General features: G+C 45.9%; 1 protein-coding gene across 6 annotated transcripts; it reads right to left on the reverse strand.

Moving 5' to 3' along the window:
• Positions 1-70,947: 70,947 nt before the first annotated feature.
• Positions 70,948-483,886, reverse strand: TMEM154 (transmembrane protein 154). Of its 6 annotated transcripts, none has more exons than XR_011282263.1 (7): positions 483,714-483,886; positions 430,380-430,712; positions 410,553-410,580; positions 301,096-301,181; positions 296,939-296,996; positions 292,695-292,863; positions 246,892-250,140 (listed from the first exon to the last, which is right to left on the reverse strand). XR_011282263.1 is itself a non-coding variant. In XM_069631286.1 (6 exons), the coding sequence occupies exons 1-6, from the start codon at positions 483,775-483,777 to the stop codon at positions 70,963-70,965; spliced, it is 573 nt and encodes a 190-aa protein (XP_069487387.1). In that variant the 5' UTR covers positions 483,778-483,886; the 3' UTR covers positions 70,948-70,962. The 6 variants fall into 6 exon arrangements, 4 of the variants coding, with proteins under 4 accessions (XP_069487387.1, XP_069487386.1, XP_069487384.1 ...); XR_011282262.1 differs by lacking the exon at positions 292,695-292,863 and having other exon boundaries at positions 246,892-249,964; positions 250,005-250,140; positions 483,714-483,885; XM_069631286.1 differs by lacking the exons at positions 246,892-250,140; positions 292,695-292,863 and adding an exon at positions 70,948-70,966.
• Positions 483,887-518,521: the final 34,635 nt, after the last annotated feature.

The following is a 518,521-nucleotide window of genomic DNA, read 5'->3' on the forward strand; positions in this document are numbered from 1 at the left end:
GCGTATGTTATAGCAGCACCTGTCTACAAATTTAAATGTATTGAACATACATGGAAATATCTTGACCCTGGGAGCACCCTCCAAATGCGCATTAGGCAGTTAATTGGTGTTCACAACAACTTCTATGTGTTCGAGGACTCGGGAAAAGCTATGGTAGCAATGCTAACAAAGGTGCTGGACTGACAGTAGCTGGTGGCAGATGGGAGGGTAAAAGCACACTAATTAGGGTTCCATCACTAAAGTCAATGAAAGCGTAGCAGCTTAAAATGATATACAAAAGTGCTGCTCTCCTCTAAGAGCAGTCAGAGGCTGAAAGGTGCAGAAAGTCATGTTGGGCTGTGGCGTGAGGCAGGTTGACAAAGAGAAAAGGTAAAAAAAAGTGTGTTCCTTCTGTAAGAGCGCAGAAGGAGGAGACTGATACACAGGTGGCATAGTGGTTGCTATAGAAATGTATTTGCCAAGAAAATAAAGAGAAAACCTAACTTTGCCTATCTCTATGAGGGGTTTCCCTGCCTCAACTAAAGTTCTAATGGGTCTGTCCGAAGGTCCTTGTAACTTAACAAGTCCACCATCATGTGTCAAAACTCTAACTCTGTCCCTTACACTTGTAACTAAACTAGAAGATTGTGTCAAGGTTCTTCGTCCAGGAGAATGACTCCCTTCTGCTGGACAAGGCAGGACAGTTCTGGTTGCAAGTTCTTAACGAAGGGGAATGACTTCCTTCCCCTGGCCAAACATGTTCACTGAAATACTATCAAGCTCCAATGGTTTTCTCCAGGATGTATGCCTCCCTTCTCCTGGTTAAAATGTCCTCAAACCTATACTCCAATGTTGTAACATGTGGTTTCTCAAAGTTCACCACAAATGCCAGGGGGAATGACTCCCTTCCCTGGTTGAAGACTTTGTGGTCGGTTTCCCTTATAGCCAAGAGAATGACTCCCTTCTCTTTGCTTTGGCTTTTCCCTAGCCTGGGGTATTGACTCTCTTCCCAAGGCTCTTTGGTCCTTTTCTAAAGTGCAATATCTTCCCCATGTATCTTAGATCCACCTATAGGATTCTCAGCAACACAGTTCACATACCAGGTCCCCAGACCTAGGCGTCTCCACTTCTTCAGTTCAGCCTACTTGATTCACCCTCCTGCCGAGTGTGGCTATGAGGAAGATTACTTATATCTTTCTCCTGGTTTGGGTGCAAGTCCCAGAACTGTATTTCTTTGTCCTTGTAATTGGCAGACTTGGCTCACTCTCCTGCCAAGTACTGCCAAGAAGAGGATGACTTGTACTTCTCTCTTTGTTTGGGTGCGGGTACCAGACCTGTATTTATCTGCTCTGATAATTTGGCAGACTTGGTTCACTCTTATGCCAATTACTGCCACAAGGAAGTTGACTTAATTCTATGTAACTGACCCTTCTTCTCTGCTTGTTGTGGTTTCCCCTACCCCTGTTATATGTCTCGCATGCCACTTTAGCACCTTTCTGCCCCTCTGGGTGAGGCCGTAGCTTACTGTTTGCTACTAGGCCGTGGGGGAGCTGCCTCTGCCTGCCTTTTGACTGTCCCTGTGCCCCCTCTGGCTTCCCCGTACTGCCCGTTACGTTGCTTCAGGACTCGGTACCTTGCTAGGTCTTCCTGCGGCTAGACTCCACCTCTATGCTTCACCGGGCTCTTGTCAGTGGCATCTGTGGTCATCTGGCATCTCCTGTTCTCGACCTGCTCAGCTTCTCTTCTTCTGAGCAGTTGACGTGGCTCTGCCCCTGCAAAGCCCTCCAGGAAGTCTTGCGGCTCCCCACCTCCGTTCTCGATTCGATGTTGGCTCCCAGACAGGATGCTGGAGAACCTTTGCACCTGATGTTGCCTCCGGCTGGATTTGCCCAATTCTGCCACCCTCTTTTGTTTTTTTTATTTCCAGATCCTCAATTGCTGTTTGGTAACCGCTGAACTGCTCACTCTTATTTCTTGTCCTGTTCCGCATGGCTCTACACCTCCTCCTCGTCTCAGTACTACTACTACCAGCTTCCAGGTGGTAGTTTGTCTCTTCTACGTCCCAGTCATTATTATGTCACTGGCTCCACACATGTACATGGGGTGACTGGGTATGGTAGTGGGGTGTACAATATGTGTAGGTTTAGGAGGAGGATATACCGTGTTCTCCCTAGATGTTCATCCTTGTCCCCAGAGGAACTGTCTCTTCCCACAAGATCCTCCCTCTGTGTGCCACCGGCAGGGGAACTATAGGGTAGTGGCCTTACCTCCCTGGCCTCATGAGAAGGGGCTCCCACTAGGGGAGAAGTGACGACAGGGAATTTGTCACAGTCGACAATCTGATCCAGCAATTGAACAATAACAGAATACCATTGATTTTCTTGATTCGGCAATTAATCTACAGAGATAACCTTATATCCTTGTTTTAAGTTTGTGTAAATATACCAGCAGTTAATAAGCTATATATGAACATTAGGTCTCAGCAAATTGTTTTTTGTCTGTAATATCTCTTATTTCCATTAAGGGCGGCATAAAAGAATTTCATTGATCTACATATTGATTTTCCTACATTCACCATCCTGTATGTCACCACTGTTTGGGTTTTCCTATATGTCTTGATACTAGTTCTTCAGTTCTTGTGTGTTGACATGTACTTATGCACTGTCACGGTCAGGGTGCAGAAGTAAGACTCTGACACAGAGTGGTACTGGTGGTTGATAGAGACTTTTATTCAAGTGGAAAATAGGAAAGAAAATCCTAACTTGCCCTAACTCTAAGACAGGTTTTCCTGCCTCAACCAAAATAATGATGTCACAGTCAGGATGTCCAAAGTAAAAGTCCAACGTCCTATGTCACAATCCTATCTCTGCCCCTCACACTTTGTGCTAAACAAAATATATCTTCCTGCTCCAGAGGGATGTCTCCCTCCCCCTGGACAAAAGACAGATCTTGATTTGAAAGTTCTTAAAGTTCAAACTCCAAATGTGATTAAATGTCTTCCGGCCCCAGCCTTCCTCAGGCTTCTTGTACTGTTCATCAGCTGTTGGGGGTATGTCTCCCTCCCCAGCTTTCCTCAGGCTTCTGACATAGTTCAGCAATTGGTGGTGGAGTGTCTCCCTTCCCCAACCTTCCTTTCTCTAGCTTCTCCTCTGTCTCTTGGGGTTCCTTTTGCCTCCAGGTAGTGTGACGAAGAAGAGTGGTTTGCATGCTCCTCCAAACTGTGGTGGGTCCCTGACCCTGGTTGGCAAACCTGGTTCCCTTTTACCGGCACTGCGAGGAAGAAGAGCGGTTGGGATGCTTCTCCAAACTGTGGTGGGTCTCTGACCCTGGTTGGCAGACCGGGTTTTCTTCTACCAGGCACTTATTCTCAAACACAGACTTGGTTTACTCACCTGCCAGGTTCTGTGTTTGTATGTATTCCTTTTATAGTTCTCTTGACAGTCTCTTATTTTCATATGGAGACTTGGTTTACTCTCCTGCCAAGTACTACATTCAGAGGGATCACTATCACAGCTTTCTTTACACTCTCTTCTGATATTTGACAGCTCTGGATCACCTTCTCTCCAAGTACTGTCACAAAGAAGATTAGGTAACTCTGTTACGTGATATGTGCTTCTCCTGTAAGGGTCGCAGTCTATACTCTCTTCATTATAGTGTCTTAATGATATTCTTATTATCACCCAATAAGTGGACCATCAGATACAGGCTGAAAACAGACTCCAATAGAATTTAACTAAACTCATTGAATTGCAAGCAAGGACTTCCCTACCCCCAAGGTGTACTTCAACCATATCTTGAAGGCGAAGATTTGGAAAATGTGTTCCTAAACTTCAAACGCCTAGCTGAACAACTAGGGTGGAGGAGAACCTTAAGAGATGCTTTTTGGGATCCTTGCTAAAAAGGGAACTCCAAACCTCCTATCAGCTACTCAACCTTGCACAAGGACCTCCTTTCTATCCCTCAAGGATGGCCTATTGAAAAGAGTAGGGCGACCCTGCAATTTCTATAGGCAGACATTACTAGTCATTATGTTGAACCCGCAAGAAACTCCTTTGCAAATGGGTGAATGGGTTTAAAAACACAGTGGACCTATGGACTAATAATTAAACTCTAGATGAACTGATGTAGATAATTACCTTGGAACAATTTACCAACTCTTTGCCCCCTTTTTTGCAAAAATCTGTCCTTCAGCTAAATCGCCCTACTCTAGCCATGGCCATTGAAACGGCGCAAAACCATTCAGATATGGCTAAACATTTCCACATAGCCCACCGAAGGGAAAAGATCAAAGATATAAACCAGTGCATCGGCCTCAACCCCAAGGACTAGATAGACAAGGAGGGTCATATAAGGTCAAAGGAAGGATGCCTAGGGAGAGTGTAGAGGTCAGGAAAACTGATCCGAAGCCTAAAGAGGAAAGTAGAAGGGAAGAAGTAAAAGGAAGCAAACCACCTCCTCTAGTCTGTTTTTCCTGTAGAGAAACTGGACATCTAGCTAGACATTGTCCAAAGAATATAAAAGATGAACCTATGGAAATAGGCTGTTTGAAGGGTGAAGAGTGGGAGGAAGCCAAAGAAGAGTTAGAGGGGCTGATTCATGGAATTATTTGTGCCGAAAAACAGGGATTTGTGCGTCATTCTGCCCGCAAATCCCTGTTTAACAAATGGGGATTTACGGGCAGAATGGCGCACAAATCCCCTTTTTTCGGCGCAAATAATTCCATGAATCAGCCACAGAGATTTTTAGCATCTGTTATGTCAAACCCAGACCGAGTTTATATATGAAAAGGTGTGAGTAAATGGGAAACATGTAAGGGCCCTAATCGACTCGGGTAGTAAGTAGACCACTATACGGGATGATTTACTTACAACAAAAGACCTAGACCACACGTCCCTGGTCCGACAGAAGACCTGACCAAAGAGCAGGCATATCCACCTTGGATTGGGGAAGGACATTTGAGAAACCTAAAGACCATAGGAGTGCTGGCAAAACAGATTAAATGGGTAATACAGGAGGTCAAGCAAAATCCCTGTACAATCGAAAGACTTGGATCTACAAACAGTTGAGAAAAGCAAGGGAAGTGAATCCTGCATTGAGAGAAAACAAGGGAAGTGAATCCCACCGTTAATTGTGGAAGTAAAGAGGGGTCAGGGGCCAGAAGAGGGAGACCCAGAGGTGAGCCACTATCACCCTAATCGAGAGCCACAGTGAGCCCGGTGGAGGGCTAACCATCGAGAGGGTTTGGGGCCCCGCAGAGGGGGATCCAAGGGTGAAAAGTTGTCACCCCAAAGATTGGTGAAAGTAAAAGCCAGAAATGAAAGCAAAAGTAAATAGTGAGATAGCAAGAGTGAACCCAAAGTAGGGATTCCAGTAAAGAAGGGCAAAGACCAAAGTCCCTAAAACAGTGTGTTGACAAAAGTGAACCTGGCGGAGGGATGTCCACGTTGAACTGTTAAAAAGGAACATAGGTTTGTAGAGAGCAGACGAGCTATAATGAACCCGGTGGAGGGAGGCTAAAAGTAAAGAGGGGTCAGTGCCCAGAAGAGGGGGACCCAAGGGTGAACAATTCTCATCCTAAGTAAAACAAGGAAACTAACTTTCATTTGTTGAAGGAACATTTTGTTTGAACTTTATTTTGGAATGTGACAGGCCCTTCAATGTGAGAGGACCTAGCTATCTGGGGTCCTGATATCATTAAGGAACGTTTGAGGGATTTGCGCCCAGAAGAGGGGAATCCAGGGGTGAAAGTCGTCACCCAAAGCCCATGGTGAAGAGACTGTTTATTTGTTTTGCTATTTGAATACGTCAGACCCTCAAAGGCAAGAGACTTTCAAGTGAAACGAGACTTGGCCATCAAAGGCCCTGATAGCTGGAATGGAACTGTCATCTTGTGCTGGGGAAAGCTCTTTCTTTCTTTCTTCTGAAAACTACCCCATATCATTTTTGTATTAGTCGTAAGGTTTGGCAATAGGTGTCTTAGTATAGGCCCTTTTTATTTGACACAACACCACTAGGACTTCCCTATTTTCATTTGATGCTCGATGCTTGCTCCCATCTTAGATTTAGGTTTAGATTAGGCGTTTATCGACCCTGCATATATTGTTCAATAAACACCCTTGAACTGTGATCACTTTTGTCTGTCTTACTTGTTGCCACCATGAGTTCCTTACAGTGGTGACAAAGAATGTAGTTGTCGACGAGATCGAAGGCCGCCGAGAGGTCAAGTAAGAGGAGGATGGCGAGGTCCCCAGCGTCATGGATGTGATCAAGCTGAATCTTTAGGTCGAGAAGGGCGGATTCAGTGTTGTGTCTGGGCCTGAACCCAGATTGTTGGGTGGCAAGTAGATTTTTGGCTTGTAGATGGGTTTGGAGTTGGGCGTAGGTGATGCAGTCGATAATTTCCAGGCGGTAGGGCACCATGGTGATTGGGCGGTAGTTAGTAGGAAGGGTGGGGTCAAGGGAGGGTTTTTTCAAGTGTGTTGTTACCCAGGCTTCTTTCATGGAGTTGGGGACTGTGCAGGAGTTGAAGGAAACGTTGATATATTTAGCAATGGTGGGAGCAAAGGGGTCTGTGCACATCTTGATGAGGTTGGAAGGGCAGATGTCACCTGTGCAATTGGAAGCTTTGAGGCGTTGGATGATGGTGAGCATGTCTGTCAAGGAGACCGGGGAGAAATGGAAAGGGGGGCTTGTGGCGGCTGGGGAAGCAATGGCTATGGGGGTATCTGCTTTGGTGGTGGGAAGCAGGGATTTCCTTGTAATGGTTTCATCACAGAGGTTGAGGGTTTTGTTCGCTAGGGCTGATTGTACAAGGGAGCACCAGGCTTTGTCTTTTGAGAAACTAGTGTTGGAGGGGGGTATGAGCTCCTTGAGGATTTTAAAGAGCTCTCTTGTATTAGAGCTGACTTCCCTAATTTGAGTATTGTAAATGCTGGCTTTTGTGGTGATAATCGCTTTTTTGTATGAGGTGGCCCTGTTGGTAAAGACCTCTTTGTTGGTGGGGGTAGGGTTTTTCCTCCAGAGGTGTTCTTTGGCACGTTTAAGTTTGTGAAGGGTGGTTAATTCCTCTGTGAACCAGTTGTAGTGGTTGTTTTCTTTTTTAGGAGATGTGGTTTTGAAGGGGGCATGCTGGTCTAGTGCACTGAGGAGAGCAGAGCTGTAGGCATTGTGAATGTCTTTGGGGTCTCTACTGTTGGGCCATGACTCAAGGGAGGCACGAATGGTGGGCTGCAATAGTTCCTTAGTTAGTTTGCAAGTGTGTCTAGCAGTGATAGGTGGATGGTCACCAGGCTTTTTGGTGGCCGTGGGCATGAGGGATATAGTAAAGAGGATCACAGAGTAGTCCGTCCAGGGTACAGGGCCAATGGAGGTGTCATGGATGGGAGTGTTGATAAATAGTACCCAAAGATCCGGCCTTTAGAGTAGGTAGGGCCGGAGACCACTTGGGTGAAGTTCATCTCGTGAAGAGCTATAGTGAGGGCGGTAGACTTATGGTCTGTGGGGTCTTTGAATCCGAGGTCTAACCCCTTAAGTACCAAGAGCGAGGTATCTCGTCCTTGGGATTACCTCCCTGTTGCCAAGGACGAGATATCTCGTCCTTGGCACTTAAGGGGTTAATGAAACAGAAAACGTTAGAAGGCATTGAATGGCGAAATACCAAGATCACCAAAAAAGGCCTTGCACTCGGGGGAAAACCCATGGCAATTAAAAGGTTAAGTCACCCAAGAGCCCACATTTGGTGTTGGTCTAATATGAAAAGAATATATCGATTCCCAAGATTGGAAGGTGTCAAAGGCCCTACAATATCCATCTCTATTGTAGAAAAGAGTACCTCTATAATGGGCAGGGGTTGCAAGGGTGCTGGGGGAGGTTTTTATGAGTCAGTCTTTTAACACAATGGGCATGTCAAAAAAAAAGTTTGATGTCTGCAACATTTTCGGGCCAGTCGACTACTTGATTTTGGGTTTTAGAGGTCCCCAAGTGTTCAAATGTATCATGGGCATGTACAATCTCCACAACCCTGCAGTGACATTTCAGGACCACTATTTGGCATTGAGCTACTCCCTCAGTGGCATTGTCTCCCCTGTACAATAATCCTTGTTTGACAAAGAAGAGAGGACCCTCTTTCTTCCTTCCTCCACTGATATTACCTTGAGTTAGGCCTCAGCTAATGTCATATTGCCGTGCTGGGCGAAAGCTAAGTCTGGTATTATTTCTCTTTGTGATCAGTACTAGGACATGGAGCTTCTGAGTCTGGATCTGGAATTTGGTCAGCCTCACCAAATCCTTTTGTTCCTCTCTCAGTGAGACCTTGGTCTAGAACTTCTAGTACGTCAGGGAACACTGCCTTTTACAAGATCCCTTGGGCCACCTTATCACAGATTTTAACAAGATAGGAGTGTTTCCCATTATGCTGAAAAATAATTTTCATATCACCCCTGTAATCAGGATTCATGAACCCAGCTAGGACAGCCGGTCCATATCTCCAGGCCAACCCAGATTTCGAGGATAACCGGATATATGTACCAGAAGGTGGAGTCGGAATTAGGCCAGTAGGTTGGATTTGTCTTTCTCCCAGGGTTATAGTCTACTCTTGGCTACTACACAGGTTGAACCCAATGGACTCCCAGGGGGCCTCTGTTGGTGCAGTAGCTTTGTCTGTAAGTTTGGTGAATTTTAGGGTTCCCCGATTTGTATCAACCAGGCCAGATCCCACTCCTGGCACCATATGTAAAGGTGCAGAAGTAAGAGTCTGACACAGAGTGGTCATGGTGGTTGATAGAGACTTTTATTCAAGTGGAAAAAAGAAAAAGAAAAAACGATCTTGCCCTAACACTAAGATGAGTTTCCCTGCCTCAACCAAAATAATAATGTCACAGTCAGGATGTCCAAAGCAAAAGTCCACGTCCTATGTCAGAATCCTGTCTCTGTCCCTCCCACGTTGTGCTAAACTAAATAAACAAACAAACAATATCTTCCTGCTCCAGAGGGATGTCCCCTGGACAGAATACAGTTCTTGGTTTGAAAGTTCTCAAAGTACAAAATCCACTGATGAGGAAATGTCTCCCTTCCCCAGCCTTCCTCAGGCCTCTTGTACAGTTCATCAAATGTTGGGGGAATGTCTCCTTTCCCCAGCTTTCCTCAGGCTTATGACAAAGTTCAACAATTGGTGGGGGAGTGTCTCCCTTCCACAACCTTCCTTTCTCTGGCTTCTCTTCTGTCTCTGGCTCTTTTTGCTACCAGGTACTGCTATGAAGGCGAGTGGTTTGGATGCTCCTCCGAACTGTGGTGGGTCCCTGGCCCTGGTTGGCAGACCTGGTTCTCTTCTACCAGGAATTCTTAATCACAGACTTGGTTTACTCCGTATACCTACATTTCACTGAATGCAATTTTACGTAATGAGAAGTGACCGAATTTATTTAACCTAAAATGGTAGGTAAAGTGGTATATGTATAGTGAATAATAGTTGGGGTGTGGTGTAAGCATATACGTTAAGGTAGGGAAGGGTGAGGGGTAATGCGGGGGGTCTCCCCCCACATTATAAAAAGAAAGTAGAAAAAGTAAAAAGTTAATTTCGTTTTTCAGTGAAATCGATTCGGTCAAATCTCTATCAGGTCAAATATTTTCAAAGAAATCACATACATCCGGTTTACTCACCTGCCAAGTTCTGTGTTTGTATGTACTGCTTTCACAGTTCTCTTCACAGTCTCATATTTTCATATGCTGACTTGGTTTACTCTCCTGCCAAGTATGCATCTACAAAAATCTCTCTCAAAGCTTTCTTCACACCCTCTTCTGATATTTGACAGCCCTGGGCCGCCTTCTCTCCAAGTACTGTCACGAAGAAGATTAGGTAACTTTGTTATGTGGTATGTCCTTCTCCTGTAAGGGTCACAGAACCTACTCTCTTCGTTATAGTGTTTTAATGATATTCTTGTTAATGTCCCGCAGGGGTTACCCCCTTTCCCCCACTTTCTTGCACTGTTTTCTTAAGGGCTCCTTGCACCCTCTGGGGACCCCCAACCAATGGCACCACCAACCAAATACCTTTAGGGTCTTGGCTGCAGTCCTTCGGTTGGTTGCGGGCGTCCCCGTGTCTTTCTCCTGCTTGTCAATGCTCTGTAGCTCTTTCCGGCATGCTGCAGTGGCTCTGCTGCTTCTGGCCCTGTTTGGCATGTCTCTCTCTGCCAGACCGCGTCGTCCTGCAGTGCTGCACTGATGGCGTTCTCCCCTGCCAGCCTTTTGGTTCTTGATTTCTGTGCGTTTTCCCAGGACACCTTGCCTTTCAGTGTTCCGATCTCCTCCTTTGTGTCTACGCAATGAGCATCTGCCATGCTCTTGGCTCCTCTAGGGAGGATGTGCCTTTCAGGTTAAGTCCATTGTCAGTTGTTATGCCGGTTTCGAGTACGTTCTAAAGTTGCAAACTAAACCATTCATGCAAGTTCCTCTGATTAATCCCTGCGGATGCGCACCTCTTCCTCATCACAGTTTTTTGGCTTGGATCTGCATCTTGGCTTGGACAGCCATTGCTGCTCTTCCTCATCTCAGTCCTTTCTACTTCTTGCATGTTATAGAAGTGGATGTGATAGGAGAGTTGGGATGGAGAGAATGGGGGTGAAGGAAAGGTATAGGTGTTAGGTGGATACCTTGTTCTCCATGATAGTTGTCACTGGTCCCTTAGGGGGATTCCCTAGCAGGACTATCGGTTAGCAGCCTCACCTCCTTGGCCTCAAGGGAAGGTGCACCTGTTACGGAAGCTGTGACGACATCCTCTAATTCGTCACAGAACGTATTTAATAATCACATAACAAAAATAGTAAATATCAAAGATGAGGTGGGACTATTATATGTAATGGAACATACATTGTTGAAATTAAATCTTGTTTCAAAATTGTAAAGACTGGAGGGGGTGTCTGTACTCCTGCTCTCTATATGGTAGAGGAGAGACACAGAGGACCCCAGCCAAGATTCTCTATTACGGTAGCAATGGACGAGCAATCAAGGCCTAGCTTCTCCGGCGGTGATGTGGGCTTGTTCTTAAGTACAGTGTAGTCCCCACACACCCACAAAGGAATGTACACACACTGTGTTAGTTAAAACACAGTCTTTATATAATTAAGGTTCAAGGTTATATGCACAATCACAATAACTCACTTTGTGCTCAGTTAATCTACAATGGCAAATATATACAGTTCTAAGTGGTACCGCAATTATTATCAGATTTCATTAAAGTGCATCAACTGTACTCTGGTTAAATGTCACACAAATCAATTAATAGAGGTAACCAACAATAGACATAGGAAGAAAGCAGTTGGTTAAAACAATTGGCAGAATACTGGCCCCGTTACCTGGACACAGTTCTGTGTGGAGATCCCCCCAACTTGGCAACCTGTAAAATAAAGATATACTACAAGCCCAGTCCATATATTTTTCAATGAGTCTTATTTCCTTCACAAGTGTTTCTACCACCCCAATGTATCTGGAATAGCAGAGTTCCTCGAGGAGGCGTCGATGGATCCTTCTTGAGTGACTCCCTTTAAAGCAGGAGCCACGGATTGTCGACGGTCCTTGAAGAAAGTGAACTTGGCGTCGATGATCGTTGATGGAAAGTTCGGTGGCATCGAGGCAGCAGCGTCAGTCCTGACAGTGCACGTCGATGACGAGTCGAAGACATCCTGCAAGGATGGGGCGTGCGGGCCACCTCGATGTCAATAGTTCAGGACCGCAAAGTGTTTGTGAAAAATTGTGGCCCAGCAAGGGCGTCGAGTCTTCCGGCGTCTATACGGTCTCTGGGTGGCGGGAAACCCACTGGCGGATGCTCCTCGGCATGTCGACAGCTGGCCTTCTCCGGCGGGATAAGGCGGTCGGCGGCGCGGATGAGCACTTCCGTGAATCAAATTGTCTTAGGCGAAGGAACATTGCGGCTCCAGTCATCGACGGCACGGCGTAAAGCAGTCCCTGCTTCTGGGCAACTAACTCCGACAGGCCTCCAGCAGTTATAGCAAAACTGCGAACCCGGGTCGAAGACGGTGGACGGCTGTCCGGTGCTTCTCTTCATTTCTCGTCGGCGGTCCTTGTTTCCGGCTGACAATCTTTCGTAGGCCGACTTCCAGGGTGCTTTGGCGAAGGTTAGCTGTGTACGATGGTCCCTTGTAGCTCGGGAAAAGGGTGCCCAACCAGGTCCTCTCTGGGTCAGTTCTTGGAGACACTGCAGCTTTCAGAGCAACGAAGTAGAGCAACAGCAATATTTCTCTTCCAGCACGACTTCAATATTAAGCTTCAGTTTCAATGTCACTTTCAACTCCAGCTTCTGAACAATTTCTAGCAGTGAGAGGCCCCCAGATATACTAGTTGATCTCCCATTCTCTCTGCTGGGTCACACTCAGGCAACCAATCACTCAGAAGGGCATTCAGGCAGTCAGTCAGCCATTCAGGCGCACGGTGCATTCAGGCCATTCTTCTCCATCCAGACACTCACAACACAGAATGTGGTTTCCGACAAGTACCACGCCGTTCAACACTACACACTGCATTCATACCAGTTTCAGGCAGGGCTGTCTCAGTCATTGTGTCAAACACCAGATATCCACAACATAGAATGCATATTCATAACACACTCCATTCACCCAGGTCCCACTCACAGGCGTACCCACAACATACGGTCGTTGGGAAGGCTTCAGCCAGTCTGGTTGGCACTTCCCCACACTACCATATATGGAACTTCCACCCAACAGCCAGTCAGGGGGAAGGGACAGAGTCAGGGCTGCCCGGGACTTCAGGAAGATCAAGGTAACAGGCGATGGCATCTTGTTTCCATCAGGAATCTACTGATTCCAATGACAGGGCCTGGGCATCCCAAAATGGAGGATACTCAGAGCACCTGTCAAATTCAGCATGGATCTGCCACCAGCCCATAAGCTGCTCTGTGGGTGGGGGTACAACCCTGTGCCCAAAAATATACACTAGGGGCACAGGGTTGTACCCCCACCCATGGGTGCCATAAGGGTATCCCATGGGTCTGTACACCAAACCAAAAGAGAGAGCTGAACCGCCAGGAGTTCCACATGAACTCCTGCGTGGAAAACACGATAGAACTCACGATAAAAAACAATAAAGGACAAGGATACAGAGGCCCTGTCCCTCCGATGCATTTCCAGCATCACAAAAATATATGCAGGGAGAGCAACTTTAAAAAATATATTTTCCCAGCTGTGCCCTATGAATGGAAACTCCCTGTTTCTAATACTTTGCAGGTACAGCTTTTTGCTGTTAAGGACTTCATCGAAGTAAGGACTCCAGTTAATGCATAGGGGCAATCTGATAATAGCAATCTAATTTCAAGTGACTTTATTGAAACTAAAGATGTGTTTATGCACTGAACAAAATTGACACTTTCTTTCAGCGGGACTCACTGTACACAGTGCACTAATCCTATTTTTGGATGATGAAGAATGCAAAAAGAACTTCAGTTACATAACCACTTGGTGTAGCCGTGACCTCATGGTACTTACCAATACTTTGGCCCTATGTAATACAGGAGAAATACAAAAAGACTTGGAAACAGCTAAAGCTATTTTCCTGTTGAATCCCGCTTTAAGTAATGTTAAAGATAAATTAAATTTAATCAATAGGCAATTTGATGAGTTCAAAACATGAACTATAAACAAAAAACCGAACAACATACATGAATATAGACAAGACATGATTTATGCCTTTTTGTCTGAAGATTATTTAACTTAATTTTAGTTGGGACCTCAACAATAGAGGTAATTACAACAGAAGACACAGCTGAGGTTTGCCAGCACATAAATGTGTAACTTTTTCTGATTACAGAGGCATCACGTCCCACGTCAATTGAAGAGACTTTTTCAGAAAGAGGATCAAACACACAATCTGGTAGGTGCAGTTTCTTTAGGCAGAGGACTCTCCAACTCAAAGAAGCAACCCAATTATTCTGGAGTATCCGAATCAGGGAGTACCAGGGACCTTTTGAAGTCGCAGAAGGGAGTATCAACGATGAACATAAACAATCTTTCTACATTAAAATTAGAAAATATAAATTTTAACTTGTCGGGATTTGAGTTACGTGAAGGTCAACTATCACTACTACACAAAGGTTTGTCATAAGTACCATTTAATCCTACTGCTTGGTATTCAACTACAATTCAAATAAGACAATTTTTTCATAAAATAGGTCTGGCTGACTTTTTTTGAGCACCACAAGTCTAACATTCTATACTTGATCTTTGCCTTGAGATGCAAATCTACTTTTACGTCAAGTATTACAATGGTATGGGCGTCTGTAATAACGTGTGAAGAAGCAATACTATAGGATTTTAACAAAATCTTACACATCCTAAGATTTTTAAACGTAATCTCTTCGCTATGGAGATTCAAGTACTGAGTGAACTTAAAAACAATTCCAATATAATCATTAAACAGGCTGTTAAGGGTTGATCTTCAGTTATCATGAGCAAACACCTATATGAGAACATTATTTTTGACCTAATTCTGGTACCAGAACACTATATGAAGCTTTCAAAAATCTCGTCTGGTCGGCTTAAAAATCCATCCTTGGTATGGCACAAAAAAAACCTTGAAAACCATCAGATTCTAAAAGAAGAGTTTGAATATCTCATTATTGACAATCCATGCAAGCATACAATGCTTTACCTTACCTAAGATTTACGAGTGCGCACATTATCCTCCGGACAGACCATTGAGTACATTCATTGACGTTTTTCTAAAGCCATTATGTCAAAAAAGTCAACTTCTGTCAGAGACAACTCCATACCATTCAACTGATTGTGGAACCATCTTTCTCGTCTGAATCTCAGCTGTTGGTAACCGTAGATATTGTGGCCTTATATACAGATATACCACAAGAAGAATCTCTAGCATGCATTTAAAAAACTTCAAGTATGGAAAAATTGAGAAAAGTCCCTATCAGAATTATTATGGAATTGATGAATATTGCCTTAAAAAAATATATGTTTTGAGTGTAAAGAGAATAATTATTGCAATAAAAAGTTACAGCGAGGTGGGTCATATTTGCTCCTAGCCTAGCCATAATTTATATGGTGGAATTTGAAAACAAAGATTTGTTCAAAGAATCAAATCCTTATCTACCACTGATTGTAGTATGAAGGTGTGACATAGACAATATGATTGTTATATGGAAAGAAGATAGCCAGACATTTGTACATTTCCATACTTTTTAAACTCAGTCTTCACACTCTTTTTCTATGTTTTCCTTCTTTACAATCACCTTGAACCTTATCTAAACTGGAATATCTTTTAAGAATATCAAAAGAGCTCAAAACACATTTTTGTGTGTTGCATGGACTTTACTATGTGCCGAAGAAGGAGTTTAAACTCAAACATAAGCCAAAACAACATTTCATGTCAACAATCTGATCCAGCAATTGATCAATAAAAGAATACTATTGATTCTTTTCTTGACTCAGCAGTGAATCTACAGAGAGTTTTATATTTGCATAAATATATCACACATTAATAAGCTATATATGGACATTAGCTCGAAGGAAATTGCTTTTTTGTGTATAATAATTATTTTTTATTCAAGTGTTCTATAACAAAATTCTTTCAATTGACTGTGGAGTACGACTAAACATCCAGAAGAAAGTGGAGGATGAAATACAGTCACTTTTACATCAGGACATTATAGCACATGCAACGGGACCCACACTGTGGGTATCGCCGATAGTTCCCGGGCCCAAAAAGGAAAAGAACAAAAGCATCCGCATCTGTGTGGACATGAAAGAACCAAACATCACAATTGAAAGATCCCCAAGAATGACTGATATGATGAATCTGCTAGACGTTGCAAAAGTATTCTCCAAATTAGATTTAAACAAGGGATACCACCATTGTGAAATCAGATAATGGACCCCCGTTCAGCAGACATAATTTTGCAATGTTCTCACACTGCAAAACCACACCTCTCTGGCCTCAGGCAAATGGCACGGTGGAGAGATTCATGGCCAACCTGAAGCGCACCTTACAAATCTGTTCAATCACAAAAGGATCGTTTATGCAGGCCAACTGCACACTCCTCAGAAAGTACCGCAACACCCCACACAGCTCCACTGGTGTGTGCCCCTCAGAATTGATGTTTGGTTGCATCGTAAGAACCACCCTCCTGCACAACTACAGCCAGGCGGTGGCAGTGAACATTGGTGCCAAAGCCAGAGCAAATGATGAAGAAAGCAAAAGACAAAATGAAAGAGTATGCAGACAGACCATGGAGAGCAAATGACAACGATCGTCAGGTGGGAGACCAAGTTCTGGTACGCCAGACTCAAGGGTCCAAAGAGACACCAGCGTTTAACCCTGAGCCCATGACAGTGACACACATCAAGGGATCCATGGTAAAAGCAGCATGTCCCACAGGCACCATTACAAGAAACTCTGAATTCTTCAGACAGGTTGAAAGTGACCTGGCTCAGCGGAGAGAACATGCAAACAGTTCCGAGGACTACTATGATGAGGTCTCTGAGTTCATGGATGGGGATGTGGACATGGATGACAGTGAAGATGGCCAGGAAATTGGTACTCCTCAAATGTGAAGCCCGTCGAGAAGAACAATTCGCAAACCATCAAGATGGATTGAGGAAATGGGTTAGAACACACATTTTCTGTTAAGCAAGGGGGAGATGTAATGTCCTATGTTTATGTCTATGGGGACAAGCCTTAGCTTCACTATCTGGTGTTAACCGATCACGTGGTGTGGGCGGACTTACTGCCAATTCGGCAGTTAGAGGACGGAGAATAAAGAAGCTACAACGTTCTACCTTTGGCTTTGTGTATTATTTGTACCCAACCTGATTGATTGATTGCTGGCACCACTTAACATAGTGTACTTACATAGAGTATCATTCTCATGAGTAAGAGGTCTAATTTTCATCATCCGATTAAAATGATGGGCCTTCAAATCTCGACGTACACAGTATAGATCTGTGGCTGGCTAAGAGCTTCACACATGATGGAGTCACTTAGCAGTCATCATGATAGGGTAGTTGTTTGTATTCACTAAGACCAGTCGATATTATTATACACATCAGTGTTAAAAGTACTGTTTCCCCGACGTAGGCAGGATGCCTTGGTTTCCAATCTGTGTGACCTGAAGCTGTCACAACGATCTCTTTAGTGCAACGATCTCTTTAGTGCAACAGTCCACTGAAATATCTAGCACTAATAAAGAACGTATTATATTGCCAAGACACACATATTTATCTAGAAGAATGCCATATCAACATACTGGAACGGAGCTGTTTGGTGCTGCATTGACTTATGTGTAAAATTCTATGAAATAGCTATGTAGGAAAAATAAAGAATCGACGCCTGCCATCTAGTGGACATACTATATATGTAAATGGAAATTTCGCTTTAAATTAGAGCTCAGCAAACCGAGGTAATGCTCGGATCAATACATCTGGGAAAATATTTCAGGGGTACAAAAAAGTGTATATATGTATGAATATGTACCAAGTAGTGTAATGGAATGAAAACGAAATAATCCAGGAAAAAGAAAGGTTGAAATGAGTTGGAATTGAGCTAACTGAAATGCTGCACTTTAAATGTATTGCTCTTGTTATACTGTGGGCATCGGTGATTCTTGGTGGTGACAAGCCCTGCTTGGCTGTGCTATTTCTTTGTAAAGCAAAGTGTTTGGGAAAAAGGTAAACACAATATATTAGTTTCTTTTGTGCTCGGGGTGCGGTGGGGAGGAGGTGGGGTGCGAGTATGAGGTGTGGCATACGTGTATATGATCAGCACCTGGTCATCTTGTCTGAGAATAATCTCTTTTTTCTAACGAATGGTCGTGGGTGGGTGAATCGGATGTGTGCACATATGGGATATTCACTATGTGCAGCAAAAATATATCCCAGAATAATACATGTTCCCGTTGTGTCACCATTTTATTGGACTTGCTGAAACTATAATGCAGCGATGGGCTGCTACACTAGCTGTTGAAGTCAAATAGCTCTCTTTCGTCAGGTGGTAAAAAGCAAAAGTGAGGGGAGTGACGGTAGTGAGAGTTTTACCCCCAAGGCTGAATGCAGTGCTGTGGTCACCTCATCTAGCAGTTGTAAATCTGCATTATAGAACCATTAACTTGCAGACAAAGCAGCTATAAATACTGCAATGTTCAGAAGATGCTTACATTAACATAGCTAAGCAGATCAGTTTTTTTGTGTGTTTCCCACCAAGTGGCACGTGCTTTAGAAAAAGGTGTAATTGTGAATTTAAAGGTATGTAGCATTCTGTTCATAGTAAAAAATGTTTTGGGATCAGGGTCTAAAAAGGCAGAGGGAACATGTATTTATTTCACAGGTACCGTCCTACACAACTGTCATTTGGTTACCTAGAGCCCTATTCTAGCCCAACTCAGAAGTTACACTAGCTCCTTCTCAGCCAGCCATCCACCCCTTCCCTTTCTGCTCACCCACCTACCCTCTCTCGACCTTGGACTGCGCCCTTTCTTCATTGTCTTCACTTGCCTATTTCTTCTACCCTCCATTATGCATCTTGCTTTTGCTCCCTTTATCCTTCGACTAACTCTTGTCCTCCCTTTCTCTCATCCTCTTCAGCCTGTAACTTCTGCACCAGGCTCTGGCCTCCCCATCTTCCTCCTTCCCCTCTACACCCACAGCCCTCAAATAAGATGCTCCCATGCTTCAAGTCCTCCCGCCTCAACTGTCCCACTCGCCTAATGCACAACACCTGCTCCCATTTCCTAACACTCTTTCATTTGGTCACTTGAATGCACAATCCCGCTGCGACACCTATTTCTACATCACTGAGCACTTCGACTCATATCATCCTCAACTTCCCACTTTCACTTCTTGCTGTGACAGAAACCTGAATCTCCCTCATTACTCTGCTGCACCAGCAGCGAACAACACTCCTCCTAGGCCTGCTGTGAAGGGCAGCAGCGTGGGGTTGTTATCAAAAATACCCTCAAGACTGCCCTTCCATCTTCCTCTGACATCAACACTTCCTCTCTTTAATATTCATCTATTCAACTCCTCCTTCCTGCTCCTCTCACTGTTCTGGCTCTCTATCAACCCCGGTGGACCTCTCAACTCCTTCTTCCCTGATCTGACTCTTTTCCTTGGGTCATTTTCTACCAACATCCCCATTGTCATGCTGGGGGACTTTAACCTTCCCAAGGCCTCTGCAGCCACATGATTTGAATTTAAATCTCTCCTATCTGACCACTCCCTCTACTCCCTCAACAAACAGGCTGCCCACTCTGGTGGGAACTCTATTGTCCTTGTCTTTCTCTCTAATTCACTCTTCTACTCTAACGTCTTCATTGACACCTCTCCCTCTGATCACTCCATTGTTCACTTTAACATCTCGGTCCTTACACATTCTATTGCTTTTATCCTCTCTTCAATGACTAAGCCGAAATTCAGGCTGGACTCTCTAGCCCTGTACCTTGATTATGTGAAGACTTCTCTCCTGTCTCTTTCATTTCCTTTCCCCTGTTCATGCCCCTTCCATTGACAGTGTTTTCTTCGACTTTCACTATGCACTTATGACTCAATTTCTCCAATACCATCCTGTTCACACATTCACACTTAAGCGCCCCTGCCCTCAGCCTTAGATCTCCTCTGAAATTCAGACCCTCAAAACAGAGTGACCTTTAATGCTGGGGGAAATTAAGGACACCTTTCCTACTCATAGCCTACAAAAATTCTATTGATGCCCCATCCTCTGCACTGAACTCTGCCAAATCATCCTTCTTCACAAACCTAATCTCTTCCCTTCACAATCACCCCTGCACATTTTCATATTCTCTCCAATCTTAGCTCACACCTGCCAAGCCAATTTCTATCACCTCCTCCCTTTCTGCTAATGCCTTTTCTCACTACTTTTCCCTCTAAAATCTATAACATTCATGGCACTTCCACACCCCTCCTCTCTCTCTGGCTCTTTCTCTCCCTCCCCACCCAACCCTTCTTTTGTCCTCCATCTCTATCCCCTACCTCTTCTACTCTTGACTACTTTCCCCCCACCTCTTGTATTGAGTTAGCATCCAGATTTCACAGTGCCAACCCATCTTGCTCTCCCGACCCTTTTGTTCCACAAATAGTCGAAGACTAAGGGGGGTCATTACAAGGTTGGCAGTAAGGGGTTAATGATGCTGGTAAAGGTGCCAGTGCTGTTAACCCCTTACCGCTGCATTACGAGGTCCTTTAGCGGGTCCCGCTAAGGGCGGCTGGTTTTACTAGGCGCCCTTAGTGGGAGCCGCTAAAGGACCAGCATGCTAACAACGGGCCCGTTATTAATGGGCCGTTGTTAGCATGGTCCCCATTCCCATTGAGCCCTATGGGAGCTCGAATGGGAATGGGGATGGGTTCCCTGAATGGGGAAATACCGAGTTCTCCAAGGTTGGAATGGCCCGGTAATTCCCCATTCAGGGAACCCAGACCCGGTATGCGGTAAGGGGGTAACCATGGCGCTAGTAGCACCATGGCTACCTCCAACCTCGTAATGACCCCCTAAGTCTCAATTACTTGGGCTTATCTCTCTGAGCTCTTTAAACTCTCTCTCTCTCTCTCTGCTGGACTTTAACCTGCCGGCTTCAAATCTGCAACTGTCTTACCCATATTGAAGAAACCCTCTTCTGACCCAAACATCCCAACAAACTATCTCCTAGTTTCTCTCCTTCCCCAGTGAACTGGATAGTCCAGCTCCTTTGATGAGCAGCAATTACCCTTGAGATGGATGGGGATACAGATCTTACTCATACACCAAATAATAGAGCCGACTTAGGAAGTTGACAAAAGGAAGACTGTTTTAATGTCAATTATCTAAAACAGGGAGCATAACGAACATCAACGCAAACGCTCGATCTTCAAACTCAAAGCATTTAAGAAAAAACTGTATTTTTATAAGCAAAATGTGTCATCAATGACGTGTAAACTACGTGTTGCCAATGTATCCTACGTGGCAGACTACAAAAACCTAACGGAGGAAGTGATTGGCTCTACGTGAATATCTAAGTATATGATCCATACTAGTCTAAAAGTGTAACTATGTGATTGGTTACTTAACATCAGGTGGGCAACTAAGCCCTCCTCTAAAAATGACCACTGTGAACGTCACTGAATACACAACGTCCCACTGGTTTACAAACTATTGGACCCCTGAATACACAAGTCCTCTACAATTGGTTGGCACTCTGTCCATCTTCAGTCCTTTTCTACCTACGTTAGCAGCCTGCAGGCTGGCCGTCCAGATGCTGGTGAGGTTGCCTGCACTTTAGCTTCCCACCAATTAGCATATCAATCCATCATTACCTTGGTGGTCTCCTGTCAATTAGGCCTTTGAACTTTGTCCTTGAGAGTGTTCTTAGCTCTGAGAAAATTAGGGAGTGAAAAGCACAGCCTGCCTCATGGGAAGGTGTGATCATCTCGTTCATTCAACTTCATGCTTCTATGTGACTAGAGACCATAACATCAAGTTTTTTTTGTGCATTTAATATTTTATTCCAATAGACCTCTGACATCTTCCTTGTTATGTTCACTCCTTCTGGACAAGAGGTTCGTTCTTTCATACAATTTTGTATCCAAAGTCAGTCTACTCCAGTTTGATAAGACCTTGGCTTCTTGGGGCTCATCCAACCTCGCTTTTCTGAGCTCCGCTTCTGTAATTCAATGTCTGCTTTTGAAACTGTGACACACTGAACTGAGGCCTTTTTGCTAATGTCCAACCTGCTTTAATACGTTTAGTGGAAACATCCATAATTCTCTCATTCCTATGTATGTATATGTTGGCACTTGCCGCAATCTATTTTACTATAGGCTTAGAGCTAGCTTCACAATTACATTGTCTGGCAACCTCTCATCTTGCCCATTTTGCCAGACCTGCTTCTTATGTGTTTCTTCTGCATCTGTACATGTGTAAAATGATTCAATATCTTCATCTGTTTCTGTGGCATACGTTTATTCACCTTGAGCCCAAGATGTCACTTGGTATCTTGGACAGAGCCATCTCCATCTGGGTCTGTCCATTCAGTTGGCCATTTGAGGTAGGCATCTCGACCCATGAACTGGCCTCTGGTTTTGCAAAGTGCTATGTGGGAAAGACAATGAGCTGTCTGGATGTCTATTTCGATAGCTATAAAGATTTTAGACTTTCCCATACTGTATGGCATGAGTGCACACACAAAGCACTCCTCATTCGAGGTCCTTCTTCCTACTTCTTTCATATGCTGATACCAAATGTTATTTCTCCAAATGTGCTGTACTGTCCAATTAATCATTTAGCTCGAAACCATCTTCTTGAGTGTTTCTTTTAGTTCTCATTCTTTTCATATGAGCTTTGAGAATCATGTCATGAAGTGCACCAGCATAACTCCTTCTTTCTGGATAGATCATAGGCACATCTCTCAGTGGATGAGGTCCACCTGTTAATGTACCCCTGGTAGGAGAAAGTTCAGAGAGCTTCCTTTGTTCGGCTGCCCATTGAGGCACACACATGTCTTGCATAAACTCCATATATGTCTGTCTTCTAGGAGTTACCTTTGGGTTCTTCATTACAGGAGCAGGTGTTTTTACATGGATTACCTGAATAGGCACATTGTCTGGCAACCTCTCATCTTGCCCATTTTGCCAGACCTGCTTCTTATGTCCAACCAAAGTTTCTTCTACCTTTCTTGCATGTGAATGATTGCTAATGGTGCTCATCTCAAACTCAGGTAACTGGTCATCTTTCTTTGGAACAGGAATAACTACATAGGGCCTTGGGTGTCTTGTAGTTGCCACAATTGCTACTTCCTTTTGGTCAGGAAGATTCACTGGAGTCTTAGCCCCATGTATATCAAGGTAGTAGAATGTGCAGACTGAGAGTGAGAGCAGTATGATTATAAACAGAATACATCCATAAATAAGGCAAAGGTATGTTGATGTACAACACCTATTCCATGGACAACGTGAATGTCTTTCTACCTCCGGGATCACAAAGTTGCTACTAATACTGCCCATTGTTTATTGCCTAAGGAAGGAAAAAGTAATTCTTTAATACATCAGCATTACACACTCCTCCTGGAAATTGCTGTCCTGCTTTGGCACCTTCGTCCTTGATCCATTGGTCTGCTTGCTGAATAACAGGAATGAACTCTTGATCTTTATTCTTCTGGAACTAGTTTTTTAACCATGCGAAAAATAAAGGTATCCAGCAAGAAGAAAGCTGCTCTCAAATCAATATGTCTAAATCAATTCCACGATATATATCAACTCCCAGTCTACTCCTCGAATTTGCCTTAAGCCAGACAACATGGTGAAACTCTTTCAGCATAAAAGAAAATGTCTGTCTTTGCCAGCAACCTTCTCGATCTGTCCCTCGAAGGAAATTTACACACCACCGTCCTGTGGGTTCTCTTGGAATATAGGCTTACTTGGATAATTATTCCCTCCAAGATCACAGTCAAATTTTCAGTGTTACTAGGATCCCTTAAGAATGTGAGCACATCCGTGCATCTCCCAACAAGATGTGGGTATTCTTCAATCAGCCGAAAGAACACCCCATTGACAAGTCTGTGTGCAGCCTCAGGTGACAGGGGCATTTGTGCTATCCCCACTATACTCGGATAACTGCAACACTTGTTCGATAATTGCTGGAAGTAGTCTCCTTACAATCGGGCCATTTTTAGGATCTTGCAAAAATGTATGTATATTAGAAGTTCTCCCCACAATCGCTGGATATGAGTGCAGCACATAGAGAAAAACTTCAAATATAATCCTTGAAACGTTGTCATTGGATAACACCATGGGCAGAGATCCGACAAGAACTCAGTATGGAACGAATCAGGATACTTCACTCTCTTCTAGTTATCAAAGCCACGATCAGAGTCTGGCATCTCTCTTCATATCAAGGCTTAAGCATGCCCCAGTCCAAAGTCAATAAGTAACTGTGGCTTTAAGAATTTAGATCTTCCCTTAACCCTGCAACAGATTTGCACAGTGTGTTCGAATTTGCTTCCCTTAACCTTTTCAAAGCCAGCAAAAAGGACTGTCCTGAATCAAGCCACAGTCCAACATGTTTTATCTTTCTTATTTGTCAGCTTATCCGTCCTTCTTCCTCATCATAGATCTCATCTGCACATGCTGTGGTTCTTCCCCGATGCTTGTACTTGCTTCTCGGTGGGGTGCGGAGGGCAGAGAGGTCTTTCCAGTAAAAATCTTGACGTCTCCAATAAAATTCCAAGCACGCCTGTGTCATGATCTCTGCTTCCAAAAGATCAGGACTTGCCCGACTCCCTTGGAAGCAGACCCATAACCCCGGTTCCGAGTGCCAGCCAGTCCCAATTGGGACCTTTTGGACCCTGTCCTGGCGCCAGTGGCACCAGGCTCATAAAGATGCCCAGTCCCAGCGCTGGAAGCGCCGGGCTCATAATGCTTGGGTGGACTTACCTGCAGCAGACCATGCTGCTTACTTACCTGCCAGTTGAACCCCTGATCCTCTTCTGTTTGGGACTACTTTTCCTGTTGGGTGGGGCAGGAGCCACTCCCTAGGTTCAGAACACTGGAACTCTTCTGGAAAGCAGGAACTATTTTCTTACCTAGGCGTGGCTGCGGAAGGAGACACCTAAGCACTACAGGAGGCTATTTAAACCACACCCGATGGATGAATCTTGCTTTGCGTTATTCTGCATTCTCTGCAGCAGAACGCTCATCGTGTCTTCTGCTTCTGATCCTGGGCCTAAGGGAACAAAGGCTTACCATCCTGGAATCCAGTCTTCAGCAGCACCTGTAAAGACAAAGAAAGAACAGGTTAGCACTACGGTCTTCAGTGGCAGCGCATCTCTTACCTGGTCCATCGGCTGTCACCAACGCCTCGCGCTGCATTCCGGCATCTGAAAGACAAAGGCTTACCTACTCTTCGCATGCTCCGGAGGTCTTCGCACTGCATTCCGGCATCTGAAAGACAAAAGCTTACCAGCTCTTCGCACGCTCCGGAGTCCTTCGGCGCTGCATCCCGCATCTGAAAGACAAAAGAAGGTGCGTTTAAAGACATTGGGCAACTTTATTACTCACGTTCCATTACTCCTTCCCACGCCGAATCCAGTGGGTATTCCAGCACCCTTCAGCTTCTCTAAAGCCCCGAACTTGTACCTGCAAGATAAAAGGGACAGTTAGTGCGCATCGTGAAGCAGGCTACAAGCGCTTACTTACGTGCTTCCAGGCGCTTCTATTCCTCACGCGGGTTCGATCCTCAAATCTCATCAGCCCGCCATCCGCCATCGCCGGAACCCTGCAAAACAAGAGATATCATTACAAAAGACTTTTAAGACATTTGAAGTGCCCAGAACTTACCGTTCGTGCAGTTAACGACAGACAGCAGTCCTCTGAGGTCAAGAGGCCTGCACCCTTATCCAGTGAAGAAACTGGTTACGGCACCCTGCCCCGAGGCAGATGGAGAGCTCGGCGTTCACTTATCTAAGGTGAGGGTGTTAACCTTTGGGGTTCTACAGGAGAAGAGAAAGGGAAGAGGAGAGAGGCACCCAATAACCCCAGGTCATTAATCCCATATTTTCTATCTGCAGACATCTTACTCTTCGAGTCAGACATACAGTGCACAGAGGTCCAGCCCAAAGAGCCAACCGTGTGTTACACATCACCTTTGAAGATACGGCATTCACCCAGTCAAGACCGGCGCCTCTGCGGGAATCAGGTGAGCATTACAGAACGCAAAGCCGATCGCAAAACTCCCACCCAGGCGCTATGGAAACCTCGGATACCGACCAGCTAGCCCAGTTACTTGGGGAACTAAGAGCAGAAGTGCATGCAGCCCGTCAGGAAACGAATGCTCTAAGAAGGGAACTGATTATTTCCAAGGAGCGAACAGACGATCTCGCTAGACAATTGCTACAGTCACAAACCGGACAAACTCTGTTACCCGCATCAGGGGCAAATCTTCCTTCAACAACCTCTACGAACCCAGTGCAGATCAACCTACCTGGGAATGTACCTCTGGCTCCGCCCGAACGATTTTCTGGTGACACAAAGAGGTTTGCAGTATTTATTAATCAGTGCCGGTTGCACTTCTTATGCCGGCCAGCAGCCTTTCCAACTGATCAAGCAAAGGTAGCTTTCGTGCTTTCGTACCTTAGTGGCAATGCGGCAGACTGGTCGATCCCTCTAGTTAATCAAGATGATCCGGTTCTCCATGATTTTCAAGCTTTTCAGCTCAGTATGGAAAAACTGTTTGCAAGACATTCACAGGGGCAGGCCTTGGACAATGAGCTCCTTTCATTGCGACAGGGTAATCAAGACCTTTTGGCTTATATTGCGTCTTTCAACAGACTGATAGTGGAAACTCGATGGCCTGAGGACAAAAGGATTACGCTGTTTTATAGAGGTCTACGTGGAGAGCTCAAAGATGTGTTAGCCCAAGTAGTGAATCCCCTGCAAGACTGTTCGGACTATATTGACTTAGTCGTTCAAATTGACCACAGACTGCAGAACAGGAAGGCCGATCGTTCCAAGTTTGATGCTCGAGTATTTTCCAAACCACCAACTCCTACCAAAGGAGTAGACTCCGGGGAACCCATGCAAATAGGGGGCCTAAAAGGACCACTAACACAAAAGGAGCGGGAAAGGAGAAAACAGCTGCAATTATGCCTCTATTGCGGAAACTCGGGGCACTTTCTTCGAGACTGTCCGGTGAAACCAGCCAAGAAGGCAGTAGGAGCTGCAGTTACCAGGGTCACAAACTCTGAGCAGGGAAACGACCTCGCCCGACAAGAATAGAGGTCCTCTTGCCGAGCGTTAAAACCAGTTCCGTGACCTCGCATTTCGTGATACCTATGGTCCTCATTAGCCCTGAACATCCGGATCGATTACATGCGATTGAAGCTTACGTCGACAGCGGTGGATCATGAAATGGTTTTGAGGATGAATCTGACTCTTTGTCCAAAGGCTGTAAAGGACGTCATTACTACGGTGGATGGTACGGAGATAGCCTCCGGACCAGTAACGCATACCACCCAAGAAGTGATGCTAGTAAGTCAAGATGGACACCATGAGAAGATCGTGTTCGATGTGATCAAGGCCCCTCAGTTCCAGATTATTCTAGGAATTCCTTGGTTAGAGAAGCACAATCCTCAGATCGATTGGCGAGCAAGAACGGTTCAGTTTCCAGAATGTGTCTCTACTTGTCACCCTCGACCTGGTGTTGCACTGGCAGCAATTTCCTCGGAGGCTCCTCAGTTACTTCCTGAATACCTAGAATTCCAAGATGTTTTCCGGAAGGATCAGGCTAACTCTCTACCTCCTCATAGGTCTTATGACTGCCAGATAGACCTGATACCTGGATCTACTCCTCCTTGTAGTAGAATTTATGCCCTCACCGAGCCTGAGAATCTTCACCTCCGACAATACCTGGATCAATACCTAGCGAATGGGTTTATTCGTCCTTCCAAGTCCCCTGCTTCCTCAGCTTTGTTCTTCGTTCCAAAAAAAGAAGGGGACCTTAGAACTTGTATAGATTATCGCGCCCTGAACCAGATCACTGTTAAGAATAGATATCCGTTACCTTTGATCCCTGAACTCCTGGACCAAGTCAGAAAAGCATGCATATATACAAAGCTGGATCTTAGAGGAGCCTACCACTTGGTACGAGTAAAAGAGGGCGATGAATGGAAGACGGCCTTCCGCACCAAGTATGGGCTATTTGAATATCAGGTCATGCCCTTCGGACTTTGCAATGCCCCGGCCGCCTTTCAATATTTTATGAACGATGTCCTCAGAGAGCTCATAGATGTGTGTGTTGTTGTTTACATTGACGACATCCTCGTTTATTCTTCATCGAAATCTGAACATCGGAAACACGTGAAAATGGTCCTCGAGAGATTGCGTCAACACAAACTTTTCGCTAAGTTGGAAAAATGTGTTTTCAACGTGACTGAAGTTGAATTCTTGGGATTCATATTATCACCTAGCGGAGTGCGTATGGATTCAAAGAAGGTCGATGCAATTCTCAAATGGCCATCGCCATCCTCCGTAAAAGGTGTTCAAAGCATGTTAGGCTTCGCTAACTTTTACCGCAGGTTTATCCCCGAATTCTCTCGAATAGTCCAGCCCATCACCGCCTTGTTAAAGAAAAACAAACGTTTTGAATGGTCTACCGAGGCGGAACAAGCTTTCCAGAATTTGAAGACTAGATTTATCTCTGCACCGATCTTAAAACATCCTCGCCCAGAACTCCCCTACATCGTTGAAACTGATGCTTCGAGCCTTGCCATGGGGGCAGTTCTATCACAAAAGGACCCAGTAACCAATCAGTTGCATCCCGTGGCATTTTGGTCCCGCAAATTCTCGCCTCCTGAAATCAATTACACTATTACTGATAAGGAACTTCTAGCTATCAAGTCCGCCTTTAAGGCTTGGCGGCATTATCTTCTGGGGGCCCGACACACCGTTACTGTGATTACAGATCACCGAAACCTGCAATATTTGAAAACCGCAAAAGCTCAATCCTCTAGGCAACTCCGTTGGGCACTATTCTTTGCCGAGTTTGACTTCATAATTACCTATCGACCTGGTACAAAAAACGGTAAAGCTGATGCCCTTTCTCGGATGGGAGTGGAAGAACATTTGATCAATCCTACACCTGTACCTATCATTCCCGAACAAAGAATTCTAGGTGTAATCGCCACACAATCCATAGAGGAAGTTAAGGATAAAGCCAGGCTACTGGTAACTCCAGCAGACATACAGAATTGGCATCTGCAGGGAAAGGACTTTACGGTGAAGGACAACCTATTATATTTCCAAGAACGGTTATACCTGCCCAGCACAGATTTACAGAAAAAGGTAATCTCTTGTTATCACGATTCTTTAATGGAAGGACATCCCGGTATGACCAAGACCTCGGAAAAGATCAAGCGCTACTTCTGGTGGCCGTCTTGGAAAAAAGATATCAAAGACTTTATAATGTCCTGTGGAGTATGCGCCCAAAACAAGAGTCAAAAGGAAAAACCAGCCGGCCTCTTACGCCCTATTGACATCCCGCCTCGCCCTTGGCATACGCTTTCTATGGACTTCATCACCGATCTACCTCCATGCTCCGGATACAATACGATCCTAGTAATCGTGGACCTATTCTCCAAGATGGCGCATTTCATTCCACTCAAAGGCTTACCAACAGCAGCAACTCTGGCCCGAGAATTTCTCGAAAACATCGTCCGACTTTTCCTTCAGTTCTAATTTCGGATCGAGGTAGTCAATTTATTTCTCATTTTTGGCGAATTTGCTGTCGGTCGGCTCAAATTGATGTGAGACTTTCGACCAGCCACCACCCTCAAACCGACGGACAAACCGAGAGGACCAATCAAACTTTGGAACAGTATTTGCGCTGCATGCTACAACAAACTGAAAAAACTTGGAAAGATATCCTTTGGATAGCCGAATATGCCTACAATAACTCTGTCCACTCGGGAACTGGGAAGACCCCGTTTTTTCTTTTATACGGTAGTCACCCTCGAACCTCGGAGTTGGATCCACTCCAAGATCTTGGAACACCAGCAGTAGACCACCTGCATTCTACAATCACCCAAGCCTTTAAGGAAGCCGTTTCTCACCTTCAAAGGGCTAAAGAACAATACAAGAAAGGAGCAGACCAACATCAGAAGGAAGCCCCCCAATATCAAGTAGGAGATCAAGTCTGGTTATCCACCAAATATCTACCTCTAAAAGGACCACGCACATTCAACCCAAGATACCTTGGTCCCTTTTTCCATCACTACCATAGTAAATCCAGAAGCGGTCAAGTTGGACTTGCCCCCTCACATGAAGATACATCCGGTCTTCCACGTCTCTCTATTAAAACCCGTGCAACCTCAAACCCGACTAACTACATCTCCAAAACCTATTCTAGTTGATGGAGAACTCGAGTTTGAAGTCAAAAGCATCCTGGATTCCAAGGTCTCCAAATCTAAACTATTTTACCTGATTGACTGGAAAGGCTACGGTCCCCAAGAAAGATCCTGGGAACCTGCAGAATATGTCCACGCGCCTCGTCTAATCAAAAGATTTCATCGAACATTTCCTAACAAGCCCAAACCCCCGGAGAAGCCCGGTTTGGGAGGGGCCTTGAGGGGGGGCGCTGTCATGATCTCTGCTTCCAAAAGATCAGGACTTGCCCGACTCCCTTGGAAGCAGACCCATAACCCCGGTTCCTAGTGCCAGCCAGTCCCAATTGGGACCTTTTGGACCCTGTCCTGGCGCCAGTGGCACCAGGCTCATAAAGATGCCCAGTCCCAGCGCTGGAAGCGCCGGGCTCATAATGCTTGGGTGGACTTACCTGCAGCAGACCATGCTGCTTACTTACCTGCCAGTTGAACCCCTGATCCTCTTCTGTTTGGGACTACTTTTCCTGTTGGGTGGGGCAGGAGCCACTCCCTAGGTTCAGAACACTGGAACTCTTCTGGAAAGCAGGAACTCTTTTCTTACCTAGGCGTGGCTGTGGAAGGAGACACCTAAGCACTACAGGAGGCTATTTAAACCACACCCGATGGATGAATCTTGCTTTGCGTTATTCTGCATTCTCTGCAGCAGAACGCTCATTGTGTCTTCTGCTTCTGATCCTGGGCCTAAGGGAACAAAGGCTTACCATCCTGGAATCCAGTCTTCAGCAGCACCTGTAAAGACAAAGAAAGAACAGGTTAGCACTACGGTCTTCAGTGGCAGCGCATCTCTTACCTGGTCTATCGGCTGTCACCAACGCCTCGCGCTGCATTCCGGCATCTGAAAGACAAAGGCTTACCTACTCTTCGCATGCTCCGGAGGTCTTCGCACTGCATTCCGGCATCTGAAAGACAAAAGCTTACCAGCTCTTCGCACGTTCCGGAGGCCTTCGGCGCTGCATCCCGCATCTGAAAGACAAAAGAAGGTGCGTTTAAAGACATTGGGCAACTTTATTACTCACGTGCCATTACTCCTTCCCACGCCGAATCCAGTGGGTATTCCAGCACCCTTCAGCTTCTCTAAAGCTCCGAACTTGTACCTGCAAGATAAAAGGGACAGTTAGTGCGCATCGTGAAGCAGGCTACAAGCGCTTACTTACGTGCTTCCAGGCGCTTCTATTCCTCACGCGGGTTCGATCCTCAACTCTCATCAGCCCGCCATCCGCCATCGCCGGAACCCTGCAAAACAAGAGATATCATTACAAAAGACTTTTAAGACATTTGAAGTGCCCAGAACTTACCGTTCGTGCAGTTAACGACGGACAGCAGTCCTCTGAGGTCAAGAGGCCTGCACCCTTATCCAGTGAAGAAACTGGTTACGGCACCCTGCCCTGAGGCAGATGGAGAGCTCGGCGTTCACTTATCTAAGGTGAGGGTGTTAACCTTTGGGGTTCTACAGGAGAAGAGAAAGGGAAGAGGAGAGAGGCACCCAATAACCCCAGTTCATTAATCCCATATTTTCTATCTGCAGACATCTTACTCTTCGAGTCAGACATAAAGTGCACAGAGGTCCAGCCCAAAGAGCCAACCGTGTGTTACACATCACCTTTGAAGATACGGCATTCACCCAGTCAAGACCGGCGCCTCTGCGGGAATCAGGTGAGCGTTACAGCCTGCCCTGCACTTAGACAGCAGATGGCGTGACATCTTCTATGATAAATGGTCAGTTGAAGCGAAGTTCGTCCCACCTTTTTCTTGTGTGGTTCCGAATTAGGACCTCCTCTCCGGTGAATAATTGGGGAAGACGTAATTCTTGAGCTTGATTTGTTGAAGCATCTCCTTCTGTGTTCTGTACTACCCTGAACCCTTGTCGCTGCAGCTTCCCTGAAATGACAGAAATACGGGAAGTCATACAGTTCAAATAATCATGCATTTCTATGCCAAACAAATTTGCAGTTGCCTGAGCATCACTTCTAACTCTGAATGGAGGCATTAGGGGTGTTCTCATCCGCCTCTCAGTCACAATTTCGTGAGGCATGAGATGGTGGTCAGAACCTGGTTGGTTCTTCAAAGCATATAATACCAGTGGTAGGCAATGCAACCACGCTTTCTTCAGAGTAAGCTGCAACTTGGCTATCCTTTCCTTAAGCAAGCCATTGAGCCTCTCACAGATACCATTTCCTTACGGATGATAAGCTGAGGAAAACTTGTGCTTTATACCAAGCTACAAGCTGATCTGCTCAAATGTTTGGTTCACAAAATGCAGACCATTGTCTGACCTTATCACCTCGCATACTCCCCATCTAGCAAACACTTCCTGCACCAAAGATTTAGCTGCACAGGTGGAATCTGGATGCATACAGAGACCTGCCTCAATCCACCTTGAAAAGAGACACACCACAACAATCATGTATCTGTACCCATTACATACTTGAATCATATCGACGTAGTCGATATGCAAATGCTGGAAGGGACCAATGAGTCTTGGAATAACCCTCTAACTGTGCACAGTGTATGCCCAGTTGTGAATTTCTGACAAATTATACAATTCGTCATAAAGAAGGCAACATGCTCTAACAGATTTGGTACAAACCAATCTTCAGCAATTGTTGCAGCAAGGTTCTCCCTAGTTGTGTGTGCAGGATACTGTAGCTGCTCCAGCGCCACCCTCAGTAAGGCTACAGGCATCACCGGTTTACCAGTGCTGTCCTGTCACCACAATGCTTCAGAGGGGTTTAAAGAACACCCTCTTCGTGTACACAAAACCTTCTCATCTTGAGGTGCTTCACCCTGAACCTCCATAAACTGCATCTTTGACAAATCGCTATATTTTTCAACCATATTCATCAACACAACCATTTTTTCTTTTTCATCAAGTGTTTCAAAGGACATTATATTCTCTGAATACGCAGCAATTTTCGCTTCATTGTCTGCTGCTTGGTTTCCAAGTGAAATCAAGTCTGTCATTTTAGTGTGCGATACGAATTTAACGACCACGATGGCCACTGGGAGTTGCAGTGCCGTAATGAGCCTGTCCAATAAGGCGGCGTGCTGAACTGGCATGCCATCCGCTCGGAGATAGCCCTTCCTTTTCCAACGTGCTAATCCTGCGTGCACTGTTGACGTCACATAGGCAGAGTCGCTGTACACGGTTACTTCCTGGTTTGCATGATTCTCAAGCATGGCAATCAGCACCACTAACTCTGCTGCTTGTGCCGAATAGTGAGACGGTAGTCGTGCACTTACCAATGTCTGAAACTCCCCATTGGCTGTGTATTTTACCACAGCGGCACCTGTATATCTCTGCCCATCATTTTGATTGATTCTCGGAGAACCATCAATAAAAACAATTTCTCCACCTGGGAAGGCATTTTCTTTTACTATTTCATCCTAGAACTCCTCATAGTTTGCACAGTCATACGCATACTCATCCTCTGCCAGTGGTCCAGCTATAAACATGGCAGGATTCACTACTCTGCATCAAACATTTAATCACTGGATTTGATATAACTACCTCGTAGACAGAAACCCTTTGAGAAGTCAATGTGCCCTTAGGTTTCTCTAGAATAGCAAATAGTGAATGCTCTACAAATAACGTCATAGAACATCCCATCAGTATGCTTGCAGCTTTCTCTATGGTGAACGCGGTGGCAGCCAAAGACTGTTCGCACAGGAAGTGACCCCTCATTACTGGGTCTAAAATCCCACTGTAACATACAATGGGCTTGTACCCCAACGTGGTTCTCTGCGTGAGGACTGCTGTCATAACAGTGCCATCTATGTGTGAGAATAAAAAGAATTCCTCTGCAAAATTAGGAATCCCTACAACTGGAGCTGTACAAATTGCTTTTTTCAGCTCTTCAAATGCTTCTTCCATTTTCTCAGTCCACACGATTTTTTCCTGTGTCACATGGGCTTTCTTTAAAGCCTGTAGTAAAGGCCTTATATATGAACTTTAATTAAAGACCCATGCTCTGATGTAATTGCATAATCCCAAAAACCTATGCATGTGTTTTATCATGTGTCGTTTTGCGGTTTTCAAAATAGCCTCAGCCCTCTCAGGAGTGACCTTCTTTCCTTCATGTGAAATCAATTGGCCTATGTACAACATTTCTTGTTGACAATACTGTAACTTTTCTTTGTCAACCTTATATCCTTTGTCAGCAAGTATTATCATCAACTGGACAGAATCGTGTCTGCCCTCCTCCTCTGTAGTACTACAAACTAATATGTCATCTACGTACTGCAGAACAACGCTTTCCAAATCAATATTGTTAAAGTCCATCTGCAGGACTCTATTGAAAATCGATGGAGACTCGCAATACCCCTGGGGCAGCCGAGTACTTTTCAGTCGCGTTTGTCTTAATGTAAATGACGTCAGATCCTGTGAGTCTTTGTGCAATGGGATTGAGAAAAACACATTTTTCAAATCAATCACAGTGAAATATTGTGCTCCAACAGGTATATTACATAGAATTGTAGACGGGTTCGGGACTAGAAGGAACTCAGCCTCTACAATCTGGTTTATCGGTCTTAAATCTTGAATTAGTCTCCAAGACCCCCCCCCCCTTAGATTTGTTGATGGGATACACAGCATTATTACACAGTGACTCTGATGTCACTAAGATGCCCTGCTCCATCATGGCGGAAATTGTTTTGAAAATACCTTCATCTGCCCCTCGAGACATGGGATACTGTCGTGCTTGAGGTAAAATTGCTCCTGATTTCCATTTAATTTTCACTTCTCCAACCACCTTCAATAGGCCTACGTCATAGGGGCCTGTAGTCCATAATGAAGCTGGCACTTTTGCCATATATTCCTCAAAATACTCGGGACGTTGCTGTGCCAACATTATTTTCTGAGGTACCTCTCGTTTGATTGCTCTCATCCAATAAGTAATACTCATCCCAAATACTACTTCGTCATCAAATAGATGATCGCCAAACATGTCCTCATCGGTGACGTCAATTAATCTGTAACCTTCCCCAATGGCAATCACTGCACGCCATTGTCTGCCTTTGTCATCGTTCCCATCAAGCAAAGCCATTTCACCTCGCACTATAGCTGCTTGTAATTCCAAGGGAAATACTTCTTCTTCACACATAGGTATCTTTGGTCTAAACAGAAATTCATCAAGTATTCTCATTGCCTTGCCTGCTAGGCCTGGCAGATATGACAATAGAACACGCATTCCATAATGAAAAACATCTGTCTCTAAAGGTATTGCTCTCATGGCTACTTGTCCTGAAAATGCTTTAATAATTTCACACACGTTTAGATAACGCATCCCTGGAGTTGAGCAATCTTTACCTTCATTGGTAAATGAGATGATCATGTTGAGCTTTGTCATCAAATCTCCACCCAATATATTGACAGGTGTCTGCCTAGAGTAAAGCAATGGCGCCTTCATGTCGCATTCTCCTATAGAAACTGGTAACTCTTCAGTTAAAGGAGGGGACGTGGCTAGGGAGCCATGGCGTAGGTCGTGTTTCCCGAGTGCTCCTGTTGATCCTACATGATCCTGTGCAGCACGCCTGCTGAACTGGTGTATTTGGTATATAAATTATACTGCTGCTGTATGAATATGCATGGACCAGATTGATGGGACTGGTAGCGAGATGACCCACGTGGAGGCAAAGGTACAAGAAGCAATTTAGCGGAGAAGAAAGCATTGAAGCAAAAGCAAGATGGCACCCGCACAAAGGAAGAGTGGGTGTAGCGAAAAGGAATAATCCAAGCCGCACGGTGCAGAAGACAAACGCGACTACAGGAATACAAATTCTCCCTTTGTGCAAGGGGAGCTGTGGCTGACACAATCCTTTTGGTAATCGGGCACGGTGTGCCACATTGAAGTCAGGGGAATGGTGGCGGAATGGACCCCTGCTGCCGGTGTGTAACTGGGATAATGCAAGGCTAGCGGTCACCGGAGGAAGGCATCCGACCGCCACACTTAGTGCGACCGAGATGTGAGAGAGACACGGTGTAAAACCGTGTAAACGAACATGAAGATTTCCAGCTGGCAGGCACGGGACGGAAAGGGTTACTGCACACGCGGTGACAGTAACGAACAGCCTACATGCGCGCACCATGTGACTGAAGATGGCCCGATAAGAGCAGGGTGAGAGAGACTGTTCACAAGCAGTATAACGGCAGTGGGACACAGCCGTGAGCAGTTTGCTTCCTGACCGGACTTCAAAGAGACCCAAGATATGCTCTCTGCGGTGCGTGGAGGAGGAGCGAAGACACTGATAGAAAGTAGCAGCCAGGAGGTGTAGAACAAACGCAAGAGCCCCCGGCTGCACTGTAATTGAAGAACACACGAGGAGCATGGCTGATTTCCATAGGGCGCTGATTTCTACAACCACACCGGACGTAGATAACAATAAGGAGGACGTATCCGGATGAAAGGCGAGCTGGAGACACACAACAGACATGTGTGCAGCACACCTTTGGGCAATGTTCCAGTAACAGCTGTGCCCTGAACATTGAGGCTGATAAAAGATAATAAAGACTACAGTTCTACTAGTGATGCAAGGAAACACGGGTTAAACACCAAGCCTGGGCGTAACAATTAACCCGTGCAGTCCAGACTCTGCCGTGAAACATTGTTAAATATATAATGAACCATATGAACACATCCAGGTGCATGCTGTACTGACGAGGTCAGAAAGCGGAATATTGAGAAGCAGGCCAGGCGAAAGCAGCCAAAACATGGCAGAACTGGGAAATTCTGGAAGCTCAGACTAAGCCACTAGCAGAGGGAGGGAAAGTGGTGGAGGAAGCCCAACGCAAACACAGGAAGCTGCACCAGAACTCACTCAGGACAAGAGTGGAACGCTAGCTAGAAGGCTGATCCTTGAGGAATCCGAGGGAGGGGTTGATACGGACTTACTGAACAGTGGAGTCTTAGCGAGTCACCCAGGCCAAAAGGTACAAGACCATGAATACGGCCAAGGCAGAGGTGTGAACGCAGGGCCGGGATTGCGCGGTTCCACACCGGTCAGCACGAATCCCACATAGGGTGGCAAACCAACGGGCATAACAAAGAGCTGAGCCTGGAAGAAGCTGCAGAAAGAGGAGCCTAGCCAGGGCTCCCCCCCAGGAACAATAACAACCCATAGACAAGGATTTGGGCTGCATTGGGGCAACATAACATTGTGGCGCAGGCGGACAGGGCCAGTGGAGTGACGGAAGAGATGGCGCTCAAAAACAGTTAAGCTGAAGGGAAGCAGCCCACGATGAACATCTTTGCCAAACCACCATTCTCCACAAACATGTCCGTACAAGCACAAGCGACCTAGAAAGTGCAGTGAAAACCAACACAGATCAGCAACTTGGAAAGCCCAGCAGAAGAGGCGGAAGGGCGGGCGAGACGCAACAACATTCGAGTGGTGGGGCTGTCAGAAGGAGAGGAGGGCTCAGACCCGACAAATTACGTGGAGAGCATGCTTGTCCAAGAGATAGGAGCAGGCATGCTCACCCAAGGGTTTACAGTTGAGGGAGCGCACAGAGCCTCAACCAGGAGGCCCCAACTGGGAGCCCCTCCCCGAGTGATCATAGCCAAGAAATTGAATCATAAAGACAAAGAAAAGATCCTGGAATATTTTTGCAAGGGTGGGACGATAAATAGAGCATCAGCGATGGTCACGGCGTACCCAGACTACATCATGCTGGTGCAGAGCCAACGGCTGAGGCTGAACTATGTGGCTGCGAAAAGACGGCGGAAGACATCTGGCTTTAAATACATGCTCTTGTACCCCGCAAAACTCAAGGTCCTACACAAGGGCAAGGCATTTTCTTTGAGACACGTGATGAGACAGCAAGTTGGTTGGACGCTCAGGGCTGCCCGAAGGATGCAGATGGCCGGGATCGGAGTGGACAGGATAAGTAAACCTGCGTCTCAATATTGAATGTCTGGGATGAGGTTAATTTGGCAGCTCTGATATTGACATTGTATTGGGATAGTACTAAAACCCAGAGGGGTACACTGGGTATGTGGGAAGGGAAGTGAATATTGACAGCTGAATATACTCATCATGTGGACCTTTTGGACTGGAATATACACATGGATGATGTCATGTATAAGTCAGGCGTGCGCAGCATACTGTGACACTAAATCGGGAGTTACAAAGGAAGCGTATTCTTACCCCCAGTCGCTTAGTTGAGATACCAGTACGGTGTTATCCCCCTGCTGGCGGAGAAACAACTAGATGCGGGGTAGCCTGAGATCCAGGTATGGAGCTGGGCATCAGTTGGGGTTTGTGGAGGAGTGAGGGCGGGGAGGAAATTGGGGAGTTTGAAAGGGGTTTTGTGCACCAGTTTGGGGAGTGGGGTAGTTGGGGTATTTACATGGGGAGTTGGGGTGACGGGACAGTTGGGGAATGAGTTTACACCTATACACCGCTGCACATGAAGCGGAGGACAAGGCAGGTTAGAGGTGGGACTGGGTATGGATAAGCGATGGGAGACCTTTAGATAGCGACCTGGAATGTCAGGGGGCTCAATAGTTACCTGAAGAGGAATAAGATCATGATGTACCTAAAGAGGCAGAGAATAGATATCGCCTTATTGCAAGAAACTCACCTAACGAAAGAAAAACAAGAGGTGATAAAGAGGAAATGGAGGGGACCACCATAGGAGCAACATATTCAGCATATTTTGTGTAGAATCGGCTGGCACACTTTGGGGGGCATTTAAGGTGGTGGTGAGGGGAGCAGCTATATCTAAATCTAAAGGGCTGCAAGGTGGCATAATGCAGGAGTTGCAAAAGATAGAGGCGAAATTAGAGGCAATGATGCGTAAAGGCGAGAACTCCCTTGAAGAGACCGAAACCATACGTCCACTGCAGCAAGAGTGTAGAGTGCACTAGGATAGATTGTGTAACCTGAACTATAAGAAATACATAGAGAGACAGCATGCTGGGGGAATAAGCCGGGGAGGCTGTTAGCCTGGTTGTATAATAGTGAGTCGCCCAGATCAACAACCAGAGCAGTAAAGGGAAAGAATGGACAAATACTTGACACCCAAGAGGGTGTGAACAGCGGGTTTCAAGAGTTTTACCAACAACTGTATGGAGAGATTGGAGGGGTTGAACCGCATGAGATGAGTGAAACACTGGTGAACATTGGATTACCTAAATTGGGGACTGAGCAGAGAGAGAACCTAGAGGCCCCAATCCCGCTGGAGGAACTAGAAGCAGTGATTAAGCTATTACCTACCAGCAAGGCCCTGGGAGTGGATGGACTCCCCAGTGAGTTCTATAAAACCTATAAGGTGGAAGTGCTCCCCCCGTTGCTGGCTATGTTGAATGAAGCGCTAGAAAAAGGGATACTGCCGGAATCCCCGAGAGAGGCGATCATCATTCCGCTTCTTAAGCCTAACAAGCCAAGCACGGATTGCGGGTCGTATAGACCGCTATCCATGCTGAACCAGGACAGTAAGATACTCACGGCTGTGCTGGCAAATAGGTTGAGACTGGTTATTAATAAACGTATACATCCTGACCAGACCGGATATGTTCTGCACAGAAGCATATCCGACAATCTCAGAAGGCTCCACCATGTCATAGAGCAAACGGAAAGGGACCTGCACGAAGTGGCAATTATTTCATTAGCTGCAGTAAAGGTCTTCGACTCCGTCAAATGGCCCTGGCTGATGGCAGCCCTAAAGGAATATGGAATTGGGCCCACGTACCGGAAGTGGGTGAAACTGCTATATAGTGCGCCACTGGCTAGAGTCAAGACGGGAGCAGTCATCTCAGACTGATGGCAGCTCAGTAGGGGTACTAGACAGGGATGCACTTGGTCCCTGATGCTGTTTATCCTAGCACTATCTTGCTGTTATACTTAAGGTATCCTCAGGAAAACCTGCAATATATTTTGGAAGTAATGGAGCGATATCCAATGATTTCTGGCATTACAGTGAATCCTATGAAATCGTGTATTTTTCCCTTGGGGAGATATATAGGGATACCGCGGGAAGAATTACCAGTATTACAAATACAGTGGGAGACTAGAACTATTAGATACCTAGGGCTTGATATCTATCACACAGTGGAGGTTGAATATAAACATAACACCGTGAAGGCGGTGGCGAACATTGAAAACAGTATGATATTCTGGGCTAAACTCCCTCTGGCCATGATAGAGAGGGTGGCACTGTTGAAGATGGTTGTGCTGCCTAGGTTGTTACACTTTTTTGGGAATATACCATACATGATACCCAAGTGATTTTTTGTTAAACTCCAGAGCATATGTAGGGGGTTCCTATGGCATAATACCAGGAACAGAATAGCGCTTTGGAAACTGCAAAACATGTATGATCAATGGGGCTTTAAACTGCCCATCTTCAAGGTTTATTATTTGGATAGCCAACTACAATATGTGGCTAAGTGGTTAACGGAAGACTCAACATCGGAGTCTAGACTTTTGAGGTCTGAATGTGTCCCGTTTTTCTTGAAAGAGTGGATATGGTTGCCAAAATCAGAGCTAAAGGGGTGCACGAGAATGTTAGAACTGGGATGGAAGATTTGGCATAAGGCTTGCCAGGTCATGGAGAACCCGACCCTGTGGTCCCCACAAATGCCGCTAGTGGCATTGACAGGAGTGGACGAGCAATTGAGGAAGATAATCCGTAGGAATTGGGAACCGGTGGGCATTGCTTCACTGGGGGATATATGGCAAGATAGGAAGGCGATGGAATTTGACGCGCTGGTAGAAGAAACTGATCTACACTTGGGCCAGTACATTACTTACACTAGATTGGTGCGGCGGGTGAAAGAAACGTGGTCAGAAATAGCGCTAGAGGGTCAGCCCGACACGGACATAGAAATAATATATGATATCTCAGATGGGGGGCACGAGGTCTCTGAAATCTATGAACTTCACGATGTTAAGGGTCAGAAAGGAGGTGATCCAGCTGAGACGGGACTGGGAAGAGGAAGCCGGAAAACCTCTGAATGATGGGTTGTGGATGAAGGTTCAGAGATACCATAAAAAAGTGTCCAGGAATGCCAGGCTGCAACAAATCCAGTTTTATATTACTCACAGGACGTACTTGACTCTATTGCTCAATTCAAGAACACGGGAACGCAAGCATGTCCCAAGTGTGGGGAGGTGAACGCAGGGATGATACACATGTTCTGGGCATTCCCAGAAATCAGAAGGTTCTGGGGCAAGGTAGCCCACCATTTAACCGATAAGGGATCATATTAGATATGGAATCTGTATGGGCATGCGTGGTAGGGGGGTTTTCTAGACCGCGCAAGCTAAAACACGTGAGTAAACTTAAGGACTTGGCCTACATACTTGCCAAGCGCAGAATTGCCATGGGTTGGTAAGCAAACAACAGATCAAAGGTAGAAGTTTGGCGGCACGACCTCCAGAAATGGGCAGAAGCATAAACAGAGGTATGGAGCGAAGCGGTCAGTAGTGGGGGGGATGAAGTGGCAGAAACAATAATGGCCTGGAGGCACTTAGTGGCCACATTGTCAGGGTCCACCAAGGCCTGCCTAGTAGAACATTATTCCTCAGGGAGTACGGAGAAAGGGGTACCCCCAGATTGGACAATAGCAGATGGTGAAGCAGAGTAGGCTCGAGTTTGGGCGGAGCGTAATGAGGAGACGGTGTACATTCATGAGACTACACATGGAGCTTTGGACTTTGTATGATGTTCACTGTTTGGTTTGTTCCTTTGTTGAGTGTTTGTTGTTAAAGTTAATAAAAATTGTTAAAAAAAAACTCTTCAGTGAAAGGAACTCAACTTGTAACTCCTGAAAAGCCTTGAGTATTTAAGGCAGTGCCAGACATTAAAAACTTTCCCTCACGTATACATGAGCGCATTGCACCCGTGTCTACTAAAAATGAAAACATTTTGCCCCCTATAGTGACATCTACCCTTGGTGCCTCACGAGGATTCGGCATCACGGATAGGACTGAACACATCAAGCCCCCCAGTGAGCTGTCTTTTTGCAAGTAAAGACTCATTCTGTTACCTGAAAACGGATTCCCTCCACTCACTGTGACACTCCCTATCCTAGGTGTCGTGAACTGCCCTGTACTTGTACTCTGTTGAATCTGCATGGGTGCATGCTGTGACTGCCCTTGTGATGGAGCCACTGCTACCTGCTGTGTCTGCAAGCCTTGCTGCACTCTCTGCGCTTGCTGCTGTTGCATCGTTTGATTCTGAGCAAACCCATCATTATACTGCTGTGAATATACAGGCGGGTTTAAAATCCACCCTCTTGAAAATTGGTCATTTTCCATGAACCCTTGACTCCTACACATGCGAGCAAAATGCCCTGTCATCCTGCATGTCCAACACAGGGGTGGCCTCCTAACCTGCCCATCCTGTATTTTCTGACCGTCATTCTGCATGTATTGAAATCCACCTTGATTGTTCTGAAAACCTCCCCGATTGTTCTGCCAATTTCCTTGATTATTCTGAAAACCTCTTCCTCGAAATCCACCCCTTCCGCGCAGAGTAAACCCATTAGTACTCTCGTGAAACTGCCTCTGGTTATTCAACTGTGGCATACTTGCATTCTGCTGTGGAGTCAGTCCATCTACAGTCGTCAACATCGCCCCTTCGATGGCATATTTAGACAGCTTTTTCTGCACTCATTTTGCCTCTTCGCCTTTCCGGGCATCATCTTTTTTGCGATTCTTCTCGTGCAAGAGCCTGCAAATAATCTGCAATGGTCAGCTGAATCTCAGACCATGGTTTGGCTTCAATACCCACTAATTTCTTACGCTGCTTCTGTACAGGTTCTGCTAGCCCCTGGCACAATATATGATAAAATGCTGGTATAGATTTTGCCCAAGACTTGCGTGTTTCCAAAGCCCAAGATTCCTGAAAATTTTGAATGTAAAGCAATGGATCATATCCTTCCTTCATCTTATTTGTCATTAAAGCTCCCATATCAGACGCATCTGGATATAGTACTCTGAGTGCCTTCCAGCCACCCTGCAGTTATTGAATGGTGCTCCATCGTGAGCGGTGTTAACTATAGTCACACCAGGGTATCCTTCCCTCGTCCATACGTCATCAGCTCTCTCACCAAGTATGGCGATTAGGAGACCTTTAATGTCCCCTATGGCTAACGTGTTACCTCCTGTCATTGTCTCTAATTCATATATCCATTTCCCAGTGCCCGAAGTTAAGCTCAGGAGCTTGCCCCTTAAGTTATTCTTATCCATCTCGGGCCATGGTCTATATGGTGGTCTGGCCCCTCCTTTTTCCAATAAGGGAAATTGCGAAGCTCCAAACTCATTCTCATCTCTCATCATTTGTCTGTCCAATGCAGGAACGATATTACCACATCACCTTCTAGCAGGCAGCGATCTTAATCTGCTCACATAAGGTGGCGATTCTCCCCTTTCACTGTGGAATTGCCCCTTGGGTCAATCTGACTGTGTCAGTGGCTCCGGCGCCCTGGTTACAGGTGCGTTTAAATCTGACCATCTGACTTCCTTCTCCATTGAAAAACATCCCTCAGGGCCACATACGTCCCTTCTTCCTTCCCCATGGAAGGTGTCTCTCTCTTCGTCCGACATTTCCTGTGCCCACTTGTGCAACTTCTCTTATCATCCTTTCTGCTCAGAGTCAGTCTATCTAAAGACAACTCATTTGGCCTCGTGCTGCATGAGGCTCCCTCTGTGTCATACAACTGAGTACTCCAGAGTCGATAATTTTTTCCCTTCGCTTGTAACTCCTTCTGGGCTTTCATTTCATGATATACTTTATAGATCGCTTCCCCAATGCTCCTCGAGTCAAACTCGTCTTCCAGATTTACTCTAGACGGGCCTGGTAATGACTCGTTCTCTGGAAAAAATTCCTCTATGTCCTCCCATGATACTTCTGGCTCTGGATCTCTTATCTCCTTTTCCAGGCGACCGAGATCGCACACTCTCTGCCTTCTTTTACGTTCTATATCATCATCAAATTCTATTTGTTTCCTCGGTTCTTCCCTTACTCTGCCTTCCTCTTTTTTCTTCATATCTCTTCTCTCATTTGCCCTGCGTTTCTCCTCATCTTTTCGCCTTTGTACTCTTTTATCCCGTTTTTCTGTTCCTCTGCTTTTATTATTTTTTGTTCTATTATTTCCTGCTCATCGATTGCTCTCTGTCCATTATCGTGTTTTCTTTGCTCATCTGCTCTCTCCGGTTTTCTCGACTGTTCTTCTTGATACAACTGCTCTTGTCTCTGCCTATCCTTTCTTTTTCTCCTTCATCTTTCAATCGTTCCTCTCTTTCCTTATTGTCACGTCTCCTCCTACTGTCTCACCACCTCCCAGGCCTGCATTTGCCACGCCTTCCAGACCCGCATCTAACACCTTTTTCCCTGGCCCCACACATGTCACCCCTCAAGTTCCCCACAGCCCTCGCCACCATGCACACACTCTGCGGCAGCCAATATCCAGGCTATGGGCTTTTTTACATTGGCATTTACCTTGGCACTTACATCCACAGCAGCGCTGGTCTACGAGCTCACGGAGACATTCTACCAACTTACGTCGGCGCTCCGACATGAACACACAAAGTGCCTCCGGTCATGTGACCTTACGCCGGCTACTGTCTCCCTTCACAACGAGGGTCACGTGACGCGATTCCACGTTCCCTTGTGACTCGTGTCATGTGACCATTTTCACACAGTCAAAAGGGCAAGGGAAACGCAAAGTGGACACTTCACAGCTGCTTCATTGGAGTGCTGCAAAGCGTTTTTGATCACTTTGGAATTTAGGATTTCATGACTACGGCACGTTCTACGGATTGGATTGCTCTTCCCTGCTGTTAAGTTGACCTGTTGTCCTCCGGTACTACGACCTTTGGCTTTGCTATTCGGATTTTGAACTATGGACTTTGGTGTATTACTTCTGGCTACTGACCTTGGATTGTTAATTGGATTGCTCAAGGATTATCCACTGTACTGCCTGTTTGGCTCAGGTGTTTTTCCATCCAGAGTGCTGCCATCGGCCCCTCCTACTCTCCCTATCCCTTCAAGGCTTTCTGGCCAGCTCATTTGGGTAAGCTTTTAACGCATTGTTTTGGTATATTGAACTGCCATCCATTGCTACTGTTTGACATAATCATTCATTGCTTTACAGTGGTCAGGGGGTCCTTCCTGTGTTCCTGGTTCCAGATTTTCGGCACTCTACACCTGTGGCCTCAAAGATTGCATTGGTAGTGAATTATTTTCTATCATTTTGGTACTTGGGGACGGAGGTATCTTAATCTGCACGACCATCAAGAATAGAACAGACTGTGAAGCCTCTTTTGCTCGTCCAGATCATGAATGCCTCCACCGAGGACCCTGTGACCGCTCTATTGCAAGCAGTCGCAACCCTTGGAACTGACATGGCCGCAGCTACCACCGCGATACACCACCGATTGGACGCTCTATAGAGTGCCCGACATCCCTTGCCCGATGATGCTGAATTCGGGGAAGCAGCACCTCAGAATCCTGCTCCTCCCGCAACTCCCACAGCACCAACGCCTTTGTTACTCCCAAACCCTTTTCCCCTGGCAGCCCCAGAAATAATAATAATAATAACAAAGAAAGATAAAGAAAAATAAAGAAAGATATCAGGGAGATCCGAGGAAGTATCGCACATTCCTGAATCAGTGCAAACTCCACTTTTTATGTCGGCCACAGGCATTGCCTGATTCCGTTACCAAAGCCGCCTTCTTGCTTTCTCATCTATCAGGCGTGGCTGCTACTTGGGCGAATCCTTTGTTAGAAAGTGACCATCGTGCACTTTATGATTTTGAACTTTTGGTTAATGAGATGGCGAAGGTTTTCGATACCAGACATAAGGCACAATCCCGAGACCTAAAACTGTTGGATCTCACACAGGGCAGACAAACACTCATAGAATACATTACCCGCTTTAATCAGCTGTCTGCGGAAACTTCATGGCCCGAAACTAAGAAGGCGGTTGTATTCTATAGGGGTTTGTGTAGTGCCATGAAAGATGCCCTTTCAGTCGTGCCATCCCTTCCTGGCATCTACTCAGAACTGGTAGATCTGGCTCTACAGGTGGACGCCCGGAGAACCGAGCGCAGGGCAGAAGCAGGTCCTTCCAGTCATCAGCCTTCACCTTCAGCAGACCCAGCCCCAGAACCCATGCAAGTAGGCGGGATCCCTACCCCCATAACCCCTGCTGAACGGGAACGTAGACGGTCTGACAATGCCTGTTGTTACTGCGGTATAAACAGTCATTATGTAAAAGAGTGTCCCCGTCGCCCAAAAAATAAGAATCCGGGTTTTCAGAAGGCTTACCCCTAAGATCGGGGTTAAGGGCGAGCACTTCACTGACCCCCTCTGAGGTCACCTTTAGTCCCATAAATCCAGTAGGTGTCCAGGCTATGTTGATCCCCGCCAAGGAACTTATGCATTCAGTCCACATTGTCATAGACTCAGGAGCTACTGGTTGCTTCATTGACATTGTGCTGGCCCACCAACTCAACCTGCCACTGATAACCAAAGAATGCCCTGAACCAGTACAGGCCGTAGATGGTACTTCCCTCGCTTCTGGCCCAATCAAGCAACAGACTGCTCCTCTGGAAGTGGTAATCCAAGGCAATCACAGGGAAACAATGTCCTTTGACCTCACCACTACCCCGCAATTTGGAATCATCCTAGGCATACCATGGCTAAAACAACACAATCCTTTGATTAATTGGGGTACCGGGTAGGTGTTCTTCGAGTCGGAGGTCTGCTAACACTACTGTCTAGTGGAACCGGAGACTTTGTCCAACCCTGCAAGCGTTCTAGGAGCCGTGGCTTCTTTAACCTTAGAAGACAACGACTCTTCACCACATACGGTTGGAGCCGTTCTAGCCGGGATACCCACAGTATATCAGGACTTCCATATGGTATTTGATAAGGCCTCAGCAGAGGGTCTACCACCCCACAGGCCGTATGATTGTCCCATTGACTTAGTGCCGAATGCTCCGATACCAAGAGGCCAAATCTATTTGTTGTCTCAATCAGAAGAACAAGCACTGAAAGAATACATCCAGCAGGCCTTACGACTTGGTCATATCCGTCCTTCCTCCTCCCCAGCTGCAAGCCCCATATTCTTTGTTCCAAAGAAGGAGGTAGACTTACACCCTTGTGTCGATTATCAGCGAATAAATTCCTTCACTATTAAGAATCGGTACCCCATTCCACTCATCTCCACGCTATTAGACAGACTGTCTCATGCATCCATTTACACCAAGCTAGACCTACGTGGGGCTTACAATTTAATCCGTATGCGCAGGGGGGATGAGTGGAAAACAGCGTTTTGTACCAGACAGGGCCTTTTCGAGTATACTGTGATGCCCTTCAGGCTTTGCATCGCCCCCGCTACCTTCCAACACTTCATAAACGATGTATTCAGTGACATCCTAGATGTTTATGTAGTGATATATCTGGATGACATTTTGGTTTCCCCCCCCTCTATGGAAGAACACATCATTCACGTCAGAGAGGTCCTATCCTGTCTTAAAAAGAATGCATTGTTTGCAAAAACCCGAGAAATGCCTGTTCCATACCCATGAAGTCGAATTTCTTGGTTTCCACATAACACCCTGTCCATGAACCTAAAGTTCGCGCTATCACGGATTGGCCTGTCCCAGTTAATCTTAAACAACTGCAGTCCTTCCTTGGTTTCGCAAATTTCTATCGGCGTTTTATCGCTGGCTCCTCCTCCATTGCTGCCCCGTTAATTGCCCTAACCAGTCCCCTAGTCCCTTATCATTGGACACCGGAACATCAGGCAGCTTTTGATGCCCTAAAGACGAGATTCACCACAGCCCCTGTCCTTCAACATCCGGACCCTGAACTCCCTTTTGTCTTAGAAGCAGACGCCTCCTCATTTACGTTGGGAGCAGTACTCTCACAGCCCTGCCGACCATGGGTCATCTGCATCCCGTGGCATACCATTCACAGAAATTCACTTCATCTGAAGTACACTATACGGTTACAGAAAAGGAGCTTTTGGCCATCAAAGATTCAATGCAAACCTGGAGACATCATCTTTTAGGGGCAACGCATCAGACAATAGTATATTCAGACCACAAGAATCTACAGGACCTAGCTACACTAAAATGATTGAACAGCCGCCAAGTACATTGGCATTTGTTTTTTGCCGCTTACGATTTTGTGATCAAGCATAGACCAAGTACAGGCCACGGAAAAGCAGGCGCTCTATCTCGCTCGCCTGGGGGGGTCCCTTCCTTTGTTCCCGGATACGTTGTTGGAAGAGGGTCATGTTATTTTTGTATGTACACCTTCTCCGTCCATGTTAACCACCATACGCCACTGGGTATCTCAGAACCATCACAGGCTAGCAGAATGGGACCTTACCATCCAGGACGGTCTACCGTTCATACATGGGAAACTGTTTTTGCCCACAAGCGACACACGCAACCAGGCTCTAGACTGGTCACATGACGCGGCTATCAATGGCCACCCTGGACAAAGCCATACGTTAGATTTGCTGAAACGGTGGTGCTGGTGGCCTTTTATGAGAGGCGATGTCGAGAATTATGTAAACACCTGCTCAGTTTGCGCACAGTGTAAACCCCACAGGGGTCGCATGCTAGGATTACTCCAACCACTACCTATTCCCCCAAGACCATGGCACACGGTCTCAATGGACCTGATTACTGATTTTCCCCGTATACAACGTTATGATACCATTTGGGTGGTTGTTGATTCATATACTAAGATGGCACGATTCATACCCTGTACGGAGATACCCTCTGCTCCCACATTGCCCCGGTTATTTTTCAGATCAGTCTTTTGTCTCTTTGGTTTGCCACAGGTCATAGTATTTCATCGTGGCACACAGTTTACATCACGTTTTTGGCAGGCTTTAACCAGACTTCTTGACATCGATGCACAATTTTCCTCCGCATACCACCCGGAGAGCGATGGGCAGACGGAAAGGGTGAACCAGGTATTGGAGAAGTATCTGCGCTGCCTTTCCTTCCAATATCAGGACACATGGCTCAACCTTTTACGTCTGGCAGAGTTTGCATACAATAATGCCCTTCACTCTTCCACTGGGTTCTCCCCGTTCTATTCCCTGTATGGCCAACACCCTCGTACCCTTCCGCTCCCGGATTTCACACCTACTGGTACCCCCGCTGCCAATGCTTGTGCCCGCGACCTTGTCGCTGTACACGCCCAAACTCTTGTGCATCTGCGGGAGTCCCAGGCCTCAATGAAAGCAGCGGCTGACAGGAAACGGGTGCCAGCTCCTGAGTACCGGGTAGGGGATCGGGTATGGTTATCTTCCCGCCATTTGCATATTCCTGGTTCTCGCAAACTGCTCCCTCGTTTTGTTGGCCCCTATTGGATTACCAGGATCATCAACCCTGTGGCCTTGCGTCTTGCGGTTCCCGCTGCTTGGCGTATCCATCCAGTGTTCCACACCTCCCTGCTCAAACCCTGCCCTGACCCTACCCGTCTCTGTGCCCTTCCTGCTCCTGTTTCCGTGTCCTCCCCTGATGTATTTGAGGTTAGTGCCATTCTAGGTTCCCGTTTCTGTAGAGGTCGTCTGTAATATCTGATGGACTGGTTGGGTTATGGTCCTGAGGATCGCTCGTGGGTTTCCTCTCGGGATGTCCATGCCCCGCTGTTGGTTGCTCGCTTCCATCGAGAGCATTCGTCAAGCCCACAGGGTCGTTGTGAAGACTGGAAAGGGGTGTCTGTACTTCTGCTCTCTATATGGTAGAGGAGAGGCACAGAAGACCCCAGCCAAGATTCTCTATTACGGTAGCAATGGACGAGCAATCAAGGCCTAGATTCTCGGGAGGTGATGCAGGCTGGTTCTTAAGTACAGTGTAGTCCCCAAGCTACCACAAAGGAATATCCACACACTGTATTACTGAAAACACAGTCTTTATATAATCAATATTCAAAGGTTATGTACACTATCACAATAACTCACTTTGTGCTCAGGAAAATCAACAATGGTAAATATCTACAATTCTAAGGTGGTACCACCAATATTAGATCTCAATAAAGTGCATCAACTATCATGTAAAAATGTCACACAGATCAATAAAGAGGAAACCATCCAATAGAGAGAGGAGGGGAAGCAAGATGATTGACACAATTGGCAGAATACTGGCCCCGTTACCTAGACACAGTTCTGTGTGGAGATCCCCCCACCTGGGCAACCTGTAAAATAAGATATATAGCCCAGTCCATATATTGTTCAATAGTCGTATTCCCTCCTATAATGTTTTTACCCCCCAATGTACCTGGTAGAGGAGAGTTCTTCGAAGAGGCGTCGACAGATCCTTCTTGAGTGACCCCCCTTTAAAGCGGGAGTCACGGATCGTCGAGAGGCGTCGAGGAAGGTGAACTTGGCGTTCGGCGTCAGGGAATCGACAACCGTTCTTGAGTGCCCTCCCTTTAAAGCAGGAGTCACGGGTCGTCGAACGTCCGACAGTGAACAGGGTAGAACGGCATCGATGAGGCGGCAGCTTCGATCCGAGCGGTGCTTGTCGACGACGGAGCGTTAGCGTCCTGCAAGGAAGAGGCGTGCGGGGCACCTCGGTGATGATAGTTCTGGACCGCAAAGAGGGTAAAGAACTGTGGCCCAGCAAGGGCGGTGAGTCGTCGAAGTGGTTGTGGTCGTGAGGTGGCGGGAAACCCACCGGCGGATTCTCCTCGGCGCGTTGGTCGTTCTCGACTTTCTCCGGCGGGATAAAGTGGTCGACGGCATGGACAACGGAATCCTTCGATTCGAATGTTCTTAGGCAAAGGAGCGGGCGGCTCCGGTCGTCGGCGGCACGGCATCAAGTGGTCCCCGCGTCTGGGCAACACAACTTCGACGGGCCTCCAGCGGTTACACAAACCTGCGAACCCTGGTCGACGGCAATGGACTTCGACGGCGGCGAAGTCCGGGTGCTTCACTTCGATCTCTTCAGCGGTTCCCGTCTCTAGTCGGCAGCCTTTCAAGGGTCTGGCGTCCAGGGAGCTTCGACGAAGGTTTAGCAGTGCTCGATGGTCCCTCGGAGCAAGGGAAGAGGGCGCTTAACCAGGTCCTTTCTCGGATCAGTCTTCAACGGATTCAGCAGCTTTCAGACCGGTTGAAGCAAATGCAACATCAAGTCTTCTTCTTCCAGCTGGGCGTCGAGGATCAGCAGTTCCAGTTACTCTTAAAGTGTAGACACAGCTTCTGAACGCTTCTGAACAATTTCCAGTGGTGAGAGGTCCCCAGATATACTATTCTGTCTCTAATCCACACTGCTGGGTCACACTCAGCAGCCAATCATAAAGAAGGGCATTCATGCAGTCAGTCAGCCAATCAGGCACGCAGTGCATTCAGGCCAACCTCCTCCCTCTCAGACACTCACAACAAGGAATGTGGATTGAGACAAGTACCCAGCCATTCAACACTACACAATGCATTCAGGCCAGTTTCGGGCAGGGCTGTCTCAGTCTTTGTCTCTCATACCAGAAACCAGACAACCACAACAAGAAGTGCATATTGGTCACACACTCCATTCACCCAGGTCCCACCCACAGGAGGTACCCACAACATACACTCACTGGGAAGGCTCCAGCTAGTCTGGCCGGGCCTTCACAACAACACCATATATGGCACTTCCACCCAACAGCCAGTGAGGGGCAAGGGACAGAGTCAGGGCTTCCCAGGACTTTGGGAAAACAAGGTAATAGGCAATAGAAAGCAAGAGGCCACAGGGGCCATCTTGTTTCCTATCAGGAATCAACTGATTCCAATGGCAGGGCCTAGGTATCCCAAAATGGGGGACACCCATAGCACCTGTCAAATTCAGCATGGAGCTGCCACCAGCCCATACCCTGCTCTGTGGGCCACACACAGGTGCCCAAAAACATACACTAGGGGCACAGGGTTGTACCCCCACCCATGGGTGCCATAAGGGTATCCCATGGGTCTGTACACCAAACCAAAAACAGGAAGAGCTGCACTGCCAGGAGTCCCACATGGACTCATGGGCAGAAAATAATACAGAACACAAATGAAAAAAGGGACTACAGGACATGGACAGGGAGGTCCTGTCCCTCCAAAGCATTTCCAGCATCACAGTCGTGGGCCTTTGGGGGGGGGGTTCTGTCACATCTCCTCCCACTGTCTCACCACCTCCCAGGCCCGCATTAGCCACGCCTTCCCGACCCGCATTCAACACCTTTTCCCCTGGCCCCAATCATGTCACCCCTCAAGTTCCCCACAGCCCTCGCCACCATGCACACACTCTGCGGCAGCCAATATCCAGGCTACAGCCTTTTTTACATTGGCATTCACCTTGGCGCTTACATCCCAAGCAGCTCTGGTCTACAAGCACACAGAGACATTCTACGAACTTACGTCGGCGCTCCGACATGAACACACAAAGTGCCTCCGGTCATGTGACCTTACGCCGGCGACTGTCTCCCTTCACAGCGAGGATCACGTGATGGATTCCACGTTCCCTTGTGACTCGTGTCACATGACCATTTTCACACAGTCAAAAGGGCAAGGGAAACGCGAAGTGAACGCTTCACAGCTGCTTCGTTGAAATACTGCACAGCGTTTTTGATCACTTTGGAATTTTGGGTTTCAAGACTACGGAACGTTCTACGGATTGGATTGCTCTTCCCTGCTGTTAAGTTGAACTACGACCTTTGGCTTTGCTATTTGGATTTCGAACTTTGGACTTTGGTGTATTTCTTATGGCTACTGACCTTGGATTGTTAATTAGATTGCTCAAGAATTATCCACTGTACTGCCTGTTTGGCTCAGGTGTTTTTCCATCCAGAGTGCTGCCATCGGCCCCTCCTACTCTCCCTATCCCTTCAAGGCTTTCTGGCCAGCTCATTTGGGTAAGCCTTTAACACATTGTTTTGGTATATTGAACTGCCATCCATTGCTACTGTTTGACCTAATCATTCATTGCTTTACAGTGGTCAGGGGGTCCTTCCGGTGTTCCTGGTTCCAACTTTTCGGCACTCTACACCTGTGGCCTCAAAGATTGCATTGGTAGTGAATTATTTTCTATCAGTGTGGTACTTGGGGACGGAGGTCCCTTAATCTGCACGACCATCACGAATAGAACACTTATCTTCTTTGTCTTGCTTGTCTTGATCTTCCCGTTGTCTTGCATCCTCAATGCTCTGACCATCAAGTTTTAATAAAATCTGACCACCCATCCATTCCATTCCATCTTTAAAAGATCTACCTCATCAGTCTTGTCTCTTTCTCCTTTCCATCATTTTATCTCTCTTCCCATATCTAAAGATGTACTTGCTCGATCACTCCTTTCCTTATCGCATCTCTCTTTGTCCCATGGGACCTTAGAGATTACATCTTTCTCAGTAGTTTTCTCTGTGCTTTCGTCACTGCTTTGCACAGGTGACTCATTTGCCGGGTTACTATATCCTGTTGCTGCTTTAAGCTCCCTCAATGGATATAACCCATCGTCTTTCTTACTCTCGTCTCCTGTTTCAGCCGGGGCAAGAGGAGAAAAAGGCTCCTCACCCCCCCTCTCTGTATATATTAAGTATCCAATCTATAGGAGGTTCTTCCTCCTACTCCTGTTGGTACATCTTCCAAAGTGCTAGGCAAGCTAATCGCTTTTCTAGCTTCTTTCCTGTGTATGCTGCATGCAGACATGTCGTCATATGCTGCAGGACTGCCTTCGATAGCGAGCCTCCCTATGGCCTCGCATAAACATTTTATCCGCAGTTCCCTTTACCCATTCCGCACTATACTGTTTAAGCTTAGGTGCATGTTTTGGTAATTGCTTACAGAGATGCACAAGTGGAGTAATATCCTCCATTCTTTACTCATTTACCCTTGACTTTGTGTGACAATTTGTTTTATTTTTCAATCACAGATTTTAAAACCACGTTTCAGAAAAATAACATAATATGAGCAAGCACCTATCGTCGCAAGCTCCAATCCCACTAATCACAATTGTTACTTTAATCTTTCTAAAAATAACCATCAGGCTCAATTCTAAATATTCAAATATTTTTTTCCGCGGATAACATCACCATGCACAAAATCCAAAACAAAAAGACAAACTGAACCGGTTACATAGACTTCCTATAATTCTCTTTTTAATACTCGTTAACCCTCTAAAAATACTCCTACTGGAGTTTAGGTTAACCCTTTGAGCCCGTCTTTAACCGGGATTGACTCCTAATATTCCACTGTGGAATTTTGGGTTCAAACTTCTTCTGTTACATCATAAAAAACGCAGGCCAGGCCGTATCCTCTTATCGTCGCCACTCTCACGATTTATCTCATTGCTCGGCTACACTCGAGTCAATATCTCATTTCCCACATATATCATACACTTACTCTCATTTTATATTTTATCCCGCCTTCCTCTGTTACTCTCTTTTTTCTTCACTCATCTCCCATGCTTTTGTCAGCCCGCTGAGTTTTTCACTGACCAATATCATCTTTTCCTCTTCCAACTCTCGGGATTGTCCACCTTTTTTATCGCCTATTCAACCTTCTGATCGATCCGCTTCGCATGGACGTCGGAGGGGATTCTATCTGAAAGTAAGGGACCCATCACACCTGGTCTTGCAAGAAACTTGTTTGATTTTACTCTAGCCACTATCTACAGGGAGCTTCACATTCTTTCAGCTGAATGGAAAAGGCTGTACGATATTTCCGAAACTCTAAAGTTTACTCAGATCGATGGCTTTTTAAACCATCCTCTCTCTGCTACCAAGTGAACTGGATAGTCCAGCTCCTTTGATGAGCAGCAATTACCCTTGAGATGGATGGGGATGCAGATCTTACTCATACACCAAATAATAGAGCCGACTCAGGAAGTTGACAAAAGGAAGACTGCTCTATGTGAATATCTAAGTATATGATCCCTACTAGTCTAAAAAGGTGTAACTATGGGATTGGTTACTTAATATCAGGTGGGCAACTAAGCCCTCCTCTAAAAATGACCACTATGAACATCACTAAATACACAACGTCCCATTGGTTTGCACACTATAGGACACCTGAATACGCAGGTCCTCTACAAATATTTGGCACGCTCTCCATCTTCAGTACTTTTCTACCTACGTTAGCAGCCTGCAGACTGGCCGTCCAGTTGCTGGTGAGGTTGCCTTAACTTTAGCTTCCCACCAATGAGCATATCAATCCATCATCACCTCAGTGGTCTCCTGTCAATTAGGCCTTTCAACTTCGTCCTTGAGAGTGTTCTCAGCTCTGAGAAAATTAGGGAGTGAGAAGCACAGCCTGCCTCATGCGTAGGTGTGATCATCTTGTTGATCCAACTTCATGCTTCCGTGTAATTAGAGACCATAAAATCAAGCCTTTTCGTGTATTTAATATTTCATTCCAATAGACCTCTAAAGTCTTCCTTGTTATGTTCACTTCTTCTGGACAGGAGGTTTGTTCTTTCACACTATTTTGTATCCAAAGTCAGTTTACTCCAGTTTGATAAAACCTTGGCTTCTTGGGTCTCATCCAACCTCACTTTTCTGAGCTCTGCTTCTGTAATTCAATGTCTATTTTTAAACTGCGTCACACTGAACTGAGGCCTTTTTGCTAATGTCCAACCTGCTTTAATACGTTTAGTGGAGACATCCATAATTCTCTCATTCCTATGTATGTATATGTTGGCGCTTGCCGCAATCTATTTTACTATAAGCTTAGAGCTAGTTTCACGATTACTTTGCTGCTTGCGTTCCTTCTGCATCTGTAGACATGTAAAATGATTTAATATCTTCATCTGTTCCTGTGGCATAAGTTTCTTCACCTTGAGCCCAAGATGTCACTTATCCTTATTGCTTTCTTGATGCCTTATAGAATATCTGCATTCTCTGAACACTGCATCCTTTTATGTACTTCATCTTCAGCTCCATATAACATATAGTTGGCAATGGCTAATACTATTACCATTCATCCTTGCCGTTTATTGGTTCTGCTTTTTCAGGAATCTCATTCAGATGGCCATCATATTTTTTTGTATGCAGATAAGATTTTCTCAATGGATACCTTGGCTCCCAAATCCTCTTGGGTACTGGCCCTTTTATTGGTACTGGACTGAGTCCATATTCTGCTCTTTGTCGAGTCAACTGTTCTGTATATGTCTCATACTCTGGTTTCCAGCATACAGGTAAAAGGGGCTGGTCGATTGAGGTGGGAGTACTTGGCTACCTTAAGGATAATGGCCGTAGAGATCCACTTCAATTGGGCTTTCGTAGTAAACACTACACTGAGAATGAACTCATGTATGTCTCCAACTTTCTCTCTAATGCTCACCACTCCAAGCTCTCTTTTATTTTCATCCTTTTGTACAAATCGGCTTCTTTTGACACGGTCGTCCTGTAAATCTGCCGTTGCCTGGACCGCCTCCTTCATGGAAGGTCGATGATTTAAAATCTTCTGTAACTCGCAAACCTCTGATCCTACCCCTCTTTATGTCACTGTTTCCCAAGTGTTAGTCCCTGGACCTCTGCTCCTCTACCTCTTTACCGCTGCCCTAGGAAGACTTATCTCATCTTTTGTCTTTCACTATCACCTTTTTGCTGATGACATTCACATATTTTTCTCCTTTCCCAGCCTTCTCGGAACAGATTACAAACTGCCTCACTGCATTTCATCGCTGGAAGGCTCTCTGCTGCCTCACGCTGAACTCTTCAAAAACAGAAGTCATCTGTCTACCAGGTTCCAATGCCATCCCTCCCCTCCCCTCTCTTATCTCCTTCCTGCCTGACCTTCTTGCAACCTCACCCAAGGCTTGCAATCCCAGGGTTCTCTGTGACAGCGACCTATGACTGCCACAATTCATCATTACCACTGCATCCGCTGCTCATATTAGCCTTCACAACATGAAATAAAATGTGTCCTTTTCCTACTAACCACTCTACAGAAACTATAATCTCTGCTCTTCCGCTCAGCAAATGTAATGACTACTCAAGCCTACTCCTTGGCCTTTCTACTCCTTCCTCCCTAGTCCTCGACTTTGCTCCACGCACTCTCTACAACCTACTGAGATCCTCCCCCACTTCTACCTTCTGACAACATGCTGGTTGGCTCTCCATGCACAACTGCTCCCTTTCAAACCTTTTCTTCTAATCTAAAAAGCTATGTATGGTCTTGCTCCTCAGTACCTGTCTGATTGTATCTCAGTTTACTCACCATCTCGTTTCCTTCGATCCTCCTCTGCACTCAGCCTCACTGTCCCATACCCTCCCTGTGCCTCCTTTCACTTCCGCTTATTCTTCCTACTTGCCCCGCTCCACTGGATCTCACTGCCCATAACAACCAATGCCAGCCCAACTGTGACTCTCTTCAATGCTTGGCTTAAAATTCGCTTACTTGCTAAAGAGGGAGCGCCCCCTGTTCTCTCCCCATACATCTTACCTGATCCCACCACTACCTCCAGTGATGCTTAATAATCACATTTTGCATTTTAATTAGTACTCCTCTTTAGTTTGAGGCACTTGCCCCCTTAGGTTAATGTTGCCTTTATAAGTCACATGTTCTCTTGTATACATTTTCTTTCTGTATCTTTTGTTTTGTCCTTCGTATAAGCCCTAATATATTTACACCACCATAAACTGGCTCACTACTTGTTCTCTTCTTTATGCTATTGTACAGGTACCTTTCCTGGGACTATTTCCGCCATTTGTATAATGTGTTATTGTAAGTTCCAGTTCTTCAAATAAATTTAAATACAAATAAGTAGAATTTCATTGCTGAAAGCCTCAGCACAAAACATGAACATGCTCAAATCCTGATTGTTTTTTCTGATTGACCAATACTAACTGACTGCAGTGGTTCTTTCACTTAAATAACACTCTTCAAAATGCTTGACTGAATTCCGTGATCCTTCCAACATGGCAGTTTGGTGCGAAACGCAGCTTGCCAGTCTTTACGCGCTACGTTCAACATTCTACAAAACATACACGCCCCGCGGCTTTGCGCGTCTCAACGCTACCGCACGGAGTAGTCTGACGTGTGTTGCCGGAGTTCGCTCGGGGCTTCCTTCCGAGTCCTATTTCCTGATTCCTTGAATCTACTTCCTTTCCTTTCCTCGAACTTACCTTCAAGCTTCTTCTGGGATCCACGCCTGCGCTCGGGTCGCGGCTTTCCGTGCCTCCGAGCTCGGACTTCTCTCCTTCCTGGTTCCCAGTCCTGGACATCCGAACGCCTCCTGGAGTAGGATCCCTATCCCCACGCTGGAACCCGAAGAACAGCGCACGGGTCTCTACAAATCCCGGATTGTGCAAAAGAAATCATCAAAGAAGGTCGCAAGCAAGGAAAGACAGGTGAGAAGGGGAGAGACTTGTGACAGATTGAGATGCCTAAAAAACAATACGAATACAGAGATGGAAGCCGCGGTTCAAGACCTCATGCGAGGTATGCAGGAATTAACCACTGAAGTCCAAAACCTTAAGGCAGAGAATGCTGCTCTAAAGCAGATAGTCTTGTCTCGTGACTCTGCTACTAAAGAAAGTGTTTTATTGGGAAGAGTAGTGGACAAATATGATGGCTCTTCAAATAACCTTCGTGCCTTCCTTGATTCATGTTTGGTGCATTTCACCTTCAAGCCCTACTACTTTTCCACCCCAAGAGCAAAGGTGGGGTTTATGATCTCACACCTCACTGGTAACGCCTTGACTTGGGCAACTCCCCATGTCAATTCGGGCAACACCCTCCTGGATGACTATGATGGGTTTGTGGAAGCCCTAAAAGCCATGTTTGATCATCCAGAGCTTGTTTACAGCGCTCAGGAACGACTACTTAAATTTCAACAGGGATCCCAGGATATACTTACCTATGTGACCTGCTTTAAACAACTTGTAAAAGAGGCTGACTGGTCCCAAGAAACCAGCTTCACCCTCTTTCGATGAGGGCTAAATGAAGAAATACAGGACGAGTTAGCCAGGGTAGCTCGCCCAAGCTCCTTCCAGGCCCTCATGGACCTTTCCCTACAAATCGACTTTCGTATCCAGGAAAGAAAGTCAGAGAAAAGAAAGTCTAAGTTAACATCCCAAAAGGCTGCCACAGACCATCCATACAGACCAGAGCCCGTAGCTTCTCCAACCTCGGATCCAGAACCCATGCAACTGGGAGCCTTCTGTGGACTCATGACCCCACAAGAAAGAATGCGCCGGATTCACACTGGACTGTGCATGTACTCTGCCTCCGATAAACACCTTGTGAGAGAGTGCCCTATCGCTCCACCACAGCGTTTGGGAAACGCCAGCTCCCGATCCTAGATGGGACACAGTTTCGGGAGAAAGGTGTCTGCTCCTCATCAATTTCTTCCTTGAACTCTCCTGGACAAAACAATCTTGTGATTCTACAGGCATTCCTATCGCCTTCCAAGAAAGAATCCTACCCTATCCTGGCATCAGTGGATTGCAGAGCCATGGGCATATTCATAGATCATGATTGGGTCACTAGTCACAACATCCCCCACGAAACACGAGAGACTATGCAACCTGTTGAATCTATTGATGGGAGACCATTATCTTCAGGACCCATAACCCTTCAAACCAAAGAGATTCTTCTTTCTATAAACCACCACCAAGAAAGGATTAAATTTGATATCATAAGATCTGCCCACTATCCTATGGTTCTAGGCACGCCCTGGTTACAGAAGCATAACCCCTACATCAACTGGGCAGCAGGCTCCTTATTTCTTGGTTCAGAACATTGTATGTCCCATTGTTTGTCCCCAATCACTTTACCAAGTTCCTCTGAAGACTCTCAAGAAACTCTCCATTATCCGGATTCCCAGGGCCTACCAGGCATACGCAGATGTATTCTCAACAGCGATTGTTCAAGCTCTACCACCCCACAGACCTGGGGATTGTGCCATTGACACTGAACCTTCAGCTGTGATCCCTTTCGGAAGAATGTTTATTCTGCCAGAACCTGAAAAAAGGGCCCTCTGGGAATACCTGGGCACCAACTTGGAAAATGGAACTATTCGACCATCCAAGTCCCCAGCGGGCTCTTCCCTTTTCTTTGTCCCTAAGAAGGATTCCAAGGACCTTAGGCCATGTTTGGATTACCGTGGCCTTAACCAGTGCACTCTCAAGGATCGTTACCCATTGCCCCTCATCTCGGACATCCTGGAAGCAGTGAGAGGTGCAGTCATCTTCACAAAACTAGATCTCAGGGGTGCCTACCATCTTATTCGTATAAAAGAAGGTGATGAATGGAAAACAGCCTTTAGAACACCCTTTAGCTACTTTGAATACTTGGCCATGCCCTTTGGAGTTGCTAATGCCCCTGCAATTTTCCAACGTTTCATGGATCGGGTCTTGTCTGATATGTTGTTCCTTTTCATCATTGTATACTTAGACGACATACTGATCTACTCCAAGGACCATCTGAAACACGAAGAGCACGTAAGGGCAGTCTTACAACGTTTACGAGAACACAAGCTCCTGGCCAAAACCAAGAAATGTCTTTTCCATGTATCAACTGTTCACTATCTCGGATTCGTTCTTAGCCCAAAGGGGATTGGGATGGAGTCTTCCAAGGTTGACTCCATTCTGTCTTTGCCTGTTCTGACCACTGTAAAACAAATTCAATCCTTCCTGGGGCTTGCTAATTTCTACAGGAAATGTATACCCGCATTCTCTGAGATTGTGCACCCAATTGTCACATTATTAAAGAAAGATACCCCCTTTCAGTGGACCTCAGCCCAAGATTCGGCATTTCAACGGTTGAAGTGGGAGTTCACACAAGCTCCCATCCTAGCTCAACCTGACACTGACCGACCCTTCCTTGTTGAAACTGATGCCTCCAACTACGCCATCGGGCAGTCCTGAAACAGGAACTTGGCGACAAGTTAGAACACCCCATTGCCTATCTCTCCCGCACCTTGACTCCCAGTGAAACTCATTATTCTGTCCTGGAGAAGGAATAGTTAGCCATTTGTCAAGCCTTCACTGATTGGCATCATCTCCTTCTGGGAGCCAAACACCCGGTACAAGTCCTCACGGACCATCGGAATCTTCAAGTCCTACAATCCCTGGAATGTAGAAACAGTCGCCAAACCCGTTGGGCCTTCTTTTTTGCCCAATACCAATTTCAAATCCATCATTTTCCTGGAACACATAACATTATAGCCGATGCCTTATCCAGACGTCCTCATTGCGAAAACCTTGAAGACCGGACCTTTCCTAAGATGTTTCCCAACACAATATTTGTTGCTCAAGCAATTACTCTCCTGGAGGATATTCGAGCCAAAACTCAGTCCTCTGAACCCTGGAAGGAGTTTAAGAGAAACAATCGGTGGAATCTCAAAATAAATGATGGATATCTCTTCCAGGACAATCGGCTGGTCACCCCTACTCCTGGATTGAGACAAAAGATCACAAGTTTATGCCATGATAATCTCCATTCAGGACACCGTGGCATAACCAAAACCCTCCATCTTATACAAAGACAGTTTTGGTGGCCAAGGATGAAGGATGACATCAAGATCCATGTCCAGACTTGTGCAGTCTGTAATCAGAACAAACATGACAATAAAAGACCAGCAGGTCTCCTACACCAACCAGCACTACCAACAAGACCGTGAGAAATCATTGCCACAGACTTTATCGTAGAACTACCTTCTTCCAGAGGCTACACGACTATAATGGTTACCATTGATTTGTTCACACATATGGCTCATTTTACGCCTCTATACAAACTACCATTCTCATCTGAACTCGCTGGGATTTTTCTAGAACACATATTCCGGCTTCATGGACTACCTTCCAAAATCATTTCTGACAAAGGACCCCAGTACATATCCCAGTTCTGGAAACAGCTATGTCGTATATTGGGAATTCAACGTGCATTGTCTTCGGGTTATCATCCACAGACCAATGGAGCTACTGAACGAGTAAACCAAACCCTGGAACAGTATCTTTGTTGTTTCACCACCAAAGTCCAGGATGATTGGTCACTCTTAATACCTGTGGCCAATTCGCATACAACAATTCGGATCATTCTGCTTTCAAGACCAGTCCTTTCTTCTGTGGTCAAGGATTTCATCCTTCAGTCCTACCATCCGTTCTCCCACATCCTACCCCAGTTCCGACGGTTGATTCCTGGATTGAAACACTAATCAATGTGCACAAAGAAGCAAAGGAACACCTAGAAAAGGCCCGAAGAGACGTGAAACAATATGCAGACTCCAAAAGAAGGCCTGGGCCTTTCTATTCAATTGGCGATAAGGTCTGGTTATCCTCATGAATCCTTCCTCGTCACCTACAACCAAATAAATTGGCTCCCAGGTATTACAGACCCTTTTCTATAAAATAAATTGTTAATCCAGTGGCCTTTCGACTCCGACTACCAGAGTCATGGAAAAGGATTCATCCAGTCTTCCACACTTCTTTGTTAAAACCATATGTTCAGCCCTCTCAAACTGCTCCAAGATCTACCCCAGTGATTGTCAATGACCAACTCGAACATGACGTCTCCAGAATTTGTGACTCTAGGTACCTACGTGGTCAACTACAGTATTTGGTCGAGTCGCACCTGGGAACCCGTTTCAAACATGAATGCCCCCCGGCTGTTACGAAGATACTATCTCATCCATCCAGGCAAACCTGGAGGAGCTGGGTTTCAGAGGAGGCATACTGTCATGAACCGCCACCTGCGCCCATTCTGGACTTCATGGTCCCTGACCCATAGAGGACTGAATTCCGTGATCCTTCCAACATGGCCGTTTGGTGCAGAACGCAGCTTGCCAGTCTTTACGCGCTACGTTCAACATTCTACAAAACAGACACGCCCCTGCGGCTCTGTGCGTCTCAACGCTACCGCTCGGAGTAGTCTGACGTGTGTTGCCGGAGTTCGCTCAGGGCTTCCTTCCGAGTCCTGTTTCCCGATTCCTTGAATCTACTTCCTTTCCTCGAACTTACCTTCAAGCTTCTTCCGGGATCCTCGCCTGCGCTTGGGTCACGGATTTCCGTGCCTCCGAACTCGGACTTCTCTCCTTCCTGGTTCCCGGTCCTGGACATCCGAACGCCTCCTGGAGTAGGATCGTTATCCCCACACTGGAACCCAAAGAACAGCACACGGGTCTCTACAAATCCCGGACCGTGCGAAAGAAATCATCAAAGAAGGTCGCAAGCAAGGAAAGACAGGTGAGAAGGGGAGAGACTTGTGACAATATCTGTGTACATTCACTCTTTTGTGTAGTTCCTGGCAGGTTTCACCTATGTATTTTTCTTGCATTGGATGAGGTATGCAATGTTGGGTGTTCTGCAGTTGCAATTCCCCTGAATCTGTATTGTTTGGTTCTGTGGGGTTAAAATAGCAGAATAAGTGCTGATGTGTTTCCAGGTTTTCATCTCATCTTATTCTATGAGTATGCTCCAGGTCTCATTTGTTATTGATCCATTGGGAATGCTCTTCTGGTCAGGGACTGTGCTAGATTTTTTAGTCACTTATATGCTCATGGTAGGGTTCACTGAAAATATCTTTCATTTCTTTGGCCCTATTGTATATTGTTTGAAGGTCTTTAACAATTCTGTTCATTTGTGTATACGCTGGCTGATAGGTGACAGCTAGGCGTGCCTGTTCTGTAGTTCTGCTTTCTTTGTATTGCAATGTCACTGGTTCTGGCTTGGAATTTTCAATGCATCCATAAAGTGTATGCTTGTCTCGGAATAGTCCATGTTGAATTGAATGTGGTGGTGGAAGCAATTGATTGATTCTTGAAATTAAGAGAATCTGCGACTTCAGTCCAAATCATCAAAATGTTGCTGATGTATCACAGGTATGTTAGTGGTTCCTATGGTGGTTGTTGTGGGAACTATCCCTTGATGTCTGCCATAAAAAGGTTTGGATATGCAGGTGCCATTTTTGTTCCCATGGCCATTTCAGTGTTTTGCAGAAAGTGTCATTCCTTAAAACAAATGTCATTGTGTGTGAGCATGAATCTCATGATGTCCATGATCTCTCTGATTGGGGTGTCTATCATGGAAGTAATTTGTGTCAGGGAGTTGGCTGTATGCTCCTATTTTGCCTTTCTCTATATACATGACCGCAACAGCCCCACCCAGCCCGGCGGGGCCCGAGCCACAGCTGGGGCTCTGGCTTGACCCTCCCTTCGGGTCAGTGCCTGCCCACAGCAGGGGCCAGCCACGAGCCCCACTGGGTGCCGACGCTGCTCCGATAAGATAAAAAAAAGAAAGAGTTGAAAAAAAACCAAAGCCCGCTCATGTCTGGTCTCAGTCAAACAGAGCGACTGCGGTGAGCCAGGAAGTCAGGTGGCCAGGACAAGAAGTCAGGTGGGTGCTTACAGGTGTGCAGCTGCCTGACTTCCTGTCCCGGGCTGCCTCACTTCCTGTCCCACCGGAGCCAGTCAATTGGCTGAGACAGAACAGGAGCCCTTTCTGTGCTTGTGCAGTGGGTGACGTGGTGGCAAATTTGAATGTAAGTTTAGGGAGCGCAATGCCTACCACCTCTCTGTGCTTGCTCCCCTCTGCAATGTTCTGGTGAAGACCCTGCCCACAGAGCCTTTTTGCCGCTCTCCTGATCCTTTCAGCCCCTTTTGTTGCCCCTGACCCATTTGTTTCCCCTCCACCCATTAGCCCCTGTTCATGCCCCTTTTGTAGCCCCCAAACCCTTTAGACAATTGTTGCCCACCAGTCCCGTTTAGTCCTCTTTTTGTTGCACCTAGCACCTGTTCTTGCCCCCTTCTGCCCCAGTTCTTGTCCCTTGTTGCCCCAGTGCCCTTTAGCCAACTGTGTGCCTCAGCACTGTGTATCCTCTTTTGTTGCTCCCTTTACCCCCTTTTCAATCCCCAGTCTCTTTTGTTGTCCCAAACCTTTTCAGTCTTTTATTGTCCCAATCCCTTTCCATCCCCGCAGCCCCTTTTTTTTAACCTGACACAGACGCCCCCCTTCCTCGTTTTGCACAGCCATTTCCCAAACTTGGCTCGTGTTGGGCCCTAAGAGCCAGGCTAGACCCCCAGCCTCGGCCCTGGCTCGGCCCTTCCCATGAAATCTCTGGCTCCCCCAGGTGCAGTTAGAACCACTGCAGTCAGTCAGTATTGGGCATTCATAGCCAGTGGTCGGAGTGTTCGAAAAGAAGTAGTGGAGCTGTGTTCCCTACCGGCCTGCCCCCTCTCACCACAAACCCCATCACCATGCGCCTCCCAAACACAATATAAACGCCCAAACAAATGTGCCTGTTGTTCCTTTTAAAATAAAATTATAGGAACAGTAAAGCTTAATTAAAAAAAAGTAGAGGAGCACCGCTCCCGACCGCTTCCGCTCACTTCGACCACTGTCATAGCAAGCCGTCAGGATTTAAGAATGTTCATTTGTTGGTGCAGAGGTGTTTAGCAAATGCAATTGTACCTGTGAAATCAATAAATACACCATAACACATGCTTCCTTTTCCTTTAACACAAACAGAAATATACATATTTTCAAACTCACTAGGCCCCTTTAGAAAGCACTCCTCACATGTCTAGGAATGCTCAAAAGACTGAACTGGTTTAACTATGATAATAAATGCAAGCATCTCTTTAAACAGTGGAATGCTTCTGGCTGGTCGTCTGTCTACAAGCTTACAGTTCTGTAATGTATATGTACAACTGTTAGATAAGACAATCACAGCACTGCATTCCTTGCATGCCAGACATGGATGTCACACACTCCGAGGGTTGGTTTCTCTCCCTTCAGTTTTACTTCACACCATCTGATGAAGAAGATCTCTGTGACTTCGAAAGCTAGTGCATTAGTTCATTGCAGCATAACATGTTCAGTTAGTACCAGAAGAATGACATTCATGCCTATTGATTTTCCTTTTTTTCAACTGCTTGGTGGCCATGACTTATAAGGTTGTGTGCAGTTTGCAAAACCTGTTTGTTTGTTTTTTGGCATCAACAATTGCTGCAGGGAAGTACCTGAGCTTTGCCGTACTGTTCCGTAACCGAGTCTTTTTTCGGTAACAAAATGGGGCCCTTGTTCACCCGGTGAAAACTGGCCTATTTTGTAGACTGGTCCAATCGACAGGGGTCTTTTGGCTGTGCTCTTCTTAACCCCTTCGTGTTGAAATTCCAGCCTAGCTGCACAGTGTTCTGCTGTTTGAAATTGAAGATTTGTTTTGCTCATCTTTTCTCACATTAGCTTTTAGGCTCGGATCTTATTGTGAAATCAATTTTCTTATTGCAAAATCAGCCACTTTCCACTTCGTGTTTTCCTGCTTTACTTTTCAGAATAAGATGGGAAAGTCTGGGACATTGCAGCTGCCTACAGTACAGAGCTTCCAAGTCTTCCCATCCCATGAGTGAGAAAGGCCTCCAGACCTGCTTGTTTGTTTTTGGATGTCTGGGATGTGTTGTCTAAAATTTTAAATGGAAAGAGACAAAACTACTATTCCCTGATTTCCAAGGACAAACTGGCATGGGTGACTTTGTCACGGATGCCATGGTGGACCTTGCGAGCTCTGAACAACAAGTGAGGGAGTATTCTTGCACTGATTCCTATAGTTTGGTCCCTGACTTGTAGAGTGACCTCTTTTGGAGGATATGGCTTCACATCCCTGTGTATATGTTACATCCAGGTAGGGTGACCCTACCACCCCCTTGTTTATGCAATGATGCACTCACCCAAGTTGTAAGCTGCCAGTATCCAAGAGTGCCTGTGTTGCTTGACCATCTATTGTGGCATCACAAGTCGATGGATATGTTCATGTTTGCAGGGGGCCAGGTTCCTCCTCATGGCTAGTTAGGATTTCATATCTTTCTTGAATTATTCCTACCAACATGTGTAGGGATTATGGTCCTCGACCTTGTACCTACAGCGGCAGATACGAGGTATGAGTCCACATTCATCATTCTCAAAACATTGGGAACTATGTTGGGGGGTGGGCCGCATTTAGGATAACTGGCATTCTTGCAGCACTTCAAAGATCACAGAAAAATATGAAAGAACTGCATGGAACACTGATAAAGGGACATTCAGGTGGGAATGAGCAGAAGCTATGACATTGGTCAAGTGGATGATGACTTTGTGATGTTTTTCTTGGACCGTTGTTTTTCCGGCTCTGCGGAACAGCAGGGTCTGCTAGAGCATCTTCCAGTCGGGCAGAACCTGTTGAGTTTGCAAAGGGTGGTCTGCTGTAAATGCAATTGTCACTCTACTAATGTCTTTAGCAGTGGCTCCAAGGTGCTCCAATATATCCCACTGCTTCCACCAAGGTGTCACCATCACATGGAATGAAGAGGCTGGGCAGCCTCATGGATGCAGAATAAGATTAATTGTCATGTCACTATGAAGTAGACCTTCACGTTTTGATGTTGTATGCCACTTGGTCACTCTCCTTCTCTGGGTTCCACCTATATTCCAATGCATCTTCAAGAGGCTGCAGTTTGTGAGACAAGAAAAACCTTTGATGCTCTCCCAATGCTGCACACCCTTCCACCACCAAGGGCTGCTCTTATATACTGCCGCGACTATCAATCTCACCCTTGTTTTTTTCTGTAAAGCTCCCTCCTGTGGTTCCTTTCTGCCCCCCAAATTGGGCCTCTGAGCGTGGGGGTATCCCCTGTGCTGTAGCACGCTACATAAAATATCCAGCTCTTACCTACCTATCTTCTACTCTTTCTTTTTTTTACCATTCTTCCATGATACAGCCTACCAAGGACCCAGCAACGCCCCCGGGACACCACAGCGTCCAGGCCCACATCCTTGCACATGGTAACGTTTCCACAATTGTTCCATCATTCACTTTCTATTATAATTATTGACATTTAGGGCTCTTACATGCCTTTTAACTTTGCAGAGAATACCAGTTACATCTTCTTCTTGTTTCGTACTGAAATGGCGGTACAGGCGTTTTAATTCAAGCGGATGATGTACGCCCTCGCCCATACATGCAAGTCCCTCCTGTATATCCACTGTATAAGAAATTCAACACACTATAGCCATGACATATTGACAATATAACAACCCCAAGTCAAATCACACATTCCCCCCACTCATGATCTCATTTAAGTAGTCTCCTGTAAATCCAACAATGTTCAAAACGTCTGTGGATGCCTTAACTATAGTCACCCTATTCTCAGTTTTGCTCTGTGTTTCGGAGACACAATTAATGACCTCATTCATAAAGAGTGAGAGCATCTCTTTTGTCAGCACCAGGAAATTCTCATTCACCTGTTTTGAATCTGTCTGGACTTCTGGAGTAGGCAATACCTTAATCGACACTGAGACAAGGTCAGTAGCCTGGCCCTGTCACGAGGGAATATTGAGAGCCAACCAGGTGGGAATGCCAGAGCCAGTGCTACTCTAGAGGGAGAAGAAGGGAGTTGAGAGAGCCCGAATTTCTGTCCCCTTCCCGAGTGCATGTATATACATGGGCAGTACCCACTTGTATCACACCATGCCTCATAAGACACACGCTGAACAAGTTGCTTTTGTCCTAAATCCACAGACAATGCTGTAGTTGAGCAAAGAGACCAAAGAAAACACAACCCATCATTGGCGGATGCCATCTGCATTCCCCTAGTGGATTGGCAAAGCAAGAGGGATGCAGCACCAGACACGGCAGAGAGCTTATGCGGCTGCCTGGAATGCAATGCACCTCTCCCCAGTGCCGGCACGAGCAATAGCCGGAGCGCTAACACATCCTTAGACCACCAGGGAATGAAACAAGGGATACCACCACCAACACAGACTATACTTACCTTAAATTAAGCAATGACAAGGCTCCCTAACACGAACTTGGACAATGTACAATGCAGGACACCATTACTGCCTCACGGGAGACCCTGCACGGAGAACAGGTGCAGGATTTAGTTTGCTAATTGAATGTTTGCCTGAATGTAACACCACCAGATAACCAACCAGAGGATGGAGAGGGAAAGGGGGATAAAAGAGACCACAAGAAACAGGGAGTTGTGAGTTGTTTAGGTGAGGTCCAAGGCGGAGAAGGTGGTAGACCAAGAGACCAGCAGGAGGAAGGACAGTGGAAAATAGTGTGGAGGCAAATTAATTGTAGAACAGGTGAGGTATTAGTGAGTGCAAGTGGTACTGCATTGTGAGTATGTGTGTGAGACTGGTGAGTGTGATTATTAGGAGGAGTGTAGTGAGTGAATGGGAAGCAGTTGTGAGAGTGGAAGGTGAGTGAATGGGGAGAAGTGGGGAGGAGCAGTAGTAGTGTGGATTAGGGAGTAGTGTGAGGAGGGATTAGTAGTGTGGTGGAGGCAGTATTAGAAAGAGTAAGATACATCAGAGGGATTGAGGAGGAAGAAACAGAGAGTAGAAGGAGTGAAGGTGGGTGACTTTGAGGGTAGGAGGGTAGAGAGGGGAGAATAAGGAACATCAGGGCATGAGAGGAAGAAGACTAAGTTGGGCATAGTGGCTGAAAGGCACATCCCCAGATTCTTTGGTAGATATTAACACATGTATTAGTGTAGGGCTAGCTTCAAAGTCCGTAACGGTGTCTAGACAGATAAGGCGCTTGCCTTTAGGTTCTCCCCTTCAGCTAGCATAGAGATGAGATGGTAGGGGATAATATTCACTAAATACTAACCCCGGATTAGTTTTGCCTGGGTTAAATTACATTTTTTTAAAACAAATTTCATCAGAGGGCACAGCCTGAAATAAAGTTTAAAAATACCTCAAATACCAAATGTAATTCAGTACATTTAAAAACCAACCCTGGCATATAAAATCCAGACGAAACAAACTAAAATCTCAAAAGACTTTAAAATGCTTACCCCTTATTCCACAAATGTTATCAGAACTAATAATTGATATAAAGATTTACTCAAAGGATACGGAAGCTTTGACCAACACAGATTCCATAAGACCTTCCCTGTTGAGCTCCCATAAAGATTTATGAACTTTTTAAAACAAGTCACTCGTCGTGGGGTCAAAACAGTGCAGTCAAAAAAAGATGTTGTGTGGTTTCTCAGTCTCTAAGGCAATATATGCATCTATCCGACTGGGCACGGTTCCATGTGTTAATATCCCCACAATAACATCGCCATAAAATAATATTGCCATATTTTTGTGGCATTATTAAGGCATGGAAATGCGGGGGACACCCCTGCAACCCTCGCATTATTTTTAAAGGAGCGGGGACACCGCTGCAACCCCTGCTCCTAAAAACCCCAAAAATGAACCTCCCCAAAAATATCGCCTATGGCGGTTCCAGACGACCATATATACAGCGATATTTTTGGTGGGGATAATATGTAGTGATACCCTGCACACCCTCTTTTTCCATTTGGCCTTGTTTGCCCTAATGGGCAAGATGTCCAGTCTAAATCTTAGGAGTGTGGAACCCACCTTCCACAATGGGTATTTACAAAGACACCGCGCGCACAGTTCCAAATTTGTATGCCCCTGATTTAACCTTTGGAACTGTTCGTAGGAGCCTACTTTGTGACAGGTTCTGCACCAATCCGCTCGCCATATTCTTTGTTTGGATAACAGAGAGAGGTCTTCTAAGAGGATTCCCCCCAAATCACACTCCACCAGCTTGGTTGCTGTGTTCTCGGCCACAATGTTTTTTGATGGCACGCCGCCTTCATCAAAGTTTGTAAACAACGTGACAGGAGGGGGATTTTTAAATTTGTAACAATAATAAATACCCATGGGTTGGTTACCAGACCCGGGTTCCAACTCAGCTTCCTTGTTGTCGTGCCACCAGATGAGACGGTTGCTTCTCTGTCTCTTATCTGACCCAGGCCTCTTTGCCAGTCAGGACGCCAACCTTCCAGTGTCTTGCAACCAACTTGTTCACTTCCAAAGCTACTGCTGGCTCTGTCGTCTAGTGTGGCGATGTCTTTCCGTCAGAAGCTCGCCTCTGCGAAGGATTCTTCCTTCTTGCTGATCCAAAGTTCCTCTTGGATTTATGTACATCATCTGAAACAAAAGGGATGTGTCTTTCCGCTTTGAGTGTGGAGTTCAGGCGAGATCCAGCATAACCTGAAGCCAAAGAGATTTAGGAATGTCACTGTTCATTGAATCCAGAATAGTATCATAAACAAAAGGGTTGTGCTGCTGATCTTTGACTGTGAAGTTCAGGCGAGATCCAGCATTATCTGAAACCAAAGAGATTGAATGAATGTCACTATTCGGTGAATTTAAAACAGAAGAAACAACAGTCTTTCCAATTGCCATGTAGGCAGATAGCGTGTTCCCATTAGGGAGTTCCTTATCGGAATGGGAGTCCTTGTCCCCGTGAGGGGAGTCACCCCCAGTGAGGTCCTACAGAGGGTCTTGCTGAGCAGGCTCACCTCCCTAGCCTCAAAGGGGAAGGCTCCCCCCGGGAAGAAGGGACGAATGGATTTGTCACACACCATAGCAACCACTTGCCTACTTGCCTACTGACTCCCCATATCCCTTGCTAACAGTTGATTTAGCTTCAGTCTTTCTCCTCTACTCTCAGTCTTTAGTTCTTTTAGACACAAGATAGCATCACCAAAGGAACTGCCAAAACACGATGACTCCACTCTGTCCAAATATGCTCTTTCTGTCCAGGTCAATTTTCCCTCTCAGGCACTTCACAACAGCCGACACTCTAAGTACCGCAGTCTCATGCTCCTCTGCTCCTCGCAGGTTCTCTGTCCATTCTCCTATAGACTACAGGCAGCTGATCCCACTCATTGCGTCTCTTCATTCTGGCCTATGAGAACCCCTCACCGCTGCATGCAAGTTCTTATCTGCTCCATCGAAGCCGTGGTGCCAGGCGTTTCTGGAGCAAACATCAATGAGAAGTTTGTGGCTCCCCGCATGCATGTTTCTTTCCCCAGGCTCTGTGAGTTTCACTCAGCATCTTTCCTATGAGGGTGTCGGGGAAGAAGCACCAGAATGTTTGATGCGGGAAGATAATCTATCTGATGTGGCCTGAGTGACAAGAAATAGGCCGGGCACCTAAAAAGAAAGTGGCCCTCAAACCCTCATCCGTGCATCACGTCATTTCACTTCTCGACTTTACAGAAAATGCTGCTTATGGAGGGTTAATGGTGTTTGTTACATGAAATGTTTTGTGTAAACGTTTGAGAAAACTAGTAATAACATTCCTTTTGTTCTTTTTAAAAAAAAAAAAAGACAACATCATCACATAGCTAAATCCTATACTTATTGTGCAGCCCCAGACTCCAGGCATGCCTACTAGTTGCCACCTGTAATGCCCCACCCATCATGTTGCCCTTCAGCAGTCTTGTAACACGGGTAAAATATTAATGTCTCTATTTTCGCTCTGGAGCTTAAAATGCGCGCTTTGCTCTTCCCACGGGATATACAGACGTGTTATCATGGACAAGGGTCACCTCATTGTCTCTTCTAACACGTGTGCCACATCAGTCACATCCTGACATATAAGGGTTTAGAGAGACTAGAGCGCTTCAGTGGGCATTTTTTTTTAAGCTTCCTGCTGGCTAGCCATGTGGTAATCGCCCCCCCCCCAACCCCTACCCCCCCACTACCCCCCAAGGCAGCAACTGCCCGCATGTTGCCACTTGCCAGTCAGTCAGCACCAGTCTTGTAAACTGTAACACGAGCAAAATATGAATTTCTATTTTTTCGTTCTGGCTTCTGGGGCTTTAAATGTGCGCTTTGCAATTACAGCGCTCACATTACAAGCTGCGTTTTCTCTTCCCAAGGCGAAATGTACAGAATTGTTATCGGTGCTCAGGGGTTACTCAAACAAAGGTTCAACATCAGCTGACATTGGGCTTCACGCTCAGTGGTAGAAGTGTACAAGGGGACAGAGTAGGCAGGAGGGGAGCAACATGCAACACACTTTTCAAGTGTGAAAAAAGTAGTGGAACTGTTAACAGTTCAAAATGAAAGTAATGGAACGCTGCTCCCCACCGTTCCTGCTCACTTCGACCACTGTTCAGGCTCCATTAGCAGGAACTTGTCAAGTTAACACAGCTGCCTCGGCTAGCGGGCTAATGCATTATTTACTTAATATCAAGTCTTAGTCGAACAAAATAAGGCACGATTGCAGCAGCGCAGCATCAGAAGTCTGGGGACTGAAACCTTAGTGATGGAGGCGGGAAGTGTAATCAAATGATAGCTTTAAACTTTCTAATTAGAAAAAGCTAGCTGCAGACTGTACGTGGGCTTGCCTTGCCTGAGGGCCTGGTGGGTAGTGTAGAGGCACTTTGGTGTAGCTTAGGTTGAGAGTTAGGTGCTAGTTACAGAACAAGTCATAAAAATAGCAGGCCTCATTACAAGTCCGGCGGTAACCCTGCTGGTGCTAGCGGCGGGTTGCCCCTGGACTTGCAAGATTTACTGGTGCCTGGCTTGCTGGTAAAACCGGGGGAGGTGCTTCTGTGAAACTCTGCGGGCGGATGGCACCCGCCCGCAGAGTCGTACTGTGCCGGTCCGGTAACAACGGTGCTGGTACGCTTACCGGCACCGTTGTTACCGGACCGATACAGTAATAATGAGGCCCAGTGGCAATATGACTTCTCGAGCACCAAAGTTACAATCTGCATGAAGTTGCAAACATTGCATGGCATAGCATGGCATAATGCAGCATAGAACACCACAACAAAGCAAAACATCACCTGTGAGGTGATGGAGAGTAGGGGTTAAGACCAATGTGCTTATGTACATCTAAAGTACCGATGCACATATTCGAGTACCGATGCACATTTCGATGCAATTCGGGAAACATGGAAGGCTTCCTTTGAGATGTGACTGTGCCATAAACAAACTGTTGAGTGAATAAACCAAGCCTGAACATAGCAAAATAGCACTCTCACCAGGGTAAATGAAGCTGGTCATGACTACATCATAGACCAGATTTCTGAGAGTCAAGACAGTGTGTTGGTGGGAAGCATCTACCGCAGTGCGGTGGACAATGGACCTCCATCGTGGGTTGGCATTAGAGTGTGTTCCATTAGTGGGACAGGTATGAGGATTGAAATAATTAGCAGTTCTTTCTCAGATGGATACAAGGATTTCCCTTTGAATTTGGGGCCGAATGGAGACGAAGTCTCACTCGGTACCACCCCGCCCGTCCATGCAGGAGCCCATCTCGCTGGCACTGTGCCTCTGAATCCCGGCTCACCCCACCGGTTCTTGGTCCCCGCCCTGCGAGCGTGGACCCTACCTACACTTTTGGGAGAGATTCTGCATGAAAGAATGGGTGACTGACTGGGTGGAACTCTGTCCAATTGAGAATTGACTAGGTGAGTAAATGTTGGTATGCAGGCTGCTGCTGGCGTGAACAAAGGTGGGGATGGGCATAGTGCTGGGTGTTGCAGATGAGGGTGGCACTGCGGGTGTCCAGCGTGCTGCTGGGGTGATTTAGAGGCGCAGGTCGATACTGTGGGAGAGCCCAGTCATGGGCATGGTCTGTGCTATTCGTGAATACACTAACACATTACACAGAACACCAACAAAAAACAAGAGATGGGCTGTTGCACACATTCAGCACAGCTGAAGCAACTGCAAACTGATGACAGAATTACTTATACAAGGGATGTAGAGCGAGTGTAGTGTTCCTTCCAGATAAAATGCATGAAGAACACATTTAGTTGCCGACTCCTAGGAAGAAATGCATGAAATTAATCAAACTAATCCAAGCATGACAGTAAACCAGCTGGTATTCGTCGACAACCCTCAACAAAAATCAACAAAGATATAATGGCCCCAGAACCGCACACAGTGGTAGCAACTATATTTGTCAAGGACAATGGTGAACAACCTGCACACTGGACATTTTCGTTTATCCTGAAGCAAAACAGTTACACAACCATTTCATCTATGGCTACCTGAGTCAGGGTTTGGCAGAAAATTAGAATCTCCACAAAATGCTGTGCCAAACTAGTAAACATCCTGGATATAAACTGGACAGTTTACAAGGACTTTCAATTAGTGAGTCATCTAATTGGCTTGGAAGAAAGCAGAGCTCTCTTAGGTAATGTTATCAGTGGGCTTTCATTTGGTAAAGTACCTATCATGTGCCCAATCATCGAAATATGTCTGCACACTACCTGTTCTTATTTACTGATGTGTCTGCCATCATCTACTTCAAATAAAAAGGTGCACATTTTAAATGTGCTACTAACAAGCTTGTTCCATGCGGATCACCTTGTTGTCTTGCGAGAGGCTTTTGAACAAAGAAAGTGTAAGGTGTCTTATGGTCATTGGTTAGCTTATTTCACCTGGTACAAAATAGGACAGACAGATTGTGTGAAAGCCAAACTAGATCACTTAAGAACTCTCAGGCTAGTTTAGAGAAACAATTCAAGCAATACAAGCATCCCTACAAGGCTGGCTGACCAAACAGTAAACACACTTACAAAACATACCTCTACCCAAGTGTTTCTGCAGACACCATTAAAGATTCCCTTTCAGAAGCACCTACAGCACCACCTGTGGACCTGTTAAATGAACTAGCACCATACCCGCCTCTCCTGAGGGTCCGCACACCACCTACTCCGCATCAAATGGACCAACCACCTCACATGCTACAGCAAGCTGCCATGCCTGCCCAGCCACCTGCCACATTCCCCCATCAGCCTCCCCTTCCTCTTGCAGCCCCCACTGCCTGCATCTCCAGATGCCCCATCTTCCTCTCCCACCACAACCTCTCCCTCCTCTCCACCAGGAGACTTAACAACGTCTCCTCCCCCACCCGCATCCACTTCTGCCGTCAGCGGCCTCTACCTACAAACCACCCTGGACTTGCTCCCAACTAAGTCGGTTCCCTCCTCATCTACATCCACTCCCCTGCCTGCCCACCAGTGCTACAGGCGCATTTCTGACTCAATCTGCCAAACATTCATGTATGACTTATAAGCACTGTCCAACTCTTACGCTTTTAAATCCAGACCAGGACAACTTACCAGGCAAGATATTCAATTGTCACATTCATCCATGTCTGAGCAACCCTCACTACACACTATGGATGCCTCAACATCCACCACTGCTGTTATCACCCTTATGCCTATGCGCACCTACCCTGGGGCCAATACTGAGGCTGAACTTATGCGGATTCACACTTCCTGGAGCTCCACTGACTTATATCATATGGCACAACAATTTCCCACATTGCCCGACAATCCCACTGCTTTCATGGAACATTTGAACACAGTGATTGCCTGTTATGATCCCACCACTGGGGACCTTAAACAACTCCTTCGAGCGGTGCTCAAAGACACTCTATACAACCAAATTATGGACAACCTGCAATGGCCTGACTGCGGAAGGTGAGAATATTACTGCTAATTTTACCACAATTACCGCCCTCATCAAAGAGAAATATCCTGTCAAAGCTGACTTGTCAAAGATCGGCACTTGCAAAAGAAACCAGTCAGAATCTCCCTCTGACTGCCTGTCTAGATTAACTGACTGTTTCACTAAATACAATGGCATTGTAAACGCTGGGGAACAAGCTAAACCTGCATTTGTTTCTCATTTTGTGAATGGTCTCCTTACTGAAATTTCAAACAATATTCAAAATGTTCAGATTGGGTGGCAAGCTGAATCTATTGAAAAAGCGCAGCAGGCAGCTCAACATTTCTATGACAAATTCAAACACCATGACCAAGATGGGGCACCCGCCTCATGGCTTTGCATATACGGCATGCACAACAAAAGACTGCCTCCAGGTGCTGGGGATGCCCGGGTACCTCACACCAGCCCAATGCCCTAACAGAATTTCCTGCTGCCTTTTCACCAGGACCACCTGCCACAACAGACATTTGTACACCCATTTTTGCCTGCCAAGCAACCCCTGCCACGGCAACCTTTCTGCAGATATTGTAAGAAGACAGTGTTAAGGATTTCAATCAGGCGATACACCCTGGTCTCAGCCTAGAATTCAGTGCACAACTCAAATGCTTATTTTGTTACATATATAGGTTCAATATTTTAGAGACACACCACTTATATCACACCCCTTATTCAAATACCCCGGGTAACAATGGACCAGGAACCAGGCTGGTAGGTAAAGGTAATATTTATTTATTTATTTTGAAATTCAAGAAAATCACACACTTTTTGACAATAACAAATAGGAATGCGAACAATGCAATTAAATTAACCCTTTAGCAACAAAGATAAAAAAACACCAGAGAATAGAGATACTTTTGAATTTTGGGAAAGATAGCACTCAAGTTAGGATTTCCCCCTGCAATATTCCTCAACCCATAAATAAGCAATTCTAAATAGATATAAGGAAGTAGCAGGTCATCAAGAATGAGGAATAATAAACAGAATTCAAATCCAACCTTCCCTCCCCAAACATGGGAGAAAAATGGATTTGAATCCTTGCAAAGTGACACTCAGAAATGGCTGAATAAAACAATGAATGTGCGCAAAAATACTGAAATAAGTACAATTCTCTACGGGAGCAACACTGGAAAGTTACAAGCAATCATGAGCAATACATTGAGCAAAAGCACACAATTGGAAAATGAATGGAAGGTTTAAAACAATTGATAGTAAAAATAATATGTGTAAAACTTTGCAAAAATGCTCATTCCCACCTAGAATTAAACAAACTGTTTTTAATAAAAATTGGTGAAATATTGTAAATCTGGATGCGGTTTCTGGGTTGGGAGGTCGCTATAGATCCTAGGTACCATATGAAAATGAAATGAGGTTTCTAGCTGTTAAATTGAGTGAGTTATGCGTTTTTGAAAAATAAAGGCGCGAAAAAGGAACAGTAATCAATTTTTACAAGGACCAGATTGAGACACAGTAAGCTCCAGATTTGATCCGCGAAATCAACCCCAGCACATCCGCGCCCGCCCTGGCTGACCCGGTCGGTTTACCTGAGGAAGGACTAAGGGCTTAGGATTTCACAAGACAAAATTATTAAAGATATTGGCGCTAGCACAAGGAATCAAAGCAGGGTTTCAAGAATGATTGTGACAATTTACAGTTATCAGGATGAGTATTGGAAGACTTAGAGATTGGGATGGAACAAAGCAAGGCAATATTTACTATGTTTCTATGGTTCCTATTGATAGTCACAGTCCACTTTTGGTTTGGATTTTGAACAGTCAGCGCTCTGGATCACCACACATATCCATAGAAACATGCTAAATATTGCCTTGCTTTGTTTAACACAGAGCAGCCAGACAAACTCAGCGGGGCAAGTCAGCTGGGCAGGGGCTGGATACCAAAGGATAGTTCTTCTGGAGTAGCAGTTCTGGTTACTGGATACTATAGGGCATCAAGATAGCAGGATAGCAGTGAGTGGCAGCAAGCCAGGTAAATTCAGGATGCTTCCCCAAAACACCACAGCGCTTCCCTTGGTTTATGGGGATTGTTTTAGAGTTGAGGCCTAGCTGAAGCAGGATCAGCAATTGCTTGGCCTTGTGGAGCTGATGCCTTCCAGTCAACCATGCGTCCTCTTCTACCACCCCTGGGTGGAGGATTGTCGCTGGAAGAAAGCGTTTGATATTCTTGCCCCCCTTTGCCCTTGAAAAACAAGAAACAAAAAGGATATAAACTTTGTTTTTCCTCCAAATTAATTTCTGCTATGAAAAATAAAAGAAAATGTGAGCGCCACTGGTGTAATCATCCTTCTCCTCTTACCCTGACTGCAAATAAAACATCGGTCAAGGAATATAAGGATCTTACATTTGAAACCAAAGAAATATCTCTTAATAATAGAATTGAAAAAGCCTCTGTAAAATCTAAAGAACTTTCTTCAGTTCTTAAAGAACTCAAAGGCCCTCCTATTGAACCCTGATTAAATATTAATGATGACCGTTGTCAGGATATATTGGATGGTTTTGTTCAGAAAACTCAGGTTCAGCAAGCACGCATTAGGAAGACAATAGAGTCACAATGCTTAGCTGAGCACTCAGTGTCCCCAACCCTGGATGAGCCTGTTCAAATCATAAAACCCTTTGCCTTCACCAAAAAGATGGAACAAGAGATTTTGGTAATTATTGAAGGGCTCAAGCCAATGTCGTGTAAGGGGGACATATTTCCTACAACACTCTTTAAAGAATTTTCAAATATTCTTACACCATGGGATACAGAACTAGTTAACCGCTCCTTTGATGAGGCTGTTGTCCCCATTGGTATCAAAGAAGCTTGGATCACCCCACTTTTAAAGAAAGATAACTTAGACCCCTTGATACCGGAAAACTAGCGCCCGATCACCAGTGTTCCATTTATACTTGAAATCCTCGACAAAATAGCTTACACACAATTTCAAGTATTTGTCGAAACAGATAACTTCTTGGCCAAAAAACAGTCTGGGTTCAGAACCAATCACGGAACTGAGAGGGCCCTTTTAGATTTGAAAGCCAGCATAACAGAAATTATAGAGGAAGGAAGTTCCGCATTACTGCTCCTATTGGACCTGTCCTCTGCGTTCGACTTGGTCGATCACGACCTCTTAGCAGAGAGACTTCAGAAAATACGCCTATGTTCCCCAGAAGCAGTGCTATGGTTAAAATCCTTCCTGGTGCATCGAGTGCCCGCGTAGGTAAAGGAACCTCACAGTCCCAGAAGGTCCCTGTTACTTGTGGCGTCCCCCAGGGATCCTGTCTATCCCGCTGCTTTTTAATATATATATCAAATGCCTATGTGACCTGCTTAAATCTATGGGTATACAATTCGCCAATTATGCTGACGATACCCAGATAGTTGTTAGACTTTCTGGGATCTATAAAGATGATTTGGCCACTATCAGTGAGATTTTTGGGGCAATCCAGAAGTGGATGGCCCTAAATTATCTTGCCCTCAATGACAAGAAAACAGAGTTGCTTGTCATTAGTACACCCCGCAGGCTGCAAAATCTGGACATTTGCTATAAGGCTTTTGAAATAGGTGTCAATAAAATTCTGGTATCCGATTATATCAAAACTCTGGGAGTATTCTTCGATGCTCACATTTCCTTTCAGAAGCATATATCATATCTTAAATCATCATGCGCTTTCTTTATACATCTCTTATGGCAAATATGTCCTTATTTATCAGAACTTAACAAAGCTTCAATACTAGCAGCCATAGTTAACACCAAATTAGACTATTGCAACAGCCTTCTCATGGGAACTACTAAGGGCAGTATTAGGAGCCTTCAGACCATACAAAATGGTGCGGTACAGGCTGTTTGTGGGCTAAATCGCCAATCCCACATCACAGAACATCGGAAGAGATTACATTGGCTCTCTATAGAGCAACAAATAAACTTTAAAGGACTAGTTATCGTCTTTAAGTGCCTTTCAGGTGAGGCATCGGAATTTCTTAAAAGCAGGTTAAAAAGGGCCATACCAAAGCAGACTCTGCGATCAGTCAGATGTAGCTGACTAAGCCGCCTTTTAAACATGAAGAAACTGGGTGGAGCAAGTTTTGCCACCTGGGCCCCAAAAAGTTGGAATGCGATTCCTCTTTAATTAAAACAATGTGCAACTTTACAGCAGTTTAGGAAACGTCTGAAGACATTCCTTTTTGAAGTTTAAGATCAACAATAAGTATCTGAATAAATCTTGACACCTGAATTGACCATGCTAGTCACTTTGTTTAAGTGACTTCTTAATCCTCTAATACCATGATATGCTTTATGCTTTCTGTTCTTTGTTGTCTGTCCATGTGAGCGCTCTGGGACCTTTGGGTTAGTGTTGCGCTATACAAGAATCTATTTAGTTAGTTAGTTAGTTGATCTTTGATGTCTGTTGGACCCCCTAACAACCGTTCTTATGGTTGAGGGTGGAATGTGTGGGGAGCTCCCCTCACATCCCTGTGGTAATGCGCGTTTGCCAGCCGGGGCCCGCATGAGGTTGGTGGGGTGCCCCGCGGTTCCAGCAATAGCTTCGGCAGTCATTTTGTGCACATGGTATAAATGCAGGTCGTAGATCCTCGTACTGTTACTCTTTCCTCCCCAGCTTCTTGCCATCCCCCCTTAGGCTGCCATGATCATATTTCGGCCATGGGGTGGCGCACTGCGCGGGCTCCTCTTGCAGATAGGTGGGGAGGGAATCACTGGCCGGTCAGTTGATTGGAGCAGGGGTGAATCAACATGCTCCTAGGCTCCTCCTTGGGTCTGTGCTCCTACGCCCGCTGTTGTCTGTGTAGACGTCCCAGTGCAGTGGAAGTTCACTGCACTTTCTATTGGCTTTGGCCCATTGGCAGGACCCGGGGGTCACCGGGCCGCCTCATCCCATCAGCAATGTGGTACCCGGTGGGGCATAGAGGCAGACATCCCCCGCCGCCACCCGACGTTGGCGAGAGACTGGGCCTTTGGCTCCCGCCTCCCAGTCTCCCAGTCCAGTTGCCTGTTTCGGTAGGACGGGGGGGTCCACCCTGGCCCCGCTATCATCTGATCTTCCTGCGTGAGGGGGAAGGTGGGCGACGCTGAGCAGCAATGCTCTTGGTAGCGGGTGGAGTCGCCCGGGGCGCAGGGTCAGCTGTCCTGCGTCGCAGTTTGTGGTCATCCGTGGGATGAGCCGTTGTTTACGGTCGCTTGGCAGACCCTCTGAAATGATGATTTTCAGTGGATTACAGGCATCATCCTCATTTAGCTGCGGCAGAAATCTTCCCCACACATTCTGGTGGCTGTCCCCCGCGTCACAGCTGATAGCGAACAGGGTTTCTGTGGATAATCATGCTGATGTTGGAATTCGGCACCGCAGCTCTTCTAGCTCGTCGCCAATTTCGCTCAGGCTCATGAGCCCCCTCCCCCCAATTTTCAATGTATTTATTTCCGATTTGGCAGATGCTTTAAAAACTTCAAGATCTTTCCCTCCAAAGATGGGCAATCAGGAGTTGGGTTGGGTGATTTACGCAGACGACCTAGTCCTGATTGACCAAACCCATATAGGACTCCAACATAGATTGGAAGCACTTTATTGTTATATGAAGAAAAAACAACTAGAGATAAATACCCTCAAAACTAACATCTTAACTTTGGGGTATAGGGGGAGACGTGGTAAAATCACCTTTAGGTGGCACATGACCTCTGATCTTTTGACAGAGATTTCACATACAACCTATTTGGGGACTTCCGTCAGTGTTAGCATCTGCTACGCCCCAAGGATGAGGGTCCTGAAAACTCGCTGTAAAGATCTCACAGCGCAAGGGAGGGTAATAGCTGGAAAATTTGGGAAGTTTTCCATCAAACCGATGCTGGCCTTCTATAACCAAAAGGCAGTACCAGCTTTAATTTACGATGCTGAGGCCTTCTTCTGCACTTCGCACAAGTTTTGGTTATGCATGGAAGGCTCCTTTTGGAGAGCTGTTTCAGGATTGCCATGCAGAATTTCAACAATAGTCATTAGATATCAATTGGGCTTGATTTCTTTAGCTGCAAGAGTGACTTGGAAAACTAGTGTATTATGCCGACCATCGCAGCACCTCATTATATTCTAAGAGAGGAAATGAAAAGGGATAATATGAGCCTGATGACATATTGGAAATCTGATTGTCTCCTCATTGTGGAACAGCTAGGGACAAACCAAGATGCCCTGATGCCTAACCCAGAAAGTGTTTAAAAAAAAAGGGCTATGGCAACAAGACTGGATCTGTACATTGGGAGCCAAAAATAACCATTGTAGATTTGACGGTCTGAATAATGAAAGAAAATCTGACAGTTGTCTTCCTAAATACTTGATAACATTTCCCTGCCCCAAAGTGAGGTATGCCTTTCTGAGATTTAGGCTAAATCTGTATCCAACAAGGCAAACAACATTGCTTTATGATCAATCAGTGCAGAACATTAGCTGCAGATTCTGTGGTCGCCAGGAAGAGACAGAATCATTGAAACACATCACTCTGTTATGCACTGGCCTCAAAGAAGTAAGAACCTGCTATCTGGGAACCTTCATAGAAAGTGTGAGTACTCATAATGTGGAAGACTGGTGGGCCATGCTGATGTTGGGTGAACATTATTCCATGACCTTTGCTCTGGTTAAGTACCTGGAAAGGTTTCTTGCTGTTTCTAATTGCTGATCTTAGCTTGGGAAGCTTCATCGGATGTTGTTTTCTGCTATTTCTTTTCTATGCATGTTTTAATTGCTGATCCTAGGCTGGGAGACGTCATCTGAGGTCATTATCTGCTGCTTTTCTTTTTTCTCTTTTCTACAGACAACAGTTTATAATAAACTAAAGGTAAAAAAAAATGACACTTCTGTACATTTCGCTCTGGGAAGAGAAAACGCAGCTTGTAATGAGAGCCCTGTAATCGCAAACTGCACATTTTAAGCCCCAGAAGCCAGAATGAAAAAGATAAATTCATATTTTGCCTGTGTTACAATTTACAAGACTGGTGCTGATTGGCAAGTGGCAACACGGGGGCAGTTGCTGCCTTTGGGGCGGGGGCAATTACCACACGATAGCTAGCCAGCAGGGAGCTTAAAAACTAAATGCCCACTGAAGGGCTCTAGTCTCTCTTAAACCAGAAATAAATATGCATATAAGGGGCAAAGTCCCAAAAATTTTTGTTTACGGGGAACCAATTCTCAAGAAGGGACGTTAATCAAGAGGCAAAGAATGGTGCATAAAGCACAGAGAATTGAAAAACCCCTCACTACTGGAACCCAGGGGGAAGTAGAGATTGGCTGATTATTATCACATACAACTTAACAACACCAAGAGTATGTCACATAAAAATACATTGCAAACGAACTCATTAGGACTAGAGACAAAATGGAGCAAACTAAGAGAGAAAAATATGTATAAATCTTATTTTAATGATAAATATTAAAAACAATATATATTCGTACAGTAGTGCATCACGGAAAAACACAAAAGACGACTGTCTATGTAATAGGACATACAGTAGGGAAAGTGGAGAATTTATCAGTCCTCCTTGTGCTTAAACGCTATTCGAGAAAAAGAGTGTCGACATGTTGTTGTTAAGTTGTATGTGATAATAATCGGCCAATCTCTACTTCCCCCTGGTTTCCAGTAGTGAGGGGTTTTTCAATTCTCTGTGCTTTATGCACCATTTTTTGTCTCTTAAACCAGAGACGTTTTTATGGGAGGGCAAAAGGTGAAGTGGGCCCCCCCCGATGGCTGCTTGATTGAAATCATTCAGTGTCCATTTGTATTACAAGACTAAAATAACCCATACCGTTTATGGTGCGCTGCTGAGGTCCCAAACTTGCAGCCAGACTCTTGCTGACATGTACATTTGGTTGGATTAATTAATCCTATAATGCTTTTGTGTTCACTGTAGTACACACAGTTTGTCCAGTCATTATAGCACAACTCCTGTAGTATTCTCACCCTTCTGTGGAATATTTATAGATCATGTGCCATCCAGAAAGTTGAAATGCATATTGATACATTTGAGTGCCATGATTGCTCAGAAGATAGCTCAGTTTGTTAGGGGCTGTTTACAGATATTTATGTTCATATGCCAAATCACAGTACTAATTCCAGCAAGGCCAACCCAGCATTTCCTATGCCAGAGGTTGATAAACTTGCATGTATATATACTTTTGTGATAGTAACACTTAACGTGTGCTACACAGCAATCGAATTGCAACCATCTGGTGCAGGTTTAGAGCTTTGTTCCTCTAAATGAGGGTTGTTAAAACTGGCAACCACTTCCCAATGCGGAGCATACAGTGTTAGTAGGGCGAGGTGATTAGGTTGTCAAATCCGAGATACTGGAACCAAAGTGTTGAGGCTCATATCCCGACTTTTCCAGCGGAAGATACAATGATCCTGGACAAATCATCTCATACTAAGAATAAAAAGACGATTAAAAATTTGAATCCTCCCATCCCCTGCACACTGTCAAATGCTGATTGAAGCAGCTAATGTGTATAAGATAGACATTTTTTATGTTTAACTGAGACCATTAATTGAAAAGAATTTGAAAAGAATTTCACATATCAAGTAGGTTTATATAAAATGGTATATACTTAGATATACAGTCAAGGAATTACTGTACAAAGCGAAGCAAACAAATGCAAACATGCAAGTCCGTTCTCTGTGGCTGACGCGTTTCGAGGACTCATTTCCTCTTCTTCAAGAGCTTTAATGAAACATTTTATACAGAAAGACAATGTCAAAATCAATACAGAAAAAGGTCAGATAGTTGTAACAGACTCCATACCAACTACAAAAATGATACAATCAAGAGGACTCTAGTTATTGGCAACGGCATATTTATATAGGTAGTGATCCTTGAATATTAGTATATTTGATCTTTCACAAGTCGGAATAATCCTCAGGGTCAATCATGTTTTATAATTCATCATCTAATCTACGTGTGTATTGCAGTACAACATGGCACAGTCTAACGGTTAAGCATGTACAGTACTGAACGCTAACAGCCTCTAGTGCAGACTCCTATGTAGTCACCTAGACATTAAATATTTGGTCTATAGTTAGGAAGTGTGCAATCCTGGTTAAACCCGGAATTCTATTATATAAAGTTGTCAAAGGAAAGATTACCTTAATAGAAGTTTCAATTTCAACTATATTCTTTTGTTATTCGAGTACCAAGGGTGGGCACCGTATCCCATCCCAATCACTGGATGCTAAGGCGGGTATGTCCGTTCAGTTTGATCTAGAACATAAGATAAACTTGTTGAGGATTTACACAAATATAGAGTTTGTGTAAGTGATTGTCTAAGGAGTGAAGCCAAATGTAGACCATGTATAAGTAGAGGAGGTGTAGCGCAAATAAGACAACCTAGTGCCTCAAATAAGAGTGTACTTATTTGTAAGCATATGTCTACCAAGTCACTAAAGGAGATGACTAAGAGGGCTGCTCACCTTAGATAAAGTGAGTCACCCATCAATGCGAGTACCAATGATTAGAACTGAAGAAGAAGTCTAGCCGGAGTCAATCCGCGAATCATCAAGCACGTTATGCAGGTAAGGTGAGAAGAATGGGTAATTCATAGACCTACAAACGGAAGATACAACAAGATATACATCTCTGTCTTTAGTCCAGATATTCGTATTTCGAACTTCAACTGTCTATCGAAAGTCAACATTATTAATATAGAAGCATACCTCAAATGGCCATAGCACGTCCTAATATAGAAGTTAGTGCGAATGCAATGGTTCCTGCTGCATGTGATCAGTAAAACTGATCCAAAATGGGAAAGAAAAGGGCTTGGCATGGAGACGCTGTTTGGCATCTGCAGGGCGAAATAACGATAAGAATAATGAAGTCCAAATCTGATCTCGAGCAACAGGTAATGCGCCCCTGTTTTAGCGAAGTCAGGACAAAGACCTACCTATGATCGTGTCTTCACAGCAAAACACTTATCTCACAATGCGTCCGTCTCCAAGGAAACGGTGGGTGCCATTTTAGAGAGGTTTAAATAGTAGGACTTCATTCAGAAATTGGACGCACGCATCAGTTTCCAAGGGAACGGCGACTGCCATCTTTGAATGGCCAAAAGGATGGTAAATCACTGTCTGGTTAAAGTAAAGGGACACAAGACCCATGGTGCCCGTCCCCAGGAGTCGTACACCATAGACTGGAGTGTCATACAATATCAATAGTTTAAACCATGTTCATATGGCCCTAATTGATGAAGTTCAAACTTCAAAAATAGAAAAAAGAAAAAATAGAATGGGTGAAGAGTGGAACAAAAGGCTAGCCCGTAGAAAGTTCAAAGAATAGCCAAATAAATTGTATGTTCGATTGACTCCTGTTCAAGTCATAAACTTCCAATGCTTCAAATGATACATTTGTAAATGCAAAATTGGAAAAATAGTGTGTGTGGTTGATCCAAGGATACCCCGATGTAGCGTCCAACTAGATGGACTAAGACGGACAACTATGCGTGAAGACACCTAATGTGTGGACGACAACGAATGTCCAATGTTGGCTCAATATACAATAGACAACCATGGGATTGAAAAATTAAAAGAGAATTTGATGCAAAGAATGCCAAAATGAGAAAGCTGTAGCTCTCTAAGGACACACAAAGTCTTGGGTTACACCAGAATGGCTCACATCTGTGTAGTACATGCGGTCATCAATTAACTCACATAATTAAAGGATGTTCATTATGTTCAGCATACTGAGTATACTAAAAGCATTTGCAATTGATAATAGACAGCAATCATGAGAGCAGTGTCCTAAGGTTCAACCATGAAACCTTCTGATGAAAACATTACAGAAAGCAGTTCAATAAACAATCTTCGTTCAAACCCTTAGGTTGAACGGTATCCAATAAGTGGATCGAATACAGTTCTATTGAAGAAGGAGAACATGATAGTTGCCACACATTTTTGGATGTTTCACCACTTCAAGTATCTGAAACTTGATTTGGGCTATCGTGTGGTATTGTTCCACAAAATACCTAGCCACTGGTGATCGCTGATTGTTGCACCGTATGTTGGATTTGTGTTCCGTCCACCTTTCCTTGGCAGGTCTCATTGTCCGACCAACATACAGTTTGCCACAGGGCATTTTATCATATAGATAACACCTGCGGTTAGGCAAGTAGAGTAATCTCTCAAGTTACATTTCTTTCCCGTACGTGGGTGAGAGACAACATGTCCCTTGATGACATTGTTGCAAGGTGTGCAACCAAGGCTTCTTTTTTGTTCTTAGCAATAACTGTTTCTCCTTCAGTGGTTTCTCTGCCCTAATCAGTTTATCTCTTAGATTTCTCCCTCTCTTGAAACACATCATAGGGGCTTTTTCGGAATACTTTAAGAGGCATTGGGTCATTGTGGAGGATATTCCAATGTTTTTGATGGTCTTACTGATTTGAAAACTTTAGCGAGAAAACTTAGAGATAAATAGGAGGGGTATCTCTTTCTCCTGGGCCTTGGGCCCCATCAGTTGGACTCTCGTCACTCCTGAGGACCTTGCACTTGCTTCAGTCAGAATGTTTTTCAGGGTAGCCCCTTTTCTTGAATTTTTCAACAAGTGTGGAACATTCAGTGTCTAAGCTTGCTGGGTCCGATATCATTCTTTTCAACCTCAACATCTGGCTGTTGGGTAGACTCTTTAGCATTGCCCTCAGGTGGAAACTAGAGAAATGAAGTTATTTGCCACTGTATTGTACTGTGCTGTCTCCTGTGAAAAGGTTTGCCTTCTCACTTGCAGGTGGCATTGTTTACCTTTGTGCTTGATAATTCTTTTCATGTAGGTCATTCGAGTGGAAGAGGTTCTAGACAGAGGCAAGCCAACAAAATGTCACAGACCTCGTTCAGACATTTTCTAGTCTGCTAATTTGGCAAAAAACAGTCTCAAAGTTACTTCTGAACATACTAAATAATAGTCTTCAATTCTGTCTTTTGGGTGTATGTAAAGCTTTAAAATACAATTGAAAACCCCAGATGAAACCGTTAAAGCTCACATCAGTTAATATTGTGGTGCTAATATACTTGCCTTGGTGATAGTGAAACTGATGCTAAAACCCTTGTCCTTTTGCATAAAATACTTCCATAAACTTTTGTTTTAAATGTTGGCATATTGGGTTATTATGTGAATTGCGTACTTTCCAAGTCAGTTCTTAAAATAATAAAGCATTATTTTAGTTTATGAAAGTGAATAATTGCACCGTGCTGTATAATAAGAACTGGGAAACAATGTGGTCAAGTACAGAAATTGCAGATTGGGTTCAAATCTCAGCTTCACCTCTTTACCCACATGTGTGATCCTGGCCAACTCATTTAATCTCGTTCTGCTTAATTTGTCCACATTTCCTGTCTGTAAACTTTTGAAAATTCTCAGGGCCCGATTCTGTTCAAGGCACAGTGACCATGCTTCATTGCGCCTTTTCTTGATGCCCAGGTACAGTCCTCATTCTCGAGGGGTCCTGGGCACAGAGGACGATACTGCTGTGTCACAAAGTATCTGTATTTCACCTGTTTTTTAAATTAATGGGTGGATTGCCCATTTCCGGCAGCAGTTTTGTATAATTGCACAACAATCCCCAACAAGCCCTCCCTCCAGCACCCCACAAAACAATAATCTAGTAATTATAGGAACGTTGCAGAATTATTTTCAATTACGTGGAAACTATCTACTTAAACCAGCACAATTAGGATCAGGCGTACTTGTGAGATTTTTGTTTTGTTCAGAGGCACTTAATCTGTTGTGTTTTCCACCCACGCAAAGGCACATGTCTAGTTGGATGTGTAGGTTGTGACTGGGAGGAGGTGGGTGACCTTACCTCTGTTCTCTGGTCACACTCCTCCACAATAGCAAAAGTGCAATAAGCGGACCACCACCAAAGGAGGTAGTGTATATGGCTGACATTTTTACACTGTCACTAATGTGGAGCAGTGGCACCAGAGTCCACATGTAAATGACCTGTTTACGGAACTGGTGATTGCCAGGTTGGGTTCATGACAATGCTGGCAACAGATGCAAAGGTTTCAGAAATGGTGCATTGTATGCTCCCTCAGCAAAATCCGAGACCATCAGAAAAGGTGGTAGTTACCGAACATTTCGCTAAAACATAATCTGACAATTTTCAGCAATTTACACCAAGCCGAGAATCAGGCTTTCAGTCTAAGAGCTATTTAGTTCTAAGGGTATGATCTTCAAAAAAGTCTAATTCGTGGTTTTACTGGCTACAGTGTTGAATTTCATATAATAATCTTGACTGCCTCAAGGTCATTTGTTCTTTGCTGATTAATAGCAACACTTCTTGAAAGCCATAGCTTCTAATTTATATCCACAATCTATGCAATAGTCTACATGGTTGAGCACTTTTACTTTTAGTGAGACTGCTAATCTGAGTCTTCTCTCTATGCTGGGGTATGTGTGTCTTTTTCATACAACTACTTATCTGTGCCCTGCATGTGAACTACACCTTTCTCGTTGCTGCTATTTCTAAAATGTTTCCTGTACATATGCTTCAACACAACCAACCACATCCTGGACTGAAAATGTTGCCCTTCAAATGCTGCTTGTTTATTATTCCTTTTCCAGCTAGTCTAATGAGCGTAATGGACGGGTTGGAGCCCCATGCATATTTTCATTGCTTCAGGACAAAATATGAAGCTGGGGATTGTGATTGCGATGTAGGGGTGACGACCAGGGATTTTGTATCCAGTAATTTCTGTGGTTCAGAAGCGGGCCCCAAGGTAGTCTGTGCCCCGGGCCCCAAGATCCCTTAAAATGGCCCTTTCTAAATAGTTTATTTATATAGCGCCTATACACAATGTGTTTCAAAGCTCTTCAAGGCAGGAAGGGAACAAGGGTGAATACAGTGACATTCTTACAAGTCCTTGATACAGTCAGAATGTGAAATGAACTATCGTACTCGGCCTGGCAACATTTCCAATCGTGCAAGAGCTTTGACAATGGCCCTATAGGCTGCGCTACATTCAATACATAGACACACCCTGGAAGGGACTGTGATAAAGTCACTTTCCTGAGAGCATTGTTTGGCACAGACATGTATCTTGCAGATATGCATAATGAGCAAAGCTTTTAATTTACACAAAAAAGTGACCATGGTTTATGCTCGTCAAAGAAGCAGACATGATACCAGTCCATGTTTTAAATCTTTTAAAAATAGGTTTACTTTGTGATTCAATTTACTTAGGCAGAGGTACGAACTGAGAATTAAACATGGGGCTTTGAAAAGCAAATTGCCATTTGAAGTGCTAATGACCCAGACTTCACAACTTACCCAAAGCAGAGATTTACAGAGACAAGGTTACTAGAACATTCTTTGTGGTGTCAGCTGTCACATTGATGTCTCCATGGACACGGGGAGGTGGGTAGTTGGCATAAGGGAAGTGACGGGGTAAAGGGGAAGTGACGGGATGGCGGGGCGGGAGGCAGAGTTTGTAGAAGTTAAATAAAGAAGGACGTTGATTGCCAGGCCCAGTGTGGGCTTGGGGAGCTTTTTCCTTTGTGTTGTGTGTGGACTGCGCCAAATGCTTCAGTCATCAGAGGCATGGGCACTAGGGACACTTAGAGGCAGCGCTGCGGGACAGCTGGCTGGAGGTGCAGTAGGAGCTAGGGCTGCGTTCTCTTCCTTCCTTATATCTCCCTTTTAAGCTCTTTTTTCTTCTCTCCCCGCCCTTTCCCCATAGTTTTGGCACCTTCCTTTATACGGTTTGCATATTGGTTGTTTCATTTTCTATAATGTTGCAAATGTTACATCAAAAAGCATTCCTCAATCCTCATCATACTTTGTTGTCTTGATTTCGCATTCTCTTGCTCCACTTCCACTCTTCAGTGATTCACATCTCATGCAGAGTAACACTTCTGGCCTCTCCCTCTCAGTCACCAACATCATCTTCTGGGGGGCACGCCACTCTCTCACCATTCTTCTCCCCCTTTTTGCTTCCTCTCCTTACCATCTTACCTTTCCCTTTCTCCTCTCACACGCCACTCTATATTTGCGAAATGGCTTCTGGCATGCTGCAGGGCCATTCATTTGTTCGGTTCAGTGTTCACTCTAAAGTAGCATGACACGTGTGTTTGCATGTAATGCACAGATCATTTCCACCTGTAACTGTGACCCAGTCAGCAATGAATTGTACACACTGGCTGTAATCTTACTCTAAATGCACGGTCGTCAAGAACAGAGAACACACCCAGAGTGCCCACTTGACAATGCCTGTGGGGCCATGCTGCTGACACTTAAACACACCCACAGTGTCCACTCTGCATGGCCTGGTGCCACATCCAATAGACACTGTGCTAGGCGAGGGGATGCCTTTAGTCCTACACAATAAAAAAAAATAGCAAAGTCGCCAAGGTGTCCCCTGTCCCCCCAGATTTTATGTGTCTCCTACGCTCCTGGGGAAGAGAAAACACAGGCAGCTTGCAATGCGAGTGCTGCAATTGCAAAGCGCACATTTTAAGCTCCAGAACGAAAATAGAGAGATTAATATTTTACCCGTGTTACAAGACTGCTGAGGGCAACATGATGGGTGGGGCATTACAGGTGGCAACTAGTAGGCATGCCTGGAGTCTGGGGCTGCACAATAAGTATAGGATTTAGCTATGTGATGATGTCTTTTATTTCTAAAAAAAAAGAACAAAAGGAATGTTATTACTAGCTTTCTCAAACGTTCACACAAAAGATTACATGCAACAAACACCATTAACCCTCCATAAGTAGCATTTTCTGTAAAGTCGTGAATTGACGCGATTCACGGATGAGGGATAAGGGCCCCTATTTTTTATGTGAGGGGCGGGGCACTTTTATTTTAGGTGCCCGGGTCATTTTTTTGTCCCAGTCCGACCCTGTCCTGTTCTAGCAATCTAGCACGTTTTGCCCCCTTCTCTCGCCAAAGCTGAAATTCAAAAGCAACACGTTGTTTACTAAGCTCACAGTGCTGCCACACCATGTCATGTGCTGAGCAGATAGGGCACAAAACAGGAAGTTGGAAGCACATGTGATTCACTTACACCCTTCCACTAAAGAGGAAGGGCCAGGGTGGAGCCATCTGATAAAGCAGATAATTTAATTTGTAATACAAAAAAAGAACGCCTGCTTTCCGGGGATACCATTCAACATGTGAGTTGGACGAATGAGGAATGGGTAATGGCACAGACTTGCTAAAAGAAAGTCTGTATAGATGACTGCACAGAGCAGTGATTATGGTAATGATTCAACCGCTGGCCGAGAGCTACATTTCTAATGTACCAAACTTACTTTTTTTACCTGCCCTCCAATAGGTTAAATAGCAGAATGGATACTTTGAATGTAATTTAAGATGTTCCGCAGTTGGTTGATGCACTTGCTGCAGGGGTCTGTGTACAAGCTGCAGGTCACAAGTTTCTATCTTGAAGGAGCCAGCAACACATGTAATCCATTTTCGCTGATAAAATGAGTAGCGTTGAAATGCCTCATGCACTCCTGTTTGGTGTGAGTGGCAAGCAGATCTGCTGGCAGGCTTAAGATCTAGCACAACTTTTCCCAGTCTCTTGCAGGCAAAAGCGGGAGCAGCAGGGGGCACACACAAGTCTTGAATGGTGGAGAAGATGGGAGAAAAATGTGTGGCTGGTGACAACCATCCCAATGACCAAGAGAAGTGAGTCCCCCCACAACCCCAATCATGGGTAGCAAGCAGGTGCAGACTCCATGGCCACAGACCCTAGGCCAAGGGAAGTGTGAGCTAAAGAAATCATGCTGGTGGAATCCCTACATACGGTCAAGGTTAATGCCCCAGGCTAGCCACTTGCCTATAAAAAATTGAAGTACATCATTGTAGTCTCCCACAGCTATATCGCTACATTGTGATTTGCTCCTGAGCCCCCCACTGATGCATGGGGCTGGGTGACTCTGCTTTGAGATGCACCACTACAAGGATGTCAGCATGTCCACCCCGCTTAAGATACTTCAAATGCCCGTCGGTGCCTCCACTGCTTGCTAACCTCACCAACATGCTAAAATTCTACTTTCTACCTCATATTATGCATACCAACTAAACTGCCCACACACCAAACACCCATCCCAAAACACACAGGGCCTCATTACAAGGTTGGCGGTAACCCGCCAGTGCTACCAGCGTGTTGCCGCCACCCCTGTTTCTGCTACCTGATATCCCAGTGCTACCGGGATATCATAGGACTCCATGTGAATGAGAAACCTGAAGCACCGGCACCATGAGTAAAGGCGCCGGTGCTTCAGGGAAAAGCATGCCATAGGGGCCTGAACTCCCAGCATGTCAGGCCTGCCAGGAGTCCTGTGTCCCTACCGGCAAACTTGCAGTTTCCCAGTCTGTAATTCCTGGACCACCAAACGTATAATGAGGGCCACGGTCTGGACCCCTTGGTGCCCGAGTCCTGCCACTCTCCCCTTCATTACACACTCTTCTTTACCAATAATATACCTTCTGGTATGTGGGCCGTCATGTTTGAAATGTCTAAAACGGCCAACGCCTGCAGCCTCTTCGTGTGCCTTAATTTGTGGTAAAATCACTCAATCTTAGATGTTAGATAGTTGGGTGTTTTACCTTGGAAATCTGTTTTCCCCCTATACATTGTTTTCTTGCTTTTCTGAAATCTAAGAATTTCAGTTGCTGGGATTGCATCGTCCATGGTTTCCTTTTCGCATCATATGAAGCAAACTCCTCTAACCCATACCCCACCTAGAGGTTTCCATGCCCACACAATAAAAAGAGATTTAAGCACAAAGGTTATTTCTTTTTCTGCGTGCTTGTTGTCCCACATACTTACTGAAGGGAATCTGCCAGGTGGTGTTTTTCTCAAATGTATTATTCAAGCTGGATAAAGCTTTTCTCGCAACAGATAAGAAAATACTTCTGATGACTCTGGGATGCTCACATAAGGACACCGCGACAGAGAGCCTCCTGGTCTGCCCGGCACTGTAGTTAGAGGCAAGCTGACACATGCCCAGTTCCCGCAGCAGAAGCACAACCCATCTTCAGGGGGGTGGTGAGTCTACTGCAGACACAGCACATCAGTGGAGACAGGGCGCAGATGAAGGGCTAACCACCCTTCATAGCCTTTGTGTGGCAAGGCTGGGAGTTCTGAATGGAAGGATAGGCGAGGAGTGCTGCCTTAGGCCTGGCAGGCAGGCACTCGGAATGAAAGACATGTGACTGGTGGGGTGCTCCTGGAGATCTGTAGAGGAATCTCCACTGTTGCAGAGCAGGACCTCATATTAGCAGGCCACTACTGAGGCATAGTTCATTCGGCGGCCAATGAAGGTCAATGACGCCGTACAGCCTCTGATGATGGCAGACACATATGGCGAGTGGTTTCTGCTGCTGATATTCCATGCCATACGCATGGCTCTTGACAGAGTACTAGGCACAGACGAAGCAGAGTTCCCCATACTGGATGGTACATTTGATGAATATTCCACTTCTGATGTGACATCAGGAGTGGTGATGACGTGTAGCCCGTGGCCCAAATTAAGCTTGGCTAGGCAGGGATACATGTATTTGTATTTGTATTCATTTAGTTTATATAGAACTTTACACCAAAGCGCTGCAAATTTCTACAACAGGATACATATAATAATTAACAATATAACAGTAACAGTGGAAGCAATTTATAATTGAGAATCAGACCAACAAAACAATAAGTAGAGCAATTAACTGGAAGGGAGAAGGAGAAAAGTGCAGTAGAATTGAGAGGGAGAGGGAGGGGAAGAGGAGGAGGAGGGAAACGGATGGGTGAAGGGTGGGAATGGGGGGAGGGGAGAAGGAGGGAGGGAGGTGGTCAAGGAGGCAAGGCAAGGTGGGAGGGGAGCAGGAAGGGGGGAGGGGTTTCATGGCGGGGAATGGAGAAGGAGAGATTTGAGGGAAGTTCGGAATGAGGAAAAGGTAGAAATAGAGCAGAGTGAGAGAGGTAAGGAGTTCCAGTGTAGGGGTTTAGGAGATGGAAGGAGCGGAAATGGGATGTGGCACAAGGGGAAGGAGGAACAGTGTTCGGAAGTGGTCGGCAGAGTGAAGGGAGCGGGAGGGAGTGTAGAACGAAAGGAGGGAGGAGAGATAAGGGGGAGCAAGACCATGGAGAGATTTAAAGACTAGGCAGAGAAATTGAAATTTAAGTTGAGAGTGAAAGGGAAGCCAGCCAATGGAGGAAAGGGAAGCAGAGATGGAGTCACAGGGGGAGAGGAGACTGCAGACGGCAGAGTGGTAGATAGATTTAAGGGGGGGCGAGATGAGAAGTAGGAAGTCCAAAGATTAAGGAGGAGCAGTAGAAGAGGCGAGAGAAGATAAGGGAGGAGATTAAGAGTTTATTAGCATGGAAAGTGAGAGAGGGGTGGACTTTGCGAATATTAAAGAGGTGCCAGCGACAGGCATGAGAAGTTATACATGCTTGTCCCCTGAGGGAAATATAGAAATAAAGGCCGACACCCGGGTGTAGGGAAAATAGTATATTTATTGGGCTCGTTTTATTTAATGTGTAAGTAGTATTTTGGGCAACAAACCTACCTGGACTGAGCCATCCAGCCCACCATGGAGCTGGATTAAACAAGAATTAAAAATCAAATGACAGGGCTTCCCTGCCCAGGAAATGGAACATTCTAAAAAGAAACCATTGAAGAAAAATAAAACATTGTTGAAGAGGAAGAGAGAAGCAAGACACCTCAGCTCTCTGGAGGCCAAGGCCTCGAACGCCCCCCCAGGGCCTAATGTATGATTGAAACCGGATCACATCTGCAGCACTCCTTGACATCTTCCGAAGCCCCAGATACATGCAAGAAGCATCTTGTGCACCTATAGAGACGTGAGGGCTTTTGGCCTGCCCGGCTGCCAGACCGTACAGGCCCATCACAGAAAGCTCTCATACCACATGTGTGGGGCAGTCCAGGGTGAAAAAGAAGAGCTGCCCAGACTGGGCTGCAAATGTAGGGTTGTCAACAACGAGGGGCCTGGCCATGCCACATGTGGGCTCGCCCTGTGGCCAAGCAGAGCAGGCCCAGAAGATAATTCATCTCGGGAGCTCATGCCAGGTGAACCCGGGAGGTGATGAAGAGAAGGAGGAGGCTCCCGCAGTCCTCCCAGCCACTTTGTGGGTCGGGGGGGCAACAGGGAGGGGCAACAAAGCTAAAGTCTGGGGCGGTCCAACATCTTGACAACTGGAGTGAAGTGGGGAGGACCGGCACGCCGGCCAGAGCCCCGGGAGGTGCGCGACTCACCCCATGCACATCTCTGATGCAGGAAGAGAACAGGGGTGGACTGGCCCGCAGGTGATGTGCCGGAACGTGGCGGTGAATCATGGCGGCATCCCCTTAGGAGCAGGGATGCTGCCCAACGAATAAACAGCACCAGGGCTTTGGTGGGGACAACGGGCGGCCTCCAAGGGCCTGGGGCCACCCAGGAAGATCCGAGAGCACTGTGGGGTATGACATACATGTGGGCGTCTCCCCAGGGGATGCGGGCCGCCAGAAAATACAAAACCAGAGGCACAGCTGGGTAAGGTGGTGAGTGCAGCAGTCCTCCAGGGCAAGGGGCTGTCACCAAGAAGCTCAAGTACACTGCAGGATAGGGTAGTGAATAAGTCGCCCCATGTGGAGGATGGGCCTGCCTGAAAGACAGTGCGTTGATGCGGGTTGCGTGGAGAGAAGGTGCTCCATGTGGTGGATAGAACACCAACCAAAAAGAGATGGACAAGGCTTAGAGTAAACTCCTGCCACCACCAGGCAATGCTACAGCACCCCAGGCACTGCAAATGGGTGGCTGACGGCAGCAGGCACCTCATATAACATTATGTGAATAGTGGTGTTGTATTATTTCAAATGGATATATATATATATATATATATATGTTTGTTTTAATGTATATTTATTTTTTCTGTGGGTATGTTTGGGTTTACAGTGTTAATGATAGGTATTGTGGGGGTAGGAATGCAGTTAAAATGGGGGTAGAATTGGTTATTTGTTTAGAGAAGCAGAGGGGATTGATAAAATGGGTGTACTTGTATACCCTGGCATGGGGCAGGTAAGGGAAATGGAGGCCTGCCAGAGGCCGCCTAGGGCGGAGGTACCCCCCACTGGGGCCATCTCCTGGCCCTCCTCTACAGTGGGTGGTGTCAGATAGGGGTTGGAGGTGTGTTCCATCAGTTCCACCCTATGGGTCTACCTTGGATCCCTGTTAGGGAGGGTGGGATGATAGGGCAGATCCTTAAGGGAGACCTCATGCCCTGGGACTAGAGAAGAGGGTTGCATTTATAGGGGTGTGTTTATAAAGGAAATGTTTGGGGAGTTATTCTGTGTTTTTATAAATAAAGAGGGGTCCATGTTGGGATTTATGAAAATCGGCATGGGCGTTTGTGTCCCATCGGAATGTACAAGGTACGATCGCAAGGCATAGCCCATCTCCTGTTTCAACATCCATTGTATTTTGCTCAGCCCTTACTATGCAGCTGAAATGAGATTCTGTCTTTATTTTGAATATACTAATTTGTCAAGTGTTGCAGGTACATTTTCCCCACTGCTTTCCTTCTGTGTCTCATCAGTTCTTTAGAGATGAAAATAAGCAACTTTATTGTCTCAATTCTAATTAAATGTTTATATTACATTTGGTTACCATAATTTCTGTTACTGGTTGTCAGTAGCATAATAAATCATGTTATATCTACCCTGTAACAGCATTTAAATGCATAACATGGAATATTAAAGGTAATAATGATCCAATTAAAAGACAAAAAATGTTTGGGTATCTAAATAACTTTAAACCATCTATTGCTTGTATTCAGGAAATCATGCATCTTTACTAAAGCGGAAAAGGTTTTGGATTGGTGGAGTGATTAACAGTCAAGATGATCCAAAATGTAATGGAGTTGCTATTTTAATAAACACAAGGATAAACTACAAGTTTTTACACAAAGAATCAGATGGGGTAGATGAGTATTATCTAAGATGAAAATATATTTTCACATTATTTCTATTTTGAATATATACGGTCCTACAAATCCTGATCCTGAATTTTGGAGGTGTATTGAAAATTACATTTTACAATCCGACTTACCTAATTTTATAGTTTTGGGGGTTTTTAATAACATTTGGGACCCATTTTTGGATAGAAAATCTAAATCTGTATTTATGACTGGTAAAATCCATAGAGTTGCTGAGACTGGATTACTTGATTCATCGCAGCTTGCTCACCCTGCTGATTTCGATTACACTTTTCACTCTACACCTCGTAATACCTTCTCGAGTATCGACTATATAGATGTATTTCTAACTCCTTGCCTGAGATATTATCTCTAAGATGTCAAATTAACACAATTTTATCTGAACAAGCCTGTGGCGTAATTTTAAAATATAAATCAAAAAGTTATCAGACATCTAACAAGGCAAGCAAAGCTCTTGCTTCTTAGCTAAAAATTAGAAGACAAATTGGGCCTCATCACAAGTTGGGCGGTAATCCTTAAAAGTGGTGGTAACGGATTAGCGCCGCCATACCGCTGTGCTGGATCATGAGCTGGCGCAAATACTGCAGACTGTAAAAGCAGCTGGCGCTACTACAGCCTACACTATTACAGCCGGCCACATGTGGCGCAAACCCAGCCGCATCACAAGTACTTGTTCAGTGTTATTAGCGCCGGAAACTGGTGCAAATACTGCAGAAAACACAGCACAGTTACCTCCAGATTCCAGCTGGTGGTAAATAAACACATAAACACAGATGCCTGAAATGAAGTCACAAGTGTAGCTAATCCACCCCAAAGGGCTACATAAGGCACACTACTGCCCAAATACTGTTTCCAAAACCATGCTGCCACTAGCCACTAGCCACTGTGAGCTGGGACAGGCAGCTGCTCATGCTGTGCCTGAAAGCAAATAGGCAGGACAACCAGGCTAGGGCACGGGCCGTACAGGTGGGGGTGGGCGGGAAGTGGAGGTGAACCCAAGCAAGGTGTGCCCTGATCCCCACAGTCAGACACACACCTTGGACACTCACTGACAGCCAGTGGGTCACCCTGTACTGGCCCAACAGGAGACCATAACAGAGCTGCACACGACAATACAGGATGACATAGGGAGCAGGATCAACATCCGGACAGCTGTGCAGCACTGCTGAAACTAGTGTCCGTCTTACAATTCCCTGGAACTGGCACCTTCCAGCACTCTGTGGTCATGATGCATGGCATGGCACAGCCCACATTCTGTGCAGTGCTGCCCCAAGTGCTTGAAGCCCACCTGCGGCAAGTGGAATGCCACATCCGACTGCTTACCACCCCAGCCCAGGTCAGTGCCATGAAATTACAGTCCTATGCCATTGCCCAAATGCCAAATGTGATTGCTGCCCTGAACTGTAACCATGTTGCGCTGGTGGCCCATGTGAAAAACCAGAGGGTGTTTCACAACCTAGTCCCAGGGGATCCTGTACTCAGGTGGCCAGGGACGGTCCATCACTTTTGGATCCTGACCCTGGAGTTGGACAAGCGAGGGAGGATCATCTGGGTAGGGGGTCCTCAGGCAGTGGGGAGAAGCACCTGATGGTGAGACATGGTATCCCCCCTTTTCCACAACCCGTTTAACCCCTATCCCTACCAATTTTATGGAAAACTACAGCTCCTATCATTCCTCTCCACTTTACAATGACACACTACTGAGCCAAGGAAGATGAGGAATGAGGTCAGACAGATTACTCCAGGGAATTGTATATTTGTGACAAGGCGTACGAAGCATAAGGAAGTGGTTGAACTACCGGAATCTTGAAGCCCATACCTGAACTGTTAATTTGTACCAGTAAGCCAAGGTGTGCAAGACTGAAAGATCTGTGCCATCCGCCTATACCTTTTTTTTAGGAGCCTCTCTCGACCCCGTGGTGCTGAACGTGGGGAAGGGAGTTGTTATTGAAGCCATTCTGACATTTCTTTTGAGACACTATTTTCCTTTTGTATTCTCTTAACACATTTGTCAATTTGAGAAGGGGGGAAATGTTAGGAGTCTTTAGTAAAAGCCTTTTTATTTTGACTAGACTGAATTAGACTGTTTTGTTGATTATTTAATGGTCGAGATTACACCCATTCTAGAGTTAGGGCCAGTTAGGAATTCTACCAACCAAACCAAAATACCAAGTAAAGGTTTTCAAAACTTGTATCCGTTGTGTCTGTGTCTACTATTGATACCATGCCTTCCTTACATATGGTGCAGAAGTGGGATACGATTCAATTGGTAAAAGTTGAAGGCATCATGTTAATTATTGTTTTACCACCAGTCAGAGAGAAACTAATTGTGGATGTTGAAGCCTCAGACCGAATCCATACCATAAAGAAGGCCCTGTTCTTACAAGCTCACATCCACATTAAAGATCAAGATCTGTTTTTTCCGTCCCAACTGTTACTTGATACTTTACCTATTTCCCATTATCATTTACAACAATGGGACTGTATAGTCCTGAAGATAAGATCACCTCATACTTTTATTCAACCTCGTGCCCTGGAATCCATCCCTCTGCCTTACCAGTAGCGGATCTGAACCCTCAATTCACTATACTCCAATCTGGTTCAGATACCGAATAATCAAACATTTTTAAAAATCGATCCCCAAGAAGACAAAGTTGAATCTGTCCATTTCCCCTCAGAGTCAAGAGAAGAATCAGACAGAACCTTAATACCCCATATAAATATGGCCTTGGTTGAAGATGCATTATCCCAATTAGCGGCCCATCCGATGCAAGCAGAAACCCGTCTCCAGTCAGGTTTGGAACAGTTGATTGTCATTCATGCCAAACCCCTGTTGCCTTAAGATATTCTGCAACCATACCTAGAAGGTGAGGATTTAGGGAATTTTGTTCTCAACTTAGAGAGATTGGCAGTACAGTTTGGATGGGATGATGAGATTTTAAAATCTGTTACCTAGGACCATTACTCAAAGGTGAATTACAAACATCGTATCAATCACTTAATCTCCAGGGGGATGCTACTTTTGAACATATTAAGGAAGGACTCCTGCAAAGAGTAGGACAAACTAGCAATTTGTATAGACAAAAAGTAAGGAACATCAGACTGAACGCTTTTTATTTTGACTAGACTGACTTGGACTGTTTTGTTATTTACTTAATGCTTGAGATTACTCCCATTCTAGAGTCAGAGCCAGTTAGGAATTCTAAAAGCCCAACCAAAATACCAAATAAAGGCTTTTGAAACATGTATCCATTGTGTCTCTGTCTACTATTGATAGCATGCCTTCCTTACACCCCACAGGCCGACAAGGTAGTGCACCAAAACCGCAAGCACTACCACTCCCTGAATGTGCAGGATACCTGCGACCCCAACCTCATCATCACCCACTGCTGTGCCCGCTACCCTGGACCCACCCACGATGCCAAGGTCCTACAGAACAGCACACTGCCAGGATACATGGAGAGGCACAGAGGACAAGGGACCTGGATAGTGGGTGAGTAGAAAAGGCAGCACACATGTGCTGCGGGGCACATTCCCAATTAGAGGGGGGGTGTGAATGTCCATGCAAAGGATGGCATGACAAGCAAATGCGAAATCCACACCTGACCACCTCACACACCATCGTCACAGTACAGACCATGGGGCATGCAGATGTCAGACTTACCTGCATGGAGAAGCAGTAGTACACATACAGTATCAACCAAACACACCAACATGACTACAGGTACCACAATGCAACATGCACCAAACAAAGCATTGCTGTCAAATGGCCAAATAGCGTCACAGAACAACATCCCTGCCAGTGTCACAGCCATGCACCCATGTGCGGCCAGCCCACAATGGCCACTCATTGCCACTAAACGGCCAAGGAGGGTCCATGGGGAACCCAGCATGCCACATGCACGGTGTGAATACACAGCCACATGATAGCCACAATATCCGCTGTACATGTCACTGACGGACACCTTATGTAACAGATGCTGCAAGGGAACAGGGTGCATGCGAAGCACAAACAATGCATGGCACGAGTGACACTGCATGCACAGACATAGAATAGACACATTCTGCAAAATGAAGGCCCATCTGCATGCACAAGTAGTCCATTGACCTGATATCGTGTAAGTCGACCTCCACACCTTACACCATGACTAATGCCTGTGCCTCCCCCTCTGCAGGTGACTCCCGATACCCACAGCTCCCCGGGCTAAAGATCCCTGTGCATGACCCAAAAACACAGCAAGAGAATGCCTACAACCACGCTCCCACCAGGACCCATGTGTGCATCGAGCGTACCTTCAGCCTCCTCAAGGCACGTTTCCGCTGCCTCAACCATACCGGTGGAGCACTGATGTACGCACCAGATAAAGTTGGCAAAATTGTGCTTGTGTGTGCAATGCTTCACAATACCTGACTGAAGATAAATGTTCCAGTACCCCCTGATGTGGACATGCCATCCCCAGAGGATGAGGATGTAGTACCTGTGGCAGAGGCATATGAACGCATTGACAGAGATAATGTGAGGGATGGGAGAATGGCACGCCAGGGACTGATAGACAATTTCTTTTGACGCTTACACATGGCACAAGCCATGGGTCACTGTGTGACACCACCACAATCAATACACACAACAATGACACAATCAGGAATGTACCCGCATTGATGAATTTTAATGTTTTTTATGGACTGAAGTGCCCCAACTATCCCCCTTGCCCCTTCCCACCACCAAAACCCTATCACACTATCCCCCCTCCCACCACAAACACCCCATCACACTATCCCACCTCCCACTCCCACCACCAACACCCCATCACACTATCCTCCACCCCCCTCGCACCACCAACACCCCATCACACTATCCCCCTAACGCCTCCCACCACTAACACCCCAGCATGGCCACTCATGGTAATCAGTGTCCCAGAGCCATTCACAACCGTGGCCTCCCCCTCTGCCAGACCCTGGTGATTTTGGGCACTGAAGACACCGTGACTGTCCCCGCGGTGTGTCCTGCTGTGACCCCTGTCTGGGTGTGGATGGGATGGAGCCTGTCCCCAGGTTTTGCTGCCATTGCACCTCCGTGCTCTTCCGGATGGCCACTGCCAGTGCAGAGATGCCTTCTGACCTTTCACTGACACGTTGGGTGTACAGTGTCAGGGCGGACGTGTTGGCTGTCATCTCAGCCCTGTTCCGCGCCATGGCATGCACAACCCTGTGGGTTGCTCCCTGGATGGTGTCCCTAATGGCCTGAAGGTACGCAGAGTGTGTGCGGCCAATCTCCCCCATCTCCCGCTGTCTGCACACCATGTCCTCGAGCCTCCGAGCCAGCATTCTGTGGGTTGTATTGTGCTGTGCGGGTGTGGGGCTCTGCACTGGCCCAGGGCTGCATGCATGGGAACCACATTTGGGCGCTTTGAAACACAATTTCTTGGTGTATAAGTGCCTTACAAATGCCCAATAAAATAAAATAAATATGATGGTGTATCCACATCCGGATCTGGTGTCCTTGCGCGCTGGCAGCGTGGAGGGCTCTCCGGTGAGTGTTGGCGCTGGTGACATGGAGGTATCTACGGGGAGTGTGGCCCTTCGGCAGGTGATGGCACCAGGCTGGTGTCCCCCTGTAGCTCCTCAGCCACCCTGCCAGCAGGTGTGGCCTCAGTGTCTGTTCCTCCAGCTGCGGGTGTGGGTGCATTGTGCCTTGCACTGCTCCTGGTGGCCTGTGGTGTTGGAGTTGCCTTGGCCCTGCTCCGACGCGGCATTACACGCCGGGACATCCACCTTGGTGTGCCCTCTGTGGGCCTTTGCGGGGTGGTGTTGGTGGTGGTGGCAGACCTTGAGGGCCTGGAAGCGCCACTCACTGATGGGCCTGAAACCTCCACCTCCTCTTCTCATGCCTCTGGTGATGCATAACTGCCTGTAGGCGGCATGAGAAATGTTGTCAGGTATGTTTCCCCCACGTGTGTTGGCATGCAAGACACAATTGCTATGGTACAGAGTGTGACCCCACACATGTGGGCAAATGGGGATGGTTAATCATGGGAGGATGCATGTGGGCACAGTGTCATGAGGTTGCTTTAGTGTGGGTGTGTGACCCATGGCCTGTTGGTCTTTGGCCTGTGAGTGGGTAGGGTAGGGTGTCCACGCTGGAGAAGCTTACAGCTGGCATGCATGCTTTTGGTCCTTTATTGCCCCACATCCCCTGCCCGTGTGGCACTCATATGGTGGGGGGAAAAGGGTGGCATAGTCCATGGCACTGACATGGCTCTATGGGGCACTGCTGTCGTGTGTGGGACGTGTTCTTCCCTGTGGCTTGTCTGCCATGCCGACATAGGACAGGCCTACCGGACCTGCTACATGTTGATGTGACAGCTACATTGTGTTGTGGTCACTCGCGCACCTCAATCCTGCTGGGACAGGGTGAGCCAGTAGGAGTGTGGTGCCCTTGGCATTTGTTTGGTTCACTTGCCTTCCCTTCCCGCTGCTGGGACGCTCAAGTGTCCCCTAGGTGCCCTGCCCCATGGCTGTTGTGGAGAGTGGCTGATGTGCCACCCCGTCACTCTGCCCTGTTGGCATGCCCAGCTTCTGAGCCTTCTGACTTTTGTCCCAGTCCACTGGGACTTCTTATGCTGGGCTGTCATTTGTGCATGCATTTGTGTTGGGGAGGTTCACTCGCCTCCTGCCTCCTGGATGCCGGCACCTGCCTCTGCATTGCCGACTCCCTCTATCCCCTCGCGGTCCAGCACTGTGCTGCATTTCTCCTCCCAGGCGGTTAGGGCAAGTGCCTCTACAATGCCTACTCCAGTCGCCAGAGACTCACAGCAGTGTTGGGACAGCAGTCCCCGCACCCTAACCATCAGGTTGTTCCAACGCTTGTGGCAGTCCTCTCCATCACGGGGTATGCTAGGAACTGCTGTCACCTTCTGGCGATGGAATTCCATTTGGTTGTCCTGCGCTCCCAGTGGTCTTCCGTTGGCGACTGCCATAAAGTTCCTCACAGTGGGCAATGACCACATCTGTGAGGACCACCAGCTTCCCCTTGCTAAATTTGGGTTTTTGCAGGCAATGTTTGGCCCCCGTGCCTCTTATCCTCTCTGATGACATTTTTGCTTGTTACCAGGACCGGATGGCTGCAGGAAGTGGAGATATTCAATGGATTATGTTTTTCAAAATGGCTGTCACGATGCTTCGCATTCCGGCAGTGACGCAATTTCCACCGTCGCTAAGATTGCTTTGTTCGCCGGCAGTAGCGCTATTAGCACCGGTTTCGCAGTGGTGATCCTTATTCCAGTGCAATTGCCGGCAGGCGCTGACAGCATTAGCGACAGAGTCAGGGGCGTGTTAATGCCACATTGTGATGCAGTGCTAACATCGCTGCATGACACAGTGGCAACTCTCGGCGGAAATTGCACCAGATTACCACCCAACATTTGATGATGCCCAAAGAGCTAAGATATCCTCCATTATGAATGAGCTGGGTATTAGGGAATCTTCAGGTAAAGCCATTTTAGATGTATTTAAGAAATTATTTTTTAATCACTATGTACCTCTGAACAGGATAACTTATGTACAGACTTTACATATTAACAAGATCTATCAAGCTATTAAAGACCATAGCAAAGGTAAAGCGCCGGGCCCGGATGGCTTTTTTATAGTTTTCATTTTTTCTCATTTTGCTTATAATCTTGCTACTAAGTTAAATTCATTATTTTCATATGTTTCTATAGAACCGAGATCATCTGGAATTTTTACTGATTTTACTGAGGCCTTATTAGTACTCTTCCCAAAACACAGAAAAGACTGTGATTAGCCAAAGAACTATCAACCAATTTCCCTTACGAAAATTTATTGCAACATTTTTGCTAAAATATTAGCAAATAGACTCAAGCCCTTTCTTCCCTCTCTGATTTAATCTGATCAGCTTTGATTTGTAAAAGAAAGGTTTATGTCCTCTAATACTAGACTTTTTTGCTACAAAATTAAAAGTTGCTGTCTCTTCATTTTGATAAAGAAAAGAAGTGACTTGAAACAAACAATTCCAACCCACCAGGATTACTTGGAACTTTCAAATATCTCTGTCCATTCCTTGACACAAGTTATTTGTATAGGGCCTTGATCGTCCCTGGCACTTCAAAGTTGTATAGTTTATTTGGCTTTCTTGGCCTTGTTTCAAAGTATCACTGTTTCTTTCTCTCTTGAATTCACAATGTTCATACCCCGCAACAGTAGGCTCTCTGTCTGGTTTTTCAGGTTCCTGTAACCTTGTCAGCTTTCCTCCATAGCTACGGTCCAACGTGTGCAGAGCTCGAGGATCCAGGCTCCTTCATATGGTCTGGTCTCGGCATCCATTGCCAGCCCTCCAGACCACCACTGCTCCTTCATGGTCGCACCACCATACTGGATGGGTGTCTCTCCGTCCTTGTTCCTTTTCCAACCTAAACTTGTTGGTAAATTTCAAACAATTGATCAAATTGTTACTTCCACTGGCCCTGCAGCCCAACGTGACCCCGCCCCTTGAGGACATCAATACAGAAGAGGCTCCCCTCTGCGTAGCAACTCCCCTGCCTCTGTAAGAGTTCTCTTTCATTGTGCAATCCGCCTTCTCCTTATACGTGGCCCGGGGGCAACTTGAACATTATCCTCTTTTTACTACAGCATTCAGGCTGTGTTTAGCATTTTTCCGAAAGCTAACAGAATGGAAGGAGGATGGCTGGATCTAAAAAAAGAAAGAAAAAAAGGAAAATACACTTGCTTGCATTTAATGCTTTTGTGTAACTTCTGGAGCTGCATGGAGGATGTTAAGGAGGTGCCTAGGATCACACAATCAGTCAAAAAATAATCATGGATCACTCAGGTGCACGTCAAAACCCAGCTTTATTCAGACAATAAATCCAAGCCGGGACAACAAACAAGCATTTCCTCTTGTAGCTCTCGTATTCAAGATGATTATCCGCTGGTTTTGTTACAGAATTGTGTCAGAAATGACATCTCGTTACATTATAAATTTACAAAACATACAGGGAATCAGAATTGGTTAATAGGTCAAACTACATATAGAATGTTTAGAGGTTAGTCACTTAACTGGTGGATACCTATCTGATGGCTCCACCTGGGTCCATCCTTTCTTCAGATACTATTTCTAATACATCACCATAAGGTTAACTGATTGGTTGGTGCTACCCATCATGGGTGGTGCTGTAAGGGGACATGTTATTGGTTGCCATCTAACTTACCATCCTTTGACATTTTGACAAGACAACAAGATACGAGCAAGACACAAATGAGTGAAGACACTTCTCTGGTCTGCCATATTTCCAGTTAAAGAATACCCCTAATCATACCAGGGCGATGAGGTCTCCTTTATTCTTTGAACTTGGCCTTGTGTGCCATCTGGTGTCTGTGTGCATGCTAAGGGAGTTCTGCACGTGTTCTATCTATGTTGGCACATAATGAATAGGCTGTGTTTTCAATATCTGGGTCACGTATTGGGATACTGTGTTTGAGAGTGAATCTCCTTCTATTTATTAAGATTTCAGCTAATTCTAACATGCATTTTCTGTTCTTTGTGAACACTCATGGCGCTGGTTGGTTACTTTCTGTAAAGGCTTTTAGCGTGCTGATCTCATGCACCTGGACATCAAGGGTTGTTTTTGTGCTCTTATTATGCTTGATTTATTGGGGGGGTCTACCATGTCTCATCTTGGGAACTGTTATCTGGTATCTGTGTTCCGCTCATCCACGACTCCCTTTCTAATTCCTGACCGTGGCTCTTGCTGCGAGCTACTGCATGTGCTCTACACAAATATGTGTTTCTGTGAATTCAGCTTTTTCAGTTTTCTGAGGCCTTGAGACTTGAACTCGTTTTGAGACATGCTGCGGTGTCCATCTTTCAGAAGTTGGCTGCCCAACTACACTCTTGCTTCCATGTTAGCGAGCTATATTCGCGTGCCATTCATGTTGCATTCAATTTACACATTGGTCATGTTAATGTTCTTCATGTTTTATGGATGCTCTGTTAGTATTATTCATATTTAAATGCATAAATTACCTATTGTATGTGTTCTTCATGTGGAGGGCATGTGTTCTTCGTGTCTAATACATACACTTCTGCTATTTATACTTTGTGTGTATATATATATATATGTATATATATATATATATATAGTCATCTAGTTACTCTCTATCTCTTTATATATTGTAACAACTAGCTGTTGCTCTACTAGTGAACTCATCTATCTTATAACAGTAATGTTGTGGTTTTAGCTGGTCTCATGTTCCACCCCTAGGCTCTTGGGGTGTTAGGGCTCTCTCAGTTGGTAACGTTTCTCACTGGACGATACTGGTGAGGGGCAGGGATTGGAATCGGTACTTGTATATTCATCTGAATAGGGGTGTAGGTTTTAACTGTGTATTCATCTGTCCCATTACCCTCACTCCTCTGGTCCAGTCATGGACCATCCCTATATTATTGCATATTCCGAGATTGCCACCTTTGGGTATCCACATTTTGCTCACCCCTCAAGCGACCTCCTTGTGCCACATATTCTTCATGACTGCAAGTCATGAAGCAGCAATCCTTATCAGCTAAACAATCTACCCAATGTTCTGTTTAATTGTGGTGGTCAATGGGCGATTTATGGGGTACATTATCGGTAGTTTATCTCTTTGTGTATACTCATGTGTTTGAGTATCTACATGTATTATTATGGTAATTTCCACTGCCTTTTTGGCAGTCCTATTGCATTGGCTTAGTTCTGTTCTCAAGACACATAAAGCCAACAGTACTATCACTAGTATGGCAATTAATATTTTGAACGCGTTAGCCAACCAGGTGGGTATTCATGAGAACATGTATGAGAATCAGTGAACATCCACCATTTCTTGCACTTTTTCCACCATTTTTGTATGTAGTTCTGACAAGGTGGTTATTGCCTCTCTGAGGGTCCCATTTTCCTCATCTTGGGGGACAGATATGTACGTGCAGCAAGATGGACCCATTTTTGCACACACGCCACCCTACATTGCCGTTACGAGATCGAGGACATATCTGTTTTGGAGAATAATGAGCCTAACTGCTCTCAGCTCTTCCTTTATGGCAGTGAATCCTTCCACATTTGCATTGATTGTTTGCAACAGCTCCCATCTGGTTATCTGTAATAATTTTGCCTTCGTAGATGCATGCAATCCAGAAGTAAAGAAGGATGTAAAGAACATTGATGTTCTACTGCTCATCTGATATGTCATCATACGCATTTGCTGCTTTTATCGAAAAATAGTTATTGTTTTTACTGCGTTTAAGGGTAAAGTACCTTTTGTTTCTTATGTGTGCGTTCATCCGAGGGAAATCCCCAATTTGTACTTCCTTCTGGGGCACTACTAGGACTGGTGCACCTATTATTGCTGGGGAGCAAGGGCCTCTCCAATTTGGAGGGAGCTTCATATAGACTTTTGAACCACAGGACCAATAGTGGTCCATTAATACAGCTGTGCCTATCTTCCTGCCAGGCACATCAAAATGCGTTTGCATCCTTTATTTCCCCCCACTTTTATGGTGCCCTTATTTCTGAAGCATAAAGTGGCATCTCTTCATGGGTACTATTGGTAGGGGGCCTGCCTCATCCCCTACTCACATGAGCAATTTGGAATATTCAGTCCATTCCTTGAGACATACATCATTTGCCTTCTGCACAACCTTGCCGGCACTGATAGAAGTGATTGAACCCATCATCCCTTTGACCCAGCCTTCTGAGGTAAATGCCTCTCTGTATATTAGTAGCTGGGGTCTTTCCCGGCAGCCCGGTAGTCCTTTCCCTGCTGCATTAATGCACTGTAACAACTTATGGTGCATTATTTTAACCTCTCCTCTTTTCAGGCCTTCTAGTGTATATTGCATCACCTTACTTTTTTGTTCTAGTGTCATCCTTCATAGACGTTTGCTTTATGTAGCTATCCGCATAAGGGAACATTCTTTTTGTTATTCATCGCAAGTTGGTCCACATTTCCTGAAATTGCCCCTTGTAGTGCAAAGTGCTAAATGGGTTAGACAGTGTGCTCTGTGTGCAGGTATTTCAGTGGCTATAATTGTTCTGGAGGCACTCCTGACGCAATGGATGAGGGAACACACACAAACAGCTCTCATCAGTTGTCTCTCCCCACTGGGAGAAACCAGAAGGTGTCTCACCCGCTAGTCCCCAGGGATCTCTCTCAGGTGGCCAGGGCACGGCCATCACCTTTGGATCCAGACCCTGGGGGTAGACAAGTGTGAGAGGATCACCTGGGTAAGGGGTCTTCTGGGAGTGGGACACCGGATGGCGAGACACGGTATCGCTCCCCCTGTAACACCTTTACGCTATCCTACCAGGTAGAATATGTGGGAATTTTACCCCCACCCCCCTTTCCCGTTACAAACACTTTCACACAGACAGCAAGCTCTAGGGCAACCAGACTCACGCCCGAGCAGTGTACCTGGCATGTCCCGCTACTATGGTCAGGGGAAGTCAGGCAATTACTGCCAATCACTCACACCTGATTTCTATTAAACTTCCCCACATGGATAAAAGGCGGAGCAGGAGAGCACACTCTGAGCGAGACAAAGCACATGAAGGAACAGCAGTTTTGAGTCTGCAGCTGAATGAGGGGAGAAAGACGGGAAACCAAGAATGGTTTGCAAGGAAGGAAATACCCTTGACCTTTTCAGGAAGAAACCGTCACTTTCCAGAAACCTTCAAAGCAGAAATTATAAGGGCAGGAAACCAGACTAAAAAATCCTACTTTGTGTGTCAGAGATACCGAAGGCCCTCCCGCATAACCAACCAAGGTGGGGAGGAGCAGCAGCCGCCGGGGTATCGCCCTTGGCTCCAAGAACAAAGAAGCATTAGCGAGATCAACACAGTCGGTGAGTTGAGGACAACGATGCAAGAACTGTCAGTGTTGAAGTCAAGGTTGCATGTGGCAACATTGTATAACGAGCGCTGGAACGAACATTGTTAAATGCGTGTGATGAAAGACGCAAGTAAAGCTAAACTGCTGATGCATATTTGAACTTGAGAAAGAAAGATACAATACTGTTAACAGAGTGGTCCGGCACTGTGAGATTGCTGAATCGAAGGTATCCCACCAAGAGAAACAAAATCCAAAAGACTGATGAGAATATTGTATGAAGTGAAGCAAAGTGGTCCTGCAAAACCCATGGCACATTTGAAAGTCTTCAATTTTTATATCAAATGGATCCAAACCAAAACGAGGGAGATCCGTAGTCCAAGCATGAACGAGGGAGACAAAGAACAAACATTGTGGTACAAAGGAATCCAAGCCTGAAGGAGGGAGACCCATGATAAATGCTGGAAGCGAGAACTTGTGCATGTGAAGATCCTAACAGATATGGAACTTTGATATTTGTTTGCTACGTCAGACCCCCTACAGTAAGAGAATGTTATTGGAAAAGAAACTTTGGCAGAAGGCCCCGATGTCTATGCTTTGAACTGTGTCCTCGTGGCAGAGAAGCCAGAGTATGTGCGAAGCTCGAACATGCCCCCTTACCCTGTGCTGTAAATGTGGGGAAGGGAAGCAAACTGCTCAACCGTCTTGAGGTATTATTTCTTGAAAACTTTTCTTTGTTGCATACGGTATTGTCCCACACCCTTTTGTATTTAGAAGTAAGGATTGTCAATAGGTTTATTAGAATAAACCGTTTTATTTTGACAGACACTTGACTAGGACAGTGTCATTATTATTTGATGGTCGTAGCTTGCTCTCATCCTTAGATTTATGTTAGATAGGCGTTCAACCAATCCAATTAAGTTCAATAAACACCCTTGAATTGAGATCACTTGTGTCTGTCTTCACTGTTTGATACATGCCTTGCTTACATGTGTTGTCAGCAGTAGGATGTGACTCAATTGAGACAAATTGGGGGACCCAAAAATTCCAGAAATGTAGTCACAGAGCCTCAGATCCCTCTACTGCCACAAAATAATCCATAGGCTTTGACATTTGTAGTAGCAGAGACACTACTATCCCTCAAGGGAAAAGAGGGATGCTTCCCACAGACTTAGTTATAATTTCCCCTGAGGGTTGTTATATAAGACGAGCCCCAAAATCTGGCCTAGCCTGGAAGTTTGGTCTGGATGTCCAGGGAAACTCCATTTGAAATGCATTGTGGGGACAACATTGCACAGGGTAATCTTGAGAATGCTCTATTTCCCCGTTTTAAGGAAGAGAGAGAGAGTGAACCAAAAGAAACCAATAGAGGTAGCTTAATCTTTGGAGAGGCTGATGAACCACCCATCATTGAGGCAAAGAGGGAAGAAGAAGAACCCACCATCCTTCCCGATTTAGCCTTCACCCAGCGAAATATTCCAGCACTTGCAGAGGCTTTTGTACAGGTAATTCCTGAGGGATAGGAACAAGAAAAGGACAGCTGCTTTTTCTTCCTGAAACCGGGATTACTGTATAGAAAGGAAACCTCCAGAGTAGGCCTAAGTAAAGTTCAGTTAGTAATCCCCAAAACCCATCGGAAGATCGTGCTAGAGATTGCACATTCTCATTTGACAGGGAGACATTTGGGACAGTATAAGACCCAGGCACACATCAGTGAGACAGTTTACTGGCCTGGTATCCATGCTGATATATAGAGCATAATTCAGACCTGTGAAATATGTCAAAAAACCAGTGCACATATTCCCTTCCCTGCCCCTCTGAACAGTTTACTAATAATAGAAGAGCCTGTCTCCCGAATTTGGATGGATATCATTGGATCGTTGGAAACCTCTAGGCTGGGTAGCAAATATGTCCTCATAATCATTGCTTATGCTACCCAATACCCAGAGGCGTTCCCCATGCGGAACAACACAACCCAACACATTTTAAAATATCTATTGCCATATTTTTCCAGGGTTGGTTTCCCCAAAGAAATTCGAACGGATCAGGGATCCAATTTTATGAGCAAAACTCATGTTTGAAGTCAAAGAATTGCCCCATATGTCCACCTTAAGAACCTCAGTTTACCACCCCCAACAGACAGAATGGTAGCCAGATTGAACAAAACACTTAAGATGCTCCTAAGAAGGTTGGTAGACAAGGACGGGAATGAGTGGTATTGTATGATTCCCTGGTCCCTATTTGCAATAAGAAAGACCCCTCAAGGGGTCCACCTGATTCTCTCCTTTGAATTACTTTATGGTAGAGAACCAAGAGATGTCCTAGACCTGGTCCGGGAGACCTGGGAAGAGAGAGAAGAGGCACCTATTGCCCTCTCACAAACAGCTACCCGATTGGGAGATCTTGTTAATAATCTAGTCTCACATGGAAAAAGCCTAACCACAACAAAAATCCAACTACGACAAAAAGGTAAACTTAAGATCTTTTTCAGTTGGACAGAAGGTATTAATCCTCCTATCTAACTCTGAAAATAAATTTGTTTCAAAGTGACATGGGCCATATAAAGTGCTAGAGAAAACAGGGACTTGTACCTATAAAATAGCCCAACCTGACAGGAAACAAAAAACCCACCTCTACCACGTTAATCTCTTGAAAGAGTGGAAAGAAAATCCTTCTGCAGCCACTGCCTCAATACTGTCTTGTTTAGTACCATAGGAAAAAGATCATTTTGAATTAATCCCCCAAGAGCTACAAAGTCAACAGCAAGAGGATTTAGTTACAACATCCTCCAATGTATTCTGTGAGAAACCAGGGAGAATGCACATCATTTATCATTATATCAGAACTCCAAAGGGAAAAGTGGTCCATTTGAAACCATATAGACTCCCGAAATCCCGTAAACAGACAGAAGTTGAGGAAGTGAACAAAATGCTCAAAGCAAATATTATCGAACCCTCTTCAAGCCCATGGTCCTCAACTATTGTGTTGGTCACAAAACCCGATAATTCCAGGAGGTTTTGCATAGACTTCCGACAGGTCAACGCCATCTCTGACTTCGATGCCTATCCTATGCTGCGCATCGACGAATTGATTGATAAACTCAGAAATGCCACCTTCATGTCAATCCTGACTTAACCAAAGGGTACTGGCAGGTCCCACTACATGGACCTGATAAGGAAAAGACAGCTTTCTTGATACCCCTGGGGCTATTCCAGTTGAAAGCCCTCCCCCCTTTTGGCCTACACTGGGCCCTGCCACTTTCCAATGGCTTACGGACAGGATATTACAGCCCTACTCCAATTTCTGTGGGGCTTATATTGACAACATAGTCATTTATAGTAAGACTTGTGAAGACCATCTTTTCATTCTCTCTACTATCATGAGAGCCCGCAGAGAAGGTGGTTTCACTGCCAATCCATTCAAATGTAAGCTGGCTCAATCAGCTGTTACATACCTCGGCTTCTTTGTAGGTAATGGCAGTGTCTCGCCTCAACGAGAAAAAGTGAAAGCCGTCTTAGTATTAATCAGATATTAACATAGGTTTATCCGTTATTTCTCAGACAGAGCAGCTAGGTTGACAAACAAATGAAAGAACGCCAAACCCCTGAAAATTCACAGGAATGATGAGGATGGTGTATGTTACCACAGTTTAAAAGAAACCCTGTGCCAGAAACCGATCCTAAAGGTAGTACACTTTTTTTCGAAAGAGTTTGTGCTACAAACTGATGCTTCTCTGACAGGGTTAGGAGCAGTTTTGTCACAAGTATGTGATGGATTTCAAACACCCTATCCACTAGTCGAAACTTCTCCAAACGTAAATAAAAAGGACTCTTTGTTAGAATTAGAGGCCCCTGCCATCAAATGGGCCATCACCCATCTAAGATACTATCTCCTAGGAAGGAAGTTCACACTTGTCACAGATCACTCTCCCTTAGTGTAGATAAGCCAACAAAAAGACTCTAACCATAAAGTCATGCAATGGTTCCTAGACCTGCAACCCTACTGTTTCACTGTGGAGCACCGAAAAGGTAAAGGCCAGGGGAACGTTGATTTCCTTTCTAGGTTTCCCTATGAAAAGATGTGGCTACATTGCAATAGTGGAAGGGCATGTGAAAAACCAGAAGGTGTCTCACCCACTAGTACCCGGAGATCTGTCATCCGGGTGACCAGGACACGGCCATTCGCTTTAAATCCAGTTGCTGGGGGTGGACCAATGCGGGAGGATCACCTGGGTGAGGGGTCTTCAGGGTGTGGGAGTGAGACACCTGATGGTGAGAGGCGATATCCCCTTCCCTATAACACCTTACCCCATCATACCAGGTAGGATATTTAGAAACTCTACCCCCCTTTACAACATGGACACTTTCCCATGAACAGCCCGCTATGAGAGAAAACAGACTAACACCTGAGCCGTTCCTGACAAGTCCCAATACAATGGTCAGGCAAGGTCAGGCAATTACTGACCATCGCACACACCTGACTTCCATTAAGCTTCCCCACACGGATAAAATGTGGCGCATGAAAGCACACTCTGAGTGAGGCAAAGCACATGAGGAAACAGCAGTTTCAAGACGGCAGCTGAACGAGAGAGGAAAGACAGCAAAACAGAAGGGGATCGCAAGGAGGGAAGTTCCCTTGACCTTTTCGACAATGAAAAGTTACTTTCCTGAAACCTCGAGAACAGAAAGCATAAGACCAGGAAACTAGGCTGGAGAATCCTGCATTGTGTGTCGGAATTATGCGGGGCCCTACTGCATCAATAATGAAGGCGAGGAGAATCACCAGCCACCATGTTACCATCCTTGGCTCCAAGAACAAAGCTGCATCAGTGAAATACATACAGCCAGTGAGTGGGGAAGACCGATACAAGACCGGTCTGCATTAAAGCCAAGATTGCAAGCAGCAACATTGTATGGCGAGCGCTGCAACCAACATTGTTAAAATGCATGTGTTAAGAGACGCAAGTAAAGTTGAACTGCTGATGAGTGGCTGAAATTTAAAGCAACATATAATGCCTTTGACAGAGTGGTCTGGCACCGCGTGGGTGCTCAATCGAAAGTCTGTGTAAGGCATCCAGCTGAGAAGAGGCAAAAGTAAAAGTGAGAAAAAGGTTATTAGAAAAGAGAACAAATAACTGTGAATCAAAGTGGTCCTACGACAGGTCAAGCAAAATCCCACGCACAGTCGAAAGTCATCGATTTTGATGAAGTAGAGAAAGTTTGATAAAGAAGATTTGGTCCGACAGATGGAGACCAATTGAAGGTTTTGTGTTAAGGTGGGTCTGAGCCTGGTGGAGTGGGACCTGGCATGAGCAGTAAATCACCCGAGAAGTTGTATATGTGAAACCCTAAGAATAAAGGAACTTTAATGTTTGTAGTGTTACATCAGGCCCTCTGAAATAAGAGACTTTGAATGGCAAAGAGACTTTGGCACAGAAGGCCCTGATGTTGAGGTTTGAACTGCATCGTCGTGCTGGAGAAGCCAGAGAGTGTGCTAAGCTCGAGTGTGCCCCCTTGTCTCGTGCTGAAAATGTGGGGAAGGGAAGCCAATGGCTTGAACATCCTGGCATATCATTTATTGAACACTTTTCTTTTTGTATACGATTGTTTCCCACACTATTTGTATTTAGAAGTAAGGATTGGCAATAAGCTAATTAGTATAGGCCCTTTTATTTTGACAAGACACCAGTAGGACTGCACTATTATCATTTGATGGTCACAGCTCACTCCCATCTTTAGATTTAGGATTAGATAGGTGTTTTTCAAACCCAATTGAAGTTCAATAAACACCCTTGAACTGGGATAACTTGTGTCTGTCTTACAGTTTGATACCATGCCTTCCTTACAGTTAGTAATATTTACTGCAATGCAAATTATAAAATATAAACAGCAAAATGAGAAAGAATCTGCTATATTCATGATAGCCAGTGTGCCTGCCTTTTACAGATATCTATGTGTTTGCACTCTTCTATGTGAAAAAAGGGAAAATCTGATATCATTCAGGAGCCACATTTTTCTGCCAAAGGAAATCATTCCGGTATTTGTTGAAAGAATACATTTTCACAAGAAAAACCTTGTTAATAGTGAGAGGAAATGTATTTCTTGAACAATATAAGTTTTCAAATTAAATAGCAGAACTGTGTGATGAATCCTCTGAAGTCCTCACAAAGGCCCTAACTAAAGTCTCCTCACAGGTGGCCATGGAAAGGCAGATGCTTCCTGATCCTGACACTGGAGGTGGTTTTAGCCAGGAGGAGAAGGGCCCCAGGGCAGGAGGACTCTGTTGGATGAGACGCAGTATTTATCTTCCTCAAGGGAGAAAATGTCAGTGATTCCAAAATACGTAATGGCTTGCTGTCAGAGACACCTGTTTTTTTTTATAACTCTCTTTATTGAGTTTTAAAGCATAACAACATAACAAGAAACATGAATCATCGGCATACAACAAATGAGAAAGGCATAGCATAGCAGCATCAAAGACAATATCAAAGGCAAGAGGGGCACCGCAGGGCCAAGGGCCAAGGGCAGTTGCAGGTCAAGGCAGGCAGATAAAGTTAATCAAGATGTTGAGCTGTATCGACCGGCGGGGTTTAATGCGCATCAAGCCATTTGCCCCATATTTTCCTGAATTTGCGGGGGCAACCCTGTGCGTTGTAGATCCGGCGTTCCGAAGCCGCACACCTGTTCAGGTCATTCCTCCATCGGTTCAGGCACAGTGGGTCTGCGGAACCCCATTTAGCCGCGATAAGTCTCTTGCCAGCCCCTAACGCTATTGACAGGAACATTTTCCCATGTTTAGTCAGGTCTACTTCCCCCCAGATGTCCAGGTGTACCATTTTGGGGTCCCTAGGGATTGGTGTTCCCATGGCGGCAGAAATCATATTAATACAGTCCCCCCAGAAGAGCTGTAACACTGGGCATTCCCATATCATATGGTAGAAGGTGGCGGACTCAGTTTTGCATCTGATAAATGTCCCATCATCTAGTCCCCCCCATCTGGCCATTGCAGCCCGTGAGTGATAAGAGCGGTGAAGAATTCTCAATTGTATTAGTCTGAGTTTATTTTCTATCCCAATTTCCCTGGGGGACATCAACGCATCGACCCAGTCCTCCGGCTCCAGTTGACCCACATCCATTTCCCACTTTGCTTTGAGCCCGTCAAGCTGCGTAGTCCCAAAAGAATTGAGGGCCTGATAGAGAGTGGAGGTGACCTTTGAAGGGATGCCTTGGGGGAGGATATTGGTCTCAATGGGAGAGCATGGGGGTATGTCTGTCGTGTCTGGGAATTGGGTGTGGATGGCGTGGGCCAACTGCGCATGTCGAAACCGGTTCATGGGCGTCAGATCAAACTGCACTTGCATAGTCTCGAAGTCTAGGAGGCGCCCCCCCTGTATCACATTTGCCAGTGTGTGTATTCCTTTTGCGTGCCAGTGAGTGAAAGCACCCATTTTCACTACTTCTGGGAGGAGTGCGTTGTGCCATATAGGTTGGGACAGTGTTGGAATTCCTTTCCAGCCGACCAGTTTGTGTGCTTCCCGCCAAGCTCGGCGGACATGGTGAGTCGTCTTGGGAAGCCTCGGGAGACGGTTGTGGGTGGCATACAGTGTCTGGAGTGGGGATAACGGGGTCATGGTCTCCAGCTCGATACGGATGTGCGTTAGTGTGGGGTCTGCATGCATCCAATCATTTACCACTCCGATCTGTGTTGCAAGGTAATATATACGTAGGCAGGGCAAGCCGATACCCCCCTCCCAGACCGATCTTTGGAGCGTATCAAGGGCAATTCTGGATTGCTTCCCTCCCCATAATAGTGTGCGGAGATTCCTATCGATAAGTGCGAAGATTTCCTTGGAGATGGTGAATGGGGTGTTTTGGAGGATGTGGAGGAGTCTGGGGAGGGTCATCATCTTAAATAGTGCGGCTCTACCCAACAGCAACAGGGGGAGTGATTGCCAGTGGGAAGTGTCTCTGTTGAACCGCTCAAGCACAGGTTGTAGGTTCAGTTGGGGGAACCTTTCAAGTGTAGGGTCGAGTCGTATGCCTAAATATGTAAATTCCCTGATAGAGATGTGGTATGGGCAGGACTCAGGAATCGCGGAATCACCACCCTGGATTGGGAAGTAAATAGTTTTGGTTTCATTCACTTTCAGACCCGCAAAGTTCTGATATTCCCTAAGGATGAGGGAAACAATACAGAGACACCTGTTAACCTCCCAAGCTAACATTCACAATGTGGATAACACCAACCATAACCACCTATGCCTTGGGAAGAAGAAACACCCTTTTGAGGTCATGGACATTCACAGAAAAGAAAGTTCCCATAATTATTATGGGGAATATTAAAGATGAGTCCTTAAATATCACTAACTTAAACTCTGAAAATCATAATTCCTTGGTAAAGCCAAATCCTTCATTTAATCCTTCTAATACTCCTTTAAAGAATATAAAAAAGGAAAGAAATAAACTGGATATTGATGTTTTCCTTTAAAAAACTGACCTTTACATTGTGAACTACAAGTCCCATAATTCCCAAAGTACTCGGACGAAGAAGAGGGCTGCAGAAACATGAGACTGCAAGTGGCAGCCTATTAGTAGCAATCAGCCACAGCTGAGGGAGAACAGGATATGTCCACCATGAGAATTGAACTGGCTACACTTTCCAGGCGAGTACTCCAGGTGGAAAAGAAGAACAATGGTTTAGAATCGCAATCCCGCCACAATAAAATTGGCATTACAGGGGTCCCGAGAGTAACACCAAAACCTCCCTGTAACTGTGGATAGAGACCACCCTTTTGCCACTTCTGGGGAACCCAGCATTATCGCTGCAGTTTGCTATTGAACGTGCCCATAGATCCCTGGGTCCTAAACCTAAGCATGGAGCACCTGCGGGACCAATCATTGCCGGCATTCTCAATTACTGAGATTGTGATTCTGTTCTTCAGGCGGCCCACGAACAAGGAGACCTGATTCTGGGATTGAACAGGATACACAATTATCCCGACTTTCAGTGGCTGTACAGCAAGAGAGAAAATCCTTCCTAGCAGTTAAAAAGTGGCTGTGTGACAGTAACTTGAAATATACAATGTTATATCCCACCAAACCATGCGTAGAATGGAACAACAAAACTTACTTGGTCACGCTACCTGGGGAAGCCATGAAGTTTCTGAATGAGACCTTACCGGTGTCCTGAACCCCGAGTACGAAGCCCAGTTTTTGTCCTTGTGAAAGTGGACTACTCCCAGTGCGTTAAGTGGCACTACAAATCGAGCCGGGGCTCATCGAGGGGGCGTGGCCTAACAGCGGGGGTCTTGATGGCCTGTTAGGCCACGCCCCTTTGACGAGCCCCAGCTCAATGGGGTACTGGCACCCCTGCCAGGCAGCCTTTTGCAGAGATTAGCACCCTCTCCCCTGTGGAGGAGAGGGTGCTGTTAAGACGGATTTCTGAACTCTGTCCTGGAGGCGCAGAGGTTCAGAAGGCCAACCTAATTACTTGGAACAGGGTAACCTCTGGAGAAGCCAGACCAATCAGGGTAGCGATCGCGGCGGTCAAGACTAGGTCTCAAGAGGGGTGAGGGTGACTGAAAGCCCGCAATGAGCACACAAAGCAAGGACACTTACAAATTACTCCAAACAGGTGTTATATTAAAAATATATACACATTTATTCCAAGGCCTTTGCAACAATGACCGTAGCGAGAAATCACAATAAAACTCTAGTAAACCAACACATACCAAACCAATACAATATATATACAAATACAAACGAGTCTAAAGCGTTAGATGCACGAAATGTGTAGTCCACCTAGAAGGGGAGGAAAACAGGCAGTGCGAAATGAAGATTAGACCCAGTCCGCCTTCAGAGGCACCTAACTAAAAGGAAGTCCAAGCCCTACGAAGAGTGGAGCCTTGTGCTCAAAAGTACCTGCACACGCTGGTGCCAACGGGCAAAAAGGGGAGTCTCTTCGAGGGAATCAGGCAGTTCAGTTTGGTGCACAAATGAAGAAGAACAGAGTTCTGCGACTCAAGCGCAGCCTCCACTGTGGGCAGAAGCAGAGCGCGAGTACGGAAAGGCGTGCTGTTTGACACAGCGGGGAAAAGCTATGGGCTCCTGCAGGAGGGCGACCAGTTCCTAGCTATGCTACTCACCGGTCCCCGATGCAAGCAGACCCAGGCTTCTCCGCGTCAGTTTCAGTGCTGGCAGGTTCAGCGGAGCAGGGGACGTCTCGTCGTCGTGTAGATTCTGCAGCAGCAGAGTTGAGTTAAAGATGTCTCAAACGAAGTGAACCCGCACAGTTTGTTACCACAGCAGGGCAACGAAGCGGCCGTGTGTATCTCAGCCAAATGTACACTATTCACTTCAGACCTGGGAATGCCAAGTGTACGAATCGTGTGAGAGTGACAAGGACTCGAAATACAACACAACCTGGCGGCGGTTACAGAGCAAGACTCCTGGGTAGGCTGGTCAGTCTGCTGGATGGCCCAGAGACACTTCCGAAGGCTTACGTGCAGGAGATGGTGAAGATGCCGAGAATAGCTGTTCCCGCTATTCCAAGGGTCGAAGTAGCAGTACAGGCCTTCTGGTTCGATCAGAGGTAGAAAGGGTTTGACAAGGCGACAGCAGTGCAGAGGAGTAGTCCTTCAGCGGGTTACCAGCGATTCCTCAGTTCAGCCTCGTTGTTGCAGGATACTTGGCTCCTGTGTTCCCTTGTTCGTGAGAACTCAGGAGATCGACATGGTAGTGGCGTTTCCAGCCCCCTCTTATCCACGGGTTCCCTTCGCGCCAAAACAGAGGGGACCCAATGGGAGATCCGTTCATAAAACACTCACACCATACGTGGACCTATCACGGACCACGGTGGTCCCAGGCATTCACACCACACTAGACTCTCTGGCACCCAGGATGTGTATTGGGACCAGACATCCCAGCCCACATCCTGGAGGCACACACAAGGCCTGTAGAAGCCTGCGAAAGCATCTGTGTTTCGCGGGAAAGTACATGCCCAAATAAGGAAGGCCCCGGGTCGGCTCGGCCTGGGGAAGGTGAAGGGAGCAAGATGGTCAGCGGACAGGACAAAGAGCCTCGTGGTCTGGCCATTTTGGGAGCCAGACCACCATTTTGGGCTAAGCGCGAGAAACGCGCTTAAAACGCCAAAAGGAGCTCGAAAACACCAGAAACGATCGCTGCCACCATTCCCGTCCGTGATTCACTTGTACCGATCATTTACAATCTAAACAGAGTGTCTAGGGCCTGTAGAAGACTAGAGACCCAAGAGAGCAGTAATTTAGCTTACAGTGCCCTCTTGTGTCATGTTGCACGAAGCTGCAACGTGATAAAGAAACTACGGAAAACAGCGTTTCCCAGTACTGACTGTCTTAAGGGCATGTCAGTTTCCCCGTAAGAATGGAGCGAAAGCCCAGAGGAGTGCGGCAGAAGGCTGGCATTTCCAATCTGGCATTTACTAGCCTTTATGGTCAAGTGTGCTTTCTGAAGAGCCTGGAGCACAATCCCGAGGTGTTTCACATGGTCTTCCCAGGTGGCACTGAAAACTGCTATATCGTCCAGATATGCAAGACAGAATTCGTCCAACCCATTCAACACATGATTCACAAGCATCTGGAAAGTGGCAGGTCCATTATTCAACCCGAACGGCATTACCCTGAATTGGTAAAGGCCGTCTGGAGTAGAAAACGCTGTCTTCTCCTTGGCATGTTCTGCTAAAGCTATTTGCCAATAGCCAGCAGTGAGGTCAAATGTGCTGAGATACCTGGAGGCACCCAAAGTATCCACCAGCTCATCTGTTCGAGGCAAGGGGTGTGCATCTGTCTTGGTGACTGCATTCAGAGCCCTGTAATCCACGCAGAACCTCAATTCAGAAGTGCCTGCCTTTGGAACCAAAACCACAGGGCTGGACCAAGGACTACTAGAGGGTTCAATCATCCCAAGGTCTAACATCTTGTTGACCTCGGTTTTAATATAAGACCGTACTTTGTCTGACATCCTGTATCCCCTACTTTTGGTAGGTACACTGTCTCCTGTGTCTATGTTATCTTTGCACCAAGGTGTCAAACCAGGCGACTCTGAAAACAGGGGGGAAAACTGCCTAAGCAAACTTTTCACCTATGCCTGCTGATTAGAAGTCAGGTGAGGGGCCACTCGGACACCCTCAAAGGAGCTATCTGAAGGACGTTTGGAACAGGTCGCGGAGAGGTTCAGACTCCTCTTCCTCTAAATCTGAAGCCAGTAGCAGTGCTGCGATTTCGACTCTTGGGACGAAAGCCTTCAGCCTATTTACGTGAAACACTTTTAGAGCCTGTCCAGGCCTTCCAAGGTCCACTAAATAGTTAACCTCACCAAGGGGCTCCACCACTGTATAAGGGCCTGACCATTTGTCCTGTAAAGCTCGAGGCCTTATAGGATTCATGATCAGAACTTGCTGACCAGGTGTAAAGTTGATGAGGGAAGCTTTCTGGTCGTACCAATGTTTCACCAGCACTTGTCCTGCCTTCAATTTATCACTAGCCAAGCCAATCAGAAGTACCATCTGTTTTCTGAGCCCCAGCACATAATCTACTACGTTGGTAGTAACAGGGGGATTGGGCATCTCCCATCCCTCTTTGACTATGGCTAAGGGTCCCCGTACAGGATGACCGAACAGAAGTTCGAAGGGGCTGAAGCCAACAACCTCCTGTGGTACCTCTCGGTAGGCAAACAGTAAGCATGGTAAAAGAAGATCCCATTTTCTTCTCTGAGGTTCTTCCAGAGCCCCAATCATGCTCTTTAACGTTCTGTTGAAACGTTCCACCAGACCATTGGTCTGGGGGTGGTATGGAGAAGAGAACTTGTAGGTGACCCCACATTCTTTCCACATAGCCTGCATATACTTCGACATAAAGTTGCTGCCACGATCCGACACAACTTCTTTAGGGAAGCCAACCCTAGTAAATATGCCAAGTAACGCTTTTGCAACTGACTTGGCAGTTACAGTTTTCAATGGGATGTCTGGTTGCATGGTCGACCAGCACCAGGATAAACCTATTGCCTGAGGATGTTTGCGGGTCAAGGGGACCAACGATGTCGATCCCTACCCTTTCGAATGGTATTCCCACAACTGGGAGTGGTACCAATGGAGCTTGGACTGTCGAGCCAACCTTACCAGATAACTGGCAGGAGGCACAACTCCTGCAGTGACTTTCTGCTTGCACCCCCATCTTGGGCCAGTAGAAGTGCATGGATAACCTTTGCTTGGTCCTCTTAATACCAAGGTGACTAGCAAGGGGCACTTCATGCGCCAACTGCAGGAGAAAGTGTCTTACAGCAAGTGGAACCACCAACCTCCTATGGTCTCCTTCTGTAGACTCTGTGGGCTCACTATACAGGAGTCCACCTTCCCAATAAATCCGATGCGTCCCAGGAGGTTCACCCTCAAGCTCGGAGCAGGCCTGTCTCCTTAGGCCTTCCAGAGATGGGCACTCACGTTGGCCTTTACTGAATTCTTCCCTGTCAGGACCACCTTCTACTAACAAGTCTTTTAGTTCAGGATGGTCGTTGGGGTCAAATACTTCAGGCATCGCCACCTCCTCGTCAGGCCCGGGCGATTGACCAACTTCCTCCACCGCAGTGGTAGGCGAGCTCGGGGGAATGTTCTCTTTCCCTCGTCTTGACTTGTTTACTCCTTTCGCCTTGGGTTTCCCCTTCGGCTGGGGCGGCGTATTGGTCTTGGCCAATGCTGCCCGTGTTTGAGACTGTGTGCAGGGTCTGTCGGCAGTGTCTCCTACGAGCCCTAAAGCTCTGAGATCATTGCCTAACAAGACCTTTCCTGGGAAGTTTCTCTGAATGCTCACTGGAATCCTGACTGCTGTACCATTTAGAGTAAGATTTACAGGTATTACTGGAAACATGTGAGGTGGGCCGTCAGCCAACTTAGTGGGCATCAGAGTAGCTCTGGCAACTTCCTCTGAGTCTACCAAGGTAGAATTCACTACAGTTCGACTGCACCCACTATCCCTAAGAGCTGGAGTATCTACTCCATTGATCAGCACACTGTCTTTAAAGTAGTGCTTGGTATTATCTGGAATCCTAGCATAAGCCTCTGCGACTTTAAGCTCCCAGGAACCCAGGGAAACTAAAACTACCTCAGCTTCTATCCCACTGGGGAAGGAGTCTGAGGAGAAGGATGCTCCTGTAATCTCTTCTTCCTCGTAGGAGGAGAAGGCCAGATAAGCGGAGTGGACCCCCAAAGGTTTAACCTTACACACGGGGATCCCCCTTCACGTGGTCAGTTGCTCCACAAGCAAAACAAGATCCATTGGGTCTGTTTACATAGGGAGGCTTATTGTAACCAGAGTTCTGTTTCGGAGGCTGACCTCCACTACCCTGTGAGTTCTCCTGTGTCTTACCATTATTTTTCTTTTTGTGGCCCTTTTGAGAAGAAGATTTATCAGATTCTTCACCCTCCTTATCTTTGGACTTTTTCCCTTCCTCCTGCTTACCAGGATGAGTTTTGTCCTTATGGGACACTCGATGTGACATCCATAAGTCTGCTGCAATGGCCAGCTTCTTAGGATCTATCTCCTTCGAATCGGCCAAATGCTGCTTAAGCTCCGGGGAAGAAGATGCAAAAATGTGTTCCAGCATGACAAGATTTACCATGCCTTCAAAGGTAGAAACCTTATAACCTTCGACCCAGCCAGTCAAGTTTTTTAAGGATTCGGTTACATAAGATACCCAAGTACCACCTTCTTTTTTCTTGTACTCTCGGAATCGTTTTAAATATTGGGCAGGAGTCTTTCCAAACTTTAAAATGAGAGTTTGCTTTAACATTGCGAAATCAGCTCGCTCAGCGTTCGACATTTCTATAATGACACTACAGCCAGAATGGGGCAGTCTGCTGAGTAACCAGGCAATCTTATCAGCATTGTCAACTTCTTGAACTTCACATGCATACTCAAACGTATTCAGCCAGTCCATAATGTCATTCCTTTCCTCGTACACACTGAGCAGATCTTTCGGAAACCGTGGATGAGAGGAGGCCCCAGACCCATGTCCAGGACCCTTGGATCCATTTGCAACCTGAAGCTTGGCCAGTTCCAACTGGTGATCCCTGTCTGTCTGTTTTTCTGCCTGTTCGATTTGTAGTTTGGCTATGCTGAACTCAAGCTCCTTCTGCCTAAACCGCAGCTCTTGCTTCTTGAATTCAAGCATAGCCTCCCCATCAACACTGGCAGAGGAAACATTAGACATCTCATCCTCCCTGTCCTCGTGGTCGCGGTGGATCAGTGCAGCGGCAGAACCGTCGGTTCTACCAGTGAGAGCAGCCCCACCTTCTTCCGCACTGTCCTCAGAAGTTATAGCATCAAGCTGCGCTTCTTGCCACGCCACGATTCTTTGGATCATATCCAATTTGGTGCCTTGAGAGGAAACACCTCTCTCCGCACACATCTTTTTCAATGTTTCGGATTTGGAAGCATTTAAAGTTAACAAGGTATTTGTTTCCATACTGTTGGATAGGAATCTGGTAGGAATAACTTGAAATGCCTTAGTTTGTGCGCAACACTGGATACCTTCAGTTGTATCCCACCGCTGTACACCAATTTGTTAAGACGGATTTCTGAACTCTGTCCTGGAGGCACAGAGGTTCAGAAGGCCAACCTAATTACTTGGAACAGGGTAACCTCTGGACAAGCCAGACCAATCAGGGTAGCGATCGCGGCGGTCAAGACTAGGTCTCAAGAGGGGTGAGGGTGACTGAAAGCCCGCAATGAGCACATAAAAGCAAGGACACTTACAAATTACTCCACACAGGTGTTATATTAAAAATATATACACATTTATTCCAAGGCCTTTGCAACAATGACCGTAGCGAGAAATCACAATAAAACTCTAGTAAACCAACACATACCAAACCAATACAATATATATACAAATACAAACGAGTCTAAAGCGTTAGATGCACGAAATGTGTAGTCCACCTAGAAGGGGAGGAAAACAGGCAGTGCGAAATAATGATTAGACCCAGTCCGCCTTCAGAGGCACCTAACTAAAAGGAAATCCAAGCCCTACGAAGAGTGGAGCCTTGTGCTCAAAAGTACCTGCACACGCTGGTGCCAACGGGCAAAAAGGGGAGTCTCTTCGAGGGAATCAGGCAGTTCAGTTTGGTGCACAAATGAAGAAGAACAAGCGCAGCCTCCACTGTGGGCAGAAGCAGAGCGCGAGTACGGAAAGGCGTGCTGTTTGACACAGCGGGGAAAAGCTATGGGCTCCTGCAGGAGGGCGACCAGTTCCTAGCTATGCTACTCACCGGTCCCCGATGCAAGCAGACCCAGGCTTCTCCGCATCAGTTTCAGTGCTGGCAGGTTCAGGGGAGCAGGGGACGTCTCGTCGTCGTGTAGATTCTGCAGCAGCAGAGTTGAGTTAAATATGTCCCAAACGAAGTGAACCCGCACAGTTTGTTACCACAGCAGGGCAACGAAGCGGCCGTGTGTATCTCAGCCAAATGTACACTATTCACTTCAGACCTGGGATTGCCAAGTGTACGAATCGTGTGAGAGTGACAAGGACTCGAAATACAACACAACCTGGCGGCGGTTACAGAGCAAGACACCTGGGTAGGCTGGTCAGTCTGCTGGATGGCCCAGAGACACTTCCGAAGGCTTACGTGCAGGAGATGGTGAAGATGCCGAGAATAGCTGTTCCCGCTATTCCAAGGGTCGAAGTACCAGTACAGGCCTTCTGGTTCGATCAGAAGTAGAAAGGGTTTGACAAGGCGACAGCAGTGCAGAGGAGTAGTCCTTCAGCGGGTCACCAGCGATTCCTCGGTTCAGCCTTGTGGTTGCAGGATACTTGGCTCCTGTATTCCCTTGCTCGTGAGAACTCAGGAGATCGACATGGTAGTGGCGTTTCCAGCCCCCTCTTATCCACGGTTCCCTTCGCGCCAAAACGGAGGGGACCCAATGGGAGATCCGCTCATAAAACACTCACACCATACGTGGACCTATCACGGACCACAGTGGTCCCAGGCATTCACACTACACTAGACTCTCTGGCACCCAGGATGTGTATTGGGACCAGACACCCCAGCCCACATCCTGGAGGCACACACAAGGCCTGTAGAAGCCCGTGAAAGCATCTGTGTTTCGCAGGAAAGTGCATGCCCAAATAAGGAAGGCCCCGGGTTGGCTCGACCTGGGGAAGGTGAAGGGAGCAAGACGGTCAGCGGACAGGACAAAGAGCCTCGTGGTCTGGCCATTTTGGGAGCCAGACCACCATTTTGGGCTAAGCGCGAGAAACGCGCTTAAAACGCCAAAAGGAGCTCGAAAACTCAAGAAACGATCGCTGCCACCATTCCCGTCCGTGATTCACTTGCACCGATCATTTACAATCCAAACAGAGTGTCTAGGGCCTGTAGAAGACTAGAGACCCAAGAGAGCAGTAAGTTAGCTTACAGTGCCCTCTTGTGTCATGTTGCACGAAAGCTGCAACATGATAAAGAAACTACGGAAAACAGCGTTTCCCGGTACTGACTGTCTTAAGGGCATGTCAGTTTCCCCGTAAGAATGGAGCGAAAGCCCAGAGGAGTGCGGCAGAAGGCTGCACTTCTCTGGCAAAGTCTAGATCATGGTGAAAACAACAGCAAAAAGTTTAGGGGTTGCCACATGGAAGGAAAATTACCCACAATTAAGAAATCTTTCCTAACAGGTGCTAATCTCTTCATTTAATTTCTATAGGCTTGCCTGGCAGGGGACAGCGCCTTGCCTATTCAGCCTTAATGGTGGTGCTGCCCCTCGCCAGCTGGGGAGGGGCAGCGTCACCATTAAGGCTGAAAGGGCGAGGCCGCTGGAAGCAGAGGCCTTTTTCCTAAATACTGAAACTCCCGCGAATCCGCAGGAGCTTCAGTATTTAGAAAGCAAGGCCTCTGCTTCCAGCGGCCTCACGTTTTCTCCATAATGGTGGCGCCGCCCACGTGAATCCCTTGATTAAAGGGATGCCTCACAGGTGCGGCGCCACCATTACGGCTGAAAGGCATTTTTTTCTGAAGCCTGAAACTCTCTCACACGAGCGAGAGCTTCAGGCTGTAGAAAAAAATTCATTTTCGTGTAGTGGCCGGGGCTGCCAGGGGAGATTAGTCTGCCCTGGCAGGGCCCCACCTCAAAACGAAATTTCGGAGCCTTGCACATCATGTGGATCTCTTTATGTGGAAAGTTTTACACTCCCTTGCTGTTTCTTTGTTATTTACTACAATGCTGAGAGAGAACACTTTATTTTCCACAGTACTGCGATCAGCGGCAAACATGCTACCCCCTGTGGGGACAGTCATATAAGAAGTATATGCGTCTAAGTCCGGTGATAGCTTCCCCATGCAATGTTGTGTTAATGATTGGGGGTGTCTTTGTGGGGTAGCATCACCTCAGTTTTGAGGGGGATGTGGGAGGGGTTATGGAGGGTTGTAGGGGTTGTTAAAACAGTACTTGGAAAACACTATATTTACAGTGGGGAGAGTAACATGCACAAGGGGAAACGCCGGGGTAGTGGGGTGGTTGAGTCAATATTTTAGAGGAGATAAGGCTAAGCGATCTGTAATGGGATGGGAGACATAACCTGCCTTAGTTGCAATATACGTGGCCTAGGAAAACCAATTAAATGAGGGAAGATACACCTTTATGTTGAAAGGCACAAAGTTAAAATCCTGTACTTGCAAGAGACCCATGCCCTTGCAATGGTCTGCAAGGGATTTGCTAGGAACTGGGGTGGGAACCGCTTCTATACTTCATATTCCTCACAGTCTAGGGAAGTTATGACCTTGTTGCATAAGTCTCTTCCATTCCGGTGTAAACATGCAAAGGCAGACTGCTACTGATGAATGTTTATGGCCCAAATATTGATGACTCCCAGTTGAATACTGACGTTATTAATGAACTTGCCCAATATCCACTGATCCCTATACTGTGGGCAGGGGGACTTCAACACTATTCATGACGTGAAACTAGAAAGATCTAACCACACTCAGAGGGCTCTTACACAGGCAGCCTCTATTATGAAGGAGGGCATGCACTCTCTTGGGCTGGTAGATGCTTGGAGAACACTGCATGCTGATGACCGCTCCTACTCCTTTTATTCGTCGGTTCATGCTTCATTTCTCCCATATTGACATGTGGCTAATTACTGATACATTGCCAGGAGTGAGGCGGTAAGGATTCACCCCCTGGGTCTCCCTCTTCTGGGTGTAGTCCACTTGCGATTTTTAGCTACAGTTCCACAAAATAATGTACAAACACAAAGTTCTGTTCTATATGTCTCTTGGGTGATGGCTTCACCCCTGGGTCCCCCTCTTCTGGGCGCAGACCCCTCTTTGCTTTTATGCTCCCTCCGCCAGGCTCACTCTGGCTTTCTCAATTCTTTTTACTTTCACTTAATTTGTTAGCTACAGTTCACGTGTGGTGATGGCTTCCCCATTGGGTCCCCCTCTTCCGGGCGCTGACCCTTCTCAATTATTAGCTACAGTTCACGTAAGGTGATGGCTTCACGCTTGAGTCCCCTTCTTCCGGGTGCTGACCCTTCTTTATTGTCAGTGCTTGGATGATGGTTTCACCCCTGAATCTCCCTCGGTTGGGCTCGGACCCATACCAACTACACATTTGCTTGTATTTTAGGGATTCACTTCCCTTGCTTCTCATATGGCGGGATTCACTTCCCTTGCTTTCACACTGGTTATAGATCAAAGTCTTTAGATTGCACAAGGATTTTACCAGACCTCCTATAAGACCACTTTGACCTCTTTCGATGACTCTCCTACGGCCTTCTGGTACCCATAGATTCGCTCTGATGGAGATCGACCAGAGTCTCTTGATTTAGCACCCACGTGGTGCTGGTTTCCCTTCACCGCTGGTCTCCCCTTGACACTTTTTACAGTTCTTTTACAGTCCATTAAACTTGGTTAAAAAAACTTGCCACTTTGCGCTTCTCACTCAACACAGCCCTGTTCTTATCGTTTTCCCTTTCGACTCACCGGCTGTGATGAACTGTCGATTCCTGCCACCCTTTTCCTTGTCTTGAACTGCCGCGCCTGATTAGCCATCTTGTCGTGCTGTCTGCCCTGCTCGCCTTTCTCGTATTTCTCGTCTTGCTCGTACTGTGCTTTCTGGCTCCACCTTATATCCCTGTGGGAAGGGAAAGGGCCGTCAAGTGTGTGCGATTCTGATCAATTGCCTGACTTTGCCTGACCCTTGAATTAGGACATGTCAGGTAAACAGCTCTGGTGTTGGTCTGTTGTCCTTTGTATCATGTGAAAGTGTTCATGATGGTAAAGGGGGGGCAGTGGTTTTGGATGTCATACGTGGTTGGATGGGGAAAAGGTGTTGAAGGTAGGGGATACCGCATCTCACCCGCCGGTGTCCCACTCCTGAGGACCCCCCATCCAGGTAATCCTCCCTCGCTGGTCCACCCCAGGAACTGGACCCAATAGTGATGGCCGTGTCCTTCCCTCTTGGATGACAGATCCCCAGAGACTAGCTAGGGAGACACCTTCATGTTTCTCACAGCACGCTCTGGGAAACCTTCAAGGTCTACATTCAAGGGATCACGATGTCAACGGAGTTCAGTGTCCTCAAAGAAATCCGACACAGTATAGCGCAATGTGTGGGCAGACTGAGGGAACAAGAACGAGAGCTAGCTAATGATCCTGCTATGGCCACGCTAGCACAGATCAAGGAGGCCAATGACACCTTTAGGATGCAGGCTGAGCGAGAAGTGACATTTTTTCGATGCCCCATTGTCTGCTAGAAGGTACTGGGAGGGTGCAGGCCTAGTAAACTGCTTGCCCGTATGGCGCGTCAAGAAAGCGGCAGTGAGTGCATTCCATTCATAACTGATACTGAGGGTAATTTAGCACACACACCTATGGCCATCAATGCAGTATTCGCAGGTTTCTATGCGGAACTCTATACTAATAAGGATATGCGCACGCTATAAGAAATTGTTATGTTTCTTGATACTCTGCCGCTCAGTCAGTTTTCACAAGATACCAGGGCCCTAGTGGATCTCCCGATCTCTTTATCCAACGTCACCCAGGCAATTGACCATCTACCATTGCGGAAAGCCCCTGGCACTGATGGCCTTACAGCAGAATTTTATAAGCGCTACAAGGGGACTGCGTGAGGCAGTTATCACGGTTCTCTTGAAACCAGAGAAACCTGCAGACCAATGGGACTCCTATCATCCCCACTCCTTAATTAATACAGATATAATAGTATTCACAAAAATACTGACCACTCGACTGATGCCCGTCATGTCGTACATTATTAAGACTGACCAGTCGGGGTTCGTCCCAGGACGGTCCACATCACTGAACCTGCGGTACCTCTTTAACATATTGGCACAGATAGACCCTGGGGTGCAGGTGGTGGCTGCTGCACTGGATATCCAAAAGGCATTTGACTCCGTATCTTGGCGATTTATGTATGTTGTGTGCGAGAAACCTGAGGCGTTTCTCTGAGGTTATTCACAGGGATTCTTTGTTCAGGTAGCATGAGGAGGGCCGTTGCTCTTGGATCTCAACCCTGGGGGCGGACGAGCAAGGAGGGGATCACCTGGGCAAGACGCGGTATCCCATTTCATCTGATGCACCCCTACCCGATATCTCAGCAGTCTTTATTGGATATTACCACCAAAATCCCATCCCCACCCAGTACTTTCCCTTACGGAAAAGAAGGAGATAACAACAGGGGAACTCAAGATTCTCTATAAACCCCAATACATATGTTGCCTCTCCACAACACTACAAATTCCATAATCCCCTTATTCTCTTACAATATCAAGGGGGGTGTAAACCAACACCCAGGGGATATCTCCATTTTAACTCCCATAATCCCATTCCCCTATTGAAACCCACAAGGACTGGTGCGAGGAAGAGGCAGATGGGAGTCATGAGAATTGCCCATAGGAATCCATGGGCAATGGATTCCTATGGGCAGTCTCCATGTTGTCCCATTAATGTTGTCAGGCAGAGTCAGGCATGGAGGGACAACTACTCACACCTGACTCCAATCAACTCTAGCTGGGAGTATAAAAGCAGAAGCCAAAAACAGCATTGTCAGTGAGTCGGGGATGCTGGAAGGTACCAGAGAGAAGGAGAAGGAGAAGGAGAAGGAGAAGGAGAAGGAGAAGGAGAAGGAGAAGGAGAAGGAGAAGGAGAAGGAGAATGACCTAGTGAGGTGTAGAAATCGTGGCAGACCTGCAGGAGGAAAAGAAAACCGTCCAAACACTGGCCCTGCTACCAGAGAGGATATTGCAATGTGGAGGAGGAAACCATTTCCAGAAGGCAAGTCCAGGGTCAGCGGGGGTTGCCAGGAGGTACCAACTGTTAAACTCCTCCCCTGGGCCAGGCAGGTGAACCCAGGTCTCTGAAGGGCAGAGGGAGAGACCCCGACCTCCCACTAACATCCCCTTTTGGCTCCTGATGACAGAAAATGCCATTTCAGGGAGCAATGAAGTGTGAGCAAAATTAGCCCAGTGCATTCTGGGACTAGAAGTGCCAAAACCTTTTTGTTAAAATTGTGAACTCTGGAAGGAGGCTAGAGCCCGGCGGAGGGACGCTTTCTTGCTGAACTTTAAAAAGGGGTCTGAGCCCGGCCAAGGGAGACCCTTGAGAAACTTGTCTGTGCTGCAAAAGAGAAGACTCAAGCCCGGCTGAAGGAAACCTTCTAGGTGATTTTAAACTTTGAGATGGGCCGAGCCTTGACGAGGAAGAACCTTGAGGAATGGAGGAAGGGTCCAAACCCGGCAGAGGGAGACCCAGTGGTGAAGAAAAAGATGCAAACAAAGCCTTCAATACAGCCTGTGAGTGCGAAGAAACTGTGTGAAACCGGTCTGCGTCAAAAGAAGGTTGCGAGCGGCAAAAGTGTGAAAAGAGATCCCTTGAACTGTGCATAAAGAATTGTTAAAAACGCAGGGGAAAGACCAGCTGCAGAGGGGTCCGGCGCCACGTGGTTGCTCACTCAAAAGACTCTGGCTGATCCCCCTATTGTTGAAAGTACAGATACCAGAAGGCCTTAGGAGAGCCGCAAGGAAAAGGTCAAAGTGGTCATACAGGGGTCTGGCAAAAACCACTGTACAGTGGAAAGTCTTTGACCGACAAGCAATTGGAAAATGGTGGAAAGCGTATCCAACATAGTGCGAAAGTAGAAGGAACTGTGAGGCTGGAAAACATTAACGCGACGGAGGGATGCCTGCAGAACGGGGCGAAGCATGATGCCCCAATGAACATTGTGTTGACAAGAGTGAACCCGATAGAGGGATGTCCACAGTGGATTGTCTAAAAGGACATTAAGACTTGTGAATGCAACAGATGAAATTGTTTAGGAAAAAGCCATAGTGAACCGACAGAGGGAGGCTAACATTCGGGAAAGGTCTGAGCCCGGAAGATGGGAATCCAGAGGTGAAAAGCCATCACCCAACGTACATACGGAAAGGAACATTTTGTTTGGTTATTTTGAACACATCAGGTCCTCGAAGGCAAGAGACCTTTTTTTTGTATCAAGGAGACTTAACCACCAAAGAGCTTGATACCTGAGAATGGAACTATAGTCTCGTGCTGGGAAAGCCCGAGAGTGTGCTGTGCTCACGAGTCCCGCCTTGTCCCGTGCTCAAAACGTGGGGAAGGGAGACCCCGGCTACCGCATCCTGACTTATCATTTTGTGAACACTTCTTTCTTTCTTATGAACCCTCTTTTTGGATTTAGTTGTAAGGATTGGCAATAGTATTTTTTTTAGTATTGGCCCTTTTATTTGACAAGATACCACTAGGACTGCCTTATTATTATTTGATGGTCGTAGCTTCCTCCCATCTTAGATTTACGTTTAGATTAGGTGTTTTTCCAACCTTCCTATACAGTTTAATAAACACCCTTGAACTGTGATCACTTGTGTCTGTCTTAATGTTGCCACAATGAGTTCCTTACATGTGTTATCAACTTGTAGGTTTGGTCAGGGGTTTCTTGACGCTTTACGCCTCCTGTGTGCATTACCAGTAGCCAGGGTCAATACAAATGGTTTGCTCTCCTCGCAATTTGAGATTGGTAGAGGCACTGCGCTCAGCGATGCCCCTATCCCTCCTGATAGTTGCTATTATTATTGAACCATTGGCAGAGGTAATAAGACTCAAACATAGACACCGGGGGATCAGAATTGCGGGGGAGCCACAGATAATTCCCCTTTATGCAGATGATGCATTGTTGTACATACAGAACTCCCGAGAACACTTGATACCTATTTTGCAAGTTATTCTAGACTTAGGAGAGGTTTCAGGTCTTTGGGTGAATGGTAGCAAATCAGAGCTGTTTCCCCTCACAGACGTACCACCCCACCCCAAGATCTACCGGAATTCACGTGGGCCCCTGTGACTATATGCTACCTGGGGGAGAGGCATGGCCCTACGCTACATGACTGTAATTACGCTGTGTATATGGCTCAATTACGGGCTAAACTCACAAGCTGGTCCCATCTACCCATCACAATTGCTGGCAAGATAACACTTCTCAAAATTACTGTACTCCCTAAACTTCTGTATCTTTTCCTCAATGTACCATTGCGGACTGGGCAATCATTTTTTCAAGAATTGGAAAGCAAATGTGTACATTGGTATGACACTCTGGGGCAGAATGGTTGAAATGGGTTACGTTAGCACAGTCATATGATAGGGGAGAGTTTGCAGCTGGAGAGACACTTAGAGGGTGATAGGGATCTGCGTTCACTGGTGCACCCTGCCCGATTTGCCGATGACTGCCGATTCAATCCTGGTAGCATCACGGCACTGGCCTGGCATAAAATATGGAAGGAGATGGGTGTACCGGCCCCATATCATGAGAATGTACCCCTTTGGAATTGTGGTCCCTCCGTGCCACAGGTAGATATTGGCTCTCGTGGGGTCTGGATGCGATACAGGTTCCACGCATTTGGGTCGCTGTACTTGGAAGCAATTTAAATGCGGCCTCTGACATTCCAGGGCCTGTGTGCAGTATGACCTTGCAATGGTTGCAATATGCAGGCCTGCGCAAGGCATGTAAAAGCTGTGGAGTTGTTTCCCGGTTGAGCCTGAGAGTGATGCTCTGCTGGGGTTTGTTCTGACGGCGAGCGACAGTTGAAGCCAAGTGTCATTCTTAAATCATTTAATGCAAGTTCACTCAGGCATACCCCACCACAATGCATGTGCTAAATGTGCAGTGGACCTCCAGTTAGATGTCACTGTTGATCTTTGGTCTGATATGTGTGCACAAACAGGCAAAGTGTTGTATAATTCTCGATTCCAACGTTTACAACTAAAAGTGGTGCATCAGTATCTCTACACTCCAGACAGGCTACATTTATTTTGTAACAAGGGGACTGGGGCATGCCCACGTTGTAATTCTGCCAATGCTAAATACTTCCATATGATATGGGACTGCCCGCAACTCACGCCCTTTTGCAACGATGTGTGTTTGGCGTTGTTGGAAATGACGGGTAAGACTTTTGATCCCCTACCACTGTTCTGTTTGTTCCATATCTTTGACTCATCTTTAGGCAGCATGAGTACATTTTTACGGCTGTGCCTCCTCCTGGCTAAACGCTGTATTCTGCTGCGATAGATGAGTATGAATTCTCCCAACAAGGGCCACTGGTTGAGAGATGTAGTGTGGGCTAACGACATGGAGGAACAATAGGTACATATGCAACCAGCTGAATCTCGCCTAAGAGATGTATGGAATCCACTTAAAATGTACCTTCTACACACAACGTCACTGCCAGATGCGGTCTCAGTCACCCAGTTGATGTGAACTATAACCCCTGTTATCGGAGACTTTATATGAGGGCTGTATGGGCTCACTCCTCTGTGAACTCATGATACATCCTTTTGTAATTTGTACTACCCAAACCCAGGTCCCATTGGCCTAACTTCTCTACTGTTAACAATATCCTGTTGTATTGTTACATGCGTTACCAAGTGTGCTAATAAAGAACGTTTTAAAAATACATATCAGGATTGAAAAAGGCCTAACTTGCCGTATGTTAAGGTGGGATTTCCCTACCTAAACAAAACTAAGGGAAGTCTGAGTCAAAGAGTTCAACTGAAGAATCTGTCTGTGTCCAAAACTTACACTTGTCCTCACAACTAATTTACACAATGTGCAACCAAAAGAAACAGTGTCCAACATAAAGTTCTGAGCTTCTTCCAGCTCGCAGCTTTCTTTGAACACCCTTCCCCAAGTATAAAGCAGTTCCAAAAGAAAAGTCTCAAAAGTGACCTCTCTTAATTACAGGATGACACCGTTTTAACCAATACTCGCGTTTCCTTTCCCAAGAACCAAATAACGCAGTTCCAGGCACAAAAGAACCTTGAAAGTCCAGACCCCAAGTCAATGAATAGTTCAAGTCTCAGGGTTCCCTTCCCCAAGACTTAATTTCCGCAGCAAATCTCAGAGCTTCCTTCCCAAGACTTAATTTCAGCACTAAAATATCCTTGGTCTTTTTAAAGTTCTTGGAAAGTTCTTTGTCACTCTTGTGCCATTGTTGTATTGATGGTTTTTCATATAGAAAATTATAGCTGTGTTGGAATAACTTCAAAGTCTTAAGTCGGCTTTCAATGTAATATTTCGTTTTCACAGCATTCAACTTCAAATGCAGCATACAAAAGTTTCTCTTGGTTTTAAAGTTTCATTTAGAATTCAGCATCTGATTATTTTTTCTCAAATGTAAAGTTCAGTTTCACTTTTGAACTTAATATGTAACAGTTAGTAAGGTGTTTACTCAGTTCGGCATTAAAATCGATATCAGTTGCATTTGTTAAGGTTTTCATTTAGTTCGGTGTTCCAAAGACACGCTTAGAACACACTTTCCATTCAACCTGTTTGGTATTATTCCTTTAATTCACTTCAAACGAAAGGTTATGCATTCAGAGATTTTCAAGAACGTGTTTCCTCCAAACGCAACCACTCCAATACAAAGTATTCATAGTATTTCACTGTCTGACAATGGATTTGATCAGAGACCTTCAAAAACGTGTTTCATCAAAAACCCAACCACTCTGATATAATGTATTCCTCAAACAACCATTTGCTCGTGCACTGCGTTTCTCAATGGCTAAAAACTCACTGGTTGCGGGTAAAGGCTTCACAGCAGCATAGATCGTACAACTTTTTCCTCACTTCAGGGGGTCCCACTCCTGCCCCTCAGGAATCCCTTTGTCGACGACCCAACACAGGGGAAAAAAGCATCTTGAAAGCATATAAAAGGGACAGCCTCTCCACACAGCTCAGTTCTTAACATTTGGTTGGCTCCACAGAGTCCCAGCACCCACGCCACACTTGCACCAGCCTTTCTGCTGCTCCTGTCGCTCCTTCACGCTCAGGTTTCCCTGCTCTCTCTCTCATACTGCTGGGCTGATCTCCTTTTATACACCTGCAGCTGCTTGACAGCCTCCAGGTGTGGATGTCCAATCAGCCTGCCTCACCACAATTAATGGGACATGCCTGACCTTTACAGCTCCTGGCAGGCATCTTCTTTGTCTCAGTACCAGAGTGGTAAAAAGGCATGGTCTTCTTTGTTCTTAGTTGCCTCTTCTTCGTTACAGTACTGTCAAGTGTCAAATGAGGCGAAATTAGGGAAAATGGCTTATAACAGCCAGACCTTATGAGGCCTGTGGGCGAGCAGCGCTATATAAAAATAAATATAGATAGAACAGCAAATGAAAATGGGGGAAGGGTTGGGTTGGTCACTACTAAGAAAAGGGGGATTCTGTGTCTCACCCAGGGGCTCCCCAATCCCAGTCCCCAAGGACCCTCCACCCAGGTGATCCCCCTCGCTTCTCCACCCCCAGAGTCAGGATCTAAGCCTTTCCCTGGCCACCTGCATAGAGGATACCAGGGGTTTAGGAGTGGGAATACCCTCAGGATTCTCACACTACCTACAGTGACAAATCCAAAGGTAATGGTCTCCGGATCACATGGTCAGGGAGATTTGTCTATGCTTTTCCCCCAATTCCCCTACTGAACAGGATGGTTCACAAGATGCACCAGGAACAAGTTACACTGATTCTGGTGGCACCAATGTGGGCTCGACAGCCATGGTTCTCTCATCTCATGAGAATGTCAGTCTCCCCTCCCAGGAAACTACCTTGCCCATACAACCTGCTGTCACAAGACCAACGGAAGACACTACACCCATGGCCCCAAACGTTCAATTTAGCAGCTTGGCTCCTAAAGACATAGAGTGTGGGCACCTCTAATTACCTCAAAGATGTGTGGACATTCTGAGGGAAGCACGGAAACATAACACCAGACATTGTTACTCCAAAGAATTGAACTGGTTTGTCAACTGCAAGACAAATGTTCCAAGCTCCTAAAAAGGGATAAGTGTTCATGAAAAATGAAAGGACTAGAAAAAAGATGGCTATGGGGAACATTTGATGTTTCTCCTGCAATGGGAACGTACGTACTCAGTTCTTTATCAAACAACACCCTTGGAGAAATGTTGAACAAATGTTCTTGGAGTAAGCAACCGATACGTCCACTTTCTTCTTTTTGCTACTGGTCCTGCCGATGATTGTCTCTGTTCCTCAATCATGTCTGAGGTCTTCTGATATCTTCTTCACCTTTGACCTCTGGATCGTTGGACAGGGGGGCATCACAGCAGTACTTCTTCATGTCTCTTGAATGAATCCAGACCCTCCTCCCCTCTACTTTGATAGCAGAAGCTGTTGCTGCTATTTAGGGTAATCAAAACAGGGTTTATGCCATCTACAGATGAAATTTCGACACAATACTTCATGCCAGGGTATAACAGAGAAGGCTGCAATAGCTTCTCTATATCAACGTATCTGCTTGCTTCTTCTGTTCCTCTCAAGCCCCCCTGCTTTGTCTGCACCTGTTTAGAGATACATTTCAGAGATAAATTCATAGCCATGATATATACATGCATTTCTTGTTCAAGTTATTAGCAGAATTCTCAACATCAGTTTTAGCCTGGGTGGCAAGAGAAATTGGGACAATCATCCTATGGCCTGTCACCAGTTCATGAGGTGTCAGCTGGTGGTCAGAGCCTGGCTGGTTGTGTGAGGTGAACAAAGCCAGGGGAAGACAATGCAGCCAACTCTTATACAGAGTGTCTTTTTTTTTTGCAATGCCTTCCTTCAAGAGGGTGTTAAGGCACTCAAGAATTCTGTTTGCTTGCAGGTGGTAGGCAGATGAGAATGTGTGTCTTATTCCCAATAGGGAAATTATGTGCTCAAAGACTTTGTTTTACAAATCGGGTCCATTACCTGAGTGTAGCACTTTGCACATACCCCATCTCAAAACACCTCTCGTACGAGGAATTTTGCAGCTGATGTGGCTATCTACATAATCAATATGCAAATGCCAAAATGGTCCAGTAAGGATGCGGTATTGCTCCAATCAGCACTCTGAGTGTATGACCAGCAGTAAACTTCTGGCACGTCAGGCAGTTTATCACAAAATTCGCCACATGCTCATTAAGATTCGGGACAAACCAGTCATCTGAAAGAGTTGCTGCAAGACATTCTTTGGTGATGTGTGCTGGGTATTAAATCTGCTCCAGTGCTACTGTGAGCAGCTAAAAGGGCATAATGGGCTTTCCTGTGCTATCTTGGCACCGCACTAGTTCAGAGGGGGATCATGAAAACCCACTCTTTCGCCAAAAGATCTCGCTCTCCTGGCGGGGTGTGTCCCTGTAACTCGACAATCTGTGTTATAGGCAGTGGGTTGAAACCTTCTGTCATCACTATGTTACATGTGCGTGTATATTTGTTTGGGGCAGTTGCGATGTTCAATATCGTGGGAAAATATGTTGTTCTTTTGGCTTCTGTGTCTGCGGTTTCAATGCCGCAAGAAATCATGTCTCTGCCTCTCATATGCGCTGGGCATTTGACCACTGCTGTCGCTGATGGACGTTCAAGAGCTTCCAATAGCCTACCATACAGTGGCGCATGCGGTACAGGTGTGCTGCCTGCATGCTGGAAGCCCTGCCTTTTCCAGTGTGACAACCCGGAATGTATTGTTGTTGTCACATAGGGGGAGTCCAAATACACTGTCACCGCCTCATCTTCATGCTCCTCAAGCACTAAAATCATGGCTAACAATTCTGCTACCTGTGTTGAAAAATGTGCTGGCAATCTCACGCTTTTCACAACCTCGAACCTTCCATGGTCTACTGCCTTCACCACTGCTGTCCCACTATGTCGCAATCCACTGCTCTTGTCGATCATCAATGATCCATCAATGAAAACAACCACGCCCTCTCCTGGTGCGTTTTCTTTGAAGTGGGGTACGTCTTTATTAAAATCAGTATAGGTACTACAATCATGCACATAATCCCCCTTTTCCACTGGTTCTGCTATGAATCCTGCTGGGTTCACTGTGCGACACCTAACAATTTTGATCGATGGATTTGAGATTATGACCTTGTAACCTGATGCTCTCTGGGCTGTCAATGTGCTTTTAGGCTTCTTAAGTATGGCAAAATTAGCATGTTACACATATGATACTGAACAGGCCAGTGTAATAGTCACTGACTTCTCAATAGCCAAGGCTGCTGCATCCAATGCTTGTTTGCATGGGTATGACCTCTGTGAGGGGTCAGAAATGAGAGACAGACACAAAGTTGTAGGGTTCTCGACATTTGCCATGTTTTATTAAACAGTAAGGGTGGGATAAAGGCCTATCTACCAGTATCCTAACGAGAATGTCCCTACATGTGAAACTAAAACTAAAGCAATTTGTATCTGACCCTCATACTAACATATACAAAAATGTGCAAGGTAATTGTCTCTGATTCCAACCCAACAAATGATAATGGGAAAGTTCAAATAGGTAGTTCCAGCAAAGGAAATCCTTGTATTCAGGAGTTGGCTCTCTTCCCCTGAACCAATTCTGGAAGCCTGTGGGACTATGTGGTTCTAATAATGTTCTTGTCAAATGAATGAAAAAAATATTTGGCACACAACGCGACTCACGTGGTAAAGCAAAATGTCTCATCCATAGAATACGGTTGTATGAATAGCAAAACACGTATATTCTCGACAAAGTCTTTTCTTAGAATGGCAAAACCAAAATGTCTCTTTCATAGAACACTCTTCTTGAGGTGGCAAAAACAAATGTCCCTTTCATAGAACACTTTTCTCAGGATGGCAAAATCAAATATCTCTTTCATAGAACACTTTTCTCAGGATGGCAAAACCAAATGTCTCTTTATAGAACACTTTTCTCAATGTTATGTTTCTCCTTCACACAATGATATACTCCCCTGCCAGGAATTTCCCATCTTCTCAAACCGCTACTGTATCTCCTATCCTATCCCTCTCACGAATTCTGGAAGGAAAATGTTCAAGAGGGATATCCTGGTCTGCAACCCAGTCCTCCCTATCGCTGACACCCACATCAGTGGCTTTCTCCAGACAGACTCTCACCGACATCCTCTTTGCCGTTCCCTCTCCAGACCTATGGACCCCTCAAATGGTCTGTTCTCTCTCCTCTCCCATTAATGGTGGCAGCCGATGGGAGGTCCTGTTGGACCCCTTCCAATCCTCCAAGACCATCATCAATGTCTATCTAAATGGTACCGTCAGGGTTCAGGGCTCTCAGCCCAATCTCCTCCCTCTTGATAGGTGTCCCCGGGTCTTATCAACTTCCACCCTTCTCCTGCCACGCCTTCTAACAGATCCCTGGCTCCTTTATGCCACTTCCTTCCTCCTCTGCCATCTCCCTGGCCCCTATGCCACCTCCATCGAGTGCCTCTGCCCACTCTCTGGCCTTTTTACAGCCTCTGCTGGGTGTACCTCACTCCTGCACACCACCCCGTTAGTCTTTCAAATGTGGCAACCTGATCCATGTTGCTACTCTCAACTCTTGCTCTGCTGTCAAACACTCCTCTGACATCTGCCACCTCCTCGAAGACCTTGACCTGGATGTCCGTGCTCTCACAGAGACATGGTTCACGGCCAGCTCTGTCACGAGTTTTGACACTCTCCTCCCTGAGGGCTACACAATCTTCTCCGAGCTCAGATCCAACCGGTCCAGAGGTGGTGGCCCTGATCTTTCTGCAGTGGGTACCTGCTTTTGTCATTCCTACACAGGCCTATTCCTCCTTTGAATGCCTAGTCTGCAGGCTCTCTATCTCTCCTGGCCTCTCTCTGACTGTGGCCACCATCTACAGGCCACCTGACCAGGTCACCCTTTTCTTCTCAGAATGGGCTGACCTCTCTTCTTTTCTCCTGGCTCGACCTCTCAACCCCTCCTCCTCGGAGACCTCAACATCCACCTGGATGCTTCTAATCCCGCCCCTGGACTCTTCTATATCCTTTGCGACTCTCTCTCCCTTTCCATTCTACCCTCTGGATGACACACTCTGCTGGACACACCTTGGATGTTCTCATCTCCTCAGATATCCCCCTCTTTAACCCCTACCCACCACTACTCCCTCTTAGACTAACCACTTTCTGCTCTCCTCTCAGCTGAAACCTCTTGCCACTCAAGCAAAGTCTACCCCAGCACTGCCACCTTCGTTCTCGGTCATTCGACCCATGAAGCGAGTGTGAGTGAAAGCATTTGCCACTGTCAGAGGAGGACCTCTACTCCCACACAATGTCCCACAATTTTACTGGCAAATTGTAGGGTGTACCTTTCCAAAAATTCTACCCAACCAGTCATAGCATCCTGTTCTGAACTCCTAATTTTATATTGTATTCTGTTCTAACCCTGAGAGTTCCTCAGGTGAGGGGAGTCACCTACACTGTAACAAACTCACCTTCTAGGACCATACAGGAGGATGAACAAGGGTAGCTGTGGCTCATTGCTCACCTAAGTGACCGGTCCACCAAGAGCCTAGTTTTAAAGCGCATTACATGTTGCTTAATTCAGTTTACTAGTGTGCCTGAATCTGGATAAAAAGAGTGGTGAGGTGGCATCTTAATAATAAGTACTTCTGTAGATACCATTGTGGAGTGTGCCCTGATATCCTTCAGTTTGCTTGTCTGGTTGGCTGTAGACCTCACCCAAGGGTGAGGTGGCATCTTTATGGTACGTTTACCCATAGATACCTCTCTGTAAAATACACTTGGCACCGTTAATTTTGCTTGTCTGGGTGGCTGGAACCCTCACCCCACCAAAGTGCCTAATTCAGTTCACTAGTACCAGAGCTACCTAGTCTGTACCAAACTCATCTCCTAGACACTCACTAGCAGTAAACAAGGCTAGTAGAGGGCCCAACCTCACCCACTTACCCATTTTTATTGTGTCCAAATCCTGGTTGTGAGAGCCATGTATTTCTTTAGGACTACAAGAGTGGGCCTCTATAGATTGTATTTGCCTCGAACTCTTTAATGCGGTATGCCAGACCTGCCTGCCTGAATCTGAGTAGTTTTCCACCGACGCCTGGGAATTGTACTTAACACTCCTTTTGGAAGTGGACCAGTAGCTTGGCATTAACTTGCCCCTGTCTTGCAACAGTTTATCATCCAACCCCTTCCCTAGTTGAGCGCTCTGAGTGTGCATGTTTGAATGCCTGTGAGCGATTGTGAATGTGTTAGAGCAACCCTGGATGACAGGTTTGGATAGTAGGGACTCAGTGGTGCCAACCTGCGCCCTGTAGTGATTTATAGTTTGTGTACAACATCTCTTTACCTGTCAGACTGGGAAATTCTGCAAGCCAAGGGAGTGAGCCTTTTCCCTGGTTCCCCTGTGGCACTCATGGCTACAATGCATGGCCAAGACATTGTCAGATGGATGCCAGTATGGCATACACAGACCAAGCATCAGAATCTACTGGTCTGCCCCCTAGAAGGCTCCTTTGTTGAGACTCACATAGCTGCGGTGCATAAGGTTCTTAAAAGGGACAAAGGTACTCAGCAGTTAGGCAGTCGGTGGCATACATGCTGTGGTGTCTGCAGAGTGTGTCTATGGCAAGGAAGAAGTGGCTGCAACAAGTGATCCTAGAGAGGAAGCTAGAACAGCTTTAGCTAGGAAAAATGAGAAATGACCCCAGTTATGGGTGTAACCCCTGCCTGTTCCCAGTGTTGCCCCCCAGTGATCTCTTCTACCCCAGATGATGTCCTATATTTGTCTGTGCTTGCTCCCTCATCCAGCTATTCTGCCCCCTTCCCAGTTCCTGCCCCTTCGGTACACTCCCCTAATGCATGAGTCCCTGTACTGTTACCCTATGGGGGCTAGTATGGGGCATCTAGAGGACAGCACAAATTTAATGGGGGCAAAAGAAGGATAATAATTTACCACTCCCAGATGCCCCCTCTGAACTGCCAATACTGGGGATATCATAACCCTGCAGTACATGCCTCAGCCTGTCCTAGGAAAGTATCCACCCCCAGGCCGGTACCCATCCCAGTTGAGCCCCCTCGTGCATCAGGGCCAGTGCACCTATTGTAAGGAATGTGGCCACTGGAAGTACAACTATCCTCAGCGGATTCAGCATCAGCAGAATGAGAAACGTAGCTCCCTGCACCAAGCCCACATGGTCCTTTCACCTCCACGCTCAGCCTAGACCTCCAGATCACAATGCCGGTTCTGGCCCAGAACCCCACCCTGGACAACCCCAGGCTGGATCTCAGACCCTTGCCTCTCATCTCCCAGCCAGTAGTAATAACAGACAGGGTGCCTCTTCTGGCACCGCCTTGCAACCCTGGTCCCAGCAGCCAGGCCAGAATCCCTTCCAGTTTCCTCAAGCTTGACAGGAAATGGAACCAGATGACGTACCCCTGGCTGCTATTTTTGACTAAAACCTATTGGAGTAGAAAGTAACCCACTATTCACATGGCTTTGCGAAACGAGTGTGTTACTGTCAAACATGTCCTCTTTGACTGCTACATCAGATTACTGGAACTACATTTCCCATATCTCCTGTAGTTCATATTCCTGCCGGCGGCGCGTGAGTGAAGCCGGTTTTTGCCAATTAGCGACAAATCACAGCATTTCAGCGTTCCTCTCTCTTCTATCCCATGGATATGGTTGCCCTTGCAGCTCCTCGCAGGAGCAAGGCAACAGACATTCTGCAAAAATATCTCAGAATGAGCTTGACGCCGGCATGCCAGGTAACTTCGCAAGAGAATGAATCGGGCGTTCAGCCAACTCTACCGCATGATGATTCTATAAAAGCCACTGCCCCGTGTACATGTACATCCATTGATCTCTCTGTTTCACCTTCTGCTAGCCACATCTTAGAGGATGGTGACTTAGAGGGTTTGCCTAGGGAAAATATCACATCCCAAACCACTTCTTGCTGGGAAATAAAATGCAGATACCCTCCAACCATGCTGATGTGTTAGTGGAGCCAGTTATACTCAGAGGCATAGCCAGGATTGTCTAGCAAATGGGGCCTGAAGCTAATGTAGTTGGGCCCACCGCACTGACACAAATATCTGTAAATGGCCACAAAGCACTGCTGAGTGGGCATTTACTAGTTATGGGTGGGCCTTGCCCCTCAGGCCCTATGTAGGCCTCTGGTTATACTGGATAATCCGAGAATGGTGTCTGAGGAAGGGGGTAACAACCATATGACGGTTTCCTGTCCTACCGTTTCTAATACTATAATTCAGGATACTGTCGCTTAGAGGACTGAACCTAATAAAATTATTCTCACAGGTGTTTATGAGAGGAATTTAAAATACATGCTCCTTAATACAAGGTGCCTCATCAAACATTCCATCGAGGTAGCTGGCTACATCAGTATGCACAAAATTGATTTATGCGCAATCACGGAATCTTGGCTGCACGATGCAGCAGGTCCCGCATTGACGCTTGCAGTACCCGAAGGATTTAACATCCTAAGAGCTGATCGAATGAATGGGAAAAGCGGAGGCCTGGCCCTAATCTACAATAGGTCCCTGCAAATCCGGAAAGTAGAGAACACTGCAATAGCAGACTCTGAAGTAATATGGGCTAAGTTGGATCATAATGCGACACTGAATATTTTTCTTATATATAGGCCCCCCACAGTATGCCAGAGTTTCTAATAAATCTGTGCGATCTGTTTTCATCCAGTCTCAAGCAAAGATCAAGAATCCTTATTATGGGGGACTTTAATCTTGTTTTTTTTTTATAACTTAGATACCCACTCTCATTTAGTTAACACCACACTGTTTGACAGAGGTTTTCATCAGCACATCACATCGCCTACCCATAACCAAGGAAGGATACTGGACTGGGTTCTTACCCAGAACCTCACCCTGGAAGATGTAGGCTGATCACTATCTCTTGGAATGGAGTCTGCTGACACCCATTTACCACAAAAAAGACCTGAAAAGGGTTGGACCTCTTACAGGGTCTCTGCAAGCTTACTGCTGCCAATATGTCTCCTTTTATTTCACCTATAACTAACAATCTGCCCAACTTGAATACATCCAAGGAACTGGCTGCAGCATACCCAGTACTCTTGAGAATGCTGCCAATTGCTTGGCCCCGATGAAAACATGCTTAGCGAGAATTCAGCATAATAAAAAGTGGTTTTCCACAGATATACAGTCACTGAAAACTAATAAGACCAAAGCCCTGAAACAATGGCATAGAACTTACTCCATGGAAGACAAAAAAGCTTTCTCTATTGCAGCTAGAGCATATAATGCAGCGATCTCCAATGCAAAAAGATGTTTTTATGATCAGAGAATTGCAGGAGCATCCTCCAGTTCCAGAGAACTCTTCAGAATTCTTAAAGAACTGGCGGACCCCTGTGCACCCACGTCGCAGGTCACTAAATGGTATCTACCCATCCAAGACACAATGATAAACAAGCTGCTGAACGTACAACAATATATTGCTGCCAAGGGGGACACTGGCATAATGGCTGACATGGACTCAGTACCATTAAGGGCCCATGATCAATGCCCAAAATTTGAGTTCCAACCCTTTAGCAAATAATACCTGGCTGAAGTCCTACAAAAACGAAAACCTACAAATTGCAAGGGGGCCATATGCCCAGCCCTCACAATCAAGCTTTGCGCTCCGCAACTGGTCCCTGTAATTACCAAATTTATAAACGCATCCTTTAGGGAAAATTACCCACTGACATCAAGCAAGCCTGGATTTCCCCACTCATTAAGAAACCCTCTTTTGATGCTAGCATACCAGGTAATTACCGGCCAATTACAAATGTACCATACCTTCTAAAAATACTAGATAATGTGGGGCAGCTTCATATTGAGGAATTCTTGCAGTGTCATGATATTCTGGGACAGAAACAATCAGGGTTCCGACGGGCCCACAGCACAGAATCAACCCTTCTCAACTTGAAAACGGACATATTTAGCATCATGGGGAAGGTGTAACATGGCTATGCTTATGTTGGTGGACCTGTCCGCTGCGTTTGACCTAGTCAATCGCTCCATACTTGCAGACAAGTTATATGACACAGCATACTTCTCCACTGCAGCTATAGGCTGGATAAAGTCTTTTTAGTCAGATCGGAAGGCCAGAGTCTTCTTTCAGGAGTCTAGGGCAGAGGAGCTCCTAGTTACCTGCCGCGTTCCACAAGGCTCATATGTGTCACTGACAAAAGTTAACATCTTTAAGCTCCCATTATTCAATCAGTTGGATGAATCTGGCGTAATCTATGCAAACTACGCTGATGACACACAGTGCCTTGTTCCGCTCTCCGGGGACTATGCCTTGGACTCAGATACTGTCAATTGCACCTATGGTTTGATTCAAGACTGGATGCGAGCAAATAAGCTTGCACTCTAAAACTGAGCTCATGTTTGTGGGGACAACACCCCAACTGCGCAAGCTAAAACGGAAATACCAGCAATTCAATATTGTAGGCTGCATCAAGAACCAGTGCAAAGCTAAAACTCTGTAACAGTAACTCTGGATCAGGAAAGCACAGGTTAACAGCTTGGTCTCCAGCACATCCTACAACTTGAAATTGTTGGCCCAGCTTCGTCCCTTTCTAAATAACACCAATTGTGCCAATATTGCTCGTGCTGCTATAGTGGCCAAGTTGGACTATTGTGCTAGTCTCCTGCTGGGCATCGCCAAGGAAGAACTCTCCCAGCTCCAGGTTATCCAAAATAATGTTGTACGTATTGCAGAATGGCTGTAAAGAACAGACCATGTTTCAGCAGCCAGAGGAGCCTTGCATTGGCTCCCAGAGAGCAGCTGGGTTATATTTTGTGTCCATTGCATCACACATCGAGGTTTGTAAAGGCAAGAGCCCAAGTACCTGTCCAACACCATTTCTTGTTCACCAGCTTGCAGAATACTGCATTCCAATAACACCTTACTTCTAGCAATCGCACAGACCAAACTTGTATGTGTAGCACTTGGGTCTTACCCACACGCGGCCCCAAAACTTTGGAATGCTCTTGCCCCTGACTTGAGAGCGTGTGCATCACTCTCCAGCTTCAAACGAGGACTGAAAAGTATTCTATTCTGCTAATTCTCACTGCTTCCAAGTCTAGTCTTCTCTTTTATGTTGACTATCCTGTTCAACACCTCTATGCCCCCGGGCTCATGTTACACGCTATACAAATAAAATAAATAAATCAATTGTTGAGTATTCGCCATTACCAAAAAGCATGGAAGGTGGCAGTATCACTGTGTTATGAGAGGTCAAGGATAATCCTTGAATACTTCTGAACCACAAAATACATTTGATGAAACAATCAGAGGATTAGATTTACACAAAATGATCTTGCAAAGAGACCACCTAGCCCGCTTAGCTGAAATAGAAAGGCAAAAGCTTCCGCCTAGGAAGGGGATTTTAAAAACCTCCACACATTCAGGTGAATGGGTGGATTACCCTAGACTACCTGGAAGGAGGGATAGTACCCACTGGCAACAGTCTGAAGAAGAGACAGTTTTCTATCCTGCGCCAAACAGCGACGATAGGGAAAGTAGCTCTGAGTGCTCCATGTGACACAGGCAAAAGGAGGAGTCCAGATCACATGATTCTGGAAGACATTCCCAATCTCAGAGAGATAGAGAGAACCTAGAAGACAAGGAATGGAGTTCCAACAGCAGCAGTGACTCTAAAGGTGAATGGAGGCAGGTTCAGACGTGAAAGAGAAATACCAAACAGAGAAATGGTTTTGTTAAGGACCCCATTAAAGAAATTAAAGCCACAAAATGCTTCATGACCCGTACCACAAAAATGCTAAGTATTCGGTGTGGGAACACTTTGAATTGTACAAAAATATGATATCATCATTTTAAATAAATAAATGATGTCAATTGCATGGAGTTTGCAAAATAGAGGTTTTCTCCAGAGTACTTCAGTTTCATTGCAGGGCTGGAAGCCCACGACCATTATAAATGGTCCACCTATATAACAGCCATTTTGAAACACTGTTCAACTCATGGGAACGCACAAGAGGCACGCAAGGCTGTGTGCAATTTACAATGTGGGGAAGATCAAGCGCCTTGGGAGTTTGCACAAGAATTAAAACGTGCCTTTGCGCAGACTTCAAGGTGGGTGGATACTAATAGCAAGGAATTTGTGATCACATACTTCCATGCACTAACCAAATATAATACTACCCAACTCGTTTGACACTTTCATGAACGCCAGACACTGATTGGGTAATTTATGAGGTACAGACACACTGACAATAAAAGTAACCCAAAAAACACAAAACTTACTACCACTCCTGCTGCTGCGAAAGTGGTGGAGGTGAAAACGACCTCTTCTTTGGACCTGTATACAGGGGGGTGCTAAAAGTACTCCTCCAGCTGACAAGCAGAATGAGAGTCAGAGGAGACCCTCTGCCCAGACCCAATGATATGGTAGTCAACCAGGGTATCAGAATAATGACCCTTCTAACCCACCACCTCCGTAAATCCTCGGTATAAAGGTATGAGGCCTATCCCAGGATTTATTTACACTGCCCCGGCACAAAGGAGGGATTTGAACCAGGCAAGTACTTCCCCGGGGAATTTCTCTTTGAATTTCCCACAGGAAAGGAGTAAAAAGACACCTCCCAAGATGAATTTCACAAACAGGTACCCTCAAAACCTTAATTTTCCAAACAATCCTACTACTCCCCGGTTCTAGGACAATAGATCCCTGAACCAAGCAGAAGGGAGAATCAGGACTGACAATTATGGGGGACATTTTTCATACCCGAGTGACTTCACTAGAAGGGATAGTTACCCTTTTAGGGTGCAAAAGAGGTATGAGTAAAGACCTCCCTACAACCCTGATGGTAGAATGCACCAACACCCTTATCTGATCCGAGGGCGGGAGGGTGAATGACTGGAGGAAAGTCCAGAAAATCAATAGGTGACTGGGGAGGGGCCCCTGGTTGAAGGGAGATGCCAAGCCCTGCAGGAAGCTTCTCTCTTGGCTGAAAAGAACCTCTGGAAGCCTCTCAACCTGACAATGACTCTTCTACCCCCGGGAAGATGGAAACCAAAGCACAGAGGGTAGGTAGAAGAGGGCGAAGAAAAACTCCCTTTGAAGAGGAAGAAATTCAAATCATCACCTATGAGAGAGAAGAATCCCCGGAGGATTCAGGTACGTAAATCTTCTATTTCAGGAACAGGGAATCCCCCCAAAGAAAAATGGGTTAATATAGACCTTGAGTTTGACAGTGTAGATATGGAAACCGACCCCGAAAGACAAATTCCTAGACACGAAACCTGCGAGCCAGATCATACAAAGACTGTAGTGGAATCCTCCCCGAAAACAGGATCTGAGAACTGTCTTCAGACAAAGGCGGACAGCAAAAAATCTGGGGAGAAGGAGGACCCCCCCGACTACAAACATTTCAAAATGTGCATTTCGTTCCTACAGTTTCCAAATCTCTGCAACTGGAAACCGCCCAAGATCATACAGTGACAGAGTTCAACATTAAGAAAATGACTGCCGAGCTGGCAACTAACTCAAACTTTGAGGAAAAAGAGGGCAGGTTTTATGCCCCAATCAATGTAGGGTCAGTGCGAATTATCCGCTCTGGTGGATACTGGATCCCAAGCTACGCTCATGTCCAAAAAATATTTTAATCAACTGTATGTAGGAAGAGGGGAGACTAACCAGATTCCCCTCAGACCACTTGCCCGACAACTCCAAAACTTTGATGGGAATGATATTTCCGTCTAATATACTGAGGATCTATAAATATAAATTGCTCACGCACGGGTGTTGGCGCCTGCAAACTGTCCTCCCTACCATAAATTACTGTTTGCCATTGTTTGCCATAGCGCTGAGAAGCTCCACCCACACCTGACCATTCAAAGCTGATGCTAACCCCCGCAAGGACGAAGCCCGCCGGGGATAAGGGCGTGCTTGTTAGCACCTGCAGGGTGTTCGCGTTCTGCTCTGCGGAGCCTGACGCGACTCCCGCAGGAGAAGCAGGAGCAGCTCCTTTTGATACGCCATTGTCGACACCTGCTGAAATTCTGGAGGAGGCTTAAGCGTGGGTCTCGAGCGGGTTCTGAAGGCGTGGTGGCCGTGTACAAGGGGAGCAAAAAGACGGAAGCACCGAAACTAAGCTGCATATCCAGGTGATATGTTGGGGCACTGAGGGGAAACTGGCCTATGCAATGGATGCTAATATCAAAAGAGTACTTTATTAATTACCTTGTTACCTGCCACTTACTCACAGCCAGTTTTTGCTAATCATGCCATCACCTACCTTGACTGACTTACCTGTGCATGCACAGGAAATGCTGACTTTAAAAAGGAAAATCCAACCCGTAGCTCCACCACTCCCCCCCAGCATGTGCCAGAGAATCTACAAACCCAATAATATCACTGTGGGAAGCCCACGCTCTTATAAGCAAAACTCACCAGCTTCTGGGTGTGTCAAGTGTTCCAATTAGTCTGGAATCTAGTCTGGAATCTGCGGGGGAGGAGGGAGCACAATACAAAAGATCGAAGCCCTCACCAAAACTAAGAAAGTTAAATGCTCACTCCAGGAACGGCCCGCCCCTGTGTGCCAGCTGGGGGGTCTGCACTGTCCTCAATTATTACAGGAGTCTACACAAGTGTGGTCCTATGGGAAGCCATGAACTGTGATGCTGGGACTCCCATCTCCATAGCCACCAATGTCACTATCGCGACTTGTGCAGCCTCTGTTCCTTCACCTCCCAGTCAGCACTGCCTGGAGCCTTTTGGATAGTTCTGAAGTTGGTGCTCCGATTGGGGAGGGGGTGAATATATTGTTATTTAAGAAGGGTGACATGATAAGCCCCACAGACCATGAAGTCAGCTATTTGTCCACAGGGTTCTGATGACGGGTTATTGCTGAGTGGAGCAAACTGCTGAGTTTGAAAAGAGTGAAAACGTGACAGAGTGAATGCAGGATATGCCAATAGGGATGACCAGTGAGTTCACGCTGGATAGTGGAACATTGAGTTCGCTACATAAAAATACCCTCAAACAAACCATTGAGAGGGATGCAGTGGTGAAAGATTGCCAATGTAGTACTGTGCAAGCTGAACTCCAGATATTACAAAATTGAGTTCTCTCTCTGTTAGAAACAGTTGGAAGGGTGTGAGTAAGGGAGGGCTAATGCACAGCAAAGAGGGCGAAAAACAGGCCCCAGAAGAATTAGTGGAAGCCGGATTGTCCTTGCCTGAAACAAGACCAAATACAATGAATGCCATGCAGGGCGGGAGGTGTTCCACTAATGGGACTGAAGCAAGTGCTAACCCCAAACATGTACCAGTAGATAACGAGTCACTGCCCAACATAGATCTGAGTGGCTGTGACCCCAGTTGGAATATACAACATCCTGCCCCTTCCCAACAATGCAGATTCCTGACCTGAAGATAGACAGTGTTCCCAGGGCAAGTGTTACATCTTTCAGGGCAGCAAGCAGGCTGGGTCATGCTTCCTTTCCCCCCATTGCCAACAATTAACGACCCAACAGTATCTCGGCTGGGGGGAGGAGGTCAATATATCTGCATATGTTTCGAAATTAGTCCCAAATCAGTATGAACCCAGGAATGCACTTTTCAATAAATGTATACAGTGGATCTGGTCAATGTGGCGATGTCTATTTGTGACCCTGGAACAAATTGTATGTTGCACAATGATCTGCCAGCAGGGGTGTAATGCCCTTGACTCTTATCAGAATTGATCTTAGGGACCCAAGCATGGTTGAGGGCATATTGAATCTTACCAGGCAATGTCATCCATCGGCCAACTGCACAATAGAACTCAGTGCACACCTTTTGGGAACAACCTCACAGTGGCCAGTGCTCTCAAGAACGAACGTTGTTCCAATTGGGTATAAGCCCCAATGTGACTCAGTGTGCCCCAGACCTTTTCGGTACATGGTGCATTAGTGCCATAGTGGCCTAACCGTGATAAATGCTGAGAAGCCTTTGTCTCAGGAGGATAGCTTAGGGGCAACATGCTCACCTTGAAAGCTAAACGACATTGAGCACCACAGGTTCGATCCGCACTTTGAAACCTCTGTTATTAAGCGTGCTATAAATAACCTATCATCACTATGCACCCTTTCGCCCACATGACTCTACTGGGGTACAGGGTCATTGCATTGTTCAAATAAAAATTTGAATGATATGTTTTTTGTTAATGCATTTGAATTGTTTAACTATATGTTGTAAAAAAACTTTTATGGCTTAACACCGAAATAAAGTGATGATGATGAAATAAAAATTGGGCGACACTGTTTAAAACACCCAGTGATATTCGTGACTCCAGAGGGAACTGCATGTTTACTGGGGAACAATTTCCTTCAGAGGTTATCACCTCTGATCGACTGCGTGAACCAGGTCCACTGGACCCAGACTAACCGGCTCATCAAACTCAAGAAATGTGCAAACTATGTGAGGCTGAATGGCACCTGTCATTTAATTGAGTAACGTGTCGAGCAAGTGGAATTTTACTTCCAGAACAACCTAGACCCAGAAATCACCATCATCTCTGTAGAAGAACAAACTGGCGATGGGAACTCTTCTCAACCACTGAAAATCACAGGAGGATAGCTCAGGGCAACATGCTCGCCTTCGAAGCAAGTTGGTGCGGAGCAACACAGTTTTGATTCCTGGGTCCGTGCTTAGAAACCTCTGGGTATTAGGTGCGTTATTAATAACCCATTACAATTACAATTTACAAAAATAAGCCTCCCTCCCAGTTCCAAGTGGTACTTCACACTGGAAAGGAATACTTTGAGATTTTATTTGAATCAAAATCTCAAAGAAGCCCCAAGTCCCTTGAAAGAGGAGGATAAAAAACTAGCTCACAGCCTGACCAATATTCTGAAAAAGGGCAAATATTTGATTTTCCCCATTCAGGTAAATGGGGGGACTTGCCAGTGCTCGCCAGTGTAAGTCTGAATAATGGAAAAAGCTTCATCAGGATTATTCAGGAAACTCCAAAAAGAGCATTCCCACATTTAAATTGATTGATAAGTGGGTTTGGAAACACCATATTCGAAACATTTCCTGCCTGGCAAGTGTATGCTCAAAATTTCCATTGGCGGTAAAACTATAGAGCATAATTGTTGGGTTGTCAGAGATGTCCCTTCTAACTTTTATTTGGGTAGTGACATTCTCGATCGATTCACAATTTGCCTAGATCAGATTAACAACAAAGCATGGTTACGACTGGTGAGTAACCCCATGGGCTTTGACAACCGTGAGGGGGCATTTCGGTCAGCTCAATTGATTCCTTATGGAGTTGAAGTTCAAGTGGGAGAAGAGGTTACCATCCCAGGACGGGTGCAACAATTCACAATTCCCCTCAAAATTAAGTGAGGAGAGAACCTCAAACATAAGGACGCTTACATAAGTTTGAACTCTCACCTCCAACAACAAGGTTTGTATTTATATCCGACACATATAGTGGATCTAGAAGACGATACCATTAGAATATTGGTGGATAACAGCAACCCCCAAAGTATCACTTTGGGCACGGACATCTCTATTGGAATGGCAGTCGATGCACAACATTATTCTATTGATTTAGGGAATTAAATTACAGGAACCATTCCTAACAACTGTTTTGACATTAGTGACGGTATCCCTCCAGAAAATATTCTTACTCGCCATGGTGGGAATTTCTTGGTGTACTCTTCATGCCCTTATGGGTTGGAAGAGGTAACCTATGACATCAGGATGGATGAGGTAGTATTTCAAGTCAACCACAACTACCTTTGAGCCTGCGAACCTCATGTCCAGAGAAACACTAGTAAAAGAGATCTCTCCACCGAACTGGAGAATACCACTGAGCTTTCCAAGCCTGAGGTCTTTCCAGAATTCAGGCAGATGGTCAAGAAACGGATCTATCTAGCCGATGCCTCTGAGACTGAGGAGCAAAGACAGCAGCTGAAACAGGTATTCCCGGACTTCCAGGATATCTTTTGAGTAGATTCTTATGACTGTGGACGTACATCTATTCACTCAACCACCATACCCATGGACCCAGAGATGGCTTTGGTATTCGTTAAACAATACCGGTTCCCTCTCACATCCATGGAGTCACTCACAGAGATTATTACGAACTTGGAATATCATGGGATAATGGCTACTTCCCTACATCGATCAAGTGCTGGCGCAGATCCAAGGGTCAAAAGTGTAGACAACCCTTGATTTGACCAACAGTTACTGGACGGTACCCGTGTGTAGGGAAGACCAGTACAAGCTTGCCTTTACCTTTGGTGGGCAGCAGTATATGTGGAGCCGAACACACTTTGGATACATAAACTCTGGAATGTAGTTCAATATATTTATTCATAAGGCCATGACTGAATTGGGTAAAAGGGGGAACCTGGCCTATTGATCCTGTATTGATCAAGAGCTCAACAGTGGTAGAACATATTGCTGAAATTCGCTATGTTCTGGCCCAGTTGCAGAAAGCCGGAGCAAAACTGTCCTTTCAGAAAGCACAATGGTATTAGACCAGAGTCAACTTTCTCGGGCATGAAATCACCTCTGAGGGTCTCAACCCACAGGCAAAGAAAGTAGAAGCCTTATTGAAATTAAAAGACCCTACCACTCTGCGAGAATTGAGAAGCCTTCTTGGACTAACTAATTAATTGAAAGTTCATTGAAGACTGTGCAGAGGTCACTCAGCCACTGGTCCATTAATTAAAGGCCAGAGTCCATTGGGAGTGGGGTCCAGAACAATCAGAGGCAGGTAAGCAACTAAAAAGAAGGGTATACAGTCTTAATAACGAAAACGTTATGAATAATGCACATATATTGAAACTTTTATAATGAAAAATATATTGAAAATGTATGTGGGGGTGGGGTGAAGGGTTACATCTCTTGGGGAAACGGTTGTGGTGGTTTTTTAGGGGTGGGAAACAGGGGTTTGGGGGTGGCCCCACCCAAAAAAAAAGAAAAAAAAGAATGTGTTATATTTTTCTTTATAAAAGTTTCTTTATAAGTGCATTCTTCATCAAATCTTTGGCTTACCCAATTAAGACTAAGGAGTTCTTCTTAGAGACAGGGTTCTCAGATACCTGCCTAACAGCAGTTTTGTACCAAAAGCACGACACTGTCAACAAAGTTATCTTTTATGTGAGCAAACCATTGCCCTCTGTGGAGGTAAAATGAAACGATTGTGAAAAAGCACTCCTGGCAACGGTATGGGGATTGAGAAATTACTGTCCGTTTATCCAGGGGGAGCTCATCATTGTAGAGGCTCCTCACCAACCCTTGCAATACTTACAAAGTGACAGAATCCAGGTTGGGAATGTATCTAATTCCAGAATTACTTCCTGGATTCTGTCCATGCAAGGCTTTCCGGTGGAGGTCAGGTATGGCCAAAACAAGAAGACTCCTCTAGCACAAGGATTGGCAGACTTACATGAGTGTGCTCAAGAAAACTGTCTTGGGGACGAAAGCCTAATAACCAAAGACAGTATGGAGGCGTACCTAACTTCCCCACACAAGATGTATGAAGAAGACACTTGTCAGGGGATACCCACAGTTTATGTGGATGGGTGCTCTTACCATGTTGCCAATAACTGGGAAAAATAACTAGTGACTGGCATTGGGGATGCCTGGGTGAATTATACCCGAGAGCCCTCTGCTGGTTACATAATAGGACCCCAAAGTAGTCAGGTGGCAGAGTTTATGGCCACTCATCATGCCATCCTCACTGCGGTACACCACCAACTCAAAGAACCGGTGATCATCACTGGCTCTGACTATGTCAGGAATGGGTTTCTGGAACACCTGATCAACTGGAAGAATAGAGGAATGCTTTGTGCTAACAATAAACCCTTAAAACATGGAAAACTGATCCAGTCCATTGATGATCTGGTGACCTCTAATGAGATGACCATCTATTGGAAAAAGACTAGGGGCCATTCCAAAAAAGAGGGTCCGGATAAGGCTGGGAACGACCTGGTTGACCAGTTGGCGGGCTCTGGAGCTCTGCAGGCAGATTTCATATATATAGAATCCTTGCTGTGTGAAATCCAAGTTTGTGCTGTGACTAGGTCTGAAACTCGTGGCAACAGTGAACTCTCAACTGCTCTGTGGAGTAAAGACACCCCGGATGCAGATTTGATCACTGCACAAAAAGATGACCCGATTATTGGAAAATTCTATCAACACATTGAAGTGAATGTTCCTGTAACGGAATCAGATAATACCGGAAAAGAGGATCTGCAGGTGTTGTTGATATTTTCCAAGATGTTTAGAATCTGAGACGGTTTGTTTGTAATGAGATCAGTAGCTGGGTGTGACCAGTGGGTGGGCCCTACCTCCTTCCAGAGCCTGATGTTGAAACACGTCCATGATGCGGCCACTGGCGGTCATAGGGGTTTTCAAAACACACTAGAAATCTTGCGAGAGGTTGCATACTGGCCACACATGGGCCAGGACTTCAACATATATCTAAAATTTTGTGTCTGCACAATTTCGCCAAATTCACCCACACATAGAGCTCCCCTACAGAAAAGGGGAATTACACTGCCTTGGTCAGATTTGCAAATCGATTTCATCGGGCCAGTGATTGGCTCCTCTAGAGAAAACAAGTACATGCTGACTGTAACATGCTCGTTTACAAAGTTGGTAGAATGTCTTCCTGCCTCGAATTGTAAGGTGGAGACAGCTGCCACGCTAATGAACTGCCACATAGTCTCTCGTTTTGGCCTCCCGCAAAGGATTGAATCAGACAGAGGAAGTCACTTTTCCAGTGAGGTGATGAGTAAGATGGGGGAGATTCCTAGGGTAAAAATAAAACTCTGCATTGCCTACCATCCAGCATTGAGAGGAGGGCTTGAGAGATATAATAAGACCATTGTGAGTACTATAAAGAAGTTTGTGGCTGACTTTGGACCCAGTAGGGACATTTGATTACCGCTTGTCCTGATGGCTATTAGGTCTATGCCATCTTCTGCAACTAAATGTCTCCATTTGAACTTATGACCAGATGAAAAATGGTGTTACCTCAACAAAATCTATAGAACTCTGGAGCAGATGCTGATAAATGCGTTCACCACTCATGAGTACATTGAGAAAATGAGAAAACGCCTCCAGCAAGCTTTTGCTAATGCCGAGCTAAATATCCTAACAAATGCATACATATTTCTTTTACAAGAACATATATTTTTACAAAGAACATCTAAAACATGAATTAAATTAAGTCTAATTACTACTAACTATCAACATAAATTCCACAATAAATATAGCATAGCTATTTCAACGCATCGAATGGCACACTATTTATTTTTTGCAGGACTAAACATGGAAGTATTTTCGGGTCTGTCCCTGATCAGTAGTTGAAAGAATTTTGGCAAGACTCAAGAATATTGGCCATTTATCCAATGTATTTAAGAAGTCATATGCAAATAAGTTAATAATGTATTAAATCCATATGACAACTTAACATACTTAATTGTTCACATAAAACCTCAGTAAAAAGAAAAATCAATCTTATGCAATACATATATATATATATATATATATATATATATATATATATTTACATATATAATTCTAACAGTAATTCCTAGGGCTGAAGCGTACAATCTTGAAGTGCCGTACGTGTACGTCTGAAGCATGTAAACAGCATACTGTTGAGATGGCACACATTCACCAACTTCCGTGGGAAATGAAGTTCCTGTAATTATCAGGAGAGATTTGCCACAATGTGATGGACAATGTTGTTGCTTATACTACTAAAGAGACATGCACCGTTGCTGTCACCCGCATTACTACAAAAGCACCATTTTGTGTCAACCACATGACTTTAAAAGTGAGTGCTGCTAATGTCAGCTAGAATGCTGATAGTGTGGAAAGTTTGCAACAATGAACTGCTGAAGTTTTCATGAACTGCTGAACTTTAGAAACAATGAACGTAGAACTATGACAGAACTATGGAACAGAGAGGCATATGGCAGGGGTAAGCACTGCAGACCACTTAAAAAAAATCTGAAAAAGTTGTATTTTATACTTGTTACATTGTCTACCCCATGGAACCTACCCACATGCCAAACTTCAGGTTTGTAATATGTTGGGAATTATGCTGAATATTTCGAACAGTGACACACACAAATAATGAAGCACTGCAGACCGCTTAAATCAAAACCGTATAAACTTTTTTTGGGGGAAAATTGTAGATTTTATACTTTTTACATTGTCTACACCACGGAACCGACCCACATGCCAAATTCCATGTTTGTAGCGTGGAAGTATGCTTAACATTTCGCACAGACACACATATCCACAAATGTCCCTTTTATGTATATAGATATGTATATATGGCATACATTACTTACCGTAATCGTATTTCTGATGCTTTTATCTGCTTAGATTCACATGCTTTGCATAGGCTGACATCTAGTGGTAGCTGCAGAGTATTGCACATGACGTTTTTGAAGTTCAAAAATGGACATGGGCATGTTTGTAACTCTATCCTTAGTGTAACGTCAATTCTACCCATGATCCCTCACCCGTCGAGGTCCCTCAGATCATTTGTTTCTGACATGAGCATGAGGGAGTTTAAGGTGTGAGCGTGGAGTGTAGGTTAGAGATCATGAGGTGTAAAAGATCTATCTTTTCCCAAGAACCTTAATTCCAAGAGGGGCGGAAGGGTGGGCGTATGTGAATCTAAGCAGATACAAGCGGTTCCATGTGATGTTACCAAAATTCATTTTACTGAATAAAATCTGTGAGGGAGGCATGGTATCACATGTAGACACTGACACAAGAGATGCAAGCTTCATAACCTTTATTGAAGGTTTAAAAGGGGTTGGAAAACTCCTATCTTGCCCTGTAACTAAGATGGGAGTATTCTCGGCCATCAGACAAAAAGAAAATACAGTCCTAGTCAGTCCTTAATCAAAATAAAATGGCGTATACTTGAAAGGGGCCCCTAGGGGTCCCTTGTGCTATGGAAACAAGGCAATGACCATACACCAAAAGATGCGCCAGACACGAGGTTTCAAATTTACAATGCTAGGGTTTATTGCAAGCAAAAGATAGTACCAATTGGCCAATTCTGATCTCACGCCCCGCGACGTGAGTTTCCTAGACCTCGAGGGATGCAAGAGAGCGAATTACATACATCAGTTACATATATACAAAATGCATATCATACAATCAGCAAAGTCATGTTCAACACCCCTCTGTATTAAGTTCCTTTGAACTCGGGATGACGATGGACATATCCGACGAGTATGACGATTATAATGCTTTTGATGTCTATTCTAGTAACAATGTGCAATTTAGAAAGTGCGGAGGCATCTTTTAGAACACGGTGGTTCTGTTCTTGGAAGCAATCTGTACACGGGGGAAGAGCCACATTCCAAGCTTTGCTATCTATGAGGTACTATTCGGGTCCTGGGAGCCGACACGTTCTAAAGGGTTTTGCGAAGGGGGGCCGTAAGAGAAGCATAATTCAAGCCTTTAACTGTATTATTCTAACACATTCTACCATCGTACGAGACTGGCTGGCAGCTGTGAAGTGATTAAATGCCCTGTAGCTTCCTCCCAAGGCTACAGAGAGGGAGTGTGGGCATTCCTCTCTGGGCTACTCATGAGGAGTTTCAGCAAACTCTTCAGTCCCGCGACCTTGTCCTTTCATATTCAGACAACAATGTTAACAGTTGAGCAGAGTAAGCAAAATACGCAAGAATTGCAAGCTGCAAAGCAGTTTTTAGACAAAAAGCAATGAGCAATGGTTAACAAGCAAAATGGCGATTCTTACTACATTTAAAATGGCCGCTCGTCGGTCAAGCATAGCAGTTCATATTTCTCCAATTCGGTGCATAAGACGGTTGGCCCACGGCCATCAAGTTACATCTATCATTCAAATGAAGGGTATTCATTTTTCCAGATTGACATACTGATAAACCTAATTTCCTGATGTAAGGAAAAGCGTGGTCTCAGCAATGAAGACTGACACAAATGAGACACAGTTCAAAGGTGTTTATTGAATTTTAAAGGGTCGGTTAAACACTTATCTAAACCTAAGGATGGGAGCAAGCTACAACCATCAAATAATAATAACAGCGTCCTAGTCGAGTCTGTCAAAATAAAAGGGCCTACGCTAATAAACCAATTGCCAATCCTTACTTCTAAATACAAAATGGTGTGGGGCAGCAGTGTATGGAAAAAAGGAAAAGTGTTCAAGAAATAATATGTCAGGACAGTGGAGCAGTTGGGCTCCCTTCGCCATGCTTTCAGCACAGGACTAGGCAGCACACACAAGCCTCGTGCACACTCTGGCTTCCTTGGCACAAGACACAGTCCAATGCTTCAGCTGGTCTCAAACCTCTCTGGCAAAGTCTTTAAGAAACAAAAATGATTCTCAAACGAAACCTCTCTTGTCAAAACACAGGCTTCCTCTGACTTGAAACAAAGTTCACTTTGCTTGTCAAACGCAGACTTCCTTTGTCAGAATAGAGGCTTCCTCCACCTTGAATCAGAAGTTCACTTTACTTGTCAAAACACACAGTATTACCTTCTTTCCCAGTGACTACTGGTACTTGTAGTTCCTTTTGTTGCTTGTACAGCTCCATATATCAGTATCAGGACCTTCTTTTCCAAAGTCTCTTTGCCATTGAAAGCCTCTTACTGCAGAGGGTCTTATGTAGCAAGAAAAACACAAAAGTTCCTTTCCTGTGTCAAGATTCTCACATTTATAGGTTCACGATTGGTCTCCCTTCTTCGGGCTCGGACCACGGGTTGCCCTCGTCCTGGATCAGACCCTTTTTCTACAATGTTCACAATTCACAACTTGGTCTCCCTCATCCAGGCTCGGATTATGGATCCCCCTCGTCCGGGCTCAGATCCCTTTTCGCACAATGTTAACAATTTGGTCTCCCTCATCTGGCCTAGGACCATGGATCCCCCTCTTTCGGTCTCAGATGCCTTTTGACACCAGAATTGAAGACTTTCGACTGTGCGCTGGATTTTGCTTGACCCGTTGCAGGACCACTTCTGTTTACAATTCTTTACAACTCTTTAACTTTCACTTCTGCCACTTCTCAGCTGGATACCTTACAGAGACCTTTGATTTGGCACACATGCGGCACTGGATCACTCTGTCTCACAGCTTTGCTCTTTTAGACTATAAGTCCCAGAATGCACATTCAGGGTTTTGTTCCCACTTCACCAGTTACAGGCACTTTTGGGATTTACACAAAGTTCTTGACACAACAGGTTATCCCGCCTTAGCTTCCCTTGAGTCACCGGTTCTCCATCGTTTACCCTCATTGATCAGTTGTTAGCAGGTCCTCAATAGGGATTCACTTGAGGTCAGAGTCCCAGCATCTGCCCCTCAACTACCTGGATTTCTGGAACTCACCTAGGGAGCAAGCACTAATTTAAATGCTACCAGAAAAGTGTAGCTGGAGTTTTGGTTCCCTGGGGCACGGCCCTTCTGCCACACTCTAGCCCCCTTAGTACTCACAGGCCTCAGTGTCTTGGCAGTCCATGCCCCCTTCTGGCTTTCCAAGGTTCTCTCAGCTGCTGACTACTCCTTCTGGTCTTCATGGTTATTTCAGCATCCACAGCTCGCTCCGAGAGAGCCTGGGTGTCTGACCTTTTATACTCTTTGAAACAGTTGATTGGAGTCAGGTGTGAGTAGTTGTCCCTCCCTGTCTGACTCTGCCTGACCTCATAATCGGGACAACATGGAGACTGCCCATAGGAATCCATTGCCCATGGATTCCTATGGGTAATCCTCATGACTCCCATCTGCCTCTTCTTTGTCCCAGTAGTTGGACTTCTAGAATGGAAGTAGGGATTGTGGGAGCTGTAGGATTTCCTGAAGATCGTGGAGAAACCATCTAGGTTTTTGTCAGGATGAAGGGGTAAATGTATTGTGATGGGTGAATGGATTTTTTATTGGGTTTTAATTTCACTGGTCGTTTTTTTCTCATTTTTCTTACAGAAAGGTACTGGGGTATGATGGGACAATATCACATGACAACTCAGGGGATGTCGGGTAGGGGTGTATCAGAACGGGGGGGAAATACCATGTCTCACCCGAGGGCATGTCTCCCATAGTCCCCAAGGACCCCTGCCCAGGTGATCCTCCCTCACTCGTCTACCCCCAGGGTTGGGATCCAGGAGCAATGGCCCTCCCCTGGCCACCTGAACAAAGATCCCCGGGAATAGCCTGGGAGAAGCACTCCAGGTTTCTCACACTGCCATCTTTCCAATACAATAAATACATGTGTAAAGGGAATATGTAATTCAAAAAGGAAAATCAGTGTTCAAAAGAAATGTCAGTATGGCTGATTAAACTCCCTTCCCTACGTTTTGTAGCATGGGGTAAGGTGGCACACTTGGACCTTACAGCACACTCTGGCTTCGGGCTCAAGGATGCAGTTTGTTTCGTGGACCAGGGCCCACTTGGCCTCCTACTAAAACTCACTAGTTTATCTGCTGGACCTCTCTGCTTTCTCTCACTCCAGCCCAGGTCACCTTTTAGCTTGTAATACAGTTCAACAAAGTTCATTTCCTGCTGCTTACTACAATTCAGTACAGGTTTCCTTCCGCCGGGCTTAAACCTTTCAATTACAATTTGCGGGGCTTCCCTTCCCCAAGCTTCATTTACACCTTCATAGGCTTCGCTTCGTCGGGCTCAAGCCACCTTTAACTTTCATTCCGCTGTCGAAGACTTTCAAAACTGCAAGGCTTTTACTCTTACCTCGGTATGACCACTTCGACCTTCTTTCCTCAAACATCACTTTTCCTCTACTACACCAAGGCCTCTTGGTAAATGTAGTTTCGAGCACAGTACTTGTTTCAAAGTTCAAAGACATCTCTCACATCCATGTTTCCCTCTGCCGGGATCAAACCGAACAACAGTGCAAATCTTGCATCTCAGTTTCTTTCTCTTTCCGCTGCGTCTACGGCATCAGGCATTTCAGTCTTTCTATTGGGCAATCTTCTTTCAGCGGACCACTCTGTTATGCTGTATCTTTAATTTATAGTTCTTTACAATGCTCTGCTTTCTCTCGTGTCTTATCAACACACGTGCCACCTTCATTCGTCGGATACTGTTGCTGTCAAGTTTCATTTAACACAGAACGGACTTTCATTGCTTTCATCAACTCACTGGCTGTGTTAATTAATCTTTGTCTTTCGCGCCTTTGATCCTGAAGTCAAGGCTGAAACCACAACTGCTGCTGCACCTCCCCAACTCTGCCGTTCAGCTGGGAGGGTGGCTGGTATCCTTCAAACACAAAAGAGGTTTGTCTGTTTTCTCTGGCTGGGCTTCCTTGTGCAACCTTCAAGGCCCTTCGGAGGTAACAATCTCTCGCTGGTGTGTCCAAGGTTTCGCCGTGCCTCGATTCCATCCCTCAGCCTGTCGCTCTGCTCCACTTGGTTTGCCGTCACCCCTTAAACAACTGCTCCTTCTTGTGCATCGTCTTGCTCAGAGTGTGTCTCATTGTTCCACCTTTAGCCATGTGGGGAGAGCTATTAAGTACACGGTGTATGTAATTAAGGTTAAGTGCATGACCCTGCCTGATCTTATTAGTGGGATATGTCCAATATATTGCCTGGGTGGTACTCCTTTCAGCCGCAGACCTCCTCTTCCTTGGCTCAGTTTTTGTGTAGGAAAGGGGCGGGGGATCTGGGAACTTGGAATATCTTATAAAATAGAATGGGACAGGGGTATTTGGGAAGGGGGATACCATGTCTCGCCATTTAGCGTTCCTCCCTGTAAGGAACTCATGGTGGCAACAGTAAAGACAGGCACACGTGATCACAGTTCAAGGGTGTTTATTAAATTGTAAATGCAGGGTGGAAAAAAAACGATGGCCAAATCCTTACAACTAATTACAGGAAGAGTGTGGGATAGGGTTTTCGATAAAGAAAGAAGTGCTCACAAATAATAAGTCAGGATGTGATTGCCAGGGGTCTATATTCCCCACATTTTAAGCACAGGACAAGATGGATCTCCTGAGCACAGCACACAGTCAAGCTTTCCCAGCATGAGCCAACAGTTCCGTTCCAGCTTCTTCCTCAGGTTCTTCGATGGTTAAGTCTCTTTGTAATAAAAAGTCTCTTGCCTTCGAGGGCCTGATAATTTCAACAAACAAACACAAAGTTCTGTTTCACGTATGGGTTTGGGGATGACTTCACCCCTGGGTCTCCCTCTTCTGGGTGAAAACCCCAAACGCAAAGTTCTGTTAGACAAATCTATTAAACAGTTCCTTTCTCAACGTACTTTGGGTGGTGACTTTCCACCCTCGGATCTCCCTCCTTCCGGCTCGGACCCTTTCTCAATCGTCATCCTTCCTCCTTCAGGATCACGATGGCTTTTCTTCTATTCACAAATCACAATGTCCTTTTACACCTATCACTGTGGACATCCCTCCGCCGGGTTCACTCTTGTCATCACAAATGCCAAGGGGGACAATCCACTTCCTTTGGTCTCACGCTACTTCTCGTATTCACAAAACGTAATGTCTCTTTTAAACATTTCTTTTTAGGTTTTGCACCTTTCTGTTGACTTCCCTCTGGATCCAAAGGTGATGGCTGTGCCCTGGCCACCTGAGTAAGGGATCCTCAGGGTTTAGGCAGTGAAACACCCTCTGTTTTTTCACAAACCTTACCGGGCAAAAATATTTTTTCTTTTAAATTGGGAGTCCCACCCCAAACCCCCGAATTCCCCATGCATGTAACCCCACCCTGAACCACCCCCACAACTTTTAATCCTTAACCCTCCACCCCTATATATATTTTTTTTCGTTATTTTTTCAGTAAGATTTAATTTGTTATTTCCATTTCGGTAACCTCACTTAATACCAATACAAGTTTCAGAAATATGATTACGGTAAGTAATGTATACCATCTGAGGCTTGTGGATCTATTTAGAAACACATGCTTTGCATAGATTACCAAGCAGTACTTCGAGAAGTAGGTGGGATGTTTGAAAGTAGTGCTGCAAATACATATTTTAACCCTGCTTGTCCCACCTGAGTATTACCCTTGGAATGTGTGTCTAGAGAGTAATGTTGGGTGAAAATGGGAATGGCATCTAAGGGCACATTTGCTATGAAAGCTAGAGTTGCCCCTGTGCCTCGAGTTGAGTGTGCTCTGGGCTTGAATGGCAAAGTTCTCTTAGAAAGAGAATAGCAACGTTGGATGCAGTTGACAATCCATATTGAAATTGCTGATTTGGAGATAGGGTCAGCTTCTCTTCCTGTGGATTCAAAAAATCTGTCTGTTTTTCTGATAGCTTTAGTCTTTTGTGGGTATTACATGACAGTTCTTAGTACATCCAGTGTATTGAGGCTCTTTTCTGCTGTGTTTGTGTGGTGTTGGAAAACACACAGGAAGCTCTATGGATTGGTTTACATGAAATTGTGATATACATTTTGGTGAAAACCATGGGTGAGTGCGCAGTACTACCTTGTCCTTGTGGATAGCAAGAAAGGGGTCTGGTACTGATACAGCTTGCAGCAGTTCACTGACCCTTCTGATAGAAGTAATAGCTATAAGAAAAGCTGTCTTACATGTGAGATGTTTAAGACTGGCTTTGTGCATAGGTTCAAAGGGAGAACCCATGAGCCTTGTAAGTACAATGGTTAAGTCCCAGCCGGGAGTAGGATTAGATATTTGAAGCTATAATTTCTTAACACCTTCCATGAAGACTTTAACTATTGGCACTTTCCACCACAAGACTTTGCTCTGTGAAGTGCTGTATGCTGAGAGAGCAGCTAGGTGTACTTTCAGTGGTTTTACAACTAAGCCTGCGTCTAATAGATATAGTAGATAGTGAACTATATTTGACAGTGAGCATTCAATTCGATTGAATGAACGTGTTTAGCACCAAAACACAAAACGCTTCCATTTGTTAAAATAGCAATGCTGTGTGTTAGATTTGTGTGCCTCTTTGAGGATTTCCATGCATCTTTGGTCTAGGTTCAGGTGACCAAATTCTATGACCTCAGGTGCCAGGCTGTTAAGTTCAATGTCTGAGGGCACGGGTGGAGTGTCGTCCCTTTATCCTGTGTTAACATGTTGACTGGACACGGCAGTTTCATGGGAGGACAAAGGGACATCATCTGCAGATCTGAGAACCATGTTTGTTGTGTCCACATTGGAGCTACCAGGATAAGTGTCACTTGTTCCCGGTGTAGCTTGTGGACTATTATGTTGTTGAGAAGAGGTGTTGGGGGAACGGCGTAGGCAAATCTCCCTGACCAATTCATTACTAGTGCATTCCATTTGGAACCTTTTTGGGGAAACCTAAATATATAATCTTGGCATTGTGCATTCTCCTGAGTATTGAATAGGTCTATTTCTGGGAACCGCCAGTTTTAGGAGACATTGTGCAGCATGTCTGTGTTTAGTGGCCTCTTGTCTTCTGTGAGTAAAACCACACTTCTAGTTAGTACAGCTGCCAATGAATTGAGTTCCCCTGGAACATGTTGTGCTAAGAGAAACATGTTGTGTTTTAGAGCCCATAGCCAGATGTTTTGGGCTACTTTGAAAAGCCTTGGCGAATGTGTTCCCCCACCCCCTGTTTTTATATATAAAACATGGCTGTGGTGCTGTCTTTCAGGATGAGGACTGTCTTGTGTTAATCGAGTCTTTAATGCTTGAAGTGCTTTGAAGACTACTAGCAGTTCCATAGGGTTGATAGGCTTTTTGGTGAATGTCTGTATCCACACCCCATGTTGTTTGATGGTGAAAATGATTGATCTACCTCTGGAGATGGCACCAGCTCTATTGCCCCCTTGTCTCAAAGTGTTTTGATTTCTTATAGTAGAATACGAAAGTGTTCTGGAGATATTTTACTCACACGTGGTGGATGGTGGCGTAGAGATTGGAGAAACTCTATGGAGTATCCTCTCGCCACTGTTGTGAAAACCCAATGATCTGTAGTAACTCCCTCCCATTGATGGGTACAAATTGTGATGCTGCCTCCGTCCGGGGATGCATGGGAGGGCACTAGAATCGACTTGTCATTTGTTGGCAGGGGTTGCAGTGCCTCTAGAGGCTGCAACCCTGCCTCACCCTTTTCCTCAGCGAAACCCACTATGCTGGTAGAACTGATATGAGGTTGAATGCAACTGTGGACTCTAAAATGACAAGCGTAATGTTCCTGATCCTGGCTATTGGACTGCCTGTGGTAAGAAAGGTATGTCTCGTGTTAAATGTTCCTCTTTGGACGTTTGGTTTATTTGTAATTTGTCCAAGTGTTTTGGTGGTCTTGTGCTCTTTTTTTTGGCTGTCTCTAGTTGTTCATTGACAGCTTTTCCAAAAAGGGCAGCATCCTCAATAGACATATTGATTAAAGCCACCTGAATTTCGGATTTAAACCTTGAGTCACAGGGCCATGAGTATCTTTTGTGGAGTGTACCCTCTGCAATGACTCTTCCTGAAGTGTCTGCCGAGTCCAGAACATTTTCAAGGCTGTTCTGTGCAACTTGCTTGCCTTTTGAAGAAATGTTTTGCAAATGTGATCTTGCTGTTTCTGGTATACAGTCTAGTGCCTTAAGAACCTCATCTCATTGGGTGTTATTATAGCTTACGAGCAAAGTGGTGTTGTTTGCAATTCGAGCTATATATGCGCCTGAGGTTGTAATGCGCTTTCCCAGAGTGTAAAGGCATTTGCACTCCTTGTTTGGTGGGGCCTCTGAGGTAGAGAGTGGAGCACCAGCTCTCTTTCGGTTGTTAATCGCAGTATATCTCATGTGGTTCTTGACAGGGGTCGTCCTGGTCACCATACCAGATGTTCTGGTGTGCCTGGTCTGGCTGAGTGTCATCAAGTTGAGAGCTTTGGGAAGCGCTGACAGAGGTAAGGATGGGTGTGGGAGTGGTTGATGGTATACGCTGTGGTTGTTGAGAGTCCAGTGCTTGTGCCTCTTCGAGGTCTAAGGTTTTTTGCTAAATGGGATATTCATTCATGAAACCTACGAAGGAGGAAACCTTGTTCATAGTCTCCTCAAATCTTTCTTTGGTCTAGGTGTCTGTTTTAGGGTTATCTGGCAAAGGAAAAACAATAGCCTCTGGTCTTGAATAGGCTGAGGTTCCACTCTTAGTTTTTTCCTTTGTAAGGATTTAGAAAGAAAGGGTATGGGCTTCTATGTATCCTTAAGTAGTAGGAGTGTGTGTTTTAGAGCCATGGGCCTGCTTATGGTGCTTTTGTGTTGAAAAGTTTTTTTTTCATGGATGTTTCAGTGTTTCTGAGTCATCCATCGAACGCGGTTTTTGCACGTCCATTGCTGGTAGTTTTTCCTTGTCACCTTGCAATAAACGCGGAGGCGGAACTTGAGCGGGCTGTTTTGTCAGTGGTTCGGTAGGCCGTGAGGCGCCTGCCGCCGGCATTCGGCCTTCCTTCCATGGTTCCATCGAGGAGCAGCCTTGGGGTATCTGCTTGGGTGTAAACGTACGTGTGTGGGTATCGCTGTCACCAGAGGCCTTCCCCATAGCAGCGTGATGCAGTTGCCTTCCTGGGGTGGAGATTGATGCGTGGGAGCCTGATGGTTCCCTCAGGGTATTTTTGGGCACTGAACCGGAGCCTTCACTGCCCTGGCCTTCCAGATCTGATTCAAAGAGACGTGCGGAAGTCTCCAACTCTGCCATGGTGGCATGTGCCGCCCGCCGTTTTGTTCAGCACTCTTTAAGAGTCTTAGGTCAAAACAGGTTACAAGATGCACAACAGGTCTCTAGGTGATCATGGGGGAGGCAGTGGTTGCACACTCTATGGGTGTCTGTCTGTTATGCTTCGCTCCCGGCCTTGGACCTTGTGGCACAAGTGGAAGGCGCCAACAAGCTTACAGCGGTATGCAATAGCCACCAACCATCCAATGGCCGCCTCCTTTGCCAACCAGGGAGAAACATACCAAACCACAAGATGGCCACCACGTGAGTGTGACGTTGAACGTAGTGAATAGAGGAGTTCTGCACCAAACAAATACAGACAGGTAACGCCAAGCATTACGTTGTAACTTTGTTGCCACAAACAAATACAGACAAGTAATGCCAAGCATTGTGTTTTAACTTTGTTGCCACTACGCTCATTCCTTTGAGTCCTCGCTACTTGTTCTTTGTCTTTCCCTTGCTGCCTTCTTGGAGCCTCTTCGCTCCTTCCTTCTACCGCTCAGTCTTCCAGCGGTCTTTGCTGCTCCTTACCTTGGCTCTTATCTGTTCCTGGATCTCTCTCCATTCTTCAAACATTGCCCGCCTTCTGCTACAGCCACATTGGATTCTCTTCTGTGCTACACATCCAGCTATCCAGTATCAGAACCCGCACAGATCTCCACAAGGTTTTTTTACCCCTCAGAGGATTTTTCCTTGGACCTGGCCTTTCTGGCGGCCAGTCTACTCTGTGTTCCTCCAGGGGAGTCCTGGCAGCCAGGGAGGAGCGGCCCGATTTGCACAAAACGAAGACCAAGACTTCATATAAACCGCAGGTAAAATGCAAATCTAACAGTGTCTTTCCATGGGAATTTATGATTACACTTGGGCATTATTTAAATGGCGTACGCTCCATGTCTCAAAGTGAAATAAATGGCAGCCAGAAAAAAGTTTCTGTGTGAAAGATCAGTCCCCCCACTCTCTCTACTGGTAGGCCGAAGCCATGGGTAGGCCTAAGCCCGTTGTTGGAACAAACATCTGTTCGGCTCTTGAGTCTTCCGTCGAAATGTTGCATTGAGTGGTAACCGGTAAAGTAGTAAAAGAGGAATATTAACTCAGAAGTAGCTTAGCTACAGGACTCCGCGATTAACAGAACTGACCATGATGGTGGAAAAAAATAATCTGAAAAAATAATCTGAGGGACCTCAACGCATGAGGGCTCATGGGTTCAATTGACTTCACACTAGGGATAGAGTTACAAACACACCCTGTCGACGTCCATTTTCAAACTTCGATGTCGGCCTATGCAAAGCATGTGATTTTATGCAGATCCACAAGCCTCAAAAACATATATATAGGCATATTACACGGCCCGAGGTAGCAGCTGTGTAGTTATGGTTAAGTTGCTAAACTCATAGGAAGAGCCCTTTTTCGGCAGCTTATAACTTTGTTCCCCCTGGACCAATTCTCATCAAACTTTGCAAAAAAACGTATATGGCCGGCTCTGAATGTTTTCACTAAGTTGGGTGAGGTGTCATGCAGTTTTGAGGGGGGAAAATTTAAAGGGGGGGTGTCCCACATTTTTTTTTTCTCATAGACTGAATGGGGAAAAACTTATCGCACAGCTACAGCGCAAATTTGTGCAGGAGCGGGGGCTTGGGCTAGAAAGTGTGCTTTTGTGTGTTTGGTGGAAATCCGACCAGTACTTTTGTTGCAAATCACAGAAATGTACGTCCCAAAAAATGTGTGATATCTGGGTCCGCTATGCGGACCCATTTCACTGTTCGCTCCGCGGACCACAGTCTGATTGCGTGCGGCACACTGTGATGTCGGTGAAAATTGGACGCGGCCGGTGGTTGTCGGGAGGGAAGCGTGCTGTGCGTCAAAGTTCTTGGGAAACGCTGCCATGGTGTATCGGAGGATAGTGTCGTGGTGTGTGTGACAAGGCTGTAAGGCATTGTGACCATGGATAGGAGTGTTGTAAGTATTGGTGTGCACACTCAAAGTAGTCTGATGAGGCTCCGCTTCGGCGCCCCATTTACCTGTTCGCTGAGCCGCAAAAAGTTTGAGTGCACTGCAGTGTGCGGTCACGGGATGTGTGTTAAAAGTGTTCAATGACCGCGGCATGTTGTATGGGAGGACAATGCGGCAGCAAAAGGGACAGAGAAACATAATGGATGTTATTTGGGGGTGGGAAGAAGGGATGGAAAAGGTGCGGGAGTGAGAAATGGTTCCTGTGATATACCTCATTTGAAAAAGACACTGCCTTGCCAGCGGTAGTAGTTCATACTCCACCAATGTGCGGTTAAGTCAACAGACAACACTGTTGCGTGGTGATTGCAGGCAGCATTCGTAATGACATGGCAGCTGCAGAGTAAATGTGTTTCTGTGATGAGTGGTGACAGGAACATTTGCAGAAGGGCAATGCATTGCAGGACACTTGCAGATGTAAACGTAGTGCGTAGTATGGCGTGCGGTGTGAGGTAAGTCTGTAGCCCTTTCGATGCACGGCTGCAGCCCTAGCACTGAAAAGTGTGTCCACTGGTTGGAAATAGGTTTTACATTGTGACTTTGTGTGTGTGCTTTGGCTGCAGTGCACATAATGTTGGTAGCATGGGTGTGGTGATTGGTAGAGCAGTCTACACTTGTCGGTGTATGGGTGGACATGCAGCAGTGACCAGTCGTGTAGTGTGTTTCATGGCTGCAGTAACGGAATGGTGTGCATATGGAAGAGGTCACGGTGCACCTGGTTCTTATATGTGCTTGCCTAGTGGGTAGTGCCGACATTAGTAAGTGTCGCAGTGCACTACGAATCATTGAATCATTGGTTGTAAGTACGTAGTACAGTGTTGGGAGCAGGTGAAATGTAGTGACGCTTGTATTCTTTGGTTGGGATGCTTATATTGCTTAGTGATAGGAAGTGGGTAGGGGTTCCAAACGCAGCGATCTGTGTCTGCATTACAGTAAGTGGAACATGTGTGCCTGCCTCCCTGCTTTACAGTGTGACAGATGGGTGGAAGTGGTGGTGCGTATGTTGCATTTCTGATGTCTGGTATATGACTGTATGTTCGACTGCATGGCTCTGTTACATTGTGGTGGGTGCGGCCTAGGCCTAGACGGTCGAGTACATGTCCGAAGGCCGCAGGCTATAGGCCATGCACCCAACAGGCTAGCCCTGCATGTGAGCCACCAGAACATAATGCACTGATGCAGTTGTTACTCTGCATGGGTGGGTATTACACAATGGTTGAGGAGGACATTGTACAATTGGTAGAACAGCAGAAGTGAGTTGGTATGTGTACATTAGCGTATGGTGTTAATGATGGGCCTTGTTGCACAATATGGGGGAAATGTGACCATTTGTGTTTCCTTTGGTTAGACCCTTATAAGACCCTTGCTGTAGGAAATGTTGTTACGCATTGCACCATGCAAGGAAGTCTTCAGCATGAGAAACTTGCTGTATGGAGAATCTACCCAGCCACTCACATACCGTTCTGCACAGGCAACACAATGGCATAGAGCCGTAAGAGGTGACGGTGGACCTGGTTCTTGTATGTGCTTGTGTAGTGTGTATTGCACAGATTATTGAGTGTTACTCACCACACCGGCCAGGGCGCTGGTTACGAGACCCGGCAAGGTTGGAGTGATAACCAAAAGAATGCCCGTAATCTTCTTGAGCCTAAATCTGTTTGTCCTGGACTAGGCCTCCTAAACTTGAGGGACCTCTTTATTATGATGCGTCCCTCTGCTGGGTAGCAACAGACAGGGTTTGATCAAACTAAAGAGCGTTGAGAACACGCACCACCAAACCATAATGTTGTAAAGGAAAAAAACACAGGTTAGTACCAGAAAAGGTATTACATACAACCAGTACTGATTAACTTTAATTGTACCTTAAGAACAGACTGCTACCGGCTATGAGACTATGGCCCTACAAGAGGAGGAACAAGACTGACTTAATACTAGGTAGGGACAACCAGAACCAGAGACCAAAATAAAAGGTTTCCTGTTTTACCCCAACTGTACTACACCTAGGGTCCAAGACGGTCCAATAACAACGACAGGAGAAAACAAAAAATTGGAAGGTTAGTAGAGGAAAAAACACCCGAGCGGCACGAGAGTCGCACTAGGGCCGGGTTGGTGCACACACATACAGAAAAGCATCCAGAGTGCACTTTAATGGATTCCAAGTAAGTTCAAAATGGTTTTGAGGAAAGGTGGAGTAAGCTGGAGGGTGTGCAGAGATGGCAGTCTATGGTTTGTAAACAGTAGTGGCAGAACAGAGTTCAAGGATGATAGCAACAACAGTGTGTCCCCGAAGTACGTGAAGCACAAAAGAAACAAGGAGGCAACGCTTACCGGATGTGAGTGGATGATCCAAAATGGTAGCGCTGTAATGATTTGGTTGGTATGCTTATAATGCTTTGTGATAAGAAGTGGGTAGCGGTGTCAAACACAGAGATATGTGTCCGTATTTAGGTAAGTGGAACATGTGTGCCTGCATCCCTGGTTTATGGTGTGGCGATTGGGTGGAAGTGCTGGTGCGTATGTTGTCTTTCTGATGTGTGGTATATGCATACATGGTCCCCTGTATGGCTGTGTTAAGTTGTGGTGGGTGTGGCGTAGGCCTAGACTGTTGGGTACAAGGCCGAAGGCCGCAGGCCGTAGGCCATGCACCCAACAGGCTAGGTCTGCATTACAGCCACCAGAACATTATGCAGTTGTTACTCTGCATGCGTTTGAAGTTGGTGAGTAGCACAAAATGGTTATGGCCGATATTGTACACTTGATAGAACAGCAGAAGTGAGGTTCTATGTGTACATTAGCATATGTCGTTTATTAGTGGCCCTGTGGCCCTATTGCACAACAGGGAGGCACACGTCACCTTTTGAGTTTGCTTTGTTTGGGCCCTAGTATGACCTTTGCTTGAGGAAGTGTTGTAACACATTGCACTGTGGAAGGAAGGCTTCTGGATTACAAATGTGCAATATGGATAATGTATACAGCTACTTATATACCCTTTAGCACAGGCAACATAATGTCATGAATGCATGTAGGTGAAGATCTGGACAGGGTGGAAGTTGGCAGGTGCTATTGGCGATGGGGAGTGCATAAAACATGACATGAGAAGATGGGTTGTAGTAGAGTGTGTTATGTGTGGTGAGGGCCAAGCGGTCATTGCCGGTACAGCAAAGGTAGAAGGGGAGTACAATGAAGACGACATGAAAATTGAAACTTACACTGTAGTACGGCGTGTTGTGTGTGCTACGCCCGTAGTTCCTTTGATGAATGGGTGGGTACAATGCACCGCAAAATATGTGCCCTGGGGTGAATTAGGTTTGACATTGTTGCCTTTGATGTGCTATTTGTGATTATTGCATAACATGTTGGATTCCTGCGTATGGGGATTGGTTGCAACTTTTACACTGCATACCGGATGCCTGGACCTCATGGAGTGACAACTTGTGTAGTGTGTCCTGTGTGTGCAGTGGTTAAGTACTGGATGATTAGAAGTGGCTAGGGGTGACCTGCATGTACCTGGCCACTTGTTCACTTGCATGACTCTGTTATGTAGTGTTGGGTGTGGCCCAGATGTATACTGTTGGGTGTATGGCAAAAGGCCACAGGGTGTAGGCGACTACTGAAAGAGCCTAGGCATGCACTGTAGTACGCCACCATAATGCAGACATCGGGCCTCATTACACGGACGGCGGTGGACCAAGGTGCTAATAGCACCTTGGTCCATGCCGGTAAAATACCGGCACCGCCTTGGAGGAAAGGGGAATTACCGCCCTATTCCAAGGTTGGTAGGGCAGTAATTCCCCCTTCCCCCATTGCCCTTCCCCATTCCCATTTTTGCCCCATAGGGCATAATGGGAATGGGGAAGGTGCTAATTACGGCACCGCTAATTGCGGTACCGTAATTAGCTCCCTGGTCCCTTTGCGGGTTGGTTTTTAACGCCTGCAAAAAGCAGGCGTTAAAGTCTCCAACCCGCAAAGGGACCTCGTAGTAAGGCGGTAAGGGTTAACGGTCACCGGTACCATTAACGGTGACCGTTAACCCTTACCGCCGTCCGTGTAATGAGGCCCATCTAGTTTTAAGTATGTATGTGTCAAATGGTAGTGACGTTCAATAAATGGTTGTGCAGGAGCTTATAGACGTGGTAAACAGCACCAGTGACCTCAAATGCGTGCAATTCTATATGCTGTACATTATTGCACCACCGTTGACATTAGGGAGCCACATGGCACTATTTCAGTTTGTCATCAGTTACCTTTTCAAGCACCCATTGTATGTTACGTTGGTGGATTGTGATATGTGGCAAATGTTCCCCTTAATGAGAGTTTTGCTGTGGTGGGTGTGGGTAAGGACTAGACTATTGGGTACATGGCCAAAGGCCGTAAGCTATGCACCCAAGAGCGTATCCCTTGACAGCAGCCAGCATACCATAATACAGCCCTGCCGAGTTGCCTTGGTATCTCTCGGAGGATGGTGACTTCTAAATAATGTGTGCAGACAGCATTTGACACTTGATAGAGCACCCGAAGTGAGGTGCTATCAGAGATGTCATTTAGGGGTCGCCAGAGGTCACAACTGCGACCTCTGAGGTCACCCTTGCGACCTCTAGAAAAAAAAAAGAAAAAAAAACTTTTTTTTTAATGTAATGCAAGCTCATGGGCTGTGGCCAGCACCATGTGGCTCTTTAGTTCTGGAGTGGCTGGCTTTCTTGTTAAAGCCCCTCATTAAAGGTTTATTTCAGGCACACTTCAGGGGGTGAGTCACTGATTTAGTCTGTTCTTAAACACCTCAACTCAGCCTTTCATCCTTCTGAGGTCGATAAAAGAGTACCAACACAGGTTGGGTGATATTGGGTGTATATTTTTTCTATATAAAGCGCTTAAGCGTAAGTGCTATATAATAAGACATCATTATCATTTGGTTTGGACGTCTGCTTGCATTCACAGTAATTTGGTAATATGGGCCTATACACACTGATCTTAACGATACATATGGCGATCCATTCTTGTATGAAATGTACATCACATTCTACTGATATCGTAACCATAATTTTTGTAGTATACAATGCTATGTGATAGCACTTCCTGTTTTGTCAACGGGTGAAAGGTCACGTTCCATCTCATGCCGCGATATCACTTTGGGGTGGGGTCAAATGACATCACTTCCTGTGATGTCACCAGGGGTCAAGGGTCGTGTGATGTCACTTCCGCTACCCCTGGCATTTTGGTGAAATGATGTCCCTGGGTGCTATGTGTTCACAAGCACATGGTGTAGGCAATTGCACGTGTGCATTTTAGGGAGGCAAATGTCAGCATGTGCTTTTAATATGGGATTCCCTTTACTTTACCATTGACTGAGGAAGTGTGTTATCATATTGCACTATGAAAGGAAGTGCTTACCCTCACAAAGTTGCATAATGGACAATGTACAGAGCTACTGACACACCGGTTAGCAAAGATGTGCCCTGGGTGAAAGGTGGCAGGTGTATTTGCAGATGGGGAATCCATGGAACATGACATATGGAGTACAACGTGAGGTGTACTGGGGTGTTCTGTGTGTGCTGATGCCTTAGCATCTTGGATGCATGGCTGGAAGCCTTGCAGAAAGACGTGTGTGGGTTGCCTGTAAGTAGTCCTTAAAATGTTGCCTTTTGTGTGCGGTTTGTGAGTTGTGCATGCATTGTTGATTCCATGGGTGTGTTCATTGTTCACACATGGTACATTTAGCAGTGCATGGCAGGAGCTTATGGAGTGTACAGTTATGCAGTGTGAGTGCTGTGTTGAGAAAGTGTGTGTGTTGTAGTGCATAGGGTTGAACTGTATAGTGCATCTGCTTGAGTAGTGTGTATTGCGGAGATTAGTAAATACCGTACTGCACTTGGAAGTACTGTATCTTTGCAGTTGGTGGAGTTGGAAGGAAAATAAAATACTGGTACGTGCAGTTGGTGGTATTGGGTACTTGTGTGGGTGAATGTGAACAATGAAATTGTGGATCACTTAGGAGAGCCGTTACGTGGAGGTGGTTTCACATGACACCAGACCTGCACTGTGAGTGTAGGTATGTCTACAGTGTAGTGCAGAAATGAAAGTGTTTGATGTGGAGGACTTGGATGTGAATGCTAAATGCATCTGTGCCTATTAAATAGTACATAATGCGGGAGTGCTGTGTATGTAATAGTGGAAACAGAAGAAGGGGTGCCTCAGCTGTAATGGGGTGTGCCCCTCGCTATAGGTGGGAAGGCGTACGTGGTACAATGTGCCCTTCTGACCATGATGCCTTTGCAAATGTAACTGTGGGGTTTATCAAATGAGGTGTGGAGGGTGTGGGTGACAGGAAGGGGCGGTGGTAGATGTCTCCAAATGTTGCTGCAGTGTGGTTGACTGAGAAGGAGAGACACAGAGTTATTATCGTGGGTGATACCTTTGTGCACAGGTATGCTGTGGGAAGAGGCTTTGATACTAACTTTTAGTTGGGAGGAGTGGGGGCTTTTTGGGGCACAGTCTATGAGTGGGGTTTCGGTGCTATGGTTCTCCTTTGTACATGTGTGGCATCTGTCGGTACAGTGGATGTCGTGATAGTGCATTATGCAGCACTACATTTGGCCTAGATGTCATGCGCACGTTTGCTATGTCACCTCAAGAAGTGGCTGTCAGCAGTGATGCACATTTTTCCCACTGCCAAGCTGATTTTCTTCTCCATACGACCAAAAGGTGCTTGGAACCATGCTGGTGTAAGTTGCCCACAGCCAGCAGTTGGGAGCTGTTTAATAAACAGAGGCTTGTGTGACTTTATGTGCAGTGCTGGGATGTTCTGCGCCGAATATGACAGCATTAACGAGCAAGATTGTCAGTGATTACAAGGAAATGTTATTTTTTGGACCTCCATTCACAATGCTGTTTGGTTTGCAATTCTGCACTAAGATTTGCAGACAATCTTGTAGAACTGTAAGAGTGGCGTCAATGCTTAGTACGTACAAATGTGAGGAGGATAAGGAAACAGAAAGTTATTGAAACAGAAAAAAAAGAATTGTATGAAAAATTTGAAAGCACTTACATAACAGAATCAGGACACAAAAAAAACCTTTTGTTTTTTGAGACAATTGTACACACCCAAACCTCTACCCTGTTTTACAGTTCCCCTCCTACCCACCCCCCTCCTTCGCTAGCACGATAACTCAGTGGATTAAGGTGCACTTGCACGCTTGCATGTGCCACATGCAGCCATTTTTTCGATGGGAGGTTTGAAAATGATACCGTGGAGCAAAAGAGAGTGCTCTAAAAGCCTGGGGGGTCTGGTGTGTACGGAAACACTGTGCCCGAAGGTCTCTTTGGACAAAGAAATGCAGGAGGTATGGTGGAAGTGTGAAGGTAAGGGGCAGGCAATTTGGGTGTATGTATGCAATGTATGCATTTGTTTGAAGTTAGTAACATGGAAGCTGTGCCGCGTGTGCATGTTATTTTTTCAAAAGTGTGCAGTAAGTGGGGTATTGCGGAAAACAACAAACAAAAACTTTGCAGTGTATGGGATAAGTGGCAGGCATTGTACTGTTGTACATGCACTCTGTGTATGACAACACATGATGTGCAATTGTATGCTATGGCATTTGTCATGCCCCTACACACATGTCTAGGAAAACGGACCAAGCCAAGGGAAGGGAAACAGAGGGGAGATAGAGACAACTACACTAGTAGGCCAGGTGTGGCTTATGTATCGAAAGGGCATGGGTGGAGGGAGGGGAAGGTACAGTATATGGGAAGAAGAACAAAGAACTATAATTAACATTACGGCCCAATTGTGACAAGTGAATAGATAAGTGCACAGAACAGGTGGTGGATGAACTGTGCGGCATACAGAAAACAGTCCTTAAGTGCGGGGTGTGATTGAAAGCCAGTGCACTGGTTTGCGTGGTGGGGGTAGGTGATATGGGGCCGACATACCAGATCTGCGCGGTAACTAGTGCTGAATGAATGTACGTCAGGCAGTTAGACAGGGAGAGGGGAATTAACAGCAGACACTAAGAGAAAGGGTATGAGGTGCTTTTTGAACTTCTGATGATACCCCTCAAGTGTCAGGGAGCCAGGGAGGCTGTTACAGAGCGAGGAAACAGGCAAAGAAGCATACCTACCACAAACTGGTTATTTGTAGAAGTAGATGGCCCTGAGGGAGTTGGAGGCGGATGAGGGAAGCGTTCGCACATGCAAATATATAGGAAGTCACAGTTGGAGGTATTGAGGTCGCAGAGCCCAGAAGGCCTTTTGCATAATGCAGAGTCTTCTCATTTTATTTTTAGCAGCCATTCAGAGTTATTGGTGATATTTCAGTGCAGGCCATATAGCATCCTATATCACATACTTCTCTTCTGGATGCGTTCCAGAGGGCCAACAGTAGAAGGGGGCAGATTTAAAAGAAAACTGTGGCAAATAGGTTGCCTAGACATAAGTGCAGCTGTGCACATAGTGATGTTTGGGAAAGCTCCTTTCGCCTAGTGTGATACATTTGATGCTGCTATTGGTGCTATTTTTTATGATTTATTTAGGAGGTGGGTTAGTGGGTAATACATTTCGTAGAATTGTCGGAAGGAAAGCAAAGAGTTCCTGTTTCAATGTTAAAATGTATGATGTGGGCAAATAGGAACGTTGCAAGCACATATCGCTGAAGTGCTACTTTATGGTAGGGGATGGGAAAGCATCCAGTTTGCTTGTGAAGAACATAATGGCCGCTCAGTGGTAGATACCGTGTGCAGAGGTGTTCCTTAACAGAGTTGTACACATACTCTGGGAGAAGTTAGCATACCTACATTTTGTCGTGCTGGGTGCTCATGTGGGTGAACGTGGCTGCAAAAACTTTGCACTCTGTCACATAACTTGCTACTAAAAGTGTTTCCCAATGACTGGATACTTGCAGGCTGATTTAGTAATGGTACTTTTGAAGTGTGTGTAGATCCCACAGTATTGCATGCCAAGTTCTTGGATGCCATTGGTGGATGCGTGTGTGACTGTTTATACGTAGCCATTCAGGTACTGGTGGAGAAAGAAATAGAGGTAAGGGAGGAAAGACTGCTACTGTACTGGGGCATGGCCCTGCACGCAATTTGGGAACCGCACGTGCCACATTGTGTGCTTCTCACCATGCGGCTATATAGAAATATGATTGTGGAGATTATCCAATCAGGTATTGGGGGTGTGGTTCAGTGAAAGGGGCGGTCATACAGTGTTCCATTAATGTGCGTAGTGAGGGTGGCTGAGATGGCGAAATGCATTGTGTTGATTTTGGGTGATGCGTTTGTGCTTGATATACACAAGTATCCTTCGGAAAGACACTTTGATGGCAATTTTGGTTTGGAAGGAGGGCACACCTTGTGGAACAGTGTCTATGAGCACAGTTTCACCGATATGCATGCACTTTGCAGAGACTTGGCCAGTTTTGGGACTGTGGATGTCGTCGTCCTTCACTACGGCGATATGCATATGGGTTACGTGCCTTGCTTAGGTTTGTTCCGTCGAATTAGAAAGTTACTGAATGCAGTGAGGCGCCTTTTTCCAACTGCCCAGGTGCTCATTTCATCAATACTACCAAGAAGAGTATGGGTGAATGCTGATGAATGTTGTTCCGAGCCAGACACTGGGAGGTGTCTCGTCAACAGAAGCCTGTCAGATTGTATGCACTCGCGTGGGATGTTCTTCTGCAACAATGACCTCATTAGTTGTGGAAATGCTGTGTTTTTTGATGGAAATAGCCTTTCCTTGTCATCCATTGGCAATGCGGTTTTGTTTGCCAATCTACAGTATGCAGTGAAGAGTTTACTGTAATATTGTGACTGGAAGATCACAGGAAACTAATGAAAAACAGAAAAACGGTGTCTGGCTACAAGCATCTAAAACGAGAAATTGAAAAAAACAAAGCCTTTGGACAGCCTCCCTTAAAAACGAAATTGAAATGTATCCGTCCACAGCGGCACGCAGCACGAAAACCTCATCCGGGGATTTTCACAATGGCCATGGAAATGGGACTGTGCAGGCTGAAGTATTGCGCAATGCCGTTTTTGGGTGTCGTGTGTATACAGAGGACTGGTGTTGAAAACTCATAATGTTACATGGAGAGCTCTTTAATGTAATTGGTGGATGCGTGTGCAACATTGTAAGAGAACTTAACGACGGTGTGCAAGAAGGAAAGAAGTGGAAAGGGAAGAAGAATTGTTGATGCTTCAGTGGGCCGCGCCAGTAGCGATACTTGGGAAAGCACACGTGCCATATTCAGCTCTTCTCACCATGGTGTCCAATGGAAATGGGACTGTGGGCATTGTCCAATGAGGTGCGCAGGATGTGCGTCACAGGCAAGGGTGGCCATAGTGAGAGGGACTCCTTCTGTTTCACTGGGGCACAGCCTTCGCCGTACTTTTGGATGCGCACATGCTACAATCTGCGCGTCTCACCATGCGGGCCAATGGAAATGGAACTGTGGGGAATATTAAATCAGGTACTGTGGGTGTGGTTCACACAAATGCCCGGTTACACTGTTGTATATTGCTCTGCGTAGTGAGGCTGTTTGACATGGCAAAACGCATTGAGTTGCCTTTGGGTGATGCATTTGTGCTACATATGCACAAGTATGCCCAGGAAAGACACTTTGATGGCCACTGAGCTTTGGAAGGAGTGCATGTATTGTGGTGCATTGTGTATGACGGCCGTATTGCCGATATGCATGCCCTTTGGAGAGACATGGCCCCTTTTAATACTGGCGATGTGATCGTCATGAAGTACGGCAACATGTATATGGGTTAACTGAAGAGGTTGCTAAATGTCATGCAGATGCTTTGTCGCACTACCAAGGTGCTTTTCTGGTGCATAATAGTAATAAGAGTGTGGGACAACGGTCATGTAAGTTGTTCCGAGCCAGATGTTGGAAGGTGTCTTTTGAACAGAAGCATGTACATTTTTTTATCCGCTGGTGGGATATTTCTCAGCAACAATGAACCCAGTCGTTGTGCAAATGCAGAGTCTTTGCAAGCAGAAGATATTTTGTTGTACACCATTGGTAATGCTGTTTTGTTTGCCCACCTACGGGATGCGTTGAAGACTTCAGTGTGACAATGTGAGCACAAGCAAACACAAAAGCAATTGAAACCTGAAAGAAAGGGTGTTCAGTAGAAGCATCTACAATACAACTTAAACCACAATGTGCTATTTTCAGAGGCGTCCGCACAAATGACCGCCCCCACTTTGGTTGTACTTTATCAGGTTACGGCCACACGCAGCACGAAATTCCCTTCCAGGGATTTTGAGGATGGCCATGGAAACGGGACTGTGCAGGCTGACAAATTGCCCAATACCGCTTCTGGGTGTAGTATGTACGCAGAGGACTGGTGTACAAAATTAATATAGTTCAATGGAGACCTTTTCAATGTGATTTGTAGATGTGTGTGGAACATTCTAACGGAAACCGCTGCTGGCATGTTACAAAGAAGGAAGAGGAAAGGGAGGAAGGAATGTTTGTGCTTCACTGGGGTACGGCCTTCACCGTAGTTGAAGAAACGCACGTGGCACATAAAGCTGCTTGTGCATGCTATCTTTTGAATGGCATAATGGGGTTGCACAGTAAAGGACATTAGGGAGGTACTGGCGGACGTTACGTGGGAGAACCTGTGAGATCATATGTGCCAGCTCCCGCTGAGCACATTGTCAGCCTGGCAAGCCAGGCAGCAGTAGGCTGTCATGCGGTCTCCCCTACAACCTTCCGCCACAGACTTTGACTCACCTAAATACAGGGACCATCAGCAGGACAATAACATTCGTATAAGTATATGCTGAAATGTATGATGCAAGGTGACTAAAATTTGACGGGAGTGCTATTTGTGAAGAGTTAATAAAAGCACAGGAAATTAACCTTCACGTCTGGTGTGATCATTGATAGGCCACTGCAGGGGGCTATTGCAACTTAGGGTGTGGGCTACAGGAAGGGCAGTTAATACTTTTTTTAATTACAGTGCGTACTGAGCAGGATAGGCAACAATTGCAAAGAAAATTCAGCACAACAGATTCAGTCCAACCTCACTTACAGGGCACAGTACTCTGGCCTCCTACTGTTTTGGGAAGCTACAAAGAAATTGTGGTGGAACTTTGCTGTGTGCACTTTTGTAGGACTGATGTGGAGAACTTGCACTCGGCAAACAGCCCTGCATTTTTGAAAAAGATATATATATGTGCAACGGCACATTGTGGTGTGTTGCTAAGTGTGTACTTCCGGAAAAACAATCTTAACCTTGCAAAACACTGCATTTTTCCGCTGTCTGAGGGTCCAGATGGTGTTTCCGAAATAAGGGCCTGCGCGCAGCGTTGGTGCAGTCGTATGCTGCCATTGCCACTGTGCTCCATTGGGACGGCTTGTCTGCAGGATGCATTTTGGCCGGAACACGTTCTGCGCATGGGGAGAAGTGTCCTATGCACACCGCTGCCACTTGTCTACTGAATAATAGTGCGACATACGTGCGCTGACCATTTTGGGAGACGCTGGATGTTTATAGTGCATAGCAGGTGGAATGTTCATGTGTATAGCTACTTGTAGGAAGTGGGTGGGCGCCTCAAGCAAATTAAAGTTCATTTGCATATGCAGCAGAGTGGCGCTGTTACTAGGACACACAGGAACACATACACATGCTTGTACTTGCACTACGCACAAACGTCCACTCCCACACGCATTGATAGGTGGTGGACAACATGCAGACATGCAGACCTTGCTGGCGGCGTACGGATGCCTCCATTGTGACTGTGGATAGGCCGGACAGCTGCGGTGTCCGTAGGACACCTACCTTTTTATTAATTGCGGTCTTTGCAACGAGGACTGTGTGCCGCTGAGTCAGAACCCCATTTCAGGAAGAAAAAAAATACCACACAAGCCCTCAGCAACTTTTACAATATTACTGTTTACTTGTACACAATCATACGCATTATTGGGAAAGGGAAGGGGTAGCAGAAGTGGCTACTTATTGTGGCGAAATGGAGATTTGCAGAACTTGGTTGTGGGGGGAGGAAGAGCTTGATGTATTACCGTAACAATTCCCATGACATGGTTTTTGAGGGGATGGTGGCCTATGACATGGGGAAGGAGTACACGTGCAGGTGTGCCACTGCTGTTTTATTTTGTTCAAAATATATCCTTGAACGCAAACTTTACGGTGGTACATTTGATCACCACTTTTTCCACTTTCATCTGCAGGCTGTCCATTTCCCTGTGCACAGAGTTTCTTTTCTATGCCCGTATGCTGTTATGCAAGGATTACCGCTTGTACTGCCTTGCTTTCCTTTGCAATATGTTCTCTTACCGAAAAGAGAATGTGTTTGGTGTACATGTAGCAACATATATTACATAATTTATGGTTCACTGTAGTGTGTGTACCAATGGGGTTACTATAGAAACTGTTTGCGTCATGAGAGACATTTTCGTCCTGCCACTCTAAGGTGCTTGCTATTGCTGCGTTACACAAAAACATGTTATGGTTATGTTTTATTGCATACTGCAGCAGCTGTGTAATTATTACATAAAGTTTAGTGTTCATACTACATTGTAGTGACGTTCAGGTTTTAGCACTTTCCAGTCATTACTGTGGCACTTTGTTCTTTGTTCCCATTTACAGTAGCCGTGCGGTACATTGTTGAAGGCGGACGTCACTTCTGTTGTTCATGCATTCCGTTATGGTGTACTGCCTATGCCTTTGTCCTGTTTGCTTCATAAGTACACAATTTGCAAACCTACTCCTTTTTCACTTGCAATTCTTGCACATGGTGCGGTTTGTATATGTTCTTTGCGTTTGGTGATTGGTACCACTATGTAAGAGAGCATCTGCCTTCCTCAGCAGGTTGGATGCCATGCAATCTCTGAAAACAGACGCACAGTCCGCAACTGCTGTCCACATTAACATGATACCAGCAGTTTCACTATGTTGCACAGTTCTTCCTTACAAACTAAGGGTATCCTGCTGAAAACCAATGAAATTCACTGACAAAAAACATTGTCAAAGGGACGTTATGGTTAAGTTGCGCTACTAAAAACATTTCCCCTTTATTGCAAAAGAATAGCCTAAAACAATTTTATGGTTAAAGTGCCATACTAAAAACCTATGAAATTCACTAACAAAAAACCTTGTTAAAGGGATGTTATTGTTAAGTTGCACTACTAAAAAACCTATGAAATTCAATGGAAAAACATTGCTACATGGACGTTATGGTTACAGGTAAAAACCTAAAAAAAACTACAAATTCACCACAAGTAATGGTACAGTACGCAACCATAACTTGCGCTACCACTGTGCACTGCAAGGACTAACACCCATGACATCAAAGATGACATCACAAATGTCATTGAGGACATCACTGATGAAATCACGTGCATTTAGTTGTCATGAAAAGTCCCCAGAAGGGATTGTCAGTGTAATGTTGGCAGAAAACTATCAGAGATCATTGGGAGAACTATCATTACATAAATAGGTGATTAGGTAATGCATTGGTATAAACAGATTATCTTCCCGCACAGAAATGATTGCTGTATTTAAGGCTTGCCTTTTTCCCATATGTATATGTACCATGTGATGGAGGAGAACCCTAAGGAAAGCAGCGTAAGAACATATGAGAAGAGTAAGGTGTACAAATATATCACCTTTTCACTTTGTAGTTCCTCATTGTTAGTGCAGAAAAGCACCTAGTGTACATATGTCACTAAACAAAAAAAGAGGGAGCCAGACCTGTGATGTCATCAGTGATGTCATCAATGACATTTGTGATGTCACGTTTGATGTCATGGGTGTTAATGCTTGCAGTGCACAGTGGTAGCACTAGTTATGTTTGCGTACCGTACCATAACTTGCAAATTTGTGGGGTTTTTAGCTTTTTACCTGTAACCATAACGTCCCTGTAGCAACGTATTTCCGTTGAATTTCATAGGTTTTTTAGTAGTGCAACTTAACCATAACGTCCCTTTAACAAGGTTTTTTGTTAGTGTATATATAAATAACTTGCAGGAAAAAAAGAATACAATACAATAAACTCACGCGCACCCAATACAAATAATGGCATTACTGCATATTAAACACCACAACTACACAGCATTTAGATAGAAACAGGTAAGAACTACATACAAATGACTCCCACATAAATACACAGGATCTTAAATATGTGTTTTTAAATTCAAAGGAAAACACTGATGAACAAAAATAATAAAGCCCAGAAGATGATATATCGCTTTTATATAAAAGTTAAGAAATATCGGAAAAACCATATTGGAAATTTGAAAGAGATGTGTTAAAAATTAATTTGTACTGCATTTCACTTGAATACCATGGCATTCCAAAACAGATGGAATTACCAAAGTGAGATATTAGAAGAGAGGGAAGGATTTAGAAATGTATACAATGATGGGGTTAACCGCTATAAAAAGTAACGTCACAGAAGATCCTCTTAGAGATAATGCGTAGGCAACAGAAAGACTAGGTAAAGTATTGTACAGTAAAATACAAACAATAAACAATAATCCCCTATGAATAAGTACAGCACAAAAAAGCCTATTTCAGGGAATTAACATTAGAAACACTGTCAGGAAAACCCATGGAAACATGTAATTACATGCCAATTCCCAAAGTCAAAATAATAAATCGAAGCTAAAAGGTGATCTATTACCCTGAGCAAAGACTTTATTTTTAGAATGGTACTATACACATTTTACTATTAATATACTTAGTTGTATATTGGTTACCTTCTAACAACCATTAACGACTACTAGCATGCCTAGTTTCATATTATTTACCTTCTCATACTGCATAATATGTATAATCCAGTTTTTCCAACAGCAATATATCAATATATATTCATGTATTGAGACAGGTGCCCTCATATTTATACAACTCTAAATGCGTTATCTTACAGTAGAAACTATATACACACACACACACACACAAACACAATAATTGTCTAAAAAGTATTAATACAAAATTGTTAGATAAAAGAACATTAATTGTACACATTAAAACAATAGTAAACTCTGCAAGTTTACTACAAAAAAGGCAGTATATTACAGCAGTACAATGCCAATTAATGTGTTTTACAACTAAAACAAAGTATTCAAGAAAACACAATGGAGGTTTTAGAAACTGCGTTTTACATTTAAGTTTTGGCACCTTTACCAACAATGGGTTTTTTCTGATTGGACAAATCAGTAAGATCCATAGAGATGTTTCTTTTTTCCAAGATAGAGTGGTGCCATTTCATGAATGCAGTTAAACACCATGCACATCACTTAGAAGAATATCCAACAAGGAAATGACAACCAATGAAGCATCTGTCTGAGAGCAGAAACCACTACTGTTGTTGTGACAGAAAATAAGACACACAATTTGAAGTGCTTGCAGCTGTTGGAGTTGGTTGAAGGCCTGCATACTAAGGGCTGGCGTAATCCAATTTTGCGTTTGCCTAAGTAACCACAGCTCTTGCATTTTCTTCTTGGGGCAGAGGGGATGGGTGTGTTAAGGTAGGGTACAGCCAGGTTTCAGTAGCCTGAGGACGGCGCTCCTCACCTCTCTTTCAATCTGTGTTTTAATTCCCAAGACTGCGACCCAATAAAAAGGCCACATGGTCAAACCTGCAGCACAGTAGATAGTCTTCATTCTGTCTGGGAATGCTGCCTAGATCTACCTATCTTCACTTCACGCATGGCATGTTAGGATTTTGGGACTACATAAAACCATTTGATTTGTTTTTCATTTTTACTTTAACATCTGACTGTAGGTGATTATATAAAATGAAATACATTGGAGTTGGGAAACTTTTCAATGGAAAAAAAGACAATGTCGATTTTCTTTTTGAAAGTGCTGTCCATGTTCCCCTATTTTAGAGGGGGAGACAATGTTACCCACTCCTGCCCTATCCTCAAACTTCCCTTTGTCCTTTTCACTTCTTTCTCCAAGAGGTTTGAGCCTCTTGTGTAAATTACACCCTTTATCTGCACCTCTCCAGGAATAATGCCTCCTTTGCGAATCTCTGAAATTTTGAGCGGGAAATAGTATTCTACATTTCACCAGTCAATTTACACCTCTTTTGTGGGAGAACATGAAGAAACCGAAAAAAGCTTCTCTTTTGGGGGACATTTTTCGCTTTGAATGTTTTGTTTTGTGTTGCTTTGACTACGCCCTGCATATCCAGTATTAAAAGTGTTCAGTGCATCCCTGCCTTCATTATGATCAATCATCGATGCTGCACCAGTGGCCTCACAACATGACACCACTCAGATGTTCTCCACCGCACCTTCCTGTTCATTCTGGACAATTCGTTTCCGAGGCCCACCCAGATCCTGTGATATCACAGGGCTTGGTCTGAGACAGGCCTTTGTCAGATTAATCACTTGCCACTCAAGGTGACTTTAGCAAAACGTACTATTGTCCATGCCTTACCAGTGCGTTTGTGCATTGTTTGGAACTTTGGTTAATGGCCCCCTTTCCCTTATTGATTTCATTGACTAGAGTCCCTGTCAGTGACAGCCTTGCCATCCCCTGGCGCTCATGTTCTATGTTTAACTTGTTTTTGTTGGTACCCACTGTATTGTGTCTGGCAGAGGGCTTGTCGTTCTGATCATCAGGGTGTGTTGGATTTGATTCATTGGCACCAGGATGGCACCAGAACATCTCCTGTTGCTCCTCCACGCTGTGAACAAATCTCCTTGTGTGGGAATACAGTTTTGTAGATTGGATCCCAGTTAATGGATATTTGTTCTATTCCGGGATCCACCACCTTACATTTGCTTTTCTTTGCTGACCTTCTTAGATAACAGTGAATCCTATAGGTCTTCCCACTTGGATTGTTTTCGTGTTCCAGGTATAAAGGAGGAGGCTGGTCCCATCCTCCATTACATGTTGTTTCTGAGAATGGCTGGGTGATGTGTGGCATGGTAGCAGGACGTCATTTGGAATGCTGTGTGCACAGATCTTGAGAGAATGTTCTGAGTGTGTGAGTTAGATCTGACATCCTCAGGAGTGGGTGCACTAGTGTATGTTTCCCCTGGCTCTCAATAGTTACCTTCCTTTGATTGAGCTGATTGCAGTTTTCTGGCAGGCACCTGGGGAAAGATGGGATTGAGCCCAGCCATGTATTGAAGAATCCTTGCCAACTACTACTCAACGACTTTGAGAATCATGTTGAATTGCCTTCTCTCTGACCTGGCTCTCCAGAGGGACAAGACAGGGATCCCTGCTCTCACCACAGCTGTTGCTATATTTACAGTTAATTTGGTTAGAGAGTTAGAGGGAATCATTCCAACAGTGTTGTGCAGTTTAGGGGTGAAGAAATAAGGTCAACTAGGCACTTTATCTTTCAATAGGTGTAGGGCACTAGTATATACAGATCACTGCGCTAATCATGACGGTTGGGAGTGGGTCCTGCTGCCAGTGAGAGGGTCTAGCGAGACAGTGCTCTTCCATCTCGATGAGTTATAAGTGGGTGTCTGGTAAGCACCCTGTTCATATGGGTGCTGCAATACTGGTAATATTGGTTGTGACTTTACTTAAATTGTCAAGCAATAAATGATGAGTCTTGTCATTTGTTTCTAGGGTATAACAGTGATTTTTTTACACACTTAAAGACGACACATGTTTCGACTCTACATGGGTCTTTTTCAATGTGTGATGAATTTACATAATGTGCAAACCAATACGAATAATTTTGCACATTATGTAAACTCACTGCAGCCTTGAAAAAGACCCATGTCGGGTCAAAACGCATGTTGGCTTTAAGTGTGTAATAAATCACTGTTATCCCGTAGAAACAAGTGACAAGACTCCTCATTTATTGCTTGACAATTTAAGTCAAGTCACAAACATTATTACCAGTATTCCAGCGCCCGGGTGAATGGGGTTCTTACCAAAAACCCACTTTATCTTTCAACCCCATTTTGTTTGCTTCCTGCACAAAGGCAGAGTTTTAGGCTTCTTAAGCATCATGCACGCATTCAAAATCCGAAATTTTTTCTCTGACCACCTTGTGTCAGGAAAGCCAAACACCAGCAAGAATCCTGTCGTTTTACCAGGCTAGGAAAGGGCTTGGGTGGTTGAGTGTAATTTTCTCAACTGCATCGTAAAATGAATTACAGGAAGCCAATCCACATAATCTTTGTAGATCTTGCACGATGGCAGAAAATAGCTGTCTTTTCGACTGGTACGTATGTTATCATAAAATGAACATTCTCCCTCGTTGTTATTTTTCTTTCAAATGCTACCTGTGATAATCCATTAATCCAAACTCCTATGACTGCACTCCAGCGTGCAAAAACATATTTCTCAGACTAAGCCAACAAGCGCATTTATAAGAGTTATTAGTCTGCCGAGGCATCCAATGAGAGTGCTATGTCTAACACTGGAACGTACATACAAAGCACTCAATTGAGAATCCTGGGTGCATGGTGTAAGGGGGGGTCCTCCGCGAAACAGTGGTGAAAAATGCACAGTGCTGTGGCAAAGCGGTTGCTCTGGGAAATCATTTGGATTCCCAAGCATTCCAGGAATTGGCCCCTATGCATCAGTTTAGTACCTATGGTGGTTCATGAGGGTTGGGAAGTCACCTTACAACATTTCCTTATCCATTGATATCAATTCACATGGATCCTGACTCTCTGACCTAAGATGGGAGCGTTTATCAGATGGAGGATCCATGCCTACATGGAGATAGGAGATATTTTCAAGCAGAGGAAGATGAACATTGACACGATATGCAATATATTCGCACCATATGCCTGGTGTTTCCATCATATGGCCATCTCTTCCCACCTTGTATCACGTTTGCCATGGAATGGCCATTTACGAACACTATTTGCTTTATATTGGCACCATTTTCCCAGTTCTGTGATCAAATGTCCTGTTGTTCATACCATTTGCCAGATCTTGCCATCATTTGTCCAGGTAGCTACATCATTTCCCTGCTATTAGGCACTTACACAGTTTGCCAGGTATTGATATCATGTGCACAGGTAGCTTCACCATTTGTCAGGTGTTACCATAATTTGTCCAGGCACTCACACCATTTCTCAGGTATTCCCTGGCATGCAGAAGGACTGGGGTGGGCGTGGGGGGTGTTGCGTAGTGTCTATGCTGGTTATACGCATGCGCGAGTGGCAACGATGCTCGCGCATGCGCTGTGTGAAATAAAGACGGTCACCCGGGAGTTTGAGCCAGGTACCCGAGCAGAACACACGCGTCCTGCGTGGTTCCTTGCGCGTGTGCTGGCGTGCGTGTGAGTGCACTGGCGACGAGGAGGCTCAGGAGCATTCCATCACCGTTCCGACAGCATCAGAGTCGGAATTGATGCTCCGTGCATATTCGAACTCGCGCGTATGGCCGGCGGCCATTTTGTATGATTAAGGATCGCAGCGGTTGCGGCACAGGAGGGTGCTCGTGCGCCGGCTGCGATCCCCATTGCATCACAAACAATTTTTGGACCCTCCCACAGCCCTAGCTCACTGCAGGGCTGTGGCTTCAAAAAAAAAAAAAGAAGATCGACAAGAGTGAAAAGGGCTTGCCAGGCTTGCCATCTACAGACCTCCCAGGTGCAGTCGCTGGTGTTTGGAGCAACATCATCTCCTCTGGTGCCTGGATCACACCTACACTTTCAAGTACCATCAACCTGTGAGTATTCTGCCTGATCATCAGCATTGGCGAGGAAGGAGAGGTGGAAGGTGCCGTTGCGCCCATTCCACGCAGGATGCACAGCACACTGGCCTCCATGCCCGAGTTTGACACCACGGTTCCACCATCCAAGTTGGGGCCGAAATGGCTCCTGTGGGTCAAGAAACTAGAAATGTTCTTCAGGGCCTCTGGGGAGGAGGATGATGACGCCAAAATTGCCATCATAGTGTACTCCGCAGGCACGGAGGTGCACAGAATCTATGACTCTCTCAATATCCCGCTGGTTACGTATGACGCTGTGAAGCAGGCCCTACGAGATCATTTTCTGCCCATGGCCAACGTGGATTTTGACAGATTTGTCATGTGCGCGGAAAGGCAGCAAGAAGAGGAATCGCTGGACCAGTTCTGTGTGAGGCTGAGACATCTGGCAACCTCCTGCAGGTGGGTGAATGAGGAGGAGATGGTCTGAAACCAGCTACTGCAAGGGTGCAGTTCAGGGAAGCTAAGGAGGCAAGTACTGAGAGAGCCTGGTCTGACTCTACGGCAAATCCTGGACACGGGGAGAGCTTACGAGCTGGCGGAGGCCAGGGGGGCGAAAATGGATGCAGCCACGCACTCTGGTGAGGGCGAAGAGGCATTTGCCATTGGTCGCTCTGCTCCAGGGAGGGCGAGATGGACACCTAAGAGAGGAAATAGCCCTCCAGCGCCTGGTGCTGCTCAGTGTTAGGGAGAATTCTCTGTTTAGGCTGAATTTCCTAACCTAGTGAGTCCCCCAGCAGCTTTGCTGGATTTGTTGGGTTTATTTTTTTCTCCTGCCAAGAGTGAGACTCTTTTACCCTCACTCTTGGACATGATTTGAGTGTGTTTCTTTGAATCTAGATGTGTTTAATGGGCTATGGGGTCTTTTACTCCATAGGGTTTCATGTGTTTTTGTGATGTGTGTTACACAGCACCCTCCGTGCAGTAACACAGGGGTGTCATAGTGACCCCCCAGTATAAACTCCATACCCTGGGACTGACTACTGTCTCCCAGGGCATGTAAAGTCACCATTGACTTTACTAGTCTTAAAATTCTGAACAGAACCAGTACAAACCATCATATTGTGGACGTACTGGCTGGGGCAATTCGATTGCCCCAGGGTCTGTTAGTCGAGGGGGCACGTCTCCGTCCCCCCTGATCGAGTTTTGGCTGGTGGCAGTGGATACTACTTTTTATATTCAACCGCGAATATTTTCCTATGGGATTTCCCATTGTTTTAGGCTACTATCTTTATTTAATTATTTAAGGTAGCCCCAAACATACCGCTGGTTTATTTAATTAATATTAGTTCTCCGGTTGGTATTTTTTGCCAAAACTTGATTCTAAAATGGCGTTTGTGTTCTCTTCTGTGACTCCAAACCCAAGTCGAGCCTTTTGTACCACTTTTTGGCGGGCTTCTCCACAGAAGCCCTCCAAAGTGGTGCCACTATGTCTGGGGTACTTAGGAGGGGTGGAGGGGAATTTAGGCACCCTGGACCGAGTTGCCTAGGCAACTCAAGTCGCACTCCGTCCTGATTGGCCCAAGTGGTGAGCCGGCTGGCTCACCACTTAGCATGTTTGAGTGACAGCTAGGCTGAGTGAATGGGGGTTTGCTGCATAAAAGCAGGACTTTGGGGACTGGAACTTCAGAAGTCGTCACAAGACCTAAGAATCCGACGAGGGAGAAGCTGAGCTGACCTGCCATGACACCACGACCGGTCGAGCCCTGCTGGACCGTCTCACCACTTTTCCCAACGACAGAGGAGATCTCCCTCCGGAGAGTCTGTTTTCTTTGACTGGTGGGGATAACCAGTTTCACCGTCTTTTCGCTTTCCCGATGTATCTCGTGGCCGCCTTGCCCGTGCTAAGCACCCCGGCAACCGGGATACCACGTTTTACCACGACCGCGAGATAAAGGTACCACCTTTTACCGGAAAACTCTGCGGCTGGTTTCTGCCCTGGTAGTGCAACGACCTGCATCTTTCCTCCACGTCGAGATCTTCTCTTCCCCTGGACGACGCCGCAACTTCCAACCACTACCAGGAACAACTGCCACCGCTGGAAGATCCTTCCCACTTAAGGTACCGTGTCCCGCCTGGCTTCCCTTGCAACTGACTGTACGGGGTAGATTTAGCCCCCGGCTTTCGAACCTGGGTTAGCCTGGGACACCCTGGCTAAACTTTTCTAAAGCCTCTCTAAACTCTTCTCTGAACCCTCTGCAAGACTTTCTAAGTCTAGTGTAACTGTGTGATCTTCGGCGCTTTGTGCTCTGCTCTCTCTAAGAGTGGGCCCAGCCTTTGAACTTTGGCTCACCAGTGACTTTTTGCTCTCTGCCTTGCTAATGGTGTTCCTGAATCGTAGAGTGGTGTAATTCTGTCTTTTTCCCTCCCTTTTTCACAACCTTAGTATAGTGCAATCTAGTTAAGCGCTCACCTCTGTATGAAAATAAGTGGTGTCTTACTGTGATTTTCTAATAAGGGAAAAAGGGGTGTATATATCATAATAGTAACTGTGTTTAGAATATTTTACAATAAGATTGCTGGAGTGTTTCAACTGTGTGTTTTTAAATAAATACTTATATACTTTGATACCAAAGCTCTGGTCAGTGTTTGCTTGTATTATTGTATCTGAGTGCCTATTGAGTATACTTTGCATACTGCCTAACTCTTCTTGAGGGAAGTCTGACTGCTCAGCCACAGCTACCAGGTAAATCTGGGTGGTACAGACTGCTACCAAGTGGGTTTACTGCCAACACCTGTAGTCTTAAATCTTTTGCAGTGGTCCCTAAGGGAACTGCACAGGTTTCTGCCTAACACTGGTGTACAGCGGTGGGATTTGTATTGAGTATACGCTTTAGAGTGCTTGAGGATACCTTAGTACAACTAACCACAAAGCTTAGCAATGAAAAAGTGATCTTTCTAACATGTCAACTATGGAAACTTATAGTCAAGAGTCCCTTGCTACAAAAACTGCTGATTGTTTAAGAGTATTGTGTAATCATAAGAACCTCCTGACTAAAGGCAAGAAAATGGAGTTAATAGAAAGGTTGTTAGCTAACCAAAGTCTGGATGATGGGTCTGAGGAACCTACCATGCCAGATAATGTAGATAACAGTATAGAAATTGATATTGATCCAAATGTTGATAATCTTGAGGAAGAGTCAGAAGAGGAGGGTGAGGCTGCTGTGACTGTCCCCCCTAGACCTCTGTCTGCCCTACCTGCTGTACCTACTGGGCCTTTACCAAGTCCCACACTAAATCCTCAATATCTCGAATTAGAGAAAATGAAACTTGAACTAGAGTTCAAGAAACTGAATACTCTGGCTGAACAGAGACATCAGGAAATGAATCAAGAACTAAGACTAAGGGAAATGGAACTCAAACATGAGCTAGAAATGAAGAAATTGTCTGTCGAAAATGCTTCTCTCTCTGGCTCCTCTAGAAGTTCCAGTCCTAAAAGACCCCAGATGCCTAAAGAATTGGTTGGTATGTATGAGCCTAAGTTGGATGTGTTGGATTGGTTGTCTCTGTTTGAATATAATCATGGGCTCCAGAACATCACAGGAAATGACTTACTCACCTGGTTGTTCTCTAAGCTTCCCCCTGTTGCAACTGATGTGGTAATGGAGTTGGGGGGAGGAGGATAGGAAAGAGTATGAATGTGTGAAACTAGCTTTGGTAGCTAGGTTTGGGAAGACCCCTTCCCAGTATCTTAAGAGGTTTAGAACCCTCAAAAAGCATGATGGTACCCCTTGGGCTACCTGGGTGAGTGAAGGGTTGAAAAACTTAGAGGGATGGATTAAGGGTTACAAAGTGAACACTTATGAAGGTATGAAGAATCTTGTTATGTTGGAGTCAATTTATGATGCCTGCTCTCCTGAGCTCAGACAGCACTTGGCTGATTCAAAGGAATTAGATTCCCCAAAACTAGCTTAGGCTGCTGACTTGTGGGTTGCCAACAGGGCCACTCACAAGGATTCTGGGGTAACTCAGAAAAAGGATGAGGGGAAACAGCCTAAAAAGGACTCCAAAGAGAATTCTAATACCTCCCATACCAAAGAGGGCCACAAACAACAAAATAACCAGGGTAAGCCCCAGGGTAAACCGAATCAGGCTAGTGTACCTTCTGGTCAACAACCAGAAGGAGGTCAGAACAAGCCACCCTTTCAGAGAGCATTTGGACAATGCTATATCTGTAAGGCTACTGACCATATCAAAGGGGATCCCAGATGCAAGGGTAAACCTGCAGGGATCAGCACAGTCTCCTTAGCCTTCACTCCTGAGGATGAAGTACAGATGGCTAGTGCCCACTTTGAACTCTTTGCTGAAGAACCCTTGGGTCTTCAAGCAACTGTAAACTTAGAGCCTATGGGTCTGGTTAGTCCCCAGAATAGGGTTGTGTATAACTCCCTACCTGTTAACTCTAAGGTGTATTATGTGGACAGTGTACTTGTCAATGGCCAGGATACTCCTGCCAGGAGAGACACTGGGGCCAGCAGAACAGTAGTGGATGAAAGTTTCTTTCAACCTGAGGATGTGACAAAAGCACCCAAAGGTACCACTAAAATGTCTGGAGGCCCTGTCCAGATGGTTCCTATTCTACCAGCCCTCATTCAGTGTAACAACATGACAGTGAGGATCCCTGTCAGTGTTCAGACTGAGGTGCCTGCGAAGGTCCTGTTGGGGAATAACCTGAGAACTCTAGGAGTAGTGTCACATACCCCCAGGCCTCCCAGTATGGAGACCCAGAACCTAACCAAATTGGCAAGAGAGGCCACCTTAAGGGACCCCTCTAAGCCTGTGGGAACCTCTACTAACCCAGGCACATTTCAGGCTAATACATTAGGGAAATGGGAGCCCCAACCAAGCTCCATCATTGTTCCCCCAGTTTCAGAGTCTGTGACTCCCCCTGCTTCTGAGGAAGAGGAGGAGAGACCTACTGGACCCTTACCTAGGCCTGGGAGAACTGGTAATTCTCAATGCTGGTGGAAAACCACGAAAGAAAAGTCTAAGGCCAAAAACCTTCAGACTGTTGGACCTTCTACTGAAGACTCCAACTCAAATCCTAGTATTAGGGGGGAAACTCCTAAAGTAGGTAAGGTTAGATCTCAGAGGAAGGGGAAGCAGGTACATTGCCTAAACCCAACCCCTCCAACCAAGAGGCCTAAGACCCAACCTGCTCCCACAAGAGAGGTGGTGAGGAACCTTGGAGGCCCCTCTAGATCTAAGGGAATCCTTTATAAGGACCCCTTGAAAAAGCCTAACACAGGTTCAGAAGTAGTAACCACTTCTGAGGGACTGGTCAACCAGGTCCCCTATAACTTTAAAAAGACTGATGTTCCTCAAAGGGTTTGTAGGTCATATAGCATACAAAGGAAAACCTTTGCTTGGGCCATAGAACATAGGTCAAGGTGTCACCATCAAAATGCTGATGGACTCTCTAGGATGTATGTCATTGACTAGAGGTATGAGGTTCATCCAGGAGTGGATTAAATCCTCCTGTCCCTTAGTCTGGGGGAGGGGGGGGGTGTTAGGGAGAATTCTCTGTTTAGGCTGAATTTCCTAACCTAGTGAGTCCCCCAGCAGGTTTGCTGGATTTGTTGGGTTTATTTTTTTCTCCTGCCAAGAGTGAGACTCTTTTACCCTCACTCTTGGACATGATTTGAGTGTGTTTCTTTGAATCTAGATGTGTTTAATGGGCTATGGGGTCTTTTACTCCATAGGGTTTCATGTGTTTTTGTGATGTGTGTTACACAGCACCCTCTGTGCAGTAACACAGGGGTGTCATAGTGACCCCCCAGTATAGACTCCATACCCTGGGACTGACTACTGTCTCCCAGGGCATGTAAAGTCACCATTGACTTTACTAGTCTTAAAATTCTGAACAGAACCAGTACAAACCATCATATTGTGGACGTACTGGCTGGGGCAATTCGATTGCCCCAGGGTCTGTTAGTCGAGGGGGCACGTCTCCGTCCCCCCTGATCGAGTTTTGGCTGTTGGCAGTGCATACTACTTTTTATATTCAACCGCAAATATTTTCTTATGGGATTTCCCATTGTTTTAGGCTACTATCTTTATTTAATTATTTAAGGTAGCCTCGAACATACCGCCGGTTTATTTAATTAATATTAATTCTACGGTTGGTATTTTTTGCCAAAACTTGATTCTAAAATGGCGTTTGTGTTCTCTTCTGTGACTCCAAACCCAAGTCGAGCCCTTTGTTCCACTTTTTGGCGGGCTTCTCCACAGAAGCCCTCCAAAGTGGTTCCACTATGTCTGGGGTACTTAGGAGGGGTGGGGGGGAATTTAGGCACCCTGGACTGAGTTGCCTAGGCAGCTCAAGTCGCACTCCGTCCTGATTGGTCCAAGTGGTGAGCCGGCCGGCTCACCACTTAGCATGTTTGAGTGACAGCTAGGCTGAGTGAATGGGGGTTTGCTGCATAAAAGCAGGGCTTTGGGGACTGGAACTTCAGAAGTCGCCATAGGACCTAAGAATCCGACGAGGGAGAAGCTGATCCGACCTGTCACGACACCACGACCGGTGGAGCCCTCTGGACCGTCTCACCACTTTTCCCAACGACAGAGGAGATCTCCCGCCGGAGAGTCTTCTTCCTTTGACTGGTGGTGATAACCAGTTTCACCGTCTTTTCTCTTTTCCGACGTATCTCGTGGTCGCCTTGCCCGTGCTAAGCACCCCGGAAACCGGGATACCATGTTTTACTACGACCGCAAGATAAAGGTACCACCTTTTACCGGAAAACTCCGCGGCTGGTTTCTGCCCTGGTAGTGCAACGACCTGCATCTTTCCTCCACGTCGAGATCTTCTCTTCCCCTGGACGACGCCGCAACTTGCAACCACTACCAGGAACAACTGCCACCGCTGGAGGATCTTTCCCACTTAAGGTACCGTGTCCCGCCTGGCTTCCCTTGCAACAAACTGTATGGGGTAGATTTAGCCCCCGGCTTTTGAACCTGGGTTAGCCTGGGACATCCTGGCTAAACTTTTCTAAAGCCTCTCTAAACTCTTTTCTGAACCCTCTGCAAGACTTTCTAAGCCTAGTGTAACTGTGTGATCTTGGGCGCATTGTGCTCTGCTCTCTCTAAGAGTGGGCCCAGCCTTTGGACTTTGGCTCACCAGTGACTTTTTGCTCTCTGCCTTGCTAATAGTGTTCCTGAATCGCAGAGTGGTGTAATCCTGCATATTCTGTCTTTTTCCCTCCCTTTTTCACAACCTTAGTATAGTGCAATCTAGTTAAGCGCTCACCTCTGTATGAAAATAAGTGGTGTCTTACTGTGATTTTCTAATAAGGGAAAAAGGGGTGTATATTTCATAATAGTAACTGTGTTTAGAATATTTTACAATAAGAGTGCTGGAGTGTTTCAACTGTGTGTTTTTAAATAAATAATTATATACTTTGATACCAAAGCTCTGGTCAGTGTTTGCTTGTATTATTGTATCTGAGTGCCTATTGAGTATACTTTGCATACTGCCTAACTCTTCTTGAGGGAAGTCTGACTGCTCAGCCACAGCTACCAGGTAAATCTGGGTGGTACAGACTGCTACCAAGTGGCTTTACTGCCAACACCTGTAGTCTTAAATCTTTTGCAGTGGTCCCTAAGGGAACTGCACAGGTTTCTGCCTAACACTCAGTAGTGCCCCTACTGTGGGTATGACCTGCCACACGTGGGGGAGTGTCCAGCAAAGTCAAGGGTCTGCAGCCGGTGTGGCACACCAGGGCATTACATGAGGGTGTGTAGGTCAACCACACCGGTAGCAGCCTCGAGAGGACCAGCAAGAGTTGGCGGAAGCAATGACCGGAGGGTGAGGGGCGTGTCAGCTGTCGAGCAAGGCCTGCAGGACCAGAATATCACAGAATAGGAGGAGGAAGAGGAGGAAATCTTCTTTATTTCAAGCATTGCCACAGGCCCCGGAGGAAGCCGTCAACCGACAGGCCTGGTAAACATCAGAGAAGTTCCCACCCCGGTCCTCATAGATACGGGGGCGTCGGTCTGCGTGCTAGCGACTGAACATTATGAAGCACTCCCATTCCCTCTCAAATTGACACAATCCAAGGCGCGGATATATGCTTTCGGGGAGACATGCCACTCCCCATCCGAGGGGTGTTTGTGGCATCTGTGTCTCATGGACTGAGCAAGATAAAAGCAAGATTCTTTGTCACAAGCGTGAGCCCACACTCCCTCCTAAATTGTGCTGCCTCTGAAGCGCTGCACATGGTGCACTTCACGTTCGCTGTATATCACACCGACCTGGAACGCCTGCTCCAACGCTTTGACATGATCTTCCAAGGGATAGGGAAGTTGAAGGCCGACCCCATACGGCTCCACATCGATGGGTCGGTGAGACCAATGGCACTCAAGCATCGCCGCATCCCGTTCCACCTGCGGGCACAGGTGGAGAAGGAGTTACAGACACTGGTCGACTTGGACATTATTGAGAGGGTGGAAGGCCCTAGCCCCTGGGTCCCCCCGATTGTGGTCGCCCCAAAACCTAAACAACCAGGGGCAGTCTGCATCTGCGTGGACATGAGGTTGTCAAACATGGCGATCAAAAGGGAACGTCACCTCATGCCCACCCTAGATGACATTGTTGGCGAGCTACAAGGGGCGAGAGTCTTCTCTAAACTGGATCGGAGGTCGGGTTACCACCAGCTGGAGCTTCACCCCGAGTCAAGATACATTAACACCTTTACGACTCACGAGGGGTTATACCAGTTTAAGAGGCTCAGCTTCGGGGTCTCGTCGGCAGCAGAAGTCTTCCAGAATGCCATCAGAGGGGCCCTTTCGGGACTAAAAGGGGTAATAAACATGTCAGAAGACATTCTGGTGTTCGCAAGGTCAGAGGCGGAACACCTGAAGCGCCTGGAGAACACCTTGGAAAGACTCCGCAGCCTAGGACTGACCCTGCACCGACAAAAATGTGAGTTTTTGAAGGACAGGCTGGAATTCTTTGGGTTCGTGTTTCACGCCGGGGGCATCTCCCGGATCCGGAGAAGATGAAAGACATTCAGGAGGCCGCCCCACCGGGGTCCCCTGCAGAAATAAGGAGTTTCCTGGGGATGGTCAATTACTGTGGACGATTTATTCACGATTTGGCCTCCCTGTCGGAACCCTTGTGGGCACTCACTAGAAATGACGTGGCCTGGACCTGGACCGGGAAGGAACAGAGGGAGTTCACTGCATCAAGAACGCCCTTTCGGGGCAAGAGACTATGGCCTACTTCAATCCTGACCGAGAATCAGAGATCGTGGTTGACGCAAGCCCGGTAGGGCTGGGAGCAGTCCTAATGCAGGCAGATCCTCAAGGGACCATGCGGCCCATTGCTTATGCTAGCAAGGCTCTCACCGAAACAGAGAAGCGCTATTCCCAAATTGAGCGTGAAGCCTTGGCCATCTTATGGGGCTGCAAGCATTTTTGGATTTTCATCCTGGGGAAGCCTGTAGTTGTTGTGACGGATCACAAGCCCCTGATCCCGATCATGTTGGGGGCATTGTCCAAGCCACCGCCTCGCGTCAAGAGATGGATGCTCTCGCTCATGGAGTACGGGGTCAAGTTGCTGTATCGGCCTGGCACGCACAACCCAGGGGACTATCTGTCCCGACATCCGGGAGCTGGGCGGCCCAGGGACTCGGAGGAGGTGGCAGACTGCGTGGAAGTTGTGCACCTGGTGGTGGAATCGGCGCTGCCTCTCGCCCTGGCGCGCCAAGAGATTGCGGACGAATCAAATGCTGATGAGGTATTCCTGAGAATAAAAGAGGCTGTGGCCAGCAGGGAATGGCGCGAAGTCCTCGCGAACAATGCCCGGAGGGACGACGGCGCACAAAAGGACATTCAAGCTCTCTGGAGGACACGTCATGAGCTGTTGGTAGCAGAGGATGGTCTCCTGCTGAGGGGCCACCAAATCGTGATCCCACAGACACTGGTGGGCAGAGTGCTGCAGCTCACCCACAAAGGGCACCAGGGGACGGCGAAGACGAAGGCACACCTATGGTTAAAAGTTTGGTTCCCGGACCTGGAGAGCAGGGTTGATGAGTTTGTGAGGGCTTGCATCCCCTGCCAAGCAGCGAGTCCAGTGGAAAGAGGGCCACCCATTCAGGCCATGGAGAGGAGTGAACGCCCGTGGGGAACAGTGCATGCAGACTTTGGCTCCACGGGCCGGCGAATGTACTTTTTGGCAGTGACAGACCAGTGGTCGTGCTACCCTGAGGTGGAGCTAGTTGAGTCCACGGCCAGTGACCACACCATCCTGGCCATGGAAAAGATGTTTGCCACCCATGGATTTCCCCTGAAGATATGCTTGGACAACGGAGCGCCGTTCCAGGGGCAACAGTTTGCTCAGTACTGTGAGGAGAGGGGGATAAAGCATCGGAAAGTCACCCCGCTCTGGCCCAGAGCAAATGGGGAGGTAGAACGCTTCATGCGAACGCTCAATAAGGTTTTCCGCATATCGTTGAATGGAGGGGAGGAACTCCGGCGCAACCTGTTCGACTTCCTGCGCGAATACCCCACGACCCCGCATCAGTCCACTGGGGCCGTGCCGGCGGAAGCCCTTTTCAAGCGGGCTCCACGAGGACTGTTACCCGAAGTTGAAGGTCGACGTCTGGGAGAGATTGATAACAACCGGGTGCGAGCAGAGAGGGCCACCCAGAACGAGCGAGAGACTGTCCGGCGAAGACTACCGGAGAAGGTGATTGCAGTGGGGCACACCGTGCTGGTGTGTAATCGAGACCAGAAGGGAAGTTGTCGTTACCTTACGAAGCGCAGCCGCTGGGGGTGACCCACGTCAAGGGATCCATGGTCACAGGGGCCAATGCCCGAGGGACAGTCACCAGGAATGCGTCGTTCTTCAAGCGCATAGAGGTGGCGCCAAACCCGGCAGAGAACGACATGCAGAGACCAGAGGAAGACGCAGGAGCGACACCGAGAGACGATGGACCGCCAGAGGCTCCAGGGTCACCAGAGGCGCCCGCATCTGAGGCACGCAGGTACCCGAGCCGGGCGGGGCACAAGCCGCCGCAGCGGTTCCAAGACTTTATTATGGACCCTGCCTCGTAACTTGTGGAAGACTGTCAGTTTAAGTTTGACTGTTACTGTTGAGTCCATTATTTGAAATGGTTTATTGTTTGGGGAAAAAGGAGGGATGTTGCGTAGTGCCTAAGCTGGTTATACTCATGCGCGAGTGGCAACGAGGCTCGTGCATGTGCGGTGTGAAATAAAGACTGTCACCCGGGAGTTTGAGCCGGGGAACTGAGCAGAACACACGCGTCCTGCGTGGTTCCTTGCGCATGTGTGCTGGCGTGTGTGTGAGTGCCGGTGGGGTCCCTGGGCAGCCCCCACCATCTAACGGGGGCATTCGGGTGAAACAGGGAGAGTTCAAGGAGACTGTTTTCTTTTTTTACACGTCTGCTCTGTCAGAAAGAGAGGAGTGCCGTTTACCACCTTCTCCACCGCTGTGCCCAATTCCTCAGCCCTGCTGCCAAAGCCAGAGGTGTATTAACATTGGAGTTCGAGGGGAATGTGAGAGCATGGATGCCACACTCATCTCACAGAACAAGCAGTAACAGGAAAGCAAGATGTAGAACAAGAGTCCAACAACTTACACTTCTACATCCATCATTTCTGGGAAGTCCTTTTTTCTCCTGCAATTGGGTCCTGGTTTGACATATGGCAACGGATGAATTCCTCCTCATACAGAATCATGAAAATAAATACTGGTCTGTTTTTGCTGGTTTTATTGAGAGGAGTTTGTAGTCTGCACACTGTTTCCATGGAAACATGGAAATAGAAGACAGACTCGAATCCATGTCCTTAAAAAAGCAACAATGAAGGCTGGTGTGCAGTCGAGCATCACGACATGAGCACTGAAGGAGGCAGTGGCGGTACATTAATATTAACCACCAGAGCATGGTCCACTGTATCCCACAGCCCTGTCACACTGTTATAGACTTGGCCTCTTTCTGTGTGCTAACGTGCCACCTAGGACCCACAACTGAAAAATAGTCTGAAGTGCAATGCCCTTTTTGAAGAATTGATACAAACGATTTGGGAAATGCGCAGTGATGCTGAGACCACAATACAAATTGGTATATGGCCAAGCTTGTGTGGGATGCCTTGGTTACATTGTATAACTTACCACCAGGTTTGGAGTGCTAGTAAGCTTCCACCTTTTCCCCAAGCATTTTTGCATTGATTAACAAATTGCTAATTTTCAAACAGAAGCTTTTTGACTTCCTATTTGGGAGACTCCAATATTGACAATTACGTTTGACTTTGAAACTGATTAAAAATGTAAAGACAATTTTACACTTTGGACCCAGGGTGTACCGTTGACAGTCATTTTGTTCAATATTAAAACGATGATTGTCAAAAGAATATTTTTCAATTTAGTCAATCTCCTTTGTCCAATATACGTCGTGGTCTCATGAGAGGAAAAGCAAATTAAAAGTGCTAGCAAGTACCAACAACCTGGCATTTAAGTATTAAATGGATAGATGTGGAAAGCCATCAATAGACCTAATCGTCAGTTTATAGGGCTCGATTCATGGGATTTTTTGCACGTTTCAAAGTGGCTTTGCACTGCTGAAAAGTGACTTTGCACTGCCGACACAAACCCTGATTTGTGGAACTGTGCAAAGTGTATTGTTGCAGTGCAAAATCAGTGCAAAGTCACTTTTCAGCAGTGCGAAGTCACGTTGAACCGTGCAAAAGATTCCATGAATCAGACCCTTAATGTCTTTCCATTGAATAAACGATAACACAGTCTAGGTGTACGAGCCTCATAGGTTGAACCCCATGTCTCACTCGTGGCGTGTGTGGAACTGCCACCTGGGCTGGCGTCTTCTACCTATATGAAGCCTTATACCTTTGCTTTGGGTCACTGTCCTGAGGAACCCCCCCCCCCCCCACACTCCTCCTTTTCGTATTGGGGATTTCCATCCATTTCGGGTTGTGTCTGTTTCCATAATTGCTATCAAGTTTGATAGACAATATCCACGAATGCAGCACTTCTTCGGTGTCCCCCCGTATTCGTGTGTTCATAGACTGGCGGTATTGATTTGTGACCACCTTGCGACGCAAGGTCTGTGCTAAATGAACAGTAAGTATCCATGTTATGTATGAAGACATGTCTGTCCACCCCCAATACTCACTCCAGTAGCACTCTTTACTCCCTCTATCTGTTTGTTTTGATGGGCAAACTCCTCATTCTTGTGTAAACACCAAACACCATCTTTTTCAGCAATGACTAAGGCCAGGATTTCTGGTAAGAGAATGCTGCAGGCACTTAATCATGCAGGGCCCGATTCATGGAATATTTTCCCGGTTCAAAGTGACTTTGCAAGGCTGAAAAGTGACTTTGCACTGCCGACACAAACCCTGATTCATAGAAATGTGCAAAGTGAATTTTTGCAGTGCAAAGTTACTTTTCAGCAGTGCAAAGTCACTTTGAACCAGGCAAATATTCCATGAATCGGGCCCAGTCGCTATCTTTGCTTATATGATCTACTTTAATAAAACGTTGGGCCCCTTGTGATAAGTGCCTTCCTTCCAGTGGTTTGTTCTAATGGTAGCTAACGCTTTGCATGTTTTCCTGCTATCACTCTGTCTGTGCATCCCTGACACAACCCATATTTAGAAAAATTGACAAACAGAAATTAAAAAACTCGCTATTTCTATATATGTCGTAATTGTTGCAATATCTCCACGAAAGAAAACCATCTTTCAAAATCTCAGAAAAGCTCAGAAAAGAATGGAACAAATGTGGGAGGAGCTTCTGAATGGTTTGGTGCCTTGAGGGCCCTTAAAGGGATAAAAAGGCTTGCACTTCTTCCACAATGCCCATACCAGGAACAGCCTCAGATGAGAACAGTGATGCAGACCCACTGGGTGAACATTGCAGTTTTGAAGTTCAGATGTATTGGAACCTCACAGAAATACAGCTTCAAGGTTTTCCCTGGACCTAGTATGATAGCAACCTGGTCTGTCTCCTCCCCCTCCCCTTACTTGTCCACTCCCCCCCCCCCCCAGCACTATCTGAAATGCCATCAGGCCTAGTATGATAGTCGCTTGTTTTGTTCCTCCCCTCCCTTTCTGCACCCCTCTCCCTCACCTTTTGTTTTCTCAGGCTCTACCAGAAATGTCGTCAGGCCTAGTCTGTTTCCATTTCCTTCCCACTCTCCCCCTCCCTTATTTATGTCTTCGCTCTTGCACTATCTGAAATGTCGTCAGGCCTAGTAAGATAGTAAATTTCACATCCTTACTGTTCATGGTCTGTAAGAATGTCATTGTATTTTCCCTTGTTCCCTCCCTTGCCTGAAAGCGCCTTGAAACACATTGTGTATGGTGCTATATAAATAAACTATCATTACATATCTGCAGTATCCTGTCTGTGTTGTTACAAGACACAGGCTCGTGATGTTTCATGGTCATGAGCACAGGATTTCCTATCCCGTGTGAGCGTCATGGGATCCTGGAGGCATATTGAAGAGCAACATCATAAATACAGGTATATTCATACCCATTGCCTCCATTTGGTATAATATATATATATATATATATATATATATATATATATATATATATATATCCTTCCCACACTTCAATATCCTATTTCAAAGCCTTCGTTTAAACAGTGTTTACAAGAACTCTGCAAAACATCTCCAGTACTAGGCTCCTGTTTTCATTCGTCCCATGCAGGTGTTTGTCCGTTTCACATTGTTATCCTGGAAAAACGAATGCACGAAACGAAAAATACCATGCTGGTCATTGGCAACGACAATCCAGCTAAAGGCCGGACATGAAAGGTGCTGTTTGTCTGTTCCGAAAGAAAGTGCACGAGGAAAATGCCTGTGTGAGGAATGTCTGCCCATGACGACGAGAGTGTTCTCGCAAATCCTCGCGGTATTTCCGGCATATTCAATCACCATATGGGAGTCCTCTGCAAGCCCTGCATTAGAGCAATTATAAGAGAGTCATTAAGACAGAAAGTAAGCGACAACTGGGCAACAGTACCTCTCGAAAAATACTCCCACGCGGGAATATTACAAATACATATAGTCCAAACAATCAGAGTGCCGACTGAATTATACTGGTATGTCCTGTCCTTCGCCTTTAGCATGACAGGTCATTCGTGTACGTAGCTCTGACCTTTTATCTTTGACCTGGAAGTACTGCGATCTCTTTTGTTTCCTTTTCTTGCATTACAGTACTGACACAGTCCCATTATTACCAACACATCACCAGGCAGGGAGGTGTTTCGGGTGGTGGGTTGTTCCTGGGTTCTCGAGTGTTCACCTGTATTGCCCTTCTTGTGTCCAGTTTCGAGGCAATTCATTTCAGTGCCATTTCACCCCAGGGTTGGCTGTCACTGTAAAAATGAACAAAACATAAAGAATGTGTCAACAACTGTCTACCATGCAGAACATGTAACCGGACTGGAGTGGCACAGTCTTGGAATTTGGCTTTTTACTCTTGGTAAAATGTCTGCATCCAGGAATACAAAGATGACCCAAACTAAGGAAATGTGTTTACCTGCCCATGGGAAAAGGCCACAGCCTTGGAGTGCCCCTATCACAGTCGTTTAAAAAGTCATGTTGAACAAGGTTGGTACTGGCTTTTGATTTGTACTATTTTTCTTTTCCCATAATTAATTGTATCAAAAACAACTATAAACATTTGAACGACAGTGGCCACAAAATGTCTTACATAGTCGGTGCTCTGTTTTAATTTTATTGGCCGGTTAGTCTGTGTCTAGAGGATCTTGTTTACACAGTCTATTAGGTAATTCCCTAAGAGACAGCGTGTTCCCTCTGGAGTAACGACTATAACAGGGTGTTTCACCTTGTGTAGCCCAATTTTGATCTCCAGATCCACAGTCCCCTCGACGGGAAGTTCTGGAGTTGTCCAGGAAGAGGTGTGAGGGGAATTTGGGGACTCTCCCCCCTTCCTGAATTAAGTTGCTCAAATGCCTTTTTGGACAGGGGGTGGCTTGGGATCCTGTATCCACCAGAGCTGAAATTGCACACTGCCCTTGCATAAAACCTACCTTCTTTCTCCTCCGGGGGGCAAAGCAAATGGGCATTTTGGGCCAGCTGGGCAATCAACCTCTTTATTTAGAACTCTGACACTGTGTGACCTTGGGCAATTTTCTGTGTCGGTGTTCGGGAATCTGTAAACAGAATTTGGCATCCTGAGATTTGGGGGATCTGGGAATCCCCTTTTTCCCTTGATCCTTTTCCTGGAGACAGTCACCTGAACCTGTTTGGGGTGAGGATCCCTCATTTATTTTGGAGTTCTCGGGATGACATTTCTGTGGTTCAGGGATAGGCAGTTCTAGGTCAGTCCCCATACCCACTCAGTCTGAGTTATGGTCTTTGGGAACATTTTTCTTTGGGAAGAATTCCCCCGTCCTTGAAAGAGAAGACTTTCTTTCCAGAATCCTCCAGGGATTCTTCACCTTCAAACTGGAGGACGCTGACTTCCTCCACAAAATGGGTCTTCTTGATCACTTGGTTTCTCCTGCCTACCCTCTGTTCACTAGGTTGCAGTTTTTCGGGGGTAGGAGATTTGGGTTCAGGTTCAGAGGTTTTTAGGGGCTTTTCACGGGCGAGGAAGGAAGCTTCCTCTAGGGCTTTGCATCCCCCTTCCTCCCGAGCCTCCTCCTATGCAACCTGTTGGTTGTCAGGGTTTTCTCCCCGTCATTGTTCCGGGTTGCCAGACCCTTGGTTTGAGCTGTTCTGGGCAGCCATGTCCATGTCCATTTGAGGGCTCTGCTGTACCCTCAACATGCGACTCAGGTCTTGGGTCAAGCTCTGCACCTGGCGCTCCAGTTGGGACACCCTCTCTGGCTGATATGGGGGTCTTGGGTCAAATCTTTGCTACTCTCGGGAAGGGTAGCTGTCCCTTCTCCCAGAATAACTTGGATATTGAGGGTTTCCCTGGTAGCCCTCCATCCTTGGCTTGCCTTCTCACCGCTTTAGGGCTATTGACTCCTGAAAGCGGGGAGAGAAAGAAGGGTTGTTCTGAATGTTGGGGTTTTGAGGGTACCTGGGGAAGAAACTTAAACTAGAGGGTGGAAGATTACTGCCCTCCTGAGGGAAGTTTGTAGGGAAGTTTCTTGGGGCCATACTCACCTGGTTGGATCCCCCCCTGAGCCGGGGGAGTCCATATATACCCCAAGATGGGTCTGTTCCCCTTGTGCCTCAGGATGATGTAGGTGGCAGAGTCAGGCGACACATTTGTGAGGTACCCTGCCTGGCTACCACCTGCTTGGGACTGGTCCGAGGGTCTTTTCTGCCTCTGGTTTGGGTGGTTAGCGGGAGGTGTATTTTTAGGCCCCTCCCCATATCTAGGTCCAAAATCGGGGTAATCTTCACCTCTGCCACCTTAGCAGCAGCGGGGGTGTTGGTTGGTTTGGGATTTCTGGGGGAATTCTTATTTTCTACTGGCTTTTGGACCTCATAGATCCGGGTAGCTTGTTCTATCACCCAGCGCAGGGTCCTTTCATCGTTGAAGTCCCTAACCAGCTGCGTCATAATGTACTTAGGGAGGTGAAAATATGTATTAATGAACTCCATACTGTTTGTGTGCACCCCCTAGTGGTTTGTGCAAATGCCACCTTCAATTCTTGGACACATTTTCTCGGGCCTGATCCTCTCCACACTGCAGGTTGTAGTCCGCCATGCGAGCTGCCTGGGGGTTCCGGTGCACGGAGAAGTGCTTCAAGATGGCAGCCTTGTAGGTAGACTACTTTGAATGATTCTGATCCTCAAGCCCAGCAAAGAAGCTGGAGTATTCTGGGGAGAATGTCCACTTGGCAAACTCCATAGATTTATGGTCATTTCTGATGCCAAATGACATCATCATCTGGTCATACAGCTCCAGATGCTCCCAGACTGATTACTTGGTATTTTATGGTAAAGGGTCATGACATTTCTAATGGCTTTTATTTGTCAAATTTCTTTTTTAACCAAAGTTCTCTTTGGTTTGGCAGCCTTCTTATTCTGCTGCACCTGAGTCCATTCGCCCTCAGACTCAGAGCTGCTGCTTTTTGAGGCCCCATCCCTATCCTCTAGGCGCTCCCTGATTCTTTGAGATTGGGAGTGTTTTCCAGAATGACAGGGTCTAGTTTCTTCGCCCCTGTTGTATTGTGGGATATCTGGGTTACTTCCCTTGGAATCCCTCGTTCACACAGGGGAGTACTCATCTGATCTGACCCCTCCCTTCTTCCGGGGTTGGTGGAGAACACCTCCTACCCCCTGAATGGGTGGAGGTTTTCAGGATGCTCTTTTGGTGCCTAAACTCAGACTCATTTTTATCTGCAAAGTGGACCAGGTGGTCCCTTTGTAGCTGATGCTTCTGCCACTCTTACTCCCTGATTTTCTCTTCATAAGAGTCCTCCTGGTCAAATACATTTGTCAAACAATTATTATTTTTTTTTAACATATTTTTTTATTGTTTTCAAAATACAACTCAGAGAGCATGAGCCTCTCCCAACTTCCCCTTACCCTCCCACCTCCCCGCCCGGAAGATTTCCAAATGTCTCTGTTGCACGTGTGATTGTCTATGATGAGAATATGTCCGAAATTCTTATATTGTGCGGGCACCATTGCTCCATATAGTCTGATTGTAGGTAGTTCAGGATCTCTCCCCATTCCTTTGTGAACAATTCTTTTGTTCCTTGTATTGTGTGTGTGAGCTTTTCCATGGTTAGTTGTGCCCATACTTTCTGGGGCCAAGTATAGATCAGTGGGGGTTCTTGTTTTTTCCAGTTTTGGGCTATTGACGCCCAGGCTGCTATGAGAAGCCCCATGAAGCCTCTCCATTGTGGTTTCCTGAGTTTCCTTGCTGCCTGGTCTTTTATTCCGCATAGCCATACTTTCTCGCCTAGTTGATTGGCCTCAGGGAATATCTTGATAATTTCCTTCTTTATTTCCGACCAGAAAGCCTTGATCCCCCCCGCAGTCCCACCAGATGTGTCTCCACGTGCCCACCTCTGAGCAGCCTCTCCAACATGTGTTCGGAGTTTGGGGGTACATGGCGTGTAGCCTGTCCGGTGTAAGATGCCATTGGGTCACCACTTTTAGCCACATTTCCCTTTTTTGGACTATGGTGCTCCATAGATCTTCCCACTGCTTTTTGTGGATTTCCTCCCCCAATGTCTTCGTCCACTTGACCATGTATGCCCATTTGAGTTCTTCCTCCTGGGAGTTGATGTAATAGTAGAGCGAGGAGACCAGTTTCCTTGATCCGGGGTTGGTTATTAGGAATTTCTCAAATGGTTTGAGTTCTCGTGTGGGTGCTGCTTGGATGTCCGGGGTTTGCAGCCAGTGCCGTAGCTGTTCATATTTATATCTGTCTGCGTCTGTTAAGCTCAATAATGATTTGCAATCTTTGAACGGTCCTATTTCGTCATTTTGGTACATTTCGCCTAGTTTTGTTAATCCTGCCGCCTCCCATTTCTCATAGGCGCCCTGCTCCATTCCCGGTGGGAACTGAGGGTTCCGGCATATGGGCGTGAAAGGGCCCTCCACTCTAGTCATGATGCCTCTCCTTGTCTGTTCGTCCCATGCCTCTAGGGTGGTTTTCATGATCTCGCTAATTCGGAGATTGGGGTGTCTATGTTGTTTGGCTATCCAAAGGGTACCCTCTAAGGGGGATCTAGCCACTGCCCGGTCCTGTGACACCCATACTGTTTGTTGATTATCCCCCAGCCATTCTCTCAGAATCCAGAGTTGTGCTGCCTGATAATATTTGCGAAAGTGTGGCAGGGACATTCCCCCTTTCTTTGTTGGAGCTGTAAGGGTCACTCTGGCTATCCTTGGTTTTTTTTATTCCATATATAGGATGAGGTTGCTTTGGAGAGTGCTTTAAAGAATGAATTAGGCATTTTGATCGGGAGAGCCTGGAAGTAATAGAGCATTTTAGGAAGGACATTCATCTTTACTGCTTGTATTCTACCCCACCATGACACCATCAGGGGGTTCCAGCGCTCTAGGTCCCTCTTAACCCGTTCTAATAGGGGTGGGGGTAGTTCCCATTGTAAAGTGCTTCTATCTTGTGTGTCAGGGTAATCCCCAGGTATTTAATCCCCTTTTCAGCTATAGCCAAGTCTAGTGTTGCTGCTATTCTTTCCATTTCCGGCCTGTCCCCTGTTAAGAGTAACAGTCCTGATTTCTTCTTGTTTATTTTGAGGCCCGAAAGTGCCCCAAAGGTTTCGAGTTCTCTAATAGCGTGGGGTAAGGCCGTCCCTGGGTTCGTTAGGGCTAGGAGCATATCATCTGCGTATGCAATTACCTTATGATGTATACCTCCCATTTCTATCCCCGTTATGTCGCCGGATTCCCTTATTCTAGTCAGGAGAGGTTCCAGGAAGATGGCGTATAAGAGGGGGGACAAGGGGCATCCTTGTTTGGTACCCTGTGTTATATCTATTTCGTCAGTGACCATCCCGTTTATAGCTATCCTGATTGTGGGGGAGGTGTAGTTAGCTTTCACCATTTTTATAAACGGGTCCCCAAATCCCATATGTTTTAAGGTTTTGAACAATATTGACCACTCCACCCTATCGAAAGCCTTTTCAGCGTCCAGTGAGAGCAGGGTTGCCGGTGTGTGGGTAATCTCAGTTTTCTCCACTAGATGTATTATTCTTCTCAGGTTATCGTGTGTCGTCCTCCCTGGGATAAATCCTGATTGGTCTGGAGTTATTAGGGACGGGAGGAGTGGGGATAGTCTGTTTGCCAGGATTTTGGTGTATATTTGGCGTCTAGATTGATTAGCGCAATGGGGCGATATGAGGAGGGGAGGGAGGTGTCTTTTCCTGATTTGTGGAACACCAGGACCTTTGCTTCATTCATAGTGTGTGTCACATTGCCGGTTTCTTTGAAGGAGTTTAGGAGCCTAGTCAAGACCGGGATAAGTATATCTGCGTATTTTTTGTAAAAGGGTGCAGTAAAGCCATCCAGTCCTGGTGCCTTGTCGTTTGGGAGTGCCGTTATTGCCTTTTTTACTTCCTCTTCCGTGATCGGGTTCTCTAGTGCCTCTCTGTCAGCCTCTGGGATTGTCATAATGGGGAGGGATTGCAGATATGTGTCTTGTTCGGTTTCATTTGGTTGCTCTATGGTATACAATGTTCGGTAGAATTCGCTAAAGACTTTGCCTATGTTCTGGGTTTGTGTATGAAGTTCCCCCTGCGAGTCCCGAATGTTCATTATGTTCGTATTCTTTTGTTTTTCTCGCAGCTGTCTTGCTAAGAGTCTGTCTGCCTTATTGGCTTTTATGTATAGCCGTTGGTTAAGGAATTGGAGGGATCTCTCTGCTACTTTAGAGCGGAGCATTTCTAATTGTCCCTGTGTGTGTTTTAAGGCTTTCTTTAGGGATCTAGAAGGGTGGGATATCAGTTCTTTTTGTGTGTCCGATATTTTTTTTTCGAGTTCTTTTTCCCAGCGACGTCTCTGAATTTCTTTAGTGGCTTTTAGTGCTATGAAGTGGCCGCGGGTTACCGCTTTGAATGCCTCCCAGATTGTGCTTATTGGGACCTTACTTGTGTCATTCTGTAAGAAGTATTCTGTTATCTTGTCCCTGACCGTTTCCCCCAAAACAGGGTCTTGGAGAATATCTAGAGGGAGCCGCCAGCGCCACAGGCCTCCCCCCTTTTCTGGGGTCTTTATTTCTAGCCAGAGCGGAGCGTGATCTGAAAGAGAAATCGATCCCTTTTCTATGTCCTGGATGTTCCCCATGAGGCCCACCGATACCCAGAAATAATCAATCCTTGACATTGTGTTGTATCCGTGCGAATAGTACATCACAGAGTGCCAATTGTTCCATCTTCTGTTTGAGAAGTTTGGATGGGGCGCCTTGGGTAGTGGGTCCCCCCGTACTTCTATCTGTTTGTGGATGCCATGCAAGATTTAGGTCTCCCCCCAAAATAACTTCCCCTTTCGCAAAGCCCTCGAGCTTCTCTAGAGCGTCTCTAATGAAGCCGTCCTGTCCCGTGTTAGGTGCGTATATGGAGGCCAGGGTCAGGCGGCATCCGTCGAGCTGGGCATTAATGATCGCGAGCCTCCCTTCCTTATCCGTTAGCCTGTCTGTGAGGACTACATTCACTCCTTCTTTTATAGCAATCAGGACTCCTGCTTTTTTGTCTTTGGCATTAGATTGTGCCCATATACGATATCCCCTGAGATGTATTTTCTGTTTGTCCTGGGCTTTGATGTGTGTTTCTTGTAGTAGGAGAATGCTTGCCTTTTCTCTCTTCAGCAGGGACTCAACTTTTTTCCTCTTTAACGGGGAGTTCAGGCCTCTTATATTGTATGTTAGGATTCTAAGTCTCCCCATTGAGAATTACGGTGTGGGTCATTTCCTGTTTTTCGGTGCATTGAGATCTTATTGCTTCTTCCGGTGCGTTTCTCTCCCCCCTCCCTCTCTGACTCCCCAACTTCCCCCCAAAACAAACTTTGAAACAATTAACTTCCCGAGGAGGGCCCGGGTACCTAGGGTTGCTAGGGCGTTGGGCCTATCGCTTCCGGCCCTCAATGTGCTCGGTATTAACTTCGCGGGGGATCCTATACCCCGCATTTCCTCAGATCTTCCTGAGTTACAGTTCCAAGGGCTCCTCACCGGGCCGCCTGCCTGTGCTTGCCGTGGATTTTTTGCTTTGACAACCTAATTACCCATTTTGCTTCTTCTTTTGCCGTATCTCTTCCCATCCCCTCGGCCTTTTGTTGTACCCCTAACCTGTTCTGTTGGGCATCCCCGACGGGTCCTCCTTTCGTATGTCCATCACCTGTAGGCCTTCGTCGCATGTGGTTACTCTTCTTTGTTTACATTCCCAGGTGAATAGGAGGCGGAACGGGAAAGTCCATTTGTAACGAATTTCTTTCGCCACCAGTTCCTTTACAAGTGGTGCCATATCTCTCCTTTTTTGCAGAGTGACCGCTGCCAGATCTTGATATAAATGGATGTCTGTCCCATTCATCCTGATGTGTTCCAGTTGTCGCGCACTCCTCAGAATTTGTTCCTTTTGTGGGTATGTGGAGAGGGCTGCTAGGACATCTCTAGGACTTTCTCCGGGCGCCCCTGTTCGTTTTGGGCCCACTCTGTGAACCCTGTCTATCCCTATGAAGTCCGCTTCCTGCTCCTCCAGAATGTCTCTGAACACTTCTTGGACCGCTTTTTTGAGGTCCTTATCGAGAACCGTCTCCGTGATATTTTTGATTCGAATGTTTGATCTCCTAGAGCGATTCTCTAAGTCTTCGCATTGGATCTCAAGGTTTTGGGTTAGGCGCGCCAATTGTTCCTGGGTCTCGCTGTATTGGCGGGTTTCATCTTCAAGGTTTTGGACGATTCTTTCCATTATATCGGTCCTCTCTTCTAGTTTGGCTACATCCCTCTTGACTTCCTGCACCACTTGTTTTATTTCGTTTCTCAAGGAAGAGAACTGGTCCTGGACAGTTGACATGAATTTATCCTGTAGCTCCGCGAACCACGTCTGCATATCCTCCCGTGACGGAGGTAGAGAGGTGGCGTTGGAGTGGATGCGGCCCTCTGGGGAGTCGTCCCGTGCCCTTCCTCTTGTTTGGACTTGTGATTCCACCGACCACATTTGTACCAGGTTAGCGTCTTGTTTAGCTGGGTGTGGTTTCGGGAGAGTCGAGTTCCCTCTCCCCTTTGCTTTCGACATTCCTTCCCTGTTGTAGAACGTTCTCCTGTGGTTATCGGGAGGCCCTTTGCACTTTTGGATGTCGCCTCGTGGCTTTCCCCCTTAAAATGCGGGTCCCTGGGGGTTGGGGGGGGTGTTGGTCTTCCTGTATGGTGGGGGCAGTTACTCTGGAGGGGGCGGCTGTCCGCGGTATAGTCCTTCCTTGGTGCCCCCTCCTGCCGCTCTGCACCCCCCTCGAGGCCTGCTTAGGCCTCCGAGTGGTGGGGACTCAGTGAGTGTCCACCGGTAATCGCTGGTGTGGGGGGGGGCGCTCACCTTATGCGCCTCCGGGCGACCGATGGCGTGCGCGGTGTTGCTCGGGCTGCTGGGCCTCCCCTTCTCCGCTCGGGGCCCCGCGCTTCTCTGGTGCCCTCTCCGCCTCGTCGGAGCTCGCTTGCCCTGCTCGGATGCGGCAACGCTCCGATGGCGCCGCGGAACGGCCCCCACCTCCTCGGGTGTTCTGCACTGCTTGCGGAGAGGAGCCGTGGCCTCCCGCGTCTCCCGCTGGTTCTCCGCTCTCGCTAATGGTCATGGCCGCGACCGATGGGGGAGGGGCAGCCGCTTCTCGCCGCGTCTGTGGTTCCGCGTCTCCGGTCCTCACTTATGTAGGGTCGGGCCTCGCCTGTCGGATGGTGTCCTTAATATTCGGGTAGGTTTTTGTATCGATTCATGCGTTTTTGTCCTGCTTTATTGTGGTTTTGTTGGCGGCCCGGGCAGGGAGAGATTTATGTGCGACTCCCTGTCCCGGCGGCCATCTTGGAATCCCGTCAAACAATTTTTGAACCTAAGCAGTGATGCACATCCATCAATCTCTGATGGACGCTAGCCTGCCGGCCTAATTGAGTCTGGCTGCCTTGTGGTTCCCGGTCCTTGTGAACTGTTAGACATGAAGTTAGCAGTGCCTTGCGCATATAGGGTGGTAATTTGGCTTGAGGCCTCTGATACAAAGGGCCCCACACCATGATTAGGGGCTTCCCTTCCATTCCCTACCATTTCGGGGTTCCCCAATGACTTATTAACCCTAGCACACTCCTTCTCTAATCTCTCTGATTTCTCTTTCACAACCCCTATTTCTTGATAGTAGGCAAAGGCCTGAACTTTATGCTCTGCTATTAGGGCTTGACTGGCTTCTATGACCTTACCTTGTGCTACTACTTGGCCATGGAGTCCCCTGTTCTCATCACAAAGGGCCTCATTTTCTTTCTGTGCTTCCTGTGTTGTCTGGGAGCACTCAGACCATTTCTGTTGCAGGTGATCAATCTCCTCACACTGCACATTTTTGGTCTGTATTGTCTGCTCTAGATCACATTCTATCTGTCTTATATGTCCCATTTAGTATTCATTCTCTAATTTTATGTCAGTCAATTCCTGAAGACATGACTCGCCTTTCTCCAGGTCTGCCTTTAGTTGGCCTATTTTCTGGCATAGTACATCTTTTTCCTGATACAGGGTGCTATTCTTTTCACTGAAGTTATATCTCTGCTGTTTCATAGCGCTCAACTTCCGGCGCTCCTGGTCAAATTCCTCTTTGGAATTGACCTCTTTATTAATTAACTTGCTATTCTCCTCTTCCAGCTGCTTGATCTGATTTTGTAAAGTGCACATATCCTTTAAGCAGGCTCTATTGTACGTAACTTGTTGGTTCAATTTGAGTTGACTCTCTTTCAGGGAATCAACCCTTTCTTGGCACTCCTCTTTTAGTGCAGATAATTGGGCCTCCTGCTCTGCATTAGTTTATTGCTGTACTACCAACTCTTCCTTTAGCTGCTGGATGAGGTTTCTTAATTCTAACTCAGAATTCTGGCTCTCTTGCATTTTCTCCTCTACACACCTTAACTCACTCTGTGTTTGATTTAAAAGCTCAGCCTGATTTTGCACAGAGGTTACACTCTCCTGGTACCTTTCTTCTATGACTATCATGTGGAAGTACATGTATGCAGTGAGTTGGACCATTTTAATTTGCTCATTTGTGACATACTGTGTCATATAAAAGTCAGTCAGGGATTGATTAACCATGGTTTAAATTGTTGGTATCACTTTCAATAAATTGTGATACACATTTTTTCAAATATATTTTTCTCTGGACATTCCTTTCTGTTTTTCATGCTTAAAGAGTATGACAAGACAGAGAGAGAAGGATGCAAGTAGGGGAAGACCCCTGAATGGAGAATGTCTGACAATGGCAGAGCCAACACAGGACGCATAGCCCGCAAGTTTAAGAATTGCTTCGAAGAGGCGCAATAGACACTGAAGGGTCAGCATGTGCGAGGAAGCAGAAGCTGGTAAAACCAGAACGGAGAGCTTGATGGTGGCGTGACCGTGCAGGCAGCGTGGTGGACAGGCTGTCCCCTCGACTTCGCCGATACGAAGCAGATGTCACTGAGAACAAACACATACCCGAAGAGAAGGAAAAAGAAGGTCCCACACACCTAGGGGTACCAGAGTCTTTCCCCCTCGAGACTGAAGGTAAAGGGGAGAACGGGAAATCTGGGAAGGACATAAGAACTCATTATAGGATCAGAGTTACTCATCCCAGTACAAATGACGAGACTGTGAAAATCCCATTAATGAAATGGAACTGTATTAATGTGATAAAGCGAAACCTAGAATCTACACAGAGTGAGAGAAACAAAACTGGAACAATGCTACCTTGGCAAAAGGGGAAAATATCCCAATGTCTAAGAGGCACAAATTGGAACACAATAGAGAAAGATAATTGTTCACCAAAGACCCTACAAAGAAGTCCTGAGAAGAAAAGTTGAATCACAACTGTATAGGAATCCAAAGTCCCAGAGGAACATACACTGCATCAGAAACTTCAGAATCCTACAGGAAAGAGAAAGAGATTCTGACCAGAACTAATGAAAGGAGATAGAAAGACTATCAATCCCATCAGGTAGTTACAACAACTAATACAAGGGACCACAAGAGTCTATTTGAAAATGGCATACTCATCAGGAAAAGAGAACGAAGAGAAGGCAAGTTCCGAAGCACAACCAACAGGAGAATGCAGTCCTTTTCCTGACCTCACTTAATTATAAAAGTGGTAGGGTCAGTTAGGATAGCTTTGGACGGCGGTGTGTTTTCTTTGGACATTTATTCACGACTGATGAGTACCTTAGTTAGTAAAATAGGTACGGAATCCCCATAATGATAGGGAATGTATGAAAATAAAACATGTTATGAATGTCCTCAGAGTGCCTGCATCCTTCTTCTGATCCGCCACAAGAGTAACAGTGTTTCTGAAAATATCAGGCATAAACATTTTTGAACATATGTATATCATGAAACTATTATTTTATTTCATCTTACATAAATGTTATTTATGACAAAGGTTAATTGAAAAGTGCTGCTCCTATCTGAAGTTACGATTTAACATGCAAGGCAAACCTTTTGGAGTGATTACAGGAAATGTATCCCCTGAAGAGAAATACTAACAGAAGATTATGAAAATGGTAAGTAAATATGGTCTCTGTGTTATAGGTGTGTTAAATTCTTTGGGTGATTATTACAAAATATGTGTAATGTTGTACGTTTGTAGATAATGGGCACAATTGAAATGCAGGCCCTAAGTACTCCAATGTTTGTATTGCAACATTTTATCCATGATGTTCCGATAGTAGACCTGGGAAAAGAAATATGCATACATCCCTTTCATGTAGAGGCGCGTGTGGATTGTTTAATGATGATTCTTTTCACCTGTGTAGAAGGTGTACTATGTTTAAATCTATACCATGATGATGTATTTCTGCTAGGTGATCTTTGACTTTGTTTGAGTAGTTGGTTCTAACTTTGGCCCTTAAACCTGGAGAACTATTATGTAGTTTACAATGCATTATTTAGTATAGTAGGTTGAAGATATATTTTAATAAAATAAGGTTGTAACAAAAATATGCAAGAATTCTTTAATATATAAATATGTTCTATGAATTGCTTTCTTTGTTTAAAAAAACATACATATGGGGCAACTGCAAATAATACCATGAAGGAACGACTGGAGGCAGAAATAAGGTTAGAGGTAGGAGAAATAAAGGATAGATTAATTCAAATAGAACAGACCGCACAATCATTGTTTTTTTTTTAAACTTTATTTTTGAATTTATGCATAACAACAAACAATCATGCACCAATTGGGTGCATCAATACCCCTTGCGCCATTCAACCCGCCTTTTTCTCCCACCCTCCCCTCCTTGTGTCGCTGTTAGGAGCTCGTGTTCTGTGGTCGCTGGCTCCCCTTTTGGATGGTTCGTAACTAGCTGCGTTGTGGGATAGTTTCTGTTTTGACCAGTATTTCATTTGGTTTGTTCTCCTGAGTCTGAGTCTGTTGCTGCTGTAAGCATGTATGTGACGTAGGGACCCCATATGTCTGGTGGGTGTGCGTGTAATGGGAGTGTCTGCAGATATTCAGTGTCTATATCTTGGCAGTACAGGTTATCTTTTTTCCACGCCTCTATAGAGGGGGTTGGGCCTCGGCCCCATGCCATGGCTATTCTCCTGCATGCCAACACCGGGAGGAGGGCTGTCAATTTCCTTATTGAAGGGTGTAGGTATTTGGCAAAACTATTTTTCAAGGAACCTGGGATTGGTAACCCTAGGTCTCCTGGGGGCAACCAGACGTGGTCTCCCTCTCACTGTGCTTAGAGAGGCATCAGCTTCACCTCACTGATGATCCCCAACAAGGGTGAAAGACATGTATGGGGTTGCTGGTGGTACTCTCGTTCAGGTTGGAATTGCCATTGCATTTCGGTGCTGGACTGCCCCTGGGCAGGACAAAGACTGATATGCAAATGGATATTTCCCATCTGTGAAAGGCACAGTGAGTAAAAGCAGTGGCTGCGAACTCTCAAGTGGTTAATAACCACTGAACAGGTTATCAAGTCTGTTCTTTCGAGAGAGGGGCGCCCGCTACCTTTGCAAAACTATTTGGTTAGACTAAGGAGGGCCACCAGGGGGAGCGGTGCCAGCTCATCGCCTATTATTGCTGCCACTGTTTGTAGAACTTGAGTCCAGAATTGGGAGACTGCGTGGCAGCCCCAAGCTAGGTGAAAAAAGTCAGCCGAATGGGCCTTGCACCACTCACAATGTGCCGAAGAATCCTGGTGTTGTCTGTGTTTTTTGGCCGGGGTAGGTTTGGTGTATAAAGTTGAATTGAATTTGCTTGAGGCGTGTGTTTATTGCCACTTTCTGTGTTTGCCGAAGGATGTACGTCCAGTCCTCATCTGGTATCTTGGTTTGAGTGGCTTTTTCCCAGCGTTCTTTTGTGCAGGCGTCAGTGGTTACTGTGTCCGTCAGTAAGGATTTATATATCAGTGAGGTTAGCCTCTCTTCGCCTTATGCTGGATCGTGTTGTATAAGAGATTCCACGTGTCTGGTTGTTTGGGAAATGATGGGAACATTGACTGCAGGGTGTACCGTAGCCTGAAGTACATGAATATGTCAAGTGACGAGTCGGCACCTCTCTCTCTGACCATCTGGAGAGTTATAAACATGCCTTCAGGGAATAGATCGCCAAGTGATTGGACGTTGACTTTACTGAGCCACTGGTGGAATGTCTTCTCGGCTGTCAGGGGGACGCCTGGGATGTATTTAATTGGCAGCAGGGGGGAGTATCTGACTTGTACTTTATATTTTCTTGCTAGTTTTTTCCAGATTGCATAGGTTGAGAGGACGGTATTCATTGTATTTTGGGGCACTGGCAAGTGGCTGATGATCACTGCCCTCAGAAGGTTGGGTGAGGCCAGGGCCCTTTGAATCTGTACGTGGGGACGGATGAAGTGTGTAGTATACCATTGGCTCAAGAATTGTGCCTGGGCTGCCCAGAAGTAACTCTCCATGTCGGGGAGTGCGAGGCCGCCTTGGGATGTTGGTAATGTTAGAGTCGTGTAGGCTACTCTTGCCGGTTTTCCTGCCCATAGTAGCTCTAGGATAAGGCTCTTAATTTTCTTAAAAAAGGTTTGTGGCAGAAGTAGTGGTATGTTCGTGAATAGGTAGAGAAGCTTGGGGAGGATCATCATTTTAATTAAGGAGGCCCTGCCCCATAGTGTTAGTGGGAGTGATTTCCATTTCTGTATGCGCTCTTGGAGTGATCTCAGGGTCGGACCGTAATTGTCGTTATAGATATCGTTATGATTGAGGGACATATGGATGCCTAGGTATCGGACCCGGGAGTCTTCCCATTTAAACCTGTGATCGTCCGCAAATTTAGTGGTTTGTTGTGTTAGCGGGAAGATCACTGATTTGGAGTGGTTGGTTTTTAGGCCTCAGACATTACTGAGTTTGATCTCTTGGCACATTATTGGATTAAGGTTTACTTCGGGGTCTTGTACAAATAAAACTACATTGTCTGCATATAGTGAGACGACTAGTTTGTGGGGTCCAAAGGTTAGGCCTCTGTGGAGTTGTTGGGTGCGTAGTTGCGAGGCTAGGGGTTCCATTATTAGGGCGAAAATAAGTGCTGATAGGGGGCAGCCTTGTCTGGTACCGCATTCTAGTTTTATGCTGGCTGACTTTGTGTTGCCCAGAGTGATGAAGGAGCAGGGATCATTATAAAGTAGTGAGACTAACTTGATGAAGAAGTTGCCAAGTCCCATTTGAGTTAAAACCGCGAACATGAATGGCCATTCGACGGAGTCGAACGCTTTTTCGGCGCCGAGAAGGACTGCTATTGCTTGTTGCGATGGGCCTAGTGCTTCTATGATACCGAACAGACTTCTGATACCAAATGTTGTGCTGCTGCCTGGAATGAACCCCGCCTGATAGAATGTATGGAATTCCTTCACAATGCTTTCTTCCGTATATACTAAGGTCCCTTGTGAATCACGGATATGTTCTACCCGAGTGGGTGTTCTGTCGAGCGATATCAGGCATGCTAGTAGGGCCTCGGGCTTTTGGCCTTCACCGTATTGCCGGACTTGGTGTCTGCGGCTGAGGAACTTTAGTTCCCGGGCGGCTGTTTCATTGAATTTTTGTAGTTCTGCTTTTATATCACCTTGATGTTGTGGTTCGTTGGTTGTAGTGCTTTTGCGTTTGAGTTCCTTTAGTCACTTTTCGCTGGTTGCTAGTTCACGCCTAATCAACTTCAGCATGCCGTTCTCTTTTGCCATACATACGCCACGTACGTAGCATTTCAAAGTCTCCCACAGTGTGCTTGCGGAATCGACAGAGTTTTGGTTTACCTCTAGGAAGGTTGTAATTTCTTGCTGTAGTTCTGCTGTGAACACAGTGTCTGACAGTGAACCTGGTTTAAATCTCCAGTGAAGCGTGGCCGGCTTGGTGTTGGGTAGGGTGCATTCCCGAGTTACCATTGAGTGGTCGGAGAGAGTTCTGGGGAGGATGTGACTGGGTCCCCATTGAAAAGGGCTTTGTGCTGATACCATAAGGTAGTCGATGCGCAAGTCGGTGTTGTGGACTGCGGAGTGGAATGTGAAGTCTCTCGCATCATGGTTGGCTTGTCTCCAGGCATCAATCAGGTCAAATGCTTGGCAAATTTCTTTGATTTGTAGACTGGCTTTGGAGGGACGGGCAGTTGTGGTATGTGACTTGTCAATTTGGGGGTCTATCGTTGTATTGAAATCGGCTCCCCATACGATTGCACCAGGGTTATTTGTTCCCAAGTGTGACATGATCCAGTTGAAGTTATTTGAGCTGTCTACGTTGGGGGCATAGGAGTTCACTAAGGTTACCTCGATCCCTGCTAGGATCCCTCTCACCATTACCGTTCTTCCGTCTGAGTCTTTCTTGGATTCTATAAGGCTGAAGCCTGTTTTCCTATCGATCAGGATGGCTACCCCTCTCGCGTATGATGAGTATGACAAAAAGTACCTGTGGCAGCCCCATGATCTGGCGCAGTGGTGTTCCGAGTCAGGAAGGAGGTGGGTCTCTTGCAACATGACTATGTCGATTTTGTGTCTTCTGAGATATTGTAAGATCCTTCTGGTCTTTGCCGGTTGGTTGCCTCCTCGGATGTTCCAGGTAGCTACTTTAAACAGTTCTGGTGGACGGGTGGCAGTTGATGGAGTGCAGCCATACGGTGGATTGTGAGGAGCTGTGGGTTCCCCCCAGTTTGTGGGGCACTGTTGGTTTCATGAGTGGCGGTGGTGGGGGCCCGATGTCGAGCCGTGGTGGGGGACAGGCGGGATGCAGGTGGCAACTTCTCAGAATTGTTTCCCTCCCTCGTGTGGGCAACTCCCAACTGGCCCACATTGATCCCTCCCTTATAAACAAACACGAAGACATCCACGGTGTTGTACTTGTCTGCTCCGTGGGTCGGGAGGTGTTCTGCAACGGTGCAGGTCCATCCTCGACATTCTTCTTCCTTGTTAGTAACAAACTGTGTTAACTTTGCTGTGCAAGGGGCCTTAGGGGCTTCCCGGGTTGCATGGCCTTGGAGTGTTTAGCTCCTGTGTCATTTTTTCAGAATAGATGGTGGGTTTTTGTATGTCAATATTAGTGCCTCTGACTTTGTATTTGGTTATGTTGGATTTCTGTTATTTCTTTCTCTTGGTGCTCGTGCCTGGTTGGCGTTTAGGCCAGAACATCCTGCTCGATCTAGGAATTTGTTTGCCTCTTCTGGTGTCTAGAAAAAGTGGACCTTTCCCCCATATTGGATTCTGAGGCGAGCTGGGAACAGCATTGAGTACATAATTTGGTTGTTTTGGAGTCTCTGTCTGGTGGAGGTGAATGATCTTCTTTGAGATTGGTGAGAAGTCTGGATAAAAGTGGATTCTGTCCCCGTCGTGGTGGATCTCTCCTTTCTCCCTGGCTAGTCGGAGGATGGTGTCATGATCTTTGTAATTGAGTAATTTGGCAATTATTGGGCTGGCCGGGCCACCTGGGATAGGATTGGAGGAAGGGATCCTGTGTGCTCTTTCTACGACGGATAGCACCGTCGTCTAGATTGGACACCCGTTGTTCGACCTCGTTGAGGCGCTCAGTATGTGTGTGCATTCGGTGTTGAAGGAGGTCTATTTTTGAGGCAAGGCCATCCATTTTGGTCTTTAGGCTCCCTATGCCTGCTTTCAGGTCTAGTAGGAGCCCTTTGATGTCTATGGGGGAGGTTCCTTCCTCCATTTGAGCTTCGCTGGTAATAGGGGTCTCAGGCTCTTCTTGTAGTCTAGGGGTTTTAGGGACTGTTCCGGTTTCAAAGTTTAATTTTATTTGCAACTTATCTGTCCTCCCCATTGGACCTGCGTTGTTAGGGGTTATTTCGTATTGGGCTTTACGCTTGTGTGTGATTTCAGGGCATAGGTTGTCTTCCTTCAACAAATTATGACGTGTGTTTTGCAGCAGGGGTTGAGGATAGCAGAGTGTTCCTATGGATCTGCGGAGTACGGGCGCAGCGCCTAGTTCAATTTCCAAGCGTCAATTTTGTGAGTCTCAACGAGGCTTGGTGGTCCAGTATTGGGAGAGTAGGGAGATTTGTCACCCCCATGGTGAGGTTTTACCCGTGGTCTATTTCTGTGGGTGTTGCGGGGATGTGGTAGTTGTTTCCCCTTATTATTTATGTCGGAGTAGAGGGACTTGGCATGCAGTACCTCAGGTCAGGTAGTGATGACTGGAAAGGACCGCGCTGGCTCAGCGGGGTTTGCAGCTTAAGAGCACCGATAATCCGGCTGCGCAGGGGGGAGCATGGACCGGGCACTAGAAGTGAAGTCAGCTTTCCCCCGTGCGCTCTGAATGGTGCTTGTGGCTCGGTGTCTGTTCCTGGTCTTCCGCTCACTCTGCCGGTCCCTCGAGGGTCCGTTCCCGCTCGGGCGGGGAGGAAGGAGGGAGCTGCCGCCTGCGGTTTCTGTTCTGGTGTCTGCGATCCGGTCTCTCCGTCCTGTGCAGCAGGCTTGGTCGTGGGGGAAGAGGTGGAGCCACGGGTGCGGCACGGACCTACACCCTGCCCAGCACTCGCGCAGGCGAACAGGTATCAGCCCGGTCCGCTCGGGGTGCACCGCTTGAGCCGCGGTCGTCGGCCTCCCTCTCTGGGTCAGGCCGCAGACACTGTGGTAGAGTTGCTGATGTGGGGGTGCGAGGGGGCCCCATCTTCAGTTTTCACCCGCGGTCCGCGGGGGTTATTGTGGCTCTGTCTCGCGAGGATGTGGAGGGGGTGGGCAGCTTCCGCTCGCCCGCGCCTCGATTGGGTTTAGGCTGCCACTCCACGCCCCAGCTTCCAGCGGGCCTGCTGGCTTTTTACGGGCGCTGGCTCGAGGGGCAGTGTTTCGGGTCACAGGTTTTCTGTTTTGGCCCCAATTTTCACCATTCGGTGGAGCAGTGTCTGGCGAGCAAGGGTGTTCTTCTATCAGGGCAAAGATAGTCCGAATTAAGGAGGATTGGGCAGGATTAATCACGGACCGTGCGGGAGCCTACTAGAAATCGGCCATCTTGGTTGGCCCTCTAGCGCCCTCTCCGCACAATCATTGTTGAATATTTGCGGACAAATATAAGAGACAGTTGGGAATAGTAGTCATTGTGAAGGATGTGTTTGTGATAGTATTCTGCATCCCAACTATTAGGGGGGCCTATATGTAAGAAGATAATGAATATACCTTGTGAGTGTGCAGCAGGAGAAGACTGACACACAAGTGGCATGGTGATTGTTATAGGCTTTTATTAGTCAAGAAAATAAAGAGAAAACCTAACTTTCCCTATCTCTATGAGGGGGTTTCCCCTGCCTCACCTAAAGTTCTAATGGGTCAGTCAGAATGTCCTTGAAAACTAAAACGTCCACCGTCATGTCTCAAAACTGTATCTCAGTCCCTTACACTTATAACTAAACTAGAAGGTTGCATCAATGTTCTTGGTCCAGGAGAATGCCCCCCTTCTCCTGCACTGGGTAGCACGGTTCTGTTTGCAATTTCCTCACCAGTGTGAATGACTCCCTTTACCTGGTTTTAGTACTTCAAAAACAAAAAAAGGATTCCTGTTCCTCTTAAGATTTGCTTCAGAAAGTTCAATATTTCTTTGCCCCAAGGGGAATGACTCCCTTTCCCTTGATTGCTAGTTTGATCCTCCTTTGAGCTCAACTACCAGGAGAATGACTCCCTTTTCCTGGCTCTCTGTAGCCTTACTCTCACAGCTCATTGAAGGGTCAGAAATACAAGACGAACAAGTAGGTTGAGTTTTCTCACAAGTAGCCATGTTATCAAATTATAACAATGAGACAAATGCATATCTTTCCCTAACCTAACAAGGATTTCCCCACCTATCCAACTAAGACTAAAGGAAGAATGTCTAATGTCCAAAGGTATCTGTCTCTCACACTCATACATACACCAAAATCATACATGTATTATTTGCAGTGGTCGAAGTGAGTGGGAGCGGTCGGGAGCGGTGCTCCTCTAGTTTTTTAAATGACCTTTTACACCTCCTATACTTTTATTTTAAAAAGAAACCGTTCCGGAATGGTTTCGTTTTAAAACAAAAGTGTAGGAAGAAGTTGAAACCTTCACTTTCAGTGCACTGCACTGAACGTTCCCGTAAACAGCAGGTGCACGTGTTTGGGGGGGTGTATTGTGTGTGGGAGGGGTCGTGGCAATGGAGTTTGTGGGGAGTGGGTGCAGACCAGCAGCGAACATAGCTCCACTACTTCTTTTCGTACACTTCGACCACTGATTATTTGTCTGTTTAAACTTCATAAAATAACATATGAATTCAAATTATAAACAGGACTCCTTGTGACCAGGGTTGAATCCCCTTTCCCTGGGTCAATTCTGGATATTTCAAACCAAAGTTCAAGTCACCAGGTTCTTTTTCAATAGCCAAGTTCCACTTCAAATACAACACAAAGTTCTTATAATTCCAAAATCCTTCAATTGGCACTTGGAGTTTCTAAACAGGATGTATTACTCTTCAAGACAATTGTTAAAGTCTCCACAATCGCTTGCTTGATAAACCAAAAGGAATTTGTCTTCACCGTCCCAGTCAGTATTCAAGGTAATTTCTCTTCTTTGAAGACCAATCATTTTCACATTTCTTCTTCATGAACAATACAGTTCATCATAACACATTAGTTGACTTGCCACCATCTTTCCACCACAGCCGTCTACCACAATACAAGTAAATCAAATGATCTTCTTCCTGGTCCACTGACCTGCAAGGACTAACCACTAATCGTCCCTTTCCTGGTGTACTCACCTGCCAGGATACAACTACTACTACTACTGCTAATAGTACTCTGTGGTGAGGCTTACTTCAAACGTTCCACACTTAAATCTTCTATGGGAAAAGTAAACAAAAAACTGCTTCTTGGCTGAGTCTTTTGACTTGTTTTAACACAAAAATTGGGCAACAGCCGACTGTCTCGTAATTATGTTATAACCGGTTGAAATCCAGATAGTAAAACCTACGTGGTTAAGGACCAATGTTCAGTCACCCAAAGAGAGGTACGAAACAAGGCTGTGACGGAGGACAGAAAGGATAGAGCGAGTCTCTAACTTACCCTGCCTCAATCTCACGCCTCAGCTAGGTCGCGATGGTGTGCCGCTTATCTAACAGAGATAGGATAAGAGATAAACTAGCCACTTCTAGATTTGTAATACTTTCAGCCTTGTTGGTCCTTTACCACTCTCTTCCACTATGTGTATGCATGTATTGGAAGAGAAACATATTTTTATTGTTTAAAATAGTACACCAGTTGTCAAAAGGATAGACATCTAGTAGGGTGTTGCATACTTTATTAGCCTACAGACTGTCTGATTGACCCTGGGGAACTAAGGTCTTAAAAAAGCACAATGACACACAAAACAACAATGTTACACAATAACATTCAACAAGAAGACACTAAAGTCCCACTCGCCATCTGTGAGTGATATTAGTTGGCGCGGTGTGGGAATTAGAATAAAAGATATGCTCAAACTGCAAGATAGGCTCAATTTATGCCTCTTGTGTGTAGCAACCCCCGTCAACCGGTTTCAGTGGCAAAAGTATGAGTGAGGCCACTTTCATCAGGACAGTCTTCAAATTCGATCAGTTGGTTCAGTCAAAATAAATTGTGTACTGACCATATTGAGGGAATACAACTACGAGAGTTGGAAGTATATATATATATCACCACCTAGTCGTTAGTGCCATAAGGCTGGATCGGTTTAGGAGGGAACCTATGGAAAAAAAGAGAAATGGAACCATAGTCACCTCCAAGCTAATAACTTCAAATCAATTGACTATGAATCACACTCTATTCTATGTCATTCATATGTACAACACTGCCGGTAGTACTGTTCCATTTAGTGAAGGATATGGGCATTCCTTGCCATCATAAATTATAAGTAAATTGCCAGAATCACAAAGCATTGGTCTATTGTCTCTTGTAACTTGGCCATATAGCCAGGGCAGCTTCTAATAACGTGAAAACCTAAGGGAAGTCATCAACGTTGCATCATTGAGTTCATCTCCTATTTTTCGATCTTACAATTTATCAAAATTCTTGACTTCCTCCCAGGTCTGTCCCCAAAGTGGCAGGAGAAGAAAAAGGAGAGGAAGGAAGAGAACAATTAGCAGGATAAAATGCACAACACTCTGGGTACATGTACCTTAACAAGGGAGTCCCTGTGTGTGCCAAAAAAATGGGCAGTGCTTTGGCTCCACATGTCTGTGGTGCACCTTGATCCAAGCCCCAGAATTGCTATTAAACAATAAGAGCAGAGGAGTATCGTTTTTATTGGTGATTCTTAAGTAAAAGACAATCAAAGCATAGTGAGCTCCCACTCACCCATGCCAGCTCTATGGCTGCTTACGGCCGCAAGTGTCATTCAATTTATCTAATACTCATTCATAACGGGGTGATCTACAAGAACCCAGCAAGCGTTTTGGCCAGGCTCTAGTAAAGCCCCATAATGTAGGTCGAGTAAAAAGTCACTAACTTAAAATTAACTTACTTAAAAATAAGAAGAAGGCGCGTCCATGTCCGCGTCCCGCTGTAGACGGTGCGTGAAACGCTCTCTAGTCACAGCGGAGTTGGTCTCGTTCTAATTCTGCCTCACATGATAACATTTAAGTCACGTGAGCGGCTCGAAAGACCTGTCCAGGAAGTCAGGCACGGCCTCCAATAGTATGGAGGCTGTCGGTACAGAGTCAGGCGGACGTTGCCAAAACTAGGGTAATTTAACAACTGATGGACCATGGGTGCCCAAAGACATACTCATGCCAGAGTACAAATGGCATGGTGGTGTCCCTTAGTATGACTCACATCTATGATGGTGCCTTATGGCAAATCCTTATGGGGAAGGAATTTGTCAAGGGCCCTATACCAGTGCGCACTCGCAATGATGGTCTCCCTTGGTGTAACTAACAGCTATGTTAGTGCCTTGTGGCAAATCCTAGTGGGCAATGAATGCGTCAATCACTATATGTAATAAGGAGGAGTTATAGCAACACTCCATGTGGGAACAGATACTGTGCCACAGTGGATGATGTCTCAATATAGATCAAACAATGATCTCCTCAGGATAAACGCAGGTGGTTGTGTGCAGGTAGATGGTGGCTCACTTAGATCATGTGATCAAGGCCAGAGAATGCCACGGGATACTCTCGTTCAGATCATGTGTGTTTGTTTTCAACCGAAAGACCCATTTTTGTTCTCGTTTAAGTAAAAGGCTGGCCATATCGCCCCCTCTTCTGGGGCATTTGACCTTCTCGATAACGGTCCATTGTAATTCGTTTGCCTGATGTTTTTTCTGTGAAAAAGGTTCCACCATAGGGGCATTTTTGCGTTTATACAGGACATGTGTTCTTGTATCAATTTTTTAATTGGCCAGGTGGTCATGCCAATATATTTTCTGTCACATGGGCATTTTATCATGTAAACTACATTCGAAGAGTTGCAGTTTGTCAATGAGTTTTGTTTCCACAGTGTATTGAGCCCAAGGTCAAGAGTCCTGGTTCTTTTTGTCAATATACATACATTGCATTGTCCGCAGGGAGTCTGTCCAGAGGGTCGTTTGATTTCTGGCCTCGTTCATGGGCGTGTAGGAGTGTATCAATGTGTCTCTTAAGTTCCTTCTCTTGTTCATCGCAAAGCGAGGCACAGGTAAGGGGACAGGAACTACATTGAGAATGGGCCATAATTTGACAATCTCCCTTTTAATTTGATTAACTTTGTTGGAGTAGCTGAAAACTGCTGTAATGTTTTTTTCTCCTGCCGGACGCTCTTTCTTTTGCAAAGTGATATCTCGGGCTATATTCCGTGCACGTTTCCTTGCATTTCTAATGATTCTCTTAGGATATCCTCGTTCGAGTAAGCGATTAGTGAGTACTTTAGACTGTGTGTCATATTCCTATATGCTGGAGCAGTTTCGCCTATATCGCAGGAATTGACCAAAAGGCAAATTTGCTCGAAGGCTCCTAGGGTGGAAACTGGAGAAGTCTAACAAGCAATTGCGGCCCGTTGGTTTTCTGAATACGGTTGTGGCTAATTTACCTAATTTACCTTGAGAAGCTGTGATCTCCACGTCCAAAAAATTAATGGTATCTTTGGCTATACAATGTGTAAATTTGAGGTACCTGTTCCTTGAATTCAGCCACGTCATAAAGTCTTTGAACTCTGACATTGTTCCTGTGAATATGGCCAACACGTCGTCAATGTATCTGGTCCATAGGGTGACCTGAGATCTAAAAGGGTTCAGTGTTTGGTATATGTGTGTCTCTTTAAAATCCGCAACGTACAAGTTAGCCAAGGACGGAGCAAATGTGGCTCCCATGGCTGTGCCAGAGCACTGTTGGTAGAATGTCTCATTGAACAGAAAGTAGTTCTTTGTAAGTACTAGCTCTGCCAATTGTACAATGAATCTATCGGGATCTCAGGAGGTGGAATCAGGTCGCCCAGGACTTTTTCTATGATTTGTAATGTGGCTGCCTGGGGAATGTTTGTATATAGAGCTTCTATATCTAAAGCCACCAAGAACTGTATATTGCGGTCAAAGGTGACATTATTCAGCATATTCAAAATGCTCATGGTATCCTTCAGGTAAGATCGCATTTTGGGAATCTCAGGTCTCAAGAAAAAATCAACAAATTCAGAAAGGGGCTCTAAGATGGATTCGATCCCGGCCACAATAGGGCATCCCGGAGGGGGTGGGGTGCCTTTGTGCACTTTCGGCAGGGCATAGAACACTGGTATCTTTGGAAATTTGGGATTGAGGAAAGCAGCTTCTTTGGCTCTAATGAACCCCTCGCATGCTGCCTCTTCCACGATATTGATGATGGTCCCACGAAGTGATTCTGTGGGATCCCTCGTGAGTACTTTGTAATGTTCACCATAGTCAAGAAGGGTAGTGACCATCAGGTCGTAGTCATTGGAATTCATAACAACAATGTCCCCTCACTCGTCAGCCTGTTTTATAGTGACTGCTTTGTTGTTACTTAAATCGCGGAGGGCATCCTGTTCCACTTTGGAAATGTTTTGGAAGCCGGTTCTGTCATCTTTTTCAATCTCTTCCAACTTCTTGAAGATGGCCTTCTTAAAGGTTTGGGACTCTGCAGGTATATTGGGAGGGTAGAATGTAGATAATGAGAGAATGTAGATCTTGGGTGTAACCCAGTGACATCGGTCTCTCTCCATTCACCAGGGCTCTGATCAAGGGTCCCGAAGTGTTGGCGTAGTTGTATGTTTCTCATTAATTTGGCCAGTTCAATCCTGGTTTGAAAGGCATTGTGTTGGACTGTAGGCACAAAGCTCAGGCCTTTTTTGCAAGATCTGTATTTCTGCTGGTGCCAAGGTGTAATTGGAGGGATTCATAACTAATAGTTTTGGGGTTGTTGTACTCCCTTGCCCCTGCTCCTGGTGACTACGGGGGATCCTGGAGCTTGTCCTTGCCCTCTGCTCCTCTGGCGTCGGTATAAAAAAGACCTCCTATTGGTGTTTTGTTCTCGCTGGTTGATGTTGGCCTGGAATTGGACCCTTCTATCACCTGATTGGTCACGATTGCGAGAACTATTTTGCTTGTGTTCTCTTGAGGTACTTGGTCTATTGTCCTCATCAGAGCTCCCACTGATAATTGTCCAGAGAGCTGGCGTATTCCGTTTTTTGTTGTTTTGCCTTGGTTGCCATCCCGTTTTATTGGGGTATGTCGTTTTCTGGGCCATCCCTGATTGTGGTTCGTCATAGTAAGTATCAACGACGTAGGGATAGATTTTCTCATGTGAGAAGGCTGAAATGTCTTTTTTTCAATTTCTGAATTTTTTTGTTAAGATTAAATTCTTTGAATTCATTGATCAGGATGTCCAGTTCTTCTACTTTTTTTCTTAAAGTTTTCTAGGACTTCTGAGGACTTGAGTGAATCGATTTTTTTGTTCGATTGCTGTCATCAATTTCGTGGAGACAATTTTAGCCGTATTTATTATTAGAATCAACCAATCTCTGGTGCATTTATTAGCTATATAGCTCCAGTCTTTACAAAACTGTTTTGATCAAAAAATATTCTGGGCTCTATCCGAATGATTAGACCATCAGGTGCTGCCTGTGCACGTAAATATTCCGTCATTATAAACCCATACAGTTCTGTTCTGATCAATTTCTTTTTCAGGCCTTCTAGTTCATTCCATGCATCATTGTCCACTAATACCTGAGGTATCGGAACTCCTGCTATCAATGAGGGGCCTGCTAAAATGGTTTCAACCAAGTCTTCCGCAAACGCAAGATAGATAGATTTTTCTCGAATATTGTCCCCTCTTTACTTTGGCAATGGTGGTTAAAATATTCTTCCAATCGATCTCTCTTAACATGAGAGTTGCACCCAAAATACTTTAATTCACCAGTTCAGTATTCCATAGCTTTGCTTTGAGCCAGCGGTCTATTTCGGAGCACCCCGGGGTTACCTAACAAAGGCCAACTCACTGGTCTTTCTTTGCATCTCCATTGGACCCGCTACTTAGGCTTCTTCTTTCGTCAGGATTGTCCTGGTGTCTGACAGCTCCGGTAACACTCCCGCTGCTCGAGCCTCCTGAAAAGGGAACTTTCTTTTCTCTTCACATACTCCAGTGAACGGCACCCATCGTAGAAGTATGCAGGACCGGCAGAGCTTCTCTCTCCTACGGGACAGCTAGTTTCAGCACCGCTCCCCGCTGCGCATTCTCTGCATTCAGGATTCCTGACTTCTGCCACTCTCTCTCAACACTGCGTCCGGCTAGCAACACAGTGGCGGCTCTGACGGCTCCTTCTTCCTCCTGCTTCTGCTGCTTCCACTGCTTTTTTCTAATGGCCCACACATGCAAAGACTTTGAATGTTAAAGGATCCCACTCTGGTGTGGATCATTACAACCAATAGACTGCACAATGCAGTTCTGCAACTCTGAGACCCTCTTCCTCGTTTCAATTAAGAGTATTATGGGAATTGAAGTCCCTAATGTTCTTATTCATTTTATCATCAAAGTCTGCAATTTACAATAAGCCATTAAGACTGTAGATCCCATTCCTCCCATGTGATCCTCCCGCAGCACACTACCCCCAGGTTCAGGATCAGGTAGTAGCTGCCTTTCCCTGGCCACTAGAGATGGGGTTCAGGACAGGGTTTTTGGGATGATCACCTCTGATTCATCACAGTTTCCAACACCAGGGCGAATGACTCCCTTCTCAGGCTTTCTTTTACAGTTCGCAACACCAGGGGGAATGTCTCCCTTCCCCTGGTCTTTCGCAGGCTTTTTTTCCGGGTAAAAAACAAAGGTTCAATGACACTCAGGCCTTGATATAAACACTATAGTTAGAAAAACGGAGTGGAAACCACCCCGTAATACCCAGTGCTTACTATTTGCCTCCTAACGGGAAGCTAAATTCATTACTTCAGCTTTAAAAATTCTGTTATTCTTGATGATTGATATGATAAATTCAATATTGTAAATGTGTATAGTCCTTGGTAATAACCAATTAAAAAAATTCTAAAAATTCGATTTTTGCCACTTCTTTTTCAAATCTTTACTTTTGTAATTGTGTTCAATTCACACAACTTATTAGGCGTATTCACAAATCCTCTACATATAGTCACAGCTTTTGCCAATGCATTTTGGTGACTAGCACCATCTTCAGGGCTGAGTTTTAACATAATGCATATCATAAACATTTGAGAGTAAATTATAAATGTACATACCAAAATGTAGATCAATCCCATCACGTGATAATATATAAAAGAAAAATGATATTACAAATGTTAGTGACCTTGGCTGTGTAAAAATCCTTGCTTTCAATGATTAGATTGTGATCCCCACGCTGCACTTAATTACCTTAGCATTCTTGTACTGATGTAAACGCCACATATATATACACACACTCGTCAGCTCAGTGTCTCTGTCAAAAGAGAGGGACAATGAGCTTTCAGCAACTCACTAGTAGCATAAACCTCATGACCGCGGCAACGCTTCTTACCTTGGCACTGTTCTGCTGGAAACTGCTTGTAAACCGGGCTGCAGCTGCGCGCGCCCATGTGAGGCTCAGTTTCTAAGTAACCATGGCAATCACGGCGCCGCCCGTCGTCCTGGATTGGACGAAACAGGCGGGCCTCCGGTCCCACCTCCCTGTGTAAGCAGGGGGGCGGGACTGAAGAACCCCATGGTTTAATCAAATGTACACTTGTCGTGCACGAGGAAAACAATCGGTATGTGCATTACTTACATTATTAGTGTCCAGAGACACGCGTGCCCGTGTCCCAGCGGTGATCACGGTGACTCGCCAGACCCCCGCGCGACACAACACACTTGTCACAAGACATCTTCGCATCCGTGAGCAGGGGGAAGGGCCTAAGCTCTCCCTAGTACCACACTGAGAAACTATTTCTGAATCACTGTGCGATGGTAACCTGTGTATTATTACTCACTTGTTGATCGTACCTAACCCAAGTGTAGTGCTTAAATGGGCCTCTAGTGTATACAATGGAGCCTAAGAAAGATGTTCACCCAATCACCACAATTTCGAGGTAGTGTAGTGCCTATACTACAATGCTTTGCAGTGCATGTACCTAGCTGGGCAAATGCACATCGAGGGTTAAGTCTAAGGATGGAACGTATCCTACATTGAAGGGTAGTCGCAGTGCCTACCCACCAGGTCATTCATGGAAGGGAATCACCTATCAGTTGTATATAGACATTAGTATCAGGTCAGATTCAAACTTGGCAGTAACTCTATGTATATGAGGTAAATCTCCTTCACCAAATTACTTAATTGTACTTCAACCGCTGTGCATACAACCTCCATCAACCCTGGAGGCCAACATGTCCTATACAATCCATATTGCGTGCAATAAATATATACCATGCTAATGAGAACAATTGCAGTTATAAATTTCACATTCACTATATACATTGCTTCAAAGAAAACAAGCAAAGTTGATCTTTTCACTCAGTCCCTTTGGTGTGAGGGTTCCAAGCCTGTCTATCCAGAACCTTTCCCTCTGATCCAACCTTTGTTGTAGATTCATATGTGGCTCTCCTCTATGAACTACTTCTAAAATTTGAAACCTAATCTGAGATAGATTGTGCTTTTTCACGTCCCAATGACGCGCCACTGCTGAAGTTTTGTTGTGAGTTCGAATGCATGAGCGATGCTCATTCCATTTCGTTTTGGCAGCTCTCGTTGACTGTCCCACATAATATAACCCACATGGGCACTTGATGGAGAAGATTATGTTCGTAGAGTTGCATGTCCTAAAATGTCCCCGTTTTATATTTTCACCAGTATGCGGATGGCTCACCATGTTCCCTTTCAAAACATATCCACAGTTGGAGCAGCTCAGGCATGGGAAAGTCCCGGTTTTCGTTGTACCCTTTTTCTTTTTCGTGTTCCTGGTGTCAACTAGCTTGTCTTTTAAATTCTGACTCCTTTTGTACGCAGACGTCGGAAGTTCTTTAAACAGAGGTTCTACTCTTTCATCCAAAGTTAATATGTTCCAGTTTTTTAAATTATATTTTTAATTTGTTTGCTCTGTTTTGAGTATTTAGAAACGAATACTATTGGTGGTGCTGTGTCCTCCTTCTGTTTGGGCTCTAGCAGTTCCTCCCTTCTTTTGTCTTTAAGTCTTCCTTCTGCTTCCATGATCTCTGATCTGTCATACCCACGGTTCAGAAATTTAGTTTCCATCTTATTGATGGCTTCTTCGTAATCTTCTGGGTCACTCACTATCCTTTTGACTCTCAACATTTGACTGTAGGGCAGATTTTTTATCAAATTGGGCTGATGGAAACTCAATTTATGTAAGATGTTGTTCCTGTCTGTAGGTTTTTTGTATATGTTGGTTCTGTAGCCTGTGCTTTCCTTGGTCACCTCAACATCCAGAAAATGTATTCTTTCTGTGGAGAATTCAGATGTGAACTGTATGCGTTCGTCTATGTTGTTCAGATACTCCAAACATTTCTTCAGTTCCTCATCGTTGTCATGCCAAATCCCAAAGATGTCGTCCATATATCGGATCCATAGACCTATCTTTCCCTTCCATCCTTCATTTCTAAGCACATGATCTACCTCGAACTTGTGTATAAAAGCATTAGCATAGGCCGGTGCCATAGTGGCACCCATGGACGTCCCTGCTATCTGTAGAAAAAAATGTTCTTTGTATTGAAAATATGAGTTTTCACTGATGAATTCTAGTAACGTCATCACAAACTCCTTTTGAGCCGGGATATCTCCTTCTTGCCTGTAACAACCATTTGACTGCCACTCTTCCTAGGTCATGTGGGATTGAAGTGTACAGACTTTTAACGTCTATTGTGAACAGTATGTTGGATTCTGTATACGTTGCTTCTTTCAAATATTTCAAGAAATGTGTAGTATCTTTGACATACGTGCTGGTTTTTTGTATTAGTGGTTGCAAGAAGTAATCGATGTAGACTCCTAAGGGTTGTAGAATGCTGTTGGTCCCTGCGACAATGGGTCTACCAGGTGGATTAGTGAGGCCTTTATGAACCTTTGGTAATGTATAGAAATGTGGAATTTTCGGATAATTGTTCGTCAAAAACCTTTTGGTGTGGTGGTTTATCCAATTTAGCTCTTCTGCCTTTGTTAGAAGCTCTTCTAAGTTTTGCTTAATTTCAATCCTAGGGTCTTTTTCAAGTCTTGTGTATGTGTTATGATCGTTCAGCTGTCTCATACATTCAGCATCATAATCTTTCGTGTCCAGAAGTACCAATGCTCCTCCTTTGTCTGCACTTCTTATGGTAAGTTCTTCATCGCTATACAGTATTTTGATCAATTCACATTACCAAAAGTTCATAAAGGCCTCACTAATCCACCTGGTAAACCCATTGTCGCAGGGACCAACGCTTCAGCCAGGCCTCCGTGAAGCATTCAATGACTCAGTGTTTTGAGGCCACTCGCACGCTCCAGCGGCAGACGGCGTGCAGGCTATGCAGACAGACAGGTTTTTCCTGCGGGGCTACTTGAGATAACAAAGCAACCAGGCTGACATTAGAGTGATTTTTCACCTTCATTCGAGAGGATCATATAGAGACCAGCCCGTGTGGCTAGTGTATCTCCCAACAACAGAACCTGTGGAATGGAATGAATATACCCATAGCACAGACATCATACAGTACAGACCCCCGTCCTGATGAAGGCCGTACACCAGATGTGGCACATCAAGCCCACTTAGAAACGGCTGAAACACTGTGGTGTAGACGCATTACCCCCAACTGCAGTATATTCACGCTGCCTAACACAGAGAAAACTATTTGTGCACTTGAAATTTATATGTGATGTTACAAATGTCTGTTTATGTGTTTGCTAGTTTTATGTGAACTTCATGGCAAACGACACCTGAGATTGAGTTTGTCTTACACACACAAAGTGGTTGTTGTGGCAAGAAACTTTTGGTTTCATGTGTTGTAAATATTTTCTGTACTTCCGGTCAAATACCGTTTTTGATGTTATCTCTTGAGTGTCCATTTTATGTTGAACTGTACAACTTTAGATAAAGAACAAGATTGATCTACACAGAGTATGAATAAGTAATTCTTTCTTTATGCAGAGGTTGATAAAAATCAGGAGTATTCTGTGAGCACTTTTTCACTTGGACCTATTCAATTGTAACTTTTGTTTCCTAGTAACCCTCCTGGGTAGAATAGGCACCCAACCAGGAGCCCTAATTTTTTGTTCATAGCGGAGAGCCACATATGAATCTACAACAAAGGTTGGAACAGAGAGAAAGGTTCTGGATAGACAGTCTTGGAACCCTCACACCAAAGGGACTGAATGAAGAGATCAACTTTGCTTGTTTTCTTTGAAGCAATGTTTATAGTAAATGTGACATTTACAACTGCATTGTTCTCATTAGCATGGTATATATGTATTGCACGCAATAGGGATTGTATAGGATATGTTGTCTTCCGGGGTTGATGGAGGTTGTATGCACAGCGGTTGAAGTACAATTAAGTAATTTGGTGAGAGATTTACCTCATATACATAGAGTTACTGCCAAGTTTGAATCTGACCTGATACTAATGTCTATATACAATTGATAGGTGATTCCCTTCTGTGAATGACCTGGTGGGTAGGCACTGCGACTACCCTTCAATGTAGGATACGTTCCATCCGTAGACTTAACCCTCAATGTGCATTTGCCCAGCTACGTACATGCACTGCAAAGCATTGTAGTTAGGCACTACACTACCTCGAAATTGTGGCGATTGGGTGAACATCTTTCTTGGGCTCCATTGTATACACTAGAGGCCCATTTAAGCACTACACTTGGGTTAGGTATGATCAACACGTGAGTAATAATACACAGGTTACCATCGCACGGTGATTCAGAAATAGTTTCTCAGTGTGGTACTAGGGAGATCTTAGGCCCCTGCCCCCGGCTCACGGATGCGAAGATGTCTCGTGACACATGTGTTGTGTCGTGCGGGGGTCTGGCGAGTCACCGTGATCACCGCTGGGACACGGGCACGCGTGTCTCCGGACACTAATAATGTAAGTAATGCACATACCGATTATTTTCGTCGGGCACGACAAGTGTACATTTGATTAAACCATGGGGATCTTCAGTCCCGCCCCCCTGCTGACACAGGGAGGTGGGACCGGAGGCCTGCCTATTTCGTCCAATCCAGGACGACGGGCGGCGCCGTGATTGCCATGGTTACTTAGAAACTGAGCCTCACACGGATGCGTGCAGCTGCAGCCCGGTTTACCAGCAGTTTCCAGCAGAACAGTGCCAAGGTAAGAAGCGTTGCCGCGTGACCGCGGTTCATGAGGTATACGCTACTAGAGAGTTGCTGAAAGCTCATTGTCCCTCTCTTTTGACAGAGCTGACGAGTGTGTGTATATATATGAGACGTTCACATCAGTACAAGAAGGCTAAGGTAATTAAGTGCATATACAGCTTGGGGAGCACAATCTAATCATTGAAAGCAAGGATTTTTACACAGCCAAGGTCACTAACGTTTGTAATATCATTTTTCTTTTATATATTATCACGTGATGGGATTGATCTACATTTTGGTATGTACATTTATAATTTAGTCTCAAATGTTTATGATATGCATTATGTTAAAATTCAGCCCTGAAGATGGTGCTAGTCACCGAAATGAATTGGCAAAAGCTGTGACTATATGTAGAGGATTTGTGAATACGCCTAATAGGTTGTGTGAATTGAACACAATTACAAAAGTAAAGATTTGAAAAAGAAGTGGCTAAAATCGAATTTTTTGAATTTTATTAATTGGTTATTACCAAGGACTATAAATATTTACAATATTGAATGTATCATATCAATCATCAAGAATAACAGAATTTTTAAAGCTGAAGTAATGAATTTAGCTTCACGTTAGGAGGCAATCAGTGAGCACTGGGTATTACGGAGTGGTTTCCACTCCGTTTTTCTAACTATAGAGAGTTATTAGTAAACAATGCAACACATTGGCTCCACTCAAAATCCTCTGATTGCAACACATTGGCTATCTTTGCACTTTATCTAAGTGTGGTGTGTTTTCTATCCTCCTAGGCTAGCTTCACCATTTTCTAATTGCAGTGCATGGCTACCCTGTACATTTTCCGAGTGTAAAGCAATGGCTAACCTACAAGTCTCAGCAGGAGCAGTAGAGGACTATCCTTTGCGGTTTATCTAAGGGCAATACATAGGCTGAACTTCACACTTCTTCTAGATGCAATACATAGGCCAACTTGCACAATCCATCCCAGTGCAACACATAGGCCACCCTTTGAAATTCTTCCAAGCGCAATACATAGGCCACCCTTCACGCTTCTTCCAAGCGCAATACACAGGATAACCCCCACACCTCATCCAAATACGATACATATGTCAACCTGCGACCACATCCAAATGCAACACATATGCCTACCTCGATACCTCATCCAAATGAGATACATATGCCAATTTCCACATTATATCTAAATGGCATACATTTGCCAACCTACACATTTAATCTAAATTCGATACATATGCTAACTTCCACATTTAATCTAAATGCGATACATAGGCTACCCTTCACAATTCGTCCAAGTGCAATACACAGGCGAACCTTCACACCGCATCAAAATGCAATACAATGGCAAACAAAGAGCACAGTGCAAAACAAAATAATGTTAATAGTTGGTCGTAGCAATGTAAGGATAGTAGGGTTTTATCAGAGCACAGCAATGGCTGTACTCTCAGCCCATACCATTGACAGTGCTTAAATAGCAGAATGCAGGATCCTTAGAAGGGACTTCAGGTTTGCAGACCAATGCCACTTGCTTCCTGAAAAATAAGCGGATCTTGTCTAGCATGGCATTTTCCCTGTCGGCACACAGGGTACCGCTGCAAGAGATAAAGTACAGCTTTGCTCCTAGATACAGCATCTTCCAGGAGGCAAGCAAGCAGGCTTGTTGTAATTCATGGGGACGACTAGAGAGGATAAGCATCTTATCGTAGTACTAGTAAGTTGGTGAGGGCGAGGAGGGTTTGGTTCCCTGATCAGCCAATCTTCGTTCGAGGTATGGGTACCCCAGGCCGACGCAGATGGGCCAGAGTTGGAGCCAGGCATTTCATGAAGATTTGCGGTACTGACTTGAGACCGATAGTAGGGCCTCAAACTGATCGTGGAGGCTGGCTACTGCGAATCGTGAGAATTTTCTGTGGCTACAATGAATGCGTATGTGGAAGTATCTTCCAAATCCAGGGAGAAATGAAAATCGCTCTGTTGCAGCTGGTTTAGTACATGTTGTAGTGTGACCATTCTGAAGGTTTCTGAGCAGATGAATTTGTTGAGGAGGTGGGGGTTGATAACGAGGCACCAACTGCCTGACTTTTTCTTCACTAGGTAGTATGTTGAGTATACTCCTTGAAACAGTTGTGTGCTAGGAAAGCTTTCTAGCGCACACGTGGAGAGGAGGGGGGCATACTTTGCATCATAACAACACGAAGTGTCTTTCACCCGTCATAGAGGGATGTTGGGTAGTTGTGAAAGAAACTACTGTGTGAATGTACTGAAGCAAGGACAGAACAGTGGAGATGGTTTCCCATTCTTGATGTGGGAGCCCACCCACTGGAGTGTGGAAGTGGAGGGGTGATGCCGCAGTCTTGTCATGCCTGTTTACCAGAATGTCCTCTTGGTTCTGAGGGCCCTCATCAGTGCTGGCCACCCCTGTAGGACTGAGACTTTCCTCTGAAGCAGTGTCCAGAGGCGTAGGTGGAGGAGTGCTGGCAAGCCGAGAGTCCTGTGATGTCCAAGAGAAATGCACATTTCCTGACCGAAAGCACTGACTGAATTGTTACAGGGTCCCCAAAGATCGTGCAATGTCAGCATCGGTCTTGATAGCTTGTAATTTGCCATCCACTTTCTTCTCGAAAGATCAGAGATCCTCTCTGCCAAAAGGCATGTCGGCAACCCTGGCTTGAACATCCAAACATAGGTTTGTTGCCTTCAATGATTCTTGATGGCGTAGGACTACCCAGTTTCCCTTCTGCTGAAAAACCAGCTTCATTAATGTCTACCACCACTGAGATGGCATGATCTGAAGTGGCCTCTCCCTCCTGCAAACCTTTGAAGGTTTCATCCTTATCATCTGTCAAGAATCCAAAAATGGGCCTCATCTTGTACCATAATTCCCTGTCATAACGGGACAGGATTGCCGAAGAATTGGCTGCCTTAATTGTAGGAGCAACTGTGGACACGATTAGGTTTCCAAAGGCATGTAGCTGCCTTCCTTCCTTACCTAGGGTTTTGCTGGAGAAGGAGTGACATATGGAGCAGGAATTCATGTCATTCTCTGGATATAGGCAGTATATACAATGCTCATGCTGGCCTCACACACAAATATTTTTCAAATGGCAGGTGTAGCATGCCTTGAAAAGGCAAATAGCCTTTGGATCGTCCATGGCAGTAGAAGGAACCCAGAGAGGCCAGGTGTCTATTGGACTTGGCATGCTGAAGTGGACCTCTCCAGAGAGACAATATTGAACCCAGGAGCCTAAAACAAAGACAGTCAGCATAGGTGTGGGGTATGGCAGATCCTGATTTTTTAGAAATGCATCGAGTTGTTGGAGAAAAAACACTGAAGAAACACAGAACTAGTAGAGCACCACTAACACTTGAACGTGCAGTAAAAATCTGAAGTGGGCCTCTAGGGGAGGAGCGGAGGTACATGCTGAACATTGGCTGCAGGGCAAGATGACCCAAAACGAATCAGAATACTAAAGTGATTGCAGTTTTAGAATTCAAATAAAATGTGCTCTGTTACTGAGGATACCTAGCCTGACAACAGGTATGTCATCACGCTATTCATACTGCATGCAAATCTATGAAAGGTCCAATGCTGGAGAACATCTGTTCATGTCCCTTAGAGATATTGCCAACTTGGAAGGAAGCAGTCTTGTGACAACCCAAGAGAATTATGTATGGAACCATGCAGTCCAGCTCAGGAGTCTACAGGCCATGTCATACGAATAAGTACAATTGGTTTAATGAACGACACACCTTCATGGGTATTGCACATACAGTAAATAGTTGACCACTCTCGCTCACCCTCGCAAGGTCCCATGCACATCTGAAACCCTTATTCATTTGGGAATTGAAGGAGACACTGGCCCATAAAGGCAACAGCAACAACTACAGTATGCGGGATGAATACAAGCAGGCAATCTTAAATAAAATAGTCTCATGGTTGAGGCGCTGTTGCCGAGCCAAATGACAGCTACAGAATCAGTAGTCCACCACCCAACCAAAACACAAACATTAACCCCTAACAGCACTCATGCATCCCAAAGCCTGCATGGTGGCAAAAGGGGAACGCCACCAGAAGGATATAGTAGCAAGGAGCATAGACAGCGAGGTTCGAGTGTTGGGTGATGAGTAGGAAATAGCGGGGCTTGAGAGGAAAGAGTGGAGGTGGAAGAGAAGAGAGGAGGAGTGCAAGAAGAACAAAGTTAAAAAAGAGAGGCAAGGGGCCAGGAGGTGGGAGACTACATTATAGGAGAAAGAGAAAGATAGGAGGAGGAGAGGAAGATGAGATCATGGGAAGCAGAAAGGGCAGAGGTTGGCTGAGCTGCGATGAGGCCTGGGGAGGTGAGAAAGCCAGAGACAGAAGGTAGGAGAGGTCGAGTAAAGGAAAGATTAGAAAGTGAAGAGAGGAAACCCAACATCGCAATCATACAGTGGAGAGATTAAGCTTTGGCTGGAAGAATAAGCTGTTGAACCTACACCACCAGTTAAGACAAGCATTGGCAATGCCATCAGTGTGGGCTTTTGTGTTGGCATGGGAAAGGCACTTGCAGTAGTTGTAATGCTGTAAAGAGCTATCTTCTGTTTTTTACTTGAACTGTTGTTTGAATAGAAGGACTCGCATTAACTTCTGTGAAAAAGGTTGCCCTGTGTGCTATTTTTATGTTCTGTTCATGTACTGCAACAAAATTAGTAAAACACAGGCAACACCGCCGGCAATATTTACTTTTCCATTTTATGTGGGAGAAAGTGTAAATGTCTCATGTATCTAAGGACTGCAAGAGGAATTTAGAATGCATTGCTATGCAATGTCTGTGCCTTTTGCAAATTACAACGTAGGTGTATTCTATGGGAATCAATGGCATTACTGTCAGCATGGGCCTCACATGTTGGTGGTAAGGCAAGCGCATTTCTCATATGGAGAGGGAAAAGCTGGGGACGCTTCCGCTCTTTCTCCCTACATGCCCGCTCCACTGGTACCTGCTGCCCATCAACAACAAAGCCAGCCCAACTTTTTTTTCTCTTCAAAGCGTGGCTTGAACTTCATTTACTTGTTAAAGCAGGCGCTCCCCCTGCCCTCTTCCCCATCCTCATAACGTAATTATGTATATTTATATACTACTCCTCTTTAGTTTGAAGCACTTGCCCACTTAGGTTAAGGTTACCTCTGTAAGGTCACATGTTTTCTTATATCGTTTTTTCTGTTTGCTTTGTGACACGTATATGTCCCACTTTTTTACACTCCCATAAACTAGCTTACCACTTGTTCTCATCTCTGTGCTATTTGTACGGGCACCCTTCGGGGGAATGCCTCCTCCATTCGTAAATGTGTTATTATAAGACATTTCAGAGCGAGATTGAGAGTTCTGCTCTTCAAATAAATACAAATACACACTTGAAAAGTTTCACTTTTCTCCATTGGGATATAAAAAAAATGTAACAATCCAAAAGACTGATAAAAATGGTAATGTCACTTTTACTGTCAATTTTAGAGATCTGTAAGGAATAGAAAATTCAGTGGTAAGAAAGTAGTGCATTCAGATTGCTTCTTTTTTTGACCAGCAAAAGCGGCTATGGAAAGAGCCATATTTATTTTTTAAACTTTTGTTAAACAAAACAAATAATAAGAACAGCTTGAAAAACAGTGGTAATCTGTGTGAAAACTGCGAGGAACCTTTATGGCAGCTTCTAATCCTGAATTGTTTCCCTCTGTTGCAGTAAATGTACAGGATGGTTGTTTATGCAAGCAATGCATCTGCTGTTTCCTGAATTGAGGCAGCAGTGGTTGCAGGATCCCTCTGACCTACTGGGATAGTGCCTTGTCTGGGCAGAGGTGGAGGTGGCGGTGGGGGTAGGGGAGTGATTGGAGGTAATGTTAGTGGAACTGCAGCTCGTACCGCATCTGCATGAAAGCTGTGAACATGAAAGTAGTACCAAAGGAGTGCATCCCATTGTGCTGTTACTGAGTGTGAGCGCACACACATATCAGTCCTGGGCAGCCCAATAGTTTGGAACACTGCAAAGGAATCACCATGTATTGTATTGTATTGTAGTTGGTTATTTATATAGCGCTCTGTACCCACTTGTGTGGCCTCAATGCGCTTTATTCGGATGGACCGCCCTCGGTGATCGTAGTCAGTGTGGTTGAAAATTCTAAGGAGTTTATTTTAGGAGATGCATGTGTGCATGTTGCCGGTCTAAGGCTTGGGTGGCTGGCAAGGCTCGACTAAGCAGCCCAAAGAGAGGCCAGGCACGTGGGTGGGCGCTGTAGAGGGTTTGTGATAGATTGCTCTTGTTGAGAGAGTAAATGTGTGGCCAGCTATATCGAGTTCCTTTCGGATGGTGTTCGCTGTATGCTAGTGGCAGAGGTGTTGAGGTCCGTCAGGTGTTTCAGTCTGTACGGCTATGTGTGGTGCTAGACCGGATGAACATAGCCATAGCAGCATTCTACTGTGCATGAATGCTTGGCAATGCCTGAAACCTGTGTCCACACTGGTGGTGTGAGATATACGTACCGTAAGCTTAGAAATTGTTTGGCTGGGTCGATCTTTGTCCAATGCAGCTGAGGAACAGGCCTAGATTTGGGAGTCTTATACCATTGGGGGAGCCTAAGTTTCGAATACATTTTGTTTACAGTGTAAGGCATTTATTGGTGGGTTGGATTAGATTAAGGGAGCCTGTATGTAGGGTTTCACAATACAATTTGGGTAAAGAGGCTTCACCTGGATCTGAGAATCCTGCATAGTGGGAGAGAGGCCTCGGTCTCACAATGCAGTATGATTCGCCATGTAATAAAGAAAGATGGAGGCTACACCCAGACCTGAGGATCCTGCACAGTGGGAGAGGTGCCCATATCCCGCTTTCAGTAGGTTCCAGCATATAATATACAAAGATTGGGGCTCCACCTACATCAAAGGGTCCTGTATAATGGGAGAGAGGCCCAGGCTTCACAACGCAGTATGTCCCACCATAGAATAAACAAAGATGGAGGCTACACCTAGATTTGAGAATCCTGTATAGTGGGAGAGAGGCCCAATGATTCCTTCTGAGAAAACAGTCCAGCCACTTCCTCCTCCTGTTTCTGCTCCTCCTGGTCCTGCTCTTTAGTCCCCTTGTTCCCTTGCCCTCCTCTGCCTCCTCCGTGTGGTGGAAGTGGTGGTGCCCCTGGGAAGTGCTGCTAGCATCACCATTATTATTAAGGCTCCCAGTTTTATGGTATTTATTTTTCTGTCATTTCCATCTGTATTTATTCATATTTATTTTGTGTCCATTTATTTATCCAAATGTATTAATTGTCATATAAAAAGATAACTTGCAACCAGTATATTTATTATTAAAATAACACAAAAAATGCATTAAGTAAAACACACACGCAGCTATACACAACACAGATGAACATTGATTTTTTTACATCAATGACAGCTCCATGTTTACCATAACAACAAGTGGTTGCTTATGTCATTGAAGCTGACCTAAAATATATGTTGTCAGCAATTTGAAGAAATGTAATACTATTTTTATACAACTGTTACACTCTCCATGATGCCAGTATGAAATCTGATTGCCCAGCAATGCATGAAGGACAGCAAAGGGAACCAAGCAGAAAGACCTGCTATTCTGTTTTTTTCCCATTTTTATAAATAAAAACAGACAGAAATCAGGTTGATTTCTGTCTGTAGTTATGTGTAAAAATCAGCATAAATGGAAAACAGAGAGCCTTAATTATTTATTATTATTATTATTATTATTATTATTATTATTATTATTATTATTAATATTATTATTAATATTATTATGCAAACCTAATGTTCAGACCAACAGGCAGCTGTACAGCTAATAGAGCAAAACATTGGCAGCGAAAATTTAACAAATCATCATGTAAACATAAGCAATAATTAGCACAATACAATATAAGGATGTGGGAGTGCACAGCCAAAAACTAGGTTACACCAAGGTGATGTTGGAAGTGCCAGGTCTTCAGTTCTTTCTAAACTGAAGGAGACTCAGGCAGTCTGGATTGCCATCAGGATGGAGTTCCGAAGGACCGGAACATAGCATGAGAAGGACTGTTACTTAGTTTTCTCCTTGCGAGCCAGTCTAGTTTCCAGTCTAGAGATGGTCTTAATGTGACATGAGTGGATGCCGTCTAATGTTTTCAGTTTGGACATGAGATTTGCCGGTGTACAGGTGGTGGTTGCCATACCATTGAAGCATGCGGTTTTGAACCAGTTCCTAGCCGGGATGGGGAGCTAGTGTAATGCATCCAAGGTGGGGTTGATGTGGTCATATTTCCTAAATCGGCGGTGAGGTAAGCCACGGCATGGCAGGCTGCTTTGAGGGGGGCCAGGTGTGCAGTCGGGAGCCTTATGAGGAGTGCATTAACGCCATCAATGTGCAAGATCACTAAGGCCTGCCCCACCATTCAGAAGTTCTGGGCCGGATAAAGAGCTTGATCTTGCTGAGTAGAGAGATCTGACACCAACCAGTTCGATCCTTTTTTCTGATGTGTTGTTGGAAGGATAAATTGATGTCCACAATGAAGCTTAGAGATTTTACTAAGTAAGTTGAGGGTTGAACCCATCCAAACGTATTTCACCCAGCTGCATTTCAGTGGCTTCCTGCTTGTAGGGGGGGTCCCAGGAGTTTGAATTCGGTCTTAGTGTGGCTAAGCTTTAATTAGGCACTTGTCATCCACGTTTGAATGGCTACAAAGCAAGAACAAATGAGTTAAAATATAATTAAATGTATATATGTTTAATAATAGAGTCAAACTTGAAAGTCCTTCCATTCGTTTTTTAGGTTTTTACATCCATAAACAGGATTTTACGACCTTGGTAATTTTGGTAATTTTTAAAAAACATAAATATATCTATGTATGATTTACTAAGCTAAAAAGTAGCTTAAGTAAGACTTAGTAAAAAATAGTGTAAGTAGAACTTGAGCCACTTTTTCATGTATGGTTTTTTTTTTAGGTTAGTAAATCAGGTAAATCAGGCCCATATATATATATATATATATGTATATATATATATATATATATATGGGCCTGATATATATATATATATAAAATATATATATATATATATATTTCTTTTTTTTGTCAGTGAAAAATCTTTGCTAAAGGGACGTTATGGTTACAAGTTATCTGCTAGTGTTTTTTTACACTAGCAGTTTCTGCGCCGATTTGCTGCCTTATTTGTCACATTTATACATAGGTAACTCTACCCCATTCCAGCATGGTGGACCCTTACATCCTGCAGACCATAGAGATCTATGGGGATGGTAGTATCCCTTTTGGTCATATGACCTTACTGGCACAGGCGGAGGAGCCTGGCACCCGATTTTCGCAGCGATTTCTTTTAAAATGCACGAGGAAACAAACAGAGGATTGATAACTAGCCTGGTATGGTCAGTTTTGTGCTACTTCTGGTCTGCACTTTTATGAAGATGATGATTTTTTATCTTGTATGTGATGCACTAATTTGTATGTATTAAAGGAATTATTTTTGTACTTCAAGTCTGGTCTAGTGTGCTTGGGTGTTTGTCAAATTCCCTCAATTATAGCCATCGATCATCCTGTGGCTATTGTGGGTATTTACTGTTAGTTTATTATATATATATATATATATATATATATATATATATATATATATATATATATATATAATATGTATGGGGCTGATTTACTAAGCTAAACAAATATGCTTACCCTATTTTTTTGAGCTAAAACAATAGGGTAAGTAAACACCAAAAAATGACTTAAGTTCTTACTTAAGCTACTTATTCAGCTTAGTAAATCAGCCCCATATATATTTCTGTGCTATTGTGTATTTGTTTTTTGTTTACAGAATGTAATGATTGTTGTTCTCATAAAAACCCGTACAATTCTGTGATAAAACTTTGTTAAAGGAACGTTATGATTATGTTGCTCTAATAAAAACCTATGAAATTCAGTGAAAACATGTTGATAAAGGGATGTCTTTGTTGCAGTGCAAAATCTAAAAACACATACAAATGTCCCTGTTATGGTAAGCTTTGTAACCATAACGTGCACCTGCACAATGCACTAATAATACTGAACCCACATGACATCACATAATACATCACAATTGCCATTATCAATGTTATTTGTGATGTGACAACAATCTTCACACACCAGAAAAATTTCATGGGTTTTCTTGCAATAAATTGGAGCATCTTACCTCTCAACTGAGTCTGTTTTCACTGAAGGCCATGGCCAGTGCCACATAGTTATAGTTATTTACTATTAAAAGGAGTATAGGCCACACCACTACGTTGAGGCCACTAGCTATGGTTTTTCATCATAGTTGGTGCAAAGTAGCCAGTTTCTATGTTCGAAGGCGATGTTTAGAGGGCCATGGTTACTACTACAGGTCGGGTAAGATCTAGAATAACAAAAGACTTAAAATTCAATGAAAAAAACTTTAATTACGAGACAGTTAAGCTGAAACAATTTATTGGAACAACCCACGAAATTCTGTGGATGGTTAATATGGCGACAAGACAACCTTAACTCTTAGTCACCCAGTTAATGTCATTCAATTATGTCATTTATGATGTCATATCTGCGATACCATGTATGTGTCCAAGGCCTAAGCAATGGGATAATTTCATATGGATGACTCATATACCACTCAACTCAAGACACCAGACTTGACCACTGCCCACAGCAGGGTGAACCCCAGAAACATGCTCAAACGCATGGGTGTCAATTTAGGGGGGACAAGGGTATTTGTCCCTCCCCACAACTTTTGTGGCACACCATTTTGACAAACAAATTTGGCAGGGGCTCCTTTCATTTAGATATCATGTCCGCCCCAACATTTTCAGCAAAGTTACTCCACTGCCGTAACATGGACACATCAGCAACAGATCAAGCCCCAGGACAAGTTCAAGCACAATCCGTATTTATGTCATGCATGGACATGGTGCCCCGACCTCTTCACCCCCTACCCCTGCCACCAACACCAACTCTTCATTTTCTCCTAACAAACGACCACTCACCAGCCAATCCAACACACGGCAGAGGCACAACTGCTTGAATATTCACCAAATGCTTACCCTATTCACTGCCCATATCCACTAGATCCGATCCATTCCACGGGAGAAATAACCCTGAATAATGGAATGGAATCGTAACAAAAGTGTGCACTTTTGGCAAAATACACCAGAAGCAGACTTTCTTCCGATCTTCATGCGTTAACACTTCCCCTCACGCAACTCTGCTCTCCCTCATTCTTCACTAACGCTTCCCACACACACCTCTTGCCGAGGGATCTAGCGCCAAGAGGCTAACCAAAAATGGCAGAAACTGCACCTTTCACAGCCCCATTACATTACACTTGTGTGGTTGCCTCTGCCATATGATGTGAGTACATTTCATTTCACTACAAAACCGGACACAGGACTGAATATTGGCAATTATAATTAAATTCTGGGGTTTAGGGTACCTACATTTATTATGTATGTGTACACTTCACGTAATGGCATATGATGTGAATACTTGTATCTCATGTAGCATTAGGGGCAGCAAGGAATTATTTTTTTAGTTTAAAATAAACACATTAGAAAGGTCATCCCATAGTCTGTCTCCTTCTTCTGGTTCACCACAATGATGACACAAACTAGACGAAGCCAAAACTGTGGCCTTGAATATGCTTGTTTAGCATTTTTTCTTTTTTTTTTAAAGGCACTATACTACACCTTCAATCCCTCTCTGGCCTGATGCAATATGAGATTGCTTTCTTAAAAATCTGAATTTTAAGTGTGTTTTTTCAGTACCAATGCTTCAGAACAAGTTGTTTCGATTAGGGAACACGCCAATCTTGTTCTCAAACATGAACAGTAATTAGTTGAGTTTGGAATGTTTGCACTCTAGTTTTAAATGTGCTCCGCAAACAATGGCGATGAATTCAAACTGAAAAAGGGAAATGCAACGTAACATGTTATGAAGTTAAGTGTTTCTTCGACACCCCGTCTGCCCCCTGTTGCTCCAACATCTGCCACTCTCTCCATTGCTCTGCTTGTGCCTCGCAGACATTGAATTGCCAGGCCACAAGGTTTGACCACCAAGTAGACGCTTTGACACCATGTGAGTTCACCATGGAAGGCGGGACAGCTCCTTTGGCCTGGGGCTTTGTGTGTGTTGGCCGGCATGTGAGAGGAGTTATTTATGTCAAGAAGGATATATTAGATATGTTTTAGGCCAGGATCTCCTGCTCTTTGTAACTCCAGGCCCAAATGTTGAAAACAATTGTTGTTCCTCTGCTGATCTTCTTCAAGCCCACGGAGAGACAATTGGGCTGGTGTCTCCTGCAGCTTTCAGATGGGGCAAAAGACTAAGGGTGACAGCGTTTGCATGATGCGCCAAGACCTAGGTGGCCCCATTGTACAAAACACCTGTGCAAGGCAGGGTGAGGCCTGAGACTGTTCTCAACTAGTAGCCCTCTTCTGCCCAAAGATGGAGGAAAGAGGCCAGGAATTTCCTATCCTGTGGAGCGCTACTGCTCACATACTTGGTAACCCTACAGATTTAGGTAGTTTGCGACTGCTTTTCATGCAGACCAGCAGCCCACAGGTTTTTCGAACAAATCCGACAGCAATTTTAAATAGATTTTTTTTTCGAGTCTGTCTCCGTAGGGTTGATAAAACATTCAGGCAGTTCGTTACCAACCCAGTGAATAGGAACATAAGAGAGAGGGGGGGTTTATGGCAGCATGTGACCTTGGCACGCTGTGATGTCAGCCTCCTCCCTGGCAGGCTGAGGTTTTGACTCTTTGACTCACAAGCCAATCACATCGTCATCAGGGCTCCTGCAGCACCCCGACCTCTAGTTTTCTCAAGCCTGCTCCCGATTTAACAGGACCACCTGCAGCTGGGCCCAGCAAAGCTTGACCTAGCGCGGTACGAATGACAGGCAGCCGGCCAGCAACCTGCCAAGTCGGTGCTGCTGCTGCTGCATGCGAGTGTAGCCGCTGGTTTTCTTGCCCTGGACTGGGTGCACACTTTCCCCTGGCCAGCAACAGTCCATATTGGAACCATCCCAATATCCCAGACCCTCTGGTGAGGTGAGGCGCAAAGCAACCTGCAACTTAAATTATGTGAATACAGAAGGTGGGCCACAAACCTCGGTGCCTGATAAGGCACAGTACACCAAAGACGAGTTTTTTTCCCTTGCAGGCGTTTATATTATAAAAATACATAAACTGCACTTGGGCACTTCCCATAATTCTTTGTTATTTCACACCTGTGTACAGGCGCGTTATAAATGCCATATCATATCATTCATAACAGTGAAAGATTCCCTTCAAAATAAACCCCACTCCATATGAGCTTTGAACAAGTTCCTATTCACACTTCTCCTGTGCTCCCATCCCCTCTAACCAAAACTTCCCCTTTCTCCCAGTACACTTTTTATTGTATTCATTTCAATAACATTGGCAGCTGCAGTCTGCCCTTAATTGCTAGTCCAAGTCCCCCATTTGTTAGTCACTTGCGACAGGGCCTACAGGCCTTGTCAGGGGAGGAAGGGAGCCCAATCCCAAACAACCCTCCTGTTGTGTGTTGGTCTAGTTCTTTTGGCAGAGAGGGTCATGACCTCGTCATGACGCCTCTGCAATAAAAGGGGCTCTGCTGGCACGCACAGGTCAGAGCAGCAGAGCCCCAGGAAGCGGCAACTCGTGTCTGCGTGTGATTCTTGGGGGCCGGAGTTTGCCACATGATCATGGCCTACTTGTGTCGGCGCAGCCTGGGTGATCCCAGGTCCGAGCCTCCAGTGTGCTGGGTGCCCCCAGCATAGGTCATCAGTCCAGTGGACCGGAACGTGATCGGTGATCCCCGGAATCATTTAGCTGCGTGCCAGCAGCCCCTCGCTTCGTGTCGGGTGGTCCCGATGCCTGGGTTGACCCGCCCCGGTAACCGGAGGTGGGTCACCACATTGGCGACGAGGAGTTTCGCCCCCCTCATGCCTGCTGAGAGAAGCTCCCATGAAGGTGGAGTGTTCCGTTGTTTGAGCTGAAATAATAAGGGGGCGGAGCCACGAAGCCGCGTTTGTAAGTGCAGCCTGCGGCTGGGCCCACGCTGAAAGCGGGGCTGGAAGAGGCCCATCCGGCAGCAGGGGTTGGTGTTTGGTGCTGCTCGCCTCCGCCTGCTTAGGAGGACAATAGCATCTGTGGCGGCGCCCACGAAAAGGAGGAACTGCAGGCAGGACCGTGCCACGAGGCCCGGCCGGGACAAAGGAAGCAGGACGGAGCCATCTCTGCCTCGCCCACTGGAAGGGGAGAAGTGAACCCGTAACCCGGGCCGCGGTGGTGACTGGCCCGCCGTGCTCCAAAGTGGACGGAGGGCCCCATCAACACCCGGGGCCTGAAAGGAAAAGGGTGTGTCTCCACTCCCGTACACGGCGAGGCCGCCTGCGAAAAGGGGCGTGGCTCACCGGGTCCAGCGGCATCCCAAACATAAGGAAAGTAGTGTGGCCCACAAAGACAAAGAAAAGGGCCGTGGTCAACGGATCCAGGCCGCGGCAGTGATGTAGAAAGGGCAATCAGGCTGCCTGCTTCTCATATGAACAGGGGTCTGAGCCCCAGAACAACTGGGGAGCTGCCAACAGGGCAACAGTGGTGGCAGAAGGGTGTCCAAAAAAAAAATAAACTCCATTCAGTTGCCTGCATCGGTTTTCCGCCCAGGGGTAGCGGCTCCGTTCGGAGTGCTCGGGCGCCCGCTGGGAGGGACACGGGGGGTGATACCACTGAGGCCCAATGCCAGTGAGGGCCAGGGGTCAAGACACCAGCGGTGCTGTCACTGAACAGCCCACATCATCCAACCGCAGTAGCCACAACAGGTATCCGGCCCAGCATTTGTGATGGCGGAGGACGACAATGAGGGCATCTGTCGAGGACAGCTTGCGCCACTGCACCCCTTTGATACAAAGGGCTCGCCTGCCAGTTTGGGACCCCGGTGGACAGCCTGGGTAGAAAACCTAGAGCTGTAGTTCGAGGCGATGGAGATCAAGGATGCAGCGAAACGCCCAACACTCCTATACTCCGACGGACTGGCCGTTCAGAGGCTATTCTAGACATTAAGGCCCAGATATCAGTCATACGGTGCATCCATCGCAACCCTGAACGAGTTTTTTCGTCCCATGGTCAACAGGGACTACAAACGATTCCGGATGAGGTGTGCGAAGCAGGAGGAAGGGGAGAGCCTTGATTCCTTCCATGGGAAGCTGCATGGCATTGCACTGTCCTGCGACCTGGGAAACTTCGAGGGGGATGAGATCCGGGCGCAGATCATTTACGGCTGCAGCTCCTCGAAGTTACGCAAACAAGTCCTGAGGGACCCGACGCTTACCCTCGATTGAATACTAGACCTCGGCCGGGCCCATGAACTGGCGGAGGTGCCGGCCTCGGTGATGGACTCTTCCAGACACCACCTCAAGTTGGAGGCCCCCATGCAGCAAGTAAAGATCGAGGAGGTGGCAGCTGTCAGCAAGTGGCCAGGAGGAAGATTGATGAGGAGGGGAGTCTGGCCAAGGAGAGACCCCAATGCCACAATATGTCATCAGTGCGGGTGGGACCTTCCACATCCACAGGACTGCCCGGCGATAGGACACATCTGTGGAAGGTGCGGGACAGGAGATCACTTCGCACGGGTGTGCCTCGCCCCAACTCCAGCCAGCATGGCGGGGACGAATGAGTCGAAGGGGAGAAAGACCTCCAAAGTGGTGGTGGTCCAGGTGGCGGAGGGTCCCCGAGAAGTACTTTATGATATGGGAGAGAAGAATATGAAGAAAATATATTCTTTTTGTCCTGCAGCAGCGCCGGTGGCCAGTTTGATCCCGGGATCTTCTGAGCTCAAAGAGCCTGTCATCGGGCACCACGGGGTGCGGAATGGAACATCCCCATTTGATTGCAGTGTTAAACGTTTCAGTTTTTAGTAGCTATTAGGTGGTGCTCGGACTGGAATGCACCCAATGTGTGATGTGATGATGTAGGGGCACTGGGGGTGCGCAGACTAGAATGCACCCCGTGTAACCCTGTAGTAGGTTCCGTTTGCAGTGGGGTGAATTTTGTTTGGTTATAATAAAGGAGGGATGTTGTGTGTTAGTCTAGTTCTTTTGGCAGAGAGCGTCATGACCTCGTCATGACGCCTCTGCAATAAAAGGGGCTCTGCTGGCACGCACAGGTCTGAGCAGCAGAGCCCCAGGAAGTGGCAACTCGTGTCTGCGTGTGATTCTTGGGGACTGGGGTTTGCCATGTGATCGTGGCCTACTTGTGTCGGCGCAGCCTGGGTGATCCCAGGTCCGAGCCTCCAGTGTGCTGGGTGCCCCCAGCATAGGGCATCAGTCCGGTGGACCGGAGTGTGAGGGGCGATCCCCGCACTCATTTAGATGCATGCCTGCAGCCCCTGGATTCGAGTGGTCCTGACACCTGGGTTGACCCGCCCCGGTGACCAGAGGTGGGTCACCACACCTCCGAGGTGCCTGAGTGCGGGCAGGCCTCTTCGCCCTCCCAGGCCCCCTTTACCTGCAAAGACGACGCCGTAGAAAATGGAAGAGCAGCAGGACGCCGGGACAGTTGTCGGGGCCTTCCCAGCGAAAAGTCAGAGGAGCCGGGCAGCGTCCGCCAGCCTGGCACAGGCAACAACCACACACCGGCAACACCAAGCAGGCATGGCTGACTCACCAGAGGATGGGGTGAAGCCCGCCAATGTGGACTGGCGACCAACACTAGGGGGTGCGGTGGCTGAGACAACACCAGACGCCACAGAGGCAGAGAGGTCACAAGGGTGACGTGAGGCGGCAGTGCCACAGTGGCACCCACGAGAAAAGGACAAACCACTTAACCACCAGGGAGTTTGTTTTTAGAACACGAAGGACCCCAGGTAGGCCCTCTTGAAGTGAAACCTCCACTAAACCCACCAACGATTGTTTCCATTGAATAAAGGCCTATCTGAAGGCCATTAAAACCACTAGCCCACAATGAACTGGGTTTCAATATTAAAAGGGACCCATGTACTGCAAGCTGGCCTGAAAAAGGGCGGGGGGGGGCTACGACCCCTTTTAGAAGCTCCCCAGCACTTCCCATGGCACACCGCTTCTGGTAGGTAAGTGATTGGATAAGGTAAGTTGCCAATCCAGGGAGGGTTTTTTATAGGAGGTGTGTGAGTGTGCAGTGTGGATTAGTTGGGTGAGTACTGGAGGCAGAGGAGGATGTCCGAGAGACCGGAGAAGGAAAGTGTGACAGAAGTATGGAGGTGATGGAGAGAGGGGTCTGTGGAGTGTTTGAACATGGGAGTAAGGAGTGAGTGTAGTAGTAGAGTAGAAGCGTAGTGGTGGGAGTGAGAGGTGGTAGTGCAGGTAGTAGTAGTTGTGGGAGCAGTGGAGTGGTAGTGGGAGTAGGAAGTGGTAGTTGGTAGTAGTGAATGGTACTAAGTGTTAGTGAGTGGTAGTCACAGTAGAGAAAGACCAGTGGTTGTGAGAGATAGTAGTGGTAGTTCAAAGGTGGTAGTTGCGAGAGAGTCTCGTAAGAGAGACAGGTAGTTGAATAATAGGAATAGTGGTAGGAGTGGAGAGGGATCATAACAGAAGAATTGCAAGAGGCAAGGTACTACAGTGGGAGGAAGAAGAGAAGATAACCGCGGCGGTAGACGTAAAGGCATGGTTTGAGATCAGATTGATAGTGCAAGCAGGAATAAGAAGAGAAGCAAGGTCAAAGGGTGGAGGTAAGAAGGCAGAGTGAAAGATCTGAGGGACATTAGTACGGCGGGAGGAAAACATCTTAAAACCAGTGTAGTGAAGGGTCAAGTAAGACCATGTGTGAAAAACAAGAGATTGACACTGGGTGAAAGAAGTCTCCATGCCTGACGACTCTCTGAGACACTAAGCGGGCTCGATCATGGAATGACTACAAGACCCCTAGGGAGTTAGTTAGCAAATTAGCACAATCACCTAAATTGCCTTAGTCCGAATATCAAACAGTTAGGTGTTAATGTTGACCGTAGCACTAACATCCCTATTAGGGACACCTGGGTTAGGGAGGCGGTTAAAATGCAGTGGAAGTGGAGATAGCAAGGGACGGCGCTAGCGCAATTTCCTCTTAAGAACCCGGTGCATCCCAAAGAACCTTGGACCAGAAGCCATTCTATTGGCCTGTATTTTAATGAACGCCATTGGACTTGCATTCCGAGTCAGCATGGTTATTTGTGGCAGGCCGCCCCGTCACCCACTTTATAAATATAGTAACCACAGTGTACAGTACCTTCTTGCACTGTCCTGCCCGCTTGTGCAGTCTGAACCTCCTTTAACGTGTGGCTTTATACATTCCGTGCTCTGCCGTGAGTGGCTGCCACAGGTTTACTCACCCTGCTGTACGGGATAGGGCCTGACCTAAGTGTCTGCACCATTTTGCTCCATGGTGGTGCTGGTTTTGTTAACTAGGGATAAGGAAGCCCACTTTGCTCGGTGCCCATGCTTTTGTTGATGGGGCCTGTAAAGCCCTTCATTCCTGCCTGGGGTTTCTGAGGGACATCCGAGTGACAATGAGAGCGAAGCTTGGGTTGTTTACAATGTCATTCAGAACTCTGAGCTGGAATGTACACCCGTAATTGTACCCATTTACAATCTTATGTTGTATATGCCCCCCTGTCATTTGTCCAACCCCTGCGTTCTCCCTTATGGGCCAGCATTGCAAGGGTGGAGAGCGAAAGCATGTGGGGACAAGTTCTTTGACCCACACTCCACAGCAACCCAAAAAGGTCCATAATCCTCCTCCATGACGTCACAGCAGGAAGATGGAGCATTCAGGAAGAGGAATAGTTGCAATGGCTTTCAATGGAAGCCATACACAGCATGTTAGAGCGCCTTCCTGCATGAAACACTTCATTTTAGTGGTGTTTGTAAGGCGCTTATACATCAAGAAAATTGTGTTTCAAAGAGCCCTTTCGACACATTATTATAATCAGTGCTGAGGAACGAGATCCTGGTTATTCTTATTAATATGCTCTACGGTGTAAAGATGGCGTCCCAAACAGTGTGAATGGGGCTCTGTCAACATCTATGATGGTGCTCCAAAAGATGATGAATGCCCATGCCTGGTGGCATCTATGTGGCGGTGTGTGCATCCATGGTGGTGGCGCAGGAGTAGGATGTGGCCCGAGAATGTGTCTCCACAGAAGATCTAGACTGTCTCCTTTCCTAGGTTATCAGTGTCTAGGAAGCTGCAGATAGTGGCAGAAGAAAGGAGTAGGTGTAGTTTTGCACGCAAAGGGCGTAGCAATGTGTTAGTGCTTGGCTTAGTCAGAGCACCTGATTGAAGCAACCTGGATTGATGCAGCAGTTGGGTCCAGGTGGCTGTCTTAACCCTTGAATGGGTGGTGGTCCTATCCCCAGGAGCCAACACTATCAGGTTTTTTTAAATAGTTGCTGCTTGTTCAGGTTGATAGGGTGGTTTTAGCAGAAAGACAAAAGACTGATTGTCAAAATGATTCTGGCAAACACTGACCTGTTGGGAAAAGTTCTTGCTTTCCTGTATGCTAATTTGCCTCTGGCCGCAAGCTGCACAAGGGGCCAAGAGCAATGTTTAGTGGAGGCATCCATTGAGATGGGACTCCTTCCTCAAGAAGATTCATGTGTTCGGGAAGTCCTAACTTCCTTTGAAAGAGAGGGAACGCAGGCCATCATAGCTGAACTCGTCGCTCCTAGTACTGGGGGGACCTGTGCTTGCAAAGGTGGCGGTCCACAGAAAAATGCTTCCCTGCTAAGAAACAGATTTTAAAGGTGTGGAAGACACAGAAAGGATTAGCGGGACGAAATGCTCACGCTGGCAATGTCTGAGAAGAGAATATGTGAGAGGTCTGGTGGAACGCGGTATGGTGAGAATGGTGAGATCTGCAGCAGGTTTATGGAGGTGTACACCTGATAGACTCGTTCTGTTTCTCCCCTGAACTATTTTATGTATCTGTTGTCCGTGTGCCCTTGTGGAGTGTTCGGTCAAATATGTCTTATTGTTGTAGCTTTCATGTTGTACTTTGAGGACTTTATGCGCCAAGCACGCACAGACACACTGGGGCAGGATCGGGGTTTTTGGTTTGGCCGACTGCTCATTGTTTTATTCACTATGTGAAGGGTTCTTTTGAGAATCCCAACAAAATGTCCACACAAAAAAATAGACACACGATTGCTCCTTTGTGGGGTCAGTGCGAAGTGACAATGCCATGTGGCGTAATGCCAAATCAGCGATCTGTGTGGCACTATTTCAAAAGGTTTGACCATTCTCTAAACACGACAGCTGCATGTGCTATGTGCCTTCTATATGCCCCTGCATCGAGCAAAAGGACCTTGTGTAAAGCCTGACCAATATATACAGGAACCCCCATGATGCTTCAGCTTTGGGAAACAAGTTTGGAAAACAGGCTGTGCTTCTCTGATGCTGGGGCCGACCAGCGCATGCTATCTGCGTGTGATAGGCCACTGCTCAGGATGTCCTTTTAGGGGGATGTGCCTGCTATATTGCATGAGGCTGGGTACTATGCACGTTGCCCTGGTTGGAACACATTTATTTCAGCAGAAGCTCAGGGTATGGTGCTGTTTCTCACCCAGAAAGATACAACCTTAACAGTCTTCTACTGGAATATGTCACCTCCGAATCTGTTGTTTTTTGTGACCCCTGCATGTAGCATTTGCCACCAAACTCCATTGCCCCTTGAAGGTCCACTGATTGGTTTATAGATTGCTTAAATAAGTGTTTACTTATTTTGCATAAAAAGGCGGCTTTGCTCATGCAATTGATGGTTCTTGAAAATGCACACTTCTGCATCAACAGGGTACAGTCATTGTTTGCAGGACTCATCTACTGAACACAGTTCACAGTGCAGTGTTCGAAATTGCCAGAAGCTGGGAGCTAATTAGTTTCTGGTTATAGCCAAGGGGAGCCTTGTTAGCTTGAAACCAAGAGCTACAAGGAGCTACTTGTGACTCCTCGTGCAAGAGGTGCCATGCAAACATAACTATATAATATTAAATGTGAATGTTTGAGAATGTGTATACAACAGAATAAAGGATACACCTAAGAGACATTTAAAGCATGTTGGATAGTATATAATGGACAAAACGCTAGAGCTTGCATATCTGTACTAGCTCCTGGTTCCCCAGACATAGCTGCTGCCTAAAGGGTGATTCCTAATACGCAGGATCTGCTTTTTAACCCTGGTCAAGAAATCATAATTTCGACTCCTGCAGCCAGCGACAAGAAGCTCCAATCTCTAACAGTACAACACATCAAGCATGTTTGCTGTGTTCAGCAACCGCAACAATCCCTGTCCGGTGGATGAGCCCAGACAAGAACGGCTGCACGTGTGGCCATAATCTGTTATTTCAAGACACGTTCCCCAAAAAGGAGCATAATCTGATTCAACACCCGTGGACAGACAACATGTTCAGTGGACAAGGCCCACTGAAACTGTTTGAAGCCTCCATACTCTGAGCAGAGAACACATCCACAAGCAACCACGGTCTTTGGTACAAAGACTAAGCAAATAAAAGAGACAATGAACAGGATGCAAACAGACCCCATAAAAGAGACGGTGAACCGGATGCAAAGTGTCAGGTTGGCTGTGGTGCATCCCAAAGTCTGACCTGCAGCACTTGTCTCGAGGGCCACAGAAAGCCTATGTTTCCCGTATAGTGCACCAATGGGAAAGAATGCTCCATGTCACTGTTGTCATTGTCTTTGAAAGCAGAAGCCGTTGCATGTCTAAGGTTGTGAAACCCACAGTCATACAAATAAATAACCACCACATCCTAACTATGACATGGCAAATTTGCACCACCAACAGGAACATCAAATGCAGCGCTGATCGGGAGCTGTTTCCTAGAGGCATGCTGAGGGGCAAGAGGAAAAGAGGGGGAACGTTTGAGGCACAAAATACATGGAGTTCAGATTTAGGACCATACTTCAGAGACCAGAAGAGCAAGGGTCAAATGTCAGGGTGTCTGATATCTCTTGTGCAAGAAATCAGCATGTGAGATGAACAGAGGGCTGTTACACAGTTTCCCCCTTCACTGGCCGTCCTTACATATTTCCTTCACATCATGAGACAGGAAAGAGGTATGCAGACAATGCTTAGGAAGCTCCCAGTGTAAATAATTGGCAAGAAAGCAAGGTTAGAAATAATGGCAGGCATCTTTGAATGGGCTTCATACCACTCACACACATCACCACCAAGCTCACAGTCTTGACACCCAAGGAACACATCAAACCTAAACATTGCACTGAGCAGCGTAAACTGCCACACCAGCCCCAACACCGTGATCATAAAATTGGTCACAAGCCACAGCCAGGCAGACCTATAGTCAGAGGCATAGCCAAGATTGTGTAACAAATCAGGCCTGGAGCTAATGTAGTAGGGTTACGACCCTACGGGGAGCTCACAGAGAGAAGAGGGCGTATTCTGCCGCTGGCTGAATGCACAGAAGTGACCTAGCATAGCAACTGAGCATAAACCAATCAAGAGGGTGTTATGTGTACGCCCGTGCTTCGGGTCATACCGCACTCACACTTGCACGCAGTCATGCACACAAGAAGACACGGGACGCGATGTGCTCCGTTCCGCGTCCCGGCGGCAACTGCCCGCACGGGCGTGATTTATTCCAACGCGCATGCGTGTAGCCAGAACGAGGCTCGCGCATATGTCAATCGTGACTGGCACGTCACATCCCTTTTTTTCTTTAACGAAAAAACACAATATAATATCATATTCCAGCAACAGTGCAAACTTCTAACACATAAACATTTTCTCTCGCTAATTGGAAATCTCCCGTGACCTCGGCTCAGTCTCCCGAGTCCAGGACGTAGTCCTTGAGGTGAGCAGGCGGTCTGCGGTCTCTCCGCACTGGATACCTCGAGGCACTTGGCATGGTTTCGCTGGTGACTGTCTCCACATGGGACTGCAGCCCTCGGGCCATCTTCAGCTGGACCCTCTGGGATCGCTTTGGAGTCAGGGCCCTCTCCGGGGTCAAAGGTTTCCGACGAAGTGTCCACCTTCTTGAAGAAGGACCTGTTGCGGGTGACCGTGCCACGATCACAGGACGCCATCACCATGGTCCCTTTCACGTGCGTGACCTTCCACGGGTGAGGCTCATATGGCAAAGACAGTTTGCCCTCTGGGTGACGGTTCCGGACTAGCACTGAATCACCTACATGCACTTCTTTGTCTTGTAGACCTCTTCTTTCACTTTCCCTCTGATTGTGTGCCTCACGCTCCTCTCTTACTTTCTCGTTGTCGATGACACCTGGCCCTCGGCCATCCATTTCCGGTATCATGCCACGGGGGCAGCGTCCAAACTGTGGTTCCGAGGGAGCCACCCCTGTTGACTGGTGAGGGGTGGTCCGGTACTCTCTTAGGAATTCCACAAGCTTCTTCGGAAGGTCATCCCCCCCATGAGCGGATATCCTTAGCACTTTGTTCAAAGTACGCATTAGCCTATCGGCTTCTCCATTGGCACGAGGCCACAGAGGCGATACTCTGCGGTGATGGATGCCTCTATCCTTGAGGTATTGGGTGAACAGACTGCCGGTAAAAGGGGGCCCATTGTCAGAGCATATTATTTCTGGGAACCCATGGGTCGCAAACATTTTATCTAAGGCCCTGGTGGTGTACTCCGTTGCAGTGGATTCCACTACCTCCACCTCAGGATACCTTGACCATTGGTCTACGGCCACTAAGAAATACATGCCCTGACCTGTCGACCCAAAATCCATGTGGACCGTTCCCCAGGGCTTTTCGCTCCGTTCCATGGAGCTGATCGGTGGGGCCTTGTCCCCTGGAGCCGCTGGTTGACATGGCAAACACCTTTTCACAAAACGCTCAACCATCCCTTCAAGATCAGGGAACCACACCTTGGGCCGGAGCCTCGCCTTGGTCTTCACGACCCCTTGATGGCCAATGTGTGCTAACTCCAGGATGCGATTCCTTAGTGCCTGTGGGATCACGATTTGTCTCCCCCTCAGCAGCAATCCGTCATCCGAAATGGACAGCTCATCTCTGACCTTCCAAAGTGCCTGAAGGTCTTTTTGGGCATTTGCCTGCCGCCTGGAGTTTCTTAGTACCTCTCTCCAGTCTCCACTTCTCACAGCAGCCTTGATGATGTGGAACACCTCATCCTTGGATGACTCCGTCGCTATGGCAAGTCTCGATAGCGCCACCGGTAACGCACCTTCCACCACGTGACAGAGTAGCCCTTGACAGTCAGCCACCTCGTCGTTCTTCTCCACACTCCCAGTGCTGGGGTGACGCGACAGGTAGTCCGCCGGGTTATTGGTCCCTGGCCTGTACACGAGTCTAACCCCGTACTCCATCAGTGCCAGCATCCAGAGCTCAATTCTGGGCGGCGGCTTGGATGACACTCCCGCCAGGATGGGCAGCAACGGCTTGTGGTCTGTCACCACCACAACAGGCTTTACCAGAATGTAGAGACGAAAATGGTGACAGCCCCATAGGATGGCCAAAGCTTCTCTTTCGATCTGCGAGTAACGCTTCTCCGTGTCCGAAAGCGCTTTGCTCGCATAAGCAATGGGTCGCATGTCCCCTCTTTTGTCTGGCTGCAGCAGCACCGCTCCAACACCCACAGGACTGGCATCAACAACAATCTCGGATTCCACCGACGGGTTAAAGTACGCCATGGTGTCTCCGTCAGACAAGGCATTCTTGAGGAGCTGAAAAGCCTCCTGCTCCTTCCTTTCCCACGTCCATACGGCGTCATTCCTGGTCAATGCCCAGAGGGGCTCTGATAAAGAGGCCAAACCTTTGATGAAGCGCCCGCAGTAATTTACCATACCCAGAAAGCTCCTCACATCGGTGGGGGACTGGGGTGCTGCGGCCTCTCGAATGTCTTTGATCTTAGCCGGATCGGGTGATACACCACTGGCGTGAAAAATGAAACCAAAAAACCCAATCCTGTCTTTGAAAAATTCACATTTTTCACGGTGGAGAGTAAGACCCGAATCATCCAACCTCTTCAGTATGCACTCCAGCCTTTTCAAGTGCTCTGTCTCCGATTCCGCAAACACTAAAATGTCATCACTCATATTCAAAACACCTTTTAGGCCAGCTAGCGCCCCCCTGATGGTATTCTGAAAGACCTCGGCGGCAGATGAAATGCCGAAGCTCAGGCGCTTAAACTGATAGAGACCTTCATGCGTTGTGAAGGTTGTGATAAATCTGGAGTCTGGGTGGAGCTTGAGCTGATGATAGCCCGCACGTAGATCTAACTTCGAGAAAACCCTTGCGCCCTGCAGTTCTCCAATAATATCATCAAGAGTGGGCGTAATGTGTCTCTCCCTCTTGATGGCGGCATTGGGGAGACGCATATCTACACATGTGCGCACCGCTCCGGGCTGTTTCGGCTTGGGGGCCACCACGATGGGCGAGACCCAGGGTGTTGGGCCTTCCACCCTCTCGATAATGTCCATCTGCATGAGCGAGCGGAGCTCCTCCTCTACCTTCTCTCGGAGGTGAAACGGGATCCTGCGATGCTTGAGAGCCGTAGGTCTGATGGTGTCGTCGATGTGTAGACGTACCGGGGGAGCCTTCAACTTCCCCACACCCTTGAAAATTCCTGAGAACTTGCCCAGTAGCTGCTCAATGTCCACTTGGTAGACCTCCCATGCAAAATGCACTAGGTCCAGGGCCTCCGATGTCGCACAGCTGAGTAAAGAGTGAGGGCTCATGTCTGTGACGAAAAATCGGGCTTTTATGGTCTTGCCGCCTTTGGACACAGGCGCAACGAAAACGCCCTTGATTGGGAGTGGCGTGTCTCCGCCAAACGTGAACATTTTCGCTGTCGAAACATCTAGCGCCGATGGTCCCGGGATAGACTGGTAGTGATCGGACGCCAGCACACATACTGAGGCCCCCGTGTCGACCAGCACTTGTGTCGGTACTCCTTGAATGTCCACGACACACTTCGGTTGTCTCTTCTTTTTCGCCCCTGTTGCAATGCTCGAAATGAAGAACACTTCATCCTCCTCGTGCTCCTCTTCCTCGGCCATGTTGAGCTTCTGCATTTCCTGTTCTAACGCTGCGATGCTCCTCTGCCCCCTCGAACTCCTGCCAAGTGCCCTGGCCGGGCCCCTCTGTACAGTTATTGGGGCGGGAGCGCGACACATCCGGGCATAGTGTCCAGGTCCATTGCATCTGCCACATGTTCTCGATTTGGCGGGACACTCCTCAGAGTGCGGCAGGTCATATCCGCAATATTGGCAAATAGACATCGCCCCTTGCATCGGGCCTGCTTCCTGGCGCTTCTGGCCCCACTTGGCTTTCGACGCCAACTGCCTTCCAATGGCAAATGCTTCTTCCGACTTTCCCGGACGCACCGCCGCATCCATTTTGGCACCCCTCGATTCTGCCAGTTCATATGTTCTTCCGCTGTCCAAAATCTGTTGCAGAGACCATCCAGGCTCCCTCAACACTTGCCTACGTAGCTTGCCTGAGCTACAGCCTTGGAGGACTTGATGCCTGATCATGGACTCTTCATTGTCCCATCGACAAGTTGTGGCCATTTGTCGCATGCGAGCGCAGAATTGGTCAAGTGACTCCTCATCCCGCTGTTTTTCACCACAAAACAGAAATCTCTCGTAGTCCACGTTGGACAACGGAATGAAGTCGTTTTTTAGAGCAGTTTTAACAGCATCATAGGTGGTTACCTGCAGGTTGAGGGACTCATAAATGCGCAGAACGTCCATGCCCGCTGAGTATAGGAGAGTGGCTTTCTTAGCGTCGTCATCGGTTTCCCCAGTTGCCGTAAAGTACATGTCCAATTTTTTTATCCACAACAACCATCTTGGGCCCAATTTGGAGGGGGGACCGAACGTGTCAAATTCTAGCATGGGTAAGAAAGCCCCCTGTTGTCTCCTTACCGCCACTCTCGCTGTTTCTGCCTCGCTGTCACTTTCCGCCATGTTCACAGGTCGCACAGGCACCTTGTGGTGATTCGGAGGCCGCAAACCTGACTTGGGTGAACCGTGGACGTACCTTGGGTCACTGCGTCATCATGGAATGTTCGAGTTGACAAGGGCCTTCCCCTTCAGTTGCCCGTTGTGTAGTGACAACTAGTCCAGGTGCAGTCCTCCTGGATGGTGAGGACTGCCAAGTTTCCGAAAATTGTTCAGATGTATTTTCAGGTATAAGCAGCGCAGGAGCACCTTTTCAGGCCGCTACTGCCTCCTACCGTGCGTGAAAACACCTCCGCTGTGTTCGCGCCAGGTTCGTAACGCTCAGCGGTGTAGCATTATGATGATTGACACGCGGCGGCGTGTCAACAAACGCTCCGCTTGCATCCCGCTTCGTCGTCAGATGTTATGTGTACGCCCGTGCCTCGGGTCGTACCGCACTCACACTTGCATGTAGTCATGCACACAAGAAGACACGGGACGCGATGTGCTCCGTTCCGCGTCCCGGCGGCAACTGCCCGCACGGGCGTGATTTATACCAACGCGCATGCGCGTAGCCAGAACGAGGCTCGCGCATGCGTCAATCGTGACTGGCACGTCACAGGTGATACAAGGGTGTTCGTCCCCTCAATAATTTGTTTAAAATAATGGATAAAAATGGTGCAATTTACAGTACACTTTTTGTGATGAATTAGGTAAAAAGCCACAGAGTTTACAATCGTTTTTTAAGGGTAAGAAATTAAAGAAAATATATTAGATACCAAGACCCATTGTAGTATCCTCCTCCCACCCCAACACTTTCATTTCATAATAACACTCATAATAACACTCAAGTTGGCTTTGCTTTGCCCACAATGCCAATAAGAACATGGCAACAAATGTTCATACGCCAATGCCCCTCCCTGTGCTATTTCCGCATTTTAAAGCCAACACAAAACGGGCCAAAATAAATCGGTCTTTTTTGTGTTCAGCCTTTAAAATGCAGGAATACCAGATAGAACCGAAAATTCACACTGCATTCTCATTCTAAAGAGCTCTTGCACCCATGTAGGAACCTGGAAGGATGGAGAACTTCCTGGTCCTGACATGTGCCCAGCAGGGGTCACTCTCAGTTCATTCCCTGCTGATAGCGACCCCTGCTGGTCAGCCTGCACACTGTCATCTGTAAATGCTCACTCAACGCTACTGAGTGGGCATTTACATATTTTTGGTGGGCGTTGCCTGCTCAGGCCCTACCCTGTCTACGCCGGTGCCCACAATACCACTGGCTGGCATTATCATGATCAGGTGCTCATGACCATGAAGATGTTACTTGATGATGATTAGCATGCTGTCGGTCAATGCTCTCTTGTAGGGTGACATCTTCAATGGTTAATGACTCACTAAGAAAGGAGACAGACACATGAATTAGCTAACAGCCTTCCCATTGATATCAGCTCCATCTTTGATGTTTAATGTCTCCCTCAGAGAGAATAGGGCATCTGCACTGGAAACTTTGCAAAATGCGTTGGGGCTTGGGACTGGAAGAAATGTTGTTTGACACAAATATCAATTCAATCTGTAAGGAAGCAGCAATGAAAGGGAATGGATGATCGGGAGTTAATGCCTTTGCTTAGGTGGCAATCGTTCAGGCACAAGGGTTATGTGAAGATGGGTGATGTAAGGGAGGCATGGTATCAGAAGTATAACACTGACTCAAGAGGTACAAGTTTCAAAACCTTTATTAAATTCTTGGGGTTTGGAAAAAATCCTACTTTGCCCTATAGCTATGATGGGAGTAGTCTCTGCCATCAAACAATAAAGAAAACTCAGTCCTAGTCAGCCTATGTCAAATCAAAATGGCCTATACTAAAAAACCTAATGCCTGCCCTCTCTTATACAAAAAGTGTGTAAGTAAGGGGCAAGTATATGCAATGAAAAGTCAGTGTTCTAACATAAAGAATCAAGATGGCTGAGTCAGCTCTCCTCCCCACCTTGGAGAGCACAGAGTAAGGCAGCCCCTGTAGACAGGATGACACTCTCTGGCTCAGGTTATCAGAAAAAGTCAGGTGAAAACGTAGGCTGAGGCCTGCTTGGCCTTCCACGTTAAAGTCACTTAAGTTCACCAAAAGCTTATTTCACAGTTAAACCAAATTCACGAAGGTCTCCCTAAATCGGGCCCGGACGTCTCAAGGCATCAATAGTTCACGTAGGTCTCCCTCAGTCAGGCTCGGTTCTCTCAAGAAAAGTACCTGATTAAACGAAGATCTGCCTCAGCCGGGCTCAGACCACGCAATCACAGCACTTGCAGCGGTTCCCTTCCCCAAGCTATATTCACACTCAACAAAAGTACCTAATTGTCACGCTTACCTGAGCCTCCGCAGGAGCAATGGAGTCCACCGGCTCTTCTCTTGACTCCTATTTGCCCACTACGGTTGGAAGGACAATCTGCCAAGAAAGGTAACGTTTTAGAGGAGAGGAGGTAAGTAGTCCAAAGCCCCACCCGTCTACCCAGTCCCCTCTAACCAGAGCCCAACCAAGGGATGACTCACCTTTCTGTTTAACTGGGCGAACTCTCCATCCTGCTCTTGCAGGGGCGCAATGTCTGGGGACAGGAGGGTGCTGCTGGAGATGGCTGCTTATAACGGCTAATGTTCAGGTATGTATTAGTTCAGTTACATTTCGGGACCAGTTGCCTCACTGGTAGATTTCCTTGTGCCAATGGTAAGTTCAGTAACCCAGTTAACTCACTCGGTTTGGAGTTGGCAGGTAAGTTCTGGTACCAGGTAAATTCAATTCCCCAGTTGCCTCACTGGGTTGCACTGAGTTCCTTGCGCTGCGTGATTTGCAGTCTGAAAATGGTGAGCGAATGTTTTCTGAGACTAACCTTGTCTTCTCTTTCTCTTCCCACAGCAGCGGTTCCCGATGAAGACCGCACTCCGCAGGTGAGTGTCTGTAAGCAGCCTCAGAGCGATATCTTGACGCGCTGCAGAAGACGAAGTAAAGTTCCGACAGTAGCCGGTCTTAATCGCCTGTTCTTGTTTTCCTTTTCAGGTGCTGGTTTGCTGTGGAGGCTGTGGGACGAAGGCGAGCAACTCCGGAGATGAACTCGTTATTGGTTCTCATCTCAAGCCGACGGCCACAAAGTCCTCACGCGAATGCTGGTAAGGGGGAAGTTCTCTTGGCTGTGATTGGATGATGGGATGATGGGGCTTCCCTAATGACATACTCTGGGTTCTCAGGGCCTTAACCCATGCCACTCCTGATTGTCTCTTCCCTATGAACAACACAGAAAGAGGGCCTGCAAGTATGCCTCTGGCCCGTAACCATGACATTAATTCAACGTAGATCTGCCTCCGTCAGGCTCAGATCTCATAATCACACCACTTGTAGGGGTGCCCCTCCCCAATCTTATTTCATGTTCTGTGTCTCCCTCAATCGGGATCAGACCTTTCACTGATGTTGAAAAGTTTTGAACGTGCAAGGCTTTTCCACAAAACTCTGCCGGACCACTTGACCTTTCACTTCAGCTGTTCCTTATGGTATTTGCCCTAGCGTCTCTTGGTCTGGGTAGTTTAAAAAGTTCAAAGAAGTCTTTCTCTTAAAGAAATCACCTTTTAACTTCCCCTTTTCCCCTTTCGTCAGGGTTAGTCTTGACTATTGCATATTTCAAAGTTCATTCACTACGCTACTCTGTATCACTGGCTTCACAGTTACCGCTGACTTTAAAGTTCACTACAGGTTTGCTTTCTTTCGTGTCTCATTAGCACACGCACAACCTTCAATTGTGAGATACACTGCTGCGGCTTCAATCTTTCCTTGAGACAAACCGGCCTTTCATGTCTTTTGCAAACTCACCAGTTGTGTGCATTATTTTCTGTTCTCTGCGTCTTTGATTTACGAGTCAAGGTTAATACAACAGGCTTGACCTAGCCTCCCCAACTCTGCCGTTCACCCGGGAGGGTCACTAGCGTCCTTGAAACCCAATGCAGGCTTCTTCTTGTCTGGGTTTTGGCTTTCTCCACATGTCTTTCACAGTTTCCTGGAGGCAACAACCTCCTGCAGGGATGTTCAGGGTTTCCCTGCCCCTCGCTCTGTTCCCTCGATCAGTGGTCCTGCTCCAATGGGTTCACCTTCGCCCCGGAAGATCTGCTCTTTCTCGTGTTCCACCATGCTCAGATTGTGTCTCCATGCTCTGCCTTTTATCCATTTGGGGGAGCTAATGGGTATCCGATGTATGCGATTAAGTTTAAGTGCCCGACTCTGCCTGACCTTATTAACGGGACATGTCCAATGGGATATGTAAGGGTTAGACTCTGTTCTCTCAGTCCTCCTCTTCCTCGGCCCAGTGTTTGTGTAGAAAAGCAGGGGGAGTTGGAATGCCTGAGAATCCTATAAAATAGGATGGGGTATGGGCGCAGGAAAGGGGGATACCGCACCTCACCATCAGTTGTCTCACCCCCACTTCCTGAATATCCCTCACCCAGCTGATCATCCCGCACTTGTCCACCCCCATGGACTGCATCCAAAAGTGATAGCCGTGCCCTGGTCACCTGAAGAAGAGATACCTGGGGACTAGCAAGTGAGACACCCTTTGGTTTCTCACATACCCTTACCCTATGTGATGTAGCTGCATCTGTTTCGCGTTCCTCTGTTCTTTACCTTTTCAGTGTTCTACAGAGACACAGTAGGCTTGCAGGTCTAGGAACAACTGCATGACTCAAGGGTTAGAGTCCTTTCGTCGACCTATCCATACTAAAGGTGAGTGGTCAGTGATGAGTGTGAATTTTCTCCCTAAAGGTTAGTATCTAAGATGGAGGATTGCCCATTTGGTGGTAAGGGCGTCCAGTTTCAATACAGAATAATTCTTCTCTCAGGGAAAGAGTTTACAACTAGTGAATAGGATGGGGTATTCTAATTTGTCGTGTATTTGAGATAATACTGCCCCTAACCCTGTGACAGAGGCATTAGTCTGTAATACGAATTCCCTTGAGAAGTCTTCTACTTTTAATATGGGATTCTGGCATATGGTTTGTTTCAGGTTGGTGTAACAAGCTTCGTCCTCATCAGTCCAACACATTTTCTGAGGTTCTGCATTTCTTAATTTATCTGTCAGTCTGGCTGTTCTATCTGAAAAATCTGTGAGAAACCAGCGATAATATCCTATCAAACCTAAGAATGCCCTAAGATCTCTCTTGGTCTTTGGTGTGGGAACATCTAGGACGGCTTTTACTTTTTCTTGCTGTAGCTGTACACTACCATTCCCTACAATGAGGCCTAGATATTTCACTGCTGAGTGAGCAGGCTTACATTTTTTTGGGTTGTCAGTTAAGCTGGCCTCTCAAAGGGTTTTCATAATAGTAGAAAGATGGAAAAGATGGTCTTCCCAAGTTTTACTATAAATTACAATGTCGACAATATAGGCCACACAGAAATCGGAATAAGGCTGTAATATCCTGTCCATGAGTGTTTTGCATTTCAGATACGTGTAATAACTTCAGAACTACTCGCCCTATCACACGGACCAACATTTCATGGACTCAGGAAGGCAATAATACACACCTAGACCAACAATTGGAATGTAATTGGCGCTTTACAGGCCCTTTATTCACACAAATTATAAGCGTACAGATAACTGTTGGAATAAATGCAATTGATTATACATAAAGACACAAACAATGATAGTTACAAAGGGTCTACATCACCGTTAGTTCAGTTGTAGGAGAAAACTTCATCTCAGCCACGACAACACTACCCAGTCCCAAGGCAGGTAGGCAGAGAGATCACACGTACTAATGGGGTCTGAAGCAGAGAGTCTTCCCTCTCAGCGAGACCTCATCACCAGGGGTTCCAATTCTCTGTCTCCTCATCAGGATACTTCTCTTCTTATTAGGGGTGTACCGAATAGTACATTTACTATTCGGCCGAATACCGAATAGTTGGCCAAAATATTCGGCCGAAGCCGAATAGTGAACCGAATAGTTGGTTAACTCTTAGAAGTTTCTGTTCAGGGATGGTTTCTGTGTTGTCGCGCCCACGTATTGTGTGTTCATGTATGTGTGTACAGGAGCTAATAGGTAGGCCATGGTGTGTGCTTTGATTATGATTACATCTGAGATAAGTGAATTAAGGCAGTAATCCCAGAATGTTTTAGTTTTAAGTATGAATCCTTCTTTGTGAGCAAGTGGCTGATGTGGAAGAACCAGTGTTGAAAGGCAGAAAGGTGCTAACACTTCTGTGTTCCCCAATGGAAGTGACGGTCAGACGGGCTCTGCAAACGTAGCTTGTACGGTGACTTCTGTAAGCCCCCCAAACGTAATATATGAAAGTATATATTGCTTTCTCATTAGACTGCCGACTGGCAATATTGGGCAGATGCTTGGGGCCCCCTTGAGTCTCAAGGCCTCTTTCATTTGAAAGTGCTGAAAGGCCCTGATGCCGTCACTGATTATATGACATGTTTTGCTTGACCTCAAAATGGAAACATCTTTTGGTGCGCATCACTTTACCTTACTGTGCCTTGATTTCTAACTATGCACGTTTGGATGCCATGCTTCATGTCCTGATCGCACCCCTATATTTGCAATACCCTGGAACCTTGGTCCTTCACCACAACCCCTTCTATGCACACCAACTCACGTGATAAGGTAATTACTGCCCTAGCTAGTACACCTGTTCTCCACAATTTGTGCTGCTGATTCTTGGTGCCAGCCTAAAGCTTTGTCAAACACAAAATAAATATTGATATGTCCGTTTTCATGTGGAGTTCTGGATTAATTTATGTGGCATGAACCGGGCACACGGTCTGCGGACATTACGAAATGCTGCGTGGTGGCTGTGTTGCTCGTGTGTCCCGTTAGAGAGATTGCCTAGCAATTAATGTGTTTAAAACGTAACTACGTCACGAGACAGCGTTGACTATTGCTCGCAAACCAACAGCGTTCCGGTTACAGCTGTGCCCATAACAGTGAATGTGTCTGTCCACTAGCGAAACTCGCCCTTACTTGCCTCCCCACGTCCGTCCATTTAGCTACATATGGACGTTTTAAATGTGTGAGATACTTTTAAGCACAACACGTTGAAATGTAATCTGCGGTTAATCAGATTTTAACGTGCAATATAAAAATACGAATTTCACGTTTTGTACACAGTGTTAAAAGGTGGACACTTACCTGATGCGGCCTCGATGACCATCTTTCCTCGATCCTTTTCTGGTCGTCTTCTCCCAGTCACGGTGCTGTTCCAATGCTTCTGGGTATTTGTCCCTGCAGCAGCCAGTAAGCCAACTGCTTACTGGCTGCTGTTGCTTTCCCACAGTTTTACTTTCTAGGATTGGCTATCGTCTCTCACACCGAGAGAAGATAGCTAATCATAGAAAGAGGACTAAAACAATTTTTTTTTTTTTAGCTTCGGCTTCGAGTAAATATTCCAGAAACATTCGGCCGAAGCCGAATAAGTGTTTTTCTGCCGAAATTCAGCCGAATACTTACTCAAAACCGAAGTTCGGTACACCGCTACTTCTTATGGATGACAAATCCCCGCCCCTCATACGTTGCAAACTGCCCGCAGCCGAAGGAGAGACAGCAAGCATGGGAGGCAAAGAGTGGAAAAATCGAGACAGTAGTGGAAAAATTCAGCTTGTCTCCCGCGCGCTCATTCCCAGCACCCCTTTTCAATGCACCTGCATGTCTCTGACTCCCTTCTCGGCTCGTCCTTGAGCGAACAATACAACAACTATCCTACATAGTGAGCTCCTCTGTTTCATAATAGAATATTGCAACCTTTGCAGAATTCATGTCTGCCTTCTAACTAAGCTCACAGAAACATAGAGTTTCATTACGGTTTTGAAGTGAATGTCCAACATGGCAGTGCACCGGTGCCATGTTTTAGATCATTTTCACACACGCATTACAATGAGTCATTGGAAAGTTGCTGCGACCTCATGCAACCCAAAAGGAAGGGCCTTGAATTGGAATAGCCCCATTGGCATTGAGAAAGCATTTTTTTCCTTATCAGGCCCATGTACAGGGACCTGCCAATATCCTTTGGTTAAATCTAGGGTTGACAAGAATGTGGCATTTCCTAGTTTATCAAATTATCGATACGTGACATAGGATAGGCATCGAAGGAGGAGATGGCGTTGATCTGCCTAAAGTCTATGTAAAACCTACAGGATTGATCGGATTTAGTCACCAACACAATAGGGGAGGACCATGGGGTTGAAGAGGGCTCGTGCTTTTAACATTTTTTTTAACCTTGTCAATCACCACCTGTTTCCGTGCTTCTGTGAGTCTGTAGGATTTCAAATGGATCACTTTCCCCTTTGGAGTTTTGATATAGTGGTAAGTATCATGCATTCTCCCTGGTTGCTCACAAAATACATCAGGGTATGCATTAATAAGGTTGTTCAAAATCATTTGCTTATCTTTAGGTAGGCCTTGAAGAATGAGTTCTAAGTTGTCAATTTCTTCGGGCACCAAACAGGATAATATAGAGGAGGTAGCAGCATCCAGGATTTTCTTTCCACTCTTTCAGGAGATTTACCTGATAGGTGGGTCTTTGCCTTCTATCAGGTTGGGCTATTTTATAGGCACAGGTTCCTGTTCCTGTTTGCTCTAGTACCTCATAGGGCCCATACCACTTTGAAACAAGTTTATTTTCAGCGGTAGGTAAAAGGACTAAAACGTTCTGACCTACTGAAAATTATCTTAGATTGACCTTGTTGTCATAGGTACGTTTTTGTTGGACTTGCGCTTTCTACAAATGAGTGTGGACTAGACTTCGGACGGGTTTCATGTGGTCTCGCAATTGGGTAGCAGTCTGTGAGAGGAGTATTGGTGCCTCTTCTCTTTCTTCCAAGGTTTCCCAGAGCATGTGTAGGACATCTCTTGGTTCCCTACCGTAGAGTAACTCGAAAGGGGAGAAACCGGTGGATGCTTGACGGATCTGTCTCACTGCAAGCAGGGCTCAAGGGATCATATGATCCCAGTCTTTTCCATCCTCATCTACTAACTTTCTCAAAATCATTTTAAGGGTCTTATTAAATCTCTCCACCAATCCGTACATTGGGGGGGGGGGGGTCGTAAACTTAGGCTCTTAAGGTGGTAATGTGTGGTAATTCCTTACTTGGGGAAACCATACTAAGTGTTTTAAAATTTGCTGGGTTGTGTTGTTCCGCATGGGGAAGGCTTCTGGGTATTAGGTACCGAACTCAACGATTACGAGAACATATTTATTACCCAGTCTAGAAGTTTCCAATGGTCCAAGAATATCCATCCCGATTCTAGAGAAAGGAACTTCTATTATCGGTAGTGGGTTTAGACGGGCAGGTAAGGGAATATGTGAGTTGGTCTTTTGGCATATCTTGCATGTCTGAATGAAGTTCTTTATGTCGGCATGGATACCCAGTCAATAGAAATTCCCACTGATGTGAGCTTGGATTTTAGATTGTCCCAAGTGTCCCCCTGTCAAGTGATGGGTTTTGGGTATTACTAATTGAGTCTTACTTAGGCCTTCCCTGGAGGTTTCCCTCCTTTTTAGTAATCCCTGTTTCAGGAAAAAAAGGCACTTCCATTTTCTTGTCCTTCTCCCTCAGGAAACACTTCAAGGAAAGCCTCTGCACGCATTGGATCATTTTGCTGGGCAAAGGCTATGTCGGGAATGATTGTAGGCTCATCTTCCCCCTTTCTCTGGTGGTATGTATCTCATCAGCCTGTCCAAAGCTCAAGTTGCCTCTCTCAGTTTCCTCAGGTTCAGTGTCTTCCTCAAAACAGGGAAATAACGCTTTCTCAAGAATTCCATGTGCAATTTTGTCCCCAGGACGTATTTCAAAAGGGGTCTCGCCATGGTTCTGTAAAAGAACTTTTATATCTCCCCGAAAGTCTGAATATATAACACCTGCTAGGACATCCAGACCAAATTTCCAGGCTATGCCAGACTTTGGGGCCAGTCTTATATAGCAACCCGAAGAGGGTATGAGAAATAAGTCAGTGGGAATCATCCCTCATTTCCCAGGAGGGATAGTGGCCTCTCTGCTGCTGCAAATATCAAAGCCTATGGATTCCTTTGTGGCGGTAGAGGGGTTTGAGGCTCTGGGCTATGTTTCTGAAATTTTCGGGTCCCCAATTTGTCTCAATTGAGTTGTATCACACTCTGACACCATACGTAAGGTAGGTATGGTATCACTAGTATAACAGTGACACAAGAGGTACATGTTTTAAAACCTTTACTAAATTCTTGGGGTTTGGAAAAACTCCTGATTTGCTCTATAGCTATGATGGGAGTAGTCTCTGCCATCAAATAATAAGGAAAACACAGTCCTAGTCAGTCTATGTCAAATCAAAATGGCCTATACTACAAAACCTAAGGCTTGCCCTATCTCTTATACAAAAAGTATGTAAAGGGGCATGTCTATGCAAAAGAAAGTCAATGTTATAGCATAAAGGATCAAGATGGTTGTGTCAGCTCTCCTCCCAACGCTGTACAACGCAGAGTAAGGCGGTCCCTGTAGACAGGATGACACACTGTGGCTCAGGTTATCAAAAAACGGAAGTTCAAAACGTGGGCCAAGGCCCACTTGGCCTTCGACATTAAAGTCACTTATGTTCACCAAAAGGGTCTTTCACAGTTCAACAAAATTCACATAGGTCTCTCTCTGTCGGGCTTGGGCCTCTCAAGGCATCAATAGTTCACGTAGGTTTCCCTCAGTCGGGCTCGGACCTCTCAAGGCATCAATAGTTCACGTGGGTCTCCCTCAGTCGGGCTCGGACCTCGCAATCACAGCACTTGCATGAGTTCCCTTCCCTAAGCTTTATTCACACTCAACAAAAAGTACCTGATTCAACGTAGATCTCCCTCTGTCGGCCTTGGACCTCACAATCACAGCACTTGTAGGGGTTCCCTTCCCCAAGCTTATTTCATATTCTAAGTCTCCCTCAGTCAGGATCAGACCTTTCACTGATGTCAAAGACTTTCAATTGTACAATGCTTTCCACAGACCTCCGCAGGACCACTTGGACGTTCACTTCAGCTCTTCCTTATGGTATTTGCCCTAGTGTCTCTTGATATGGGTAGTTCAAAAACTTCAAAGAAGTCTTTCTCTTAAAGCAATCACCTTTTAACGTCCCCTTTCGTTGGGGTTCGTCTTGACTATCGCGTATTTCAAAAATCATTCACTTTGTTGCTTTGTAACAAACATCAAAAATTTCGTGGAGACTTTTGAGTGGGCTGTTTCCTTTCACGGACCACTCCGCTACTCTGTATCACTGGCTTCACAGTTACTGCTGACTTAAAGGTTCACTACAGGTTTGCCTTCTTTCGTGTCTCGTCAGCACCCGTGCATCCTTTAATGGTGAGATACACAGTTGTGGCTTCAATCTTTCCTTGACACAAACCGGCCTTTCATGTCTTTTGCTAAACTCACTGGTTATGTGCATTCTTTTCTGTTCTTTGCGGCTTTGATTCACGAATCAAGGTTAATACCACAGGCTTGGCCTTGCCTCCCCAACTCTGCCGTTCACCGAGGAGGGTTGCTGTCGTCCTTGAAACACAATGCAGGCTTCTTCTTGTCTGGGTTTTGGCTTTCTCCGCATATCTCTCATGGTTTCCCGGAGGCAACAACCTCCTGGAGGTATGTTCAGGGTTTCCCTGCCTCTCACTCTGGTCCCTCAATCGGTCGCCCTGCTCCAATGGGTTCACCTTCACCCCAGAAGATCTGCTCCTTCTCGTGTTCCACCTTGCTCAGAGTGTGTCTCCATGCTCTGCCTTTTATCCGTGTGGGGGGAGATAATGGGTATCAGATGTATTTGATTAAGGGTATCAGATGTATTTGATTAAGGTCAAGTGTCTGACTTTGCCTGACCTTATTAACGGGACATGTCCAATGGGATATGTAAAGGTTAGACTCTGTTCTCTCAGTCCTCCCTTTCCTCTGCCCAGTGTTTGTGTAGAAAAGGGGGGGTTGGAATGTCAGAGAATCCTATATAATAGGATGGGGTATGGGCACGGGAAAGGGGGGATACCACATCTCACCATTGGTTGTCTCACTGCCACCCCCTAAGGATCCCTCACCCATGTTATCCTCCCACACTGGTCCACCCCGAGGGCCTGGATCCAAAGGCGATGGCAGTGCCCTGCCAACCTGACAGAGAGATCCCTGGGGACTAGCAAGTGAGACACCCTTTCGTTCCTCACAGTGAGTAGAGGGAGAGATCAAAAAGAGGAGGATCACAGACAAACGGTAGGCAGAGGCAGACGTGGTAAGGAAAGCAAGCCCTAGGTTAAAGAGACAGGTAGCAGAAGTCTTTAAGGCCAGGAAGGCTCTCTTAGCCCGGTGGAAAGGGAGCAGACCCAGTCCTGTGCTAAACCTGAGATAAAGACATGGGGTGGGGACCCCTCCTAAGGCCCTAAATTAAAAGGGCACATCTTTGAGACCCAAGATGAGGGGAAATGCTGACTTACACTCTGTTCCATCTATTGTCACAGTGTCTGACCCCCATCAACAAACCTAAGGATACCTGGTGGGGTACCTGGTAGCAGAGTCCTGGTGGACCAATGTGATAGGCAGATGACCTTGGCAGAAAGTGCGGACCATGGTTTTAAAGGACATAGAGGGCTTGGTAAGTCTCATGTCCATGTATCCCGGCGTTTACTGCGGTCAGCTACTGCTGACATAGCACTCTCACGTACAGTGTGCAAATAGGAAACAAAGAGAGGTGCATGTGCAGGGGTGAGCCGCGAGGGAGTGACAGTTGGCAGAGTGTAAGAATAAAGAGCAGTTCACATTGCTCTGGCTCTATGTGATATGTTCTCCACCACAGCACAGATACTCTCAAATGATACAGGGATACCACATACCTGTGACGAAGGTGGGATTGAATGAATTCAATGACCCTGAGAAGTGTGTCTAGCAAACGGGCAGGCTCACACACACACAGAATAAATCTCAATCTCTGATGGTCAGAGGAAAGATCGCTGAGTACCAGTATAAGCAACCTCACTCCTGGATACAGCATGGAAGTGACTCATGCAGAGCTTCTCAGAAAAGTGATTCTGATAGGAGGTTTTCAGGGAGCATATTCACAATGTCTGACGATGAAATGACCAGTACTGAACTGACCAATGCAGCTGTTTTTCATCACCCTACACCATTCGACATGTCCGAGCCACAGATGCTGTGTCCACACTGAGAGCACTGGTTACAACGATTTGAAAAGTACCTCATGCCTACAATGAGGATTCATCAGACAAATTTGCACGGTGCCCCTTGATCAAACTGGTAGGTGACGAAGTTGAGGATCTCATCTCAACTATTCCCCCTGATCCGATTAATTCATACAATGGATTAAAAGAAGGCCTGAGTGCATACTTCAATCCTCAAAGGAACATTGATTATGAGAGGCACACATTCAACACTGCATGTCAGTCTCCAGGAGAGTCGATGGATACATACACAGCACGGCTTCTCAAACTGGTGGCTAACTGTGACTTTCACAAGTTTACAAACAAGGAAGCCATTCGGTTTGAGATCATAGTTGGGTGTCTGTCATCTGCTTTTCGGAAAAAGCTATTAAATGAGCCTCTTCCTCTGGCAAATATTCTCATGATAGCCAAAACTGAAGCAAGGGCAGAAGCGCAAGAAGTACTGATAGAGATGGCGCTGTCCAGGTATTACATTGATTTAAATGGTTTCTCCTGTTTCCTCCAGAGATTGTGTGTGTCCTTTTTTCAGTGCTGATACATTCCCTTTTTCTATTAATTTGCAGTTTTACAGATTTACAGCCCAGATGAAGACACTGCCACAGTTAGGCTCCTCTGGCGAAACTAGGTCTTCCACTAGATTTACATCATGTTATGCAACACTTTGTGTTGCTTTCAGTGGATTGTATCATAGTCGTTCTAAAGCTGTGTTTAATAACAATGTTACATTCTGGCCATTTTGATAACAGTACTAGATTGGTTTGACTTGCATTGTTGGACTGTGTGCAACCAGTAATGCACTAACCCTTTTTTTAAAGTGTATTTGTAATGCATTTTTGCACGTTATATATGTGTGTTTATTTTCTTTTTGTTTTGGTTGCATCAGCAGTTTTGTGAGTTTTAGTGTTTTGCATAATAAACAATGCAGTTTGAAAATCGGTCCCTGGAAATTTCGAAATTAATTACATAAGCTTTTTGACCCTGATTGAAGAATGATTTATGTTGTCCAGTATTAACTTGGTTATTATTTGGTTACAATATAAAGTATTGTGTGTCTTATGGTACAGATAGAGAAGGGCAAAGAATCCAAAGGCAAACCACTCTATACAATTTTTCATTTTATGAAGAGACAAACAGGTAGTTTCCCGCTGGTGAGGATGTATTTGTCACAAGGCTGATGCTATGGATGTTGTCTGATGTTCCTGCACGAAGAAAATGGGAAGCGTCATCCAACAGGGCAAAAATGTAGCAACTGTGACAGGGAAAATCACCCGCCAGGCATATGCAATTCTATATCTGCAAGTCGTGTTGTAAACTCATATATAACTCTGCACCTGTCAGATGTGACACAAGCACCATAAGTGACCTGGTGCATCACGTTCAACACATGATGGGTCATCCTCTGTCACCCATGTTGTCCAGACAGGGCAAGGATGAAGACTATGCATACATGATGTCCGATCTGGGGAAGCCTGGAAGTAAGCCGTGAACAGAAAATACGAGTTGTTCCAGCGGCGGTAACCAAGGAGTCCAGGGTCCATGATGGACGCGCAGTGATTCCACATGCCGTCGGGATTTGTGTTCCCTGTACTTTTCAGTCGGAGTTACCACTTGTATCCGCTCTCCATACCTGCTGGACGTGGACCTTGGTCTCCTTGGTTACCACCGCTGGAACAACTCGCATTTTCTGTTCATAGCTTACTTTCAGGCTCCACACCCAGTTTATACTCATTCCAACAGACGATGAGTTACAAACATGAACTCCGCTAAAATTGCTCGCCATTACTCTGACTTATCGCAACAGATTTTGTGAATTCTGAACGCATCGGATTCTGTGAATTCTGATTGCCCTGCCCACTGACACTGTTACAGCAGCTTCACAGTGCTCCACAACTATTTGAAAAGATATCAGTGTCTTTACTGCATCATTAGTCACGTGGATTAGTTTTTGAGATCCTACCTACTTGCCTGACTATACTTAGCATCTTGCTCGTTGAATTCTACCATGATCATGCTGAACCAGAATTAATAAGCGGACCCACGCCATTGTGTACATCATATTATTACTACGTTAATGGCTAATGTATTGGAACATTGCACCGAGTGTCCAGTTAGGCTCTTTTTGAAGAAGACAGACCACCTCGAAACGCATCAGCCACTTACATTGGACTCCCTGATGTGCTTTGCCTAAAATATTATTTTTTGGTTGATTAAATAACCTTGTTTTATAAAAAACTGCCTATGCATATTGCTTGTTAAATTGAATAGTGTACATTACTTTTCAACCATTGAATCATTTACTGCCTCCCAGGTGTATGTAGATAGTGTGCAGGGGACATGAGGACTCCTAATTTGGATCCTTTTTTTTCCCTCATGCTGAAAAGTTTGTCATAGATACGCGAGCAACATTAAACATCATACGTGTCTCTTAATTCGAAAGAATGATCAAACCACCGACCTAAGTGCCCTCTGAAATGGGGGTATTGCAATGGGCGGCAACGGACCCAGTGATAAATCATGGCAAGTTCAGGACCACACTTCAATACAAGGAAAGGAAGTTGCATTCTGATGTTCACGTTCTTCTTGGGGAAGTTCCATGGGAGTAATCTTCTTGGGTGGTCAAAAGCCACAGCAATGACATCGCAGCTGTGATGTACACCATACAAACATCACAGTCCATAGTGCACACATTTCCTTCTCTTTTCCAGGGGCTGGGACATCTTAAAAGTGATCCAGTAGAGCTTCACATTGATGAATCAGTAGTGCCCGTAGCACGGCATCCCCAGAGAATACCCATTCACCTCCAGCCGCAAGTGGAGAAAGAGATCAACTGTCTACTGGCGAATGACATCATTGAGCTGGCATTAGTTCCCACCCGATGGGTTTCCCACACTGTAGTTGTTTCAAAGAAAATGATGGCAAATGATATATGCATCTGCGTGGACATGAGGCAGGCAAACAGAGCTATAGGAAGATAACGGCATCTAGGGATGCGTCTGGATGACATGATAAGCCTGCTTAATGGTGCATGATGCTTTTCAAAACTAGACCTTAACAAAGGTTATCATCAAATAGAACCAGACCAGCAATCAAGGTACATTACCAACAGCTCCATAAATCTAGGCCTGTTTAGTTTTAAGTGCCTATGTTTTGGCATCTCATCAGCTGCTGAGATCTTCTAAGAAAGCACCCACGAGGTGATAAGGTACATTGGAAACTGCTTTAACTACAATGATGACATTTTGATTTTTGGGTCCACGCTAGAACAACATGACAGGGCGCATTTGCAGGTGTGCACTGCATTCATAGAAGCAGGCTTGACTCTTAATGCTGAGAATTATGCGTTTCATATGTCACATTTAAAGTTCTTTGGACATATATTCTATCAAAAGGGAATGAAGCTCGATCCCGGAAAGGTGAAAGCCATCTCTGAAATCCCGATCCTCAAAGACGTCAGCGATGTCCGTTCATTTCTAGGAATAGCCAGCTACCGCAGCAGGTACATCAAGGATTTCACTACCACAAGCAAACCAATAAGGGAACTCGCCAAACAAGGTGTGGTATTTCAATGGTCCTCTCTGTGTGAGGAGGATTTTCAACAAATCAAACAAGACATAGTGTTGACTGATCACATGGCATACTTTGCACTGGCTCTCTGCACTGAGGTAAATGTGGATGGCAGTCCTATTGGTCTGGGGGCCATACTTGCACAACATAGCGTGGCTAGAGAATCTCCATGATCCGCAATTGCATATACCAGCAAAAGCTTATTTGATACAGAGAGGCGCTACTCTCAACCAGAAAAAGAAGGACTAGCCATGGTGTGGGCGTGTAAGCACTTTCACATGTTTCAATTTGGCAAGCAGTTCACAATAGTCACTGATCACCAGGCATTATTCCCCACATACGGCAATCCACAGTGTAAATTGCCACCTCGTATTGAGTGATGGGGCTTTGCTTGCAAGATTATGATTTCAGCATTATTCATAAATCCGGCCAAGAATATAATCTGTCTGATTTCATATCCTGACATCCTCTCCCAGATTTCATCCAGGGCTCGTTCATTGCGAAGGAGTATGTACATTTCCTCAACCAGACTCTACCATCTGGACCTGTATTAATACCTCTTATTGTTGACCATATTCGCCAAACTAATGCATTGCTCAAGGTGCAAGAACTGATTGAATCTAGGAGATGCCGGTCAGTTATTCCAGAAGGTCAGCAGGGCTGCAAGATATCTGCGACTGACCTGTGCACTTTCAAACAGGTGAAGTATGAGCTTTCTTCCTCAGCAGAAGGGCTTGTTATGAGGTGAACTTGTCTAATAATACCTTCCAAACGTCAACAACAAAGTGTTGACATGAGCATGAAGAACACCGAGGGGTGGTTGCAACTAAACATCAGATCAAGGAGACAATGTAGTTTCTTGGGCTTGATGCCCTCGTTCAGCGCACGATAATGGGTTGTCATTTATGTCAAAGCACCCGGAGACCAGAACAGCAGGAGCCACTCCAAATGTCAGAGCTGCGTGAAACTATTTGTAATAACTTGGCAGTAGATATTGTTGGCCCCATCAAAGAGGGCAAATATGTACTAGTTGTCATGGAAGAGTATTCCCACTTCTCCATTGTACAGCTGGTGTTGTATACAGCACAAGTCTTTGCAGCATTTGCGGCATTGGTTCTGAAGTCCAACGATGGGCTTCCATTCAGCAGGATAGAATTCGCTTGATTCATGCGATACATCAGTGTTTATCACAGAAAGATAACTCCTATGTGGCCACAGGTCAATGGTATGGTCAAGAGGTTCATGGTCAGCCTGAAGAAATTTATACAGCAAAATGAGCTAAGCTCCATGCTACTCAACCAAGCCCTTTGCAGTATGCTGCAAGACTACTTTTAAAAAATATATATTTATTGAATTTAGCTGAAATTAATCAACTTTTTCAATTATAAAAGTAACAATTCATCAATCAATTTACACAACTAAATAAAAACATTGAACAGACAATTTCAATTTGCAGTTACAATACCTCAAAAGTGAAAAATGTTAAATAGATTTATACAACACAATAAAACTTAGGACCAAGGATAACAGGCATCGACAAATCTAATTGATTTCATTAACAATTTAGAATGTTTTTTTTTTAGGTACACAACTGCAATTTGCATACAGAAACATCACAAGAGCACAAGGTGATTAGGAGAGCTCAAAATATAAATCTTAAGAGACAAACTGCAATCATAGTTCACATGAGATTTCTTTTGGAATTTTTTCCACAACATTTTGAGACATTTATTCAATTTTTAATGCATGCAAGAAGTTAATTGTTGCTATTCTTACACTCATGCTATTAGTGGTTGCTATTGCAACCCATCTATTTTCATGTTTCATTTGAGCAAAATATGCCAGATGTTTAATAAAATGGATTTGTCTTAAATACATGAGATCTGGACAATCTACAATGATGTGTTCTAATGTTCTATAATTGCAAGGTTTTTACAGAAGCGACACCCTTTAGCTTCAGGGTCAATCTGTTTCCTTCAGGCTTGAACTTCACGAGTGGAGCATAAGTTAAAACGAAAACGTAATATCGCATTTCTGATGGCAGGAGATGGTGATTTACAGAGATAAGAAGCTGTTTCTCTGTATCGCTTGGGGACAAACACAGAAGTGTCAAAATCTTTATATTTTAAACAAGTAGTCCTAGTATCGATCCAGTCCATCATGTAAAGCTTTTTCTTTGCTCTGTCAGGGTTAGATGCAAGAGTATCAATTGAAATTTCAGCATTTAACATTATTGATAAGATGTGTTTGGACCATTTCTTTGGGAACTCATGAGTTGATGACAATAGATAAATGGACACTGTGGCTAGGGTGGATTCATTCAGAGTGGACAAAAGACATTTCCTAATTAAGCTACACAAGCGCCAGTTATACATAGCAATTAGAGATGTTAACACTAGTTCATCACGAATCATGGCCCCTGGGATGCATTGCGGGAGATGAAGAATCGCACGCTAAAACTTGCTGGTTGAATGACACTATACGTCTCAAGACCATACAGTACGTTTGGTACTACATTCGGTGTCCAAAATATGATTGCTGATTTTATAGAGAATTTACCATACTTGAACACAATTAGTCTTGTTTGACGTATTGCAGCAGTTAATTTATGTTCAATTTTGGCTAGTTGGGAGTGGAGCGATGGTGGACCATCAAATATGAGGCCTAGATATACATAGTTGGAAACCACCTCTAGGCTTGTGTGTTCAATTTTCCACTCCACTTTATGTCCACGAGAGCCTTTTGGTGTATACACAACAATTTGGGTTTTCTTACTATTTACCACCAACTTATTGGTTCTAAAGTAAGTGCATAGAGCTGTCAAGAGGTTTTGAAGACCGATGGGCGTTTTTGATATTAAAACAAGGTCATCTGCATAACAGAGAGCTTTCACCTCAATACTGTTCAACTTTGGAGCATCAGCACGAACCTTATCAAATATCCATCTAACATTGTTGATGAAAAAGTTGAACAGTGCCAAGGCGAGAATACATCCCTGCTTCAATCCTCGTTCGGTTGATACTGCTGTTGACAACAACCCCTCTGAGTTCAATCTTATGAATACAGCAGTGCATGAGTGCAGTGCAAAAATGATATCACTCAAAGTTGATGAGCAGTTCGCTCTAGTTACTTTATCCATGAGTTTAGGTCTTGAAACTGAATTAAAAGCGGAATGCAGGTCCACAAATGCAAAGTAGATAGGTTGTTTTGTAGTTTGTGCATGCTGTTTGATGGCATGTAAAGTGGTTAAATTGACAGCAGTCCCCAGCCCTGCTACAAAGCCAGTCTAGGTAGGATCACGCTGATTAGCTTTGGCCGTCCCTTGATTAAACTCTCTCAGAACCAGGCGAGAAAAAATCTTGCCTAGGGCGTCTAATAGTGCTTTGGGGCGATAGCATTTAGGATCCTTACGATCACCTTTTTTATAAATAGGCACTATTAGTGATGTACGCCAGGACCTCGGTATGAATTTAGATAACAAAATGTGTTGGAAGGTGTTGTTTAATATAGTCGCCCATTCTTGTGGATTTTGCTTGAACATATAGTTTGTGAGGCCGTCAGGACCGGAAGCTCTTGAGGAGGACGATTTATTTATTAAATCAAATCTTTAACAATGTCTATTGTGCAGGTCAGTTGCCAACACGAACGAGATATTAATATACTCAAAATCAGTCATGTTGTTGTCAGCATACAGTTTAGTGAAATGCGTTAGCCATTGTGCTTCTGAGACACCGTTTAATTGAGAGTCAACTTGGGTGGTGAAATTACGTTTATTTAAAAGTTGCCACACTTGTGCAGAGTTTTTATTATAACAAGCAGACATGACATTTTCACTGTCAATTTGGAAAAGATGGGCTTTTCTGGATCGGGTCCAATTTCGATAAGAACATCTCGCTGTTTTAGTGGCTTGGAGCTGATCAATCAAAGGCAATATGCGCAATTTGCGTTTCTCGTTTTTATAGGATGTTTTCCGCTTTTGTAAAGCAAGGTCAAAGCCATGAATAGGAGAGCTAGACATTCTATTATTCGATGGTCAAATGTTTCTAAATGTATTTAGCACATCTACATACGATTCAACAGCATTTGTTCTCTGATTATTCAAAATGGCCATATTTAAAGATGAGAGCTTATCAGGTGACCACCAGAAGCGATTTTTACCATTATTGACTAACAGCATTTGTTTGGACCACCTTTGAGATATGATACCAGTTGGACCTGGGATGGACCAGTAAAAGGAGAGCAGATGATGATCACTACTTGTTTGCTTAACAATTTCGAATTTGCTGGAATTCACAAATATATTGTCACACACAAAAATATAATCAATTGAAGATCTAGGATCTCCCCTCTCCCACGTATGCTTTGGAGGGATGCCCCCCAGGATAGCCCCGTTAGCCATCTTTAGATTTAAGTCTTGAACAAACATGGTCCGTCTCCGACTTGCATTGCACACTCCCTTATCATTTATTTGGAGACACACAAGATTCAGATCACCTACCAATATAGTGCCAGAGATCTTATGCTGAGCAATTGTTTCAAAAACCAAAGATAAGGCACGATAGAAAGCATCATCAGTAATACCCGCTGGATTACGGTAAAGGTTGATAAGAGCATATACCTGCGATCCATGAGTGACCTTGACCAATTGTATAAACCTGTTCGATGAAAACCAATCAAAAATGTGGAATCCCCTGCTAGACTTTACTGCAACTAGCAAGCCGGCAGTTGGTCTACCTTTACCTGACGTTACTGCAGGTAATAAGATGATCATCCCATATTGGGGATTGTAACATCCAAGTTTCTTGCAAGGCCACAATGTCAAAGCAGTTCAATTGATCATTTGAGGCCCATTTGAGGTGAGAAAAACCTTGCGTGTTCCAACTTGCCAGCGAGATTGTCTCAATTTTATTGCTTATTAATGGTTACGATTGATTTTTTGAGGTTGAAGCTCTCTGTGAACTATTGTCAGCAATGCAAAATGGACAAACGCAATCCGAGACTGGTAATGGGACTGCATTTGCAACCAATCGATTAGCCTCCTGATGATTTTGATGGGCTGGATCTAAGGCTAGCAGAAAACCCATGTTAAAGAGATCCATTTTCGCTTTCCATAATGTATTGCGAACCAGCCCAGATTTGATCCATAGCCTTACAATTGACAAATTTCTGTCACAAAGGAATTCAATTTGGTCAAAGTCACTCAAGGAGAGATCTTCTAACGCCTAGATTTCAGCAAAAATGTTTAACACACTTGAGCGACACAGATTATATTTTGCAAAAGGGCCATCATGACATTTCAGAATCAGGCTATGGAAAGAGTTAAATCTTTACGTATTAGTATTTTTTTGATTATTCATCTGCAAATCAAAGTTCTCATTAGGAGTTCCAATGTTTTTACAGGAGGAGTCACGATTGCTATGAGGATTCACAGGACCGATATTTTTTGAGCAAGCCATAGTATTTTCTCTAGAGGAATAGTCATCTTGGGGCTTTGGGACAGCCGTTACTTGTGTGGTCAAGGATTTATCAGTCACTCGTTTGACCTCTGGGATCACCTCTGAGAGCCTTCTAAGTAGATAGGCATCCACCGCCGATTTCAAGGTAGACATACGGTCTTCAAAATCCGGAGCATGTGCGGGGACATGATGTCTATCTGGACCCAGTGAGGTTACCCGAGGCGGAATGGATGAAGGTGCCTCAACAGAAATTTGATTCTGCAGGGGAGGGACCATGAACGAGTTATTATCAAGCAATTCATCAAGCTCGTTCAATGGTGCATATCTGAAGGGCAGAGCCTGAGACTGACTTGTCACTGGAGGGTTAGGTAGAGGCGTGGTAGTAAAGTCTTTGGCTGCAGGAGGCTTGAGGGTCGTAACATTATCATTAGTTCCTCCTGTTGCCTGGGGAGGCATAACTGCGGAATGACTGGACAAAGTAATAGCAGCAGTGGGAGGGTTTGGAGTCTGTTGGATTTTAGAATTGAATTTGCTAGTCTTCCCCACCCCAGACCCTTTTTGTGTCAAAGTTTTGGCTCTTTTTAGAAATAATGTTTTCTTGCCATTTTTTGAATCTGCGAAGAGGTCTCTTCGCTTACGTTAGCTTTTGGGGGTTCATTATGAACAATTCTTTCAGGCGCATCAACACTGACCCAAGAATCATTTTTCTTATCACTTGTGACCTCCACACACTCCACAGGGCGGATGATCTTCGTGAAAATAGGTAAAACTATCTTGGAGGTATCTACGGTCATTGGGCCAGAGATGTAATTACTTTCCAATACTGACAATCTCAGTGCAAAATTAGATCTTAAATGTTCAGAAGACATAGGGCCAGAGGTGTTTTGGGTTTCTAGTGCAGAGTCTCTGCATAATGTTCTTAATGGTTTCAGCGGAGGACGGTTCATGCGAGATGCATTTCATCCATTGAACAATCTGATCTATTTTTGTAGATTGGTGAGCTATCTTGCGATCCATCGCTTCAAAGAGTTTAAATAGACTTGCTATAGTTGTATTGACCGCATGTAGAGTGATCTCTAAGAGCGCAGAATTTGCAACTGCATCCCCAGGATTCTTAGAAGACAAACCACGCTGTGGCGTTGGTTGAATAAAAGATTCATCAACAACATGTCTCGTAGAATCCATGGAGCACGGAAGATTGTAGCCCGTAACAACAGACAGTCTAGAGCTTTCTAGGTCGTTTATAATCGGGTGCAAAGGAGCATCAATCATCGGGGTCTCCTCGGCACTCACATCTACAATTTCGACCACTTCATCACATACAACACTCACCGCAGAGACATTTAAGCTTTGAGCTTTAGCTTCCGCAACACAATCAGTATCACACTCAACATTAGTTGTTACTTCAATACAACTCAAAGTTTCTTCCTCAACTACTGAAACCATTCTCTTTCGTTTTATGATTTTATTAGGTGTCTGAGGAATTGTCAGTATGGTTTGATCGGAAATAATGACAGAGGGAATCATCACATTAAGATCAGTGTTATAAGTAGTTGTAGACTCCGGGATGGAGTTGGCCAATGGCAGAATAACCAGCTCAGATGGCATTAGGGCTTGAGTTGATGCTGAGGATTCACTTACTTTTTCATAGAAATTTCTAATGTCACGATTTTGAGAAGGGGTTTTATTAACTGGGGGAAGAGTGATGGATTTTTTAGATGTACGAGATACACGATTTATTTCATCACTCAATTTGGACAGTGAACCATTGTTTGGGGTTATGCATACATTATTTGGTAATGAGCCGATAGAAGTGGCACTTCCATTATTATCGCATGAAATCTGGGCCGGCAAACCCGGCATATCAGATTTTAGTGTATACATAACTCGTGACATCAAGACCTACACACCAAATCTCAAGCACCAAATCTCAAGCACACAGCTGCACGCACTCTTCCAAAGCGTGAGCTGGGCGCTACTTCATAAACTAAAGCAAACCTGGTAAAGAAAATAGGATTAGCAATGGCACAGGAAATGTGCGTTAGTAGCATATTACAGAGATAGCTTCAACTAAACTCATTTACAACAGACCTGAAAGTGCTCAATGGCGAGGTGATTGATCTTAACCTTTTAATCTACAGTAAGTAGAAAAAGAAGCACCCCCAGCCCGGGCCAGGTCACCGCGGCGAAGCAGCAAAGCGGGACTTTCCGGGGCTTCCACAGTTAAATAGGCACGCCTACAAGCTGAAATGAGCAGTGCCTAAAGAGTAAAAGAAAGAAAATATAAATAACTGTGTCAGTTCAGTTTGAGTCTTTAAGTCCTTTGAAGTAATCTTTCACCTTGTGGACTTCGAAGTGCTTTCTTTGAGTGGAAAAGCACGAACGTAGCAGAGTAAACAGCCCAGGTTGCAGAGAATGCAGAGCGGGCCACGGCAAAGCGGGACTTTCTGGGGCTTCCACGGGTGCGAGACTACAGTAACTCACCTCATGGCACCACTGGCAAGGTTCCAGGTGAGCTTGGGCCTCATTACGACCCTGGTGGTACGGAGTGAACGGCGCCGTAAAAGGTGCCGGCACCGTAAAAGGTGCCGGCGCCGTTCACTCCGTACCGCCGCATTACGAGTTCCCCTCACGGGAAACAGGTAAGCACACCTGGGAAAACCAGGCATGCTTACCGGGTCCCGCGAGGGGAAGAGGGAGCAAACAACGGGCCATCTCGTAGTGGCCCGTTGTTTGCTCCCTCTCCCATTCCCATTCAGCCCTATGGGGTGCTGAAATGGGAATGGGGAAACCTAACAAGGCTTGAAGGTGAACACCCATGAGGAGGTGAATCATTAGCGCCCCATACAGAGACTTTTAAATTCCCCCGCAGAGAAAGAAATATCCTGGGGTGAGAGAGCTGAAGCCAACGTACCCGAGCGCCATGCTATCAGCGCCGCAAGAAAGAGAAGAACGGAGATAGAAGTGGGAGCTGCTAGGCAGCAGTCCCTTAAATCACACACCACACACCAGCCTCAGGACGCCTGAGAAAGAGTCCAGAACAGGGCCCTTATACCGCTAGGCATTTGGTGTAGAGTGATGGATGCTCAAACAGACTGTACATACTTCACGGGAAATATTGCCTTGGTTCCGCAACATGGACATGAATACTGTGCAGAGCAGGTCACCATGCCAGAAGTGCTGAGAAAAAGGGTGAGGCTTAACCAACCATTTAAAACATTCTATAATGCTGATCCCTACCTGGCGGGAAAGACAGAGACAGATTGGCCAAGGCCAGAGGAACGATCAGGAAGTAAAGAAGGAGTTAAAAGGGAGGACAGGAAAAAGGAAAGTGTGTGTTGTTCAGGTGAGGTAAGAGGAGCGGGAGGTGGCAGACCAAGAGATCAGCAGAATTAACAATATTGGAGTGGATAGTGGAGGTCACCTTTGGAGCAGGTGATGCACTGGTTAGTGAGTGCAGTTAGTACTGCATTCAGAGTGTGTGAATGAGTGGTAAGTGTGTTTAGGAGAAGAAGCGAAGGTAGTGAATGTGAAGTAATTGTGTGGGTGAAAGGAGGGTGTTTGAGTAGAAAGAAAAGGGGATGAAGAAGTTGTACTGTAGAGGAGGGAGGTGAAGGGTGGAGGAGGGAGCAGTGGAGTGGAGGAAGGATTAGGAGTGAGAGACATTGGAGGCAGTGGGGAGGGAGGTGCAGGTAGAAGAAGGAGTGAAGGAGGATGGGGTTGAGAGAAAAGAGTAGTGAAAGGTGAACACCAGGAAGTGTGATTAGCAGAGTTCAAGTGTGAGATAGAAAGGAGACTGCATTGAGCAGAGTGTCTGTAAGGCACACTCCAATACCCCTATTTGACCACTGACCTCTGGATAGAGTAGGGACAGTCTGAGAAGTCCCTGGTGGAGATTAGATAGAGAAGGCTTTCAGCCTTTAGGTCTTCAGAGAAGATTGGTGCTTCTTTGATGAGAGAGAGTGGGACGGGTTTAGGGCCCTAATGATTCACATAAAAACCCTTGAATCACCTCTGAGATTTTGAGTATTTCTTGAACAATCTACGACACGGAGCAACAGTAAACGTAAATGTATCTTTTTGTTTTCTGTTTTGGTGGTGCCCTTTCATTGGTTTTACTGGGCCCCCATAATGGCCATGAAGATGGATTTGAGAGAGGCGGGGCAAGGTTCTAAGGGGCCTAAATGCTGCTGCTCCTTTGGAGGGTGTGAACGCCCATGGCATCCAGTTTTGACTGGCAAGGTTTGCATGAAGATGAATAAGGAGATAGAAAAGGTGTGAGGGCTGAAGGGGGTTTTGATGGTGCAGCATTTGGACATTTCACTTGTATGCAGTTTTTTTGACAGAACTGAGTTCACTTTCACTGGTGGGTTTAGAGATTTCTCTCCATAAATTGGTGGAGGTTTTTGAAGGGTAATTGAAGAGAATCTCAACTTTGGGTGTAATCAGAACGAATGTGATCTGGGGTGAGTTTCTTGTGGGTACCGAAAAGGCTTTGAGTTATTATGCTATTAATGAAATTTGGAAGATACAGTTTGGCAATGTTTAAAAGAGGGATTTTTTTATTAGCCCCAAATGTATTAATTTGTGAGGGAGAATATGGGCAGAATGTTTGAGTTTAGATTTCATAGCTTGTACTGAACTAACAGAAATTATTATGCTGCAATGGAATAATGCATTAGCTTTCAAAGCCTCAAATATCTTCTTCTTCAGATGATAAGAGTAAAGAGAGTGAACATATTCTGAGAGTTATATTACCAAGTCTGGCATGCAAGGAATGCTGTGCTCTTATTGTCTTGCCTAACAGTTGTACATCTACACTAGAGAACATTTAGCTGGACATGATGCACTGTTTAAATAGCTGCTTACATTTACATAGTTGAAACAGTGCATTATTTTGTGCGTTTCCAAACATGTGAGAGATGCTTCCTAGAAAGGGGGGCTAGTGAATTTGAATACATGTATAATTCTGTTAATACTAAAAATGTCTCAGAGTGCAGGATTTAAACAGGCAGGGGGAAAGCATGTGCAATAGTGTATTCATTTCACAGGTATAAGAGCATTACTGCAAAACCTTGCAGCAAAAAGGAACAGTTTCAAATCATGTCTGCTTGCTCGGATGACCCAAAACTCACTGGTTGGCATGGTTCTAACTCTTAACAATAGTTTGCAAAATGCTCTTTACACTGCGATACATAGTGGCCAGTCAGTGTTGGTATTCAACTTGGGTAGGCCTTTGCAAAACGGCATGTAGATTGCATACCAGCACGATCTGACCAAAAAAGCTCAGAGGTAAGATGATTGACATTGTTATTGTTTTTTTTGTGTATTTAGATTTGAATTTAGATTTGAAATGTTTGAAGGACGGGTAGATTTAATTAGATGAGGGGGTCCGAACATTTTGCGGGGGAAATGGGGCAGTGAAAGATAGAAATTGTATAGAATACAGGGCGAAGAAAGAAGCAGAAATCAGAGAGCTGATTGGTGGAAACTGAATGGCCAGACAGCAGGTCCAGGTTGGTTAATAATACTTAGCATGATTTGGGTCTACAAAAAAAGAGGGTGTGTTATGATGTTTCTGAAGCACCAAGTGCTCTCCCACTCTGAGTGGCCAACGAGGAAGAGTTATGATATTTTAGGAATGTAATAGAGCATTATTACTTATTTGCACCCTTGGCGGTTGTGTCAACCAATCAGGTTGCTCCAAACCAAGGCTGAATCTAATGATGCAAGCCTGGGTTCGGAGCAACCCGAGTGCTCTGCGCACCCGCAATCCACCCGGCCCTACCTGTTCTCCCTCCTCCCATGCCCACCACCCCCATATCCAGCCCCCCAACACCCAGCACCTCCTCTCCTTAACTTCACAGGGCTCTTCCGCCTGGCCGCACCACTAGGCTTCCTGTGTACGCCATGGACGAAGCAGCGCAGGCGTTTATTTTTTGTTTTTTTTAATATTGCTATTAGCACCTGGAGGGTTTGCCTCGGGATGCTAATGGCAATAATAATGCATTAAGTGGGCTTCACTGGCCCCGGAACAGCACCAGGGCCCGGTGTTAAAGCCCTTGCTTCGCTCGGGCCCCGGGCCCTTATTGGCTGGTGAAGCACACTGAACGCATTATTATTGCCATATAAAATGTCATTGGGGCTATTTAGTTTAAAACACTGTAGGCTGAGGATGTGATTGTGTAAGGAAACTTTGCTTCATAATAAAAAGCCCTTTACACACACATATACATATATATTGCAAATGAGTGTCACTTTCTCGCCATTGCTTCAGATATTTCCAATCTGCTGTAAATACAAAGAAAGGATTCAGAGGAGCAAATTGTGCCTACCTGGTAATCACCGGGAATTTCTTTTCATTTTCATCATTTGGTGGTTGTTCACGTTCCGCTAGAAAGGATAGACAATTGCGAGATTGTAAATAGTTGACATTCTCTGGAAGATAACTGAATCCATCCTACATCCTTCCATTTACTTCATAATTTGTCACAATCATACTCATATTCTTTTGAAGAAAATCATTTTAGCAACTATAGCATCTTTTTGACATTTGTTCATTAAAATATGCGTCTGTCTAAATGTCCTATTGGTCCATCTAGTGGCCTCGTCGTACCTTGAGCAGCTCTATCTGCTTTGTGAAGGTCAGCCTGGTTTCACTCCCTACAGAGGTTCTGGAACCCCCCTCATAGATATCTGTGGAGGACGACTAACTGATAGGACAAAGGGCAGGTCTGCGTCCTGATTCATGTGAGAGTCTTTATTTTCTAGCCTTGATCACCAGAATACCATGCTTCGATCACCATGGGTTGACTTAAACTACAATTCTATTCAATTTGTACACGCCCCATCTATCCACATTCTTAGAGGTTATAAGACTGGTTACAATAAATGCATGGCTACACTCATAAAACTGTATGAGAGTCCTGATAGATGTCAACTAATAGAGGATGAACTCCTACAACTTCAAGCCTTGAAGAACACATCAACCACCTCTGGCTCAACACATTGTAGACTAAGGTCCTGCTTGATGACCTAGTGGACTCCTGCTCTCTTCTACTTGTTTGGCCTCCCACAGTGGGTCGAACACCCACAAGCAAGCTTCAAGTTCACAACTGAGGTGTGAGCTTCATCAGTGACCCATCTTTCATGTCATGCATTTCTTACTACAGACTAGCCACCAAATCATCTTCATCCTTGAAGTCCTAATGTACTGTCTCAACTGCTGAAACAGGATATACACTACACCCTCTATCTCTATTGGATTATCAGGATTCATTGCCAATTTGAAAGCATCATACCACGATTTGAGAGCTTGCAAGTCAGTTCTTTGCATGTTATATTTTCTGGTTTATGCAATCTGCTTATAAGAATACTAGCTGAACCTAGGCAGGACAGCGTGGAACATGTCAGTGCCCTACACCGTCTAGCCTTGATCCACATGCAGGGGCTTAAACCTGACGCACTGCTGAATGATTCACTGGTTTCCAATCCCACCTCTGAAACTCCACTGTTCCCTGCCGCAGAGAAGCCAGACACTGGATGCCGGTAACAGGGTCTTCAATATGCACAACATGCCTATGCCATAGTGGGGTTGAGTATGTCAGCAGATTGAGACTGGTGGTAGCTACTCCTCCTTGCTGAATGCTCCAAGGTTGAAGAAGCTGAAGTCTCTTTGTCCCATAGGAAAGGAGGCTTCAAGTCCACTCTCAAGGTAGAGGATGGTAAGGGTTGCTGAAAGAGCGAGCCAAAATGGAGCTATGCTGTTTTAACTGAGCCTGATGTAAAGCTGCCCTGCTCTGTTAACTGGGCACAATGGGTTTAGGTACTATGCTATTAACTCTGAATATTGGAAATGGACAGTTATTTGTAAACTGGGTACAATGGGCTCTGCCCTTGTTGTGCCTGCTGGGCTTATTGGATCAGTCTTGTATTGCTTTACTGGACTCTGGACAGTACTACGAGTTCAGTGTGCAGAGCCATGAGGAAGGATCGAACACAAGCCTAAAATCTGGATTCAAAAGGTTCTTTTCATCCATTCGTGAGACAGGCATGGTATTAAGAGATGACGCAAACAACGAGAGTAACAATTTCTTAAAACCTTTATTGAATGTTTTGGGTTAGTTTAACGCCTATCTTGCCCCATAACTAAGGTGGGGATTCCCTATCTATATAAACTAAGGAAAGTCTGTGTCTGAAAGTCCAAACCAAAAAGCTGCCTGTGTCAAAACCTATGCTTGCCCTCACCTTTGATACTAAACACAGTGTAGAGATGTTCTTTGATAACTAAACAGTGTCAAAAAACACATATGGAGCTACCTCTGGCTCCCTTCCCCAGGTTCAGGATACAGTTCCAGTATATGCTTGTTTCAGCTAATTTGTCTAGCCTTGGGATTTCCTTCCCCATTTCCAAAACATACTTGTTCTTTAACGTGCAATGTTCCATTAATTTCACAGAGTTCCACAAGAGCTCAGGGTTCTCTTCCTCAAGCTTAATGCACCTGCTCACAATAGTCAATTGGTTCACAATACTCAACAGGAGCTCTGGATTCCCTTCCCCAAGCTCAAAAGCACTTCTCCCCAAGGTTCAATTGTTACAGAGTTCAACAGGAGCTCGGTGTTTCCTTCCCCATGCTCAAAAACACTTCTCCTCAGGGTTCAATCATCACAATGTTCAACAGGAGCTCAGGGTTCCCTTCCCCCAAGCTCAAAAGCACTTATTTGTCAAAGCGCGGCATTCATGACTTGCTTTAACGATTGTTACAGGTTGGTTGGGGCTCCCGGGTCTTGGTGCAGTTGACAGACCACACGGTCCACCCACTACAGGTCGCGCAACCAGTTGCCATCGTAGTTTCTTAATTGGTTCCCTAACTGGGTTATTACTTGGTTTCTTATTTGGCTTCTTTCTTGCCCAAGCTTTTTGTCCAAATATTCACTGGTAGGTGACTTGCTTTCTTTGCCACCCATTTTCAAATATTCGACTTTGGCAGCTTCCGCTACTAGCCACCATCTCCTTTTAACAGGATTTCCAGATCAAGCTTTTGCTCACACTTCACTGCTCCCTCACTCTTCTTCTGCTGTTTTCTAACTCTTTATTGAGTTCTTGCTTGTAATACTTACAATTAACATTCAATTGTTCAGAGACCTTCATACGCGAATGATTTCTTTATACGTGACTACTCTGTCAACTGGTTTCCAGACGGTCCATTGCTGGCATCCCATTCGCTTATTCTCTCATTGTCTCTAGATCGGAGACTTTTAACAACATGCCGGCTGCATGTGACCACTCAAATACAAAACCGTCAGGCTGCCGCCAAACTTATGAAATTTTCCGGTGCCCGCAAATGGGCAATTACCGGGTCATTATGGCCCTACCGGACCTGGTAATTGCCCATTCACGGGCGCCGGAATGAAATGCCCCCCATTCCCATTTGAGCCCTATAGTGCTCAAAGGGAATGGGGAGGACGGATGCATCGGCACCATTCAGAATGGTGCCGGTATATCCGACATGCTCTGCTCGCAGGTGCTGGTACACCCGCCAGGCCAGACCTGGCGGGCGGGAATGCACCCGCGAGCAGAACTCATAGTTTGCCGGTCCAGTAACAACGGTACCGGCAAGCTTACCGGTACTGTTGTTACCAGACCGGCAAACTTATAATGAGGTCCAATGTATTTGAACAGCTTTCATTAGCAACTTTCATTCGCTCCCGTACTGATCTTCTTGCATTTACTTGAAACTTATCAGTCGCGCTGCTGGATATCACGGCTTATCCACTCACACAGCTTCTTACACCTGAGGCCAGGGTCTCACCTCTTGCCCCTCAGACACCCCTGTGTCAGCTTCCTTGCCCAGGAGAACGAGCACCGCTCTGCCACAATGAAGAGATCAACCTGCCACACAGTTTCCTTCTTCCAACCTCGTAGACTACCTGGAGACACAGCTCTTTCGCCACGCTTCCGAAAACTACTTTACTTTGCAACTTTTCTGCAATCTCGGCACTCTGCTCTCTGCACTCTGCTCTCGACAAGCTCATCACAGGCTGGAGTTAAAGAAACTGAAGACCAGCAGCAGTCTGTCGCAAGGCACCTCATAAGATGGCAGGTGGTCACAGGTAGAGTGAAAGACTCCTTTGGTTTAGGAATAAACTGTACAGAGCCTCAGGCTGTTGATGAAAAAGACTTTAAAGTCATGAAGTATCACAGCCAGCCGAGCACGTTTTGAAATGTATTTGTTCCTTAGATTTACTTTTATTTATTTATTAAAAGAGAACATTCTAATTTGCATTTCAGACACCCAAGACCACACTTTTAATCTTCACACTCCTCTCATCCAGCACATGTTAAAAGCGGAAGTAAGCATATTTTTTAATAACCACACACCCAAACTGCAGAGATGTTGATGCTCCTAGCCAGTTGTGTGTCATTCTGGCCCTGCACACCCAAGCATTCCCACCCAGAAGGTTATAAAGCATCTGCTACCCAACCACGTACCATTTTTGCTCAGGCTGTTCATCCATTGGTCGAGCTCCTCCATTTCTATTTCCATGACTGAAGGCAGGTCGTCTTCAAAAATAGGGCTGTAGCCAACAAAAAGAAATGTGGATTAAAAACCATGAACCTTTCTGTGCATTGAGGTGGCCTGTGCTTATGAATCAGTGTTATGCCACCTAAGATCTCGAAAACACATGCCCTTGCTTTCTTGGATATGTGCTTAATTACTTTAGCTTCCTCAACTAGTGCACTAAAAGGAAGACAGGTTTTTTCAAGTACCCACAAAATCAATTTTCATTCCACTGTGATTTTTATTCAACATTTGTTATTAAACAAAACTCAGTGCATCAACTACACCAAATGACATTACCCTTGATCTTCACCATCTCCTCCTTCCCCCACACTATAGGTACCAAGCCCCACCCTCTGGCGGGAATACAGATAAGATTAAAATAGAGTCCAAACTTTCCAGTCCCAACTGGCAGAGTGGGTTCTGTGAGTTTTGGCTTGCCCATCAACCCCATAAAACATAACATTTTTGGGAACAACACACATCTAGCGATGGTCACGTTTCAAAGTTTCAGGTATTCACAACCTTCATGTAACAATACAGCACTCCATTCAAACAGAAAGCTGTCCATATTATCGATATCGATTGCTGAGTTTTTCATATGTAAAGATACCCCACAGTTTAGCGAACCACTCCTATCTAGATGGAAGCAACTTTTGTTTCAATTTTTGAGCCAGGGCGACCCTTTTGCCTCTTATCATGGCTTCCACTGCTTTATGGAAGGTAGTTGTGTCAGTGTTGAGGAATGGGACAGCTAGTAAGAGTTCAATGGGGTGCAAATTGGGGGAAACACCAACCAAGACCTTGATCCAACTCAAGAGTTCAGCCCAATATATTTGAATGGCCAGGCATTCCCACCCCATGTGGTGCCACGTTCCCCGTTGACCACATTCCCTCGCGCAAAATGGAGAAACTCCCACAAACATTTTAGAAAGCCTAACAGGGGCAAGGTGCCAAGCATGGAGAATTTTAAAGTTATGTTCCTTTGCTGCCGTATACAGAGACCCAGCAAGCATCACTTTACCCACTGTACCCCAGACTTCCTCTACTATTTCCGCCCCCACCTTTTCCTCCCAGAAGCATTTAAAATTCTGCCTCCCCTTTCTTTTGGTGGATTCAGCAATTATCCTCTCGAAGGGAGTGAGGGGGCAGCGGAGTTCCTTACACCACTTGGGGTCTGTCAGAATGCCCTTGACTTGCAGGTATTCAAAGACCACATCGGGGTCGAGACCATGGCTATGGCTAAGGTCTCGTATTCAATACATTTCTCCTCCCTGAACAGCTGGACGGCTTTCTCAAGGCCCATATCCGACCATTGCTGCATATTCCGGAGCCCTTTGTTGCCCAGGTCAAGGGGGGAAGGGGCCACAAAGAATTCAGGGGGAAGGGCCAAGAAGAGAGGGGTGTGTTTGCCTTGTTGTTCCACCACAACTCCCAGAAAACCGCCAAAGTGGGATGGGATCTAACCTGGCTAGGGATTGTTTTGGGAGGGGACCACAGGAGGTCTCTCACTTTCTTGGGGTGAGTGTGGGTGTCCTCAATGTATGACAAATAAGTACACAGGTCATCCCTCAAGTGTTCCATCATTACCCGGAGTTGAGCCACTTTATAATATAAGTTAAAACCTGGAAGACCAAAACCCCCATGGTCTGAGAGGGGGGTGGGGAGGGCAGTAAAAAGGTACAAGAGACGGGGAAGGACGTTAATTTTTATGGACAATATGCGGCCGAACCAGGAGAGGGTGAGCAGGCCCCAGTGCAATAGATCTGCTTTGATTTTCTCCAGGATTGGGGTGTAGTTGAGGTCAAACTGGGATCTCAAATCCCTGGGGAGGTGGATCCCCAGGTATCAGGTGAACCTAGTCTCAACTCTTATTCCGCCCACTGTTGTCTTACCTGCAGTCTCCCGGTCGTCCTCCCCCATGGGCATTACACTTGACTTGGAGATGTTTATTTTCAGGTCCGAGAACACACCAAAGGTTTGTATCAGCTCAAGGGGGCGCGGTAGAGATTCCGACAGGTTAGTCAAGTAACAGAGAATGTTGCCAGCAAACAACAACAGTTCAAAGTCTTGTTCCCCGCATTGGATTCCCGCGATCCCCCGGTTCAACCTAATGGCGATAGGCAGAGGTTCCATTGCCAGGGCATACAACAGGGGGGAGATGGGACAACCTTGCTTTGTTCCTCTGGTGAGCTGAAGAGGGGAAGAGACGGTCCAGTTGACCGCCACTCTCGCCGTTGAGCCGTTGTATAGAGTTGCGATCCACCCTCTAAATCTTTCCCCTATCCCCATCCTTTGCAAGACTTAGCCCATATACTGCCATTCTACCCAGTCAAATGCTTTTTCCGAATCTATAGAAACAAGGTGTGCCCCCAGACCTCTGCATGTGGACTTGTGCATTAAGTTTATGGATTTCCTAAAATTATCCTCTCGCTCCTTGCCCAGGATTTACCCTACCTGATCCCCGTGGACCAACAGTGGCAACTGGACGGCCAACCTATTGGCCAGGAGTTTCGCAAGAATTTTCACGTCAGTGTTTAGGAGGAATATGGGTCTGTAGGATTGGCATTGCACTGGGTCCTTCTCTTCTTTAGGTATAACAACGATTAGGGCTGCAAGCATGGACTGGGGGAGGGTACCCTTTTCCAGGGCCATATTGAATAGATTAGCCATGAAGGGTGCCAATGTGGAGCAGAAAGCTTTATAGAATGCTACCATGAAGCCGTCATCCCCGGGAGTGGAACCTCCTTTCATCCCCATAACTGTGTCTATTATTTCCTCGGCAGTGATGGGTGCCTCCAGCAGATCTGCTTTTTCCGGCGGGAGGCGTGGGATCGGTAGGGCATCCAGGAAGCGGTCAACATCGGCGCTGTCTCCTTTGTATTCTGAGGTGTATAGTTTTGCATAGAACTGGCGGAACTCTTCCGCTATTTGGGAATCATCAAGTACCTTTGAGGCTTCAGCAGAGCACAAGATGTCTACTCTACGACTGTTCCTAAGCTCTCTCAGCCTTCATGCTAGGATCTTGTCGGCCTTCTCCCCCTTTTCCATGTACTTCTGTTTTAAGAAGGCTAGTTTCAGTTCCGTTTGACTGACCAGGAGGGCTTTCAATTTCACTTTGTGTTGTTAGAGTTCCACCCAAATATTTCGGCTCAATTTTCTTGATAAGGATCTTCTCCTCACTCTCCCCCTCCCTTGTTCTCCTTGCTCCCATTCCAATGAAAGTTTCTCTCAAAGTTGCCTTAAATGCCTCTCAGACCCCAGTTACCCCCACTTCCCCATTGTCATTAAGTTCAAATTATTCTTTAATCGCTGAGAGGATCTCCTGAGATAGCACTTTATCGCGTAGTAGCAGGTCATTGCATGCCCACCTTGATTTATCCTGGGGTGACCCCCGCCACCTGAATCAGACATTCACTAGGTCGTGGTCTGACCACGGGATGGACTCCACAGAAAATGTGGAAACTCGCTCAATCATGGAGGAGTCCACCAGAATGTAGTCGATTCTCGAGAACGTGGTATGGACTTTTGAAAAGTATGTGAATAAGGGTTCACACCCTTGCCCCAACGTGTGCGTGTCCGACAGCCTCAGCGCTTCATTGACCTTTCGGAAGGAGACCGCCACCCGGCGGTGTGTCGAGGATCCGAGTTAGAACCTTCACCCTTTCTATCACTCTCTGGGTGTAGGACCATATTAAAATCACCCCCCACAATCAGGGCTCCCTCAGCAAAGGACATTATTTTGGTGCTGACCCCTTCCCAAAAGTGACCACGGTCTTCATTCGGGCAATAGATAGAAATCACAGTGACCAGGGCTCCCCTAATCTCCCCCTTGACCATCAAGTAACGGCCCTCAGGGTCTTTACTTTGCACCTTAAGGGTAAACTGCACACTCATGGATACCAAAAGGGCCACCCCCTTTCTTTTCTTATGGGCCTGAAGCATGGAATACACCTTGTTTTGATTTAGCTCTCAGAGATGGCCCCCTTCCCCTCACCCAATGGGTTTCTTGTAAAGAAAACATAAACTGCAGTTTTAAATGGTTGAACTCCCTTACCACTAGAGACCTTTTAAGGGGAGAGTTTAGTCCCCGTGCATTGAGCGAACCCAGCGCCGGAACGTTTCACCTATCATCCATCAGGGAAGTGTGGTTGTATCATTGGTCCCCCTGTGTGTGCATCGTGCTTGTTCGTTCCCTATAGGGTGCAGAAGGCTTGGACGCACACGTGAATGCCCTTCCATGGGCTTGAATAGGGCTTGGTAGCCTGAGAAAAATAAAACACCCCCTAAGCAACCACAAAGCTCCCCGCACCACCCTCCCGAGCGCCTGTACTGCCAGCGAGATGTTAGCATTGCCGCAGGGCCAGGCCACCAGTCTCTCCCTCCCTGGGCGTAGCGTAAATCCTAATACCACCACTGAGCACCCCCCCCCCTCCGGTAAGCCCAGCCAAACTAAGGACCAACACTTATAGCCCCCACCCGATCAACTAAACAGAGAATAAAACAAACTCAGCATGACACCCCCTCCAGTGTACCATAGGTGTTCCGGGTCCAGAGCCTCCAATGATTGGCGCTGGCTCTGTCATCCGGCCGACCTATCAGCCAAAGGTGGCGCACCAGCCTCGACTCAGTTTGGCCATGGTGAGGACCTAGACCAGGCCCACCCAGGACAACGATAAAAGAAACAACAGGTCGTGGAGTTATCCAGGTCGCCAGCTCTCTGTGTTCCTGAGACGACATTGTTAAGTGTTGGGAGCCGATGGGGACTCCGGAGTCACCCTCCTGAACTTCCTGTTGCCGCGGACGCGGACTCTTTCCACAAAGCCCTTTGCCTTCTGTGATTCTGTCAGTTTCTTCCCCAGGACCCCTGCAGTTTAGTCCGGGAGACCCTCGCCCAAGAGTTCCTGGGTCACTCTCTGAATGTCCTCTTCAGTGATTAAGGAGTATTGATATCCCTCATGTTCGAAAATGAGGGAAAAGGGGAAACCCCATCTGTACTGTACTCCCCTGGCTTGAAGCCACTTTGTTAGGGGGCCACACAGCCTTCATCTTGAAAGGTTGAACGATGAAAGGTCTTGATACATGGTTATTTGCATGTTTTCCCCTCTCTATCAGCCCCTTCTTCCTTGCAAATCCCAAGATTTTGTTCTTGCTCCCACTCTGTGGGCCCTGTAGATCATGGGTTTGTTGATGTTTCCCTCGTCAAAGAGTTTTCTCACCACTGCTATGACAGATCTCATTATGTCATTCTGCATTTCGCCCTCGTGCTCCAGGATTCCCAGATACCTCCGGTTGTTGCAGCGTTCCCTGTTTTCCAAGTTGTCCATCTTGAGGGTGCATTTCTCCTCCTTTCTCTCCAGTTCCACAAGGCGCATGTCAAACTGGGTTTCTAAGAGGGCAATAGAGGACTGGTTCGATTCGAGAGCTAGAATTCGGTCATCCATCGAGTCCACTTTCTTGTCTAGTCCATCCAGGCGTTTGCCTATGTCTGCCCGAAAGCCCCTTATCTCCTCCAGTAAGGCTGTCATGCCCTTACTCACTGATTGGGCTTCTTCGTCCCCAGCTTGCAAGGTGGAAGGCATGTTGGACTGCTTAGGCGAAGGGGGCGGATTGTGATGGAATTTTTGTAAGGAGTCTGCCCAACTCATCTATGTTATCACACTGGCGGGTGTCTGGGGCAGCTTCCCAATCAGAGGCTAGAGGGTAGCCTCTGATTGGGAAGCTTGTTCGTGGTGTGCTGGAGAGGGGGCCAGTGAACCTCAGTGGGCCTCGTAGGGGAACAGCAGATGATTCAATGTGAGGGGGTTAATTTAGATGGAACGATGCTCACTCCCAGTGGCTGAGGCTGGGGTCCAGTGCATCTCTGATATACGGCTGGCCTGAGCGCACTCACTGACACCCCTCTCCCCAACAACCAAATTGCCCAAGGGGGCTGAGACCTGCACGGGAGCTTCCCCGCGAGGGTTGCAGGGGTGAGTTAAGACCTGAAGGCAAGAGGTTAAAGCCACACGGTTCTGAGGGGAGCCCTTGTCATGATGCCTACCTCCAAGGAGCCAGGTCCGACCCAGCAACCCCAGAGGCAGGCATCATTTCCCACAGGGGAGTGCCAGCGGGCCCAAGCTGGGGCCCTTTGGACGCAGTCCTGGCGCCTTAGGCGCCAGGCTCATGTTGGACCCCGGTCCTGGCGCCTTAGGCGCCAGGCTCATAAAGCTAGACATGTGTTCAAGTGTTTTAATGTGCACTTACCTGATGCAGACCATGCTGCTACATCCAGGCCCTCTTGAGGCCTGAATGGAACTACTTTACCTGTGGGACTACTTTCCACCCGGGTGTGGTCGGGGAAGGATACATACCTGATCGGTGGAAGGATACACACTGGGAACTTCTTCCAAAGCTATTTAAACCACACCCGATCAGCAACTCACGCTTCGCGTTGTTCTGCTCCTTGCAGCTGGACGCTCACCGTGTCAGCTCCTGCATCTGGACCTCAGCCACGCCTGTCAGTATCCTGGGTCACCTGCAAAGGGGGACAAAAGACCTTACCTGCTAAATCAGCACCACGGAGACATCACACCGACGATCCTGAAAAGGAAGACATCATTTTAAAAGCATTTCGCTACGATCGCTGCAGCGCTGCATTTCACTCACCTATCCTGGACTCCTCCATCTTCAGCAGCGATCATCCGGATCCACAGCCACTTCCCAGAGACTAGAGAGAAAAAGACAAGAACAAGGTCAGAGAAGGAAAGGAATAGGAAAAGCTCAGTTTCCTTCTAAGACTTACCTGTTGGGTCATTCCCATTTCATTTCGGGTCTTAGCGCTTCCAGGCATTTTCCGGACCCCGGCCCCTATGGGGAAAAAAGACAAAGACATTGAATGAGCGAATGCAAAGACATTACCCGAGCGCTCATCCGGAACTTACCTGTCATTTACTGGAACTGCATGTTTCACTTCGGGTCGGCGCCATATCTCCCGCATTCTGCAACAAGACAATGAACATTATTTTTAAGCTTGGACTTTAGAACTTGCAGCAGAACTTTTACAGCGCCTTACCTGAATAGTCAAGCTTACCTGAACTCCCATCAATCCTCAATCCAGTGAAGTAACTGGGTTTCAACGCGCCCCTGCATCAGAAGCAGGATGGAGAGCTCATCCTTCTTGACCCTAAGGTGAGACTTCACGGGGAATCGTGGAAGGGTATCGTGGAGGGCTGGAGGAGAGTGGGAGGCTTGAGCATAACTCAGTCAGTAGGTAATACTCCCTTTTCACGCACAGGGGAATATTCCTGCAAGCAAGAGAAGCCAGAGTAGAGGGGCCCTTCCTGTCCATCTTCAGGGTCCTGCGCTTCACCATTGAAGAAGCACCAGCACTCGAAGCCAGACCTGCGCCTCCGTGGGAATCAGGTGAGCGTTACAGAACGCGAAGCCTACCCACAATTTCCCACCCGGGCGCTATGGAGACTTCCGAGACTGACCAGCTGGCCCAGCTTTTGGGGGAATTGCGGGCAGAGGTGCACTCAGCCCGCCAGGAGACTAACGCTCTCAAAAGAGAACTGATCCTATCCAAGGAAAGAACAGATGACCTAGCCAAAAGGTTATTACAGGCCCAGGCAGGGCACACTCCTTTACCTAATTCCGGAGACATTTCCGCATCAATGGGTTTGAATAACCCGGTACAAATCAATCTACCTGGACACATGCCTTTGGCCCCGCCTGAACGTTTTGCGGGGGATCCCAAGAAATATGCCGTCTTTATGAACCAATGTCGTTTACACTTTCTATGCAGACCCGGAGCCTTCCCTAACGACCAGACCAAGGTAGCCTTTATACTATCTTACCTCAGTGGCAGTGCTGCCGATTGGTCTATTCCATTGGTAAATCAGGATGACCCCATTCTCCAGAATTTTCAGGGCTTCCAGGCCAGCATGGAAAGATTGTTCGCTCGACACTCTCAAGGACAGGCCCTTGATAACGAACTGCTATCCTTACGACAAGGTAATCAGGATCTTCTGCCCTACATTGCCACCTTTAACAGACTGGTTGTGGGAACTGGATGGCCAGAAAACAAAAGGATCACATAGTTTCATCGAGGCCTGCGCGGAGAGCTTAAGGATGTTCTAGCTCAGATAGTAAACCCACCCTAGGTCTGCGCAGACTACATTGACTTGGTGGTTCAACTTGATCACAGACTTCAAAACAGAAAAGCAGATCGGTTCAAGCACGAAACCCGAATACCGATCAAAACCCACGCTAACTCCAAGATTACCGACGTATCCGAACCTATGCAAATCGGTGGTGTTAAAGGACCATTAACGCAGAAAGAACGAGAGAGAAGGCGGCAAATGCAACTTTGTCTGTATTGCGGGACTTCAGGTCACTTTCTTCGAAATTGTCCAGTTAAACCACCTAAGAAGGTGGTTGGAGCTACTGATAACGAACTATTGACACCTGATTCGGGAAACGACCTAGCCCGACAAGCGTAGGGGGCCGCTTGCCGAGCTTGAAAACGAACTCTTTGACCTCGCATTTTGTCATGCCAATGGTGCTCGTGGACCCAAAACAGCCTCAGCAGTTGCATGCTATAAAAGCATACATCGACAGTGGAGCTATTGGAAATTACATAGACCGTGAATTGGCTTCCAGGATTAAGCTTCCTCTCCGCCCGAAAGTAACCCAAGATGTCATTACTACAGTAGATGGAACCGAAATAGCTTCAGGGCCTGTAACGCATTCCACTGTTGAAGTGACACTGGTGGGTCAGGACGGTCATCGGGAAGCAATCGTGTTTGATGTGATGAAGGCCCCACAATTTCAAGTAATTCTTGGAATTCCTTGGTTAGAAACACATAATCCCAGAATTGACTGGCGAGCAAAGAAGATAAGTTTTCCCGATTGTGAACCAACTTGTTATCCAAGAAATCCAGCTATGGGTCTAGCCTCAGCAACTTCCACCCCTGTAAAGGTACCGTCAGAATACCAAGAATTCCAAGACGTTTTTCAGAAAGAACAGGCTAACACGTTACCTCCCCATCGGTCTTATGATTGCCAAATCGATCTGGTACCCAATGCTCAACTACCTTGTAGTAGGATTTATGCTCTTACGGAACCTGAGAACCTGCATTTGCGTCAGTATTTAGATCAGTACCTAGCCAATGGTTTTATTCGCCCGTCCAAGTCTCCTGTCTCTTCAGCTCTGTTCTTCGTGCCGAAAAAAGAGGGCGACCTTAGAACGTGTATAGACTATCGCGCCCTAAATCTAATAACGGTTAAGAATCGTTATCCTCTGCCCTTGATCCCTGAGCTTATCGACCAGGTGAAAGACGCTTGTGTGTACACCAAGTTAGATCTCCGAGGAGCTTATCACCTGGTGCGTATAAAAGAAGGCGACGAATGGAAGACTGCATTCCGCACCACGTTTGGGCTCTTTGAATATCAGGTGATGCCCTTCGGTTTGTGCAATGCACCTGCCGCCTTTCAGTACTTTATGAATGATGTTCTTCGGGAACTTATCGATGTCTGTGTCATTGTTTACATTGACGACATCCTGGTGTACTCTTCTTCAGAATCGGATCACAGAAAACATGTTAGGGCAGTTCTTGAGAAATTGCGCCAGCACAGACTATTTGCAAAACTCGAAAAATGCGTTTTTCATACCACTGAAGTTGAGTTTCTCGGATTCATCCTGACACCTCAAGGAGTCCGAATGGACTCGCGAAAGGTGGACGCCATCCTCAAATGGCCATCTCCTAGTTCGGTGAAGGGAGTTCAGAGCATGCTCGGCTTTGCCAATTTCTATCGAAGATTTATCCCGGAATTTTCCCGAACAGTCCAACCCATCACAGCTCTCCTAAAGAAAAAACAAACGCTTCGAATGGACTCTTGAGGCCGAACAAGCCTTTCAGGACCTGAAAACCAAATTCACCTCTGCACCTGTATTGAAGCACCCGCACCCAGATCTCCCGTACATTGTGGAAACCGACGCATCCAGTTCGGCCATGGGAGCTGTTCTGTCGCAAAGAGACCCAAAAACTAACCAACTACACCCAGTGGCCTTTTGGTCCAGAAAATTTTCTCCTCCTGAAATCAACTACGCAATTACAGATAAAGAGTTTCTGGCCATCAAATCTGCTTTCAAGGCTTGGCGTCACTACCTTCTCGGGGCAAGACACACCATCACCGTAATTACGGACCACAGAAACTTACAGTATTTAAAGACGGCCAAAGCTCAATCTTCACGACAACTCCGATGGGCTCTATCCTTCGTGGAATTTGATTTTGTAATTACCTATTGCCCTGGCTGCAAGAATGGAAAAGCGGACGCCTTATCCTGGATTGGCATGGAAGAACCTAATTCGAGCTTAGAACCTGTGCCCATCATACCTGAGCAAAGAATCTTAGGCTTAACTTCATTGCAAACTATTGAGGACATCCAAACGCAAGTGAAACAACTTCTAGACTCTTCAACCTTACTGGAATGGAGTCAAAAGGGTCCTCATTACACCGTTAAGGATGACTTACCCTACTTCCAGGAGCGGTTGTTTCTGCCAAGTAAAGAATTGCAAGAACTTGTTATTGCCCATCATCATGAATCTTTAATGGAAGGACACCCTGGTATCGCTAAAACGGAGGAAAAAATCAAACGCCACTTCTGGTGGCCTTCTTGGAGAAAAGACATAAAGTCTTTTGTTCTGTCTTGCGGAATTTGCGCCCAAAACAAAGCTCAAAAGAAAAGACCAGCCGGCCTACTTCAACCCTTGGATATTCCACCGGCACCATGGCACACCCTGTCAATGGACTTTATAACCGACCTGCCTCCTTGTGCTGGTTACAACACAATCCTTGTAATTGTGGACCTATTCCCCAAAATGGCCCACTTTATCCCTTTAAAAGGTTTGCCTTCAGCTTCCACCTTGGCCAAGGAATTCCTGGAGAATATAGTTTGCATACATGGTTTCCCTTCCGTATTAGTCTTGGATCGTGGAAGTCAATTTATCTCCCATTTTCGGAAGAAGTGTTGCCGATTAGCACAAATAGATGTGCGGTTATCCACCAGCCACCACCCCCAGACCAACGGACAAACCGAGAGAACCAATCAGACTCTCGAGCAATATCTTCGGTGCATGTTACACCAATCTGAGTTGAATTGGAAAGACATTCTTTGGATCGCAGAATATGCATACAACAACTCAGTGCATTCTGGAACCGGACAAACCCCTTTTTATACTTTGTATGGTCACCATCCTCGGACCTCTGACCTAGATCCACCTCTGACCCTGGAAATGCCTGCAGTAAATCATCTGCATTCCACAATAACCCGAGCCTTCAAAGAAGCTGCAAGTCATTTACAGCAAGCCAAGAAAAAGTATAAAGAAAACGCTGATTTGCACCGAAGTAAAACTCCTCCTTACCAAGTAGGAGACCAGGTATGGCTAGCAACTAAACATTTACCCCTCAAGGGCCCACGAACCTTCAATCCCAGATTCATAGAACCTTACACCATCAATGCTATAATCAACCCAGTGGCCTTTAAACTGGATCTACCGTCCAACATGCGTATTCATCCAGTTTTTCATGCGTCACTTTTGAAGCCAGTACAACCAGGAACCCGATTGTCCAAGCCTCCAGATCCAGTTCAAATTGAAGGGGAATTAGAATTCGAAGTTAAAGACATTTTAGACTCCAAGGTGGTAAAGTCAAAACTCTTCTATCTTGTTGACTGGAAGGGATATGGACCTCAGGAGAGATCGTGGGAGCCTAGTAAGCATGTCCACGCACCTCGATTAGTACAAAGGTTTCACCGGAGATTTCCGAACAAGCCAAAACCCCCGGAGGAAAGAACCTTGGGAGGGGCTTTGAGGGGGGGTACTGTCATGATGCCTACCTCCAAGGAGCCAGGTCCGACCCAGCAACCCCAGAGGCAGGCATCATTTCCCCCAGGGGAGTGCCAGCGGGCCCAAGCTGGGGTCCTTTGGACGCAGTCCTGGCGCCTTAGGCGCCAGGCTCATGTTGGTCCCCTGTCCTGGCGCCTTAGGCGCCAGGCTCATAAAGCTAGACATGTGTTCAAGTGTTTTAATGTGCACTTACCTGATGCAGACCATGCTGCTACATCCAGGCCCTCTTGAGGCCTGAATGGAACTACTTTACCTGTGGGACTACTTTCCACCCGGGTGTGGTCGGGGAAGGATACATACCTGATCGGTGGAAGGATACACACTGGGAACTTCTTCCAAAGCTATTTAAACCACACCCGATCAGCAACTCACGCTTCGCGTTGTTCTGCTCCTTGCAGCTGGACGCTCACCGTGTCAGCTCCTGCATCTGGACCTCAGCCACGCCTGTCAGTATCCTGGGTCACCTGCAAAGGGGGACAAAAGACCTTACCTGCTAAATCAGCACCACGGAGACATCACACCGACGATCCTGAAAAGGAAGACATCATTTTAAAAGCATCATTATTATTATTATTTTTTATTATTTCGCTACGATCGCTGCAGCGCTGCATTTCACTCACCTATCCTGGACTCCTCCATCTTCAGCAGCGATCATCCGGATCCACAGCCACTTCCCAGAGACTAGAGAGAAAAAGACAAGAACAAGGTCAGAGAAGGAAAGGAATAGGAAAAGCTCAGTTTCCTTCTAAGACTTACCTGTTGGGTCATTCCCATTTCATTTCGGGTCTTGGCGCTTCCAGGCATTTTCCGGACCCCGGCCCCTATGGGGAAAAAAGACAAAGACATTGAATGAGCGAATGCAAAGACATTACCCGAGCGCTCATCCGGAACTTACCTGTCATTTACTGGAACTGCATGTTTCACTTCGGGTCGGCGCCATATCTCCCGCATTCTGCAACAAGACAATGAACATTATTTTTAAGCTTGGACTTTACAACTTGCAGCAGAACTTTTACAGCGCCTTACCTGAATAGTCAAGCTTACCTGAACTCCCATCAATCCTCAATCCAGTGAAGTAACTGGGTTTCAACGCGCCCCTGCATCAGAAGCAGGATGGAGAGCTCATCCTTCTTGACCCTAAGGTGAGACTTCACGGGGAATCGTGGAAGGGTATCGTGGAGGGCTGGAGGAGAGTGGGAGGCTTGAGCATAACTCAGTCAGTAGGTAATACTCCCTTTTCACGCACAGGGGAATATTCCTGCAAGCAAGAGAAGCCAGAGTAGAGGGGCCCTTCCTGTCCATCTTCAGGGTCCTGCGCTTCACCATTGAAGAAGCACCAGCACTCGAAGCCAGACCTGCGCCTCCGTGGGAATCAGGTGAGCGTTACAGAACGCGAAGCCTACCCACAATTTCCCACCCGGGCGCTATGGAGACTTCCGAGACTGACCAGCTGGCCCAGCTTTTGGGGGAATTGCGGGCAGAGGTGCACTCAGCCCGCCAGGAGACTAACGCTCTCAAAAGAGAACTGATCCTATCCAAGGAAAGAACAGATGACCTAGCCAAAAGGTTATTACAGGCCCAGGCAGGGCACACTCCTTTACCTAATTCCGGAGACATTTCCGCATCAATGGGTTTGAATAACCCGGTACAAATCAATCTACCTGGACACATGCCTTTGGCCCCGCCTGAACGTTTTGCGGGGGATCCCAAGAAATATGCCGTCTTTATGAACCAATGTCGTTTACACTTTCTATGCAGACCCGGAGCGTTCCCTAACGACCAGACCAAGGTAGCCTTTATACTATCTTACCTCAGTGGCAGTGCTGCCGATTGGTCTATTCCATTGGTAAATCAGGATGATCCCATTCTCCAGAATTTTCAGGGCTTCCAGGCCAGCATGGAAAGATTGTTCGCTCGACACTCTCAAGGACAGGCCCTTGATAACGAACTGCTATCCTTACGACAAGGTAATCAGGATCTTCTGCCCTACATTGCCACCTTTAACAGACTGGTTGTGGGAACTGGATGGCCAGAAAACAAAAGGATCACATTGTTTCATCGAGGCCTGCGCGGAGAGCTTAAGGATGTTCTAGCTCAGATAGTAAACCCACCCTAGGTCTGCGCAGACTACATTGACTTGGTGGTTCAACTTGATCACAGACTTCAAAACAGAAAAGCAGATCGGTTCAAGCACGAAACCCGAATACCGATCAAAACCCACGCTAACTCCAAGATTACCGACGTATCCGAACCTATGCAAATCGGTGGTGTTAAAGGACCATTAACGCAGAAAGAACGAGAGAGAAGGCGGCAAATGCAACTTTGTCTGTATTGCGGGACTTCCGGTCACTTTCTTCGAAATTGTCCAGTTAAACCACCTAAGAAGGTGGTTGGAGCTACTGATAACGAACTATTGACACCTGATTCGGGAAACGACCTAGCCCGACAAGCGTAGGGGGCCGCTTGCCGAGCTTGAAAACGAACTCTTTGACCTCGCATTTTGTCATGCCAATGGTGCTCGTGGACCCAAAACAGCCTCAGCAGTTGCATGCTATAAAAGCATACATCGACAGTGGAGCTATTGGAAATTACATAGACCGTGAATTGGCTTCCAGGATTAAGCTTCCTCTCCGCCCGAAAGTAACCCAAGATGTCATTACTACAGTAGATGGAACCGAAATAGCTTCAGGGCCTGTAACGCATTCCACTGTTGAAGTGACACTGGTGGGTCAGGACGGTCATCGGGAAGCAATCGTGTTTGATGTGATGAAGGCCCCACAATTTCAAGTAATTCTTGGAATTCCTTGGTTAGAAACACATAATCCCAGAATTGACTGGCGAGCAAAGAAGATAAGTTTTCCCGATTGTGAACCAACTTGTTATCCAAGAAATCCAGCTATGGGTCTAGCCTCAGCAACTTCCACCCCTGTAAAGGTACCGTCAGAATACCAAGAATTCCAAGACGTTTTTCAGAAAGAACAGGCTAACACGTTACCTCCCCATCGGTCTTATGATTGCCAAATCGATCTGGTACCCAATGCTCAACTACCTTGTAGTAGGATTTATGCTCTTACGGAACCTGAGAACCTGCATTTGCGTCAGTATTTAGATCAGTACCTAGCCAATGGTTTTATTCGCCCGTCCAAGTCTCCTGTCTCTTCAGCTCTGTTCTTCGTGCCGAAAAAAGAGGGCGACCTTAGAACGTGTATAGACTATCGCGCCCTAAATCTAATAACGGTTAAGAATCGTTATCCTCTGCCCTTGATCCCTGAGCTTATCGACCAGGTGAAAGACGCTTGTGTGTACACCAAGTTAGATCTCCGAGGAGCTTATCACCTGGTGCGTATAAAAGAAGGTGACGAATGGAAGACTGCATTCCGCACCAAGTTTGGGCTCTTTGAATATCAGGTGATGCCCTTCGGTTTGTGCAATGCACCTGCCGCCTTTCAGTACTTTATGAATGATGTTCTTCGGGAACTTATCGATGTCTGTGTCATTGTTTACATTGACGACATCCTGGTGTACTCTTCTTCAGAATCGGATCACAGAAAACATGTTAGGGCAGTTCTTGAGAAATTGCGCCAGCACAGACTATTTGCAAAACTCGAAAAATGCGTTTTTCATACCACTGAAGTTGAGTTTCTCGGATTCATCCTGACACCTCAAGGAGTCCGAATGGACTCGCGAAAGGTGGACGCCATCCTCAAATGGCCATCTCCTAGTTCGGTGAAGGGAGTTCAGAGCATGCTCGGCTTTGCCAATTTCTATCGAAGATTTATCCCGGAATTTTCCTGAACAGTCCAACCCATCACAGCTCTCCTAAAGAAAAAACAAACGCTTCGAATGGACTCTTGAGGCCGAACAAGCCTTTCAGGACCTGAAAACCAAATTCACCTCTGCACCTGTATTGAAGCACCCGCACCCAGATCTCCCGTACATTGTGGAAACCGACGCATCCAGTTCGGCCATGGGAGCTGTTCTGTCGCAAAGAGACCCAAAAACTAACCAACTACACCCAGTGGCCTTTTGGTCCAGAAAATGTTCTCCTCCTGAAATCAACTACGCAATTACAGATAAAGAGTTTCTGGCCATCAAATCTGCTTTCAAGGCTTGGCGTCACTACCTTCTCGGGGCAAGACACACCATCACCGTAATTACGGACCACAGAAACTTACAGTATTTAAAGACGGCCAAAGCTCAATCTTCACGACAACTCCGATGGGCTCTATCCTTCGTGGAATTTGATTTTGTAATTACCTATTGCCCTGGCTGCAAGAATGGAAAAGCGGACGCCTTATCCTGGATTGGCATGGAAGAACCTAATTCGAGCTTAGAACCTGTGCCCATCATACCTGAGCAAAGAATCTTAGGCTTAACTTCATTGCAAACTATTGAGGACATCCAAACGCAAGTGAAACAACTTCTAGACTCTTCAACCTTACTGGAATGGAGTCAAAAGGGTCCTCATTACACCGTTAAGGATGACTTACCCTACTTCCAGGAGCGGTTGTTTCTGCCAAGTAAAGAATTGCAAGAACTTGTTATTGCCCATCATCATGAATCTTTAATGGAAGGACACCCTGGTATCGCTAAAACGGAGGAAAAAATCAAACGCCACTTCTGGTGGCCTTCTTGGAGAAAAGACATAAAGTCTTTTGTTCTGTCTTGCGGAATTTGCGCCCAAAACAAAGCTCAAAAGAAAAGGCCAGCCGGCCTACTTCAACCCTTGGATATTCCACCGGCACCATGGCACACCCTGTCAATGGACTTTATAACCGACCTGCCTCCTTGTGCTGGTTACAACACAATCCTTGTAATTGTGGACCTATTCCCCAAAATGGGCCACTTTATCCCTTTAAAAGGTTTGCCTTCAGCTTCCACCTTGGCCAAGGAATTCCTGGAGAATATAGTTTGCATACATGGTTTCCCTTCCGTATTAGTCTTGGATCGTGGAAGTCAATTTATCTCCCATTTTCGGAAGAAGTGTTGCCGATTAGCACAAATAGATGTGCGGTTATCCACCAGCCACCACCCCCAGACCAACGGACAAACCGAGAGAACCAATCAGACTCTCGAGCAATATCTTCGGTGCATGTTACACCAATCTGAGTTGAATTGCAAAGACATTCTTTGGATCGCAGAATATGCATACAACAACTCAGTGCATTCTGGAACCGGACAAACCCCTTTTTATACTTTGTATGGTCACCATCCTCGGACCTCTGACCTAGATCCACCTCTGACCCTGGAAATGCCCGCAGTAAATCATCTGCATTCCACAATAACCCGAGCCTTCAAAGAAGCTGCAAGTCATTTACAGCAAGCCAAGAAAAAGTATAAAGAAAACGCTGATTTGCACCGAAGTAAAACTCCTCCTTACCAAGTAGGAGACCAGGTATGGCTAGCAACTAAACATTTGCCCCTCAAGGGCCCACGAACCTTCAATCCCAGATTCATAGGACCTTACCCCATCAATGCTATAATCAACCCAGTGGCCTTTAAACTGGATCTACCGTCCAACATGCGTATTCATCCAGTTTTTCATGCGTCACTTTTGAAGCCAGTACAACCAGGAACCCGATTGTCCAAGCCTCCAGATCCAGTTCAAATTGAAGGGGAATTAGAATTCGAAGTTAAAGACATTTTAGACTCCAAGGTGGTAAAGTCAAAACTCTTCTATCTTGTTGACTGGAAGGGATATGGACCTCAGGAGAGATCGTGGGAGCCTAGTAAGCATGTCCACGCACCTCGATTAGTACAAAGGTTTCACCGGAGATTTCCGAACAAGCCAAAACCCCCGGAGGAAAGAACCTTGGGAGGGGCCTTGAGGGGGGGTACTGTCATGATGCCTACCTCCAAGGAGCCAGGTCCGACCCAGCAACCCCAGAGGCAGGCATCATTTCCCCCAGGGGAGTGCCAGCGGGCCCAAGCTGGGGTCCTTTGGACGCAGTCCTGGCGCCTTAGGCGCCAGGCTCATGTTGGACCCCTGTCCTGGCGCCTTAGGCGCCAGGCTCATAAAGCTAGACATGTGTTCAAGTGTTTTAATGTGCACTTACCTGATGCAGACCATGCTGCTACATCCAGGCCCTCTTGAGGCCTGAATGGAACTACTTTACCTGTGGGACTACTTTCCACCCGGGTGTGGTCGGGGAAGGATACATACCTGATCGGTGGAAGGATACACACTGGGAACTTCTTCCAAAGCTATTTAAACCACACCCGATCAGCAACTCACGCTTCGCGTTCTGCTCCTCGCAGCTGGACGCTCACCGTGTCAGCTCCTGCATCTGGACCTCAGCCACGCCTGTCAGTATCCTGGGTCACCTGCAAAGGGAGACAAAAGACCTTACCTGCTAAATCAGCACCACGGAGACATCACACCGACGATCCTTAAAAGCATTTCGCTACGATCGCTGCAGCGCTGCATTTCACTCACCTATCCTGGACTCCTCCATCTTCAGCAGCGATCATCCGGATCCACAGCCACTTCCCAGAGCCTAGAGAGAAAAAGTCAAGAACAAGGTGAGAGAAGGAAAGGAATAGGAAAAGCTCAGTTTCCTTCTAAGACTTACCTGTTGGGTCATTCCCATTTCATTTCGGGTCTTGGCGCTTCCAGGCATTTTCCGGACCCCGGCCCCTATGGGGAAAAAAGACAAAGACATTGAATGAGCGAATGCAAAGACATTACCCGAGCGCTCATCCGGAACTTACCTGTCATTTAATGGAACTGCACGTTTCACTTCGGGTCGGCGCCATATCTCCGGCATTCTGCAACAAGACAATGAACATTATTTTTAAGCTTGGACTTTAGAACTTGCAGCAGAACTTTTACAGCGCCTTACCTGAATAGTCAAGCTTACCTGAACTCTCATCAATCCTCAATCCAGTGAAGTAACTGGGTTTCAACGCGCCCCTGCATCAGAAGCAGGATGGAGAGCTCATCCTTCTTGACCCTAAGGTGAGACTTCACAGGGAATCGTGGAAGGGTATCGTGGAGGGCTGGAGGAGAGTGGGAGGCTTGAGCATAACTCAGTCAGTAGGTAATACTCCCTTTTCACGCACAGGGGAATATTCCTGCAAGCCAGAGAAGCCAGAGTAGAGGGGCCCTTCCTGTCCATCTTCAGGGTCCTGCGCTTCACCATTGAAGAAGCACCAGCACTCGAAGCCAGACCTGCGCCTCCGTGGGAATCAGATGAGCGCTACAGCCCTCCAGGGCACGTGGTTGTGTCCAGGTTTGTTACTCTGCTGTAGCAGGGGCTCCCCTGGGAGTTTTGGAAGACCTCCCCCCAGTGGTGCGGTCTGGAGTCAGTGCAGTGATCCTCCGCCTATGTCCCCGGAGACCCAGCGGTCAGGGAGTCCACAGTGTAATGGTGCGTGGGGTTTTAGACAGAAGGCTGGGGTCTGGCGCGTTCCCTCCCAGGGGGCAGGCACTACAGGCTGCGGTTTGAGGGACAATGGGGTCTCCCGCCCTCAATCTCGGAATGCGGCATGTGGGAGAGCACCCAGGCACAGCCCTCACCAGTTTGCTCCAGTTTGCATGCAGGGCAAGCCTGCGTGAGGCGAGGGGCATTGGGTAGCACGTTGAAGGGATCCAATGCGCCTCTGAGGGCCCCAGGAAGGCGGGATAGTGGAAACTGGGGTTTCTCACCTCTGAGGAAGTCCTCTTTAGTGGGGCAGAACCTCCTCGCCGGGAATGGGGTCTGGCTCAGGCTCTTCACACCCCTGCCACCGGAACCGAGATGCTTTAGGCAGGCTCCCCCTCCAGGGGGCACCCATGAGAGCAGAGTTCTCCCCGGGCAGGAGCATGTACTAATTCGCCCCCCTGGGCTTTTGATGATCCTTCTGGTGTGCGCGACATGGGGAGCTACACACACAAAGCTGGGGCAGGGCCTGCAGGCTCTGCTGCTCCGGCACTCAACTCTCGCCTCTCCTCCGAGCCAGGCCCACATGGGAGCCCACGTTTACTGCGGTGGTGGGCAGGGGGGTGGGTCGGGTATGCTGCAGACTCTGGCTGGGTTCTTCCTAGACTTCACCCTTTGGCACGGATGCCCCCGGGGATCCCGGTACGACAGTCGTCACGTCGCTGGGGGTAAGGATGCCGAATGGAGGGCCGAAGTGCGCCTCTCGCTCGCATGGCCGCTCTGGGGCTCTCTGTCCCCGGCAGACGCCCCAGGCTATTTCCAAAGTCACCACAGGTTTTGGCAATCCGGACGGTTGTGCGTCGCCATTCACACCAACTTCACGTGGAGCTGAGGAGCGGGATGCAGTGATTGGGAGCACCGTCTCCTCTGCCAGGCTTCGTACCTCAGTTTATATAGGGTCTAGGGGCTCCAGAATTTCACTCGAATGGTGCCCCAGGGGTTCATCTGGTGCGGGGGTTCAGTTGATCTCTTCTAAGTCTCTTAGGGGGTGCTCAGTTCCCTTGTTGCAGCTACGGTGGATGAGACTGACGCAAGTGCTTCAGCACATCCCTACACCCCCTGGTGGCGCCCACAAAATCAATTTTAAGTGCTGCATCTCGAGGTTTGTTCCATTTAGGTGCCCTTCACTCATTTCCCTGCTGTCCCAAGGAAGTGGGTCCACTACAGAAAGGAAAAACATGAATAAGCTAGCAATCTACTTTTTGCCTGTGTCTCCGCCTTTCTCCTCACTTCCTAACCTTGACAATGCCCAATAGTCTGGCCCTTTCAACAACAGCCTCCTTCTCCATCAATCACCTGCAACTACTTGCCAAGCAGCAGACTGCACGTACTTTTGTAATTGTCTACTTAGAAGATGTCACTAAAGTAATCCATTGTTTACCAGGACTCCAGTTTCAAGAAGACCATATTGGACCTGGAGAAGTAAATTGATACTGCTATCTCTGCTGTTCGTGTGACGAAAATATTTCCAATTGGAGCAAGCTACACATTGCCTGCACAGACAGCATATCTACCATAGTGACTTGCAAAGGAAGTTATGTTTTTACAAAAATAGAAATAAATGGGATATGTTTCCAGGTGAGCAGGATGTGGTCAAATCTCTTTTTGACATATTTAGTTTCAGATGGTAAAGTAAAACGTACTCACCATAATAACTAATGTACTCCTAGTGCATACTTCCTCTTCCACCATACTCTTGAGAGTCCCTGTCACAGTAACAGGGCCAGAACTAGTTTTGTCAGCAAAACAATCCCTCAATGTCAATGGGATAGCACAGACATGTGCGCATGCAGGCTCTCCCCTCGATGCACCACCCCGTCCTCCCCTGCCAGTCCTTTTGGATCCACCAAGGCCAAGTCTGAGTGATGACAACATTTAGAAGGGACTGTCAGGGTACGCTTGAAGGGGACTATGGATTAGGAGTATGGTAGTCTCTATAATGAGTAACATTGCTTACTCCTGGGTGAAATTGACCATAGTCTTGGGCAAGTCAGGAAAAAACACAGGGGCAGGGGGACCTGTGCTAATCTAACTAAAGAGTGCCCATCCAAGCTTTTGTGTCCAGACAAGGATGCTTATAGAAAGCAGAAGGTGAGGGCCATGTAGTGCCCCTGCCAATCACATTCCAGGCAACTTGCTTCTGGAAAGCAACTGAGGCTGACTTTGTCCTTGCCACATGCGCATGTACACCTTTTGGAGGGATCAAATTGTGACACTGATAGCTCTCTGAGATGCAGGATATGATCCACCTAATATAGTTGACTTAGAAGCCAGCTCACCTTGAGCATCTAACAAGCAGGCCAGATAAAATCTGAACACCCCATGACCATCCCATTTGTGTAGAGTATACTCTGCTGATAAGGATGGATTCAGAAGAAAAGTAGGTAAAGATATTCCCTAGTCAATGTGAAAATCTATCATGACTTTGGGAATGAAAGAGCGATGTATACACATCACCACTTTGTCCCTGTGGAAGTCTGTGGAAGGCTCAAGCACCAAGAGGGCCTACAGCTCACTCACCATGCAAGCTGACATGACAGCAATCAGGAATGATGTTTTCCACGAGACAGGATTGATGTCGAAAGAGGCCATGGGCTTGAAAGGCTTATGAGCGAAAGCTGATAGAAACAAATGAAGGTTCCAAGATGAATGCATACTCTGGACCATAGAGAAAAGCTGATTAAGATCCTTAAAATGACACCTAACTTAAGGTGTGCGAAGGGAGAAAAATAACTCATTTACATTTCTACATTCTGTCAAAGCAGGAAGGTAAGTGCAACAAGTTTCAAGGGTTAAAACAGAACCAGTCAAATCAAGGGAAGACAGAGTCCAACTTGCAGGCAAAAGGGTTAACTCTCTGAACTAGGCACCAGTAGCGAAACCGAGCCCACTGACTCCTATACTTGTCCCTAGTTGAAAGCTTCCAGGATGCCATCATAACTCTTAAACTGTTTTCAGACAACCCAGATCCCTAGAGTTAATCACTTAGGTACTAAATCGACAAGTATAGAGAGTTAGGGGGGCGGGGGTGAGTGGAAGTGGGAGGTTGACCCTTCCCCCAAGAGACAGAACGTCTGCTTTCAGATGTGATAACCAGGACCTGGCTGGCCAGCAGGGGTCATCCAGTATCTTCCAACATAATTACGTGGTTAAGAATGTCTTCAATGTCCTATGGATTATTAGAAAGGAAAGGAAAGCCCCTAGAAAGAAAGTCTCCCATGACATATCCAGGCAGGGCTCCATTTATCTCAGGCATCTGCCCAGATAAGAGGTTAACCAGGGTCACTTGAAGTTCAGGCTGCTCGCAAAAATGTCCAAGGATCGGAGAACTTCCCCCCAGTTCAGGGGAGAAACAATTCCATTGTAATTGTTACTGAGGGAGATAGGTCATCGATGTGGACTGCTTTTAGAAGGTTTAAAGCTTCTCTCCACTAGAACAAGTCCAACTTCAGAGAAGAAGGAACCAAGATATGGGCACTTATGTTTTATGGATTATTTGAAAGGAACGGAAGGAATAAAGAAAAAGTCTCCCATGATTTCATGTATAAACATTCATTAGCGCATGCCTTTGAAGTCCCAATTGTACATAATGTGAGGAATCCTGGGAATTTGACTCTTCTGCCCAAGTAGGAGACATCCTTTTTGGCACCAGGGAAGTGAGCCTGCTACAGTAAGGGGATCCCACTATTGGGACAAGGAATCCCCAGACAGGGTTTTTATTTATCCTTCCTTACCCGATAAGTCCCATTTATTTGTTGGTTATATGGGAATCAAAGAGGACAATTATTATGAAGCAAGAGGATATTGTCCAATCTCGTGACAGCCCAGGGTTTAAAGGACTGGTGAGAGCAATCAGAGAGAGGAAAGAGTTCTCATGGACAGAGCAGTAGGGAGAGACGTCCCCCTGGAGTCCAGAGACCACACCACACAGAAAGCGTGCAGAGCAGAAGAGCTCCAGGACCAGAGGAATGCTGCCTTCCCCAACGCAGCTCCCAGACGGGGAGACTCGGCAGTGCCAACGGTGGTCAACCGGCAGCCGCAACCAAAGACGCTGCGGACCTGTCAGGGGCTGACCGGACGAAACAAAGCCAAGGAGAAGATGCAGAGAGCCAAAGAGCATCCAGAGCCACAGTTCCACTTCCAAGCCGGAGAATGCCTTCCCAGAGGAACACTGCTGCAGCAATCAAGTTGTTCCAGGGAAACAGGTGGAGGACTGAGAGGAAAAGGGCCCCAAGCCAGGGTGAGAAAGAAAGACCTGCACGCCGGGCTGATAGAGGAAGAGCCCCAAGCCGTGGTGAGAGATCAAGAGTACCAAGCCGGTGTGAGAGAGAAAGAGCTCCAAGCCAGGGTGAGAGAAAGAGCCCCAAGCCAGAGTGAGAGAGAAAGACCTGTAAACCGGGCTAAGAGAGACAGAGCCCCAAGCCAGGGTGAGCGAGAAAAAGCCCCAGGCCAGGGTGAGAGAAACCTACACACTGGGGAGAATGAGACAGTGCCCCATGCAGGGGTGGAAACACAGGGAACCCAAGAGAGGGTGGACACACTACCACACAGGAAGAGATAAGAAATATTATAAATCGAGTGGGGTTGAGAGTCACAATACCCTACGGTGGAGTACCGAAGAGGAAACCCCATGAAGGGGAAGAAAATATACTTCTGAACTGGTAACTGTACAACCAAGCATGTGGCTTGGGAGAAACCTGCATCAAGAGACATTTTTTCATATGGAACTTTGAACTGTGTAACTGCAAAGATACCAGAGATACACTTTTTTAAAGGGCGAGAAATCAGCCAAGAGCTTATAGGACTGAGACAAAGTCCCTTTCCGGACGGGGTCTGGGAGAGTTTATGTCATTCCTTTTTGTATGTGATAGGAGCAGGCTAAGAGTAGAGTAGGGTCGTGACAGAGGACTGATTTTCATTGTAAAGAAATTCTGACAAGCACCTTTATTATTTCCTTTTGTAGACAAGACCTCTTTAGACTTAAGCAAAGATAGGCTTTATTTCCTTTGATAATAAAACGCTTCATGAAACATGATCTCTGGTCCACATACTGAGTCTGACTTACAACACCTTAATCTTTGCTAAATATGGATGTCAAAATACTTTGGGGCTTATTTTTGAATCTCGTAGGAGTGTTAAAAAAAGGTGTAAAAACCTACATGTTTGCAGATGGAGCGAGATGGCAGTTTATGGTGTGTATACCGCTCCACCTGCAAAAATCTACAAAATCCCCATAAATGTATAAAGGGGTGCTAGCCCTGACATAAAGCTTTGATGCCAGATTGTTGCCGTTTTGAGACTTTGAAAGGTTAGGGAGTTAGGGGACACGTGATTCCCTTGAAAGGCAAAGAAAAAGGCTTTTGGTTCTCTGGGATGAGAGTTTATGTAAAGAGTCCTTGAAAAAGCCTACAATTGTTTAGTTGAATATCTCTGTTGTATAACACTGTCACTGCCAGAAGGAAACCACGGGGGCGAATATCAGTGGAATGGATAATGCAAAGATGCACTAGCCACGCATGCTCCCTCTCCACATCCTATTTGTGTCCGTTATTAGTGCTACTCAGCTCCTTAACTAACAGTTAAGTGGAATTTGCATATTCTGTGGGATTAAACTGGTGGGCAGTTGAAGTGCAACATCAATGCTGACGATCTGCTACTGTACCTTAGGGCCGTGTTCACAACATCCCAGGATGCTGAAAGCAGTAGCCTAGCGTAGGCATCAGAGCCGAAAACGAATTGGAGCAAGTCGTGTGTATTCCTGTTAGTTTGACAGCTAGAAAACAGCAGCAGCCGCTGAGTAGGTCACAGGCACTTTCGCATCTGAGAATAAGAGTGTGCCGCCAAGAGGTAGACTTGCTAGAATATGATCTGCTTATGGCTACGGTGTCACTAAATGACTCCAGAGACATCTGATTATAACCCTTGGAGTCTTCATTGAGCATCACACTGAACAATCTGCAGACTACACAAACCCATGAAGCCCACAGATTTTTCCGGATGCCACATTCTAGCCTAACAGCACTGCAGACTGTGCCATCAGCCAACTCGTGGTGACCTTTATAATACCATCAAAAGGCCCGTACATATTTTACCACAGTCAATTACCACAACGGCCCAGGTGAATGTAAATACTATCACCATGCCCCTACATACCCATGCATTCCCATATTAATGTAAGTCCCAAATGCACAGTGGGCATTACCCTCGGGAAGTACAAATTACTTTTACCAGTTACTTTTTGTATACATATAAAGGCATTAAATGCATCCAACACTTATGGCCTTTTGACTTGTTCTCTCTCATAAAAGAGCAGTGGAGGGAGGGGGGATTGTAATAGCTGTATAGATATCACCCATGGGCAGTTATCTCCGTTATAGGACTGTGGTATCCCGTTGCTTTATCAACAGTAATTACTTTGTGGTAATTTACCACAAAGTAATATGGGTATTTATGAGTTAAGGGGTAAAAAGCCGGTGGGGTTTGGGCTGGGGTAGTAATGAAGGAGAAGGGGGCTATGGGAGGACTCCCCCCCCCAAATAAAAAGAAAACATTCAAAGTAAAATGACCACAAATTAATTACTGTTGATGAAATGACATGGAACAAGACCTGTAAATCTCATTAAATGCCCTCAACACGCTTGGGCCTTTAACTCTGTCTTTAAGGGTCAAAAGGCCCAGTCTGGACTTCAGACCAGGTCAATAAAGTTTAATAAAAATGATGCTATCAGTAATGGGCAGAGTGGTGTTGTTGAAGACGGTAGTGCTCCAGAGATCACTGCATGTTTTCCATGAATTCCAATGTATGTACAGCTGAGACGCAGAGCAACCCTACATCAAAGCTGAATTACAATATGCCACCCAATAGATGGCGGACTGGTCCACCCCTGAGGGGGACTTATTAACGTCTTACTAACTAGCAGGTCAATACCTTGGACAATGGATAGCATGCTCCTGAACTGCTGGGGCCTCCCGGCCACCTAGGAGGTCAGGTTTGTAAGGAAAGCTTGGGCGCAGAAATTGCAAAATATCGTGCTATGCTAAATTCACCCAGTCCAGAGACCCAGTGGTGTAATGGTGGGCACTTCTACAAGGTGTGCAAGGAATCTAACATGCCTTTGAGGAGAGAAACAGGGTTTGTAAAGATGGGTCACGCTTTTTTCAAACCAGAGGCTGAAAGCGTTTCGTAAAAGAAGGGTTGAGTATGTTATAAGTGCTAGACAAATGTTACAGTATGATAGTAAATTATGGACAGCTAAGGGATACCGGATGAACCATGGTAATCAGGCCTCGAATAGCTGGAGTGGTACTGAGCAAGGGTGAGAAGGATTTGTCATATATGAATAGAGCCACAGGCACAGTAGTAAAACAGGAAGCATGAACATTCTGACACATTTGAGAGAAAGACCTCAAAGAGGAACTGACAGGGGGAATGTTGGGTAGGGCCAGCAGACCTGTTGGTTAGGTATCAAGAAGTGGCAGACAGGAATGCATAAAATACAATCATATGTGGAGATCCTATCTAACAATGGGAACACTGCACAAAATTAACATGAACATGACATGCTAGCGTTTGATTGCATGAAAAAATGCCTTCCCTGTGAAGGTCCACCCTGCTCAGAGCTGCCACAACCAGCAATAGCGCTGCATGCACCAAGATGGCCTACAGCTCACTCACCATACAAGTTGACATGACAGCCACCAGGAATGCTGTGTGTAGTTCAGCTTACCCATTGATTGAAGGATGTAGAACACGGCCAATCTCATGTAGCCATGGTCTCAGAGTAGAAGCGCTGAAGTAAGGGGTAAAATGGCATGGGCGCTGCCATGTGACTGTCCATGAAATTGCAGTGGACCACTATTACTCTTGAAGGCATGAGCATTGAAAGGCATCCTTTGCAACCCTGCCGAGAAACCACGGAAATGCAGCACAGCCTCAGTCAGTACCACACAATAAAGATTTTAAAGTCAGATGCAGAATGAGAAAAGATCCACATCTCTAACTCTCTGAGTTTTCACATATTCTGTTGGCTCTCAGCCCTACTGTATGTTTGTGGAACAATGTCTCCTGGCTGCGCTGTCCTTCTTGCCTTTCTTCAGTTTGGGAAGTTCTTACCTTGCCTTCCAGTGTTCTGTTTCTAGTTTGTGGGCCACTCTGCTTTCTCACTTGCTCTCTGATTTCTTCTCCTTGCCTGACGTCTAGCCTGGGTGCCTTCGGTCTGGTTGCCTCCCATCTCCACCTTCCAGCCAGAATCGTAATTCATCTGCCACCTATTCTCAGTTCCTGCACTGTCTCTGTACCATGTACATCATAGGTGGCATCAGTTTGTTGTGCAGCGAGCGCTCACAATTCGGGCTTCAGCAATATACCCCGCCAGGCCAGGTTGGGGCAAGCTTCATACATTACCATTTATTACGGTGTACAGTCCAACCACGAGTGGCACAAGGAGCTGCAGCTAAGCAGTGATTGCCCAAGGGCCACATTCATTGCCCGCATACTCATTGGAGGCCAGCTGCCTCTGTGACTCAGTTAAATTCTTGCCGGGTAAATTACCTACCTCTTCTGACCCTCACTTTTGTCTACCCACCTCAGTGTGCTCATAAACCTCTGCCAGCAGTGTCAAGCTAGACAAATACAGGATTGGTAGATTTAGAGACGTTTTTCTTGGACATCTGCTTCACTGGCGCCTGTGTGGACTTCTGGCCGCAGAACGCAATGAGCGGTGACACATTCCTATTAACGTTTTACAAGGTGTGACAAAACCTTCCTATCAGCAAACACACTACACTCATTTGAGTAGCCTTGCAGTTATTTCAGAGAGTTAGGCACTTAAACATTCTACAGTGGCAGCTGCTTGGGATTCACTGTCGCAGATGGCACAAGGATTACTCCAACTCTCTGAGGCCGTTCAAAGGTTGTTATTGATGCTTTGATGGGTCCTAGGGCCGTCCCTCTCTCATCCTGTAATGAACCTCCTCCCTAGCCCAGGCGTACTTAAGCCGTAGTTTAGTGCTACTGAATGTTGACCCCTACTGGCTAAAAAGCTGACTTAGGCTAGAGATGACCATTTTTTTTCTTTTTATTGTTTAATCAACATGAGGTTTTTACAATATTACAGTCAGGGATCAACTACACCATGATTGGGTCAACGTTTGCGTCGTGTTGTTACTTGTTTGTTGCAGTGTCACTTTCAACAAGTCAGTGGTTTCCATTGAAGCAGATTGTTCACAATGTGTTCCAGAATCCTCGCTATGGCGATTTGCCAACTAGTTCCGTCGCTGTCTATAAGCCTATTCCACCAATTTTCTTCCTGTGACGGTAGGTCAGCTTCGACTACACTTGATAAATATCGTAGTCTTATTGCTCGTATCCCTAAACATACCATCAATAGATGTCGAATAGTTTCTTGAGGATGAGGCGATGTGTCTTGGCAAGAGCGGCAGATTGATGTTTGCAGCGACCTCTAATGTTTAGAATTTCATTGGTTTCTAGCAAGTTTAGTCTTGCTCGTAGTATCAGATTTCGAGCCAGCTTGTTGGGAAATGTCTTGATATAATTTTGCAATTCGTTTAACTTTTTTGTGTTGTGAGGTAGATGTGACACCAATTTATTTTTGGCCGCTGTTTCTGCCATCTTTGCCCAGTCTAGATCTTTGATTTTGCGCAGAACTCTGCACGGATTTTGAATGAGCTCTTCTTCTTCTGAAGCAATGGTGTCTAATAGGAATTCATTTTTCTTTTGCCAGTTTGTTAATAGTTCACATCTGCCCGCGTGCATTTCTCTGTTGATCATTTTGTAGATTGGGTTAATGTCCGCCATTCTGCACTTTCTATACAGCATTATGGAGTTACAGCTCGCAGTGCACTCAAGTGATTGTAAACTCAGTTCACGCTGGATCGCGACTCCAGATGTAGAGTTCGGCAACTTTAGGACTGATCTCCAAAAGGCTGCTTCTAATTTGGGCCACAGTTCCCTTGGAATAGTCGGCATGGCTTCAGTTCCGTACGTTACGGCAGGCACAACCTTCGTTTTGTAAAAATGTATTGTCAGGATTAAGGAGAAACTCCCAAATTTTCTATCAATTGCTTTTGCCTGGGCTGCTAGTTTTTTGATCTTTTCATACAGAGCAGTTTGCATAGCATTTTCATGTTTGGAGCTGTCCAACAGGACTCCCAAGTATTTAAATGTTTCGACTGTCTCTACTTGAGATTCTCCCAGAAACCATTTTTTGTCGCTTACTTTCGTGCTAGATTTTTGCAGTATCATGACTTTTGTTTTTTCTTTGTTGATCTCAAGAAAGTTTTCGTTTGTGTACAGAAGCAAACCATTCAATTGCCGCTGGAGGCCGATGGGTGTTTGATCGAATAATGTAAGATCATCGGCGTAAAGAAGTCATGAGATCGTTGTGTTTCCGATTTTTGGAGAGAATGCTTGTATCAACGTCTCACTCTTTTGGAAGTCTCCTATATAGGCCAAGAATAGAGCTGAGGACAGTGGACATCCCTGTTTGACCCCAGGTGTAGTTGGAATTTCTGCCGATAAATCGCCTTGTCAGCTGAGATGAACTCCCATGGAGGTTTTAGCGTCTAGGGCATGAATTGGTGCCAAGATTTCTTCGGGGCACTTCCAGGCTAGTAGTTTCTGCCACAGGCGATGTCTTTCAATGCGATCAAATGCCTGAGTAAAGTCTATAAAGACAACAAATAGACGCTGTCTGTATTGTAAAGCCTTACTTTTCAAAATACTGAGCACCAGGATGTTTCCCGCTGTCCCTGCATTTTTTAAACCCGCTTGCAGATCATCATTGCAGTTTGCAGAGGCTGCCCAAGTTTGAAATTTTCTTAGAAGCAAGGACCCATACACCTTTCCCATTGCGTCAAGCAAGGCTATGGGTCAGAAGTTGTGAGGATAATTTCTGCCCCCTTTTTTTATAAATCGGGATCACAGTCGCAGTGGTCCACGATGTAGGCAAAGACCTCGTGTCTGCACATCAACGAAAAATTAAACTTAACAGGTCAGCCCATTCGTCGGGGTGAGCTTTTAGTTCAAAGTTGGTAATACCGTCAGGTCCTAGAGGTTTTAAGCTTCTTAATTACCTCCATGATGTCCTCTCTGTTTTCGAGGTTGATCCAGTTCATGTTACTATGCTGAATGTCTTCTGTGCCCCCTGGCCTGACGGATTTAAATACTGCGTCGAAGTGTGTTTCCCAGGTCCGCTGACTGATGTTGTTGGGCATTGTATCTTCCAGTGGTGCACCAATGGCTCTCAACAGAGTCCAGAAGTCTCTTGCATTGTGTGTGCTTAATGCTTTGGCGATGTCCTCTGCGGCCTGCGGGTATAGTTTGTCCCGGTGAAATCTTACCCATGCCTTGTACACTCTTGTCATTTCTTTCATTTTTGTACAGGCTTCTGGCGTTGTCGCCTTTTTTCCAACCTCATGGCTCCTCTGAACTTGCGTCTCTTTTCTACCAGCTCTTTGTTGTAGAAATGATTTTTTTGAGATAAGTGAGCATTTCTGGCTTGTTGATTGCTGTTTGTATGCCGCTAATAAGGGTTGGTAGTCAACTGATTTAACGTGTTCCTGTTGACCATTCGCTTTGTATTTTGCCGTCAGGTCCTTCATTGCATTTGCACTCAATTTAATTCGGGAACCCTGCAAGTTGGTCTTAACTTGTGTGTTTGACCCTATTTTCCTTTTTAGCTGGGATTTGCCAGCATGTTTCCAGTAAGATATGGTCACTGGCGATTGTTCGCCGAACTTCAAAAGAGGTTGTTAAAGTCAGCACTGGCTGAGAAACAAAGATATAGTCGATTGTAGCGGCCGAATCTGCACGTTCCCATGTAGGTGCTCTATTTACTTGTGTGAAGACGTCACCAAGATTGTGTAACTCTCGCGAGTGGATCAAGTCAAGCTATGATTTACCTCGCTGTTCTGCAGGGGAGTTCTTAAATTTTGCTCGGTTTCTTTTGTGTGTTTTGCAAACTGCGTTCAGATCGCCACAGATCAGTAGAAAGGTCGCTATTGCCGTTGTCATGGCCTCGTCAATCACCTGTTCACATAGTGAAATAAATGTATCCACATTGATGGCAGCTGGATTCCAGTAGGTGTTGACAATTACTACTGTATTTGATACGTCGCCTTCATTGTTCCTTTGCTCCCAGGTGGCAGTAACTGCCAATATTGACCGATTTGCGATCAACGTTTCTCCCATGGATAGCCCACATCCATTGCGGCATGCAATCAGGAGGCCTGATGAAGGGCGACCAAGATGACCTTTTACTGCTGGAGCCGTGGTGATTTGATATCCTTCTAGAGTTGGTGGTTGTACTAGCCAGGTCTCCTGCAGGCATATGATGTCATATACTCCAAGGTTTACCTCTCCCGCACAGTAAGGTGAGAGTGGCCTCTTGTATTCCATGAGCACTTTTGGTAACCATACCCAAATGCCCTGTTTGTTGTTGGGTTTGTAGTTTTCTACTCATTGGTTTTGATTGCTCTGTACTGCTTGAATGATAATTTAAAAGCTTGCTGACTAATATCCCTCAGGACTTCCTAAATCTAGTCATAGTGTTCAACTGGGATGTGGAATGGTGCTTTACAAACAATTGGTGTGAGTCAGACTTCTTGCAACATGTCCACTCTCGCCTCTCCCTTTCCACCCCTTTCCTATTCTCCACTCCTTCTCTCCCCTCCTGCCAGTCTGCTGTCCCTTTCATGTTCACACTTCCCACAAACTACTTTTCCTCACTCCAACCTACCACTCCTCCCTCCAAACCACTGCTCAAGTACCCTCATTTCACTCAGACACATTCAGTTCACAATCACTCTTTACACTACCTTGTCTACACACCTGCCACACAAACATGCACAATCAAACCACAGAACCACTTTCAACCACTCCTAAACCAACAACTCACTTGCTCCACAAACCTTCACCACAAGCGGATGTCTCTTGGTTGTCTTCCACCCCCACTTCTGACCTCACCTGAAAAGCCCACACTTCCTGCTTCCTGTACCCTGATTATATCACCCTCCGTCTGCTGGGATCGGGTAACTCTCCCTATCCAATCTGGCCCGCTCTTTCCCACCCGTGAAGTGTGTGAAACAAGGTCATAAGAAGGGGGGTTAAGCCCCGGCCACTTAATCAGCAGGGGTTTGTCACGTACCAAGGATGGCGGTCTATAATGCTGAATGTTCGAGTTCGTGCCTGGGACCAGTAAGTCTGCGGGGTGGGTGCGGGAGGGTTGTTCTTCCTTTTCTGTCATGTCCCTGTTGGTTTAGGGGATGAATGTGCTCTTGTGCAGGCTCACTAATTCCCCTACGGTGATCCATGGTGTTTCCGATGCCAGCGCGTAGCGCGGTTTGATGGGATGAGCCAGGGTCTCTGAGGTACTCCATGGACATGATTTGGGCGTCCTTTCCATTGGTCGTGATTTCTCTCTTTGTGGGCAACTCCTGGCCCTCGGAGGGGAGGGGGATTGGGGCCCTCTCTGCTGGCCCTCGCCGGTTCACGGTAGAACTGCCTCTGCAATCTTCTAATTTTCCCCAACCCCTTGCAAAGAGGAACTCTTACCCCCGCTTTACAAGGACAGGGTATTGTCCTTGTCACATCATATGGAGTTGCATTCCCATTAGGGTTTGTGCTCCCTCGTGCTAAAAAGCAGTATTTTGACGAAAACATTGATGACCCCGAGTGGGGGGTGCAGATGGCAGAAGCTTATAACATCAAATCATTCAAGAGGTTGTGGACATAGCAGGTACTGGGGAAAGGGAGAGGGGTGGTTGTAAAAAGAGGTTCTTGCTGGGTTGTTTTTCATGTGTTCTCTTTGGTCAAAATATATTTTTTAGGTTTTGTTCCTATTAATTCTAGAGCTACTTGAAAATGTGCAGGGGACTTTCTTTCATTATGAACACTGAAATGAGATTGAATGTTTTTGCAAAACAGTTGACCTAAGGAAATTCATGGGTAGGGCCTGGCCAGAGTCAAGCCGGTGGGAAGGGTGGGGAGGGAGTGGTTTGGCTCTCAGACTCAAAGCCAAAGATGAGCTGAGCTGGCAAAAGAATGGCTATGTAAATCTTGAAATTAACATTTAAGTTGTGAGAGGGGGCAGAGCCAGCTGCCATTTTGGTGGGGTTTATACTTAAAAGGGCATTCCAAATTATCAGAAATTGTCTGTTACGCATGTCCACAAACACCAGCTTAATGGTGTCATTAAGTACTCTCGTTTACTAATGTGCCACATTCCCAAACACCCCCATGTGTGCTGGGGATACATTACTATGTATGTGTTATCTGCGCAACAGTGTCTGCATGTTAAGTAGCATCATGCAATTGCTGAGTATTAAAATCCAGTAGCCCACAAAAGCTGATAATGTCATTAAACCATTGCCCACTTTTCTCACATATCCTCACTAGGGAGAAGAAGGTGGCGATGAAGCTGCTCACAGAAAAGCTTACAAATTCAGTGCTGGCTTCTTTGGGCATATGTCCTTTTGCATGCTTGCATGGTACTTGTAGTTTGTTCACATTATAAATAAGGATTACAAGTACTACCATGCAATCTGAAGAGAGCCTAAAAAAGAGGACTGGTTGTTTATTTCTCACCTGATATAGCCCAACTTGATTGATGTAGACTGCCCTATTAGGTATCCTTTTTTTAAGATGTAAGGACATAGCCAAGAAGCACAAGTGTGATAATGGCACCTGCTTTAATTATTTTTTTACACAAGCATGCAGTTTGTTGCTATGAATATCGTGAAAGAAAGGTAAAATGCCATGTTTTTAATATGAATTTAACAAGTAAATATCATGGTCTAAACAGTGTTCCAGAGTTTAAACAGGAGGTTTACTTTGTGATTCAGTTTAGCAGGAAGCAGATTGAAAGTCCAAGAGATACTTCCAAATGTATATATGTCAATGGTGGTAATTCTTTCCAATCTTGAGTGCTTAATAGAAGCTGCACCTGGTGACAGAATTGAAGCTGCAGCTGGTGACAGAATAGGGCCATTCCCAAATTTCATTCAACACTGACTGAGGTGTCTGCTGCAGCCCAATTTTACACAAGCAGCGCTAAAGTAAGTGCATGACAAAACAGTAACTGTTATCAACAGGAGGTGTGACCATAGGTGCGGAGCAGACTTGTGACATCCGGTTGCTGTACCAGGACCTATCTGATTACACTGCTTGCATGGAATGATATTTAACTGAAACATGGCGTGCATTTGTAGAAGAATACACAAAAGAAAGATAACATTGCTGCATTAAAGCAATAACTCAGCGAGTTAACACCTGAACTGTGGATTCCATTTGTTCAGTGGTGTCCAAGCTCAGGTCCTGTTGGGAGCGCAGATAAGGTGTATTTTGTTTTGTGGGAGGGGCCGGGCGGTTTCACCATGCGTGGGTCCTTTTTCCCATGCAGCTTAGCTTTTTTGCCAGCATGCAGGCTCTGGCCCATGGTTTGGGCTGGCGCAGGCTTGATACTTGGGCCGAACTGGATCTTGTTCCTGAGCCTCGGTCGGCCTGAACCTCTCATGGCTCCCTAGCTCTAGTTCCACCCTCTTTTGATTTAGAGTAGTTCAAGTGTAAAGGAATCTAGTGGTACAATGACCTCTATGTTTTCCAAAGAAACGATAGAATTAAGGGCAGTACTAACATTTTAATGTAGCAGAGTCTTTTCATGAACTCTGCCCCTCTTTCTCTCTACAGGCTCTAGAAGTGACCCAAAAATGACAGAAGCAATTGTGTCTTTGTGAATAATGTATGCCCCTTTACTCAGTTTAAGGGACAACCATTAATAATAAAAGTATACATAGATCTATGAAATAAGCCACAAAGCTTCTCCCAGGGCTTTTAGGGAGAACAAAATATAATGTGTTTCTTCACTTGTTCTTCACTTGTACAACTTGCTTCCCAAATGTAGCCTTCTAATCAGAGCTTACACATTCCTTGACACTTTACCAGCTCAGCAGGGGTCCAGGTGAAGGAAAGAGCCTATCAAATAAAATGAAGAGGTATCCTTTAACTGCCAAAACAAGTTTCGGAACTCTGGAAATGAGTGTTAAAAGCAGTAGAATTATAAACAATTCAAATTTGAAATGATGGATCTTCATTATTTTGTATTTCTTTTTTATTGATTTATAAATGTTGGTAACGCCCAAACCCAGTGGTATGACAGAGTTTGTACAAGGCAACAGTCAGTGCAAAGTTAAAACAGAAGCGGCATCAGCATAGTGAGAGACATAAGGCCTCATTACAAGTTTGGCGGTAGTCTTGCCGGTAAAACCGGCAGGCTGCTGCCAAGCGTGCACATTTCTCTGGCCTCTGGCAATGGGGAAATACAGGGCCATAAAACCCTGGCGGACCCTGTATTTCCCCGTTGCCAGGTGCCGGAAACTTATACTCCCCATTCCAACGGGAATGGGGAGGGCGGTAGCACCGGCACCATTCAAAATGGTGCCAGTGCTGCCAGCAGTGTCTGCTCGCGGGTGCCAGTACGCAAGCCAGGTCGGGCCAGGCGGGCGGGATGGCACCAGCGAGCAGAACTCGTAGTTTGCTGGTCTGGTAACAACGGTACCAGCAAGCTTACCGGTACCGTTGTTACCAGACCGGCAAACTTGTAATGAGGCCCATAGTTTTTCTTCATATTTGTAAAAGAGCCAGCAATTCCTTGAAGATGGTGTAAGAGGTAACATCTCTGATGTGTGCAGGCAGTGAGTTCCACAGGGAGGGGCGGTGACTGCATGCTTACACCTCCTGCTGTTGCCTTTTTGAATCTTGGGATGCCAAGTATGGTGCTATCTGCAGAGCGGAGGGCACGTGAGTGATGTTTTTCGAGAGATGCTTTTGTTTAGGTAGGCGGGTGGCAGGTTGTGGATGCAGCAATATGTTAAGGTAAAAGCTTTGTATTCGATGCAAGCTTTAATGAGGAGCCAGTGGGTCTCACGTCTGGCGTCCGAGATATGATCCGATCAACACAGCCCTAGGGCCAAACGAAGAGCTTTGTTTTGGAGGAGTTGCATCTTGAATAGGGTGACGGCCGATGTGCCCATGAGGAGAACATTGCAGTAGTCACGTTTGCTGTTGATGATGGCTGTAGCAAGTGTGAGACAATTTGAGGTGGGGAAGAAATCTGTTCAGAGAGATGAGTCTTGAGGTGTAGGCTGTGGATGAGGCAAGACCATTAATGTGCTTGGTCATGTTAAGATTAGAGTTCAGATAGACCCCTAACGTTTTTAATTGTTTGAGGACGGGGATGAGAGAGCCCTCAATGTGGATGGCAGAGAAGTCACAGGGGAGATGTCTGAGGTGTGTGGGGGAGCCAACAATGAGCAGCTCAGTCTTCTCATCATTTAGACACAGGTTGTGGTGGGCCATCCAGTTTTTAATGGTCACATGGATCCTATTGATGGTGATGGTGTCATCAGCATGGTTGCCAGTGATGGGAATGAGAATTTGCATGTCGTCAGCAAAGTTGGTGTAGGAGATGTCGAGCGCATCAAAGATGTCACAGATAGGCTTAGTATATGTGTTTTACAGAGTGGGAGAGAAGCAGGAGACTTGGGGGATACCCAGTGGTGGCCCGATAGGACTCAATGGGAATGGGGAGAATTCAGAATGGTGCCGGTGCTACCGGCAGTGTCTGCTCGCGGGTGCCAGTATGCAAGCCAGGTCGGGCCAGGCGGGCGGGATGGCACCAGCGAGCAGAACTCGTAGTTTGCTGGTCTGGTGACAACGGTACCAGCAAGCTTACCGGTACCGTTGTTACCAGACCGGCAAACTTGTAATGAGGCCCATAGTTTTTCTTCATATTTGTAAAAGAGCCAGCAATTCCTTGAAGATGGTGTAAGAGGTAACATCTCTGATGTGTGCAGGCAGTGAGTTCCACAAGGAGGGGCGGTGACTGCATGCTTACACCTCCTGCTGTTGCCTTTTTGAATCTTGGGATGCCAAGTATGGTGCTATCTGCAGAGTGGAGGGCACGTGAGTGATGTTTTTCGAGAGATGCTTTTGTTTAGGTAGGCGGGTGGCAGGTTGTGGATGCAGCAATATGCTAGGGTAAAAGCTTTGTATTTGATGCAAGCTTTAATGAGGAGCCAGTGGGTCTCACGTCTGGCATCCGAGATATGATCCGATCAACACAGTCCTAGGGGCCAAACGAAGAGCTTTGTTTTGGAGGAGTTGCAACTTGAATAGGGTGACGGCCGATGTGCCCATGAGGAGAACATTGCAATAGTCACGTTTGCTGTTGATGATGGCTGTAGCAAGTGTGAGACAATTTGAGGTGGTGAATAAATCTGTTCAGAGAGATGAGTCTTGAGGTGTAGGCTGTGGATGAGGCAAGACCATTAATGTGCTTGATCATGTTAAGATTAGAGTTCAGATAGACCCCTAACGTTTTTAATTGTTTGAGGACGGGGATGAGAGAGCCCTCAATGTGGATGGCAGAGAAGTCAGAGGGGAGATGTCTGAGGTGTGTGGGGGAGCCAACAATGAGCAGCTCAGTCTTCTCATCATTTAGACACAGGTTGTGGTGGGCCATCCAGTTTTTAATGGTCACATAGATCCTATTGATGGTGATGGTGTCATCAGCATGGTTGCCAGTGATGGGAATGAGAATTTGCATGTCGTCAGCAAAGTTGGTGTAGGAGATGTCGAGCGCATCAAAGATGTCACAGATAGGCTTAGTATATGTGTTTTACAGAGTGGGAGAGAAGCAGGAGACTTGCGGGATACCCAGTGGTGCAGGAATGGGGTCTGCTGACGCATTCCTAATGCAGATTCTGGAGGTATGCTCTCTCAGGAAGGACTTGACCCAGGCAGTGGTGCTCGGGGAGAAGCAGAAGTGGGATACAAGGTGTTGCCAAAGGGTATCATAGTCCACCAAGTCGAAACCGGCAGATAGATCAAGAAGGAGGATGATGGCAAAGTTGCCGGTGTCCCTGATGCTGTCAAGTTGAATTTTGAGGTTCAACAGTGCAGTTTCTGTACTGTGCTTTGGCCGGCAGCCAGATTGCCTGGTATCTAAGAGATGGTTGGACTCAAGGAAGGGTTGGACTTGTGAGTAAGCGATAGGGTCAATAATTTTAAGAAAGAAGGGGACAGTTGTGATGGGCGGTAGTTGGTGGTGGAGTTGTGATCTAGAGAGGGCTTTTTGAGGGGTGGGGGATCCAGGCAGTTTTTATGCAATTAGGAACAACACAGGTTTGAAACGAAGCAGTCACAAAGTCGGTGATGGTGGGTACCACAGAAGAAGCACAGAGCTTTACTAAGTGAGGTTGACAGGTGTCCCCCTTGCAATTGGAAGGTTTGAGGGACAGGATGGTGTCGCATACCAATGATACTGACAATGGAGAGAAGGCAAGGGGGGGTGGCTGACGCGTTTTCTTATCAAAGGTAATCAGGTGTTTTCATGCATAGGGACTTTGGAGGAGAGTAGGTTTTTTGGTGTTAATTTTGTTTTGAAGTAGTACAAATTTGTTAATAAGGGCGCCTTGAATGATAGTGCACCATTCTTTATCAGCTCTGGAGTGGGAGTTGGTAATGGGATTCTCTAGTTCTCGTAGTATGGAGAAGAGTACTTTGGAGTCCAAGCTGGCATTGGAGACCCCAGTATTATAGGAGTTAGCTTTGGGGGAGAACAGCTTTATGGTTAGTGCCCACGCACTACAACCACTCTGTGTGCGCAGTTGTCTGGTGCCTTTACTGTGTGATTTCCTCTTTTCCCCTTGTGTTTTGTCTATGTGCCATTCTTGGGTTCTTTTACATTTCCCTATGCTATTGTAGATCAATTCATTTTAAAGCCATTTGGAATCTCCCATCAGATTACTTGACTTTAGACCCAGTTAGAGCTCGAGATTCCTATTCGGCTGCACCACACTTATGTTGCCTATTTCTGCAAGCATTGGGTTATTTCTCAGTATCCTGTTTTCCCTGTATCAAATATATGCTGCATTGGGATATGAGGACTGACTTTTCTTATTGTTTCATTCTAGCAAACCGAGAGAACTACAGCAGTGGCAAGTTTGCTCCTGACCTTGTATTAGATTTTGGGAGTGGTTTATGGTGGTGATGTTTATGAGGGGTTATTTCTGCCCATAAAAGAACCTGTATCTGATAGCAGGTGTGCTCCTCTGCCCAGCGCAGATATTTAAAGCACTTGGCCCATTAAAGAAAACAAGTTAAACAAATATAATTGCTTTTGAATCACCCAAGTCAAAAGTCATCCTTCCGTTCTTAATTTACAATTAATGGTGCAATTTGGTGCAGGTGCATGCCATTAGAAGACACTTTGCCTCCTGCTTCAAAATATAATTAGATTAAAAATGGATTCCTGCAGGCAATACAGCTCTGAGCTGGTTGCTTAAAGATAACAGTTCCGTAATGTGTAAGTCTGTGATTTTACATCAATTTGTCTGTTACATAAATGCTGGTAACCTGATATCTGTTAATACATATGATCTTAGCAAGCTTTTTCATGGTAAGTATTGACTGTCAATTACATTAACTCTCCACAGAAGACGTCAATATTCGTATTATTTATTTTCACAAACATATACTTAGGCAAAATTATATATTTTACAGCAGAGGGAAAAGAGCCAGAAAAGATTGTACCTGCATACATGCAACCTTAGCAATCTTAAAAGGGAAACCAACATTTTCACTGCACAACTTGCCAATATGGTGAGATGGCATCAGGACTTGAACGAAGAACCTACAATATGTATATCTTAATTAATGGTTACATGTAATACAACGTTTTGGACAACAATACGCACATGTAGGTGCTGTATAGTGATCTGAGTGCTGGTTGGGGCGGAAAGAATGTAAGGTGTGGAATGCGGAGTGTTTGGTTGCTTTTGTGCGTGTCGCAGGCATTCTAAAGATTTCAGTTGGTCTTGTGGAAGAAGAGCATTATCTTATTTGCTAATAAAGGCAACGTTAACACATCAACGGTGTAAGTGTCTTTATATGCTTGGCGACGAGCTACCTGTTTGGCACAATGCTCGTATACTTTTGGATAAAGACTTTTATTAATAAATAGTGTAGAAGCCTGTGTACACGGGCCAAAGTGCAGGTTTTCATTAACACAGTAGGGGCACTATGTATCCTAAGGCATAGCTCCCTCTACTGGTGACAACTGGCAAAGCTATGCAAATTGTCACTGGGCCTCATTACGAGCATGGCGGTCCGGGAACTACGGTACCGGTAAGCATGCCGGTACTGTAGTTCACGGGCCGCCATACTACGGGCTGTGCTCGTGGGTGCCTGACAGCCCGCCAGGTTTTTCCTGGCGGGCTGACCGGCACTCGCGAGTACAGCACGTCAGATGAACCGGCACAACTCTGCATGTGTCGGTGCATCCGACGTCCCCATCCCCATTCAGCCCTTTGGGGCAGAATGGGGATGAGGAGGCCCTTGATTCTGGCACCTGAAAATGGGCAAGTACCGGGTCCGCCTAACTCGGCATGACCCGGTTCTTGCCCATTCACAGGTGCCGGAAAAAATGCAACTCCGGTGGCAGCCGTGCCGTTTTTAACGGCGCACTACTGCCATAGTTTTATTGAGGCCAATTGCCCCTATAGCCTAAGACAAAAGCTCCCTCTAGCGGTGACAACAGGCGATGCTATGACTGCACTGGACAAACATACAGGACAAACATACATTGGGCTTTTTATTAAACTCTGGGGCCTGGCCACCCTTTCTGATCGCTGGCCCAGGCCCCGAAAATTGCCCACTGCACTGCCTCCCTGGCAACCCCTGCACCTGGGGACCGTTATTCTGTAGCCCTACAGTCCCCATACTAGCACTTTGTCTGCACTTCCTTGCACTTGTCACCAGCTGGCCGTTATTTATTTTCTTATTTATTCCACTTTTTCCCATGTAATGCACTTTTCCCCTCCCTTCCCCCGCGCACTTCGCCTTTTTCCCCCCTTCCCATGCACTTGCGCAATTTGAATGACACTTGGCCTAGTAGGATCGTTGTCTGTCCTCCCTTTGTTCCCCCCCCCGCCTCGTCGCGCCTTGAAACACTTGTGTGTAGGCGCGTTATAAATGCCATATCATATCATATCATATCATTATATTGTTGGACTAGTGTGAAAGCCTGTGTACATGTGTCAAAGTTCCAAAATACAAGGTTCCAATGCTAGTGTTGTGCTCCTTTCACCTAGACTTCTTCTTATCTTAAGTCTCTGAACAGTTTACGGGGAACTGTTATCTGTTTTCACAGTTCCTGCCTCTTACTATTTTGGTATGCTCTACTACCAAGCAAGGGATCCCAATGTTACGGTTGTGCTCCTTTCGCCTAGACTTCTTTTGATTATAAAAAGGGTTTCTGATTTTCAGATTAAAAGGCTGTTATCGTTCTGCTCGGGGGAGTCTGTAAAACACTGGTTTCAGGTTGAGCTTTGTGTGTGGCTCCCAGCAGTTTCATTGTTCCTGGGAGGGAACCACTAGCAGGCCTGCAGAGGGCATGCTACTTGTTGTGTGGCCGCCCGTGCCTCGGGCCTGCCTGCATGCACTCCTGCGCCCATTCATGCAGGAACACACGGGACACGGTGTTGGCCGTTTCGCGTCCCGGCCGTAACTGCCGGCACGGGCGCACTTTATTTAACTGCGCATGCGCGTAGCCCGAACGAGGCTCGCGCATGCGCGCAACGTGACTCGCACGTCACATCCCTTTTTTTCTTTAACGAAAACACACCCAACATATATGGAAATAACAGTTCAAACTTGGAACACCCCCCAACATTTTCTTACTCCCAGAAAAATGCCTTCACACACCCCGGCTCAGTCTCCCGAGTCCAGGACATAGTCCTTGAGGTATGAGGGCGGTCGGCGACCCCTCCTCATCGGGTACCTGGACATCTCTGGCGCAGCTCCACGGAGGCCACCCTCAGCTGGGTCAGGATCCCTCTGGATGTCCTCCATTCAACCCTCCGGGGTTTCCTCGGAAGCCCTGCTCTCGCTCGGCTCACTCGTATCCGCTGTATCGACTCTCTTAAAGAAGGACCTGTAGCGAGTGAATGTGCCGCGGGCACAGGCTGCCGTCACCATGGTCTCTTTTACATGTGTGACTCTCCACGGGTGGGGTTCGTAGGGCAATGACAACTTGCCCTCGGGGTGGCGGTTATGGACTAGCACTGCGTCCCCCACACGTACTTCTTTGTCTTGTAGACCCCTCCTTTCACTTTCTCGCTGGTTTCGTGCCATGCGATCCTCTCTGACCTTCTCGTTGTCAATGACGCCTGGCCCGTGGCCCTCCATCTCCGGTATCATGCCTCTGGGGCAGCGTCCGAACAGTGCTTCAGCGGGGGCTACCCCTGTGGACTGGTGTGGGGTGGTTCTGTACTCTCTTAAGAATTCCACTAGCTTCTTGGGAAGGTCCTCCCCTCCGTGAGCGGAAATTCTTAGCACTTTGTTCAAAGTGCGCATTAACCTTTCGGCCTCCCCATTGGCGCAAGGCCACAGAGGGGATACTCTCCGGTGGTGAATGCCTCTGTCTTTGAGGTACTGGGCGAAAATACTGCCTGTGAACGGGGGGCCATTGTCCGAGCATAATATTTCCGGGAACCCATGTGTCGCGAACATTTTGTCTAGGACCCTAGTGGTGTATTCAGTCGCCGTGTGTTCCAACACCTCCACCTCCGGGTATCGCGACCATTGGTCCACGGCCACTAAAAAGTACATGCCCCGACCAGTCGATCCAAAATCCACGTGGACAGTTCCCCAGGGCTTCTCGCTCCGTTCCATCGACCTAATCGGTGGGGCCTTGTCCCCGGGAGCCGCTGCTTGACACGGCAGACACCTTCCCACAAAGCGCTATACCATCCCCTCAAGGTCGGGGAACCACACCTTCGGACAGAGCCTCGCCTTGGTCTTGACGACCCCTTGGTGCCCGATGTGTGCTAACTCCAGGACGCGATTCCTCAAGGCTTGCGGAATCACATTTTGTCTCCCTCTCAGTAGCAGCCCATCATCCGAAATGGACAACTCATCCCTCACCTTCCAGAGCGCCTGAAGGTCCTTGTGGTATTCTAGCTGCCGACTGGAGTTGTCCCTTAGCACAGATTTCCAGTCACCACTCCTCACTGCCGCCTTGAAGATGTGGAGCACCTCATCCTTGGATAACTCAGTTGCGATGGTGAGTCTCGATAGCGCCACTGGCAACGCCCCTTCCACGACGTGGCAGAGTAGTCCTTGGCATTCCGACACTTCCTCGTTCAGGTCTCCACTCCCCTTGTTGGGGTGGCGTGACAGATAGTCCGCCGGGTTGTTGGTGCCTGGCCTGTACACGAGCTTCACCCCATACTCCATCAGGGCCAGCATCCACCTTTCGATTCTGGGAGGCGGCTTGGACGACACTCCCGCCAGGATGGGCAGTAACGGCTTATGGTCAGTCACGACCACCACGGGCTTGCCCAGAATGTACAGCCGAAAGTGGCGACAGCCCCACAGGATAGCTAAAGCCTCTCTTTCAATTTGCGAGTAGCGCCTTTCAGTGTCAGAGAGTGCCTTGCTCGCATAAGCGATGGGCCTCATTTCCCCTCTTTTGTCTGGCTGTAGTAGCACTGCACCAACACCCACGGGACTCGCATCTACAACAATTTCTGATTCAACTGATGGGTTGAAATACGCCATGGTGTCATCATCCGACAGGGCATTCTTGAGGCGCTGAAAGGCCTCTTGCTCCTCCCTCTCCAATGTCCACACGGCATCGTTCCTGGTCAATGCCCTGAGGGGTTCCGACAGGGAGGCCAACCCTCTGATAAAGCGCCCGCAGTAATTGACCATCCCCAAGAAACTCCTCACCTCAGTAGGGGATTGGGGCACGTCGGCCTCATGAATGTCTTTAATCTTTGCCGGATCCGGAGACACACCGCTGGCATGGAAGATGAATCCGAAGAACCCGGTCCTGTCCTTGAAAAATTCGCACTTTTCGCAATGTAAGGTGAGTCCCAAATCATTCAACCTCTTTAGTGTGCCCTCCAGGCTCTTCATGTGCTCAGACTCAGATTCTGCGAATACTAGAATGTCATCACTCATGTTCAAGACACCTTTTAGGCCCGCTAGAGTCCCCCTGATGGTGTTCTCGAAGACTTTGGCAGCCGATGAAATGCCGAAGCCCAGGCGCTTAAACTGGTACAGGCCTTCATGCGTCGTGAACGTTGTAAGAAATCTGGAGGCTGGGTGGAGTTCAAGCTGATGGTAGCCTGCTCGCAAATCTAACTTTGAGAACACTCTTGCGCCTTGCAGTTCGCCTATAATGTCATCCAGAGTGGGTCTGATGTGTCTCTCCCTCTTGATAGCGGCATTGGGGAGACGCATATCTACGCATATGCGCACCCCTCCAGGCTGCTTCGGCTTGGGGGCTATCACAATGGGCGAGACCCAGGGCGTAGGGCCTTCCACCCTCTCGATGATGTCCATCTGCACAAGCGAACGAAGCTCCTCTTCAACCTTTTCCCTGAGGTGGAACGGGATTCTACGATGCTTGAGCGCCGTAGGCCTGACGGTGTCATCTATGTGCAGACGTACCGGAGGAGCCTTCAATTTCCCCACGCCTTTGAAAATGCCTGGGAACTTGCCCAGTAACTGCTCGATGTCGACTTGGTAAACTTCCCATGCGAAATGCACCAGGTCGAGGGCCTCAGAAGCTGCACAACTGAGTAGAGAGTGCGGGCTCACATCTGTGACAAAGAAACGAGCTTTGATAGTCTTGCCTCCTCTGGACACCGGCACCACGAAAACGCCCTTGATGGGGAGTGGTGTATCTCCTCCGAACGTGAATATTTTCGCCGTTGAAACGTCCAGCGCCGGTGGGCCCGGTATGGACTGGTAGTGGTCGGACGCCAGTACACACACACAGGCTCCCGTGTCTACCAGTACTTGTGTCGGCACCCCTTGAATGTCCACAACACACTTCGGTTGCCTCTTCTTCCTCGCCCCCGTGGCCAAACTTGAAATGAAGAACACCTCCTCCTCTTCATCTTCCTCTTCCTCTGCCATGTTGAGCCTCTGCATTTCCTGCTCTAGTACGACAACGCTCCTCTGTCTCCTTGAACCTCCGCCAAACACCCTGGCGGGGCCCCTCTGTACGGTCGCCGGGGCAGGAGCACGACACATCCGTGCATAATGACCAGGACTGTTGCATCTGCCGCATGTTCTCGACTTGGCCGGACACTCTTCGGAGTGTGGAAGGTCATATCCACAGTATTGGCACACAGATGACGCCCCTTGCCCCGGCCCCGTGTCCTGGCGCCTTTCGACCCACTTAGCCTTCGACGCCCCCTGTTTGCCAATGGCAAAAGCCTCCTTCACTTTTCCCGGGCGCACTGCGGCATCCATTTTGGCAGCCCTTGACTCCGCCAGCTCATAAGTCCTGCCGCTGTCCAAAATTTGTTGCAGAGTCCAACCCGGCTCCCTCAAAACTTGCCTGCGTAACTTGCCTGAGCCACAGCCCTGGAGGACCTGATTTCGAACCATGGATTCCTCATTGTCCCACCGACAAGTTGTAGCCATTTGACGTAGGGAAGCGCAAAACTGGTCGAGTGACTCCTCTTCCTGCTGCTTTTCGCCGCAGAACAGGAATCTCTCGTAGTCCACATTGGACAACGGGATAAAGTAGTTCTCAAGAGCAGCTTTGACGGTGTCATAGGTTGTTATTTGTAGATTCAGGGACTCATAGATGCGTAATACGTCCATGCCCGCCGAGTACAACAGGGTGGCACTCTTTGCGTCGTCATCGGTTTCCCCCGTCGCAGTAAAGTGCATGTCTAATTTCTTGATCCACAGCAGCCACCTCGGGCCTAGTTTGGAAGTGGGGCAAACTAGGCCCGAGGTGTCGAATTCTTGCATGGGCAGTAACGCCCCTTGTTGCCTCTTTACCACCACTCTCGCTGCCTCTTGTTCGCCGTCGCTCTCTGCCATGTTCACAGGTCGCACAGGCACCTCGTGGTGGGTTCGAGGCCGCAAACCTGCCTTGGATGACTAGTGGACGTATCTTGGAACACTGCGCGGTCCTTGAACCTCCAAGTTGCCTGAATGTTGCACCAGCTGCCCCTTGGGTGGTGGCGGCTAGTTGAGGTGCAGTCCTCCTGTTTGGTGAAGACTGCAGAGTTCCCAAAAATTAGGTTATGAGAGGCTTTTCAGGTAAAAAGCAGCGCACAAGCACCTTTTCAGGCCGCTACTGATGTCTACGAAGCGTGAAAACACCTCCGTTGCGTTCGCGCCGCGTTCGTCGCCACGATGTTGTGTGGCCGCCTGTGTCTCGGGCCTGCCTGCATGCACTCCTGCGCCCATTCATGCAGGAACACACGGGACACAGTGTTGGCCGTTTCGCGTCCCAGCCGTAACTGCCGGCACGGGCGCACTTTATTTAACTGGGCATGCGCGTAGCCCGAACGAGGCTCACGCATGCGCGCAACGTGACTCGCACGTCACACTACTGTTGCCGGTGTGTGCATCTCTGTGAAGGGGGGCCCTCCAACTATGAACTCTGAGGCCTGCATAAATAATTAGGCTACACGCTTGCCCGTGACATCCTGCCCCCATATAAGCAGGTTCACTTGGTTGGAATGATTCTTTACTCCCTAAACCTCCTGGATGGTATTTCCTGGTATTTCCGTCGCTTGTGCCCACTTGGACCTGTTGGACCCATTTTTAAGTTAAGGACGTATGTAATGTATGTAACGCTGTGTGTGTTTGGTAGTGATGCCGAAGGGGGGGGCGTGCTCACTCCCCATCAACATCGTTTCTCTCTGTGCACTGACGGCCGTGGCGCACATGCCTTTGTGTGCTCTGTATTCCTCATTTCCTCCTAGGCATAACCAGGAGAAAATGAGGAATGATACGAGCGGCCACGTGGGAGCACACTGTCTGATACTGCTGGAGGGCACACCGGCCCGGGCTGGTACTGGTTGCAGGGTCCGCCAGCCCAGCCTGTGTGGATCACTGCCGCCAGTGGTAGCCACAGTAATGGTGCCAGGTGCCTCTCTGTGTACAGTGCCCCCATTGGTGCCCGCAGGGCCTGGCGCAGTGCCGCTCCTCAGAGCTTCCCCCATGAATTTAATTCCAAAGAATGGAGAAAGAAAATGGGCACACGGGCTGCAGCACACACCATCAACGTGTGCTGTGCAGTGGCCCTGCTGCAGGCGACCCTTCCAAGGAAACTGGCCTGGGAATGATACCATCTGACGTCCGTCTGGTGTTAGGTGCATGATGTGCTTTAGTTTGGATTCACTCGGCTCAGGTGCAGACTATCTGGAGCCGAAACTGACACGGGCAGGCACCAGGCAGGGCACATTTGCTAGAATGTAGCAAATCACCCACCCAGATACAAGTGTCCTGGATCTGTCATTTCCATGGTGCATGCACATGCGCTCACTTATTTCAGCCAGCAGAGCAGTCAGTCAGAGCCTGAGAACCACCCATCAACACCACAGCAACAATGCCTTTCCCGGCTGCAGCCTGGCTTGCCCAGCCTGCCACACTGCCATGACACACCATGCCGACCCGCGTTACAGTAGTGTGCTTGTAGGTCTGCCTGTGCCCTGCATCGGAGACTAACTCGTTGTTACACAGAGCAGGTGAGTCTGTGACAAGCATCAGTGGTGAGTGCTGTGACCCTGAATAGTGTGTACTGGTAGCCCCTCCCCCAGCTGTCTGGCCTCTCATTGAGAACGAGAACTGTACTTTGGGGGACCCTATCCTGTTACGCAGGCCAGGCCAGTTTAGGCAGGCTCACAAAGCACCTCATGGTTAACACCGGGAGCTTGCAATGAAGTATAAAAACGTTTTAATACAGCTAGTTTAAATCCACGTGCCTTGATTCTGGGTGGGTGGAGAAGCTGGGAGTAATGATGTGCTGTGTAAATGAATAGGCACGCTGGTTCTTTAATTGCTTTTCTTTATGGACTCTAATCGACCTCTGCCCGGGTACTGTTCCCTTTAGATGGGTGAAATGTGTTGTGTGGTCTCTCCCCAGTTTCCAGTAGTTGTCCTATGCCTGGCTGGGTACAGATACAACCTCACTCTTTTCACGTCCTGAGAAAACGACCACACTAATAGCTTCATAACATAATTACAATGACTGATGCCGTACAATTTTGCCCCCGTTTTGTTCATTTTTTCAGTGGTACATAATAGCCTTGCAGTGTCATTTACGCTGACAAAGCAATTCACAAATGGCTTTTGCACCGACTCATCAGCACGAAGAAATATATTGCACCAATCGTTCTGTAAAAATATTTCCGGCAAATTGCCTGGCACTGGAGCAATATTCGTATGCTAGCCTCCTGTGTATACTGAGCGTGAAATGTTTGAGCTGGCAGAGCAATTCAATTCTACTCTTGTTTCTTGAAAAGGAACTCTTGCATTCCCTGGACTTTGGGGGCAATGAGAGTATGGTAAACATGTGTGGTCATTTCCCTGGTGCAAATTCCATTTGATCAGCTACAGCATTTCTTTTACTGCATCGAGTTGCAGATATATACTTATTTGCACATCTACCGAACAGCTAAAGAGTACAATTCATTTGATTCCAGTTTCGCCTTAGGACTAGTTAGTAGCATTTAATGTTGGTTAGTTGTTTCTGGTAGTTTGCTTAGTTAAGCTGTAGAATTCCCCATCTTGTCTTTACATTGTACACTAACTATATTCCGATAATGTCAACGTCCTGAGTCCTCACTATCTGTACCTCTCTATTGCACACACAAAATGAACACTTTAGAAAAATGTCTTTCCAATTCTGCATTTTAAGTGGCAGTGACTTCCAAAGTGGCCTTCTTGGGATTGGAATCTGTGACCTGCTGATCACACACAGATCACAGCAGCCAGCGCTTAATCCACTGAGCTATTTTACCGACTTTACCATAGAAATCTGCTTATGATAGGGTTATGTGAGCACAAATGTAATTTGTGCTAACGCTAAGCTCAAAAGTAAAACATGTATGCACTGCCCCTTATTTGTTGAAGTTTATCAAATGCTGACCTGGGGCCAGATTCTCTCATCTTTGTATCAGTGCGAAAAAGTGAGCCATCAACATCTTTTTTATATTTATCAAGATTATTCTTTAAAAGTTTGCACTAGGGAAGTTTGCACACTCCGCCCCTCCCCCAGCCCCTCGCAACAAAACCTGGCTCTACCACTGGTGCACGTTCTCGCCACCGTGTGAAGAGAGGTCTCTGCTAATGAGCCATAAGTGCTCCTGTGCAGCACCGAATCAATGTAAATCCGCAACCCACACTAAATCTAGAGCTACACATCTGTATGCTTTTGTCATTTGTCAAGCCATGCAGGGCGCCCCGTCTTTGTACGCGGATAACTTGGTTTACCCAGGAAGTCCCTCCTGGGGGCTTGTTCTCTGGAGTGATCCCTTTTATTTCCTGTTGCCAGACCACATTTCTGCATCACTTCTCGATTTCTGATAGTGATGTGTGACGTTGTTGAAGGCAGTGTCCTTGTCACGTGGAAAGGGACATGGGGTTTATGAGAAAGGGGAGGGGCGGGAGGGGAAAGTTTGTTTAGTTTGGAGTTGATGGAGAATAAAAAAGCGTATTATAATCCTCCTTCTGTGTCCACATTTCCTTTAATGCATGCTGCATAGAGGTAGGCCGTGTGGGATATATTGGCAGGATCCTGTCAGGTCCAACTTCACATTGGCGACAAAGCCGGTCGAACGACTTGTGTCGGGGCCCCTGCTGCGCAGAGTGAGGCCGAGTGGAACTTCAAAGGGGAACCGCAGGAAGGAAGAATCATGGGCGCGAAAGTGTCGCTTGCCCGGCCTCCATTCCTTGCAAGGCGCGCCATCCGGCACCCACAGCAGGTGAGCTGTAAATGAGGATTGTGTGGGCGCAGCAGTCCCGCCAGACCTGCCTCGCCATCTGGGCACTGGGAAGGTATGAGAGAAAGCAGGAGGCGGTCCGGCCACTTATCCAGGACCCGGATACGCACGTGTGTGCACCATCAGACCGGCTGCAGGAGCCTGCACGCGAGGCCCAGTAAAAACCATCCAATGGCCCGGCACGAGGCTGAAAGCATGCACAGCAAATCAAGGTCAGTCAAGTCAATGGGAGCCTTGCAAAAGGACCACAACGTACGCCCAGCAGGCCTACCTGCAACACCAACAGCCTGTTTTCCCCCACTTTTCACTATCAGGAGAGGACAAGGAAGGCATCAAGTGGCCCACAGACAGTATTACAGTCCTCAAAGGATGCATTTAACAACCAGCACCCAAGATGTCGGAAGATGACTACCTGACGGTACCCCTCACTCCAGCAGTGGCCCTACCTTCAAGACTGCAAGACAGTCTTAATACTCAATTACCCACAGACATTGATCTGTTAGAAACCAGCAGTTTGGGTCCCTGATGGAAGAGGTAGGTCAGGGATTCTGAGGTGTGCATAAAAGCCATCAGGCATGGGAAGAAGAAAAAAAACACAGCCTCCTCACACTATCCATAGGCCCCAACGTAAGAGACATTGTAGACGAGTTCCCAACTGGGACAACAAATACCTACACCAATCTCAAGACAGCCTTCACAGAGTACTTCACGCCACCCACCAACGTAGATTACGAAAGACACATCTTTCACACCACCAAACAAATAAAAGGGGAATCAATGGACACCTATGTCATGCGACTACGTCTAAAATTTAAACATTGTGACTTCAACAACTAATCGAATGACAAAGCACTAAGGTCACAGATTATAGCCGGATGCGAGTGCGCCACCTTCAGAAAGAGACTATTACAGAAGCCTCATTCTCTGGAAGAAATACTGCGCCTCGCACAGTCAGACACAGCATTTGAGTCTCAAGTGGAGGGGTTAAGTGACATCAAAATCTCCCATTGAAAATCCGAGAACATACACAAACTGGACTTGTCACAAGCAAACAAAGGAAACGAGGAACTCTTATGCTACAGGTGTGGATATGAATTCCCCCACGAGGGTGCCTGCTCCGCCATTGGACAACAGTGCTCGGCATGTGGCGGGGACAACCATGTGAAAGCGGTATGAGGCATGTACCGTAGCCAAGCAAGAGATGAAGGCAATGAAGGAAGACCGTCACAAGGCAGAGAGAGACAAACACAAAGTACCCCATGGACGTCAAGCAAACCTTATGAGCCACCTCATCGAAGACACAGAGACAACAGAGAGGAAAGGAAGCCACAAGATAGGACATCAGGGAGAATGGAGATTGAGCAAATCAATGACATCCAGATCCAGGAGAAGACCCAAAAGATACGTGCAATACCTTGTTGAGCAATCACAAACAGATAGTAGATCTAGTTCATCATCAGAAGAAGACTTTAGGAGAAAGGAAAGACCCAAAGAAGAACCAGGGAAGAGAGGATACCTTTATGCATTGGGCAACCCGACAGCAAAAGAACAGAGCTCAGTTTTACTCCTCCAGATAAATGAAATGCCAGCTGAATTCCTAGTGGACACTGGAGCGACCGTAAATGTCATATGTGAATAGCTCTACAACAGCTTACCCCATGACCCACGCCTCCGACCAGCAAAGGTACACATCTATCCATATGGATCAAAAACCACACTGCTCTGCAAAGGTTACTTCATGGCACTATACAGGGACAATGCACAAACAAAGAAAATACCCATGCATGTTCTAGAAGCTGGAACAGACAGTGGCTACATCCTAAGCTTTAAAGTCGCAATTGACATGGGTCTCATACATGTGCTTTATGGACTTGTGGTACACAAATATCTGGACCCATCCACGAAAATAGAACATCTCTTCCCATCATTGTTGAAGGGTTTGGGCAAACAAATTGACCTACATATTGACCCATTAGTACCACTGGTATCTCAACACTACCGTGGAATACCAGTAAACATACAAAAAGGAAGGCCCTATACCATGGGTATCACCCATTGTCCCAATATCCAAGAAGGACTCCTCTGACATCCGAATATGCGTGGACTTGCGACAGCCAAATTAAGGGTTTATGGGAAAGGGGAGGGACGGGAGGGGGAAGTGAGTTTAGTTTGGAGTTGACGGAGGATAAAGAAGCATATTATAATCCCCCCGTGTCTGCCTTTCCTTTAATGCATGCTGCGAAGAGCAAGGCCGTGTGGGATGTATTGGCAGGATCCTGTCGGGTCCAACTTTACATGATCTAAGAGCAGTAGGCGTATATATGTTTTAAACTGAATGGGGGAATTCATGGAAATTCTACCTGGCATTTTGCAGCTGGTGTGGAAATGCTTCAGTGACGTAGGCCCCATGCACCACTTGGATGGTGCGAACCGTTCACATTATGGCTGTGGGGGGTTAGACCTTAGCCAGGCATGGTTTCTGTGGGAAAGTCGTCATGCATGCCAGTTGTTTCCTACACGCATAGTGTGGTTCGGGTGGCTCCTTAACAAGTGGTCCCAGAGTGAATTGAGAAAACCTGTTGCTGAGAAAATGCTGCATGCTGGGAAAACCCATGTACAAGAATCCAGAGTGAACTGAAATAATTGATGCAAACACATTGCAAGCTGCGGCACTGAGTCCAAGTTCCCTAAGCAAACTAAGACAAGCAATTGCTGAAATAACGCTGCATTATATGACACTGAGACCAAGGTCCCACAGTCAAATGAGAGAATCAATTTCTGATAAAAATGATGCATGCTTGGGAACTGAAGTCAAAAGAACCTGAATAAGCTAAGTGAACTAATTATTGATCAAAACAGTGCATGCTGGGGAAGTATGTTAAAGGTCCAAATTCAGCCTATACATTCACTCTTAACAAAAGCATGTTTTGTTTTGACTTTTCAGCATTTTATAAAATGATTACCCAACTGTTGCCTGCAAATAAAAGCTTAGTACATTTCTGAAATCTTGTGTGATATATCTGCATGTTGTAGTAACGTTGTGATGTTCTGCTAAATTTAGGAAAAGGAACTGCATTGTTTTCACCTTCGACATACATATTTAAATTGTTGGGCTTAAAAGGGGGGCATCCTTTATACTTTGCCAGTATAGTTATTGAACATTTTCTGCCCTCCGATAATTTTTCCAGGTGAATTCATTCCTTTGAATGGCAAATGCTAATTTGTCTTGTACACGTTCTAGGGCAAAGGTCAATTGAACTAAATGTGTATGTTTCATTTTAGGATATGTTCACTCACTGTGCATATATTAAAGGGTGGCAGCCTTTGATTTTCGCTATGGGGAAGTGACACGACGGAGCTGCACCCATCCAGTTCTTTCTCTCTGTCTCTCTGTCTCTACCTCTCTCTCTCTCTCTCTCTCTCACACACACACACACATCATCATCACTGCTATAATGTGGTTGCCAAATCAGGGACAACTGTATGTTGAGCCATGTAGATAGTTTGATACACTGGGTCTCTTTACAACCTGCCAGTGTTATGTTAATATCTTTTTTCCTTTGCAGCAAAAAAAAACGGATTTGAGAAGGTTGTCACCAACAAGCAAGGCCAAACACAAGGCATCCGAATTCACCCAAGGTAAGTTCATATTGTAAAGGCACATTTAAAAAGACACTGCCTCTACCATGTGATATTATTTTGCGCATTTGCTTGAATTTCCTGAATGGCTACCCTTCCTCGACCATTGATGAAAGTGAAATTGATAGCTGGGGCTTAATGCTCTGCCAGCAGGGGAAAGTTTGTAGTCAGCCGGGTAACACTGTTTGATAGACTGGGAGTGTTTGCTACCAGCCAGTGATGTTATGTTAATGTCTTTTTTTTCTTTGCAGCAAACAAATAATATTTCCAATTGCATTTGTGAAGGTTGCCATCAAGTAATCAGAATAGTAGTCAGTGGACTGAAGAAGCCAAACAGTAGATACCTGAATTCACCCAAGGTAAGTTTACACATTAGTATATCCATCCATGTCCACTTGACCAAGCACTTGCTGCTGTGTTGTTGTGATGACTTTTGCTCTTATCTACATTACTGCATAGAGCAGTTCTTCTCTAGCCATAAAAGATAGGAGCAAAATAGCGTATGTTAGTGGATTAATTTTCCCCCCTGAAGCACTCCCTTGTGCACCCTCTTCTTAAGAGACCATCTGCTGACCCCTCCTGCCCAATGTCAATCACTCCAATCCTGGGCAAGCTCCTGGAGAAACTGGCTATCTCCCAGCTTAATCTCCACGCTGAATCTGTTGGTTGTCTTCATGACCATCAGTCTGGCTTCAGAGCTGCCAGAAGCACGGAAACTGCTCTCCTGAACATCCGTGAAGACCTGCTCTCCAACCTTGACTCTAACACCCCTTGCGTCCTCATCCTGCTTGATCTCTCTTCAGCCTTTCACACTGTCAACCATGCCATCCTGCTCAACCATCTCCGTGATAAGCTGGGTATCACTGATCAGGCTCTGGCGTGGCTGACTTCTTTTCTTTCTGACCGACCCTCCCAGGTCTAACTTGGGTCCTTCCTCTCAGCTATCTTCTTCTCTACCTGTGGTGTCCCCCTGGGTTCTAACCTCTATTCCTAGCTGTTCAACCAATACCTGGCACTCCTTGCCCACCGCATCGCCGCTCTCTGCCCCAACTTTCAGTGCTATGCGGATGACACACAGCTCATTTTCAAGCTACCCTTGGCCTCCTCCTCTCCTTCCCTCATCTCTGACTGTCTGTCTGCTATCCAGGAGTGGTGTGCCACCAATGACCTCTGCCTTAATACCAGTAAGACTGAGATTCTCCTCATCCTCCCTCATCGGCACACCCGCTCCCTCATTTCCTGTAGCTCTTTGGCCGGCCTCTCTTGGCCCTCTTCCTGCTCCCACCTGCAAGACTAAAAACCTTGGGGTCATCTTCGACTCCACACTCTCCTCCTCTCCTCACATCTCTGACGTCTCTAAGAAGTCACACAACCAGCTGCACCTCCTCAGAGCTATTCTTCCTTTCCTCTCATTCCTCCAGAAGCTCACTGTCTCGAGAGCTCTGGTTCTCTCCAGGATGGACTATTGCAACAGCCTCTTTCTAAATCTGCCTGCTTCTACTCTCCGCACTCTGCAACTCATCCAGAACAGGACAGCAAGACTTGTCCTTGGCCTCAAGCCCAGGGATAGTATCTCTCCAGGACTGAAATCTGTGCACTGGCTCCCAGCGGCTGCGAGGATTAAGTTCAAAACCATCTGAATCGTCCACAAGGCCTTCTGGGGCCTGGGGCCTCAATACCTTCTACTCTCTCTTCCTAAATATCTTCCTTCTCGAGCTCTTCGCTCATCCGCCTCCAACTCCTTCAGGGTCAGTCGCTTCTCCAAGCAATACGTTGGTGGTATATCCCTTTCCCTCTGGAACAGCCTCCTTGCCTCCCTTAAACTTGAGGAGAACCATCTCCAGTTCCGGAAGCACCTCAAAAGTTTCTCTTTGCTTCTGCTTTTTCTCCTCCTCTCCTCTGCTGACCTCCTTGCTGTAACCGGAACTGCACTGGCTACCTGAACACCCTCTGATCTCGGGCCCAGGTCCCTCCCCCACCAGCATCACACACCTGCACTGCCCGCCTGGCAACCACCGCACTGGGGACTGTATCTGTATCCCTACAGTCCCCCTACCAGACCTTGACACCTGATGTCGGCACTTACCCATGCACTGGCCACATGCTGGCCGTTACTTTACTTATTGTTATTATCTATTCCCATGTACTGCACTGTCCCTGCCCCCTTCCCACGTACTTGCGCGATCTGAATGACACCTGGCCTAGTAGGATCGTTGTCTGTCCTCCCTTTGTTCCCTTCCCTTGCCTCATCGCGCCTTGAAACACTTTTGTAAAGGTGCGTTATGAATGCCATATCATTTCATATCATATCATATCACCAGGAAACATTATGTAGTTAGCTGAGGTGGACTGATGTTTTTATTTTTTAATTATTTTTATTTAATTATTTATAGAAATCACAGGGAAAACAATGCACTTTTGGTACATAAACGCTTACAAAATTGAACAGAGCGGAGGGCATAGGTCCTTGACAGTGGGTGAGAGAATGACTTGAAGACTCGATGTTGCAGGGGAAGGTACTGGGGCTGAATTTGAAGGACAAAGTTAATGTCATTCTTCTTCTAAGTTTAAGTAGTCTTCTTTTGTACTTGTTCCAATAGGCTCCTCTGACATCGAGCAATGCCCCGCAAAACCAAGACTGATGAGGATTATGTGTGGGAACACGAAGATTTTACAGTAGAAGAACACAATGGAAATAAATTGCTAATTTGCAAGGCTTGCAGAGTAACAATTTCATTAGTAAATGGAAAGACTTGGAGCCGAATCGCTGAGCATGTTTCTTCAAAGACCCACCTAAGGTGGAAAGATCTGCCAAAATGTGAAAGTGGTCTGTGCCAAATGTCCCTTATGGGGACACTGATGTGTTTTAAAAAAAAAAGCGATGAGGAAAAAGATGTGGCACATGAATTTGCACGTGCCTTAGTGCAGGCTGGAAACAGCATGCACCAGGCAGATGGCCCAATTGGTAATCATTTTTTCCGCAGATGGGCCGCAGCAGCCACAACATTGCCCAGAACCACTGAAAGGTACGAGAAATACCTACCTGAAGTTTTTATGACAGAAATTGGCCACATCAAAGAGTTAGTCCAAGGCGATGTAAACATTTCAATCACTGTCAATGAAACACCCGAGATGCATGGTGATCCAGCAGTGGCACTCCTCTTCACTTTTTGTGACCCAAAAAGTGCATGGGTGTGCCATACTATAATGGCAGATTTAGAGGTGGTTAAAACTTGCAATGCAGTTTCAGTTGCAGCATTACATCAGAAATCCCTGAGCAAGTTTGGGAAGGGTTGGAGTGATTTAGTGTGCGTTTGTAATGATTCGGCAAGTTATATGAAAAAGTTATGTGATGATCTGTCTAAGGGCAATGGCGATTTCTTTTTTTGTTTTTTTTTTTTTTTTTTTTTTATTTTTCATTCAGTTTTTACAAACTTTTTGAAAACTTTTTTTTTTTTAAACACTTACTTCTTACAAAATCGCAAAACACTTTTTAAAATGTAACAATTGCCTCTAAAAGCAAGAGTGTACCTTGCACTGGAAGACATTTTTCCCCTTTACTTATCTCGCCTACACAATGATGTCTCTATATTCTGGCGATTTTTCTAGTTCTCTTTTCGTTCTGTACGCTTTGTGCCTTCCGTTTTCAGAACTCTGAATGTAGAGTTGATGACTTCCTTGATCCGTGTCTCCACTAGTCGTCTAATCATTCGTTTGTGGTTAATTTGTCCTTATCGTGTGGAGAGATTTCCTCTAGCCGCGTTTGCATTTGGTCGAGGAATCGCATCATTGACAACAGCAGGGATTTACTTTCTCCGATGTGGAGGTGTGTCCATCATTCCTCCATACCATATGACAAGACTCGACATCTCTCTTTCTTTAAGCATATTTCTCGTTGAACTTTGAGTTCAGGACAGTGCAGGACTAGGTGCTTTAGGTTTTCATCTTCTTCTGCGCATAACCTGCATTTCGAATTTCTTGCCGCGATCTTCCTTCGATTTATTAGGATCTCTTTCGTTTCATAGATGTTTAAGCGAAATTTCAAGTATAGTCTTCGCAGTCGTTTGCATGGTGATAGCATTAGGTATTTCGCTATTGTGTTACGTCTTTTTGCTTCCGGTGGAGTATTCAGCATACTTTTGTGCAAAGCTCTTTTTTCGTAGGTTTCTATCCAGTCTCTGTCTAGTAGTTTTCGTTTTACTAGCTCTGGATTCTGCCATAGGGTGTCTTCATCTGAACCCAACTGCGCCAAGATTTCTTTACATTGGTGTTTCCACTCCCCTAATGCTGATTTTCGTTGTCCTTTGTCTTCGGTCAGGAATTTGGCGGGGGGTAAGTTTGCTGCTTCATGGGTTTTTCTGAATAGCGCTAATTTGTTCCAGGTGATTCTCGCGTTAAGAGTGGAGAGTGGAGAGTCCCATCTCAAACAGTACGCACGCTGTAGGTGTGCTTAGTGGGATCTGGAGAATCTTTTTCCAGAAGATGCTTTCACAACGGGCCCATATTTTGTGGTCGCACCCGAACATGTTCTCGGCACCATACGTGAGAATTGGGCATACTTTACTTTGGTAGAATCTTCTTACCGCTTCATAGGAGAATTTGCCATATTTTTGCTGTAGAATGGTGCCTTGTGCTGTTAATAATTTGCAGCTGTTTAAGAGTTTTTTTGTCATTGGGGTGTCATTTATACTCGAGTTGATTATTGTCCCCAAGTATCTTGTGTGCGGCACTTTGTTTATTTTGTGTTGTTTGTTCCTATGGACCATGTTGTTTTTTTTTTATTTGTGAGTCTTCCCCTTTGGTTTGGCGATTTCAAGGCCTTCCCCATGTGAGGCCCTTGCCACTTATTTGATGGAGTTTTAAAAGCAGCTTTAAAGTCCTCAGACTTGATTAGGGATGTAATTGACTTTGTGGTCCACTCTGGTGCACTATTTAGATATGCATGTGAACTGAAATGCAAATACCTAACATGTTGCACTTTGTATGGGATGAAAGAAAAGGTTATTCCAACAGTCTCCTTTAACCGGTGGTTCTCTGTATTAGAGGCAGTGAATGTCACACTATTGATGTGGCAACCTTTTACCGATTTTCTCTTTAGTGAGGATGCCTCAGGCAAAGAATGTGAGGATCTGATGGCGCACATTTATAGTGAGGTGACGAAAAGTACAGTCTACTGTGTTCTTAGATTTTTGCAAGGGAACATGATACCTGTAGTTGATATAATGAAGAGGATGGAATCTGAAAACACATATATTTACCATGTGTACAACGTCATTGATGTGGAGTTCAAACTTTTACTTGAAAGAAAGCTGGGTGACACTTTCAGTGATTTTGGCCCTGTAACAAGGGCACTACTGGAATGTCTGCCGCTTGGCAAACATAGGACTATTGAGGAGATGTTTAGGATATTCTGCTCAACAATGCATGAAATATGACAAGCAATGCTGTGTAGAAACATTGCATCAGCCACCATGTCATTCGAAGTGAGTGAAGCCTCTTTGTGGTATGCCGTGCAAGTACTTGATCCCTTCAGCAAAAAAGAATTTTGTTAAAACTTTGAAAAGTATGCATTAATATTCACCATTTTAATGACATTGAGACTGTGTGCAATTGCAACAGCGTAACTAAGGGTCCATATGTTTTCCATTCACGCACGGGTGAACGTATGCAGCTAAGAAATATTGCTACCTGTGCGTCTGAAAATAAATGTAATTTATTCTATCGGGTGCCCCTGTGAGGTATACTACGTGGGGGAAACCAAATGAAGACTGAAAGTAAGATGGAATGCACATAAATCACGTATAGGAACCAACAACTCACACTCATCAGTAGCACAACATTTTTTGGAACATGGGCACCAACGCACAGATGACATTCCAGGTTCTGGATGTGAAGGAACTTCGAGGTGACATTTACAAGGAGGAGAGCACAAAGAGAAGCATTTTGGGTCCATAGATTGGAATCCCTAGTGCCAAATGGCATTAATGAAGAACATAACTTACATTGCTTTCTATGAACCAAACCATCTATTCAATACATTGCATTTTTTTCTTACCAATTACGATATGATTGCCTAATCTATCTCTTTCTTTTAATATTGTTAGCATTTGGTAATCCGATTACTAAGTATAAGAACATAGTGACACAGTGAGACCAAGGATCTTTGGGCTACCACCATGCAATTGATGAGCTATTTGCACTCAATGGGTGCTCAAGAGGTTGGTACCATCACTTAATTAACTGTACACAAGCCATCTATAGAGTACTGTATGGGTGTACTTCTTTTCTTCGATTTTGTTTCCATCTTTTCTATTTTTTCTTCTTACAGAACAGTCATGCAGTTGGTCTGCTATGGTGCCTTCTACATCAAGGTATATAGTGTTGACATTAATTATGCACTATTTTACATACGGACGGAACTGAGTGAACAATCACATAGAATTAGAATGTCACATAGGCATGAGTGGATGAGACATGATGCTTAGTTAATTTAGTGTGGGGGTACAGCATTTCTTATGTGCAAGGATCCATATTGCAATCCTGGATGTTATAGATTCCTTTTTGTTGTTCAACTAGTTTACAGGCACCCGGATATATTTTCACATGGCATGTAGCTTTAAATAACTGACAGAAGCGGACACTTCAGTTGAGGCGAACATCAAACATCATCCCGTTTGTTAGAATCATATGACCCTACCTCTAATGAAAATCTCAGGAGTGTGACTGGTGGTACAGGCGGCGCATGCAGAGATATACGGATAACAGCTTTTCAAAGTAAGTCATGGCTAGAAAGCCCCTTATAAGAACGCCTGATACGGGTAGGATATGCAGCACAATGGTTTTATTTGTGTTCCGTTCTCTTTAGCATATACCAGCTGATTTGTCTAGCCAAGAGGCTTCTGGCATTGGACACGGTGGATTGTACATGCCGATGACACCAAGTTCTATCGCTCCCAGGAATTCCTCATGCAAGCTATTATAGACAATAGATATATGAGAGCTTTGTTTCGATAGATCTCAGATTTCAGTGTCACATGGTGCAGTCTCACTAAAGTTGACATTTACATCGTGCTTCACAAACCAACGGTTTCTATTATTTTTGTGACAGTCACATGGTTGTTAATGATATCGAGTGAAAGAATTACTATGTGACATTGTTGAGCCTAGTTCTTGATACGTTAGGGGCAGAACTAGTGGTATAGGGTGGTTGTTCGCTGTGGACCCATTGCTAATCTCTTACTTTTGTGTATTTTCCCTCTTCTTTCTCTTTCTCTCTCTTGTATATTTTTATTTATTTTTATTTTACTCTTCTTATTCTTTGCATTTTTTATCATCACTTGGGGAATATTTGAATATGATGATTGAATGTTTTTTCATTCCTCAGATATTTTACCATTCTTCATTTGTTCTTGCCATGCTGAACGGCATCACTCTATTGATGGTCTCTTTATCAATGGAAATATGGGAAAAATTGATGATTTAATTTAGATTTTATGAAACTGGTCTTGGTATTGATATTTTGAACCATGGTGCCATGCGCTCATTCCACTGTATTAAATTATGGGTTTGCGATGGTAATGAAATAAAATTGTGTGGGTTTCCACTTATGTCACGGGGTGGTGATGATTAAACGATTTTCTATGTTGGCTATGGATTGCGTGTTGTATAATCATGTATTCTAACCTGACCGGTCATTTTGGTTTGCTGTAAATATCTAGCCCAGGAATATGGGCATAAGATTGTTTGTAAGTACATAGAGCTACTGGCCCTGAAGATGGACCGAGGGTCCAAAATGCATTGGCGTTTGTAGCGCATACTGGCAGAGGCTGTATAATACATTTGGAATTTTGAAAAACTGTGACTTGTTTGGGGTATTGTTTGGAATTTTATTAAAATCCATAAAGAAGGTTATATATAGAGGTTCGAATACCTTGCCACTAATGTCAAATTTAGTCATCAGACATGTGAACCCGCACCAACGGTAATCATTACCTTGGTTCACAGTGCTCCACCCAGTTCAGTGCCTATTTGGCAGAGCATGTGCCTGAGAATCTGCATCTCCAGGCACATGAGTATTGGGTGGGAAAGCGCCAACAGTGGCTAGATTTATCAGCTTGTGTGTTGGATATTTTGGCCTTGCCGGTGTCCAGTGCCAAAGTGTTTATAACATCTTGCACTGAGCGATTACACTACATAAGCACACAATGAAACAATAAAATAACATTTCCTGTTTACACTTGAAAACACCTCGTGCCTTCCTGCCTGCTGCTCTTTTTCACAATTTAGCAAGCCCCGCCCACCTGGTGCCTTCCTGCTTGCCGCTCTTTTTCACCACTTAGCAAGCCCTGTCCACCTGGTGCCTTCCTGCTTGCCGCTCTTTTTTTCCTACTTAAGGAGCCCTCCAGCCTCTTTTCCTTTGCAGATGGAGAGCAGGTGCAAGTGGATCTAGGTCACCTGGCCTAAGCCCCGCCCACCTGGTGCCTTCCTGCCTGCCGCTCTTGTTCACCACTTAGCAAGCCCCGCCCACCTGGTGCCTTCCTGCCTGCTGCTCTTTTTCACCACTTAGCAAGCCCCACCCACCTGGTGCCTTCCTGCTTGCAACTCCTTTTCCCTACTTAAGGAGCCCTCCAGCCTCTTTTCCTTTGCAGATGGGGAGCAGGTGCAAGTGGATCTAGGTCACCTGGCCTAAGCACCACCCACCTTGTTAGCCCTGCCTCTTCCTTCCTGCTCTTAACTCTTGGATCAAGGGCGTCTCTCGGCCGGGCATCCGAAGCAAAGGGCAGATGAAGAAAAGGGCAATTCCTGTTCAGACCAGGAGGACCCAGGGCACGACCCCCTGCTCAGACAGCAGGTAAGCATGCAATAACATGTGTTACTCCCTCTGTCCCCACAGGCCATCCCCATTCCCTCTGTCCCCACAGGTCATCCCCATCCCCTCTGGCCCACCAGTGATGTTCCCTTGTGCCCCCCCACTCTCACACACAGGTGTTGCCTGTGTTGCTTGAATCTTCGACCCTGCTCCCCCTCACCCTCTCAAGCCTACTACTGCAGGGGTCTGTCCTGATAAATTCTGGTTTCACCATTATCGTCTTGTGGCCAATGCTGGATTTGACTTTTATGGACTTAATTGATTCACGGTGAGTCACCCTTTCACAACTCTCATGCTGGACTTCTTTGCATCTTGTACTCATGGTGGCCCTGAATCATGCTGTTCCCATCTTCATCTTGTTTCCTGGCTTACAACATTATGTGTTACTACTGACTTCTGCAATTGTATTCATTCTCCCCTCTTGCTTCTCCATTCTTTTGACTGCTAACTCTCTGTTCTCTCCTCCTTTCCCTACTCCCTTTTCTTATCTCCTCCCCTTACTTTCTTCTATGCACTTACTCTATCAGAATTGTCCCTGGACCTAGTATGATAGCAACCTTACAATACAAGTACAATAGTTAATTTCACATCCTTACTGTTCATGGCCTGTAAGAATGTCATTGTATTTTCCCTTGTTCCCTCCCTTGCCTTGAAGCGCTTTGAAACACATTGTGTATAGGCGATATATAAATAAACTATCATATCATATCATAACCAAGGTTTGTTCTATTTTAATTGTTCTTTTATATGGGGCCCTCCTTTCACTCCTTCAACAAATGAGTGTGGTATATCTGGGTTTTATTTCTACATTCAGGTTGGGCAATATGGTAGTTACACGATCCTGTTTGTTCTGCCACTTCGTATGGTCCATGCCAATGAGATAGAATGTTATTATCTGAAGTGGGAAGCAAGACAAGGACCTTCTGTCCGATAGAGAAAAATGGGCTACCTCCTTTTTGTCATAGTAAGTCTTTTGTTGTTCCTGTGCTTTGAACAGATGGGAATGGATAATCTCCCTGACTATCGTCATATGTTCTTTGATCCTTTGTGCTGTTTGGGACAACAGTACAATAGCCTGCTCTCTCTCCTCCCATGTTTCTCTTAAAATATCAAGTACATCCCATGGATCTCCTCCATACAGGAGTTCAAATGGGGAGAATCCTAGGGAGACCTGTGGGGCTTTTCTAATTGCAAAGAGGGCCCATGGCATCATCGGGTCCCCATTTTTACCGTCTGCCTCTACAGGGTTTCTTACGACACTCTTGAGGGTCTTATTAAAGTGTTCTACTAAGCCATCTGTCTGTGGATGATATATAGATGTTCGTAGGGTTCATATTTGCAGAATTTGTTTTACTTGACCCATGATCTTGCTCATAAATGTAGAGCCTTGGTCTGACAGAACTTCCTTTGGGAAGCCTACCCTGGACAGGAAAGGAATAAGCTACACAGTCTTTCGCTTCAGACGATTCGTATCCCGGCGTCACTCAAACTCCGCTTATCCCGTTCAGCGACTGTGGACTTCATCAATAACAATATAACCAGGTGAAGAGCTAAACGCAACGGCGCAACAGGACCTTTTCTGCCACAAACTTCGGATCACTTCCCTTTTCGCTTCGACGCTCAGGCCAGCTAATAAGCCCACTCATAACTGTCGTTTCTTTCCTCCACCTCAGTTTCCTAGCAACCGGAAAGTAAACAAAACAGTCATTGGTTGAGAGAAACATCCAGCTGTACTCAAAGAGAACCTTTGATTGGTCCAGGGAATTATCACTTAAATGTGGTATTTCTGATAGCCCAATTAACCCTTCACATACTAGAATCTCCCCTTCTGGCATCCTGTTTAACCCTTCCCAGGGCTACCCAGCCCAGTATTGCCAGAGTCTGAGCCTAATGCAGATGATGCTTGTTTTGCAGAATTTACCTTATAATCATCACACACGTCTCCTGGTCTTTGCTTGACGTTGGTTAGAGTATCTCCCTCTCTTCATTTGCTCTTCTTCTGTATTTTGCCAAAGGATGCCTTTTTTACTCTTTGGTCTTCTCCTCTCATTATGTGGGTCCCAGACCTCTATCTCAGCTTTATAATGTCTCTTACCCAAGCTTGGTTCCCTATCCTGCCAGGCATTATCTTGCATGTACATCTCTCTCAGCTTCTCAGTGTTTGTGTCCCAGACTTTTTTCTCATGTCTGTAATGTCTCTTAGTTAAGCCCACCTCAAAACCTGCCAGGCATTGTCTCACATGTATAACTCTCTCAGCTTCTCAGTATTTGGGTCCCAGACCCATTCTCAGATTTGTAATGTCTCCTAGTTAAGCCTGGTTGATTATCCTGCCAGGCCTCTCTTTGGGTCTCTCTGGGGGGTTCTCTCACCCAATATGTCCTTATTTGATCTCTCTGCTTGGTCCCACTGGAAGGTAGAAGATGGTTCTACAATTCATCCCAACCACGCTCTCTGGGGTCTCCCCATGCTTTGCAAATACCCCTCTGCGTACCTTCCAACTTGGTCCGCAAGAGTTCAGGTATTCTGCAATGGCAGTGAGTTTCTCTGGCTTCCCCTGGGCTCTTGCAGTCTGCGCTCAGCTTTCGGCGGCTTCGCCACACTGGCTTGCCTCCGCATGTCGGGTCATGCCTGGACCACTTGGATGTCTGTCTTTCTGTCACCGGACTTCGGGTTCGCCAGCCTTCGGGTAAGTCTTGGCTCTTCTCTGTTTGCTCGATCCCTGCCTTCCCTCTACAGGTGTTCGGTCCGCAGTGCGTCCTCTGTGCGTGACTTTCTCTCCCCAGCTCGATGCTCCTCTGGGGCAGGGGTGACCTTGAGGAGAGCCCTTCTTCAGTTTTATGGCAGATTGAGTCTTGAGTCTCGGATAGCTAACATGTTTATTTTGGTTCCACGTATGACTCTTCGTTGCTCTTCTCTTCCTTGCGTCAGTACTTTTGGATTCCTTCATGCTCACTGTTTGCTCACTCTTCCTCATCACAGTATCATCTACCTGATAAACAGGGCTGCTACGTATGAGGTAACTAGCAGAGGAGACAGAGGGTGGGGGTGCTTGGTCCCTATCCATGTTATCGGGTGAGCAGTGTCTGGTGGCATGGTGGCTAACATACTGTAACGCTCACCTGATTCCCACGGAGGCGCCGACCCGTTCTGGACTGCTACAACTTCTTCCACGGTAAAGCGTAGTGCTTGGAAGATGGACTGGACTGGACCCCCAAACCTCGTCTGTCTGGCCCGTAGAATAATCCTTCTGTAGATGGGAAAAGGGAGTTAACTGTCTGCTAGATTGTGTGTGAGATTCCCCCCTTTTTCCCCTTCTCACCCTCCTCGAACCCTGGCTGTGCCTTCCGCAGACTCTCACCTTAATTTCTGTATGGACGAGCTCTCCATCCTGCTTCTGACGCAGGGGCACGTAGATTTCCAGTTACTTCACTGGATCTCGGATTTGGCGAGGGTTCGATGTCTGCTTGCCTTTACCAAAATGCTGCCGTAAGTATATAGTTCAAAAGATCAAGTCTTATTTGTCCCTTGGCCTTTGTTTAATTTTCAGGGACTAGGTGAGGAATCTGTGTGGAGGAATGGATTCACCGAGGTAAGCTCAGGTGAGTACTTTTAATGAAGGTGTGCCGTAGTGGTTTGCTCCGACACCTTAATGAGTGTGTCTTATTTCCCCATAGTGGCCGGGGTACGGAAAAGCCAGAAAAGCCGCTCCGACCCGAAAAGGGAACTGAGGACCCAACAAAATTCAGGTAAGACATAAGGTGAGTAATCTATCCTTTTGCAATTAGTTCGTTGCTCACCTTGTTTTGTCCTTTTTCTCCGTAGGTCTTGAATGCGACCGATGTCGCCTATGGGCGCTGAAAAGGTTGCCGGCGCCACGTGAAGGTAAGTGGAAGCAGCGCGGCAGTGTGAGAAGCGGAGCGCTTCGAACTACTGTCTTTCTTTTCCGTAGGTGCTGGGATGCTGCCGATGTCGCCTATGACCGCTGAAGAGCTAGACAGCGCCACGTGAAGGTAAGTGGAAGCGGCGCTGCAGCGAGCCATGAGATGCGTTTCTAACCCTTGACTTTCTTTTGCAGGATTGACGGAGTGAAGAATCCGGATGCTGGATGAAGGTAGGTAATGTCCTAATGCTTGCCTTTCTCTCCTTGCAGGTGTTCCAGGTGCTGGCGGGCGTGGCAGGAGCCAGGATGCAGGAGCCGACTCGGTGTGCGTCCTGCTGCAGATGCAGAATAACGCGAAGCACGTGTGGCCATCCGGGCGTGGTTTAAATAGCCTTGGAAGAGCTTCAGGTGAGTGTTCTTCCACTGGCCCCACCCGAGTAAGAAAAGAGTTCCTGAAAGAAAATAGTTCCTCCCCAGCCTTAGTTGGCTTGGAGCTTCAGTCAGCATGGTCTGCCTCGGGTGAGTATGCAGCATGGTCTGCCTCAGGTGAGTTCACCCAAGCATTACCATATGTTCTGCCATGATGAGCCTGGCGCCTATGGCGCCAGGACAGATGCCTTTTATGAGCCTGGCGCCAAAGGTGCCAGGACAAGGTCCAAAGAGCCCCCATAGGGGTTTGCTGGGTCCTGCTTGGTGAGTATGAAGTCTGCTTCCGGGGACGCTGGGCCTGACCTGGCTCCTCGGGAGCAGGCATCATGACAGCACTCCCCCCCAAGGCCCCTCCCAAGGTAGTTTTCCCCGGAGGTTTTGGTTTGTCTGGGAAGGTCCGGTGAAATTTTTTTAATTAACCGAGGAGGATGTACATGATCATGGGGTTCCCATGACCTCTCTTGAGGCCCGTAACCCTTCCAATCGATTAGATAGAAAAGCCTTGATCTTATCATTTTAGAATCTAAAATGTTCTTCACCTCAAACTCAGGTTCTCCCTCCACTTGAATGGGTTCTGGAGGCTTGATTAGTCTGGTTCCAGGTTGCACAGGTTTCAAAAGTGACACATGAAAAACAGGATGTATTCGCATATGAGCTGGTAAATCCAGTTTAACAGCCACAGGATTGATTATGGCCGTAATGGAATATGGTCCCAGGTATTTGGGATTAAAAGTTCGAGGTCCTTTGAGTGATAAGTGTCTGGTAGCCAGCCAGACTTGGTCTCCAATCTGGTACTGAGGTGCCTCACTTCGATGCCGATCAGCACTTTTCTTGTATCTTTTCTTGGCTTGTTGTAAATGTTCAGTTGCTTCTTTGAAGGCTTTGGTAATTGCGGTATGCAGCTGGTCCACTGCGGGTGTTCCAAGATCATGAGGTGGATGCAGGTCAGAGGTTCGAGGGTGAAGCCCATATAAAGTGTAAAAAGGACTTTGCCCAGTTCCAGAGTGCACAGAATTATTATATGCATATTCAGCTATCCAAAGAATGTCTTTCCAGTTACTTTCAGATTGTTGCAGCATACAACGTAAATATTGTTCGAGAGTCTGGTTCGTTCTTTCTGTTTGACCATCGGTCTGGGGGTGATGACTGGTTGATAGTCTTACAGCGATTTGTGCCAATTGACAAAACATCTACGCCAAAAGTGGGAAATAAATTGGCTTCCTCGATCTGAAATCAGCACAGATGGAAATCTGTGTAACCGGACAACATTTTCAAGGAATTCTTTAGCTAGAACCGAAGCTGAAGGTAAACCTTTTAATGGAATGAAGTGTGCCATCTTGGAGAATAAATCCACAATAACAAGAATAGTGTTATATCCTGACTGAACAGGGGGGTAAGTCCGTATTAAAATCCAATGACAGGGTGTTCCAGGGTGATGGTGGAATGTCTAACGGTTGAAGAAGACTGGCTGGTCTTTTCTTTTGGCCTTTATTTTGGGCGCACACACCACAGGACATCACAAATGATTTTACATCTTTTCGCCAAGAAGGCCACCAGAATTGTCTTTTCACCTTTTCCTCAGTTTTGGCAATGCCGGGGTGTCCCTCTATTAGTGTATCGTGATAACAAGAAACAACTAGCTTTTGTAAATCTGTGTGTGGAAGAAATAATCATCCTCGGAAATAAGGTAAATCGTTATCTATAGTAAAATCAGATCCCTTTTGAACCCAGTCCTGCAAGTCTGTTGGGTCCAGGAGTTGTTTAACTCTAGTTTGGATATTTTCTAGCGATTGTGAAGAAGTCATACCTAAGATCCTCTCTACGGGAATTATCGGCACAGGCTCTGAGTTAGTGACTGTGTCCCCCATTCCAATTCGGGATAGAGCATCCGCTTTGCCATTCTTACAGCCAGGACGGTAGGTGATTATGAAATCAAATTCAGCAAAAAACAGAGCCCAACGGAGCTGTCGAGATGACTGAGCCTTGGCGGTTTTCAAGTACTGTAAATGCCGATGGTCGGTGATCACCGTGATGGTATGTCTTGAGCCAAGGAGATAATGGCGCCAGGCCTTAAAAGCAGATTTAATCGCTAACAGTTCTTTGTCCGTGATGGCGTAGTTAATCTCGGGAGCCGAGGATTTTCTGGACCAGAACGCTACGGGATGCAGTTGGTTAGTCTCTGGGTCCCTTTGAGAAAGGACAGCTCCCAAAGCTAGACTGGATGCGTCGGTTTCGACGATATAAGGGAGATCCGGGCGCGGGTGTTTCAATACGGGTGCAGAAGTAAATTTAGCTTTTAGTTCTTGAAAGGCTTGCTCAGCTTCTTTAGACCATTCAAAACGTTTATTTTTTCTTAAGAGTGCAGTGATGGGTTGAACCACCCGTGAAAACTCCGGAATGAACCTGCGATAAAAATTGGCAAAGCCAAGCATGCTTTGAACTCCTTTTACAGAGCTGGGTGATGGCCATTTGAGGATAGCATCCACTTTTCATGAGTCCATGTGGACTCCTTTATGTGTCAAGATAAAACCTAGAAATTCGACTTCCGTGACATGGAAAACACATTTTTCAAGTTTAGCAAATAGTTTGTGTTGGCGCAATTTCTCGAGGACTGCCCTGACATGGTTTCGATGATCAGATTCTGAAGAGGAGTATACAAGAATGTCATCGATGTATATGATAACACAAACATCGATGAGTTCCCTGAGGACATCGTTCATGAAATATTGGAAGGCAGCCGGTGCATTGCACAGTCCAAAAGGCATAACTTGGTACTCGAACAACCCATATTTAGTGCGGAAGGCAGTTTTCCATTCATCGCCTTCTTTGATTCGCACTAGATGGTAAGCCCCCCGGAGATCTAGCTTGGTGTATATGCAGGCATCTTTCACTTGGTCAAGGAGTTCAGGGATCAAAGGCAAAGGGTATCTGTTTTTGACAGTTATCTGGTTCAGTGCGCGGTAGTCTATACAAGTTCTGAGATCGCATTCTTTTTTTGGTACGAAGAATAAAGCCGAGGATGCAGGAGACTTAGACGGGCGAATAAAACCATTGGCTAAGTACTGGTCCAGATATTGTCGTAAATGAAGATTCTCAGGCTCGGTAAGGGCATAGATCCTGCTGCAAGGGGGTGTTGCACCGGGTGGTAGATCTGTCTGGCAATCGAATGACCTGTGGGGCGGTAGAGTATTGGCCTGTTCCTTTTGGAAGACGTCTTGAAACTCTTGGTACTTTGGCGGTATTTGCAAACTGACAGGAGTTACGGTAGCTAGGCCAATGCTTGTATTTCGTGGATAGCAGGTTTGTACACACTCTGGAAAGGTTATCCTCTTTGCTCGCCAATCAATTTGAGGATTGTGTGTTTCCAACCAAGGGATTCCTAGAATTACTTGAAATTGCGGGGCCTTGATTACGTCAAACACCATTGCCTCCCGATGCCCGTCTTGACCCAGCAATGTCACTTCCGTGGTGGAGTGAGTTACCGGCCCAGAGGCGATTTCGGTTCCATTCACAGTGGTGATGACATCTTTATTGGTTTTAGGGCAAAGAGGGAGGTTCATCCTAGAAGCCAATTCACGATCCACGTAGTTTCCTATAGCCCCACTATCGATGTATGCCTTAGTTGCATGCAACCGTTCAGGCTGCTTTGGATTTACGAGGACCATTGGCATGGTGAAGAGCGAGGTCAAAGAGTTGGTTTTTAAGCTCGGCAAGCAGACCTCTACGCTTGTCGGGCGTGGTCGTTTCCCGGCTCAGATTCTACAAGATCTTTATCCGTGGCTCCTACCGCCTTTTTGGGCGGTTTTACAGGGCAGTCTCGTAAGAAGTGTCCTGAAGTTCCACAGTAGAGGCACAATTGCATTTGCCGTCTTCTTTCACGCTCCCTTTGGGTCAAAGGTCCCTTGACTACTCCAATCTGCATAGTTTCAGTAGCATCGACACCCTTGGGGTGAACCTGGGCTTTGGCAAAAACCCAGGTTTCAAACCTGGACCGATCTGCTTTTCTGTTTTGAAGCCTGTGATCCAGTTGGACCACTAAATCAATATAGTCCGAGCAGTCCTGGGGTGGATTTACGACCTGGGCCAAGGCATCTTTAAGTTCTCCACGTAGACCTCGATGGAATAGCGTAATTCTCTTATCCTCGGGCCATCTTGTTTCCACAACTAACCTATTGAAGGTCGCAATGTAAGCTAAGAGGTCCAGATTACCCTGTCGTAGAGATAGGAGTTCGTTGTCCAGGGCCTGTCCCTGAGAATGCCTCGCAAAAAGTATTTCCATACTTGTCTGGAAGGCTTGAAAGTTCTGAAGGATCGGGTCGTCTTGAGTAACCAATGGGATTGACCAATCAGCTGCACTGCCGCTGAGATAAGAAAGTACAAAGGCTACCTTGGTTTGGTCATTCAGGAAGGCCCCAGGTCTGCAGAGGAAATGCAATCGGCATTGATTCATAAATACTGCGAATCTTTTGGGATCTCCAGCAAAACGTTCAGGCGAGGCCAGTGAAACGTTTCCAGGTAGATTGATTTGCACTGGATTAGTTGACGCCACAGGGATGAAACTACCCCCTGAACTTGGTAGAGGAGTTTGACCAGCTTGACTCTGCAACAGCTGGCGGGCAAGATCATCAGTTCGTTCCTTTGACACAATTAACTCCATCCTTAGGGCATTCGTCTCCTGGCGAGCGGAATGAACTTCGGCCCGTAATTCCCCTAATAGCTGGGCCAGCTGGTCTGTCTCGGAAGTTTCCATGGCGCCTGGGTAGGACGTTATTGGTAGGCTTCGCGTTCTGTAACGCTCACCTGATTCCCACAGAGGCGCCGACCCGTTCTGGACTGCTACAACTTCTTCCACATTAAAGCGTAGTGCTTGGAAGATGGACTGGACTGGACCCCCAAACCTCATCTGTCTGGCCCGTAGAATAATCCTTCTGTAGATGGGAAAAGGGAGTTAACTGTCTGCTAGATTGTGTGTGAGATTCCCCCCTTTTTCCCCTTCTCACCCTCCTCGAACCCTAGCTGTGCCTTCCGCAGACTCTCACCTTAATTTCTGTATGGACAAGCTCTCCATCCTGCTTCTGACGCAGGGGCGCGTAGTTTTCCAGTTACTTCACTGGATCTCGGATTTGGCGAGGGTTCGACGTCTGCTTGCCTTTACCAAAATGCTGGCGAAAGTATATAGTTCAAAAGATCAAGTCTTATTTGTCCCTTGGCCTTTGTTTAATTTTCAGGGTCTAGGTGAGGAATCCGTCTGGAGAAATGGATTCGCCGAGGTAAGCTCAGGTGAGTACTTTTAATGAAGGTGTGCCGTAGTGGTTTGCTCCGACACCTTAATGAGGTGTCTTATTTCCCCATAGGGGCCGGGGTACGGAAAAGCCAGAAAAGCCGCTCCGACCCAAAAAGGGAACCGAGGTCCCAACAAAATTCAGGTAAGACTTAAGGTGAGTAATCTGTCCTTTTGCAATTAGTTCGTTGCTCACCTTGTTTTGTCCTTTTTCTCCGTAGGTCTTGAATGCGACCGATGTCGCCTATGGGCGCTGAAAAGGTTGCCGGCGCCACATGAAGGTAAGTGGAAGCGGCGCGGCAGCGTGAGAAGCGGAGCGCTTCGAACTATTGTCTTTCTTTTCTGTAGGTGCTGGGATGCGGCCGATGTCGCCTATGACCGCTGAAGAGCTAGACAGCGCCATGTGAAGGTAAGTGGAAGCGGCGCTGCAGCGAGCGATGAGATGCATTTCTAACCCTTGACTTTCTTTTGCAGGATCGACGGAGTGAAGAATCCGGATGCTGGATGAAGGTAGGTAATGTCCTAATGCTTGCCTTTCTCTCCTTGCAGGTGTTCCAGGTGCTGGCGGGCGTGGCAGGAGCCAGGATGCAGGAGCCGACTCGGTGAGCGAACTGCTGCAGATGCAGAATAACGCGAAGCACGTGTGGCCATCCGGGCGTGGTTTAAATAGCCTTGGAAGAGCTTCAGGTGAGTGTTCTTCCACTGGCCCCACCCGAGTAAGAAAAGAGTTCCTGAAAGAAAATAGTTCCTCCCCAGCCTTAGTTGGCTTGGAGCTTCAGTCAGCATGGTCTGCCTCGGGTGAGTATGCAGCATGGTCTGCCTCAGGTGAGTTCACCCAAGCATTACCATATGTTCTGCCATGATGAGCCTGGCGCCTATGGCGCCAGGACAGATGCCTTTTATGAGCCTGGCGCCAAAGGCGCCAGGACAAGGTCCAAAGAGCCCCTATAGGGGTTTGCTGGGTCCTGCTTGGTGAGTATGAAGTCTGCTTCCGGGGACGCTGGGCCTGACCTGGCTCCTCGGGAGCAGGCATCATGACACATACTGCGTTCTCCCCTGATAGTCTTCACTTCTCCCACAGATGGAGGCCCTTCCAATGGGATCCTCCCGCTGAGCACCACCCCCAGGGGCACTATTGGGTAGCGGCCTCACCTCCCTGGCCCCATGGGAAGGGTCCCCCTTCGATGCAGAAGTGATGACATTGAGGGATTCGTCATAGTAGTGAGGATGCAGAGTCATGCATTTAAGATGGAAATTATTTCAGGAAGGGAGAGTGTTCTTGCAGATCATTTGTCTAGGCTAGGTGGCCAAAAGGAAATGTAGGTTATTATTGAAATGTGTTTGTAACACATGATGGTATAATTGGGAAAGCAGAGTGGAAAGGAGCAATGAGAGAAGAAAGTGATGTCGGGATTGTCGGAAAAATCGAGATTAAAAGGTGAGGCAAAAGCATATTAGGAGGTGAGAGAGGAGTTGAGGGTCGAAGGAGGCTTGTTATACAGGCGGAGGTGAGTGGTAGTTGTAACGCTCACCTGATTCCCGTAGAGGCGCCGGTCTTGACTGGGCGTATACCGTATCTTCAAAGGTGATGTGTAACACACGGCTGGCTCTTTGGGCTGGACCTCTGTGCACTGTATGTCTGACTCGAAGGGTAAGATGTCTGCAGATAGAAAATATGGGATTATGGAACTGGGTTATTGAATGTCTCTCTCTCTCTTCTTCCCTTTCTCTTCTCCTGTAGAACCCCAAAGGTTAACGCTCTCACCTTAGGTAAGTGAACGCCGTGCTCTCCATCTGCCTCGGGGCAGGGTGCTGTAACCAGTTTCTTCACTGGATAAGGAGAGCAGGCCTCTTGACTTCAGAGGACTGCTGTCCGTCGTTTACTGCACGAACGGTACGTTTCGAGTAATTCTAATGTCTTTAAAGTCTTTAGTAATGATGTTTCTTGTTTTGCAGGGTTCCGGCGATGGCGGATGACGGGCTGAAGTGAGTTGAAGATGGAGCCCGTGTGATGAATAGAAGCGCCTGGAAGCACGTAAGTAAGCGCTTGTTGCCTGCTTCACGATGCGCTCTAACTGTCTTTTTATTTTGCAGATACAAGTTCGGAGCGGCTGCAGGGTGCCGGAATACCCACTGGGTTAGATGTGGAAAGGAGTAATGGCACGTGAGTATTAAAGTTCCCCAATGTCTTTAAACGCACCTTGTTTTGTCTTTCAGATGCGGGATGCAGCGCCGAAGGCCTCCGGAGCGTGCAAAGAGTTGGTAAGCTTTTGTCTTTCAGATGCCGGAATGCAGTGTGAAGACCTCCGGAGCGCACAAAGAGTAGGTAAGCCTTTGTCTTTCAGATGCCGGAATGCAGCGCGAGGCGTTGGTGACAGCCGATGGACCAGGTAAGTGAAGAGCTGTCACTGAAGACCGTAATGCTAACCTGTTCTTTCTTGTCTTTATAGGTGTTGCTGAAGACTGGATTCAGGATGGTAAGCCTTTTTCCTTAGGCCCAGGATCAGATGCAGAAGACACGATGAGCGTTCTGCTGCAGAGGATGCAGAATAACGCAAAGCAAGATTCATCCATCGGGTGTGGTTTAAATAGCCTCCTGTAGTGCTTAGGTGTCTCCTTCCACAGCCACGCCTAGGTAAGAAAAGAGTTCCTGCTTTCCAGAAGAGTTCCAGTGTTCTGAATCTAAGGAGTGGCTCCTGCCCCCACCCAACAGGAAAAGTAGTTCCAAACAGAAGAGGATCAGAGGCTCAACTGGCAGGCAAGTAAGCAGCATGGTCTGCTGCAGGTAAGTCCACCCAAGCATTATGAGCCCGGCGCTTCCAGCGCTGGGACTGGGCATATTTATGAGCCTGGTGCCACTGGCGCCAGGACTGGGTCCAAAAGGTCCCAATTGGGACTGGTTGGCACTCGGAACCTGGGTTATGGATCTGCTTCCAAGGGAGTTGGGAAAACCCTGACCTTTTGGAAGCAGAGATCATGACAGTAGTTTCCATAACATTGAGGGAAAGATTGGTGATACTGGCCCATTCAGGGTACATATAGGTGTGACAAGGACTAAGGCTGTGTAGAGGGCAGAATGGAGAATGATATTGGGTGCAACGAAGTTGGCAAGGATGTAGTGGCCCATGCACAACCTTTGGTAAAGGGGAAGGTGCCGAACGGTGTGTGGGATGAGATACAGATGGATGTGTTGGGTCCCGTGGATATTGGAGGGAACCATGGAAGATTTATCATAGTAGTGGTGGATTTGTTGTCAAGGTGGGTGGAGTTTAATGTGGTTAAGGAAGTGAACAGAGGTGTGGCTATGGAGTTTTCAGAGACAATTCTTTTATAGGGAAAGCTAACCGGGAGTATTGTAACTGATAATGGGAGCCAATTTGTAGGAAATGTGTTTGGAGAATATTTGAGGAAATGTAGTATTTTTTCACGAGAGGGACAGTTTTGTACCACCCAGAGACTAATAGTGCAGTTGAGAGAGTCAACAGAAGCATAATGGATGGCTGATGTATGTGGGGAAATAGGAAGGAGGCAGTAAGAGACAAGCATATCGCTGCATGCAGCCAGGGAAGTGAGTCCGTTTGAGAAGATGAGAGGTAAGAGGGGAAAGACAAGGATTTTGCCTCCATGATTGAGGAGGGCGAGAGAGTCTGATTGCATGGTGGCGGATGTTTAAAGAAATGCGGATCGCTAAAAGGAGGAATGGTTGAGGAGAGTGAACGAGAGGAAGCAGCGGATGGTCACTGAAATTCAGGAAGGTGACTGGGTGAGGATTAAGAAAGGTGTGGTGAAAGGGGAGGGTGATCCCTTGTATAGTGAACCCGTACAGATTGATAAGGTGATGAAGGACACTGGGAAAATGAAAGGTGGTGTAAAGGTGCAGAAGGAGGAGACTGACACACAGGTGGCATGATTGTTGGCATAAACCTTTATTGTATGAGAAAATAAAGAGAAAACCTACCTCTCCCTAACTCTAAGAGGGGTTACCCTGCCTCAACTAAAATACTAAGGCCAGTATGTCTGTTTAAATCAAGAGTCCACTGTCCTGTGTCAAAACCCTGCTTCTATCCCTTACACTTGTAACTGAACTAAAGAGAAAGTGGATCTTCTTGGTCCAGAAGAACAACTCACTTCTTCTGGACTATGGATCACAGTTCCAATTATAGGCGGGACTTTTGTCTGAGGGAATGGATTCCTTATCAATCCCTTTTCAGGATACACAACAAAGTACCAGGTTGAAGTGTCAAACAAATGTTCTCAGTTCAACTCGACAAGATAAAGTTACTGCTCAGAAATCAACATTCCTTATTACTCACAGTTAACTTTGACTACTAGGTTGCTGGAAAATGTATTCCTTCTCCAGGTATCTTGTAAACTCGATTTCCGAGAGAATGACTCCATTCTCCAGATGTCTGGCTCTCAGTACTTTACTTTGCACACAGCTAAAGATTTCAGTTGAAGAGCGCTGGAAGCTGGGGATCGCTACGCATGATCTTATTTGCTAATAAAGGCAACGTTAACACATCAACGGTGTAAGTGCCTTTATATCAGTACGGAATACACAGATTAAAATAATCTCATATCTCATGTCTCCTGCAGATATCAAAACAGAAATCAATTTCCCACCAAGAGAATTAAAGATATCACTTGCAAGGGTTGTGATGAGAGGTTACTTGTGAGGTGATATATTCATTCACGTTTGATTTACTTTGTAATTTATAATTAACTGCATTCTTACATTTAAAATATATCAGTCATTACCAAAATGAACATCCCCAGTTATTTCAATATGATGTGTTCTGTAGCCACAACATACTTAAATGTTTTCATTTCCATAAAATAACTCAAACTAAGCACTACCAAAAAGATTATCAATATTTGTCACAAGAATTAATCTCATGGGAGAGGAAAAGGTTTGTGTTTTAAGTAATGACTTTGCAGGAATGTTATATTGATTGTGTTTATCATCATTGTTTATATTACAGGGCATTCAAGTTTTTTTCAAGTGAGTTACTCTAGCTGAAACCAAATAATTGTTCTGGAAAAGCTCTCCAAGAGCAAAACATGCGTCAGCTTTGGCATATGGGATAACAGATATCTGCCTTTTTGTAAAGTTAAATTGTTGTAGAGTCTGAGATGATCCTTCAGATGGCGTCATTGGGAAATATGGGGTTCATTGTGGGGACACGGTGACATCGCAAAATACAGGTTTCACCTACTTGGAGTCTTAGTAGCCACAGAAACACTGGATTCGCAGGAATCGTTTTTTTTTGCCTGGTTTGGAGAGCTGGATGACTGAGGTTATGGAAGGGGGTAGGCAGGGAACTGCATTTGGGCAGCTGGTGTTAGCATCACAAACGGCTGAAGGCGAGAACGGAATGAAAGGCCATCTGGTTGGGTTTTATGGCCAGATTGGGTTTGTAGATACAAGAAGCAATATTCCTCAGAGAATGTTGGTTTGTTGTTCGATGAGCATGGAAGTCCGGGTACATGGTGGGTTGATTTGGGGGTTAGTTAATAAAATACATGCGAGGGGTGCTTAATGGGCAAAGTTTGTGCAGTGATTTATGGGCTCTCATGGAGATAAACAGGAGGTGTGCTAAAGGCTGTATGATTTAAGATGGTAGTCGCAAATAGGATTATGTGAAGGAATGCAGGGAAATAAATATGGGACACTGTAGCACCTGGGACGATAAGGATAAGGATTTTTACGGCTGTTTCAAAGGAGTACTTATTTATTTCTCTCCGTCCCCTTTCCTTAAAGTGTTTACGGAAAGCTGTGCACTATCACCATCTGGATTCATGGGTTTCTGTCTGTATAATAAACAGAGTTATTCATAAATGATAAATGTATTATGTGGAGTACGTCATTACTGACTTTAAAAGAAGATCACATGTCAAAGGGGTTGTACTTTGTGAATGTATCCAATGGGATTTTAGAGTTCGGGGATCACATTACTTTGTATTATAGTGGGAGTCTGGGGGTGACTTTGTAACAAAATATCTGTGAATATGTAAATTGTCTAACTGTGTATATAAGCTGCAACTTTGTTGCCATTTGGAGAGAATCAGATTACTTTTCAGCTCCAAGGAATTGACTAGCCCCTCCCAATCGTTAGCATGCAATAAAACATGCTTTCCTGACAAAGTGCGTTCATTTCTTTGTGGAAGCCGTTCTTTTGAATTGGAATATTTGAGTCACTTCCTTACATTTGGTGACCAGACGGCATTATATTTAGGCTTTCGGCTGTTGGTTGCACTGCTGCACACTCGGCTGGAAATCTTATCTGTGGAGTGATCTGTTTCAGTGCACAGCAAAGAAATGGCCTGCAGGCACCAATTTAATCGAAGACCTGTCTGCTCACTTTGCTGAAGGTGCCGTGGTCCAGTCGTGCAGGTTCTTTGAAAGGGCACCGCTTCAGAAAGCTTCAGAGGACATCTATTTATGTAAGTGCACTTTGCAAGAAAACCAAGGGGGGTACAGGGAAAAAAGTTATTTTTTCATTTCTGGGATTGTACAAGAAGGGTGTGGAGTCAGAAGGTAAACTGAAACTGAATAAAAGTGAGAGATTTGACTTGTGAATGTGATGGTATGGTGGATTGTTATATGTTGTAAGTCCACTGTTTTTCCATTTTTGTTTTTTTAACTTTATTATTTGTGGTAGTCAAAGCCGTGTAAGCAGATTTTCCTGTAGTTGGGAAAATACAGTATTACAGTTGAAAATGTTGTACGGGTCTAGGGATGAAACGAGGGAGAGGGTGGTGTCATAGTGGAGAACACTGCACTCCTTTGTGCTTGAGCAAAGGAGATATATTAGTGAGGAATCATGGTAATTGAGTTTTATTGACATTATGCTGCCTTATGTGTAAAAGAGATTATGTGGATTTGTTTTGAGTAAGGGCATTGTGGTGTGAGTGAGAATGAGGTGAGTAATTATTGAGGGGTTTAACAGAATTTGGGGGCAAGAATTGGCTTATGTTTTGGAATTTTAGTACATTTTTGAGTGCCTTTGTGTGAAGATATTGGGTTTTTGGGTATTGTTAGATGAAGGTTCTTTTATAGTATGGAGACTCACATGTGTCCGTCTCCTTTAGAATAAGGAAAAGATGTTGAGGTACCAAAGAGAATGGGACAGGGAACTAAAGGTAGCATGTTTAAACCATTGGCCCAAAGAGGGCATGCATGACAGGGCTGTTTTTTGGGAACGTGTACACTTATTTTGTCAGCAAAATATAAGCAGAAGCAATTGGAAAATATGGGTCATGTTTCAGTGATCAATTTTGGCTATTTTTCAAATTATTACAAAACCGTTAGTATAAGTACCCTAAAATGACCATGAGAAAAGACTAGCATGAAGATAGGCCCAATGCTCTAAACGATTACTTATGTGTGTGCAGGTATACAACAAGGGCATAGGATCAAATAAACAAACACCTATACAAGCACACACATGCACATGCATGCACACAGATATTGTCATAATAGCAGATCTATACTGAAGAGGAGTTGACCCTCCATCTGTCTGGCGACGGACAGGTGAACATGTCATGCAGGGCCCATGCCCCACCCTCCTGTCTAAACATTGTAAAAGTTCAAAATATTGTCCATTGGAGCAGCCATGCTGCCCTTATCCCAAACAGGTACATTAGGAAGTAGGTACAAAGTAAATTGAAGGTGGCAGAGAACAGGTGAAAGACGTATACATGTACACATTTATTTAAGATATATGGAAAATATTACATGGCACACAATAATTTAGGAAAACACAGAATATAGCTCCCTACCATAAGAAATATTACCCACACTCAATAGACATTAGAAAAACATATCAGAATAAGACCCATAACAATAGCAAAGGGATCCATTCCTTTTAAAATGAACACCAGAACGTGCATTACAAATGGCTACAGGCCTTAGTCCTAAGGACATTTAAATGTACTGAAAACACAGAAAATATAGGACTTTGTGGAAGCTCATACAAGTGGCAACTCAAACCAAGGTTATTGAGAAAAGGAAGGGGCTGGAGAGAAGCCAAGGCGCAGTGATGTCGCAGTTTAAATGGTAGGAATATACAGTTTTCGGTGTTCAAGGGAATTCTATAAATAAAATGTGGCAGTAGGCTAAAGTAGATAAGCTAGGTGAGGTAACCAATAAAAAAGCAGAATGTGCTCAAGTGTGCATCATCACAGAACTGTTTTTTTTTCTAGTTTTAAAGTTGCAACATATGCCTTCTGATTCAGTAAATGTTGAAAACAACCAGTCATTCTAATTAGCATTAGATCAGGTCATTGCAAGAAAAAAGAAATCATGTATTTCAGGAAGCGTTTAAGTCCAATGAAAAAAGGCAAGGTATTTTACTATAAGAAATGTGACCTATCATATTGTAAAGTTCATATTAGAACAAAACTATTGTGCAATGCTTTGATTTGTATAAAAGTGTGTTCAAGATGGACAAACTCTGAGTCTTGCCATGCGAACTGAACATCTGTGGCATGGGAAATTCTCCCAGCCAGCTGTAAAAAAAAAAGGCTTTTTGTTTTCTGCACAATTGTGTATCTCTGTCCATGAAAGGCTTGTATTAAGTTATGGCTGACATGTGACCCCTCCAACTATAACCACATATTGGGCATCGCATCAGTAGTGTTGTAGTGAACATTTCTGTATGTTTAAGTCTAAGGAGCTGAGATTGTATTGAGGGTAAAATAGCAGAGATAGGGTTGAAGTTTGAGTTAAATAGAAGAGCTTCCCATGTAGTGTATATATTGTCTAACCCTGGAACATCATGGCAAGTGGGTCAAGGGAACACTGACAGCATGCAGGCAGGAGAAAGGTTTGCCTTTTCAGTGTTATTCTTTATAACAATCTTAGCCATCCAGTATTTCTGTTGTCTTGTCACTCACACTCATACATGCAGCAGTCAGTAATGTAGTATGCCTATAGACCTCCACAAGCATGTGCCCCAAACGCCATACAACTGCTACACACATAGCAGATTCAGTATTCAGTGCCAGGGCACATACAGACCCATGCATAGCAACAGCCTATGGCAACACAGGCCTATATACCATCCTGGCGTAAAATTACTGTACCACAAGGATTAGTGACCCATTGTACAGGGGCAAGTGTTTGGGGGTAATTGTTTTCTTTTCCCAGGAAAAAAAACAAGAGGAAAGGATTTATCATGTTTTAAAGATATTGGTTGTTAAAAAAGGATACAGGAAAAGACGACTATTATCAGAGTTTTCTGTTGATTAGATTGGGAACAGGTCAATATTTGCTTGGTTAAATGAGGATTAGTGGGCCGAGCATGTATCAGAGCATTGCAAATCAAGGGAAGTGAGTAATGGGATAGATAGCCGCCAGCGTGGGTATAACTGGTTATAACATGTACACCATGGGCACATGAAAAGAAGGGTTTACCATCAGTGGACAACATTATTTTACAATGTGGGAAGGAAATGTATGGTATTTATTGGATAAGAGGGATAAGAGTAGGTGAGAATAGTATACATTGATAGAAGATGGAAGAGAAAGGATCACTATAGTGATCCAGGAGAAGAGAATGCTAAGTTTAAAAGTGCCAGAGACTATCATTTTTATAGTCAAATACTTTATTATGAGAGCCCCCAAGAAGGTGCACTCTCTTCACAAAGGTATCACTGCAACTGACTCCGGTGTCGTTCTCGAACCCCAGAGCTCGAGAACGACGCCTGAGCATATATCACAACATTTCCCCTCCAAGGAGTAAACAGGGAATCAAAGCAGGGATGGGGAGGTAGGAAGGTGGGGGTGAGGTAGGAAATAAACATAAAAGGATACAGTTAATAATAAACATAGTCACAGAAAAGGCTACGGTTAATAATGAACATAGTCACTCTTGAAACTGGGAGCAAAACTCCTGTTCCTAAATAGCATCTGATTGACAGGATCATCACCACTCCTCCATTGTGGCCCCACCGCATCCGTCGACAGTCCTTGACCGTGCGTCTGCCCTTGACATCTAAAGGCATGCCTCATATCGTTTGCTCTTCACTGTTTACTGGAATGCATGACATCATCACATGACCACCTTCTTCCATCATCCAGAATCACAGTCTTCTCTGACACTTTCTCCACTCTCTATGCCTCCCTGAGTTTGGACAATCCTTTAAACACTTTTCTAGGTTCCTTTACACAAACCCAATCTCCTTCTTTTGCTTTCTCTTACATGCTTGCTATGAGCATATTATTCCTTGTATTTGTTTTGTTTTTCTTTCACTCTTTTTTATAATATCCTCAATGTCTACTCTTTTACTGTTCTTTGTTGGCAACCATGGTGGCCTCAACCTGTTAGATGTTGCTCTCCCTCTCATCATAACAAACGGTTCTTATTTCGTTGTAGACTGGGGGGGTCATTCTATACACATTTAGTGCTTCCTTGAATGTATCTCTCAAGGGTAACGAATTAGCCACAGCCAGATATATTATGTTCATTACAAAGCCATTCATGCTTTCTACTAGTCCATTGGCCATCTCCCAGTCTTCCTGTACAGCCTAGCACAGAAGTCTTTATTCAGGGTCCTCGGAAGATGCTTGGGCCCACTCTTCCTTCGAGACCCCTGGTTCAACACGTGCAATAATGCATTCCATGCCCTTTTTGATTTGGTCCTGATCCTGTTCTCCCTTATCCCATGGTAGTCTGGAGAAGAAATCCGCAATGAAATTAATTTTACCAGGCACTCTCTTACAATAAATTGCATTATGTCAAGGATCCACCCGCAAATTCTAGAGGAAACTTAGTATGGATTCCTAGAAGTTAAGATGTGTATCAGCGGCTTGTGGTCAGTCTTGACAGTTACCGGAAGATCCCATAGTAATCCCCTAATATGCTCCAGGAACCATTTCACTCCTACGGCTTCCTTTTCTATAGTTGAATAATTCAGCTTCGATCAACTTCACTACCCACGAAGCAAAGGCAATTGGTACCATATCATTCTCCTTAACTTGCTCCAACACTCCACCGAGGCCAACGTTACTGGCATCAACTGTGATTACATTAGCGGCCGTGCTCCTGAACATTCTGAGTGTTGGTGCACCATTTATGTTCTTCTTTATATTCTCCAGTTCCTTTTGGCACTCTTCAGACCATACAAATCTTGTCGACTTTTTCATGAGGTCTCATGTGCTGCGTTCTGTGTGTAAAATGTGGTACAAATTTCGAATAGTATTCTGCTAACCTCAAAAAATGGTGCAATTGCTATTTAATTGGAAGGAACAGGCATGTTTGATATCGTTTTCGACCAGACTCCTTTTTGGGCTAATTCCTTCAGAATTTATAATGTGTCCCAAATACATCACTTCGCTCACTTTAATTCTGCACTTATCAATCCTCAATGTAAGTCCTTTTTCCTGTATGACCTGCAGAACTCCTAAAAGCTTGGTGTTGTGTTCCTCTTCCATCATGGTTGCAATTAAAATGTCACCATGAAAGTAGTATATGCCATTGAGGCCCCCAAAAAACGGTTGCATCAACCTTTGAAAGACTGCTGCAGCAGATGCCTTGCCAAAAGCCATGCACTGATATCTGAATGCTCCAAGGGGAGTAACAAATGAAGTTAAGTGATTTGAACTCTCATCTAGAACCACTTGATGGTATGCTCATGACAGGTCGAGTGTAGTAAAGTCTTTGGTGGGCTTCATGGTTCTTAACATCTAATTTATATTTGGAAAAGGGTGCCTGTCAATCCAAATACTAGCATTAAGATCCCAAAGGTCAACACACATCCTTATGGCTTATCTGAGATGTGTACAAATACAATCAGGGATAACCACTCAGAGGACTCAATTGGTTCTATGATCTTCTGTTCACAAAGTTTAGTCAACTCTTTTTGTAATACTTCTCTTGTCCCAACCAGAATATTTTTAACTCTGTGTGCAATTGGTTTGGCACCTATCTTCATTACAGTCCTATGTTTGAAACCTATAAGCATCCCAAAGTTCTCATTGAATACTAAAGGAAAAGTCTTCGCTAGTCCTTCATTGGTGTTAAAGTCTTCACTGGACACACACAATATCACCTGGGTCTATCTTTATCCGGAGGGCTGCCTGTTACTCCCACCCTACCAGAGATTACCCATTTTCTGCCACATATAATTTACAGTTCGTTTCTCTACCTTTGAAATTCGAGGTTAACCAATTTAAAACCCATGATGTTTATGGGGCTCTTGCCACACCCTGTGGCTCTGATGCTGGTTGTTCTTAAATCTTCAAATCTCCCATTTAACTATTTTGTGTATGTCTGAACATCCACTATTGTGTAGGGCGAACCTGTGTTCACCGTTAATTGTAGGTATCACATTGATATTCATGCAAACCCATGGACCTCTCTTTCCTTCTGAACAGATTGTCAATTTCTACACTTCCTGTTCTTCTCTGTAGCTCGATATGGAATACAGGCTGCTCGGATCACCTATTTCTTCCAAAGCTCTAATATTAACATTACTTGGGCAGTTACCTTCCTTGTATGTTCTGCTACTTGAGCCCATTCTTCCCCTTCCTCTGTTGTTTCTGCAAACTTTTCCAAAATGTCCAATATTTCTGCACCTGAAACACTCCGCTGCCCAGCATGGGCATTCTCTGTCGCCATTGGGGTGTTTGCTCTGACCACATTTGTAACATCTCCATTGCATTTTATTGAAGGTTTCTCTTTCTCTTCTAGATTTCTCAGTAGGTTTAATTTTGGAAGCCACTGTAGACATCTTTCTTAAAAATGTTACTATGGTCTATTCACCTTCTTCTTCTCTTTCTACTTGCACTCTCTTCATTTCTTCTGTTTATCCTGTAAAGTCTTCATGCATCTATCTCCTAATTCCATGGTCCTGGCAATCTCTTCTGCCTGGTGCAGTGTGGGGTCCTTTGTCTGCCACAACCTTAGTTGAATATGGGGATCAGCGGTGTGGAGTACCCGTTGATCTCTTAGGTATGGTACTAGTAGAATCTCCTGCTACCCCATCATCATTACTGTGGTTGGGTAGTGTGCGGAAAATCCTGAGCGCTTCAGCTCCTATGCAATTTAATAGTGTTGCCTCCTTAAGATCATCATTGAATTTTTCTCGCAAATGAACCTGGAATGTATCTACCCATTGCTCGCACAGTGTGGTGTGGCTGCCAGGATTGGCAAGGAAAGGGTAGGGAGCAGGAGTGTTCTGCATTGCTCAGTCCTGTTTGTTCTTTTTTGTGTGTGTGTGTGTGCTTCAGGTGTGTTTATTTATACATGATTTGTACCTTCCTCTCCCTGGTATTGGGGGTTTTGTAGTTTAACGAGTTGAGCGGGCGTGTTGTTGCAGCGTTGGAAAGCTTTCAATTTAGTGGAGCTGTCATTAGGCTCCGTGTTGTCATTTCCATGGCAATCCGACAAACAAAAATGGCTGTGTCACGTTGTGGGACATATTTGTGTCCCTTCCTCTATCCTCTCAGTAGCAGGCATTATGCGTGTGCAGGGTCTTGCTGTTAAAAGATGCTGATTCTATTGCGCGGTACATACCCTGTTTCTTTTCTTTTATGATGGGGCTGCCACAGACTCCTCTGCTTCCCCCGTCCAGGCTGCCATCTCCTTCTCTTGAGCGCATTAGGCAGGCATGGGGTCCCTGGAGGCTCTCATCTTGCACTTCAGTGCATCCTCGTCACCACTTGCTATGTTTAAAAGTGCCGGAGACTATATGTTTTATAGTCAAATACTTTATTACGAGGGCCCAGAGGAGGGTGCACTCTCTTTACAAAGGTATCACTCCAACTGACTCCAGCGTCATTGTCGAACTCGGAGCTCGAGAACAACATTGGAGCATACATCACAACAGAGAAGCATAAGGAAAGTTGCTTAGAGACAATAGATCCATGTTTTCTGGAGGTGAAAATACTATTTAGCGTCCTGTTTTCGCGTAATTCCGGCAAGCTGTATTAGTGCATGGTGTTTGCAGCAAATTTTCCCCATTGGGTCCAATGCACCCAATGGGGAATCAGGATTTATTGTTAACACCCAACCTGTGATCTGGCTGTAATACCGCCAGACCGGTTGGCGCTAACACTATTACAGTTGGGCGGTATTACAGCCAGGATACCGCCCAACTCGTTATCAGGCCGAATGTGTTTATGGGAGGGACTGATTTGGGAGACACAGATTTTTTGGGTTGGAGTGGAGGTGGCATTTGTTGTGCCTTTGGCAGTTGGGAAACAGGCCCATAGCCTGAACATCTAGTTTCGTGAAGAGGGTGTAGTGGGGATGCATGTGGGGAGAGTTAAATGGCAGGGGGAATTGTCAGTGGCTTGTGGAGGCAGGGTTGGCGGAGGTGTGGAGAAGTGGCAGTGAGGTAGAGATATGGGTTTGTTTGGATGGATAGTCTATGAGATGCTGGTATATTTAAGGAATATGAACTGTATGAAAGACAATGGGCCTCATCACGAGTTGGGCGGTATCCTAACTGGGATACCGCCCAACTGTATTTACATTACCGCCCACCCATCCGGCGGTGTTACCGCCGGATCATCGGTTGAGCAGTAAACGTAATTCCCCATTGGATCCATTGGTCCAAATGGGTAATTTTTGGCACAATTACCACCGGCAGTATTACCGCACGGTAATTGCACCAAGAATCAGCATTATTCCGTGCATTTACCCCAGCTTAGAGCTAGGGGTAAATGCTGCCAGACTTGTGATTGCGCAGACCCTTAAATGCAGCAGTAATAGCGTTACCGCCGCATTCAAGGGCTACCACCCAACTCATGATGAGGCCCGATATCTTTTCAAACGCCATGTGGATGAATCTTTTTTTTAAATATAGAAGCTGAAATGAGGAGCCAGTTTTGTTAATATAACGAATGTTTGGCTTACCTCTGGTCAGTGTAAAACTTTTGAATTATAGATTTCAGGGTTCTAGATCTTTTAGAATTATTCAGAGGATTTAAAGGTGAGTGTTTTTATGATTTTTATACGTGTTATGTTTGTATTGTGCATTATCGTGGATGTAACACTTTGTGGGGGTCCAAACATTCAAGCATTTGTTTTCTAGGCCATGGGCAGCGATTGAAACACATTGAGGGCAGACACTACAGAGAGGCTAACTTTTCCATGTATATTTATCTGGTAATTGAATAAACATTTTACTAAAACGGTGCTAGGCATCAAAAAATAAAAGATCATGTATTTCAGCAGAGTCTTTTTTAGTCTGACGGTCACAGTAGATAGAGCATCAGGAATGAGCACAACCATACACATTGCAGCAGTAATTACTAAAGCAGATTAGATATATGTATATGTATCAGCAACAAGTGAGGACCATATTGAATGATACATTGTATTGTGTGATGAGCCTCCCCACACAAGGGGGAAAAGTAGTGGGTAAAATGATTTTTTTTTAAAGTTCAGATATATTGTCAGGCAATAAGCAGTCATAGGGGGTTGCCTCGTACCATGCTTTTAGTACAAAAAATGACAGCACCAGTAGATTGCTGTCAATTTGTGGACAAGTAATCCACATAATGCAGGACTTTTGAAAAGAATTAGAACAATTGAAGATTACATTGAAGCCAGGTGTGATCATTTCAAAAGTAACGTAGTATCATATGTCAAAGGAAACAGATGAGGGCATATAGCAGACCATTATGTTACTATGAGAACAGGGGAATACAGCAGCATATCTCGCAAAATACACTTGTTAGTACGTACAGATCTTGCATATTTCATACTCACATTGCATTCAGGGTTTTCAAAATGTTGGGGGGGGGTCAAAGGGATAAAATGATACATAGTATCATATGCAGCTTTATTATTGAGCTTAATAGAAGAATTTCTAGAGCGCAATGATAGGGACTGTGGAGAAAGACACCCGATAGAAGGAAAGCACATATTTGCCAGCACAGGGAATCATACACTAGAATTATTAGCTAAAAGAACGGTTTATTTTGCAAGATGTGAGCACTACAACATTAACAGACGAGTTACTATCATTTCAGATTTCTAAACTGCCCTTTAGGGCCTTACCAGTATACAATTGATTGATTTGCAGGCACAAGAGCAGCCCAAGAGAAGGATGATTTGAGGATACAAAGAGGCTATGCCATGACCCCTATGGGTTTTCTTTGGAAAAGAAAAAAGAAACCAAAAAGGGAAGTGCATGCACAGTACATATGCCTGTAATGTTATGTAGGGTAGCATTAGATCAATTGTATTCTGCAGCACCTTAACAGTGAAGGAGGACATTTAAGAAGTATTACCGGTATAGCACTTTAAAAAGACCTATTTTAGAGGTATTTCTTTTTCATCGCACAGGTACAGTAATTTTGTTAATACATTATGAGTTTATGCTGTCTTTATGTTGTGCATTATTGAAGGTAATTAATTGAAGACAATGAAAGTCAGGATAGGAATGCCCCATGTGAGAAACCTGAGGGTATTCTCCCAGTAAGACGTTGATACTTCCTTATTCAGGTGGGCAGGATACAGCCATTGCTGTTGGATCCAGTTCCTGGGGGTGGACTAGTAGGGGAGGATCACCTGCGTAAAGGAATCTGGGGCTATGCTGGGGGTTATGCTAGGGGGAGTACCCAAGGTGAGATACAGTATGTCACAGGAGAAGAAAACAAGGAGGGTGAGATCCCCGAGACCTTTATGGGCTGTGTCTCATCTGGCCCCCTCTCTCCTATAAAATCTCCTCCTGTATCAAAACCTATCAACCCGTTCATCTGGTAAATCAGCTAGGAACACGAATCCTATTGAACTGGAAAACCACCTCTCCCAGAAACCCTACATTCCATCTGATTTCTATCTGACAACTCTTGACCATTCTTTTCCACATACTTAGATTGTTATTTTCCAGACACTCAGCTTATCTTGACAAAACACTACCATTCCCAGAATCCGCTGCATCCATATTATAAATCCCATTCCCCTGATTATTATTTTCCAACTTCTCTGTCAAAAGTCACCTACCCTGCCGAGAACCCCACTAACTCAACTAGAAAGGGCTTTCTTCCCTTTAAGACCTCTTACCCTTCCAACTCAGCAAGACACCTGGAAACTCTACCATCTGCTTTTTCCCAACAGAATACTAGAACTATTTACCTGACTTGTCCCGATACCAGGGTCAGGCAAAGTCAGGCAACTGATCAGAATCACACACACCTGACGACCCTTTCCCTTCCCCACAGGGATAAAAGGTGGCGCCAGAGAGCACAGTACGAGCAAGGCGAGTACACCAGACAGCACGATAAAGACGGCTAAAAGGTGGCAGTTCAATTGAAGGAGAAAGGCGGCGGAAACTGAGCGGTTGGCGAGGAGAGAAGTGACCTTGTCCTTTTCATCCCAGGCCCACAGAACATTCGTAGAGGAAAGTCTAAGGCCGTGAACAATAACACAAGTATCCTGCAGCAGATGTCAATGGTACACAGGGCAAGCTTATGCCGAAAAGCAGGAGCGAGGGAAGCTCCCGCGCCCGTGGTACCGGCCTTGACACCAAAGTAGCCGAAAGCCAAGCAGAGCAACACAGCCGGTGAGTCGAGGGGAGAATCGATAAGCACCACCGGGCTATGTTGAGTGAGAATCGCAAAGTGGCAAGTTTGGTACCAAAGCTTTTGAACTTTCCATGAACTGTTAAATGACATGGGAGACCAGCTGCAGAGGGAAAGCAGCACCACGTCGGCGCTAACTCAAGAGACTATGGTTGTGCCCCATATGAGAAAAACTACAAGTACCGAAAGGCCGTAGGAAGGCACGCAAAATACAAAGTGGTCATACAGAGGGTCAAGCAAAATCCCTGTGCAATCGAAAGAAGGGTCCGAGCCCGTAGAGGGAGATGCGGGGTGAAGCTAAACTAAGTACTGACAGCCGAGAGAGGTCCAAGCCCGAGCGAGGGAGATCCAAGGAGTTAAGCTATCACCCAAAGTTTATTGAGAAAAGAATAAGAAATGCAAAGAAATACTATTGATAAACAGATGAAGCTATCACCCAAGTACTAGCAGTCAAGAGAGGTCTGAGACCGGCACAGGGACACCAGGGGTAAAATCGTCACCTGAATACTGACAGTCAAGAGAGGTCCGAGCATGGGTGAGGGAGATGCAGGGGTGAAGCTTTCATCAAATCTTTATGTGAAGAGTGATACGAGAAGGGTCAGCCCAGAAGAGGGGGACCCAGGGGGCAATCCATCACCCTATTTGTGCTTTGGAACACGATTGAGAAGGGTCAGCCCAGAAGAGGGAGACCCCGGGGTGAAGCCATCACCCTATTTGTACTTTGGATTACAATTAAGAAGGGTCAGCCCAGAAGAGGGGACCCGGGGGTGAAGCCGTCACCCAAACAGAATTGTGAAGTACGATGCAAAAAGGGTCAGCCCGGAAGAGGGGGACACAGGGGTGAAACCATCACCCATATGGAACTTTGGTAACAAACTTTCATTTGTTAAAGGAACTTTTGTTTTTGTTTAGCTGAACACATCAGGCCCGAAGCCAAGGGACTTTCTGAGGCAACGAGCCTTGGCCCTCGACGGTCCTCAGAACTGTTAATGGAACTGTCGTCTCATGCTAGAGCAGCCCGTGACTGTACTGTGCTCCACCAACTCCACTTTTCCCAGTGCTCAAAACATGGGGAAAGGGAGACTCAGGATACTGCCTCCTGTCTTATCATTTGAGAACACTTCTTTCTTTCTTGAAACTTAACCTCTCACCCTTTTTTATTTAGCGGAAGGAATTGGCAGTAGGTTTTCTTAGTATAGGCCCTTTTGTTTTGACTTGACACCTCTAGTACTGCCTTATTTTCTGTTGATGGTCGACACCTGTCCCCATCTTAGATTAAGGTTTAGATCAGGCATTTTTCCAACCCGCATCCCATTTTCATTGTTCAATAAACACCCTTGAACTGTGATCACCTGTGTCTGAGTTTCTCACACCCGGCAGAGCTCAGAAAAGATAGGAGGCTGCAGTTCGGAAGTCTTTCTATGCTTTCTACTTTATTCCACTTCAAAAACTGCCCTATCCAGTGGAGCGTGCAGAGTGTGAAGAGTGTTGGGGAGAAACAATTCATTGATCACTTGCTACATTGTTTGCTTGCAGAAAGGAGGCTGCAGTTCAAAATTCAGCACAGATGTCTTTCTACACATTCTACTTTATTCGACTTCAAAAACTGCCCTATCCAGCACAGCGTGCACAGTGTGAAGAGTGTTGGGCGTTGAGGAGAAACACTTAATTGATCACTTGCTACATTGTTTGCTTGCAGAAAGGAGGCTGCAGTTCAAAAATCAGCACGGAAATCTTTCTGCACTTTCTACTTTATTCCACTTCAGAAAATGCCCTATACAGCAGAGCGTGCAGAGTGTGAAGAGTGTTGGGTGTTGAGGAGAAACACTTCATTGATCACTTGCTACAGTGTTGGGCGGCCGGGTGGCCTTGGCCACGGCTAAACTTGGACGCCTGGAGTGAGATCAAAGAGGATCCATAAGAACGCTCCAATGAAAGCAAGTACAATGTATTGTTCATTCTTTGCATTTTGATAAAATTTGGCGGAAGTCTAGAGTCTGCATTTCAATAAGAACGCTGCATGTTAGTGAATGCATTAAACTGTACGATCCGAGAACATACTCCCAAATATCTCCCCCGCCACATATACATCCGAGCGAATGCAGGCTTTTATGCCTTTGAGCTCGGTTGTCCGCTGCTTGAAGGTTGTCAACAAGCAGATTAGTAGGAAATTAGTCCTGCAGGAAAATACAGCTCAACTCTATCTGTGACTGTTATCATTTTCGAGTGACTTTTGGCGTAACACCTATGAGCTCGGACGCAGGTCAACATTGCCTCTTTGAAAATGCTGTGTGACCCTCACCTTTGTCGCACCAGAATCATTCTACACTTGTCTGATTACTTGTGAATCACCTCAAAGCTTGGGTGGGGAAAACGTTGAACTGTGTTCTAACTGCAATTACACACATAATCCAGACAATTCAGTTAACATGTCGAATATAAAAACAAGTTGAGGTCAGTAAAGTGACCATTCCAGTAGGCTCGTTGTCTGACTGTTTGGTTCAGAAGGATCCGAGGGCAAAATTAACGATTTTAGAGCCCTTGCTCACTTTTTCCATACTAAACAGTTAGTACTCAAGCTACATAGGACATTACTCCTACAGTTAAACAATCATCTTGCAAGGCAATGCCAGCTCATAAAAAGGCAAGAAGCCCTTCAAATATTTACAATTTAAGAAGTGGCGCTCTTCTATTGTGAAGTACTGCTAATAAGCTCTGCTCAGCTGTTATTCAAAAACAGTCAAAGATCCAGCACTGATTACCCAGAGTTTTAATTGCCTCAACAACTTGCACACGTCAAGGAGAAAATATCCAACTGGATATGCCAGCCCACATTGGCTTACCTCAAACATTCTGGGGCAAAGGTTTGGAATATAAAATTACAACAAAAAACATAAAGTGGAAAATAAATGAATGCTTTCGCAATACAAGCTGGAGTACCGGAGACGCTGACCAAATAGAACTCAAAGATGTAATTACATCCCCAATTGTCAGACAATTAGCTATGGAAAATGATTCCACTCAAGAATCATTGTGCAATAAGCACCAAACAGACATACCATCTTTCCATGAAGAAATCTCCCCTAATTTCACTTTGACAGCGCTGCATCAAACAACTCAGATCCCATCTACAAACACCTGTTCTACTGCCCTAGCCTCATGCTCTACTCATCCCAATAAACAAACCGATGCAACGCTGACAGTTACATTTTGTGATGACATCACTTGTTAATGTCTTTGAACTCCTGAAAACAGAAGTGCAATCCCACTGTAGCACTTTATTAGAACTCACTAAAGAAGTTGGAAACTGTGAATCAGAAGTGGCAAGTATAGAAGAGGCATTAAATACTTGCCTAACAACAATACTAGGAGAGACAAAAAATCTGATTGTAAATCAAGATGAAGAAATAGGCAAGTTACAAGAAATTACAATAAACTTGTTTCAGAGAATAGAGCATCTTATAAAAAGCAAATACAATCAGTGTCCTCAAGGCATCAAAAAAATCTCACAAGCTATATCAACAGAAAAAGAACTACAAGCAGATGCAAAAGAGATCACTTTAGACGACACTCCCCTCTCTGAATCTGTGTTGGAGGAATTCCTGAGGCTCACTTATATTATAGAGGTCCTAGATGCTGAAGATGATGATGAGGTAATGCCAACAGCAACCTCACATGATCCCCTAAATAACCTCAGATTGTCTTAGTAGAGCAGTCTACTAACTCAAATCGAATAAATAGAAGAAAAAGGAAAACAAAAATAGCACAATGTTCTGACACAGGTCCCAAGTAAAACATAAAAATAAAGAATTCAATAAAAACAGCCTTTGTGCATTCAATCAGGCTTCCAGAAATCATTCAAGCCACGACCCAATCAAAACGAGGAAGAAAGCGAAAATCGAAATATTCAATCATAAGACACACGACCCATCAGCTTAACTGAACAATAGCAAATGCAACATCACAAAAACCCTTGATCGCAAAACACATAGCAGAAAAGATCTCTATAGGTTCTGAGACCTGCCCACCAACTGTATGTTTGATTCTGGAATCTATATTTTACAAATGTAAAAAGTATCAATTAGCAGCAGACATAGCAGTAAATGCTACCCACTTAGACCCTACCACAGCACCATCAACTGACCCTTTAACAGCTGATAAAGTCTCTTCAATTCTCAATATCTCTGCTGCATCCGTCATGACCTCCCCGGCAATTACCAATCTACAAGACTCCAAAGTCCAAGGTCCAAATACGCCAGGAATGTTAACTCAAACTCCCCAGTTGACAATTGCAGAATCAAATTTACCAGCTCAATTAACATCATCAGAAATGCAAGACGAGTCTAGCAAAGAATTCCACCAGAAACAAGAAACTGCAAATACCTTTGCATCACTCCAACCATTTGCAATTCCAAGATTGTGGCTTCACCAATTTAAAAGTGGGTACAACTCTAGAGCCTTGATTAGGTCTGGCCTTCTCGCAATAACAAAAACAATCCCTGAACGATATCTTTTTTCCTCTAATGATATTGAGGTGTGCTACATTTCCCCATCATGGCTGCACCTACATATTGGAAATAGAACTGAAATCACAAATGGGAGCAGAAGCATTATTAGCGAACACTGAGAAACTTAAAGATCTTGGAATAGACATATCTACCTCTCTGACTGACAGTCAATTAGATTCACAAAGAACCATCTCTAAACAAAGAGAGGAACTGTCTGTTGTGAGAAAGGGAAATGACACCAAACAGAACCTTTCAGAAAAGGATGAAACCCCAATGTATCCCAAATCAGCAATGTGAACTCTCCTACCAGAAATAATGAGTTTTGTATATGAGAGAATGCAGAATACCCCAGATTCTCTCTAACCATAGAGGAAATATGAATTTTACGGTGGAACACGGAGGGTACAAATTCTTTTCAAACAGATCGTATGAAAAATTAAATCTTTCTCAACTATGACCTAATTATTTTTCAGGAAACATGGCTTCCAAAGAAACTGAACCTGGATGGTTTCATAACTATACAACAATTGGCTTTAGCAGGTGTATTAGGGAGACCAGCAGGTTTATCCATATCTGTATGAACCTCCCTGTGTGGTTCACTTCATTTAATCTCTTGTGAATACCCTGGTCTGCTAGCAGCAAAACTAGGATGTGAGGATATTAATTACAACAGAATCCTGAAATGTATCAATCTGTATTGGAATCCTGCGTCTTCAACCCTAATTCAATATATGCAACATCTGGCAGACGTATTACTCAAAATAGATGCGATATACAGAAATGTAGATATATTAATATTAGGTGATCTTAATAACCAATGTATTACTCTATGTGAAAAGATCAAAGGATCAAAAATCAAAGGTGTAACTCAAACAGGTAAAAAATGGGTTACATTCTTGAAAGAATGGAATTAAAAAATTCCGAATGGAAATGTGAAAGGAGATCTCCCTCCAACCACAACTTGGGTAAGAGACAAAAGTGCTTCTATTTTAGATTACTTAATCATGTCCGAAACTCTGTTTGATGTCGTGAATCTATTTGTGTCCTAAATGGGGCCACAAGCAATCACAACAGACTATCAGCGGTCATAAAAATAAAATCCCTCCAAAAAAAGGGACATATGATAAACACCTTGAAATAAATAATAGCAAAAATAAAGCTCGAAAATTCAAACAGAATGGCAAAAGTTTGAATAAAAAACTTCAAAAACTTGTAATACAGAATAATGTCAAGATAATAAACAAAATTTGTCAACCACAATTTTTTTAAGATTTCCTCTGGGATACAGCTACATCAGCATAGACACAAGCGTGTACACCAAAAAGACACCCTCATAAGTTTGACGAAGAAACCTGGAGTAGGAACAAAGAGTTGAGAAAAAACATCAATAAATTGTAACAAGAATTGGTCAAGAGAGCATGGACATCTGCGTGAACGAAGGGATGGAGAATTGATGTTAAATACTCTATTATCAAAAAATACTTGTAATTTCTGGAGAGTTTTAAACAGCATGAATTGCTCCCAAAATGTCTTACAAAGTAATGTTGTTTCAGAAAAAAAATTGTTTAAATACTTTACAGACATTTTTAAGAATAATAAGCCAATTGCTGAATCTAGATGAACAACGGGTAAAGGAACTAATTAAAGAATCTTTGTCATCTAGAGCAGTTGGCCCCAATGGGCCCACCAATGCAGTCTTAAAATCGGATATCGGTGTATGGGCACGCATCTTGACAAGTGTCTTTAGTGACTGCCTTAGATGCCAGAATATCACAGGAAAATGGCAAAGCACGATACTAGTACCTATTTATAATTGTGGTGATCGAGCGATTCCATTAAACTACCAACCAATCTCCCTTTTAGATGTAGATGGGAAAATATTTGCCTCAGTAGTCCTTAAAGACCTAGAAAACTGGATTTCACAGAATAAGATTCTTAGTAAATTCCAGACAGGATTTCCTAAAGGGTTATCTAAATGGGTTACTTATCTCTGCAATCTCAAAACAGGCCTATGGGAAAAAATGTCACCCGCTTTACGGGGTGTGGCTGGACTTATCTCATGCATTTGACATGATTAATAGAGAGAGGCTATGGATCAAGCCTAAATCCTAGGGCATTCCTGTAGGCATGTTAGCAATTATGAGATTGGTTTATAGCAACTCGTCCGTTAGAGTGCACCTGGATGGGTCAGGCAATTTAACGAGAGTAATTCCAACAGAATTAGGAGTGAGGCACTTATATCTAGCAGACCTCACCGAAGCCCTTGCACCACATGTTCTAGCAAGGTCCCAGCCATTACAGTGGATTGCATATGCAGACAATGTGATCCCTTGGATTTTACCCCAAGAGGTTTGCAGCGTTTACTGAATGCCTTCGGGTCATATGCCGAACTAAACAATTTACAAGTGAACCAGACAAATCACAAATCTTGATATTTAAGAATAATAGTGTCAGAAATACAAATTACAAATTGCTCCTAAATAACTTGCAAATCCTGATAGTAAAAGATCCTATATGCCTAGGTATAAAAATACAATCCTCCCAGTCAGGAGGCACCCGTGAATTAGATCTAAATGTTAAAATTATTAAATGTGGTGCACAAATGAAAAGAATATTTTCAACATATTGCAAATTCTCTAAAAGTCCATTATGAAAGTTTTACAAACCCAAATTAGTACCTTCACTTCTATACGGGTAGAACACTATTCCAAAGTCACAGTTAATCAATTAGGAACGAATGGAATGGACATTAAGGAGAACATTTTTTACATCTCCCAATGAGTTACCCGATTGGAAGCTTAAGGTATGATCGGGGTCTAACATCTTTGAAAATGTCACTGGACTGGAAAATGTTTAATTTATTCTGGAATATAATAACTGCCTCTAAAGTAACTCAATATGGCGATATGTTAAAAGAAATGAACAGTGCACGAAATGTACTTTTAAATGATCTACAAAAGTATGTATTATATCGTTGGAAAGGATCGATCTCTAATAGATCTACGAGCTATACCCACTGGTGTAAAACAAGCTCTTTCTTGCACAGATTGGATAAGTACCATAACTCAGATGAGAAACTATAACATCTTTAAATCTCCTTCTAAATTTGATAAACCAAAACACTATCTTCCGAAATATTTAACATGGTTTCCAGATCCTGAAATAAGAATGAACTTTCTAAGAATCCGAGTCAATCTCGTAAAAGTAGCAGAAATCACAGCTATACGCTTGCATCCTCATGGTGGAAATGAATGTAATCTATGTGGGGCTATGATTAAGCAATCCCTACATCATATCATCATGACATGTAAAGGTACAAGAGATCTCTATGAAACACGCTTAAGACGATTTGTAGATCGCAAAGACTGGCTGTATACCGAATCAGTCTGGGAACGTTTAATATCTGGCCATGAAAGGGTTCTAACAATAGAGATCGTTAAAATACCAAAGGAACTCAATTTCTTTGAATAGATATAGCCAATTACTGAGTTCTGTAAAACAAAACACTTTATTTTAATGCTCAGATTGTGATTGCTAAGAAATATTGAATGCTCGATGCCTAATCTTAATGCTGCTGATATTAGGATTCATCGGAAAACATCAGATTAATCTTTATTACACCTGGACTTTTAGTTAGTACATCTACTATGTTAAATGTTTTTTTTATTTTGTTGAATATTATGTCAGTGTGTAATAATAATTCATTGTTTTATTGTAGTGCATTGTATTGTATATCTTTATTCTTATTGCTATTTTTCTAACTGTTTGTAATGTCAAAATGTTGGCAAAAATGCACAATAAACAAAAAATAATAATTGAAGAAAAATGGTATTGTGTATTGTTTGTATTAGCTAGGGACAGATCATTACTGTACACTGTAGTAATTAGTGGTAGGCAGAAATATGCAAATATCTCTCCCATATGCACGCAGACTTCAGCTGCGCAATTTAGCTCAAGCGTTAGGTGAGGAGTTCTAGGGACATTTCAGGGATTTAACAAAATATGTCAAGGTTATCTATGGACAGTTCTAACCACATCTGCAACAGCTGACAGTACCAGTCATCAGCAACTCAGCATCCCTGCAGCAACTTCAACTTTTTTCCTGGAATGTTGGATCCATCACTTTGCAGGAACAAGAATATTGTTTTATATATGTGTCTGTTGTTTTCCTTTTGTCTCTTTTGTGCATGTTTTGGTTTAGAGGTAATGAACATTGTGGGGGCTTCAGAGGATATGAATGTAAACATGTATTATGTATTTTCTAGTGTAATAGGGTCTTATTAAATGTCAAAGGGCCTCATTACATGGTAGGCGGTAACCATGGCACTATTAGCGCCATGGTTGCCGCCAGTATCTTACCGTGTCGGCCTTGGTGGATGGTGGAATTACCGCCCTACTCCAAGGTGAGCGGGGGCGGTAATTCCCCATTCACCAAGGCTCTTTCCCATTCCCATTTTTGCCCCCATAGGGCATAATGGGAATGGCAAAGGTGCTAATTACGGTACCGCAAATTGCGGTACCGTAATTAGCTCTGAGGTCCCTTTGCGGCACCCTAGTTTAACGGCTGGTAAAACCAGCCGTTAAAGTCGGGTCCCGCAAAGGCAACTCGTAGTAAGGCGGTAGGGTTTTACCAGTACCGGTGCCCTTACCGGTACCGGTAAACCCCTACTGCCTACCGTGTAATGAGGCCCAAAGTCCCGAACAAAAAGAAATCTCAAACAGAGCATTATTGTAAATGAAGGGGTGGGTTTGGATAGTACTGTAGATGTGTATAGTTACTGCCTCAAATAATACATAGTACAGTCATGTGCGAAGGGTGGAGAGAGTAAGGTATGCAGATTCTTGTTATTTCTGCTCTCTCATTCCCCACACTTCTGACATTCCCAGAATGTTTAATGTCACTGCAGATAGACACCTAGCCTTATGAAGAGTATGTGGACAATTTTAAGGGCAATACGTCCAGACATCAGTCATATCCATCAATTAACAAGAGTACGTGAAAAAGAGAAGAAGGAGCACAATAATATATGATGTCATCTATGATTATAATTGAAATGAGAAGGATCTGTTTTTTTACATAATCGATGGGAGCACAGAGTGATGATTTGTAAAGCAGGAGGAATGAGGGGACTCACTGAAGCAGTGGCACAGATTAACGACAAATGTACTGACATATAGAATCTGTATATAAAATGTCTTGCGTGGCTCAAGGAGCTAGAGAAACCTGTTAAGATCCAGTTACTGTCACTGTATCTTATGTTTGAAGGGAGATGGCACTGTACCTATTGGTACAAACATGAACTGTAACAGGACCATCTGTATTGCTGAATTTGATGGAGGAACGTCTGACATCCTTGATCCCTACTGGTCTTGTGGGCCCTTTGCATATATCCAACTTCCTCCAGCTTGATAGGGAGAGTTCAGTATCATTACACTGCACTCCCCAATCATGGTAATGCCTGAAGCCCATTTGACAGTCTCAAGTACATTTCCTCAAGCCACATCTTTGCCTTTTTTGTCCCATGTGCCCCTTGCATCCCTTCTTTCATCTAATGTGATTGGACTTAAGATTCTGAATGGACATGACAGAATTGAACTTTTGAGGAGATATACCCGGAGCAACTACCTCTCATCAGCATCTTCAGAGGTTTTAAAGAAAATCCTTGATCATTTTAGACTCTTTAGTCAGACTGAGATTTTTTTCCCTCTCTCCTGGACCTGGGTGTCCAAGTCATCACTAATGCTAAATGTATTCAGGTCACGTGGTATGAATTAATTCAGTGTGTCAATCTCTAAGAATCTGTTTATAATGCCATATGTGAGGAGATGAGGACCCTGCGCCTCATGATACTTCAGAATCGCTACAACCTAGACCTTCTTACCGCAATGTGAGGTGGGGTATGTAACACAATAGGGGTTTTGTGCTGCACATTCATGCCACCCAATGATTTGGAAAATGTGACCCTGTTTTATGCGATCAAAGCTTTGAATAACTTACGTGAGGCCATGGAGAGACAGGCTGGAATTAAAGACGATACTTATGTAGATTCATTTTTTACCTGAATTCCGTCATGGCTGCGTCTGACTGTTAAGATGCTGATGCCCATTTTTGTTTTCTTGCTTGTCCTCTTTTGTTCCTGCCAGGTACTTTTGAGATGCTGTTCTGACAAGCTACTTCGAACAGCCGCCATGATGTCAGTTTCTCTGTCTACGGGTAGGGCCACTGTCTACGGGTAGGGCCACTTCCATCTCAAATCATACAAGGCACACAAACTGTGTCAGGTGTGAATCCAGGGTTGACTGGACCTCCAGGTACTGTTTTGTGTCCTCCACTTGATTTAGATAATGGAGTGTTGGGTAGATTGTGGTAGAAATGGGGAATCATCTTTTTTGCTTTGCACACTGGAGGAATATGCTTGAAGTGGAAAGGGCATGCAGGATGTCTGTAGCGTAGGATTTGATCCAGGAACAGGGAATTCATTTAGTAGTTAATAAATTAACTAAAGGGAGGAGTTTTGGGGTGGACGTTCAAGGTCCCAACACGGAAAAGAGGTTTACACTACGTAAATTGTACTAGGCCTTGGTGCGGCTGGGTTAGATGCGATGCTGCAACTAAATATGTGTTCAATGTAGTTAGAAGAATTGAAATGAGTGTTACTTTGTGTTTTAGCTAGATACATTTTAGAGCCTAAGTAGGCATCAACATGAGTAGCAGTAGCCTTGATACAATGTATTGTGCAATGTACAATTTGTAGTGCTGAGAAATATGTAGTGGGGAGCTTTATGTACCCGAGAGAGGGGTTAATTGAAAAGGAAACTATAATGTTGGAATTCTACAATGGTTTAGATTGCAGACACATTTAGAGCATTGGGAAATATGGGGTTCATTGCGGGGACACATAGACGATGCAGAATGCAGGTTTCACCTACTTGGAGTCTTAATAGACTCATGGTCCCTGGATTTGCAGGAATGGGGGTTTTGCTTGGTTTGCAGAGCTGGATGACTGAGGTCATGGAAGAGGGTAGGTAGCGAAGCACATTTGGGCAGCTGGTGATAGCATAACAAAGGACTGAAGGCGAGAACGGAATGAAAGGCCATCTGGTTGGGTTTTATAGCCAGATTGGGTTTGTAGATAAAAGAAGTAATCTTCCTGAGAGCACGTAGGTTTGTTGTTCGATAAACATGGAAGTCCGGTTATATGGTTGGTTGAATTGGGGGTAGGTTCATTAAAAAAAATGTGAGGGACGCATAAGGGGAACGTTTGCCTGGTGTTTTATGGGCTCTCAGTGAGATAAACAGCAGGTGTGCAGAAGGCTGTATGATTTCAGATGGTAGTCGCAAATAGGATTATGTGTAGGAATGCAGGGACAATAATATGGGACACCATAGCATCTGGGAGGATGAGGATTTTTACTGCTGCTTCAAAGGAGTACTTATTTTTTTCTCAACCACCCCTGAATTGTTTATGGAAAGTCTTACACAATCACCAATGGTCTGAATAATAAACTGAGTTATTCATGAATGATATTATGTGGAGTACGGCATAACTGACTATGAAAAATTATCAAATGTCAAGGGGGTTGTACTGTATGAATGTATCCAATGGGGTTTTAGATCTATAGGGATTACAATACTTTGTATTAGAGTTAGCCAATGGGGGTTTTTGGGATGACTTTGTAACAAAATATCTGTTATTATGTAAATTCTCTTACTGTGTATATAAGCTGCAACTTTGTTGTCATTCAGAGAGAATCAGGTTTGTTTTCAGTGCCAAGAAACTGACTAGCCCCTCCTGATTGTTGGCATGCAATAAAACTTGCTTTCCTGACAAAGTGCATTCATTTCTTCATGGAAGCCGTTCTTTCGCATTGGAATCTTTGTGTCACTTCCTTCCACCTAACATCTGGACACTTAGGCATCACCGAGACGCAGTACCAAATAGTACCCAGATCCACTGGCCGGGTGTACATGTCGACATCAAAAACGTTGTTGCCACATGCACCCCATGCCAGGAAACCGCTCAGGCACATGTTCCAGCGTCCCCATTACAGCCCCTTCCGATTATAGACATCCCATTCTCAAGAATAGGGATGGATATTGTTGGCCTGTTAGAACTCTCCCGACGAGAAAACAAGTATATTTTGTTCATTGTTGACTACACAACCTGTTACCTGGAAGCATTCCCAATGAAGAGCGACACCTCTCAGCAAATATTAAAATACTTGATATCCTTTTTGAGATTCTAACCAACCAAGGGAGTAGCTTTATGTCGCGACTTATGGCTGACGTAAAAGAAATCATCTGCATTACCACACTTCACACCTCTCTATACCATAACACAAACAGACGGACTTGTGGAACAATTTAGTAAGACCCTAAAAAATATTCTTAGGAAGCTGGTCGAGTGCTGATGGCCAAAATTGGGATTTGATGGTGCCTTGGGCTCTCTTTGCAATTTGCAAATCCCTCCAAGCTTCTTTAGGTTTTTCTCCATTGAAACTTGTATATGGTCGGGACCCGAGGATGTCTTAGATATGCTTAGAGAAGCATGGGAAGAAGGTGGGGAGGCTGTCTTACCATTAACGCAGATGGCCCAACGTCAGAAAGAACAAATGACAGTGATCCTGGACCTGGTGCATAAACATCTAGAGAAAGCCCAGGGAGCCTAGAAAGCATACTATACCAGAAAACAATAAAAAGATATTTTTCTATTGGCAGAAGGTTTTGGTATTGCTACTAACCTCAGAGCACAAAATGGCTTCAAGGTAGGACGGCCCATATGAGATCTTAGAACAAACATGGCCAGTTAACTATCGGGTGTCACAACCAGAAAGAAAACTAAAAACACAGATTTATCATATAAACTTGTTAAAGGAATGGAGATATGATCCAGTTGAGAAACCCTGAGTGGTAATGGTGGCTCTGCTGTCGGAAGAGACTGCCAAGCATAGTTTGATACCACAGGGGCTGCCGCCCAGAAAAAAACAGGATATACAGGAACTGCTTCATCAGTTTCCTGATGTGTTTAGTGAAGAGCCAGGAAGAGTTAAGAATGTCCAACACTATATAAACATCTGGGAAAGTAGTTAACCTTCGTCTTTGCAGAATTCCCATATCTAGGAAGGAAGTAATCCTAAGGGAGGTGGAGAAGATGCTGGGGGCTGGAATCATGGAATACTCAGGCCAAGCAAACTCCAGGACTGCCACCTACCTTCTCGGTTATCTGTCCTATGAAGCGTTTGCCGCCACTTTTTCACCCGCCCTCCCCCTTCGGTTGACTCACACCCTGACACAGCACTTTCTGTGCTCCGCTCTGCTATTTCTGATACTCTTGATCTTCTTACCGCTGTCATGAGGATCCGCTTGAAGCATAAAGCCAAGTGCAATTCCTGGTATGAATCGGACCTCATCACACTTAAACACAAGTTGCATGGTGGCTGAGAGGGAATGGCGTGCTTCCAGTACATCCTCTGATAAACTGGCCTGCCGCCTGATCCAAAGGCAATAACGGCTTCCTGTCTGGACCAAAAACAGAGCACTCATCCAAGCCAGTGTCTCTGCGGCATCCAACAACTCAGCCGAACTGTTTAAAATCTGCAAGGAGCTGGCCAATCCTGCTGCAGTCTCTACCTCGCCTGTCCCCTCCCAGGCCTTCTGCATGGCTCAGGCTCCTCATTTCATCTCTAAAACTCAGGACATACTGTCCTCTCTATCTTCCTCTCTTCCTAATCCTAAACCCCTCTCTTCCTCTGGCCCTTCTGTGGCCACCTCTCTTCCTGCCAACTCTGCCTTTCCCCTGTTCTCCCCAGACAAGGTTTCTAGACAAGTCCGATCAAAACAGGTTCTCCCCTGTTCCTCTAAAACCATCAAGGACCACATTGAAACCCTGGCTGCTGAATTGGCTGACTTCTGCAACCATTCCTTCGCCACTGGAATCTTCCCTTCCCCCCTGAAGCACTCCCATGTGCACCTGCTTCTTAAGAACCCCTCAGCCAACCCCTGCTGCCCTGCTAACTACCGCCCAATCGCCATCACTCCATCACTCTTTTCCTGGGCAAACTCCTGGGAATGCTGGCCATCTTCACACTGAACTGGCTGGTTGTTTACATGACCATCAGTCTGGCTTCAGAGCTGCCAGAAGCACAGAAACTGGTCTCATGAACATTCGTGAAGACCTTCTATCCAACCATGACTCCAATACCCCTGTGTCCTCATCTTACTTGATCTCTCTTCTGCCTTTGACACAGTCAACCATGCCATACATGGGTATCACCGATCAGGCCCTGGCTTGGCTGACCTCTTTCCTCTCAGATCAACCCTCCCAGGCCCAACTTGGGTCCTTCCTCTCCTCTATCGCTATCTCTACCTGTGGGGTTCCCCAGGGATCTAAACTGTCTCCCTGGCTGTTCAACCAATACCTGGCACTTCTTGCCCACCGCATTGCAGCTCTCTGCCCCAACTTTCAGTGCTATGTGGATGACACTCAGCTCATTTTCAGGCTCCCTTCCGCCACCTCTTCTCCTTCTCCCATTTCTGACTGTTTGTCCACTATCCAGGAGTGGTGTGCCACCACAGATCTCTGCCTTAATGCCAGTAAGACTGAGATTCTCCTCATCAGCACACCTGCTCCCTCCTTTCCTGTCGCTCTATGGCTGGCCTCTCTTGGCCCTCCTCCTTCTCCCACCTGTGAGGCTAAAAACCTCGGGGTCATCTTCGACTTCACTCGCTCCTTCTCTCTTCACATCTCTAATGTCTCTAAGAAGTCACACTACCAGCTGTACCTCCTCAGAGGTATTCTTCCTTTCCTCTACTTCCCCAAGAAGCTCACTGTCTCCAGAGCTCTGGTTCTCTCTAGGCTGGACTACCGCAACAGCCTCTTTCTTAATCTGCCTGCTTCTACTCTCTGCCCTCAGCAGCTCATCCAGAACAGGACTTCAAGACTTGTCCTTGGCCTTAAGCCCAGGGATCGTATCTCTCCAGGACTGAAATCTCTGCACTGTCTCCCAGTGGCTGAAAGGATTAAGTTCAAAACCCTCTAAAAGGATTAAGTTCAAACCCTTCTGCGGCCTGGGGCCTCACTACATCCAACTCTCTCCTCCTAAATACCTTGCTTCTCAAGCTCTTTGCTAATCCATCTCCAACTGCCTCAGGGTCAGTCGCTTCTCCAAGCAATGAGTTAGTGGTAGATCTCTCTCTTCGGCTGGGGCCTCCCTTTGGGACACCCTCTCTGCCTCCCTGGAACTTGAACAGAACCATCTCTGGTTCCGGAAGCACCTCAAGACCTTCCTCTTTGCTTGTGCTTTCTCTCCTCATCTCCCCTGCTGATCTTCTGACTGAACTTGCACTGGTCACCTGGCTACCCTCTGATCTCGAGCCCAGGTCCCCTCCTCTGCCAGCTGCACTCCTGCACTGCCTCCCGGGCAACGCCTGCACTTGGGAGGTGTTTCTGCATCTCTACAGTCTGCTCCAGCTCATGAAACCTGATGTCTACACTTACCCCTGCACTTGCCACTAGCTGGCCACACTTTTACCTACTGTTTTTATTTATTTATTTCTATTGTTTTTACTGTTGATCCTACATATTGCACTACCCCCTGCCCCCGCACTTTTCCTTTCCCCCGTCCCCTGCACTTGCACGATCTCAAAGTCACCTGCCCTGGTAAGATTGTTGTCTGTCTTCCCTATGTTCCCCCTCCCCTGCGTCATCGCGCTTTGAAACACTTCTGTATAGGCGCATTACAAATCCCATATCATATCATATCATGTAGAACCTTCTGAAAGTCCATGGTCCTTGCCAATAGTCCAGGCTGGGAAACAGGATCAGTTGTGGAGATTTTGTAAAGAGTTCCGCAATCTCAACACGAAATCTCAGTTTGACAATTATCCCATGACTTGGATCGACAATCTTATTGACAGACTGGGATCCGGGTTTAATGGATATGATATTGTGACCCGATTCCAGCTTTTGCAGCGCATATCTTGACAATATCATCATTCATAGTCAAACCAGGGAAGAACATCTACGCCACTTGTACTAAAGTTAAGGTGTATATATATATATAAATATATATATATATATATATATATATAGTGAAACCCCCCCCTAAGAACAAAAGAGAGTTAAAGGCATTCCTAGGCCTTACGGGCTATTATCAGCATTTCATTCCAAATTATTCAAGCATTACGTTCCTGCTTGATGGACAAATAAAAAAACGCTGAGCCACAGAAAATATGATGGGACAAACAAGATCAGGCCAGTTAAAATACTCTTAGACACATCCTCTGCAGTGAGCCAGTACTTAAGGTAGTGTATTTCAATAAATAATTTATCCTGCTGTAAGGGAGGCATGGATTCACAAGAACCACACTGGTACAATTTGTAAAAACCTTATTCAATTTTCGTGGTTTGGAAAAACTCCTGCTTTGCCTTATAGCTATGATGGGAGTAGTCTCTACCATCAAATAATAAAGAAAACACTGTCCTAGTCAGTCTCTGTCAAATCGAAAATGCCCTATACTAACAAAACCTAATGCCTGCCCTATCTCTTATACAGAAAGTGTGTAAAGGGGAATATGTATGCAAAGGAAAATCAGAGTTAGAATATAAAGAATCAGTGTGGCTGAGTCAGCTCTCCTCCCCACGTTGGACAGCACAGAGATAGGTGCCCCACTCTGGCTCGAGGCCCGCTTGGCCTTCCACGATAAAGTCACTTATTCCAGCTTTCAAAAGTTCTTTCACAGTTCAGCAAATGTTCACGCAGGTCTCCCTCGGTCGGGCTCAGACCTCTCAAAGCAAAATGTTCACATAGGTCTCCCTCAGTTGGGCTCAGACCTTGCAAAGCAAAGGTTTGCGTTGGTCTCCTTCAGTCGGGCTCAGACCTTTCAAAGCAAAAAACCTTTCCCTAACTTATTACACTTTCAGTCTCCCTCAATCGGGCTCGGACCGTTTCCTGATGTCGAAGACTTTCTAATGTGTGTGCCTTTGACTACAGACCTCTGCAGAACCACTTCGACTTTCCCTTCAGCTCACACTCTTGTGTTATTTGCCCCAGAGTCTCTTGATCTGGGTATTTTGATGTTATAAGCACAAAAGTTCAACGTTCACCTTTTTACTCTCCCCTTTTTCCAGGGTTAATTTTGATCACTTCACTTTTTACAGTTCATTCACTTTATTGCTTCATAACACAAACATCTCACCTTTCACAGAGACTTTCGAGTGGGCTACTTCCTTTCGCTGACCACTCTGCTGCTCGGTATCGCTGGTTTCACAGCTATGAGTACTTCAAAGTTCATTCACAGGTCTGCCTTCCTTTGCGTTTCATCCTCACACGTGCAGCATACAATTGTGCGATATAGTGTTTCAACTTCAATCTTTCCTTAACACACACCGGATTTCATGTCTCTTGCCAACTCACCGGCTCTGTGCATTTCTTTCTTGTCTTTGCAGTGTTTCATTCACGAGTCAAAGTTGGTACCACAGGCTTGGCCTCACCTCCCCAACTCTGCTGTTGAGGGTCACTGGCATCCTTGAAACACAATGCAGTCCTCTTGTTTGGGATTTGGCCTACTCCAGGTGTCTTTCGTGGCTCTTTTCAGGCAATAACCTCCTGCAGGGAACTCCTGGGGTTCTCTACCTTTTGCTCTCGTTCCTCGGTCTGTTGCTCTGCTCCAGTAGGTTCGCCTGTACCCCGTAAGTTCTGCCCTTGCTCATGTTCCACCTTGCTCAAAGTGTGTCTCTATGCCTTTTATCCGTTTGATGAGAGCTGATTGGTATCAGATATATGCACTTAAAGTCAAGTGCCTGACTTTGCCTGACCCGATTAGCGGGACATGTCTAATGAGATCTGTAAGGGGCGGTCCACAACAACCCGAGGTGGAGAGAGAAGAGACGTGGAGGACTACTAAAGGAAGAAGTTGAACTGAGAAGTGTGGGCCCATGACCCCTGGTAAAAGTGGTAAACAGTTCCCCGGGGGAAGGTAAAGGGAACATGCACAAGTTTGGGAGGGGGCTGTGAAGTTAGGAGACTGTGAACCATAAAGAAATAGAGAAAACCGTAAATCATTTTGTGATACAGTCCCAGGCCAGTTTCACAAAAGTGAAGTACTGGAGAATGGAGAGGGATTCCAAAAACAGCTTCATCATCCCAGTGAGGGTGGATCAAGAATTGTGCAAAGCCTATAGATTGTAAAAACCTCGCTAAGGGAGCTACACACTGTGTTAAGAACTGTGAAAAACATTGAGGAAGTATCTAGGAGAAGGGAGTCATTCTCCTAGCCCCACGAGAACATTTTGTGATTGTTTATTCTATGGTAGGTTACGGAGAACCCAAAATATTTATTGAACTTTTGTTTTGAACCACGTGAAAGGCATTTCGATGCATTGCATCCAAGAGAAGCGAGTAATTCTCCTGGATTACGAACAGTAGATTCACTTTACGGTGTTTTGTTCTAATGACAGGGATAGAGTAGGAGGCTTTGTGACCGGGACAGTGCCTTTTGTTTTGACTCGCACTGACTTCCTGACAAGCACCTCCGTTTCTTTAATTTAGGTAGGGAAATCCCCTTAGAGTTAGGGATAGATAGGTTTTGTTTATCATTTAATAAAAGTCCATAGGAACCACTATGGCACCATTTGGTCAGTCTCCTAATTCATTGTCGCCACAAGTCCCAGACAGAAAAATTACTGAACTGGTGTACTTTGAGCAAGCTCTAATCCCACAAGGACCACGTTTTTATTCTAATTATATCTAACAATACTCTGATTAGCTGTTTAGCCGGTGCCGTATGTATGCAGTCCATTATGTATTTGCTTCTTTTTAAAGATGTAAAAGGAATGATCTAACAAAAAAACAGCAAGATTAAAAATCCTCAAAACATCACTTCATAATAACTTAACATCCAAGTGGGATTTTATGTACCACCGAACCCAATTCCCTTGTCCCCTGAACCCCTCCCTCTACACTATAAGCATTGTGAGCAGACAGTCATCAAATTATGATAATTAAAACACACGTGTTCCAGTACATGCAAATTATGTCCAGCACAATGCACACAGATTAAATGGCAAGAGCAGATATCACGTTACCTTTTTATATCTTCAGATTCAGGGTTATCTAAAATAAAAATATTAACAGTGATTATACAGAAAGTATTATCACAAACACACACAATGTGTAGAAATATACAGTATGTATGTGTGCCATATCACTTGTATTATAACAGTTGTATCAAGATTCTCATTATAAAGCCCACTTCCAGCTACCCAAAGGATTCCTTCAGGAAAGGACAAACATTCCTAAATCATTAAGGTTTAGCCTATATTATCACGCTTAATTGCAGTAACGCTTGGGAGGTTGAGACTGTCAACGATTTTTAAGATTGCAAAGCCAAAAGCAGACTTTCCAGGTTTCTAAATTCAGAGGACCACTTTGTCCAAGGTTTTTATTTTCATATTTCTGGCGTATATCTGCACAGACCAAGCTTTAGGAGACAGCAAAGCACTGGTCAGTGGACATAGATAATTTAGTGTAGCATTGCCGACATGTTGGTGCTAGTGTGACAATTCAGAGATTGTTAATAAGTAGGCCTATAGAAAACTCTTGTGAAAACTCTTGTGAACCAAACAGTTCAAAAAGTGGGCCACGATTTAGAGACAGGAACAGAGACCAGAAGCAGTGTTTCAGAAAGTATGTCAGTTTGTACCCCAGCACCAGAGTCAGGGACATAGAACCTGCTTTGTTTACAGAACAGACCTTCAAGGGAGGCAATAACATGCCGTTTGTAAAGGATTCAGCCAGGGGAATGTTTCTCTTTACTTTCAATAGACTTTTCAGATCTTTACACATTTTCTCAAGTATATCCTCAAGTAGCAAAATGTGTCTGTGACCTGTAGTCTGACTCTTTTGCTTTCAAACATTTGTATCAGAATGTTTATAAGTGGGAGGACTTCTGTCATATTCCAGTTCATGCTTCAAGCTTGTGGTGCCATATGTAATGTTGAATATTTCTGGGACATCTGTTGTTACATGATTTTGTCATGAGCATAGAGCAGAATTTCTCTTGACTGATCTCTTTTATTTCAGTCCCACCCCTAAATATCCATGGGAAGGGTTGCAAAGTAACTGCAAAAAGGAGTGGCAACAAAAACAAACAAACAACACATGTGATATCCATGGGCAGCATCATAAACAACTAAATCAATCTTGGTAGGAAGGGCATGTTAACTGCATCATGTCTTTCAATCCAAGAGAGATTCAGTGTCTGATGCCATATTTGCAGACCCTCCTTTATCCGCCCCAAAGCAGGGGACAGGTTAGCTCAAACAAAGAAGTGAGGTCAGCTGGCAGCTAAACATGTGTGAACTTTAATTTATCTTGTGCAAAGGGTGAGACCTGCAACAGAGCATTAGACTTCTCCATTCCCAGTGTTGACAAAGAGACTGGTGTTGGTTCAGTCTGATACCTGATAACTCCCCAAATCTATATATTTCTCTGGTAATATCCCTCAAGGGAGCTACCGACATGTGAGCTATCAAAGGAAGTCATCCATAAAAAAGACTCATTTTGTATCCCCCCCACCTGCCAATGTACATTATTTTGATGTAGTGTTTGCTCTGGTTAGATCTTGCCAATGGTTCCATTACTATGGTGGGATGAAACCAGCACCCGTCTCCTACATCATCCAAAGCAAAGGGTTCAGCTGTGACTTGGTTGAGTTGGTCCATGGCTACTAGCTCAGAATGCATTGCTTGCATCCATTATGTTATGTTGGCCCCCAAAGTAATGGCCACTTACTATAGCCAACTGTCTTTTCAGCACCAAGAGAAAGCAGTATTGGCCTTCCGCCTCATCTGAGCTCAATAACTGAAATCAGTCTTTTCCTGTCTGTTATAAGCCTCTTGACTTTGCCGAACAAGGAATCTTTAGATTTGTGAGTCCAGTCGACAGAACTATTGGGGGACCTTAGACAAGAGAACAATTCTGTAGTTTCAAATTGTCTTTCCCAGCATGCAATCTTGTTGGCCCAAAAACAACTCCTAGACTTTCGGACTCTCCTTCCCAGCCTAAATCTTTGTTTCACAAAGGACGGTTCTAAGATGTTCTGATTTTTTCACAGCATCAGTTTTGTTTCACAAATGACATTCCTTAGAGTTTAGGGGCTCTATTTCCCAACATGAAGCATAGTTTGACAAAAAAACATTATTGGTCTGTTGGACTCGGATTCCTAACATGCAACATTTTTAGACAAAACAAAGTTCTTACTCATTAGAAATTACTTTCCTAGCATGCACAATTTTGGACATCCACACAAACACTTTTAAAACCCTGTTTCCCACAAGCAGTGATCTGGCCAAATGTAAGTTCCAAAATGAATTTGTTCTGGGACTCCCTTTCTTGTAATGTATACTATCTGAGACCTTCAGCAATTTGAGAGGGACCACAAAGGATGGGGAAAATGTGTTATAAGGAAGGGAATACAGCGTCTCACCCTTCGGTGTCCCACTTACACTCCACAAAGACCCAAAACGTGGGGAAGGGAGACCCCTAGCAATCACATCCTGACTTATTATTTTGTAAGTACTTATTTCTTTATTGAGAACATTATCTCACACTTTTTCTTAAATATTTAGAGTAAGGATTGGCAATAGGTTTTTCTTAGTATAGGCCCTTTCATTTTGACAACACGCCACAAGGACTTCCTTATTTTCATTTTAAGGTCGAATCTTGCTCCCATTTTAGATAGGGTTTGGGTTAGGCATTTTTCCACCCGACATTTACTGTTTAATAAATACCCTTGAACTGTGATCACTTGAGTCTGTCTTTACTGTTGCCACCATGACTTCCTTACACCGCCCATTGGCGATTATCTAGGGGATCTAACTTTGGAGCTAGCTCCCGGTGAATACATTGTAGAGTTTGTATCCATGGGTCGCAAAACATGCACTCTATTGCACGTGGCTGTGGGCTGTCAGTATGAAGGTAAAAGGTATAACACTGAACGTTAACAACACTGACAAACTTTTTGACAGTTTGTAAGATCTGGTGCAATCCTTTGTACATGAAGCCGCGTTTTCACCCCACAGTCTATCATCATTACAAATCCGGGTATAGTATACGATAAAAAAACTATGTGAAATTAGCACAGTCACTCTACAAAAGACGCTAAGTGTTCTGTTTCATAAAGAAACGCTGGCACCGGGCAGATTGACACATCCCTATCGCTATTCAATATTTTGGGTGTTAATCTCTTACCCATCCCAAACTATTCCGTAGCGCCACTGACATCTCCCGACCTGTAAATCATCTATGCCACACAGGTGACTCATCCGTCCTAGCTGAGTGTCGGAGAGTTGGGTATTTGAATGTGCATGTTTAATTTTTCCTTTTACATTACATTGCTTTTACACTTATAACTTTTTTCCTCTCTGCATTGAACTGTTAGTGCATAACCTTTTTTTCCTTTATGTATTAAATATACCTTTTTATAAATAAAATATTAGTTCAAAATCATAAAACGTTCTGGTTCTTTATTACGTGTTTCTTTTTATTATGTATAATAACACCCATCGCTTGTTGGTTTTAAAAAAATGTTATTTTATTCAGAAGTGTAACGCTGGGCTGTGAAGGGGGCCACCATTTTTTACAGAAACAGTTTCTATGTTTTTAATCACCCGTTGTTAGTTAAGAGACAGAGTAGAACTCTGTTGCTGTTCCAGATGCTGTCTTTTTTATTTTCACAGATGTTGCCACAAGCTCTGTTAGTCTTAGCATATTTCCAACAACTTCATGCATGTTCACCCCCATAACCATTGAACATAAAGACGCGACTGTGTATTTTAAACAACACATTTTTATGAACATTTAAGGCAGTGATTTCTTTTCAGATTTTATTCACAATAGTTTGGTTTATCAGATGCTGCACGATGATCCTATCGGCTACAGATTCCGATGTATCATCAATTACTCCATAGACACACTGAGCCTGATCACAAGTTGGGCGGTATCCCAAATGGGATACCACCCAAATGTATTAGCATTAGCGCCCACCCATCCAGCGATTTTACCGCGGGATCACGAGTGGGTGCTAACTGTAAGTCCCCATTCCCCATTGGGTCCAGTGCAATTACAGCACAGCAATACCGCTGGTCAGTAATTGCGCCAAGCTGGGGGTAAACACAGCAGACTTGTGCTAGGGCCAGCACTTAAATGCAGTGGTAACACTGTTACATCCGCATTTAAGGGCTAACGCCCAACTCGTGATCAGGCCCACTGTCATTCACATCATGGATAAGCAAACATACATAATAGAGAAACAGTTACAGTTGGCAAAAATTAATAAAGTTCCCTGTCAAACAGCCAGTGCCCTTTAACCCATCGAAAACTCTGTTGCAGGTTGGCTGCCTCCAATAGCAATTAGGGGCCCACCGCGACCTTACATCGTAAATAAACCTTTTGTGGTGCTTTGGCCAGTAGCTGTCCACTAGCGGGTGGCTGGTGTGGACACATATGTTTGCGATACATAAAAGATTGTTACATTCCGTTCTGTATATCTCCGTTGGCGCTTCCAGATAGCACAGCAGCCTTGGACATATAATACTCAAATGCTCCTTAAGTAAATCCAGCAGTAATCATTGTACACATCCAATGGCAGGTTTCTCATTATATTGATCACTTTCCAACAGGTGTTCATTTTTTATTATACCGTCTTTGATATACTTTATCCCCCACTTGCAAACTGTTTTCTCAATAATGCTTCTAACACACACCATGTCTAAACTGCTTCATTTTCAAAAGGACTTGCCAATTGCATAGCCCATAATGTTTTAGATACGCATCGTTCAGTCCCTATGCCAACCCTTAACTGTGTTAGCGGCTGTGTCACTTGCATCATTTCAACATGTGGCATATTTTACATAGCAAATTATCAATATAAGATATTTGCACACACTCATGACCATCCTGTCGAGGGTCATCAATTTTATGTCCTGCGCACCATCTGTGAAAGTGTAGTTTTAAACACGTTTTCACCACTATGGCTGTAAAACCTTGTATGTGTATGGACAGAATATCAATCCATGTCCCAGCCGATGTGATCGTGTCATCTTTAATGCTATTGGTCTCCATTGACAAAACACAAGCCTTATACAAGCTATTATCGCGATCCCCTTGGTCTTCAAATTGGTTTCAGCAGCAAGCACATTAAAGCCTCACTCTCCTCTACGCCATCCACTTTATCGGTTAGAGGCTGTAAACAAAACAGAGACGCATGGTTATAACTATAGTTAGTTCTTATGCCCCTCAAAATACAAGCACTTGCTTTAAAATATAACCACCGGATAACAGGCCTTCAGATAGCCAGGGCGGTTGGACCCCTGTTTTTCCCAATACGCCAGTGGGGCAAAGTCACTCCCTGGTGTCATGGTCGCCTACAGAACCATAGATTCATATGCACTGTCTTCAGTGCATACCACACCTAGTGGCTGCTCCAGAACCACATCATCACCATTCCAGGTTGCCATTTTCAGATTAGCAACTGCTATGGGCACATGCTCCTTAATGTTTTGAACACAGTCTCCAACAGAGCGCCCCATAACCGTAACAGCGAATGGCGGCTCACTACCGACAGAGAGTGTAGACTTGTTCTCACAGAGCTCACCGGCCTCGTGTTCCGCCATCAAGTCCAGCGCAACTTCCAGTTTATCACCCCCATTAGACAATAAGGGGTATAACTATCCTCAGAACCCCCGGAACTTCCAGGGGGTGTTTTCCCCTCCTCGTAACTGTAGCTGTTCATAATCATCATTTCCTGAATAGCCCCTGGGAAGCTGAAAGAGCACCCGTGTTTCCCAGGCCTTTCACAAAGTCTATGTATCCGGGTTGTAAGCCCCGCCATGATAGCCTTAGGGCTGTCCCTTTAGATAAAAATGTATAGCAAACATTCTTGGGATTCTTGAAATATATAAAATGTATATAAAAATGATTGGGGTTCAATACAATTGCTATCAGCAACTTAGAGGGGGTTATCAATTTGATATAAAATGTATATCCTCTTCCTATCACAGCGGGGTGGAACCATTCTGTGATGTCATCACTGTGTCACCCTGCAAAAACCCTAAGTTCACAGTCCCTTTTTTCAGACCTCAATTAGCTCTTGGCGGTCTACCGAGCAAAATCGTTGAGCACCGCTCCCACCCGCTCCCATCTATATATAGATGTCATATAACATTTATATTCACTTTATATCAAAACTGATGTAAATTAGAAAATGCTTTATATCCAATGTACATTGCATATAAACTCCAAGGCAGGCACTAAGACCGGAAGCAGGGGGCCTGATCACCTGTCAAAATTTTAACTTGTGCAAAAGGGGACCCCCTCCTACTACTACTGGAGATCCATTCTCAGTCTTTAGAACAGGTGGCATACCATAAACCCTAAATATTTTCACCAGAGCAGAAATCAGAGGCAACCACTGTCGAAGGAATGCCGTATATTTTGGGTTATCTCAAACATTAATTCATTACAGGTAGAATGTAATGACCACCACTCTGTAAATGACAGAAGAAATAAACTGACACTTTTTTCATGTTTGCAAGAAGTGGCGACATGTTTAATGTCTTAGGAGATATCTTCTTTATGATGCATTGATACATTTGACAGTGCTTCAGGATGTCTTCCAGAAATCAAACCTTTTGCCTCATAAGATGGTTGGTGGACGCAATTCCTCTGTGACCTTCATGAGCAATAGCAACCAGTTTCTGACTCACTGCAGTTGGTATAGCAATCCTGTTGTCACGTAGAAGGAGACCATCAATTGTTATGGAAAGCTCACTGGGAATCAGTCTTCACATCTTCTGAGTTGAGGGACACCACAGGTTTGGATGTGGTCATCAATGTAGCACCACCGTTTTGAGTTTTTGAAAATATATAACCTGTGTGAGCTGTGTACCCAAAGAAAGAGCAAGGGGCCTCTTTTTTTGGCACACTGTATTTTATTATTGCTATTGACAGACCACTTGTTTTGAAAGGAAGTGTATGACAAGAAAGAAATCCAGCTGTGTTATGGTATGCGAACAATTTTGAAGTGGTAGTTTTGTAAACAAATGCCCCCATCTTTCTATTCGGGGAGGCATCTTCACTCTTGGATTTCCGTGAATCGTGAGAAGTGCCTGGTGATCAATTATCAAGGTGAACCTTTTTTCCATATTCAAAGAGATGAAGGAGCTCACATGCTTGCACTACTTTCAAGCTCTTCTCCGCTTATGAGAAAGTTCTATTCTGTCTGTATCAGTCAGACTCCATCTGTTAAAATGCTCCCAAACCTTCTGGTTTGATATGCACTGCCATTTCAGCGCACAGATCTTGCACTGGCAATGCAAGACTTCATTTTGAGAAAAAGCATTCTGATGCTCCATATTCAGACCAGATGAACAACTGACCCTGAAGAGTCAGGAAATGCAGTGGGCACTGATTGTTGTAAAGTTCTGGATGTGTCTGGCACAATATCCCACTATGCCCAGGAACAAGAGCAATTCAAATACATTTTTCAAAGCAGGATCTAGGGTCAAAGTATCTATTTTCTCAGGGTCTGGATGGGCAGTATAAGTTTGACCTTGGAGAAGAGAGCTGGTACGTACCACAAACGAGGGTGTGGGTATGGCTGGGACCTGAACAGGGTTTGATTGAATTGGAGTGTACAGTGGAGTAAGAGAGGGGGGTGTGCTGAAAAAGGTAAAAGGGGAGGCAAGTGCATGACTAGCCATTCCCCATTCGGCATCCCTATACTATTGCAAGTTAATTCATACAGAGATCCTGGAAACACGAGATGAGAACAACAAAGTTATGCATCCATTTTAGCCACCTGGGACAAGGACTGCTTGATTCAGTAATGTCAGAGAGCAAGATTAGTGGTAGGGAAAGAGCATTTAGAGCATAGCATTTTGCCCTAGATACAACCACAGTGGACATAGAACTATTATTGCCAGACATTGTATCTTCAGCATCTATGACTAGACCTTCACTGCTGCAATGCAGTGTAGCACACCAGATTCCCAAAGGCCATTTAAAATGATCTGATGAATATGAATGTTAAATCATAACATAGGTTTAGCAACATGTGTGTGCACAGATCATGGGGGGTAGGCAAACACTTAAGAGCAATCAAGTTCAATTGAAGCTATTCACCAGCGACTCATTAAGCAGGATTGTCTTAATTAACGCCCCAATTCCTGGTGTATGACATAAGGCCACAATGTGAACCTTATGTACTGAATCCGATGTTTCTGTGAGGAGAAGGTTTGCAGACTAATGTTGTGGCACTCTTTGAATAAAAGAATAATGGCAGCAAAACTCTCACCTACCACAATGCGGAGGACAAGCCATGGAGGAAATGTTCACATGCATCCCAGATCAGAGAGCGAATGGCAGGTGAAATAGCAATGCAAAAAGAGCACGCACGCTCCTCTGTTCCAAACACACTAGGTCAAGATGGAACACACTCCACTGGCAATCCACTGGCCTAGCTTCCATGCTGTTATTAACTGCAGGAGCATTGCATGCTGCAGTGGCTGAAAAAGGCATGAGTGGCGAAGTTGAGGTGTCATCTTAACATAAATGAACACACAGAGATGAGTGCAATGTTTACCTTAATTATTTGCTTCCTGCAATCTGCATACTTTCGACTCCTCTCTTTTCTATACTTCTACCTCCCTGCCGCCCTCCGTCTTGAGCCTGATTTCGTTAAGTTCTGGGAACTCCTGAAAGTCATTCCTCTTCCTTCTCTCTGCCTCTACCCTGCTAACCTCCCTCTCCGCTCTATTCCCTATCTCCCTCCTTTTCCACACAGCATGTCGACTGGCCACCGTGAGTACCCCAGCGTCTCACAGGTCCCCAGCACCCTCGCCAGGCCTCCAGCACTTGCCTCACGGCCTGCACTTCCTCATGCTACTGCACTCGGTCAATTACCCATCGAGAATGGCATCTCTCAGCACTTGGCCAGTTTCTGACCAACCGGGCGCATCTGGATTCCCCCCCTGCACTTGTCCACCTCCCACTCACCTCTCCCATACCGTCTGTGCACTTGCACGATTTGAACGTACCATGCCTTGAATGTCGTCTATCCTTTCCTCCCTGTCTCCCCTCCCACATGGTGACCCTTCTATGCTCTTGGAAAAACATCAGAATCATCGCCAGACCTATTTTTCATTATCTACACTGTAAATTGTATTATATGCACTTACTCTGCCTGGCAGAATGGTTATCGTTCAGAAACTCAAGGGCCCTGAATCACTGTTGTTTTTCTCCTGTTTCCTCCTCCTTGAGCACCTTGAAACACCTGTCTTGTGTATAGGCGCTTTACAAATAAACATTACCATACCATACCCTAGCCCCATACATCATATTTTGCACGTGTCTATAATGTTGCTTCCTAAATAACACACTGATTAGAACATGACAGCACTAAACCACGTTAAATTGGGGAACATAATGGAGGCTAAGGTCCCTGACACATTATACTTTTCCTCATCCTAACATAGTTTGCATAGACAATTATCATAAAAGGATGTTCATACCTTGTTACGAAAAGACACTCCATCCTCAAAGGTGTACATCCTATGACATGGTCATTGATACGACCCTCTTTGTGGGGCATAGGGACCCTTCTCAACCTGGGCTAGGCAGCCTATCAGCATACAGCCAGAGCCAGTCCTTCGCTCTCCAGAGTGTTTGGATATTTGTTGGTAAATTGGTACCACTGTCCTTGCCAACATACATATCAGCCTCTGTCCTAGCCAGGTCTCTTTTTCTTCCTTTTCAGAAAACATGAGGAGCTATGAACACCTGACAGAAATCCTGGCTCCAAAGGAACAAGACAAACTAGCAGAACACCATAAATGCCAGTACCAGAATGTACATGGAAGCAACCAGGAAATCCCAGACAAGCACAGTAGGAACGGAGTTGTAACCAGAAATGGAAAGGACTATGAGTTTCTCTCCGCAAGAGGAATGACACACCCAGAACTCGACCCATCAACTCCAAACGGATCCCAGGGGAATGTTGGGATAACAGAAAGCAGACTGAGACTGGAAGAAGACTACGGAGAAACAGAGGAGACCCTGAAATCCTATCCAACCCTGGCTGGAAAAAAGAACTTGCCCACACTTGAAGAGAATGACAGGCAAAACAAGCAGCCTGAGCACATAGCTACCAACACAAAATGGAGACTGAGAAGGGGACAATACTGGAAACGTTCTTAAAGACTTCACGGGGAAGCCCGGGCCCTAAGAGAGTAGCTCGGCTAGAGATTGGCCAAGGGGATCAGGTGATGTAGAGGGTCGATGAGGGCTGAATGAAACTCCATAACAGGGAAGGTTGAGCCATAAAAGGGCAGGAGGTACAGAGGAGAGTGAAAGGTGTTTGGCTGAGGTTCAGAGCAAAGTTGATGGACCAAGAGACCAGTGAGGAGGGTGTAGCAGGTGAGGGATTGTAAGGAGACTGCTGCAGTGCTGTGAGAGAGTGAAGATAATGTGCTGGGTCTGAGAGGAAGGTACCCATTGAGTTGTTTGTGAATAAGTGAGAAATTGTCTGGAGGAAACGTACAGGGAAGGGGGAAGTTAAGAAGTGGGGGTGGTGTGTGTGTGTGAAAGAGAGAGAGAGAGAGAGGGAAAGAGAGATGGAGAGAGAGGGAGAGGGAGAGAGGGAGGGAGAGAGTGAGAGAGAGAGAGATAGAGAGAGAATGAGAGAGAGAGAGAGAGAGAGAGAGAGAGAGAGAGATGGAAGTAACAGTAGGCAGGTGTAATGTTCGGAGTGAGCAGTGTTGGGGACAAGGAAGACCAGGAGGGAGTTGGAGGGCAGAGGTAGGAGAAATACAGCTAGAAAGATAGAGGGAGAGGCAGGAAGAGTGCACTGCACAGAGCTTGTGGATAGAGATGAAAGAGAGAGAGAGGTAAGACCAGGTGAGTGATAGAAAGGTACAGGGGAGTGGTTTGAGACAAGTGAGTGAGAAAAGTTATGGGGTCAGCCATAAGGAGAAGTGACAAGAGAAGTAGACTACACAGTTAGGTCCTTTAAGAAGTCTCAGTGGGAGAGAGGTTGATAAGGCCCTTAGCTTTAGGCCTCCCTAAGGGAAAGGGATAGACCCAGTCAGTAGGGTAATCTGGCGGTAGTCTAACAATATTTAAAATTGTTGTGGTGAAATAGGAAAGCCTGGGGTAGGAAAATAGGAGTCCACTTGTATGTCACAGTGAGGTGTAGGTATCACCCCCAGTCTGGGAACCCACATTGAATTGCATATAACTATTTTTAGAATAAAGAGTTAAAACTGTTGGCCATTGACAAGAGGTTCTTTGAGCAAAGTGTCAGAAGCGGTGTCATCGTGGAATTGTTTAAGCCCCAATACAGAGGCCACCTACAATGGGGAGACCAGGGGTACACCAGGGGCACACCTCCCCTAGGAAAAGAACAGATTGAGAAATGGGGATACAAGAGCAGAAGCCAGTCCTAGACACTAACCCCAGCTTAACACAATCAGAGATGTGCAGGGATCTGGATTCGATCTTCGATGCACTGACCCATTGGGCATGCCCACTAAACCGAAGAAACCCATGGGAAAAGGCTTACAATGTTTGCAGTCTGAAACTACTTGGTCCCCGAAAAGGAGAGGGTACACCTGCCAGGAAACAGTATCAGTTATTTCTCCCCAACCCAGTGCGACCTTCCGGTGCTAGCCTACCAGCTGATTAAATTGGTCATCTCAGCAGAGCACTGTAACAACGTCCATGTCTTGCTGATCAATGTCTACCCCTATCCAGATCCAGAGGAAGAGCCAGTCAGCTAGTATTGATGGGATACCATAAGGGCCAAAGAGAGAAATAGAGAGTGAGAAAGAGAGATAGAGAGAGAGATAGAGAGAGAGAAAGAGAGAGAGAGAGAGAGAGAGAGAGAGAGAGAGAGAGAGAGAGAGAGAGAGAGAGAGAGAGAGAGAGAGAGAGAGAGAGAGAGAGAGAGAGAGAGAGAGAGAGAGAAAGACACCCTGGGTTATGAAGATTGTTGGGGCCAATCTTTGGGATCCAGTAGCGCCAATGATGATGCAACATCTTCTTGGCAAGCAGAACCTCCTCAAGATGATCTAAAGGATTATAAGGAAGACTTGCACAAGGTTTACCACTGGTGACAGGTGAGGATGCAGCAGAGGCCATGGGGTGCTACAGTAATATGGAGGAGCCTGAAGAACAAGCCCAGCCCCAGAGAGCACCATATTCAAAAAGAGACCCTGAAAAGGGGTCCAAGAGTGGAGGAGACAAGAGTGCCCACCAAGTAGCAACTGATTCCTCGATAGAGGACAATGCGGAGCGGCTAACCTTGCACCCCAGCAAAGGGTTAGTCCCAACCAGGTTCAAGAAGAGACTGGAGACCTGGGGCTGTGCTTGCCAAACTCTGAAGGCAAAGGGCTGATGGTCAACTTGATAGGGTCAGCGATATGGCAGGAGGGCTAATCGCAAGGAGAACCTAGGGGAAAGAGTTAGCAGGGGACTGAGAGTCTGACACAAGAAGATCTACATGAGATCAAGGAGATACTGCTACGTACTGCAGGGGAGTAGGGGCCAGTCCAGGGTGTATTCGGAGATGCAAATCAAACCATTTTCACTGCAGCAGGAAAAGCTTTCAGAGGAGGATGAAGGACCCACCCTGGGGGAAACAGAGCAACTGAGGGCAGTAGTCTTACAGCAATCATCTGAAGAGGAAGAAGATGTTGACCTCCCCTATAGCAGCAAGAGAAAGCCTGAGGAAATGTTGTGTGCCTATTATGTGTGGTGAGAATATGTGCCCTCTCCCCAGGCACCAGAAGTCAGGTCTTACTCCTTTGTTGAAATCAACTCTATGAGGGAAGAGTGCAAAAAAGACTTTCAGAATGTGCTCCCCTTCTCGCCATATGTATTCCCGCTGAGACCTGCTTGAAGAAACCTTTTGAGTGCTGGTTCAGATGCAGGGGGGGACTGTCTTGGCACTGTTATATTCGGATAGCACAAACAACACCATTCGCCCTGAACTGCAATCATCGGGCAGTTCCACAACAGAGAACAACCGTGTTGCATCAAGAGGGATTGGAATTGACTGTTGTGACGTACCCTGAGGTGTCATCACTTCTCTCCAGGGGGGAGCCCTTTACCATGAGGCCAGGGTAGTGAGGCTGCTACCCGATAGTCCCCCCGGCAGTGGTACTCAGTGGGAGGATCTAATAGGAGGAGACTTCTCCTCTGGGGACAAGGGAGAACATCTCAGGAGAATGCGGTATGTACACCCTACACCCAAACCCTACACACTGCCTGAGTCATTGGACCCCTCTGTTAACACACACTCCCACAAACAGGCTAGTGTGATGATTCCAATGGAGTCATCACAGATTACCTGGAGGTGACCTCCTCAAATGTGGCCAGGGGACAGCAGCCGCTACCAGATCCTGACCCTGGGGGTGACTACGTGAGGGTGTTAAGGTGGACGTCGCGTGAACGTAGCGTACCTGTATTTCCAGAAGACGGCCGAACTGGAAAAGCCAGACTGTTGCTGCAGGAAGTCGAATGAAGAAAAGATGACGTAAGGAAGCAACCTCCACCTAGCCCTGATAGAACAGGTATGGATGGGGATCCGCTCCTGACGCCACGGAAACACTTCCCTGCGGATTATCGTGACGCCAGGACAGTGCAAGCACTGACAGGGAAGGTGATGATTCAGGAATGTCCAGATCTGAAGACTGAAGAAGGATACTCCAAGTGATACGATGAAACTTGCCAGTAGTACTCAGTCCATAAGATGTCGCACAGAGGGATGGCCAGAAGGATCCAGGAGCTCAGATGAGAAAACAGCAGTAAACAGGAGCTGGTACCCCGGCCCAGAGACACAGGCAGAGAATCATGGGAGAAAACAAAACAAGGGGGAGTTGAGAGTCCAAGGAAGACTGGAGCCCCTGGGAAGACTGGTACTGAAGGGAAACTGGGACCAGAAGGGGATGGCCGGGACTCAAGGGGGAGGAATCCAAGGGAAACCAAAAAACCTGGAAGGACTGGGAATCCAAGGGAGGAGGCCCCAAGGGAAATCTGGGAGAAGAGAAAAAGGGCCCCAGAGGTCAGGGAATCCCAAAGGGGAACGGAACACCAGGAAGACACAGGGACTGGAAGTCAAGGCAGGCCACCAGATAGCAGGGAACCCGGACCCAGGGCAATTGGCAGGAACAGGAACAAACAGATAGGTGAGCGCAGCGGCAAGTCAGGAACGAACCGCGTTAAGACGCGATTCGCTCCTGTACTCGAGCGCAATAAGAAGCTCTCGGCATGGAACCGAGGCTAGAAGCGCATGCCGCACTGCGCATGCGCCGACGTCCCTTGACAGCAGAACGAGGCTTGACACGCAAGTCCATGCTGCCAATGTCCGGTCTCCCCGGCGTGCATCCGCGTCTCTTAGTAACGAGCACGGATGACCGTCGGGAAACCAATCCACCCGCCAGCCGAAATCTAGGGTATAACCGCCAGGATCGGAAGCGTCTACCCGAAGTAAGTATCCTAACAGAGGGAGGATCACATGGGAGGAGACAACTACCGAGGAGATGTCATGACTTCATTGGATGAAACATGGCATCCCCATTTTGCCCATGAAGAAGACCCCTTGATACCCAACACCTGAATGGCCTATTGCCATATATCTTTAGAGAAAGTAAACAACCTTTTTCCCCATATCATTCAGACCAACCTGCCATTTCTGGTCTAAAAATCACAAGCTCCAGTTCTCCTTTTTTTGGAACTGATTTGTCATGTGGAATTAGCGAGAACGAGTTTCCGAACGCTAAACATCAGAAACCATCAATGGACTTCAATTCCTACACCACATGAGTACTGACACTAGGAGGATGAAGTTATTGATGCAGAGCAACAAGAGTAATGAGCGTGCTAGTTGTTGGAGGCAGACACTTGCATGCAGGATTTTTACAAATTGTAACCAAAGCAGCAGCAGCAGCAGCTGGAGAGAAGATGTGGCTTCTCCAGCAACGGCGGGCCGAGGTTTGGAGGCAAGAACCAATGTTTAGAAGCAGGAGGCATGAGCCAGCGTGGTGCTGTGAAGGAGCTTGCCAGCAGAAGAGAACTGAAATGTGGTGTGGGAGAGGTGGGCAGTGGAGACGCTGGGAACCGTGAGAGGAACCCTGGGCATCCAGCATCCAAGAAAAGCAGGGCAGTCCTTAACGGGAGCCGAAGAGAAGCCAGTGTGCAGGAGCCAGAGCCGTGAGCGTGGCTGGAGAAACATCGCAGCTGCATCGCAGCAGATCAAGCAGCAGGGGAATGCCATGTAAGCGCGGGCAATACTGAAGACACCACACAGAGCCGGTGAGTCCTCCAGAGCAGAGTGGGGACCCCGGGGCATTTCGGTAACCGTGCCAAAGAGACTTTTGAACAGTGTAAATTTACAGAAAGTAAAAAACTACAAGGATTGTGTAAATTGAGAGAAAAGGCAGAGTGCAAACTTGAACCCCAATAAGAAGTGAATGTAAATGTGGGGGAAACTTGAATGAGACCAAGTAGCTATGCCAAGCCAAGAGGAGTATATACTACTTGGTCTTAAAGAGGAACTGTAACATATGAGAAAGTCTTGGCAAGCATTCACCAGGCAGTTGAAAGCAAAAGAAGTGAAGTCCTGGCAAGCATAACCCAGGCAGTTGTGAGTGCAAGAGAAATCCTGGCAGGAGAGTATACCAGGAAGCTTCAAGCATATAAGAAGTCCTGGCAGGACAGTACTCCAGGCAATTGGAAGTGCATGAAGAGACCTGGCAGGGGAATATACCAGGCGAATTGCAAACCGATGAGAAAGAACAAGACAAGGCAGTGTTTGCTGAACAAAGAAAGAACTTTTGTTGAAGAAGAACTAAACAGCTTTATACCTAACAGGATTGTTGTAGGCCAAGGAAGACACAAAGAACTGTTAGTCCATGTTACACCTAGGGGTCTTCATTAGCCTTCTACCGGCAGGTGTTTACATCATTCAGCCCGTCGCTTGGTTGCTCTGATCTGGCAGTGTTGGCGGTTGCCTTGGAGACAGGTATTAGCTCTGTTCTCCATGGGACGGACTCGTATGTCAAGTCACGTGAGGCGTCAGCTGATCCTACCCGTAACGCGGGCCCGTAGACCCCGCTTTCCGCATCAGCTTTAAAACGCTGTTCCTGCGTTGACTAGCTGCTTCTATTTGCAGCGTTAACTTGCCACTTTTGAATTCCACGATATTTGATTCTATGATCTTTGACCGCGGCTACCCATATCCCGACTTGCTATTGCCTACCCCTGTTGTACCGTGTTGATGTCTGGCTAAAGACGACTTGGAACGTTACACGGACTTCTCCGGCTTACTTCGGTTTGCCGTTTTCCATCTGCAGCTTCCCAAAGTACTTCCAGATTCTGAAGAACTTCCCGCTTCTGAAGGACTTCCTGCTGCCTGGTGCTCATCCGCTGGGTATGCCTTCCAAAGTCTACATCAGAGGGCTGCCCTCTTCCTTGCACTTCATTCCAGGAGCCACACTCCGCATATGCTGCATACTACCCGGTAAGTCTAATCCCTTAAAAACTGCTTTACACTACGGAGGCTACGTTACATATCTCCAACCAAACTGAATGCAATCCGTAACCTGGTCTATATCAGTCTAGGGGCTCACATGCATTTCACACATACAACTCAGCTTGTTACAACTCATCAGTTCCAACTCAACGTCCATCAACAACCCTCAAGGGAACTCTAATTGCAAACCTTCCAGAAATACAGCATGTGCACTCACGAACGCTTTGCAGTACAGTGCACCAACCCGTGACTAGTGCGACCCTCGTGCCACCCGGGGAGTTTCCTATACTAACATTTCCCTTTTGATATTTTATCCATACCGTTGTTATTTCTGGACTTTCCTCATTGCTTGACTTCGTCTCGAGTTCTCTGTGGTAAGCTTGTTCCTTTTTCCTCTAAAACCACCATACCTGTAAGTTCTAGAATTAGGGGGGTTAATCAGGTCCTCTTGGTTTTCTTTAGGTCCCTAGTCACACGCCATATACGCCAACAGTTTAAGGTATTACAGAGTGCTTTTTGTGACTGTTTATTCTAGGTTACTGGGCCTTTGATACTAATCTGTTTTTTTACCTTTTACAGCATTGGTTGGCGGTGCGCGTGTTCCCCGCTCTTTTATGTGATCAACCCTTCTGTCTGTCTAAACTATAACAGCAGAGGGGTGTATCTTAAAGAAGAGTTCCCTCGACTTGAGGAGGCCAGGGTTCTGGGAGAACCCAGGCTTAGGAGTTGTAATCCAAGGAAGTTACCTCCCTGTTCTGCCTGGTTGCCTTGAAGCCATCTGGGCGCCGCCCCGGGCCTGTTCCGTGGTGAGTAACAGTCCAAGAGACATTGTTACACCATTGCAGAATCCAGGGCAAGGGAAGCCCCTTCTGGAACCAAGGTCTTTTCATCTTAGAAAACATTTACGTTGGAGTTGTGCTATTTTATTTAACAACACATTTTGCAAGCGTCAGGTTAAAGACATTTCCCCTTTCACCTAATTATTTTGTTTGTAGTGTGAGGGTCAGGATAGAGGTTTTGGACACAAGGATGGCTTTTGATTTCTGACATCCTGACACAGGCAGGTCCTTCATTTTTGGTTATAGATAGAGAAACGCCTCTTAGTGCAGGGACAGCGAGGCATTTTTTCAACCTAATTAATTTAATTCAAGTCTTTAACCAAAAACATGGCAACTTTGTGTCTGGCTTTCATTTCTGACTCCTAACACTAGGTCTATGTACTTTTGTAATATCTGTACAGATGAAGTTACTGGAACGAAGAATATCCTTAAAAGCCCTGTGGATTTGCCTGACCCTGGTACTGGGACGTTGTGGACACTAGGAGGAGTAAGGATTGACTAGTCAGCTGTCACTGCATGTGTGGACAATGCGCCAGGGTGGAGTTTCCAAAATAAAAAGGAAACTTTAAAAGGGTTGGTTGTCTTCTCCTTCAGCCCGCGACGAACCCGGGAGTTTCAAATTACGTGCAAGAAAGCATAACCAGGCTGAGTGGTAAACCAAGGCAAGCAGCCGTGGAGGTCCTGAGGAGGTCACGCAAGAAGCAATCTCCCTGCCCGTCCTGAGGAATCGAATCGTGTTGTGGCGCGATCACAGGGAGCTGGAAGGCAAAAAAGAATCGCAGACCTGAGCAGCCGACGAGAAGGGATGCCAGTGCTACTGTGAGGACGCCTGATCCCAGGAAGTACCAGAGAGCTACCCAACCTCAGTAGCAGGTACAGGGGTGATCAGGAGGCCCAGTAAGGGACACAGGGCAGGCGGCAAAAAGGCTCTGCTGCAGAGGAGTGCATCCTCGTCCCAGTGGCGTCACAAAAGCCACTGACCACAAGAGAGGGGTCTGGGACCCAGAACGAGAAGTGAGCAATCTCGCTCACATCAGTATTTGATGGGAAGACGAGCCAAGGGAGTCGAGCATAAGAAGGAGAGAAACAAGGGTTGAGGACCCCCAACGAGAAGCGGGGCATCTCCTTTGCATCCATACTTGGTGGGAGAGTGAGCCACGGGAGGGGAACATAAAAAGGAGAGAACCAGGGGTCTAGGACCCAAACCTGGAAGTGAGGTGTCTTTCCTAGCAGCCTTACTTGCCAGGAGAGGGAATCAAGTGGGCTGAATCGAACAGCAAGAAAAAACAGGGTCTGGGACCCAACATACGCACACAGCACGAATCATCTTCCTTGTTGCAGTACTTGGTAAAAGGAAAGTTACCAAGTGAACCCCAATCAAAGAAGAGAAGTTAGAACTTTGTGTTTGAAGCTGAAGTGAGAGAGAGGACTGTGCTGGCAGTTGAAAAGTTACAAAGAGAAGGGAGTCATTCTCTTGCTAACCGAAATCGGGGAAAAGGAGTAATTTTCCCTTATTGTGTTGTACTGGCAAGATACTAGGAGAAGGGAGGCACTCTCCTAGTAAACAAGATGGCCCAAATTCAAGATTCAAGATAACAGGAGAAGGGAATCATTCTCCTGGTAGGTAGTCAAGACCAGGGGAAGGGAGTATTTCCCCCTGATTGTGTGGAACTTTACCTGTTTACATTGTAACCTGCCAAAGGATGCTATTCCCTTTATCTGACAAGGAGAACTATTTTGAACTTTTGTGTGTTTTTCGCCCAGGAGAAGGGGGATACCGCCCCAGGCATTGTGAAACCTTGGAGAATAAGACACCTGGAGAGGGGAGACATTCTTCAGGAACCCAATAGTAAAGAAACTATGGGCAATAAGGAATATTGATGTTTCAGCCGAAACCTTACCTTGCGAACTTGAACTGAGAACTTAGCTGCTGTTAGCATTACAAATTGGAACTCTGTGTTGTGCCTGCAAAAGGAATTGAGATCTGGGGGAGTCATTCCCCCGGGCAAAGGTACCACACCACAGTCGAGAAGAAGGGAGTCATTCTTTTGAACCAAGAAGATCCACTCCTTTTTTAGTTTAGTATTTAGTGTAAGGGACAAAGCCAGGGTTTCTGTCACAGGGCGGTGGACTATTGGTTTGCACTGGCATTCTGACGCTGTGTTCTCTTTATTTTCTGGTATAATAAAAGTGTTTTCCAACAATCGTGCCACCTGTGTGTCAGTCTCCTCCTTCTGCACCCTTACACTGCCTAAACACAAGTGCAAACCAACAAGAAATGGTCTCCATTTAATCTCTGACACCTTCATGGATCAGGATTTTGGAATTCCAAATAAGAGTTCCTTCCTTATAGTATCAGGTTTCGAACAAAGCAATGAGATGCTAAATTGAGCTTTTTTATAGAGGAGTCCTTTTGGGAATGCACTCCACACTCAACATGGATTTTCAACTTGGTCTGAAAAATCAACCGAAGTATTACTTGCCTGGCTTAAATGTTTTCCGATGGCAGCACTTCACTACGACAATGATGAAAATGACCAATAGAACCAATGCCAGGGCAGGAATGCCAAACATCAAGATGGTATTAATGTCTGTATCAGTGTATTCTCTACTGCTATTCTGTGTTGTAGGCACTTCAAGACTGGGTGTACTCTCTGCAAATCCAGATGGAAAACCTTCAGAGTCCTTGATCCAGGGAGTGAGAAGAGCATAATCATCTGTTTGTCTGTTATCTGTGGAAATTCCTGGTGGGACTGTTTGAATGGGCAGAACATCGGCTTCAGATGACTCGTCATAATCCGAAGTGGACAGACTTCCTGTAAACAAATGGAATTAACTTAATTATTATATAATACATGGCAGCCTGCAATATCTGTATAAAAGCCTCGAAATAATGTTATTACAGGCTAGTTGTGGCATCACAACTGATCTGTAATAAGAAAACTGCATCACAACTGCTCTGTAATCAGTTCTCACGCTTCAGTTGTGACACCACAATGTTTCCTGGTGAGCCAGCAGAGAGAATTCCAGCTGTCACTGCACCACTTAAAGCCGTGAAAAGCGCTTTTCAAAGCCCTTGCTTGTAGAATGGTTTTCTCTGTCACTTTACGGCCATTAATTGACAAGAAACTTTGTGTAGTAGAATGTTTAATTTGTGCCCTGCTGGAGTCTAACACATGTAAGCAAAAATCTGCATGTCATTACTTATTTTAAAACACAAAATGAAAAAAACGTTCGATACATTTTATTAAACTGCTTGATCTATTTTTCTGCAATATATTAAAAGCTGCATTTTTGCTTTTTCAATTCCAAACACATTCTATATTGATTATATGGATCAGCAAATGGAAGATCTCTTACATTGTAGTATGCAAGAGACCAGGTATGAAAGTGAATGGCATAGTGTGGCCATGGATAATAAGGAATACAAATACCCCCAATATACATGAAACGGATACTGGCGGTCACTATGGAGTTCCATAACCTTATAGGTTGTTAACATTACTTAGGGGAGTGGTGCGGCACTTGTGGGGCCCAGAACCCCACATCTGTTTCAGTGCCTTCAAGATGAGCAACATCATCATACAAGTTACAACAAAGCCTGAACCTATGTGATCAACAATGACCGGGCGTACAGGGGATACAGGTAATATTCAGGCTTAATCTTTATTGTGGACATGGACAGGCACAGCCTTCCTTATAGATAACTTCCAGCCTCCCAGAAATGCATGATGGAAGCCAGGCTAATGCTTTGCTGGGCCCTACCACTGCTCTCTGCTTCCTGGGCTACCCCTACACCAGGCCCATCCTGAAGCAAACTGTGCCATTACAGAAACAGCATCCAGTTTCGGGCCCATGCACAAACAACCTTGCTGTGTATATGCAGCTTGTAGCTTAAGGTGCACAGTGGGGGAATTGCATTCTGTGTCACAACTCTTCCATGGTTTGCTCAAGGCCACCGGGATTTTGAGAAGGAATAGGATTCCATGGGAAGAAGGTTGGGCCGCATTTGCTTTAAATCAATGACGGACTTAAAGGGTTTCTCCTATGACCCACCTTCTTCTCTGCTCAAGCAACCAGGAGGAGACAAATTCACAGATCTCTCTTTGAATCAAATTCCAATTGGTCTCGGTGCATATACTGCAAATGTATTGCAAAGGTACATGAAGTGAGACAAAGCATGTTGCCGCATTTGCAAGTGGAATACAGTATGAAAATAAATGACAGATCAATCCTTCAACAATGCAATTGCACCAGCACATCTATTACACATCCTAATGCAAAAACCTCTTTCATTCCGAAATGCACTTGAAGCACCCAACGTGGCAAATCGTGGTCAAATCCACCATGTGCACTTTCAGAGCAATTGCCATAATTACACACTGGGTATTCCAAGCACATATAACCCCTATATCATCTGGGGGTGCCAGTATGCCGATGATCAAGATGGACACTTTTTGAGAAAGCTGCAATATTGTCTCTGGAGGATAGCTCAGGGGCAACGCTTGCCTTGGAATTAAGAGGACGCGGTGCAACGCAGGTTCGATCCCCGGGTCTGCTGCTTAGAAACCTCTGGGTATTAAGCGTATTATAGATAAACAATTACAATTCCCCCAATGTTCCTGTTATCCTGCATGGCTGCAGTCCCCCTCTGAGAATAGACGCTGTTAGGAGGGGAGAGGCATTCACATCAAGCATGTATGAGCCATGTTTCAGCCCCAGAAATCGACTCTTCAAACCCAATAGTTGGCTGACTACTTCTGCAACCCACTCTGCCCCTGGGATGGCGGTTGCGGATCCCCTCCAGTGACAGGATCTGATGGTGAGTTTTCAACAGTATCCCTGAACAAGCTAAGCAGAACTCTAATGCTCCTTCAAGACTGGATTGCGGGGGTATACAGGCAATATATCTAAAATATTGAAGGGACTGACCTCTGGAGGCTTCGGCCCCTGTGAGCTAGGAAGTGATGGGTGTTTCAGTGGTCTGGGGTAGGTGAGACAGGGCAATCACTGGGAACGGTGCTCTGCAAAGTGCCTCGGGAGAAGTCGCTGTTGGATGTTCCTGGTCCCTGTGTTGTTCTGGGAAATGAGCCTGGGTTAGAGTATAGGACATCCCTGGCTGTCCTGCCTGGCACTGCCTTCGGGGCCAATGCACAAGGACAGGACCTCATGGAACATGGCACAAGAACGACCCCAGGGTTTGCAGTGTCTTAAGGGTCATATTGCGAAGACTGGGAGAATTTCCTCGGCAGGTGAGGAGGAAGTATTACCTCACTGCAGGTTATCAGAACCGGTCAGACTGCTCGTTGGCCTCATGCATGGGTTCTGGCTCTGCAGAAGCAATATAGATTCATCTGGGGGAAAGGAACATTTGCTCCTTTGGACCATTCTAAATGAACAAGCGCAAGATCATTGGATACTATTTGAATGAACCTCTCACTGCTTTCTGCTTGCATATGTATGCCCGCCAGGCAACCACAGAGAGGCTACATCTTCCAAGACATATAATTGAGAACTGTATATATTAGAAACATCCATACATTATAAAGGGAAAACAAAGCACAGCCTTGGCAGCACTGGTGGAAGAAGACGCAAGGATCTGAACAATTGTTCACAAACTCCAAACACGATCACAGCAACCTCAGCCAAATTGTGGAGCAAACAAAGAAGTTCAAATGATGTTCACTAAATTCAAGTCAGGGGTTGCGCCTATGGGGTCCAAACTGGACAACCTAACATGCAGTGGCAGATGGTGAATTTCTAAAGTGCAAATGTTTTACCTGAACTGGCCAAACGTGCTCAAGGAGCAACCTCGATCCAACTGTTTAGTCCTTCAGGGAGTGCTCCCCCCACCACATATTGCCAAAATTGTGCCTTTCACAGCACACATTTCAGAAAATGTGGGTGAGAAGCCATCACATGTACATTCAGTTCTGTAAAGAATAATTCATGAAATACTCATAGATGCCAGGGCATCAAAAGTATACATAAGAATTTCACAACATATTATCATGCTGGCTGTGCCAAACAAAATTCAAGTCATGTCTCAAGAATATATGCCAGTACTGTCAGCATAAAACACATGATGTTCATGCTTGAACAAAAAAATATATTAAGACCTGAATCAACAATAAATTGCCAGTATTGCCTCTGTGAAAAACATTATCATGTTGCTTGTGACTGAGCAAATCATGAGGCTTGAATCAACGCTATATGCCAACATTGCCATTGTAAAAATAAATGTTCATACTGCTAGTCCCCAAAGAAAATGGGATTGGTAGAAACACAGGATCCTAATTTTATAGGGTTTTAATGCTGATGTGTTCCATCTCTCTCCTTTGTTTTCCTCCACCCCCATTCAAGGTGGAGTGCAAATGTCTGTTTCACTCCTGTTGGAAGTGGGAGAGGGAGTGTTGGACAGTTTAGCATCTTGAGCATCTTACCCATGTTGGATATTGAGGCTTTCTCTTACAAAAATCAAAACACAAATATCAGAAGTGAAGTTCACTGCTTGAATAAGGAGAAGGGGTGGACGATTGCCTGTCACGGTAGGTAGAACAAAAAAAGGGACGGTGAAAAGGCATAAACACTATCAGGATGGGTCAACATTACTGTGCATCCTCAGTTCTAGATGAACCTTCGGTCCTGAGTTCAAAAGTCCAGGCCTTAGTCATGAAACAATGCCCTTAGGAAATCTCTCTCAGAACTGTGCCCAACAAAGTCACTCATAGTTTCATGGAGTTAAGTATTCCCCGTGCACATCCTTCCTTAGTGGAGCCCAGTCTCCTGGTACCCTGGGAATCACTTGCTAGCAGTGTATTTGTTACATCACCTCCTAGGATTGTAAGATGGATCCCCGGCGATGGTTAGACCCATTAAGTACTCAGGGATCTGAGGGTCTCCGCAGTGGGCAGGTGTGTAGTTCCCCCCTCTTTTCCAAGGGGTCTTGTCTGCTTGGTGCCCTACTTTGGGCAATGCAGGTAGGTATCCCACCCATACTTGGATACATCTGATAGAAGTCCCCCCACCCTCCTACCTGAGTACCCGGTATGTGGTTCTTTGGGACATGCAGAGAGCCTGCCCACTGCCACACTGGTCTTAGCCCCCAACCCTGTGTCTCTAATCTCACTCTCCATAGACTTGGGTATATAATGTCCCACTCCGTGTGCTAATTTTAGAGGATATAGCACTGCTGATTTAGGGAATATAGTGCCCCCGACTCCATTCACCACCTTTTCTATCAGTCTTGAGGGATGTTTTAACCCACTCTGCTCTGCCTGCGGCTTCACTGTGTGCTGGTGGTACCAGCAGCTTCAAAATGGTCGCGAAAATCCCATGCGCGCCAAAACCTAAGGAAATTGCCTTCTACCAAGCACAAAAAGATGGCTGCCAAATCTACCATGCATGTTGTCCGTGATGGAATGGAGACCGCACTTCTGAAACATGTCATTGGGCTGCCCAACATGTAAAAATGGAGCACAGATGAAAAGCAGTGCTTGCTGAAAGAAATCCGAAATCTTGCAGTTAAATATTTTCTTGGTTGCTAAAAATACAGAATGCTGGTCCCAAACACCCACAAACATCCAATTTTCTTGTTGGGTGTCACATTTTACTGAAGTCAAGAAAGCATTGTGGAATTGCAAGATCCTGGAAAGCTGAATTGGTCACAAAAACATCCACATCCAGTTTGCCTGCTGGCGAAAGCTGTCAAAATCTGGGCGCCGTACCAGCGGCCGCCTGTGACTGTTTCAAAAGCCTTCATTTAAACTGTAAATTTGTACCATTAAGATCTAATGTCTTAAATCTAAGAGACCTGTTATCAAGAGCAAACTAGGTTGTAACTATTTAAACTTCAAGGTTTAGAGCCTGGAATCAGTGCTCTAGATGTTGTTTTAAAATTAAAAAGTTTATTTTCAACAAAGAAAAATGTAACAAAACTGCATTTTAAAGTAAGCCTGATTCAAGCCAAAACTACAAAACAACTTCCCCCACTGGGCAAGGCACCTCCCTTCTGCTCTCTGGGCCAGGAACTCACATCCAGGTGTTGATTAAGAGGGGAGGGGCACTGGGGCTGCTCTGGGAAGAGCACAATGGGCTTCCTCCCAGGCATGGAGATGCTAATCAGGAAGGAGTGTGAAGGGCCTCTGCCAGAAGGAAGTAGGCAGAGATTGCTGCTGAAGTTCCAAGAAGGAAAAGGAGGCGGGGACAGACAATTTTGTTGATTCACAAATGGACAAAAAGCAGATTTCTAATAAGACTGATAATTTATTGTGGACAATTGGAAAAAAATATATAAACCCCGGACTTCTGAACCTATATTTTTGCAGCACATTTTAAGAGGAGCCAGAACTCTATACTATGCTCTGGGACGGAACTGTAGAAATTGTGGTTTTATACCAAATGTATTGATGTCAGAAGCATGAAACCTCACACACTTACGCCCATATGCAATGCGCACATGTGTACAAATTTTGGACAAACTAGAGATTGTGTCCCGGACAAAAAGTGCGAAATTCTGTCAAATCCAGACCCAAGATCCTACAGAGACGGGGCTTGGAAGAATACTTCCTCCACAAAATATGTGATCTAGATATGCTATTGTTATAAAGTTTGTAAAATTGTAAATATGTATTATATGAAAAGTAGATTTCATGTTCAAAAGCCAAGGAGAGGATTCCATGGCTCATAAAATCACAGCATCATGGTGACACACTGTTTTCTCCTTCAATCAAGGGAGAGGAAAGATTCTAGCCTATAACCAACGTAGGGGGTGCGCCTAGGATAATTCAGCATACACACCCCTTTATCAAATGTATAAATAGAGACAGCTGAGGATTGCTGGCGGAGCACTTTGCAAGAGTCCATACTCCAGAAACTTGGCAAGCAGAAAGGTCCATTTCCATAGCTGAACCATTCTCAGCTAGACCTTAAAATTCCAGAAACCAGAATTTACCCCAGACATCTAAGGGGAACCAAAGAACAGCCTGGCTGTGCTGTACTGCTTTCCTGCTAAGAATCATTGCCAGAATCCAAAGACCCAGCCCAGTAGAGCCGTGCTGTGACCAGATAGCTGTGAACCAGAGCCATTGCAGATCCAGTCCAGTCCTACCGTGCCGTGACCAGAGCACCCAGCTGATTGCAGACCAGAGCACCTTGCTGTCCAGTCCGGTGTGCCAGGCAGAATTCCTGTTCAGAAATCTTGACTGACCTGAATCCCTGACGGTTCTGTCTAAACCCATAGTGAGTATCCTTAGTATAGGACTGTCACTAGCCTATGTATTGTCCATAGTCATCCCTATCCAAACCCATCCTCTATGATATCCAGAACTGCATTGTTAGAATAATTTTTGAACTGCCTGAACTCTCTATCTCATCCCTATTATCTTCTGTACTAGTAGTGTTAAACCAATCTTTGCGCTGATATATATTTCATCTGAAGAAGGCGAGCGTCTCAGCAGGCAAAAACCATCCAGAGACACCCTGGGCTGGTGGCTGTGCTGTCGTGTAGTTTGTTTCTTCATAGTCCATCCCTAGTGTAAGAAATCCTGTTTGTCTTTTTAAAAGTGCATCTTTTATAATTTGACTCTATCTAAAAAAAATGACCTCCACGAAAACGTTCATAACTTCTTCCATTTTCATGCTAGAAACTTTAAATTTTAAGTGTCTGCTTGTAGCTAACATCCTAAGCTTTCCAGAGAACCCAAAACCTCATCCCAAATCCTTATAGTATTCCCACAATTGCGATTACCGTGCACGGAAAAGTTTGCCGCAAATTTTTCGTTTTGGCAAAATCTATAACATGTAAAATAGCTTTTCATTGCACCCGACCACAAAATTAAGATTTCCCATTGCTTATTGCTCTGAAATCATTGCTAGTGTTTGTCTGCAACCAGATAAAGCGGCTCCCATTAGTATTTCAACAATTTCTGTGATTTAGCCCATTTTTAGTGTTTTTACCCATTCCATTCAAAGCCAACTTTAAAACCATTTTGACAGTTTGCCAATCAGTTCTGTTTCTCTCTTGTGTTTGCTGGAGGGAAATTGGGATTGAGATATTTGCTTTAATTCTCCACTCCTGAAACCTGTTTTCTCTCCTCCTATATCTCTACATTGCATATTGGGGGGTTGAGAGGTGCGCAGGGGGAAAGAGTAACCACATTGCTTTTTGATTTGAATATACACCCAAAAGTATCATTTCTGTGCTGCATGGTTTTCGCTCATTGTTACTCCGTATGATTAAAGAGATTATTTAGTGTGACATTACCCCATTGGTGATTACTGTATGCCCATTAAGAATAGTGTGATGATATTGTGAATATATATATATAAATATATATTTTAACTTTGCAAACCAGCCTTCTTCCTGGATCAGTGTGACCGGGGGGGGGGTTCAAAGAGAGGGGCGTGATATAAATGGTGCATCATTCAGAATAAAAGAACTTATAGACACAAATAAATAATTAAGGGTTTCAGTTGTGCATCCCACGCTAGGCATTGACTTAGGTGAAGTGCCGGATTGAAATCACTTGCAGTCTCTGACTGCTCCTGCCAGCTTCATTGGTAGCCATGTTTTCCACGGGTCTCTTGTTCTCACCGAGGTTCCAGCCTGACCACATTCTTACCGTGGTTCCCTCCAAGTAGCCATCTCCTGCTCACTGACCTTGCTCCCAAGTGACACTCCTAGCCTAGCCCTCACAGATCTGGTCATCTTCCTCCTGCTTTTCCTCTCCCTTCTCCACCTCCAACCTTCCCTCTTTCTCCTGCTTGTTCTATCTTCCTCTCTCTCCCCTGCTTCCTCCAATCTCTATCCAGCTCTGATCTCACTCTGTAACCTCAGCTCTTAGGAACAGCGCCCACTCTACAATGACAATAGAAGAGTACTGGCACCTTTTATATAGGTCATAATAAGGTGATTTTGGCAATATGTTCTGTTTTGCTGGCCTGTTCATTCCTGGGTCTCCTCATCTTTGATTAACCTTGGGCCTCGGGACCTGCCTCCTTTTCTAGGAAGGCCCAGGCCGCTCCATAACACCAGTTGAAAGCAGTTGTTGGAAGTTGGAGCCTGGCCCCTCTAAGGGTCAGCCATGTTGGAAACAGGCAGGGGTAGAATGGCGATGTCTGGTGCTGACATTTTGCTGGCCTTGTTCATTTTAAATTCTATCTCCTCTCTCTCTCTCTCTCTCTCTTTGGTCCTCCATATTGAGTGGAAAGCTGGGGTTCCCACACTAAGGGCCTCATCACGAGTTGGCCAGTAGCCCTTAAATGCAGCAGTAGCGGTATTACCACCTGAAGTACCGCTCCGCCAGATCACGACCCTGCAAAATTAGCGCAGTGCTCAAAAGAGACCTGCGTTAATACAGCCAGCAGCGGTATTACAGCCAACTTTATTACAGCCGGCTGTAATACCGCAGTCAATACAGTGCATTATCACAGACGATCGCAACCCCATTTCCAGCTTTATTCCCACCCAAAAACTGGCGATAATACAGCTGGAATTATCCCCAGCCTCCAGCTGGAGGTAAATGAACCCAGGTGCCAAGGATAAAGCCACAGGTGCATACTATGCACACCAGAGGGCTGCCAAAGACCCACCTAAGCCCCAAGCAAACTTTCCAACGCCATGCTGCCATTCTCTGCTGGAAGCTTTGACATGCAGTTCAACCTGCTGCGCCTGGAGCTACAGGTGCTGGACAACCAGGGCAGGGCACAGGGAGCACAGGGGGTGGAATGAGGATGAGGAGGATGAGAAGGAGACCAATCCCAGCACTAGTACACCCATCCCCAGGGTCAGGCTATCACCCTGGGCTCTCAGTGATACCCAGATGGTAACAGAGCACTGGCTGGATCGGGCGACCATCACTGAGCTGCTGGCCAAATTTACATTGGGAGCAGAATTGACATCGGCACAGCAGTCCTCACACTAGTGAAGCTGGTGGCAGTCCTGCAGTTCCTGTGGACAGGCATTATGAGGACAGGCACCTTCCAGCACACTGTGGCCATGATGCACAGCCCAATCAACATTCATTGCAATCCTGGGGCAGGTGTTGGATTCCCTGCTACGCCATGTCAACCTGCACATGGCATTGCCCACCACCCAGACCCAGATAAATGACTTCAAGGCACGCTTCTATGCCATCGCACAAGTGCCCAACATCATTGCAGCCATTGACTGCACCCATGTTGCACTGGTTGCGCCCCAGGCCCATGAGGCAATCTTTCGGAACCCCAAGCACTATCACTCTTTGAATGTGCAGATGCCCTGTGGGCCTGACATAAACATCAGCCAATGCTGTGCCCGCTACCTTGGATACACCCACGACTCCATGGTGCTATGCAACAGCACACTGCCGGCCTACATGGAAAGGCACAGGGGACAACAGACATGGATAGTGGGTGAGTACAAACCCTGATATAAATGCATGTTTAGGCACGAGTAAAAAAACGGGGGTTATCGCCACAGGAAGCATTGCATGGCAATAGGAGGCACCGTCAGCACCTTTGCAGCACCTGCACCATTATCGGGAGGCATCCAAGGGCGCATGCACACGGCCACCACACCTGGATACACACATGGTGATGGAAACACATCGCTGCAAACACAACACATCAGACCACAATGACCATAATGCACCTGTTCTGTGCTGCAGTGCAGATCCACACCCTATCACCCAACAGCAAGTCCACCCAGTGCTCCATATAGGAATCTGAAATGAGAGGATACCACTCCCTATTCCCTAAAGTACTGTGTGAAATGAATACGGAGGAGTAAACATGTACATCAACATCACAGAGAGAGTATACCCATTTTTTTATTTATGTATTTTTACATTTGTAAAGCACCCAAAACCTGACGCACCAGGGTTGCTGTTGCGAAACCAGTTACATGATACATAAACTTAAAGTGGCAGTGTATAACATGCTATGGACATACCAATAAAAAACATCAGTGCAGGTTAAGTAGGCACGTTTTTATGGCATGTGCAGGCAAGTGCATTAAAACACCTATCAACTGTTAAACGAAATAGTTGGTGTAATGAACATATACCATCATCCAGTGATACAGGCACATCAAAAGACACATGCCCACTTCCCCATATCAGGCAGTTATAACAGTAGCCCCATCCTGTGGGACTCCATACACCACTGGCCCAACCATATCCAAGGAGCGGTGCAGGTTTAACCCGGGGCACATGGCTCCCGGTGTCCCTTGCACGATAATGTAAGGGAATATTCCTACACCCTTTTATAAGTCCAACATGTGAGTACATGCCTATTCATGATGAGTAAAAGTGGTCCATGCACCCCCTTACCTGTAGTGCTGTGTCCACCTGTGCCACAACAGCCACCCCATATGCAGTCAACCGTCAGCCGCCACAGGACAGCCACCTCAACAACACAGGGTGCATGTACAGGACAAATAATGCATGACATGAAATAGGAAGGACGGACACCCATCACACATTGCATGGCCCTATTGCTCACAAGAATGCCCACAGTGCATAATGGCAGAATATTCTGAATCTGCAGACTCATGCATGTTACAAATGCCTGATTTTGTCATCCCATCCCATGCAGGTGACTGAGAATACCCGCAGCTCACCTCGCTGATGAACTCTGTGCGTGACCCTAGAACATCACATGACCACGCATTCAACCATGCCCACAGCCGGACACGCACCTGCATCAAACATGCTTTTGGACTTTTGAAAGCAAGATTCAGGTGCCTGGATCACAATGGAGGGGCCCTCATGTATGCCTCAGACAAAGTTGGCAAAATCGTCCTGGCAGGTGCAATGCCGCACAACCTTTGCCTCAGGCAGAATGTTCCCCTACCCCCTGACGCAGACAGGCAACCCCCAGGGTCTGATGATGACAATGACCATGTGGCCAGAGCCATGGCTGATGCATACAGGGATGGAGTTTGTTTGTTTGTTTGTTTTATTCGTATTTATATAGAGCACAACAGCCCGAGGACATCGTGGCACTTGTTACAGTACAAAGCTTAGTTACTTAGTTACATGGTCATTAGCAATATATATACAGGTTGCAATATTGAGGGAGGGGAGGCTGGCCGATAGGCACTGATCGATAATTTTATTTAGCACAGTGACTGGACCAGAACACAACTTGCACATTTTGAATAAAGAGCACTCGTACACAATTATGACTGTCCTTGCAGTTTGTCGGATTTCAACTGGCTTTAATGTATGTGGAACTAACCCCATCCCCCCTCGCCCAACCCAACACCAATTCCCCTGCACACAGTCCCCCCTCACTCCACCCAACACCAACTCCCCTGCACACAGTCCCCCCTGTCCCCACCCAACACCAGCTCCCCTGCACACAGTCCCCCCTACCCCACCCAACCATGTGTCCATGTGATGGCCCCTCAGGCTGACAGTGTGAAACCTGATAGTATGGAGAAGCCTGGTTTGTTATCATTACAGATCATTACCCATTGTTAGAGAATCATTACCCATTCAGGGATCCAGTTATCCATCATACGTACTGATTAGTAGTGACATGAAGTAGTGACATCATTAGACTATCCACATTATTTTGCCACATATATGTATGCATTCGCAATCTGCTTATAGAACGAGGCCTGTTATATTTGAAGTGCCATGTAGAGACACATGTTATATTTGTAGAGACATGTAGACACATGTAGAGATATGTTGTTATGTATTATGTATGCATTATAGAGAGACATGTATGAGTGTGCACTTACAATATGCATTGAGGGATTATAGATAGCGCTTGGGTTTGCGAGAGAAAGAGTAAAGGCTAGACAGAGATGTAGCTGGCTCCTAAGCCATCCTGAATGAGACACAGAAGCGCAGCGGAGTGCGGAAAGTTGTTATGAGTTACAGTGTACAAAGTATGCGTAAGCAGTTGCTTGGCAGACAGATAACACAACTTTTGGTCCAAGTGGAGAAGGCAAGGGAGGCCTTATCAGCCTGGGCTGGTGCTTCGCAGACAGAGAGAAGGTGGGGCAGGCAGCACAATGGAGAAGGAGAGCTTTTGCACTGAGAGATATGCGAGGAGAGAGGGATTTGAATGGAGAAATATGAGGAGATGGTAAGATGGTGTACCGCAGGCAGACAGAAGAAGGCCATGGTATAGATATGTGGAAAATGTCATGATGACCAGAACACACAGTGATTAAAAAGTACAAGACATGCATCACAGACATTTAGGCACTGATCACATTTAGAAATGCTGACAGACAGAAAGAGAGGTATTTTAGCTTAGAGAGACGAGTGTAACCATAGAGATTTATGTACATCATTGAATAGTATAACCAGAGGTGAGTAGATTGGAGTTTTAAGATGTAGATGGAGATGACTTGGAGAGAGCCGTTTGGTTGGCATGAGATCACAAGGCGAATGAAAGAAAGTTGCCATTGAGGGAGAAGTGTTTTTGGTGCAGCAGAATCCGATAGCTTTGGGAGTTCGGAAGCTTGGGGAAGCATTCTGATGAGAGCAGAGTTCGAGAGCTTGGCAGAGGCATTGAGGCAGTTCGAGTGACCAGACTGGCAGAGTGAGCTGGAGAGGGGAGTATTGATGAATAAGACGCGTGCATGGGGAATTAGAACAGACACTTGCACAGAGCTTTGGCTGACATGATAGATGGGGTAATCAGACAGGGTTTGTCTTAGAGAGAGAGAGTGAAGTATGGTGTAGAATGGAGTTGTTATTATATTTCTTGCATTAGAAGCCTGTCAGGCTTAAAGTTATTGCATTGCATGGTAGATTTGCACCAAAAGCATAAAAGGTGCAAATTCGAGATTTGCATTATAGTAGTGTTTGCATTATGCATTGCTATGTATGAATAGAAGTATTTCTATTGTTGAATCGATTCATGTGTTTTTTTGTGTCTTATGTGAGTGTGTCCATTGGAGTAATTTAGGAGTAGCCTAAATTACCCAGGAGGAGAGAGTAGCCCCTCTCTCCTCCTGGGTGGTTGATACTGGGGCCGCTTCAACGGCCTCCTCCTGGTTGTCCCTGGACAGTTGAGCCGTTGGTGTTGGCATGGCCCTGGAGGGTTTGGCCCCTGGTGGTGGCATGGCACTGCTGCGGTTTGGAGTGGTGGGGTGGGTTTTCCGCCTTGTTGTGCCCTGTAGGCCCCTACATGGGGTCCTGTGGAGGCGTGGGTGGACGCTTGATGGGATGGCTCCGCTATCTCATCCTCCCAGGGCATCTCAGGTGATGCCTGCGTGCCTGTAGGGGACATAGGAGATGGCATTAGGTCACATTCGCTCACGTGTTTTGGCATGCTTAGCAGTACTTACAGGTGGAGGGGGGTTGCACTGTGTAGTTCGACTCATGCACGGACCTGCCTGCTTGCATTTTGCAGTGGGTTGCTACATATGGGGCATGGTGCGGAAGGGGGGATGCACTTGGGAATGTGGCTTACCGGTGGTGGCATGGCAGGGGTTGATTGTTGGCATAAGCCTTTATTGTCTGACAAGCATCTGGTTTACACGGCCAGCTGGCAATGGTGTACTGCTGTGTCCACGCCATGGCTGTGTGTTGCATAGCACTCAGATCTGTCCCTTGGATGCCCTCCCCACATCTCTGGCTCACAGGGGTGGCTTAGGTGCACTGGCACATGGGTGTTGCTGTGGGTTCCTGTGGTGGCTCACTCACACTGCACCCAGTCACAATGCCCGGCTCATGGGAATTCTCACTGGGTGATGGTGTGGTGGGATATTCACATTATGTTTGTTATTAGGGGGGGGTGGCTCACGTTTGGCCTTCCGGGTGGCTGCGCCTGTCTCCGCTCCTCCATCTCCCTCTATCCCTGCCATGTCTATGATGCTGCTGCAGCGCTCCTCCCATGGCATGTGCTCCGGTGGTGGTGTTGGTGATCTTCATCCGGTTGCCATGCAGTCTGTCCAATGCTGGGCTAGGATGCACCGGACCTGGACGCACAGGTCGTTAAAGCGCTTCCTGCAGTCTTCCCCTTCCCTGGGAACCCGGCCAACTGCAGACACCTTCTTGCTGATGGGGCCCCGGATGTGGTTGTGGCGCTGTGAACAGTTTTTTTTGTTGTGGGCTGACGTGCCCCTTGCTTGCTCATGTGACATTTTTTTACTTCAGTCGGTCTGGATGGCTACCAGGGGCTCTAATTTTTTATGGTTTGTGATTTCCAAAATGGCCTCTGATGTGTTTCCTGTTTTCCGGGAGAGACTCATTTCCTGCACGCTATTACCGCGCAGTGCTAACGCGTGATGCCAGCGGCGCTAGCGCTGTTTAGGCTGGGATTTCCAGCATTAGCATTCTTTCGGTCGAACAGTATTAGCTTTAACGCCGGGGATGGTTGCGCGTGTCCGCCGACTCGTTATACAGATTTTTCTGCACGACTAATCCAGACATTTAAGCTGATAATGCTTGACGGTAATTACGCTGAGATACCGCCCAACTCGTGATGAGGCCCTAAGTGTGAGTGCAAGATTCCTATCCCTGTGACATGTTTTGCTCTGAGACCCGGTTCGCAATCCATGGCAGTCCTTGTCCCTCTGACTTGCGAAGGGCTAGCACCAGCAATCTCTGCATTTACCCTGTAAGATAGGGGGCATGAATCAACACAGACAGACTAAATGTAGCCTTCAGTGGGAATCATCACGAGTTGGGAGGTATCCCGGCTGTAATACCGGCCAACTTTAATAGCGTTAGCGCCCACCGGTCCAGCGTTATTACCGCCGGATCTTGGGTTGGGCGTTAAGAGTAAATCCCCATGCCCGATTGGATCCAATGGGGCATTTTCGGTGATAATACCGCACGCTAATAAAGCTGGCGGTAATACTGCGGAAAACAGGGTACTAAATCGAATTTTCACCTCCAGAAAAAAGCTGGAGGTATAACAGCCCATTTAGCACCCAACTCATGATAGGCCAGCCCTTAAATGCAGCTATAATGCTGTTACTGACGCATTTAAGGGCTACAGTCCAACTAGTGATAAGGCCCAGAAAGTCTTTTAATTTGAGCAAAAGTGCACAGGATGCACCAAAAGAACAAAAGGATGATGGTAACAGAAAGGTCTCTCAGGTGTTTGAGGTTCGTCTCTCCTCAGAGAATCCCAGACTCTCTTTATGGTACAGGTTTAGGGGTTCTGTAACCCTTCTTCGGTATTGCTTATCGATGTGAATGCAAAGGTGTTTCCAAGCCCTTTTCCTCCAGGAAGTATTTTGTTAGTTTCTTTTGGGATTTCTTAAGGAATTGGGGTGAAGTTGATAGCTTTGCTTCGAAGAGGAGCTAGAGCCAACTGGGTTGACAGCCTCATTGGGAACCTGGTCTAGTTAAGAGGGCTCTAACGCCTTCCCCTATTCATTTCTCATTTCATCCTCTTACAGTCACATCTTTAACGTAAACTCTTTCCTCACTGTTTCACCACCAGCTCGTCACTCCTCCCACTTCTAAGGTCTACCTAGGGTCAGACAGGCCCTCTCAAATCTCCTGAATCTGTCTAACTGGTTCATTCTCCATATGTCCTCCCATCACCTCCACCTGATATTCTTCCCCCTAGGATAGAAACTGCTGCCTTCCAAACTCTGCTCCAAACTCCTTTTAGTAAGCCCTTTATACTTCTCTGCCTTTCTCTAGTCCCCTCTTGATGTTCTCCTCCTCCTACCATCCCTTGCTTCCTTGCTCCACGGTATTACAGCGCTGTGTCAAAATTCTGCCCACCTCTGATCGTACCCCTCGATGAAATGTGGTCCTCCAGAACGACTGTGTTGTGTCTATCTAAGGGGGCAGCCTCTCCTTCTCTTGTATGCTTAGGATTTTCGGGATCTTTCCCCATCGCTAGTGCTTCATTCACTTCTCTCCTGATGTTATCATTTTCTCTCCTCCTGCCGACAATGCTCTCTCCCCTGATTGCATCACTTCTTCTCACTATAATCCTCCCTTTCCTTCATGGTTTCTCCTTTGTCATCTCCACAGCAATACACTCCTCTGGATCTTGCCTCTCCTCCTTCTCCCCAAGACAACGCTCCAATCCATTCTCCTTCTCTCTCTCCACTATAAACTGACTATCAATTCTCTGCCCCTCAGTGTCTCTCTTGACCTTCTCCTAGATGGTAGCTCCCTTCTTCCTCTCCAAATGGATTTCCTCATCATTCTTCCACACCACAATATCCTCTGCTGATTCCTTGCAGATTCGCTCCTTACAGATGGTAGCCCTTGTGTTTCGCTCCAGGCGATACCCCTACGCCTCTGCTCCCAATCACTATTTATCTCTCTGTCTCCAGTAATCCAGGACCTCCCTCCTGATCTTTAATAACGCAACTCCCCTTCTCTCACTCCACAAGCTTGTAGAGAGGCAGATATATATGTCATTAGACCCCTGCCCCTCAGCTCCGTCATATTGGAAGACAAATAAGACACCCGGTATCATCCCAATACCTCATTGAAGATATGAAAGACGTTATGCGCTAAGACAATTGTACCGAATGTGCCCTCAAACTGATGCGGTAGAAGGAAGTCTGCGGACACCACTGGCCATAGAAGCACTATCAGTAAAGTCACATCATGAAGAGAACACGCCCTTGAATACTTAAAGAATGAAGATCTGACTGAACTGACAAAGTGAACATACATGCAAATACAAAGAAATCACATATACTGAGAAAATAAGTGAGAAGAGATGCAGTAGATGTATACACGTAGAAAAGCAAGGTAGATAAAACATATAAAGGCTAAACGTATTACATGTAGGAAATATAATGCAAGTAAAGCAGCCATGTTGTGAAAATGGACATCGGTTTCGTATAAAAGTAACCGAGAAGACTCAAGGACAAAAATTAGAGACTAGGGAATTCTCCATCGCATTCATTCAACATTCAGTAAGGGGGGACCTGAGGTTTCTAATCAAAGGCATATAGGGCAATGGGCCTATTGCATTCCTGGGAGGCAGACGTGGACTGGCTCTTTGGTGTCCCCTTAAGATTAACCTGGGACCCCAAAATCCTGTGCAGGTTTCCGACACCATCCAACCTTGATTTGTGCTAGCTGGATATAGTCTTCTATTGGTTGGAGTTTCCCATCTTCCCCATGGCTAGGATCTGTGGCGAGGTAGAGTGAGGAGTCAGACAAAGAGGTGTCATGATTCAACCAATCTTTATTAAAGATAAAGAAAATAGCCTACTTATTCCTATCTCTAAATGGTTATCCCTTCCTAAACTAATACCAACTTGGGTGCTCGTCGTCAGGATGATTGTTCAAAAGAAAGAATCCATCCTCTTTCTGAACACCTAATCTAACCCTACTACTAGTTAACAAAATAGTTCTGCATTCAGTACCAGGCGAATGGCACCCTTCTCCTGGCGGACTGGCTTAGACTTGTTCTCTTTTTCTCCACTAATCTTTTGCGGTAATTTCTGATTGAAAAAATAAGGTCTGTGCAGCAGAATGACCCCCTTCTCCTGGCCCACCTTTCACAGCCTTGAGGAATGTCTTGGGATATTACTTAGCAATAGTTCTCAAAGGTTCTCTTCACTTCTTCCCAAGGGCTCCTGAGAGCTTGTTTTAAAGTTCTAGTCATTCTTTCCCATTTCTCGAGGTTCTGAAGAACACCTCCAAACAACTCTGGCTGTTTATTCCCCTCTTTGGAGCATTCAGAATTATCCCTGTAACAAGGAATATTAATCCTGATGCTCTCTTGACTCTTGGTAAAGAGATTAATCCTGGGCATCTCTTGATCATCTGTTCTCGAAATATCACTACTGTGACAAGGGAGATTACTCCTGACTTCCTATTGACTTTTGGTTTTCTCCTTTTGACTTTTGACTTTTGGTTTTCTGAGTGGCACTACTGTGACAAGCAAGATTACTCCTGAGTTTCTCTTGTCTCTAGATATCACTATTGTGACAAGGGAGATTACTCCGGATGCTTTCTTGACTCTTGTTTCTCTGCATACCAATACTGGGATGATGGAGATCACTCATGAGGCTTTCTTGACTCTTGGTTCTCTGTGTATCGCGACTGTGATGACGGAGAACACTGCAGACGCTTTCTTGTCTCTTGGTTCTTTGTGTATAACTACTGTGATGAGGGAGATCACTCCTGAGGCTTTCTTGACTCTCTGGATCTCTTCAGTAACAACTGTGACAAGGGAGATTACTCCCAATGTAACTTTCACTCTGTACCTCTTCCCAGACCCCACACAGATTTCCCACATTTAATGTTACCTGGATTGTTTTGGGAATGCGTGTCGGATTCTTCCCGGTGTCACGGGCAGTCTGCTCTTTGCTTCCATATGGCTCGCCTCCGTGGCTCCACGGGGGCCTGGAGCTGGCAGTCTCAGCATCATGGTTGGACCAAATGGTCCACCTCCCAGAGGTCACACCACCACCTTGACTTCCCCAGCTCTGGAGTGAGTCTGCTCCCTGCGAGCTAATGGGATTCTCCTGCTGCTTCCACTCTTGCGTGTACTCTCATCTGGGGAGAAGTGACGTGATCCAATAAATCGTCACAGGTCTCCACCTCCTCCATTTTTGTCCCCCACTCCTTATTGTGCCAGGTCCTTCACTCTTTTGAGGGCTTCACTTTTGTGGCTGCCTGTGATTTCCATTAGGGTGCAGACTTTCTGATGGCACCCTGGTCAGGGCTTAAGCTTCCTGTTGAGTACGGGCTTCAGATTCATTGCTAGTAAGATCATAGGCTCTCTCTCTCTAATTAGGGCTTCAGCTTCCTCCGGAACTAATGCCTCTGCCTTTTCTTGCTCCTGGACTTCACCCATCTCTCAAGCTAGGGCTTTAGCCTTCTGTTGCCCAGAGTTTCCATTTTCTTTCTGACCAGGGCTTCTGCCTTATCTCAGTAGAAGGCTTCTGTCATTTCCCTTGCCTGGATTTCTGTTTTCTGTTATTGCTGGGCTTCTGCATTCTCCAGTGCCAAGATGGGCCACAAATGCGTAGTATAATCCCATTTACCACAGCCATAACAACCATAATAACAGCCATAACAACCCCACTGAGGTGACGCAGGTTCAGTGGGACGACACTCTCTGGGTTCATTCACTAGTATGCAGATTACAGTTCTTATCAGTGTCTTCTGAGGGGATGACATGGCATGAGTCGGCTGAGTGGCTGAACTCGCCACACCCATAACATCTCTTTACAAAAAGAATTTCCATTGCCTCCATGATAGAGCTGGCCTTAGAATCCCCCTTCAGAATTCTTGCCTCATTTCTAGCCCTTTCTTCCTCAGCTTTGTGGGCCAGGCCTTTTTTGATCGTCTAGAGTATTTGTTTGAGGAGGTTGTGTCTTTCTTCTTTCATCCTCCTCTATCTCCCTGCATAGGCCACACAGTCTGAATCTTCCATGACCATAGTGCTTCACCTGCTGAATGGTGTTTAGTGAAAGGGCAGGCTTTCGGTTGGACTGGTGAACATCATGAAGCTCTGCAGGTGGTCATCTCACTGACCAGTCCACAGAGTCTTCCCATTTTTAGCCTTAGGATTTCTTATCCGTTAAAGAATTGGTTGGTCTTGTAGTCCTCTTTTCTGATAAGATGACAAAATGGTGCCACTGTGGCAGGCTCCGCAGCTTTATCTTTCCAGAACAAAAATACAAAAAGGGAAAAGGAAATCTAATCTTCTGAGACTCTCCTCTTGCTCATTTGATGTGGTTCCCTCACCCCAGACCTGAAGGTTTACCCAGATAACCCACCCAATAAATGTGCTCGAATGTATATAGGGGTGTCAGGGTCTGTCGTCCGTAGGCCGACTACCTATACTGTCTGTTCTGTGCCTCACTTCTAACAACACCTGTGGCAAGGGTGGCAGAATGTATGCCCATCACCGTGCTCCCAGAACTAAGTCCCATGGCACAAAGAATAAATGGTGCTCAAAATATAACATACCATCTCAGAATGTTTGTAAAACTCAACAGAGAAAGCTGTCAGGTTTATCACTATAGGTGTTAAGTTGTAATATGTAGGGAGGGCAAGTTAGGGTTCTTAGTGACGGCATTCAGAAGAAATGAGACTCCCTGCCTCGGCTCCAATGAGATTCAACAACATGGTACTTAGTATTCGACATAAAAAAAACTCGAGTGGCAAGGTAAGCCAAAAATTCTGAGGTAAAATACAATCCATCTCAAGGTAACTGATGCAAAAACAAATGTCCCAATAAATAAGGAAGTGCCCAGAAAGTCTTCCTTCCCCTTGGGCCACAGTGCCTCCCAGACCATGGACCAATGGCTCCTGTGAGTACAGTGTTTCTGAATTCTTCACAAACTCTGCTTCCTAGGCCTTTTCATGGAGATTCAGACCTTGTAAGGTGGCTGAAACGTCCTGCCATACTGGCACAAGGTTGTCACTTGCAAGATAGTATGAGTTGCCCTGGTGGAAATCGGTGGAGATTCCATCCTAGTAAGGTGGCAGGAAAGTCATGCCAGGCTGGGCACAAGGTTGGTACTTACAAGATGGTCTGTGGTACCCCAGTGGGACTTGGCAGAGATGCACAGTCCTATTTTACAACCCACTCCTCTTGATGATCTCTCGAGCCCTTCTGAATGAGGCTATTCTTGCTTCCCTTCTTCTTGTTATAACAGTGCCATTTCAAACTTCTGCTGCTTCTATACTCTTCCCCTCGACCAACGTGGACCTCCACAATGACTGCATTCTCGCTTCCAAGGGAGGCAGCCTCTCCTTCTCTCTCCTGCTTAAGATGTTCCAGCTCTATCTCCATCTCTGGTGCCTCAGTCTCTTCCTTTCACTCCTGATAGTAGTATGTTCTTTTCTCCTGCCAACAATGCTCTCTCCTCTAACATATCTCCTCTTCTTCATAACCTTCTCCCTTTCCTTCAAGATTTCGCCTTTCTCCTCCTTACAAACAATACTCTCTCCCTAGAACTTACCTCTCTTCCTTCTACCCAAGACACATCTCCAATCCAGTCTCCTCCTCTCTCCTCTTTAAACTGACATATCCCTTTGTTTTCTCCCACTTAGTGCTTCTTGTGTTCTTCTGCTATATGTTATCTTTCTCCTTCCTCTCCAAATGGATTTCTCCTTCCTCCTTCACCATCACTCTATGCTCCAACATCTATCTTCAGGATACTATTTCTCTGCTGCATAGTATTCTTCTCCTCTTCCTTATAGATAGTACCTCTAGCTTTCCTCTGAAAGGTAATAACAAACTTTCTCTGTTGCCAGTCACACCCGCTGTCTCCGGGAAACTTTTGCACCACAATATTACTATTCTCTTCCACTAACACCACATGTACGCTCCCCAGAATAATTCCTCCCTTCTCACTATTTCACTGCATTCTCCCTTGGCTCGCCACTCACCAGTTGCTCCTCTAGCCAGGTTTGTAACCTTAGGCTCTGAGTTTCCAAGGTCTCCAGGACCCCAGGTCTCCAGGGATTGCTGCTCTCCTCCTATGAGCTGTCCCCAGTTGTGACACTGACTAGTTGGGCTAGCTGGCTTTAAAGATTGGCTCTTCTCACCGTAACTGCTGCTTAGGGACATTGGTTTTACTTGTGCTGTGTGGGCGCTCTCTTTTTGGGTCATATATTGGGGTCAGATGGGTAGGAGAAGGGAGGACCCAAGCTTACATTAAGGGATGTTGCCATTTTGGTTTTCAGATCTACCATGGACATGTGTGTGTCCTCTTCCCCTACCCTCTGGTTGGCTGTTGACATTCCATGCTTAAAACTGGGTTCCCCTGTTTCCCAGACCTGACATTCACTGGTTAGACGGGGACCTGTTTGTGAATGGGAACCTTCCTTCCTGGGAAATTGTCAATATTGTAATCCCTCCAACGTTAGCTAGAGTGGGGGAACAATGCTTGTGTGTTTTGTTCCTCAAGCAGTGACCAGACTTATTTTTTCTTTTTTATTTAGTTTGTTTGTTCAGTGCAACTTTGTATTCTTGGAGGTCTATGGGCTACATGAGTCCTGCAAATCTGTTTCTTTAATCTCTCTGGCAGTGGTGTGAGTGAATTAAATGTACCTGTACACATACCAGAGAGATCAAAATGCTGCAAATCTGTTCCCTTAAAGTAAAATAGTTTGATTTCTCTGTTGGTTGTTTGGGTCTGTCTTCAGGGAGCTTTATGCTCCCTCCACGCTACAGGGTTGTTCTATTCCCTGTTTGCTGTGGCTATGGGAGTCTGGGGGGCCACCAGAAAGGTTCAGGGGGGCCTCAGAAGCCTGCCTGTGACTGTCCTCATCCAAAGGTATTGAATTGTCACAGACTGTAAAAACACACATAACCCTCCAAGACGGTGCTTATCTGATCAAAATAAATTCTTTCAGGCTTCTCAACGGCAGCTCTCACCGACCCACCATAGACATACTTGCACTCCAAATTGGCCAGCAGGGTTCATATAGATTTAATGTGCCTCCCTCAATCACATTCTGAGCCACAGGTAGCTAAGGGGCACAGCCAATTCAACATAGGTGGGAACCCTCAACCAGAGTGCTAGGCAGGGCAAGGGGGGATCTCTCTATATAAGTCAGCCTTCCCAGTGCAGTGGGGTGGGTTCCATGAACAAAATGCTTCTGTTTGGTGAAGGCTGGAAGGTGGTGGAAAACAAAGAGGGCGCAGGAGCAGAGAAGACTTGAGAGTTGGTGGTGGAGGAGTGTAAAAGGAAATGGTGAAGGCTGAAAGGGTGAGGAAAGAGGTGGCAACATCAGGAGTGGAGGAAGAGGTGGCAACATCAGGACTGGAAAGGAAAGAGGTGTTGGTAACAAAGGAAATGGTGAGAGCTGATGGGGGGAAGAAGGAGGTGGTAAAGTCAGGAGAGGAAAGTGAACTAAAGTAGGGGGTGGTGACGATAGAAGCAGTGATGAAAGACTTTGTTGTAGTAAAGAGGGTGGTAAAATTGGAGGAGAAGGTGTAGAAGGAGATGGGGTAGTTTAATGAGGTTGTGAAATTGGAAGCAAACTGTTGCCAAGCAGATGATCAGTTGGAGGAAGTAAAACCTGCAAGCAAAGAGGGAACATCAGAGTTCAGGAATGAGACAGAAGCTGTTGATCTGAAGAGAGTGGCACAGAGAAAGTGGGGAGGAAGTGGAGAAGATCTAAGAGTGAGGAAGAGAACAAGCAGGACCAGGGCCTAGCCTGCCATGATCGGCAGGTTATGATGGGCCAACCTAGGCAGGCCCAGGTGGTGGGCAGTGAGTGCTCAGATGGATCAGAGAGGGTAAGGGGAAGTCTAGGGTTCCCTCACCCTTCTTGAAGGGCCCCTCTCTAGCTCTCTCTTCCAGCCACGACCAACAATCTGCTCACTCACAAAGACTGGTAACAGCTGCAGGCATGGGGTATGGGACTCCCAAGATCCTGTACATAGTATCGATGGACGAAGGGGTTTTGGGAACCCTGTGCACCTGCAGCACCAGAGAAGAGAGCAGTGACTCAAACTCCCTGAAATTGTAACTATGTGGGAAAAAGAAAGATTGAGAACACCAGGAGCCTGCAACACCAGGGAGGAGGGAGGTGACTTAAACTCCCTGTACCTTTAAAAATTTGGGAAAAAGAGGGTTTGGGAAACGTGTAAACCTGTTATGCCAGAGAAGGGGGAGGTGGATCAATTTCCAGGAGGTCCAAGGACAGGGACCTTGATGCTAGCTGCCAAGGTCCCTGGCACCCACCCAAGCAGGATAGACACTTTCCTGGAAAAGACCATCCTGACTGCTATTACTATCATTATTATTTTTCTTTTGTATGTTCTCTTTTAGTTTGCCCACAGTGTACATAACCCCTAATAAATCAATTGAAAATAAATCATGTAGTCCTTCTTGATCCCATCTGTTCCCATATTACATTGGTTATAGGACATGGCCAAACCTGGTCTCACTGTGAGCCTCTGTATGTGGACACATCTTTTAATAGGTGTGTCTGCCATTTCGGATTTGGCTCCTATGCTCTTTGTGGCACCAGGTAGACTGTTAGGAGCCTGTTGTTATCCCTCACCCTCTGTGTTGTGCCTAGGGGCTGATAGGCGGGCCAACATTGACTTTCACCTTGAATCTTGGGCTTGAGGTAAATAATCTCACTGTATTATTATCGACTGTGCTGTGTACATGACCTTGCTCAGCAAGCCGTGGGGGAGATCTAAAAGAGATTGCACTGTTTGCCGAGCAAGTGGTGCAAGAATTAGAAGACAATCCGATATCTGAGTGGGCACTTGCACGAGACAGCTTTTCTCCTTTCAACACACATTACAGTCGTTTCTGACCAATTCCTTAAAGGGACAGTGCTTGGATTTAAGTCTAAGCCTTTCAGCCTTAAAGAAGCCACATACAGGTTATTATTGGGCACAACAATGACTATGTGGCCTCTGCTGGGACACAGGGGATGAGGAATATTACCTGTATGATGGATTTTGGGAGACCCTGACTATAGGGCAATCCTTAAAGGGCTGGTGTCAGACATGGGTATTCTGTGACTGTACCCTGCCACAAAAAGGGGGCTAAGCAAGAGTGACCAGAGTTCCTCTGCACGGCACTCCAAACCCATAATTCACTGGCATGGGGAGGTTCCCAGACCCTGTGTCACAGACCCAGTTCAAATTAAGCAGCATGTGTTTTGTTCCCACATCAATGGTTTTTGTGTGTGTGTCTGTTTGTTTGTGCTTGAGATTTCTAACGGAGATGTGGAGTTCCTCCCGGCTACCTATATGTGACACATGCTCTTGGCAAAATGGCAATTGTTTCAAATTATTTAATCTCCCTTTCTTACAGACAAAGAATTCAATCACAGCATATCACTTCCATACAACATTCAACCTAGTCACACAGGCTCATGCACATCCAAATACAAACCAGGGAGCGCACAGGCTACAGCCAGCAATGGAGCATAACCTTGCAGAAGTACACACCAAGCATTCACCTTTATCACCAGCAGGAAACCATAGATCACTGCTCCAAGCATGGACTAGTGTGCAGAGTCTGGGTATGTCGACCTGGACCACCCTATGCCCAGCAAATACTTTAGACCACTGAGTGGTGTCACACCTTCCTTCATTGTGAAGCAAGGCATGTCTACACAGGCCTCCTTCCGCTGCCACATCAAAAGACCAAAACTAGTACAACAACCTTCACTGGGAGACACCATTATGCACACCAGTCGCCCAGTACAACTACCCATGATACACAGACAGACCCGATGATCTGGTACCCCCACTAAATCCATTACAGACCCAAACAAACAGGAAAAGCCTCAAGCATTCATGCACACAGACACCTATGTCATTGGACACATTGCATAACCAGACACACTGGCATGTTTCACCCAGACGATCAAACACCCCCCTTCTTAATAAACTGACCCTTGACCTAGACGTTTCTGTGCCAGTTTTCATCCCATAAGTAGTGCACCTATCCTTCCTTCTGGCTAAGCCAGCCACTAAACAGCTCAAATACTAGGTGGAAGCTCGTCAGGTGCTAGGAAATAGGCAATCAGAACTTCATTGCTACAGAGGCAAAATGCATGCCCTTTTAGACGTCAAGGACACCCTCCTGCAGATTTCTGACCGGTCTAGTACTAGACTTCTTAAGCTTCTAGATCTCTCCTCTGTCTTTGACACCTTGAACCACACTCTTCTTTTCCATAAAATCAACGAGATGGCCAGGGTGCAGAAGAGTTTTTACCATTGCTCACCTCATTTCTTGGAAACCGGGTGCCTCAGGTCAAGATGGGGCACTTTCAATCATTATAAAAGGTGGTGGAATGTGGCATTCTGCAGGGTTACTACATCTCCCCTCTAGTTTTTACTATCCGTATTTAAAATCTGCATGACCTGGATGCTGTATTTTTGAGGTACACTGATGTGCAATTCTTTTCTATCTAGAAGGCATCTATCAAGCTAACATCTTCCAGGTATATGCCATCTTTGGACATGTTCCGAAATTGAATTTGTTTGGGCTGAATCAGGAAAAACAAAAGCTCCTTTTCGTCTCTGCCACCCTTTCCCTGCATAAAGCCATTAGCACCTACCCAGAGAACGCAGTATCATGGAGCTCTATCCCGGTTCAGCTCAAGGCTAAAACACTGAATCCAATGTATCAGGCTTTTGTAATCGGAAGAGCATTGTGCCACTATTATTCAAGACATTATTGCCTGCAAAATTGACAATTACAATCTGTCATATGCCGGGTCCACTAACTAACCTGATCTTTCATTATTTACAAGTATTAGAGAATGCTGCAGCGCACATAGTGACCAGCACATCTAGACAAGCCCACATTTATCCACTCCTTAGAAAATTGCATTACCTCCCTGTTGATCCCAGGGTGGTCTTTAAGCATTTTAATGCTTGTAAATAAAGGATATGACTAACATAATCCAAAATGATGCCTTTGCTTCATTTAAATATGCTGACATCTTTAACATATAGCCTTAACTGGCAACTATTCTTGAAATTAACAGGAGAAATACCCTTTCTTAGGTTAGGTTACGCACACTCCTTGGGATCTTTGGGATGTGGCAACATGTTTTTTCTTTTTTTGTTTTTGATTTATTACAAGCCTTTTACATTTCCACAATACTTCATATAAACATCAAAAAATGTAAAACATATTATTTTCAAGTGCTTACCTTGATCATCAGTTTTCTCATAAAAAAAAGAAAAACATCAAACACCAAAGAGGGACTAGAGATTGCTTCCTATTTCATTGCATTCTATCCCTCGCCCTTTCTCGTCTTATCATTTCTCTTTAAAAAGTTAATTTAAAAATGTCACTGCCGCAAAGATCATAGGTGGATTTTCTCCCAACAAAAACCTGTTCCACCATTCGTCTGCTAAGAGTGTTCCTGTTCTTTCAATACAAGTGCCTAAATAATAGGATCTTAGGGCCTCATCACGTGTTGGGCGGTAGCCCGTAAATGCGGCGGTAACAGTATTATTGCCTGGAATACCGCTCCACCCGACCACGACCCTGCAAAATTTGTGCCGGACCCAAAAGGGACCAGCGTTAATACAGCTGGTGGTAGCATATCCAACGTTATTACAACCGGCAGTAATACAGCTGACAATACAGCACGTTATCACAGACCTATCCCCATTGTTTTTTTTCGGTCTCTCTACAATGGCCTATGTATTGGGTTTTAAGGGCTATTTTGGGTTTCACAGGTTCAGAGTTTTCCCAGTCCCATATTGGAGAGTTTTGGGAGTAGTAGTTTGTCTGCCAAGTACTCTGGGGTAGGAAATCTTCACATTGAGGTGGAGTTTCCTGTAAACGAGTAGAGAATGTGGGGATATCCTGCCTCAGAATAACTTCTTCGGGGAGGCCCGGAATTATGGCTGATGATATTTCACAGGATTCGCCCCGGATTTCAATGTGTACTGATATTTTGGGGTACACTTTGTTGCCTCCATGTACACATGTAAGTCTGACTAGGGCCGCCTTGTCCAAGTCCTCTGTGGAAACTAAGTCGGCTCATATAACACTTTGCTTACTACCTCTGTTGACTAAGGCCCTCACTTGTCTCACGTTTACCCAAGCTTTCACATAAGTAAAATCGGTAGGAGTCTGACATGAACAGATGCTAAAGGTCTCTAGCTCTTCCTCTGGTTCTTCCCACCCTTCGCCCTATAAACAACCTAGTTCCATAGGTTTGTCCTTTATATTCTTTGGACAGTGCCTAGCTAAATGTCCTGTTTCTATACCGGAAAAACAGACCAGAGAGGCTGGTCTGCTCCCTTTTACTTCCTCCCTTCTACTTGCATCTTTGGTCTTCGGATCAGTCTTCCTGATTTCCATTCTCTCTGGTGGTAATCCTTCTTTACTTCGGTACGACCCCCCCTGGTTTACCTACTCCTAGAGGTTGAGGTCGGTGGATAGGTTTATGATCCTTCTGTTCCTCCCTACGATGGACCAAATGGAAAGGATTAGCTGCACCTGAATGGTTTTGTGCCGTTTCAATGGCTGTGGCTATGGTAGGTCGATTTAACTGCAAAACAGCTTTCTGCAAAAAAGGAGGTAAGGAATGTGTGAATTGTTCTAGCGTAATCAATTTTTTTAGGTTATTCTAAGTATTTATCACTGATCCACAAGGCCATAGTATTTTTGACACGTTCACCCATTTCTAAGGGGGTTTCTCCTGGGTTCAATCTAATGGCCCTCAACTTCTGCCGATAAAAATTCAAGTTTGTCCCACTCTTTTTAGCAGCCCTTCTTTGATGGATCGACAGGTGGCTCCCTGTGCAAGATTAAGTAGCTGATAGGAGGTTTGTAATTCACCTTTCAGTAGAGGGGCTAAATAGGGGTCTCTTCCCATCCTAGTTGTTCAGCTAGGCGTTCAAAGTTTAAGAAAACATTTCCTAAATCCTCGCCTTCGAGAAATGGTTGAAGCACCCCGTGTGGTTGTAAGGGTCTTGATTGTAGTGCAATTAGCTTAGCTAGATTTTCTTGGAGTCTGATCTTGGCCAGCATCTGATGGGTTGCTAACTGAGCGATGACATTGGCTAGGTTGGACATTTCTGTGTCTAGACTTCCTTCTTCCAATCTTTCTTGAGCATTTATACTAGAGAAGGTTACTCTAAGCGATCTACTGCCTTTTTTTAATCCTCTAGCCCCATTATCATCATGGCTTGCTATTTCATTTATTGGATTTGGACCCCAATTACTCTTAATGGTATTCTGCGACTTCACTTGAGCCTGTTCTCTTATGGGGTCAACAGTATTTAAGCCTTTCTCCCTAAAAATCAATGCATGTAGGTTTTGAACATCATCTTTTAATTCAAATCCCAATGGTAGTAACGCCGGTCTTTTTTATTAGATTTTAGATGTAAAATGACCCAATCCATCCTTGATTCCATCACAAATTCTACAACCACAACATCTTCAGAATTTATGTTACGCAGATTCTCAATATGATGTAATAGACTCATTAGATTGGTCCGATTCCAAATTACATCTTCTTCCACAGGAAGCAACCGTTCCAGTGACAATGTTAGACCCCTTTTTTATTCTGTCGCTTAATATAACTGTCAACGTTCTCTTTGCGAGATAATGGGGAGGGGTCACCACAGACGTTCTCCTCATTCCCTTTCCATTTTTGCACTGGCAAATTTCATTTTTGTGGCAGGTTTTGGAAACTATCCTCCCTTTCCCCCAATAACCTATTACCCTCTCTCCATCCCGAATTGGTAGGCACAAACATCCTCTTTTCATGCAATGGGGAGTTTTTCTCTCTTTCTGAGGAGTCATTAGTTGCATCAATGAAATAGGTTGTGAATTCCAGAGACCAGTCCAATAGATATGGGCCAAATGTTTCCCAGAATTATCAGATCTAATGAGGGTTTCTTAAGGAGCGGGGTCACTAAATCATGCTTTAGTGCAGAGGGAATCTCTCCAGAAGAGCAGGAGTAATTTACTGCCTGAGTGACACTGGGTGCAATGCTAGGCATGATCTCCTTAAGTATTTTTTTAATTTTTGTATTGTTTCGTTCAGTTTACAAAAACTTGAACACATATAAAAGAATGATAACATTTTACAAAACACAAAATCAGACAAATTCATTTAATCATTTCTGACTTTAAAATAATCTATTCTATTACATTTATAAATAAGCATTTTCCCCCAACCTGGAGTGAATACTTCTTAAATATCTTACAGGGGCAGGTACAATTGCCACCTTTCTCACCTCCGTTAATTAATTTCAAAACCATTCAGACTTCAGGCTTTCCTCATTTGCAACGAATCTCCCTAGATACTGTACCCTCAAGGGTTTAAATGCTGTGCAACGGCACACCCAGTGCTTTAAGGTCTCCAAAATGTCTTCTTTACATAATCTACATGACATTTCGAATTCTAGTATCCCTCTCATTTTTCCCCACCTCTCAAGGGTACCCAGAAGATTGAAGGTAAATCGCATGAACACATGCTGATATCTAAAGTCTGGACATTTTTCAATGTGTTCTGGCAGCTTCATGTAGGGCATATCTAAAGCCAGCTCCAACAAAAAATAATTATTCAATATTCTAAAATAATTAGAATCTCCTGCTCCACCACCAGACATCTGTACAATAGATGCCACTTGGTATTGTAACATACAGAACGCCCTCCAAGATAAAATCACTATGCTCCTAAAGAAAATAGAATCTAAAATAAAACATATTGACGCGTTCACCCCACAGGGCCAACCATCTCCCCCCAAACGACACATGCCTCAATTCAAATTTGAACACCTCTCTATTAAAGAGGTCAAGATGATCATATGCAAGCTCATACCATCCCATTGCCAAGGAGACATTTGTCCAGCCCCGCTTATCAAGGAGGCAGCCAAGGAACTTGCCCCTTTCATTACTACCCTCATGAATGCTTCCTTTGACTCTAACACTGTTCCGAATAACCTTAAAGACTCTTGGGTACTCCCGCAACTGAAAAAACCCACCTTAGACCCTACTAATCCATCTAACTACAGACCTATCACGACAGTTCCTTTTTTGCTAAAAAATATGGGACCGAGCAGCCTACCTGCAAATTCAGCACTACCTGGAAAATAACAATTTATTAGGACTGAGACAGTCAGGATTTAGACCAAGACATGGGACAGAGACAGCACTCCTAGACCTGAAGACCCAAATTTAAACAATAAAAGATAAGGGTAAATCTGCCTTACTTCTCCTACATGAACTATCTGTGGCATTTGACCTTGTGAACCACAAAATATTGTGCAAAAACCTGTCATCTGCTTCACACTTCTCTGACCAAGCCAATGCATGGATCAAATCTTTTTTGAGCAATAGATCCATGAGGGCCTTTGCCCCTTCAGCAACAGCCCCATCAATGCCAGTGACATGTGGGGTATCACAGGGATCCTGCGTCTCCCCTACTCTCTACAATGTTTTCACCAAGCCCCTTTTTGATATTCTTGACTATCTGGGTGTCACATACACTAATTATGCGGACGACCCCCAGCTACTCATCCCTATCACTGTTGACTACATTGAAGATTGTAAATTCCTCAATGATATCTACAGTACCATACAAATCTAGATGGCCAAACACAGGCTTTGTCTCAATGAAGAAAAGACCAAACTGCTTCTTCTTGGCTCAACCTCCAAATTTAACAAACTAGGGTCACTATTTACATCATTTAAGATCAATGGCAATATCATCAAAGTATCAAATGACGTGAAAACTTTAGGTATCTATATTGACTCAGCACTCACCCTTGTGAGACAAACCAACTCTCTAGCCTCCTCCACAGCTTATACATGTAAGCTCATCACTGCTTACCGGCCTTACCTATCAACACCCAACTGCATATCATTAGCAAGAGCCCTAGTGCTATCGAAACTCGATTACTGTAACACACTCTATCTGGGTACATCACAGCAAAACATCTACAAAATGCAAATCATGCAACATAATGCCATTAGAGCGGCTTGTAACATCCAGAGGAAACAACATATCACAGCAACCAGTTAAAATATAAAATCACTCAACATCAAGCAAAGAATAGACCTGAAATCACTATCTCTTACCCATAAATGTCTTCACAACCAAGCACCGACTTATCTAGTGAATACCTTCACTCGCCAAACCTCAACTCAACCATCTCGGACTGCACAAGTGCACTGCATCACCATTCCTCGTTTTAATCAACAGCGCGCAGGTGGGGTTATTTTACCAGTCCTTTCTGCTAAGAAATGGAATGCTCTTCCCACCTCACTAAGAGAGGAACGTTCCTTCTTCCGCCTCCGCACAATGGTAAAACAGCTGCCCATACAGCAGGATCTCACACTAGTCATACCATTAATTGAACAAGTATCCACAGCTGACCTTACCCCATAAGGTCACCACCACTGTTGTAAATATTTCTATCCTCTCCTGTCACTGCATTTCATTTCGCATATACCTGCATTGTTGTAATGTTGACCTATTATGCAATTGTTCTGTGTTCTTGTGCATTGTCATTATTGTTGTAACATGTAAGACTAGCGCACAGTTGCCTCAGGGCTTGGCTTGCGCTCTACAAATAAATAAAATACAAATACAAATATATTGATTCGCCAGAAGGGAGTGTATGTAACCTATATTTAGCAAGTAGGTCCTGATCCTCACTCAATTGATATAATTTGATTTTGATGTAGACCTTCACCGGGTTACTAACTAAGATATTCCTATCAATGCCCGCATTCTCCAATACGAGCTCACATTCCCAATGGAATTTCTGCAGTGGGCACATATTTCTAGCTTTCAAGGCTATCTTTAAATCCTCGAACTATGAGTTTGTGAGAGGAGCCAGGATCTTGCCATATATCCTTAACTTGGCAATATGTATCTGTCGCCTCGATGATACTAACCCCAATTTGTGTTGGATCAAGACATACAGAGTTGACATTGGCAGACTTAGTAATCTTTTCCAAAAGGTGCTTTCCAGCCGTTCCATCCTGATCCAATCTAAATTCATTAATTCCAGCCGATAAAGCAAGGTTGGTGAGACAGTCCCCTTGCAATAACTTAGAAGTGGTTTTATGTGAATCTACAATATTTTACCAATACTTTGCTACTTTGTGCACGCATTATTAATTGTTTTTGTTTCAGTTTCATCTGAAGGGAACTGTATTTGACCTTATTTTCAAATAGGAATCCCAGGTACTTCATTTTGTTGTTTGTTTGAAGTACCTGTTTTTCCAGAAACATGGGCCGAAGTGCCTAGCTTTTATATTAGTAATCATCATTATGGAAGTTTTTTGGGGATTAATGATTAAACTGTTCTCCTTCAGATAATGTACCGCAGCATTTAGGGTTCTCTGCAGACCAACTGCTGTCTTGTCAATTAGGAGGACGTCATCAGCAAAACGTAATGCTGGGATTTTTGAATCACCCAATCTAGGTGGAAGGTTGTTGAGCTCTTCCAACCCCTCTATCATGTCTGAGAGGTATAGGTTAAAAAATACAGGGAGATATGATGCACCCCTGTCCAAGTACTACATTTTTCTCTACAATAGGGTACAGTTTTCCGTGGGCATCGAGGTGAACCTGAAAGCTTGTGCCGGTGTGAGGGTCTACCAGATGTCTCAGCAGGCCCCCAGGCAGGGGCGGCACCATGCATGGGCTTGCGAGGGCTAAAGCCCTCCCACCTTGATGCAGCAGGCAACACTCTGCTGTTAAGCCCAGCCCGGTCTCAGACCGCTAGAACCTGTCAATTTTCTCACCTCGGAGTGCAGTGTATTTACTTAAGCAAATACACTGCTCTCCGAGGTGAGAAAACAGGCATTGAGGTGAAGGTAGAGGCAGAGGACAAAAGCCTGCCATCAGTAGGGCTCCCTCCAACCCCCCGTGTTGCAGCTAAAGGCTTAACTGCTGGCTCAGCTTTTACGTGGCCCATGCTTTCAATAATTACCATTTACAAAAAAAGTGTATTTGAGCAAGCAGGGATTGTATGTATGTATGCAAGCATGTATGAATGTATGCATGAATGCATGCGAGGGAGTGTGTAAGTGGGTGTATGTGTTTATGCTATCAGGTGTCTGTAAGTGCACACCAATGAATGAATGTAGTGTGAATGGTGTACATGGGTGTGACTGCGCGTGTTAATGAGCGCACAGTCTAAATGTTATGGGTGCTCATGTGAATGACAGATCAGCTGTGTGGGTGCATGACAGGTGGGTGAATGTGTCTATATCTCTGTGTGTATGCACGCTGGGGATTTGGGAGGGGCATTGGAGCATGAACATTTTTTGACAAGAATATGGCATGTTTTACTGCCGTTTTTGGGCAAAGAAAAGCCAACTTGAGTGTTTTTATGTGATGGGGGCTTGGAGTGGGGGTAGGGGGAATACCACAGTGGGGGGCCTGGCTGGGTCTTGTTGTGGCATGAAATGTTGTACTCGCATTAAGGGCAAAGCCAACATGAGTGTTCTTACAAGGGGAGGGCAGGTTTCCTTATTTTGACTTGGCTTTTTATTTTACTGGTGTTAAGGGCAAAGGCAACAAATATTCATACATGTTAATATTAAAGGACATTTAAACCACGCACTATCACCACCAGAGTGGTCCCCTGGCAGATCGGAAAGTTAAGCGGGTACGAACGGTTAGAAGGGTGTAGCAGGATAAAGGTAGAGCGAGATTTGTGGTATCCTGTTGGCAGATTCAGTTCAGTTAGCACGGTTCGCTGAGCATGGGTGCGGTTTCCGGATCTGTGGGCTCCAATGTGTTGTTGTGTGAGACTATGGGCCTCATTACACGGAAGGCGGTAAACCATGGTGCTATTAGCACCATGGTTGCCGCTGGTACCATGCCGGTACCACCATGGAGGAAAGGGGAATTACCACCCCATTCCAAGGTTGGCGGGGCGGTAATTCCCCCTTCCTCCATGGCCCTTCCCCATTCCCATTTTTGCCCCATAGGGCATAATGGGAATGGGGAAGGAGCTAATTACGGTACCGCAACCAAGGTTCCTTTGCGGGTCCCAACTTTAACGGCTGGTCGGGTCCCGCAAAGGGACCTCGTAGTAAGGTTGTAAGGGTTTACCGGTACCGGTGCACTTACTGCCTACCGTGTAATGAGGCCCTATGAGTGGTTTGTTTTGATGGTGCAATGTAGTGAAGTGTCTGCGGTTTGCTGTGCAAGAAAGTGGTTGTGTTTGTTTAGGGTGTGAAGCGGTGTAAGCAGAGAGTTAAGGTTTTTAGCAAGTGGGTTAGTGGGGTTACCTCGTTGTTTCAGACATCTGTGTTAGGTATCTCTGCCCTTGCTGTCTACTGGAGTGTTCCTTGGTGGTTCATTTTTCTGGTTCTGCGCGAGGCGTGGCATGTCTCTGTGACTGTTTAGTCATCAGGTTTAAATCACTATGATTGTGGGTTGCTTTTTGTTGTCAGTGGGGTCGCCTTTGTGAGCTCCTAGGGCGCAATCCCCTCCCTCCGAGTCCTAAGTGCTCCCTGTCCTGTTGGGTGCTAGTTAATGATTAATGCTGTTTCATCTCCAGCTATAGTCCCTGTCCCGTGGGCTTTGCCTAGCGTAGGCATTTGGCATGGGAGAGGGTGAATGCTGGGCCTCCTCCCTCCCCAGCTATTTCTTTCTATGTGTGATTGTTTGTGGCGTGTTCTATTTCCATTGGTGTCTGTTAGTTGATTCCATCTGGTTCTGAGGTGAAGAGCCAGGTTTTGAGTAGTTTACTGAATTTTAGGTGGTCCTTTGTATTGCATATTTCTTTGGGAAGGGTGTTCCAAGTTTTTGCTGCCAGGTCGGACAATGAGGATCCCCCAATTGTATTTGTTGTGTATGGTTTTGGTTCCAGGGGGATGTCGTTGCTTGATTTGAGTGTTCTTCTGCGTTGGTAGATGGTTATTTTCTTTTGTAGGAATTAGGCTCCTTGGCTGTGGATTGCTCTGTGCATTATGCACATCATTTTGAACGTGATTCGTTGTTTGATTGGTAGCCAATGTAGCATTTCTAGCACTGGGGTGATGTATTCTCTTCGTGATAGTTTAAGGAGGAGTCTGGCCGCTGCGTTTTGGATAAGTTGCAGTTTCTTCAGCAGGTGTTCTGGTATTCTGAGGTAGAGGCTGTTTGCGTAGTCAATTCTTGAAATTATGAGGACGTTATATGTCAGTGTTTTATGAGTGAAGAACAGGAACGGTAGGATTATTTTCATGGAGTGTAGGAGGAAGAAGCAAACCTTGATTATTGCATTTACTTGTGGTTCTAATGTTAGCGCGTTGTCCATTAGGACTCCAAGGTTTTTGGCTATTTTCGATGGTGCAGGTGCTGCTCCTAGTTCTGTGGACCATCGGCCAGATTTACATAAAAGGTATCATCTAACCAAATTTTGCACTCATTTAATGAGCTTTATTTATTGCATTTATTGACAGCGCCTAAACCCGTAAGTATCACAGCACTGGTACAACTTGGTGAGCAGGGAAAATACAGTACAGAGTAAGAAAGAGGTAACAAAGTGCAAAAGCAACATAATAGTACAAGCTCCGTAGAGGAGGGTAGAGATCGGAGTGGTTGCTTTGAAGTATGAAAGGCTAAATTGGCCTTGCCGGGTTTTGAACATGCGAATCACACTCAGATTACAACAGCATGCACTCAGCCCGCTGAGCTATCCTACCGGCTAGCCAGCAAAAGCATGTTTTCGTACTGTGGCATTGCAGTTTATTACTGGTGTTAAGACCAAAGGCAACATAAGTAATCTTACATTGCGGTGGGGTCATTCGTGCAGCCTGCAAGGCAATGTTTTTTTTTTTTTACTGTGGCATGACATTTTTTATTGCCGTTATGGAGCAAATACAACACGATGAGAGTTATTTTATGGGGACTAGGGGATTTGTGTAGCCAACAAGGATATGTTTTCTTACTGTGGCATGGCTTTTTTTCACTGGCATTAAGGCAAAGCCAAAAGGAATATGTTCTTCAATGGGGATACTGGCATGTATTGGCAGAACCAGCATAAGCATGCTTTGTTATTGTATCGTTACTGGCATTATGGACAAAGCAAACATGAGTATTTTCCTATGTTGGAATAGTGGCATATATAGGTGCACCAGAATGGACATGTGGGAGCACAATCAATATGAAAATGCTTTTTTACACTTGCAGAGGTCTGGCATATAGTGGGCAAAGGCATTATGAAAATTTGTTTGAAAATGCTCCTGTGCATTGTTGGTGGCTTGGCAGCTAACATACTTTTTATGTCTTGCCCTGCAAAACGGAATGTAAACTGTGTGGCTTTTTACCTAATTTATCATAGAACGTGTATTGAAAAATGCACTATTTTAACCGATTATTTAAAAACTTTTCTCAAGGAAACAACCCCCCCCCTTGATTGGTTCGCCCTCCCTCACTACTCTCTGTCACACCTGTGCATTTGGCTGGGGGCAGAACAAGAGCCCTTCGCTCTGTAGGCTCTTCTTAGTGTGGGCCCTACTAACGTCTCTGTTGAGTTGGGGTGAAAGATAGATCTAATGGGCCAAAGGAAGGCGTAAGATCTACTGTGTCTCCTGGGCTTCAGGCGGGGACGGTAGGATGGGGGCGAAGGATAATCAGTACCGCTATAGGTTCAATGTCCCATCTCACTAACAGTTTTCAAAACTGCCATCCAGCCCTCCCAAAAATGTTGAAGCTGGCTCTGCCCCTGCCCCAAGGGACAACCCCATCCGTGGAGTTTGATCCATAATCTGTCCCTGTCGACTGTATCAAATGCACTGGCCAGATCAATACTTGCCATGCGCAGTGGAGATTACTCTTTGAGCAAGGCTCTTTCCTTGAATTACTTTATGATAAAGCCGTTAAGGGACGATTGCAGTTCTTTCAGAAGCCTGTTTGGTGTTTAGTCGGATTGCCAATACCCTTTTACCCATGATCAATAGACCAGCAAATATCTTGGAAAAGGAGTCCAGAATTGAAATGCATCTATAATTTCATGGGCTCCGTAAGTATATTTAAAGAGATATCTTCGGCGGGAGAGCGGACTTCATCTTATTAGCGGCCAGAACTATTTTGGTGGGTGTAAAGGAAGGAAAGCATGACCAGGAGTAACTACAGTTGGAGCTCACGGTGTCCAGAACATACTTGCCTGTTTTTAAACCTGATAGAGAGATTGTATCCCACATGTTAGCCATCAAACCACACAACGTCTGCGAAGTGGGGGCGGATTCTTGAGGAGAGGATTTGGAAGATAGTGAGCAAACTAGATTAAACAGCTCTTTAGGCTGATTAAGGGCACTTTCTATATGCACTAGGGTATGAATGCTGTAGATACTGGTCTGGGAGATGTGATCTGGTACTGGAACATGCACTGTTGCCGCCACTTAGGGAGCCTGTGAACCGCTACTAAGGCATGCAATGATACTGTCGCTGGGGAATGAGTTGGTACCTGGTCATAGTAAGATGTTGAAATTTGATGGGATGAGCTAGTAGTTAGCGCACAGACATATTCCAGGTGTGCATAGAGGGCTTTGCTTAATACATTTTTATATGCTGCACAGACATGCATATAACCTATTTTCATTTGCAAAATGTATCCCCCTGAGCTGGCCATATACATGTCTATCTTAAGCGGGTGCATGCATTTGCTAGTGAATAGGATTCTGCACTTTAAGGAATATCAGAAGGATGTGTTTAAGCAATAAAACCTAAATCTTGACTAATTAAATTATTTGGACTACATGCCTTAAAATTCATCATGTAGTCCCCCCCTTCTTTTTAAAACATTGGGGAAATGCTCCCCTCAAACTAAGCATTAAAGGTTTGGGGTTACTCAGTGTGCTCACTCGTCCATGTGTGTCCCTGACTGCCATACAAAATATGGAAACCTTGTTCCAGCTTCCTCAATGTGCTAAAGTGTCTTTGTGCCCTACCATAACTAGTGTGATTTACCAGAATTGTGCATATAATAGAACTCTCACCCTATTTCTCACAAGAATTATTACTGAATGTTTGTGAAAAATTTGACTGGCAAACCCACCTTTCTAGAAGTAGAGACGTATTCTGGAATTCGGGCACATAAACCATAAAATAGGCCAATGAGTTGCAGCCATTAGCCCAGTACTGTATTGGGCTATATCCGGTTTATTGTGGGTTTTCTGTGTGAGTCACTCAAAAAATGTGGAATTGTCACATGTAGGTTCAGAAAATGCCATTAAAGCGCAAATGTTCATATGCAGTCATATACCACAAGTAAAACACCTGTGGTGTTTGCTCTGATTAGGCAGGTGCTAGAGGCCATCCTTGGAGCATCTGTTCCTTTGTCAGATGCCTGTTAACATGTAATGCACATATAACCTGCAAGAGATCCTGTAACTATTGCACTATTGCATCTGCTGGTTGGGCCCCTGCTGCTGACTGAGCCGGCAGACAAACTTGACTACTCCTGCCTGGATCTCTGATCTACTCTTAACTGTACTCCTTTTGCCTAGGCATACCCCACCCCTGATGAAAATCATTAGTGAAACGGATAGCCTCCTTAGAAGTACGATGACACAGACCACTTGATCCTTATTTACAGGCTATCGGCGACCATTCTCGTCAAAATGAACTTGGTGGCTACACTGCCCCTGAGACTACGTGGCTTGATAAAAGATGTAATGGCCTACAAAGACACATCTGCAGATGCAAAGTGGCCGAACCTTGGCCACCCACACACCAATGCTACCAAAGCATCCAGCAGCAGAACATTCTAGGAAGGTCAGAAACATATGCAGGCAAGACATGGCAATACTTAAATTGATGTGTGTTCAATGCCCTCTTGTATCAATGATCTGGAATTAGTAAAAGCTTAACAATGGGGCAATGCTGGGTCAATTAAATGAAAAGCTAACAAAAATGGAAAGTCTGAATACAATGCTACAAGGCCGTTTGGACAACGAAGCTGCAACGTCAGTACTGTGGCAAAACAGACTGAACGATGCAGCCATGAAGGACATTCTTGAAAAAGAAATGCTGATGGACGCCATGATCGGGTGCATGAAACAAATGACCGACATCTCAAAGTACAAGTCAACCATGGCCTCGGAAAAGAGTTGCAGCGTCTCAAACGCGACAACACAGGTAAACATGCTTACCAAGGCTCCTCCTATGTTTCACAACACGAATATACAGAATAATGATCTTCAAGCTACAAGTGCCTCATGAGGACTAATGAATACAATCCTTGAAGGAAATAACACACAGCCGCTCAACATTCCAAACAGGAAACTACCAGCTCAGAGTGCGAGCTCAAACTCGTTAGGCGCCAGTAACGCCCATAACATTGAGCGTGTAACTAAAGCACCCGTGATCTCTGACAAGCCCGTCAAAAAGGCAAACATAGAGTCTTCCGAAAAAGATCCCATGCAAAAGTCCCCAGTCCATGCACATTGTTCAACAGCAAAAATGTCATTTGGAATATTTAGTGGGGCTGCAAAAACCTTGAAAATTGCCTACGTAAAGCAGAAATCGCATGAGGCGGGTCTTGACCCAATCAAAAAAAAAGGAGAAAAAGAAAAACTGTGCGCCGACTAAAGTGACTAGCAACTCAAGAAAGTTTAGAAGAAATCTATCTACACCTGCCAAACCAAGTCTATTTGTATGAGAAAAAAATGGGGAGACCGCTAAATCAAGACAAATGGACGGGATGAAAATTGTAGAGGACATAACGACGAAAGTGCTCCCACCTAATCCAACGAAAAGACAAAGATTGGACTCTGATGTACAGTCAATCCACTCAGTGACGTCATCAGCAGAGCTATGCAACCTTTCGACTTACTCCGAAGAATACGAGGAGGAATACAGCACTGAGGGACACGAGACAAGCTCATCTTGCCTCAATGATATGGACAGGCAGGACAGAATGGCCGAGGAGCCAACCTCAAACCCTTGGATTGCAAAAACTCAAAATGGCGCAAAATCTGATGGCGAGGGAGCTCCGGGAGAAAGACAAAGAAGAGCTGGAACCAGACAAGAAAAGGTTTCGCCCGTAGTCAGTCAAGGAAGAGCTGCGGAAAGCCAATGATCGGTTGCTCAAGAAATGAAATTAAAGATGCCAGTGAAATTGAACCCAAAATTAACAGCAGCTCAGAGACAGAAGGAACTTAGTCAAGCCGAACAACAAAATCTGGTGGAGCCCAAGCCACTGACTTTGAAAATGTGTGTTTTGAATGTATTTGAGGATGATAATGATGTCAATTTAAACAGAGGAAACGTAATCTGACTTTTGCACTCAGTACCGGCTCTAGACATTTCTATCGTTGAATACATTTCAGAAGAGCAAGCCGCCAGAATCTATTTGCATATAAAGTCTCAGGCCGTACGCAAGACCATATTGGCCGCAAAAGAAGAATTGCTGTTTCTGGGCTTTGAGATTTCGGAAGTTATGCTTGAGACACAAACAAATCAACCCATAAACAACGATAATCACTCGAATGGGGTCACCAATGAGCAGCGCAGAGATGAATTAAGGCAACACCTGAATCTAGTGCCAAATTCACAACAATCATCTGGCAAAAGTAAGACTGGCGGGAGAAATCATTAGCTAAACCAGAGCTCCGTGGAAGCGTCCTCGACATTGATATCCTGGAACACACGAGGTTTCCGACATTTATATGACGATTTTCCTGTGGAATTGAGTAACAACTTCGCAATATGCCTCCAGGAAACATGGTTGAGAAGCCCTCCGGTGAAGATGGCTATGTGACTTTGTTAAATCCAGCAGGGAAAAACTCCCAGGGCCGTCCATTCTCAGGCCTAATAAACATGATAAAGATTGGGACAAACTGGGAAGTGATCGAATCTGAAAATCCAAACATTTTTGTTCAAAGCACGCTGATGCAACATTCTACTGACAAAACTTCTAAAGTGCAGCGGTTGTTGCTAATTAATGTGTACTGGAACCCAGTTCAGATAACTTCAGAAAGGTTTGTGTCATCTGTAATGATGATTATCGACAAACATCAACAAATTCACCATGACCTTCTCATAATTGTATGTGGCGACATGAACATTAAATGGTTCGACGCAAACGGAGACCGTATCATTGAGAGCAGGAAGGAAGGGCAAAATCATCATTCAAGAAGAGCAAAATGGGAAACCGAAATGGAGGCACGTGACTGCGACATGGCCAATGGACAGGTCAAGGGTGACATACCGCCTAATTACACCTGGCATAATATGGGCTATGAGAAGACACTGGACTATATCTGGCTATCAAATAAATGTTGGCACTAAATCTTGAGCTTGAGAACAAAACCGACAACAAACAGCGACCATGACGCACTGGTTATGGCCATGACCCTACCTCGAAAATTAGAAACATCGATATTGGTCCAATATTTGGAGGTAAATAATGGGCGAAATAGGCTCAGAATAAGCGACAAACAAATAACCCTATTGACCAATAATTTCCAAAGGCTGGACAAGTTTGCCAGAGCTTCATTAAAACACACTGCATTTCTTCCTCGCCAAAAGGAGAGATCTCTACTGAAAATCCAAACAACCAAAATACATACTCACGAATGGAGCATGAAGGTAAAAGAGGAAAAAAAGAAGGCGTCAAAAGAAATACGCAAATTAAAGCGCAAGGGGGAGTGGGTGCCCTTGCATCGATTAAACAACGGAAGCAAAAATATCGCAACTGGGTTAAAGCATTCGCCTTTTTGCGTGATCAAGAACGAGGCGAGGCTATGCTGGGACTAATAAAATCGAACAACTGTAGAGAGATTTGGCGCACCCTGAACAACTGCACTAGAAATCAAGCAGACAGAATGGCTAATGGGGTGGCTGAAAGCGACTGGAAAAAACACTAAAATAAAGTGTTCTCAAAGAGCAATGTAATAATGTCTCCAGCACAGGAGGAAGTGGCGGCAAGATGGAACTGCAGTAAGATCACCGAAGATATAAGTGCCGTAATCACAAAGCTAAAAAATTCGCAAGCAGCTGGGCCGGACGGCATTACCAACGTTATGCTTAAAAAAAACAAACATGAGTGGTCAATTTTTATTGCAAAATTGTTCGCTAGAATCGCAAAGCTTGGAATAATACCGGCTTCATGGACAACGGCGACAATAGTCCCGATTTTCATGAGGGGCAATCGGGCTGATCCAGCCAACTATCGCCCGATTGCCCTAATTGACACAATTGGCAAGATATTCGCAAACTTCTTGCAGCAGAAATTAACAGCCTGGGCAATCAAGAAAGGAATCACTGACTGTCGACAAACTGGATTCACAAAAGGCATCGGGACTGAAATCAATCTGACACTGGTAAATATGCTGAAATTGAAAGCTCTAGAAAAAAAGGTCAAAGCTTTTCCTAGCTTTCATTGATATACACCAAGCATTTGACACAATTAACCGCGAAATGCTGTGGCATAAATTAAAAAACTGGGACTGCCCGGAAAGTCTCTTACAGCCAATAAAAGCCCTACATACAACAACATCAATCTGAATAAGAATAAATGAAAAAGGAGAATTATCAAAAGCTATAAAGACGCCAAAGGGAGTGAAACAGGGCTGTCCAATTGCTGCATGTCTGTTAAAACTGTTCCTTGCTGATGTGCCTGTGGTCCTGAGTGACGTGAAGTGCTTCCCTCCAAAGATCAATGGTCACCACATCAACTGCATAACCTATGCGACGATTTAGTTTTGGTCGACACTACCCAGATAGGGCTGCAACGATTGCTTACGAAGCTGCAGTGTTACATGAACTACAACGATCTAAAAATAAATGTCACCAAAACAAAAATCATGAAAATTGGTCCATTAAAAGGAGCCAAAAACAAAAATTTCTGTTGAAGGATCGACAATACAGTAATCGAAGAAATTGTTGAAATCAGATACTTAAGGGTCCTGATCAATAAATCATTACGAGAATGGAGCTGGGTGCAAGACATTGTTCGACGCATCAAAACTTTGGCTCACAAGGCGCACGAATACATAGCCTATACGGAAAATTCACCCTAACACCAGTACGGACCTTTTATTTGCAAAATGTAATACCTGCTATCACTTTCGACTCTGAAGCAGGGTGGGACCATAGCATTTGGGCAAAATTGGAAGGGTTATTTTGGAAACGAGTATTAAAGCTGCCAAAATACATATCAATGACCATCATCAGACAGAGCTGGCATAAAATGAACTATATTTAAACGTGATTTGGAAATCGATGGCACTCTTAAGAAAGATGATAATCCCAAATCCTGAACCGGCGTACGAAATACTCGCTCCAAGCAACATACGACTGTATGCTGGAATGCTTTTGCAATGGGTCCAAGGACTAAAGGCGATTTTGCAAGCTGCTGACATACACAGCGATATGTTGGTGGCGCAACCGCAAATTGCAAAAAGAAAATTGAAACAATGGGCGTGGATACAAAACTTGACCAAGTTTGAAGGATTAGTAACAGTTCCAGAGCTCGGCCTACAATGAATAAACTGAACAAAATGCCAATGTATCTACAACAATTTCCGTCATGACATCATCGCAATGAATTTCTTCGATTACGATTGAACGCCATTAAAACCAAAGAAATGCTGCTATTGAGACACGATCAGGCTACCAAGGACGATGGATGTAGATACTGTGCGATCAAAACAGAATCTATAAAACACTTAATAACAGAATGTCTTATGCTCAATGATTTGAGAACTCTGCATCTTGGAAAATTCGCTCCCCTGAACATGAATATGAACGAGTGGTGGTTCCGTATACTAATTGGGGGCTCTGTGCACCTAACATGTTCAGTCATAAACTTTATGGATAAAATCATGAGTTATACTAAAATGGAAAGACCTGGCTGTTAAAGGGCTTAGAAATTAACAGTCGTGAAATGTGATATGTTGTGTTTAGAGTAAATCGGCTAATGAAATGAGGTAAATTGTAATGAAAGTTTGTAATAAACTATATGTTACAACAAAAAAAAAAAGCTTAAAACCAGAAATTATAGGTGTTTGGTTGTCAACTGGCCAAATATCAGTTGGCTTCTAATAGTAGACAGACTATTGTTACAAATACTTTGTACAGTACTTTAATTCATCTCATTGGAAGCTAGCTCTGGATCATCTGATGGATGGCACCATCCTGTAAAAACCTATGAGCGCTTTACGTTTGACTAGAGGAAATCGATTGGCAGCACCTAACACATGCTCTCTTACAAGAACTGATAGAACATTCCCTGTATAAAGATGAAAACATGTATCAAACATGTATGATATCAAATCTGTATCATAAAACCAGTGGGAAGATTAAACACATCTTTAATCTTGCTACTGTCATGGTTCAAAGGGGCCTACTCTGCCGGGGACTTTCCCCAGTACTAGCTGTGGGGAAACAAAGAAGGAACCAATTCCAACGGATGTTTAGAAAAGGTCACCTCTGAGGACGCAGGTACATGGCACTAATGGAGTTAAATAGAGTTGCAGGCTGGACACAAGAGCTTTTGACTGACTACTCGACAGAGGTACCATATAAATGTGCCCGGTGACTCACTCACTCTTTATAAATGCCTCTAGGGATTGTGCATTATCTCGGTAGCTCTCCTCTGAATTGTATATAATTTACAATTGCCATTCTGATTCTCTGGCCTTCGGAATGGGATACAATGATCTAGCTAAGACTTCGAAATGGTTTGCACAGTGATGGTGCAAATGTTTAAATTAGTGGTACAAACAAACCCAAAGGTATGTGGAAAGCCCATTTGGAGCGTAATAATCTAATGTTTAAACAGCTTATTGAGGCAACTTGTGCCTTCGATCACAGGTTTTGAGGAAAAGCAGTCTTACCAACAATAGAGGTTTATAAAGCTCTGGGAGATAGATATGTGATGAAGCCAATGGTTTCCCCTGGTGGTAACGTCCTCCCATTTGGCATGGGGACGGAAACTGCTACCTGATCCTGACCCTGGGAGCGGTTATATGAGGGAGGATCACATGGGAGAAGACAACTACCGGGAAGATGTCATGACTATATTGGATGAGACACGGTATCCCCCATTTGCCCATGAAAAAAACCCATTGATACTCAATACCCTAATGGCCTGTTGCCATTTATCTGTTCCCCCCTTTAGGAAAAGTAGAGAAACCTTTTCCCAACACCCTTCAGACCAACCTCCCATTCCTGGTGTAAAAAGTAAGAGCTCCAAGAATACTTTTTTCAGTTCTTACTCCCCTTCATATAGAACTGATCTGTGACATGGAATCATTGAAAGAGATTTTCCAAACACTATGCATCAGTTGACATCGATGGATTCCATTTTCCACAACCACCTAAGTACTGGGATGAGGAGGATGAAGGAAATGATACAGAACAGAAAGAGCCTCAAGCTCAATGAGCATGCTGGCTGTTTTCCGAACACCTTGGCGCGCAGGACATTTAAAGATGGAAATCAAACTATGAGCAGCTGTTCAGGAGATGACGCTGCATCTCCCTCAGAGGCGTGTGGAAGTTGGAGACACAAGCCGGTATGCCAGAGCAAATATGCTCGCCAGCAGAAAAGGAAAGTGAAATTGCGAGAGCAGAACGTGCCGTTGAGATGCCAGGAACCACGATAGGATTCTGGGGCACGCGGCAGCTGGAAGAAGTAGCGTTACCCTTACTAGGACCTGAATGAAAGCAGGCGTGCAGAAATTAAGCCATGAGAGAGATGTCAGAGCAGCCCAGAGTGGAAAGCAAGCAACAGGGCTCTGCCGCATAAGTGCAAATGGGACCGAAGACACTGCACAGAGCCGGGGGAGTCAGACCAAGCAAAGTGGGGACCCAGTGGTGTTCCGATGACCAGCCCAAACACAAACTGAACATTGTAAAGCTGCAGTGACAGAAACAATAAGAAGATTGTTTGCAAGTCAAAAGGGCAGAGTACAAACATGGACGCAAAAACATATAAGTGCATGGAGTGCCGATGTGGGGAAAGCTTAAAACAAACATTGAAAGAGGTAAATATACCAGACAAATAAAGGTGTATACAGTTTTAGATGTAAAGAGGAACTGTAATAAATGAGAAGTAGAGAAGTCCTGGCAGGGTAGTATACCAGGCAGTTGAAAGTACATGAGAAGTCCTTGCAGGGAAGTATACCAGGCAGTTGAAAGTACAAGTGGGGTCCTGGCAGGAAACAACACCAGACACTTGCAAAGGCAGGGGTGTATACCAGGCATTTGGAAGTGCATAAAGAGTACTGGTAGGGGAGTATACCAGGCAAATTGCAAATCTAAAAGAGGTGTCAAGAAAGGAAAATATTTGTTGAACAAAGAAGGAATTTTTGATAAGAAGGATTTACAAGGCTAAACCGCTTTGTGCCTAGCAGGATTGTTGTGGGCCAAGAAAGACGAAAAGAACTGTTATACAATTGCAGAATCCAGGGGAACGGAATGACCCTCTGGAACGAAGATCTTTTCATCTTGGAGAACATTTTCCATTGGAGCTATTCTTATTTATGAACACTTTTTGCAAATACCAGGTTAAAGACATTTCCCTTCTCACTTTATTATTTTGTTTGTAGTGTGAGGGTCAGGATAGAATGTTCGTACACAAAGGCGGCTTTTTCATTTCTGACATCCTGACACAGACAGATCCTTTGTTTTTGGTTATAGGTATGGAAACTCATCTATACTTTATTGGCTTCACCTTAATGCTTCAAAAGCATTACATTCCAAAGAGGGGGCAATTTAGGAATTGGCTTGTGGTATGAGTGGACAGAGGACAAAATGTCTAGCTCATGTTAAATTATACCTCACAGTTTTAGACTTCCCTGTATTACCAATTTTAGCATTGCATCAACATCTAGTCCACAGCAAATTCAATTAATGGGCAACGTCACATATCCTCTCTGGTAAGATCGGAGCTCTTAATCATTAAATTATCTGTCAATCAAAAACACATGGGGCAGTGAACCTTATTTTAATGCTCATCACCAAGTTCAGACTGAATATTCTCTGGCTGGTCTCCTTACCTCAAAATGGTCCCCAAATTAATCTAACAAGTGTTTCTTTTGCCAAGAAGTTGTTGGACATGTGAAGCATTTTTTATTAGAATTTCCACTGTACCGTAAAGCGAGTAAGAAATATACCCTGCATTAAATAACTGAAAATCTAATTCAGGCTTGCACAGAAGCATTAGTCTTTTTGAAACTGCTTACTGGGGACAGTGATGGCAGTCTAAAACGATTTTAATTGTGTGTGGTATCTTAGAATGAATTATCTTAAATTAACATTCTAATTTTATTATACAGAGTTTTGATTTTAAGGATCTAATTAAGTGAGATTTTCAACACTATTGCTTAAATTATACATATTTATTTGGTAATTAAGAGTGTACAACAGCTTTGATTGATAGAGTGCTTTTTTGATTAATCCTCTTCCCTCTTTTAAGATTGTATTTGCTTGATTGTGTGATGCTGTCCACTTATTGATCATGGTAGTCTATTTTTATCATTTTATTTTGTTTTAATGTTTTATAGAATGTGTTATTTCTGAATAAATATTGAATTGGTAGTGGTACAATCTGATTTATAGTCAAAACACCTTTAAGAAGGAAGTGACATATGCAAATTGTGGGTACACAATTGACCAAAAGAGGCAGAGCATCCCACTAGGCTCATGCCAGAAGAGAAAAGGAATGGATTCAAGAATGAGGGCAAATATGGGTAGGTCTAGCCAATAGAAACTGGGAGTTGGAGTGTGAAGATGTGTGGCAAAAGAGCTGCGGTCATAAGTACATTACAATAAGCACAGAGGAGCGAACCTGTACTCTAACATGAAAGGCAGGCAACCAAAGGATGAAAAAGGAGAGGAAAAATGTATGGATTCAGAAAAGAAGACACACTGGGCCTCATTATGAGTTTAGAGTTATTATCCATGCTAATTCCTCCAATTAAAATTACAGTTACCACCATTGGTAAATGTAGAATGTCAGTCTGATTATGAGGTGGAGTTTATTTTTATCCGGAAGTCCCAAAGGACTAAATTGGAAAAGGAGCAACTACCTCCAGGACTTATTTCACTAGTAGTAATTCCATTACCTTGTGGTCTCAAAGGTGAGCAGAAGTGGTAAGATTGCTGGATCTAGGAAGGATGGGAAGCGATTGATAGCAGCTGCTGTAAAGTTGGCCAGACAAAACTAAATAAGTCGTTTGGGCTCTGAGTTAGGAGGCAAGGAAGAAAACAAGGATGCTGCAAGTGGGTTTGGTAATACTGGGGGTTCAATGGAAGGAAACAAAGGGAAAAAATAAAGCTGATGAACTAGATAAACATACAACAGTCTAGTTCCTTATTTGCTAAACTATTACCCAAAAAAGCCCTGCTTTTCATTTTAAACAAGTGATGTGTAGTGTGACGAATCCAAGGATGTCGTCCCTTCTCCCAGAGGGGAGAGCCCTACCCATGTGGCCAGGGTAGTGCGGCCACAGTCCAATAGTTCCCCTGGGGGTGGGGCACCATGGGAGGATCACATGGGGAGGGTTAACCCCCATGGCAGGAGGGACGACAGCCAAGGAGAGATGCGGTATAACCGTGACAATATCCCAGCTTCATCAACCGCCTGGGAAACTGCGAGAGCTCCAGGACTCGAGACGGAACGCTGATGCCAAATCCGAGAAGGAGAATGAAACAGCAAGCGAGCGACAGAAAGTCAGAAGACAGTCCTGAGAGAAGGCGAGCGAGGATGCTTCCAAGAAGCAGACTGGACCTCCTGAAGAGCAGTAGAACACCACGCATCCCAAGATTGCTATGAAGTAGAAACAAGGTGTGCGAGTGGGACCTGAAGAGGTGGTGGCAGCAGGAGAGGGGAAACGAATACCCAAAGCAGAGGAAGAGGTCTGGGACCCACATACAGTGACTTTACAAAATAAAGTTAAATATGGTAATACTTGCAGGCGAGTGAACCTAGTTTACCAGAAAGAAGATTTGCAGAAAACTGCCGAGTATGGGACTTTCACCTTACAGAACAATGCTGAGTATGGGACTTGCACCTACAAGTCGGGTATCTATAATCAAAAGTCACAGTGTATGCTGAAGGATAAAGGTGACTGTGTTTGAAGGAAAATTCACCAATAGTAGTACTTGGCGGGCGAGTAAACCAAGTCTACTTAAAGAAGATATACCGGAAGCAGGCGATTTGAAGACTCAGATTCACGCATCAATTCTTCATCTCCATAGTCCCTGTACCTGGGTGAAGAGTAAAACCATTAACTGGGCATAAGAGAAAAGGGAAGCAACCATTACCTTGATAAAACCTTTGAACATGTAGGTTTCATACCCACAGTACCTGGAAGAGGAGTACCCAGGTTGACTGTGAATACAGAAGAAAGCAAACTACGGGAAGGGAAGCATTCCCTCAGCGGGTTTTGTTTATGAGGAAGTAGTCCAAACTAGAAAGTCACAGTACCTGGGAGAAACTTAACTGTTTCAATGGCTTTTTATGCCAGAAGGATTTTTGTCTCATGCTTCGATCTGGCTCAGTGTTCTGGAATTCTGCCTTGTTTGGGAGGAATGTTTGGGGTAGGTGCTGATGTCGACCAGGATGAGGGCCTTGGAACCTGTGAGATTCATGAAGGACCAGGCCGCCAGTCTCAGCGGCAGTGGGGTAATTAGCAGGGATGGGAAAGAGGTAAAGAAAAGCAGAGTTTTTAGAAGCTTCTAGAACTTAAGAAGGTCCGGCTCAAGTCTGAGAGGGGCAGGGAGGCTGTTCCAAAAAGAGGCACCAGCCGAGGAGAGAGAGCGACCCCTCGCTCTTTGCTTGGAGAAGTGTTTGACAAGCAGCGAGTTGGAGTTAGAGGAGCGGAGGGCTCAAGCAGGGGGTATTTAGGGAGGGACTTTTGGAGATAGAGTGGTCGCAGGCCCCGGAAAGCCTTGTGGATGATGCAGAGGGTCTTGAATTTGACCCTTGCTGCCAGCAGGAGCCAGTGGAGAGATTTTAGGGCTGGAGAGATAGTGCAGCAAAGCCGGTGGGCGACTCTTTCCAATGATACTCAATGGAACCTTTCTGTGATCCACAGTTCGATGCAAGTCTTACCCTTAGATTTCCAGTGCATGGCAATTGGCTGTTTGGCTAGATTAAAGCCTGTCTTGTCAATTTCCAAAATCATGTTCTGGCATCTTAAATCATTAAGGATTATCGGGCAAAGGTTGGGTAGACATTTATGCTCACAGTAGGACATTCCAAAATGCCAGTTTAGGGCACCATGCATTTCCAGCTAAATGAATCCTCTGTAAGGGACAGCTTTCCCTAGCAACCAGTGTAGTTTTAGGGCCGTAAGCTATACATAGCTCCAATCTTCATTTGTGTCCTATTAAACTGTAACTGCGCAGGAGAGAGCTCTTCTCCTCCATAGACATAGCAAACTGCAGTCCCGTTCAATGAATGAAAATACTTTTCTTAGATGGCCGGAAAAGCGAAATGAAGGGAAGCTGTTGCCATGGCGGATACCGCCGCTGCAACAATCAGTTAAGTCGGGCTGGTGAGGGGTGTTGAAAAGAGAACGAAAAAAAAGGAGGGTGGGACAAGATGGCGGTCCGGAGCAGGGGAGGCAGCCTGCGGGTTCGGTGGAACGCGGACTGGGATCATCGGTTTCAGTCCATGATCTGCAGAGCCTGATTGGCTGCTACACCACACCTCAGGTGCTAAATGCAGTTCACTGACAGAAATGTTAAATCTTGCATTTATTGATGGCACTAATTCTAGTAGCGACGACAACGTGTTTCGAGCCTTCCAGGCAATTTGTCCAGGCATAATATTCACCTGACAGAAATTGTCTCCCTTTAAGTATTCAAATTGATATTTTTCACTTTCACATTCTATGCAAAAAAATGAATTTGGCAAGGTCAGAATCAATAACATTGCTCACACTATTGCCCGCCTCATAAATTATTTTGCAATGAAAATGTGGCTCCAACCTCATTCATCTTTTACTGCTGTTGATCTTACACTGTAGATCCTGGAGTCTCTCTAAAAATGTCTGAACCCATTTCTTTATATATGCACAGTGAGAAATGGTTTCCCCTCTCATAAAAGCCATTTGACTTTCCCAGACCCTTATCACACTTTCTAATGACTCACAGTTGATGTACAGGGATTGTTTGCCCCCAATCCTATGATCCCCAGAGTATGGGCAGTCATCTTCCTCGATATCTGGCAAATTCAACAACCTATCAGTAAAGGCACTACAAAGGACCCTTAGCAAAACTAAATGCGGAAACTGTGCACACTATACACACTCAGATGTAAGTGTGTACTAATCCCCTACTGCAACACAGTCCATGACCCTAGGGTTACATATTTAAAAACATGCTGTAAGAGCCAGATATCAGCCTCGAAAGTTCCTCTTCAAATATTTTTATTTTATTTATTTATTTATTTATACTGCGCTGGTAGCCCGTGGGCATCGGGCACACAATTACACGGAGGGAATGACCATTAAAGACAGGGCAAGCAAGGTACCTGATTCAAAGAAAACGGCACGGGTAGGAGCATACCCATGTGCTTCCCAATGTAACGCCTTGAAGTATCTAGACTGCATTAGGCGCTGTCAAAATCACCAAATAAAAACAAAAAAGTGAAACACTCAGAGGTGGAAAAAACACCCTGACATGGCACACTGTCCAACCAACGTTCGGTGACATCTGCCTCCCCTCTTTGCGTGCCCAGTCTTCTTTTGGTGTATTACCAGCCTTGGCAACAGAGGTACGTACCAGACCTAGGTATTGCCTCACAGACCCACCCTGCATGCTTGGAATGGACAGTGTCACCAGCAGCAAATGGGCCACTACCACTCTTGCAGCAGGCGACTGAAGCGCAATCACAGGACATGATGGGCTTGAAAAGTGGCCGCAGCGGGAAGCTGGCCCCGTCAAGCCTTCCAGCGGCGTCCGAGGGCACTGGACTCAAAATGCTCTACGAGTCACATTGTTCTGTGCCACCAAAAACTCACTACACACTAAACTTCCAAGAGACCCCTAACGTGAAATAGAAGTGACACTATACGTGGAGAACACCCAAAATCAAAGAAAAAGAAAACAGACCCCAAAAGGAAACTATTCTCCTCTCTTAGACAAGCATATCACTTTGCTCTCCTATAACAAGTACAGACCCGATTCCTCTTGACTGGGGTCCTAACATGTGCATATTGAATTCTGTAACCACGCGAACCCACCAATAACAAACGCGCTCTCCCCTGCCACTGTTTCAATATGCACCCCCCCCCCCCCCCATCTACACAATACACCACAGAGATACACAGAGCAGCCGCACCATGCACCAAAAGATCCGGACACAAATAAACGCTCGAGGTTCTACACACAAACGCGGTGGCAGAACAACAGGCAGGAAAGTGCTTTAAGCATCAGAAAACACGGGTTGTCTCTCAGGGTGTTGCCCAGCCAGGCTGCTAGCTCTGGGCATATAACCCGTGTGCGCATAGTTCAGGCTCAAAAGAAGAACCGTTCGCTTACCTGGGATGCATAATCCCGCGGCCAGTAAAAGGCCGAAGCATAAGGCACAGTTCTGTTTCCGCATGTTACTCTGCTCTTCTCAGGAAAGGTCCCACATTGTCTCTTTGCCCATCTCCCTGCAAAGAGGAACGTACGCGAGCATTTCCTGTTTCCTGTTAGTATATCAGGGCTGATTGTCTTAAGAGGTCTATGTGACAGGCTTTTTTTATCATTAGGAAGTGATGCAACACAGTCCGGGCTTGTTGCACTTACAATGACTAAAACTCTCTTTTTATCGTTTGCTCGGTGTGAATCACCTGCAGCAGTGGCTGTGCCCCGTCCTGCACAGGCATGTCAGACACCCAAAGCGTGGCCTCGGAATGTACACTCCCTTTAGTGTTTGCCTGCTCTGATAAAAGAAACACTTTGGTTAGAGGGACATTATTGCTAGGTTGATCTGAAATTCACCCGAAAAAAACAGATTAAAGACAGGACCGGCTGAAGATGTGTTAGGGATCATGGGGCCTCGTTTCACTCCGATGTTTGGGGGGGGGGGGGCTTGCCTACAGTTCGGGGGAACAGTTTGAGGCACCCTTGAGGGGCTTAAAAATAATGGATGGCTCGGAATGCAGCGAAGATGTTAATCGCTGCAGTTTATCACAGGGCAGGCAGCTAGCGAGAGTTTAAAAGGGACAAGATTCTTAAAAAATCGTGTAAATGAAAAAAGCGCTTTGTTCATTTGTGCTCATTGCTGAAATGTGCGTGCCTCCGTATACCCACAGGTGACCTGCGCATTTCAGGGGAGGAAGGACAGTGGCACAGAGATGTGTTTCCAGCTCCATTTCAGATATTAGTGAGCCCCGAGACGAATGTATGACAGTTGGCGTTGCTAGTGGGGTGCTGAGGGGGCTATAGCACCGGATCTTTTGTTTGTAGCCCCAGATAGAAGCCCAGGGACTACAACCAAAAGGCTACAGCTAGCGCCCAATCCCGCCAGTCCCGACATTAGTTTAGCCCCTGATCTTTTCCAGACCTTCCAACACCCCTGCATTTAACCAAGACGGGCGGTTTGTGATGTGCACCTCCCACTGGGAATTTTGAAACGGGCTCTCCTTTCTCAGCATTTAAAAATGTATCCCATTTGTGAATTCAGGATGTGCTTTTTAATGCTCAGAAACACCCCTTATTTGCGCAAATGTGCAAAAGTGGGAAAATGGGCATCTGCATGAGGGCATTTTAAATGCGCTCATTCAGATGCCTCTTTTTTTCTAGCGCCTCTCATAATTTACGCCCAAAAAGCTTTCAGAATCTGGCCATAAATGTCCACTGAAAAGCTAGTAACTGCTCTTTGTCAGCAAGGTGCTAATGCAGACGAAACGAGGTGATAACAATGCTGCTGGATGCCAAGCACCACCAAGGCAGCCTGTAACGTGCGTGTGGCAAAGCGCACATTTAACACAATCAATGAAAGATATATGTTGTTGCGTAGTTAGGCTTAAAACACGAGAGCATCTGCCCCGGGCCACCTGAGGCTTGGGCCCATTTTAACAGAAAAAGTTGGATGGCCCTGACGTCAATCTTGATTATATGGACACTATTGTTACAGTGCAAATAAACACAAACTTTAGCCTGTTACAATTCAGACAAAGTCATAACTCAGCCACCGCCAGCCATGCACAGCTCATGAGGTCTCAGGGTGTGCTCGTTAATATGGAGAAGGCAGCTCTTTAAGGAAAAAAGGCCTTGCTCAGGCAGGGCCAACTTTAGGCATGGGCAGTCTGTGTAATAGCCCTGGGCCCAATACTCATGCGGGGGCTGCCACGTATATACAGAGTAACATGGTTGTATTTTGCAGGGCTCCTTTTTTCTGCTTGTGCCTGACAGACCAATCGACTTCAATCCCGCTGTGATGATCTGGAAACAAGTAACCGCCAGGGGGCTCATAAATACTAGACTGCTAGTCACTCTTTGTTTTAGTGAAGCATTGTAAGTGGAAGCTATTCATAAGTAATACATTACTTAAATAACCATTGCTTTAGACACGATTTACTAACCGTTCCTTGATGAGAACTGGAAAAAGGATGGTGAGTAGGGGAAAAGAGTCATGACGATTTGCAAAGGATGTGAGAAGAGAGGCGGTTGCTGTTCTATAGACTGGAACGATAATTCTTCTTGATACTGGCCCTGAGATAATGTAACTAACGTTTGCAGACCTGTGAAATTGCTTACTCTCACTGCCTCACGGCCTAACCTAATAGACTATGGGCCTCATTACACGTTATGCGGTAAGGGATTACCGGCACCGGTAAGGGCACCGGTGCCGGTAATCCCTTACCGCCCTACTACGAGGTCCATCAGCGGGTCCCGTCCATAATGTGTGGTCAGACCACACATTAAGACTTCCATTGGCGTTCCCTCAGCACAATGATGTTGGGGTCTTTCCAATTTACCATCTTTAACTGGATGTGGCAGTTTATTAATTTAGGCCTGTTACCACATTTTAGTGTCTGGGAACGAATAAACGTTTGTGCATTAAAGACCAGTAGGCCTGGGGGAACAATAATAACAATACCCAACATGGGTGGCGTAAAGGACATTGTCCATGGTGTGGATTTGAAAAACATGGTCTAAACCCAAAAGAGTGCCCAGCTGTTAGGGGAGATGTAGAAATGTGGCATTATGGGTCATTTAGCTAGATTTTGTAAAGTCAATCCATATTTAACAGTTGGGGAGATAAGCGTGAAGGATACAGAGAATGGCAGTCATGATTGGTCAAACAAAGTGGTCCATATTGTGGGGGAGGTGGGTGATGACGATGAAGGGGAGTATGTACCTCCTGAGGTGGACATGGTCATGGCAGGAAATGTCATCAGAGCTCTAGAAGATTCAGGGTTGCCACATACAATCATTTCGGAAGCGAAATACAAAGAAATCTGTGGAGAAAAAAAACACACTTTATACACAACACAGACATACAACCTAAGGCATATAGGGGTGGAAAATAGATCCAAAATGTTTTGTGTGGTGTGATATTGCACACAGGGACAAACACATTTATGGTAAGGTGTATGTGGCTATCAAAGGGGATTGTTTGTTAGGGTGGAAACACAGAGGAACGTTGGGATTAGAATTTCACCCGGGTAAGGAGTCACAAGTATGCACAGTTGGAAGGAATGCTTCCGAGAAGTTCAGTGGTGATATGGGAAAAAGGTTCAGCAAGGTTTTTCATAATGGCATTGGAAGACATAGAGGTTATGTAAATAGAATTCAGTTACTGGAAAATGCTATTCCCAGTGACAGTAAAATGAGGTACCTGCAACTGAGTGTGAGGGAAAAGGTGAGATTGGAATTGAGGAATCTTTGTGAACAGGGGGTAATTAAACCCATAGAGAGTAGTGTGTGGTTATCACCTATTGTAGTCACACCACGTCCTGATGGCAGGATAAGATTATGTGTAGAGTTAAGGGATTTAAAGAAGAATATTCTAGTGAACAGGCACCCGGTACCCAAAGTGGGTGAAATGTTATCCACCATGGAAGAGGCTGAATCCATCCATCGTGCTGCTCCCACTTGCGGCTACACAAGCTCCTGCACAGCCCTGAAACATGCTGGATTTGTGAAAGGTAAGCGCTGCTGTGCCTGCATTTATTTCAAAAGACAAAAAAAACTAAAAAAGAAAGAAAGAAAGAAACATTTGAGTGCAGCGATTTGCACACAGTTATTCATCCTTGCCCTGTTGGGCCTTGTGCTGCAGCTGCTTGCTGTTATGATATGATATGGCATTTGTAACGCGCCTATACACAAGTGTTTCAAGTGTTTCAAGGCGCGACGAGGCAGGGATGGGGGAACAAGGGGAAGACAGACAATGATCCTACTAGGCCAGGTGTCATTCAGATCGCGCAAGTGCAGGGGTAGGGGGAAGGGAGAAGTGCAAGGGGGGAGGGGAGAAGTGCAGTACAAGGTAAGTAGAGTAAAATAAATAAATAAAGGGCCAGCTGGTGGCAAGTGCAAGGTAAGTGCAGACAAGTGCTGGGAACGGGGGCTGTAGGGATACAGAGACAGTCCCGCAGTGCAGGGGTTGCCAGGGAGGCAGTGCAAGTGGAGAGTGGCTGGGCCCAGGACCGAGGTCGGCGAGAGTGGCCCAGTTGCAGATTCGGTGCAGATTCAGCGCAGAATTATCAGGGGAGAGGGAGAGAGAAAGCAGAAGCAAAGAGGAAGGTTTTGAGGTGCTTCCGGAACCGGAGATGGTTCTCCTCAAGTTTCAGGGAGGCAGGAAGGCTGTTCCAGAGGGAGGCCTCTGCCGCGGAGAGAGATCTACCCCCAGCTCGTTGCTTCAAGAAGCGCTGACCCTGAGGGAGTTGGAGACGGATGAGCGAAGGGCTCGGGAAGGAAGTTATTTAGGAAGAGAGAGTTGAAGGTATTTAAGCCCCAGGCCCCAGAAGGCCTTGTGGACAATGCAGAGGGAACTTTATCCTCGCAACCACTGGGAGCCAGTGTAGAGACTTCAGTGCTGGAGAGATACGGTCCCTGGTCTTGAGGCCAAGGACAAGTCTCGCAGTTCTGTTCTGGATGAGTTGCAGAGGGCGGAGAGTGGAGGCAAGCAGATTAAGATAGAGGCTGTTACAGTAGTCCAGCTTTGAGAGAACCAGGGCTCGTGAGACAGTGAGCTTCTGGGGGAAGGAGAGGAAGGGAAGAATACCCCTGAGGAGGTGCAGCTGGTAGTGTGACTTCTTAGAGATGTCAGATATATGAGGAGAGAAGGAGAGTGTGGAGTCAAAGATAACCCCGAGGTTTTTTGCCTTGCAGGTAGGAGCAGGAAGAGGGCCAAGAGAGGCCGGCCAGAGAGCTGCAGGGAAGGAGGGAGTGGGTGTGCCGATGAGTAGAATCTCAGTCTTACTGGCATTAAGGCAGAGGTCATTGGCGGCACACCATTCCTGGATAGCAGACAGACAGTCAGAGATGAGGGAAGGAGAGGAGGAGGCCAAGGGTAGCCTGAAAATGAGTTGGGTATCGTCCGCATAGAACTGAAAGTTGGGGCAGAGAGCGGCGATGCGGTGGGCAAGGAGTGCCAGGTACTGGTTGAACAGCCAGGGGGAGAGATCTGATCCCTGGGGGACACCACAGGTGGAGAAAAAGATGTCAGAGAGGAAGGACCCCAGTTGGACCTGGGAGGGTCGATTGGAGAGGAAAGAGGTCAGCCACGCCAGAGCCTGACCAGTGATACCCAGGTTATCACGGAGACGGTTGAGCAGGATGGCATGGTTGACAGTGTCAAAGGCAGAAGAGAGATCGAGCAGAATGAGAACACACAGAGTGTTGGAGTTAAGGTTCAAGAGTAGGTCCTCACGGATGTTCAGGAGAGCAGTTTCCGTGCTTCTGGCAGCTTTGAATCCAGATTGATGGTCATGAAGACTGCCAACAGATTCAGCATGGAGGATAAGCTGGGAGATGGCCAGTTTCTCCAGGAGCTTGGCCAGGAAGGGAGTAATGGAGATTGGGCGATAGTTAGCCGGGCAGGAGGGGTCAGAAGAGGGTTTCATAAGAAGAGGGTGCACAAGGGAGTGCTTAAGGGGGGATGGGAAGACTCCAGAGGCGAAGGAGTGGTTGCAAAAGTCATCCAGGGCAGGAGCCAAGGAGTCAATGTGGTCCTTGATAGTTTTGGAGGAACAGGGGTGAACCTGTTTAGACGAGACCTTCATAGATCGGACTTGTCTGGAAACCTCGTCAGCAGAAAAAAGGGGAAAGGCAGAGAAGGAGGGAGGAGGGGTGGCTGCAGAACGGACAGAGGAAGAGCCAGGAAGAGAGGGAGGGAGGTGATAGGAGGAGAGTGAGGACAGGATGACCTGAGTTTTAGAGATGAAGTGAGAGGCCAGTGCAGTGCAGATGGCCTGGGAGGGGACAGGAGAGGTAGAGACTGCAGCAGGGTTGGCAAGCTCCTTGCAGATTTTAAAGAGTTCGGCCGAGTTGTTAGATGCCGCAGAGATGCGGGCTTGGATAAGGGCTCTCTTCTTGGTGAGAACGGAGAGACGGTATTGCCTTTGGAGCAGGCGGCAGGCCAGTTTGTCAGAGGATGAACATGAAGCACGCCATTTCCTCTCTGCCACCCTGCACTTGCGTTTAAGGGTGACGAGCTCCGAGTCATACCAGTAGTTACATTTGGCTTTGGGCTTCAGGCGGATTCTCATGACAGGGGCAAGGATATCAAGAGTAACAGATATAGCAGAGTGGAGCATGGAGAGGGCTGTGTCAGGGTGGGAGTCAGCCGAAGGGGGAGGAGGCGATGAGAAGGTGGCAGCGAAAGCCTCAACTGACACGCGCTTCATGGGTCGGATGACCGAGAAGGTGGGTGGCAGTGATGAGGGTGGCTTTGCCTGTGGGGTAGGGAGGGTGAGGTGGGAGGATAGGAGAAAGTGATCACTCCAGGAGAGAGGAGTGGAGAGAGGGACAGAGAGGGGAAGGTCAGATGAGATCAGAGCATCAAGAGTGTGCCCTGCAGAATGAGTAGGCCCAGACGGGAGAATAGAGAGTGAGAGAGAGTCGCAGAGGTCACGAAAGAGTCCCGTGGGGGGACAGGAGGCATCCAAGTGGATGTTGAAGTCACCAAGAAAGAGGAGTTGAGTGGTTGAGGACAGGAGTGAGGAGGAGAGGTCAGCCCACTCAGAGAGGAAGGAGGAGATTTGACCAGGTGGCCGACAGATAGTAGCCACGGTAAGGGAATGGCTAGGAGAGAGAGAGAGAGACGGCAGACAAGGCATTCAAAAGAGGAGTAGGTCTGCGTAGGAGTGACAGTGGCAGGAATCCACTCAGGGAAGATAAGGGCAACACCCCCCCCCCTGCACGGTTGGGCCTGGGCACGGAGAGGATCTTGTAGCCGTCAGGTAGGAGTGTGTCAAAGCTGGTGACAGAGCTGGCCGTGAACCATGTCTCAGTGAGACCGAGGACGTCAAGGTCCAGTTCCTCAAGAAGGTGACAGATATCAGAAGAATGCTTGATTGCAGAGCGAGAGTTAAGAGTGGCAATGTGGAGAAGGTTGCCATCCTTGAAGGACTTCTGGGGAGGGGTACAGATCAGAGGTACACCCTGTGGAGGTGTAGAAGAAGGAGCAAGAGAGGGGGCAGGGAGGGAGGGTAGAGGCAAGGTAGCCGAGGACAGGGGAGGGGGGACAGCAGGAGAGGAAAGGAAGTTGATGAGGCATGGGAAGCGTCTATCAAAGAGGTGAAGGTTGGCCTGAGGGCCTTGGACCAAGATGGTCCCATTAGCATTAATGATGGCCTTAGAGGAGTGGAAGGAGGCCAAGAGGACATCCCAACGGGTGCCACCATTAATGGGAGAAGAGGAGAAAGGAGAGAGCACAGCGACCATATGAGGGGTCCATAAGTCAGGCGAAGGCACGAAAAAGAGGATGTCAGTGAGAGTTTCCTTGGAGCAGGGACTAGTGTAGGTGTCAGCGATAGGGAGGCCTGGGTTGGAGACCAGGATGTCCTATTTAAACTTTTTCCTAGCAGATTTAGTGAGGAGAGCAGGATAGTCAATAGAGAAGCAGTTAGAGAAGATAGGTGAGATAGAGAGCACCATGGAGTAGGAGGGAGTGGGGGGGGGAAGATAGACGATACGAGAGCACGCAGGCAGGAAGTGAGCGGCAAGCCCTAGTTTACCACATTTCAGAACAGTGAGTGCGTATTAGGTACAGAGGCCACCTGAGATTGAGAATCCTGCGTGCCTGCCTGCTGTGCCTGCTAACAGGGCCTCCGCCACAAGGTGCTTTCAATCTGCACCTTCCATCAGGGCCGCCCTGGTCTCCTGCCCTCTCGAGTGCTGGTCTGCCTGACTGCTCTCTCCTCCTGATTGGACAGGGCCCTGCATTTGTGGGCCAATCGGGAGCCGGAAGGTGTAAGTCAGCACCCGACTTGAAGGCCCACAATCAAAGGCCCTGTCTGTGCCTGTCTGAGCCGAGGTGGGCCTTGAGAGCCACATATATTACAACTCCAGCTATCATCGCTCCCCCAGACTAATTCCTGGACTGCTACTGACTTACTGCCATGCATCATCCCTGCAGTCATGATTGTGGGTTTGACTGACCTCCATATCTAACTCTCCTGAGACATTTTCATTGCTGTTCACCTCCTCCATCATCACCTTATCTAAGTTCATTACTTTCACTGCATTTATTCTCTCATTTGTGTTTAGCAGTACTGGTGAACCATCTGCATTTCACTGTTTGTTGCCTTTACTTAAAGTCGTTTTTGGGGTGTGCTTTTAAAGTTGAATGTGTGTGTTTCTGCTTTCCTGTGCACCATCTGCTTGCACTGTTTGCTGCCTTCATTTAAAGTCCATTTTGGGGTGTGCTTTTAAAGTCGAATTTGGGTGTTTCTGTTTCCCATCTCTCTCCAAGTCCGGAAGGAAAAAGTACAAAAAAGATATCTTGAGTGCAAACCCTGGACTTCCCATTGCAGGCATCTAATTCAGTGGTTCCTCCAGAGAGGTTTTCACTGATATCCTTTTTGCTGTCCCCTCTCCTGATCTCTGGACATCTCATATCATCTCCACTCTCCCTCCCTCCTCACACTCCTCTATTAACGGTGCCACCAAGTGGGAAGGCCTTTTGGCTGGCTTCAGATCCTCTCGTTGCATCGTTATGTCTATCACACTGGCAACATTCTGGTTCAGGGCCCACAACCCAACTTCCTTCTCTTTGATCGCATCTTGCCTTCTATCATTAACTTCATTCCTTCCCCTGCATCTCCCCCCTTCTACTCTCTCACCCCTCCTCTGAATGGTGTACCACGCCCCTGTACCCCACCTCAGAAAACCTTCAACACCACCGACCACCTCCCCATGCCACCCTTAATGCCTGCTCAGCCAACAAACACTCCTCTGACATCTGTCTCCTTCTTGAAGACATTGACCTCGACATTCTCGCTCTTACCAAGACTTGGCTCAATGCCAGCTCAGTCACTGCCTTTGACTCCCTCCTCCCTGACGGCTTCAAGATCATCTCCAAGCCTCAACCCCACCGCACTGGCGGAGGGATGCCTTAATCTTCCCTGAGTGGGTTCCTGCTTCCATTTTACCTTCCCAGACCTATTCTTTTGAAAGCCTGGTTTGCAAGTTGGTCACCTCTCCCACCTCCACTCTGACCATTGCTACCATCCACTGGCCACCAGGCGCCGCTTACATATTCCTCTCTGAATGGGATGACTTCTGCAAATTTTTATTTTCTTCTACTTTAACCTTCTTGTCCTGGGTGATTTCAACATTCAAATGGATTCCCCTAGCTCTGCAACCACTCTATTCACTGACCTCTGCTCCTCGCTTTCTCTCTCCATTCTCCCTTCTGGGCTACCCCACACATCTGTACACACTCATACACTCTGACCTCTCTCTCGCCCCCCTTTAGCCACCCCTCTCTCCTGGTAGGACCACTCTCTCCTCTCCTTACATTCCCATTGGCCCCCTGACTGCCCCCAAAAAAGCCACACCACCCTCGTTCACTAACACTTGCCCGATGAAACGAGTGACTGTGGCTGCCTTCACCGCCACCTTCAACCCCCCCATTCCCCAACCTCTGACTCTGCCCTAAGCAACCTCCATTTTTCCATCACCAACACTCTTAACATTCTTGCCCCAGTCATAAGGATCCGTCGGAAACCTGCCTCAAAGTGTAACACCTGGTACGACACTGAACTTGCAGCCCTGAAATTAAAGTGCAGGGCAGCAGAATGGAAGTGGCTAACCTCATATTCATCCTCTGACAAACTGGCCTGTTGCCTTCTCCAAAGGCAATACAAACTCGCCATCCGTGCAAAGAAAAGAGCCCACTTTCAGGCACGGGTCTCTGGTGCATCTAATAACTCGGCTGAACTTTTCAAAATCTGCAGGGATCTAGCCAACCCCTCTGTAGTCTCCATCCCTTCTTCTCCTTCCCAGGCCCTCTGCAATCGTCTTGCCTCACACTTTACCACCAAAACTCAGGACATTCTGACCTCCCTTTCTACACTCCATCACAACCAATCCCACACCCCCCACCACAACCCTCCCTCTCCTTCATCCTTTTCCCCTTTTTCTCCTGTCACACCCGAGGAAGTTACCAGAGTTGTCCGCTCCATGAAGGTCTCTTCTAAACAGGTCTCCCCTTGCTCATCCAGGACCATCAAGGATAATATTCCCTCTCTTGCCCCTGCTCTCGCTGATTTCTGCAATCACTCTTTTATCACAGGATCTTTCTCCTCCCCCTTAAGCACTCCCCTGTGTGCCCACTCCTGAAAAACCCTTCCTCTGACCTTATCTGCCCTGCCAGCTACTGCCCTGTCTCCATCACCCCCTTCCTGGGGAAGCTTCTCGAGAAGCTGGCCTTGCCACAACTTAACTCTCACACTGAACTTTGTGGTGGCCTCCATGACCATCAATCTGGATTCCGAGCATCCAGAGGCACAGAAACTGCTCTTCTGAACACCCGTGAAGAACTGCTTGCATCTCTGGACTCCAGCTCCCCAGCTGTCCTTATCCTTCTTGACCTCTCCTCTGCATTTGACACACTTAACCATTCCATCCTCATACAAAGGCTCCACAATACACTTGCTATCTCGGAACAGGCACTGGATTGGCTGTCCTCTTTCCTCACTAACCGCTCTTCCCAAGTCATCCTGGGCCCCTTCTCCTACTTCCATCTCCACCTGTGGTGTCCCACAGGGCTCTATTCTCTCCCCCTGGCTCTTTAACATCTACCTTGATCTCCTTGCACGCCTCATCTCCTCCTTCTCATCCAACTTCCAGTGTTACACAGATGACACACAGCTCGTCTTCAGACTCCCTGCTGACCCTCTTGCACCCTCCATCGTCCCTGACTGCCTATCTGCCATCCAGTCCTGGTGCGCATCCAGTGATCTCTGCCTCAATGCCTGTAAAACTGAGATGCTTCCCATTGGGACCCCTGCTCCCTCTTTCTTCCCCTCACTCTGGCCGTCCTCCTTGGGCTCTCCCCCTGCTCCTTCAACTGAAGCCAACTGAAGCCAGAAATCCAGGAGTCATCTTCGACTCCTCTCTATCCTTCATTCCTCACTCTTAGGACATTGCCAAGAAGTCCAACTATCAGCTCTTCCTTATCAAAGGAATTCTACCTTTTCTCACTTTCCCTCAGAGGCTCAATGTGACTGAATCCCTAGTTCTCTCTAGACTGGACTACTGAAATAGCCTCGTCTTGAATCTTCCTTCCTCCACTCTTCGACCCCTTCAGTTTAACCAAAATAGGGCAGCAAGACCTATCCTTGGCCTTAACCCCAGGGACTGCATCTGTCCTGCTCTACAAAGTCTTCACTGGCTCCCGGTTGCTACACAGATTAAATTCAAATCCCTCTGCATCACCCACAAGGCAGTCTGGGCCCGGGTACCACACTATCTTCAACTTTATCTCACTAAATATTCTCCCTCTAGACCACTTCACTCCTCTGGCACCAACTCTTTGTGTGTAACAGGTTTTGCCAAAAGGAGTACAGAGGGTTGCTCACTTTCCTCTGCAGACTCCTGCCATTGGAATAGCCTCCCCCTGCCCCTGCACTTTGTGTAGGACATTCTCAATTTCCAGAAGCTCTCTCTAAGACTTTCCTCTTTTCCTCCTCCTTCCCTCCTTCTCTACTCTGCTAATCCCACAGTTGCTGCATCGGTGTCCTTGGCCCTTATGCATCTTCGGGGTCCTGACCTCCCACAACAATTCTTCCCAGCTCCTGTCTATACAGAGCACTTTGCATCTGCACACCCTCCACTCTGGAGACTCACTCTTACTTCTCCCACGGCCCAGGCCGTGCAGCACTCAACACTCCTAGAACTTCGTCCATGGCTCACCCACGAGCTCGGACTCCCCAGCATTTACCTCCTCTTCCCTCTTTCTTTCTGCACTTGCACGTTCTGAATACTCACATAGGTTTGTCCCTTTTCCTCTTCCCCTCTGCTCTTAATATTGTGTTGTATTGCATTTCTCTCCTTCCCTCCCTGCTCTGTGGGCGTTTTGAAACAGTATTTTCTTATTGTATAAGCACCTAACAAAGAAATATCAGGATGAGAGATCCTACAAACAAGGTATGTGGTGCTGAACAAATCAATTTATTTCAAGAACACATATTTACTTATTATTTAGTTTACACAACTTTCGATAAGCACGAAAGTGAATGACAACGGACAACGGACAGGTATAACTGTTTACAGTGGGTATACAAGGTAAGTATCAACCTCTTAGATCTTGAGGTCAACAAAACTCCACCCAATTGCACAGACACATTTGACAGTCTGGAAGACTTCTGCTTCAACAAAAAATGCACCCTGGATAGCAAGTGGTCCAGGGTGTAGTTAACACAGGGTGTACACAACACTATCTACAAGACATACACAAAAAGGGGTTTTCTGTTGTGTCACGGAGGATCGACACGGGTGTGTTTCGGCCATGCAAGGCTTGCTTGTAGCCTGGTTAAATGTTGGCCTTCATCAGGATAAACACCAATGGTGGTGCTGTCCGTAATATCTGTGGATAAATGAGGTTTTGTAAGGATCTCAGGATATAATTGTATAATTTAAGGATTAAATAACTAAAGGCTTGGTAATGCCGTCTCGAAACACAGCTTACCTGCTGCTGTGATAGCAGTGGTGATGCTGTATGTGGCCAATCCTTGGATTGTTGCTGGATTGTAGGTGCAGAGCTGCACTATGAATGAGCTGTGGGTTCCTGAAGCCTGAGTTTATGTCAGGATACCGGGGGCTTTTTGGCAAGGCCTGGAGGGTCCCTGATCTGGGGAAAAATACATTACAGGTAGTAAGGAGTCAAGATAACTAGCTCCAAGTTCGAAAGGGGTTGCTGGTGACCCTCCTCGTTCTCTATTGCTGGATGGGGCAACCATCCGGCAAGAGGACGTGGTGGTAAGTGTTTCAAGAAAGTTTTGGTGGTCTCTGGTGTGCCTGGACTGAGTACCCGGCGACCCATCCAGTGGGTTCACCTGGAATGAGTACCAGGAGACCCATCCCGTGGGTGTTCTGTTTTTAGACAAACGTTGTGTAATGATGGGAACACCCATCTAAACACAAAATCAAACAACGTGTGAACTAGTTGAGTGTTAGGGACGCTGCTGCAGCAGTGCTCAGTGGGGTGGGTGCTACAGCTAGACGCCGTTATCCTGTGAGCATGTGCAGACTGTGGACCAGTCTCAATCGGGTTCGATGGTGACTCGCTATTTACTTTAATGGGCAGACGCTAATTTACACGTCGTTGATGGTTTAAACTCTCTCTCGTGCGTGCCTAATGTGAAAATAATTTGGAGTGCGGGCGAGATCTTTTGTGGCTGAGATCCTTACAAAACCTCATTTATCCACAGATATTACAGACAGCACCACCATTGGTGTTTACCCTGATGAAGGCCAACTTCTAACCAGGCTACAACCAAGGCTTCCATGGCCGAAACACACCCGTGTCGACCCTCTGTGACACAACAGAAAACCCCTTTTTGTGTATGTCTTGTAGATAGTGTTGTGTACACCCTGTGTTAACTACACCCTGAACCACTTGCTATCCAGGGTGCATTTTTTTGTTGAAGCAGGAGTCTCTGTGTCTGTGCAATTGGGTAGAGTTTTGTTGACCTCAAGATCCAAGAGGTTGATACTTACCTTGTATACCCACTGTAAACAGTTATACCTGTCCGTTGTCATTCACTTTCGTGCTTATTGAAAGTTGTGTAAACTAATAAGTAAATATGTGTTCTTGAAATAAATGTATTTGTTCAGCACCACATACCTTGTTTGTAGGATCTCCCATCCTGTGTTACGCTCACCTGGCTCCCACAGAGGTGTCGATCTGGACTGGACTGCTGCGGTCTCCACCAATGTGACGCATAGGGCCGAGATGACGGACTGGACTGGTCCACCTAGCTTCATTTGCTTGGCCCGTAGGAATATTCTTCTGATGATTTGAAAAGATGAGCTCTCCATCCTGCATTGAGCGCAGGGGCGCGTAGATAACCAGTTGCTACACTGGCTCGAAGGAATTGGCCAGTTCCAGGACAATATTGACTCCGATATTCCCAGCAAGACGCCATAAGTATGTAGTTTGTAAAAGTTCAAATGCCTGACTTTCACTCTTGTCCGATTCCTTGCAGGTTGCAGCTTGACCCTACTGAAGAGTTCCTTGTGGCAACCAGTAATGTTCTGGTAAGGATTTGTATTGTCCAACACAGTTCGATAAAATAATGTCCATATGTAACCTGTTGCTTTCTCCCTTATTCAGGCGCTGAGAGAAAGTATGAAGTCTCGGGGAATAATACCTCTGGCGGTAAAATCAGGTAAGTCGTTTGTGGTGAGGAGGGTTGCCCTTGTTAGTCCCTTGTTTCACCTTGCTGTCCTTTTGTTTCCCCTTAGGGGCCTGGGTTCCGCTAGGATGCAGTGGAAGCTGTGCCGACCCGTGAAAAAGAATAGTACCCCCAGTGGTAAAATCAGGTAAGTCTATGGGGGGTATTCCTCTGTGTATTCCCTTGGCTCACTTTGCTGTTCTTGCCTTCTCCTTAGGTGCCGGAGTGCGGTGGGAACATGCAGGAGGATGCAGTGAAATGTGAAGATGCTGCGAAGGCCGATGAGTTCAGTGCGGCGCTGCAGCAGGCATAAAATAACTTCTTTCTTCCAGCTCGAAGGCGCGATGGATCGGGAATTCAGGTAAGGATGAAAGGTATTGCTCATGTTCTAACCTTTTCTCCTTCTTTCTCCCTTTTTCTAGGAGCTCCAAACTCGAGGCGGGCGTGGCAGAAGACAGGATGCAGACTTGCAGGCACGGTGAGCGTTACGCTGCTGGATGCAGAATAACGCGAAGCCTGTGCTGCTCTTCGGGCGTGGTTTAAATAGCCTCCAAAGTGGTCCAAGGTAAGTATTCCTCCCCAGCCCCACCCAAGTAAAAAAATAGTCCTTAGGTAAAATAGTCCCTTCCAAGCCTCGTTTGGCTTGGAGCTCTTGCAGAATGGTCTGCATCAGGTGAGTTTTAATCTATGAGCCTGGCGCCTATGGCGCCGGGACTGACTCTTCATATGAGCCTGGCGCCATGGGCGCCAGGACTGGACCCAAATAGCTCCTGGCGGGGGTTGTTGGGCTTGCTTGGGGTAACTTGATGCCTGCTTCCTTGGTTGCTGGACTTGGTCTGGTTCCCCGGGGGTAGGCATCATGACATCCTGATATTTGTTTGATATTTCTATATGTACCCCCCTGGGTATATCAGGACCCTGCCAGGTGCCCTTATATTTACTAAGCGCCTAACAAGCAAACAATAAAATAAATAAAATAAATAAATGGTATTCCTCTCTAGATTTATCTTCGGCATGCTACCAAGTGGACTTTCATGATTCTTCCAAAGCTCTTACAGCATCCATTACTCACATGGGGACTGCCGCAGTTTTTTCTAAAAATCATGGAGGATTTATTCAAAGGCCTGGAGGGTGTTAGATGTTTCCAGGACGACATATTAGTGGGAGCAAAGAGTGAACTGGAACATGATGCCAAAGTGGTGGAGGTTTTAAGGAGATTGGAGAAAGCAGGTTTGACTTTAAAAAGAGAAAAATGCCAGTTCAAAGTGCACCAAGTTAAGTTCTGGGGACACACATTTACTTGGCCAGGAATGGTGGATGCAATCTTGCAAATTAATTCTCCCACGAACTGGGACAAATTAAGATAATTTCTTGGTGTTGTGGAATTTTATTCCAAGTTTGATCAACATTCTTTCTCAAAGTGTGCACCTTTAAGGGATGTGTTGAAGGGACAGATAGATTTTGTATGGTGCAGGAGAGAAGAGGATCCCTTTAAGATGATAAAAGAAGAATTGGCCAGTGCACCTACTCTTTACAAGTTTGACCCTGTTTATGAGACTACGATTTCAGTAGATGCTTGTGCAGAAGGTAAGGTATTGGGGCAGTTTTGTTACAGTGCAGATGGGGGGTGGAAGTGCCTGTGGCTTTTGCCACACAGACTGTCTCCAGTAGAGTCTAGATATTCCACAATTGAAAGAGATAACCTGGCGTGCTATTGGGCATCACAATATTTTAAAACATAAAAGTATATGTAGGCTCACTTCCTGCACAAAAAACACAGGGATACTTTTTTTTATAATTACACCTCAAAAATGGGGTTTGCTGCCCTTCATGTTAGCTATCTATACGGTATCACACAAAACAAAGGACATGTGAGGCTCTCATTATGCCGATAAATGTTCACACTATTAATGTGTACCCTAACACTCACCCTGACTAGAAGAACACCCTCTCCCTTTGTGATTTTACTACGCCCTAGGTAGCGCTGTGGCACCGCCTATCTAAAAGGGATAGGCAAGACGGAAACTAACCATAATTTCTACAATGGATTCATCGTGCTATTTAGAACAACTATATTTTTATTTCAGCCGAGCTGGACGAAGTTGTTAAATAATAAAAGAAGCAGTAAAAAAGGGGGATTATTCCCATGCTGCATTTATCAGTTGATCATGCAGTTCACGCGGGTCTATGAGTCTGGATGACAATTTATTCGCCCTCCGTGAAATATGCTTGACCAGCTCGATGGTATTAACTAAAACCTATTTACTAAAAGATCCGTACAGTAAGGAGAAACCATTTGATATACGTGGTCTCACTGTTTAGATATTATATGGATCTCTTTGCTAAACAGATTATTTTCCTTCACACTTTCATACATCCACCGACTCATTAGTTGGGGAAATACAGAAGATACATTTTAAAACAAAACTATAGTGTCCTCAATGATCAACAGTAGTCTATATATCTACTAAATTTTTTATGTGTCCCCCTTATTTTGAAGACATCCAAACATCTGGTCAACCGGTTTCAATGACATCTATTTCCATTCGTCATCTTGTTCAGGACCAATTACTTCAAACGCAAGGATTGAATCTGTTCACCCATCAGATGTGGCCCAGCATGCTCTGTAGGACATAAATGGAAAAGTCAAAGGTGACTTCTCATGAGCCATGGTGATTAGGGGCATTAATTATTTTTCATGTCTTATTCACATATGATCGGTTATTCTGGGTAGTCCATGGACATTAAAACGGGATCCCCGTCCCTTGTGGTACGAAAGCGTACTTGTCCCATCATTCCTTACATCTTTACTCTCTCTCTCTGTGTACCTACTTTCAACAGAGGTTCTCAAATCCATAGACAAAACTTCTCTATTTACCTGGTTGTCACACTGTATCAGCGTTGATGATATGCGCACTTGACAGGTTGCCTCTATAGTGAGTCCCAGTCTCTGCTCCAAATTGGGCACAATATGTTCTCTTTTTACTCTGCAAAGGAACATGAAGAGATAGAATTTTCCATCTCAGCTGTTCTCAGTCAGGCCGGTCATAGCATTTTACCTGGGTATTCTTCTATTGTGACATATCCATCGTCTTTGGCACATAATGGGCCTCATTACGAGTTTGGAGGTAAGTAACTGTCCTTACCAACATGGAGCAAATACTGTGTCCGTGTAGTAAAGAGCCCGCTAATAGAGGGCTATTACAAGTTCGCGGGCACAAGCTTTGCGCCATGCCATTAACGACATTACCGGCATGCCGCTAAAGTCCAAAAAATGGACCTTAGCGGCATCATGGAAAGCGCTGACAGTACTACCGGCATCAATGGATACAGCATTAGCAGTGACCGTAAATAAGCGGAACCGGAAGTAGCGTCATCGCACAGGAACGGGAAAGAGCATGGCGGCCATCTTTAAAAACACAATCCATTGCCATCCTCAGCACCCAGGACCTGGAGTATATTGCTGAGTACATAGATCAACCTCCAACAAGTATATAATGCCCAAGGCAGTCAAAAAAGGCGCCTCCCGCCAGCGCAAGGAGCACTTTAACGAGGATGAGCTCACCATGTTGGCTGAGATCCTGGCTGACAATGCCGATGTCATATTTGCATACAGCCTCAAGAGGGAGGCAGTCCTCAAGAAGAAGGAAATTTGGGAACTAGTCGCCCAAAGGGTCAGCACGGCAGGCAACACCCCCTGCACCACAAAGGGATGAAGAGATGGGATGACCTGCGCCTGCGAGTAGGAACATCCTGTCCGCAAACAGGAGCCAGGCCATGGCTACTGGTGGAGGAGCAAGCTCACCAATAAAGCTGAGCCGGTTGGAGGAGATCTGTGCCCGCACGATTGGCATAGAGGCCATCGAAGGCGTGGGCGATATGGAGTGTGGCGCCACGTCATCGGCGGAGGGAGGTGAGTAGCCCAAGAAAACACTATAAGGCAAAGTCTGATGACATTCCACCAATTTCTCTGTCTAAAGAGGCAAGGCATGGCCCAATACATACACATTCCCAACCTAGTTGTTGTCTGCAGCACAGACACATGCACATGCCTGCAGCATGGCAACGCCATGCCTGACACACACCACACAAATATGAAAAAGGCATAAGTCACACTGCACGCAGGCCACAACAGAAATGCATGTCACATAGCATACGGCCGCCCCAACATGAGTGACTCTGACGGATGCCTGCATGATCCACCCATATAGCAAGCAACTTGATCATCAAAACGCCACTGCCTATTGCCCTCTAATGTGTAGACGAGCAATAATACTAATGTTTGCATGATGCTTGTCAAACCATCACTCTTAATGCAGTGTTGCATTAAGAACACTGATATTGAAATTAGCTAGAGCCTTCCACCTTTGCAGCAAATTTGAAAACGTAAAATGTGCCTACTTCAAACCTCCCAGGCATCTCACCCTGTGATTCACTCTGAGAACAATCAAACATGTACTGGCCTAAGAATAAATATATTGACAGCCCAATACATCTGAAAGACTAATAGGGCTGTTGCAGAGTCTGTCAGTGGTTAATCAGAGCCTGATGTGAAACTGGCAGAGTCTATCCCAACCCTGCTGACCTCTCAGAGGCACAGACCCTTTGAGAAATGCCCTAATGTGTCCAGCACTGTGGGAGCAGGCCTGCCCCCACACTGGGCTCCACAGTGCAGAAGACTTCCCATGGCCATGCTAACCCCTATGGCAATTCCCACCCAGTTCCTGCCTACTTCCACCCAAAACAGCTCCTAATTGGAACTCTTTGAGCTAACTTCAAGCAAGCCTTACCATCAAACTTTGCCCTCAAAGTGTCTGCGAGTGGTTTCTCAAACGAGTCTTCTGAGAGTTAATGACTAATTGAAGTTGTAAACACCATACTGCTGTAATAAAAAATGTCTTGATCAGGTCTGCCTTCAGCCACTTGATTTTAAAGCACCACATGTCTTTCACTGACGTCCTGTTAAAAACAAGCAATGGCAAAGCCAACAGTTTTGGCTTGTGCATAATTATTAGGCATTTGACAGGCACTGCTATTAGATGCTCAGGTACTCGAACCATTTTGCACCTGCTACCATCAACAGCCATTTAATACCAATACCCCAGTGCCTTTCCCATGCCTACAAAACCGCCCAAACATTTAGCATTGCCAATGCTTGTTTTGCTTTGCCCTTGAATTACAGGCCCATGCATCAAGGGTATAGCAAATATACTACTTGGCTAACCTGAACCACATTGAACAAAGGCCGGTGTAGTCAGTAATAACATTTATGGTGCAAAGTCAGCCTGGACATACTTTCTTTTACATGCTGGGGGTCCTTATATGGTAATAATGGCATATATTGGTGCAGCCTGAATGGACAGACATGGGAACAACCAGCACGAATATATTTTTATATTAGCATATGTTGTGTGTAAAAGCGGCATGGAAAATGTTTCTGTGCATGGTTGGTGACTTGCAACTATTGGGTTTTTTCATGTGCTTCCATACAAAACCAATTGCAAACTGTATGGATTTCTACCCAATTTTGCAAAGAAAGTGCTGCAAATGCATAATTTTAACCCAATGTTTCAAACATTTTCTTGTGAGTGAGACGCCCCTTAAACTCCCCCTGTTTGGTTTGATCTCCTTCACTGTGTTTTGTCGATCCCGCATAATTCATGCAAACATTCAGTTCAGAAATTCACCAGCTGCCACTTTACATCATCTATCTGTCACTGTTTATGATGTGTGTTTTAATGTGCAAACAGGGGCAGGATGCTCCTTAATGCTGGTATGACGTACCACACGCCGTCATACCAACCTATATATCTTTATGCATATGATACAAAAGTTAGTCTGGCATAAACCTTTCTTCAGTACAGAAATCTAACTTTGCTGTAGTTGATTTGTAGTGGTAATAATTACCCATATTTGGGTTCCTCCACATAAAGTCAAGGGGAGATTTCTCGCATCTCGGCCCTGGCCCAGTGCAAAAAATGGTAAGGGGGCCTCACCTAATTTTTTGCCCCAGGCTTCACCACACCTCTTGACAGCCCTGGCCGGGCAGTTGCTTGCAACTTCACTTGCATGCAAAGATGAAAGTTCTGCTCGTGGCGTGCCACGGCCCGAACCACGCGCCTGAGCATATGACTCCAGGCCCAAGCGAGAAACAAACTGCACGTATCCCTGCGCAGTGCACTGCTGCGCTGCCTCCGGTGTCCATTCACAGTGCTGCTGACTACTGTCGTTCGAAGCGAGCACGGAGCATGAGCAAGCAGGCTGACTGAGGCAGAGATGCCGCGTGTTCAGTCTCAGGCTGGGCAGGGACAGTGACATCCTATTTGCTTTTGCAGCAGTGACCAGCGAAATTCAAATGTTTGCAGTCTCAGTTGCTGCTTGCTGGGCTGTCTGCCAGACTGCCGGTACCTGATCAATCCGATCGTGCATTTGAGAATCGATTACTCTGACTGTCTGGGACCACGAGTTTGCTGCTAACTTTAAGGTACTGTGTCTGTGTGTCAGTGTGTGTGTGGCCCACTAACTTAGCAACACACTTTCTACGCCATCATCACGCCTTGAATGAAATGGTTCTGTTATTTCCAGAACTTGCCTGTTTTCACCTCAGTGGGATTCCGTCGCGTTTCAGGAATATTGTCGCTGCCTCTTAAATTAATTACCTCCTTTATTTATTTACAGGATTATTGATAGCTGGCTGCTGGTGGCATGTTTTGATGTTTGATAGCCTAGATATAATGAAGATGTTTGTTTAAGGGGCACAGCGTGAGTATGCATGCTGGTTGCAGACCGGGATCATGAAAGCATTGAATAGGCATCCAGACACACATGCACCCATCACCAACCTGCACACCTGTACACTCATCCTCCCATCATCTAACAGTGCATCGTTAGATTTAAAGTCGATGTGCCCTGCCCCGTGCCTGCTTGGAAGGGTGCGTTGGGATGCCAGATGGTGTTGTGTAAGAATCAAGTCTTTGCTGATATCATTTCTTCTATGTGGGGTCTCTTGCTGCACTTATCAAGCGTTTCCTCTTCATTGTGGAGAGTTAAAATCCATGTTCCTTCCAACAAGCTCAACTGCATTTAAAAACAAATGCTGACAAAGCCAAGGGCAAAGAGAGAAGAATACATGCAAAGGACACAAGGGTACTATTGAGGGTGGACTGGTCATGCATGACCAGGCTGGAGGCAGAGGCTTTGATTTGCTGCAATAGCTGGCAGTGTAAGATGATAGATACAAGCTGTGTCTAGAGTATGCTGTGAGATTGCAGAGGTCTTTTGAGAGCTCTATGATAAGGGCTCTACGATAAGGGCTGTCAATCTGTGTAATGTGCCCTGAGAACACCAGGCGTAGACTTGCACAGCACTAGCAGCACTAGAAGGAGAGAGCAATACCTGGGGAGTCTCAGGTTTCGGCAGGGTAGCATGTAAGATGATCCTGAGAAATTGAATTTATATACACACATATATATATATAATAGCATTGTGCCAGGTGTGTTGAGGTAGTTCCTTGTATTGGCCAATAATGTTTTAGGTGAGATGGGGTAGGGACGGGTCTGGACTCGTAGTCTGTGAATTGACTGCAGGAGGTGGGGTGCTCGCAGATGTTGGCCAGAATGTTTCCCAGGTGAGTTTGAACTGTTGTCAGGAATGGATGGGCCCGTGCAGACAGGAGCATGGAGGTTGCCATGGGTGTCTTTAAGGAACGGGCAGGCAGTATGCAAAAAAAAGAGAGGAGGGAAGGGCGTTCAGGGATGGGATGGCAAGTATTGTGCAAGGTGGACAAAAGGTGCACTATGGATACTCAGAAATGGGTAGGTCGGAGCAAGGTGCTCTGGGTGGACCGGAAATGTACTTTTCAGTCGAAGCTAGGCTGCATAAATTGTAGGCTGAACAGATATGGGAAGAGTTAGATCTGGCGGTTCTGGGCTGGTCAATATGGGTAGAGGTAGCCCTGTAGCAGAGGGTCTGGTGTGGGCAGAGGTAGGCCTCCAGCAGGGATTCTGATGCTGACCGAGGTAAACCCTGCAGCAGGTATTCTGGTGTGGACAGAGGTATGCCTGCAGCAGGGAATCTGGTGTGGACAGTGGTAGGCCGGCAGCAGGGAATCTGGTGTGGGCAGAGGTAGCCCTGCAGCAGGGATATTGGTGTGGGCAGGGGTTAGCCTGTAGCAGGGATTCAGTGTGGGCAGATGTCAGTGGTTGTTCATTGGATAGGTGGACAAGTGTTTAATTTAGATCCACCTTTAAAAATATAGAAACTGCTTTTTATTTCTTCCACATTTGCCTATGTGACTCCTGGCCTTCTCTGTCCCAGTTTTCGTCTATCCTGCCTCTACTTCACACGCCCCTCTGCTTATGGGTGGGGTGTCGGGTCGGCTGCCTAAAGGAGAACAGTCATACTCGTATCGTAACCCACCCTGGCCCCATGCCACATCAGGGACAGGGTCACAGTGACCCAGTCACCCTGCAGCTACCCTGAAACGCAATAGGGGAACTGCAGCACAGTGCAGGTATTAGGGGAGGTGTGGTATTTGGATGATTACTGAAAAGCTTAGCACTGGCCACTGGCTTAAGAGGTGCTCTGTGTGTCTTTTCAACACTCGTGAAACTGCCAAGGCAAAGAGGCCTGCCGGAAATCTCACGGCCGCCCACTGGTTTGCACCCCTAACATTCTTTGGTGTGCACCACCTGTTAAAAGGCTGCCACCAGCCCTTAAATTATGTGCATATGCATAAAGGGGGCCTAGAAAATGTCCAGGCTTCGAAGGCTCAGAACTGCCCATGTCTCTTGTTCTAACCATTAATGGTCAACAATGGGAATCATCGGGGGGCGTGGCTTAGCGGCTGATGTAGTGAGACGTGCTGCCGAGCAGCTCCGGAGCGATCCTAACAAAATCCGAGAAAATCTAGCATAAATTGATTCCAGAAGACCGCCAAAGTCTCCCCGCAGAGACAAGAACATTTGCTGCCCACTCGGCGAAGCCCCTGGAGGAAACCGGGCGGTGGAAAAGGAGTTAGACCGCCGGAGGGGAATCGCCCAGCAAAATCAAAATGGCAGGCACGCGAGCTGTGGGAGGACCCCGGCCGCGTAATACAGAATGAACTGGTGAATCCACAGGAGAAGGACACATCACGCGCATACCAAAAAGTGCGGGGTGGACCCGAGCCTGAATCGACCCCGCGACAGAGATCGGCGCAGCCGGTGGAAGTGAAACGTGAAGGCGGGAAGGCCCCTGACACAGTGAGGCGACATACGCAGCAGGCACGAGAAGGCCCGAACCCGAAGCGACACCCGCGAGAGCCTAACAAATACACCCGCCGGAAGATCTGTAAAACACCGGGAGCAGGGCGGCGGACAAGCAGGGGCTACGGCACGTGGAGTGTAGCCAAGACCGGTACCGGCGACGCAGGCAGAGGGCGGCTCCCCCGCGATGCCGAACAAGAAAGCGGAGGGGAAAACCAAGCAAGTAAGCATGGAGGCTTTTACGACGGCGTCCGAACATAAACTGTTGCCGCCGGCGGATGACACGTCGCACCCTGTGGAACCCGCCAATGAAGGCACGATACTGGAAGCAATCGCCTCCATGAAAGAATCGCTTGAAAACAAAATGGACACAGCAACCGGGGCCCTGAAAGCATCTCTAGAAAATAAACTGGATACAGTAATGGTAGATGTGGGCCTTCTCCGCCAAGATGCGAGGAACCTAACAGAGAGAGTGACGGCGACGGAACAGCAGGTGCAGCAAAATACGGCGGGGGTTGCGGTAACGCAGACACAGATGTCGGCGGTACTACAGAGAATTAAGGTTCTAGAGAGGAGAGCAGAAGACGCAGAGGGGAGAGCGCGGAGGAACAACATCCGCATAATTGGTATTCCGGAAGGTGAGGAGGGCAAAGACCCCACTGAATACGTCGAGAACATGCTCCTCCAGGAGGTCGGAGTAGGTGCACTATCCCAGGGCTTTGTGGTAGAGAGGGCACACAGAGCCCTGACTGGAAGACCCCAACCGGGTGCCCCCCCGAGAGCGATGATTGCTAGGATCGTGAATTACAAGGACAGGGAGAAAATACTAGCGTTCTCAAGGAAGAGGTGAGAAATCATCAGGAACTCTTCCAAGATCACAATGTATCCAGACTATACGGCCATGGTACAGAGGCAACGAGCACAGTTCGGCCCGACAAAAGAACGCCTCAGGACCGCAGGGGTGAGATACATGCTCCTATTCCCCGCTAAACTCAAGGTGATACACCAAGGCAAAACATGTTTTTTCGACTCCACTGAAGAAGCCCACAGCTGGATGGACTCACAAGGCTTCCCCCAGTTGAGGCAGAGAAACGCTAATAATCCTGGAAATAGACCCCGATGAGAAGCAACAAAGGCAATCTGGAACAAGAAAATAAGCATTATATAAGTTAAATGGAGCTAGCAGTAAGCATGGAGGAGCAACCGGCCCCACTTTAGCTGCATTGGCTGAGAAAGGCGGCGCCCCCGAGAAGAATGAACTATCAGTTTGGATGTCAGTTTTAAGGCATCACGCTGCGGCGAGTCTGCGCCCATTACAGGAGCATGGCGAGAGAAGCGTCAGAGCCCGAGCAAGGGGAGGGTGGTTGGGTGTTAGTTTTTCAGTTTTTGTTAAAGTTATGGACGTTGGATGGAGTGAATGGGCAGTACAAGGCACAAACTACAAAAGAATCATTGTAGAGAACACTGAAATAATACAGACAATTAGCGACCGGAGCAACGTGGGACAGGACCCATGTGGCAGCAGCAGTCGCTGCATCTAGAGGCATAGATCTGCGACCAGGACACCGAGGGAGATGGGCACGAGAGGAATAAAGCATAGGGTGCAAGGACACGGCAGTGGGACACCGAAGCCAAGCAAACAAAGGAGATCATGGAACCGGATGAACTGATGATAGCTACCTGGAATGTGAGAGGACTCAATGCGTATGTCAAGAGACTTAGGGTTTATGCCTGGCTAAACCGGATGAAAATCAAGATAGCGATGTTGCAGGAGGCACACCTCACAAGGGACAGGCAAGGTGGAAAAGAAATGGGGAGGACAGATTTACAGCGCCACATATTCAAACTACGCACGAGGTGTACTAATATGGATCGCACCAGGGGTCCCATTTCAGCAACTCAAGCAAGAGACCGACACAGAGGGACGGCTGGTATTGATGCATGGCATACTAGAAAACAAGGAGGTGTGCCTGGTCAACACTGAATAATGCACCGAATACTGATGCAAGGGACTTCTTCACGAAACTAGCGCCCAAGTTAGCGCAATATAGGGAGGCGACGTTCATCTGGGCCGGCGACTTCAACTGCACCTTGAATCCCCTCCTCGACAGATCTGATAATAAACACAAGAAGCCGGCACCTCCAGCCAAAGAACTGTGTGGGATCCTGGACCAGCTACAGCTAGAAGACGTATGGAGGCAGGTACACGGGGAAGCGAGGGGTTATACACACTACAGCGCACCACATGGAACATTTACACGTATAGACTACATGTTCGCGGGCAGGGAATCACTACAAGATATCACGGGAATCACCATTAACGCATGCACACTCTCTGATCATGCCCCAATAGTGGCGACATGGGCGCACACCAATAGGAAAGCCCCTATCCCAACGTGGCGACTTTGAGCGGAGGCCCTGAGGGAGGGCGAGTTTGAGGAACACCTCCGCGAGGTGATCGATGATTATTTTGAGCAAAACGAGGGCAGTGTTGAGAGTGGTGCCGTATTATGGGACGCATTCAAGGTGGTAATTAGGGGAGCGGCAATAGGCAAGACAGGAAGATTGATGGGGGCGGCCATGAGGGAATTGAATGAACTCGAGAGGGTGATTGAATTGAGAGAACACCAAGCGGGACTAGAGAGGGAGGAACCTGGAGAGCTGATAGAGCTGCGGACCAAATGTATGTTACTCTGGGAAAAACTAGGGAGGCTAAACTATGGGAGGTACCTACAGCGGTTACACGCGGAAGGGGACAAACCCAGCAGGCTCCTGGCCTGGCTTACCAGACAAGAGAATAAAAAAGATCCCATAACGGTGTTAGAAGATCACACTGGGGCAGAGGTCAGGGACCAAGGGCACATTAACGCAATGTTTGCGTGTTTTTATGAGCAACTGTACGCCCCGAATCCGGAAATAGACCCGGAGGACATAACAGATGCACTGGTAGAAATAGGGTTGCCGAAGCTGGAGGAGGAACAGGCCCAGCTGCTGGACGCACCCCTCACGGCGGAAGAAATAGAGATGGTGATCGCAGAGCTTTCCACCGGTAAAACCCCAGGCCCGGATGGGCTTCCGGGGGAATTCTACAAGACGTACAAGAGCGCCATTGCCCCGAAATTGCTTGAGACATTCCAAGACGCATATGAGACCATGCGTCTCCCGACGAGCCTGTCGGAATCGATAATTGTCCCCGATTCTCAAACCAGGGAAGCCCCCTAGGAAATGCGCCTCTTATAGGCCAATATCTCTTATTAATCAGGATGCCAAAATATTAACGGCGCTCCTAGCCAACCGCTTAAAACAGGTAATATCCACGCTGATCCACCCGGACCAAACGGGCTACGTTCCGGGAAGGGACACGTCCTGGAACCTCCGCAGACTTCACTATGTGATAGATGAGACGAATCGACTGCCAGACGACAGTGTAATAGTGTCCTTGGATGCTGTCAAAGCTTTCGATTCTGTGCGCTGGGAATGGCTGATGGGTGTACTCGCCCACTTTGGTATCGTGGAGGGGTATCTCCGGTGGATCAAGTTACTATACAGGGAACCCAGAGCAAGGGTGAAAACGGGGCGATTCATCTACGAGGAGTGGAAGATACACAGAGGATCCAAGCAGGGGTGTCCCCTATCGCCAATGTTATATATCCTGGCTCTAGAGCCATTTGTGGTATTCCTTAGAGCAGAATATAGAGATACCGGACTGGACATAGATGGGGTGCTCCACCAAATCTCGCTATACGCGGACGATATGCTCCTATTCGTACGCGAACCAACCACTAACCTACCCTGCCTCCTAGAGGCGATCGGGGCGTACACTAGGCTCTCGGGCAGAGCGATCAATAAGGAGAAGTCTCTCCTCTTCCCTTTGGCAGGACTGAAACACGTCCCCCCCCATTGTTTGCCTGACCTGGGTCTGACGTGGGTGCCCCGCACCTTTAAATATTTGGGTATAGGGATACATCATAATACCGTTGATACCCATGCATTCAACACGCTCGCCGCTCTAGACAGAACGCAGCGGTCAATGACCTTCTGGGGGACACTACCACTGGGAATGATGGGATGAGCAGCCCTCCTTTAAATGGTGGTGCTGCCCCGCCTACTATACTTCCTCACGAACATTCCATACAACATACCCAGGGCCTTTTTCACCAAACTAAATACAATAGCGCGTTCATTCCTATGGGGAGGAGGGAGAAATAGAATCGCAATAAGGACCCTGCAGAAGGACTATGGAGAAGGCGGTATCTGAATACCGGATTTTGAGAGGTACTATTTAGCGGGGCAGCTGCAATTTGCAGTAAAATGGCTGGGGGAAGACGAAACAATAGACACTCGCATTTTCCAACCTGCATTGAAACAGTATTACCTAAGGGAAATACTATGGCTCGATAGACCCCGGCTCAGAACCCTGCCGAATATGCTTAACATCGCAGCGGACTTATGGAAAAGAGTGTGTCAACTTCAAGGGGTAAAGGATCCGCAGTCAACGCAAATCCCACTAGCGGGTCTCCTGGGGTGGAACACGAATACATTAGCAACATACCGAGCACACTGGGAAGCTAAAGGGGTAGCACAAATTGGAGACCTGAGAAGGGAGGGAAGGTGGGCGGACTTCCACGAAATTGTAGATGAATATGAAGTACATACGGGTCAATTCATCCTATATACCGGCATGCTGAGAAACATCACGCGAAGATGGCCAGATTGGGAAGACCAGGACGGGGAAACACCATTAGATGTATGGTATGACATTGCAGAGGGAACACATACGACCTCTCGGTTGTAAAAACAACTATTGAAGGCCAAGGACCCACAGGAACAACACACGAGGCAGCGTTGGGAGGAGGAGTTGGGGAGGCCCCTCAGCGATCAAGAATGGACTAGGGCCTTACGATACCCAAAAAAGGTATCCAGAAATGCAAGGTTTAGGCAGGCGCAGGAGTTCTGGGATGGGATCAGGCTCAAGAGAGCAGGAAGTAGACTTCGAATCCAGGCGGAACACCCTGAAAAGTACCTGCTGGGCCTCTTCTCGAGAGGGGGTAAGCATGATTCACATTTGGCAAAGATGAAAGATTTGATAAGCATACTGGCCAAGAGACGGATAGCGATGACATGGAAGTCAAAGGAGGGCCCGTGTGTGGAGGCATGGTGGTCAGACCTCCAGAAGTGGGCACAGGCAGAGACAGTGGTGTAGGCAAGAGCAGTGATAAGAGGGGAAGGGGAAACTGCGCACAAGCTGTCTGCATGGAACACACTAATGCAAGACCTTTTTGGCCACTCGGAGGAGGGAAGCTCTGAAGACCCCTTGGAAACAGAGGACCCGTAGGTGAAATAGTAAGGCCAACACCAAGCCCAAGAATAGAACATTGTGCATACCAGACCTGGTGCTCGACTCCACGGGAGGTCCAGACCGAACTGACATGGTCGCTGGGGAAACTATGAAACCACAATGGAAAGACAAGGTCTGCATGAAGTGCCAATAAGCCATCTACGTTAAAGTTGTTTGTATGTTATGTGTTTGTTGTTGTTCAAAAACCAATAAAGAAATTTAAAATAAAACAAACAATGGGAATCGTCAATGGTGGAAATTTGGGAGAGAATTGGAGGTTAGCAAGAAAAGGACCTTGGCCGTGAGGCCAGCGGTGTGGTCTGCACACCCTAAAACCACAATCTAGTGGTGTAATTCAATAATCTCGGTTGATCCAAAATTTTAATATCGATTTCAAAAGATTTTATTGCAACGTGATTTTAAAGTGTATTCGTCTTCAATCGACTTAAATAATTGCTTATTGCAGCAGATATATCACACATTTGGCCTGTGCATTTCGGGCATAATGCCCTTCTTCGGGCCTGTGATCCTACATATACATATATCCATCGGTCAAGTTATCAAAAATATATATGTGCGCAAGTACATCAACCAAAACATAAATATCATCCACAAAATTACCCATCATGGTTATGCATTTGTGACCATACAGAGCATGCACGTTCATTGTGCAGCATTAACAATTCCAAAATATGTCTATCATGTGTAAAGCATAAATTGAAAAATAGGTGTATATCAATTCACATCATAATATACACTACCCAAAATCCAGTCATGAAACATTAGTGACAGAAATCACAGAGTAGATAAAACATGAAAGGAAAAAGAAAGAGAAATATCCAAATATAGTGAATGCAATGCGAAGTCACTCAATTAAGTTATATATTGGTATGTGATTATCTTTTTAAAGAGCTATCTAAAGCAGCCTCACAAACCTGTGAGTAGTAATGTTACTGCGAATAGCGTAGAGTTCAACTGACGGTAATAGCTGTGATGTCTACACCCGCCGGGACACGGGCGGGCGTAGGAGGTATGATTAAGGCCTCGGCAGAGGCTTTCGCTGCTACGCGATGCGCGGGAGCGGCGCAGAACAAAGGACACGACCACTCGCTTTGCTGCTTAAACCCAGACTGGCGTAGCCCCGCCAGTTCCGGTGATACCTTTATTTCTATTGCTCCCCCGCTGTGTCACGTGACGCCGTCCGTCAGGACACGTGACACCACACTCCTCCTCAACTTGGAGGCAAATTCACTGTGGCTAACAACAACACTTATCTTAAGTCTTACTTCTGAATAGGCAGGTATCTCTGCTTCGGTCTTTGACGATGTATTCCATCCACGACATATCCCTGGAGGCGGGATGACGGCTTGGGTCTTTCTCTCAGACTGTACCGGGTGTTTCTTTCCCGGGGTGGGTCTTCGGTGGCGGCCTCCGCTTCAATCTCTTCTTCTTGCTGGGCCTCCGAGTTTTGCTCTGGTGTGGGTCTTTGGGGTGTGCGTGTCACTTCCCCTCTCTGGGGTGACGGGTACTCTTCCCTCATGTCTTGGGGCACTTTCCTGAAGTGGGATACATTCCTGGTTACGGTTTCTTCTCCTCGGGTTGCGGTGACCATGCTGTGGTTGGTGGTCTTAACAGTCCATGGGCGAACTTCGAAGTTGAGGGACATTTTCTTCGGCGGTGCCCGGTTTCTGACAAGGACTGTGTCACCTGGGTTCAGTTCTCTGTGGTAGGCCCGCCTGGCGATGCTTTCTCGTTCATTGTGTCTTTCCCGCTTTGCATCCATTTCGAGGATGTCCGGATCTGGCGCTGTCCAGTTGGGGTGCACAGGTAGCTCCGCCTGTATGGGAACTCCGAACATGAGGGCGGCCGGGCTGACTCCAGTGGCTGAGTGTGGGGTTTGCCGGTGTGTTCTCAGAAACCGATACACTGCCTTCAACCAGGGGTGTCCTTGTTCTTTGGCAATCCTGATGACTTTGTTCAGTGACCCCATGAAGCGTTCAGCGTCACCATTTGCTTGGGGCCATCTTGGGGTAATTCGTTGATGCTTGACTTTCTCGTCTTTGAAAAACTCACGCAGCTCTTGACTGGTGAACGATGGCCCGTTGTCACTTTTTACTTTCCTCGGGATGCCATGCGTGGCGAACATTTTCTCCAGTGTGAGGATGGTGGTTTCGGCGTTGGTCGAAGCTACATGTTCCACTTCGGGGTACCTGCTAAATTCATCAATTACTACTAGCAGGTACCCTTCCCCTGCGATGGTGCAGTGGTCCATGCTAACGGCGTCCCACCGTTTTCGGCTTCGGGGGGCGCTGCTGATTGGTTCTGGGTTTGCTGGTCTCCGTGACGCTTGGCAAACTGAGCAGGACTCCACGAGCTCGGTTATCCTTTGGTGCATGTTTGTCATCCACATTCGGGATTTTAGGTAGGCTGTCGACTTGACGATCCCTTGATGTCCACTGTGGGCCAGCTTGAGCGCTCTCTCTTCAAGGGATTCGGGTAGTATGATTCGGTGTCCTTTCAATATTACTCTTTCTGGAGCTACTGAGAGTTCGTGTCTGATGCCGAACAGGGCCCTGAGTTTGGCTTGGGCTGTGGCTGTTCGGTGAGTCATTGACATGAGGTAGTTTTTCCAATTTCCCGATTGGATGGCAGCGGTCGTGTGTTGCAGGACTGTGTCTTCTTCTGTTTCTTGCACTACTTCCTGTAGCGTCAGGGCTCGCGGTCGGGCACATGCTACCACATGGCAGACGTGCTCGTCTGTTTCTGTCGCATGGTGTTGTTCTTTATCTGTGGCCGGCCGCGGGTGGCGGGACAGGTAGTCTGCTGGGTTGTCTGATCCTGGGCGGTATTCTACCTCGATGTTATATGGTTGCAGTTGCAGCATCCACTTCTCTATGCGGGCTGGAGGATGCGGGGCGGAGCCTCGGAATATCGGGACTAGGGGCTTGTGGTCAGAGAAGACTTTTGCTTGTTTTCCTAGCAGGTATACCTTGAAATGGCGACACCCCCACAGAATGGCCAGGGCTTTCTTTTCGATGTGCGCGTAGTTCAGTTCGGGTTTTGTGAGAGCTCTGCTGGCAAATGCGATTGGGAATACTCTGCCATCTCTGTCTGTTTGGGTCAGCACTGCTCCCAGGCCAACCGGGCTGGCGTCGACAAGAAGCTCGGTCTGTCGATCTATGTTAAAAAATGCCATGGTGGTGGAAGCGGACAGGGTGTCTTTGATTAGTTGGAATGCCTGCTGGTGTGCTTCCGTCCACTCCCACTTTTGGTCCTTCTTGGTTAGTTCCCTGAGTGGGCTCGCAATGCTTGCAAGGTCGGGAATGAACCGTGAACATTAGGTGCCCATCCCCATGAAACTTCTCACTTCAGAGGCGGATTGTGGTGGTTCAAATTCTTTTATGTCTTGTACCTTGGAAGGGTCAGGGGACACACCTGCTGCGCTGAATATGTATCCGAAAAAGCATAGTTCCTTTTTGTTGAACTCGCATTTTTCTGCATTGAGGGTCAGGCCTGCGTTTTCGAGCCTCTTTAGAACCGCTGCTAAGCGTCGATGTTGTTCGTCCTTGTTTGATGCGTATACTAGGATATCGTCGCTGATGTTGGTGGTCCCTTCGAGTCCTGTGATGACTTTGCGGATTTCATGCTGGAATACTTCTGCAGCAGACGATATCCCAAAGTTGAGTCTCTTGTACCTCATCAGGCCAAGATGGGACGAAAATGTTGTGATATATCTGGATTCTTTGGATAGTTTCAGCTGGTGATAGCCAGACCGGAGGTCAAGTTTGCTGAAGATCGTCGCTCCCGTGAGGTCTACGATGAGTTCGTCAATGGTGGGAGTGACGTGGCGTTCTCGGCCGATGGCTATGTTGGGGAGCCTCATGTCGATGCATATTCTAACCGCTCCTGGTTGTTTCGGTTTCTGGGCTACTACCATCGGTGAAACCCACGGGGTTGGTCCTGACGTCCTCTCGATGATCCCTGCGTTTTCGAGCTTGAGCAGTTCCTTTTCTACGGCATCCCTCAGGTGGAATGGGATTCATGTATGTCGTACTGCCTTGGGTTCGATAGTGGGGTCTATGTGGAGCTTGATGGTTCTCCCTTTGAGGCGTCCGATGCCCTGGAACAGCTTCTTATGTCGTCCTAAGAGGTTGTGTAGTTCATCGTGTTGCACACTGAATGCGAAGTGTATTAGCTTCAACTTTTCGGCCGTTTTGCAGCTTAGGAGGGTCTCGCAACCAGCATCTACCACATATATTCGTGCACGGCAGTTGGCGTTATTGTGAGCAAAATTCGATTTAAACGACCCTTGCACTGGCAGGGGTTTTTTGGATCCATAGGCATATAGCCTGACTTTCCTCTTGAGGAGCTCTGGTCTGGGGTTGAGTCTGTTGAACGCTGTCACGGGCATGACGTTTACTGTAGCACCCGTATCAATGATTACCTTCAGTGGGTCTCCGTTGGAGAGGACTGTGCATGATGGTCTCCTCTTCCGGCGTGATCTGCGTGGGTCAACTGCCGATATCAGGTGTACTCGGTGTACTCGCTTTTTTCCTTTTTTCTTCCTCTCTTTGCCTTGCTTTTCAGGAGAGGAGTCGCTGCCACTTTCGTCGCTGTCGCTCGTGGCTGGGGATCTTTGTGATTCATCGACTGCTCTGGCTTTTCCTTTTCGCGTTTGTTGGCGGGATCCTCTGGGCGCGAATCTTCTTCGCGGTTCCTGTGTTTGCCGCGGGTCTGGGTCCTTGTCACTCCTGTTCGGCGGGTTCAGGCATACTGCGGCATAGTGATTCAGACGGTTACATTTCCTGCACGTGGATCCCCACGCCGGGCAGGATTCGCCTTTGTGCCATGGGCCTCCACACCATTTGCAGGTTTGATCTCGTCCTTGTGATGGGTGAGGTCTCTGGTTCTGTTTTGGGCGAGTGCTTTGTTGTCGGGAGATGGCTGCCACTTCTTCCACGGGTACGGGGTTGTCCAGCGGTAGTCTCTGGATGGCTGCTTCCATTACTGCCACCTGGTCTTCTGTTTGTTCGTGGAGTCGCGCCATCTCGAGGATGCGGGATAATCGTACATTTTTCTCTGAGAGTATCGCCCTCCTCAGTTTCTCAGAGGAGATTCCATTGATGATTTGGAGACGGATGGCGAACTCCTCGTCGGGGAATTCACAGCCTACGGCCATTTCGCGAAGGCGAGCGTGAAATTTGTCCACTGTCTCTTTTTCTCGTTGTCTCGCCATGCAGAAATGGAAACGCTCGTAGTCCGGGTTGAGGTCCGGTTTAAACATGTTGGTGAGCGTGGCTTTTGCTGCGGCGTAGTTGGCATCGCTTCCATGGTTTGGTGTGGCGTTGAATAAGCGCAGGGCAGCAGATCCTATGTTGAGTAGGAGAAAGGTGCGCATCTTTTTGGGTACGGTGATGTCTCTTGCATCTAGGTGCATCTCAAACTGCTGTAACCATATTTCCCACCTGATGGCCGCTCCATTGGTGAAAGGGTCGAATGGCGGCATGAAGGGTGTTAGCGTGGGGTCAGTGCGCTCGTCGGTGAGGCTCCTCCTTGACGAAGACCAAGTGCCGGCCCCTGTTGGGCTAGAGGTCGGGTCTGACATGTTATGCCGCGCAGTGTTGCTGTTTGCCATATTGCTGCTGTTGGGCCCTGTGTTATGCAGGGGCGTGTGATCCCACGTGGGTGTTGTCGGCAGGGCAGGCTGCGTATGATGCGTGGGCTTCGCACTCACATGTGGCGTGGGTGCTGCTGACGGCTTGTTTCAGCTGCCGGAGCTTTGAGCCGCTGCTCCGTGCACAGCTGATGCGGGCGGGTTCCAATGAAAGCAGGGCCGGCGTCGGTGCTTACCGGCTTCTTGATATTTTTTTTTTTTTTTGAACGCGGGTCCGTGGATGCGATGGCTCCCTTTGATGTCGGGGCTCG

Source organism: Ambystoma mexicanum, chromosome 6q (assembly GCF_040938575.1).
Source record: "Ambystoma mexicanum isolate Mex_15411 chromosome 6q, UKY_AmexF1_1, whole genome shotgun sequence".
Lineage (NCBI taxonomy): Eukaryota > Metazoa > Chordata > Amphibia > Caudata > Ambystomatidae > Ambystoma > Ambystoma mexicanum.

Excerpts from the sequence above, each read along its gene's own strand:
- TMEM154 (XM_069631283.1), bottom strand. The coding sequence starts at position 483,777 with ATGCGGAAACAGAACTGTGCCTTATGCTTCGGCCTTTTACTGGCCGCG. Across the intron at positions 296,997-301,095 it reads GAACAGCCTGAGCAAAAATG|CGGAACGTGAACAACCACCA; the intron begins GTACGTGGTTGG and ends TATCCTTTCTAG. Across the intron at positions 230,401-296,938 it reads AAATTCCCGGTGATTACCAG|GTTCCCTCCTAAACCGATCC; the intron begins GTAGGCACAATT and ends TTTTTTCCATAG.